The sequence below is a fragment of the Dipodomys spectabilis genome, unplaced genomic scaffold, assembly GCF_019054845.1.
Source record: "Dipodomys spectabilis isolate Male_0828 unplaced genomic scaffold, ASM1905484v1 ptg000107l, whole genome shotgun sequence".
Lineage (NCBI taxonomy): Eukaryota > Metazoa > Chordata > Mammalia > Rodentia > Heteromyidae > Dipodomys > Dipodomys spectabilis.
This window is the reverse complement of record NW_024870784.1, coordinates 1,506,687-2,007,798: the sequence shown is the minus strand read 5'-3', so window position 1 is coordinate 2,007,798 and position 501,112 is coordinate 1,506,687. Positions and strand designations below refer to the sequence as shown.

Here is a 501,112-nt window from a genome sequence, read left to right as displayed (position 1 = left end):
AACTGGAAGCATCTTAAATGTTACACAAGATCATGGCATATATCTCTATCTATATAGATATCTATATGCATAAATTATTAGGAAGGAAAAGGTAGCAGTTATCCCCAAAATCAAGGATTATGACCAATTCTGGACATAGGTAAAATGAGAAGAAGGAAAGTTAAATCTGACAACAAAATATTGCCCCTGTTCAATTTGGGTTATGCATGAAAATTTTCAGAGTATTTGCTTCTTTGAATTAAGATGTTGAAGATCTATAGCAAAAACACAAACATGCTCTTACAACAATAACCAAGTCCTTGAGTAACATATTAAGTTCACTCCTAAAGTAAGACAGACCTAGTGATAGATATGAGATATGCAGGTTATTTTTTTAACATTTTATTTTGGACGTATTCAAACACACAAAACTAAAGGTAAGAGTAGAATAAACCCGTTTGCCCAGCAACCAGATTCAAGGATTACCCTTCTACCACCAATATCATGTTCTCTATAGCTCCCTGCCACGCTGAGTTGTTGATGTCATGGTAGTATCACAGTACACTGGCAGTACTAAAGTTTGAAATGAAGACCTCATGCTTGCTTGGCGAATACTCTACCATTTGAGCTATACTTCCATTTTGCTTTAGTTTATATTTCAGATAGAGTCACCTGTTTTTGCCTAGGGCTGGCCTGGGAATGCAATCCTCCTATATCTACTTCCTGAGTAGCTGGGATTACAGGCATGCACCACCATGCTCACAGCTGTATTCTTTTTTCTAATACATGAAAAAAAAAATTCTTAGTACTTCATTCATACATATTTCCATAAATAACTGCTGTGGTTTGAATGTCCTCTCTGAAACTCAGATTAAAATCTAGTCCCACTGTGTTGGTAATAAGAAGAGGGAATTTCAAGCAGTGATGAGGTCAGTAAAAGGAATTAATGCCTAATGAGCTAATTCTGGTAATTAATCTCAAGGGATCTCAGGCAATTGGATTAATTGCCAATACAGTACATTTTCATATAAAGCAAAACTGTCCTCCTGCTTGGCCCATTTACCCTTTTGCTTTCCACTATGTATTGAAGCAGCACAAAGCAGTTGCCAGCCCTTAAGACTTCAGAACTCTCAGAGCCACAGAAACTTCTTTTCCTTATAGATAGTCCAGCCTGAGGCATTCATTCTGTTACAGCTACAGAAAATGGAATAAGACAAACTCAAATACAATAATGATACAATATCTGTATCAAACTTCAGAAATCACCATCATCTCTTTATATCATCAAAACTCTGGTGAGACCGGGCACCTGTGACTCACGCCTATAATCCTAGCTTCTCAGGAGGCTGAGATCTGAGGATCACAGTTTGAAGCCAGCCTTGGTAGGAAAGTCTGTGTGACTCACCTCCAGTTAACCACCAAAAAAGTGGAAGTGGAGCTATGGTTCACTGGTAGAGCACTAGTCCTGGGTAGAAAAGCTCAGGAACAGCACCCAAGCCCTGAGTTCAAGCCCCAAAACACAAAAAAGAAAAAAAATCTGTCAGTAATCCATGTTCAAGTATCCTTAGTAAAATAGCTTCTTGCTTTAAAAAATTAATGAATTTTATTTTTTTAGAGTAGTGTCAGGTTCAACAGCAAAACTGAGCAGAAAGGATAGAGATCGCCAGAGCCACTGCTTACAAGTACGACTAATGCCTCTCACACCACAGTAAAGCTTAAACGTGTCCCTGAACTATTTTGCTCTACCACTTTGAATCACACTCCATTTCTGGTTTTCTGGTGGTTAATTGGAGATAAGAGTTTCACAGACTTTCCTATATGGGGTTGGCTTTGAACCATGATCCTCAGATTTCAGCCTCCTGAGTTGCCAGGATGTGAGCCACCAAGCCTGGCTTATTGTTATGTTTATTTGCAGCTCTTTGGTACTATATGGTGTCGAGCATCTTTTGACATGTTTATATGACATGTTTATATCTGTATTTTCTTTGCTGCCATGTCTGTTCGAGTCTCTTGTCCTTTTAGGGATAGGAGTATTCCTTTTCTTTCTGTTGCATTTTAACAATTCACTGTTGAGGTGAAGTGACATTAGATTCAGAACATACCAAAGGCTAATTCTAGGAATGGATGGAGGGGAGGAAGGAATATGAATTCCACTTCTTTCACTGTTGAATTTTATTTCCCAGCTTCACAATGTCAAAAATGTCACGCAAAGAAGGGCAGTATATGGAAGTCAAACATTAACTAGTATTCCTACCGGCCAATAGTGTCAACAGCTTCTACCAGCTGTTATAATTAATAATAAGGAGCAAGAACACCAGTGAATCATGCCTGTAATCCTAGCTACTGGAGAGGCAGAAAACAGGAGGCTCACAGTTTGGGGCCAGCCTGAGCACAAAGGTCATAAAAGCCAATCTTCAGCCAATAGTTGGGTACAGTAAACAGGCCTGTCACTCCAGCTACAAGGTAGTCTGAGATCAGGAAGATCACAATTCCAGATCTCCATGGAGAACAAAGTCCCCACAACCCCATCTCAACAGCGAAAGCTGAGAATGGTGGCAGAGACCTGTCATCCCAGCTATGGCAAGAAATCAAAGTAGGAGGATTGTGGTCCAGATAGGACCTAGGCAAAAAGTAACATCCTATCTTCCAAAGATAACCAGAGCCACAAGAGTCAGAAGCATGGCCAGGCACTGGTGGCTCACACCTGTAATCCTACTCAGGAGGCTGAGATCTGAGTACAATTCAAAGCCAGCCCAGGCAGGAAAAGCAATGAGACTCTGATCTCCAATAAACTACCAGAAAACCAGAAGTAGAGCTATGGCCAAAGTGGTAGAGTGCTAGCCTTGAGAAAAACAGCTCTAGGACAGTGCCCAGTCCCTGAGTTCAAGCCCCACAACTGACAAAAAAAAAAGTTAGAAGCATGACTCAAGTAGTAGAATGTCTGTCTATCAAGTATAATACCCTTAGTTCACAACTCAGTACCACTGAAAATAAATATAAAAATAAAGAGCCATATTTTCTAAACCTGACTGTAGTGGGAAGTGCTTGTTTAATGTGGTCCCCACACACATACCTGTGTAAGCCTCAATTTAATTGTGAAACGGAGTATAACAGAACCTTCTGCACTGGGCTCCTAAGAGAATTATAGAAGATAATATATACAAAAGTCCTGGCGAACTATACCTGTAATGAGATGAACATGAATTGCTCTTCTCAGTCTCCATGGAAACAAAGCTGTGCCATGTAGATGTGGATGCAGATCCTAAGGGCCTCTGGTGACTCCACGCTACTGGACAAACACTTTGCCTGAAATGTTTCCAGCTAGTGTTGCTGCCACTGTCCCCCCCTCCCCCTTTCTCTTTCATTGCCAGTCTTGGGGCTTGAACTCAGGCCTTGGCACTATCCCTGAGCTTCTTTTGCTCAAGGCTAGCACTCTGCCACTTGAGCCACAGTGCCACTTCTGGCTTTTTCTGTGTAGGTGATACTGAGGAATCGAACCAAGGCTTCATGTATGCTAGGCAAGCCCTCTACCACTAAGCTACATTCCCAGCTCCAGCTAATGTTTTCTTCAAGTTTGCTTTGCAAACTTTTGGAATCCAAATCATCCCAAATGATTATTTAAAATGTGGGTGTGTATGTCTGAAACAATTCTTCTGAGCCCTAAAGCTTGAGAGTATCTGCTTTAAGATTGCCTGAAGGACTGTGAAGTGACTTTTCCAGAAAAAAAAATGAGGTGCATGAGAGACAGTGGGGTGGATCAAACAGGAGCTGGAACCTAGGATGGGCAGCAATGGACCACGGCCATCCCTCTACCTCAGGAATGGGACTAATAACAGGAGGCCATGTGGGTGCTAATAACCCTGGCTATCAGGAATCTGAGAACTGAGGATCTCAGTTCCAAGCCAGCCCAGGCAGAGGAGTCCCTGAGATTCTTACCTACAGAAAAAGCTGAAAGTAGAGCTGTGGCTCAAGTAGCAGAACCCCAGCCTTGAGTGAAAGAGCTAAGGGGGAGCGCCTAGGCCCTGAGTTCAAGCCCCACTATTTATACCAAAAAACAAACAAACAAAACCCACAGGGCCATAGGCCAAATGGATAATATATTCTACTTACCAATTAATATACAAATGGACAATACATTCAACTTACCCATCAATGGAGGGTGTTACTCACTTGGATTGCTATTATTCTGATCCCAAGAACCTAAATATAGAATTCCTACTTGAAGACCATGTGGCCTGGTGATTTCCATAATAAAAGACATCATTCCTGTGAGTCTCTCTCCACCATTCACTCATCAGCAAATATTTATCGAGTGTCCATCCTTTGCCAGGCACTGTGCTGGCAAACACCCAGGGAACAAAGCAGTCACAGTCCCTGCCCTCTGACAGAAAGCTCTGGAATATGCAAGGACAAAGAAGGGAGAAGGAGAAACTGAAAACAAAGCCCACAAAACTACTACCGGATGGGACCTTAATAAACCCAGGCTCCAAGTCTGTCACAGAGCTGGTGAGCAGACAGACAGACAGACAGACAGACAGCCAAAGAGATGGAGTGGCTACATCCCACCATCTGTAGCTAGGAAGACTTGCTCCTGGGTTCTTGGAATTCTTCTTGCTTTGTCTGCTTTACACTTTCAGGCCCTGAGAAAAACAAAGAAACAAAACAAACATTAAATTGTTCTTTCTCTAGCTTCATCCGAATGAATCACCTGAATTGAAGGTGACCAAATCCTTCTTGGTTCAGGCCATGCTATGAAATTTTCTTTTTTTTTTTCTTTAAGGCAGCTTATGAACTAATGTGCCACATAGGTCTTATTGTTATAAACAATGTATATTTATAGGAAAAAAGTGGCTTCACAGATGGGAGATTACTAACAGGATTTCCTGGGGGCTAGAATTACGGAAGCCTTTGAATTTCTTTTTTATATTCAGGAGCTTTCTTGGAAAAATTCTAAATCTATAATTACTTCAGTTAAAAATGCTAAAAATATTTCAAACATAATATTTGATTTTCCTGTGCCTTGTCTTCTTGAGACTAAGTTCAATCGTGAGAATTTTCTAGAGTTTTTCTAGAATCTTCTGTGGTACTGGAGTTTGAACTCAGGGCCTTGCACTGTCTAACAGGCATTCTACTGTTTAGGCCATACTCCCACGCCTTTTGCTTTAGTTATTTTTCAGATAAGATGTTGTGATTTATGCCTGGATGGGCCTTGGCCCACAATCCTCCTACTTATGCCTCCGACTAGAATCTTATTGTTTGAATTATACCTAAAAGTGAAACTCAGTCTTCTTACCAAACAGATAGTGCGGCATAAAATAGCTACTTTTACCTCTGAAATAAATTCTAAATGAAATTTTGTTGTGCCCTGTGGCGGAGCAAGTGGTGGTATCACATTTGCCATGACAGGATCCGGTAGAAGCAAAGGCAGCATAAACGTTTACCGAGAGGATACAGACAAGGCCCAAGACTGAAAAACACCCTGGATGGCAGGCCATCCAGGTGTAGAGTTTAAAGGGAGCCATGGCAGGGCTGCTTCAGCAGGGCTGTGACACCCTGAGCTGTGTGTTTCAGAAAGATTAGGCATATGGAATACACCATTGTGCTGGAGCCCAAGGCATAGGGGGAGTATTGAACAAAGGTCAGCGGAAAGAAGACCGAAATTCAAGTCCAGCCCTGCTCCCAAGCAGACAGCTCTGACCGGGACACTTCCACGGCCTTGGGCTGGTCTCCCCAGCAAGTGTGAGGCATGGGCTGCCACCAAAAGGTCCTTTTCTGCCATCAATTCTTTAATGTCCTGATCCAGGCAACTGTGAAAGTCTGGACCCGTGTGTTAGTGCGGTGAGAAGAAGAAAGGTTTTATTCCAACAAATTCCTTGCTGGGATATAGATACAGCACAGGCATCAACTCAATCAGCTAAGACTTTTTTCTCTTATTTTTAACCTTGTGGGAAGCTTTTAAATATTTTCTTTAAATATATATAATTTTTTTTTTTTGGTTGTGAGGCTTTAACTCAGGACCTGGATGCTGTCCCTGAACTCTTTTACTCAAGGTTAGTTACTCTACCACTTTGAGCCACAGCTCTACTTCCAATTTTCTGGTGGTTAATTAGAGATAAGAGTCTCACAGCCTTTTCTGCCTGGGCTGGCTTTGAACCATGATCCTCAGATCTCAGCCTCCTGAGTAGCTAGGATTACAGGCGTGAGCCACCATTGTCCAGTTTTTGGTTTTTACAATTTTTTTAACTAAGAGATAATTTATATCCCTCGATTTTTTTCTTTTAAAATAAGCAAGAGAACGTCTTCTAGTAAAGTCACAAAGTTCTGCAATCATCAACACAAATTCTAGGATTTTTTTATCACTTCAAAAAGTAATACTTTAAAATATTTTCTTTTAGGGGCTGGGAAGGTGGCTCAGTGGTGGAGCGCTTGCCTTGCATGCATGAGGCCCTGGGTCTCATTCCTCAGCACCACATAAGCAGAAAAAAAAAAAAAAAGAGCCAGAAGTGGCTCTATGGCTCAAGTGGTAGGGCACTAGCCTTGAGCTGAAGAGCTGAGGGACAGCGCCCAGGCCCAGAGTTCAGGCCCCATGACTGACAAAAAAGTGTGTCAGCTCACACTTGTAATCCTGGCTATTCAGGAGGCTGAGATTTGAGATTATAGAAAAGTCCAAGAAACTCTATATCCAATTAACCAGAAAAATTCTGGACTAGGGCTGTGGCTCAAGTGGTAGAGCACTAGCAGTAATCAGGCAAGCAAGCCAAACAACAGCATGAGGCCCTGAGTTCAAGCCCCAATAAAGACAAAAGAAAAAAAGGCAATAGCATACTCATTTGTAGCCACTCCCCATTCCCTTCCCACTAGCTCCTGGAAACCACCAATTTTCCTATCTCTACAAATTTACCATTTGTGGGCACGTCATACGAATGCAATCACACAAAGGCAGCCTTTTGTGTTTATCTTCTTTTACTCAGCTTCATCTTTTTCAAGGGACATCTACACGGTTGTGTGTGTCAGTCTCTCATTCATTTGCATGGCCAAGTAATATTTCACTGATAGACCACATTTAGTCTACACATTACCCATCAAAAGATATGTAGGTGGTTTTTTCCACAGTGCACTGGGGTTCACCTACTTGTCTGTTCGAAGTAAGATGCCACATGAACTGTTTGAATTTACAAAAAATGTGACTTCAAAGCAAAGAGGAATGTGGTCACTTCTAGGCAGACACAATTCTGTTATCATCTATACTAGCATTGGCATTCATTCTAGAAACTCTTTCCATAGATACTGCTCAAGTAACCAAAATATTTGTACTTCCAAGAATGTGACTTTCATCTTGGGAATGTGGCTTAGTGGTAGAGTGCTTGCCTAGCATGCATGAAGCCCTGGGTTCAATTCCTTATTACCACATAAACAGAAAAAGCTGAAAATGGTGCTTTGGCTCAAGTGGTAGAGCAAAAGAAGCTCAGGGACAGTGCCCAGGCCCTGAGTTCAAGCCCCAGGCAAAAAAAAAAAGAAAAGAAAAGAATGTGACTTTCAGTGGAAATTTTTGAGCATCAAAGCTTATTGCAACTGATTAACAAGTACCACGGGATGAGGGAGTCATCTTTAGCTTTCGTGTTCTGCCAGTAAGAGGCTGTGGCTGCAGATTCCCAAGCTGGTGGCAGCCACGTGTCACCTACAGGAGACCTTTTTCATTCTGCGAACAACCAACGCTGGCTTTGAACTACAATCCTCAGATCTTATCCTCTTGAGTAGCTAGGATTACAGGCATGAGGCACTGGTGCCTTGCTTTAGGAAAAAAAGAAAAAGGTGGGGGGATAGATTTTTTTTTAGAGGTAACATTGATCAAGATGCAATGTATTAGGAAGTGGTGCTGTGGCTCAAGTGGTAGAGTGCTAGCCTTGAGCTGAAGAGCTGAGGGACAGCGCCCAGGCCCAGAGTTCAAACCCCACAACCGAAAAAAAAAAAAAAAAGATGCAATGTATTCATATTCTGACTTATTCATGAAGTCCCTTTGTGTACTACTACTTAAAATGTTTAAAAGGAGAGATTTCTACTGAGCACAAACTGTCAGAACTGCACCAATATCAGAAGCCAGCGCCTTACTGCGATCATGACCCTATGGCAAAGGCCTCGCCAGCCCTGGGCTCCCGAAATCCCCGGCAATCACTGCTGGGTTGGAGACCTGAGGTCACCCGCGCGGTGGTGCTCTCCTAACTGCTTTGCCCCAAGGATGTCTGCTTCTCCAGGTTGCTGCCTGGCTCCCAGCATGATATGGTAAGGCACTGCTGGCTGCACTTTGTAACTTCTCTCAAGTGCTTTTCACTCGGTGCTGGGCCAGGAGCATGAAGGTGCATGAAGGGCACCGTTTTAGAAGGTTGATGTTCAATAACAATTTCACAGCAGAAAATGGGCAGCTGAGCTCCTGGGCAGCAAGCTGTTGGCACCAGGCAATGTTCTCAAGTCCCAACAGGGGCAACCACAGAGCCAGAGGCTGTACGGCGCAGCGGGGCAGAGTTCAGCACTGAATAATACAGCCCAGCAAAATGACTGGCGGTGGGATGTTGACTTCTGCAAACTTCTGTTTCTTCTATAAAATAGGAATGATTCACTAGTTATCTATGTTTAAGAGGAATTTATGCCAGGCACTGGTGGCTCAGGCCTGTAATCCTAGCTACTCAGGAGGCTGAGATCTGAGGATCACGGTTCAAAGCCAGCCCGGGCAAGAAAGTCTGTGAGACACTTATCTCAAAAAAAAAAAAAAAAACACTAGAAAACCAGAAGTGGTGCTGTGGCTCAAGTGGTAGAGCACTAGCCTTGAGCTGAAGAGCTCAGAGTCAGCATCCAGGCCCAGGCCCCGAGTTCAAGCCCCACAGCCCACAACCCACAACAACAACAAAAAGAGAGGTATTACTTCAATTTGTGCTGATACTGGAGCTTGAGCTCAAGGTCTGGGCACTGGTCCCTAAGCTTTTTTTGCTCAAGGCTGGTGTTCTACCATTTGAGCCACAGCTCCACTTCTGACTTTTTGCTGGTTAACTGAAGATAAGAGTCTCATGGACTTTCTGCCCAGGCTGACTTCTAACCTTAATCTACAAGATCTCAGCCTTGTTGAGTCACGAGGATTACAGCTGTGAGCCACCAGCACACCAGTACATGGCCCTGAGAGGTTTTCATGAACAAATGAGTCTAAGGTGATGGCTCGAAGGAGAGATGGCTGCTATTAGAATGCATAGAACTTTCTGGAACTGTCATTTTCTGACTGGCCTGAAGGGAGGAAGGTGTTTGCTAAACTGAGCAGCCTTCCGGCTATCAGTGTCATCCAGCTCAGATGTCACATTCTAAACCAAAATGGAGCAGAAAGAGCCAGCGACATTCTGGGGCTACTTGATTGAGATTCTCTAATGGAATCAACAGACCACATCCCATTCTGCCATTTTTCAAAGCATTAAACAATTTACACCCAAACCTGCTTCTCCCAGCTTCTCAAAACCGGTGCCAGATGGTTTGTCAGAATGGCATGGGCATTTGTTAAAAACAGGATATCCCCAGTCCCCACCCAGAGCTCCTTTGGGGAGCCTCCAAGAGGTTCTGTGCTTCAAGAAGTGCCAGAGACCCAGTGTGTGGAAAACCAGGGCTCTGCAGCCCAGCACCCAACCACCAGATCTGAGCACCTGCCTAGGACTTCACATCTTTTTCCCTTATAAATGGAAGGAAAAGGCTAAATAAAATTAATAAAAAATAATGTGAAGGCTAAAGAGAAGTTGTGAATCAAAGAACAGACAGAAGAAGGGAAGGAGGGAGGGCATGAGGGAAGGAGAGAGGAAAGTAGAAAGGAAGAAAGGGAAAGAGAGAGGGAAGGAAGAAAGGAAGGAAGGAGCCATATGCACCATGCTTCTTTGTTCTACCTTGTGTTTTTCCTGTTAATGTGATTGAGGGGCCAGGTACTAGTGGCTAGCGCCGTAATCCCAGCTACTCAACAGGCTGAGATCTGAGGATGGAGGTTCACAGCCAGCCCTGGCAAAAAAAAAAAAAAAAGAGGCCCTAAGTTCAAGCTCCAGTACCAGCAAAAACATAAAGTACTGAAGGAACTTTCCATCAGTACAGATACAATATGAAACTGACACTTCATCCATAGGAAACACAGAAAATCTCCACTCAGATACCATTGCTGCGACAGTTTGAGAGGTTCCTTTTGTATAGTTATCATGTAGCAAAGTTATCATGAGACTATACATCACACACTTCTAGATTTTCTTTCTTAGCAATGCCTTCAAACTATTTTATAAGATCAAAGTGTTAACATAATACTTCATCATAGAAACACTGAGATTTCTTTCATCTCTGACCAAGTCTTAGACATTCAAACTCAATGACTATTTTCTAATGCTTATGGTTGACTGCAATTTTCATGTCTTCAGTGGACATCTGTAGATTTTTGTTGTTGTTGGTTGTGGGGCTTGAACTCTTGACCGGGGCACTGTCTCTCAGCTCTTTAGCTCAAGGCTCTACCACTTGAGCCACAGCGCCACTTCTGGTTTTCTGAGTGGTTTATTGAAGATAGGAGTCTCACAAAGTTTCCTGCCTGAGATGGTTTTGAAATTCGATTCTTAGACCTCAGCCTCCTGAGTAGCTTGGATTATAGGTGTGAGCTATTGACGTCCAGCCATCTGTAGATTTTTTGGGGGGAGGGTGGGGGTCCGGTCGTGGGGCCTGAACTCTGGGCTTGGGCGCTGTCCCTCAACTCTTCAGCTCAAGGCTAGCGCTCTGCCACTTGAGCCACAGTGCCACTTACAGCTTTTTTTTCTTTTTGCTTATGTGGTGCTGAGGAATCCAACCCAGGGCCTCATGCATGCAAGGCAAGCACTCTACCACTGAGCCACCTTCCCAGCCCCCATCTGTAGATTTTTAAGTTCCAGAGTTGACTTCAATCAGAAAGTAAGACCGATGGTTAGCATGGAAGACTACACCTAGAAAATTCTCTGGAAACCTCCTAGTTAGAACGCAAGTAAGAAAGCATCTGGGCCTCAAGAATATTAGGAAATCTGGATTCCATAAACTCCATCCATGTCACAAATCATAAGGGGAGTGAACATTGGTCTCGTGTCATTGCCACAACTGGTCTCATTTGATCCAGTATCAGCAAAACAGTACCAATGTTGTCTTTGATGAACAACTTCTTTGATGCCTTGCCAACTGAGATGATGTGATTTTTTTTCCCATTTCTCCTTCTCTCATTGCTTCAATTATTTGCCAAGGCCTGACAGGACTTGCTGTCTATTTGAAGCTCAGGTGTTAAAGATATATTCAAGAATTGAGAACTTGCAAAATGATAAGCAGATCATTGTAATGTTAGACCAATATCCATCTGGTTTCTTCTTGACTATCCAACAAAGGAAATGTGATTTTAAAAAGAAAAAGTTAAACTGATTCAAAGGGAATCGGTGACAGGCTCGTGAAGGCAGGGGTGTCTGCCTGTTCCCTGGAGCATGGCATGATCTCTTCACATACAGAAAAACAAATAGTCCTTCAATGAATTAAGTCAAGCATGCATGAAGAAATGAACTAGGGATAGACCTCTCTCCCATTTCCAGCTGTGCAATATAGATGATCTGAATTACTGTTTTCCTGCAGATTTGGCCTTGATTTCCAAAGACCATCTGAGTAGCAGACGTTCCTTGTTTAAAATTTCAAACTACATAGTGCTTTTATCTAGCCTGAAACATCTATCTACAAAATCAAAAACGCACAGAAATCTGTTTTCATTCTTGTCCCCAAGAGATAGTAGGCCAAATTAAAAAAAAATTCAGATCAATGGGTCATCTCCAAGGTCATGCTAATTCATTCACTACAGACACTGTGGCTGCCTTTAAAACCTGGGCTGCTCCCTCCCCCCGCTTTCCTTTTCAGCCATGCTTCTCCATCATGCATGGCAGGCAGCAGTTCAGGTGCCATGACTCGGATGGGGTTTTTGAGTAGGAAATGTTAGAATTTCCTAACCACTCCTTTTCTGCAAACCGAACTGCCTTGAGACACCATGCGAGACTTTTCACCAATACCGTTGCTGGCCTTCACATCCATGTCCACACCACTTCTCTACTCTGGTGAGTGAAACTACTCTCTACAGTTCTCTGTTGCTCAGTCTCTGTCCAGACGTGGTGCCACGCCAGAGAGCTACTACGGCCTTTAGCCAAAAGGCCGGTCACCTCCGAAGCCGAGGACATTTGGTTTTGGGGGCTTGGCCATTTCTCTCTAGAGGGCTCTGGGGGAAGTCGGTCAGCTCTCCTTCACTCACCAGACAGACTCTCCTACACATTTAATGGGGTGCTGCGAGTCACGCCCGAACGGTGAAACCCCTTTGAAATGTCTTCTGCGCTCCCTGGAAAGCCAGAGCGCCTCATTTCTATGCCATTCTCAGATGTAGACAGTTTTTTGCCACTGCAACACTAAATGGTCAGAAGTCTGTTTACTTTCAGGCTCTCTTTGCTCTCTCTCTGCCAATCATGTCCAATGTTCCCTATCTCTCCCTTTCTCTTTGGTACAACATCTTGGCTTGTGCCCTGAAGAATGCAATGCAGGCTGGGTCCCAGGGTCCCCCCTCTATGTTCCCTCTCAAAGGCTAGCCTTTCTAGGTATAAACATTGTCAGTTTCCATTTGTGTAGGTTTTCTTTGCGTTTTTTCAGAAATGCGCCATCTTGAGTTCACCATCTTGGCCACATGGTGGGTTAAGGATTGGGTCTCATCCTGCTCTTAACCTTCCCCTAAGCTTACTACTCCATTCATCTATTCTAAGGTGTCTTGCTAACAAGTTGCTCTTTTCACAGGCCCTGGTAACTGAGGCCCAACCATCTGATATGCTTTGCTAGCAAACGTGTCTACACATTGTTGTCAAAAATTTTAGGTTTTGAGTTTTGCCTTTTTTGTTTTGTGTTGTGTATTCTACTACTGACTATGTGATTCTAAAATATTGGGCCTATCTGTGCTAAAATTATCATTACATCTAACAAGTTTTGTCATTGCAGAATATTTCTTGGTCAATTCTTGATAAGGACCAGGGAAGCTCTAATTATTCTATTTAATCTCCTTGTTGTTTAATTGGAAATAATAAAGGGTTTTCATGGCAAAGATTGCAATTCAAAGCCAGCCCAGGCTAAAACATCCCTAAGACTCCATCTCCCAACTAACCTGCAAAGAGCCAGGCTGGAAGCATGGCTCAAGACTCTTATCTCTAACCAGCAAACTCTGCAAGTGGTACTGTAACTCAAAGTGGTAGAGTGCTAGCCTTGAGCAGAAGTGCTCAGGGATAGTGCCCAGACCTTGAGTTCAAACCTCCTTGAATACTAAATAGGACAAGCCATCCCAGCAACGAGCACCTAGACTCAGCCAGTCTGGGTAACAAGAACAAGGGAACATGGAAAAGAGTAAGAGGAGATGATGTTACATCAGCCACTTTGTGCCTGCCCTTTCAAAATTAACCAGAGCCAGGAGGTCAATAGAAGTAAGAAGCCTGCCCATCTAGTGTCCAAACCTATCTACCTATTAACTGGACAGGAATTTATATTCCTGCCTTTGTTACCTGACTTCTCCTCTACCTAGTCACCAGATGTCAGAAGTAGCTAGGGACATTTCTACCAACATTTTCAGCCCCAGTCCTTCCTCTTGCCATTTATTTGCTCTCTAGTATTTTTCTCCAGCCCCTCAATGCTCATGAGACTTCTCCAGACTTCATCTAAGGACTCACGCCACCAAGGGACAGCTGCTGCTCACTGCCTTCTCTGGGAAGGGACCAAATTCCAGCCTTTTACCCCTAATGTCAGCGCCCCTTGTCAGCAGGAAGTAGCCAGAGAGAATCTTTGTCCTATTTCATGATTATTAAAAGGCTGGAATGTAAGGTCCACTCCTGGATGGCTAGCAGACTCCACCCTCCTCACAGCAAAGTCTCGGCCCAGTACCTGCATTACCTAGGCAACTGGCACACCTGGAAGAGGTCACATCTGCTGAGGTCACATCTGAATTTGATGTGGCCACATCTTTTTCCTCCCCTACCCTAGATAAGACCTAGCCCAGGCCCAGACACGCTGTTTCCCAGCTCTTTCCCGTCTTTCCCAGGCCTTTCCCAGCCGCGTGGAGGGCCAACATGGGCTGGTGCCAGCTGGAATGACGAATAAACCTACCCCTTACCTGAAAAAAATAAACATAAAAAATAAATAATAAATAAATAAAACCTGGGCTGGAAAAAATACCTTGTGCGCACTGTTCCCAGCGATGCTGTCTAGGGAGAGGGCTTGTTTCTCTGCCAGGTAAAGAATTAAGAAGCAGGGGAAGAATGACGTAGAATAAAGCTGCAAGTGTGCTCAAAGTGGGAGTACAGACTCTCTAGAGAGAAGCCCCGGAGTTGGGGTCTGAAGGAGTCCTTTCGGAGGGCAGTTGTTCCAGGAAGGGATCCTCCCAGACCTCCTTCTCTGGGTTTGCACAGGGTGCTCGATGGCTTGTGCTTGCACCCCCAGGGCTGTTTCACTGGATGAACAGAGACCCACGGCATCATGGGAAGAAGAAGCATTTGATCAGGAACCCGGAGCATTATGGGAAGAAGTGTTTGAGCACAAACATTATGGGAAGAAGCAGCATTTTGAGCGGGAACTCAGGGCATTATGGGAAGAAGTACTGTGTTTACCATTTTCCATGGCTATCTACCAGTTTCCTTTCTCCTCTGCCAGCCTCTGGGCTGCAGGAAGTCAGTGGTGACCTGGGGGTCCCTGTGCGATGTGCATCACCCTGAGCTGACGCGCAAGTCCCCTCACAGCACATCAACCACGATCCCTCAGAGTCTCAAAGCAAGCCCCCCATCTGTGTGCCTCCTTATAAATAAAAGCAAGTCATATCAGTGATTTTGGGGACCATGGTGATCCTATTACTGAACATTTCAAACTCTGACTGAGCCTCGTACCTTTGGTCTGGGAGATTTTCTATGTCGGAATGTGCTCCTTGCTCTGGCTTTCATGATAGTTTTTCTTACATCTAAATATTTGTATTAAAGAAAGGAAAGTGGGAGAAAAATGAGGAAAGGAGTAACAAGTTCAACAATAAATGTACTCACTACCTTACGTGTGTTCTGTAACCCCTATGTACATCACCTTGACAATAAAACTTACATTTAAATTTTAAAAAGTTAGAAAGTGAGAAATCCCCCCCCCCCAAAAAAAGAGGTAGTTTGCTTTTTGTTTCCATCTAATCTCCACATACACACAGAACTACAAAGCCTCAAAGGCAAAGATTTCCTTAAAACAAGTGGTGCTGCCTGGGCACCAGTGGCTCATGCCTCAGGAGGCTGAGATCTAAGGATCACAGTTCAAAGCCAGCCTGGGCAGGAAAGTCCGTAAGGCTCTTATGTCCAATAAACTACTAGAAAATCAGAAGTGGAGCTGTGGCTCAAGCGGTAGAGCATTCACCTTGAGCTGAAGAGCACAAGGACAGCGCCCAAGCCCAGAGTTCAAGCCCCATGACCAACAAACAACAAGAACAACAAAAAAAAAAAAAAAAATTGGTGCTCTCTGGGCATGGGCAGCTCAATTCTGTAATCCTAGCAACTCAGGAGGCTGAGATTTGTGGATCACAGTTCAAGCCAACCCAAGCAGAAACATGTGTGAGACACATCTCCAATTAACCAGCCAAAAGCCAGTAGTGGAGGTTTAGTTCAAACGATAAAGCACCAGGCTTAAACAAAAAAGTCAAGTGATAGTATCAGGCTCTGAGTTCAAGGCCAATATGGGCACAAAAAACAAAAACAAAAACCACAAAACCACCAAGTACTGGTTAATGCTGGTTTGTTTACCAATGCTATTCTGCGGCCCATTGCTCCTGCCTTCCTTTGGACATACAGGGGAGGACACTGACTTCGACGCTGTGATAGCCCACCTCAAGCTCCTCTGAAGTGGGGCTGGTGCTGTAACAGTAACCACCTCCCAGCTTGCAGAAGTGCTGGGTTCTACCTTCTGAGCCACAGGTTTCCACACAGCTGAGCTGTGTAGAAAAACAGCACACAAAGACGGCCCATGTGTTAACAATGGCAGGATGGCTGGGTGAACTACTTTGAGGTTTTTAGTGAGATGATACCTGCGGTTGCGCTCTCTGTTCTCCACTCTGGGACACTGAGGCACAGAGATTGGTGGTCTGCTCAAGGCATACAGCTGACGAGCAGTGAGACTTGGGGACTAGGAAGCCAAATGTGGCCTCCCTGCAGGAATAATGGATAGTAATCAGAGTCCAGTCACAGAAGACTCCCCCAGCCTCCAGTCTGGGGCACAGACATCAAACCGACATGACACAATTGAACTACAGAGCGTGTCATTTCAGCCGAGACAGGTAAGATTATGTCTCTCCATTTACAATCCGTATTGATTCCAATCAACTAGCCAGAGACTGCTCTGCTCTAGTTCATCATCTGTGTGTCTTTCCATGACTACTGTCTTCCTGAACTGGACACTGGTTTCACAGCGTGACTCCCCAACCCCAGACGTGCCCCAACCCAGAAAGAAAAGGAGGATTTGGACGAGGAAATCTTACACCTGCTTCCAGCAGTGTTTTGCTGGGAAGCCAGTGAATCAAAACCTGGGTTGCTACGGGAAGTCCAAGCACCAAGGGGAAAGAACACGGGAGGGGTGGTTTCTAGGGGTTTCCAATGCTGGCTTAAGCCCAGAGAAAGGGGTGCTGGGAACCAAGGACAAGAAACTGTAGCTGCCTGGATTATAGCATCTCCCAGGGATCCCTTTTGTCTGTGGCTCTCACAATGGGCTGATTCTTACTTGGAAATGTAAGCCCCACACTGCAGTTTGCAGGCAGAAAGCTCTGGAAAGCAACTGATCCCAGAGCCAGAGGCTCTTCACAAGGTGAGGTGATGGCGCCCCCTAGTGGCAAATTGATCCTGCAGCAGGCTGAGTACTGTGACCTTGAGCCCTGAGCAGTGGCCAGCTTCAAGGTGGGAAGGGGAAGGGGAGGGAAGGGGCCTAGGCCAAGGGTGGGTGACCACTTTCTGCAGCTCAGGTACCTCCCGCTTTCACCTTCTACTTCAGAGAGGTTAATGATGCAGACTCTCCTTATACAAATAATAATCACATTTTCTTTTCTGATTAGATGCAACAGATCTTAAACACAAAGTGTTGACGTCTGTACGTTACCTAGAGCCACACTGCCTGTCCTCATCACTGCTGTCAATCTCTTGGTCACACTGCAGTCAGTTTCCCACCACTGACGTCTGCAGATGGGCAGAACTCTGAAAGAAAAGTATGAACACAAAATTAGCAAGGAAAGACCACAGGCCCTCTTGAAAATGATCCTGTCATTGTCCAATCCTCGGGATTTAAACAGAAAGATAAATGTGGGCTAGTGGCTCGTTCTTGTCATCCTAGCAACTCAGAAGGCTCAGATTGGAAGTATTGCAGTTTGAAGCCCATCTGGGCAGGGAAGTCCTTCCATCTCCAACCAGCAAAAAGCTAGACTAGAGGTATGGACAAGTGGCAGAGTACCAGTTGAGCAAAGCAGGCCAAGCAATCACAAGGCTTTGCCTCCAAACCCCACTGCCAGCAAAATAATTTATCATTATTATTATTATTATTATTATTTTGCTTGTATGTAGCAAAACTACCATAAATCAGGGCTACAAGAAGTGGCTCTGTTTTGCTATAAAGGACTCATGTACAGTTCTTAATCTCGAAAGAGAAAATGGACAATAGAGCAAACTGAAAGCAAAGCTCACTCCATAATAAATATGTGAATAATTTTCCAGGTCCATCCAGTGTAACAAAACGTGTAGGAGAATTCCTTCTTGCCACCCTTTCCTTGGCGCAGATGCCACCTTTACTGCAGATCCTCCAAGGATAAGGATCTGTTCAGCATCTATGGAGATGCTAATCGTTGGAAGAAACCTTGCTGATCCTCTGATCTAACTCCCCAATCCTTTGTGGATCTCAGCTGAGCCATATCAGAACCAGAGTGGATGGAGCTGCCCTTCCAAGAACACCAGTATGTCAGCCTTACTGTTTTCTGGTTATCAAATGCTAATTATAGAAAAAGATAGCATATATTGATCTTTTTTTTCCTCATGGTATTAAATATTTTTCATCATGAAATATTTTTTGAAGCCCTTGTTTTCATGGTGCCACATGAAAAGCCATTTCCTTATGCTTAGAGACATGCGCCTGGGTTTTTGCTATTTTAAAGTGAGTACAGCAAATATTTGATGCCTTACCCTCCCCTCGAGTTTTCTGGCTGGCATATTCTGCTAAAGGTTTTTCTGGTTTCAAGGAACACATCAGTTCATTTATGAAAACACGTACAGTTGAGGATCTCATGTGGAATGCTGCCACTTTTTATGACTGCATGGTGCCTTTGTAGAGAAAAATTAAACAGTGAATACTATTTGTTTTGAATTCAAGATTAACAGAAAGGGGGGAGGGGAAAGGTGAGATAAGATGTCTGGGTTTAGCTCTCACCATGGCCTTGTCTGTGGCCTTCAGCAAGGCCCTTTAACTGCTCTAGCCTTAGCTGTTAAAAAAATTCTCAAACAATTTAAGCACAGAGAGAAAGCATCGTAACATAGAATGTTATTTCCTCTGCGCATCAACTTTGCTCATGTGTGGAAGGAGACAAGGCAGTCGGGGTAATAGCCCTAGCCTGCCACTGCAGGCATTGGCCTGCACTGAAATTTCGGTGTGGATGGGGAATCCAAGAGCAGCAGAAGTTCGGCTGCAGGGGCTTCAGGCCCCGGGGCATCTGTGCTTGTCCTCTTGGCTGTCACCAAAGGACTCTGACATCAAAGCTCCACATCAGACGTCCTTCCTAACAAGTCAGACGTTCAGAGAGTGCAGTGGGAAGAGAATGGACCTAGTGTCGGTCCTTGAGCTTGAGGTCCACGCTGCCATCTCCTAGGTGAGTGCTAACATGCACCCATGAAGCGTCAGCCTGCATAAAATGGGGCAACACCAGTTCATCTCACCTGAGATGCAAAATGCAAATGAGACTGTGGAAGTGAAACTACTTGTGAAACCCTAAAATTCAAATAACTTGAAACTACCATTTTGGAGATGTTTACACGATCAATCCAAAAATAGAGGGTGCTTCTGGCTTTAATGCTGGCTTTGATGCTGGTATTGGAGTCCAGAATTTTTTATTGATACTGCATGTATTAATGTTCACACTTCAGGATGTATGAGTTTTGTGGTTTGATTTCATGGAATATAAGATCTATGGAAACAAATGTTAAGCCTATCACATACGGTAATTTCAAGGCACAGAGCAGCCGTTGTCCTTCTGGGGCTCAATAGTACATGTTAAAATAATACATGTCAGCTGGGTGCTGGGGGCTCACACCTGTAATCCTAGCTACTCAGGAACCTGAGATCTGAGGATCGAGGTTCAAAGCCAGCCCAGGCAGGAAACTCCATGAGACTCTCATCTCTAATAAACCACTCAGAAAACCAGAAGTGGCGCTGTGGCTCAAGCGGTAGAGAGCTTGCCTTGAGCTGAAGAGCTGAGGGACAGCGTCTAGGCCCAGAGTTCAAGCCCCACAACCGACAAAAATTAATTAATGTAATTTAATTTCAAAAAATAATAATACATGTCAGTTAGGTGCTCGTGGCTCACGTCTGTAATCCCTACTCAGAAGGCTAAGATCTAAGGATCACAGTTTAAAGCCGGCCTAGGAAAGAAAAGGCTGTGAGACTCCTATCTCTAATTAACCACCAAAGAGCTGAAAATGGGAGCTAGGAAGATGGCTCAGTGGTAGAGTGCTTGCCTTGCTGCATACATGAGGACCTGGGTTCTATTCCTCAGCACCACATAAGTGGAAAGAGCCGGAAGTGGTGCTGTGGCTCAAGTGGTAGAGCACTAGCCTTGAGCTGAAGAGCTGAGGGACAGCACCCAGGCCCAGAGTTCAGGCCCCACAACAGACAAGACCAAAAAAAAAAAAAAAAAAAAGCTGAAAATGGAGCTGTGGCTCAAGTGGTACTGTGCCCAGACCCTGAGTTCAAGCTCTAGTGCTTGTGCCCACCCTCCACAACTACTTGCCACGAGACTTACTTGAAAGTGGTCTCAGAATAATTTCTTATCAGTTAAAACTTTTGAAAAGCAGCTTCCTCCCATGGACCCAAGTATTTAAGTTTCATACTCTCTCTCCAAGCCAGAGTTCTGTAGCTGTATTTAAAAATTATCCTAAATATGAAAACAGTTGTATCAAAAGATGCTCAGGAGGGCTGGGATGTAGCTCAGTGGCAAAGCACTTACCTACCGAGTACAACGTCCTGGGTTCGATCCCCAGTACCAAAAAATAAAAGATGAAAAAAAAAAAAGATGCTCAGGAGATTCAGAAGGTTCCCATTTTTTTTTTTTTGGCTAATCCTGAGGTTTGAACTCTGGTCCTGGGCTCTGTCACTGAGCTCCTTTTGCTCAAGACTAGTGCTCTACCACTCGAGCTATAGTGTCAGTTATGGCCTTTTCTGAGTAGTTCATTGGAGATAAGTTCATAGGCTTTCCTGCACCAGCTGCTTTGAATGATGATCCTCAGATCTCAGCCTCCGGAGTAGCTAGGATTGCAGGTGGATTATAGGCATGAGCTACCAGCACCCGGCAAAGTTTCCAAATTTGAAAACAGCTGAATTCTCTTCATAAATGACAGAAGGATTAAGTTACTGGACATCCCTTTGATGGATTATTCTGTAGCCGATTTTATAAAAATTCTACAATTTGGAACCATGCTTATAAGAATTCTTTCACAATCCACTGATAATCCTGCACCCTTTTATTTCTTGAATTAAAGAAAAAAGCAAGATACTAAATTATATCCTGAAATTTGTATGTGTAATAAAACATAAAACAACTATTGTTGAGTACTAACCTGTCAAGCAATTGCTTATATATTTCATATATCCTTTACTTATAAAATTATTATATTGTTTTCTAACACCCTGTAATGCAGTTTCTACTGTTATTATTATTATATCCATTTTATAGATAACTGCAGCACAGGCCATTATATAATTGGGGTCACAGAACCAACTGAAATTCAACCCTAGGCGGTCTACAGCCTAAAAATGTATTGGGAAATAATTCACGAAAATATGGGCCTCTTACAGGTAGAAACAAAAGCAAGGGCATTCCCTCTACTTTCTCTATTAGAAAAAAAAAAAAAAAAGGCGGCGCAGTGGTAAAATCACACCTTAAAGGGGGTCACGAATAACCTGTGTTTCTATACTAGATGCGGGCAGACTCCGCTCCTTTGCCATCGGCCGCACCGCACGGCGGCAGCAGGCGCCCGGCCCCGGCGCCGGACCCCGCGCCCCGCCGGCTTCCCCCCGCCGGCTCCCCCCCGCCGGCTCCCCCCCGCCGGCTCCCCCCCCGCCGGCTCCCCCCCGCCGGCTCCCCCCCGCCGGCTCCCCCCCGCCGGCTCCCCCCCGCCGGCTCCCCCCCGCCGGCTCCCCCCCGCCGGCTCCCCCCCGCCGGCTTCCCCCGGGAACGCGCCGGGTGCAGTCCGGTCGCTGGGCGCGAGCGCAGCCCGGCCACGGCCACGGCCGGGGGGCTCCATTTCGAGGTTCCGTTGGCTTGACTCTGGGCTCCCCGATCTCACATCCGACTCCGCCCTACCCAGAGTCAAGGATTCAGACACCAGGACCTCAGGCAGCCCCAAAACCCCGCAGGCGAGCGGACAAAGGCGCGGAGAGGGGGGAAGCGGCCCGCAAGCCTCCCTTCGTCTCTGGCTCGCTCGGGCGAGGCTCGTTCTTCCCTGTGGTAAGCTCGGCTTTGTCTGGCCTATGCATGGAGAAGCAGCCGCTGACATGTTAGGAGAAGCACTCAAACGTGCTAACGCTGTATGTGAAACAGAACAAGGGCAACTGCCTTTACCTAAGCATTATCACACCGCCATTCAGGGCCCCAGAACGCACCTCCGAGTCTAAGGACTACAACTCCCAGCCTGCAGGAGGTTTCCGCGCATGCGTCCTGAGGAACCACGCCTACATTTCCCAGAGAACCTGGCGTCACGCCGGAGCGCGCGTGCGCCGTCGCACCCCTTTCCGCTTCTCCCTTGCTTTGACCTACTAGCCGCCGCAGAGAAGGAAGATGGCCGCCCCGGGGGTGTCCCTGCTGTCCCGGCAGGTGAGAGGAGCCGGAGGAAGGACCCCTCCTCGGGTGACCCGTGCCAGATCCCCAGAGCCATAGTGTGAGGCCACGGCTGGAATTAGGCTGGCCTCTGTTCAAGGTCGTGGGGCCCGGCGCGTTGGGGGGACCCCCGGAGGTGATCCGGCTTCACCCCCTGCGGGGCCGAGAGCGGGGTGAGGGGGGCATGACCTTGGCGTCCTCCAGGCCGTGACCTTGGGGCCGTGACCCTGGCGTGTTTCGGGGCTCCGTCCTGGGAGGCCCCGGAGAGGGAGGCTGGGCCTCCTGGACTCCGGGGTGAAGCACAGACCCGGCTCGGCTTCCTTAGCCTGGGCGGTAGAAGCCGTCAGAGGTCAGTGACCAGCAGGGCTTACTGCTGCTCTAAAGCACCTTGCCCGAGTTCAGCCCTGAAGTGGTGGGGTTGAGATTGGAACCCATGGAATCAAACACAAGACGGAGTGTACAGCGTCCAGCCACGTCCTTGGAATGACCACTTGTAGCTTATGTAATTTCTTCCCAAAGTATTCAAGAATTTGCAGTCCTCATAATAAATTCTCGAGATGCAAGTAGATGACGATGGCCAAAGGATTTCAAAGACAGGATCTCTTAACTAGGACCAGGGCCATTTTAAATACTTAAAAAAAAAAAAAAAAAGCTGGAGGGAGGACTATTTTTAAATTCGGGAAATAGCATTTTAATTCCTAAGTGAGTACATATGTTGCAAATCATGACCAGCATCTCCCACTTTAAAAATCCTGCTCAAGGGGCTGGGAAGGAGCGCTTGCCTTGCATGCATGAGGCCCTGGATTCAATTCCTCAGCACCACATAAGCAGAAAAAGCCGGAAGTGGCACTATGGTTCAAGTGGTAGAATGCTAGCCTTGAGCTGAAGAGCTGAGGGACAGCACCCCAGCCCAGAGTTCAAGCCCCATGACCGGACCCCCCCCCCCCAAAAAAAAAAGAATCTGGCCATATGAATGACAAAATTGTGTGTGTGTGTGTTTAAAATGTACTACCTGGAAGTTGGTGTTTCCTATACGTATGTGCTAACTTCATCCTCTCCCCTCATATTAGGAAGTTGGTGGGAATTTCCCAGCAATTTGGGATGATTTTCAGTAGTGAAATTCACTTGTAGAAGAAAAAGCAGTTCATACTTGTATAATCTGTCTGATTCTATAAAAATATATGAAACTAGCTGGGCACTGTTGGCTCACACCTGTAATCCTAGCTACTCAGGAGGCTGAGGTCTGAGAATTGTGATTTGAAGCCAGCCCTGGGAGGAAAGTCCATGAAACTCTTATCTCCAATAAACTACTCCAAAAAAGCCGGAAATGGCATGGCTTCAGTGGTAGAGCACTATCCTTGAGCACAGTGATGCTCAAGAACAGCACCCAGATCCAGAATTCAAGCTCTAGGACCACCAAAAGAAAAATTGTGTGTGCGTGTGTGTAACATCCTTTAGGATTTTTTTTTTTTTCTGTATTAATGAGATAGAAATTCTTCAGGTAATTTTGTTTGATTGTTTCTCTTTGTTTTAAAGGTGAGAAGCTTCAGTACTTCAGTGGCCAGGCCCTTCAGCAAGATTGTGAGGGTATGTTCATTTATATTCTTCTGTCATTGCAAAACAAATGAAAGTGTGAAGCAGCAATGGTTGTCTTAAATTTCAAGTAATTAGAGGTCTTAAAATTAAAGCCAGGCGCCAATGGCTCATGACAATAATCCTAGCTACTCAGGAGACTGAGATCTGATGATCAAGGTTTGAAGCCAGCCTAGACAGAAAAGTATGTGAGATTCTTCTAATCTACCCAAAAATCTGGAAGTAGAGCTGTGGCTCAAGTGCTAGAGCTCTAACCTTGAGTAAAAGAAGCTCAGAAACAGAATCCAGGCCCTAAGTTCAAGCTAAGATCAGCACGCACGCAGGCACGTGCGCGCGCATGCACACACAAAGCAATTCGATTACAAGTAGCAAGAGCTAGAAGGAACTTTGGATACTGTCTTTTCAGCCCCTCGATTTAAAAGTGAAGGGACTCAAAGCTACAAGGACTAAGCCAAGGAAATGAACTTCTCCTCTATTTGAGAATTGCCATTTAGGACTGCTCTTTATGAACTCCTGTGTTTTTGTTAGTTTGCTTTTGTTTTCTTGAGGTGCTGGGCCTTTTGCTGAGCTGCTTCTCAGCTCTAATTCCGTTGTTGAGAGTATACTGTGGTCTTACCTTTTTCTTCTTCCTTGGTCCATCCTTTCTGTTGAAAGCCCCCTGTGCAGGTACATGGCATTGAAGGGCGCTATGCCACAGCTCTTTATTCTGCTGCATCTAAACAGAAGAAGCTGGAACAAGTGGAGAAGGAGTTACTGAGAATGTCAGTAAGTATTTTGCTTTTTTGTCATATGATAAGTGCCTGTTGTACATGTTTGACTTTAAGTTATTTGACTGTGTCCCTGATGAAGTACAGCCTATCAAAAGATCTGCCTGGAGGGAGGGAGAGCAGTGGAGGGGGTGAGTCTGAACAGGGTACATTGTAAGCAAATATGGATATGTCTAAATGAAACCCTCTTGTACAACTAACAGATACTAAAAAAAAAATGACAGAAACAACAAGAACAAATACCTGTAGCAGGGTGCTGGTGGCTCATGCCTGTAATCCTAGCTACTCAGGAGGCTGAGATCTGAAGATCACTGTTCAAAGCCAGCCAGCCCAGGCAGGAAATCCGTGAGACTCTTACCTCCAATTAACCACCAGAAAACCAGAAGTGGTGCTGTGGCTTAACTGGTAGAGCACTAGCTTTGAGCTGAAGAGCTGAGGGACAGCGCTTAGGCTCAGAGTTCAAGCCCTACAACTGACAGGGGGGGAAAAAGCTGTTTCTGGTAAACATGTTAGTAATCATATTAGATTTTGTTCTTCAGAAACTATTGTGTAATAGGAACAAACAAACACATAAAAGGATATTAGTAGTAGGAACCAAGATTTCTAGTGGCCCATGCCTATAATCCTAGCTACTCAGGAGGCTGAGATCTGAAGATCACAGTTCAAAGCCAGGAGGGGCAGGAAAGTTTCTTGAGACTCTTCAGTTAATCACAAAAACCTGGAAGTGGAGCTGTGGTTCAAGTGGTAGAGCACTAACCTTGAACACAAAAGTTTAGGGACAGCATTCAGGCCCAGGACAGCTTAAGCTCTAGGACAGTCAAAAACAAAACAAAAAAACATAGAAGTATAAAACCAAATATAAGAAATGGTTTAAGAAAACTTGACAATTAAAAGGCTACCCATAAAAGACAAGTAGTTAGCCAGGCGCTGGTGGCTCACACCTGTAATCCTCGCTACTCAGAAGGCTGAGATCCGAGGATCTCGGTTCAAAGCCAGCCCAGGCAGGAAAAATCGTGAAACTCTTATCTCCAATAAACCACCAGAAAACCAGAAGTGGTGCTGTGGCTTAAGTGGTAGAGCGCTAGCCTTGAGCTGAAGAGCTGAGGGACAGCACTCAGGCCCAGAGTTCAAGCCCCACGACAGACCAAAAAAAAAAGTATTTTCAGAATGCTTTACTGAGAATTATGTGCATGTATGTTTATTTAGGCACCATGCTGTTGAGTTTTTGACTGCCCAATTTTATTTTTGGTTGCTTGTGGTTTTTGGTGGTGCTGGAGTTTAAACCTGCGGCTCCACGCTCACTCTGTCTTCACCATCTTCTTGCTCAGCTGGTGCTCTACCACCTGAGCCACACTCTCCATCCCTGCTTTCTGCTGCTCATTTTGGAGATAGACTCTTACAGGCTTTTTTAGGTAGACTGACTTCAGACCACAGTTCTCTAGATCTTAGCCTCCTGAGTAGTTAAGAATTATGAATTTGAGCCACCAGCTAATTAGTTATAACTTTTCTTGAAAGGTAAAATACATGTAAGAAACTTCGTAAAGCATTCTCAAGTTTTTTAAAGGAATGTCATTTTATAGTGTATAGAACATGGTGTCGTTGATAGTCCTACAGTCGGAAATGTATCTGACTATAAATTTTTCTTCGTATGTGCGTGAGAGGACTGGTTCTCCTAATTTATCAGACAGTATGTATAGTGGGTGGCATCATGCGTGCTTTAAAGAACTTAGGAGATTACTTCTCTGCTGCTTTCAGCAACTTATGAGAGACCCCAAAGTGTCGGCTGCTATTCTGAATCCATATGTAAAGCGTTCCATTAAAGCAAAAAGCCTGAATGACATCACAGCGAAAGAGAAGTTTTCCTCTCTCACAGCCAACCTGATGAGTAAGTATTAGAACTTCATTTGAGTTTCTTTAAAACTTTGCTGCCAGAAATTTGCTTCTTAGGCCTTATGGGCTGTTGGCAGTGAAGAATCTGCTAAGTCTAAATCTCTTAACTGGCTTTCAAAGCACCTAGTTGACACATTCACCTTTGAAGAGCCAAAGAGTTACTGGAAACTGTAACATAAATATGAAAATCAGATTGCAGGCTAAATGTAAGGAATCTGTTTCAGACCCGAGCGTGTAGTGCAGATGGCAAGAGTTCTGGCCTAGCAAGCACAAGGCTCTGAGTTCAAACCACACCACAAAATGAAAGATCTGTTGAGTATATACACAAATACGCAGAATAACGTACGTGCTTATTTGGGCTTTTTTGATTTTCTCTTTTTTTTTTTCAAGAGTATTTTTTTAAAAGTAACGGCTTCTCCATTTACTGCATCTTGAAAGAGATTGATCAGGAGGCTGAGATATGAAGATCCTGATTTGAGGCCCATCCAACCAGGCAGACAGATCTGATTTGCTGGTTAATCTTTAATTCACCAGCAAAAAAAAAGTCAGAACTGGAGGCGTGGCTAAAGTGGTAGAGCTGTATCCGTGAGCCAAAAAAAAAAAAAGCTGACCCAAAGCATGAAACCCAGTACCAGCATAAAAATAAAGATATGGAATATAGTGTTTCAGGGCTCCAAGCGAAGTATGCTTTTGAGGTGGTAAGTGAAGTTCGCGTTATTGAAACCCTCTCACTTTCCCAGATTTGCTTGCTGAAAACGGTCGCCTCAACAACACACAGGGTGTCATTTCTGCCTTCTCTACCATGATGAGTGTGCACCGGGGAGAGGTGCCGTGCCTGGTGACCACCGCCACTGTGAGTAGCTGCGCTTGCCTCTGCTTTCCGGAAGGGACTCCTCAGCCAAGTGCTCCTGCGGGCTTTTCCCAGCTCTGTGAATGTTCACATGTTTCTACATGGCAAGGTTAATGTTTCCTTTTTTAAGTTACTTGCTCAAAGTCACACAGCTGGCCCCAGGATTTGAATGCAGGATTATCTCAGGTACATGGTCCTTAAATTATACTACATTACCTTACCAGCAGGAGTTTATTGCCTATGTGCTTTTCCTTCCTGATTTAAGTTCAGTCTGCACGGTCACCGGGTCTGTGGGCTTGGACATGAGTAGACTGTGGTGGACTTGGAGTATGCAGCCCTGGACCTCATCAAGCTAACCGTCGAGCTAACAGTTGTAGTAGGTCAGGGCATTGCTTTGGACAGCTTCCCACGGGCTCTGTGCCCCCGAGTCAGCAGCATGGACCCGAGCAAGCAGCTCAGGGCAGCCACGGCACGGTCCCCGGGGTTACAGGAACCTACAGGCTGTCTTCATGGAGCATGCCCACTGTGGGCTTTGCTCTCCTTGTAACTCTGGAGGTTTATTTTTTGCTTTGTTTAAAGAATGGTTTGTTCTTTTTCAGCCGTTAGACAGCACTGTTCTCGCTGAACTAACAGCCATCCTGAAGAGCTTCCTAAGTCAAGGCCAAATGCTGAAACTGGAGGTTAAGGTATGTTTCTAATCGTTTACATTGTGTACCTTGGGTTAGCAGACATTAACAATAATACAGATAGGAAATGCAGCAAAACATTATATCTGTTTGTGTATTTACTTATTTGTGCTAGCCCTGGGGCTTGAACTCGGCCTGGGCACTGTCCCTGAGCATTTTTGCTTAATGCTAGTGTTCTGCCACTTGAACCCAAGCTCCACTTTTAGCCTTTCTGTTAGTTGGAGGTAAGAGTCTCTCATGGACTTTCTTGGCCTGGCTGGCTTAGAACTATGATCCTTAGATCTCTACTTCCTGAATAGTGAAGATTACAGGAGTGAGCCACTGGCATTCGGTTAGATCTGTATATTTTAATTTTAAATAATCATCAAATTCTGTGGGTGGTTTCACATTTAGGTCTTTCTAGATGTATATATATATATATATTTTTATTTATTTATTTATTTTTTTGGCCAGTCTTGGGACTCGAACTCAGGACCTGGGTACTGTCCCTGGACCCCTTTGTGTTCAAGGTTAGCACTCTACCACTTCAGCCACAGCACCACTTCCAGCTTTTTTGAATAGTTTGTTGGAGATAAAGAGTCTCACAGGGACTTTTTCTGCCCAGGCTGGCTTTGAACTGTGATCCTCAGATCTCAGCCTCCTGAGTAGCTAGGATTACAGGCATGAGCCACCAGCGCCCTGCAAGATGTAACCTTTTCTGCTGGTGTAGCACCTCCAGCCATTCCAGACACTGTCCTGCCCCTGCAATGCTTGAAATGATATCCGTGTTTCATGCTTCCTCCTCTTTTCTTTCCTAGACTGATCCTGCAATCATGGGTGGCATGATTGTCCGCATCGGGGAGAAGTATGTTGATATGTCTGCCAGAACCAAGATTCAGAAGCTGAGCAGGGCTATGCGGGCATTGAACTGAAAATTCCCATCAGTAAAAATCCTTAATCTTGAAGCAACAATAAATTGCTTCCTAACGACCATATTGTGTTCACTTGTCTTCTAACACGGAATTCAAAGATGCTTATTTGCATCTTTTTCCCACAGTCCTCCTACGTGTAAGGTTAAGACGCTCTTTGGGCTGGAGAATTAGGTTTGAATAGATCATCCTGAGGCATGTGTTCATTCATCAATTAAACATAGTATCAACACAGACTCATTCAAAAAGTCTCAGGTACTGCCAACCAAAATCTCATCTGTAAGGGCTGGTGGACAACTTCCGGTCTACAATCAGTTGTCACGTGGCCTGTGCTCCATCATGGAACATTTCCTTACAGAAATGCTTCATTCTTCCATAGCACCTCAATTGTAGAATTTTCTGTTGCTTTTAGAGCCATGCCGTGCACATCTTAAGCTTCTTGATAACCCCATGATAGAAGAGGACTTTACAAAGGAGAAGAGAAGTTCAGGAGTCCTGGAGGTGTGCTCGGGGTGACCAGCCAGGACAGGAGGACCAGGAACCAGTAGTCCGAACTGCACTCAGGCAAGCCTCTGTGACCCCATTTCGTTCCTCAGATGATCTCCATCTGCTTGTTAGCCAGGAGCAACTCCCAGCTTAGCTCTTCCCATGTTTTTCTCCTGAGCAACTAGAGAAGGAGTTTTCCACATGGCCATTCTTTGGCCACCTTCCAAGAGGGTTTGGCTAACAGCCCTTTCCTAGAGGGGCTCCTGCTTGGGTAGGGACAGGACAGTTGCAGCTGGGAGGACTTCCCAGGCAGAAGCCAGCCCAGGGCCACACCCTGTGCAGACGCATGCCCAATGTGCCTTCTACCTCGCTGTCATGTCCAGCTTTACCAGGAGCATCCTGAAACCAGCCACAGAAGGGCCTAACCAGAGTATTAACAGCACTTGAGCCTCTGTGCTTTCTTAGGAACCAAAAGTGCCCCAACAGCCACTTATCTGCTAGCCAGTCCTCTAACTTGGAGGTGGACCTGAAACCACCAAGTTAAGAGTCTACAGAGAAGTTGATAGCCATGATACCTCGATTGTATGGTGCTTTAAAGCTTTCAGAGCTGTTGGTGAGCATCTTTCTGGTGATGGTGGAGACTTCGTAAAGGTGCCTTCACTATGCATGTGCATGAGTCCCATCCAGCTACGTTATCCTAGCTAGGCTAACAGGCCAGGGCCACTTTGTGCAGGCTAGCATCAAACCTCGATCCTCCCAAACTCAGCTTCCCAAGTAGCTAGGGTTACTGGTGTGAGACTAAAGTTTTAAACAATCCCAAATGTGCTTGATCTTGATCTCATCTGATCTCAGAAGCTAAACACACTTGAGTGGTAAGTGGTTACAAATGAACTAACTAAAATAGTCTCTGGGAAGCTCCAATAGTACAATTCTTCAGAAAGACAAGGCAAAGCCCAACAAAATCAGTACCAGGAAATGGGTACTTGCAAGAGGGGAAGGTGAGACCAAGAGGAAAGGGGTAGAAGAATGAAGCAGGAAAGCAGAATACAGTCAAGAATTAATTGTATGTACCACAGAATTGGGAGATAGAAGGGGAGGGGTGGGTGGAAATGGGGTGAAGATGTTAAAGTGATGGCAGATCAAAATGCATCATATATATAAACTGCTTTGGTGAATGGCAACTTGTTTGGACAGCTACTTAAAGACAACAAAAATAATCAAAATAAAGTCCTTAATATCAAGCTGTAAACTAGGCGCTGGTGGCTCATGCCTGTAATCCCAGCTATTCAAGAGGCTGAGGTCCAGAGGATGGCGGTTTGAAGCCATTCTAGGCACAATAGTCTGTGAGACTCCATCTCCAATTACCCATCAAAAAGCAGGGTTGGAGGCATAGCTCAATTGATGGAGCAAGCAAACAAGCAAGCACAAGATCCTGAACTCAAACCTCAGTATTACCAAAAAGTAAATTTTTTAAAAATCAAGTCAGGGAAGCATATATCTGATTTAAAGGATGACAAACTAAACGTAACAAGATTTACATAAATTTGGTAGCTGAAAAGTATCTCATAACTACTAAATAGTTCAAGAGAATTTAAAGTGCTTACACCATATATACACAGAAAAACAACAAACATGAAATGCATCGGAAGGGTTACTTACGGGACACTGAGGCAGAAGAATAGGAGTTCAAGGCCAACCTGGGCATCAAGCAAGACCAATTCTTTCAAAAGAAAAGAAAACTTGTTTTCATGTGGAAGAGTTTCCATTAAATGATTTTTATCACTTTGGTATTTTTTTCTGGATGTGCTAAATTTTCTGCATTAAGAAGGATTACTTGTTAGTAAAGGAATAGTTGAATGAAATATTTTCTGTTGATTGTTTCCACTGGTTTCTGAGTTTGGTCAATAGGAATCTTTTCTACATGTTTTACACAAAGTTGTCAGTGTGATTTCTTCTCCCTTTCTAGCTGTGAAAGAGTGACTTCAGACTTGAACTAGGTATAGTTTGGGTATATAACCTATTATTATTCGAGATGAGGTCTGGCTATAATCTCTTGTTTTGTCTCTTCTAGTTTTAAGAAATCCTTTCTCAACCTCTCAAGATGCAGGAACTATGGGGCTAGGATGGTTGCATAGTGGTAGAGTGCTTGCGTAGCATGCATATGAAGCCCTAGGTTCGATTCCTCAGTACCTTATAAACAGAAAAACACAGAAGCAATGCTGTGGCTCAAGTGGTAGAGTGCTAGCCTTGAGCAAAAGAAGCTCAGTCGGACCCTGAGTTCTAGCCCCACGATTGTCACAAAAAAAAAAAAAAAAACAGATGCAGGAACTACAGCTATGTACCATCATGCGAGACTTAATTTATTTCTAAGTAGGAAAAGAGCATAAGAATTTTATGTTTATCAAAAATGGGAATGTACTAGTTTTCAAAAGACAAGCTGGAAGCCACTGGCTCCTGTCTATAATCTTAGCTACTTGAGAGGCTGAGATCAAGAAGACCGTAGTTCAAGACCAGCCTAGGCAGGAAAGTTCAGGAGACCCCTCCTCTCAAGCAATAAGCTGGGTGTCCAGGGACACACCTGCCATTCCAACTACAAAAGGAAACCTAAAATAAGTGGACAATGAGCTAAACACATATACTCAAGCAGAAAATAAGACCCTAAAATATAACCAGCATGAAAAAGGCTGGAAGTGTGGCTCCAGCCGTCGCAGAGTACCTGCCTAACAACACCAAGGCCCTCAGTTCAAGTCCCGGTACTACCAAAAACATTAAAAAGACAAACGTGTGACTTTGGGGATTTTTTTTCAGGTTTTTTTTTTTTTTTTTTTTTTTAACTGGCTATAACAATTCGGCCAGTGTCTAAGCCAGATTTATTTCGTCAGTTAAATCAGTGACAAAATTGGGGAGAACTCCCTTAAAACTAGAACAGAAGAAAACACTATAAGTAATACAGTTACATTCGGGGTTGAGTTTGCTAATGGCAAAGGTAAAGGAGAAGTTTTGAACTTGTGGTTTGTTAGAAGGTAAGGAAGCCCAAGGCATCCTTCTGAAAGACTGACAGACAATCAGCCTCTGGCTCACCCTCGCCACTCTGGAAATATTTGGCACCAGGCAGTCTACTATTTGGGGTTAGCCATTTATTTATCAGAAGGAAGTGGAGAAGAAATGAAAGGGTTGTTGTCTTGTTCTCCTTTTAGTTTTATGTTTGCATAATTGTCCTTGTTCAGGAAGCACACACAGGAAGAGACGCCATTTTCAGGTCTATTCACTTCCTCCATGGCAGAGGAGGTGGGACAGAAAGGATCCAAAACAATCCACTGTAGCAGGGTTGGCTTTTCTCATTTTATTCATGAACTATGTGAATTTAAACCATACAGGTCAAAAGGACCAAAGAGTTGACCCTACTTAAGGTCAAGATGTACAGGAATATCCATTTGAATTGATGTTGCTACTGATTTAACCAAAAAATAAAGAAAAGGAAGACACTCAGTTACCAAAGTCTGAACTGGTAAAACTTAACATTTCACATAGCATAAAGTGCTAAAAGAACACAAACAGGAAAACAACCTCAGCTTCTTTCAAACAAACAAACAAGAAACCGAATGTTTTGGCCCTGCTTCATCAAGTCTTAGACAAATACATAATTCTACAATTTATAATAGTATCTAATAATCTTTAGAACTCCATTAACATTACATAGCAGACGATATAATCTCCCTTTTATGGAAAATTAAATAGTACCGTTATTTGGCAACAGAAGTATATTACAATCAACAGGACATGCATCAGTGGGACAGCCTACCCTTACCCCAGGCAGGGCTACGAGCAAAGCAACATACCTCCAGCACTACCAGCACTCGGGCCCGCTAGTCACTAGAGATACAAGGTACTCAGTGTTACAGCTGATTACATTCTTTTGCACGCAAAGACTAACCAGGAGTGTCTGCCAGCACTACTGGGTAGGTTCCCATGTTCTGGCTTTTCTTGTCCTCCATAGATCTTGGAACAACCAGAGCTCTGGAGACATCAACTGGTTGGCCATTCCCATTCACCGCTCACTTGTCACCCCACCACCCAAGAGGGGGACGAATCAGGGCTTAGTTTGGTGGGTAGATAGGAGTTTGCCTAGTCCTATTCTCTGGCTGACATGGTTGTCCCAGGCTATCTCCAAATGGCTCCATCTTTGGAAAGAAAGAAGGTTGTAGACCACATGGACAGTCCTTTGGGATGATATGCAGGAAGCTTCCAGAACTCAAACCTTTCTAGACCCTTGAAGTCCAGGAAGTCACTGAGCCTCAGCTTCACCAAACAAGGGACCTGGACTCCTGGTTGGCAGCATTAGGGGGCACACAGCGTTTTGAAAGAAATACCATGAACCTGACACGCATTCCATCTATCCATCAATCACCGGCCCTAACCTTTCCACATCAGTGCTCACACCCCGGGCCTCGGAATCACCAGAAGCCAGGACTGCTTACCACAGAGGCGTTTCGGCCAGCCACCCTGACTCTGCATGCTCTCCTGGGACTTAGACACATTTCGTTGAACTCTCCTAGGCTTCAGATACTTTTCTAGGAAGGGAACGGGGAAGGGAAGGAAAGGCCTTTTACCCCGGGGTCTCCATCCATGGCGCAGGCACAGACCTCTGCCAGGGTGCTCTGCGGCTGCCTGTTCCTCCTGCCCGCAGAGAGCTGGCCCTCTCGCCCGCCCTGCTGTGCAGCAGTCAGACAGAGCGTGAAGACACACGCCCCAGTTGCTCATGGAAGACGCAGACACCAAAGTGGGACACCAAGTTTATCCACAAAGAGAGCAAAAAGATGGCATCGAAACCAGGGCGGAACCTCCCTGAAGGCCCTGGCTCACTCTAGATTCCCGACTCCTCCATTAGAACACAAGGAAGCGGCCATGGCACGTGGAGCCGAGGGAAGACAGCTCTCTGGTGTCTCATTTTTCCTGACCCAAACACCACCCCCAAAATTCTGTCACTTATCTATAGAAAACAAAACTTTTGTGCCCATCCTGGGGCTTGAACTCAGGGCCTAGATGCTCTCTCTGAGCCTCTTTTGCTCAAGGCTAGCGCCTCTACCATTTGAGCCACAGCTCCCTTTCTAGTTTTCTGGTGGTTAATTGGAGAGATGAGTCTCATGGACTTTCCTGCCCAGGCTGGCTTTGAATCATGATCTTCAGATCTCAGCCTCTTGAGTAGCTAGGATTACAGGCATGAAGCCCCCAGCACCCAGCTATAAATCATTTTTGGGGGGGCGTGGGAGGTACTGGGGATTGAACCCAGGACATTACACTTGGCAGGCAAGCACTTTACCACTGCGCTCCAGCCCAGCCTCATAAATCAAGTTTTAATGTGTCATGGAGGGTTATCGTCGGTCAGGGCTATAGGACATTTTGACATTTTTCCTTTTGTGACTCCAGTGCCCATTTCATTCCCTGCAAGGGGGAAAAAATGACTCCCTGGAAATTTCTAACCATATACAACTTAGATTTGTTTTAATAGAAGAAAATTTAGTTGGATTGAACCCAAACAATCTGGTGAAGCATTTTCTACTCCTGGGATAGGTTTAAATTTTTTTTTCTATAGTTTTACACGCTTACATTAGATTCCTAAAATACTCTCAGATACATACAGAAAAAATAATCTCTCAAGGACAATCACATTTTACAATAACAAGTGAAAGATTTTAGACTACAGAATCCATGTTAAGGTGATACAACATGTAACACCACAGGCTCTTACATACCATCGATAACATTTAATCGTGGTCATTCCCAGAAATCTAGAGCAGAGATTCACAATGGACCAGAGAAAGCGCACAGCCTCCCACATTGTATGGTACAGTGTGGTTTTTTCTTTGCTGTATTGTAAGATGCAGAAACCCGGAAGTGGTCAGGTGATTTTATCCCTCCCACAGGATGTGTGAGGGCCTCTTCCATATACTTAAGTTTATATGTCACAAAGTTGAAGGAGCAAAGGGAATACACTGTGCGGTGGATGCAGACTTGTGAAGGGGCCATGAGGCCACAGAACAGCTTGTGGTCTGCAGTGCATCCCGTAGCTCCAAAAGATCTGACAATGTGTGTTTGCATTGCAAGTCTGAAACTAGGCATCGTAGCTGTCCTGCTAGATACAATATCAACTTCCAGACACAATAACCATTTGGCAGAGAACTTTTTTTATTTGTTTTTTTTTGGGGGGGGGGAGTGGACTCTGGTCGTGGGGCCTGAACTCTGGATCTGGGCGCTGTCCCTCAGCTCTTCACCTCAAGGCTAGTGCTCTACCACTTGAGCCACAACGCCACTTCCAGTTTTTTTTTTTTGTTTTCTGCTTATGTGGTGCTGAGGAATCGAACCCAGGGCCTCATGCATGCAAGGCAAGAGCTCTACCCCTGAGCCACCTTCCCAGCTCAGAGAACGTTTTTTGAGAATGTTGATTTCTAGACTCTGTCTGAAAAATGTTCACTCCTTAAACCTGACATTGACACAATAGCAGACGCCTCTAGAGAGTATTTGTTCCGAAGGTCTACGGTTTGGAAGATGACCTGACGTGGAAGCAAAGCTCTGCGTCACTATGCTGTCCAAAGTGAGTTAAGTCCATGGGAGATGAGTTTACAACTGCAGTTCACTCTTCTCTCTATATTTCTACTTAGCAAACATAATCCCAGATGGATGGAATCAGGAAAGACAGTAAGGATTATTGCTGTGTGTGTGTGTGTGTGTGTGTGTGTGTGTGAGAAGTGGGACTATATAAAAAGCAAGCAGAACATTTAAAGCACATTTAAAGCAAAAGCTTGCAAAGAAAGCAATAGGCACACACACACACACACACCTATGTAATCACTGGATTCTTCTAGAACGCTCAGTCACCCAGCAAGGAGTCTTTTCCTCTCTGCTGACCACAATCACCCCAAAGCCTCACCAGCGATTTCTGGAGAGATCCCAGCTGAGAGCCGCTGCCTCTCAGACAGGGTATGGGCGGCCTCTGGGTGGGCTGGCAGCCGGCTCTGCCCATCTGCCAGGGACTGAGTGCTTCCTGGACCCTCCTGCTTCTTTTGGAAAGCAATTTTTCCCCCTTTCTTACCAGGAACAGGGAGAAAAGGCCTTAGTGAATGACTAATGACCAAAGGAAGCATTTTTCTTTCCAAGGAGTGAGTTCCATAGTAAAGGTTCAAAGGTTCAAAGGTCATTTGATATCCAATTGTATGCCCTAAACTGGGAAACTGGGAGAGGAGTTCCTGCCACCACTGGTGACAGCTCCCTTTCTGGCTTAGAGGTGCAGCCGTCAGCTCAGAGTCGTGGTTTTGTATCCTCTAATTATCCCACCTCATTATGCTTTTAGGAAATAAAAATTTTTTAAAGCAGATGCTCTATGTTCACACCTGTAATTCTAGCTAACTCACATAAAGGGAGGATCCCAGGCTGAGACCAGCCAGGGCAAAAAAAATGCATGCGACCCCATCTCAACCAATAAAAGTCGAGCTTGTTGGTATCTACCCATCCTTCCAGTTACTCAGGAACTATAAACAGGAGGATCACGGTCCAAGCCAGCCCAAACAAAACTTAGGAGACCCTATTTGAAAAATAACTGAAACCAGAAGGTCTAGGGACATGGATCAAGTGGTAGGGCATTTCTCTGGCAATTACCAGGCTCTGAAGGAGGCAGGAGGGAGGGAAGGAGGAAAAAAGGGAGGAAGGGATGGAAGGAAGAGGCTTCGAAGGAAGACTTAAGATGAAGAAGCCCCACCTACTTCAGGAACCCACTGAAAGCATAGTGCGGTCAGCGCCACGGGTGTTAGACCTGTACAGTCACACTCAGGAGGGTGTGACTAAGATCTGCTGTCCCTATCTTGCAATGCTTAGTCATTTGGACCAAGAGATCTCAAATTACCTGTACTTGACCTATAAATCATGAGCTGGTCCCAAAGTATGACTAGGAAAAGGTTGAAGCAATGTGTTTCCTATCTCCTTCTTCAGTGCACAGATCCATTCCCTAGTAAACACACACACACACACACACACACACACACACACACACACACACACACACACACACAAATACACACACTATGCCATGGACAGCCACATTCTTCCAATAATTTTTGCCATTTAAAATTTCAGACATCCAAGTCTGCAAGTAGAGACTTTCTTCCACTTGAGTTGAGCCTCACTTCTGAAGCTCTGTTGGGAAAAGAGGTCTCTGGGACCTTTGCTGTCCGGCCAGCCAGGCCAACACAGGGGAAGCCCCTTATCTTACATATGGTACCTGTGAAGGGCAGAATCCAGAGGCCCCCACCAAAGCAGACGCAGAAAAGACCCAGCATTTGTGAATAGCAAAGTCCCACCAGATGTCCCAGAGGAAGCTGGCATCCAGCCCCCTGCCCAGTGCTAACTACTACCCACCCCCCTAAACACCCTTAGGGGAGGTCTCCTCATTGCCTGGGTGATGGCCTGTGTTCTGGCTCTGAGTCATTTTTTTTATTCTGCAATTTACATGAGAGCAATTCCCTACATCTGCACTAGGGGGCACCAGCAGCTTGGGACCAGCAACATCCTATAGAAGGGAAGTCCCTCTCCACCCTAAGCAGGGACATGGCCTGAAAGACAGCCACTCTCCTTCAGAAAACCAGGCCTGCAAAGCTACCTCCCTGCCTTTGGCTCCGGTTTCCTGGAGAGAGACCCACAGTGTTTCCACCCAGAACAGTTCTGAGTTGAAGAGGGAAAGGCCAAAGCATCATAGCTGCAGAAGCCCAGAAGCACAGGACAGCACTGTTGAAAATGACAAAAGTATAAAGCCAAGCTCTAGAGGAGCACCATACATCGAAAGCCAACAGCCACTGGTTGGTTCTCAGGAAATACCTGAGGAAATCTGGTTGGTGCTTGTTGCTGTTTGTTGTTTGTCAAGGCTGAGAAGCCCACGTGGGAACACAGCTCTACTCAGAGGGCTTAGAATCCTAAAATACACTTGTCAGAGGACAGTGAGAATGTAGGCTGGTAGAGAAAACAGAAGAGAGTCCTATTAAAGCACAACTCAAACGATACCCTGACACACAGTATTAGTATTTACCCTGAAATATGACAACCACACGTTGTGTCCAAAAAAAATAGTGACGTGAATTTTATCTGGTTCTCTCAGAACGAGAGTAAAGAGGTATCTTTTAGCAGAAGATTTCAGTATGTCTGCCTGGAACTGAGATGGCTTTTTTGCAGGTTAATCTGAATTTGTATAAGTGTTTGGTGTCAATTAAATGATTCAAAGTCAGATCTACAGTTAGATGTGGAAGTCACAAAGACCTCTCCTACTGCTCTGCGCACCCGGGGGTGGCCTATACCGGACTGGGTCTCCCTGAATGAACTGTGCGAATCACTGACCATGTTACAAAAGATAAGACTGCCCATGGAGTCAGCATCTGATGCTCCCAAGTGAGAAAGTTACACTGTATTCTGTCTTTCATATCAGGTACATTTCCATACTAATCAGGAACAGATTTATTTACTTTTTACTTCTATAGATATGAAGTTATGCACCTGAATTGAACCGAGTGACCTCCATGAGTCTGACACAGTAAGGGTGGGGAAACACGTTCTAGAATTTTCCTTCCCTCTAGCTCAAATAATCAACTGCTTTCCGGGTACAAGGAGACAGAAGCCTTATGGCGGAAGAAGAAGGCAGTGGGAGGTGAGGGCGACAGGCTCTTACGTCACAGAGCAGCTTCCTCCAGTCAGACCTCCCAACGCCAGGTCTGCAACACGAATGAATCAAACTCATCCAACACCGAACCAAAAACACACAAGGGCTCCTGGGAAGGGTCACTTGGGAATGCTGGCACCAGTTCTAGGGCCTGCTAGGTAGGAGACACAAGTCATGGTGACAGGAAACACAGGGACACGCTTTGTCTTTAGCCGAGACAGGGCTAGCTGGTGTGTGGGACTGCAGGAGTTGGAAATGGATGGAATGCTACTTCCTCTGGAATGTCCGATCTTTGGAGCCCTGATTTATGCTGCCCCCCCACCCCGCCCACTGCCACCAAGGAGTACATTGAAGTGGATGAACCCCCTCATTCTCCAGGCAGCTCTCTTAAATCCAGATGGCCAAGATGGCAGCAGAGCTGGAGGAGCTGCTCATCAGGTCAGGCTGTTTGTCACCCTGGGTTTTTCTCTCTGAACTTTCTTCTGCTCAGCATGAATTACCTGGTGAGTCTGACCTCATGGATGATTACAGGTCTGCCTTCTGCTGGGAAGGATTGCAGACAAGAACAGACTAACCATGTAATTGAGGGGAAGGGAAGGGAGGGAAAGGAAGGAAAATAGCCTTGGGTTCTCAAGCTCTGACGCTTGCTGGAGGGAGCTATGTGTTACTGCACAGAAGGTGTGTGGAGGCTGATAAATGGAGGCTGGTGGATGGAGGCTGGTGGATGGGTGTCATGATGCTCATGTCAGGACTCAGGATCCTCATTCTTAGTCCAGGGATGTCAGGGCTTGTCTAAGGAAGTGCCCATCGCTCATGCGAGCCTATTTCTGTTCCTCAGCTCTATCCTGCCCAACTAGCTCTCAGCTTTCCCAGTCATGCCATTTCCACTGTATTCTTGGAGCAAATGAATTGGAAACACAAGAACTTGGTCAGAGATAGGTCCAAGGGATAGCGGTGCTAGGAGCGTCCCAACTGTTTTACAAACCCCTCACCAGCCAGGACAAAACATGACTCAGGGCACTGCCTGGTGAGCTTGGCAGTTCACCAGAGCTGTTCCCAGAAGTAAGGGGAAATCCCTGGCAGGCACCTCAGTGCCCATTCCAGGACAAAGAGGAGTTGTTATCTCTCCCAAACGCCCCTGGAATCGCTCAGACCCACTCTCTGAGGACCTCACTGGGCCGCAGTGTGTGGGCGAGCTGGGGATCTGCTACATCTCTTCCAACTAAAGCCACACGAAAACATCCGGGCTCCTTGGCTTCATCACATCGCTCTGAGCCTGCGAAGCAAGTGTGTTTGGGAGAAGCAGACCACTGCTAAGCCAGCAAAAGTGTGAGGCCCCGGCTCACCCGGTCATCCATCTGTAAGGTACACCAGGTGCGCAACGGAAGGGAAGGTCGAATTAAGAAATCAAGTCAAATCACACTTGTGGTGTCCAGTAGAAATTCTTCACATTGTTACACCCACATTTTCTTCCCATAAGTACATTTTTTTTTTTAAAAAAAGGTCTGACCCAGCGGAAAGAGTTCTTTGGAGTAAACAATCTTTTTCTCCTCACCAAAAAAAAAAAAAAAAGATGAGCTAAGTGTAAAATATAGTCTTAATGAACTGAAACCCGTTTCATTTCTCCATTTCTCACTGACTTCTGGCCACAGCAGATTTTCTAACATCCTCTCTCTCGTTGGCTTCAGTTTTGTTTCTTCCCAGCATTAGAAAGCAGATCTACCATCATCCATCCCCGAAGTCCCTGACCTCATGGCTGCTCCTCCCCCCCCCCCCCCATAGCGACCTCCGGACCTGGTCACCAAGGGAAGACGGGACAAGTGGGCCAATTATCCACTTTCTGCTGGTCAACACCAGTCTATGCAGGGGAGTACTTTCCTATACTTTGGTCATGCTTTTGTTCCCAAAACAAAGAGGAAATTCCAGCACTCAGGAGCTGAAACAGGAGGATCTTATGTTCAAGATCAGCCTGGGCTATCATGGTGAGATGTCATCTCAAAAACAAAACAAAGAAGAATAAATGCCCCTTCTTCCATTCATGCTCTCTGGAAGCAGAGCTTTCTTTTCTGTGGTCAGAGAACAGAGACCTGCTATCCAAGCCCATCAAATATGGAAGCCTCATTTCTTGAGCACTCCCAGAGCCCACCACTTACAAAGACCCTTCTTTCCACCCGAAGTCTGGCCCGAATGAGTGAACCATGAGTGTCCTGGAGATGACACGGTCACAGCAGCTCTGATTCTAGTAGATAAGCTGTCTATCTACCTTCCAGAGAAGGTAGATATCAGCCAGAGAAGGAACAGCGGCCTGATCTTTGGGACCCTGTCCTCGGAGCTCCTAGGGTAATTCTCAGAGTCTGGGAATCATTTGAGAGTCCAAGCATCACCAGGTCACCAGGAAAACCCTGCCTGGGTGGGAGCAGGTCAAAGGGACAGAGGGACTAGCAATGGGGCTCAGAGAAGAGAGGTCTTCAGGAGTGTTTAAAAGGCTAATAACAGGATGACAGACAGCACGACCTGGAGATGCCCTGTATTTAGACATTGAAGTGCCAGGCCAGATTCCTATTGGCAAGGACATTTCATCTGCCAAAGTAACCCAGATGGTTGATAAGGTAGAAATGAAGGAATAAAGGGCCCAGGGCTTGAGACTCCACATGACATCCACGTTCCTCTATCTCCCAACTCAGCTCATGAGTCACAGGTAGGTCTGAGGAGAAGCCCAACTCGTCCATAAACTCCATCGGTCGCATTATACATTGCAGCAATAAACACAGGACATGAATCCAGAACTTGCTACGCTGAGGAGTAGCTCAAGAATGTTCTATAGAGTTGCTTGGGGAAAAGCTTCATCCATACTACACTAATTCCAATAGAGGTAGCCCAGGACCTACAAGGTAATGTTCATCACTGTGCATACCACAACCTGCCCATAGGGATAGTGATGTCCAACATGAACACAGAAATACCATTAATGAAGGGATAACAGAAAGAAGGGATTGGAATGGTGATCCAGCGCTACCCCACTTACACATTTATTACTTCTTTAACTATGGTAAGAGGTCCTTCATGAATGCACAGAACAAACTCTATTGGTTATAGAAATATGAAAAACATGTCTAAATGAATAGAGAGATTTCATTTTAAACCGTTATTCTTAACATCAAAAGTAGAAACATAAAGTAGGTGAGCCATGTCTTCGGCTGGGCCGTGGGAAGAGATGCGTGCCTGAAGAAGCCACGCTTGGTGGACAACAAGTTTAGTTTCCAACTAAAGAGTTTGTTTTGTTTCAAAAAAATACGTCTGTCTGTTGCTTTTGATACAAAAACTCTACACTATCTTCAATAAATAAATAATAAAGTGTTTCTTAAAAGTATGAAATGTAAACTTTGTTGTCCTTGCCAACACACACTTTTGTTTTTTATTAATTGCTTAGAATATGTCAGGGCTAACCTGGAAAGTTACTCCTTGATGCAGCTAACCCGCAGGGCGCCCTGCTACCACGCCGATGCCGTCACCTCTGAAGTACCTCATCCATCCTACTGAATCCTAAGGACCTACAGTCAAAGGGACCACCAGCTAACGCAAGGAAGCTCAACTCCAGAGCCAGAGAACATGCAAAGAACATTTCATGACCACTTCAAACTGGCGTTACAAAAACATCCACATGCGAACAAAGTACAGCCCACACTGTCATTAGCAAATCAAGTTATGCTCTAATTCATCACCCCTATCTCCTAGCATTGAAAGGAAAAGCCCAACTCACTCAAACTCAACATCTCAGTACCTGGCCACACACTGCGGACATTAAGCTCCTGCCGATCATGACTAAGATTGGCGTGTGTCTCTAGAGAACAGGAAGGCGCATGCTCACAGGCCCTTTCCCTTACCATACAACGAATTTGCCTCGCATCTCTCCGCCCCTCTTCCAGCTTGTCATTTTTTTTCCCTTCACCTTAAGGAGCCAGGGTGTCCATTGTATGGGAATCTACCAAAGAGAGTTGCTAAAGTTTCCTACAACAGTCAGAACCTGGTACGTTTAGCTCTGATCACGCTCAGAGCCAATCACCAGCAATGACTTGCCATAAAATTCTTCTAAGCCAAAGAAAAACATTTTCCAATAATGCCAAGTAACCAGTGAGCCACTGATCCCATCAGGTTGCCTTCCCGGTGATCTGCCACGATCATGGGATCACGGCAGCAGCATGGCCTGACCTGGTAGATCACAACCATCCTCCACGGCCAGTGCCACCTGAGCTGGATCTCCTGATGCACACTGGCATGCTCTCACCAACAGGAATTCGTCCAGGCCTCGGGGGGGGGGGGGCAGGGAGGGGGGAGGACTGACGGCTGTAACCACACACACTAGGATCCTCCAGGGAGCTGAGCCAGCGCCCAGCCAGGAGACCACGGCACCTGGTAATGGGTCCAGATTCTGGAGCAGCAGCAATTCCACTGTAATTGGACTAAACCACCACACTGTAGGGCAACAGGCCCCCGGAGGGGAGTGAGACATAGGAGGGTTACATGAGTTCCCCCAAAAATACACACATTGCATTTATAAATCCATTTTATAGTAACCAGATCCATGCCTCCAGCTGGACGACGGGCCAGGTTCCTAACCAAACCCAACGGAAGGCTATGGGATTTCAGAGGCCCTGTAAGCCACCGTGAGACCTGCGCTGAGAACAAAGGAACACAAGAGTTTTGTTTCATAAAATGGGAAATGGATCGAGAGGAACGGGATTGTCAAGAATTATTCCTAGGAGCTCTGAGGGGCCTGTCTTTGCTGTCCCATTGCCCTGACACCGGATGGTGGCTTCTGAGAAGAGGATTGCAGTTTGCAGACAGCATGTGGGGCTTCAGGAAGGAACTCTGCTGCGCATGTCCTGGCGTTCCTATGGCTCATCAAACAGCTGCAGGTCCAGGCGGACCACGATCTCTCCCGTGGGGACCTCGTGCAGCAGGAGACACTTCGTGACTGGCCCCTTGGAGCCCTGGTCTTTCTTGATATCAGCCACACGGATCTCTGTCCGACCTAAAAAATCTGAAAGGAGAATCAACAGACCACGCTCAGAGAGAGCACCTTGTCTTCAAGGTACCTGCTTGCCATACTGGAAATCTCGTCATGAACTAGTCTGCTCCCCTTTCTTCTGGGACCTACAAAGTGAGACCAGTGTTAAGATTTCCCACTTACTTCCCAGTGGACTTGTCAGTGTGCCATCATATTTTGTTTTAAAGAAGCAGTCAGGCACTAGGGGCTTGTGCCTGTAATCCTAGCTGCTCAAGAGGCTGTGATCTGAGATCTGTGATTTAACACTAGCCTAGGAAGACAGTTCTATGAGATTCCTATCTCTCACCAACCATCAAAAAGCTAGAAGTGGAGCTGTGACTCAAATGGTAGAGCTTTGAGTTAAAAAAAAAAAAAAGGCAGGGGCTGGGAAGGTGGCTCAGTGGTAGAGTGCTTGCCTTGCATGCATGAGGTCCTGGGTTCGATTCCTCAGCACCACATAAGCAGAAAAAACTGGAAGTGGCGCTGTGGCTCAAGTGGTAGAGCGCTAGCCTTGAGCTGAAGAGCTGAGGGACAGTGCCCAGGCCCAGAGTTCAAGCCCCACGACCAGCAAAAAAAAAAACAAAACAGTAAGGGACAGTACCCAGGTCCTGAATTCAAGCCTCAGTACTGTTAAAAAGAAGAAGAAATAAAGAAGAAAGGAAGAGAGAAACAAACAAATAGAGATGGAGACAGAGGGAGACAGAGATAAAGAAAGGGAAAAGAAAAGAAACCGAATGTTTTGAATGCTTCCAGTATGAAAGATGATTAATGTCTGAGGTGATAGCTCAATGATGGGAATCTGATTTGTTCTCATAATTTCACGTTGCTCCCTTCTCGGCCCATTCTTTTTACGTATCCAAAGACCATGTAGGAAGGACTTGCTCTCCCCTCTGGAACCATTCTTCCTATGTACCCAAAGATGGAATTTGAAGGATTGACCTCCACCCTGTTTTCCCAGGTGCATTCAGATGCCAGGCATCCACCAAAGACAAGTGCAGACTGCCCGACAGAGGCAGGACAATCATACCTGAGTCTGCTGTGGACACCCCATGGCGGGCCTGGCCTATAAGGCTCTGAGGCCAGCTGTATGGCCAGGAAAGGGTTAAGAGGTTGGAAGACTAAAAACTGTATCCTGCGAAGGTCAAACCATCTAGGAAGGGCAGATGTAGAGCTGTTTAAACATTAAAAATGCTTGGAACCTTGGGTAAGGGAATACTTACTGTATTCTCTGTCTGCACCTGCAGTCACTCGCCCTATACTAAACTCATGTAACCCCTGTCTCCTTGCTCAGACCCTAAAAAACCTTGACTCCAATCCCACCCCTCCGGTACAGTCTCCAAGCCTGAGGGAAGGCTGTGTCCCTTGCTATTCTATCTCAATAAACAATCCTCGCCTGTAGAAGATCGAGTCTGACCTGTTTCCTTCCTTTCTCCTACATTTTCATAACTTACCCTGATCTGATCACTGCACACTGTACACGTGTATTGGAGTGCCACATGGTACCATAAACACTTACAACTATTATGTCTATTTTTTGATACATTAAGAAAAAAAGCCAGGTGCTGATGGGTCACACCTGTAACCCCAGCTACTCAGGAAGCTGAGATCTGAGGATCAGGGTTTAGAGCTAGCTCAGACAGGAAAAGTCCATAAAACTCATCTCCAATTAAATATCAGAAAACCAGAAATGGTGCTGTGGCTCAAAATGGTAGAGTGCTAGCCTTGAGCATAAAGAGCTCAGGGTCAGTGCTTAGGCCCTGAGTTCAAGCTCCATGACCAACAAAAGAAGGAAGGAAGGAAGGAAGGAAGGAAAAAAGGGAGGGAGGGACGGAGGGATGGAGGGAGGAGGAAGTGAGGGGAAGGGAAGGGAAGTGAGGGGAAGGGGAGGGGATGGGAAGGGAAGGGAAGGGAAGGGAAGACTCCATTATAAGAGGAGTAATAGAGGAGAGAAAGTACGCTAGGGGCACTTCCTACTGACCATCCGGTGAGAACTGGTCCCTCTCAAACACGGTGATACAGAGGACTTCCTGCTCCAGGTCTCTGATGAAGAACTGGCAGTTGGAATTCCACTTGGGGTTCAGAGTGTCCTGGATGGTCTTGGTGATGTGGCACTGGGATCCCATGGTCACCTCGCAGTACGGGTTGCTCTTTCCTGGGGAGAACAGAAGCTGTGGCCAGGCAGGAAGGACACCGCAGGGGGATCCCAGTACCACCGCCACGCCAGAAATGGGGGAGCCAGGCTGTGTTGTTTAACTAGAATCTCGACCTTAGGCTGGGTGAGAACACCCACAATGACCATGTTTAAAGGAAGAACAAATAGATCAGTGAGTGTCTAAGCCAGGTCCTTCCTGTCCCTCACACCAGCCTTCTGGTATATCCTCCCTACTGTAAAAGCAGTCTCAGAGGTTTATTATTATTATTATTTAAAAAATAAAATAGGCGGGGAATGTGGCTTAGTGGTAGAGTGCTTGCCTAGCATCCATGAAGGCCTACTTTCGACTCCTTGGTACCACATTCTCAGAAAAAGCCGGAAGTGGCGCTGTGGCTCAAGTGATAATGTGCTAGCTTCGAGCACAGAGAGGCTCAGGGGATAGTGCCCAGGCCCTGAGTTCAAGCCCCAGGACTTGATAAATAAATAAAACTCTGGCATTTGAACAATTGCTGAAAAAACCAATTCTAGAAGGAAATGTCAGATTAAAAAAAAGAAAAAGATAGCATTTGATGTACAGGTGTCAGGAAACATGGGGAATGGAGGACAGACTTCCAGCACAGGTGGAGTCGAGGTCCTTACCATGCGATCGGCAAGGCTTCAACTCGATGCCTTCCACAACGTTCACCATCAGCCTTCCGATTCCTGTTGCTCTTTGGGAACGGACTATGATGACAGAAAAAAGCAACAGAAAGTGCTTCATTGTAGCGTTCGATGACTTTCCCCTTCCCAGTGTGCCTCGTGACCCATTGTACACACCTTCCCACACTGAGACACGCCTCTCCTCCCTCCTGAACTCCTCTCCTCCGCTGATCCTACTTCCATCCAGTCTTCCATCTATCCATCCATCTATCCATCCATCCATCCATCTTCCATCCATCCTTTCATCTTTCCATCCATCCTTCCATCTTCCATCCATCCATCCATCCCACTTCCATCCATCCATCCATCCTCCATCCATCCATCCTTCCCACTTCCATCCAGTCTTCCATCCTTCCATCGATCTCACTGATCCCACTTCCATCCATCCATCCATCCATCCATCTCACTGATCCCACTTCCATCCAGTCTTCCATCCATCCATCTTCCATCCATCCTTTCATCTTTCCATCCATCCTTCCATCTTCCATCCATCCATCCATCTCACTTCCATCCAGTCTTCCATTCTTCCATCCATCTCACTGATCCCACTTCCATGCATCCATCCATCCATCTCACTGATCCCACTTCCATCCAGTCTTCCATCCATCCAGTCTTGCTCCCTTCCCCGCTTCCCCCAACCCCACCCAGTGACAGGATGCCTGGTCCCGGTCGGCTGGCAATACATTACCCAGGTACGCCTTCTCTCGCTTCTTTTTCTCAGTCTCTATGTAGAGTTCAGAGGCAGCTTTGATTTTCTGCACCCAGGCAGTCCTTGGACAGGAAAAGACAAAAGGTTGCCAAATCGAATCAGGACAAAAAAAAAAAAAAGAAAGAAAGAAAGAAAAAAGCTTGAGGTCTGTTCAAATTCTGTTTCTAAGACCCTGTTTCCTTTGTTCGTTTGATTTTAATGACAAAGGCTCAAGCTTGATTTTGTGATGCTAATAATTAGTAAGAAAGACCTAAGAGGTATTCTTATGGCTGGACTCGATGCCTGCCCGGCGCATCTGCATCCCTGGGGAGGAAAGTCTGGGATAAATGTCACCTTGCAGGAGTTAGGACGCTAGTTCCTCACCTTCCCTTAGCGAAAAGTATCTTTGTCCAAGCACCTCTCCCCACACCACCCCAGGGAAGAAGAAAAGCCATGTCCCAGATTGGGAAGCAATTCACATGAAAGCCTGAAGTCTGCTACTGGAAGCTCTTTCCGTTTTGTTTTCCCCCCTTCACTCTTTCTGAGAACCATATGCCCGGTAACTTTAGCCAAATCCCTTGCTTGGCACAAATGCCCAGGAGAAGGTTGCTGGCCTTGTGTCAAGCTCACCCTTCAGAAAATGATCTATTTCATTTGGCTCCAAGGACAGAGTCTTGAAGCAAAAGTCCCCCACAGCCTGAGAATCAGAGATTGCCTGTCCCGGACCCGGGTCGGGGGGGGGGGGGGGGGGGAGGGAAAGGAAGTGAGTGGGGGCAATGGGGCTCCAGGCATGAGTGGACCTGCGAATCTCCAGATCACTCTCCTCTGAGTGTCTGCCGCCCAGGAGGACCTGAAGAGATCTGGGATATTCTGTTTCGTCTCGGGGGCAGGGAGAGGGGGGCTGAATGTTTCCTTTAAAAAAATTCTCAAGCAAAATTTGTTTCAAACCATTTTATTTTGAGACATCCATGCTATGTATCCAGCTTCTGAGAGGTTCTAGAAAAACAGACGATGCGCTCCCCACCCTCCACCAGAGGCTGGGCAAGGCTTCACCTCCGGAGGGTGCCGGACCTGCGGCCACGCGGGCCATGCAGGGCTTACCGTTCGTTTATGCTCTCTGCTCGGAGGGTGTACACTCGGTCGATGTGGGAAATGTGGAAGATGGGTTCGTCTCCGGAAGGGTCAGTGGGCAATTTTACTAGAACCTCATTTAAGAAAATAGGCTGCAAAGCAATAATGCAGAGGCATTAAAAAACAAGGCAGAGGGACTGCAGATTTGGTACGCTCCAAGGTTATGTTTGTGTGTGTGCATGTAATGAAGCTGCAGGTGAGTGTGTGTGTGTGTGTGTGTGTGTGTGTGTGTGTGTCTGTGTGTTCACACATGTTTATGGGTGTGGCTCAGTAAGCCAGATTAAAGGCTTGTGTGTTCCCCAGTTAAAGTATACTCAGACAAGACACCTGGGTATGGTAGCTTACAACTATAATTCCCAGCTACTCAGGAGGCAGAGGGACAGAGATCTGAAGCCTGCCCGAGCAACTCAGAGTGAGAACTTAATCTGAAAAACAAACTAAAAGTCAAAGGATGGGGGACATGACTAAAGCGGCAGAGTACTTGTCTAGTGTGAGGCCTTGAATTCAATCACCACTACTGCAAAAATGAAAACAAATAAAAAAAAACTAAGCCAGAATAAGGATTTTCTGTTGATACTAACTTTTAATAGATTATGCACACATTCATGTGAACTAGGACCTTGCATTTCTTAGGCAGACAGTTCATTACTTTCTATTTAGTTTAGTTTTTTTTTTTTGGGGGGGGGGAGGCAGGTGAACTGGATAGTGATTCTCCTATTACACTTCTCATGTAGCTGCAATTCTGCCACCACACTTGGCATTTTCATTGCACTGGGGTCTCATGTGCTTTTTGCCCAGGCAAACCACGGTCCTCCTGATCTCTACTTCCTGTGTGTCTGAAGGCTACTCTGGCATAAGCCGTGGTGCCCAGCCTGCAGGTATTTTTTAAAGTCCTTTCAAAATAAGACCTAATCGGTCCCTTTTTCCCACCATATACACTAAATGGCAAATACCTTCACATCCAAGTAATTCTGTCCGGGGATTCTCAGACAACGTGTCTAGTAACAGTCTACATAAAAACACTGCTTTTCCCTCAAATATAGTGCAGCTGCCTCTGGGAAAATTCTTCCATAAAAACACACCCCACCTCCCTCCATGCACAGACAAATTTAGAAAAACACTAGCCCGTGACACAGAGACGCGAACACAGCCATGAGGTACGGACGGACCAGATGCACGGCTTAGGGAAGTCTTCCCCACATTGACTATTCTGGCGGGCTTGGGTGGTGAAGAGAGGCACACATGTTCCAAGGACAGTGTGGAAGCTGCCTGTGGGTACTGGGGCTTGTGATGTTTTATCTCTCCTTGCCTGCATCCTCTGCACACAGGACCATGAGTTCCTGTGGCGTGGGGTCTGTCTGTCACCCGTGGAAGGGACACCACCTTACTTGGCCGTGATAAATCTTTTGTTCATGCAGATTTCGGTGACTCTGAATCCTCACACATCCATCTTGCCTCCGTCCTCCACACTACGGCCTCAAAGCCTGCTAACGCCCTGGCTCTCCTTTTGGGCCAACGTTCCTTCCTCCCCAGACACAGCCCCCTGCTTTGCCATCTCTGGCGGAACTTACTGTTTTGTACATCTTATACTGCAGGTTAGATTTAGGGCTGAAGACTTTGTCCGTGCCAGAAGAGCCCAAAGGCTTTGTGATTTGGGTCAGGAGAAGGAAGTCGTTGAAAAGGAAACCATACAGCTCCTTGTTGCTCTTGGCCTTGTAGAGCTTCCCACTGTGCAGAAACTTGCGTGGCCCCAAGCAATTGGTCACTGAATTGAACACCAGTTGCTGAGAAAGGAAAAGAAACCCAAAGAAGACAGGATGAAGAAAGGTCATGGTTTTCACTTTGGTCTCTCTGCAGCTGAAAGCCTAGGCTCCATCAGAATCTAAGGTCAGCCGATCTGCACACAAATCAAGGATAGCTTTGAACACTTCAGGTAGTATCTTTTGGAGCCAAGAAGTCCAAAGACAAAGGCCACAACTCTGGGATTTGCATCAGAATGTGTCTTAGTTCTAATTCCTGAGGCTTTTGACTAGGGATTGGATGGATTCTAATGGTGTAGAAGGGCCTGTTTCTCTCTTTTGCTTACTGGCTAAATGGACAGCAGGAAGAGAATCCCTATCACCTCCCATGTTGATGACTATCTGCCCAGTGAGAGGCGATACTTTGGAATGGTGTGGACCAGCTGCAACAAGAAGGCCCTGCATGGGCTCAGACAGTGCTTCTAGAAAGCAGAATCTTCATGCCCCTGGGCTTCGAAGGGGCTGAGCTCAGGTGAGAGGACTTCATAAAGTTCCGCTTTTGTGACAGCAGGGGGAGAGATGGAAGAAGGCAAGGCTCTAGCTGTGCACCAGGCAGGAGATGCTCAGCTTCATGGTCTCCACCTGTTCATACATCTGGGCCATACCTCATCTGCCAGCCTTCTTGGCCAAGTTTCTCTCCAGAACTACTCATCTTTCCAACCTCTCGGAAGGGCAATGGAGCTCACAACGCACATTTCCCCCAAGAGATCCTGGAAGCCACCTGCTACTTTCAACGTGGGAGACAAACTCAGTGGTGACTCAGGGACTCTAGGCCTTCATGTGACAAGGGGAGGGGCCAGTTTGTCCCACACTAAGGTTTGAGGAGGAAGAACAGCTTCTGACCTCCCCCACTGAGGCTCTGAGAGAGCCCAAAGGGAACCTTTCACGAAGATAGTTCATCCCTTAAACTCCTAACAGGAAACCTGGAGTTTTATCCTGGAGATCTACCTTCCTGCTTTCCAAGAAAGAGTTCAAGTCTCCTGGGGACAATCAGTCCAGAAAAGGCAAGTGTCACTGGTTCCAATGTCCTTAAAGAGGATGTCCTGTACTCATACGAGAGTTTACAGTCACTGACTAGGACTCAGGAGCCATCTTTACTCTGTCTTCACTTGAGGATGCTAAAGACCACATTTATCTGAAATCACTGGTGTGCACTCAGCTCTGGATGCCACACGGCCTACAGTGTGGTCCGGAGACAGAAACCAGAAGCCAACGTGTTCCTTTCCCATCGCTGTGTACACCATCATGGCAACAACACACTGAGGTGCAATAGCTAGAAAAGGACAATCAACAAGAAGGGCAATAATCTGGCTCCAAGGACGGCTTATCAATGCCAGTGAAACACTTGGGGAGAATGGTATTCTATTCTTAACATCTTAAGATGAACAAGACTCAGGTCACTGAGCCCCCGACTGAAGCAGTTAGATGCAGGGAAGACCCCTTTCTAAAGTTCATACCACCACCTCAGCCTATTTGCCTGACCGAATCAGGTACTGAATCCACTGAAGCCAGGACTAAGGCTACGTCCCTTTGATGGACACACAGGCCTTGCTTGGTCCTTCCCTACAGGAGGATGGCTTAGTGTCCCTCTACGCTTCTCCCAGTGCCCTGTGCAGGGCATGCTGCTCTTCAGTCCTAATGCCCATCCTGGGGCTCATGACAGAGGGGGGCGATCTTCAGCTTCCCAGGGCAGGCAAATGTGCCCCTGCCCAATGCCTCCCTGGACATTTTCATGACTGGCCCCTCTCCTGTCACCGAGCTCCACCTCATCATTCCTTGCATTCTGTTGTCAACATGAGTTCACCCTCAGCTCTCTCTAAGGACATAAACCCTTTGAGTATAAGAGGCGTACCTTCTTTGCTTTGATGTGCTTGTTGTTTAGAATTGATCAAGGGCACGGGGTAGATGCTCCATTATGAATGAGTGAGGGACCAAGTGGGACAATCAATCCAAATAGGTTCCTGGTCCAACATAGGAGCCTGCAGCCATCACCTGGGTTTCCACAGGGCTGCTGTCACACCTTTGCCGCACGGTGGGTGGGTAGGGATGAGGCAGCGGCTGGGAGAGACCGTCAGTGACGGCCTCTGCACATAGTAATGGCTGTCTTTGCAGCTTAAAAGAGGAACACGAAATACAGGGTGGAGAGGAGGCACGTGATGCCCTGTCCCTGGGTCTCGGGGGCAGTCCTAGTGAGTGGTGTGCACGCTCACGTATGCACGCACACACGCGCCTGTGTCTGTGCTTTTTGGACCTCCAGGCAGCTGTCACACAAATTCACAACTGCAATTCACACAACTGGCATATCCACAGATAAAGTTGTGAGAAACACTGAGTGCGCATCCAAACATCACAATATGGTGCTGGGGATACAGTGCTTGCTTGCCTCGCTCTGGGTTTGATTCCTTGCCTGGCAAAATTTTGCAACTCACAATCAGTAAAGAAAAAATAAGGCATGATGAACAAGAGATAGAAAAAAGAACAAATAGAAGAGTAAGAGGGAGAGAAGAATTCAGTCCTAATATTTGGTACTTATCCTATGAAACTAAGAAAACTGAGGGAAATGGCAGGGTGAGGGAGGAAGGGGGAGAATTACGTTGATCATGATGCCTTGTACTGGGGTGGGAAGGTGGCTCAGTGGTACAGTGCTTGCCTTGCACTCATGAGGTCCTGGGTTCGATTCCTTAGCACCACGTAAGCAGAAAAAGCTGGAAGTGGTCCTGAGGCTCAAGTGGTAGAGCACTAGCCTTGAGCTGAAGAGCTGAGGGACAGTGCCCAGGCCCAGAGTTCAGGCTCCATGACTGACAAAAATAAATAAATAAATAAATAAATGGAATTTTCTATTAAAAAAAAAGATGCCTTGTACTTATAAACTGGTTTATTGAATGCTAACTCCTTTGTGCAACTACTGAAAACAATAAAAATTTAATTTAAGAAAGACCTGCAACTGGGTGCTAGATCTATCATATTTGGAACATAAAAATGTTTAAAATCTGTTAAGGAATAAACGAGAAGCATGATGAACATCTGAATAAAGAACAAGACACACACACACACACATACACACACACACACACACACACACAAAACACAACAGATTGGAGAAAATAAATAGAACTGCTAGCAATGGGAAATAATAGGACGAGAAAAAAAAGAAAAGTGCCATGGATGAACTAAACCACAGATGAGAAGCCACTGGAGAGCGCATGAGGGATATGGAGAAGAACGTGGCTCTTGGTTTTCCTTGTTCTGTTTCAGGCCCGCTGTGGAGGCTGGGCCGGGGGAGGCCTGGGTCCCAGCTGCAGGCAGTTACCTCGGACAGGCCTTCACACTGCACGTGGGCTTGGATCCACTCCAGCCGGTCAGAGTTCTCCTTCTCACGCACCCCCTCATTGACCTGGGAGCACAGCTCCTCGGCTTTCTCCAGGGCGTGCTTCAAGTGGCTGTGGTCAGGGTGGTTTTCAGGCGTGTTTTCCAGAATCTGCACAGAAGTAAATATCCCCTTGTTAAGGCGCTCTTGGATGCCCTCTCTGTCCGTCTGCACACAAGGGTGGGCCTGGGATCTTTGGAGGACCCAGGGCAGGGTACTGCAGAGATGGGACACAGATCTTCTGAATGGCGCACACCTGAGCCACCATGCCTCTGTGCACTCACCGTGGGGCATGGGATGGATGTGGTGTGTGATCGCCACTCCTTTATGTCTCCAGTAAATGGCCTTGCCCAGAATACCTCCTCTTCACAGGCTCAGTGGGAGCCAAGTTTCCTATTCATAAGTAATGAATGCTCAGGCCTCAGCCAGGCCCTGTACCTTGGAGTAGCCACAGGGCAAACGATGTGACCTGTCCAGTAAAAGCTGACCTTTTAGGATGAACTCTAAACCACACATACAGACTCCCACGATCTAGGGAGATACAGGTCAGGAAGCCCAAGGGGACTACATAGTTTCTCTTCGATGATCTTCACAAAGGAAAAAAAGAACACAGACACACAAACACACAAAAACAAAAACCCTCAGCCCAGAGCCCTGGCCCAGCTGCCAGCACATGCGTCTGGAACTGCAGCAGATGGATGCCTTGGGGTGCGAGTATGCCTTTCTTTCTTTTCTTTCTGTGTTGGTTCTGGGATTTGAAATCAGGGCCTGGATGCTATCTCTGAGCTTCTTTTGTTCAAGGATAGCACTCTATCACTGAAGCCACACAGAGCTCCATTTCTGGCTTTTTGGTGGTTAATTTCATGGACTTTCCTGCCTGGGCTGGCTTTGAACCACAATCCTCAGATCCTAGCCACAGAGTAGCTAAGATTACAGGCATGAGCCACCAGCACCCTGCTGGAAATTTATGTTTTTCTGAATAGACCCTTCTAAGCTAATGATTAAGAATGCCATTTCTGGGGCTGGGAAGGTGGCTCAGTGGTAGAGTGCTTGCCTCACATGCATGAGGCCCTGAGTTCAATTCCTCAGCACCACACAAGCAGAAAAAGATAGAAATGGCTCAAGTGGTAGAGTGCTAGCCTTGAGCTGAAGAACTGAGGGACAGTGCCCAGGCCCAGAGTTCAGACCCCACGACTGACCAAAAAAAAAAAAAAAAAAGAATGCTAGTTCTTCTGTGCCAGACAGTACATAAGAAATTGTACGTTTATCAAATAAAGCTCCTTTGTATTTGACTCTTAAAGTTAAAACTAAAAATGATCATAAATTGGGAATTGTATATTTCTATGCATTATCCATCATATATATTATCCACCACCCACTGTATATATCTCTGTGCACATTCCTACACGTATTTCTATAATGTGCTTATGTCTATGCATATCTTCTATACAGTTTATCCCACATATTGAGCAGTTGTCATGGTGATGTCTATTCATTCACAGCAGTGATCTTAAAATAATGCAAACTAGAATATTTTTAATTTGGCCTTTGAAAAATGTTTGATCACTGAATATAAAGATTATTTTGATTCACTTGGAATTTATAGAATTAATTCAAAGGCCCTCAGTTTGCTAAAAAATAGCCACCCACAAATGGATGGAAATGGATTTATTTAAATTTGCATTTTTTTTAAATAAAGGGACTTGTCTCAGGAAAAAAAATAGGTTCATTTACTTCATTCTTAGAAATGATTTGTACATGTATTTGTGATATGTAATTGACTGTATTTTGAAAACTCTAAGGATATTGCAATATTTATTTATTTATTCATTTATTTTTGTCAGTCATGGCCCTGAACTCTGGCCTGGGCGCTGTCCCTCAGCTCTTCAGCTCAGTGCTAGCACTCTATCACTTGAGACACAGCACCACTTCTGGTTTTTTCTGTTTATGTGGTGCTGAGGAATCGAACCTAGGGCCTCATGCATGTGAGGCAAGCACTCTACCACTGAGCCACCTTCCCAGCCCTAAAATTATTTTTTTTTAATTTTTTTTTTGCCAGTTGTGGGGCCTGAATTCTGGGCCTGGGCACTGTCCCTCAGCTCTTCAGCTCAAGGCTAGCGCTCTACCACTTGAGCCACAGCACCACTTCCAGCTTTTTCTGCTTATGTGATGCTGAGGAATCGAACCCAGGGCCTCATGCATGCAAGGCAAGCACTCTATACCACTGAGCCACCTTCCCAGCCTAAAATTTATTTTTTTAAGTGAAGAAAATAAAAAGAATCCTAGCTATTGAGCTATATCTCTTGGCTTAAAGTTCTAGCCACAAGCTGGATGCTAGTGGCTCACACTGTTATCCTAGCTCCTCAGGAGGCTGAGATCTGAGGATCACGGTTCAAAGCCAGCCTCAGCAGGGAAGTCTGTGAGACTCTACAGAATCTACAAAGAAAAAAATAAAAACCTGGAAGTGGAGCCGTGTCTCAAGTGGTAAAAGCTCAGTGCCTAGGCCCTGAGCTCAAGTCCCATAACTGCTACATGCACACACACACACACACACACACACACACACACATTTCTAGCCACAATCTGGGTTGGTTGCATAAAGGTTCTGAGTTTCCGTTTCCTCTCACTGTTATCAAATATTTAGTTTTAGTCATTTCGGTTTTTCAAACATTTCTTGTCACTCCGTACCTTTCCCAATTCTCTTTCAAAGCATTTGGCAAGCTTTCAGTTCTTTCTCCTAGATGCATAGAAGACAACTATAATGTTGTTTTTCTGGTTTGTGTGTGTGTGTGAGTGTGTGTGTGTGGTGTGGTGATGGGGGGGGGGGGGGAGGGGGGCTGTCAGTCGCGGGGATTGAACTCTGGGCCTGGGCACTATCCCTGAGCTCTTCAGCTGAAGGTGAGCATTCTACCTCTTCAGCCACAGCGCCACTTCCAGTTTTCTGGAGATAAGAGTCTCATGGACTTTCCTACCTGTGCTGGCTTTGAACCACAATCTTCAGATCTCAGCCTCCTGAATAGCTAGGATTACAGGCGTGAGCCACCGGTGCCCAGCTTGTTGTTGTTATTGTTTTAATTAATGACTGGTTTTTTTTTGTCCTTTTCTTTTCTTGATGGGGAGCAAGCAGTACTGGGATTTGAACTTAGGACTTTGTATTAAGCCATGCCACCAGACTGTATTTCTTTGCTTGCTTGTTTAATACGAAGGCCTCTCGATTCTTTTTTTTTTTCCTCCTCAGTTAGATCTAGAAAATTAACCTTAAAATCTTGTTTCGTATTTGTTTGCAACTAAACAAGATAAATATTGAGTGAATTAAATACCAACTGTGGAGTTGGGATGAGAAATAGTAGACTGAAAGAAGCATCCAAAATGAGCTGTCACACCGAGCCTAAGGCCTCGCTGTCCTGTGGGTTGGAGGTGGGCCGGGCTGTGGGGATGGTCTGTAGAGAAAGGAGATTCTCCTGGGAAAAGATAGACCCAGCACTGAGGAGAGGGACAGCCAAACTCCTTACAGTATATAGCTAGAAAGTGGAAGATGAGAATACATTCCAGTATTGGATTCAAATCAGAAATATTAGTGTGGAGTCATAGGTATGAATAAAAATCGTTAAAGTGGCCTAGAAATAAACAGAAATGCATGTGTGTACATATGCATAGGTGCATAAATGTACCTGAACGTGCATACATGTATTTCCCAGCACGGCCACTGAAAAGCCCAGAAGGCGATGCCATTCCAATAGTGGTGAGCTCACACCGACGCTCAGATCTGGGTTTCTAAATACCCTTCTCCTTTCAAAGGAATCAGATCTAAGCCCCTCCCCAACTACTCTACTCCTGCAATGGTGTCATATAGGCTCAGGGGATGCACAGTTCTCTCTGTTCATTTCACAGCCCCGGACACAGAAATTCTGTTTTCTTCCCTTTGGGTATTGCAGCAAGTGGACTATCTCTCCATGGCCCATCAGACAGGAGGTAGGAAGATCAGAGCTCTGTGCCTGTATTGGAAAAGGCATCAAGCACTGAGCTCTCATTTTCTGCCCTACCAGCCACTTGGTTGCATATCTAGAGGATGCACTGTTAGTTCTTTTCATGCTAAACCATTTTGGGATTTTTCCTGAGTTACTAAACAGATGGTTCTAGCAGCTTGCCAGCACATGATTTTTATGCAAAAGTTACCAGGTGTGCTGGCTGGGACCCTTTTGGCACCGAGAAGGGCTCTCTGCTCACAAAGGTATGGAAAGTACTTACGTTTTTAATGATCAGTGGGTACCTTGTTACCCTCTGCATGGGCTTCAGTATAAAGCTAGACAGTGGCATTCCTTTACACCGCGGGTCCATTGCCAATCTCTGAAATAAGAGATTTATTTAAATGTACTTTTAGTGGAAAAAATCTGCAAAATCCAAAGTCAATAACATCAGCACTCACTTAGGATTTCCCCGCCCATTGCCCCATTCATCTGGACAATAGGGGAGGAGCCCACAGCTGGAAGGTCAGACTCATTGCGCCTCCAGCAGTACACACTGCTCCTTACTGAGCAGAGATTCTGGCTTTCCAGAGAGTATTCTTCCAGATGTCTAAAAATAAAAACTTTATCCCCTCCCAGGGAATCACCAGACAAGGCAATCAAAGACAAAATTCTCCTCAAGGTTGATTCTCTTTGTCTAGTGATGGGTAGAACCTGTCCAGGCCCCCAGGAGCTCCCTGCAGGGAAGGAAGAGGTAGAGCTGAGACTTGAAGGCCAAGCCTCCAGTTTCAGCCTTCAGCTTATCTCCCCCCCCACCCCCCCCCCACCCCTCCCCCGCCCTCTTTCCTTCCAACACTTGTTGCCAACTCTGTCAGTCCCTCTAGTGGATAAAAGCCCTTTTCCTCCCAAGAGGAGGGCTGTGAGTCACAGGGGCTGTGATTTCTCTCTCAAAGGCTCAGGTTGGATTTAATGCCTTAGACACAGGCAGCTTCTCTCCCCTGGAGCCCTGCCATCTGACCTAGGCCAGGTCTGCAAGCATCCGGACCTGATGTCCCTCCATGGACATCAGATCTTCCAGGAGCACCTCACAGGAGGCAAAGGCAGGCCAGACTCCTGCCGGGTGAGTCAAGGGAGGTGAAGAAGAGCAGGAGGGGAGAGACACCCAGTCCTTGTCCTGGGTTGGTGTCAGCATTTCCCTGAAGTTCAAGAGCATCCGCTGATGATAGCATCCTGCCTGCATCCAGGAACTGGGCCCTTGACAGGCTGGCAGCCCAGCGTCCACCCTTCATCTTCAATCACCCTTGGCTTACTTCTTAGCCATCTTTTTTTGCCAGTTCTGAGGCTTGAACTGAGGGCCTGGGCACTGCCCCTGGGCTTCTTTTGCTCAAGGCTAGTACTCTACCACTTGAGCCACAGCACCACTGTCAGCCTTTTCTGTTTATGTGGTACTGAGGAATCAAACGCCGAGGCTTCATGCATGCTAGGCAAGCACGCTACCACTGAGCCACATTCCCAGCCCTTAGCCATCTTTCTTCCACTTGCATGACCTCAGATTTGGCTAGGAGGTCTCAGCATTTAATATTGCGACAAATAGATTCTGGCCAAGGTGAAGCCACGCTTACACCTCCTAGAGATGACTGAGCAAATACTATTCTTGAGGAGGTGACAATCGTCGGCCCTCCGAATGCCTGGGGTGCAGAGACCGGTTAGCATTATCAGTTTGCTAGTCAATGGAAGTTGTTTTACTCTCTTCCTGTTTTCTACCCCTGGGAGATCTGGGATGTGACCAGGACAGAGACCCTCCAGCAGTCATGTCACCACCTCCACCAAAGGTCCCCTGGTGGACACGTGGCTCTGCAGACCTGGCTAGCTGAGAGGCAGTGCATGCGGCACCCTATGCAGACTGGCTTGACCTTCCCAGAGCTCGGGCCAAGGTTTTCCCCTGGGCAGGCAGAACCCATAAGGAAAGATGGAGGGGGCTGTAGGGACGCCTGGGCATTGAGAATGGGCACCAAGAAAGAACAGAAGATGCTGAGGTTCGATAGAAGGAAAGTCTGGAGCCCTTCTGGGCCCAATCAGAGGAGGCAAAGACTTAGACATGCCTCCCAAACCTTGTAAACAGAAACTGCTTCAAAGCATCCAGGCTTGGGGCTGGGAATGTGGCTTAGTGGTAGAATGCCAGCCTAGAGCAAAAGAAGCTCAGGGACAATGCCCTGGGCCTGAGTTCAAACCCAGGACTGGCAAAAAGAAAAACAAAAAGGAAAAGAAAGCATCCAGGCTTGGGACCAGCCTTCTCCATGTGCACAATTTGGTGACAGCTATACTGTCCAGCTAGTGTCTGCCCCTTCTTGCTTAGCCAAGGTTTTAGTCTCTGTTTGCTCTGTGTGTGTGTGTGTGTGTGTGTGTGTGTGTGTGTGTGTGTGTGTGTGTGTGTGTGCGCGTGCGCGTGTGCGCGCATGCGCTGGTCCTGGGGCTTGAACTCAGGATCTTGGTGCTGTCCTGAGCTTTCTGGCTTAAGGTTAGCACTCTACCACTTGAGCCACAGTCTCACAGTCTTTCTTGCCCGGGCTGGTTTCGAACCACAATCCTCCTATCTCAACCTCCCAAGTAAATAGGATTCCAGGTGTGAGCCACCAGCCCCCGGCTGTTGGCTAATTTCTATTAGGCTCTCTACAAACCCTGAAGATGGGCACTCCGGAGGACGGGAGGAAGGGTCTCCCTGCAGCTGGGGTTGCTTACTTTGACGAACTCCTTAAAGTCCGGGGCCTCATCGGTCTTCTGCTGGATCAGCGCCGCCCCGTTGAGCTGGCAGCTGCAGAAGCGGATGTAGGGCTGCATGTGGGGTAGCTGCGCGCTCAGAATGTCCCCGATCATCTTCACAGGCATCTTCTCCCCGGACATCTTCTTGCGGACCCTCAGCGCTCTGCGTGGAAACACGGGAGGTGAGCCCCACCTGCACACCGCCTGCCAGCCCCGCGGCACACGGCTACAGAAACGGAATGTGTGTGAGGGGCACGGACCGAGAGCGCCACTAGAGCATCTATTTGGAAGACAGGGAATCGAGAAAGAAGCGATTGGAGGGATAGAGGCACCACTGTGGCATTTTTTTCTTTGGGACCACGTGCCTCCATTGTTCGCCTTCGCTTCAGGATTCAGACGGGGTGCCTGTGTTGGCATGTCAGCTCATGGATTATTGGTGGTGAGAATTCCAGGCTGATGGGACCTAAGAACTGAGCTTATTTCTGGAGACCTTGGCATCCCAGGGAAGGTGTCATCGTCAGGGGCCCTCAGACGACACAGACCATAATGGAGATGGCAAATCAATAACCACATACACACACACACTATCCCAGTATGTGTGGCACAGCCAGGTCTAATGATCATTTGGACTATCTCTGCCTTTCACTATTCATTACTATGGTTAATCTGAAGTTGATTAAGAGTTCTAGAAGGAGACTAGAAGGTTTTTGTGATAACAATGAGACTGTGAGCCCAAAATGGAAACTGAGTAGAGAGACATTGGAGGGACTGGGGTGCATCGAGGAGATGGCATGTGGGTCTGGGCCTCCATCCCCGGGCCTCCATCCTTCTACCTCTAAAACACAAGCTCTGAACACCAGCAATGCAAACAACTGACCACGGGCCAAAGCCTCCAAATGATCCAAATGAACCTTTCTTCTTCCCAAACTGATTATCCCCAGCATTTGTGACAGCAACAGAGAGCTAGCTGACACTATTTTATCCCTATTTCCTATTGGGGAAACTGAGGCATGCGGAAATGGAATGCCTTGGCCAAAAAACTGAAGTCTAGGCCAAAGCTAAAATAAAAGGTGACCGGAGCAGCCCTTGAACCTAGGTGTGCTGCCCACCCATCTAAGGAAGGCCTGAATGGAACTTAACTTAGCCTTTCTGCTATCACTCCTGACTGCGTCCTGAAGGGGCTGCACCTAGATTTTGGATAGAAAAATGTTCTAAGCCTTTCTGCCTACCCTGCTTCTATGGCACATCACTCACTCGGCACTCAGCTCCCCAGTAAGGAAGCTAGCCATGTGATCTAACATGTCACCAGAACCATCACTAGTAGAAAATCGTTGTATCACAGTAGCTTTCTTTGGTTTTCATTGTAAAATTTTCACTTATTAGAGCCAGGTGTAGTGGTCCACGCCTATCACCCCAGATACGTGGGAGGCAGAGGTAGGAGAATCATGGTCCAAAAGCAACACTCTGTCTGGAAAATAAATAAATGAGAGCAAAACAGGGGGCTGGAGGTGTGACTCAAGCTGTAGAGCCCTTGTTGAGCAAGCCAAGGCCCTGAATTCAAACTCAGGACTGCCAAAAAAAACCCCAAAAAACAAAAACCAAAAACCCACCATTATCTGTTGGTTGGATTCTGTGGTTCCCTCAATACAAGGGGTGAGTCTCATCCTCGCATCGAGAATGGTGATAGAAAGCGGTTTTCTCATAGCAGTCCAGGGACTGTGGTCTTAATTCTCTGTCCCCAAAACTCCCCTCTTCCTGCCCCCTAGAAACCATAACACGAGGATTGCTCCTTCTATGGAAAAATGATGTCTATTGGCCAAGCAAATAAACCGAAGTGTTCACTGAACAATTTACCATGTAGGTGCACATTCCAGAATTCTTTCGAATTCTCTGTAGTTTTGAAATTCTTCATAACAAAATGTTAGAAGGAAGAAAAAGAAATCAAGATTCTCAGGGAGCTCCTGTTAAGTAGAAGTATTTTATCTGGAAGATGCAAATTACAGACCCCTCTCCCATGTAATCAGGTTATCCGAGGAGCAGGGCCGGAGGAGCAATGGCCTTGCAGTGGGAGCAGGGAGGAGCGCCAGGCATGCGTACCAGCTGACAGCAGACCAGTGGCACAGTGCCCTTGCTCCTCCAAATAACCTTGAGTGGCAGACAAAACTTCTGTCTTGTGTGAACCCTAGAGTTCAGCCGCCACTACCACACACACACACACACACACACACACACACACACACACACACACACTATTTGTACCATGACTATAATCTCAGAGCTGCTAAAATAAAAGCTGCCCAAGGTGGCTGTTCTAAACAGCTACCTTATTAGCTGTTTAACAGCCAGTTAGAAGCTGCTAGAGCCCAGGAAATCTTTGGAAGATCTGGCTCCTGGCTCTGTGAGCTTTCCATTGGGGGCAAGACTGAGGGGAAGCCCCAGGCTCAGAACCCTGGCATTCCGCATAGAGCCTACTGACTGTGTGACTTGATATAAGTTACACAACCTCTCTGAGCTTGGGTTCTCGAACAGTCACAGTGCTTTCATGTCTTGCTTCAAGTCCCTGAAGAGCTCTGGAAAGGGACACGGGGGAGACAAAGAAGGGAAGGCAATTGTACGGAGTGGAGAGCCAATGGCCAACGTTATTGGTGTGTCTTTGCTTTTCTAAGGGGCCACTGGGGACATCAGACACATTTCCCATGTCTCTACCCCCACTATAGCTGTCTGAGGAAAAGTTGTTAACTGTAGGTGTGTGTGTGTGTGTGTGTGTGTGTTGTGTGTGTTGTGTGCGCAGGTCCTGGGGCTTAATCAGGACCTGGGTGCTGTCCCTGAGCTTTTGTGCTCAAAGCTAGCATTCTACTACTTCAGCCATAGCTCCATTTCTGGCTTTTGTCATTGTTAGTGGTGGTCATGGGGCTTCTACCCCTGGCCTGGGCGCTGTCCCTGAGCTCTTCAGCTCAAGGCTACAGCTCTACCACTTGAGCCACAGTGCCACTTCTGGTTTTCTGCTGGCTCATTGGAGATAAGAGTTTCACAGACTACTTTCCTGCACAGGCTGGCTTTGAACCTCGATCCTCGGATCTCAGCACCCTGAGTAGCTAGGATTACAGGTGTGAGCCACTGGCACCTGGCTTATTTCTGGCTTTTTTGGTGGTTAAATTGGAGATGAGAATGATCTCATAGACTAACTACTCTGCCTGGAATGGCTTCTAACTTCAATCCTCAGATCTCAGCTCTCTGAGTAGCTTGGATTACAGGCGCCCAGAGTAATTTATAGATATATTTTTAACAGAAAACTCGGTGTCTGTCCAACACTTTAGGTTAGTACTTGTAGGTTCAGGGCTAGCCCCTTCTGCTAAGGCAAGTCATGGCCAAGCCCCACACTTCCTGTGTCCTGACCTCTTATCATTCAAAGGCCTGGGGGATGCTGGCGCCCAGGGACTACTGTGCTGTGTTATGAAGGGACTTGAATGGGCCCCAAAGGTGCATGCGCCTCCTCCGCGGTGGTCTCCCAATGTGGTGGTAGTGAGGTGATGGAGTCTCACACAGGGGAGCCAGGTGATCAGGTGCATTGCCCTGGGAAGGGATTAATGAGGTTCTCCATAGGACCTTGAGAGCAAGTAGTTAGAGAAGAACTTGGTTCTAGAAGAGCAAGTCTAACCCCTTAAGTTTTCTTTTTTCTGGCTTCCTGCCTTGCACCTGATCTCTCTCTCACACACACACACACACACACACACACACACACACACACACACACACACACACACCTCAACCAAAGGCCGAATCGATGGGGCTGCTTAATCTTGACCTCCGAAAAGTGTGATCTCAGTAAATCACTAGTCTTTATCTGTAAAGAATCCAGACTTGGGGGTTTCATAATAGCAACAGAAAGCCGACTAATCAAATCTCCATCTTCCAGATGAGGACACTGAGACTGTAAACCACCCAGTCCAAAGACATGTGGACAGAGGTGACTGTAAGTCTGCAAGCCCAGGGCTCTGTCTCCTACCTGTGGTGGGGAAGATAAATCATCTCCCAGAGAGGATGCAAAGCCTTTCTCTAAATGCTCGCCTGAGGTCATCTGTGGAGACATGCACACTGGATGTCTTCCTTCCTGTTTCCTCTCCACTGCATCCCCTCATCCCAGCACTCGAGAGTGGAGATGTCCAATCACAAGAACAATGCAGGAGCCTCGTTCAGAAACCTGCAGCCTCCCAGTGAGCTGAATGTGGAGATTGCAAGGGCGCAGGAGCACTGTGTGCTTCACGCTCAGGCCCTATCGCTTCTCCTAGAAGCCAGGACTTGGTCTGCATTCCAAGCCAGTGATATTTTAATGAGGCCTGGTGGATGCAGATTGGGGAGGGGGGGGATTATCTGTTATTGTGTGCTTGCTTTAGATTGGAAGGGAGGCTGGCAATGATATAATCCAGCGCCCTCATTTTACAAATAGGGAAGCTCAGGCTCAAAGAGGAAGACCAGAGAGATGAGATACAAACTCCTTGGGCTCCTGGGCTAACTAAAGCATGGCCCTAGGCTGGCTGATTGGGGTGACCCTGAGGAACAGGTGCATGCTAGGAACAGTTCCACACTTTTCCATCAGCTGGAGCCAAGGGGCCTCCAGCGATCCACCTACTTCTACCGGGAAGAAGAATCTAAGGATGGAGCTAGCAGTGAGCAGGAGCCAGAATTGGTCCAGTTCTAGAAATTCTGGAACCATGGCCATCCTCTGAAACCCGGATGCCTTGGCGACGTATATTCCCTGCCATGAGAAATCTAGAACTTATTTCCAGAAAGCATGCGGGCACGAAAGGGTGCTGGCACGGTGTGAGTGGCAATGAGCAAAAAGAAACGCGTTAATTAGAAAGCAGAAGGAGACACGGGGTAGCATGCGTGGGGGACACAGGACGGACCACACAGAGGTGCTAGTGTGTAAGCCGCGGAGGTGCAGCGAGGCCAGGGGTTAGAGAAGAAAGGCTTACTTCAGTAGTTTGATATTACACATAATCAGCTCCTTCCAGTTAACAAAAATCATAGCAACCTCTTTTTCTGTCAGCAGCTCAGACTCCATCAGGGGTTTCTGAAAGATCTACAGGTGCAGAAAATGAAGCAGTTCAGAAAGCAAAGTTAGCTCCAACCTTACACACGCACGCGCGCACGCGCACACTGGTCTGTTTAGAGCAACGGAGAGGGCTGGAGTGGATGGGGTGCCACCTTCCTGCAGAGGTGGGTGGGGCCTGGGGGAGGAGCTGAGGGAGGAGGAGCCCAGGGAACATCATTTGCATGATGGGGCTTAGTTCTGCCTATGAGAAGCTAGAAGGCCAGTTCAACTTGGGACAGGGAGGAAACAGAGCCAATGGACTAACAGGGGTGTGAGCGAGTGGGTGGCTAGGGAGGGCTCCTTCATCCTCACACCCAGCGTCAGCACGACTGAGGCTATGGGTGCTGTCTTCTGCCCACAGAGCCAAGGCTCACAGTGATGGCTAAGAGGACCATCCCCCAAGCTCGGTGTGGATGTAGACTCAAAGACAGTCACAGGTTTTAGGTGGGGCCCCATGTGGCTGAGCATGGTGTGGGGGGGGGGGGCAAGGGACGCTTCTGGAGGTTATCTGAGGACTGTCCATCTTTGAACTAAACTTGGCCAGGTTGAAGCTGATCCCAGGGAACTCTAATTCCTGTGAAGTTCGAAGCTGATGTGGAACCTAGCATCCCAAGGCCACTCCACACAACTGTGCATCTTGTGTACTGCCCAAAAGCATGTCCACCGTACACAGGCATGATGCAATGTGGACATCCAGACCTAAATATTAAATAGCAATCCAGTGCCTTGAGAACTGGCACTTTTTTGGGGGGAGTCGTATCACTGTTGAGTGTTGGTGGTGGCCTTTTAGGCCAGAAACCCATCCTGAACTCCTCCAGCACAATAGACAACCCCGTGTGTCTCTTCTAGACTGCCAGACAAGAGGGCTTAGTGTTTGGAGGAGGAAGAATGGATCTCAACCTGTGACAGGATTTGTCACATTGTAAGTGATTCTCAGGTCCAGTTTGCCTTACCCCCCCCTCCCATTTCCTAATATGGAAACCTACCATGCACTTTTTTTTAAAGGCAGGGCTGCCCAACTCTGTTGCCCTATCCTTCAGACACAATGGCCAAGGCCCTTCAATGGCTACCTGGGAGATAAAGCAGATGAGGCCTCATGCCAACCAGGTCAAGGGGCTCACGGAGCCAGGGGAAGAAACATGTTCATGCGGAATGACAGATCTCTATCAAGGGCATTATGGAATTTGGGGAACCACTGGAGAGGTTAGCGAGCTGGCCACCATTTTTAAATGCCAACACGAAGGGCCAACCATGGGCCATTCACTAGCTGGTGGCTGAGCTGCAACTTCTCTGACTAGAACTGAGCGTCTCACTCCCCATCTGCATGCATGCTGGCCCATACCAGCTCCTCTTGCTTTGGGTACGTCTTCAAAAGTGAGCTCTACCTCTCTGTGCGTGAGAACTTGACCATTTCAACTCGGGAAAGATCTCCTGTGTCATTGGCCTTCCAGATGTCTCCCACCCTCATTCCCCCGCCCCCCCGCCATACACACAATACATCTCAGGCTGAACGGGGGCCCAGGCCTCCTCCTGAACCTCCAGCCCTTGCCACCACAGCTGCCATTACCTCTGTGACCAGCTGGAGGTCGTTCACATAGTTTTCCTCCGTGACAATGAGCTCGTGGATATACCCTTGTCGCTTCCTTTCAGTCGGGGTCAACATATCCAAAAGGTGTAAATCTGAGCACCCTGGAAGATACAACCATTGGGGCACCGTTTAGTCCAGGCTGGGGAAGCCCACACAGCTTCATCAATGAAGACACTCCATGTTCTGTTGGCTGCGGGGCTGTCTAGCCTAACTCCAGAGTATCAGTGGGGAGGGGTGGGGGGGTGGAGGGGTGCGATTTGAGTCCCCCCTAAGAGGTAAGTTGGAGCCCTGGTTCCTGCTCACGAATGTGGCCTTCTTTGGAAATGTGGATGGCATGAAGTGCTGGTGGTGTCTCATGCAGAAGGTGGCCCAGAGAAAAGGATCAAGACACAGGCCAGACTGGAGCCCTGTAATGTAGCCGAGGCAGGGATCAGAGATCTGAGAGTTGCATCCAAGGGACCTCACAGATTCCAGGCAATTCCAGAAGCAGAACAGACCCCGCCCACAGCCATCAGAGGAAGCACAGCCACGCTATACTGTGATTTTAGACTTCTAGCCCAAGAACTATGAGAAGATAACATCCTAGTTGTTTTAAGACACCCACTTCGTGGTTGTCATGGTGACCCTAGATATGAATACAGGTGGCACACTCTGCTTCATCAAAAATAGGAAAACAGCCAGGCCCTGGTTGCTTACACTGCTACTCAGGAGGTATAGGTCTGGAGGATCACACTTCTAGTCCAGCCTGGGCATAAATGTAAGACCTCATCTCAATCAAGAGGAGGACTCAGTGCCAGATGCCTGGCATCTTACCTACGTGGGAAGCATAAATGGGCAGAGCATGGTCAAGGCTGGCCTGGGCATAGATGAAGATCATATTTTTAAAATAATAAAGGCAAAAAGGGTGGGGGCTGGCTTGAGTGATAGAGTTCTCTGCTTAGCTAGCACAAGGCCCTGAGTTTAACTGCTAGTACCACTACCAGCACCAATACCATCATCACAAAAAATTAACATGGAAGTGGGGCACCGGTGGCTCACACCTGTCATCCTAGCTACTCGAGAGGCTGAGATCTGAGAATGACTGTTTGAAGCCAACACAGGCAGAAAAGTCTTATTTCCAATTAACACTGGAAAACTGGAAGTGGCTCCGTGGCTCCAAGTGGTAGAGTGCTAGCCTTAAGCAAAAGAGTGCAGGACAGCGCCCAAGCCCTGAGTTATCAAGCCCCATGGCTGAGCTTTTTTTTTTTTTTAAAGAACATGGAAAGTAATGTTGAGAGACTTGGCAGTAATGGGCTGCCATTTCCAGGCTATGCACCATACTAACAGCTTTACATTGGCAACTGCCTTTCCTAGTATTATACTAGAATTGTCCCCATTATACAGATGGGGAAAGTGAGGCTTAAAGAGATGGGCTCACCTCAGATTTTCAGCTTAACAGTGGTGAAGGCAAGAGTCTGTCTTGAGATTTTGGCCCTAGAGGGCCTAGGCTCTACCCCAGACCACCACCAGCTACACGCTCACAGGATGTTTGTCCTGAAGTTGGGTTTTGGAGGGTGAGGTAGCTGGGCAGGGGCTCCCGATGGACCTGGGTACCAGATAGAGCCAGACACATCCAGTCAGAGCTGGGGAAACTTTCCAGGACAAGGCCGCTGCCTGGTCCCATGGAAGCTGAGCAGCAGGCTTCAGGAAGGCCTCTGGCTCTAGACAGGCGAGCACAAGGCCTCTGTGCGGGCCAGTACTGCCCAGGGTGTGCAAGGGTCATGTGTGGCTTTTCAGCGGCGGCTATACCCCACCCAAGACCTGACAGGAAGCGTGATTCTCAGGAACACCCCAAATTCAGGCCTGGGCCTACCTCTTCTAGGCTAGCCGTTCCTGCCTCCCCAGATTCACACCCTGCTTTGTTTTTTCTTTCCTTTTGTGCCAGTACCAGCTGTGAACCCAGAGCTTCATGGTCTGGCTCAGCTTCTTTGCTCATAGCAGAGGCTCTACCACTTGAGCCATGCCTCCAGCCTAGCATTTTACTGGTTGGTTAGGTTAGTGAGAGAGTCATATAGACTCTTCTGCCCAGGCTGGCTTAGAATTGTGACCCTCTAAGTCTCAGCCTCCTGAATTGCTAGGATGAAAGGTTTTTTGAAGCATAAGCTACTGTGTCTGACACACACTTGTTTTTAATGGAGGATGTTTAAATCACAGAAATCCAATTTGTAAGACAGACTAGGAAGTATTCCCAGAGGGGAGGGTGCGGAGTCTCATTCCGTCCAGCATTTCCTCCTCTCTCCTTCCACAGGGGGGCGCAGTGGAACACAGTGCGAAACCCCAGCCTTTCTCACAAGGCCGATCTACCCCAGTGGCAACCAGGGCAGGCACCTTCCATCTTGTTACATAGAGAAGCAAATCCAGGTCCCAGCCAATTCTTGGAGCCCAATGATCTGGGTAATTTGGGGGGCACACTAACATCAGGAAGCCTGGCCCAGACTACCCAGGGGTCCTCAGAGACTCCATCTTCTGGATTCTTATGCTCAGAGACTGCACAAATAGCACGATCCCTCTGGGCAAATGCGATCATGGACATCTGCTCCAGAGATTACAGCCAGGACTGGTCTAACCCTTGGTTTTGTTCCCTCTCTTGGCCAACTGCCCTTGGTCGATGCCCTAGCCAGGACAGGCAAGAGAGTGCCAGGAAATGAGCCACTGCTTTATTAATATTCTCCAGGCCTTCAATCCTGACCTCACTCAGAGCCACTGTGTATGGCTGGGCCAGACTCCCTTGGGGCCACAAGGTGAGTGTGACCTTTGCACTAGTTGCAGAGATAGTTGAACACACACCATCTCCTCAGCCACTTCCTCCTGTGTGGGGTGTTGATTTTTTTTTTTTATGACAACATCAGCATTAGTGGTGACTCTCAGGAAGGAAATGAGACAGAATTGCTCACTCCTTCACTTCAGCCACCTTCTGCACAACTACTTGAGCAGGCTCAGCACAGTGGGAAGCCGACAGGCCACCCTGATTTCTCAGCCTTCTCTTGGGAAACACTCCTGAGTTGGTAGGGAAGGGTGTACCCAGTTTCTGTCCTATTATTTTTTCTTTTATTGGTCATGGTGTTTGAACTCAGAATCTGAGCACTGTCCCTGAGTTCTTTTTGCTGAAGGCTAGCACTCTACCACATTGAGTCACAGCACCACTTCTGGTTTTTCTTGTAGTTAATTGGAGCCTGCCCCAGGCTGGCTTTCAACCCTGATTCTCAGATTTCAGCCTCTTGAGTAGCTAGGATTACGGGTGTGAGCCACCAGTGCCTGGCTCCTGTCCTGTTTTTACCCCCACTGTTTTGACAGTGAGGCTAAGGCCCTAGGACTCAGGCTGGTTCTTGGTCAAGAGCAAATGTAGGCCAGCCTGAGGTGCTGTGGCTCTCATGGAAGTCATCTCCTCTGCAGATCTCAGGACACTGGCTTCGATGGCGACATTAGACTACAGATGCAACCCACAAACACTGTGCTGCCACACTTTCAACAACACGATCAGGAACACAGCACACACTAGACTAGGTGGACCAGTCTTTGGACTATCCTTCCAGATTATATTTCTTCTGGAGAAATCTGATGGGTAAAATATACTTGTGTACCCATGCATGATATTCAAGTACACTTTACAGACATTTTAAGTCTTTTCTTAAAGACTATTTCCAGACCTCAATCATTCATTTTCTCACTTATTCAGCAAATATTTACTGTTAGCCTACTACCATGAGTCTTGTCACTAACTGTGCTGAGCACTGCAGGAGACTGACCCTCCAGAGTCCAGATCAGAACCCTGGGGTTCAGTATTCCACCCCCCACCCAGCTGAAGATGGCTCCGCCCCTCCCAGGCCTTCTGAAGGATGCCACTGTTCTTCTTCAAGGGTAGGTAGTAATCTCCACCTCCTCCAAGCTCAAGAAAGCAACATTGACCCCTCCTGCTAGGCTGAGGTTGGTACAAGACCTTTCTTCCCCTGACCCCACACCAGGTTGAGGGGTGTACTGCACCCCTATCCTACTCTACCCCAGCGATGAATGTATTGTCCTAACAACAAGATGACTAACTGGCATCAGGCAGGCTCAGTCAGAAGTGCAACTCAAACAGCCTACAATCCATGGGACAGAGAACTGCCAACAGATCCCCTCCCCCTCCCCCTGCCCCCTCAGCAATACTAGCATGCCTAGAAACAGAGAACCAGACCGTGATGACACAGCAAGAAGGAGGGACCAGGGACTACAGGGACACATCAGAGCAATGGAGGGGTGGGAAGCAAGGCCGTGTCAGTTCTGAAAATGCTCAGAGGCAGAGCAACTCCATAAGGTCCAGGAGCCCGAGGTGCTGAGGCCGGCTCAGGATGGGTCCTTGCATAGCCTCCTGCTCTGGACAGCTTTTGCCATCCCACCCAAACACCTAAAAGACCCAAGGCAGAGCAGTATCAGAGGATTGGAGGGGTAAGGGCTGTTTGCCCCTAGTGAATTCCACTGCATGCAGGTCCATTTGCCATCCTGTCTGGAGACAGGAGCCTGGGGTTCTGGTGGCCTCTGAAGGACCCAGAAGATAACAAAAGGCAGATGCTCTGTGGGAGATTCAGTTTCACATTACCCAGCAACCACATTGGCTTGAAATGGTCTTTTCAGCCACAGAACTGCCCCCCACAGGATGCTGATTAAAAAAGCCTTCTGGTAAATGCCAGACCAAGAGAACCATGAAAGACTTTTTCAAGTCCCTTTTTTTTTTAAATGAACTCAAAAATATCCTTCTTTTGAAAACTTAATATTTAGAAAAACAAGGTAGTTAAAAATAAAACCACCACTATTGGAAGCAGGGCAAATAGAAAGTTTTCTTAAGGGGTGGGAAGATGATGTGGGCCCTCTCTCTTTTGGGGACTAGGATAAACATGGTCGCTGGCACTCTGTCCCAGAAAAAAGTGAGAGGATAAAGCACAGAAAATGATTTTCCACGACTCTCGGGGAGGGGGAAGGAAGTCTCTTGAACACAGTCTTCTCACAGCTGAAATAATATTGCAAATGATGCTAAGCAGTTAACCGTTCCCACGTTACAGCCCACATAAAACTCCTAATACAGGTCCCTAGATTTTGTATGAGTTTCTTAAACACACTGACAAAACACAGAGAGAGCCATGATGCTCCTTAGAGAAGTTTGGGGCATGGCTTTTCATCTTAAAGGAAAAGATATACAATATCTCTGTGACATTTGTCCTAGATCCACTTGCTAAATGGCCCAGGACAGTGTTAGCAGAATGTATGTTCACTGGATGCCTAGAGATCCTGTCTACACTGCAGGTACCTCTAGAGTTGACATGAATGTGGGAAATGGTCTTACTCTCTCCTAGTAGGTGATCCTATGCCCTCCTGTACTGCATTGGTCCTGGAAAAACTAATTGAGGGAGAAAAACTGGGAGAGCGTGAGGGAAGGGGTAACGTTGCCCTAAAAGAAATGTACTCATTGCCTAACTTATATAACTATAACCCCACTGTATGTCACCTTTATAGTAACAATAAAAATTTAAAAAAATGTGCTCCTCTAAATATCTTTGGCAAAGTGGTTGTGGGGTTTGCCTATCATGTAGTAAAAACAGATGAAGACCAAGTGATATGACATGAAAAAAAAATAGGGGCCAGGCACTAGTGGTTCATGCCTGTAATCCTAGTTACTCAGGAGGCTGAGATATCATTCTCTGAAGGTAACAGTTTGAAGCAAGCCCAGGCAGGAAAGTCTCTGAGACTCTTTATCTCAAACTAGTTACAAGAAAATTGGAAGTGATGTTGTGGCTCAGAGTGGTAGAGCACTAGCCTTGAGCTAAAGAGCTCAAGGATAGTGCCCAGGCCCTGAATTCAAGCCCCATGATCAACCCCCCACCCCCACCCCTAAGTTTTTTGGCGGTAGTGAAGTCTGGACTCAGGGTCTTTAGCATAGCAGGTAGCTGCTCTACTGTTGAGCCATGCCGCTAAGCCTTTTGGCTTCTGTTATTTTTTGAATAGGGTCTTATTTTCAACCAGGCCAGTAGCTTGGACCTTGATCCTATTTAAGGTTCCTGTGTAACTGCGATAACAGGTACACATCACTATGCCCAACTTTATTAATTGAAATAAAGACTCAAGAAGCTTCTGTCCAGGCTGGTCTTGAACAGTGATCCTCTCAATTTCCACCTCCAATTAGCTAGGTGTGAGCCACTGTACCTGGCTAAAGAAGGTTTTTAGCCAAATAGTACTCTGCTTCATCTCACAGATGATGTCCCAAAACACAAAGTACTTTTCAAGCCATGAGATTATGTATTCCAGTTGGAGCCAGAATCTTCTCTTGGAACTCAGTGATGAGGAAGGTGAGGGGCGAGGTGGCTGGTCCTTATCTATGGGAGCCTGAAGTCTGCTGGAGGTTTGGGCATCCCAAGCTGACCTTGATCCTCACTAACACTTACATGTCTTTGGAAGAGCTTCACCATACAAGTCTTGGGCACCTCAGAGTTGCAAATCCTCAAGATCAGATTTGGAAGGGTCAGGAGAATCTGGTGGGCATCGACCCAAGGTGAAAGGTACAGATGCCCCATAGACCATCTTTGAGCTGGGACATCCCATTCTGTCTCCAGCACTGGTCTGCCCGCCTGTTGTAGCTGGCTACCTCCAGGAACGTCCATTCTGCTTCACTCAGTCACAACCCAGAGGCTTCAAAGTAGAATTCAGATTCTGAATCAGCTTTCTTTCCACCCCCCCAGGCCAGTCCGTCGACAGGGCTTGTTATAAAGTTTAATGAATGTTGAGGCATAGTGAAAATTAAATTCCTCTCAGGGATAAATCATCTTGTAATTTGCCATAATATGAAAGGGTGTTTCTTGTGTGGTTTTATAACTGATGCTGGGATTCCTGGCCTGGGCATTATGTCCCTTTATGGTATGCTGCTTTTTTTTTTTTTTTTTTTTTAAAGCTCATTCTTGGCTCCATTTAATGTCACCACCCATGTTTTGCTTTCGTTCTGAGATCTTGCTTTGGATGTGCCCCATCCTGCAGGATCTTAGGTCTCCTTAGCAGCTGCCATAAATAAAGCCTTTGGGTACACGAAGCAGATTAAGGTGTGTTTTTCCTGGCATTAGAGGGAGGAGGGAGTTCTGACTGGAAAGGTCCAGGGGTATTTTACACAGGAGAAATCTGAGATAAACTTGGCTGTGGTTGATTGTGTTCCTCAAGGTTCTTGTGTTAGGAACTTGGTTCCCAATGCAGTAATGTCGAATAGGACCTTAGGGTGCATAGGGAACATGGGCTTTGGCCTCGGAAATGGATCAATGCTGTTATCTCAGGAGTGGCTCCTATAGATGTAACCTCAGTTCTGCTCACATGTGTCCTTTTGCTCCTTCGTTCTTCTGCACCAGATGATGCAAGCAGGAAGGGTGGTGGTGGGGGGGGGGGGGGTTTGCACTTCTCAGGCTGGAGACCAAGTACGTTGCTTTACCATTTACTCAGTCTCTGGTATTCTGTTATAGCATTGAACTTAGATGTTATTAGGCAAGTGTCTGGACAGCTGGGCAGTAGTTAGGGATGCAAACAGAAGACAGACAGGGCAGAGGGGAGTCAAGGTGGGCCACCTGGAGCCCAGGAAGAAGGAAGCAGAAGCTTGCATGCTGGCAAATAACAAGAGAGCACATGGAATACCATTCCAAAGCCATAGTTTCAGCCATGTGCATATATAAAATCATTGAATCCTTGCCAGTCATCTTTGTGGTAGCTACTGCTACTTTCTACTGGGCAGATGAGAAAACTGAGGCACTAATAGATGGCAAAGAGAGTCTAGTCTAGCCCAAGATCTGAATCCTTATGGTTCTTGGTGCAGTAGTGTGCTCTGATAGCTAGAACAAAGAGCCAGAGACTGGGAAGCTTGAACAACAGGAAATTACTTCCAACCAGTACTAAAGGCTGGAAGTCAAGGTGTTAGCTGAAAGTCAAGGTCTCTCTCCTTGTCCTGTTGAGGTACTATCTCTCCATGTCTTCAACTTTCCCTGGTGCATGAAACTTTCTAGGGTTCTCTGTGTGATCAATTTCTTCTTACAAGAATGTCAGTCAGATTGGATTTGTGTCCCTGCCCATCTTCATTTTAACAAGACATTCAGTTCCATTCTTAAGTCCCCAGGATGGGGGCCTCCATACCTGAGTTCTGGGAGACCCGCACCCAGTGGGAAGTCAGCTTAGAAGGCTCTGTTTGCAGGACAGGGAGGTTTGGGCTGTACTTTGGAGGATCACGATGGCAGGCATGTACAGGATGGACAGGGGTGTGGCCTATGAGTTTGGTTGTACACTGGAGCCACCCAAGGAACTTTCCAATCAAGATCAATTCAATCTGACTGGTCAAAGTAAGACTCAACTATACATCATTTATTTGCTCCAATATGTGGCTAAGGGATGAGCACTCATCAGAGAAAGGAGAGCCTGGAACGCAAGACACCGAGTCAAAGAGTGAGGAGCATGATTTGGCAACTAGACTGTCCAGGCATATGACATGAAGACACCACACTGCTCTGCTAAATCCTGACCATGGAAGCTCACTCCAATAACTGTTCAAAGGCTTCAGTGCCTGACACTACCGCACAGGCCATGTACATCCTGGATACCAGAGATCCTGATGCTTGGCTCCTATAATTGTGTCCCCTATAGCTGCATGTAGGCCTACCCTGCTACCCCTGACCCCCTGCACCTCCCAGAGCCACAGCCTCAACGGTTACTCCACTCAATGCCCATTTATGGATAGAGCAGCAAAGTCCAGCGATGTATGGCAACTTCTTCTATCAAGATTGAAAACTTTGAGAGCTCCCAGGAAAGAGAGCCAGGAGGAATCTCTAGTTTTTCACAGGGTGAGCCCCAGGCCGATACCCTCTTTTCTTTCAGAGCCCCTGGAAGGTCTGGGTGAGAGGACACAATTGTCCTCAGAGGTCAGGCTGTCAGGGATGCCAGCAGCCAGTGTAGGTAAGGCAGGTGGTGGGTCTTCTCTGAAAGCAACAGTCCTAGCCCGTGGAGGGCCCCAGTGAGCGTGCAAAGGGCCTAGTGTACTTCCCATCCATGGTTCCCAGGGTCCCACTCCCCCACCACAAACTTGACACATAGATCTCATTGGAACAGAAAAGCACCCCCAAATCCAAGACATTTCCAGCCCAATTTCAGTAACTATAAGCTCCACCCTGTCTCTGTCTTTATAATGCTTCCTCTCTAGGAGTGGGGACAGAAAGCCAAGTACATGTACAAACTGGAACTTGTAGGGTGATGACAAGAATGATGAACAATTCTTATGATTCATAACTCATTTCCTCTTTCCAGGGCCTTTGCATGAAATTCTGCCCCTGCCCCAAACAAAGCTTTTGTAGCACAGGCTCTGGGTTGAGTTCTAGGCCCAGGCATTGAAGACAGTGAACAAAACTGACACCCACAGCCAGGTGATTTATAATCAGCTGGTGACAGGAGACACCCCCAGTATGTCAACTCTACATAGAGGGGTGCCATCTGCTTCAGATCGGTGCTTGCTGTTGCTGTGGATGCTCTTTTTAAGAAACGTGATTCCGGGGGTAGAACCCAGGGCCTCTGAGGTCCATCCCAGCCCCTCTGTGGATGTCTTAATGGGGGATTAGCGACTCAGATGGAGTTTGGTGCAGTCTCCTGGGAAAGTGAGATGATATATTTATGTATCAGCCTCTCCATTCACTCATTGTGCTTGGTAACAAGGAGCTCAGGAGATTGCTCAGTCTCATGGTGAGGCAACATGAGGAGGGGAGAGAGAGCAGGAGGGATGCAGGGAGGGGGACAAGCAAGGACATTTCCCGCTGGGATACCTCAGTGGCTTGACCCTGCCAAAGAATCCTAAGGAGGAGAGGGGACGGGCAGGGTGCGGGCCACATGACAGAGGGGCTCATGAACCCAGACTCCCAAGTACCACCTCCTGATTGAATGGCAGCTGGGGGCAGCAGGGGTGAGGCTGTGAAGTTGGGGAGGGTCCACATCTATGCTGTCCACATGTCCCTCACTTCCTCTGCTCATGAGCCTTAGGATGAGCAGGAACAGGCTGCAACCCTGGCCAGGGATGCCCTTCTCTGCATGGTAGAAATGCTCCCAGAAGGAGCTCGTGGGCTGTAGCAGATCAGAGGGCTGGATGAAAAGCCACTAAGCCACAGAAGTGCCAAGAAGGTTTCCTCATAGTGAGTTTGACGGCGACTGACAGAACTAGAAATATTGGGTCAAGATCTAGCCCTACCTGGCCCTTCACTTATCAAGCATGAAAAGAAAAAGCACTGGAGTTGAGCTGTGCTCAAAATTAAGTCCAAAGAGCACCAAAGGAAGACAAGGAAGACAAGAGAAGAAGGGGTAGGGTATTGCAGATCACAAAGGAGATTTAGGTTTTTATACGAGGTAGACTAGAATTGAATGATCTTCAGCATCCGTTGTGTTTTAAAACTATTTCACATAGGCATGGCAAAAAGACTGGAAGGCAGGCATGGGTGCAAACAGGCCAGTTAGAAGACTTGTGCCATCCCAAAGAAGGGCAGTACCAACTCACTGAGGCCTTGGCACTTGTGATTCTGTAGGCTGAGAAGGTTCCTCTCCTTGATCTTTGAACAAGGACTCCGTGGTCAGGTCTCTATTCCATGTTGTCACTTCAGAGAAGCCTTTCTAGGCCCTCCTTCTACTACAGTGCTGGCTCTTGGTCACACTCTGTCTTATTTTGTCCACTGTGAGCTGGGATCATTTCACAGATTTGTCTGCTTCGCGTCCCCTCTGTCCCTCCAAGACATCTCATCTGCGCATGCTCTGCCGAGCATAGCTGGTTGTCACCAGGCTGGTTTCATAGTCTGTGGCCAGGGCTCATGGGAAGGAGCAAGAGAAGGGAAAGCAGGCAGGAAAATCTCCCTGCTGGAGCCTTTGAGACAGCAGGAGGAGAGGGAGGGCAAGAGTGTGGGGAGGATTGGCAGGATTCAGCCACATGTGGCTTTCTCTCAGGGCCTGGGGAATCCAAGGCAACAACACCCCAGAGACCAGAGGCCTCCTTGGCTCTGCCTCCTCTGCTAGGCTCTGCTGGAGGCCTGGCACACACAGCAGGGATGTCCAAGGCCAGGATGCAGAGGCATTTCAGGATGCCTGCAGCCAGGGTCGGAGGACAATGCCATTCGGAGTCTTCCAAGTGTGCTGGGGGTGGCTGCTCTGGAGATGGCACTGTGGAAGAAACACGGGTTCCAGTCCAAGCTGTATAAGCAAAAAGGCATCCCGGTGGCTGGCACGACTGTTCCATTCTTTGCTGGCAACAGAATCCAGAGCCCCAGAAGGCTGTGATGAGAAATAAAGGACTCCAGTGACTCAACACATGTGTGACAGGTTTATTGTGGAGTACAGAATCGGCCTGCCAACCCAGTCCACAGACGTGACATTTAAGAGCCTTGCGCATCCCGTTTCTCCCTGTTGGCAGTCCCGCCAGCAGCCATATGAAACAGACAGCTTGTCTGCAGGCACCAACTATCTACCGAGGGGAGGACTCTTGCCGTGATGCACAGGGATCCACACGTTTCAGGAGCTTGGGCAGGGTGTTCTAGAATGCTGCTGGCTTCCATGCAGGTGGACCTCCTGCTCTCCTTGTGTACACACCAGTAGGGCGAACTTGCAAGGTGATTCCTGAGTTCTCTCAGGGACACCATGCACACGATCATTCTCTCTCTCCTGACCCCAGTCTGAGAATCATGTTTGCTGATAAGCCTTCAAACACACTCAACCCACCAGCTGTCTAAGAAAACAAGCAGAAAGCCACCTGATTGGATTCTGAGATGCTCATTGCTCAGGCACACATGCTTTTTTTCCCTCTGCAAACACAACAGAGCTATGTGCTGGAGGAAACTGAAGTCCAAACTGGTGACCAAACAAGCCCAAAATCACTCAGCTGAGACTCGAACCCATGCTCTTGAACTGCCACTGTAAACTGCCTTAGCCCCACTAAAGTTACCGGATATTTCGACTTTGCCTCCGAGTCACCATCTTCCCATAGGCAGTGGGAGAAGAAAAGGATTGGAAATTGCAAAGGAAGGAGTCAGTATTAGAGTGAACTTGGTTGTTGTTGCTATATTTGGCACCCTGGGCGTCTTGGCTGAGGCCAGGGGGAAAATTTAGAAGCCACAGTTGATGCAGAGCTAGGGCATCTGGGTAACACTGTCTTTGGAAGCCTGGTGTGAAGGGAGGCAAGCTATCGTGGAGCTTGTGCGTTGGGCACGTGTACCAGTGTGTGATCCTCGCCAAGAGCACCGTCCCAGTGATACAGGAAGCAGGGACAGGTGCTTACTCCCATCGTTGAAAGTAGCAGCTGATGAGTCCATACGGCAGGAGCCTGGGGGCTGTGACAGACAGGACTACCTTTCTCAAGTGATCCAGGGAGACGACCAGTCCAGAAGTCAGAAAGATGGCTTAGATGCATCGCCGTGTCTCCCCAGGCCCTCCAAGTCTGCATGGTCAACTGCAAAGCTTATGCCAAGTTGCTCTACAATCACCCTGTGATCAAATCATCTGCATCGAGATGACCACATGTCCCATACTTTTCTGGTGGGAACTGGGACACAAAATTGGCTGAGTGTACAGGAGCGACAGGGACTTGGAAGGGACAGTTTGGGGCATACCGAGGGACGCAGAGGCTTCAGGAGTGAAGCGCTTCCTTAGTGATGCATGGGTCACATGTGATTCTCCACCTCGGGGCCAGGGTTCGAAGAGAAGGGAGTGCCCAGCTGACTCAAAGGACAGAACACTTCCTCTTTGAGATTTTTGCAACATCACTTGGAAACCATGTGTCAGGCAGATGTAGAAGTGCAGCTGTAAGCCTCTGCCAGAACGTGCCAAACAGGCAGGCTCCAACCTCAGGTTACCTATCTACAGTGACTGGCTCCTACTACGGCCTCTCTCTCTCTCTCTCTCTCTCTCTCTCACACACACACACACAGAGCAAGTTGACACAGTATGCATGAGTCTAATGCTCACAAAAATTAATATTTTAATTGCTATATTATTTTAAATGCCTGAGGAGCTTTCAGTAAAAAAGAACAGCATCTTCCTAAAGCTAAAGAATCCTTGATTAAAAAAGAAAAAGAATCTTTGATTCATTAACTACATATCAGGACACATTCTGAAATCTGTTTTTTCTTATATAGGGTTCTCTAGGGGGAAAAAAAGCCCCTCAAAATTCAACTAAATGGAACTAGTTACGTAGGGTATCAGATGTTTTAAATTTTACTACATATATGTGTATACATACATATATATATATATATATATACACATGCATATATATATGCATATATATATGTATATCTATTTGGGGGGAACTACTGGCATTCAATATAGTTTCTAAACATTTTGGGGGGTTGCTTTTGGAACTAAAAAGAATGATAAGAATTCTTAATTTTGCCTAAAGAAATAAAATACTATTTACTGTCTCATAGGAATGATATTTAATTAAAGCATGGGAATGGATGTGAAGAAGGGAAGGGAAAAATAAGAACAAAATAATAAAAAAAGAAATAGGTTTCTTCAGGAAGGGCCCCTCCCAAGACTGCTGCTTTGGAGACGCAGCAGGAAGAGCAAATGGGGCCACTGTGGCTCTTTCTGCACGGTAATGTGGTGTTTCCCACAGTCGTTGGTTTGGTCCATTCCGACAAAAGGCATTCTTGAGTACCTGATCTACCATGTGCCAGACACAGGTATATTGTACTGGGTTGAGCCATGGGAAATCACTGCTTTTTTTAGGCAAGAAAACAGCAATGTTGACTTCCTATGGCTGAACCTATCAGAAGGTGTTATTCATGACTCCTGATGGTCAAGGTTATCCAATTACCAAGTCTGACAGATGATCCAAAAGCCATTTGCCTAGACCTGCCTGGGTTTCTTCCAGAAACAGGGCCACTCCCGTTTCCTTCAAATATGCAATGCTGTGCTATTTTGTATGAGTTCTTGCTCTAGCTCCATTTCTTTCAGATTCCTCTATACAGAGATTATACAACTGAGGCCTCTTGGGGAAACCAACCCTTAGGGCTTCCTACCTCCCAGGGCTGATGTGTAGCACAAGAGGGTATCACAAGTGAATGCAATCTCCTTTGGGTCTTTCCTACACATCACTGGAACAAAACTGCTAAGTTCAGTTGCAAATATATTCACAAAGACCCATATGGTCTTAAGATTTAATAACCAGTTATTTTCATCAAATAGCTTTAAAAAAATGAAACCTAATTCCTTTAAACTGAGGCCAAAAGACATATTTCATATCCCTCCACCAAATTAGGTGGGAGACACTTTCTCTCCCTTTTGTTCCACTTCAATCTAGTGCCAAAGTGCTGAGAATATAGAGAATAGTGAAGATTTAAAACAGAAACCCAAGATTTATGTGATACTCGATGCTACAAATAGATGAGCTTAATCAATGATTAAATGTACTTAACAGTAGTTACCAGAGCAAACTAGCAGCCATGAAAGGGGTGTCCATTTTGCCGCAAGCAACCATGTGAACATGAAGCACAGTGGGCAGCAGGGTGAGCCGAGGGCTTCTCACCCTGGGCACGGGTGACACCTGGGTGCAGATCTTTCGTTGTGGGCCCTGTCCTCACCCTTGCAGGGTGCTGAGCTGTAGCCCCAGCTTCTGTTAGATCTGGAGCACCTCTGGCAGAGAACTGTGGGTATCACACAGATACTCTGCAGCCCGTGCTAACTGAATCAACTGTGAGGGTTTACAGATCTGATGCCTTCTACACAAGGAGATGGAGCAGCGGGCACAATTCACCTCTGTCCTGCTCTTGGCCTGCCCAGGTCTACTTGTCTTCCCATACCATCTGGCTCCCCCTTTTACCTTCAGGGCTCAGCTGCAATACAGCCTCCCCTTGAAGGGATCTCAGTCCGCTCCCTTTGCCTAACCCCTACTGTCTGGCACAGAACATATCTCACACATACCATAAATGTTTGTATGGGTGATTCTATGTCTTTCACTCCTTTTTTCAAACTCTCTCTCCTCTCTCTTATCTATTTATCTGTCTGTCTATCTCTATGTAGATAGATACATGTACCTTTTTGCCTACTCCTTCCATCAGAATATGAATTCCATGAGGACTGGAACTCTGTCTTCTCTGAGAGCTACACTCCTCCCAGAATCCAGTGGGGCACCCAGCACATAGATTTCCCCCTCAAATATTTGCTTGATGACGGCGAATAAAATTGGAATCCCTTTTCAACTGAAGGGCAGGTGAAGCTCGTGAGGAGGAATCAAGCAGGTGACCACTACAGGCAACAGGGGCATCAGTGTGTGTGCTGGCTTGTTTCCCCAGAGGCAACCAGCACCAGAGGACTCCAGGCAGAAGCAGATCCCAAGCAAAAACATAGGAAAGTGCATGTTTCTGTCCTTACCCACATAGATTTTAGGTGTTCACCAGTCCCTTATTATGATACATGTGTCAACCGCATAAACCGAGAGCCAGGTGACGCAGCTGACAGCTAGCTGACAGCTAACCTGGATAGCAGCATTCTATGCTGGGAAGCCAGTATTGCTGAGAGCCATTGGTCAGAACTTGCTAGGGGGGAGGAGGAGGAGGGAGGGCCGTTCAAAGAACTCTTGAGGGTTCCATCTTGGCCGCACACATCATCGACACGCGAGCTGACATCCATGTGTGTGGTGCCCTCACCACAGCCAGTTTCCAACATCAAGAACACAGAGACATTCCATCTAACTTTTATATGAAGAATTTAATTATCTATACATGTAACTATTCCAAAAGGGTGTATTACAGTTGTTAAAGCCGCAGGTTTATATATTTATATATTTTACATTCATATCCATGAAAATACTGAAGCGCGAGTGGATGAGGAGGAGGGCCTCACCCTCTGCACCACGAGAAGAACCTCTACACAACAGCCAGCCCGGCGCCTCCCGAGGGAGACTGGCACACAGGAGGGACGGCATGTCACATCATTAGTAGTAGCTGGACAGCTGGATTGTGCTTGAGGCTTCCCCTCTCCCCTACTCCCCATGTTCTGTGCTGTCAGCATGGGCATTTTTATTGAGAGCTTCCAACTAGTGTTAAGGGACACACATGGCTTCGGCTACAGCACATCTAACACATCAACGGACCATGAGCTCCATTTCATATTAATCTGTAGAAAGTCCACAGTCTAGTTTAAAAAAATGTAAACATTGGAAATTAATTGCAGGGAGACTTCTGTACATTCTTTCTTGTCAAGAAAATTACTTGTTCAAAATAGATCATTCCATGAAAAGTAACTGGAATAAAACTTCAGATCAGAGACGAAAAGACCAGAGCTTCAATCGTAACCACCTTGGTGGTGGTGTCTATTGATTTGTGGGATGAAGACACGTCAAATTAAAAACCCCAAACAAAATACTACCTCAACCAGATAAATCTGAGACCAAACAAAAACACGGGTGCTTTCTCATGTGGCTACAAGGTCACTGTGCAAAATAAAATTAATGCAATATGATTAGAGCATCATACAAAGGGATAGCATTTGTCATGGAAGGAACTCATTTCTTATGTACAGGATGTATTACATGCTCAACACGGTACATCTGATACACACAAACAAGCACATAACACCTTCGCTTTAATTGGGCTCATTCTACACATCTTCAAAACAGATATACTTGACTGTACTTCTATAGTAGGGGGGAAACCCCAAACTACACAATTTAGTTGGTAACACTGGACAAAATGAAAAAAAAATACATCAAGTCTCAGATTTATGGACATTTGGAACAATTTTTAATAGCACATGCAGCATTCCTTGATAGTGGGTCTTTTTGCAAAACCAAAATAGCAAAGAATTGGTTTATTTCATTTTTATTAAAAGACTAAAATATGTATTTAAAAATAATCTTAAAACTATTGAAAGCACCTGTGCCAAGGTGGGGGAAGTCAATTTGAGTAACTAGGAAAGCCACAAAAGGACCCGCTACCCTGTGTATTTTTGTAATTTTTGCTTCTATCTCTGCAAGTATAACTCAAACATTGCGATCACATGCAACTAAGGTAAAATGAGGTAAACTGCTCTGCAGTGAGTTCTTCTACTCAGAAGGCAGTAGGTGATCATGCTGGAAGTCACATGATCAAGGCTGCATCTCCCATCATCCCTCTGGGCAGTGATATGGGATAGTGGGTCTCTTTGAGGACTTTCAAGCCTGGGGGGGGGATGGACAACATATGATTCCTAGAAAAAGGAGGAAAACAACACATAAGCAAAACAAAACAATGAGCAAAATTCAAGCTAGGAAAATGAGTCAGGCATGTAAAACAGCGTGGTGCCAAAATGATTTAAAAAAAAAAAAAAAAGAGGAAAAAGGGGGAGGGAAGGGTGGGAACATGCTACAGAAGGAATGAAAATTTAAAACAAAACCAAAAACCCCACAAGATAAAAAGTCTTGCATTACAGAAGGTCTTCAAAGAGACTGTTGTGAATGCAGCAGTGGTCTAGCTTTAAGTTCTGCAAACAAAGCTCAGCAGAATCAGAGTAATGCTGCATGTTTTACCGGAAGACACCAGAGAGGAGAGGAACAGAGCCGCTAGGGCACTTACATTGCTGGCTTGGGTCCGTGTCTGTGGTCAGCTTCACATAATTGGACGGGAAGAGCCCCACTTGTCCGTTGACTTCTCCTTTCCACCAGTCAGGGTCCTCCTTGTTGAGGACGTTGATGATCTGGCCCTTGCTGAAGGCCAGTTCGTCATCGTTCTGTGCAGTGTAATCGTACATCCCGATCACCTGGCACACTGCAGGAGACAGGGCAGGGTAAGCAGCTGCACACCTCTAGCAGGACATGGCCACAGGCCCCTGGTAGCCACAGATATTTTCATGGACTGCAGTGAAGAGGAAGCACCCAGAGGGGCCATTCGAAGAGAGGGCGATAGAGGAAGATGAAGGATTGAAAATGAAGACAACAGCACAATTTTTACACTGTGTCTTTGGCTTTTGTTATTACATCTTCCTCTTTTCACATTACTTGTTAGCAAAAAATTCACCACAATAATCAAATCTTTGATTCTGCTTCCGGGACCGGCCGACACCACCCAGTTTCTGTTATACAGCACAACTAGCCAGGGATCATGGACTCCTTTCTTTCTTTCTTTCCTCTCTTCTCTTTTCTTTCCTCTGGCATTGGGGGTTGGACCTGGGGCCTCACACGTAAGGCCAGTGTTCCATCACTGAACCTAGCCGGGCCCTTCCCCCGTCTCTTTTTAAATGTGGAAGGTGATTATCCTGACCTCCCCAAATTTCCAGATCTTGGTGGAAAGTTAAAAAAAAATTAAAAATGTATTCTGCTGAATCTTTTTTATCTTAATTTCTTAACCCAACTACATACAGGTTCAGGGTTTTCAAACTCTCCAGATAAGTGAGTCACTCCAACAAGTGGGCTCCAACTGACTTGATAAAGGGTCATACCAGCAGTGAGTGTGTGGAGACTGGGGGTGGGGGGAAGACACCATCAAATCTCCCCAGTAGACAGTAGAACCTGCTTCCACCACCCCCTCTAGACTACATGAAGTCTTAGCTCAGGCAAGGAGGACCAGCTGGGGTCAGGGATCAGTCACAAAGTTTCTCAATCCTTTAACTGCTTCCAAAGGCCGCCAAGCTTTTATTTCATTAGGGACATATAGCACCGACATTCAATTGGAAGGTAATGGAACAAAAATGACTTGCTTTCCACAAAATGTCACCCAAGTACTGAGGTGCCATTCCCCTCCCTCATAATCACTGAAGCATCTAATTCAGTCCCTTAGATCAGAAAATAGCCATTGGGGTCAACTGCAGTGCTCTGCCCTTTTGCAGCCCTCTAGGAAAGTGTGCACAACATCCTGGCCCCCTCAGTGAGGCCCTCTGTCCCCAGTAAATGCCACGGGGGGGGGGGGGTTATTTCAGTCTTTGGGTGAACACCACATTATGGCCAGCAGAGCTTGTGGCCTCCAGCTAAATCTCCTGACCCTAACCAGACCCCCAGCCATTTATTTTTAGGAGCCTCTTTCTGCTGCCTCACCCGCTAGCCCCAATCCCATTTTAAAATGGCTGGAAGAAAACCAAGGGAAAAATCTGGCTTTAATGCCACAGTATTCAGGACTGCTTCGGCAGGAGAGTGTCAACAAAGGCTCTGTTGTCCCCTGCACAGTAAAGCCACTTAGTTATTTGGTCCTTTTGAAAAACATATTCCATATCACATTAGCTGGGTGTTGTTCCAGCAAGCATAAAAAGGGCTGAAAAGCACATGTGAGGAAAACAATCTTAGATGCTTTGTGAGAAAACCAAGTGAAAAGGGCCATGTCACACCATTCTCCAACAAGAGCTGCAAAACTCTTACCTGTTGGCAGTGCCGCTGACTTGGGTAGCTCTGTTGGAGTGATTTTGCTTGTCCCAGGGCTTAGAAGTTTGACGTAATTTGCTGGGAACCAGCCTATCTGGCGTTTTTTCCCACGTGCCTAATTAAAAAAAAAATCAAATAAAAATGTTACTGGTTCAGCTTTGATTATTCAATTTGCGTTGAGCAGCTTTTATGAATCTGAAACACACATGGTGTTAGCCATAGCATCTGTGGGTGGGGCCTCACGTCACCAAGATAAAACAATTCTACAATGACGACAATTCAAAGCACAGCAGCCACTGGTCAGCAAGTTGGAATTTTTTCCAAGTGTCACTGGTCACAAATTCAGGATATTCTGTAGTATGTCTAAGGTAGAGAACTAGTTGGCACACAGCTGCTAATTTTGGAAAAAGTAGAGATTATGGTTAATGCCAACATCATATATGAGTTTTAGGATTAATAATAATACTGGCCAGCAACAGTGAGTGCCTTTTATGATCCAGGTCCCATGCTAAGCGCCTTATATGCACACAAAGTTCCAGAAAGACAGTGCTATTATTCTTCACCATTTCAAGGTGAAGATGATGAGCTTGGAAAACCTATGTGGCCGTCCAAGGCTACAGACGAGTTAGGAACATGCTACACTCCCCTAGATGCAAGATGACATACATGCAGTAACCAGAGAACACGGGGAGGCTTAACGTGATGCTGTTTATCAAAAATCATCAGGCCCACGTGGTTACAGCACATTTTCCACTGCTGGTCCCTTCTTTACTGATTGTTTATGTGCTGGGAATTACTGGAAAGAGTTGGCAGGGAGGAGTTTAAGATAACATTGGTGAGCCAAGACTTGCAGTTATGACACAATTCCACAAAAACTCTGGCTGTGATCATGAGAACGGCCATGATTGCCCTTTTGCACACCATCAGGGAAAGAACTCAAAACAACATATGCATGTGCATGTCCACACACATGTGTGCAAGCACACCCAGAAACAGTATCTCTAGAAACAAGACTGCAATGAAAACTGTTGCCCTTGGGGACAGGAAAGTGAAACATCTATATTCCTTTTTCTTATTTTTAAACGTACCCTGAATATAACACCTATTCCCAAACCAGGGAAATAAAAAACTAAAAGAAAACTGCTGACACCTTCTGGCATTCCACCTGTCAACCTGTCAATCAGATATATCTCTGGTTACATTCCGAGAACAGGTCAAGTGCCCTCATCAGTCCTGTGGTCTGATAAGACTTTCTGCTCTTGGCTCAAGGACTACGCATTTATGTTTACACGCTCCCATGTATATATCTATCTAGTGAACGGCCTTGAGGCTCACAGTGACTCCTCTGTCCCGCTTCTAGTTTTACAAGGGCAGATCCAAAGCACTTGCGAATTTCCTCACTTATGTATCCACACTGAAAAGCACTCTCAGTACAGTGCCAGGAGCTATCCCAAGCATGGTAATCCAGCCACCTTACAGTGGAGTCCAAGAGCCATTCAAACTCTTTTGAGCAACATGCCTTCAAAGAGCTGATCACCTAAGTGTAGAAATAAGAAACACACATGGGAGAGCGAAGTAATAAGATATGGATCAGCCGTGAAATGCCAGGAGTGGGGCAGGCCTGAGACCAGTGCCCAAATTCAGGGGAAAGGAGAAGGTGCTTCCTGTTAGGAGGTTCCCAACGAGCTTCCTCCAGGAATCCAAGAGGCAGGAGTCTGTGGCAAGAGGAGGGAAGCTGCCAGCTGTGGCAGTGGGGCCTGCAAGTCCTGGGGTGTGAGTACTTTCAAATCAACTGTCATATGAGGCAGTGGTAGAGAAATGGCTACAGTGGGTGAGAAGAAAGGCTACAAAGAGAAGCAGGGCCATTGTCCCCCCCCCCCCCCCCCCCCCCCCCCGCCCGCTCACCACCCCTGCAGGCTGAGGACAAAGGGCAATACAAGTTGCTTCAGTTTTGTGAGCAGGTGAGGGACATGTGGACTGAAAGGCCGGTGAGCACTGGCTGTGCAGCTGCACAGGGACTGGTCTGTGGTCTGCGTGGCCACTCCCCAGCCCCATTCAACAGTGGAGTGGTGGCAAATGTTTTAACAGCTTATCCCTGGGGCTGAGGGCGATGGCTCATGACTGTAATCCCATTTTAAGGAGGGTTATGGCTCAAGACAAGTCTGGCAAAAAGTCACAGTGACCCCGTCTCAAATAGGGCAGGTTGGCATGAGTCTTGTGACCCCAGCCTAAGAGAAGGCCAAGCTAGGATGGTAGTCCAGGCCACCTCAGACAAAAGCACGAGACCCTATCTGGAAAATAAAGCAACTTTTAGAAAGGAGCTCTTGACTTAGAAATACTTTTTAGTTTATGGAAAATTAACAGGAAGAAAGATGTGTAAGGCACTCCTAACACTCTTTACCTGGATTCACTTAATAACATTTTATCCCATCTGCTCCCTCCCCCACTTCTTCCCACTTTGTAATTTCCTTTCCACAATCATTTGATTCTAAGTTGTTTATATTATGGCTCTTCAATAGGTATTTACTAAAAATAGAAATATTCTCTTTAGAACCACAGAATACTTATCAAGTCTAGTAAATTTAACATAGGTGTAATATTTTTGTCCAGTTTGGGGTCTCTATCCCAATTTTGTCAATTATCCTGATGTATTTTTCTTTTGGGGGGGCTGTCTAGAATCAGATATTGTTGTCTATGGGCACATCTCATTTATCACCTTTCTGCAGGTTTTGTCACTGACATTATCAAAGACCACAGACGCAGCTACCCTCCTTTTTAAATGAACATTCCTCATTTTGAATATGTTTCCTCATGATTAGACTTAGTTAATATGCCTCTGGCGAGAATTGTAGGTAACTGATTCTGTGCCCTTTTCAGACAGTGTCTGGATCAATATTATGTCCAACATTTTGATAAGCATAACACACAGGTCCACAGAGACATATACATGGGAACGAAAATCAGAATGAGGAACAGATGAGCATCAAAAGAAGTCTGCTGCTGGAGCATACCATCTACCCTTACTGATAAAGGAAGGCTCTCTTCTGCACACCATGATCTATTAGGACATTATCAGTCTCCCACATGTAGCCATCATTGTCCCATGAATTCTCGCTATCTCTATACTCACAAACTCAACTAGCAATTGTATGGATTTTATCAGATGAATTCTGTTGGTGGCTGTCTGAAGCTTAGGAACCAAACAGATTCAGAAATCTCACTGTCCAAATGCACAGTCCAGGCAGTGGAGGCTTCTTTGCATTTTGCAAGGAAATATTGTGCCTTTGAAATTTTGCATACACATTTGGATCAAGAATTTTAAATAAATAGAAAAGACACTAACTTGCAGCTCTCCTTCCCACCATCCTCCTGGGTTCTTTTTTCGGATCAAAATCAACTGACCAGGCGCCAGAGTGAGTTGTTCAGGACCTGTAGCAGTGTATGAGGCAATGACCTGAGCAATTTCTGAAAAACAAGATCAAACATTGCAGTGCACTGTTAAGACTCAAGAGAAGGAACTCCTAAGGACACAGTTACCTCATGAACACCAGGACATTTGGCAACTTTTCTACTCAATGAAGGAGGCTCCCCGGCCTGCCCCACCCCCACCTTTTCCCAGAGCTACAGTGCAAATTATAGCTGGCTGGTCTTTCTATTGGGCTCCATCTTCTATCACTGCGTCAGGAATTACTTACCAATTTCTGGCAGTAAAATCCATCTCCTGCCCATTCCCCTCACCCTCTGACCCCACCCCCATTCTAGTTACTGGGAATACCTCATTAACTCTATCAGTACTTAGTGAATAAAAGAACCCAGGGGGTGGGTTTTCCTCCCGCCAAGGACAGTAGAGAGAGAAACTCTTATTTTCCTCAGAGACCCCTGGGAGCCAGCTGAAGTATATTCATATGTGTGGTTTTGGTCTCATTTCCATCAACACAACCATTTTCTTCATGACTCCTATTTTGGGAGTAATCTCTGAATTTCTAATATAAATCACAGCAATACCAATATCCTTCTTTTTGTTTCATGTTAAAGGAGAAACCTGAAGTTAAGGAAATTTCATGCAAAAACAACAATGTAGTGCAGAGAAAACAAATGTAAACAGGTCTGTACTTTTTAAATCCTATGAGAAAAATCTCAGTTGGACTACAGACCAGCTACCAGAAAGCCCATTTCTGCTGGCACTGAGGTCAGGTATGAAAAGACAGCCTCTTGCCCAAAGGATTCTGGCACATTTGAGGCTGCCACTTCCTGAACTTCTAGAAGAATTACTGAACACTGCTCTATTCCTCCACACTTGCTTCCCACCACGATAATTCCTGAAAGGGAAGGAACAAAGGAGAGGATGAAGGTAAGATGGCAGGCAAGGAGAAAGAGGAATGTGGCAGAGAGTGGTGGAAAGAAAGGAGGCAAAAAGCCCCATCCTACCTGCAGAAGCCCATCCTGCAACCTGAGCTCAGCTACCCTGGACTGTGTGCCATGTGGCGAAGGGGAAGTCTGGCCTGCTTTGTGCTTTAAAAAGCTCAAGGAAGCAAGACAGCCTAGGGGCCAGCTTATAGAGAGCCTGGCTCTGATGAGAGTTCCAGCTGGGAAATCTACTTGAGTTGAAGAATCTCCTGTGACATGCCAAGGACAGACTCTGGATTCCAACAGTTTTTTGGTCTGGAGAAAGCTCCAATTAGTGTCCTATTTGGCTCCTCAAGGGATCCGCATCCGAGCCAGCGATCTGCCTAGTGCTGCTGCTTTGTCTCTGAGCCGTTTGCTAGTTTCCATGTAAAAAATCCCTCCCGGGTCTGTGAGAAACCTGGGCCCTTGGGAATGACAAACTATGAAAGTGTGAGACTCTATTTTAACAGCGAGTTGACCAACAGGGTCTGACTAAAATCCCAGACAAGCTGAAACCTTCTTTTGCCAGCCAGGTAAGCCCATTCAGAGCTTAGCACCAGACACACATGTCAATCTCCCTCACCACAGTGGTGAATGTCTCCATCTATAATTTCTTAAGGATATGATAGAAAAACAACGCAAATGACCTAGGTCAGGAAGACAGGCCACACAAACCATGCTATTTCACAGCTCCCTCTTCCTTCGCTCCTTAGTGCTACTATTTATAAAAGATGTGATTTTGCTTAAATAAATGAAAACTCTGAATTCAGATGCAAGACTGCCATTTTGTATCTTCAACATGAACGCAAGGAAAACCATTCAATGGCTTCCATATTCACAGGCCCTGCAATCTGACAATGTCTTCTATGCTTCTGAGGTCTTCTACTATTTGTGTCCTGGGGCTGCACAGGCCAGGAAATGAGCAGAGCTTCTGGAGTCTAACAAGATCACTGGGAAGCAGATCCCATAGTTCCATGTAAAAACAAGAACAAACACCCACCATTTTGCCTGAGTTACTGTTTCATAGCCCATCATTTCCAGACCCCACAGCCACAGTTTACACCCATATATATTTTATTAGTGGATTCCAAGTAAAGAATTTATTTTGAACACTTTTAGGGAAGATCCTTTTGTTTCTACTTTGGACTTTTGGCCTTCATGAACAAACTATCAATTATATTCATAACATGGAAACATAAGCATCAGGGTTTGTAACTTACCAGGTTTTTTTCCTAAACTCCCTGTTTTCCCAGCAGTTCCAGAGCCCTTAAAACAGAGCAAAAGGTCTCATTTGCATGCTGAAGAATTTTGATTAGGCAACTTAAAAAGCGATTAATGATACAAACCCATATGAGCCTCTAAATTCCCCTTTAACATTCTAGGGAACCATAGTAGCAACTGTCTCACCCGACAAGAGGGTGTACACCTGAACCGCCAGGCTCAAAGCAGGCACTTTAAAACTTTTACTGTTTTCGTTGAGAAGCAAAGAGTGAAGTGCATGACATTGCAGACCCCACTGGGAGGCTTGGGCAGGGACTGCGTGGCACATCCCAGCCAACGGGAGGCTCCATGCCAGGATTTCTGCTGGCACACTCTTACTCCTGCTTTATTTCAAGTGATTAATTAGGAAATATCTCATACATAAAAGTATAGAGACTATAACACATCTCGATCCTACTACTCAGATTTGTTGTATTAAAATATTAATATATTAATCTTTTTGCTACATTTGAAAATTTCCTTTTTTAAAGAACTGACATAGCACAGAACTGCTGAAATCCTTCCTTCCCCCACTCCATTCTCCTCTATCTAGAGAGGACGCCCCCTGGCCTGCAGGCATATCTACCCAATTTCACACTGTCTGCACACTGACATTCTCTATCCGTGCTGGAAGCACAATCCATTGAAGCACACCAGGTTTCTTTCCAACTACTAAGTGTTTCAGAAATGCTCTAGGCTTGAATTCCTCGTGTGGATACTCATGGGATTTTAATCTAGCTGAGTCAGCCAGCAAAGACCACGAGAGCCAGGACAGGGGCCAGAATGCAATCTGTTGTGACTGAAGTGCTATGTTCTGAATTAAGGTTCACCCCTGGCTCCTGTCTCTATTTTGCAGCAAATATGCTAATTAAAAGAAGACAAAAGGTTTAATAAATCAGAGTTTAACCACAAGACTAAATTATATGTACCTAACCTAATTTATTTACCAAGAACATAACATCATCATCCCCATATTTTGATTGTTGGAATTTAATAACCACTTAGCAAGACAAGTTTGGTTGCAAGTTTTACTGATTGTTTCTTTAATTCACAAATGTTCTTACACTCTTTTCATAGACTGTATATAAAGGAAGGAATGCCAAAGACACGAGATTCCAGTTTCTTCCCCTATACAGGCATAGAATGTACTCCTCATACTCCATAAAAAGAGAGCCATTGATGATGCTCAGCCAGAGTTCAAATACCTTAACAAGCTCCCTTTGAGAAACTGCACCAGCCTGTAAGCTGGGACGCACTCAGGAGGCCAGATTTTGTTCTGGCTGGGCGTCTGGAGAAGGCTTCCTTGGATGCTGCTCCAGAGAAGGAGTCGGGAGGACATTGTTCACAGGCCAACAGGTCTGGCCTGGTGTCTGACACTAAGTCTGTTCTGAAGTTTGGTAGGACACTTTATTCCTACATCCAACTCTGTATGTGAGTAGATCAAAGAGCTTGCTTTGTAGATTTTTCTTCATTATTGAAGAATACCTAAATATCTATCTAAAACTCTGTAGCTCTTCTGTAGCTACTAGCTAGATGCTGATTAAGAAAGCACCTTGTAACCCAGCTAACCTTTTAAACACATAACAGGATATACTTTTTTTTACTTACTTCAGATGTTTTTTTTAGATATAAAGCTAATTTATTAATCTATAACAAAAGCAATGGTTTCTGTGTTTAGTATTGACTTAGATTATTTTTACTGTTAATGAAATATGTTTTGATTCCTTACATAAACAAAATTTACGTAACGTTTAAATTTAATAAAGTAAAAATACATTATACATAAGCCAAATGGCTTTAATGTTTTAACTGTTCCAAAAGATAATGTATAATAACAGAAGTTAAGTTTAGCTTTTAGTGTTGTCCTCCATCCCCCTGTAATATCATGTATTATTTTTGCTGGAGTTAATCCGCTAGCCTGAAGAAGTGCTTAATTATCCCTCTATAGGTGGCGATAGTTCCATAGGCCAGCTATCTTATAGGGAAAAGTTATTTTCTTCCAGGTTTCTGCACAATTCTCCAGGGATGAGTAGACTTACACAAACACCCAGAGGAATTTCAGCAAACTTCTTTCATGACCCAAGGAAGAAAAACAAACAAGAAAATGTGATAACCCTTACAAAACAAAACCAAAAATAAAGTCAGGCATCTGTGGCTCATGCCTGTAAACTTAGCTACTCAACAGGCTGAGATCTGAGGATTGTGGTTTGAAGCCAGCCTAGCCAGGGAGACTCTTATCTCTAACTAAGCATCAAAAGAGCCAGAAGTGGAGCTGTGGCTCAAGCGGTAAAGCACCAGCCTTGAGCAAAAAAAAACTCAGGGACAGCACCCAGGCCCTGAATTAATATCCCAGGACCAGCACATAAATACCCTCTTAAACATATAAAATCATCTTGGGAACTGCAGGGAGGTTAGAAGGCCAGTGGCAAAACTGCTGTAGCAAGTTGCCAGGCCCAGCCTCAGTCCAAAGCCACTAGGAGTACAGAAAGGCCCAAGATACACCCTCTTCCTGGCATTTAAATAAGAGAGAGAGAGAAAGAGGGTCAAGCGCTTTGTCCACTTGCCTATACCCGAGAAAGCAGTCTCTACAGGGTTCTGTGCCAGCCTTTTTTCTCTCAGTGCCTTGGAGGTGTGAGAAGAAAAAGAAAATAACTGGGTATTCACTGTGCTTTAAGAAAAGAGCCAATTCCTGCTGGTTTATTTATATGGATCTGCTAAATGACTGGATTTATACTCTGGAACTCTCTATTAACTTGAACTTGGCCACTACAATACAGTCCCAGCCTTTTCATTAAACTTGCACTACCTCAAGAATATATTTTATGCAATCAAATTTTCAAGGCTCCATTTAACAACAATGGGAGTCATTCCCAAAATATGCCAGTCTCTAGATCTTGTATCTTTTTATGTTTTCACAAAAAAACAAATTTAAGAAAGTTTCCATTGCCCAATGTTCTGAGGCTGCTATCACCAGGATACCTCTGTGTATATAGATTAAAACACTGCTAAAGATCAAATGATCACAAAGCTGACCAGTGATCAAACAAATCTAAATGAACCCGTAAGATGGTCACATGCAGGTGCTCAGAGTGAGAGATTAATACTGATGATTATAACAGCTGATAATCAGTCCCTTTAATGCTGAAAAAAAAAAAAAAAAGGCCAATTCCTAGTGGCTCATTTATATGGAGCTGCTAAATGACTGCAGGTAGGTCCTGAAACTCTCCACTGACAAGGCCATCTCCAGAACTCCACTTAGCCCACCGTAGCTGTGCTTGTGGGAAGCCAAAGTGTGTCCCACAGCACCAAATGACAAGGTCAGACAGTTGCAGATCACATTCTAGTTACAGCCACATTCCAGAACTCAGAAGACCCAGTTCCACTGTCAGACATCGTGACTCCCGGCGGGGGGAAGCACCACACAGAAAGGGAGAGGAAACAGTTAATGTGGGTTTACCTCTGAATCTTTAAGCCTCACATAGTTAGAAGGGAAGACTCCGGACTTGTCGCCCACTGTTCCTGTCCACCAGTCACCATCTTTCTTGGTAACCAAAATCACATCCCCTTGCTGAAAGGTTAAATCTCCTTGCTCAGAACTCTCGTAAGTGTACATGGCAATAAACTCTGGTGGGGAGAAATATTGAGATACGGAGAGAGCTTGATTGTTTAAAGAAATCCCAGACAGCTTTGCAAAAGCAAGTTTATGAATCAGGAAGTTAGGATCAGGACCATTCAAGAGAAATGCTAGTCATAGGTAAAATACAGGGCTGCAGGCATACCCAGGGCTCCAAATTCCCCAGCTGCACAAATGAACTCAGTAAGTGTAGACAGGAAGACAATGCTATGGAGACCTGGCCACAGGAACAGAGCCCATGGCACTGCATGTCTACTGCACTGAACACCAAGAGTGAGCTGTGATTTAAGGCGATCATTTCTTTTTAAATAAAAGTGTTTTTTGTACTTAGTTTTAATGAACATTTCCTGAGTACCTAACTGCACAATGTGTAGGGATCGATACAGTCTACTTATGTAGGTTCTTGGAGTGCAAAAATTTGCATTTCAGTTTTGAGGATATCAAGTCATCAGTTCAGAATATTTCCAAAAAGAGCACATTTTTATGCATGTTAAATAAGATACACTTTTCATTATTCAAATGCCTGAGTGAAAATCTGCACTTTATTGTGCCATATATACATATATATGTGCATACACACACACACACACACGTATATATACAGAAGCTATTAAGAATACAAAATCAAAAATAGATATTATTAGTTAAATCAGCATTGTCATTACAGTACATAAACAGGTATAGTGGGTTGGTGATAAAAGCAGTACCCACTCAACTCAGAAAATAATCAAGACTTTCTCACAAGTTGAAAGATAAATTGTAGCAAGCTGGTTTATCATTTATGCAATTTAGTCTTATAGAGTAAGAATATTCTTTTTTTATTGTGAAAACACTGTACAGAGGGGTTACAATTACATGGGCAAGATAATGAGTACATTTCTTATCAAGCATTGTTGCCTCCTCCTTTGTTTCCCCTTCCCATTCCTTCCCATCTCCACCCCCCCCCACCCCCGAGTAAGAATATTCTTTATTGCCTCAAATTTGAAGGATATTTACTTCTGAAGACATTTTTCTTTAAAACTCTGCATTGCTTTCAACTGACTCAACTAAGACTCAGAACCAAGTCACACTCTAGATCACTAAATATAAGGTCTTAGATACTACTCTTGGTACAGGAAAAAAAGTAACATGTTTCTTGTTTCTACTTTTCCCCCCTTTTAAAGCTTTTGTGTATTTTTTAAGTACACAAAAAAAATCACTATTTACCCAAAAAGTTCATTATTATGACAGATGATACATTCACCTCACTCATATTTGAGATGATACTCTATCAATACAGAATTGTAATATCGGTTATTCAACAGAAATTCACTATAGAGACGTCATTTGCTAATTTTAACAACCTCTTAAGTACTAGTGAAAACTAAACATAGAAAAACAAATGGGCAGCCCTGAGAGCTCTATCAGTCTCCTCATGAGTGACCTATGAACTTTGCTGAAGAAAGCAGCAACTATGGGAGGACAAGAATGCTGAGTCCAATTAGACACAGGGCCATCCAAACATCCTTGTGCTGGAAACACACCTCTTCAGTTACAAAATGGAATGAAGCCAGGCGCAAGTGGCTCATGTCTGTAATCCTAGCTACTCAGGAAGCTGAGATCTAAGGATCACAGTTCAAAGCCAGTATGGGCAGGAAAATACGTGAGACTTTATCTCCAATTAACCACCAGAAAACCAGAAGTGGCGCTGTGACTCAAGTGGTAGAGCGCTAGCCTTGAGCTGAAGAGTTGAGGGACAGCGCCCAGGCCCAGAGTTCAAGCCCCACAACCGACCAAAAAAAAAGGAATGAAGTCAAAGTTTGGTGTTTTAAATCACGGCATTCTCTTTTCCTTAAAACATGTGTTTTTGTAACTTCTCAAGATTTGGGCCCTTCCTTTGTTACTTTGCTCCTACTATTGTTCTTTAGATCCTATTTTGGTCATTTCAGATAGGACCCTAAGCAATCTAAATTTTTCCAGTGATTCTGATCAACTTAAAAATCACTTTCTTGAAAGCAGATGCAAATTGTGAAGCAATTTTCAAAATGCTTAGGAAACTTCAGAAACATAACCTCTGGTTTAACTAATATTGCAGCTCAAAATATCAGAAGCCTGGAAAGATGGGGAGGCTTTGCATGCATGCATCTGTGGGGTGACTTCAAGATTCAATGAGACCTAGAAACACAATGATGCATGCCATTACATACTTCCCATAGCCACTCTCTGCCAGCCCACACTTAACAGAGGGCACAAGCCAGTCCAGGCCACTATTTCAAAGCTACCCAAATGGATAATCTACTTAATCTGGTTTATAGTTTAAATGAGATAATGTTCAGTGCATGAATAACAAGATTCCTTTGTAACTATAAACAGCTCCCCTCAAATACTAGCAATCTCGTCAAAAGTTTCTAATAACCAGCTCATTTCAAAATAGATGATTAAATAACATCAAAATTTACTTCTACTCTGCAGCCTGACTATAAAAGTGGATGTGATATGCTGGCATTGGTGGCTCATGCCTGCAGCCCTAGCTACTCAGGAGGCTGAGATCTAAGGATCACAGTTCAAAGCCAGCCCAGACAGGAAAGTCTGTGAGACTCTTATCTTCAATTAACCCTCAAAAAGCTGGAAGTGGCACACACACACACACACACACACACACACACACACACACACACACACACACACACACACACACACACACACACACACACACACACACACACACACACACACACACACACACACACACACACACACACACACACACACACACACACACACAGTGAATCACCTGTGACTTGTTTATTAAGGCCTCAAGCATCAAGATACTCTGTCTATGTTTAAGACCAACATTGTTCTACACAGCTGACTGATGAGGAGGCTCACTGCTTTAAGTGGCTCTACCAGTAACCCAGGAAATAAAGCAAGATGGAAACAGCAAAGACATCTGCTGAGTTTTGTTCCAAAAGATTTATACATTTTATCTCATAATGCTTGTAATAATTTCCTACCTTAGGGTTGGTCATCATGCCCACTTCACAGATGAGGAAGCCGAGGCATGACCAAAATCATGCAGTTACTACCTGAGAGAGCCAGGATATGAACTCTAGCTCTGCAGTGAGCCCTGACTGGACATAACACACTGAAGTTTCTTCTTCCTTTTTGGGGAGGAAGGCAAAATTTGCTTTTTATTATGCTGACTACATGTGTTTAAAAAGGTTTTTGCCTTGTTCTAACAGCAAACTAAAAAAATTAAAGATAATGAGAATGTGTAGAGAACTATATTAACAATTTTTTTCATTATAATAAAAATGTATATAAAATGTTGGATAATTTTTAGTGATGAGGTTTTTGTAATTATACCTACGAATTAAAAGAAATTACTTTAGAAACTTCTCTTGAAAAAGAAATGTTGCTTCCTTGAGTCTCAACTATCATTAAATCTCAATCCTCACTATCTCCATTGAAACAATTATTTTAAAACCCTATATTTCATTAGGCAAAATTCTTAAGGCATGTAACAATTTTGTTATAGCAAACTAAATATACTGTCTTCATATAATTTATTCTAGACTATGACAAATTATAACATGACTACTGAGCTACAGTAATATAAAACCAGCCCAGACTCCTACATGGAAACCTAACAAACTTTTCAATGGTCAACGCAGTGACTTGCACCAAATACAGAAAAGACATGAGGTTTCTCATTTAGGTTGTCAATTTAAGGCCCAGAATGTAGTTCAGTGCCTAGCATGGGAAATGCTCTAAGTCTGATCTTTAGCACCACCGAAAAAAAAAATCTGTAATAACTTGTGTAATAAATAACCAAACTGAATTTTGTAGTCCTAAATAATCCCGCGTGGTTACTTATATGGGACACAGAAAGTGAGCTTTCTGTCTCAGCTGGGGTTGTACATCTCTGGTGCTGGGAGAGAGAGCTTAAGTCAAATATGTATCTCAGTCAGAACAAACCAGGCTGTTAAGGGGAAGCAATGGTCACAATTTAACTAAAAGGGGCTCAAAGCACTTGATCCTGAGGGAATATAACTGACTTCTTTCTAAAGTCAATTGGCTTATGATCAAATAAAACCAAAAAATTTAGTTTTTGATGATCAACATCTCTGAAAGGATTCTGAAAACCTCTATAAAGAGCACAGCCTTCATTTTACCTTAGAATCTGAGTAGTTATAAATTAATGTAGCCTATTTAAAAACCAAAATCCAATCTCATTTCCAGCATTTACTATTTGCTTTACAGGATGTCTCCCACCCTCCTGAAGAACTTAACATGACTTAGATCCTCACCTTCTCCCGGAACAGCCAGCTTGGCAGCTGGAGAAGCCACTCTCTTTAGACTAGCAGGACTTTCTGATGAGCCAGACTCTATGCTGTAAGAGGCAAAGAATAGAGTATTTAAATTTTTATCAGAGATGAAAACAGTGCAAACAACACTGATTTTTCTCTTACAAAACTGAACAATCCACAGCCACAACAGTGATCCTTAGTGAAGTTAAAAACATACTAAAGTGCTACAAAGGCATGACCTACATTCCCATTCTTGTCTCTTAGGCACTATGCCTGTAAGACATAGGGTCTATATGCTGGTCTATTTGAAAGCATGATGGATAGAAGCTCATGGAGTAATTTAGCGGTTTATCTTCTTAAAGCTCATAGTTTATCCTGAACACCTACATGGCTGGAATAAACTGTAATCCTATAGGGTCCATGCTATAAATACCCTAATAAAAAAGGTAATTTATTCTTCTAATTATGCCCCCAAATACTCTGGGTTTCTAAGTGTTGACACATATCTGGTACATACTGGGTAGTAAGCACAAAGAGAACAGAATCTCCATCCAATGCACCAATTTTCTAGGCCTCAGGAGTCTTTCTTAAATAAGTCAACAAAGAACAAGATATGTAAGTTCCCATGCAGGAAGGAAAACAATCTACTTTCGTATACTCTAACTTTTGTAGTTAAAAGATCCAGAAGATATAATCTACCTACCCCCATCTGTCTATCTTAACCAGTACAAACAGTAATTTGTTGCCTAACATTGTTTATATCAAATAGAAACAGATAAAAAATACCTTGTTGATTTCCTTATGGGCCCTGAAATGAGTTTCACGTAAGACTTGGGGAACCAACCCTTCTGACCTTGAACTTCTCCAAACCACCACATGTCTTGCTGCTCCAGGACGGTGATGACATCATTTTTGTTAAAATTTAAATGGTTGTCTTTTTTGGCTCTCCAAGGATACAGGGCTTGTGCTTGTAGCCCCTCTACCTTTTCACCCTTGTGTGGAATAACATAGAGGACCTCTCATTACATTTCAGTTCACCAGTTCAGGCAGACATAAACATAAGAAGCACACAAGGGATGCAGCCAGTGTAGCATCCTGATGCCTCACCCACTCTTGGTAATAGTTATTTTCCACAAGTGGAAGGAGCCATCATCCTTGCCGGCTAGACTTCTCTACCACAGGCCAGGAGTCATACTTCTTCAGTTGACCTTGGCTGAGTGCCTTTTATATTCCGATTTTATTTTCACTCTCAAGTTGCCCAGCATATCTAACCTGATTTGGATTTCCAGTGGAGGATTAACACTAGAGAAGATTTTTTTGGAGACTTCATAACTGATGCTTTGGTTTAGGTGCACTCAGGAAACTACGCTGTGCACTGCATTGTGCTTGCTTTAGTTCCTTTCCAGAAAAAAACAGCGTTTCATAAATCCATTGCTTTGGTAGCATACATACATTGCAATTACCACTTATCATGTGTCCGTGTGCAAGAAACTAGGGCATTACAAAGAATGAAACACCATCTCTGTCTCCCCCAGATAACTTGTAGTAACACACTTTATTGACTGGAAAACATTATAAAAATGGACAGTATAATGGGATTAGCAAGGAACTCACAGTTACTAGGGAAGAAAGAAATAAGGACAACTGAATAAGCCACCTGGCAGAATGAAATAGGCTACAAAGAAGTTATTATTCGCTGTGGGAATGGAGAGAAAAGAGAGGTGAGTTCTGCGTGAGAGGAGCTTTTGATATGGGTCTTGAAGGATGAGAAGGGTGTTTGGATCTAGCGTTTTGAAGGAAGGGCACTCCAGGCTGAAGGTACAGCGCAGGCAAAGGCCTTGAGGTAGCACATGGTGTGGACTGCAAAGGATCGGGGAAGAGAAGCACAATCCAAGGCTGCAAGTAGCTCGGCGCATGGAGGGGTGTAGGAGGAGATGAGGCTGGAAAGGCAGGGTGAGGCCCTTATTATCGTTTAAAAAACTGTATCATGAAATATGAGCAAATAAATCAATCTTCAATCATCCACATAAATGAACAGGAATAATGGATAATGCGCAAAGAGAGTTGGTCTAGAACCAGTTTGCAGTTGTCCTTGCAAATTATTTTTATTTTTGCGTTAAGATATGGTTGTGATAAATGGGGAATTTATAACAGGTCAAATAAGTTCTGGGTCTATGTAGATGACCTCTAAATTGTACTACTCTTTATGGGGTGCCCCCTATTTCCTGCCCTTTTAGGCCATAGAACTGAGGTGGTTTCTCTACACTCCAAGTCTTCCAGGAGCACACAGCTATAAGCTTCCATTTGCCTCTTCTCACAGTGATTGCCCTTCTGCCCTGTCTAATCCTCTCTCCACTGCTTCGTGGATTTCTCTACCAGGATGGACCTTAGGACCAGTCCTTCCTCTTGTGTCAGAACATTTGAGGACAGGGGCTAGGAAGGTGGCTCAGTGGTAGAACGCTTGCCTTGTATGCCAGAGATCCTGGGTTCGATTCCTTAGCACCACATAAGCAAAAAGAAAAAAGCCGGAAGTGGCGCTGTGGCTCAAGTGGTAGAGCGCTAACTTTGAGCTGAAGAGCTGAGGGACAGCGCCCAGGCCCAGAGTTCAGGCCCCATAACTGGACCCCCACAAAAAAAAATTATTCTGGAGAAATCAGAACTTTAGAGGATATCCTTATACTTTCTGTGTTTTTGCTTTAGTATTATTATATTTGGATAGACAAGAGTGAGGTCAGCGGTAATTAATAAACTCAAAAGGTCTTACTCCATTCCTCACCCCTGACCCAGTGGTGCTCTATGGAGTCAAAGACAGCTAGCTGGGCTGGGAAGGTGGCTCAGTGGTAGAGCGCTTGCCTTGCATGCATTGAGGCCCTGGGTTCGATTCCTCAGCACCACATAAGCAAAAAGAAAAAAGCCGGAAGTGGCGCTGTGGCCCAAGTGGTAGAGCACTAGCCTTGAGCTGAAGAGCTGAGGGACAGCGCCCAGGCCCAGAGTTCAGGCCCCACGACCGGACCCAAAAAAAATTAAAAAAAAAAAAAGAAAAAAGAACATTTGAGGATGGCTCCCAATAACTTTTGCTGTGTCTGTCTTCTAATCCAATCCCCTTCTCCAGGATGGGCCCTGGTGAGCCCCGCCCAAGATTACCTAGAACAATTCTGATAGCGTGGCAGCTGTTAAATCTAACCACCTTAAGTCTTCACATGCTTCCTGCCTGCTCTTACCTGGCCCAGCACAGGAGATGGGGAAGAGCCAGTTGCTGTGGCTGGGGTAAAGGCTGATCTCTGCCTCAACTGGCCCGCACTGGGTACTGTGAGAGAAGGCTGGGCCGCCCATGCATCCCAGTTATCTGTCTCTGGTTTCTCACTTGTGCTGGTGGGCCACCTGGAAGGAGAAGCACCCTCATAAATAGCAAGCACTCAATGTACAGCATTAAAGTACAACCTCCCTCACCCCTAGCCCCCATAGAATACCCTCTGGGCCCAGTACATTTGTGTGGCATTCCACAGTTAAAGGACAAGGAAGACAGGGAAAAGTGCCGGGCTTAGGTTTGAGTCTGAGTTTCACACACTAGCAATGACTCTCAGGCAAATTATAAACCTGATTTCCTCATTGAACAATATCTTGCCACTCTGGGTTATCTGTGAGAGTCACCTGAGATATATGATAGGGAAACACTCTGAAATGCTATAGCACTAGAGATGTATTTCACAGTGAGGCTTATCACCATTTCCAGAAACCACAGCTAAATGAGAAAACAAGAAAATGCCCTAGGTGCAAACATGTCAGCCTGGCAGCCAGGGCTGCTCCGTGTAGCCTACCCCCCAGCAAGCACTTGGTCATGGGCTCACATGCCATGATGACCTTGTACAAGGGGCTTCTACAGAGCAGCCAGTTTTCTTGATCTTGGGACAATTCTAGTTTTGGGATCTCTTAATTTTAGATAAAACACATTTATTTAAATACAGACTTAAGTGCAACTTACTATTATCTTTAAAAACATGTAAACAAGTTTGAGAATCAAAAGAATTCCTTCATTAGATTGCAAGTCCTGATTTGGGGTTTAGAAAATGAGATGCTTATAACTGTAGCAGTGACTTTCACACCATGTATTTACTGAGGAAGACAAGTACACTGATCTGATCCATAGCAAAAAAACAAATTCTGGAAAGCCTGGTATTCGTCTTCTGTTTTAACTGAGGCTTCAATTTAGAAAGTCAAAATCAGAAGAATAAAAGAGAATTTGAACTTGGAAGTTATGTCAATGGAAGGTTTTTTTTTTCCTTTACTAAAAGCAGAGATTATACAAGGAGGATCTTCTTTGGCACCTTCAATGTTATATGAAAATGTAAGGCTGGCGTGGAGGTGCACACTTGTAATCCTAGATACTCAAAAGGTAGAAATCAGGAGGATAATGGTTGGAAGACAGCCTGGGAGAATTGTGGTTCAAGGTTAGCTTGGGCAAAAAGTTAATGAGACTCCACTTGAACAGTCTATCTGCAAAGGAAACATAGGGATGAGGGTCTGGTCTAAGGCTAGCCCCAGGCAAAAAACTCAAAAACATGAGACTTCTATCTGGGAAAAAAAAGCTAGCTGCTGGTGGCTCACACCTGTAATCCCAGCTACTTAGGAGGCTGAGGATTGTGGTTTGAAACCAACCCCGGGCAGTAAAGTCCATGAGACTCTTATTTCCAATAAACCACTCAAAAACCATAAGTGGGGCTGTGTCTCAAAGTGGTAGAGTGCTAGCTTGAGCAAAAGAGCTCAGGGACAGCACCCAGACCCTGAGTTCAAACCTCATGAACAACAACAACAAAAGAAAAGGAAAGAAAAAGAAAAAAGAACTAAAACAAAAACAGGGAGGGATGGGGGGGTAGGGAAGAGGGGGCGGCATGGCTCTAATAAGCCTATAAACCTGAATATGAAATCCTGATTCTTTTTTTTTTTTTTTTTTTTGGGTCCGGTTGTGGGGCCTGAACTCTGGGTCTGGGCGCTGTCCCTCAGCTCTTCAGCTCAAGGCTAGCGCTCTACCACTTGAGCCACAGCGCCACTGCCGGCTTTTTTCTTTTTGAGTATGTGGTGCTGGGGAATCAAACCCAGGGCCTCAGGCATGCAAGGCAAGCGCTCTACCACTGAGCCACCTTCCCAGCCCGAAATCCTGATTCTTAAGGGAAGGGGAGAGGGTGGGCAGAGACAAAGGAAATATGCATGTATGAAAAGCTTGTGCGCACACACATGTGCGTTGTAGGGCTTGAACTCAGGACAACTGGGCCAACTACATGTATAGGTCATGGTGTGGACAGAGTTTTTCTCTGCTTACATGCTGTTTGCTTAATACCATTTCCTAATGACTAAGGTCCCAGAGCTGTAGCAATCAAGGGCACATACCTTTCTACTTTCCTGTACATCTGTGTGTGTGTGTGTGTATGTGCGTGCGTGTGCGTGTGCATGTGTGTGTGTGTGTGTGTGTGTGTGTATGTGCATGCCAGTCTGGGGACTTTAACTCAGGGCTTAGGCACTGTCCCTGACCTTCTTTTGCTCAAGGCTAGCACTCTACCACTTGAGCCACAGCCTGACTTCCACCTTTTTTTGGTAATTTATTGGAGATCCGAGTCTCACAGACTTTCCTGCCCGGGCTTTGACCCTCAGTCCTCAGATTTCATTCTCTGGAGTAGCTACGATTGTAGGTGTGAGCCACTGGTGCACAACTCCACTGTATATTTTGTACAAGACAAATGAAAGCAGAAAACTTTAGCAGAAATAGCTTCCTATCTTACTCTAAATCATACAACTTAATGCAATTTTTATTTCTAACCAGCAAAAAAGTGCTATTTGTCTATATGCAGGAAATGACTGCTGACTGACATGGATATGAAAAGATTATTAGGAAACCGTACTTCTCCATTCTTCCTCCAAGAATGAATGATACAGCTAGATTATTATTTTATTTTATTTTTTGCCAGTCCTGGTGCTTGAACTCAGGTCCTGGACACTGTTCCTGAGCTTCTTTTGCTCAAAGCTAGTACTCTACCACTTAAGCCACAGCACCACTTCCAGCTTTTTTTGTTTATGCGGTGTTAAGGAAGCCAGGGCTTCATGCATTCTAGGCAAGCACTCTACCACAAAGCCGCATTCCCAGCCCCAGATAAATTATTGAACAAAACATGACTTTGTACCAGGGCAAATCACTACCAGGCACTGATATTAAATCCACTTCTGCAAGTATAATCACCAGGAGGTCAAAGGAAGGGGCCATGAAAATAAGGTATCATCTTGACCCAAAGGAACAACTGAAGATATTGTCAACTCTGAGAGGAAGAAAGGAGGGTAACTCTAGATTTCAAAATGAATTTCAAAATGAATAGTACGCCTTCACATACGTGGAGCTGAAGTCGGCCCAGTTGTTGGGGGTTGTGGCGGGCTCAGAAGAGGTCACTGGCAAAGGAGCGGGGGTCTCACGCAGAGCCAGTTTCGGGGCAGGGGTGGATATCAGATCAGTCACTGGTTTGGCTGGAGTAGGAACTTCATTTTCTGGAATCTTCTCTGCATAGTTTGCAGGGAACCATCCTGTCTTTCCCTTTAATTCTCCTCCAAGCCACCCTGGTTCTCCAGTTTGGCTTTCATCCACCTGCGGGAAGTCACATGTTTAATTCAAGTGGAATTAATTAAGGCCCTGAATATACCAACACCCTTCACCCCACCACCTTAACAAAGCTCAAAGCCTCTGCCCCTAGCATACCACATAAACATTTCTTCACTTCAGTCTATGTGTCTGGAAAAAGGGCCATAAACATTCACTCCTGGAAGAATGGTAACCTTTTGGATTCCACTTCTCACTCTGCCCTTTTCATTCAGCCCTTCCCCACTTGTTAATAATGGTAGCCAAGGTGAAGTGCCTCAAGTCCTCAGACACATAGTTTAAAGTGTCAGCAATCTGAGTCGGAAAGCAATCTGACAGGCTTCATCATTCAGGAAGTTACACAATTATATACAATAATTTGACTCGAGTTTATTATTTTAAAAAAGCAGAGGGTGCAATCAATGTAAATTTAGTACTCTAAAATTATAATGAACTAGAATTTATTCAGCACAGGGACCGGGAGGACAAAAATCAGCCTTAGCTGGTTTCCCCAAGAAGCAAAGCTGATTGCTACATTTAGCCATCTCAGAGCTACACAAATACAAAACAAGAAAATGAATGATGGGCTATTTTTTTTCTACTGCCATGTCAATTTTAATAGACTTTTCTTCTACACAAATTTGACCCTTAATATTCACAGAAGTGTAAATGAGAATACAGAATTGTCCTGCTTAAAAATTTAAGAGGCAGCCAGGTGCCGCTGGCTCATGCCTATAATCCTAGCTACTCAGGAGGCTGAGGATCGTGGTTCAAAGCCAGCCTGGGCAGGAAAGTTTGAGACTCTTATCTCCAATTTACCACCAGAAAGCTGGAAGTGGCTCTATGGTTCAAGTAGTAGTGCACTAGCTTTGAGCTGAAGAGCACGGGGATACCGCCCAAGCACAGAGTTCAAGCCCCACGACTGACCAAAAAAATTAAGAGGCTATATCGTCTATCAAGTGCTTTTAATATTTGCATTTAATCTCAATTTGGAATAAAAATGACCAAATGATTCTAGTGACCCCTACATTTTCCCTCACTATCTTATGAGAACAAACCTGGAGGATAAGCACATCCACCATGAGAAAATTATTTTGATGACAAATCAAATAAGGGTCTATTAGACTTTCTTGTTTATTTTTATTCCTTTATATGCTAAGGAGAAAAAATATTGAATGGTTTATTGGATATAATGTTGCTTCTTAGAAAGCACAGAAATGAGGGGCTGGGAAGGTGGCTCAGTGGTAGAGCATGCCTTGCATGCTCGAGGTCCTGGGTCCAATTCCTCAGCACCACATAAGAAAAAAAAAAAAAAGCAGGAAGTGGCGCTGTGGCTCAAGTGGTAGAGCCCCATGACCGGACCCCCCCCCAAAAAAGAAAAAAGAAAAAAAAAAAAAGCACAGAAATGAGTGAGTAGAGTCCAAGCAACAATAATCTGGGGGAAAATTACCAGTTGACTAATCCATTCAAATATTTAGTTTTAAAAAAGATGAAGTAAAAGCTGTCAACAAAGCAAATATCTGCCTGTACGCAGTGTAGAGTAAGTAATAGGTTATAATATTTGCGAGTTTATTTGAATAAGTGAATGTTTGGAATAGAAGCTGGAAGAAGTAAAATACAACGCTTCCTATTCAATTCTACATGTATTTACAAAATATTAGCAAGTAGAGATTACCTGCTTGCTACAGCACCACTTAGAAAATATTTACTGTGTGAATAAAATAAAAACTTAAGGCTGATAAGTGTCCAACCAACCAAAAAGGAAGGGTTCTTTTAGATCAAGTACAGTATCTCCAAGGGGAAGGTTTTCTTTACAGTTCCATCATTCTTGTTCATATTTCCATTGATGCGAATAGTAGTAGTAATTGTTCATTCAACTTCTCTCATAGTTTTGTTCTTACTTTCCTTTTTCTGAGCAGCCTCCATTCTCTAGATAAGGATTTAAAATGACATGTTTTCTACTTTGATCTCCTTTTGTGCCAAACTCCAGTGTAGAAGAAGCCTTTCTTGCCAGGTAGCAATGACTCAAACCTATAATCCTAGCTACTCAAGAAGCTGAGACTTAAGGATCACAGTTCAAAGCCAGCTCAAGCAGGAAAGTCCATGAGATTCTTATCTCCAATAAACTACCCAAAGAAGTCAGAAGTGGAACGTTGGCTCAAAGTGGTTGGATGCTAGCTTCTCAAAAGGAACTCAGGGACAGTGCCCAGGTCCAGAGTTCAAGCCCCAGGACTGGCAAAAATTTTTTAAAAAGCCTTTCCTTCCTGGTTTGTGTGCTGGTAATATGCCAATTGCAACTCTGTAGCTGTTATGCACTGGAAACACAGCCGTTTCTTCCTCACCGTTCTCTCCCCTAGTTCAATGATCAAGCTCCCTCTCCTCCATTCATAGACTAAAGGCGATGTCAGCTAGGAGCCAGTTAGGAGCTCATGCCAGTTTCAAGATTGCAAAGTGTAACATTCAAGAACACTATTCTACAATTACACTGCCTCAATTTAAATGTTATACAATTTGTAAACTGGGTGATTTTGAACAGTTTAATTTCTGGGTTTAAGAGTTTCTTTTAGAAGATGGAAATAGTAACAAAACTTGTCAGTGTAATGGCTGCATTTGATTTGACAACAGATTTAAAAATTGTTATTGTTATCATTAAGTAGTTATATGTACAAAGGGGTTGCGATTCCATTAGTCAGGTTATGAGTACCATGTTTCTTGGACAATGTCACCCCTTCCTTTTCGTGATGGATTTTTTCAAAGCCATCTCTGCAGTTACCCGGCTTGGATTCTGTGCTGTGCCTGTTATCTGGGTGTCTCCCTAGTTGGCTCTAAACGACCTGTGCTTGGTTCTCTGCTCTGGGAGCCTGCCTGGACCCTGGCATCTCTGGGTTTACTTCTTGCCATGGTCATTGTCTGTGGGGGCTCAGGTTGATCCCTGACCACTGCCTGTGGGAATTCCCAGAGGGCTGCTCAATTTAGAGCTCCTCAAATGTCAGTTGCTGTATCTACTTATGACTTGTGATATTTTTACTTTGAAATGAAGCATATAGTATTAAGATTCACGGCAAATTTATAAATCTGGAACAGTCCAGAGGAAATGTCCTACCCTGTGGAAAGGCCTGGCTCTACTCTAGTTAAGGGACTATGTCCCTTAACTAGGCAAGGGGCACCATAGTGCACACTTAGGGGAGGAAGGAGGGGCCACTTCAGTTCTTAGCTCTGCAAGCAAGGGTGTTTCCCATCCCTAAGAGCAATAATGAAATCATACACAAGCATTTTCGCTTCACTGCTCAACAACAATCTCAATTAGTTTAATTTAATCTTAAAGAGATCTACTAATTTTAATGATTACATTTTCACTTCAAGGTTCAGAGGATATAAGAAAACATAATTCTAAACACCTACCTCAAATCACACATTTAGAAAAAGCATAAAGGTCAACATATGAAAACCACAAATATTTCTTCTTATATTTGGAAAAACATAAGATTATGATCCACTAAGACATTTAGCACCTGAATTTATTTGTTACATAGCAGGTTGTAATATAAACTTTTGCATAAAGTACACTCATCTATTGGTGGTTGTAGTAAGAATTTAATTGTTGAAAGTTTAGGTCTTAATATAATTTCATTTAGCCAGGCCTAAAGCAACATTCTGAAGTATTTAGGGTATAATTCTAGTAGAACATTTTCAAAGTAAAGCAAAGATTCAAAGTGAAGCATAGATCTTGGAACTGCTTGTGTTTCTGGGATTATGTTACAGAGCTAGTCTATAAAATGTTACTAATTAATTATACATTGCACATTCCAGATCATTGATGCAAGTCAAATATATATTAGTAGTGATTCAGATTTCAGTTTATGTGTCTAAAGCCTGATATTATGCTTCTTTTTATGCTCAGTACTGCCATTTTCATTTTGTAGTACTGATCAGTGTTCTACTTGTCACAAAAGAGGTACTACATCTGGGTCTGGAACGTCTCTACAGCTCTTCAAGGTACTTTCTTATTGTAAGTTGATTGTCTCAAGTATTTGTAATACCTGAGAAATCAGAAAGCTGATTAATACAATAGGGAAATAGAAATTCCTTTTTCCTTCACAGAATATGAAAACCAGGAAAGTAAACAGGTTGGAACTGTATAGTCAATCAGATCAGCAGCTGCCTGGATTTCATGAATGTACCAGCTTTTAAATAGAAGATTTCCCCCCAAACTCCTAGATGAAGACATTCTCTTTTAAAGCTCTTTCCCTCTGGTCTAATTACTTAAATCTGCTGTTACAGCACAAAAAGCAGCTTGCAATTACATGAACATGTCTGGGTTCTAATAAAGCTTTATTACAATGCAGGTGGTGGGCCAAATCTTACCTATACCTATAAATGGATGTCTATACTAATTCCTCAAAATGGCAGTACAGTATGGATAATTGTTACTACACATACTGAACTCAGATATCAGATATGGAAACATAAGGAAAAGGTATTACTACATCAGAAAAATTTAAAAATAGAGTTCAAATGACTAGCTGATGGCTAATACCTCCTTAAGAACATTTTCTTTCCTTCCTTCCTTTCCTTCCTTCCTTTCCTTCCTTCCTTCCTTCCTTCCTTCCTTCCTTCCTTCCTTCCTTCCTTCCTTCCTTCCTTCCTTCCTTCCTTCCTTCCTTCCCTCTCTCTCTCTCTCTCTCTTTCCTCTCTCTCTTTCTCTTTCTTGTTTGGTCAGTCATGGGGCTTGTACTCTGGGCCTGGGTGCTATCCCTGAGCACTTCAGCTCAAGGCAAGCACTCTGATACTTGAGCCATTTGAAGATAAGAGTCTCATGGACTTTTCTGCTTGGACTGGCTTTTAACTTGGATCCTCAGATCTCAGCCTCCTGAGTAGCTAGGATTAGAGGCGTGAGCCACCAGAGTCTGGAAAAATATTTTCTTTGCATATTAAGAAAAGGGTTTTTTCTAGAAATGATTAAGATTTCTAGAATGACAAGAAAAAAAGGCACAATCAGATCAGTGGTTCTTGAAACTTACCTCATAACAAATGAACTTAAGAGAATTTTCAACAGTGCCTAGGATCTAAAAGTCCCCTGAATCTCTGGGGTGAGCCTGATAGTAGCTAGTTGTTATTGCTTTGAAAGCTCTCTGAGCACTTTTTTTTTTAAAGGTCTGAAACTGGAACTTGAACGTGGTCTCTGATGCTTTTGCTCACTGGCTAGAGCTCTACCAACTGAGCCACGCCTCCAACCCCTCTCTGAGCATTTCTGACAAATACAACGTACCTCAGTGACAGCACAAGCATTTAGATGATCAGTGTTCTTAAGACAACCTCAACAAAATTTAATAGTGAAGAAGCTGGTGGGTAAGGTAATGCACACCTATAATTTCGGCACTCAGGGTGCTGAGGCATCCTGAGGAAGTTTTAGGCTAGCTGGGAGATAAATGAGATCCAGTCTCCAAAAGACACCAGGAATAATAAGCAAAGATCTCTTCATGTCTTATGCTCTTCTAAACATCATAGATGCCAAATTTGATTTATTCATCCTCCATATTGTGGGAATCTCCAGAACAGAAGGAAGGTCACTTGTTTGAAAGCATCTAAGCTTTAGGTATCAAGGCAAAAGTCAACTGAGAAGTCTCTAGTCAGAAGCCCTCTCTCAACATGTATTTGTTCTCACTGGTTCCTTTCTGCTTTTAAATTGTTAGAAGAGATAATGAATATTCATTGAGAACTTTATCATATACTGGCCTTTTCCTATGCTGCTCTTGATTTTTCTAAAGAGGATTTTAGATATACAAATGGCAGATATCATCTTATCTTTGTATCATCAACAATAATTAGGACAAGATTCACATCAAATTTTTGTTAATTGCAAAAAAAAAAATTGAAAAGTGCACCAATAGCAAAGCTTTTCTAAAAGCAAAATATTTTTAATGTTTACTCAGCCTACATAATAAGAAAAAATTATATTTTTAAAATGTAAGGTACAGTAAGGCTATTTTTCCAAGAAGTTGAGAAATCTGAGAATCTCATCATTATACCACCACAAAAGTAAAATGATCTCTGGATTGTTCAACTGTGAAAGATTGATTTAATTTCCTACGGGCTTTTGTTGTTGTTGTTGTTTGTTTGTTTTTTGATATGTATGTGGGTCCTGGGGTTTCAACTCAGGGCCCAGGAGCTCTGAACTTTTTGCGCAAGGCTAGAGTTCTACCACTTGAGCCATACTCCACTTCTGAAGAACATCACTTCTTCTAAGTTATACCGAGTAGTACATTCCACATTTATTACATTTTTGGGGACATCTAAGTAAATACCATTCTAATCCCAGGTAGACATTCTCCTTTCTAGAAATTATTTAAGATTGGTCCTGGCAGGAAAAAAAAAATATCCTTGAAACTGTTAACAGCTTGATGTATAAATTTTATGACTGTTAATTATACAAACACACAGAGACATATAATTTTATTTTCAACTAGAATGCAATTATACTGAACATACTGCTTTATTTATTTATTTATTTGGGTCCATTCGTGGGGCTTGAACTCTGGGCCTGGGCGCTGTCCCTCAGCTCTTCAGCTCAAGGCTAGCACTCTACCACTCAAGCCACAGCGCCACTTCCGGCTTTTTTCTTTTTGCTTATGTGGTGCTGAGGAACCGAACCCAGGGCCTCTGGCTTGCAAGGCAAGCACTCTACCACTGAGCCACCTTCCCAGCCCTTGCTTTATTTTTTTTAAATAGAGAATCTAACTGCATCTGAAGATCTATGTAATTTTAAAAACATCTTCTTTATACTGCTTTGCTCTCACTGATCATTGGCTGTTTCCTTTTGACTCTTTAGTTTTGTATTTATCTTTGCTTTTTAGCAACTATGATGCAGAAAATCAAAGTACACACATATTTGTATATGTATCTCAAAACAGACTAAAGGAGAGAGAACAACAGAATTTCTGGGTCAAGCAGAATTAGTAATTTAAATTTGAATAGGGATTATCAAATTGCTTTTTGAATGGCTCAAGAGTGAGGTGTGACTACTTAGAATTGCTGATAAGTGTTGTTGATGTAATTATGTCCACATTCTGACACTCTTGACAAAGCTAGATGTTGCCAAACTTTTTACATTTTTTTTAACTTGAGAGAAGCTATCTTGTTTTCTTTAACCCGCATCTTCCCGATTGCACAGGAATCTAAGCATGTAATTTAAATCATTTCCTTCTTTCCAGCTGTCAATGACCCTTCCTCTCCTCTGCTGGCCTAAGCCTTACAAGTCTCTCTCACAGAGTTAACACTAGGACGTCTTTATGAACAGTAACCCATAATCTTTTCTATATTCTATAACAGAAACTTTACAGTTATATATTTAGTGTTTTCTGGTTTTTAAAGCTTAGAAAGGTACTTCTTCCCAATAAATTATTCTAAGCTTCTTAAAAAAAAGTTTCAGAACTTAATTTAAGTTTAATCTACTTGAATTTTTTTTGTCTGTGAACTCAGATAGAAACTTGCCAAATATAGAGCCTTCAAATTAGTCTTCTGTTTAATCCAGCAAATATAAGCCCAGTTGCAATCTCAGACGATTTACACCTTTAAGTACAATCCACTGTACAAATTTAGCACACACTATTGCCACAACAACACCCAAAGATATGTGCACTTACACAGAATTAAAGTAACTCAAAAGAACAGACATGGAATAAGATGCAGGCTTCCTGACAGTTACAGGTGAACTTACCCATTCCCCTTTAACCTCCACAAGGAAAGCAAAGGTTTAAAAGCAAGGCAAAATAGATGTTTAATGAAATGTCGTATTCTTAAAGCACATCTAAAGTCTACTCATCTAACCAGCCTTTGTGGAAAAGGATTCAGTACCCAATAATAAGACAAGGGCTGCAGGAACAGACCTGAGTAAGATCTTCCCCTCCCCCTAAAAGAGAAAGCGTTTCTATCAAAATCCAGATTACCATGTCCCCACCTAAGTGTGAAAAGCATGGTTGTCTCAGTTCTTTTAAAATTCAGACTCATTCAGAAAATCCCAAGGGGGAAAAAACAGTGAAATGTGATTATGTCTAAGACTAATTCTTAAGTCAATAACTAGCTCAAGAAACTACTGTTTTCTTTAAGATAAATATTGAGGCCAACCATATTGTTTCGTTTTCTTTCTTAAAACTAGTTCTTATAGTTTTAGTTGCAATCATAGGAATACATTAAGTTATTATTATAAAGAAAAAACATAAATTAAAACAAAGCAAAATCCCCAACTTCTAAGTGTTAACTTTGAGTAGTAAAAACGATTCATTTCATTTAAATCATTGCTTTTTACATACTTCATACAAATAAAAGAGAAAAAAGATCCTTTGACTCAATAATACAAAAATTATCATTGGCAGTTACAAATGACAGGGTTATTTTGCACTTAAAGCTTATTTTTTAACAACCACTCAGCATACAAGTAGTCCTCTAAATTCAGGAACTACCAGACATTTATAGGCTTAAGGCTGTTTAAGAACATTGTCTCTGATACTGTGTTTTAAACTGATATTAGGATATATTTTTAAAAAGATCACCTTTCATTCTACTAATAAAAATAGGAAGACTGAGCTTCAACAACTTAAACCCTGAATTAGTGGATTTCACATTTTCTGACAAGTTCACACATGTTCAATAAAGTGCAAAAAGAGGATAGGTATTGATCATCAAGATAAACTCTCAGTGGGGTTATTCTTACCATGACTATATCTCCAGGTTGGATGGTAATTTCATCATGACTTCTGGATTCGAAAGGGTATAGTGCCCGGTAATAGACCACTTTTACATTCTCCTGTGCAGAAATTGTAAACGGGCCTTTTTCTGTTGACAAAAAAAAGCGGGGAAAGAAGGTTGCAAAAAAAAAAAAAATTACATAAAACACCAATGTATGAAAACAAGCTAAATAACCAACATCTCCTCTAAGGTTACCTTAAAGAAACATCTGAACTATTTCTACCTATTCAAGGAATTAAACTTTTAAAATTCTGCTATTTCTTTTCATCTTCCTATGTTTTGTAGTGCTGAGGATTGAACCGAGGGTCTTACGCATGCTAGGCAAGCGCTGTAGTGCTGAGGACTGAACCGAGGGTCTTGAGCATGCTAGGCAAGCGCTGTAGTGCTGAGGACTGAACCAAGGGTCTTGAGCATGCTAGGCAAGCGCTCTACTATGGAGCCGAGTCCCCAGTTCCACTCAAGGAATGTCCTGAACACTTATTGAATGCCACAGGAGAGTTGAATCTGACCTTAGCAACTCAAACCTATGGCCTCTCTCTAAACAAAGGTCATTCTACTGCTGAGTATGGTAGGCCAAGTGGCTTAAAAGTCTTTCTCTCTTTGTCTTGGCCTGGACTCCAGCAGTGTACATCTGTAAAGCATGAATACTCCCTGCTTTCCAACCAACGTATTGTGAAGACATGATCTCAGATCTGAGTCTGACAGGGAGGAGGCAGAGAAGCTCAACTTTTTACAGACGTGGAAATGTTGGTGTTGTAGACACCTAACGTGGTCATACATCATTTTACTACTAATGCTAATACTAATGATTCCTAATGAATATAGAAGGAAAAGAATGGGCCTAAGGATGGAATCCAGTTGAAAATAATCAAGATTTTAAATGAAATTTTAAAAATGCATGGGAATAGAGAATATTTGGATTATGGTTAAAAATAACTAATTACAGCCTCCTGAGCCTTTCTACCCAAGAGCTACAAATATTTTGACACATATTTATCTTATCTAAAAAGCAGTGAAGGGAAAAATATTCTCTCTCTAAGGTCTTCAGTTGTGTGGAATGCAACATGTCCCACTGACTGAAGAGAAAAAAAAACTTCATTTTATACTAAGACAAACAGAACAAATTTAGTAAGACTAAGTGATGGTGAATTTTTTTCCCCACTTCATTAAAAAAAAGAATTAATGTATCCTCCTATGTTAAGCCTTTCCATCACATGGATCTGATGGTCTGTCAGTCCTCCTCTGGGGCTGTAAGCATCTGAGACAGGGATGCATCTGGCTCAACTCTACATTGCTCTCATCCATAGCCACTGTGTAAACAGTAACTCAAAGTGTTTCTTCTTTTCTTTCTGTATACTACGGTGATAAAGATGCACACTGATGATCAAATGAATCAATATAATTGATTAAGAAACGGCAATTGCTTTTTTTAGTTATTTGCAAAATATCACACAAGCACACAAAGATTCTGAAAATACTGCTAGCTTAAAGAAGCAAATAATGTTAAAAGGTCCCAAAACAGAGTTGTCCTTCTCAAAAGGTAAGAAACAGAGCTTTGTACAATACAGACTAAAGACCGCAACACAATTCCAAAAGTAACAGATTGGAAAGGCAGCAAGTGTCTTCTGCAAGATGAGTCAAATCTACCATTTGCAATACAGGTGCATGAATGGGGTTTGATAATGGAACTCAGGTCACTTTGGTAAAGTCAGAAGAGAACTCCTGGATACCTGTGGGATGGTGGCCATTTAAACAGACTTGTACTGATCTCAGGGAATAAAGTGATGCACTTTCCAAAACAAGAGAGAAGATTATTTTATCTCTATTAATATGTCCAAGTCAGGGCTTGATTAGACATAGATTTTCTTAAGAGGTTCTGGAAGAGAGAATTTTTTTTCCCCAGTGCTAGGGATCGAACCCATAGCCTCATTTATTGCAGGCAAGTTATATCCTAAGCTACATGTAGCTCAGACCTTGAAATCACTTTTGGCTTCTAATACCTGCAGTGGACCACGGAGCCTGGAAAGCTGGCTTAGCTGGTTCCTGGTGTGGATGGAAAAGCCGACTCATCTTGTCTTGTGCTTCCTGTTTGCCTTTCTCCTCACTGTCCTTCTTTTTGACAGTGTCTTCCCTTTTTAGCTTGTCCTCCTCGTGGTGTTTTCTTGGCCGCTGATGCTCATCCTCTTGCTGCACATGTTCCAGCCATTGCTTGTCCCTTTCCTGAGCTCGTCTGCCAACAAAGACGCTTGATTACAGCGAGGAATCAACTCCAATTTAACATTAGTGACGTGTCTTTTCATTGAAAAGCTCCATCTAGTCAATGGGCTGCTAACCATCAAGGGAATATTGTTCTTCAGCTAGAGCAATGTAATCAATGAAACAAAGACTTTCAGGACTCCAATTCTGAGTGAGATGAAATCACATGATTTAGAAAAACACAGAAAGAAAACATATGATGTACTTCATAAAGTGGCTCTAAGAGTAAAAAAACAAAGACATCTCAGTGTTGAAATTAGTATTAAACTAAAAAATCAAAACAAACAAACACCACAAAACACAGACGAATATGACTTATGATGATACAGGACACCCAACGGGCTGTAAGTGAAATGCTGCATAAACAATCGATCATATCATTATGATGCTTCCCTGCCTGCATCCATGATGCTCCAAAACTGCAGTTCAGTGAAAGCAAGAGGTTACTTTATTGACTATTTTCTACTTTTTCATTTTCAAAGTAGGTAACAAACAATTGGGACTAAATCTAAGTCTTGAAAACTATAATACCCTTAATCTGAAATTCACATGAAAAGACTGGAAATGAATTTTCTGTCATTAGTACTTTTTTGCATGTGCCTGTACTAGGGGTTTTTGAACTCAAGTCTGGCACTCTACCACTTGAGCCACACTTCTTCCAGCTGTTTGCTGGTTATTTGGGAGAGTCTCTCAGATTTGTCTGCCTAGATTGGCTTCAAACTGTGATTCTCAGATCTCATCTTCCTGAGTAGCTAGGATTACAGGCATGAGTCATCAGCACCTGGTCCATAATACTTCTTATAATCATCTTAAATGAAACCAATGCTCAGAAACAAATTACATAATAACAATTAGCTCTCCACAATCAACTCTTTTAATCCTGATACTAGAATTTGTTATTAAGGCAGGATTTCTTATTAAGCCCACTTTACAGGTGAGAAAGCCAAGATAGAGATATTAAATGATTTTTCTGTCTCATATAGCTGGCTAATCCAAGTAGCCTAGTTCTAGAGTCTCTCTTTTGAACCACTTTCCTGCGATATAAGCAATGTATAAAGTTATTACGTGGAATTAGAAAACTGCCACAGGATACAATGTAAGATAATTATACTTCTTTTCTACACTGTCAAGAAACTGTATTTCTATACTAAAACTGTGAAAATTCAGTAAAGAGTTTTTTTTAACTTAAATCTTAATAAACACTTTACTCATAATTTAAATTTTTTTCTGCCAAGTGGCAGCATGAATGACTTGCCTCAAGTGTCTATCTTCCCCTTTTCAGTCTAATTTCAATAGCCAACTTTTGTCATTTATGGAACATCATTAGGACATTTGGCCATTTTTCTTTTTGGGAGTCTAAAATTAGCTCAAGTTTAAGAAGCAAATATCTACCGACAAAATTAGATGCACAAAAAGGTAACAAACAAAGTTCTATAATATACTATAGGTTACAAGGAAAACGAAGAAACAACAAACGTTAAGTATCTAAACAGAAAGAGACACAAATATGTGTGTCCTAGGCAATGATGGCTCTCCTTTGGCACTCAAGTTTTCTTTGCAGTTACAATAAAGAATGGAGAAAGAAAGGCATACAATTCTGGTCTTGCTGAAGAAGTCCTGTGTGGTTGGGACTTTCATTTCAACCCGTGCACTTTGACCACCACTGTTATGAAAAGGCTGTGAACTGGAAACATTTTCTAGCCATTAGCATGCAAATGAGCCAACCAAGTGTTCTAATTTCCTTGTATAATTCCATTTATCTACACTGGAGAGTTCTGGGAACCAACCGAAACTTCAGAGGATACTATGATATGCAAAGATTTATACACACATGTGTTTGTACTTGTCCACATACGCATAAAGATGCAAAGTTTTCTGGTACAGTGAGTACTCATTTGGAGGGGTCAGGCGAAAAGGAATACTCAAAGTTTCTTTCACAAGGGTCCACAGCCCAATGAAGAGACTTACCTTTGGGCTTCTTCTTTTTGCTTTTCTAATTCTATGACCTTTCGCTCCTGTTCTTTCTGTTTCAGACGTTCAGCTTCTATGGACTTTTGCTTCTGGAGTTGTTGTTTACTATGTATTTCTCTTAGTTCCTACAAATAATCGAGACATAGTTCATGTAATGATGTAGGGCATGGGCATGAACCTCATCAGCATGCAATACTCACAGCGGGAAAGCCTAGTGAACTTGGAAGATGACATCTCAGAGTAAAGAAATGTTATACTGGAAAACCAGAGAAATGTAAAGTGACTACAATTGACAGTACTAATCTCCAATGGTTGCTTACATTCCTGTGAACCATACATATTAACCATTTCCCATGATTTGTTTTATGAAGAACTTGCTGCTAATGAGGGGTAGCAGAGTACTTTCAATGACTCCATGATAACAGTGGAATGTAATAACAATTTTAAGATCTGATAATGGTCATAAGGAAAACCATACAGTTCTAATAATGAATACATACCAACCTCACTGTTTTTGAAAACTCACATACCTCTTGATACTACCTCCATGAAAACCTCATATCCTTCTTATGACATGCTGTTTTACAGTACCCGGACATTCCTTTACCCTACTCTTGTAGGTTGTAGTTTTCTTAAAATCTTGAGTTTTCCAGAGCTGCTTCTTTTAGTAAGTCTGTATATGAGGTTGTGAACTGCCCAATCAGCAGTCAGGTTGAAGCACAAAGCTATAATCTGATGACCTCTTAGGATCTGATGTCCTCATTTGATACCAACCATGAAAATAAGCAACATTCCTTTATTAGGCTATTCATATTTACTATATTACTAGGCTATTTATATGTATTTAATGTTCTTGAATCAGAAGTATGAATACCCAAAAGTATGAAGAGTAAGAAACCTGTTTGAGATATAGCTCAACTGTAGAATACTTACCTAGCATGTACGAGGCCTTGGTTCAATCCTCAGCACCACAAACATAATATAAAAATAAAAATAACAAAACACAACTGCTACCCTGTATAACTAAAGTAGTCAATTAAACTGATATGAAACAAACAAACAAACAAAAAACTTCAAAACCACAACTGTAGAGGGGAGCTTCTGATCCTACTGGACTCACATGCTCACTAAGAGATTCAGTCACCAAAACTCTTTTTACCTGGTCGAAGGCTGATTAGATGAGACTAAGTGCCCAGAGATATTTCTAGTTGCCTATGGAGTAAGGTTTAGGGATTAAAGCCTGCCTTGTTTTCTATCACCTTAGTAAGGTAGGTAGATTTCTTCCAGGTCTTAGATTCCTACCTGTAGATTTATTCTTCAACAATAAAGATAGAAGTATTGTCTACTACAGATTGTTGTCAAAAAAGTACTTATTTCTTGGGCCTTACACAGACTGATTCTTAAGACTATAATGAGGGTAAAGTTAAATGCACAAACAAATTTTTGTAGACTGTAAATCATTTTGAGGGGTTCTAAGATGGAACAATGAGATATAGGAAAAAGTTGAGAGGTCAGAGGGAGGAGAGAATAAGGTACTAGGTAGGGAGAGGAAAGAAGGGAGAAAGGAAAGTGAGGAGTGGTGAAAAGGAGGGAGAAAAGGAGAAAAGGAAGAAGAAGAAAGGAGAGAGGGAGAGAGGGGAAAAAAGGAAGGAACTTTAGTGAGGAACCTGTAGATGACACTGGGACTAGCCAGGCAAAACAGAGCAGGAAGAGGCAACTTTGCAAAGAACTAATTGGTGTGCTATTGCTTATCACAACAGCCCTGGGAATAAGGTGTCTGAGCCAGGAAGAAGCTCTGGGAGAAGAGCTTAACTAAGGAGGGCTAAGTAGCCGCCAAGAATAGAAACTGGGAAGCAATGGATAAAGCCTTACTCTGTATGCTCTGAGAGGACAAAATCAATTCTAGTGGGGGGAAAAAATAAAGAATTCCAGTTTTCATTGTTTTTTTCACTGCATGCTGTGGGCTGTTAACTTAATTTAAATAGGCTTAAAATTCAGCCTTATTGGTCTCCATAGCATATTGAAATCAAGAATAAATAGTAAACTTTAATAACATGAATGACAAAAATCTGCTTAATATTTTCATGTTTACTTTTCAAAGCCAGAACTCAATTTGTTGTTAAGAACAATTTGAACCAGGCATGGCATATCACACCTGTAGTCCTAGCTACTCAAGAGGCTGAGATAGGGAGGATCACAGTATGACGTGAATCTGCACACATCTTTATGAAACCCCCACCTCAACCAATAAACAGTTGGGCACAGAGGTGCATGTCCAGCATGCCAGCTACTTGAGAGGCATTGCTTAGGATGGCTGGGCAGGACAGCCTAGGTAAGACGCAAAACCCTATTTGAAAAATAATTAAAAGCTTAAAGGGCTGAGAGGCATGGCTCAAGTTTGACATTCAGGTGCTTTATTATATATTTTATTGAACATTTATTTAATCCTAGCTCCTGTGTAGCTAGGATTACAGGCATGAGCCACTGGCGCGCAGCTTATTATATATTTTAAGAAGAAAAGTTCTTATGTCAGCGGGGCACCGGTGGCTCACGCCTGTAATCCTAGCTACTCAGGAGGCTGAGATCTGAGCATAATGGCTCAAAGCCAGCCTGGCAGGAAAATTCAGAATTGGAACTGTGGCTCAAAGTGGTAGAGTGCTTGCCTTGTATGCACGAGGCCCTAGGTTCCATTCCTAAGCACCACATAAGCAGAAAAAAGCCGGAAGTGGTGCTATGTCTCAAGTGGTAGAGTGCTAGCCTTGAGCTGAAGAGCTCAGGGACAGCACCCAGGCCCAGAGTTCAAGTCCCACAACTGGCAAAAAAAAAAAAGCTCAGAGACAACACCCAGGCACCGAGTCCAAGTCTCACAAGCAAAAAAAAAAAAAAAGTTCTTATTGTACCCAGGAAATCTGAATTTACGGCAGAATGAAACACAAAGTATTTATTAAATGGTACCAGAATGGACACTGGTGTTGCTCACGATGCCCGAATGCACCCGACCAGAGGCATCAAATGATGTCCCAGGTTTTGCAAAAGAATGACACTGGACATTTTCTTTCTATACTGGGTGTACATTGGCAGAATATTAATTAGCAGATACAGTTAAGGCAAACCAAAATAAAGCTCATAGTTGTCAGAAAGTACTATAAAATTAATAATAGATTTTTTAAACTAAAGGAAAAAAATCCATGCTAATGAGATAGTTTTAAAGACAATTACAAAATGTATCAAATGAAAGAAGATAACATTAAAACACTTTTCTTTTTGAAAATAGCAGCTTTATAAGATAGGATTAACTTATCTTTGGATCTAAATAAATTGTGACTTCTAGTAACTCAAGAAAACGAAGCCTGCAAGAGCTATAAAATAACAGATTGTCAAAGAAGGTGACAGAAGGTTCTGGCAGCTTAGGATCCAGATCTGAAGACTGCAAAGATTTCTATCAGTGCTTTCCATCACTGACTGCTTTCCAAGTCAAACACTGCTGAGATATACCATCCATTTTAGGGACATTTGAGGTGGCCTGACCATCCTAGGAAATATTCTAGGACCTTCGCCTTGGATTTGGGCATTTAAGATGACATGAAACATATAAGTAGATTATTCATAAGTTTAGGATGATTCATTTTTAAAAAGCTGACCTTCTATGTTGACTTGAAACTCCTTTGTACAACTAATTAAAGGCATTTTTTTTTAAGCTGAACTTTTAAGGGGGCAATCTACAAATGCGGGGATATGTGGTGTGATCTAGAAAATGGATTTTCTTCTTTGGCCAGAACAAAGCCTGTGTGAACACTGAGTCCTTTCCCATGGGGCAGATGGCTGCACCCATCCTCATTCCTTTAAGAGACTCAAATCCAATTGCAATTATTTAATTCTATCAGGGAAAAACATTTCAAGATGACAAACAAATCTGGAACCATTAAATTTATTTACCTATGAAATTATATAATTATTGAGAAAGTAGCTAAGAGAACTATTACCATACTGAATGTATCAACTTTTCCTGGTGGGCAACCTGGCTAAAGTAACCTTGCAAATTCTATTAAAACCCATGCACTTTGTCACAGTTATTTACCTACTCTAACAAAAGTAAATTGAAAGTCAGTATCTTCTGGCCCTTTCTAATTTTTTTTCTAAAATCAAGTTATTCTATAATCACACATTACTTGCCTAGATATTTATTTAATATAGTACTGAGTGTATAATAAATTCATTGATTTTTGTTCCTGAATGCATTTTAGTCAATTAAGTATCATGAGAAATAATTCAATATCATCTTCCAATGAAGTACCTCTTCCTTTTATACCCATGGTATTGGGGATGGTACCTAGGATCTTGTGCATACTATGAAAGTGCTCTACCACTGAACTATATCCTGTCTACTTTCTCAATAAATAAGAAATTATTAAATAGACATTTATGTTATAAATATTTATATGGGCAAAATAAAATTATAAAAGAAGCTGGGGCATGTTCTCAAGTGGTAAGACACCTAATTATCTCACTAACAAGTGTTCGGCCGACTTCAAATTGCAGGACCAATAAAATAAAATGCTTATTACAGACAAATTAGAATAATGATGAAATTAAAAATATTACTGTATTATGAAGTTGGGCGCTGGTGGCTCACGCCTGTCATCCTAGCTACTCAGGAGGCTGAGACCTGAGGACTGCAGTTCAAAGCTGCCCAGGCAGAAAAGTCCGTGAGACTCTTATCTCCAATTAACCACCAGAAAACCAGAAGTGGTGCTGTGGCTCAAGTGGTAGAATGTTAGCCTTGAGCTGAAGAGTTGAGGAACAGTGCCCAGGCCAAGAGTTCAAGCCCCACGACCAATCAAAAGCAAAACAAAACAAAACAAAACAACTACGTTATTAGATAAGAGTAGTTATGTTGCCCTAAACTCCCTCTTTCTCTTGAGTAGCTCACCAAAGGCAGATGCCACCTGCACTTGGCTAAAAATAATGTTTTTATCACCAATAACATGAACAGAATTTTGAAGACAGAGCAGAATTCCTTTTCCAGGACTTGTCAAATTGCTTTTATCTTGTGAATATTGTAAAAATGCATGGAGACGGGGTGTGTGGCCATTCCTCTAACAGAAAAGCCTCACAGCTTTACTAAACTGTCACAGCATCTGGTTAGACAAAGACTATAAATCATAGTTTTAAGAATGGCAAAAAAAAAAAAAAGAGAGAGATTGTCTTGAATTACTTAAGATAAAATGAAAATCAGCTTACTTTTGACTTCTTCTCTAGACCAAAAAAAGGGAAAAACCCATTCATTTCCCTTAAACAATTAAGATGTTTGAGCCATGAAAATCTTTGGACATCTTATGGCACATAGCCAAAGTATTTCAAAAGCAGTATGTTTGACAAATTGAATACTTGGGAAGGCCCAACTAATACTCCACTAAGAAATATGGGTCCTTTCAAGTTCACTGAAAATGGCTGTTCTCTGGCTGTACCAAGGTGCCAGAATCATTTGATTTAATTGCCGTGACTACTTCCTCTTCATTTGGTCTTAGAGACATTCGAAACTAGATGTATTATGTGAAGTGATTGCTTTGAAATACGAAGAAACATTCCTCTTAAAAAAAAAAAAAAAATATATATATATATATATATATATATCTGGCATTCTTTTTTATAACACTGCTTTGCCCAGATGCCTGTGAAGAGGAAAAATATGAAATAGCCACAGGATTTATGAAAGTAGACTTGCAGTGATTGGAAATTTATCTGCTAATTTGGACATGTAACATTTTAGATTATTTTGCTTTTGCTTTTGTCTCAAACTGCCTCTTAGAAACAAGAGACAAAAAGAAACATGTTGATTACTTGAAACTCATGAATTCATCATAAATCAAAATAAAATCATTTATTAACAGTAAGTTCACCTCAACAGAAATTCCACGTTTATCATCTAATACTTATAGAATTTAAAACAGAAGTGCTTTTATGTGAAGAATCATTAATATGTAGTACACATATTTTTTGAATAATTTTTTTTTTTTGTCAGTCATGGGGCTTGAACCCTAGGCCTGGGTGCTGTCCCTTGGCTCTTCAGTTCAAGGCCAGCGCCCTACCACCTGAGCTACAGAGCCACTTCCGGTTTTCTAGTGGTTTATTGGAGATAGGAGTCTCACGGTCTTTCCTGCCCGGGCTGGCTTTGAACCACAATCCTCAGATCTCAGCCTCCTGAGTAGCTAGGATTACAGGTGGGAGCCACCGGTGCCCAGTTTTTTTGAATAATTTTTGAAAGATCTGTTGACTAACCTTTCCTAATTAAGTGCTGAACAATTATTAAGGAAAGCCAATTAACAGATGCTGGTGGTGATGTGACTAAAAGGGAACTGTATCATACTGTTGGTGGGAATGTAAACTTGTTCAACTTCTCTGGAAAATAGTTCCTCAAAAAACTAAACATAGAATTATCCTATGAACCAGCAATTCTACTCCTAGGCATTTATCCAAAAGATTACAAATCAAGCAACAGTAAAGCCACCAGCACAATCATGTTCACTGCAGCTCCATTCACCACAGCCAAAGTATGGAATCAGCCCAGATACCTCTCAATGGACAAAAGGATCAAGAAAATATGGTGTATATGTATATATACACACACACAAACACACACACACAATGGAATTTTACCCATCCATTAGAATGCACCAATTGTAAGCTAAGGGAAACACTTGGAAAAATTGTATCTACATAAAGTTATCAGGCCCAGCAAGGCAAAGGTTATATGGTTGCCGTAGATGCAGAGGCTAGAATTAGCCTATAAGCCTCTATATGTAAACACGATGTGGGGGATGAAGTGGTTACAAATGTTATCTGAAATAAAGCAGATTCGAGAGAGAAATAACATAGAGTAATTCCTTAGCAAGGCAAAGTCAAAGTCCAACCAAAGAAGTTACAGGAATTGGGTACTTGTAAGAAGTGGGATGGGGTCGAGGGAGAGAAGAGGAATGAAGAGGAGAAAGGGGTAGAGGGGAGAATGCAGGCAAGAATTCAATGTATATACTACAAAATTAAGGGAAGGCATGGGATGGGAGGGTGAGTAAGAATGATGAAAAGGGGTGAGACTAATCAAGATGTGTTATATTAATTAAGTGCTTTGTTAAATGTCAACTCCTTTGTACAACTACTTAAAGATAATTAAAAAATAATAAAGATAATTTAAAAAACACAACAAAGCCAATGAAGATAGAGGCATGTACTTATATGGCCAAAAAAAGGTGGGGGGAAGACTATTTCAGAACATATTAAGTATACCCAAATCAAGGTAAATAGACATGGTATTTATCACAAAAATCATGAAGTTTATAACTTGTAGGGGGAATGAAGATAAGTATCATTGAAATAGCTTGTTTGCATATATGAAAATAGAACAAGATCAGTGGAGGTTGTGTTGGCAACCGAGAAGAGAAGTGAGGGTAAATGATAGAGGGGATGAGACTGACAGGGATACATGGTATATGGAAAAATGATGAGCTGGGCACTGCTGGCTCACACCTGCCATCCTTGCTACTCAGGAGGCTGAGATCTGAGGATCATGGTTTGAAGCCTGCCCAGACAGGACAAGCCAGGAGACTCTTATCTCCAATTAACCACCCAAAAAGCTGGAAGTGGAGCTGTGGCTAATGTGGTAGAGTATTAATCCTAAGCAAAAGAAACTCAGGGAGAGTGCCTTTATACAATGATTATATGCTAATAAAAATAATAAAAATGTGACATTAAAAAAGTTCATGCATGATGTACTACAAGTGAGAGAAGTATAAAGAAAAATATATCGATTGATTATACTCTGTGGAGGGCTATACTATTGTTTTAAAAACCTGTCCAAATACTACTTCTAAATCTTAAATCAATATTTCACCAAATATTGGGTACCATCTCCCATGGCTCTAACTGGTATCAGGAAAGAGAGTGCTGAGGAGACTGGGGCAGGGGTGTGTGAAGGGGTGGGGGAGAGCAAGAGCCTCATCCTCTACCAAAGGCTTGGAAAAGCACCCTGATATTCCCAGAAAGAGAAAACTGACCCCAGCTTGTCCTGAAAAATTGAATTTTCCCAGAAACATAGCAGCTTTATGCAAAAAATGGTCTCTGTTTGTTTTAAATGCATGTCAGTCTAACTGGTAAAGTTGTTAAGGGATTTCAATTATTAAGAATTAAAAATGAGCTGGGCGCTGGTGGCTCACGCTTGTAATCCAAACTACTCAGGAGGCTGAGATCTGAGGATTGCAGTTCAAAGCCGGCACCGGCAGGAAAGTCTGTGAGACTCTTATCTCCAATAAACCACCAGAAAACAAGAAGTGGTGCTGTGGCTCCAGTGGTACAGCACTCGCCTTGAGCTGAAGAGCTGAGGGACAACGACCAGGCCCAGAGTTCAAGCCCCACGACTGACTAAAAAACAAAAAAACAAAAAAATCCCCCACGACCACAAAAAATAGAATTAAAAACGAGACAAAGGTAATATTTTATTAAATGATTTTTGCAACCTTAAAATGAAAAGGCCCAGACCAAAATCTAAAAACTCAGCCAACCCAACCAGACCATGTATGGCATAGAAGCAAACATGCAACATCTGTTGACTATTTTCAGTCTGGAAAATATTTTTGGTTATTTGTTTACTCAAGAAGTATATATGAAGTGCCCACAATCACAAATAATGAATTAGTGGATCTTATTGCTTCTATGAAGAAGTGGCCAATTCCAAGGATCATACAAGTAAAAAATGTAATTGTACTAAATTGTACTGAATATGGAGAGTGCTGTTGCTATCTGAATTCCCACTCATTTCTCCTGTGGTCTTTTCCTCTTTCTGGATCTTTTTCTTTCTATTACTGTTTCCCTTCCCATGCTTCCCTGCCCACCCGCTCCACCCGCCCCCCCCAATTCATTCTGTTCTGCCATTATTTCTCCAGTTCTTTTCTTTTTTCCCTTTTATTGCTAAACATTTTGCCTTTCACTGCTTTCATAATGAATGAGCCTGCCTTGAAAGCAAGTGTCTGAAACCAAGAGCTTTAGCTAAACAAATAACCTTATTTACCATAAATAGCATTCTCATTTCAACATTACTTTAGTTCCTAGGAGTAATTTTTAGGACAGGTATGATTACAGACAGAATTTATATTTCTTACCGTCCCTGTAACTAATTTAAGAAGTTTGGATTTCCCAAGTAGTAAGGAATACATTTCTTAATTTTGGGAATTGATCCTCAATATTCACATTTCACTAAGATATGAAACATTGTCCATTTTTGGAACACTATAACAATCAAATACTGTCTCATAAGATGGAAAAATATAGGCAAGTAATAATAGAGTGCTCTTTCAAATATCAACAGTGACATTTGAAATTGATAATCGAACATTTGTTAAAGACTACAGTATGCAGTACCTTATCCAGCTTATAATTCAGAGTTTACACCTACACATACAACTTGTAAAAGGGAAATATTTGATTACACTTCATAATTAAGAATTACTAATACTTAACAAAGAAGGCTTAGTACTTCTTGGTCAATGCTATCTCAGACACTGAGCATTTGTCTGTGAAGGGGAAACTGAAGCCCAGAGCTGGAGATGGTTCAACATCCTTAGTCTGAGAAAGAAGAGCATTGCCTGAGTACAGCATGGAGCCTGTTAGAAAGAAGTCTACGTGGAAGACACAGCCCAAGAGAAATGCTAGGCACTGCCATACTGCCAGAGAGAAATGCTCCAGTGTGAATGGCCACTCACATAAGGACTTGTCTAGTACACAGGAACCAACAAGAACTGAACTTCTCTCAACATGAAACACTAAACCTCACCTCTTTCAGTGCTGGATTCTCCTTATTTGACATACAATGGAGCCTTGCACACTATAAATAAAACTTCATGCTGCTGCTTATTATTATAGCTAATAAAAACCACCCATGAAGGTGTCAGTACCAAGGAAAACTGTTCATAGTAACTACTGGCTTTGCCAAAGGCAAGGTAAATACAAATGCTATTATCCAAAAAGTCCTCATCAGGAATGTCATTTGACACTTGTTAGAGCCCTATTTCTATACCTCAGGTAAGCACACAAGTAAGAAAAACAATTATTTACGTGTCTTTGTAGTCTTAGGCACGCAGCTTCTTCAAAAGGGAGAATTTTCATTTTTATAAACTAGGGGTTTAAAGAAGTTACAGATAAGCCATAATTTTAGATTAATTTTTCTGAGCATGAATTTGAGATGACTGATTTCTTAAGATAAAATATTCATTGCCTAGAAGATGTATCTTAAAAGAAGAAATAAACTTGGTCCAATGAAGTAAAACTACTTTAAGAACTAATTCATGCTAGCAACAATAACTAACAAAATCAATTATTTCTGGTTAATTCAATGGTTAGGTATTTCATCTGATTATCAAGAAGAAAAAATTAGTTTATATCAAAGACAGCACATGTACAAAGTCTGTCAATGGGGAATTTCAAACACAAGAGCATCCATATCTTAGAGTACTATAATTTCTCCTTTTCTTCCACTCTGCCCTTCTTAATAGACTTACTTAACCAAAACAAACAAAAACACAAAAACAAAAGCAAAAACTGGGCACTGGTGACTCATGCCTATTATTCAAGCTACTCAGGAGGCTGAGTGAGGATGGAGATTCAAAGCCAGTCAGGGTAAAAAAGGCTAAAAGACTCTTATCCCCAACTAACCAGTAAAAACCTGGAAGTGGAGCTGTGGTTCATGTGGCAGAGCACTGGCCTTGAACAAAAAGCTCAGGAAGATCTCAGAGCCCTGAATTCAAGCCCCCACCTCCCTCAAAATACAAAAACAACAATAAAAAACACAAAGTTGAATCACTATGGTAAGATTATCATTTCTTTTCTCAAGTAATTCTTGATTGTGATGACAAATGAGAAACACTTTTCTTGGGATCTCACCCTTTTTTTTTTGTGGTACTGAGGATTGACTCCACCACCTTGCACATGCTACGGAAGTGCCAACCACTTAAACCCCTACCCTTCATCTTAGGGTTTGTTTGTTTGTTTGTTTGAACATGCATGGAAAACATCCTTCTCTGAAAGGAAAGAGTGAGCTCTTGGTTTCTAAGCAATCAGAAAAGTCTAGGAGTTGAGAGTACTATATTTGACACAGGGAGTCACTGGTAGATGCAGACAGCAATTCTAAGTCAGTATGTTTTGAGGTCTGTTGTTTTTTGTTGTTGTTTGAAAGTCAGGACCTTCTGCTTTTTAAGCAGGAGCTCTTACCACAGAACCAGGCCTCCAACCTCAACATGACAGGGTTATACTTCCTGCCTAGAAGAATGCCTGGAGCTGATATACCTGTTAGGTTTCCTGATAGCTAGGATAACGAGCTAGTGCCATTGTGGCCCAGTTCTTAATTGATAAAGAGGTCTCTCCGAATTTTTTTTTTTTTTCCACCCATACAGGCTGGGCTAGAGCTTCAATCCCAACAGTAACAGCCTTCTAATATATTCTCAGTATACTGCATCCTATATATGAAACAAAGACTGTTAATCTGATTATAGCAGTAATTTTTTTCCTTTTTGAATAAAGACGTAAGAATTTCCATTGCTGTCTAGCAGATCTTTGGTAAGAATTCTCCTGAACTGAAGAAAATGGAAGAAACCCTCAAAAACATGAATGGATGTGAACTAAACATTCTGCAGGGAACGATTATGTTTTGTTTGTAAAAGAAAAAGGTAAAACATTCCATCTCTAAGTTCTCAAATCTATAAATTCATGGCTACTTCTCAACTGCTGTTTTAAACTTTAGAATCAGGGCTGAGCCAGGGTACAATTATTTCCTATATGATCATTATACCTGAGAACCTGGGCATGACTTTGGGATGTATGTGAACATAACTGACTTGCTGCAACTGATTTTTGTTTTATGTTATTCCAATTTGTGGAGCCAATCACTTAATATAAGTTTAGTATTCTGGTCAACTAATTTTAAAATTCCTCTTCTCTCAGGCAAAAGTGTTTATGAACATGAAATACAGACAATAAATGTTAGCTTCTTTCTTTTCTATTCTATGCAGCTGGCTGTCCTTTGAGAAAGGAAGGTTCAGAATAAACTGAATACACATCATCAGGGTAGTTATGTGGAACAGTTACTGTACAGCTTGCAGACTTCCCCTGGGCAAGATAGAAGCCAATTTTCCCAACATCAGCTTAAATAAATCTTAAGGCACTGCTGTATCAAGGGCATGGAAGAAATCCCAAAGCTCTGATTGCTAGCTCTTCTTAACCTATTTAATCATATAAGAAATACAGGTTCCAAAATCGGAAAAAAATGCTTAGTAGTATCCACTGTATCTAAAACAAAGAATAGTGGAAAAGAGAACTTCTGGAAACAGTTAATTCAGTCTCTCAGTTGCTTCAAATTATGAATCCCTACATTCTTTAACTGTTTCTGTTCTAGCTATACTGGGTTTAAGAGAAGTTGTAGAAATAATAAACTATAAGAGACAGCACAACATATTTACTTAGCCTTCCAAATATGGGTTAAGTAGCAAAAAATATAGCTATTATTAGGTTATGCTTTTTTCCATGTTGTTTAAAAGTTAATAGGTAACTAAGAGTAGTAAAGAGACATATAAGAATGTTCTGTCTAAATCTAAGTATATTTGGAAAAAAAGGCCAGTGGGAAAAAAGAGATAGGTACTGAAGGCAGCATTAGTCAATTAATTAGTAATTGCTCATAATTAATTAGCCATAAGAGTAACTTACACCACATTTTAAGGCAACAGCAACTCAATTGTTAATGTTATTTAATTCACAAATATAAGCATTAATTAGAAGTCTCCCTATAGAGTACAATTTTCTAATATCTAAACCTTTTTTAAAGGAGCTACATTTCCAGAAAAGGAATCAACATGATACTTTGGAATTCAGAAGGTAACTGAGTACCTAACAATTTACATTCCATGAGACTATCAAAAAATATTGCGATGCTATGTTCTTTTGCTTAAAACAGTAGAATAGTAGTGAGAATGAGAGCTCTTGTGAGCCTTCTGATTGTACTTCAAGATGAAGAACTCATTGCTGTGACACACCACACATAATCACATATATAGGAATATAGAACACAGTGTATACACACACACACACACACACACACACACACACAAATATTCAAAGTGAAGAAAAACACTAATTTGGCTACAAAATATTTCTCCCAAGAGCACTTTCCTGGAATTGTACAACTGGGAAAAGGTCATTACCGAATACTCTGAAAGAACAGCACAAATAACTCAAACTCAGATGTCTAGACAGTCTGGCATAGATTCTCGATTCAGAGGTCAACCAAAAATCTCAACTATGTTTCCTCTTATTTGTTTATTTATTTTAGTATAAAGGAGTTTTACTGCTTCCTGGTATCAAATGCTAAACTGGGCAGAATCAAATGTATAGAATTATAACTTAAAAAAGTAAAATATTTAGAGTAACATCTGATTTTTGATAAGAACATAATTGGTAAAAGTTATAATGTCTACTTATATGTAACATAATATATAATCATTACTTTAAGAAATGAGAAATTTCTGCTCTGATTTTATAATAGTTAATATTTTTAAGATCATAAAGTTGTAAAGGCAAATTGAAAGTACTGTAACAGAAAGAGGGTGTGCGGGTTTGGAGGTGTGGCTTAGATGGTTTAGTGCCAGCCAAGGAGTGAGAGCATCAAATACCCAGTTTGGCCGGGAAGGGGGGGTGGGGGGAGATGAGAAGGTGGCACAGGGAATTAAAAAAAGCTGTGATTTTTAACTTCTCCCAGAGCTCTAGCATTTTCCTGTTTTATTGTTCAGTGTGATAAAAACATATACCACAGAGGCAAAAGTAATTACTCCAAGAAGCAATAAAGTATAAAAATGTAAGGTAACAAAATAAGATCTCCATTTAAGCAAAATCTTCAAAGTAAGAAGTGACAGAAAAATCTCAAAGGAAAAAAAATCTTCAAAGAACACAAGAAAGAGGAAGTTTTGGGAGGCTAGTTTTTGGAATTCAACTTACTGTAGTTAAAAATAGGCAAAAGGATAGAAATTATAAAAATATAATTCAGGTTAAAGACAGATGTCAAGCTGGGGCTATTCACTCAGCCATAATTCATAGATGCCAAATTCATTTTTTTTTATGTTCTGAAGGAGAAAAATGCAATTTAGATGATATAATGCTCAACCACAAATACAAAGGCTTTCACCAAGGCTGACAAACCAGTGTAACATATTTTTCTGCCTTGTATTCAATATCAACTAATCATCTGAACAGCCAGGAAAATTAAAGGGTAGAACATACATGGCGGCACACATAGAAGAGTTACTTACCTTCAGTTGGTTATTGAAAATATCAATCTCCTGCAGCTTTGACCTAGTTTCTTTTTCCACCTCATCCAGTTGATCTCTTAGTTGTTGCCGGGTTATTTCTTTTGCTTCTAAGGCTCTTTTGAGTGTAAGAAGTGAGTCTCCTTTACAGAAAAACATTTCAAGATAGGAAAAGGTTAAGTTGGCAGTGAGGAAATGTTGTTTAAAGTTTTCATGTCACGTAATAAAATTCTTGTTGGTAAAAGGGAGAAAAGGTTAAGGTCTGGGATGCAGCTTGCTGATAAAAATATGTTTCAAATGCAGGAGCCATCAGGTATGACCCACGGCAGAGAGAAAGGGAAGGAAGGTAAAAAAGATGGAGAGGAGAGAGGAGGAGGAAAGAAAGGAGGAAAACTGAAGTTTAAAAAAAAAAAAAAGGAAGAGCCAGGTGCCAGTGGCTCATGCCTGTAATCCTAGCTACTCAGGAGCCTAAGATATGAGAATTGTGGTTCAAATCCAGCCCAGGCAGGAAAATCTGTAAGACTCTTATCTCCAATTAACCATCAGAAAACCAGAAGTGGCTCAAATGGTAGTGTGCTCACCTTGAGCTGAAGAGCTGAGGGACAGTGCTCAGACCCAGAGTTCAAGCCCCCTGACTGACAAGGGAAAAACAAAAAGAAAGAAAGAAAAGAGAAAAGAGGGAAAGGAGAAAAGGAAGAGAAAGGGGGGAAAGGAAAGGAGGTCCATTTTAAAAGCAGAATACCTACTATGTAAACTGTTCTGCTGAACTTGTTTTAGCTGGTCATTCAGTATCTGTTTTTCTGGAATAAGTCTTCCAAGCATTTGCTGAGATTCCTAGGGAAAGAGGAAGGAAAAAAACAGTGAGTGTCAGGGAACACTACCCCATCCATCTCAGTAAGAGACAGCTCAAGTCAGTGTTCTCAGCTCTCAGACACTCCTATCACACCCCATATCCTTTATGCATTTAATAGCTAGTCAGGATGGCTCTTGCATTCTTGCCAAAGAATTAGCTATTTGCCAAGTGCTTTGCACTAAAATAAAATTAAGACAAGTTATAGCTCTCTTAACACTGCTTACAATGCTGTCGATTTACTGAATATTATAAGCTTTTAAAAAATAGTCTTTAAGTAAGATTGCAGAGGAATTTTGCAGTGATCTCTCACAATGCTCAGGATCAAGCAGAAAGTTTGCTTATTTGCAAGCAAACCTAGTAGGAATCACTCTAATATGAGCTAAAGGGTCAGACCAGAGAATTAGGACTGAATTTAGGTCTATCATATACCTAAAGTTGGAAAAAAACAATGAGATCTGTTATAACTAGAATCTTACTGCCACATGGGGTGGAATTTCAAATAGGTACAAGAAAGTCTTGAAACAATTTTTAACTGGCACAGAAAAAGGCTAAACCTACACTGTGCAAGGCAGTTTGGAATTTGTATGGGTAACTTACCAAGCACAATATTTGTGTAAATTCAGGTGAAATAGTACTGAATATTTTTATGTTTCAATGGCAGCCTCTCCATAATAAGAACCATATGTATGTATGCATATATGTATGAATGCATACATGTATGTATGTGTGTGTGTGTTTGTGTGTGTGTGTGTGTGTGCTGGTCTTGAACTCAAGGCTTGAGAGCTGTCTCTGAGCTTCTTGTGCTCAATTCTAATGCTCTACCACTTGAGCCACAGCTCCATTTTCTAGTCTTTGGATGGTTACTTGGAGAGAACAGCCTCACATACTTTCCTGTTGCTGGGGCTGGCTTGGACCATGATCCTCACATCTCAGTGGCATGAGCCACTGGCATCCAGCAAGAATATCTGACTTTTATCTTAATAAAAATTAACTTTGGCTGGGCAACTCAAGAAGCTGGGATCTGAACATTATGGATCAAAGCCAGCCTGGGTAGATAAATCCTCAAGACTCTTATCTCCAATTAAATGGCAAAAAGCTGAACTGGAATTATGTCTCACGTAGAAGATTGCCAGCTGTGACAGAAAAGGAAGCTCTAAATCCAAGCCCCAGAACTGGCACCAAACCAAACCAAACAGAACAAAATAGTATTAGCTCTTACCAGTAACCCTAGCCTTTAGCCAAAAAGCTAAGGAAGAGTGTCTAGGACCTCGCTGAAGCCTCAGTACCAGCAAGTGTGCAAGCACACACATATGTACTCACACACAGGACTCACACATTGAAAACTATAAAATACTGCTGAAAGAAATTTATAGTGGCCTAAATAAATTGAGCAAATCTTTCCAATTCAGTTAATTCCAAAACATCCTCTCCCCCTCTGCCCCTTCTCCTCTCCCTCCCTCCATCCTGTCCTGGGGCTTGAACTCAGAGCCTGGGGCACTATCTCTGAGCCTCTTTGTGCTCAAGGCTGGTACTCTACCTACAACTTGAGTCACAGCACTACTTCTGACATTTTCTGAGTTATTTATTGGAGATAGGAATCTCCAATTCCAATTCCAGCCCAGGTAAGATCCAAACTACAATCCTCAGATATCTGCCTCCAGAGTAGCTACGATTACAGGTGCGATTACAGGGGGGAGCCACCTGCTCAAAACATTCTGATAAACTTATTTTGTTAGTGACAGTCCCTTCTGTAAACAGAGGCAGGTTCCTCCTCCCTGCAGTTCCTGGCTGCAGCTTTGGGGCCAATAAGCCAGGCCAGAGCTGGGTTCAGCCAACACCTGCAGAGTTTACTTTTGGGGCTAGGATCCTACCTACCAGCTTCACCTTTGCCTCCCAGTGCCTGGTCTTTAAAAGAGCTGAATATTTGTTGAGTAAAGAAGTGAAATGGATTAAGATTAAAGCACTGTGGTCTGAGAGCTTTTAAGGGTTCTACTTTCTCACCTGCAATTGTTGCTGTAAATGGGTGATTTCAGCAATTCTCAACTCCCTAGACTTGTTTGTACTCTCAATTTCTTGCCTTTGGGTGTTCAATCGACATCTGATATCTTGAAGTTTTCCTTCAAGTTGATGCTTTTTATCATTCTTAAACAAATGAAAAGAAACAGGAGTTAGTACACCATGAGTTCTGCCCATTACATGGGTCCTATCCAAGAATAAAACCCAAGTATAAGAAAACTTAACTCACTAGAGCTTCTAATTCAAATTCCAAAGTCTTTTTCTTTGCTTTCAGTACAACTATGTCCTCCTGTTCTTTGTTTCTTTGATTTAGAAGTTCTTGCCTTCGATTCCGTTCCCATTCAAGTTGTCTTTGTCGTTCAAGTTCCCGTTTTGCAGCCTATGATATTAACAAAGAACTTATTAATTTCTCAATTCTTATACCATACAGGGCTTATTTTTTTTTCTTTCTTCTTTTTCCAGTCCTGGGGCTTGAACTGAGGGGCTGAGTACTGTCCCTGAGCTTGCTGCTCAAGGGCAGCACTCTACCTCATGAGACATAGCTCCATTTCTGGCTTTTAGGTGGTTAACTAGAGGTAAGAGTCTCATGGACTTTCCTTTTCAGGGCTAGCTTCAAACTGTAATCTTCAGATCTCAGCCTCCTGAGTAGCTAGGATAACAGGCCTGGGCAACTGGCACTGCTTATACAATGTCTTACAAAAAAAAAAAGTGTCATCTGCTAAGCTCTACTTTCTAAAGGTAAGATTTTTAGACACTACAAAAAATTATATGACAATAAAATTTTTTTAGAAAAATATAGGAGTTCTTTCTGTGAGTGGGGAGGGAATATCTATAATTTTTTATAAAAAATTATTTTGTTTCCATAAAATGAGTACCAACAGGATCATTTCACACTGGAAATACATTCTTCCTGACTTCAAGAATTCGTGATAAAGTACTTCTTCTTACAGACAGGAAGAAGGCAAATTCCTTTATCTAGTAAGATCAAACTGAAATCCCAAAAACAACAAACAAATTTGAGTTTCCCTCCACTAAAAGAGAAATTATTTATAGATTATTCTTTATTCAGAAATGTTTCAGATTTAGAATTTTTTGGATTTTAAAGTGTTTACATAGACTTTACTGGTTAAGCATCCTTAATCTAAAGAATCTAAACTATTTAACTTCTGAAGTAGAGTCTCTGGACTTTGGAGCTTTTCAGATTTCAGGTTTTTGGATTAGAAGTACTCAAGCTGCATCTCAAGTATTCAAAGCCTGTGACTTCCCCATTCCTAATCATGCATTCCTTTCTTTAACCACAGAAGTTGTCATTCCTCCCCTCTGCACTGGCTGGTGAGTGTGAGGAACACACGTCAGAGAGCCTGGCACTGACCAGCAAGCTCTCCATCAGCAAGCTGGCAGGCCCAGCATCTAGTCACCACTGCATCTCCTGGGGTTAGTGATGCCTCCCATATTTTATCATTTTAAATGTCATTTACTTTTTTTTACATCTAAGGAAGGTGTTAAGTCTTTTGGTGGTATATTCTAGTAATTAAAATCTTGGTAAGTGCTGTAACTCAATGGTTAAGCAGGTACTTAGCATGCATGAGACCTTGATTCAATCTCCAGCAGCTAATAAAAATAAATAAATAAATAAATATTATCAACTGGAATACAAGGAAGCTTATGCATATATCTGTAACCACAGCACATGGCAGGAAGCTCACACATTTGAGGCCAGACTGGGCTTAGAGCGAGAACTTGGCTCCAAACCAACCAACCAGCCAACCAAAGAACCAAAAACAAAAGGCAGCTTTTGTTACATTTTCCAAAACAACAATCGAGAGGAGAAACCTTTGCTTGCTTTTTAAATATTTTTCAGTAGCATCTATTAGTTGTACACGGGGGTTTTATCTAACATTTCCATACACACACACACACACACACACACACACACACACACACACACACATATAATGTCCTCCATCAAATTTACCCCTTCTGTCTCTCTTCCTCATCCTCTTCCTCCATTCATAAAAGTTTCAACAGGTTTCATTGTTCTATTTGTATACTTCTAACATATTCACCCTTTCCCTTCCCACTCCTTTATTGGTCTTCTTTGCCCATTCACTGTAGCACCCACTGTTCAACAGCTTCCAGTGTGTTTCTTTATATCATCTTTTTACATAGACACGATGTGGTTAGCTGTTTTTCACTATCATTCTTTTTACTTTCCCTACCTCCTTTAGGTTCCCCCCAAGTATCACAATGGACATTCATGTTCTATATATAAGTATATATCTATGTTCATGTGTATCTTCTAAGGCATTACTTTTTAAATAAAGAAAGAATTCTTCATTTATACTTCATTCATATGAGAGAATGCCCATGGCATTGCTTCTGTAGTAATAGATTAAAAGACAGACAACAGATTGGGTGGGCTCTATCTGGGTCTGTCAGCCAATTTCAGAAGCCTTCCAAAGAACAGACTGAGGATTTCATACCCATATTTATAGGAGTGTGAAGAAAAAGCTGAAAAACAATGAAATTGAGATGATACTGTTACAGTGGTTTTAAAATAATTACAGCACACCCATCCTCCTCAAGCCATAGAATTCTTCATATTTTTATTGAAGTATAAGTACAGAGACAAGAATCTGGAAAAATAGTTAACTGGTTTTAGTGATCTGTTACAAGACCATAGCATCAAAAATTTGACAAGAATATTCATGGCTGGGGTGTGGCTCTAGTAGACAGTACTTGTCTAGCATGCAGGAAGCCTGGGGTTTAATCCTCAGTACCAAAAAAAGTTCAAGCGGGTGCCAGTGGCTTACACCTGTAATCCTACTCAGGAGGCTGAGATCTAAGGATCACGGTTCAAAGCCAGCCTGGGCAGGAAAGTCTGTGAGAAAAAGCTGGAAGTGGTGTTGTGGTTCAAGAGGTAGAGTGCTAGCATCAAGCAAAAGAAGCTCGAGGACAGTGCCCAGTCCTAGAGTTGTTCAAGCCTCAGGAGGGGGAGGGGAGGAGGGGAAGGTGAACTATGTAGAATAGCCAAAAAGAAAACTACCTATCATCAACTTATTAATAGATAAATAAAATATTATATGCCTATGTAACAGAATACTATTCAACATAAAGAAAAATAAAGTCCTGATTCACGGTTCAATTTGATGAATCTTGAAGAGACCATGCTAAATAAAACCCAGACATAGAATTTCTTTCTGGGATGATGAAAATATTCTGGAATAGACAATGATAATGGTTATACAACTCTTTCAATATATTAAAATTTCTGAATTGGGAAAAGAAAAATAAACAGACTACAAGAGTGTCCTATATGAACAGATCACTTGTATAATAGGGGAAGGGAAAGCAGGAGGGAGGAAGGGACTGAGATCACAGGCACCAGCCACTGAGTTATGGGGCTGCTCTACAGTTGCTCACCTCTCGCCTCTCGATTTCTTTCCTCCTCTCCTCCTCTCTCTGCCGTTCAAGCTCCCGTTGCTTTTCCAGTTGCTTCTCCAACTCCAGTTGTCTTTTGCGCTCTTGTTCCTGGCGTTCCCGTTCTTTTCGTTCCTGCTCAGCCCGCTCCAGCTGAGCCAGGCGCTCTTGCTCTTTGCGCTGCTGCTCTAAGAGAGCTTGTCTGCGTTTCTCCAGCTCCAGATTGCCACGCTCAAAATTCTCCCGCTTCTTATCTTCAAATGTTACTTCAAAACACAGAAGATATTGCAAATAAGGGAAACCATGGGACCTATGTTTCTTTGGGCCTGGCTTACTTCACTTAATATAATTTTTTCCAATCCTTTCCATTTCCTAACAAATGGGGCAATGTCATTCTTTCTGATGGAGGCACAGAATTCCATTGTGTATATATACCACATTTTCTTGATCCATTCATCTACTGAGGGGCATCTGGGTTGGTTCCATATCTTAGCTATGGTAAATAATGCTACAATAAACATGGTTGTGCTGGTAGCTTTAGCATGATCTTGTTTGTGATCATTTGGGTAAATGCCCAAAAGTGAGGTTGCTGGGTCATAGGGGAGCTCTATGTGGAATCTTTTGAGGAATCTCCATACAGCTGAGTCAAGCAGAAAAGGTCAGATAAGGTAATGTTAGGGAAATGAACCCTAAGATATGTATTCAAATGTTTTTTTTTCTTTCATGCGATTGTTTCTAACACATTTATAAGATTATTTCTTTGTTGCTATGTATGTCCCTCTCCCACAGTATAACCCCTGCTTTCACTGTATTTGATGTCGGTATAATTTGTGGAAGGGAGGGGGGAAAAACAAATTGTTTAAATAGGTATACAGGTGGACCCATTGCAACAATGAGATGTACAAGTCGTTATGTTGAAAATGAACTTTATAACTTTGGTGGGGGGGGGGGGAGGATTGGGTGGGGGGCAGGGGGAGGATGGGAAGGGATGGGAAAGGGAAACAAAGGAGGAGGCTACAATGCTTGATAAGAAATGCACTCATCTTGCCCATGTAATTATAACTCCTCTGTATAGTAGTTTCACAATAAAAAAAAAAGCACGGAAGAGTTTATGAAAAATTATGATCAGTTATGGAAAGTCATGATTTTTCAACATACTCTTTGTGAAGAAAAGTTTCACTGCATTTATTCAGTACAACTTAAAATCTGTAATTCCCCAAGTTTTCTAACTATGCCTGGCTGATAGGCACTATGAATACACCCTTTTTCCCTAACCTTTCATCACCAAACAATGTTCCTAGAAAAAGCTTTCTTTAAGGATTCTACTTCCAAATCCACTTTCAGAATTCTCACTTTGTCTGGAGCTGGTGGTGGCTCACACTTGTAGTCCTAGCTACTCAGGAGGCCAAGATCTAAGAATCGAAGCCAGTTCAGGTAAGAAAGTCTCATATCTAATTAATACCACCAAAAAACCAGAAGTGGAGCTGTGGCTCAAGTGGTAGAGCAATTGCTCAGGTAATAGCATGTAGGCCCTGAGATCAAGTCCTAAGACTTGCACCAAAAAAAGAAAAAAAAAAGTACCATAAACAGACTGCTCACTTCTCCTTCTGGCCATCAAGTGCCTCCTTCCATAAAGGAATGAAGTAGTGCTCCAGGCTACAACACAGAGGGATCCAAAAACTATGCTAAGTGAAAGAAACCAGACACAACAGATCGAAGGTTGTAAGATTCCACCAATACATGAAAAATCCAAGACAAGCAATCAGAAAGCAGACAGGGAGTTGCCAAGGGCTGGGGAAAATGGAGAACTGATTACGCAGTTTTCTTTTGGAACAAGATAGAGATGGTAGTAGCTCAGCATTATGAGTACTAAATGCCACTGTTGTGGACAGAATGTCTGCATCCTCCCCAAATTTATCACTATATCAAACTGGTAGTTTCTGGAAATGCAGCTCTTATATTAGCATAGGTCATGAGGGTGTGGCCCTCGGGGTATTAGTGGTCTTAGAAAAGGAGAAAGGGAGAGAAAAAGGAGAAAGACATCATTTTATCTGCTTGTTGGCACTGAAGAAAAGCTATGTGAGGACATATAAAGCAAATCAGGAAGACAACCTCATCCAAAACAGAACTGCCTAACACTCTGATACTGCATCACCAATGTATGGTATTTTTATTGCAGTCCAAGCTCAGATGGTCAATAAAGTTTGCATTTTATAATGTTGAACCAGGTATGGAGGCACATGCTTATAATCCTAGCTACTTGGGAAGCAGAGATGGAAAGATTTTGGTCCAAGATTGGCCCAGGCAAAAGTGTAAGATTTTATCTGAAAAACAACTAAAAACAAAAATAGGCTGGCGGTGTGGTTCAAGTGGCAGTGCTTAGTAACCATGATGAGCTAAGTACAAACCCCAGTCCCACCAAGAAACAAAATTCAGTTTCATAGTATATGAATACCATTTCAATATCAAAAACACCAAAAGTTTCTCATTTTTAAAATTCTAGGTTCTAGCATTATTCCTAGTATATAGCTGGCACATAATAAATGGTTGCTGAAAGGAACAGAAAAGAAATACTCTAACAAAAATATTTCCCCTTCAAAATATTCAATTAATGTCTACAACCAGCAGAAAAAGATAATTTCAAATTCTAAGAACTAATGTCCTTAATCTACCACTGACAGCTTACTTCCATCTTTATCAAAACTTGGCACTTCCCCTTGTACTGACCCTAGTTATCTTCAAGTCTCAATTCAAGTGTAATCTGTTCCCTTGGAGATTTACTCCCTAGCTTCTTGGTCTATGCAAACCAATCATAGAGTGTTTGGCATATATAAAGCCATCAAGAATTGATCTCACTTATATGTACTGATTTAGACTGTTTGTATGTCTGTCTTAAATATTCTGTTATAATGTAAGCCTCTAGAGAGTATGAACCATATATTATTATTTATTAACCATGTATTGCTAACGTTCTTCACTGTACTCAACACGTCATGCACATAGAACATTTATAGTAATTGAAAAGTAATTTAGTTTAAGAATCAACTTGGAAAGCTATCCTCCAGAGCTGGGTAATTAACTGTGGAGCACATAAAATGCATCAAAATGACACCGACAAAGTAGATAAGATAAAAAGACTTCATAATAAATTCAACTGCTTCTTAGTATCATTTCATCATTAATAATATCATTTCATTATTAATAATTCATAGACACCTTAGACTAACTTAATAGGATGGATTTACCATTGTAAATGAGTTATTTAAAATAGGTTCACATTACATTTAAAATAGGTTCCTGCTGTTACTAAGAATCCAATTCTCCTATGAAAATATGAGAAAGAAAAAAAATAGTAGATGATGATTTGCCTTTCTACCTCTATACTGGTGGGTCTAAGAAATGACTGTATTCCATAGATAACATTTATAAAATTTTGTTTAGTAGTATATAACCAACCATCTTTAGGTTAAAAGTTAGGATAAAGGTGCATTAGAAATACAGAAATGCTGTGTCTCAAGACAAATCCAGGTCCAAATGCACATTAAAAAGTGTCTTTTTCTGAGTACAATAACAACAGCAAAAATGTCAGAGGCTAAATTTATTTTTACCTCAATTTTTGCCATGTTCTATTTTGATTTGGACAGAAAATCTCACATATGATTTAAGTCAAATATAAAAGCAGCCTTACCGGGTAATTTCTTTTCTAACTGTTGCTGTTCATCTTCTAAAGCTGGCTCCTCTGGTAACCTCTGATCTACAGATGATGAACTTACGACAGAGATCCCACTGCCAGACCGAACTCTTCTGCAGTAATGGAAAAGAAAAAAGAAAGAAAGAAATCCATATATAAGGTATGTATGCAGAACTGGAAAAGTTACGAAAAACTGGACAATCTATGAAAAAGAACTTACAGAATATACCATATAATGGAAACTGGAAGCTGGTGGCTATTACCTACTATCCTAGCTATTACCTACTAACCTAGCTATTAAGCAGGCTGATATCTGAGAATTGTGGTTAGGAGCCAGTCAAAGCAGAGTTTTTGAGTCTTCTCTCCAATTATCCATCAAAAAGCCAGAACTGCAGGTGTGGTTCAGGTGGGAAAATGTCAGTTGTGAGTAAAAAAGCCAAGTGAGAGTACAAGGCCCTTAGCTCAAGCCTCAGTACTCTATCATGGAGCAAATTTCATTCACAGTGAGAAAAGAAAATTCATTTTCTCTACGTAAAAAATGTTTTTGGGGGCTGGGAAGGTGTCTCAGTGGTAGAGCACTTGCCTTGCATGCCTGAGGCCCTGGGTTCGATTCCTCAGCACCACATAAGCAAAAAGAAAAAAAGCCGGAAGTGACACTGTGGCTCAGGTGGTAGAGCACTAGCCTTGAGCTGAAGAGCTGAGGGATAGTGCCCAGGCCCAGAGTTCAGGCCCCACGACTGGACCCCCCCCCCCCAAAAAAAAAGTTTTTGGCTGGGTGCTGGTGGCTCACGGCTGTCATCCTAGCTACTCAGGAGGCTGAGATCTGAGGATTGTGGTTCAAAGCCAGCCCAGGCAGCAAAGTCCATTAGACTCTTATCTCCAATAAACCACCAGAAAACCGGAAGTGGTGCTGTGGCTCAAGTGGTAGAACGCTAGCCCTGAGCTGAAAAGCTGAAGGACAGCGCCCAGGCCCAGAGTTCAAGGCTCACGACCAACCAAAAAAAAAAAAAAAAGTTTTTGAAAATGGCAATTTAAGAGAGTTGGGAATGTAGTTCAGTGGCCTAATATATGCAAGGAAGGCCCTAGGTTCAATGTCCAACACAAGAAAACAGAAGGAAAAAAAAAAACGTAAAAAAGCAAATAAAATGAGTATTTATTTGAATGTCATTAGGTACTGAGCACAGAGCTTGTTCAGATGTTGGGGCTGGGACTGTAGGTCAGTGGTGGATACAGCACATTCCTTGCATGCACCGGATCTTGGGTTTGATCCCCTAAGTCCTTCACCTTCCAAAACCAAAACCCATGGTAAGTTTAGAACTGCTATATCACAATGTTAGAACATGTCTGAGACAAACTAAGCACTCAGCAAGTGTTCACTGCAATGACCATTATTCTCCTAACTATTCACAGGGAAGACCTGGAGCGCAGCTAATTAGGGGCAGCTATTTCCTTTACCATCTCTCTTCAATCTTTCTTACATGCATGAACCATCTCTATTCAGAACAGTTCTAGGGGGAAAAAAATCACTGACTTTTTAAAAAACCAATTATCACGTTAAACTTTTAATCTTGCTCTTTTAAATAATTAAATAATCTCCCCCCTCTTTTTTTTGCCTTAAAAAAAAGTTTCCACTGTTAACTTTCTTCTGTAGTAATTCTTGCACCTGTGAGATTTTGCAGGCAAACTGTCTCAGCTACTTGTTGTTATGAGATTCTACAGGCAAACTGCCCCCAGCTAGTTGGGAGTTTCTTCAGCAAGCTTCTGGTATTACGGATGGGCTGATATTGCTGACTCCAGTTCTCATGTTACAGAGACTTTGTCCTACTCTCTCCTGAAGTTTGAGGACTGTAGAAGAAAACCCTTTGTTTTTGTATCCATCTTAATGCTTAGCTGAGACTCCATATTTATCTTTCATATTTACAACCAGAAGATAGTGCTGGGCAGGGTGGTATGTGCATATAGTACATGTGCTGACCAGGGTGACAAGTACTGCCCCCTTTTTTTTTTCTTAACAGCATCAAGACTTGAACTCAGGAGCATCAGTCTTGCTCTATCTTGCCTTTGCGTGGCTGGCACTCTACCACTTGAACCCAGCCCAGCTTTTTGCTGGTCAAGTGGAAATGAAATCCTATAGATTTTTCTGCTCAAATGGACTCCAAACCATGCCTGTCCATGTCTCAGCCTCCTGAGAGCACAGGAGTGAGCTAAGAATGGATAAACCACCTGCATAAACCACCTGCATCCAGGTTACAGCAGACTGCTGAGGGGACCCTGGGACTATCTTGACAAGTCTATTCAGTAGGGTTTTTCAGAGCAAGGTATTTTTCTTTAATTATCTTCCTGATCATAATATCCATGTTGGCAGAGTTTTTGTTGTCTCTCGGATTTACATGAGTCACAGGTGTAATCACTTTGTTTTATTTCCTATGTACAGGTTCATTTAGTTTCTCTTTCACTGCTAGCATCTGCTCCTAAAATTTCTGGTAAGCTTCAGTTATATAGGTTGCTATAAAAATTCAACCTTGCAGTATTTGGTTGATTGCTTTTAATATACGGAATACACAAATACTCTGAAGAACAAAAGTGGCCCAGGCTCAACCCAAAACTTAGAGAAGAAGAGTCTCTTGCATCGTGGTATTTAAGTTACTTCCACAGGATAGTAAATCACTGTAAGATAGGCAGTCAACAATACCAAGTTTAGAATTCACAGACAAAATACACAATTTCTTACGTAGCCAATGTTCTTACCTAAAGGAAGGTGGAATGTATTCTGGAGGCAGGACAGGTGGCAGTGGTTGGCCAGACATAGCAACATCAATAAGATGCATAGCCAGGATAAATTCTTCTGCTGTGAGTTTTCCATCTTGATCAATGTCAGAAAGATTCCTAATTTAACAAAAAGGTCATTGTAATCCTGTTTCATGAAAATGCATGCTTCTTACTATTCATGAATGATTTACATATTCTACTTTCTTATTCTGATTCTAAGCCAACTGAGCATGTGCCTCACTTTGTAAAAGTAGTACTATTTTAGTCTTTTCCAAGGATAAAATAAGGTATTCCACATAGTTAGGGTGTTGCTAGTCATACGACAAGTACTATGATTGAAACATTACTCTCCTCAATCCTTTCAAGCCCATTTAAAATACATCACACTTGTGTTCTATGTATCTTCAAATGCTATGTCCTAGACCAGGGATGGACAAACCACAAAGGATCAAGTAGTAAATATTTTTTAAGATATGCAAACTCCATCTTACTGTTCAAGCAGTCATACTCAATTCCGCCCATGATAAACAGATGTAGACATAAATGAACAGGTATTGTCTTACAATAAAACTTTCATTTGCAAAAGTGGTGCAGGCCAGATCCAGCCCACTGGGCAGGCTGGCCATCCCTAATCTAGGCCTATATGAGCAGGTATTAATGGCCTCCAGAGTTAAGGCATTTCTGTCTTCTTATTCTAGAAATCCAATGTGCATCATTTTTTTTTTTGTAAGGAGATAATTACAGTAAACAGCTTTTGCTGGTAGGCTCAAGTTTACCATTTTATTTAGCAAGTTTTAGACACCAAAAGAAGATGGGAAACTACATGTCTATTTATTAGAATGTCAACTGGACAAATGTGACATTAGGAAACTGACTTTGACAATGACAAAAAAACTAAAAAATAGAGCTGGGAAGGTGGCTCAGTGGTAAAGCGCTAGCCTTGAGCTGAAGAGCTGAGGGACAGTGGCCAGGCCCAGAGTTCAGGTCCACAACCAACCAAAAAACAACAACAACAAAAAAAAAAAACCACTAAAAAACATTCCTCTTCACAGTGAACAGAACTCCCCAAATTCCTACATTTCTTTTTACTCAATTCCTCTCTTGCCCCACACACTCTGGGTCTCCCTTCTGTTCTACTTTGCCATTGCCTGATGCCAGAAACTCAGAACAAAAGAAAAATACTGCCTGCTCTTCCTTATTCTTCTCCTATTTAGTCCCACTATTAGCTATTGCTAGGTAATTCAGACTAGAAAGAACTTGGGATACTTATTTTTCCCCATAATTACCTTTATAGATTATTGCCACAAACATTTAATTTTTTACTGTGAAAAGGGAGAATATAATATTTGAATAAAAGATGCCTCAAATGTCTTTTTCAGAAACAAGATATGGATGAACACTTTTAAATATCATTTCATTGTACTCTGGCCTCATGAGGACATTGAAATTAAATCTAGTTCATTTGATTTAATGATCTCTCAGTCAACCTGTACAATGTTACATCTTAAGTTTGTATTTCAGACACCCGTAGGATACTGATGCTTACCCAGACTTTAAGAGGTCTATGTGGGTCACAGGTATAAGATGCTTCTTGAGCTAATCTACTCTACAGCAAAAGGCAGTCTATACAACACAGCAGAAGGAAAAGCAAGAAAGAAAAACATATGCAAACTTTCACACATCAATATGTCCTGCAGGAAAGTCGTGAGCTTGGCAGGAGAACAGTGGCGACCAGGCCCATTTCCCAGGCAATCACCAAACTTAAGTAAAAGAACCCATTCCAGTTAATATTGAAATGTAAGGAAACCTGAGGATAGGTATTTGTATAAGAGGGGAGGAGGATGGAGAGGATGAAAGAGGGAGATTATGGTCAAAGTACTTCAGATGCATATATGAAAAAAAGTAATGAAACAGTATTAGTTTTTAAAGAGGGGGATAAGGAAGAAAAATGGGGGGGGGTGAGGTTGATGGGATACTCTGAATACATGTATGGTAATGTCACAATGAAACATTCTCTGTACAACTAATGTATAATAACTTTGGAAAATCTTTAAAAATGTTTTAAAAAAGGTAGAAACTAGACAAAGCTCACCAATAGCCACTAGAAAATAATTACAAAATAAGAGAACTTATAAGCCTCCTGACCAAAATACATTATTATATCTGTGATGTAGTCACCATAGACAAAAACAAAAAGCAACAATGAAAGTCAAACTTGAATTTGATGAATGGTTTTCAACCAGAAATGAAGTTGCACCGAAAGGGACTTCCATCACAGTCTGGAGACATTTCACTGAATATCAGGATATTCTAAATATCCTCTCAAGTAATATTAATTAAAAAAAACCCATGAGGCTATACTAATATAAGAAACAAAATTTGTACTTTATACAAACCAAGGAACACTTTGTTCCTTACCATATTGAAGCGAGCTGAGCCTGTGGTAAACTTGATTGCATAAGAATAGTTCTTGCTTGTGGACCTAAACAGAAGCCAGGTAAAAGACATGAAGATGAGTTAGCAAATACTCCCTGTAGAGTACTACTGGGGTGGTTGGTGGGCTTGCTCATGCACTCAAGAGTACTTTACACAGTATTGAAACTACCCAGAAATTAAATCCCAGCAAAAAAGCAAAGAACACAAAGCATAACACAGCATTTGATGCATACTCAATATATTTGTAGTCAATGGATGTTTAACAAAGAATGAAAATGTAAAAGATTAGTCTCAAATATAATCTACCTTCTTGTCCAGATTACCATCTCTATTTGTAGTGGGCTTTTATTTACTAAGGGGAGACTTAATCTCTACAAATAGAACATTTCCTGATGCAGCTACCACCTGCTGCCTCCACTCCGACCATCATCACACAAATTAAGAGCATCTTAGAGGGGGAAAGGGACTTAGAGTGATTCCTTCTAATCATGTCATTGTACAGACTTTAAAAATGGGGGATTGGATTGTTCACGGGTGCACAAATGACTAATATCAAAGCTAAGACTGGAACACATTTTCTATCTTAGGAAAAAAAAGAATTCTTGGAATTTCAACTCTTTCGAAATCAGCTTTCCTTTTTACAACAGCTATAAATATCTTCATTTCTGACTTGAAACTAGTTTTAGATTTCAGACAAAAGCTACACAGATTCTGAGTATTTAAATAAAGCAGTATCGGGGAGAAAGAGATAAATATGTTTTACTTCCAGCACTATCTCTGAAGGTATGGGTCCAGGAAGATCCATGGACCAAGAAATAGACAGCTACAGAAACTATGTTGAGAAGATTCCTATTACCAACTTTTTTTTTTGGGGGGGGGGGGGTGAATAATACTAGGGCTTGAACTTTTGACTTGCTTACTCTCTACTACTTGAACCATACTTCCCACCCTGCCTTTTGCTGACTGCTTTTGAGACACTCTGGAAGACTTCAAACCTCAATACTCTAGATCTTAGCCTGTTGAGTAGCTAGGAATTACAGCAGTGAGCCACTGGCATCCAGCTTATGAACTGCTTTTAGGTAAACTAAGGTTTCCAAATGTCACCTCATCAATAAGCACAGAAGTGGATGTTATTTTACACGATAAGCAGCAGGGATAAGGAATCACCACAAGATTCCAGCAGAGTAAAGATGAAGGAGAAAGCATCAATGAGAGGAGGGGAGAGCTGTGGACATGGATCCTAGCTTGGTTTGCTCTGCTAGATGACTTAGGGGAAGAAGTATCTCTTATTTGGACTTACATTTTCTCATTTCCCAGATTTGTTCCCAATCAACACATCTCTGATACATTTTTATAAGGAACCTTAACACTGACTTCTGATTTAACATAATGTTAACACATAAAAGTACCCAGTAAATGCTAGTTATTATTTTAACTTTCATTTATATATAAAACACTGACAGCGAAGCACACAATAGATAGATGTTAACACCTGCATAGCTTAGAAAATTAATTTTCCAAAAGGAAAATATTCAGACTATCCAGGTCATAAATAATATATACCCTAGAAGGCTCTTTTTCTAGCATCACCTCCCACCAAGTATAGCCTTAATTCTATGTGCAAAGTAGTCCTCTATTGAGTCTGGCTTATTTTGTTCAATATATTTCTTTTTTTTGGGGAGGAGGGGGGAGTCCGGTCGTGGGGCCTGAACTCTGGGCCTGGGCGCTATCCCTCAGCTCAAGGCTAGCGCTCTACCACTTGAGCTACAGCGCCACTTCCAGCTTTTTTTTTTTCTTTTTGCTTATGTGGTGCTGAGGAATCGAACCCAGGGCCTCTGGCATGCAAGGCAAGCGCTCTACCACTGAGCCACCTTCCCAGCCCTCAATATATTTCTTATGTAAAGCTACAGAAAATAATTTAATTATTACATAGCATATAATTGTGTGACTGTGTTATGGTTTATTATCCATTCCATCTTGATGGATATTCAGGGTTTTCACTTTTGAGCTCTTACAAAATAGTGATATATTATTTTGGTTGATGTATAAATAACTTTCCAATTGCCTATGTGTATGCATGTGTATGCAAAGCGTGCAAATGCATGTGTGTATTCAAAAGTCCATGTATGTGTTGGGAGTAACAAGAATATAGACTAGCCAGGCCTCGTAGCACACACCTGTAATCCTAGCTACTTAGGAGTCTGAGATCTGAAGATTATGGTTTAAAGCCAGTCAGGGCAGGAAAGTCTGTGAGTTCTTATGTTCAGACCAAAAGGCTGGAAGTGGAGCCATAGCTCAAATGGTAGAGTACTAGCCTTGAGCTAAAAATCTCAGGAACAATGCCCTCAGTTCAAGTCCCAGTAAGGCACAGATACAAAAAAAGTAGGCAAATAGAGACATTTTGGAAATGTCAATATTTCTAAATATTGGCCCAATATTTACAAACAAACTGCATTCAAACGAAGACCACATTTCCCAAATTGACTTAATTTGTAAATACCTGTTAAGTGTCCACTCATGGTTTTATCATGACTATTGAACAACTGCCTGTATTTCAGCCTCGATGACTGAGGCACAGCCCATTCTGCCGCTGGAGGGGCACTGTTGGAAAAAAAGGAAGGTCAGGAGGATGATAAACTGTAGGAGCAGCCTACTGGTGCCCTGAGAATACCATAAACTAAGGTCTCTGGGATATCTAACTTGAAAAGTCTTTTCTTTTTTGCAGTAGAGTAGATCAAACTCAGGACACTGTGTGAATAGGCAAGTGCTCTATCATTGAGTAACATCCTAGCCCTTCCTCATTTACATACATTTCTCTCAAAATAAATAAATAAGCTTTGAATTTTTCTAGAAGCATGGAGAAGCATAATAAACTCAAGTTATTGTCGCATATCCTATATATATAAAACTATATATATATAATATATACATTCTGTATTTGATAACTTAAAGGTTCTTGAAACATGGAAATATCATGCTTAGGTCTTCCTCAGTACTTAGAACACTCTCCTTTGGTTAGAAAGCAATGTTGATCAACAAGTACCTCTTCAAAGGTACTCTCCAAAATGTTTACCTTGTTATACACCAAATATGGGACCTATTCTTAATGAAGTGGGATTATTTCCTTCTGGGAAGTTTATATTCCCAGAAAATAGTTTCCCAGAGACAGAAGAGAAGATTTCCAGGGTCATGATAAATCAGTGGAGTAGTAAAAGACAGGGTTCTGCTTTTTTGACTGCCATCCAACACCAACTTCCTCTTGCCAATGTGCCACTACCCTGCCCTAAGGAAACCCCCGCTAGCAGCCAGTCTGGGCTACATATCCTGGCATTTTTCTCCTCAGATGCCACAGTCCACACAAAAATCACACTGGTAATCTGTTAAGTGTCCAATATCTAAACAAAGTAATTTAAACATAACAGTTGAGCTGACAGTAAAAATGGCATTCCTCTTCCAAGACAGATTACAAATAATGCTTCATATGCAACTTCCTGTCAGTCACACAAAAATATCCATGTCTCCTACATGACAGCCAAATTTGAACCATGCACTGAATCTCTTGTCTATGTACTTATACTTACTCTATATCTTTTATAAAGCAAAGAAAACCAGCTCACCAACACTTGAAAAGTATCGATATAAATTCATTTTTCCTGATTTTTATGAAGTTTTAAATAAAAACTTACCGTGATCTATTCTGCTGTAAAAACGCCTGCAACAACTCTCTCATTTTAACTGGTATTCTGCTGATTCCAACTACTGCCCATTTGTCAAGGAGCTAGCTATCTTGCTTCTGCACACCACAGTAGGAGGGTGTTGTGCACAGAAGTTGTACTAGATAACGCTTATCAAGCCATGGTTCTTAGCCATGAGAATTTAATAGATTAAAAACTTGAAAATTTAAATGACTCAAAACATTCTAATTATATAGCATCAATATTTGTTAATGATGAGCAACATTCATTCTAATGTCAGAAATAGTTTTTAAGGCATATTTCAAAATTTCTGGTGGAAAGCTAGAAAAACATAAAACTTCAACATGGTATAGGAAAGTCAAATTTTAATAGGGATATGTTTAAATCGCAACTCCACTGTTACAAGGCTGTAATAACAGGCTAGGACTAAAACCTCTCTGGGTTTACTTCCTCGTTCACAATCTTACAACATATATTACACATTATTGGGTAAAATGGAATTAATAAGATTCTTGGGCAAAGTAGATGCTTAATAAATGTTTAACTGGGACTGGGATGGTGGTTCATCGGTAGAGTGCTTGCCTGGCATGCATGAAGCCCAGAGTTCAATTCCTCAACACCACATAAGCAGAAAAAGCTGGAAGTGGCGCTGTGGCTCAAATGGTAGAGCACTAGCCTTGAGCTGAAGAGCTGAGGGACAGTGCCCAGGCCCAGAGTTCAGGCCCCATGACTGACAAAAATAAAATAAAATAAAATAAATGTTTAGCCATCTTAAGGAATAAAATCATAACTAAAATAATGAATACCCACATACTAGAATGAATTGAAGTTTTTAGAGAAAATTTACAGAACACATTTTAAAAATTAAAATAAAAAATAACTAACACTGATAAGTGCAAGTTCCTTAATTTCTCTGAGTCTAGTCAACCTGTGTAAAGAGTGAGTTCATGTGTATAAAGCTTTTGGCACAGTACTTTTTCAGCTTATGGATTTTCTTTAAATCATTTTTAAAAAATATTCAACATTTTATCTTCAAAGGAAGAAAATCACCTGATTCACTTTTTCTAGAGAAGACTAAAAAGAAAAGCTGGATGACCTTCATTTTTACATCCTCTTCATTTGAAAAGTTTGACGACAAAAAGAGATTCTCAAAAAGAGACTTAATTTGCTAGTTTACTGTAGTAGTATGCGAAGAAAAAATTAGGGGCAAAAGAAAATAAAAATGAAAGATAATAAGAAGACATATCTGCCAAAATATAAACAATAAGGCCATTTTTCCCAATATTGAGACACATATTTGAATAAAGTGAACTGTAAATAATCTGCTTTATAAAACTTGGCCCTTCGAGCTGGGAAGGTGGCTCAGTGGTAGAGCACTTGCCTTGCATGCACGAGGCCCTGGGTTCCATTCCTCAGCACCATATAAGCAAAAAGAAAAAAGCCGGAAGTGGCTCTGTGGCTCAAGTGGTAGAACACTAGCCTTGAGCTGAAGAGCTGAGGGACAGTGCCCAGGCCCAGAGTTCAGGCCCCACGACGGGACCAAAAATAAATAAATAAATTAATTAATTAAATAAAATAAATAAATAAAAAATAAAATTTGGCCTTTGCCAGCCACCAGTGGCTTATGCCTGTAATTTTAGTTACTTAGGAGGCTAAGCACTGAGGATCATGGTTCAAAGCCAGACCCGGAAGGAAAGTTAGTGAGACTCTTATCTCCCATTAACTACCAAAACCCCAGAAATGGAGCTGTGGTTCATGTGGTAGAGTACAAGCAATCCTTGAGCACAAAAGCTCAGGAACAGAGCCTAGGCCCTGAGTTCAACCCCAGGACAGGCACCAAAACAAAACAAAAACCATCCTTGGGCTTTATTAATAAGCCACATCAACTCTATGAAATTATCCAAGACAGAATTAAAACTAAGACCAAATGTAGATTTAATCTTCACAGAAAAAAATTATATATTAACTTTAAATAATAAACACAAATAGTTCTTTAATTTTTTTTTCTTTTTATTGGTGCTAGGATTGAGCCTAGGCTTCATACATGATATGCACTGGTCTACCCTATGACCTCTACTACTATCATTTTATCATCCCTAAAACAGAAAAGAAAGAAAAGAAAAATACCCAAAGCCTGTAAGAAAATAGAATGTATTTGATCCTGTGATTGCTGCAACAAAAAACTCCTAGTAACATTACCCAAAATTTCAAACATTATTTTGGCAGTCTACAATACTAAAGAAGATAACAAATAAAGGATACATATAATTACTTTTTAAGTTTTATGGGCTAACAGCTTTAACCAAACTCAAACAAGCTTACCTGGCCACATCAAATGATTGTGCCTTCTGTAATTTAGTGTTTAATTGTGACCCTGGACCAGATCTACTGAAGGAAGAACTCTTTGGCAAAGTGGCTGCTGTAAAATCAATGTTGAATGATTTTAATTCTATACAGATAAGAAACTTTCCTCTATTTACAAAAATTAAAATACAGTCATCAAGTTGTAGGAAAATAATAAACAAGATAAATACCTGAGACTAAAATAACCCCAATTTTATTTCTAGTCTAGACTTAAGGGTTATTCTCCAATCACACATTGTCCTTTTGCCAAAAATCTTTGTTTCAAGATTTACCTTTTCTAATGAGAATCACCTTACTGACTAGTAATGCTGACAACTATCAAAGTTTTCTCTTCATTGAGCGTTTACTACCACATTTTATAGGGTTTGGTCAAATAGTGAAATAACAGTTTCAATATTTAAGACTACATTTCTTGTCATGGAAGGAGCTAAAGAATTAGTTCCAGATGTAAGAGTCAAGAAGTTGCGGTTGCCAAGTCTTGGCCAGATGACATTCAATACTAGGGAGGGACGGCTTTTGTGTCTGATTCTCACTCGACCTAATTAGTTGTGTGTCAGGAAAAACACACCCTGATCCTTGGCTCCCCTGTTTACCGTCACTCTTACTCCTGTCTTGGCAATGTTTGCCATGAGCCACTAAAGAAAACAAGCCTCAGAGCACTGGGATTTGCTTATACTGCAAGAACAACTGCCTGTACTTTCTTGACTGTTATCCAATTTGCAGTCCCTGTCACATATGAAGTACATGTGACAAGATCTAAATGAAAGAGCATCATCATCATAACTTGAGATATAACCTGACACATATAATAAATCAAGGGTAGTTCAGATACAGAAATAATGTCTCAAATATAATGCTAAAGAACATGCTCTTCCTCAATACTCAAAGTTTACTCAGACATTTCCAAACAATTTAAAAAACGAAGGCTATCTATATCTATAGTTATGCTTTCTGTTAACTAAAAGAACAGACTTTCAATAAAGTCTCAAAATGCAATTAAACCAGGACCTAAATCCTTTCCTTCAATTAAGCAAGCTGTAATATATTTAGCCACTTAATTGACTAGCAGCCCCCTTCTGCCTGAGTTACTTTACTTGATTAAAAGCAAAACAAAACAAAACCCCACAGTGCTCACTTTTCTTTACCACATAGTTCTATTCCTAAGGGACTGGTTTGCGTATTAGTAATTCATAGCATTAATTCAGGAAAATACAAGATGTTCACTGTTCAACTTCAGCTGCTCTTATCATGCCCTTGAAAGGAAATGATGCTCTGGGCTTTCACTGTTGAGTTCAACCTTGTCCATAGAGGTCCTGAGAGAGCTATGACTCCAGTACTTTCCCATTTCTCTAAACTACCATGTAAGACACTATTTCATGTGTCAGGAAAACAGAGAAAGAAAGAGAGATTAAATGGACAAAATTAAGATACTTTCTTCTAGAGTAAAATATAACAAGTATAAATCAGAAAGTAACAAAAGGTTTAACAAGAATGAACAGCAGATTACAAGCTGTGGAAATTCAGCCTATGCTTTGGGCAGATCACGTACCAGGATGAGCAAATGCAGGCAGAGGCTGGATGACAGGGGGCGCCCCATTAGCCAGGGGAGGCACTGCTGCGGGAGGAACAGAAGATACTAAGGGTGGAGACATTCCAACAACTGGGATGGATCCCATTGGCACGGGAGCAACAGCTGTAAGTGGTGGCATGCTGGCAATACCTCCTATACCTTCAAAGAAAAAAAAAATCCTAAGGAAATTCACATCCAGTCACATTTCAGCATTCAGTAACCCAGTACTGATATATGTAGAAAACCACTTCTCCATGTTTCCCTCATAACAATATGGTTTCATAGCTGGGAGTGTAGCTCGCTGGTAAAGTGGTTGCCTAGATATATACAAGGCTCTGGGTTTCACAATGGGTTTGATACCCAGAACTGAAAAACAAAAATTTAGGATCTAGTGTAGTGACTCATGCCTGAGCATGAGCTACTTGGAAGGTGGAGATTGGGAGGATCCCAGTTTGAGACAAAGCAGGACAAGAAATTTGAGACCCTCCTCCTATTTCAACCAATAAAACTGGGTGTGGTAACATGTCCCAGTCATCCTAACTACATGGAAAGCATAAACAGGAAGACCTTGGTTTAAGCAAATACATGAGACTCTAGCCTCAAATCAATTATTTTTGAGAAATATAAAAAAATTACACCACGTATTATCTTCAAAGGACCCTAGACCCAGCTTAAAGAGGGACTGATCAAAGCTGGGCACTAGTGGCTCACACCTGTAACCCTAGCTAATCAGGAGGCAGAGATCTGATTATCTTGGTTCAAAGCCAGCCCAGGCAAGAAAGTCCATGCGACTCTTATCTCCAATTTACCACCAGAAAACTAGAAGCGGTGCTGTGGCTGAACTGGTAGAGCTGAAGAGCTGAGGGACAGCACCCAGTCCCGAGTTCAAGCCCCACAACCGACCAAAAAAAATAAAATGAGTGACTGATCAAAATGAGGATCAATAAACTTTAATAATAGTGACAAGAAAAAAACAATGACAGTAGACTTAAAGCTACCATAAGTAGCTCTATGAATTCAAAATGCTATTTAAAAATCAACTTTTTGTTGGGTGCTGGTGACTCATGCCTGTAATCCTAGCTACTCAGGAGGCTGAGATCTGAGGATCATGGTTGAAAGGCAGCCTGGGCAGGAAAATTTATGAGACTCTTATCTCCAATAAACCACCAGAAAACTGGAAGTGGTGCTGTGGCTCAAATAGAGCGCTAGCCTTGAACTGAAGAGCTGAGGGACAGCACCCTGGCCCAGAGTTCAAGCCCCATGACCGACTGAAAAAAAAAAAATCAACTTTTTAAAACTTAATTGGTTCCCATAGGAAGATACTAGGTAATCTATTATTATTAAATTTTTTTTTTTTTTTTTGCCAATACCAAAGATTGAATTCAAGGTCTTGGGCTTTCTTGGCTTGCTTGTTCTGGGCTGATGCTCTACCACTTTTCGTTATTTTGGCAATGGAGTCTTGAGGACTTTTCTGCCTAGGCTAGCTTCAAACCATAATCCTCCAGATTTCAGCCTCCTGAATAGAGAGGATTATAGGCATGAGACATAGGAACCCAGTTTATAATTCGTTGTATTTTTAACTAGTAAAAGGAGTAACTAGAGAAAGGAGAAGGAAGGAAAGGAGAATGAGAAGAGGAAGAGAAGGAGGAGGAACAGGAGGAAGAGGAGGAGGAGGAGGAGGAGGAGGAGGAGGAGGAAGTGGAGGAGGAGGAGGAGGAGGAGGAAAAGAAGGAGGTAAAGGAAGAGGGAAGGAGGAGGGAGAAAGGAGAAGATGACAGCCATCACCCATTCCACCCCCAAAACACCTAACATGCCTTTCCTATCCTTCATGGTAGCCAAATGTTTGATAAGGGAAAAAACGTCTTTATAAATACATCCTAAACAATTGAAGGAGTAATAGAAATAAATACAATTATTTCTCTTTTTTTGTCTCAACTTTAATCCCTTTGTTTCATAGGGCCCTTCCACATATTCTCTGCATATATGCATGGCTTAAGGACTGCCTAGTGGTTTGCAGCTAGTTTGGATCCACACTCATCTCATGTACACAGGCTCAACCAAGAATATATCCTGACCATGACTGCAACTTCTTTACACCAGTCACATGTCCTATCCGCCCAGCTGCTGCCAAGATGGTCACTTCCACTGACAAAAGCTGCTGGACACAGGCATCATCCTCACTCCAAAACAAGCAAGTAGCAAGGGCTACCAGTACTTACCACTGCCCCTTAGGACTGCCCCATCCCTGGCAGACCCTCAAGGCTAATCCTGCTAAGGGGTTGGACCTAGGGAACAACTTCTACTTTCCCTTGGTTCATACCTGTATCTTAGCATTTTTTTAGCATAAATGATTCTCAGATAGTTGTATGCCTTTGATTTGCACAATACTAAAATGTTGTTTTGCCAATTTTGTCCATTCTTATAGCAATCCTTAGGGGAAGGATCTGTTGCTTCATTCTGCTGTGCTTGAAAACCCCACTACTGAAATGTCCACTGAATTTCTGCCCATCTAAAGACCCTCTTTGCTATAACTTTTCCTCACAGCTTATCAAAGAAAGATCCATGCTATGTAATCTAGTTTTGCAGTCTTGATTCTTCTGATTTTTATTCAGTGCACATTTCAACATTTTCCTCTATCTCCTATGTTTCCTGAAAATAGATGGTTCTATCCAAAGCCTGTCTCAGACTTGGACTGGCTCTCTTTGTTAAGACTATAGACAGCACATAATATGTGTCACCTCTTTGTGATCTTGGCATTCATTGGTGCTTAATGCCTTTATGCATTCATTCATAGGGAACTGAAAAACTGACACTCTAATCCTACTACCTCTTTGCTGTTTCTTAGCTGCAATACTTTTTATAAAGAGTACTTCTAAAAAGAAGTTATTTTGGTATACAGCTCAAACAGGAAAAAATGTGGAAAAAGTGCTTGATTCTTGTTACCTCCCTATTTTTAATATAATGAATTTTAATTCTCTTAAAGTAAATTATTCTTTTAAAACTAGTGTCATTATCAGACCAATGATTCATTCATATTTAGTTTTAATGCAAGACACATGTTGTTACAAGGGCTCAAAGCATTCTATCTTAGGGCACCCTGAGCCTCTTCAGGCTGGCTTGAGACTTCTGGCATCACCGTACCAAATACTCCCATAACTTCCTGGATAACCTCATTACGTAGTTAACCCTTCCAAGCTTGTCACATACATTTCACGATCCAGTACAACAATCAGCTGTTTATCCCAGAGAAAGGTTTCCTTTAGTGAGAAATAGTATTTCCCAAGTTCACAGTCTAGACACTGGAGATGCTCACTGTTGCTGGGTTGACTATTGTTTCTAAGCCTTTGCGTGAACAGAGCAAGGAGTCAGATCAATAGGTAAGTGAATAGGTGAAAATAGAGCTAATTCTCTAATGATTTCTTAACTCATTCAATGTTCCTTGAATTCTTACAAGTTGGTAACAGAGTGTCTATATTCTTTCTGCTTGAAAGTCAATTTTTTCTTGACATAAAATCCTTGGCTCAATCTAAGAATTCTTTGTTACTCTCATTTTCTTCTGACATGAAACACTGCTGTCAAAAAAGTCTGAAAATAATCTACTTTTCCTTCCCAAATAAGTCATATCCCTTCTTTTTCTATAAGCCCAAATAATTTTTTCCTTTCCTTTTTCCTTTTGGCAATATTGAGATTTGAAATCAGGGCCTCGTGCTTGCTAGGCAGGCATCCTGCTGCTGGAGCCAGAAGCTCATGTCATTTTTTTTGCTGCTAGGTTATTTTTCAAATAGGGGCTCCTTTCTTTTTGCAGGTTGGCCTTAGACTGTAATCTTCCATGTTCCCAGAACTGTAGGTGTGTTATCACCACACCTAGCCTGTTTGTTGGGATGGTATCCTGTTAATAAGCCACAATACTAACCTCAAACCACATTCCTCCTGACATCCAGCTCCCAAGTAGTTTGGGATTATAGACATGAGCTAATGCACCTGGCTCCTTCCCTCCCCCCGCCCCCTCTTATTTCCAGGTTTTCCAGGACATTATTTTTAGGCACATGATACTGTCTTTTACATATAGTCCAAAATCTTTTTATTTCAAGAAAGTTGTCTTGAATTCATTTTACCATTTTTAGGTTCCCCTGACTGGGTTTTCTTCTTTAGAGACTTCTATGAACCACACATTCAATTTCCTTTGCTTCTGAGATTTGCTAGTTCTTGACACCTTTACATACTTTTCCTTTCAACTATATAGTTCATTTATCTTTTACTTCTCTACAGACAGATGGTATCTCTGATGATGCGTCTTGTTTAGTCTTCACTTTCTTTCCTGAGTTCTGCCAACTTATTCTGCAATTTTTAAATTAGGTGTTATTTGGGTCTATATCCCTGTTGTTCTAACACTGTGTGGAATTTGGTCTTGCTTCTTACTTTCTCTTGCTGACTTTTAAAGGAGCCTTGCACTCTGGGCTTTCTGGTCCCTGTCCTCCTCCTCCTCCACTTTCCGTTGTCTATATCCCTGCACTGCTCAATTGTGATTCCACTCCCACATATTTTTCAGGATGAGGCTCTGTCCCAAATGGAAGCTTTAATGAGCTAGGTTTTATTTGTTGGTTTGGTTTGGGTAGTGCTGGGATGGATTCCATAGCCTCATGTAGGGTAGGCGAGTCTCTACTACTGAGCCATCTCCCCAATGAGTTAGGTGAGTTCCTGGGGGCTCACATCTTCCAGGTCTTCTCACAAGCATCCCTGTGCCGAGCATAATGCCTCTGCTCTCAGAATGGCTGGATGGGTTTTCTTGTGAATACTTGCTAGTTGTTGGGATTCTCCTGATCTTGACTACATCAGATACCCAATTCCTTCCTTCTGCACTATTAGATTTTTATATATTTTTGCTTCTCTATTCCTTTTGCCAGTAGTGGGGCTTGTACTCAGGGCCTGGATGCTGTCCCTGAGCTTTCTTCACTCAAGGCTAATGCTCTACCAGTTTGAAACACAGCACCACTTCCAGTTTTCTGGTGGTTAATTGGAGATGAAGTGGTTCATGGACTTTCTTGCAGGGCTGGCTTCGAACTACAACCCTCAGATCTCAGCCTCCTGAGTAGCTAGAATTATAGGCATGAGCCTCCAGGACCCAACTCAAGTTCATATATTACTTGTGCAGGATTTAAAAATAGTTTATATATATATATATATATATATATATATATATATATGTATATGTATATGTATATGTATATGAATGAGAGATGTTGTCCCTAGGTAAAACATTTAATAATTTTCGCTTTTTTCTTCAAATCTTTTTACATCGTCAATTTTTAATTGGTACCTATTTTCCTTATACAATGAAAAAACAAAACTTTTCATTTCCTTTTTCTTTTCTGATGCTGGGAATTGAATCCAGCACCTCATGTATGCTAAGCATATGTTTTACTACTTAGCTACACCCACCCAATAGGCCAACTTTTTTATTAGAAAAAGAATTAAACCCCTGAAAAGGGTGATACAGAGGGTGAGGTTCATCACATATGCTGTATGCAGATACAGAAATGTGATAATAAAAGTCCTGACAAGTCCTTTTTACGTTTCCAAAATTAAGAAAAAATGAATCTAATCTGACCTCCATATTATTACCACCCAGATCTAAGTCACCACTACTTAGGTAGAACTGAGAGGTGGAACTAAAAATACAAGCAAAGATGAGGTAGGTTTTTTTTTTTAGTGCACTTTGGCAACCTAGATCAAAATCATATTTTTTAAACCCTTTAATGCTTTCATGTTTATTCACTAGACAATAGCGTATGCAGATGGATGTGATGAGAACAAGATGAGGAAAGCCAGGGAGAAGCCTAAGGGAAGAAAGAGTTGACGGATTTATAGAATATTAGGTCAGAAACTCTGGTAGGTTCCATTAGTAGCAGTAACAGGTTTTGTAAGTGACTATAAGACCCTTGCCACAACTTCCTAAAAATAAATCAGCAATATTTATAGTCGAAATTCCTAGATCCAAATGGAATTGGTGAAAATAAAATAAACATTAGAGGAAGAATTGCTGACACGTAAGTTTGAATGGAGTACAAAGGAAATGGGATGTTAATGGGTTCCCTCTCCTCTCTTGTAGTGCTAGAAGACCAAAAAGAAAACCCAACACCAAACTGTTTTAACACGAGGGTCCTGACCAAAATCTTGGCCATTCATGCCCTCCTCCAAAACTTACTTCACTTTATCACCTATCATTAGATAGATTACCAGGGAGAAAGGGAATACAACTCAATCTACAATTTCTGTGCTTTGTTGTAAACTGTTTAAGAACTTCTCCAAGAATAACATGCTTTAATACCGGCTGCCGGTGGCTCATGCCTGTAATCCTAGCTACTCAGGAGGGTAAGATCTGAGGATGGCGGTTCAAAGCCAGCCCAGGCAGGAAAGTCCGTGAAACTCTTATCTCCAATAAACCACCAGAAAATGGGAAGTGGCGCTGTAGCTCAAGTGGTAGAGCACTAGCCTTGAGCTGAAGAGCTGAGGGACAGTGCTCAGGCCCAGAGTTCAAGTCCCACGACCGACAAAAAAAATAATAATAATAACATGCTTTATCCCATTACTATTTGATATTTAAGTCAATCTAAAAAGCTAAAGTCTAGAGGAGAAACAGAGAAACAGTCTCAGCTACACACAATCTCAGAGCCACAAATTGCCAATTGATTTGTAAAGAAAATACTTGGCAGAGAAAGGTGTTTTTTTGTTTTTTTGTGTGTGTGTGTTTTTTTAAATAAACACAGGGTCAGGAATGTGGCTTAGTGAGAGTGCTTGCCTAGCATGCATGAAGCCCTGGGTTTGATTCCTCGGTACCACATAAATAGAAAAGGCAAGAAGTGGTACCAAGGCTCAAGTGGTAGGGTGCTAGCCTTGAGCAAAAAGAAACTCAGGGACAGTGTTCAGGCCCTGTGTTTAAGCTCCAGGACTGGCAAAAAAATAAAAATAAAATAAAATAAACTTAATGATGTTTTTAATGAGTATAACAACATTTTTTTGTTTTGTTTTGTTTTGTTTTTTTGCTATTCCATTTTCATCATGACAAAATTTAATTTACCTATAGTGGCTTGAGTCCCTCAAAAGTTCATATGCTAGAAGCTTCACCCACCTCAGCAATGTAGTAGATGTGGACCTTTAAGAGGGAGCTAGAGGGAGGCCCTGAGGTCACAGAGGAAATGCTCTCAGCTCCCTTGGGACCCAGAGCTCTCTCAGAAGCCAGTTGTACTAAAGAGTACGGCTGACTGCTGAGTTGCTTTCTTGTTTGAATAGATTTTTCCTCCCACACACATTCCCACCATTGTGCCACCATCTGCCACGAAGTCCTCACCAGAGCTGAGCCAATGCAGACCCTTGAATTGAGACTCCAGAACTCTGAGATCAATCAATCAATCTCTCCCTCTCTCTCACTCTAGTTAGCTTGCCTCCTGGGTGTTTCTCAGCTTATAGTCACACAAAACCGAAAACTACTATAACGGCCAGCTGCCTCCATACTATTAAATCAAAAAATATATAGAATGTATGAAAACTGAATAATGAAACCTGTTGAAACTGTGTGGGTTTTTTTTTTTGTTTGTTTCGCTTTAGTGCTGATCCTGGGGCTTGAACTCAGATTATGGCTTGTGCTCAAGGCTAGCACTCTACCACTTTGAGCCACAGCTCCATTTCCTAAAAATTGTAAAAGGGTGAAGGGGAGGAAAAATGACAGAAGAGATACTTGCTTGGGGTACATTATGATATATATATATATATATATATATATATATAGAGAGAGAGAGAGAGAGAGAGAGAGAGAGAGAGAGGGGTATGAAATAAATCATTCCTTTGTATAACTAAAAAAACATGTATACGGTTTTTATTATATATATATATATGTATGTATACGTATATTTTCCACTAGATATCATAATCCAATGGAATTGTTTACATATAAGAAGAAAGGAAGGCATTCTGGAAACAGAAAAACAAAGTAAGCATGGAACAATGTGAAAGGTCAATGTGAAGAAGAAAGAAAATGCAGCACCAGACTGCAGGTGTATGTAGCCCAGATGGACAACCCACACCTCTGCTTTCAGAATGATGACTTTAGCCCTAGGGTTCAATCCTCCTCTTCTTCCTCCTCCTTAACACTACCTTTTTGTAAAGAGCTATCATTTTTCAGAAAGAAGTGCCCATAAGAATTTCACAATATCAAAAGGGAAAAAAATCTATTTTAAAAATATAATGATGAAATATAGGAAGCAATTCATTTCCAAACTTACCAAATGCTGGTGCACTAGAAATAGCAACTGGTTGCTGTTTCATGACAGGGGGAAGTGCAGAGGGGAGCTGATATCCTTGTAGCTTTAGTTTGATAAGCTTCATAGCTATGGAAAACTCCACTTGATCCATTCTTCCATCATTATTCATGTCAGCTAGAGCCCTGAAAACCAGCAGAGACTCAGAACAACTGTGACCACAAAAGAAGCCTTCCCAACCACCACTCCCATTAACACAAAACAAAATAATCAGCTCCCTTCCCTAGGGAGAAAAAAACAAAATTTTACTAAGCTATGGGGAAGAACTGAAGTACTGGCAAGGTTTTACTGAATATAAAATATCTTTTATACTGCTACTTTTTACTATACAATTCAACAAGTAATTTTCAGCCTGGCTTTGAAAATTTTATACTATAGACAAAAGAGGTTTCGTTTCTGATGAAATGTTCTAAAATTAGTGTTGGCTGAACAACTGTCAATATGCTACAAATCACTAATACAGTTTAACAGGGCTAATTTTATTACACGAATTAGGTGGGAATGAAATCTATTAGGAAAAGAGCATTTAGAATTATACTTCTAGAGATTCTTGGTTAAATTCTATTCACTCTGTGCTGTTCTACAGACTTTATAAAATGTAATCCTTTGCTGTATTATGGTCTACTATGCTGTAATACTGCTATTATTCTACATTTTCGTTGAGAGGCCCACCCTGCATACTGAGCTTACAGTGTGCTTGCTCAGAAATACATGGTCTGAATGCAACTGTTAATGAATTTTTAAATAAAATAATTTCTCCTAAAGGCAGAAAAAGATTCATATTTGTAATTGAAATTACATTGCACAATAAACATATACACTCATATTCATGACTTAAATGAAAAAGGTTTGTTTGGACTTTATTTTTTCGAATCCAGACATTAAGAATACAGGGATTTTTTAAAAACCCAATCTTATGAAAAATCTTCTTTGAAACATTAAATAAGGCAAGTCAGTTTAATTAAAATTAATGCCATGACTAGCAATCTTTTAAACTGAACTACGTTCAGGAATTGTCTCCAAAGGAAATAAAATTTCACAAAAACTAATCCTACATAGCTGGAGTTCAACCAAAACAAAAGACAAAAACAACAACAAAAAAAACATCAAAAACCACATGATGCAACACAACAAGAAAGGCACACAATGAAGACTCAAAATCTCCAACAGTGATAACAATTGAAAATGTCAGCACAATTATTTTGGAAAATACAGACAGCCCCTGAAGCAGGAAATGGAGCCCCAGAGCTGCCAGAAGCTGTTTTGCTCAGGCAGGGAATCCCAGCTCCCACTGCAATCATGATCACTTATTTCAGCAAACGTGCCAGTAGAATCTGCACTCTCTCTTCGGATTGCTCATTCCTCGCTATGACAAAATTCCCTATGATAAAATTCCTGATCAATTACATGACTTTTTCCTGTCATTTTATAAGTACTCACTGCCTATGCCATATTAACTAAGGGCTGTTAAAGTCATGGTCTATTGATTTTGTGTCTTTACTATACAGAAATTATACATTTATATCAAGTTTTACTGAAATTATGCATTGGTATATTTTTATCACAGTTTGTAAGTTTTCAGTCCTTGATTTTCTAATATTGTAATATTTCATTACATTTTAATTGTGTGTGTGTGTGTGTATGTGGTATGTACCCAACAATATTTCTTCTAGCAGATACCTAACTTTTACACCAATATTTATTAGTTAATCCATTCTCTTCTTACTGAAATAACATGTTTTATCACATGTTAAATGTTCATAAGAAGTGAGACCTATTTCCAGATTATCTTTCCTAATTGAGGAATTCTTAGGGAATCTGACAGGGATCTGGTCACACTAGCTCTGAGGTACATTCCTTGCTTGAAGGTAAGCTTTTTCCTTTTTCAAAACTTCTGTTGATTATTCACAAATGCATGTTCTTCCCCTATCAGCTTTAAGATCTTGGTCTCTATTCTATACATAATCCTCTTGAGATCCAAATAATACATTCTATTTATCTAATTTTTAGAGAACTGACATATACATGTCTGCTCACCAGCAAAAATAATGTATTCCTATTTCTTCAATTCTATTTCCTTTGATAGTATTTTCTTCACATAAAGTAATAAAATTTCATTGATAAATATATTCTAAGGAACTTAAATTTTACACTGAAATATCTTAGTTTTAGTAAACCTACAATCACATAACTAAAAACTAATACAGACAAAATTTTCTGATTCTGAAGCAATCTGTATCTTGGGATAAATTCATATATGCCACAGCTTTATGGAATTCATATATTGTAAAGTTCTACTTTCTAAGTTTAGTTTTTGTTCTTGCATCTACACTTATAACTGAAACTGATATCTAGTTGCTTTGTTTTTGCGTTAGATTTCAGGTTTTATGAAAGGAAATTAAGTAATGAAATGTAAAGTTTCCTCTTATTACTAAATATTTTAATAAAGAAATTTAGCTATTTCAAAAACTTTTCAGGGAAGAAAAACAGTTCCCATTAATTGACATCAACATGCTTGCTTCAGAATTTACTAACTTTAAAATAATCAGTCAGATGCCCACTCTCCATTCCCCACACTGCTGTTCCCAAAACCTATTTGGAATGAGAGTAGTTGGGAGAGAAGAAACTTTCTAGTAACTGATTAATTAGAATAATGCCATGTTTCTAAAAACCTTTCCAGTCAAGTACCTCTGTAAGCAAAAAGAAGGAGCACGCAATCTTCAAGTTTTACAGGCTAAATTAAACCACTTCCAATTCCAATATTTAATTGATTTTGTGGTTCTCTGTTTTTTCTCAATTCTAAAAGTCTGACTGAGTCAGATGCCTGTGGTTCACACCTGTAGTCCTAGCTACCCAGGAGGTTGAGACATGGAGGACCATGGTTTGAAGTCAGCACAAGCAGAAAAGTCCACACAACTCCAGCTCTAATTAGCTAGCAAAATGTCAGCCTGGAGGCATAGTTCAAGTGACAGAATGCTAGCTATGAATGCTTGCTTGGGCAGCACATATACTAAAACTGGAACAATACAGAGAAGATGAGCGTGGCCCCTGCACAAGGATGACATGCAAATTCATGAAGTGTTCCACATTTTCATAGTTCAATGGCTAAGTGCACAGGACCATAGATAATAAAGCACATCAACAGGAACTCTAAGAATTGGAAACAAGAGGTTCTTATTAAATCCTGAATGCAGTTTTTTCTTTTCTTTTAGTTTTCTGTACCCTTTGTCTTGAATATAAGTTTATCTGATTCCCAGAAGGGACAGGGACTCCCAGAAACTGCAGGACAAAAGATGAAGTAATGTAACAATGCTATTCACTTGATACCATGTTGGAAATGAACTATACAATTTGGGGGGAGGGGAGGAGTAGAGAGGGGCAAGCTAGAGAAAATAAGGGAGAGGGCAATAGTGTTTAAAGAGAAATGTACTCATTACCATACTTATGTAACTGTAACCCCCCTGATCATCACATACATAATAATTTAAAAAAAAAAAGAATGCTAAGCAAGAGCATGAGATGCTAAGTTGAGACTCCTTAGGGTGGGTGATAGAAAACTCAATCATTATAAACATACAAAAATATAAATGTTTCCCACAAAGCCCAGCTTCTCTCCTTCTACTCCAGTATACTGCAACAGTGCTGGCAATTCTATTTCTCAAGGCTTTTCCTGTTATTTACACACACACACACACACACACACACACACACACACACACACACACACACACACACACACACACACACACACACACACACACACACACACACACGCTCTGTCACCCATTTCCTAGCTCACTTACAATTATTCCCCCAATTACTTGTTTCTATTAATTCCCCAAAGTCTGATGGTAAGGCTGGACAATAATGAAATTGTACTTACAAAACTTCAAAGTAAAAGTATATGCTAAACCCAGCAAAAAAAATGCTGCATCTGACTCATGAAACAAACCAACTCCATAAGCTTGGCATTAAAGCTGACATACCAACAAAGAGGATTGCGATGAGAGAGCAAGCAGAGATACGCTGGATACCAAGGCAAGCTTTTTTATTTGGTTTGCACAAATAAACCACACACATTCTTCCCCACTATTGTGGGAAAAATGTTGCGGGGGGAGGGGAGGGTTGGGGAACGACACTGCAAGTCACAATGTAAGGGAAACGATATAAGCAATTACTCTTTGACCCAGCAATTTTATCACTAGTTAACATTAAGTTAAAATTTCCAACAATACTCATACATAAACTCATACAGTCTGCATTACCTACAATCACAAACTATTGGAAATAACCTAGATTCATGAGCACATGACACTGAATGAAAAAATAATGAACACTATGTAGATGTTAAAGGAAAATGAAAATGACCTCTACAGAACTGTACCAGTGGTCTCCAGGGAAAATGTTAAGGGAGAACACCCAAGTCCTAAGTTCAAGCCCTCACATCACACAAATACAGAGAGAGAGACAGAAACAGAGACAGAGAAAGGATAGGAAGGGAATGGAAGGGAGAAAGAAAAAACGAAGAGAGGAGAAAAAGAAAACCAACTACCAAATAATTTTGAGCTCTACTTGGTAGGCTTGTCATTTGTAGCGAATATGAGTTTGGTGGGTCTGAACTTAGTCTCTTTGTATTACAGGATTAAGGGAGAAGGCCCCATCATATTCACTGAAGCAGAACAAAGACTACAGGTATCTTTAGGAGCCCACCAGTTCCACACAGGTTTGTCAGGCCACTTATCTCCCACTTGGCACCTCCTAAGCTAAAGGTAAGAACAAACAATGCAGGTTATTCTTTCAGTTTGTTCATTCATTCATTTAAAAAAAAAGACAAAACAAAACTGGGAAGCACTACCTAAGTAATGTCCAAGTATGATGTAGGAATTGGAGTTTTAACTACAAAAAAGATAGGTAAGGTAAGATGGGTAAGGTAACCATTCAGAGCTTACATCTTGGCAGAACTACTTCGGACTTCTAGGTGGAAGACTGCCTACTACACTTCTTTGCACGGTTGCCTATAAACTAAAACTTTTTGATCTAGAACTGCACTACAGGAACAAGAAATGCTCTGTGCAGTGCCTGAAGGCAAAAAGAAACCTGGACCACTTAAAAAATAGAAAGGTCATCTTCTGAAGTAGAAATAAAGTAGTGACAAAAATAAGAGATGAGGGAAAAAACAAAAACCAGCCCACATTAGGATTTGTAGCCTTGGCAATGACTTTCAATGGAGAGTTTTAAATGTATTTTCTTTTTGTTTAGTTTTTATGCTTGCTTTCTTGCTATGCTGAAGATCAAACCCACTCAGGGATTACTTCTGGAGCAAGCAGCTCTACTGAGCTGCTTTTCTAGCAAATGCATTTACTTCTTAAGAAGACTTCATTCACTTGCTATTTGGAAAATGGAGTTTCATAGAGTGAGTGTTGAAGAGTAATCTAGTCTAGGTGGCTCAAAAGTGGGCAAAGATAAGATGACAGATCAGGATGGCAGCAGTGGTGATAGAAGGTGGCCAGTTAGGATATAATCTCTAAAAGGAGTCCTAAGAAATGTTATGGATTGATATACAAAGTAAAGAAGAGAGATGAATCATGGCTCCTAGTGCTTGATTTGGGCAACTTGGTGACAAAGCCGAATGCCATGAACTGAGATGGCAAAGACTTCAGAATAAGGGTTCAGAGAGAAGCGATTATGTGTAGATGAGTTTGGCAAATTGATCAAAACTGGAGCTGAAGATCCTTAGTATAGATTCAGAGGTGTCATATCATAGTACAAGTTATATAGCATTTGCCCTGTCCCAGCCCCATACTGAAACCAGATTACCAGCCTCTTCAATCTGTCTTTATGTTTCTGGCTCTTCTCTTCACTTTTTGGGGGGTAGGGGCAGGGGAAAGGTTAATTTCCAGAAGAATAGGTCCCTTCATCTCATTTCCATTTCCATGGGCCCTGTTTTCTCAGATCTCATAGCCCTATCCAACTTCTTTGCCCCTACCTCTTTCTCCTTATACCCTTCTAGTAATTGTCCATTCTGCTTCCTCCTCTACCACACCAAGGCTAGGCTGAAACAATTTTAAGCATTCAAGTCCCAAAAGGATATTTGCCAGTTTCTTTCCAGTTCCTTATTAGTAAGATAATTTCTAGGAAGATGCATCATCTTTGGCTGCTGTTATAATTGGCATTGTACATACTGACCTAACTCTATCTTCTGAGAATTCCTCTTGTGTTCTTCATTAGAAATCAGGTTGGAGGGACAAACAGTTCAAAAATTCAGAACCTACTTAACTATCTACAAAACATTGGTAACAAAACATTGTTAGCTAGGCACTGGGTAGCTCACACCTATAATCCTAACTCCTCAAGAAGACAGGACATCTGGAGAACTGCGGTCATAGGGCAGTCCAGACAGAAAAGCTCACTAGATTCCATCTCCAAAATAACTAGCAAAAACCAAGACTGGAAGCATAGCTCAAGTATTAAGAATGCTAGCTTAATAAGGCAAGAGGCTCTAAGTCAAAACCTAATTCCAGAAAACAAAACAAAACACACAAACAATTATTAAAGTTTTTCACATATACTCATCAGTTTACATGGTTTATACTGGAAAGGAATCCAGAGCCAAAACTGTAAGGCTCATAGACAAAACTGAAACAGTTCCTAATATTCAATACAAAGTCTCTTTTCTTCTAGATGATGGACATAGGACTTCATAAAATGAGTTCCTATACCTTTCTCTACAAGCAGAGTAAAGGTCAAATTAGGACCTTCCTGGAAGAACGTAAGAACATGAGATCAGTATGAGTCAGGAAAGGGAAACTGTTTTGTTTGAACAGCTACTATTGTTTACAATTTTTAAAATCTAGGTTTGAAGAGGTTAAGTATTGTCTAGGGTTACTAAGTGAATAAGTATCAGAGCTAGGGCTGGAAGACAGAGCTTGCTCATTTTTATGCTACATTAGCCCATCATCTCAGGACATATGTGGTTTCTGAAGTTTCAAAGTACTTTTCAAAGATATTTCTTTTGGGAAAAGATGTGTACTTTTTTTTAAAATTCCTAATATAAAGGCTAATAACAGTAAAATATACTATTTCCAAATGTAGCAGAATATCAGAAGGAGGAAGAGGAGGAGGAAGAAGAAGAGCAGGAGGAGGAGAAGGAGGTAGAGGAGGTAGAGGAGGAGGAGATGACATCTAAGACTACCACCAAATCACATTTAAACTTAACAAAACTTTTCACTATATTACATTTTAGCAGCACAGCAGAGTGATAGAGATCATCATGGCCCCTTAGCAAGGATGAAATACAAATCTGTGAAGGATTCTATGTATTATTTCAAAATAAGAATAAACTAAAAATTTAAAAATTAACCAAAATTACTTTCAGGGTTGGGAATGTAGGTCAGTAGTAGACTGCTTGCCTAGCATACCTGAGGCCCAGGTCTTAATCCCTACCTAGCACTGGGGAGAATAAAAGACTTTTAGCCATGTAGCTAAAAACAGAATCAAGTTTAGACCAGTCAGTTAGAAATATTATAGTTTGAAAAACTAACAACTATCTTAATAGTTTTTTGGTTTTTTTGGGGGTCCGGTCGTGGGCCTGAACTCTGGACCTGGGCACTGTCCCTCAGCTCTTCAGCTCAAGACTAGAGCTCTACCATTTGAGCCACAGTGCCACTTCCAGCTTTTTTTTTTTCTGCTTATGTGGTGCTGAGGAATTGAACCCAGGGGCCTCAGGCATGCAAGGCAAGTGCTCTACCACTGAGCCACCTTCTTAGCCCTCTTAATAGTTCTTAGTGAAACTGAAATTTCCTTACTTAATGCTTTGCCTTACCTAACACTATATTGTGGTGATTATTATGTTGCTATTGACGTGTCTCTTTATGAGTGTAATGTTAATTTTTTTTTTTTTTGGGTCCGGTCATGGGGCCTGAACTCTGGGCCTGGGCACTGTCACTCAGCTCTTCAGCTCAAGGCTAGCACTCTACCACTTGAGCCACAACACCACTTCTGGCTTTTTTCTTTTTTCTTTATGTGGTACTAAAGAATCAAACCCAGGGCCTCAGGCATGCAAGGCAAGCGCTCTACCACTGAGCCATCTTCCCAGCCCCGAGTGTAATGTTAATATTTTTTTCATTGCTGAATCCTCAGAACCCAACACTGGTTCACAGTGGATATCTGATAAATAGTGCTTTCAATGTTGGAAGAATAAAAGTGTAGTGAGGTTCGCTTGCAGCAGAGTATTCATCACAAGCTGTTTTATTCATTCATTTTTTTAAATATAAGATGTTACTAGTCTAGGTTGGCCTCTCAAGTGCTGGGATTATAGACAAGCATGATCTCACCTAGCTATGAGAAATTTCTTGAATGAAACTTTAAAATTTGGAAATACGAAGATAAGCACAATCAAGTGAGGAGAAGTTAGGTCTTGGAGGGCAAATTCTAGAGTGAGGCCTTGATGGTAGGCAACAGGGTCCATGTACTAGAGGCAAAGCAAAGAAGCACATTACAATTAAAACAGGTGCCCTGAAACCTCTGCGTTTACATTTAGGCAAGTAAGTGGTCAGACACAGCTCCTGGGCTTTCAAGGCATGACTTCTGCTCATGTATTATTCACACATATCAAAAGTTAGAACCAGGGCTGGGAAGGTGGCTCAGTGGTAGAGTGCTTGCCTTGCATGCATGAGGCCCTGGGTTCGATTCCTCAGCACCACATAAGCAAAAAGAAAAAAGCCGGAAGTGGCGCTGGGGCTCAAGTGGTAAAGCGCTAGCCTTGAGCTAAAGAACTGAGGGACAGCACCCAGGCCCAGAGTTCAGGCCCCATGACCGGACCAAAAAAAAAAAGTTAGACCCAGAGGAACATGCTCACTAATGGAAAGACAGCCTGGCAGCCAATATGCCGACAATCGTGAAAAAGAAAAGATAGAAGTCGTTCCACAGCAGCACAGAACCTGGTATCACTTATTTTCATTTTGAATATATCCAAATATGCAGGAATATACATATAAATATCTCCTGTGAAAGTTCTCACATTTCAGTGTGTAATTTTCATAACAAATTTAATCAAGAAAAGTTTAGAGTGAGTTCTAAAGCCTCTGTTTGAAAATAAAAGTGTTTTGTCAATCTTTATTTCCATAAGATTGTTTTTTAAAAAAACAAAACAGGCTGAGCATTCCAAGGGACAATTAGACAATTTAGTTATGTGGAATATCCAGTCTCTGATGATAACAGCTACATTTGTGGAGTTTTGTTTTGAAGGCAATTAAACTAGTGCCAGGTTCCACACTAAACCTTTCATGATAGTTTTTCTCCTAATTCTCTCAAAATCTTTTTAACAATCACTTTCTAAATTTGAAAACTGAGATTAAGCCCAGCACTGGTGGCTCACACCTGCAATCCTAGCACTCAGGAGGCTAAGACCTGAGGATCATGGTTCAAAGCCAGCCCAGGCAGAAAAGTCCCCATGAGACTCTTATCTCCAATTAACCACTCAAAAAAACCAGAAGTGGAGGCTGTAGCTTAAAGTGGTAGAATGCAAAAGTGCTCAAGGACAGTGCCTAGGTTCTGAATTCAAGCCCACAACTAACAAAAAGAAAAAGAAAACTGAGATCAAAGATGGTATGTTCCAAATGAAAGACAGAAGGGTACAGCTGGGATTCAAACCATGTGCTCTCTCCTTATAGCAAGCTCTCTGAATAATACCAATAACCTTAAGAAGAGAAACAATAACTGTAACAACTACACAAGTGGGAAAATGCTTTTTATAATTCAGTATGGCTCCCGGGGTTATTAACCTAGAACTCAAAGTACTTTCACTACCTTGTTCTTTATTCTCTCTTTTTTCTGGCTTCAAAAGACCAACACTTATTTGTGATAGTCAGAGAACTCAATAAAACCTATTACTAGGCATGTGTTATCACATGCTGAGAATACCAACTACTCAGGAAATGGAGGCAGGAAGATCATGAGTTCAAGGTCAGCCTAGATAAAGTTACTGAGCCCCTATCTCATAAACAAAACACAAATAAAAGGGATAGGCACATACTCAAGAGGTAGAGCACTTGCTTAGGATGTGGAAAGCCTGGAGTTTAATCTTCCATACTATAAATGGACACTAGTTATTTCTATCCTGGAATAACCCTCAAATATTTTCTTCATTATTGTTTAATTAATAAAAGACATGTAAAAATTCTATCATTAAGGAAGAAATGGGGGACAAAGTGATTCAGGTGAAGCCAAAATAAATTGGTGACAAAAATACCAAAATTCAGATGTTTCCACTCTAAGTTCAAGTGTTTTTCAGCATGCACAGCCATTCAAATGTCATTCCTTTTTAAAAGTTCTATTAACAAAGAAACTTTCAGGCTGGGAAGCAGCTTAGAGGAAGAGTGCTTGCCTAGCTAGCATGCATGTAGCCCTGGGTTCTATTCCTCAGTACCACATAAACAGAAAAGGCCAAAAGTGGCACTCTCAAGTGGTAGTGCTAGTCTTGAGCAAAAGAAGCTCAGGGACAGAGCCCAGGCCCTGAGTTCAAGCCCCAAGACTGGCCAAAAAAAAAAAAAAAAAAGAGAGAGAGAGAAAGAGAGAGAGAGAGACTTTTTAGAAGTATTTCTATGTAAGAAGTAATACAGTATTCCAAACTGGAGATGTATGTTCTCTTTCTACATGGCATAAAAAGTCATATTACAAATAAACAGAACATATTACAAATAGACATAAAAGTCATGTTATAAATAAACACTAAAAAGACATATTATAAATAAACAAAACAGCCCCAGCAGGAAAGTCCTTAAGAGTCTGATCTCCAATAAACTACCAAAAAAAGCAGGGAGTGGAACTGTGGCTCAAGTAGAATGCTAGCCTTGAGCCAATTAAGAAGCTTAGTAACAACCCTAGGCATTGAGTTTAAGCTCCCCAAAATAAGAACTAACAGACAAACAAACAGAACTGGACAGTGTTTATTTTACATTATGCTTAGATAAAATCCCAACTTACCATATCTGTGCTAAGACAGGCTGAGGTAACCCAGATTGAAAAAAAAAGTTTCTTGCTTGATCACCTATAAATTAAGTAGAAGTAGTTTCAGGTTAAAAAACAATGGCTGGCAGAAATACCCATTGCAAAATTATGAGATTAAGAAGAAGCTGCTGATCCTTTAAATACTAAATTGACTAAAACTGCATGGGTAAAAGTCAAATGGTGACCCTTTAAGCAATAGTAAAATCAATCTATATGCATGAGCTTCAGAACTTAATTTTTAAAATAAATCATCTCAAAAAGGACATACTGCTTTTCTGGGACAGATTGTCCACTTTAACCTACTATTAAATAAAAAATTAGCTATTTGTCATGACTGCCATGGTTTGGATCTGGAACGCTGCCTGAGGTCCCTATGTTAAAAGCTTGGTCCCAGCTTAGTGCTATGGAAAGTAGTTAAACCCTTTAGGCAGTAGGTCACTGGGCCAAAACTAAAGGCCCAAAGTAATGGGACCTATCATTCTTGAACTCAAACCTCCAAAATTGAGCCAAAACAAACCTAACACAATGACAAACATGTATTCAGAAATGCTAAGGATCCCCAAAATATGATAACCCATATCTACTTGGCGGGGGGGACCCTCAGTTGGGTGTCTCAAACCCTGTACTTAGGAGGCAGAGGCAGGAAGATTGCAGGTTTGAGTCCAGCCTAGGCTATATAGTTAAACAGTGTCTCAATTAAAAAAAAAAAAAAAAAGTTCTTTGCCACTCCCAATACTTATAGTCCAAATTTTGGTACTGCTGATGTATTCACAGAAAATGAGTAACAATGATCATATCATGATTAAGAATTAATAAATTAAAGAGCTATAGTACAAACACATATAAAAACATTTCCCTAGGAAATCCAGATTTATCCTAAAGAGTAATCAAACAGGAAAGATAATAAAAAGGCAAAGTGCAAAACAGAACATTGATTGGAGAGGAAAATAATATCCTATTTGAAAAATGTTACAGTCTTCCAAATCAGTTCAGGATCAGAATCAAGCAATCATTTTATCTAAGGCCACAATCTCAACCTACCTAAACAATGTGGTCCTTTGACCATAACCAGTTCCTTTCAGTGATAAGCCACAAACCCTGGCTTGACATTGACAAGGGACTGCAAAAAGGTTTGAAGGTGTTATAAGAAAGGCTATGGTAAAATAAAGGCTCAAAGTTAAGACAAAATAGGAGAAAAATGTCCCTTGGTTATATCTGCCCACTTCTACTTTACATAACAGATTCCCACAGATACATGCAGATATATGTTAAATAAGAATGAGAAAATGTTGACTGTTATTACCAGTGATAAATCCAGATATTGGCTTTAAACTATGGAACTGCTGATCATGCTTTGCTCTTTCCTCTACAGTTATGGCCCAGATATCCAGGCTACCTACAGTCCAAAGAAAAGACAGATAAGTTATTCAGTGAGAAAAGCAAGAGGCTCACACACTCAATTTCCATAGCACCTTAAGTTGCCACCAATAGGTTATAAATGGTTTGATGAATTAACATTCTTCTCCTTGGAAAATCAAGAGAAAAGCAAATAAAAAATATTGGCACAAATTCCTTCTTAGAAACATGTGCCATAAACCTACAGTTAGGCTTAAATGAAAACATAGTATGTTAATCATTTATTTATATAAACTGAAGCAATAGATTAAGTTAAACTTAAAACTGCATTCTCAGATATATTAAATATCACAGATAAAAGTTATGCAAAATGAAGATGGTGGCAAAAAAAGTCAGTCCTCACATTTAGGATCCTGTGTGCCATGAACGTATTTTTTGAGATGATACAAATATATGAATACCAACATTAAAAATTATGGTGCTAAGTTCAGAATTTTTTTTTTTTTTTGTGGTCATGGAGCTTGAACTCTGGACCTGGGCACTGTCCCTCAGCTCTTCAGCTTAAGGCTAGCGCTCTACCACTTGAGCCAGAGTGTCACTTCAGGCCTTTTCTGTGTATGTGGTGCTGAGGAATCAAACCCAGGGCCTCATGCATGCAAGGCAAGCACTCTACCACTGAGTCACCTTCCCAGCCCAAGTTCACAATTTTATAAATTTACAAAAAGAGTTTAGCTAAAACCAGTAAGTTTTATGATATGTAAATATAGTTCATTAAATCTATTTTTTTTTTAATGAGTATTCTGGCTGGGGGCTAGTAGCTCACACCTGTAATCCTAGCTATTCAAGAGACTGAGATCTAAGAATTGTGATTCGAAGCCAGCCTAGGCAGAAAAGTCTATGAGACTCTTATCTGAAATTTACCAAAGCTGAAAGTAGAGGCGTGCTTCAAGTGGTAAAACCCCAGCCTTGAGTGAAAAAGCCAAGCAAGAGTGCAAGGCCCTGCCTGAGTTTATGCTGCAATAAGAGTGGGCTGGGAAGGTGGCTCAGTGGTAGAGTGCTTGTCTTGCATGCATGAGGCCCTGGGTTCGATTCCTCAGTACAACATAAGCAGATAAAAAGCCAGAAGTGGTTCTGTGGCTCAAGTGGTGGAATGCTAGCCTTGAGCTGAATTGCTGAGGGACAGAGCCCAGGCCCAGAGTTCAGACCCCATGACTGATCAAAAAAAAATTAAAAAATAAAAACAAAAAAACCCCAAAGACTATTTAAAGGCTATCAGGGAATGTGTATATAATGTACAATTTTTAAGTATAATAATGTAGATTTTTAGATGTTTGACAATATTGTAATTATTTAGAATGTTCTTGCCCTTTTAGCTAAATATATTAAAATATAGATGGAATGATAGGGTACTTCAGTGCTGTCCAAAAGAATCTAGATGAAACAATATTGGCCATGAGCTAATAACACTGGCCAGATGACAGAGTACATGAGAATCAGGCAAGCACTCTACCTCTGTGCTATACCCAAAACCCTTGTAACTGTTTTTTTTACATAAAATTTCCATCTTATAAAAATTTTAAAATCTGGCCCCAATATACATCAAAAAAAGAGAAATTTCTGAAAACTTACCACCAAAAGGTGTGGGAAACTGAGCCATGGTTCTGTTACTTGTACCTTGCTAATCGACGCCTGTAAAAAAAAAAAAGCAACACTTAAGTTGTATACTTACAGACATACTAGCATGCAGTCTTAAATGATCAGAAAGCAACACAAGAGCAAGATCATATTAGAGCTACAATGAAGGGGTAATTCATTCATTCTTCTTATAGATTCTCAATGCCATATGTGCTCCAGTGAATGTGGAAGAAGGACTTGGAACAAGCATCAGAGCTCCAGGAAGCCTATTACATTTCCAGTATGGCATTTGTTGTTGTTTTTTAATCTTTCTTTGTACAAAGGACTTGCCATTCAACAAAAGTTTATGAATACAATGTCACACCTTCCAGCATTCTCTCCATCTCTCCCCTCAATTTTATTTTGTAGAATATCCATTGAACTTTATGACTGTATTCTCCCCCTTCCCTACCTTCCTCTCTTCATTCATTTACTGTCCCCCCCCCCAACTGTTACTTTCTAAACTTTTTCTTAACTGTGTACATACATCAGTTCTATCTTTTTAGTAGTTATAACCACTTCTTTTTATTAAGCCCTTAGTATTACACTATACATTTTACTAGGTAATTTACAGGTCTCACCTTCTTTCAACATCATAACAGTGCTAAGAAATAGGGCTTTTCCTATGTCTATTACCACTGCACACAACAAATGAGAAAGAAGAGAATCAAAGGGAAGAGGGAAGAGCAGGAGCAGCTTACTCCACAGGCTGTCCACCTAGGAAAAGCAATGCCTGCAGTTCCTTGAAGACTATGAGAATAGTGTGAACAATGCGTAATACAATAATACTGTTCAAATACCAAACCCAAACCTACTGCTTCTGAAATTCCTATCAGGCACTATTTTTTCATTAATATCTACCATGAAACAAAGCCAGTCCTCTTCCTCAACTATAAACATCTAGAATTGATGAATACATTTCCTTATGCTTAGCTTAACTGCATCATCGTAAATGTACATACATAGTTTAAAAAGAGCATTGGCCAAGTTCAATGCCTTACTCTTATAATATCAGCTGCTTGATATTATAAGAGACCAGGATTGTGGGTTGAAGCCAATGAAGGAACTGTAATTGCAGCTGTGGACCTAGCAGTATCCTTCTTCTATGAAGTTCTTAATGGATGCTTGAACTTGTGAGCATTTTGTTCTGTGTGTGTGTGTGTGTGTGTTTGTTCTATGTGTGTGTGTGTGTGTGTGAGAGTATTATATTATTTGGTTCCTTCTGGTTCCTTTCTGTTTGTTGACCGGTTGACTGCTGCTTTGGTTGTTCTTCACTTTTGAGATTTTCCTCCTGACCTAAGGATGCCTGAATGCTCATTTAACAGAGAAGCTTCTCTGTATGAGGATGAGGAATACTATCACCTTTTCACTGGGAACCTCCAAATCTCTATATTCAGAAGCTGTTCATTTTGGCTAGAAAGAGGTGTTGGCTGGGGAAAGAAGAATATATAGTCTAGATGCTGGTTTGGGAATAAGAGTAAGGCTGCCACACTTCTGTGGACCAACTTGTAGAGGACCCCTGATTTTCAGCCCTACCCTCTATCCAGAAGCTTCTCTGGTTCCAGTGATCTTTCCACTTCTCCCAAGAAAAGGAGACAAGGAAATGGACATCGATTTGCTAGAGGTGCAGGAAAGGATGGTCCAAAGATCTGGATGGAGACTTTTAAAGACTTTGAGCTGCTGTCTGTGGGAATACCTCACATGGAAGCCTCTCGAGACATCACTGGGATGAGCCCGCTGTAGGCCCTATGCTGTCCTCTGAAGGGGCTTTGGGTATATCTTCCTCTGTGAACCAACTCAACATTCTTTTAGTTCTTCTATAATAGAGCAATCTTTAGGGAAGCATAGAAAACACATGATGAAGACGCCATGTGTAGGCAGAGGTGTGGGAACCTAGGTTAGAATGGAGGACTTCTCAGGCCAATTCCCTTTGGAAGCTGCACTAACTGCTCTGTCCCTCCCCTCATCTTTCTCAGAATATTAGGTAGCAAGCTTGAAATGCTTCTAAAACCTTTAGTACAGCTTCTCTCACTTATTCTTTTGAAGCTGACATATCATACACCTTTTTATTGAACTTTCCAAAAATGGACAGTTCTGAATTTTTAATGCACAGTAAAACAAATATTTAATATACATAAGAGAATGCATCCATTTTGTCCTTCCATTCTTCACTGTTTATTGTAAAATATGGAAGAGTTATTGATTTCTTTGTACTTAGCCACTTTCCACTTTACCACACCTTTTTTTTTTTTGGGGGGGGGGGGGGTCGGTCATGGAGCTTGAACTTAAGGCCTGGGTACTGTCCCTGAGCTTTTCAGTCAAGACTAGCACTCTACCAGTTTAAGCCACAGCACCACTTCTGGTTATCTAATGGTTAATTGGAGGTAAGAGTCTCTTAACTCTTAACCATGATCCTAAGATCTCAGCCTCCTGAGTAGCTAGGATTACAAAGGTGAGCCACCAGCACCAGTTATCACTACACCTTACTGGTGGCTAATCAACTTGTAGATCTAGCTTCTGGAAATAAAGAATTTAGCTTTAGATTATTATCCCATCCCAGAATACCATTAGCTGTATAAAATAGTCATGATAAAACTAATTTTATATTACCTCTAATTTTCATAGTAATAGTTTCAGTATTTTGCACTTTAATAGGTTTGTACATTTATATAATTTCCTTCTATTTGTGTTTTACGTAACATTTTTCTTAAAGAATGGTTGCTAGTATTTTCTTTTCTTTTTTGGGGGGTAGGGTCGTGGGGCCTGAACTCTGGGACTGGGCGCTGTCCTTCAGCTCTTCAGCTCAAGGCTAGCACTCTCTCACTTGAGCCACAGCACCACTTCTGGCTTTTTTTTTTTTTTTTTTCCTGCTTATGTGGTGCTGAGGAATTGAACCCAGGGCCTCATGCATGCAAGGCAAGCGCTCTACCACTGAGCAAGTGTTGGACCACTGAGCTAAATCCTAACCCTAACATTCTGAGCTCCAGAGATTACCTAATGTTAAATTATCCTAGAATTTTTGTACCTAATTCAATTTGTATATATTTTTCTTTTACTAGACAGGTAGTTTGTTAAAAATTCTTTAAAATTTTTAAGAAACTGCTATATATAATTCTATACAATAAAGTAGCTACTTGAAAAAAAAGTCTACATTTTACCCCTTTATAAACTTTTAAAATAAAAACAATTAGCAGAACACAAAAGTGACCTGGAAATAAGGTATACAATTCAAAGAGATCAAGGAAAAAATGATTTTAGAGGTAATTCTAAACTCCCAGAAGAGCAGCAGCACTTGTTACCAAAACTATTCCACAAAGGAAGATCAAACTTACGAAGCTGACAAACTCAATTCTAAATTATGATAATGAAAGCAGGAAAAGTAGACCATTTTCACTTATAAATGTAGATATAATTTTCACCTTACTTTAAGTCTTTCACAGCTACTTTGAAAGGATCACAACAAGACAAAAGTATAATTCTTATGGCCCAAAGTATAATGATCACCCTTTGCAATGCACCTAAGGTTACTTGTTGTTTATCATCCTACCCTAGAATCTAGAAAATGAATTCCCCATCCTATGTGAATGCCTCCCCCTCTCCCCCCTTTCTGCTTAGCCTTCACCATTAGGCTCAATATTAGACTAAATTTTTATCTCTTGGCTCTTCTGACAGCCATCTCTACTTCCTCCCCTTCTTATATCTGAAAGATGGACTGCCAGACCCTAAATTAACTAATGTCCTATTCTTTTGGTGTTACTAGTTTCTGCTGGTTATTAGTATGAATTAGCATGGATTCTGCTGGTTATTAGCATGATTAGCATGGATTCTGCTGGTTATTAGCATGAATTAGCATGGATTCTGCTGGTTATTAGCATTAATTAGCATGGATTCTGCTGGTTATTAGCATTAATTAGCATGGATTCTGCTGGTTATTAGCATTAATTAGCATAGATTCTTCTGGTTATTAGTATGAATCACTTTGATTTTTGAATGAAGCCTCTATGCTTATTCATTAACACAAACAGCCAAATGCTATTTAATCATCACAGCTTGGTTCTCCTTAGCTGCTAGGGAACACTAAACAATGAAGTAACTAGATCAACTCAGACTCCTTACTTTTCAGGTTTCCCAGGGTGAACCCAGTCAAGGAGCTATGCAGTAAAAGAGAGGAGCAGAGACCAAAATTCCAACAGAAACTCAGTCTTTCTGGCCAAAAGTATTACCAAAAGAGGCCTCTGTGGACTGCAGAGTGTGGAGAAAACCAGAAGAGAAAGCTTAAGAAGAACCCCCAATTCTGTGAATGTCCCAGGCTCAAACCTAAACTATAGGTATGGAAGATGGTATAGCACTAGCCTTGAAAACTGAACTGGTAATAAAACCTTGTCCACAAATCAGCAGAGAATCGATAATCCAAGCCTAGCTCAGCTGGATACATGTAGAAACAGAAAGCATTCTGCAGAGGATGATAAGATCGTACAAAACCTATACAACATAAAATCACAGTGTCCTGGACAAAAGCCAAAATTACTGGAAATTAAAAGCAGAAAAATGTGACTGCTCTCAGGAAAGGAAAAAAAATGCAATCAACATGCTAAATTTGTTTTTGTTTTTTAAGAAATGATCTATAGGTTATTTAATTTGCAATAGTTTACATATGTTATTAGTAAAGATCCAGCAATTTAAGGAGAATTACATGTGAAATCTACAACTATACAAATAATTGTGACTGACTTTTCCTCTTGTAATTTGTGGACTCAGTACATGCTAACTTTAAGATGACAGAAATGTTGAAATTATCACTCAGAGATTTTAGAGCAGCAATTAAACCTATATTCCATGAGGTAAAGATAAACAGTGAAATAAATGTGAAGGTACAAGTCTTATAGAGAAAGAAAAAATAGGTAAGAATCAAATGGAAGTTTTGGAGAGAAACTTAGATCTTTCAGAATGAAGAAAGGACAACTGAAATAGTAAATGACTGGAATAAATATTATATTTCCCATTATGCTCTTTTTTTTTAATTGTATTTTATTTTTTTGTGTGAACATACTGTACAGAGGGGTTACAATTATATGAGCAGGATAATGCGTACATTTCTTATCAAGCATTGCAGCCTCCTCCGTCCTATTATGCTCTTTTAAGATATGTAAACTTGCTGGAAGCAAATGCTATAACATTGGGCTGGGAAGGTGGCTCGGTGGTAGAGCACTTGCCTTGCATGCATGAGGCCCTGGGTTTGATTCCTCAGTACCACATAAGCAGAAGGAAAAAAAAAGCCGGAAGTGGCGCTGTGGCTCAAGTGGTAGACCGCTAGCCTTGAGCTGAAGAGCTGAGGGGCAGCGCCCAGGTCGAGTTCGGGCCCCACCACAGGACCCTCCCCCACCCCACCCCCAAAGATACTATAACATTATCTTGAGGGGTTTTTAGTATAAATGTAATAAATACAACAGCCACAACATAAAGGTCTATGGGAGAGACTACAGGGAGTTGCAACAAGCCTTTCACATTATACTTGAAGTTAATATTAACTCTAGGTAGATTTGAAAAGATAGGTAAATCCATTAAATCCCCAGAGAGTCTACTTGAAAACAAACCATGAAGACATAACATAAAAAGTCAGTAGTTAAGGGAGCAAGGGATATTAAAAATCCAAAGAAATGAAAAAAGAATAGAAGGGGGGAAAAAAAACAAAGTTTGGACAGGTAAAACAAATGTTAATGATGGCAGATCTAATTCTAACAATCAATAATTTTATAAAATGCTAATAACAATGAAGTAAAAAAAAACTAGAGGCCAGGCGCCATTAGCTCACACCTGTAATCCTAGCTACTCAGGAGGCTGAGATCTGAGGATGGCGGTTCAAAGCCAGCCCGGGCAGGGAAGTCCGTCAGACTCTTATCTTATAAACCACTAGAAAACCAAAATGGCACTGTGGCTCAAGCAGTAGAGCGCTCACCTTGAGCTGAGCGCAGGGACAGTGCCCAAGCCCAGAGTTCAAGCCCCACAACCAATCCCCCTCCAAAAAAAAAAAAAAAAAAAACTAGAAAAAGAAAAGGAATATAAATCAAGTACTTAGAAGGAAGAAAATAAAGATACTAGATATGAAAGGCATTTGAAAAAAAAAAAAAAAAGCAAAGGGGAAATCAACAAACCCAAAATCTGGTTCTTGAAAAAAATGACAATCTAAACTAGCAAGGGTTGGAGATGAAAATAAATTGTGTCAGAAACTGAATAAGGGATTTCCCCGTCCTATAAATATTAAAAGAAATACTAGATACAATTTTATGACAACAAATATGCTAAGAAAGATTCAGTGAACAAGCTTTTTGGAGGTTAAAGCTGACTAAAATAAACAAAAGAAAAAACTGAATATCTGAACCCTTTTATAATTACTAAAAATACTGATTTTTACCATTTAAAACTGTTCCTCAAGGGGCTAGGAAGATAGCTCAGTGGTAGAGTCCTTGCCTTGCATGTATGAGGCCCTGGGTTCGATTTTTCAGCACCACATAAGCAAAAGAAAAAGAAAAAAGCCGGAAGTGGCACTGTGGCTCAAGTGGTAGAGCGTTAGCCTTGAGCTGAAGAGCTGAGGGACAGCGCCCAGGCCCAGAGTTCAGGCCCCACGACCGGGCCCCACCCCCCCCCAAAAAAAAAAAACAAAAAAAAAACTGTTCCTCAAACAAAGCTGCAATCCTAGAAGGTGAGTTCTATCAAACACTCAAGGAAAAAATAACACTAAAAGTATGAAAGTTTTTAAAAACAAGAAGGATCATTCACTGCACACCTAATTTTTTAGATCAGCATTAACTATTCATATCAAAACATGACCAACAGCACAAAAATTAGTAAATACAAATCAAGATCCCTAAAGAATACACATTCAACATCCTGTTGTGATAAACTCTAGGCAAACTAGGATTAGTAAAACAGCTTCTTCAAAAAGATATAAGGCATCTATGAAAAAGATAAGCCAACATCATAGTTAATAGTTAAAAGGTGGAATTTCTGGCCAGGAGCTGGTAGCTCAAGCCTTTAATTCTAGCTACTCAGGAGTCTGAGATCTGAGAATCACAGTTCAATGCCTGTGTGGACAGGAAAGTCTGTGAGACTTTTATCTCCAATGAACTACTCAGAAAAAGCACGAAGTGTCATTGTGGCTCAAATGATAGAGCACTATCCTTGAACACAGAGAAGCTCAGGGATAGAGCCCAGGCCCTGAGTTCAAGCCCCATCTGTAATCCTAACTACTCAGGAGGCTGAGATCTGAGGACCGTGGTTCAAAACCAGCCCAGGCAGGAAAGTCTATGAGACTTTTATCTCCAATTAACCACCAGAAAACCAGAAGTGGCACTGTATACAGCTCAAGTGGTAGGAGCGCTAGCCTTGAGCTGAAGAGCTGAGGGACAGCACCCAGGCCCAGAGTTCAAGCCCTATGACTGACAAAACAAAACAACAAAAACACAAGCTTGGAAGGATGGAAGCAATGTGAGCTCCACTGCCTCTACTTCTACGGTAAGAGCGTTTCACTAACTTTTCCATAAAATTTTCAAATTTAATAAGGTAATTGGAAGAAAGGTAGCTTTTTTTACTTTCAAGTCAGAGCATTAGTATATTAAATACTTCAAATGCTCATTTCATTTGTGATCAGATAACCACCTTATTTAGAGCTTATTTGAAGATAAACCCTAAAACTTTCTGTGAACTTATTAATTTACTCTGGAAAAGTTTTTATTTATTTCCCAGTCAAATACAAAGCTAAGTTAGCAGGCTAGTGTGAGTGATTAACTCATCAAAGCATCTTGAGATTGCATTAAAAGTTGATCTCTAGGTCCTTATCTCAGGCAAATGACACAACCCTCTGATCACCGCCTCCCCCCCCCCCACTTCCAGGAATAAGAAAGTAATCAGTAATAAAGTAGTTAGTCTAGCAAACTAACTGGGTGGAGATAGAGGTGAGGGGTGGGAATAGGGTGAAGACCCTAGAAAATAAAAAGAAGAAAAGGAAACAAACTTTAAAGTACCACAGGGGAGAAGGATCAATAGAATGTTGGCATATAAGTAATCCAAAGAGTGTTCATTTCTTATATTCAAAAGCTGACAGATGTGTAAGCATCTGTCACATGGGAGCTAAAAGACATACTCAACAACAAAAATATGTAATATTAAATCTAGGAAGTGGCGCTGTAGCTCAAGTGGTAGAGCGCTAGCCTTGAGCTGAAGAGCTGAGGGACAGCACCCAAGCCCAGAGTTCAAGCCCCACGACCGACAAAAAAAAAAAAAAAAGTAAATCTAAAGCAGATGAACGAGTGCAGAGCTCTAGCACATCATAAGATTTCTGGGGCCTTGGAAGCAGAAGCTGGCTCCACTGCTACCTACTATGACAAAGTAGGTTCCCAGGCTGTGGCCCAGGGCTGTTAGCCACAGAATTTTAGGGAGCTCCTTCAGCACTGGGTAAGGCCTGGATGTCTTCTGCCAGGCAGGAGACAAAACAGAGAAGCCACACACCAACGGGCAAGTGCCTGACCCACATACTATATTTCTTCCTTCTGAAATACTTCCAGTTTATAACTGTGTCTACACTGTGACTGTCAACATTGTCAATGGAAAAGAAAATACTTAGAAAACCAAAGAAATAGAGAAAGAAGGGGGAAAATATGACTTTTACCACAGACAACCGCTATTCACAGTGGTAATTTTATTTCTTTTCCTACTTTTCCCAGGGAATATACAATTGTTTCTTTCTTTTTCACATTTTAAGTAGTGCATGCTTTCAGCAAGTTATTAAACTTAGACATTTTTAGTGAGGTAAACACTTCTATATTTATGTACCAAAAAAAGGGAAAAGGAAAACACACAGATTAAATATTGAGCAATGAAGAAATAGGTAAATATTAGTTTTTTAAAGTTTCGACAATAGTAGAATTTTTAAACCAATGTAGAATGTTTGTGAAGCCTTTAATCTTCCCTTTTTCAGCTTCAGAAAAGAGAGCAACTTATAGAAAGTCAAAAGATTAAATAATGATGGCTAACTTTGGTATTTATACTAAGACCCTTACTGTTGAGATATTTAAAGATGAACTTCTATTGATGTAGATTTAGAAAACAGAACAACCATCCTTGAAAGACTATTAAAATGCCATTTGACACGGTAAAAATATATTAAAACAGGTTTGTCATTTGAATTCTAACATTTTGGTACCATAAATGCAGGAGATTAATAGAAAACATGGAACAATTATAAAAAATGTTGTAGGCCAGATGTCCATGGCTCAGGCTTCTAGCCCTAGCTACTCAGCAGGCTGAGATCTGAGGACCATGGTTAAAGCCAACCTGGGCAGAAAAGACCGTGAGACTCTTATCTCCAATAAAACCACTCAGACAACTGGAAGTGGCACTGTGGCTAAGTGGTAGAGCACTAGCCTTGAGCTAAAGAGTTGAGGGACAGGGACCAGACCCAGAGTTCAAGCCCCACGACTGACCGAAAAAAAAAAAAAAGATTAAAGTAAGAAAGTGCTGGAAATTTGGCTCACATAGTAGAGATCCTGCCTTGCAATTACAAGGCTCTAGTTCAAATGCCAGTACTGTAAAAAAAAATAAAATGAAAAGGCAAAATTTGGCTGGGTATGATGGATCATGCCTGCACTCTCAACTACTTGGAAGGCAAGCTAGAAAGATAGTATGAGGTCAGCCCAGGAAAAAATTAGTGAGAGTCTATTCCTAAAGAACAAACTTAGGGCCGGGCAACAGTGGCTCAAGCCTATACTCCTAGCTACTCAGGAGGCTGAGATCTGAGGATCGCCAGTTCAAAGCCAGCCTGGGCAGTAAAGTCCCTGAGACTGTTATCAGTCCATGAGACTGTTATCTCCAATAAACCAATAGAAAACCAGAAGTGGGCTGTGGTTCAAGAGGTAGGGTGCTCGCCTTGAGCTAAAGACAAAAAAATAACAAAAACAAAAAAACACTTCTAATCTCAACTATATGGGAGGAAGAGGTAGGAAAAACACAGACTGAAGTTAGCCGAGGCAAAAGTCCACGGCACTGAAAAATAAAACAAAAAGGGCTAGGAGTATGGTTCAAAATGGTAGAACCCTGAATTCAAGCCCTAGTACCACACAAAAAAGTGAAATTTAGTCATGATTAATAAGATTTCTAAAGTCTAAATTACTGCCATATGTACAACATTTTACCTTTATATCAAAAAAGTATGTTATATTGTACTAGTCTCTGGACTATTCTGAAGAACTGAATTTTTTTAAGGAGTAAAATATTTATTAAAAAACAATTAGACAAAATAATATACAATACTCCAAACATTTTTACAGGAAAATGAATTCTCAAAGTTTTTTAAGTCCAAATTGGCAGATCTGTAACATGCTATAACAGAGCTAATTTAGGCTTAATGATCCAAAGATTAAGAGCATATATTAGATGCTTTTCACTTAATTATTGATGATTCCGTCAGAGAAATCGTATACTTCTCTTACATAAATAAGGAAAGCTATTCCAATTATTAGAGAGAAGCAAAGGTCACATACAAACAAAGAGACTCAAGAGGCCAGGGCTGTTCAGTGTAATTGATCTATGATCCATGAGTTAAGAACTACTGAGCTAGAGGGGGAAGAGTTTTGGGGTTGTTTTGTACTCTTTGGTTGTTTTTCTGCAGTGCTGAGGACCCAACTGAGAGCCTTGCAGATGACAGGCAAGCATTCTATCATTGAGCTATTTCCTCAGCCCTTGTTTTTTTTTTTTTTTTGGTCCAGTCATGGGGCCTGAACTTTGGGCCTGGGCGCTGTCTCTTAGCTCTTCAGCTCAAGGCTAGCGCTCTACCGCTTGAGCCACAGCGTCACTTCCGGCTTTTTTCTTTTTGCTTATGTGGTGCTGAGGAACTGAACCCAGGGCCTCTGGCATGCAAGGCAAGCGCTCTACCACTGAGCCACCTTCCCAGCCCAGCCCTTGTTTTTTTGAGACAAGGTCTCACTAGGTAGCTCAGGCTGGCCTAGAACTCCCTCTGTAATGTGGTTAAAGGCTGGCTGGCTGGGCCTCAGCCTCCAGATACTGGAATTAGGGGTATATATCACTGTGTGTGTATGGGGGGGAGGGAGGAGTAATATAATGGAACATGTGTAAGTGGCTTAGTTTGCATTCTCCCTCCTGTTCCCCTTAAATTTACACCAGCAGTCCAGCAATTCTGAACATACAGGCCCCTCAAAGAAAGCAAGCTGGGCCAGGCACCAGTCAGTAGTAGCTCATGCCTATAATTTTAGCTATTGGTAAGGTGAGATCTGAGGATCGCAACTTGAAGAAGACAGCCTGGGCAGGCGAGTCCAAAAAAGCTGAACGTGGAGCTATGGCTCCAGGGGTAGAGTGTGAGCCTTGAACAAAAGAAGCTCACAGACAGTGCCCAGGCCCCGAGTTTAAGCCCTGGGACTGATAACAAAAAAAAAAAAAACAAAAACAAAAAACAAATAAATAAAAAGCAAGTTGCCTACAAAGTTTACAGATCAGAGGAAGAAAGGATTATAGAAATCCCTTCTACCCAAACTCAAAGTACAGCTTACTTTGGGCTTATATTTGAACAGGTCTGTTGTCTAAAACCAGTTTATGGTTTACTTTCCCAACATTAGACTCATTCATTTGGAATAGACTTTCACGGTACTAATGCAATGAACTCTATTTATCTCCAAGAGATGACTAGTAGATCAGGGTAGAAACTTGCCTACAATGCAAGAGGCTCTGAGTTTGATTCCTAGTATTACCCTGCCCCTTACTACAAATTGAAATTATTTGAAAGATTTAGTTCTCCTTAGAACAGAATAAAAAATTAAAATCGACAGAATTAAAATTGATAAATATTTAAAAATGAAACATAGAGTGAAAAGAGATAAAATGGCCAAGTGCCGGTGACTCATGCCTGTAATCCCAGCTACTCAGGAATGAGGATTGCAGTTCCCACCTAGGACAGTCCATGAGACTCTAATCTCCAATAAACTACTCAGAAAAAGCCAGAAGTGGCACTGTTGGTCAAGTGACAGAATGGCAGCCTTGAGCACAAAGAGTCTCAGGGGCAGCGCACAGGCCCAGAGTTTAAGCCCCAGGATCGGCAAAAAAAAAATGAAATAAAAATAAAAAATTAAGTCAATCCTTTCAGGAGCTTGTAGCTTAAAAAACCCAAAATTTGGAAAACTTAAATCAGAAAAATCTTAAAAATAAAGGAATGTTTTGTTCAAAAGAAAAAAGAAACTGCAAGAATGGGACAACTAACAGTCCGTCTCCCCTGCTCTGTAACAGATCCCACTCCTGCGAGCACTGCCCTGTCATAGCACACATACAGGCAGGAGGCACACAAAGCACTTTTGAAACACAGAGAAAAGGTACTGAAAGCTAGACAATAAATGGACAAAGGAACTGACAAATCCCAAACATATAGCCACCCTGATCAATGCTCTATTGTCAAGTGGAAAGTCATGATCCTCCAAGTGTCTTACACACTCTGCTATTTGAAGCAGAGCAAGCTGACCTATAAGTGGGACTTTACAACTGCATGATGGGCAAAGGATTTGATGAAAAGGAGAAACTCACTGTTAAGCTGACTGTTCACAGAGACACTACCAATGTTTGGTGCAGAAAAGTAGCAAGCTCCCAGTGTCTTCTAAAAAGGGGTCAGGCATTCTCCCAGAGGGCTGGTTATTTGGGGGAATTGTGGTGGGAGGTAAGAAAGGGACAATCAAGAAGGACCAGTGTCCAGCAATCACTGTCAGGCCCAGCTGTCAGCATTCACTTGGCAACACTCACTGGCACTCAGATTTGTCCCTTTACTCCTTCCTTCCCTCCCACAAGCAGAAATGCCAGGGAATCTAGCCTGAAAAGCTAGCTCTGAAAAGCAAACTTAAGCCTCAGTTCTTACTTTAATATTACTTTCAATTGTCCTTACTTTGCATTTATAACAAGAGAGAATTCATTAGGGAGCAATAAAGCCAAAACCAGCTACTATTCAAAGGTGAAAAATGAGGGATAACAAGAGAGATAGAGATAGAAAATTCTTATTTAAGAAAGAAATGGACTACCTTCTATGAACTCATAGTTCTACTTCTATACTAACTACTAATGAAAAGGCACATCTAAAAAGTTATTGTCTATACTTTAGGTTAAAAAGTCTGTAAAAGCCAGGCACCGGTGGCTCACACCTGTAATCCTAGCTACTCAGTAGGCTGAGATCTGAGGATCTCGGTTCAAAGCCATTCTGGGCAAGAAAGTCTGTAAGACTCCTATCTCCAATAAACCACCAGAAAACTGGAAGTGGTGCTGTAGCTCAAGTGGTAGAGCGCTCACCTTGAGCTGAAGAGTTGAGTTCAAGCCCCACAACCAACCAAAAACAAAAACAAAAAAAAGTCTGTAAAAGCTAAAGGATACCCATTCACAAGGTATTAGTAAAGCAACTGAAGGGCTTTACTTCTTTCATAAGATTCTACTTTAGAATCTACATTTAGAAAATAACACTAGCCAGGCACTGGTAGCTCACACCTGTAATCCTACTCAGGAAGATGAAATCTGAGGAATGAGGTTCAAATCCAGCCCAAGGAGGAAAGTTTATGAGACTCTTATCTCCAATAAAATACTAAAAGAGCCTGGAGTAGAACTGTGGCTCAAGTGGTAGAATGCTAGCCTTGAGCAAAAGAAGTTCAGGGACAGGATAGGCCCTGAGTTCAAGCCCCAGTATTGGCACAATAAAAGGAAGAAGGAAGAAAGGAGGATGGAGGGGAGGGAGGACAGGAGGGGAAAGGAGGAAGAAGAGGAGGGGGAAGAGAAGGTGGAAAACATCTCCACTAAGGTAAACTGACAAAGTAATTCCAGGATAAGCCAACAATAACTTTAAGATGCACCAACAGGAAAAAGAACACTTCAGATCAAAATTTCATAGTAAATATGAAAGCTACTGAATAATTTCAAAATTATCATCTAAGCTACTAATGAAGTTGTGTAAGTTTAAGCTTTTTTCAACGTATATGCTTTCCCATGTCCTCCCAGATGAGAGTAAGAAATGAAAAAAAACAAAACCACTGAAATTCTACAAGTAATTATAAACCTATTTATTCATATGAACAGCCTTAAGTGAGCCATTTAAAGGAAGAAGAAAATGTTTGCATAGCATGTATTGCATGTAGTCATGAAAGGACACAATCTAAAAGTTTTCTTCCAAATAAAATCTGAGGTATCAACACATATCAAGGCATATGTACACTTAAAAACATCCAAATAAGCTTCCTTCCATGCTGTAGAACAAAAACTGAGAGCACACTTCATCTGCATAGTACATGAGTAGTCTTTCACCTTATCCCCAGCAATAAACTTCCATTCCCCTAAGTACAGCCAGTCCACCCGCAGCAGCAGCAGCAGTAGCAGCAGCAGCGATGGAGACTAGAAAAGTTTTAGAGAGCCAACAGCCTAAGAAGCTACTCAAAAAGCAAGTACCACTTGTGCAAAATAACACAGCAACAGTGAAAAGAGCAAAGAAGCAGGGAGGCCTCCTGCCAGATTTTTAAGCCTATTTCAACAAAACAGTGCAACAGCTGCAACTTGGATAAATTAAATATGAGCTGATAGAACACAGCAATGTAACTAACATGAATGAATTGCATACGAAAATGAGCCAGCTTGGTACAATTATTATACACCTAAAAAAAAGAAGAACACTCACTAGACATGATGTTGAAAATGAACTATAACTTGTGGGTGGGGACAGGAGGGGAAAACTGGGAAAGAGTAAGGGAAGGCGTGACACTGTCCAAAAAGAAACATAGTTATCTGATTTATGAAACTGTAACCACTCTGTACATCACTTTTTAAATGACAAGAGGAAAAAAAATCTGGCACAGGTAACAGTGAGAAGGGGGAGAGCCAATGAGGACAGTGAATAAGGATGATTATGGTTCAAGTGCTTTATATGCATGTATGAAAATACAACAATGAAACTTGTTGAAACTGTTTTAAGAAGGGGTAAGAGCCAGGTGCCAGTGGCTCACCCCTGTAATCCTAGCTACTCTGGAGGCTGAGATCTGAGGATCATGGTTCAAAGCCCACCCAAAGCCCGCCCGGGCAGCAAAAGTCCATGAGACTCTTATCTCCAATAAACCACACAAAAAAACAGAAGTAGAGCTGTGGCTCCAAGTGGTAGAGCACTAGCCTTGGGCAAAAAGAGCTCAAGGACAGCTCGCTGATCTTGAGGTCAAGTCCCACAACCAACAAAACAACAACAACAACAAAGTAATGGAGGAGGTGAGGTTGATGGTGGTAAATTGAATGCCTGGACAGAAATGTCACAATAAAATTCCCTGGTACAACTAATATTTTTATGAGTCAGTAATTATAATATTGAATAATTGAATAATATAAAATTGAATAATGGCAGAATTACAACGACTACATGTAAGCCTTGGCAATGAGTACATAACTGAGAACCCTGAAAATATCACATACCTTAGACATCTTCATGAATACATAATCACAATGGAGAGCAAGGCCAATTAAAGCCTCCGGTCCAACACATCCAACTCCTAATGTCTGTTCCCTGAATCTCTTACAGTCTTGCTAAGAACTGTAAAGCATTAGTCCAGTTCTGAGACACAAGAAATGAGCGTAGAGCCGGGCACTGGTGGCTCATCCCTGTAATCCTAGCTACTCAGGAAGCTGAGATCTGAGGATTGTGGTTCCAAGCCAACTTGGGCTGAACAGTTCATAAGATTCTTTTTTTTTTTTTTGCCAGTGGTGGGGCCTGAACTCTGGGCCTGGGCGCTGTCCTTCAGCTCTTCAGCTCAAGGCTAGTGCTCTACAACTTGAGCCACAGCACCACTTCTGGCTTTTTTCTGCTTATGTGGTGCTGAGGAATTGAACCCAGGGCCTCATGCATGCAAGGCAAGCACTCTACCACTGAGCCACCTTCCCAGCCCCTCCATGAGATTCTTAACTTGAATAAACTACTCAGAAAAAGCTGGAAGTAGTGCTGTGGCTCAAGTGTTAGAGGGCTAGCCTAGAGCACAAAGAGGCTTGGGTACAGCACCCAGGCCCAGAGTTCGAGCCTCAGTCAAGCAAGCAAGCAAGGAAGGAAAGAAGGAAGGAAGCAAGCAAGGAAGGAAGGAAGCAAGGAAGGGAGGGAGGGAGGGAGAAGAGGAAGGAAGCGGAGGGAAGGAGGGAGGAAGGAAGAGGGAGAGAGCATGGGAGGGGAAAAGAAAGAAATGAGCATAGGTACAATCTGATCAGTACATAGACAATGCCTGCCTCTTATCCCAACTAAAGATTATTTACTAGGAGTGATGGGTGGGCAAAGCCCAAGGAGAAAAAAAGGCTTACTGCAACAGCAATGAAGAGTCACTGAGTGTCATGAATGAACACATACTAGGATAATGCAGTAGTTAACTAAAACCATCTGTGCTCAGCTAAGTGATGTGGACGTCTTCTAGGTACAAGATTTATCACTACTAGAAAGTTTCAGAACAAAATCTTTCAGAAACACTGACATCACTAAAGCACAAATATGCTGCAGCCAACAGAAAATCAGACTATTTTAGAAAGCAATAGATACATGATTCAAATATTTAAATGTAAGAAAACTGAGATGAGCTAAGAATCCTGCTGGTCACCTTCCTGGATCCTGCTCTACCATTCAAGTCACAGAAAACAAAGTGTGGAAGGTGCTGATGAATACCACAAGTACATTTTGGGTCAAAAGAAAAATCCCAAACTTTCTCAATTTTGCATTTTCTTTAGAAAGTTTCAACTTATATGAAAAATCTTATACAAACAAGCTTTATACTTAAAACAAGTTTGGATTATGATCCAACTTAACTAGAATTCTAGTTAAGCACATCTGCACACTCAAGAGTGGGCTGCATTTAATTTCATTCTTGTGAAATCCAGTAGAGCTCTAAGCTTTAAAATGCCAAATAACACTGAGAAGATTTTGAAAAGATAACTACTGTTACCAAAGGGAAGAAAAGTTAATTCATTTTGTATGGACTTCGGTGAATAACCTTCATCTGGATGTGGACATTATCACACTAACCCTTTCATTCCCTGACAAAGCTCTTCTTATTTCTTTGACACTTAAAATGGATCTTATCAAGTTTTCTGTCAAAGGGAGAAAAAAAGGAATCTGAGCCAACTTACTTAAAGTCAACCTTGCTTGGAAATTTCATCACAAAGGAATGAAGGCAGGCCTCAAAATAAATAAGTTAAATGCAGATCTCTGATATTAATCATGGTATAAAAAGAGCCCTTTCTCACACAGTTGGTGGGAGGGCCAATTATTTCAACCACTTTGGAAAGTAATGTGACAGGCAATGTATTAAGAGTAGGAAAAATGTTCTTACTATTATAATCAGTAGCTCAACACCTGTGAAACTAATCCAAACTACTAAGATACATGTCCAAAGACACTCACCATGACTTAATTTTACTTATTTATTTATTTAGTGCCAGTACTAGGGCTTGAACTCAGGGCCTCGAGGTCTTACTTGGCTTTTTCGCTCCAGTCTGTGGTGTAGGACAATCTACCTTGATATTTAACCAAGTTTCTCACTCTTCAGCAAAAATCCTATCAGCTCAGTACTATTAGTACTATTACCTGTAGACATAGGGATCCAAAACTTCTGTTAGGTCATGAGGTTACTCCTCTCATAAGAATAGACAGCAGCTGTGGGCTGATGCCTTAACTGTCATTTGAGCTACTGGGAGCCTGAGGATGACTGTTTAAAGCCAGCCCAGGCAGAAAAGTCCGAGGCTCAAGTGGGTGGCTCAAGTGGTAGAGTGCCAGCCAACAAGCTATTCAAGTGAGCATGAAACCCTGAGTTCAAACAGCGCAAACACACACACACACACACAACACACTAAAGAGATAGTATCTCATTCTCTGCTAGGAGGATACATCAAGAAAGTAATTATCTATGAAACAGGAAAAGGGTTGTCATCTTTATTTAGAACTTCCCAAATTTCTGGTATGGTATTTAGTTACAGTAGCTCAAGCAGCCTAATACCTTCAGTTCTGTACAGCGTCCCCTACACATGGAGCCTCCTCTTAGTAATGTTCCATCAGTTGGCCCCCTCCATCTGCTACTTGTTCTTGCTGTATCTGAAGTTAAGCTTTCTCCTCCCTATTGCAAGAATTACCATTTTAACAAGCATCTGAATAATTTATTTAACAAGGATATTATTAAATAAGTCTTAACGTAAGGAAAACTTATGGAATAGTAACTTATGCTGACAGAGTAAAAGTTCAGATTGTCAGGTTTTATTCAGTCACAATTATCATCTTATAAATGTATTAAGCATCTAAATGTGACAACTTATTGTCTATTCATTATGTGATCATTGTTGTGAAGAGAAAACCATAGGTCCTGCCTCAAAGAGTTCACATTTAGAAGGGAAACAGAATAAACAAACAATGCTAGCACCATGTGTTTCAGGCAATGATGGCTAGCAGGCCAAGGTTGGAAGACAGGAGGGAAGAGAAACTCAAGAATACAGGAAGTAGAGCTATGGCTCAACTAGTAGAGCACTAGGCCTTCAGCAAAAAGGTCAAAGCAGTGCCTAGGCCCTGAGTTCAAGCCCCATTACTGGCACGCATACACATAAAAAGAAAGCATTTTTCAGGGTATCAGTGGCTCACGCCTATAATACTAGCTACTCAGAAGGCTGAGATCTGAGGAACATGGTTCGAAGCCAGCCCAGGTAGTAAAGTCTGTGAAACTCTTATCTCCAATTAATCACAAAAAAGCTAGAAACAGTGCTATAGCTCAAGTGGTAGAGTGCTAGCCTTGAACAAGAAGCAGCTCAGGGACAAGCCCAGAGTTCAAGCTCCAGGACAGGAAAAAAAAAAAAAAAGAGCCTAGAGAAAGGTCATTAGACACCAGAGGAAGGCTTTGCAGGGTGAAGAGAGTTCTTAGCGGGGCCTTCTAGGTGGAGAGTGAATACCTCACTCAACTACATAGGACAAGGGTACCACGGACAGTCAGGAGCAGTTACTAGTTAGAATATTTGCTCTGTAAGCAGCACTTCAGCTGGATTTGGGGAAGTAGCAACCCAAAACCTACATGGACACACATGTGCCAAGATTGTAGACACTAACCATCAACAACCAAAATATAGTCAAGCATAGGCTACAGAAGCACAGCAAGGCAAAAATGTTCAGAATTACCACATCAGCTTCTGGTCTAAACATTCACTCTACTGCATACTTATTATAGACAGATAACCATGTACTGCCAAACTGGTATCACAGAAGAACTGAGACTCTGCTTTGAAGAGTATTCCCTGTCTTCCCTTGTCTTCCCATTCTAAACCCCAGTCCCATGTCCTGTGGCCTCATTTACTTTCTTTGCATGCTCTGAGCCTAGAACTGGATTCTTTGTAAATGCTATTCACTGTGTCTTTTACAAGACTATTCCATTGATAGCAAGGGCTCTTGTCTTCTCCATTATCATCATCTGTCACATGGTTTGGCCCCTAAGAAGCACATAAACCCTATGCTATGAATGAAATTTGTTTTTAATGAATGGTTGAAGCACTGAATGATCCATGTGATTACCCTTCCATCCAAGTAGTCACTTGGTCTCCACAGCATAAATTCAGAACTAAACAAGGAATCTTTTCCCACACAGACTACTGCTAGAGTGTGTGTGTAGATATATAGAGTATATATAAATGTACATATAAATGTATATATAGAGAGAATATAGACAGAGTGTACACACACACACACACACACACACACACAAATGTTTGGGAACCAATTTTCTTTCCTCCAAGCAACAATTAAATACCAAAGCAAGAAATAAATGTTGATTTTTTTTATTATAATTTTTGTTGCCAGTCCTGGGCTTGAACACAGGGCCTGGGGCACTGTCCCTGAGTTTCTTTTTTTTTTTTTTTTGGTTGTGGGGCTTGAACTCTGGGCCTGAGCGCTGTCCCTCAGCTCTTCAACTCAAGGCGAGCACTCTACCACTTGAGCTACAGTGCCACTTCTGGTTTTCTAGTGGTTTATTGGAGATAAGAGTTTCACGGACTTTCCTGCCCGGGCTGTCTTTGAACCACGATCCTCAGATCTCAGCCTCCTGAGTAGCTAGGATTACAGGCGTGAGCCACCGGCGCCCGGCATTCCCTGAGTTTCTTTTGCTCAAGCCTAGCACTCTTACTGCTTGAGCCACAGTGCCACTTCTGGACTTTTCTGTTTATACGGTACTAAGAAATCAAACCCAGGACTTCATGCATGTTAGGTAAGCACTCTACAACTAAGCTTTATTCTCAACCCCAGACATGTTGATTTTTAAAAGCTAATTTCAATCTTAAATATGTTCCAAAAAATGATCTATTTTCCTAAACTATGGTATATTCTAGCCATCTAATTTTCAAGTCAGTTACCTGGGGTTCTGACAAAAGCATCTAAAACACAGCCCAACCAACGAAGATTATGCTTAAACTTTATGCTTAAACCTTCAAGAAAATAAAACAAGCAATTATAACATTAACTTTCAAAAATGTATTTAACACAGGACAGGAAAATTTTTTAAAAAGATAAGACTAGATAATAATATTCTAGAATTATATTCAAATATGTTCAAAATGGTTAGGAGGTTTCTGTCATTTGCATACAGCACAGGTTTTTCTTAGAAATAGTCTATTTCTTTGTCCTGAATATCAAATAAATTCAGCTTAATATCAGTGATTTGCCTGTTTATTTTATGTGTGTGGTATCAAAGCATCCTACTACTGTTTTTAAATAACTTTTAAAAGACAGGGTGCTTGTCATGGAATGCTAATTCTAATTACTGATAAAATGTAAGCCATTTTCAACCATTTCTTGACACCCTTAGCAGCTATCTCTGTCATATATCTGACATACTGGCTAATCAACCCATCTCATGTGTTCTTAAGTGTTACTTAATTTCTAAACAAAATTTAACCGTTTGAGGTCAACATAACAGTATAACAAAAAATACCATTCTGTGAGAAAGAGGAGTCCTATTTCCTGAAAAATCACACCTCTCAAATCTTGAAGCCTTCAAGTTCTTAACCGCTAAGCTCAAAAGCAGCACTGATGGTCTCATATGCCAGAAGCTCATGACTACAAGAAGTCCAATGAGCATAGAAAACTCTAATTAGTAGGTATGAGGCTGAGCAGTTACCATTTTGACTGGAAGAAATTAACATTCTGCAAAATATACAGAAGCATGTTTAAACAGTGCTGAAAATTTAACCAGGTTGGCCAATAACAAAACAATCTAAATTTGATAAAGGGAACAACTTCATCCACATACACATCATAGAAATAAAAACAAAAAACACAAAAACAAAACAAAAAACAAAAAACATGGGAAGTCTGTGACTAGTCTCTAATTTCAGATTAACTCACTACCCAACTCTGATTCACTGTTGTATACCACCTAATGGGAAGGATCTCATTTTGACTTCATTTTGATAGCAACAAACTTCTCTGAAGATGCATATGTAAACCAATAGACCATCAAGATATAAAAGGGACTGGAGAAAGGGGAATGGGATTAGACAAAAATTGAACACAAGACAACCAGGCAACAGGTGAAGTGATTCAGACTGCCCAGTCACAGTGATACATGTCACTGTAAACAGTAATTGACCCTGAAGGGACAGGCCAGAATGATATGCAGTGAGCACTTAGCCCAGTTCAATTACCATATTAACTTAGCCATCATCACTAAGGACTAAAAATAGGCCACAAGAAATACTTTATAGCATTTCAACTATGAACAACATTCAAAGAACAACTTTCAAAGCATTTATCAGAATGTATACCAGGAAATGAGAAAAAGTAATTACTGTGTATCTCTAGTGTCAAAAACACAAAATGAGGAAAATGAGATGTTAATAACACCTTGCTTTTTATACAGCACCTATCTCGAAGCAACTGAAATATACCTTTTTGCAATTTTTAAGAAGTCTAATTATAGTAATTTAACAACGTCTGTGTGAAATACACAGAATATTAATATAAATACTCCTATTTAGCTATGGAGGAAAGTAGACAAATTCAATCATTTTTCTAGTCAGCAATTCCTAACTTAGCTCAGTCAGTCCAGAATTTCACTAATACTATGGAGCCCAGTCAAACAGTAATAAAGTAAATACGAAAGTGAACCCTGTGATTTTCATGTTCAAGAATTAAACCCAAAGAATGTACAAGTGTAGCAAAAATGGCTTTAGTTTTAGAAGGTCATCCCTTCAAGTATTTCAAACAGTCCAATGAATCTACTTTTTTAAGAAGTAAATTGAAAGTTTTATTATTAAAGTCACTTGACATGCAGAAAAAGTGAAAAATCTTTTCCCTGACCCTCACTCACCAAGAGGAACTGTCAGTTTTATCCTTCAAAGGAAAAAAGGAGTTCAGCTTAAAGGGCAAGGCTACTGAAGACAGAGGTAGCCTGAAACCAATAGATTTAACAACAAAGGATGAGTCAACCAATGCTTGCACATTTCTGATTTTTTTTTACTTTGACTTAAAAGAGAAATTAATTTGTCACAGTGATGGATGGCTAGGAAAAAGGATAACCTTTAAATGTTTTATTTGTGCATTTTAAAAACTATTGTTATGAGGTACCAGAAAAGAAGCTGTGATATTATTACAGAATTAAGGCGTATTTTCTTTCTTTTTTCTTTTTTCTTTTTTTGTCAGTCATGGGGTTTGAACTCTGGGCCTGGGCGCCGTCCCTCAGCTCTATACCTCAAGACTAGCACTTGAGCCACCACTTGAGTCTCATGGACTTTCCTGCCCGGGCTGGCTTTGAACAGGGATCCTCAGATCTCAGCCTCCTGAGTAGCTAGGATTACAGGCATGAGCCACTTGCACCCAGCTTTGTATTTTCTAAATATACCCAATAAATCTAACTCCTCTTAGATGCAAGTCGAGTGATTTTTTTTTTTCCTTCTTTCAATACTATTTAGATAAGACATAGCCAAAGCAATACAGAATAATCAAACCTGAACTTGTTACGGGAACTTCTCAATAGGTAAGAACTTTGCAAATATGTCCCCCATTCCCTGAACACTGAGTATCCTGAGAAAATATGGACCTCTTTCTTCAAAGTAAATTCAACTCAGAGATGGTTTCATTAAAATTGTATCCAGCCCTTAGTGTCTGATTAGTGCCAACAGGGTAAGTCTACTACCACAATCAGAAGAAACTGCACTTGCTTCAAAATTGAGAACTCAAGATGGAGGACTAGCAAGAGTTAACAGTTAATGAAGCTGGGTAATAGCTATGTTGATGTGGTTTATTACTTCTTGTCTTTTGGAATTTTTAGATGTTGGAATTTTTCACAATAAAAGGCTAAGCAGAGAGAAAACAAATTTTGTTTTAGCATGTTTATACATCTCAGCTTCCTAATTCTCTAAACAAAAGTTATTTAAGAATCCAAAAGAGATACAATACAATAATTTAATTACTTAAACACTTTAAAAAATTAACAAAATACCCAGGAAGAAAAGATTGAATTAGGAAGTTACCTGTCTCTCTTTTCTCCCTTATGTCATTGCAATTAAGGCCAGATTTAAAATAATGACTATACTCTAGTTTCTCTTCATATTGTATACTCTTTCGCCTTTTAAAAACAACTAGGGGGTAGGAAGGTGGCTCAGTGGTAGAGTGCTTGTCTTGCATGCATGAGGCTCTGGGTTCGATTCCTCAGCACCCCATAACCAGAAAAAAGAAAGCCGGAAGTGGCGCCGTGGCTCAAGTGGTAGAGTGCTAGCCTTGAGCTGAAGAGCTGAGGGACAGCGCCCAAGCCCAGAGTTGAGGCCCCACGACCGGACCCTTCCCCGCCCCACAAAAAAAAAAGACTATTTTTTTTGGGGGGGGGGGGGGAGAATCTTAACAACTAACATTCCTTCCTGGCATAATAAAAGGAAACTATACATTTTTATGGAAATACCTCCCCAAATTCAAGTTTAAATAACAGTAAATTCTTAATTATCTCACACATCTGTTTCTAAGAGCTGATCTTAAATGGAACTTAATTATTAAACCTATTGCCTTAACCTAAGTAAATATTCTCTTAAATAACACTATTCCACATATGAAAAGTTTCACTCTTTCATATTTATCTTAATAAGATTTAAAACACAAAAAGAACAAATTTCTGTCTTTTCAACAGAATCAGGACTCTTAAGAGTGACATCAAGATGAATTTAGTCTCTAGAAATGTCTAGAAATGTCTCTAGACAGTCAATATTAACACCTGACCTGTGAGCTGACCTTAATAATGGGCACTCTTCTTAAAGAGATACACGTCAGATGAGATAAGCTGTCAGATGGAAACAAAGCGATTACTGAACCACATTAAAATATACGTATTAGCACACTACCAATACAGACTTAACTGAAATCCTTTCATACAACAGAAAGAAGTAAAATAACACTGAGAAAGGGAATGAAAGACTAGTTTATAGGCTTACATGGACCTCTAGCAAATGTTAAAACAGGGAAGGGGCTAGTGTTCATTTATCCTTTTTTTTTTCCTTTTCATTCTTCCTCTTTGATCTAGCAGCTTTACTTAGCAGTATCTACTCCAACAGCAAATATATACATTATTTAAGTTGTCACTGAGCCCACATTCCTAATCTATTTGTCAAAGTGGATAGTCCTAAAATTAACAGGAACTACAAGAATTAAGATAGAGATAGTCATCCAACTACAAATAAAAAGTTCCCTGTGTCAATAGGTATTTCAAAATCCTCTGAAGTTACAGGAAGAACAAGTGTTATTCACAAGCTTAATAGTTTAGCTAATTATGTCATCTTTACCCTAATCATATCTTTTTATAAAATTAACATATTTTGGGAGGGCCTGGGAGACAATGAGGGAACAGAAGACACTACAAAAGAAAATGTACTCATTACCTGACTCATGTAGTTGTAAACCCTCTGCACATTACCTCTGTAATAATAATAAATTAATAAAAAATTAATATATTTAAAAGGAATTCAACTTTTGCCTTACAAAAAACCAGATTTCAGATCTAGACTGAGAACAACAAATAGTTCACACATTCACCTCAGCAGGGTGGATTTCCAGCTCAGAGAAGAGCCAGATGACTCAAGCTCAGCTGCGTTTCCAAGGCATGAAGAAAAGATGATTAATGATGCAAGAGAACAAGGCATAGTGAACTTGTACAATGGCCTTCTTACACAAAAGATCTCTTGCTAGCGAAAAAATGCTGCAGACATCCGTAAACAGGGCCCTCCACACAGGTTCAAGCAGGGACAATGTTTGAATGACTCACATTAAGATGTTCTGGTGCCTCAGTCACAAAATAGCAGGCCTAAAATCAACTATGTATCTAGTTCTTTTTTTTTTTTTTTTTTTTTTTGTGGTTTTGGGGCCTGAACTCTGGGCACTATCCCTCAGCTCTTCAACTCAAGGTTAGCACTCTACCACTTGAGCCACTGCGCCACTTCTGGCCTTTTCTGCTTATATGGTGCTGAGGAATTGAACCCAGGGCCTCATGCATGCAAGGCAAGCACTCTTACCACTGAGCCACCTTCCCAGCCCCTGTATTTAATTCTTGACTTTCATGTCATTTAAATGATTTTTACATAATTTAAAAGATATGAAAGTCAAAGGTAAAAGAAATCTCCATGGAAAAGAGGAAAAAGACAAGGGTCCGAGGCAGATTCAAAAGGAATTGAATGTACTTAGAATCACATAAGGCAAACACCTTATTCTTTTTTTTTATTTTTGTCGGTTGTGGGGCTTGAACTCTGGGCCTGGGCGCTGTCCCTCAGCTCTTCAGCTCAAGGCGAGCGCTCTACCAGTTGAGCTACAGCGCCACTTCCAGTTTTCTGGTGGTTTATTGGAGATAGGAGTCTTGCGGTCACTCCTGCCCAGGCTGGCTTTGAACCGCGATCCTCATATCTCAGCCTCCTAAGTAGCTAGGATTACAGGCGTGAGCCACCAGCGCCCGGCTGCAAACACCTTATTCTTAACATTAGCTTCTACCTTTCACCCTTCTTCTGAATGTTCCATTATTGTCATGGTGAGGGAAAAAGAATAGAAAGTTTTTCAAGTAAGTAAATGGTTCATATGGAGATGAAACCAAAAGTGAGCATGAAATCAAGGGAAAGATAAAGTTAATTTTACAAATGTTACTTATGACCTTGACAGTTTGTGATTTGCAACAAACTAAGTTATTACAATGCAACCACAATCATAAACAATGTTCAAAAACATAGATAGAGAAAAAAAAGTAAAGAAAATATATGAGGCTATATAACAAAACATCAGTAGTTGTCATGAATATACAGCTCTTTTCTTTAAACTTTTTTTGGTGTGGCAAACATAATCTCCAGAAAAATACTTCACTTTATACACAAAAAGTGCTGTTAAAGGAACTGCTTTATGAAATTGTTCTATAATACTCTACAAAACGTACCAAGCTTTGTCCATTAATTAGTAAGTTCTCATTCTGGTACTACTGCAGAGAACAGTTCCACATCTTTCCCCAGCCTCTCACCTTGAAGACCATCAGAAAAAAAAGGAAGCCTTTGAAAATGTCAATACATCCAAATACATATTGCAAAAGTAATACTATCAAAACTATTTGCTGCCCTTCCTTCCTTAGATATGCCTGCCCATTCATGCAAGGAGCTGCATTCTTGTCCATAGAAAATGTGACTTGAGGCCTAGTGTTAATAACATATGACTTCCTTTTGGGCAAGGAAGTGTTGGTAGGAAGACAAACACTGAGAACGACCTAGGGTTGGCTCTTGCAGCTTTCATCTTAGGACTCTGAATAGCACCCACATAAGGTACTATCATGACAAATAAGCTTTCATTATTGTCATCTATGTAGATTTAGGGATTATTACCTCTGTATACGTTAACAAAAGTTAACTAATTCATATACTGCCATCTATACTTTAAAGTGATAAGCAAGAAATGCTGATATTTTGGGCCATCACCATTCAATCATAGCTTTGCTCCCCAGAAATATAAGCAGAAGCCTCTCTGTTAACTTCAGGCCTCTGGAGATACCCTTTCAGTCAACTTTTAGAAATAATAAGATTCCTTTCCTTAAAGGAAATCTGAAAACATGACACAGGTAGAGTTATTTTACAGGATACAAAAGAATAAGAAATACTCAGAGAAATAAAATCTACCAGTTCCCTTTGAACTAAATTAGCTCATAATTTAAAAAAAGTTAGAAACCATGTGTGTTGGTTTTTTTTAAAGTAAAATAGAGTTGGAAAAGTGGCTCAGTGGTAGAGTGCTTACCTCACATGCATGAGGCCCTGAGTTCAACTCCTCAGTACCACATAAACATAAACAGAAAAAGCCGGAAGTGGCCCTGTGGCTCAAGTGGTAGAGTGCTCGCCTTGAGCTAAAGAGCTGAGGGACAGCACCCAGACCCAGAGTTCAAGCCCCAGGACAAAAGAAAAAAAAGTAAAATATAAAATAACATTGTATCTAAAAGAAAGCAGAACAAGCTAACTAGAAATATACCTAAAACCTAAAAGGAGACATTAAAAATAAAAAGATAAGCAAGAATCTAGCAAATACCACAAAAAAGCCAGACAGTAGTAGCATGTTGCCTGTTTTGCCCCAGCTGTTCAAGAGATTGAAGGCAGGAACATCACTTGAGTCCAGCCTATAATACAGTAGGACCCTCACCTCAGCAACCACCATCACACCCCTACCCTACACATACATTTGGGAAGACCTTTAAGTTTAATAAAGTAGCTTTTCCAAGCTAGAGCTATAGACATAAAATATTTTCATAAAATGAAACAATGAAAACAGCATTTGCAAAACTTTATACTTCCAAGAATATAATGTGAAAATACATAAAACAAACACTAAAGGCAATCTTTCTGTATTTACTAAAATGTCTAAAGCAATAACTTAAACACAACTGAGATTAATTTTTAATGAATATCATAGCCAAAATTAAACGATGTAGGACAATGTTACAAAATCAACAAATATTTAGAGACTAGGGACCTAGTCCTGGTACACATGAGAGAATCAAATAGTAAAGTGTTAAAAACAAAATACAGGGACTGGGAAGGTGGCTCAGTGGTAGAGAGCTTGCCTCACATGCATGAGGCCCTGGGTTCAATTCTTCAGCACCACATAAGCAGAAAAAGCTGGAAGTGGAGCCATGACACAAGTGGTAGAGCACTAGCCTTGAGCTAAAGAGCTGAGGGACGGCGACCAGGCCCAGAGTTCAAGCCCCACAACCTACTAAATAAATAAATAGAAATACAGAAGTCAAACTATAGCCAAGAACAATGGTTCATGCCAGTAATCCCAGAAGGCAGATAGCAAAAAAGATTCCTGTTCAAGTCCAGCCAGGGAAAAACACTCACAAGACCCATCTCAACCAATAAAAGCTGGACGTGGTAATATACACCAAATATAGCCTGGGCATACACATGAGACTCTAAAAAACTAACGAAGGCAAATAAGGGAGCACCAGCCTGGCAAGTGTGAGGCTCTGAGTTCAAATCTCAATACTACCAAAAAAAGTCATAAACTGGAGTGCTTACAATTTTAGAGAACAAGAGAACACAAACACTATGCATAGAGAGATAGACTCACAAGACTCAGGGGAACAAATGTTTATATACATAAATATTCACATTACAAAGCAATATAACTCCTTTGGTTTAGGATTCAGGAAGTACTTTTTAAAAAGTAAATATAAGATGATTTAATCTTATAAGCTTCCTAATTATTACTGTCTGCAATTTATTTTTTTTTTATTTTTATTTTTTGTGAACACACTGTACAGAGGGGTTACAATTACATGGGCAGATTAATGCGTACATTTCTTATCAAGCATTGCAGCCTCCTCCTTTGTTTACCCTTCACATCCCTTCCCAGCCTCCCCCCCAACCCCCAACCCAATCCTCCCCGCTTCCCCCCCCCCCACCAACATTGTAAAGCTCGTTTTCGACATGACAACTTGTACTTCTCATTGTTGCAACAGGTCCACCTGTATCCTTAAACGACTTGTTTTTCCCCATCTCCTCTACAAGTTATACTGACATCAAATATAGTGAAAGCAGGGGAACTGTCTGCAATTTAGAAGTAAAGAAAAATACATTCTCGGGCAGTAAATGTTTAGTCTTTATGCCATATCCATGAATGGAACACTCACAGAAAATAAGTAAGTATGAACAAGTGAATAAATGATAGAAAAGCTAGTCATGCAATTCTGATTCAAGTTAAAATAGTTATATAAGTAAACACATAGATACAACCTTTCTCACAAGCAGAGAATCAATATAAAGAAAATAAGGGAAGGTAACAAGGTTACCTTTCCTTGGTGAGCCTGGGGAGTTGAAGAAAAGATTTCCTGAGAAAATCTCTGAGGTAGTTGTCAGGATGTTAGTCAGTACAAAGACTCAAAGAAAAAAAAACCTGTTCAAGGAATAGAATGGGCTAGTTTGGCTGGTACAAAGTACACAAGGAGAATGTTGAAAAAAAGGAAATTAAAGAAGCTACAAAAATAGATCTCTCTTAGTGAAACTTGGATTTCTAGTTTAATAAAAAGACAAGTTTTGAGCAAGGAATAACATGATCTGATTTATACAGCAGAAACTGCTGTGTGGTACACATACAGAGTCAAGTGGAAAAGCAAAAATCTAGCAAGGAGTCTAGAGGAGAACCCCACATGCACCGTAGCAGGCAGACTGGACAAATGAGTGTCCTGTTTCTTTGTTTCTGCCGCTGTTTGTCTGTTTGTGGTGCTGGGAAATGAACCCAGGGCCTTGCACATACTGGGCAACTGCACTAAAAATTGCTAAATCTCCAGCCCTGGGGGAAATGTCTTAATAGGAGAAAAGATCCAAGGTAGATATATTTTAGAGATCCTATCTGATTGCACAATGAAGCAGATACATGGAAGGTGAGTAGATGATGTACAGTGCACTAACTAGCATGAAACAGGTCTGGGGGTACAGATTACAATGGGGATTGCATCAAGAATTTTATTTGGGACAAGTTAATTGAGAACAACCTATGAAGTGCTAAGATCTACCTACTGGATAACTGATTTAATCTACAGGTTTTGGGAGAAACTGGAACTGGAAATAAAATCCACATATTTACTCAGTTCTCCTTCCTCCTTCCCTTCATTCCCATGGCAAACCCCTTAACATTTCTCAGGAGTCCCAGTATTGCTCAGAGCAGTGTGAAACTTGAATGGCTTATGTCTAGCTTGCTAATTATGCCTAATATTGGAACAGTGACCAAAATAACTAAACACTGAAAAAAAATGTAAATCTTATTTGATCATAGTAGAATGAAGTGACTTGCTTGCACCAAAGTGAGTTACAGATGGTTTAAAGATTTTAGGGGGAAAAAAGGTACGAAAGCATGAAGACAATAAAAAGAATCTCAAGGAAAGCTGCTAATCAATGGGGAGGGAAGAGGAGGGAAGGGGAAGAAACAGGCTCTGTTAGGGAGATGGGTACCAGAGGGAGGGGGCGGGGCTAACAAGAGGGGTGAAGGAGGATAAACATGGTGGAATTAGTTCAGTTGCAAGAATGTAAATAGAACAAGGAAACCTGCCAAAATTCTTTAGGAGAAGGAGGGGCGATAAGGGAGATTGACAAGCAGTGAGACAGACTGATACATTTTACACATGTATATAATGTCACAGTGAAATCTCCCCTTGTACAACTAATACAGACTAGGAAAATAAATAAATATTCCTCAAGGCCAAAACAAAACAAAACATGAGACTGTGCTAGAAGAAAATAAAGGTTAGTGTTCAGAAAAAAATTTTAAGACAAGTTTTTCTCTTTTGACACCTTAGGCAGAAATCCTTAAATAATGGAAAATACTGGTGGATGGTGTGTAGGGGAATTTAAAGACACTAATTAAAGCAAAATACAAGCAAGATGTTTGTTTGCCTGTTTGTATCTTGAAACAAGGCTACACAGGCTGGTCTCAAACTCCTGAGCTCAAGTGATCTTCCCACCTGGCACAAAAGGTACATGCTACCATAGCCTGATAACAAGTTTTCAAGCAAAAAAAAAAAAACAAACAAAAACGGTAATAAGCTGGGTGCCAATGGCTCACACCTGTAATCCTTGCTACTCAGGAGGCTGAGATCTGAGGATCCTGCTTCAAAGCCAACCTGGGCAGGAAAGTCCGTGAGACTTTTTATCTTCAATTAACCACCAGAAAATCGCAAGTGGTGTTGTGGTTCAAGTGGCAGAGTGCTTGCCTTGAGCTGAAGAGCTCAGGGACAGCGCCCAGAGTTCAAGACCCATGACTGATTTAAAAAAAAAAAATCGGTAATAAGAATCTGATGTGATGTAAAGAATTAAGACCCATAAGTAGCTCATAAGTTAGAAGTTAATATTCCTCCTTGCAAAGTGTGACAGACAAGAGCAGAAATTCAAAAGAAAATAAATATAAAGAGTGCAGAGAGGGCTGAGAAGGTGGCTCAGTGGTAGAGTGCTTGCCTCACATGCATGAGGCCCTGAGTTCAATTCCTCAGCACCACATAAGCAGAAAAAGATAGAAATGGCTCAAGTGATAGAGGGCTAGCCTTGAGCTGAAGAGCTGAGAGACAGTGCCCAGGCCCAGAGTTCAGGCCCCATGACCAGCAAAAAAAAAAAAAAGTACAGAGAAAAATGCTTCAAAATTATACTGAATGATATACAAAGATATTGAATGAAAAAATAGGTTCCAAAACTCTCCAGTCAAGGTAATACATATCAATGTATATGTTCGTAGAAAGAGATCTCTAAAAACAAATTTCAGTGTGTGTCTAGAAAGACTGTGCTTTCATGACTTTCTTCTTTCATTGTAATAAATATATATTGCTTTGAAAATAAAATTCTCATCTTAAAAACAGAAACCTTAAACATAAAAAAATACTAAATGGAAATCAGCCAGAAATAACTGAAGTAATCAATAGTACAATATGTTTGGGGGAAACTTTTCCTCTTCTAGAATAGAAATTTTCTATATTCACAACTTTCCATGCATTACTTTCAATCATAAAAAATAACTAAGCTCCTTTTAAAGTGGAATTATTTCTAAGTACGTAGTATTATCAAGGGTTTACATCTGTGCTTTTCCTAGTGTTCTACGTCTCTGAGGAGCATGAGAAGCTGCTCTCCCAAAACACACTACCTCCCTCACCATGCCTCCCCTACTCCATTTTATTGCCTTATTTGTCTTCCACATATTAGCCTAGGCATCCTCACAGTCTGATGTCCAGACCGACAACCCCAGTATTAATAGAGAACTGGTTAGAAATACAAATTCTTGAACTTCATCCCAGATCTAGTGAATGCATAATGATGTTTGAGAGCCTGTTTAATTTATATGCTTTCCAAATCCAGAAATTCTCCTAAATGCAGATGAACATATTTCAAAGTATTTTTCTCAATATTCCCATAGTAACACTTAAGTCATAAAAAAGGACTAAATTAGTAAATCTCTAACAGCTGAAAAACTTAGGGAAAAAAAATCCACAATGAGAGAAAACCATACCTGCAGAGATGTCTTAAAGGTACCAGTAAGTCCTAGAGACATCACTACTCCAAGCTTTCAACAGTCTCCTTGTTCAAACACACTGGTTGCTTCAAGGAAGACTCCTACTGCACACTCATTTAATTACATGGTCAAAGGTAGGGCTACACAACCAAACATTCCAGCAGATCTATGAGTAACAACAACATATCTTTAATGTGAACTGAATAAGTGATCCCATGTGGGGCAAGATCCACTGAGGTATGTGGTAATTAATATAGTTGTTTGCACAAGATATCACAGAATGGAAGTAGTGCTATGATAGACACGAAACAAGGTTTATCTGCAGTCCAACACAAGAAATGCCAATGATAAATGTTCTACCACTTTGTTCAGTGTACGACTAAGGAAGAGGTCAAGTATTTAGCTAGTAGTAGCACACAAAAAGCTACTGATATACTCTTGCTGCCCTCCAAAGCCTGCAGTCCATTTGCAGATGAGCTGGGAACAAGTAGGAATTACTCCCAAGGCAGACGCTCACAGCTTCGCTAATGCATGTTATAGATAACAAAACTGGGTTTGACAGGGTAAGTCATTTTCAAGGCTATCAACTCCTCACTCTATCCTTGTTGTTATTGTTGGGTTGTTACTGAGTTGTTGCTAGTTATTATTTTTTTATTATCTGTAAGTACTTGTACTTAAGAGTACATTTTTTTCATCTTTTTTTTTTATCCTGAGCCTTGTACATGCTAGGCCAGAGCTTGATCTACATTGTTATGTGTGCTCATGCGCATACATCAGTCCTGGGGCTTGAACTCAGGGCCTGGCACTGTCCCTGAGCTTCTTTTGCTCAAGGCTAGCACTCTACCACTTAAGCCAGAGCTCCACTCTGGCTTTTAGGGCAGTTTACTGGTGATAAAGAGACTCAACATTCCTGCTCCTAGCTGGCTTCAAATCCTGATCATCAGATCTCAGCCTCCTAAGTAGCTGGGATTACAGCCATGAACTTTTTTATTACCAGTTCCACAGCTTAAACTCTGGGCTTGGGCACTGTCTGTGAACTATCATGCTCAAGGCTAGGGATCTAATGCTTGAGTCAGCTCCACTTCTGGCTTTTGTGGTTAATTGGAGAGTCTTTAGATTTTCCTACCAAGGCTGGTTTCTGAACTGTGATCCTCAGATCTTAGCCTCCTGAGTAGCTAAGATTACAGGCATGAGTCACCTATGCCTGGGTACAATGTTACTTTTTATAAGTAAATGAGAACACTTACACTGTAAACTTTTTTTCTTTCTTTTTTTGGGGGGTCCGGTCGTGGGGCCTGAACTTTGGGCCTGGGCACTATCCCTCAGCTCTTCAGCTCAAGGCTAGCGCTCTATTACCTGAGCCACGGTGCCACTTCTGGCTTTTTTTCTTTTTGCTTATGTGGTGCTGAGGAATCGAACCCAGGGCCTCATGCATGCAAGGCAAGCGCTCTACCACTGAGCCACCTTCCCAGCCCACTGTAAACTTTTTATAAGTGAATAAGAACACTTATAAACCTATCTGGATCCTGTCCTTTTGTCTCCTCCAAACTTAAAACAAATGGCAAAGTATCCAGATAATGAAAAGAACAAAGGAGAAGTTAAAAGAGGTCTATTACCAACTTGGAAGAAAACTATAAGAATACCTTCAGTTTTTGCCTTAAAATAAAAATTCCACACTTATGTCATGGATCATGATAAAACAATGACAGTTGTTTCTCATGTAGTGCTTATTATTGAGTGAGGCATTGAGCTAAAGGCTATAACATTCTCACAGCTCTCTTATGAGAGAGTTGCGATTAATCCCATTTGATAGATGGGGAAACCAAGGCACAGAAAAGTTAAGCAGGTTATACAGTTAGGAGCTGTAGAGTTCAGCTCCAGAATCCCTTGACTATATTATCTCTCAATGAGGAATTAATTCACTCTGCCTAGTTACCTAAATGACTGTTTTCAAAAATTCTAGGAGCAATGTTGTTGATGTTACTAGCATCAACTAGTTGCAAGGGGCTTCATTTTAACATGTTTATATATGCATGATGTACCCCCAATAGACTCCCCCCAATCACTTTCTTTCATCCCGTTCCTGAACATGTCACTTTCAATAGAATCTTTACCTCCCTTGGACTGCAATCCTCCTATTTATGCATTCCACATACATATCAGGAGCATGCCACCCCACCCAGTTTGTACTGGTTGAGATAAAAGTCTTGCTAACTTTCTGCCCAGGCTGGCCTAGCAGCACTGTGATCTTGGTGTGTGTATGTGTGTGTGTGTGTGAAATGTGTGTGTGTGTGTGTGTGTGAAATGTGTGTGTGTGTGTGTGTGTGAAACTGAGCCTTGAACTCAAGCTCTCGTTCTCACTTGGCCCTTGGGTTTTTCATTCACAGACGACATGCTTTCACTAGAGCCATCTGTACTTGTGGCTTTTTATGATTGATTCACTGAGGTAGAAAGCTCTCAGATTTGTCTGCCCTGGCTCGCTCCAAACCCTGATCCTCAGATTAGCTAAAATCCACTTTCATATCAGAATATCTTTGATGAGCCATAGAAAATTACTACTTTATTAAGTCTTAGCCTTAAATATATGTTTAATACTTATGGCTAGGGAATATAAAGCTCTTATGTGGCACAAGGAACCATAAAAGATATGCTAAGGAAAAAACACTTGTGCGATCCTTTGAATTGCAAGCAGAACTATCCATCTTTTTCACGGACTATAATTTTTATTTTGTCAGTTATGATAACAGCAGAAAAACTATGGTTACATTTGAACTTGGGTATTTGATTGTTTCTCTAAAATGAAGCAAGTTCGTTGCTTAAAGAGAAACAAATAATAGTACTTGATGCTAATGATAAAACAAGCTCTTGGGTGAAAAATTATTATGTCTGCTATTGTGAGCTGGATTGCTTTTAACACTTAAAAGACTCAGTAAGATGGGTGATTGTATTATTTAACAAAATGTGTCAACACTTGGAAGATTACAGAACTCAATGAACTATTATTTTCAAATGACTAATGCATTAGTGTTACATAGGGGTAGAATGTCCATTCAAAGAATAAGACAAATAGATTTTATTGTAACAGAGTAGGATTTCTGATTCCATATTGCAAATAATTGTTAAGAAATTAGCCAGAGTCAAGTTTTCGTATGCAATATTGAGTAACAGCAACTTTCTGACAACTGCCATGACAAGACTCCCACTTTTTCCAACTACAGATCTGTGTAAGGTCAAATTTCTTCAATTACTTCAAGAAAAAACAACATTTTGTAACAAAATGACTTTAAGAGCAGATATGAGAATCTAGTTATCCTCTATCAAGCTATAGTTGAAAGAAATGGCAAAAATGTAAAACAATGACACTGTTATCACTAAATTGTTTTACAAAGTTTTCATTATAGTAATATTATGTTAATAGGTAATTGGTTTATACTAGCTATCTAAAATTAATTAGACAATAAATATTATTGCTAATCTGTCCATTTCAATGTTTCACTTGACAAACAGTGACAGATAAAATGAAGAAGAGCTCCTTGGGGTCCTCAATCACATATGAATATAAGAATCCCCACATTAAAAAGTTTGAGAGGTGACACTGTTCAAAAAGAATGTACTCATTACCTGACTTATGTAACTGCAACCCCTCTGTAATCACCTTTACAATAAAAATTAAAAAAGGAAAAAAAAAAGTTGGGAATGTGGCTTGGTGGTAAAGTGCTTGCCTAGTATGCACAAAGCCCTGGGTTTGATTCCTCAGTACCACATAAACAGAAAAGGCTAGAACTGGCGGCGTTGTGGCTAACTGATGTGAGTGCTAGCCTTGAGCAAAAGAAGCTCAGGAACAATATCCAAGCCCTGAGTTCAAGGGGGGGGGGGGGGACGGGGACTGTGGCCTGGGGTTGGGGGAGAGCATGAATAATAAGTTTGAAACCTGCTATCTTAGGAAATGAAACCACAGAGAAAGATTTTAATACTTCCAAGCACCACATCAACAAGCAGATTCCTCTGCCAATAATATGTATGTAAAACGAAGTAACCAGGAAAGCCAGGCCATTTGGAAGCAGCAGTCATTAGGAACAAAGTAAAGTGAAAAAAGATAAAGGCTAAATTAAAACTTGGGTGGTGGAAATATCAAAAGATAAACTGTTGGAGAACTGACAGAATCAAGCAATAAACTCCAGAACTAGAGACAGTCCAGGTTACTGGCTTACATGGCTCAACTGTAATTGCTTGTCCATCTGTCTGGCTTAAGGATAGCTGACTTAGCATGAATCCAGTTGTTTAACAGCCATTCTCTGAAACCAACTAGGTGTTCTCCAATTCAACCCACTTCCAACATTACTGGGGTTAGCATGACCTACAAATTAACAGCTTACTCCCAAGACCTTTGCTGTCACTTCAGGGTCTCATGTTTTAGATAACCTTGAGTTTATTATTTCTGCCAGGCTGACTACAAATTCAGAGGGTCCCACAACCCCCTTTCCTCAACTTCAGTAGTTCTGTAGTTCACAGGAATGAGTCACTGATCTCAGGACAACACTATACAACTGATCAATAGCCAAATGAAACAGACTCACAGGACAAAGTATGGAGAAGAGGCGCTTCCATGTTTTTCATTTTCTGTAGATGCAGATGTTCAAGAAGACCAGATTACCTTTGTTAAAATGGCTTTTTTTTTTCAAGCCTTATCATTCCAGACTTATCATTTACAACGTGATAACTAACTAAACTGCAGACCGTGTGACTGAACTCAATCTCTTTTACTTCTCTCCTCCCCAGAGATAGCAATGGTAGAAGGAAATAGTAATATCATCATATGGTTGTGTGTCTCTGTGTGTGACATTCCCAGAATCAGCTAGTCTTCCAAGAAATATGCATATTACAGGAAAACCAGTGATAAGGCAATAATCAAAGGGAGCAGACTGTCAGGGAAAGCAAATCTAAACAGAAGTTTAAAAAGGTGTATAACAAGAGGACAAAGGCAGAAAAGGAACATCATAGCTTAGTCTCACAGCCTCAGCCCTTTTTCATGTCGACAAGGTAGTACTTGATCTAGCTCCTTTCCCTTCCCAGCTCATGGCCAGTCTCCAGTCCTGGTAGCCTTGACAAACAGCCAGCACTCTTTTAGGCCATAGAAGCTGTGCACATGCTGGTTCTTCTGCCAGGTAAACTTCCCATCCCTTGATTAACTCCTTAGGTACGTCATACCACAAGTAGACGCTGTACCTTCCCAACACTGACTGCATTAGGTACTCTTGAATACTTTCTGCACAGGACTTACAACAGCTGGGAATGATTTATTTATGGGTTTGTGTGTCTGCTCCAAGAGAATACAAACACAGTAAGGTCAAGGACTGCCCTAGCTTCTGTCACACCACATGACCTACAGCATTTGAGCTACTGACAGGAACACACACAAGGGAAGGACACATAGTTTCAGAGAAAAAAGAAGAGAACAGCATCTCACACACAGGAAAGTAGAATCACCTACCTTTCCCTCCTTTTATCTCCAGAAGCAAATACTAAGTGTTAAGACGAATTCACAAGAGCTATCTGGGCGGAGGGAACAGGCTCAGATGGCAGGCAGTCATTTCCTGAGAGTGGAGGATCTTGGGACTTGAGGCAAGAGGCGGAATTTGGTACAATGTCTGTGAGGAAAGCCGAGGAAGAACACATAACAGGACACAGCTAAGTGTGCAGGACAAATGTCTTTTTTTTTTTAATATTGCTCTATGGAGAAAATAACAAGTTCATATCTTCATCAGAGGATAGTAAAGAAGTACAAGACTAATTATCATAGGATGAATCTCCCTTATTCCAAATGCTTGGGACTAGAAGTGGTCAGCTTTTGACGTTTATTTGGATTGCATAACATTTGCACAGACCTTATCAAGTGAGCAACCTCAAAGACAAAAAGCTCCAGAGCTGGAACTTTTAGAGAACATGTCACTTCTCAAAATGTTTCAGCAGCTCAGATTTTGGAAATATTCAAATCTTGGGGTGCTAACTTGTATTATAAAAGGAATACAATACTGAAAAACAAGTAGGAAGTTTAGATCACAGTAACAGACACCAACTCCAATTATCTACACTCTAAGAAGAAAGATAATCTTAACTCAGAACAAGAATGCAGCTGACCCAGAAAGAAAAGGCAGAGAAAAGCTTAACGCTGTTCTCTCCATCCATAAACAACTTTCACTTGTCCCAGATGCATTGAACTCAGGGATTCAGTCCTGCAGCTTTTTTACTAAAGACTAGCATTCTAACACTTGGGCCACAGCTCCATTCCAGCTTTTTTTTTGAGTAGTTTATTGCAGCAAAGTGTCTGACTTAGCTCTTAGACTTCCTTGCCTAGGCTGGCTTCAAACCATGATCTTTTGATCTCAGCCTCCAGAGTAGCTAGGATTACAGGCATGAGCCACATCGCCCAGTAACTCCCAATTCTCTGCATATGGCTTTTAACATATTAGGCTACATCATTCTTATTTAGCTCTAACTGCAAATTTCTAGGGAAGGGAGGCTGATTAGCCAGCTTGGTAAAGTGTCTAACCTGACTTCAACTTATTACTGAATCTTTTGGGGGGGGGGGGGCGGGGGGGGGGAGGAGGCTGGAAGTGTGACTAGATCAAAGGACAGTTTAAGGACTTGTTCTGGGTCAGATACTTTCATGATTCTAATTACACAGCCCCAGCTTTTTAAATCTAAATTAAATTACTCATTAGAATTTATTGTTTAAAAGAACTGCTGGATTTAAGAAATTAAAGAACGCTGGGGCTGGGAAGGTGGCTCAGTGGTAGAGCACTTGCCTTGCATGCCTGAGGCCCTGGGTTCGATTCCTCAGCACCACATAAACAAAAAGAAAAAAGCCGGAAGTGGCGCTGTGGCTCAAGTGGTAGAGCGCTAGCCTTGAGCTGAAGAGCTGAGGGATAGCACCCAGGCCCAGAGTTCAGGCCCCACAACTGGACCAAAAAAAAAAAATGAAATGAAAGGACGCTAACATCTACTATTTTAGGAGTTCATAATAAAATACAAATATATACAAAATAAAATACATAATAAAAATACAAACTAGGGCTAGTGACACAGCTCAGTGGTGGTAGAACACTTCCTTTACCAATGTGCAAACCCTGGGATCAATCCCTAGCAGCATATAGACAGAGAGACAGCCAGACGGCCAGACAGCCAGACAGAAAGATGTATAAATGTATATATGTGCAGGTATACAAAAATATATCTGCGCATTGTTTCACTAGAAAGAAAACATTTCTCAGAAATGTGATGGCCTACATGGAGAAATGGAAAAAAATAAAAAAGCATAAGGCCTCAGAGTGCTGAGATGCTGTTTTGGTTCAAGGCTAGACATCTAGAGCAACGCACAAGCACAAACTCTTTCACTGAGCCACAACCTACAACCAAAACTTCCCCCCATACACTTTCCATGGGTGACTGTGACTAAGATGCCGATGCCCTCAGCTTTGTAATATACTTGAAATCAGTACTAGCTATTAGCACTAATGCAGCATTAATATTATCTAGTAGTAAAAAAGATTGAGAAGCAGTGGATACATGACCAAAATACTACTGGAATTAACCAAATAAATTTGTTTTCAGCCAGTAAACATTTTATAAATCGTCAAACTCACAGGTACTACAGAAAGCAAATTTAAACAACAACAATAAAAATTAGCTTAAATTTGTTTGAGAGGGTTTTACCCAGTACTAGAAAAGGAATAGGAAACTGGTACTTCCTATAAGCAAGGGGAATGCACTGAAGAACAATACATTATTAAGCCTCTGGGATCATGTTTCAATCCAAGAATTTCCCGTGACTTTATTAAAGCAAAAATTATCCTGCAATATGACTGATTGAACATATAATGCATCACAAAAGGTTGCCAACATAGTTACTACATGAAAAGTGGAAAACACAGGCCACAAATCTGCATGTACAAGTTGGCAAGGCAACAAAAATAGAATTCAGCCTCAGATAAACTTGTCAATGTTAATAAAAATTAAGGCCCACATAAAGCGATTACATGTCAAATCCATATTTCTAGATTTCTGTCTCTTCATGAAAACTACCTAAAGCAGCACCAGGATGCCCCTTCTATGACCAGAACCTAGATCCACAAAAGAATAGGGACTGCCTGGCGCTGGGCTACCCCACTGATGCGGGGTAGAGCACGTGCAGTGCCCATGAGCCCTAATGGGACTTTACATCTTCCAGACTGAATAGCTGCCCACTAGGCACCTATTATATAATTTCAGCATGCTGACCCTGACAGCATATCAAGTCATTATTACTGGATAGTATAATTCTGGGTAGGTTTTTGGTCTTCTTTCTTTGTATTTTCAAAAGTTTTCTTCAGTAAGCACGTATTGCTTCTGTAGTAAGAAAAAAAGCATGTTTTTTAAATTACAAACTGACAACTATAAAAACACTTCATCTAATAAGATCAAAACAACTACAGATACAGATAATGACTGTGGTTTAAAATTAACTGAACTAAAGAGCAATGTAAGGTTACAATTACTGCAGGATTTCCCTCCTTTTGACACTAATTAACACTCCAGATTGGGCAGAAAGCCGCAGCATTTTATAAAACAGATCATCCTCAAAGAGAACAGCTCCAATGGACATTCAACTCACAAAATGGCTATTTTAAAGATTTGTTCCATACATTTCACCACAAAAGCAAACAGAAAATCTTTCCTAACAGAAACCTGCCCTTGTAATCTCAATTATTTTTCTTTTACTATAAAATAATAATGCAGCACCAAGCTCCAATGGCTCATACCTGTAATCCTAACTACTCAGGAGGCTGAAATCTGAAGATCACAGTTCAAAGCCAAGCCGGGAAGGAAAGTCCATCAGACTCTTATCTCCAATTAACTACCAAAAATCCAGAAATAGTGCTATGGCTCAAAGTGGTAGAGTGCTAGCCTTGAGCGCAAAAGCTCAGGGACAGCACCCAGGCTCTGAGTTCAAGCCCCAGGACAAGTACGAAATTAGGTAGAAAATATCAACATTCAACATCCATAAATAACTAAAAGTGGAGCCAACTCAACATTTCTCCCTTTCCTTGCTCTAATCCATTCCCCCTGGAGACGCTTCAAGTGAACTTTCTAAACAAAAGCAAATCATGGGCCTCTCCTTAAAACTTGCATTAAATTCCTACTTCCCAGGGACTCTAAACAAAGTCCAAGTCCATACCTCTTTCCTTCCTCATCTGTCTCTTAGTCCTCTGGTCTTCAGGCTCTCAGGTCCTTAAACTGTCATCCATGTGACATGCTAACAAATGAATCTTTCACTTAGTGGGTACTATTCTAGGATCTGGAGATAAGAACAATAAATAATCTGGGCACTGGAGGCTCACACCTGTAATCCTAGATACTCAGAGGGCTGAGATCTGAGGATCATGGTTCGAAGTCAGCCCAGACTGGAAAGTCTGTGAATCTCTTATCTTCAATTAACCACCAAAAAGACAGAAGTAGAGCTATGGCTCAAGTGGTAGAGAGCTAGTCTTGAGAAAAAAAAAAAAAAAAGCTGAGATACAGAACTAGACTCCAAGTTCAAGCAACAGAACACGAACACACACACACACACACACACACACACACACACACACACACACACACACACACACACACCCCACACACACACACACACACACACACACACACACACACACACACACACACACACACACACACACACACACACACACACACACCCCTCCCTGCTCTCATGTAACCTCTCCACCAAGCCACTTCCTCAACTGCTCTAGTTATTTAAGGAATATTAGCACAGCCATAATTAGACCTAAAGAGATCTAAAAACAATCAATCATTGGTTAACTTATACCCAAAAGTGGGGTAGAGAGTGGGAGTCAGTAACACTCACATACCATTGTAATAGTGTAAACTGCCATCATCTTCCTAAATGGCAAATTGGAAATATATATCAAAAGTCTTGCTCATACCCATAATCTTACTGATTCATAAGAATCACAGTTCAAAGCCAGCATGGGCAGACAAATGCAGAGACTGTTATCACCAATTAATAAACAAAAAAAAAATCCAAAGTAAGGCATGGTTCAAATGGTAGTCTGCCAGCAGTGAATGGCAAAAAGCAAGAGTGCTAGGTCCTAAGTTCAAGTCCCAGTATTGGCACAAAATAATAAAATAAAATAAATCTTTAAACTCAGTATATCTTTTGATCCTGCAAATCCATTGCTAGGAACTTAAGAAAAAGATGTATGTGCAAAGAAGTATGTAGGACACTCATTGCAGAGTGACTGGTAGCAGTGGGGTTAAAAAAAGAAACAGTCTAATAAATTGGTTAAATTCTCAGAGATTCATAAAGTGGAATATTATTCAGTTACTAAAACTTTCTAAGCAACAATACACAGAAAGACATTTTTAAAGTGTTTAAAAAACAAAACAGTAAACTGGCCCAGTGCCAGCTCACACCTGTCATTCTAGCTACTCAGGAGGCAGAGATCTGAGGATCATGGTTCAAAGCCAGCCTTGGCAGGAAAGTCTGTCAGACTCTTATCTCTAACTACCAAAAAAGCCAGAAGTAGAGCTGTGCTCACGTAGTACAGCCCTAGACCTGAGCAAAAAAGCTCAAGGACAGGGCTGGGAAGGTGGCTCAGTGGTAGAGCGCTTGCCTTGCATGCTCGAGGCCCTGGGTTCGATTCCTCAGCACCACATAAGCAAAAAAAGCCGGAAATGGCGCTGTGGCTCAAATGGTAGAGCGCTAGCCTTGAGCTGAAGAGCTGAGGGACAGCTCCCAGGCCCAGAGTTCAGGCCCCACAACCGGACCCCAAAAAAAAAAAAAAAAAAGCTCAAGGACAGCACTCAAGCCCGGAGATCAAGCCCTGAGTTCAAGCCCCAGGACAGGCAGGCACACACACACACGCACGCACGCACCCACCCACCCACCCACAAAACTAAGTATAACAGGATCCCATTTTGTTATAAAAAACTGTACATGAATACATTCATACAAAAAGGATCTGAAAACAAATACTCAGGTAGTAAACGAGAGGGTACTCTAGCTTTCTGTTTTACTTTTGTATATTTTAATTTCTCTAAATGCAAATTCTTTTTTTTTTTTGGGTCCAGTCGTGGGGCCTGAACTCTGGGCTTGGGTGCTGCCCCTCAGTTCTTCAGCTCAAGGCTAGCATTCTACCACTTGAGCCACAGCACCACTTCCGGCTTTTTTTCTTTTTGCTTATGTGGTGCTAAGGAATCGAACCCAGGGCCTCATGCATGCAAGGCAAGCGCTCTACCACTGAGCCACCTTCCCCAGCCCCTGCAAATTCTTTCAATATAAAATACGAGCTGTTCATCATAAACAAATTATGAGGTAAATCTAACATAAAACAATTAAGCTGAAAGTGATCATGAGATTGACCTTTTAGAACTTAGGTTGATTAGTCTAGCTATTTAATTTTTTTAAGTATACATATCTAGTACCAAGAAATTAGCAAGAGACTTCTATTTTAAGCAGGTTTCTACGTACTACCACAGAGAACCGTAATACAAAAATTAAAGTTAGCTTGTGAATTTTGTGTCATATATCCCAATTCTTTTTTTTTTTTTTTTTTAGAAAACTATCATTTATTGATAGGTTTAAGGTGTAATACAGGTTTCCAAAAGTGTGACGGTGAGAGTACCAGCATAATATAGAGTGACTTGTGCTAAAAATACTGTGAGCTCATCACTGGCACCAATTCTTTACTATTAATTCTAACTATTCAATGGTAACTGGCTTTATCTCAAGTACTTATGTAAGCACTTAGAAGTATTTAAACTTTACTACTGTTCTCACATTCAAGTGAAAACTAGCATAAAAAATTTGGTGATTAAACCAGTTACTGACAATTATGATCAAATAGAATATTCTCCAAAGTTTTAACTCTCAAACTAGCCAACCCTCAACTACATATGGCCCTCAACTTCATGGGCTCTAAAATAGACTGAAGAAAAAAAGGAGAGTAAAGATCTTATTAGCGTGAGTAAAATTAGAAGACATACCAATTGGAAACTAATATGTAACATCATAAACTATAATGGGTTTATCATAGTTTATAAAACAGCAATAATAAATGAGTACTATAACATGCTTAACTTAAAATTGAGTATCACAACCAATATTTTGCTGTCTTCTTTCTAGTATATTACTTGGAACACTCTGAGCCAGAGACTCTCAAAACTAATCAAGCTAACAGAAATGACTAGGTATAGTGCTTATTGCTTCTAATTCATAAAATTAATGACTAATGCATGATGCAATCAACTTGGCAATTAAAGGCTTAAAAAACTTGGCCTCACTGCAATGTAGTTTAAGCACTTACTCAACAAATATTTAATTGAGTTCCTCTAGGCACTATTTTTGACGGTAGTGATACCATTATAGACCAAAACTTCTATCCTACTGAAATATATATAATAGGAACAATACCACAGATGAAGAACATAGTACTTTTTCAATAGCAGCCTAAGACATAAAACTGCCACTGGAAAAAATGGCTATCCACTGTATGAGATAGTCTTAGGGAAAGTTCAGTGAGAAAGAAGCACCATGCCAGTGGTTTTCCAACTTTACTATTGCTCAGAAAAAGTTCCTGAAAAACTTACATAAAATATGGATTCCAAGGCCCCATCTCCAACTGATTCTGAATGGAGTGAGACACACCAGTATTTTTCACAAGAATCTCAGTAAAAGCTCACATAAGAAGTCTAGACTTCGGGGCTGGGAAGGTGGCTCAGTGGTAGAGTGCTTGCCTTGCATGCATGAGGCTCTGGGTTCGATTCCTCAACACCACATAAGCAAAAAGAAAAAAAAAGCCGGAAGTGGCACTGTGGCTCAAGTGGTAGGAGCGCTAGCCTTGAGCTGAAGAGCTGAGGGACAGCGCCCAGGCCCAGAGTTCAGGCCCCACGACTGGACCCCCCCCCCCCAAAAAAAAGAAGTCTAGACTTTGAGAAAACCACTCAGTGAGCAGGGCTATTCAGGAGAAAATCATTGAAAAGACAGCAGTCAGGTGGCAGAATTTGAATGAGCAATACAAATTCAACTTCCATGTAATTTTCTATAGAACAAATTTAGCAAATTTAAAAAGGTGAGACTGGGGATGTAGCTCAGTGACAGAGTAATTGCCTAACATGCACAAAGCCCCGAGTTCAACTGTCAGCACCACAAACACACATACACATTTAAAAAAAAAATAGATGAGTTAAGAGGCTTGGGGTGTAGAACATGTGTTTGGCATGCTCCTTTTTTCTGTGTGGGAAAAAAAGGTGGAGAAAGTGATCAGCTCCTCTCCATTAATCTCTGTAAGAACTTTAAGAATGTTTCTCAATCCAGGCATTTGGGGAAAAGATGAAACATCAGAGAATTCTAGTATCGATATTAAGAGAAAAGTAAAGCCAGGGGACTGTGAGCCACGCCTTTAATTCTAGCTACTCTGGAGGCTGAGAGCTAAGGAGCATGGTTCAAAGCTAGCCTGGGCAGAAAATCTCATAAAATGGCACTATGGTTCAATTGGTAGAGTACCAGCCAGGAGTGAAAATACCAAGTTAAAGCACGAGTGTTCAAGTACCAGTGGGGGGGGGGGGGGTTGGAGAGGGTGGATGGGGGAGCCCGCCGGGGGGAGGGGGGAGAGTCAGACAGAGAAAGGAAAGAAGACAGAAAAAGAAAGAAATTAAGAAGAAGAGGAGGAGGAGTAGGAGGAGGAGGAGGAGGACGAGGACGAGGACGAGGACGAGGAGAAGGAGGACGAGGAGGAGGAGGAGGAAGGAAAATGAGGGAGGGAGGGAGGAAGGGAGGGAAAGGAAGGAAGGAGAAAAATATTTTTAGTCAACTGGAAAAACAATGCTAAAAGGGACAAACATTTCATGGGACTAACTTGCTACCACTCACTTTATGCCCTATTTCACAATGCTTAGTAGCTGAACAATGCACAAGTTCCAAAGTACATTAATAATTTGTTCATTTTCTCTCTTAGACAGAATAACAAGTTTTAAGTACCATGATCCTGAGCAATTTCAATAGCTTCTTAGAAAATGACAATTAAAAAAATACTATTAGACAAGTTCTTTGTTGGGAGCTAAAGGTATCTGAAGTTATTTTTGTGGGTTTTTTTTTTTGGTCAGTCGTGGGGCTTGAACTCTGGGCTTGGGTGCTGTCCCTCAGCTCAAGGCGGGTACTCTACCATTTGAGGCACAGTGCCACTTCCGGTTTTCTGGTGGTTTATTGGAGATAAGAGTCTTATGGTCTTTCCTACCCGGGCTGGCTTTGAACCGCCATCCTCAGATCTCAGCCTCCTGAGTAGCTACAATTACAGGCGTGAGCCACCTGGGCCCAGCTGAAGTATTTTTTATGCCATATCAATGTACCTCGTTTCATAATGTAAATTTCTTAAGTTCCAAATTTTTTTTTTTTTTTGGTCAGCCATGGGGATTGAATTCAGGGCCTGGGCACTCTTACCCAGATTCGTTGCTTAAGGCTTGCTCTCTAACACTTGCCCACAGCCCCATTTCTGGCTTTTTTGGTCGATAATTGAGGAAGAGAGTCTCACAGACTTTCCTGCCTGGTCTGGCTTTGAACCTGGATTCTCAAATCTCAGCCATCTGAGCAGCTAATGTTACAGGGAGTCAGGCCTGCCTGGCAAAAAATTTCATTTAAAAAAAAAAAAATGTGGGGCTGGGAAGGTGGCTCAGTGTTAAGAGTGCTTGCCTTGCATGCATGAGGCCTGGGTTCGATTCCTCAGCACCACATAAGCAGAAAAAGCTAGAAGTGGTGCTGTGATTCAAGTGGTAGAGCGCTTGCCTTGAGCTGAAGAGCTGAGGGACAGCGCCTAGGCCCAGAGTTCAGGTCCCATGACCCGAAAAAAAAAAAAAAGTTTTTAGTTATAAGCAAATGCCTGAAAAATGTTTCAAGAAAACTAGTTGAAAGGGAAAAGATTTAAACAAGAAAAAAGGATTTCAGGGGGCTGGGAAGGTAGCTCAGTGGTAGAGTGCTTGCCTTGCATGCATGAGGCCCTGGGTTCGATTCTTCAGCACCACATAAGCAAAAAAAAAAAAAAAAGCGGGAAGTAGCGCTGTGGCTCAAGTGGTAGAGTGCTAGCCTTGAGCTGAAGAGCTGAGGGACAGCGCCCAGGCCCAGAGTTTAGGCCCCATGACCAGACCAAAAAAAAAAGGAAGAAAGAAAAAAGAAAGAAAACAGGATTTCATCCTCAGAGAAAGACAAATGGAAATAAAAATAACTATGAAAGGTGTTTAAACTCCTACATTGTTAAACTCAAAAATCAAGATGTCAGCTGAGTGCCAGGGGTTCGCGCCTGTAATCCCTCGCTATGCAGGAGGCTGAGATCTGAAGATCATGGTTCAAAGCCAAGTCAGCCCCAGCAGGGATAGTAGTCTATTACTTCCAATTAACCACCAAAAGCCAGAAGTGGCATTGTGGCTCTAGTGGTAGAGAGCCAGCCTTGAGCGAAAAAACTAAGGGACAGAAGCCAGACTCTGAGTTCAAGTCCCAGTACTGGCACAGGCGTGCGTGTACACACACGTGTACATACACACACACACACACACAGAGGAAAGGAAGAAAAAAGTGAAGGTGTCCCCGCAAAGAACATCGTCGTTCTGGGGGGTTAGACTCGCTGCCCGCAAAGCAGCTGGCCTGCTGGCTCGCAGCCCCGATTCTGCCCTCACATCCTGTCCACTACATAATCCATGAGCTGGCTCTCTCAGCCTTTCTCCTCATCCGTTCAACGGAATTCGTAAATCTCTCTGCTGATAGGTCTTCCAGGGGTCATGGTTTGCACATTTGTGCTTATGATCTCTATTTTATTGTCCGTACGTTTCTGACCACAGAACCAGCAAGAGAAGGACACCGACACATACGCACAAAAGAAGCCCATCCGCCCCTAGGCAGCTTATATTTAAATTTTCAGGTTGATTTGTCTCCTTTCGGAGAAGCAAGGACGATTGCAAAGTTCGAAAGGAAACTTTGATATCCACCTCCAAGATGCTGCTCGCCCCCCCCCCCAAAAAAAAAAAACAAAATCGCCACACACTCCCAACTCAAGAAGCCGCTAGTCTTATTTCTCCCAGAGCAAAGCCTAAGTCTGAAGCACAACAAAAGATTGCCCATAGGAAACGTAATCTACGAAGCTGTCTTCAGAGAACCGAAGCCCAAGAAGGCATAGCCTTCTGCTTTCCAGATTTTCTGGGAATGTGGATTACATTTCCAACCCAGAAGAGAACGCATCTGTGTGCCTCGGGTGAATCCCGTCGGTGCGTAAAAGAAGGGCAGCAGAAGCGCCAGACCCCGGGGGCGCTGCCCCAGCGAGAGGGGCAGCCAGCCGCGTTCGGTTAAACAGCACCAAAGGCCGCCTGGGCAGCACCGCCCGGTGCCAAACGGCATTGGCTGTCCTTCATGGAAAGGATTCTGTAAGGCACGCGACGGAGAAGAAAAAGAGACGAGCCGGGGACTCGAGGCCAGGGGACGAGCGGGAGGCGCGATGCCGCTCCGCGGGAGCTCCGGGTCCCCGGCAGAAGGTGATTGCAGGGCCGGCCCGCCACCCACCGGCGACCGAGGGCAGCGAGGTCAGCCCTGGAAGGACCGTCCGCCCTCGACGCCCCTTCGGCAAGACCCGAGAACGCCCGCTCGGCCGGCCAGGGCTGCGGGCGCCCATTCCATCCCCAAGCCCGTCCCGCGGCCGCCACCCCCACCCCCCACCCCTCCGGGCCCGCCGCGGAGCCCCGGCCTCGGGGCGCTGGTCCGCTGGCTCCCAGCCGCCGCCGCCGCCGCCCCCGGGAGGATAGGAAGGACGAGGCGGAGCTGCGGCCGCTGCCGCGCCAAGCCGGCGCGCGGCACGGGGTGAAGGGGAGCCGGAGGGACGCGCCGGGCCGCGGGACCAGAACCCCGAGCGGCCATCGTGCCGACCCCCGCCCCCGCGCGCCTACCGCGGTCCAGGCCGCCGCCGCCGCCGCCGCCGGGCGCCCGCTCCTCACCTCATCTCCGGGCGGGTGCGCGCTGCCGCCCCAGACACGAAATCAGTGCAGCTCACACGCCGCGGGGAGGGACGCAGGAGCCGCAGCCCCGCACACCATCCCCTCCCGCCCGCCTGCCGGCCGTCCCGGAGCCCGCTCGGGATTCTCCCTCGCGAGCCGCCGTACTACCGAGCAACCAAGCTGCGCGGCCTCCCCGCGCTCCCCTACTCCCCGCGGCCTCCCTCGCTCCCTCGCTCCCTCGCTCCCGCCTATCTCCTCATCTCCCTCCGCAGCCTCCTCCGCCCCCTTCCAATCCTCAGTCTCCGCCCGCAAATGGGTGGAGACAACGGTCTACCAATCGGAATGAAGCCACGCCTCCCGGGCACCGCCTACCTCCGGCCCCGCCTACAGCGGGAGTAAAAAGAGGAGTGGGCTTTAAAGAATTGTGGAGTTCGGAGTGACAGCCAGGTGAACCAATCAGGAGGCTTTGGGAGGACGTGCCCTGCTTCAGGGAGGCGTAACCAAAGGTTTCTTGTCTGGAATTTAAGGAGAGCTTTTTTTTTTTTTTTCATGATTCGGTGCATCCAGTCGTTGCAGCGCAACCCTGTACCTAGGATGCATTCACCTAAGTTACAGAAGGCTTTACAAAAGAGAATAACGTGAATCGAAAGGCCAGGCAGGACACAGCCCGAGGGAGGTGGTAAGGATACGGTTGGAAGAAGAAAGGGTGTGGTCTTTCGCTCAAATCTGCATGAAAAGGAATCCGTTCGGGTGAATACAACCTTGTCCATTTATTGGTATTCCCTGAGGCGGTGCCGAGTGTCTCTATGGAGCAGAGCATACCGGGAGTTGTAGTTCCCAGCTCAGATGCCACGGCGTTCGCCACACGCCTACGAGTGACAGGTGGTCTGGCCAATGGTAGCACCGTTTAAGCCCAAGGGGGCTTGTCCTTGAGAAGAGCTGAAAGGTGGCGGTGGCGAAGGCTCTGGCGGTTGAGGCTCCCCCGAGGCAGGTGAGCTGTGGGGAAGCTTGTCGTGTGTCTGGGGAAACGGGACTTTGGCCAAAAAATGGAGAATCACCCGGCAGAACTATCTAGCCCTGAGGAGGATGGTGGTTTGCGTTGCACCTTGACGGGAGACCCGTTCGGGCTCTGGCCTAGTTTAGCCGAGGCCGCTGAAGGGCGGATGCGACTACATTTGACAAGCAGTTCCGGACTCTGGGATTTCACTGCTTTCATCTCCCTCCACTTTTATGCAGGCAAAGGTCTAGACATAAGTTTCCCCCCATACTCCGACTTTTAAAAATTGCTGTATGTATTTTGTCCTTTCCCCTTTACTCCTCCTCTGCCCCGGCTTCCTTCCCCTTTACTTTCCCGGTTTCAAGCAAGCAGTTCCCTAAAGCTAGGGTCTTCGCGTGTATCCGGCCACGAGCCCAGATGTGATCTTTTCATAAAGCCAAGCCCCGGAATGCTCTAGAACAAGGATCACCTAGGTAGGTCTGGTCTGGCTGCTTATTTGCATTTTTCATCGGTTTCCCTCCCCTGCTAGTTAACATGACTCTAAGCAGAGTAGCAAGGTCCTAAATCACCTCTTTCCAAAGAGATACAAATTGAGCCACTTTAAGTGCATTTAAAAAGTAAAAAGAAATACTTGAAGTTAATTTTATGTTTTATTTAACCCAGAAACATCCAAACTATTTCAATTTAAAACGGTATTTGTATCTATTTTGTTCCATGTGTACTTTTCCACATCTGGTGTGCATTTTACACTTGAGAGTGCAGCTCGTATACAACCTGCACCGTTCAAGTGCTCAGTAACCACCTGTAGCTATTGGTTTCTGTACAGATCTAATCCTGTAATGGAACAGTACAAATTCAACGCGGTTAATCGTGTAGCTTCTTCGATGCTCTGTTACATAGACTTCAGAACAACCTTAGGGGTACTCTGGTGAACTTACAGAAATAATAGTTTAAAAAAGAAAAAGAAAAGAAAAATGGGGGAGGGTGCCGGGAAGGTAGCTCAGTGGTAGAGCGCTTGCCTTGCATGCATGAGGCCTTGGGTTCGATTCCTCAGCACCACATAAGCAGAAAAAGCCGGAAGTGGTGCTGTGGCTCAAGTGGTAGAGCGCTAGCCTTAGCTGAATTGCTGAGGGACAGCACCCAGGCCCAGAGTTCAAGCCCCACAACCGACCAAAAAAGGGGTGGAGGGGAAGCTAATACTTACTGAATAAAGAGTTGACTTTGGGGCTGGGAAGATGGCTTAGTGGTAGGGTGCTTGCCTAGCATGCATGAAGCCCTGAGTTTAATTCCTCAGTACCACATAAACAGAAAAAGACAGAAGTGGTGCTGTGGCTCAGGGCTCAGGGACAGTGCCCAAGCCCTGAGTTCAAGCCCAGGACTGGAAAGAAAAAGAAAAAAGAAAAAAATGAGTGTTTTGTATATATTACTATATTCTTGTAGCAACGCTTGGAAATCACTGATGATTCAAACCAGCATCATTTAGGACTTGTAAATTCTATCCATCAACCATAGCAACATATATTCTTTTACCTTTTATCACTAATTTCACTGCATTGATGCTTCTGGCCCCATCCAGCAGCAGAGCATGAGGGGCTTGGAATGAAGGAATTTCCCAGGTAAGACCTGGCTACCTGATATTAGTAGTAAAATATGGTAGTTTTAGAGTTGGCCATGCTGCTGCATGCTGCTGAAGGGATTGAAAAAGAAAGTTGAAAACTTGAAAGAGATATTCAAGACTGGGCCAATTCTATATAAAACTTGCTCAGTTTTGATTCATTTGAATACCTCCCAGAAAAAGGAAAGTGAGAAAGCTTGGGAAGTCTTAAAATCCCATTCTGCTGAACTTCACTTTTCCCCTGAGACGCCATCCTACTCAGTAGCACAAGCTGCCAAGCTGGCCTTGAACTCTGATGAGCCTCCTGGCTCAGCCTCTTCATTGCTGGGATTTCAGGCAGAAATCGCCAAGCCTGTTTTTTTCATTGTTTATTTAATAAAAGCCAAATGTTTTCTTGCATAATGAGCTTCACCTAGACCGATTTTAGGACAGTCCTGTGCCTCTCAGGATTTGTTGTTTCTTCAAGACAAGATCTCCCTATGTAGCCAACACTGGCCTCTAAATTGTGATCCTAGTGATTCAACCTCTCAAATGCTAAGCAAATACCTTTTTCTGTTTCTTTGGTTTTTTTTTTTTTTTTTTCTGCCTAAAAAAGGAATGTTTCCTTTCAGCTACTCCTGCTATCTTTAATTCTTAGGTTGCATAAAATAAAGTGGTAGAGTGCTAGTCTTCAGCAAAAAAGAAGAAAAGAAAAGAAAGAAAAGTTCGGGGACACGCCCGGTCCCTGAATCCAAACCCCAGAACTGGCACAAAAACAATTTTTAAAAATAGGTAAAAGTCAGACACTGGTAGCTCACACCAGTAATCCTAGCTACTCAGGAGGCTAAGATCCGAGGATTTCTGTTCAAAGCCCATCCATATAAATCCTAGAGAATCTTATGTTCAATTAACCAGCAAAAAACCAGAAGCAGAGGTGTGGCTCAGTTAGTAAAGTGACAGCCTGAGTAAAAAGCTAAGCAGTATCATCCTGAGTGCAAGCTCCATTATTGGCACACACACACACAAATAAATAATAAAAGTTAATTACAAACATTGTATTAGTTACAACCTGAAGGTGTCATAGCTTATGTTGGAAGATAATTTTAAAAATTTGACTGTACAAGAAAAATAATTCAGATTTTCAGGAAGTTGGCCATAGAGCAACAGATGATTGGAGAAAGTGAGAAAGTCAAAGCCCTGAGCGTTGTAGTGATTAACCTCATCTAAGGTGATGGCCCTTAGTGTGAGTAGGCCAGACAGGACATGACAAAGCGAAAGAACAAAAGAACGTAACTAATAAAATACTGTGAAGAAGGGCTGTGACTCTCAGATGTCCCTGATGGCTAGAGATGACTGGGAAAGATCAGCCCAGTTATAACTCTGTTGAGTTTGAGGTTGATCTGGTACTTGGGACACTTGTGGCTTCAAAGTAAGGGTGAGGAATGATCTGTGGAGACTTAATTATTAATAGATGAGCTTGGGGATTGACTGTAACAGGAGAAGAGTCTGTGGATTTCTTGTTGCTGTTAAAGAAGAAACTATTTGAAATTACTTCTCCTTGATTTTCTAAACACCTTAAGAGATTAGTACCTTTATTAAATACTTTCTTGAAGTATTTTTAGTTAAGTCTGCAAAGTTTTATTTCTGCTTTTACCAAAAATTAGTTTAAATAAATTTCTGAGTTTTTTTCTCTATACTTTAATAAATATATATGTATATTTATCCATTATGAATTTTATTCATTTAAAGTATTATTAACATAATCTTCAGTTTTCCCACTTATGTAAAATGTTTTTAAAATTCTGATATACTTGTAAAAGTATGAAACCTATATGTTTCTCACAAAGCATCTCAGCCATTTTGTGTGCATGTGTACCAGTATCAAAGCTTGAACTCAGGGCCTGGGCACCATCACCCAGATTTGTTGTTTAAGGCTAACACTTGCCCACAGCCCACTTCTGGCTCATGTTGGCTTTGAATCACCATCCTCATATCTCAGCCTCCTGAGCAGCTTGGTTTATAGGCATGAGCCATCTACCCCAACATGGCCCTCGTGTTTAAATGTAGTTTACTGGCTTAGAGGTGTAGCTTATCTGTAGAGTCGCTGTCTAGGAAGCACAAAGCTCTAAGTTCAAAGCTCAGTCTGAAAAAAAAAATTTACCTAAGTGGTATAGCACTTTTACATGAAAGAGGTTCTGGTTTCAATCCCCAACACTACAGTGGAAAAAAAAAAACAAATTTTATGTGTCATTCTTTTGATTTAGCAAAGCTTGTAGTAGGATATAAATATCTATAAATTTAACATTACATAACTTTCTTAAAAATGATACCACATATTTTAATTTCTATTGTTATTTTATAACAGTTATTTTCTTTCTGCAAATGCCTGTAAATTAATTAAAGGTCTTATTAAATAATGGGTTTAAGTCTTCTATTTAATCTGCACCAGTGCCTAAGAAATTTTGCAAGCCTTGAATATCATTCATTCTACCATTTTCCTAGTCCCAGAAATTCCATATTTCTTTTTGGAGAGGTTATAAAACAAATTATGAGTAGTTTCTCATTTTTGCTCTGACCACTTTTGTAAAAACCCCCTTCTTGTTTTACTTTGTAACTTTAAGGCTATTTTTGATCACACACAGTTCTTAACTGAATCAACTACTTTTTTCCACAGACTAGGCCACTAGTCACTTAACTTGGAGGAACTATTTAGTGTACTTTGACTGAGAACACTGGCATTATTGTGAACATAATATTTGCTTTATTTTTACTTTAGTTTTTATATTTTGTTGGCTGTGAGGTTTGAACTCAGGGCCTGGGCACTGTCCCTGAGCTCTTTTTGTTGAAGGCTAGTGCTCAACCACTTTGAGCCACAGCACCATTTCCAGTTTTCTGGTGGTTAATTGGAGTTAAGAGTCTCACAGACTTTCCTGCCCAGATTGCCTTTGAACCTCGATTCTCAGATCTCAGCTTCCTAAGTAGCTAGGATTACAGGTGCATGAACCACCAGTGCCTGGGGCTTTATTTATTTTTTCAATATTTTCTCAGGGTATGAATAAACAGTTATCTTCCAGAGTCTTTGAAATAGGAGCATATTATAAGGTCCATGGGACTACTAATCTAAGCCATGAGTTCAGATTAGTTTTAAAATTCAGTAAGCAGAGAAAAAGGGGCTTCCATAATCAGAAAAGAAGATGCTGTAAAATCAAGACATTGATATGGAATTATTCCATTCTAGAAGGAGCAGCTCTAGTAGCTGTAGGCTTGAGTAGGAGGTTTATTTAATAATAAGAGGTATTGCTCAGCAAATTTGTACATCTGTAATCCCAATATACAGATTAGAAGCAAGAAGACCAAGAGGTAGAGGCCAGCGTATGCTATATATCAAGAAACCAAGTGTCAAAATGAAACAAAAATAACCAGGGAGCTGATTTAGCCAAGACCCAATAGCTGAGAAAGATCCCTAGTTGGTAAATAAAATAAAATTTGTTGGTATGTAATGAAGGGTAGAAACAAGACTGATAACCCCTGCCTCAATTTGTAATTACCTTGAAGGACAGTGGGCCAAGTATTGCCCAGATCTTACATATTTATGTGCTGGTCCTCAGGCTTGAATTCAAGTACTGGACTCTGTCCCTGAGCTTTTATTCTCAGGGACTTGAACCACAGATTTACTGCTGGCTTTTTTGTGATTAACTAGAGATAAGAGTCCCATAGACTGTCTTGCCCTGGCTGCCTTCAAACCTTTGTCCTCATATCTTAGCCTCCTGAGTAGCTAGGATTACGGTGTGAGCCACTGGCATCCAGGAGATCTTAGAAATTTTAAGAGAAGTTAGAAGTATTACTGGGCACTGGTGGCTCATACCTTTAATCCTAGCTACTCAGGAAGCTGAGAATCTGAAAATAAAAATTCAAAGCTAGCTCAGGTTGGAAAAGTCTTTAAAACTCTTATCTCTAATAAGCTTCTCACAAAAAGCCATAAGTCATGATGTAGCTCAAGTGGTAGAGCATCAGCCTTGAGCACAAAGAGGCTCAGGGACAGTACCCAGGTCCTAAGTTCAAGGCCGAGGACTGGCAAAAGAAAACTTATAGATGATAGAGGTTATGAACTTAGGGCTTCTTGTTCTTGCTTTGCTCACATGCTGATGGCTGGTACTCTATCACTTGAGTCGTGTCTCTAGTCCAGCATTTTTGCCTGTAATTGGAGATGGGTGTCTTGTGGACTTACCTGCCTGAGCTGGATTTGAACACCAACCCTCCAGGTCTCAAGCTCCTGAGATGCTAAGAATATAGATATGAACCATTGGTGTTGGGTTAGGAAGTGTAAATCTTTATATTAAATACATGTTTTAAAATGGCTCATGCCTGAAATCCTAGCTACTCAGGAGGCTGAGATGTGAGGATTGTGGTTGGAAGCCAGCTTAGTGTAGGAAAGTCTATGAGACTCTTATTTCCAATTAACTAACAAAAAAAAAAACCCTGAAAGTGGAGGTTTGGTTCAAGTGATAGATTGTCAACCATGAGCATAAAGCTCATGGCCCTCAGTTCAAGCCTCAAGACCAGCACAATCAAAAAGATGAAAAAGATTTACTTCCATGTTACAGAACAGAATGTAAACAAAGCTACTGATTCTGGCATAATTTTAATTAATTTTAATTAATTAATAATGATTCCAAATAATCTATCCATTATCTGAAATTCACTCACATCATGGAATATTTCACAGTTGGAAGAAAAGAATAGGAAAATCTGTATGTATATCGTGTGATCTCCAGGATCGTTTGTATAAGAAAAGCAAGGTGTAGCCCAATGCACTGAAAATTGCTATGCAAACTTGAAGCTGAAGCCAGAATGCATGTACAAAGCATACTGCACTGTCTGCCTTTTGCTGAGGGGGTAGGAAAAAGAAGAGAAAGTGAGAGAAATAATGTTCAGTAACAAGGGACAAAAGGGTCATTGGTTAAACCAGTGTCTCCCTTGGTGAACAGCCCAGGTGAGTTAGCATAGTGGAACTTTTCCTGAATATTGAACTTAGATTCCAGCAGTAAGGAGTTCTAATACTAGATCTGCTCCTAGCAGCCATAATGACCTTTTCCCTTGCTGCTACCTAACACAATTGTTATACATGGAATGATTTATGTGAGACTGGGATCCATTTGCCTGCCCATCATTGAATCCTAGCACCTGCTAAAGAGCCTGGTGTGTGATAGGTTGGTTTGTGGGAAAAGAACCTTCTTTGTTTTGTGCTAGGGCCTTATTTCTTTCACTTGGATGGGATAGACTGACTGTCACCAAAGGTGATTCCTGCTAAGGAAGTAGGACTTGATCTTTGTTTATTTAGCAGAATCTGCAGAGTTAGTATAGCACATTCTCAGAGAACAGGCCTTGCCTGGAAAACCTCAGGCGGGGTAACCATATGGTATGAAGTCACACTGACTCAAACTGTATTAAAAAGTTAAAAGTTATGGGTGGAGTAAAATAGACTGGGAAAAGCTTAGTAGCTGTTTTAAAGAACCTTGAAAACTAGCAGAAGAGGTTAGATTTAATGTAGGGAAAATTTGTGGTAGCAATGCTGAGATTCTTCCCTTTTATCCACATGTCCAAAAACACATTGGTACAAATAATGACTTTCAATAACCCCAGGGGTAGGATTCGTCTAACCATTTCACCTAGGTCACCCTGTCCTTACATGCTTTATTTATACATGTTACATATATAATCTTCATCTATGTCTTACGTGTGTATTCACATTTCATTAGTCCCAGCATTGGATTATCTCATCCTACAAACCATTGCTCAGCTACACTTAGGAAAAAATCCTTTTGTATGAATCCAGTTAGATCTACTAATATGTCAGCATGAAACCAGGCTGGTACATGGACATGAGACTCGAGTGTTACTACACCTCATGCTTAGAAGGGGCCCATCCTTAGTTTGGTGTTCTGCTATTGCCAGCTAGGAAATTTTAATAACTTTTAAATTAATTTCACACTTTCACTGTGTACTGGGACCTACAAATTATATGTACAGTTGTATCAACAAGCACTTAATAATTATCCTAAAGGAATTGAAAAATTATAGCTTTAAGTGATATGTCCTGTTAGGCAGGAAACCATTAAGCATTAATAGTTAAAAATAATAACTTTGGAATTCATCAGTAGCACTTGGTTTGGGTCCCGCATCTGGCACCACTAGTGCAGTGAGCTGAGCCCCAGCTGTGAGTATAAATGTCTTTGAAATTTATTTGGTGGGGAGTTCAATCCCCAGTTGGGGTTTGTGAGATGCAGTTTTCTTATCCATAAAATATATGCAATAATAACTTGTACAAAAATGTTTCTCAAAATATTTAAGAGCCTCCAAACTAGAAACAAATCAAATGTCTCATGTGTAGTGGAATGGAAGACAGTGACTTACTCATACAATGCAATTATATAGATCAGGAAGTAAATGGACTGCAACCACAAGCAACATGAGTGAAACCAAAGTAATATTAAGAGAAATGAAGATGGGCAGCAATGGCTCATGGCTGTAATCCTAGCTACTCAGGAGGGTGAGATCGGAGGATCTCAGTTCAAAGCCAGCCTGGGCAGGAAAGTCCATGAGACTCTTATCGCCAATAAACCATTCAGAAAATGGGAAGTGGCATTGTGGCTCACGTGGTAGAATGCTAGGAAAAGCTGAGGGACAGTGCCCAGGCCCAGAGTTCAAGCCCCAAGACTGACAAAAGAGAGAGAGAGAGAGAGAGAAATGGAACAGACATAAAGGTAGGCTTATGATCTCATTTCTGTAAGTTCAGAGGACCATGCTGTTGACAGTCTTGGGTACTGGGTTTCTTAAGAGGCAATGACAAGGCAGGTGGTAACTAGAAGCAGGCAGAAGAGCTTCTGAATTTCCAGTAATGATGTGTTTCCTGGTGACAGGAGCATGTTCACTTTAAAATTGCACAAGCTGTACTTTTACGGTTTGTGTGCTTTCTAAATCTCTTTCATACTTGTATAAATTTACATTTTTTTAAAGGCTCGCAATATGATTACTATGAAAATGTAAAGCTGTGGAAGCTGGGCACACTCAGTCCTGTAACATAGCTACTTGGGCAGCAGACATCCTGGTCTTGTACTTTCTGGCATGAAAGGTGACAAGGCTGCATTCGGTCAGTGGCTGGACACAGTGACGCGCACCTGTCATCCCAAACCACAGGGAATGCACAATGGCTGCGTGTGCTTTGGCATGTACCTACCATCCTAGCACCAAAAGAACAGAAATAGGATCAAAGCCCAGACCCACCTGACATAAAGTGAACAAAAATGCAAAAGGGCCAGGCTCCAGTGGCTCACACCTGTAATCCTAGTTACTCAGAAGGCTGATCTGAGGATCAGGGTTCAAAGCCAGACTGGCATGAAAGTCTGTGGGACACTTTTCTCCAATAATACTAAAAAAGCCTTAGAAGTAGAGCCTTAGCTCAAATAGTAAAGTGCTATCCAGGAACAAAAAAGGTCAGGGAGCCGGGTGCTGGTGGCTCACGCCTGTAATCCTAGCTACTCAGGAGGCTGAGATCTGAGGATCACAGTTCAAAGCTAGCCCAGGCAAGAGAGACCGTGAGACTCCTATCTCCAATAAACCACCAGAAAACCGGAAGTGGCGCTGTAGCTCAAGTGGTAGAGCGCTCGCCTTGAGCTGAAGAGCTGAGGGACAGCGCCCAGGCCCAGAGTTCAAGCCCCACGGCCGACAAAAAAAAAAAAAGGTCAGGGACAGCACGCAGGCCCTAAGTTCAAAGCTCAAGATTGGCACCAAAAAAAAAAAAAAAGGGCCGGGCCACCCCAGTGGCTCACACCTGTAATCCAAGCTACTCAGGAGGGAGAGCTAAGGATCGTGGTTCAAAGCCAGCCAAGGCAGGAAAGACCATGAGACTCTTATTGTCAATAAACCACCAGAAAACCGGAAGAGGCCCTGTGGTTCAAGTGGTAGAACGCTAGCCTTGAGCTAAAGAGCTGAGGGACAGCGCCCAGGCCCAGAGTTGAAGCCCCACAACCAACAAAAAAAAAAACTGACAGTGTCTCAAATGATAGGATACCTTCTTGATAAGTTCAGGATCCTGAATTCAAACTCCCAGTACCACAAAAAAAGAAATGGGAGGTGGGGAGAAGAATGAACTAGCTATGGAAAAGGCTTATAAACTTATAAACCAAAGAATTACAGGTTACAGTTTCAACAATTTTAACCAGTTTCTAGTGGTTCACTTTTTCCTACTTTTTTTTTTCTTTTTGCCTAGGCTGGCCTATTCCCCAATCCTAAACTAGGATTGCAGGTGCTGGATTACAGGAGTGCACGATCATTTTGTCATGTTGCATATTCTCTTATTTGATCTCACCTCTAAATTTACCTGTTTGAAGACAATATTCATAGTTGCCATTTTATCCTTTGCCAGTAAGATTTTTCCAGTTTTCATTTGCTTTGGGAACCTTTAATTGAATTTGTTTGTTTTAGGTGACTACTATGAAAGGCTTATATTTTCAACAAGGTTCTACAAATGAAGAAATAGCATTTGTATTTCAAGAAAAGGTAAGAAAAATTGTCTAATTGTTAAAAAAGATAAGATAATGAATTCTCCATAAGTAATGGACCAACTTTTAAGAACAGCATTAGTTACTTTGAATAGAACTAAATAAGCAAAAGTTTAAATGAAACTCTCTGAATTAATTTCCTTTAATCTTTGTATGAAAATGGTGATTCATGTTACACTGCAAACATAAATAGATACTTTTTTTTTTGGCCATGAGGGCTTGAATTGAGGGCCTGGGCGCTGTCCTTGAGCTCTTTCTCTCAAGGCTGGTGCTGTACCACTATGAGCCGCAGCACCACTTCTGGTTTTCTGGTGATTAGTTGGAGATAAGAGTCTCATGGCCCATTCCTGCCTGGCTGGCTTTGAACTTCAATCCTCTGATCTCAGCCTCCTGAATAGCTAGGATTACAGATGTGAGCCATGGATGCCCAGCTATAAATATATTTTTAAAAGAGCTGCTACAAAAGATTTTTTTGTTCCTCAGAGTAGTAATATGAAAGGCATGAGGAAAACAGAGCAGCAGCAACAGTCTATATTGCAAAATTACCCAATTTATTGGGGATGTAGAGGTAGAGCACTTTTCTAGCATGCAGGGTTCATTCTCCACCCTTATCCCTAAGGGTGGAGGAAGGCTGTCTAATCTATTCAGACTAGCACTCAACACACGTTAACAGATTGTAGCCATTTTTTCAAGAAAATACACTATTTCATAAAGCAGAAAAGGTAGAAAAACATTGTTTAAAAAAAAATTGGGCTGGGAAGGTGGCTCAGTGGTAGAGTGCTTGCCTTGCATGCATGAAGCCCTGGGTTCGATTCCTCAGCACCACATAAGCAGAAAAAGCCGGAAGTGGTGATGTGACTCAAGTGCTAAAGTGTTAGCCTTGAGCTGAAGAGCTGAGGGACAGTGCCCAGGCCCAGAGTTCAAGCCCTACAACCGACAAAAATAAATAAATAAATAAATATGGTGCCAGTCCTACAGCTTGAACTCAGGCCCTTGGCTTGTTACTTAGGATTTTTTTGCTCCTGGCTTTGCTCTCTACTACTTGAGATTAGTAGTTTATTGGAGGTAAGAGTCTCATGGAGTTTCCTGCCTAGTTAGCTTTGAACTTTGATCCTCAGATCTTAGCTTCCTGAGTATCTAGGATTATAGGCAGGAGCCACTGGTACCAGGCAACAATTTTTTTTTAAGGTACTAAGGTTTGAATTCAGACCTTTGACATAAATTTTGAAACATGCCAAAGTTATCTCATTTACTGACCTTTGATCTCTAGTTTTTTACTACTTTAAACACAAATAGTAAAACTTCTACATATGGTTTATACAATAAAGTTTGTAGTAAGCCAGAATAATTTCAGTGTAACTTAGGAATAAAAATTAATTGCTACATGCTTATCAGCATTTCATAATAGAATTTCTGGATGGTGAACATAATCCGGTTTTTCTCTTTTTTAATTAACTCAAAAATTATTTAAATCAGATGTCCAAATATCAGTTTGATTGGTACCATTGAATCACAGAGTATTTAAAATCTAAATTTGATTGGTCCTAGAGAAAAATGGTCTCCAGGTTTGCATAAACCACAGTTTGAAAATTCCTCAATATTTTGGGTATCTTCAGATATATTACTAAATATCAAATCTGAAATTTAAAAAGTTATTGTGTTTATGTCAAGTAAAATAGTAATCTCTGTTGGTGTAATGTAGAGGGTAATGCTACATAAGAGTTATTATTTGCCAGTCTTTGATTTAACTTTGGATGTATCAAGAGTTGAGAATATTTTAATTCATGATGACCCCAGGGTAAAGATCACTGGAGAGGTGTTAATATATTTAATAGTATGGTTTAAATCATGCTAAGTGCCTGAATTTGGAATACTTTTGGGTATTTAAAGTTTTATATGGCTATGAATATGAGAAGTAATTAAATTCCATTAATTTTGGATGTTGGCCTCTCCCATGGGACACACTGAAATATCCAAGGCATTAAGAAGACAGTAACAGGTGACTCTCTAAATAATTTTATATACAGCATAATAAAATCAGAATATTACTAAAGACTACGTTGTGTATGTTCATGGCTATCCATCATGAATAGTAAAGTCTGGTACTGTCAGAGTATTTAAGGTAAAATAAAGTATGTATTTATTGCTCAGCTTTATTAACCTAAGTTTATTATCTAGACATATACCCAGGCATCTTAGTAGTTTTCAAAATATGAACCCTAAAGTTTTTATAAGTAAAACTCAGGGTATAGGTACTGTATCTGAGCCTATTTGTGCTCAGGGCTAATGCTCTACCACTTGAGCCATAGCACCACTTCCAGCTTTTTCTAAGTAATTTATTGGAGATAAGAGTCTCATGGACTTTCTTGCCTGGGCTGGCTTCGATATAATCCTTAGATCTCAGCCTCCTGACTAGCTAGGATTACAGCTTGAGTCACCAGTACCTGTTTTTTTTCTTTCTTTTCTTTCTTTCTTTCTTTCTTCCTTCCTTCCTTCCTTCCTTCCTTTCTTTCTTTCTTTTTTTTCAGTCAGTGGTGGGTCTTGAACTCTGGGCCTGGGCACTGCCCCTCAGCTCTTCAGCTCAAGGCTAACCCCCTACCATTTGAGCTACAGCGCCACTTCCAACTGTTTTCTGTTTATGTGGTGCTGAGGAATCGAGCCCAGGGGCTTCATGCATGCAAGGCAAGCACTCTCCCACTGAGCCACCTTCCTAGCCCCTCTCTCTCTCTCTCTTTTTTTTTAAATTTACCTTATTATTATTTTGGAGTGATATACAGATATACAGTTACATGAGTCAGGAAATAAGTACATTTCCTTTTATACAGTATCATCGGACCCTCACCTTTATTCTCTCACCTTTATTTTTTTTATTAAACAAATGTCAGATAACTGTAGCTTTTAAAATTGTTAGCCATAACAGTTGAGATCAGTTTAACATTGTGCAACTATGAATGAAAATTTTCACAAAATAAGGAGTATTCTCATAGCAATTTTTTATTGTTTGACACTAGGAAAATCTTCCTGTTATGGAGGACAACTTTGTGAAACTTCAAGTTAAAGCATGTGCTCTGAGCCAGATAAATACAAAGGTATGGGTGTTTTTATTATTACCAGAAGTCAAAGGAGCATTTCAACATATATTTAGTGTACAAACATAATGGAGACTGACCTCTGAACGCCAAGAAATTGTTGCCCTTGACAGAAACTACCACTAGCAAAAATACTTTGTATTTGTGTAATTCTACATTAAAATAAATTAATGGTTGAATAGAAGGTCACATATTTTTAGGAGTTTATGCTATTAACTCCTTTTCTTTGCAAAAACTGAGTTTATAATTATTAAAACCTGTAAGTCAAGGAAGAAAAAATTATCTTTGTTGGTGCAGTAATAATTGAAACTGGAAATCTAATCAATTTCTTAACCATTGATTATGTAGATATTTCTAGTTCATGTCTTTACACATAGTTCATATTCTTAAATCATTTATTATTATTATTATTACTATGAAAATACCATACAGAGGAGTTAAAATTACATGGACAAGATAATGAGTACATTTCTTATCAAGCATTGTTGCCTCCTTTGTTTTGTAAATTTCATTTTTCGACATAACAACTTGTACATCTCATTTTCTTTTTGTCTCTATCTTAAGCACGTATCTCAAATCTTGTACTATTCTGCTACTCTTCACTAAACTCTTATTATTGACCATAAGAATACATGGGAATTATTCAAATGGTAAATAAACAATATTAACATGTGCCACAATAAGTAGAGCATGGAAAGTTTTTTCAGGTTTGTTTTTTGAACCAGGGTCTCACTGAGTAGCCCAGGCTGGCCTTGTACTTACAATATTCTTACCTCAGCTTGCCCAGATCTGGGATTATAAATATGCATCACAGGCCTAACTTTTCCTTAGATTTTTGTTTTGTTTCATTTTCTGTTGTTGTTTGTTGTGTTTCCCTAGTTCTGGGCCTGAACTCAGAGCTTCTCATTCTCACTTGGCTTTTTTTGCTCAGTGTTGGCACTTTACCATTTGAACCCCATTTACAGTTCCATCTTTTTGGAGAAGAGTCTCTTGGGTTTGTCTGACCCAGCTGGCTATAAAGCATCTCCTTACTGAGATCTCAGCCTCCTAAGTAGCTAGGATTAGAGGCATGAGCCAATAGCACCCAACTTTTTCTTAAAAATTAATACTATAGTTTGTTATTCTCTGTTTTTATTAGATTATATTGTCACCATAATTTCTAGGCATCTAAAAATTTTCTTCAATAAAGCCAAAGAGGAATAAAATATTACCCTTAGTCAACTCTGTCTGTGACTTGAGAATGAATAAGTGATATTCATTGAAGTTTTCGCAAAGAATACTAGTAAATAGTCCTTGTTTATAAAATTTTATGTTAATAAACTGCATTTAAAAAAACTATGAAAAATCTATTTAAACCTAAATCTAGGAAAGAATCTTCCTGTATAGCAAAGAAATGATAAATTGCAGCAAATATTAGTTAAATAATACATACCTTTAACATAATGATTATAAAAACTATGTAGTAATGTATGCAAAGACTTATAGTAAGTGAAAAAAGTAGGATGCTATTTTGGCTATAACTATAACTATTATAACTCAAAAGAAAAACAGTAGCTGGGCACCAGTGGCTCACGCCTGTAATCCTAGCTACTCAGGAGGCTGAGAGCTGAGGATCATGGTTCAAAGCCAGCCCTGGCAGGAAAGTCCGTGAGACTCTTATCTCCAATAAACCACTAGAAAACCAGAAGTGGTGCTGTGGCCCAAGGCGTAGAGTGTTTGCCTTGAGCTGAAGAGCTGAGGGACAGTGCCCAGGCCCAGATTTCAAGCCCCACAACTGACAAAAACAATAAAAAAAAAGAACGAAAAAGAAAAAAAGAAAAACAGTAACGCCAGGCAAGATGACTCAAAACAAGCATCCCAGAAACTTGAGAGGCAGATATCATGAGCATCAAGGTTCAAGGCTTGTTTCCTCAAAAAGTTAGCAAGACCCCATCTTCATCAGTAAGCTGAGTATAGTAGTATATAACTGTGATCCTAGCTGTGTAGGAGGCCATAGATAGGAGAATAAAGTCCAGGCCCACCCTGAGTAAAAATATGAGACCCTACTCATAAATAATTAAAGCAAAATAGGACTGGATACATGGCTCGAATGCCTGCCTAGCAAGTGCAAGACCCTGAATTCAAGCCCCAGTACCACCACCAATAATACTAATACTAAACTAATAATAACTACTGAGAGAAAATATAATATTTCTATGAAACTGTCATGTGAATATCACAAGAAAATTATAAAATTCCACTTTGAGAAAGAGACTTCTGTAAAGCAAGTAGACATATAGTATATTTTTTAATTGAAAAAGAGAATATACAAACAAATTGTAATTTCTTTTTTTTTGTTTTTTTGCTGGTTGGTCCTGGGGCTTGAACTTAGGGCCTGGCTACTGTCCCTGATCCTCTTTGTGCCCAAGGCTTACACTTTGCCACTTGAGCCACAGCTCTACCTCTGGCTTTTTCTGATTAATTTTTTGGAGATTAAAAGTCTCACAGACTTTACTGCCTAGGCTGGCTTCAAACGTGATCCTCAGATCTCAGCCTCCTGAGTAACTTGATTATAGCCATTGACAGCTGGATCAATTTCTTTTTTTCTTTTCCTTTTTCTTTTTTTTTTGTTGGTCATGGGGCCTGAACTCTGGACCTGGGCGCTGTCCCTCAGCTCTTCAGCTCAAGGTGAGCACTCTACCACTGGAGCCACAGCACCACTTCTGGCTTTTTCTGCTTATGTGGTGCTGGAGGAATTGAACTCAGTGCCTTATGCATGCAAGGCAAGCACTCTACGACTGAGCCACCTTCCCAGCCCTGGATCAATTTCTTTTTTACCTACTGTTTCTAAAATAAGTATTGATACCTACAAACACATTAAAGATTTCCAGTATTGTCTCAGGAACTTAAATACAGGTTTACATGACTATGTTATTTCCAAAGACAAGAACTTAGTAATTCTAATACTAATATATATATATATATATATATATATATATATATATATATATATATAATACTAATAATACTAAATACTGATCTCTTCAAAATAAAGATTTAGTCTTAAACTTCACATATCATGAGCACAGCATGTGGTGATTGTTCTGTGAATATCCATTAGCTCTTCCTACCTGTTCCCTTGCAAGAAAATCCATCATGACTTCTTTTTTCATTGGTCATGGGGCTTGAATTCAGGGCCTGGACATTGTCTTTTGCTCAGAGCTAGCACTCTACCACTTTGAGCCACAGTACCACTTCTAGTTTTGAGTGGTTAATTGGAGATAGGAGTCTCACAGACTTTCTTGCCCAGGTTGGCTTTGAACGACAGTTCTCAGATCTCAACCTCCCAGGTAGCTAGGATTACAGGCATGAGCCACCAGCATCTGCCTGGATGACTTTTAAAGGTCTAGGAGAGGAGAACATTTTGTCCTCATTGGGCAGGTTTCGTTTGTTCGTCCTACATGAATAGGTGCTGGTAAACAGTGTTCCACCAACTACAGCACGTTACTGTTATAATTTTACTTCATCTTGGCAAAGTAAGTATATTAAATAAAGGCTGCCAATGGTGATTTCAGTAATGCTACTCATGATTAAGTCCTGAATATCAACTAATTCCTCTGAAAACTTTTAGATTCCTATTCTGTAGAGAAAGCTATTTGTAAAGCTGTATGCTTTGTCTAATTCCAAAAACTGAATTATATTTTCCCTGCTTTTTCTGATCTTATATTTCTCATGTGTGATAGACTTTAGAATATATTCTCTACTTTTTTGGGATTCTTGACCATAATGTCTTAATTACCTTTGTCATCACTTAGCTTCTTGCAGAGATGAAGATGGAAAAGGATTTCTTTCCTGTTGGTAGAGAAGTTGCTGGAATTGTGTTAGATGGTAAGTTTACAAATATAAATATCTTTTTATCTTCTCTTTTGTTTTATTTGGCTTATTTATGTACACACAGACACATATACAGCTGGTGATCTTCCAATTGAGCCATACCTCCATTTCAGCTTTTTTTTTTGTTAGTCTTGGGCTTGAACTCAGGGCCTGGGTACTGTCCCTGAGCTCTTTTTCTTAAGGCTAGCACTATACCACTTTGAGCCACAGCTCTACTTCCCAATTCAGCTTTTTGCTGGTTAGTTGGCAATAGAGTATCATGGATTTTTCTATCTTGGCTGGTTTGAACTGTAATAATCGGATCTCAGCCTCCTGAGTACCTAGGATTATAGATGTGAAACACTGGAGTCCAGCAATCTAAAGTAAATGAATTTAAATAATAACATATATATACTGTTACTTAAAATTATACGTGCTTTCAAATATAAATTAAAGTATGATTTTTTTTTTATTTAAAAATAGCTCTTAGGGGCTAGGAAGGTAGCACAGTGAAGGAGTGCTTGCCTCGCATGCATGAGGCCCTGAGTTTGATTCCTCAGCACCACATAAACAGAAAAAGCCAGAAGTGGGCGCTGTGGCTCAAGTGGTAGAGCACTAGCCTTGAGCTGAAGAGCTGAGGGACAGCGCCCAGGCCCAGAGTTCAAGCTCCATGACTGACAAAAAAGAACAACTAGGGCTTAATTTATAATTGAAGAACTTACTAGAATTCAGTAACTATTTAGAGTAATATGATATATGAGTAACCAAGTAGAATAATAGGATGACCAACGTTTTCTCCTTCCCTCTCTGCTTTGCAATTTTTTTTTTTTCCAGTTGTGGGGCCTGAACTCTGGGCCTGCACGCTGTCCCTTAGCTCTTCAGCTCAAGGCTAGCTCTCTACAACTTGAGCCACAGTGCCCCTTCTGGCTTTTTCTGCTTATGTGGTGCCAAGGAATCGAACCCAGGGCCTCATGCATGCAAGGCAAGCACTCTACCACTGAGCCACCTTCCCAGCCCATCTGCTTTGCAATTCTGAGCATCAGACCAGGGCCTCTTCAGTGCTAGGCAAGGGCTTTCCCTATGACCTTTACCCCCAAGCAGAAACTGCTCATGAGAATCAGCCTTGATAATCATCATTGACTACATCACATTCAAATTTAAAGTTCACCTAAAATTGGACCATTACAAGTTCAGTACTATACTCATACAAAAATCAGTTTCTGAAGAAAAATAAGCCTTCATGATCATCTTTAAATATTTTTTATGGCCAGGCGCCAGTGGCTCACACCTGTAATCCTAGCTACTCGGGAGGCTAAGATCTGAGGATCACGGGGAAGAAAAGTATGCAAGACTCTTATCTCTAATAAACCACTAAGAAAAAGCCACAAGTGGCACTGTGGCTCAAGTGGTAAAGTGCCGGCCATGAGCACAAATAGGCTTAGGGACAGTGCCCAGGCTCTGAGTTCAAGCCCTAGGCCTGGGACGGGGGAAGGAGGGGGGAGGCAGAATTTAATATATGTGTTTGTGTGTGTATTTTATGCTTAATATGCAGTTGTTTGACACTATAACAGTAAGCATAGTATTTGAAATAATTTGTTTCTAAATAGACCTATTAATATTTAAGAATAACTAGTTCATGATCAATTAGTTTATGCTTTATCATACTACATGTATGTGTAGGTAAGTGTTAATAGAGGGGAGACTATATTTGAGCTTTATCTGTAATTTTAATGTATAATGTTAAATATTTTTCTTCATAGAATCTCATGATTTAGCTCAATGATAATGTCATTTCCTCTCCTTTAATCTGCTTAGACTATTAAAAATGTGAGAACAACAATAATTACTAGATGATCATTTATTAATTCACTTATTCTCTACTTTTTTTTTCTTTTTTGGGGGGGGGGGGGGTCTGGTCGTGGGGCCTGAACTCTGGCCCTGGGCGCTGTCCCTCAGCTCTTCAGCTCAAGGCAAGCACTCTACTGCTTAAGCCACAGCGCCACTTCTGGTTTTCTAGTGGTGTGTTGGATATAAGAGTCTCACAGACTTTCCTGCCCAGGCTGGCTTTGAACCGCGATCCTCAGATCTCATCCTCATGAGTAGCTAGGATCACAGGCGTGAGCCACCAGCACCCAGCTGTGAGACTCATCTCCAATTAAACACCACAAAGCCTAGAATGAAGCTGTAGCTCAAGCGGTAGAACACTAGCCTTGAGTGAAAAGACAAAGGGATAGCACCTAAGCCCCAAGTTCAAGCCCCAGTACTGGCACACATTCATTAATGTTAATTAACAATGAAAGATTAAGCATCATATAAGCTATATAATGAATTCCCCTCCTTTACTTGTAATCCACATAGTTGGCTAAATTGGCTGACAGCTAAAGAGAAAAAACATGTGACCTGGATTTTCTATAGAAACCAAAGTATTCTAACCCATCAGAATGTCCTAGAGGTCTTTGGCCATTTCTCAGAACAAATGCTTTTTTGTAAACCCATGGATCCTTTGACTTGTTAAACAAGAATTATGTTAAGTCACATCATCATAATAACTATTAATTTTCTTTACTGTTTAGTTGGAAGCAAGGTATCATTCTTTCAACGAGACGATGAAGTAGTTGGTAAGTTATACAGGTCACAGTTCAATCCTATGTAATTATTATAGTTCATTATGCTCATTAGATAAAAATACTTAGTTGGGCTAGGAGGGTCGATCTGTGGTAGAAGGATTGCCTGTCACACGTGAGGCCCCCTGTCCCATCCCTAGCAGTGCAAAAAATATGTTCTTAGCATTTGCATGTGTTCTCAAATGTCCATTCAGGAAGCAAATTGGAGATTTTATCTTAATTAGCAAGACATTTAAAGTTCACAAATATTTGGATACTCTAGGCAGAAAAATGACCAGAGTTGCTGAAGGGGTGCTTTCCTGCCCAGACTTCATTCTGTAGCTTGTCTAGCATCCTGTGCTTGAGGATGGCTGGCTGACATGGCCGTGTAAGTGGCTCTGTTCTCCATGACCCGAATCCACAGAGCATCCCTGTGTCATCTGTAGAACTAAAAACTGGCTTGACACTTTCTTTTTTTTTTGCCGGTCATGGACATGAACTCTGGGCCTAGGCGCTGTCTCTCAGCTCTTCAGCTCAAGGCAAGCGCTCTATCGCTTGAGCCACAGCGCCACTTCTGGCTTTTTCTGTTTATGTGGTGCTGAGGAATCGAACCCAGGGCCTCATGCATGCAAGGCAAGCACTCTACCACTGAGCCACCTTCCCAGCCCTGGCTTGACACTTTCTAATTCACAATTACTTTAATATTTTTACAAAACACGCATTTAAACTTAAGCCAAGACAGTCACACAAACATTTATACAGTATCAATTTTTGAGAAGTTTTTGAAACTTCTGAATCTTCATGTAGATACTCATATAAACTTGGAAAATATTTAAGCCTCCTGACATACTTGAAACTGTTAAAGACAAAAATGCAAGACCTTATCCCCAAAAATAAGTAAAGCAAAAAAGGGGTAGGTGCATGACTCAAGTGGTAGTGTGCCTTGAGGCCCTGAGTGCAAACCCCAGTACCACAAAAAGTAGCTAGATACATAGATAGATTGATATTTACATAGATTGATACATAGATTTGTAGAAAGGTTTTTGTTTTGTTTGGTTGTAGTTTTCTTGTATGTATGCTAGTCCTGACGCTTGAACTCTGGGCCTGGGTACTGTACCTGAGCAGCTTTTGCTCAAGGTTAGCACTTTGCCATTTGAACCACAACTCCACTTCCTACTTTTTTTTTTTCCCAGTATTTTATTAGAGCTAAGAGTTTCATGGACTTATCTTTTCGGGATTGGCTTCACACTGCAATCCCAGGTCTCAGCCTCCTGAGTGGCTAGGATTATGGGCCTGAGCCACTAGCACCCAGCTTTTTCTTTCACTTTTTTTTGGGGGGGTACGGTCGTGGGGCCTGAACTCTGGGCCTGGCCGCTGTTCCTTAGCTCTTCAGCTCCTCTACCGCTTGAGCCACAGCGCCACTTCCGGCTTTTTTCATTTGCTTGTGTGGTGCTGAGGAATCGAACCCAGGGCCTCATGCATGCAGGGCAAGCGCTCTACCACTGAGCCACCTTCCCAGCCTTCTTTCACTTTTTAAGGACTGATTTTGACTCAGATATTTTCTTGGAGAATTGATATTTTGATTCTGACCTTTTTTCTGCCATGGAGTCAGTTACACTTTGTATAACTTACAAGGTTTTGTTTTGCTAAGAGATCAGATATTAAAAAATCTGAGTAACCAGGCAGACACTAGTGGCTCATGCCTGTAATCATAGCTACTCAGGAGGCTGAGATCTGAGGATTGCTGCTCAGAGCCAGTCTAGGCAAGAAAGTCCATGAGACTAGAAAACTAGAAGTAGAGCTATGGTTCAAAATTGTAGAGTACTAGTCTTGAGCACAAAACCTCAAGGACAGCACCCAAGTCCTGAATTCCAACCCTGTGACCAACAACAACAAAAATATGAGTAGCTTAGGGGACAATGTAATTTTATGAAAATATAGCACGGTGTGTTATGGAACCAAAATAAGGGAAAGATAGCCATGTGTCAGAAATTGTAACTAGGTGCCCCAAATTTTGATTGGTTCTAGAACATTCACTATCGTCTTGCTTGTTAAAAGAGAGAGAAAGCAATAATATAGATATTACAGTGTTCATATAAGAAAACATGTAGTGTCTTTCCATGTTTCTGAAGTCTCTCCCTTCCTCACACTTGGAATTACTACAACTGTCCTTACAATTCCACAGAATAAAATTATCATGAATTTCATTAGGAATGAATTTGTCTGGAAGAGGAGTTGTGTTTTTTTTTGTCTTAAATTTCTTGCTTTAATTTTTAGGAATTTTGCCCCTGGATTCAGAAGACCCAGGACTTTGTGAAGTTGTTAGAGTCCATGAGCATTACTTGGGTACGTGGCAGTTGAATTTGGGGCTCATTTAAGTCTTATTTCACTAATGTGTAGTATAACTATATTCTCATCATTTACATAAAATAATTGTTGCTTGGTCATATAAATACTTCTAGCTTATAATTATACATATTTAGACTAAAAAGAATACAGACTTTGAAACTGAAATTTTTTAGCTCTGAAATTATATCCTTACATTTATTTATATATCTATTTATTTAATTTAGATGCTGGGAATTGAACCCAGGACCTTAACTATATGGACAAGTGCTCTACCAATGAGCTCCATCCCTAGAGGTCTTGATAATTAGCTGAAAAAAAAACCCACAGTACAAAAGTGTAGGCACTTCATGTAGAGTCTGAGGCAAGAGAGAATTAAGGATGCTTGTTTTGGGTTTTTGTTTCTGTTATTAATATTTTTAACTAGTGTTCATTTGTAATTTTTTCATAGTAAAGTACATAATTTTTAAATTTAAGTGTATATGTTTACAAATGTACACAAACAGAGACAAACTTCATGAACTATAGTAAAAACATTTTTCATAACTTGAGAGAAACACTAGAATGCCTGGATGCCAGGCATAGTAGTATGCTGTGTGCATCTCACTGCCAGCTACCCAGGGCTGACACAGAGGATCGCCTGAAGCCAGGAGTTCAAAGTCAACCTGGGCAACATAACAAGTCCTCTTCAAAATATTTTTTTTATTTAAAAAAGAAAGAGGCACTTAGAGATACAATTATATACCCCTGAATTGCTATTCTAACTGGGCACCTATGGCTTATACCTATAATTCTAGCTTCTCAAGAGGTTGAGATATGAATTTCAAAGCCAACACATGAAGAAAGGTTCTATTTCCAAAATAACCAGCAAAAAGTTGGGTTGGAGGCATGGTAAAGTCCACCTGAGCAAGCAAGTTAAGTCGGTGTAAGGGCCAGAGTTCAAACCAAAGTAGTGGTGGGGTAGAGGGAAGACATTTAAGAAATAACAAAGACTATGGAAGATTGGAGCCAGAAACCAAGGAAGAAAATCAAAATTCGTAGCTCATAACATTATAGCTATCTTAATGAGATTCGTAAGAAATAAAGTACTGTATGGGATGTTACATGGTACTTAGTATGTTCTTCCTGTTTTCATTCCCAATCATCTGTCTGATATTTTCAACTTGTATGCTTCAATGCTCCATGTAGCCAGTAGATGGCACTAGTGTACTGCTGAAACCCTGTGACATCTTTATAGCCATTAGAGCAAACACTTGAAAGAGCTGATAAGAGACTAAAAAGCATAATAAGTTGGCTTTATTTTCATATTTTGGCCATATTGGAGTTTGAATTCAGGGCCTTCTCTTACTAGGCAAGCACTCTATTCCACTTGAATCATCAGTCCAACAACAAGTTGGTTTTAGATGAGAAATGATTGCTAGTTCTACTCTGAAAACAGCATTCAATTTATAACATTAACACAAAATAGAAATTAGTGAAGTATATAGCTTAGTGGTCAGATTATGTAGAACTTTTTAAACTATTGTGTTTGTTTGTATCTAAATACAATGGAAAGCCACCGAAGAATGTTAAGTGGCAAATTATTATTAAGCAGCATATTATTTACTTTTTTGTTCTGTTTTGTTTATGCCAGTCCTGGATTTTGAGCATTGTGCCTGAGCCTTCTTTGCTCAAGGCTTGAGCTCTATCATTTGAGGCACAGTTTTATTCCTGGCTTTTTGGTGATTGATTGAAGGTAAGAGTTTCACAGGCCAAGCTCCCAACCCAGATCTCAGGGTCCTAAGTAGCTAGGATTAAAGGTATAAGCCACCTGCACCCAGCCTCTTTTGCTTTTTTGAGATAGTCTTGCTATAAAGCCCTGGCTCTACCCTCAGTTACAGTCCTGTGACGGAGTTATGTGCAACTCCTTCATTTACATTTTCATTATCATTCTGATACTTCTGTTTTTTATAACACTATTGAAGTGACTGAAGATTTATCCAGTTGAAATGTAGATTGGATATCCATAATCTACAATGCTCAAACTTGATGATATCAAAAGTTGGCCAAGTAATCAGTGCTCTGCTTTGGGAACCCAAACTGATTCAAACACTCAGAAAGAAGTAGTTATGTCATAGGTAGCATATCCCAGAACCTAGAATTTTTTTTTTTCCTAAAGGTAAATACTCTAGTGAAAACCATGCATGGGTTAACAGTATCCTTTATACAAGAACATTTTTTTTTAATTTAATTTTATTTTATTTGTGAACATACTGTACAGAGGGGTTACAATTACATGGGCAGGATAATGCGTACATTTCTTACCAAGTATTGCAGCCTCCTCCTTTGTTTACAAGAACATTCTTATTAGCACTGTAACTACGGGAAACTGAGACAATTCATGTTTATGAGCTGAAGAAAGGATAACCAAACAGAGGTGTTTCCAGGTGGTGCAATACTATAAAACCACACAAATGAATACAGCCTCTGAAATGAAGGCACAAAAAGAATGTGTCTCTAAAACATAACATGGAACCCAGACATCAGTGGCTCATGCCTGTAATCCTAGTTACTCAGGAGATCTAAGGATCTCAGTTCAAAGCCAGCCCAGGAAGGAAAGTCTGTGAGACTCTTATCTCCAATTAACCACCAGAAAACCAGAAATGGTGCTGTGGCTCAAGTGGTAGAGCACTTGCCTTGAGTTGATGAGCTCAGGAACAGCGCCCAGGCCCAGAGTTCAAGCCCCATGACTGACAAAAAAATTTTTAAAAATACCACAGTATGGACCATAAAGGACACAATAGGAACAGTTACATAGGATGTGTTTCCATTTAGATAAAAGTTCCAGATCAGGCAAAAGTAATTGATACTATTTAGAAATTCATGCTTAAGAAAGAAATTGAGTTAGAATAGAGTGATACCATATGATACCATATACTGTTTCTACCCTAGGAAAGTGGTTAGCTGTTTGCTTTACATTCATCTATGCAGGTGTATTTTAATGTGACATATGCTTGTGTGCATGTGTCTTTTTTTTTTTACAATAAGAAGATTAAGATATAAACCCACTCTGGCTATTATCTTAAATGGGTTATAGACGGACAAGAATGGAAACATTCCTTTAAAGCGTGCCAGTAATCCCAGAACTCAGAAGGCAGGAGGCTCACAAGTTAAAGGCCAGCTTGTAGTGTGTAGCAAGTTCGAGACTAGCCTAAGCTAGCAAGACCTTAAGCTGTACCTGGCTTTTATTTTCAATACACAGAAACAAATTTCTATTCTAAAATAGTCTCAAAAGAAAAAGAAAACAGGGAATTGTGTGATACAGGTAACTGATGAAGGGAGTGGCATCTTGGGCCAGATCATGGTCTACAGGAGTAGAGATAGAGAGAAGCAGGTCCAGGAGGCAGTACTAATGCACTTTACTGACGTATTCTCTTCTCTTGTTCTTTGTGTCAGTCCATAAACCAGAGAAGGTTACATGGACAGAAGCAGCTGGTACCATTCGGGATGGTGTACGAGCCTATACAGCGCTACATTACCTTTCTCATCTCTCTCCTGGAAAATCAGTACTGATAATGGATGGAGCAAGTGTAGGTGCCAATGGTTTTGTGAAAAGCTAAACCAATGTACAGTAAATTTAGCAAATATGGGACCAGCCAGCCATGTGCTAATAGAATTACTTGCCAATAGATTCTTTCCCAACCTCCCATTTTTTTTCTCTTAAGCAGACTTTATCAATAGGTGGTACAAGTCAGACTTAGGGTGGTAGGTTTCTAATCATTTTGAATCTATCAATAGAATAAATAGCAGGCCATTGTATATGCGAGGCAAACACTCTACCAGTGAGCTATGCCTCACACCAAGCCATTTTAATTCATTCTTTTATAAAGCTGGAAATACATGAATCTTTAAAAGTCATAGTCCAGCAGATCTCCCTTCCAGCTTTTGTAACCTGTCCCCCACTAACTCTTATGTTAATTAAGTTTCACATTTAATAAGAGGATCATATGCAAGGTTAAAATGTATTAATTGGAAATATTAGATATATCATTAATAAATTGTTCACAGCTCTAAAGAACATATAACAATCCGGGCACCGGTGGCTCACATCTGTAATCCTAGCTACTCAAGAGGCTGAGATCTGAGGATCACTGTTCAAGGCCAGCCCAGGCAGGAAAGTCTCTGAGACTCTTATCTACAATAAACCACCAGAAAACTGGAAGTAGCACTGGGGCTCAAGAGGTAAGTGCTTACCTTGAGCTGAAGAGCACAGGGACAGCACCTAAGTCTGGAGTTCAAGCCCCATGACCACCACCACCAACAACAACAAAAAGCAAAGAAAAGAACATATAACATAGGGCCAGATGTGATGCTGCATGCCTGTAATCTCAGGTGGCAGACATTGGAAGTCTTGAAGTTTGAGGCTCGGTGGGGAAAAATATTGATGAGACCTCATCTCAACAAGCACTCTGGACATGGGTGGTACATGTTAGTGGTCCAGCTACATAGAAGACATACATAGTTCAAGGCCATCCTTGTGCTTAGATTACAACCACAAGCCACTACATCCAGCCTCCCTCCATTAAGATGGAGTCTTTCAGAATTTTCTGCCTGGGCTGACCTGGAATTATGGTCTTCCCAACCTTAGCCGCCTCCCAGATTGCTTAAGAGGACAGATAGTTGGGTGCTGGTAGCTCACCCCTGTAATCCTAGCTACTCAGGAGGTTGAGATCTGAGGATTGTGGTTCAAAGCCAGTCCAGTCAGAAAAGTCCATGAGGTTCTTATCTTTAATTAACTGGCAGAAAACTGGAATTGACGCTGTGGCTCAAAGTGGTAGAACACTAGCCTTGAGCAAAAAGAGCTCAGGGATAGTACCCAGGCCCAGAAGTTAAGCCCCACCAGCAGCAAAAAGAGCACAGGAATGAGCCACTGAATCCAGCTATGGATTGAGATCTCTCAAACTTTTCTGCCAGGCAGGCCTAGAACCATAATCCTCCCATTCTCAACCTCCCAAGTAGCTAAGGTTACAGGTGAGCCATTAATGCCTGGAAACCCTGAGCTTTTGAAGAGCTTTGCTCTTCAATGAGAAATCAGGAGAATCCTACACATAGTATATAACTAGCTTAGATCATCATTCTGACAGGGCCCTTCCAGGCCCCTATTTCTTTTTCCATGGCCCTGTTTTGTGGGGCCCACATGCTTGAAATGATGTACTGTAGTTAGAGTAAGAACATGTGGTACATGAAGTTATTCCCCCAACCCCTCTGGAGAAGTCAGATTAAAGTGATACTTTAATACTTTGCTGCAGTCTATAACATAAATGAGATAGGTCCTTTGCCCTGGTTCTATCTGTTAACCCATTGTATGTATGTGTTTCTACACAGGCATTTGGCATAATAGCAATTCAGTTAGCACACCACAGAGGAGCCAAGGTAATTTCAACAGCATGCAGCTTGGAAGACAAGCAGTGTCTTGAAAGACTGAGACCTTCTGTAGGTGAGTAACATCACTAATCACAGACTGTACAACAGGGAAAATGATACCAAAAGCCATACTAGTAACCCAGCCATAGTGGTGCACACCAGTAATCCCACCCAGCACTTGTGAGGCTGAGACAGAAGGATCAGGAGTTCAAGGCCAGCTTAGACTACATAGTAAGACACTATTGTAAAACAAAAATACTGAACTAAAAGTCTGGCGCCAGTGGCTCACATCTGTAATCCTAGCAACTCAGGAGAATGAGATATGAAAATCACGATTCAAAGCCAGCCTGGGCAATAAAGTTTGTGAGACTCTTTTTCTCTAATTATCCACCAAAAGCCTGGAAGTAGCCCTGTGACTAAAGTGGTAAAGCACTAGCTTTGAGCAGAAAAGGCTCAGGGACAGTGCCTAGGACCTGAGTTCAAGCCCTCCCCGCCACACACAAATACTACACTGGTAAAACTGCACACAGAATCCCAAATGAAAGTCAGTTTTAAAATGTACTTAGGAGCTAGTGGCTTATGCTACTCAGGATTCTCCAAAGAAGATCTGAGGATCTTAGCCAGTCTAGGCAGGAAAGTCTATGAGACTCTTATCTCCAATGAACCACCAAAAAACAAAAGCCAAAAGAGGAACCATGGCTCAAGTGGTAGAGTACTAGTTTTGAGCTATCAGGGATAGCACCCAGGCCTGAGTTGAAACTCTAGGACCAGTCCACTTTTAAGTGATAAAACAATTAAGATTGTTTTTGTGATGCTGTGGCTCATATCCAGGGCCTCTCGCATGCTAGGCAAGCGGATACCACTGAGCTGCTGCTCAGCTGCTACTGGAGATGTTTGTTTTTGTTTTTGTTTGGGGGGGGCAGTACTAGGGTTTGAACTCAGGGACTCAGGGCCTGGGCACTGTCACAGAGCTTCTTTTGCTCAAGGCTAGCACTCTACCACTTAAGCTATAGCACTACTTCTATTTTTTTCTGTTTATGTGGTACTGAGAAATCAAACCCAGGGCTTCTTGCATTCTAGGCAAGTACTCTGCCACCAAGCCAAATTCTCAGCCCTTACTTAAGATTTTTAAACCTGCATCTTTCGGTGTTTTTTTTTTCTTGTCCTAATGTTACCAACTTAATTAAGTTTGAATTAGTGAACTTAGACACAATCTAGAAATAACTTTTGCTCTTTGGTTTCAGGTAGCAAATGAGTCTATTTTTGTATCACTTCATTAGGTTTTTGACCTCTCCTATAATGTGATTAGCCTCTACACTTTTCTCTGTAACACACTGGGATGGCAGATGATCCATGGACTCATAAACACAAGCCAGATAGAGCTAAGGACAAATAAACAGGGTAGAAGCTGATGAACCTGGAAAAAATTGAACTTATCCAATCAGCAGTGAGAGGAGGAAATAATAAAGACTAGGAGAAAAATTTAAAAAGGAATAAAGAAATGTAAGAATGGAACAAGAGATGGAGAGCAGAGAGAAGGAACAGAGTGTAACTAACTGGAGGCAGGCAAGAAAGTAATGTTCATTGAGTTAATAGGAATATTTCCTCCTTAAGTCCTCAATACCTTTTGTTTTATGGCCAGGAAGTAGCTTCTCAGCTACTAGACAGCTACACAGATTCAAACCCAGGCCTGTCTAAGCTTAAAGCCCATGTGATTTTCATTATGGCAAGATAACCAAGAAATGGGAGGAAGCAAGACACTTGTAATCCTATCTATTCAGGATGCTGAGATCCAGAAGATCGAAGTTTGAAGCCATCCCATCAAAAAGCCAGGCTAGAGACCTGGCAGCATGGCTCAAATGGTAGAGTGCCAGCTAAGAGCAAACGCAAGGCCCTGTAGGGGTGGGGTCGTGGCAAACAGAAGGAAATTAATACAGGAGTCTGAAGGAGAAGGACAAGGAAAGGAGAAGAGCTCTGAAAATAGAATGGAGGAATCTGGGCACTGGTGGTTCACACCTGTAATCCTAGCTACTCAGGAGGCTGAGACCTAAGGATGATGGTTCAAAGCCAGCCTGGACAAGAAAGACCATGAGACTCAACTCCAGTAAACTACTCAGAAAAAGTTGGAAGTGGTGCTGTGGTTCAAGCAGTAGAACAATAGCCTTGAGCACAAAGAGGCTCAGGGACAGTGCTCAGGCCCTGAGTTCAAGCCCCAGGACTGGCACTGCCCCTGAGTTCAAGCCCCAGGACTGACAAAAATTTTTAAAAAAAAAAAAAAGAAGAATGGAAGACTAGGGGTATAGCTCAGTGGTGTAGCACTAGGCCCTAACATGCAGGAGACCCAGCACAAAAGACAGAGAAGCTGGGCACTGGTGTCTTATAGTCATAGCTACTCAGGAGGCTGAGATCTGAGGATCACCGTTCAAAGCCAGCCCGGGCAGGAAAGTCCGTGAGACTCTTATCTTCAATTAACCACCAGAAAACCAGAAGTGGCATTGTGGCTCAAGTGGTAGAGTGCTCACTTTGAACTGAAGAGCTCAGGGATAGGACTCAGGCCCAGAGTTCAAGCCCTACAACTAACAAAAAAGAAAAAAGGGGAGGTGTAGAAAAGAAAAGAACCAAAATGGTACTGTTGAAAGGGAATGCTCTTACTGGTTAATTCTGCCATATTCTGGCTTCAGCCCTCCTATCTGTGTCTTCTTGCTCCCTTCCCTCCTGCACACTGTACCTCTAATCCAACCCCTGCAGAAATTGTCTTCAGTGAAATATTAAAAGATAAACATGTGCTAGTTCAAATTCTGATCATTTAAAAATATTCTCAATAAAGTCTATTAGTTTTTCAATTAATACTTAAGAGATTAGGAAATATTGCTGTGGCAAAGTATTTGCTTAGTATATGTGAGACCCTAGATTCAATCCTCAGCACATCAGAAAAAGTACTTGTGTGCGTGTGTGTGTGTGTGTGTGTGTGTGTGTGTGTGTGTGTGTGTGTGTGTGTGTGTACATACACATATACACATATAATCAAAGCAAAGAAATAAAATTAGCTTAATTTTTACTAACTGTGCTAAAGAAAGTCCTTACCTTCAAAACGTGTCTCCATTTTTGGAGAACTAGGGGGGATTTCTAGATTGGGAAAGACACAGTAGCTATTAGTAGAGGTGTTCTTTTTTTTTTTTGGTTGATCGTGGGGCTTGAACTCTGGGCTTGGGCGCTGTCCCTCAGCTCTTCAGCTCAAGGCGAGCGCTCTACCCTTTGAGTCCCAGCGCCACTTCCAGTTTTCTAGTGGTTTATTGGAGATAAGAGTCTCCTAGACTTTTCCTACCAGGGCTGGCTTTGAACCCTGATCTTCAGATCTCAGCCTCCTGAGTAGCCAGGATTACAGGCATGAACCACCAGCGCCCGGCAGTGTTCTTTTTTATATAAATACCTTTATAGCTTTGGGGTTTTTTTTTAAGAGTTTATTTTGATAAATATTATTTTATATGATCAGAGGAACAGAGGCATTGGGCCTCTAAGAAGATCTTCCAAGCTTTAAACAGTATTTAATCTAAACATAACTTTATGAGCAGTGTGATCTTCCATTTCATGTTATAATATACCTTGTAAATATAAGCCCTGTTTTTCAGATTCTCAGTTCTGGCACTATCCTATAATCAGAGAATAGTCCTCTGTTTACAGACCAGCCTCTGACCACTTTATCCACAAAAAAGATAGCATTGTTTTTTATTGAATAACCCAGTCTCTTCAATTAGAGTGATTCTTATCAATATTGGGCTTACAGAGAAAAAAGTATGATTAGAATTGACTTTTTCTCTTTAAACTTAGTAATTGAACTGTTAATTCATTTCAGAGAAAAGACATTTATGTGCTTTTCTTTTTTCTCCCCTGATTTGTTCGTGTTGATTACTTAGAGAACAGTACAATTGCCTGATATCCTGTCCTTTACAGCCCGAGTGATCGATATATCTAATGGGAAAGTCCATGTTGCCGAAAGCTGTTTGGAAGAAACAGGTGGCCTGGGAGTAGATATTGTTCTGGATGCTGGAGGTAGGTACCCATGAAATCAGGAGCCTGTGTAGGTGGGCTTTTTTTCTTCATTTTAAAATAAATTTTATTCTTGAGATTTAAGGAAAACAATGCAAACTGTAAAATAAAAAAATATATATCTTCTGTAGTATCAGAAAAACATTTTAACCCCAGGTTCCATTAAAAATCATAAGAGGCGGGACGTCGGTGGCTCACATCTAATCCTAGCTACTCAGACCACGATTCAAAGCCAGTCCAGGCAGGAGAGTCCATGAGACTCTTTATCTCCAATTAACCACCTAAAAACCGGAAGTGGTGCTGTGGCTCAAGTGGTAGAACACTAGCCTAGAGCTGAGAGCTCAGGGACAGCACACAGGCCCACAGCTCAGGACCCACGAACAACAACAAAAAATAATCATCATCATCATAATCATAAGAGGCACTGCATGTTTTGGAAAAGAGAGTTAACAGAAGCACTGTGATTGTTAAATTATCATCAAATCATAAAAAGGTGGTGGCAATAGTAACTGTTTCTTATCACAGGAAACTTAGAACATAATTGCTAATATACTCAAGTATATATCTGAAACAGAGAATTTCTATCTCTTGGCCTTCCAGAGGATTGTTAATCATCTCCAAATACTCAAATTCAAACACAACACTTGGAGAAACAATAGGTACTCAAAAAATATCTACTGTATTGAAATGTTTCTTTTATAATTAATATAGTCAATTCTTGGCAATTCTGTTGTAATTACTTTGCAGTTATTATTCAAGAACATTAAAAATCAGATTTTAGGACTTACCCACCTGTGTAAGTCTTGTAGTATAAGGAATTTTAGGGAAAAAATGTAACAAGGAAATAATTAATTTACTAAATTGAATGTTTAATTAGGGGCTTTTTTTTTTTTTTGGTCTGGTCATGGGACCTGAACTCTGGGCCTGGGCACTGTCCCTCAGCTCTTCAGCTCAAGGCTAGTGCTCTACCACTTGAGCCATAGCACCACTTTCGGCTTTTTTTATTCTTATGTGGTGCTGAGGAATCGAACCCAGGGCCTCAGGCATCCAAGGCAAGCGCTCTACCACTGAGCCACCTTCGCGACTTACCTATTTAAATAGGAACATCCTAACTTTGTCCCATTGTCATCACACTGTCTCTGAAAGAAAGAGTATCATTGCCTTTTAAATACACATAGGAACTGAAGTTGAACTAACACATGACAAACCTTGGTCCCAGATCTTTGTCCACATCTGCTGTGTGTGGCTGCCCTCTATTGGATGACTGACTTCTAAGGTGCTGTTGGAAAACAAAGGACTTTCCCTCTTTTTCTTGATAAATTTGACTAATAGCTGCTTACTACCTAACCTAATCTAAAAGACTGATGTGGTGGCCCACAAGCACTTCTGTTAATACTTGGTTGTAGCCATTGTGTGTTTTCTTTTTAACCAACATTTTCCAAGATTTGAAATTAGCTCCAAGAAAAACCAATGCAAATGAGGATAACTATTTTGATAGCATGTTTTTCAAATGTACATTTTGGTAGTTATGTTATGTCAAAGTATGGCTCAGTCGGGTCTGTGCATACTTTAATCATAAAGCAACTCATTTCATTGTGTTAAGCTCTTATTGTTACAATTACTATTATGATAGTTATGTATTACGCTATCTTTCTTAGGATGCAAAAAGTAGAGTTAAGAGTTAAAGGGCTGGGAAGGTGGCTCAGTGGTAGAGTGCTTGCCTTGCATGCATGAGACCCTGGGTTCAATTCCTCAGCACCACATATGCAGAAAAAGCCAGAAGTGGAGCTGTGGCTCAAGTGGTAGAGCGCTAGCCTTGAGCTGAAAAGCTGAGGGACAGCACCCAGGCCCAGAGTTCAGGCCCCACAACCGGCAAAAAAAAAAAAAAAAAGAAAAAGAAAAAAAGAGTTAAAGTGTCAGAATACATTGCTGCCTTCTAAGCAAAAATACTCTGTGTGTGTGTGTGTGCGCGCGTGTGTGCGTGTGCGTGCGTGCGCACACACGCGTGCTGTTTCTAGGCCTTGAACTCAACCTGGGCCTTGTCCCTTAGCTTCTTTATGCTCAAGGCAAGGATTCTACCACTTGAGCCACAGCACCACTTCCAGCTTTTTCTGAGTAGTTTGTTGGAGACAATAGTCTCACAGACTTTCCTGGCCTGGCTGGCTTCAAACCATGATCCTCAGATCTTGGCCTCCTAAATAGCTAGGATTACAGGCATGAGTCGCCAGCAGCTGGCTGAAAAATACTTCTTATATAAAAAATTAAACTTATTTGAGGAATGAGTTCTTTGCCAGGTTGTTATAATGTATTTTTTTTCTTTTTTTCTGGCTTTTTCAACTGTTCACTTAAAAGTGAGGTTATATAATAAAGATGATGAGCCAGCTGTGAAATTACAACTTCTACCACATAAAAATGATATCATCACACTTCTTGGTGTTGGAGGCCATTGGATAACAACAGAAGAAAACCTTCAGGTATTATCAGAAACAATAATTAACAAGAACAGTATAAATTCTGAATTGTACTCTGTTTAAAGGAATGGGTCTTTTTCATGTTAGTTAAATGCTGGCCAAAATGTTAAATAAAATACTGCCTGGTGGAGACTTCATTTAGTTAGAATGAACTTTAAGGGTTTGTAGGGTTTTTTAGTGATTTGGAAGTCATGGCTTCTGAATTTTTAAGTTGTAAAACTTTTTATTTAAAATGTTTAAATTGTGGGCTGGGAAGATGGCTCAGTGGTAGAGCGCTTGCCTTGCATGCCTGAGGCCCTGGGTTCGATTCCTCAGCACCACATAAGCAAAAAGAAAAAAACCGGAAGTGGCGCTGTGGCTCAAGTGGTAGAGCGCGCTAGCCTTGAGCTGAAGAGCTGAGGGACAGCGCCCAGGCCCAGAGTTCAGGCCCCACGACCGGACCCAAAAAAAAAAAAACCAAAAAAAAATAAAATGTTTAAATTGTATTTCAAATAACACTGTAATATAACACAAAGATACTTAGAAAAATATTGGTTTAAAATTATCATATTTTTTCATTATTCAAATTGGCATTATAAATAACTTATCTATTGAATAGATAGGTTACCTCCCAAGTTTCTTTGACCATATTCTACTTAAATTATATCAGGACTTATATACAAATACCACTATTTTCAAAGGCCAATGTTGACTTTTCAGTGTATTCATAATGTCTTCATGAAGCATATTCATGAAGATGACTAGTAGTTATCAGAATCCAAATACTAGAGCCCCTCCAGCAAGCATTCCCTCACTGGCATTCTAGACTGACCTGCATCTGCCCTATACTTATCACTTAGCTAGTAGATCATTTTGGACCATGACATAAACAAAAAAACATTGTGGTTTACATAACATTGTTACTAAAGTGTGTGTGTGTGGTTTCAACAGTATTTGTCTAGAAGTTCTTCTGACTTAAGATAGCAATCATCCTTTTACTGTTAAACTCACAGCAACTGGTCTTTGTTTATTCCATCAAAGTTGGATCCTCCAGATAGCCACTGCCTTTTCCTCAAGGGAGCAACCGTGGCGTTCCTGAATGACGAAGTCTGGAACTTGTCAAATATACAGCAAGGAAAATATCTATATATCCTTTTTTCTACTGATTTTAGTTTCTGGCTTGAAATGTACCTTATATACATTTCATTATGTCAAGAAGTAGCAATTAGCTATTATGTTTCCTTGAATACATTCTAAATAGCTTCCCAGTTATTTGTTTTAACATTAAAATAACTCTATGAGATATAAGTACTGATATCATCTCTGCCTCACAGGTTAAGAAAACAAAACAAAAAAGCATAGAGAACTAGAACCAGAAACACTCCTGATCCATATAAAGGTGCTGATAACCTACTTGACAAAGCCCGGATTTGTCAGATTGGAACATGATGAGTTTATATGAAACGATGAATTTCTGAATCAGATATATATGCTATAAACAAGCTACCCCTGACTTACCAACGAGAGCTCATGTTAAGGGTTTTGTGACATAGTTTTAAATTCTCAGCTACTCAGATAGGCACCATCATTTCCAGCTTAATTATTTGCCTTTCTGCAATCACATTTTGAACCTGTTTCAGCCATATTAGTTGACAATATATACCTAATGTAAGAGGCAGGTGCTGAGTACCATCATTGGATAACAATGGAAATCATACATCATTCTATCACTGTTCATAGAGATGAGTACTCATCACCTAAATGCTAAGCTTGGCAACTTTTATCATTCGTCCTTAGAAGTTGAAGCCATGGTTTACTACAAGTTCTGTTAAATCATTCCTCTAATTTAGAAATAAACTTGACTGTGGCTTCATAACACTTTGAACTGTCAGTGCAAAACATTTTTAGAAAGCAAAAAATGACCAGTCTAGCATCTTCTGCTTATTGAACAGACTAATTTAATTTTCTTTTGTTTATATTGTCCCCTTAACTGTCCTTCTAGCTACGTATTTTAAAGGATGTGATGGAGAAGTTGTCATCTGGTGTTTTTAGGTATGCAAAAAAAACCTAAATCATGGTTCTTTTTGTTTTTGTCAGTTGTGGGGCTTGAACTAGCTCTTCAGCTCAAGGCAAGCACTCTACCACTTGAGCCACAATGCTACTTCCAGTTTTCAGATGGTTAATTGGAGATAAGAGTCTCATGGACTTTCCTGCCCTGGCTGGCTTTGAACCGTGATCCTCAGATCTCAGCCTCCTGAGTAGCTAGGATTACAGTCATGAGCCACCACCACCCGGCTAATTCATCATTCTTGTTTGCTTTTTCTATTCTTAAGGAGATTAACATGGGCATATTTTTCTTTTTTCTTTCAGCTTTTACAGTATACCTGTTGTCTTATTTTATTATTTAGTTTTGAAAAATGGCTGCTCTGTATTTTCCAAATCTATGAGCTTTTCTCCCTTCGTTCCATTCTGTATCTTACCCTTCGCTTTTCCTCATTACTTAAAAAGAGGAAAGAGGGAAATTTGTTTAAGTTGGATCTGTTTATTATTTATAAAAGAGGGAGTGGCTAAAGAAGTGATTTTCTTTTTCTCCTCAAAATTTATGTGGGGCATGTAGGTGAGTGCCCATGATTCAAATGCCTTGAAAGCAGAGGCAGAAGGATCCGGAGTTTGAGGTCAGCCTGGGATACACAGTGAGACCCTATCTCAAAAAAACAAACAAACAAACAAAAAACAATAATCTTAACCAGTAACACTTTATCCAGGTGAGCTGGTGTTCACCTGTAATCCTAACCCTCAAGAGGCTGAAGCAGGAGGATTGAGGCAGCCTGAGCTACAAAGCAAAACCCTATCAAAACAAGCAAATTTCTTTTTGCCAGTATTAGGATTTGAACCTTAAGGCCTCAAGCTTACTAGGCTTGCTTACTCAGCTGGCACTTGAGCTGTGCCTTATATTGTACCAATACAGGGGTTTGAATTTAGGGCCTTGAGCTCTTGTGTGGGTTTTTTTTTGCTTAAGGCTAGCGCTCCATCACTTTGAGCCACATCTACACTTTGCAGCCCAGCTTTTTTGCTGGCTATTTTGGAAACGGAATCTTGACTTTTCTGACCAAGTTAACTTTCAGCTGCCACCTGATTAGCTAGGATTACAGAAATGAACCACTGGTGCTAGGTTACTTACTTAAACACTTTTAACAGTGGAAATACCAATAGATAAGTTTGTTTGAATGATTTGAAGCAGTGTAACCATCTTGTGTGTTCTGCTCATCTGCAACTAGACCTGACATTCCTAATGATTTTTCTCCCCTAGACCTTTATTGGATGAACCCATTCCACTGTATGAGGCAAAAGTGTCCATGGAAGTTGTTCAGAAAAATCAAGAAAGAAAAAAGCAAGTGGTTCAGTTTTAATTTTCTTCTTTGCCAGACCTCAATTGGATGTACTTATCCCAGTATTTGAAGCCAGTTTTCTTTGAAAATTATTGAGAAAAAAATCAAGGAAGATAAAAAGAAAAACTCAAGCTAGTTCCATTTTGAAGCATTTTTTCCTGGATGTTCAGTTTGTGACATATCTGAAAAGTACTTGCAAAACTGTTGTGGATACGATTGAGATATTTATTTTAACATCTGAAGGGAATATTCAGTTTTAAGTTATTGTTTTTATGCATTTTGCTTATCTATAAAATTCCTTAAGAAAAAAAACCCTCCTTCCTGCAAAAAGCACACTATTTTTATACATGTTATAGGCCTTTGCTGTACTGTCAAAATGTTATTAATTCTATATCAACTCTGTTCTCAACATCTTTTCCCAACAAGCCCTACTGTCATAATTTAAGCATCTGAGTATATTTTCAAGCCTCCAAGTGTAACCCCTAGCTAGACATTGAAGTGTTGTTTGAGGATATTCATACCCTCTTGAGTTTTTCCAGGACCAGACCATTTCAGTAACTCTTGTAGTGACAGCGGCGGAGCTGGCAGCTGGCGTGGAGGCTGTGCGGCCAGCGGCAGGAAGGGGCACAGGAGGGTTGCTGGAGGCTGAATTACCCAAGTGAAAATGGGGTGGCGGAGTGGCCCAGGCCCCAGCACCGCCTCGGGACGCCGCCGCTTGCGCTCTGGACGATAACGGAGCAGCTTGCCCGTCACCACAGCGCAGGTGTGATGTCTGCTTTTCCGCCATGCGCCAAGCCCCCGGTGCGATCTTAAGTAGCGCTCCACCCCGTCGGTGTCCGCCGGCGCGGTGCACAGGTGCCCACGACCGCGCGAACCAGCCAGCGGACTCCGGGAAGCGGGCGGAGCGCGGGCAGCGCCGGGGGCGGGTTGTGGTCTCCGCGGGAGGCCCACGGCGCATGCTCCACGCAGCGCAAGGCGTGGCCACGTCGGGGCGGGGCCCGACCGGCTCCAGTCGGCGCTCGGCGCGGTGCCGCGTCGGGGGCGGGGCCGGCGCGCGCGGGAAGGGCTGGCGGGGCTGCCGGCAGCCTCCCGGCCGCTCGTCATGGCTCTGTCGGTGCCCGGCTACTCGCCCAGCTTCAAAAGGCCGCCCGAGAAACTGCGGCTGCGACGGAGAAGGGCACGGAGCTCCGGGGCCGCCGCCTCCCAGGCCCCCGAGCTGCCGGAGCCCGCGGCGCGCCGGGCCGCCCTGGCGGCGGGGCTGCCCCTCCGCCCCTTCCCCGCCGCGGCGGGCCGAGGCGCCGGCGGCCGGCCCGCGGCTCCGAGGAACCCCTTCGCCCGCCTGGACAACTGCCCGCGGGCCTCCTCCGAAGGCCCGGACGCGCGGCCCCGCCGGCCGCAGGAGGGGTCGGCCCCGGTGAGTGCCTCGGTCGGGCCTGGCCGTCAAGGGCGCTGCCCCTCGGGGAGGGCAGCTGCGGTTCGAGGCTGGGAAAAGGGCGCGAAGAGTTGGTGCCGCCAGGGGCTGGAGGGCGTCCTGGGCCCTGCAAACGGCAGCCCTCCGGAGTCCTGGTTTGTGGCGGCTACCCTGCTGTGGACGGGCTGGCCGGGCTTCGGGCGGCCCCCCACAGCCCCAGCCCCCTGGAAGAGGGCCGGGAAGAACGTTCGGACGCCCGGTCCTGGATGGGATAACACAGGAACCTGCCCTCCGCCGTGGGCTGGGCTCCCTCCTTTCACGTCCTCAGAATTTTCTGGGGATGAAGGAATGTGAAGGTAATTTGGGGTGAGATTTCGCTAATGTGTCTTCCCCTAAAGCCTTTTTGGATCTTTTGGTTAAGGTTTACACATCAGTTACTAATTGTGCAAACATCTACCTAGCCCCTTTTCCCTTAATTTTAAAGTTCAGACAAAACAAAGTTGTTGTTGTTTTTTTCTTTTTGATATCTTCAGCCTTTAGATTATAAAAGAGACAACAATTCCCTATTGGAAGAGCTGTTTCCCGAAAAGACGACTATCACTGAACTATCCGAGGTAATACTTGTTAAATGCCATCAGGTGTTACATTCTTATAAATTCGTACTCAGAAGCATTTTTTGCTTCACAAAGAAGCTTGAGCGTGATCCTCTATACTAGGGCTGGAAAGGTGGCATCAGCCAAGCTCTAGGACTTTGTGTGATAAAAATATTCACACTAGAACACGTGAGTTGTCCCTCTACTCCCATCACTTTTGAATACTTATGCAGTGAGTGTCTCTTTCAACTCATCATTCAGAGACAGCTCCAGCTTAGCTACCCAATCTTCAAATACCAGATTGCCTCCAGAGACATAACACTGAACCTTGCTGTTCCTCTCCCAGCACACACACACTTTCTAGCTCAAGTATTTCCACTGTGATAGTTTGATAGTTCATACTTTGTCCTAATGGAGACAGCAATTTCCCTTGTACACATGAAGGGCTTTCATATGATGTCAGAGGTAGTTCCCCTTTGTGTTTTTGTGATGTTACCTAAAATAACCTTGTAATGTGGAAAATACTGACTGGAAGAGTAACAGCAAAGCAAGTCAGAGGTAAGCTTATGAAGTCCAAAAATATTTCTCGGTGTGGCCCCTTCATGGGTTTCCCATGAGAAGAGTAGCTTAGCCTTGGTTCCAGGATCTCAGATGTGTAAAAGATACTCTTAAATACTGGGAAGAAGTTTCTTTGTTTTTGTTTTTGTGTCAGACTTTTTTCTTGGCTGTGGGGACAGGGTAGCGGCAAGAGCAGAGACAAAGGACTTCTCCCTAAGGTCTTCTCTGCTTTGTATATCTTACCATTGGGGAAGTTTGGGGGAGACCAGTTTTTTAAGGTTTCCCTTGGCTGTAAGCAATGGGTGGCAACCTGGATGACCTCTGCACAAACCCCATGCACCAAATTGGATTCCCGTGATTCCGAGTTCTAGCTTGGGTTGGCTGAGTTCTTTAGCATTGTAAAAAGTGAAATGTGCCCTTCCTCCACCACCAGCCTCAAAATATGTTCACTTCAAAATATGTTACAACAGCCTAGTTTAGATCCTTCCAGGCTCTTTTAATGTATAGTATATTTTTAATATTTATTATATGATTAGAATAATTTTGATGTTTGAGTGATCATAAATGTATTCATGAAGTCTTCAGGTTGCTGGCTTTTTTTCTTGGAAGTAACCTTTATGTTCTTGTTTTCTGAAAGACTCAACACCTATCATTCTTTGAATCGGATACTCCATCTTCAGAAAGTACTGAGTTACCTGTGGACTGGAGCATTAAAACTCGACTCCTTTTTACCTCTTCTCAACCCTTTACCTGGGCAGATCACTTGAAAGCACAGGAAGAGGCTCAAGGTCTTATCCAACATTGTAGGGCAGTAGAAGTTACTTTGCCCCAAAATATTCAGGTAATTCTGAAATAAAGTACCCATGGTTTAAAGTGACAAGTATAAAATGCTCCTCTATAAAATACCAAAGATACTTCTTTCCATTACAGTTTTCTGGTATTTAAAGACACAAAGGCAGAAAGTTTTGTTTCTCCTAGATAACATTTTCATGTACATTTAAGGCTTTTTAAGAAAGTATTGGGAGTCCAGTGCTGGTGGCTCATACCTATAATCCTAGCTACTCAGGAGGCTGAGATCTGAGGATCATGGTTTGAAGCCAGCCGGGCAGAAATGAGACTCTTATCTTCAATAAACTTCTCAGAAAAAGCCAGAACTGATGCTCTTGCTTAAGTGGTAGTATGCTAGAGTCTCAGGGACAGCATCCAGGACCTGAGTTCAAGCCCCAGGACTGGCAAGAAAAAAAGAAAAGAAAGAAAAGTATTGGGAAATGAGAAATAATTGAGTAGGATTATAAAAGCAGAGATTTTTACTGGTTTTTTTTTTTTTACTTAGGACATGCTGGTTTTTTTCTTATACACAGATTCTTGCTACTCTTGTAAATTTAGTGAGTATAATGAGTATATAATGGTTTTAGAGACATAGTTCCTTACTGTGAAGCATCTCATCAACTCAAACTAGTTTATAAAGGTTTACCTGAAAGAGCACCTAGAGTATCTTTTTCAGTAAATGGATCGGGATGATAAATAATTTGCATTATGGGTGTTGACTGGCTACTTTCTAGTGTTTTCATAGATGGAGGAGGACCCAAAGAGTGCTACACATACATTCCTACCCTTCATTGTAGAAAAGCTAGTCCTATTCTCAAAGGACTAGTTTCATCCAGAGAAATGGGAATTTTCTCCCTCTCTCTGGTTTCTCCGAAACAGTGTAATAGATCATTTATTGCTTGCCAAAAGGATGTACTACATTTTAACTCTGGGAAGAGTTAATTCTAGAGGTTAAAATTATTTCTGTGTCTAGGAATTTAGTTTATATAGGAAGCAGTAAGAGCCAGGCACTTGGTGGCTCATGCCTATAATCCTAGCTGCTCAGAAGGCTGAGATCTGAGGATTGTGGTTCAGAGATAGCTGGGATAGGAAAGTCTGTGAGACTCCTATCTCTAGTTTACCACCAGAAAACTGGAAGTGACACTGTGGCCCAAAGTGGTAGAGTGCCAACTTTGGGTAAAAGAGCTCAGGAACAGAGCCCAGGCCCTGAGTTCAAGCCCCATGACCAACCACAAAAATAAGGCAGTAGGATTTTTAGACAGAAAATTTGGTATAATTCTGTGTCTCCTGACTCAAAAGTAAATCTTCTGTTCCTCTGGATTTTAGGATCCCAAACTCTCCACTGAGTTACGGTGTGCCTTCCAGCAGAGTCTTGTCTACTGGCTCCACCCTGCCTTGTCTTGGCTACCACTGTTCCCTCGTATTGGAGCTGATAGAAAAATGGCTGGAAAGACAAGCCCTTGGTCAAACGATGAAGGCTTGCAGCACATTCTAATGAGTGACTGGTAAGATAATAGGCTTTCATAATATAATGGCGAATATACTGTATTTGTGACTTGGAAATAAATAGCAGTAAAAGTATCTTCATATCTTCCTGAATTTCACCAGGAACCATTAGTCACTAACATTTAAGTTGCTTTCCTTTTTTTCTTCTTTGTTCATAGGTCAAATATAGAATATATATGTGTACTAGATATATACTGACACATAGAATTCTTTTTTTAAAAAAATAAGTTTTTTTATTGTGAAAGTACTGTACAGAGGGGTTACAATCAAATGAGCAAAGTAATGAGTACATTACATAGAATTTTTTATCATTATTTCCTATCAGTTTTACTTACATTCCTGTTCAGTATGTTGCTCAGAGCAAGTCAGCAATCAGTTATAAATGAAGTGTTACAGAAAAACTGGTAGTATTAGTGGTAATAAATAGTGATATGCACTATTTATTATAAGTGCCATGAAGTCATCAGTGAGATCCCATTACCACTAGCAGTCGTTTAAAGCCAAGTTGTAAATAACTACAGAAATTCAAATCCATTTCTGAAGTATTTGTCGTGTTTTAAACCAGCTGAGTATCAAATTGAATTGTACAAAATTAAATTTTAAACTGAGTTAAATGCTTAATAACACCAAGAGAAAAATTCGTTTCTTTCATAGGTCTGTGAGCTTTACTTCTCTGTATAATCTGCTGAAGACAAAACTCTGTCCCTACTTCTACGTTTGCACCTACCAGTTTACGGTCCTGTTCCGAGCAGCAGGATTAGCAGGGAGTGATGTCATCACAGCTGTCCTATCTCCTACGACAAGAGGATTGAGAGAAGCTATGAAAAATGAAGGTAAGAACTTAGGTTTGTAGTTGGAGTACTATCTTAATAGTAAACTTGATTTAATCTGAATTGAGTTTACAATCTACCTGTGTTTTTATTTTTTTATTTTTTATTTTTTGTCGGTTGTGAGGCTTGACCTCTGGACCTGGCTGCTGTTCCTGCGCTCGTCAGCTCAAGGCGAGTGCTCTTGCACTTGAACCACAGCACCATTTCCGGTTTTCTGGTGGTTAATTGGAGATAAGAGTCTCCTGCCCAGGCTGGCTTTGAACAGTGATCCTCAGATCTCCGCCTCCTGAGTAGCTATGATTACAGGCAGGAGCCACCAGCTCCTGGGTCTACCTGTATTATTTTAAGAAATGTGTTCACTTCTAGATTTTGTTTGTATTTTTCCTATTTGATAAGCTGCCTCTTCCCCATAGCTGTAAGTTAATCAGTGCCTTTCTCTGATCTCTGGAGTGAAGCACATAAAGAGCCAGAAAGTCAGTTTCTGAATGGACTCCTCCAGAATGTCTTTTATAGTTAGGTACCTACCCCCCAAACACTTTCAAAATGGGTCATCACAGTCACTGATGGATATAACCCAGCATTCCGCACATTTTCAAAAACTAAACTGGAATGCAGTATAATTTGTGAAGAAGTAATACATGTACTGAGTTTATATAGTTTTCCTGAACCTTCAATTCAAGGAGATAAATATATGTATCATGGTATCAAGTTTCAGGCTAGAGGTAGATCACCTGTCTACCAAGTCTCGGGTCCTGTATTCAAAACCTCGGTACCAGCCAAGCACTGGTGGGACCCACCTGTAATCCTAGCTACAAAGGACGCAGAGATCCAGAGGATCGGTGTTGGAAGTCAGCCTGGACAGGAAAGTCCTTGATACTCCTTATCTCCAGTTAACTACTAAAGTGCCAGAAGGTGAGCTGTGGCTCAAATGTTGAGTGCCAACCTTGAGCAAAAAAGCTAAGGGACAGAGCGCAGGTCTTAAGTTAAAATCTCAGTATTGAAGGGGGAAAAAGGGAAAGCTTACCTGGGCTTGTTAGCTTGCACCTGTGATCTCACCATTTTGGGAAGTTGAGGCAAGGGGATCATGAGTTGCATGCCAGCTTGGTCTACAAGGCAGACTTGGTCTCCAGAGAGAGACAGATAGGCAGGTTCAAAAGGAAAGGCGCTTAGAGATTACTGCTTTAATATACCAGGTGTAAAAAGTCACATTTTGTTTTGTCCTCTAAAAGGACATTCTGTTAATACTTTTAAAGAAAACTAAGTATGTTTTTGTTTTTCTCATGTAGGCATTGAATTTTCTCTGCCTTTAATAGAAGAAAATGCTCTTAAGAAGAAAGTATATGGAACAAGCTTGGGACACGGGGAGTATGTGATTAAAATAACCTTTTATATAGTCCAGTGGCTTAAAGATTGAATGCAGTCCATTTTGTGAAATTGGATCATTAACAACAGTGATTTCCTAGGGAGCAAGCAGGCAGTGATGAAGATGAAGAGGAAAGCTTTTCTTGGCTGGAAGAAATGGGTGTACAAGATAAAATTAAAAAGCCAGATACACTCTCCATCAAACTGTATCCTTTTAGTTTCTATTAACAGTAATCAGTTCTCATTGAATTTAGGTGTTTTAACATTGAACGGATTTTTAACTTACTATAATCTTAAATTATCTTAAGATTTTACTAATTCTCCGTTAAGACAAAGCATTCAACTTTTTAAGTTTTAGGGAGAATAGTGTTTTGGGGTTTTACTGATCCTTAGGCTTAGGTTTTTAGGACCTGGGCACTGTCCTTGAGCCTTTTTGCTCGACTAACACTCTTATTTCAGCCACAGCACCACTTCCAGTTAATTGGAAATAAGAGTCTCATGGACTTTCCTGCTTGGACTGGCTTTGAACCCTAGCTTCAGATCTCACCCTCCTGAATAGTTAGAATTTCGGGCGTGAGCCAGTGGCACCTGGCAAGATTAAGTTAGTGCCACAAAGTATGTTGTTTTTGTTGATTATCAGTTTCTAGCAAATTTAGCACATTGTTTAATGAACTTAGCACTATGAATGCAATGAAGGGGGGAGGGTCAGCAACATTTTGTTTTGGGTAAAAGAGGTCCGAGGAGATTTAGAATTGAAATAACAATTTCCTTGTTGGTGTGGTTTATGCTTTTGCAGTTTCCTTGATTGTTATCTTCAGACGTAAAGAGAGACATGAAGTACAAATGGATCACAGACCAGAGTCTGTTGTGTTGGTGAAAGGAATCCACACCTTCACATTGCTAAACTTTTTGATTAACTGTAAGAGTTTAGTTTCTACCTCAGGTGTACAGGCAGGACTTCCACCAACTCTGTTATCACCTGTGGCTTTCCGAGGTGCCACAATGCAAATGCTTAAGGTAATTTAAAGAATTCTGTACCCAGCCAGCTCCCATACCATAGCTTTGGGGATAGATAAGAGGAGACAGTACTCAGTTTGCAATTGGTACACAGACTAGCGCTCTTACCATTTGAACCATGCCTGAAGCCCATTTTGCTTTAGTTATTTTTCAGATAATGTTTCATATTTTTGCCCAGGCCAACCTGGACCAGTCCTCCAACCTATTCCTCCCACTTATTTGAGATAGTAGGTACACACCACATTATTCACCTTCTTGGTTGAAATGGCATCTTTTTCTTCAGGCTGGCCTCAAACTGCAATCCTCTTGAGTAGCTAGAGTTAAAGATGGGAGTCACTATGCAAGGGTTTTGCATTTAAAGAAGTACTTTTTTAAAGATGAGTTTTTCGTGTGTTTGCAGATCTAGGGGTGGCACTAGGCCCTGCATTTACTAGGTAAGCACTCTGCCACTTGATCAGCATCCTACCCTTTTTTAATTTTTCAGTTAGGGTCTACCATTTTTGCCTCGTGCTTTCCTCAGACACAGCCCTGTGTGACTGCTATGCTCAGCTTTTTTTTTTTTTTTTTGTCAGTTGTGGGGCTACCTAGGCACTATCCCTAAGCTCTTTTTGCTCAAGGCTAACTCTACCACTTTGAGCCACATCTTCACTTACAGTTTTGGGTGGTTAGTTAATTGGAGGTAAGAGACTCATGGGGACTTTTCTATTTAGATCGTAGCCTCCCTGCGTAGCTAGGATTACAGGCATAAGCTACCATCACCTAGCCTCAGCTTGATTTTAACAAAAGATCTCACCAACGTTTTTGCCCATACTGGCCCATGAACTTCAGTCCTCTCATCTTTACCTTCCAGATAGCTGGAATTCCATATGTGTACCACTTTGTCTAACCCTCATTTCTTGATTTATTTTTTTAAACATTACTCTTACCACTTGTATTCATCATAGCATATTTTAGTGCCAAGGCTCTGAGTTCCAGCAATAGTACCTGCACATATACAACACACACACCCTAGGATCATAGCACTTGGAAGGCTGAGGCAGAATGATACCAACGTTTTTGGGTGTGCCAGTCCTGATCACAACTTTCAAGGCCAAGTTGGCCTGAACCACATGACAAGACCCTGTCTCAATTTTTTTTTTTTTTTTTTGGTCCGGTCGTGGGGCGTGAACTCTGGGCCTGGGCGCTGTCCCTCAGCTCTTCAGCTCAAGGCTAGCGCTCTACCACTTGAGCCACAGCACCACTTCCAGCTTTTTTCTTTTTGCTTATGTGGTGCTGAGGAATCGAACCCAGGGCCTCAGGCATGCAAGGCAAGCGCTCTACCACTGAGCCATATTCCCAGCCCCGACCCTGTCTCAATTTAAAATATCTTGGATCCTTGGTGAGAATAATTGTTCTAAATTTCTGTAAACAAAATGAGATGTATTGTTGAAAAAAGTTGCATATAAAATATGCATTAACAAGCAGGGTGCTGGCAGCTCACACCTGTAATCCTTGCTACTCAGTAGGTTGAGATCTGAGGATTGCAGTTCAAAACCAGTCTGGGCAGGAAAGTCCATGAGACTCTATCTCTAATTAGCCACCAGAAAACCAGAAGTGGTGCTGTGGCTCAAGTGGTAGAGTGCTCACCCTGACCTGAAGAGCTGAGGGACAGAGCCCAGGCCCAGAGTTCAAGCTCCACATGGTCAATAACAACAAAAAACACATTAACAGCCCAGAATGGATTTTGGAACTTCCCAGTAGCCATCCCATGTTTATGTATTAAATCAGTTAAGATGTATAAATTAAAGCCTCCAGAATATAGTGCAACTTAGAAAGTCAAAAGAGTGTGGTAGAGACTATTTTTACTCAGATTTGTGTTGAAGCCTTAGGAACTATTTTTATTCCGTAATTATTAGAGAAACCCCAAATAAAGTTACTCAAATTTTGAACTAAGGAACTTGAGAAATGATCATAACTTTCTTTTTCTTTAAATTCTCATGAAGGCACGAAGTGTTAGTGTAAAGACACAAGCCCTTTCTGGATACAAAGATCAATTTAGCTTGGAGATTACCGGTCCAGTCATGCCTCATGCTCTACATTCTGTAACCATGCTCCTCAAATCTTCCCAGAATGGGTCATTCTCTGCAGTACTGTATCCACATGAGCCAACCACTGTATTTAATATCTGCCTGCCGCTGAGTAAGGTACTAGATAAAGTAAGTATATTGTACTTGTGATTTCCTTTAGCTAGAAAAAGTATCTGTGCTGTTATGTTTATCTCAAATTAGAAAACTAGGAAGTTGAGGTAACAAATCGTGTCTCATTTATACGTTGCTTTTTGGATTTTTCTGAAAATCAAGCTGCTGTACCAATAACACCTCAAACCCATTTTGACCGCTCTCCCTGAGGCAAAGTGTTAACAGTACTTGATTCCTTCATAGTGTACAGAAATAGTTCTGATAGGTATTTATATAACCATATTTGTTTTTATGCTTAGATTTCTATTTAGAGTAATTAATAGAGCCTATTAAAACTGGCATGTGCCTATCAGTTTGCCAGACCTGTAGACATATTTTACTGCCTTGGCCTATGTAAAAATTCTTAATTCTAACCACGAATCATATGAGTGATCCACTTTGTGAAGTTTCCCAGGTACTTACTAAAAAGTGTCCAACAACTTATGTGCTTTTTACTGACTTGTATAACATCTTTCCACAGGAAGTTGTCCATAAGGAGCTTGCTAATTGTGGTTTGCACACTGAGACTCTGAAACAATTTAGTCAAATACCAGTACTGGGGAAGTCATCTTTACGAAATGTGGAAATGAGTGACTACAATTATAAATGGAGATCCTGAACACCAAAGTAAGCCTAAAAGGATTCTTTGAGGAAAAACCTCCTAGCAAGGAAATTCAAGATTCTGTTAAGCCTTTGACTTTTAAAGTTCATTTCAGGAATATACTTACTTAAAAATACTGAAATATTTATATAATTTCTTTTATTACAAGGACTGAGCAGTAGCACTAAGGTTTAAAAATCAACATTTGATTTTACTATTTTCATAGTATTTTCTGGTATGAAGAGGACAAACTTTTTAAACCTTAAATAACTTGGAGGAACATTCTCTCTGCAACCTAATTGTAAACTTGGTGGAAATCTGAATTAAAGACAGTGTTTCATTATTAATGGGAAACTGAAACATTTATAAACCAATAGCAGTCTTTTCCATGATATGGTGACTAAGGACATCAGGGCAAAGTATTACTCTTAACAATTTACCTACAAGTTTTAATAGGTTGTCCATTTATGAAAGCAGGAAATAAATGTAGACAATAATGCACAAAGCTGATTCCAGAAGCTTCTATCTTAGTATCTTTAGTACTGATTTATTATTCTTCTAGTCTCTAGTACACTTAAATTTTTTCTTTTAATGCATGCTAATCCAAAGGGTATTTTGTACTTAGTATATGAGATGGATGGGTAAGTGGTCATGGCAAGTAGTTTTATTTAATGTGCTGCAGGTGTGTATGTGACGCCAAATGTGAAATTTAATGTTTTAAAATAAACATGCCTAGAAACCAAAGCGTTGGGTACAGAAATAAAGTAGTACTTAGGTGAAGGTGTACAGATTTACTTTATAATCAGAATAAAACACCACATTTATTTTATTCCAGAGAAGTTTGTATTTGGGCCTTAAGCTTTTGAAAATAAAGTTTAGAGACACATCATATGAATACCACTGTAATACACATGAAATATTCTATCAGACCCTAAAAATTAACATAAACTTAAGCTTTCTCATAGTCAACAAAATAGTGGCTGGTTGCCAATTTTATTAGATAAGTTGGTTACAGCATTTTAATTATCATTTACGTCTATCTAGGTGTAGCTGAAATTCAAAATGCACATCAAAGTAAAACTATATCACAACTCAAGCCATACTAAATATACTTGGCCTCTGCAGTAGAATTCTAGTCAGACTTCATTTTGACTCCCTTCTTATGATGCAAGTGGCTTTAATGGGAACGCAGGACTTAGTGCTGATCATTATACAATATACCACTTTCTTTTTGAAACCTCTACAAAATTGTAAGGGGAGATGGTGGCATTAGCCCTATGGAACAGGTCTCTTGTTTACCTCAATTAACACTGGCCCAGTATCTGTCCAGCAGAACCCATTGTGAAATAGTACAAGGTGCACAGCCCTTCACTGATTACAGGCAAGTGTTACAGCAGCCTAGCCATAAGGAAAGGGAGTTACATCATAGTACAAAATACAGTATAAAAGCGTTATTATTTAACATTCCACACTGAAGATTACTGATGCCTTCAAACAATTGTTTGGATGTTAGCCACTTAAACAAATACATCACACTAAGGTAAACAATATAAACATACCAAAACCCTGTATGGTTAAATACAATTTCCATGGTACAAAAATCAAAGCCTGGAGATGTTTGTACAGATTGCTTTTTACACAATGTCTTAAATTGCCAAATATTTACAACGTTAAAGAGGAAATACATTGTGATGCAGAGTAAAATTATCTGAAATGATTAATATAAAACCTCAATCTATCTACGTGAGGCACTCCTGAAGCAAGTGGCATTAGCCATGAGGTCCTTTGGTACAAGGCCCATTGCTTGAAGAACCACAGTAGCTGCTGTGGCTTTAGCATGCTTCTTATTAGGGCTGGCAAAGCTGGGCTGGTAAGCGCTTCCATTTATCAATACCTATTCAAGAAAAACATACAATTGGGCTGGTAAGGGCTTCCATTTCTCAATACCTATTCAAGAAAAACATACAATAAGAACAGCATCAAACTTTAATATCTATTAGCTTTGTACTTTTCACTAAATGCTAAAAAAATATAAAAAACCCATACTATGTAAATTAATCTCAGCCCAGAAAAGGTAAATGTTTCACAAAATGGAACTGCAAACTAACAGTAGTTCTCCAAATTGGCTGATAAGGTATTAGGTTTCCCCCTGCACACCAGTAGGTGAACAGATTTCCCACCAGATTCCTCCCCCCCATCTTCTATGAATAGGATATTCATATATTAAAGTACCCTTCAGTATTTAAAATCCCCACCACTTTGCCCCCACACCCAACACAAAACAGAGTATTAATCTGCTATGTGATTGTATCATGATCCCTTACCCTCTAACAATAAGTAACAATAAGTGCATAAAATTCATATTTACCCTAAAGAGAAAATGTTTGCGATGATCAGGGCCACTATCATGGACCAAGAGAAATTCAGGTGGCTGCCACCTTCTCTTATTACAGATTTCCATCAAGGCAGACACAGGATGTTTACCTGCAGAGAAAATATAAGCAGTTAGTAATTCCCACCAACTTTGTAACCAATTAGAAATTCAAGGTATGAGTGAGCAAGATGAAATTTTAAAGTGTTCTCACCTGAAAGGTCTTTCATTGCAGCAGAGAAGTTCCCAGACCTCTTTTGTGCTCTTTCTCCTACTGCAACAAGACCTTTTAAAAATAGTAAAAGCCAATGTTAGCTGAATGAATTACAACAATTTCAGTCAAATAAAATTTAATGGCTTCAGTCAGGGATGAGTGGCTCATACAGTGATCCTAGCTACTCAGAAAACAGATCTGAGGATCACAATTTGAAGACCAAGCAGTTCAAACCACCTTGAGATTTATCTCCAATTAACCACCAAAAGCCTAGAAGTAGAACTGTGGCTCATGCAGTAGAGCACTAGCCTTAAGCAAAAAAGTTCAGGACAGCACCCTGAGTTCAACCCCAGGATTGGCACACAAACACACCCAAAAAAAACAGATCCATCTCACAATTAGTCTCTACATAAATCTTTAGTTCTTTTATTTAAATGTACAAAATTTTGTGTGGGGCCTGAACTCTGGGCCTGGGCACTGTCCCTCAGTTCTTCAGCCCTACACTACTTGAACCATAATACCACTTCCCACTTTTTCTGCTTATGTGGTACTGAGGAATCAAAACCAGGGCCTCATTCATGCAAGGCAAGCACTCTACCATTGAGCCACCTTCCCAGCCCTATATATGTACTAATTTTTTTAATATGGTTTACTTGTTTCACCCAAGCTGGCCTCAAACTCAATTATTAGCTTCTTCAGCGAGTACTTACTAACATGCCCAGCTTATCTTTGTTTTAACAATTCTTTTAATATGTTCCCCAAAGGGCTGGGATTTGGGTTTTATTCATTCATTTTTGTGCTGGAACTGGTGCTTGAACTCAGAGCCTGAAGCTCTTGCTTAACTTTTTCTCTCAGGGCTGGCACTCCACCACTTGAGACCTCCTTCCAATTCTATTTGGTGGTTAAGTGTTTCATAGACTTTTCTACCCAGACTGGCTACAACCTTGCTCCTCAGATGAACATGTAGTGCCACCTGAAGGGAGCCCAGCAAGACTAGAACACTTATTGCTAAAATAGTAGTGTGCCTGTCTAGAAAACATAAGGCCAAGTTCAAACCCAAGTACTAAAGAAAAAAGGCTTTTAAAATAAGGCAGTGTATTCAAGTGGTGGTACAGCCTTTATCATAGTTAATCCTCCTTTTTTGTTTAACAAATATGAAGTGTTCTAAAGGTATAAACTGTAACCTATCTGTACAACCACTCCCTAAATTTATTAGGTAAGGGATTGATGATATTACAAACTCAAACAGTGGTTTCTCAATTTCCATATATTTTCGGGAGCCCTCCTTTGCTAATTACATGCTAGTATATTAACCTTCCCTGGGAAATTACCTTTTACATTAAGAATGCACCCTCAAATTCTACAATACATACTTAGTATATTTTGGCTAGTCCATACAAATTTATAAAAAACAATTCCAACTTACGTCTGACTACAAAGGAAAAGTACATTCATTTTTAAAAGCCAAGTCTGACAGACTATTCAAATACTGAGCTAACAGCCACTGTGATCTTACTTTACCAGAAGGAAGACCTAACTAAAAGATACCAATGGCTATTATCTCAGTATAAGTGAATTACTAGCAGACTGCATAAGCCTCCCCAAGTTCCAAATCTATCTGTTGATAGAAAAAAATTAATTAAGAAAGAAAACTTCTGGGGGTGGAAATAGGTAAAAGAATATTTGACAAATAACGGTGAATTATACAAGAAATACCTCAGGTTCAGGGTAAATAGGACAGACACACACACACATGGTAGGTACTAAGTCTTGCAGTAAATGAACATTTCAAAAATATCTTGTTACCTTTTCGGTCTGTCTTAAAATCAACAAGAATAGGTTCCTTATTTCCTTCTTTGTTTTTTCCTAATCCTTCTCCTTCTCTCCAGCCCATTTTTCTCATCAAAACTGCTCCCATTCCGCCAGTTACTGGGGCTGCTCTTAAGAACTGATCCTATCCAAAGAAAAAAAGGTAAAATGTCCCCATTTGACAGTTAGAACTTGAGTACAGATGTACTGGCAACTTTTCAAAAAGATAAATCTTATTTTACTTCTATATCTGTTACAACAATTAAACTTAAAATATTTCTGTACTCAATACATATATATATATATATATCCATGTTCTAATTGTTTTCATGTTAACATTAATAGCTTGAAAATCAAATGGCAATTTGAAAACAGTAACCCTTCATGCCCCTCCTCCAAAATAAAAAATAGAACACTCCTGTTTTCGTCCACTATTTAGGATCACTGGTACCTCTTCTTAGCTTGTAAAAATAAAAAGAAGGCAATGTTAAAACAGTCAATAATAATTATGCCAGGTGTACCTAGTTTATGAATAAAGCCCAGAAATTATTTAGTAGTTTGGACACTGAAGAAGCATACTTTTGTCATCCTAAGTTTTTTTTTTTTCCCCATTCTACCATAAAGCAAGAATACTTTAGACAATCCCTATGAAAAAGTTAATTCTAAACTTATACAGTAATAAATCGAAGATAATCACATAAAATACCCTGTAAGTATGCTAAAATGAATCTGAATTCTTTTAAAACCTAACTTGATGTTAAAAGACTTTTTAAAAACTCCTTAAACGTTTACATACCTAGGCCTCGGTAGCAGCAGTGTTGTGAATAGTACGGCTGGCACTGACCGGGGCAAGTAGACAGCTACAAGGATTTGGCCCTGAAACAAGTTTCCATACAGAGGGGTGAAAGTTCACAGGTTATTCTGTGAACAATCATCTCTCTCGTATCCAACCCACTGAACCATAATTTCCATCAAAGCAGCAAACCACTTAATGTCCTAAACTGCACAACTATATATATGTATATATTAACATGGTCAACAATTATTTCCAATGTTAAAAAACGCTAGATGCCTCTTGTTAATGAGCATCTATATAAATATAAAAAAGTTCTGAATTCTACTGTTATCTGTATGTCTAATTTTCTTTAAAAATTTGAAACATCTCCAAATCATGTTTTATTCCACACTGTTCCTAAATTGAAGCCTAGTGTACTTTGGAAAACTTATTAATAGAGTCATTAATAGAGCCAAAACTGTGATAGCTCAGGGAAACTCTTTCCTACATCAGTAAGTTATTAAGAAATGTAAAAGTAAATCATGTTTTACACACTAATAAATCAATCTTTGTTCCCCAGCTTTATAGTTAAAATGCTGAGGGAAAATTATGCCAATGGCACATAACTAGACATTAAGCTCAACAAGGTGCTCTGATGGAAGGAGGCAGCTGTGGAGGTAAAAACATACCCCTGGTTCAGTTCCTTATTGGGTGCAGGCCATGCAGTGTAGATGTATCAAGAGAAAAGTTAGCTGATGCTTGGGTATCAACTGCCTTGATGCTACACACCTAAAATGACTTTTACTTACTTCCAGGTTCATCTGCCCCTCTTTTGCAGGAAACACTCCTAAAAAAAAGGGCAACTGTGCAGACAATACAATATAAACCCCCAAATAGTCCACAACCCCAACTATTTCCATTTTCTAATATTTTCATTTGTTTCTTTAACCAATGTATATGCAATTCAGAAAAAAAGCTGATCTATCTACTAAGACCACAATAATAAATAGTATTTATAAAGTCATGTTAAATCATTCCATTCCAGAAAATAAGATAACCATTTCAAATGCTTTAATCATGAGGAAAAATATTAGTGTTTTCTTAGTCTTAATCTAAACACAGTTTGAATTCCCTAGTTTTTTAAAGGTAGTGTTGGGATACGCGAAAGGAGGAAAAAAAAGCTAAATGATCATTTGAACAAGTTTACTAAACACTTACATTCTGTGAACAGAAGGTTAAATGTTCAGTTGCCTAATGACTTTGAAATGGCCTATTTTATAAAATACTGCTGTATTGTTATTATACATGTTTTTTAGCAATTCTGCACATGGATGTTTTCCTGAAAGTATTGCATTTTTTCTGTAATTTCTGTAATTTTTCTTTAAGTTCTGATGAAAATATCTTACGGTAAAAATGAATTGCTTCCCAAAACAAATTTAGAATATAAAGATGAAACCTAAAAGTTTATACTAAACATTTTACTATAAAACTCAAATTTAATACAAAACTGGTAATGGAAAAAAATTTAATGGAAGAGCATTTATAGGGACCAACTAAGCCAGTAGAAGATTCATTTTGTAAAAGTTACTTATACCAGTAAGATATAAGCAACATTTAGATGTAAGCAGCATTATGGAGCAGCATAGCATTATATAGATGAAGACCCAAAATATGTATAACTGGAGGGATATTCAAAACTTTCTATCTACCAATGTACAAAACTATATTACAATGTTCCTAGTTAAGCAACCATATTGAGCATTATAATCTTTTATAATCTTCAAGATAGAGTAATATGAAAGAAACAGAGATGGAAGTATAGCTCGGTCATAGTGCACAAGGGCCCTGGGCATGATACCCAGGGTACCCCCAGCCCCCAAAAAAGAGAAGAGACATACAGGTATTATTCTTCCAAATAATATGAAAACCATGGATCCTTTTCATATAAATATGTAAAAATTGAACCAAATTCTGTTACCCTTTCTGTTTTCCAGTGCCAACCCCAGTACATATTAACTTTCTTTAAAAAAAAAAAAGTGGGGATATAAATCGCTAAGAAAATCAACAAGGATAATGCTATCAAAACTGAAATGTTATCAGATTAAAATGTCCACATCAGCCAATACCTTGTTTTTTTTAAGTAGCTCATTCATGAATGGCACCCATTGCTGTTCCTACAGGTTCCTTTCACAACACTGATTACCTCTCTCTGAGGCAGTAATAAGGATGTGTCTCCACTTTACACTTGGGAGACTTTGAAATTCCAAAGAATTACTTGCCCATGATCACACAAGGAGTCAGGAGTACAGCAGGGTAAGGAAACCTTCCCAATCCATTACACCACGAAGCCTCCCAGTTTCAGCACTGCTAGGCTGCCAGTACTCCTGAAACAAATTTCCCATCACCCATCCAACCAAACCACATCCCTTCACCAAACTGCATTTCTTCAGAAAGCCAGCCCTTCTTAACCACCTAAGACTCCCCCAACAATGAGGTAGCCGTAGGTGGAGTTGACACATCTCACTGCAGGGATCTGAGACCAGGTGTACCTACATCTTCGTAGTACGAGGTGTCCGTCCTCTCCCTTGATTTTAGGTCTTATATATCCTGTTTTTTCATGAAATCAGTGGTTCTCAAATTGAGCCTGTGGATCCACCAGAGGCCACTAGGGCCTAAATGGTGATCCACAGATAGGTACCTCCATCCCCCTCCCCCTTTACCACCACCCTCAGCACACACACCCCCGCCACCCTAGCCATCCTCCACCACCACCCCTTCAGTCCCATGGCAAATTCACCGCATGCAACGCTACTACTAGGGCCTCCCAACCACTTGCAGTAACCAACAGCTAATCACACATAGGGACCTGGGGCTGGAAGTCACAACAGGAGTAAGGAATAGGAGGCAAGGGATCTTGTGAAAGGGACAGGACAGGAATGGATCGTTAGGGATTAGGGTGGTAGAGGGCTGGGGAACGGGAGGGGGAGGTAGTGATCCACCAAAAATAAACCTGTAATAAAGTATCCCATGATGAAGAAAAATTTGAGAACCACTGCTCTGAAATGATTAGGTTAGTCCAACAGGAACTGTAGAAGATTCTGAACAGCACCTGATAGCATTTAAAACAGTTAGAGAACCACCCCCCCAAAAAAACATCAGCAAAAAATAAATAAAAAGAACCTTAGAATATACACTGAGTGGCTCATTTACTATATTTGCCATTGTTTCACGATTCCGGTCTATCTTCAGTGTCCATCCTGGAGCATATACATATAACAAATACACTCAGGAATTTGGTTAGCGTCACTGGCCTCTTTCATGCATACTTTAATATAGCATTCCAAAGTTTTAACTTTGTACTTTTATACTTTCCTATATGCATATACTATGTACCTTTTTAATCCATGCTTGGGCACCAGTATTTGCCAGCTGTTCTTGTGTCAGAACCTGTACTCCTGTACTTCCTGTGAACTGGCCAGGAATGGAATTCAGCTGAGCCCAGGCATCAATCTGAAAAAAAAGTCACCGTCATTACTACAAGTGATAATTTACTAAACAAAAATAGTTCTTGAAAAGGCCTGAATAACAGACTTACAGATTAAACTCTGAAAACACTACACTGAAGTTAAACATCTTTAAAATCATGTTTTCTTGATTTTTTTAATTTTTATTTTTTACTATTTTCAAGTAGTTGAACAAAGGGGTTACAATTCTGTAAGTGAAATATGAGTACAATGCTTCTTGGTAAATGCCACCCCTTCCTTCCTTCTCCTCCATTTAAAATTAAATGTTTTCTATGCTTTCTAAAACACTATTTTAAAAAACTCAGTGAATCCTACTAATAAAGCTCTTATGTGTAATAGCATAGGTATATTGAGTAATATAACTATAACCCGTTTATCACCTTTATAATAATAAAACACACATCAAAGAATAAGTATAATCTTTTTGCAAAATATCCCAAGTTCACATCCCAAAAGATGCCTACCTTGCCTTTTTACCTACTTATTATTATGGATCCAGAATACATTTGTGATGCTTGCTTAAAGATTAACATAGGAAATGGCCCAAATAAATAAAACAGCATTAAAGAAAAGTTGTAGGCTGCTATCACCACTATCTACTGTAGTAAAGAATCAGCTGTTATTCATCCCAAATGTAATTAATAAACACCTTGTATCGTCTCCAATTTTAATTCCAGAAGATGTACTTATACTTTTTATAGAGATTTACCATGTAATGGTAAAATAAATGGAGAAGCCGGTGTTTAGAGCACAGACCCTGCATTGGGATTGTCTGGGTGTGGATCCTAATTCTCATACTAGTTGTGTGACCTTGGATATCATTAGCCACTACTCATTTCCTCAGTTTAATTAAACATGAGAACTAATAATACCTACACATCTCTGAAGTCTTATTGGCAGGCACTTAGTTCCTTTTATGCATCAAAGGGCAAGGAACTTTTTGTTTTGTGCTCTTAAAATACTTCCTGCCACATGGGGCACAATAAACATTTACTAAATGATCAGGCTTCAGGACACTTGTTTAAGCCAGCAAATTAAGACTAATGGATTAATCACGGAGTCAATATCACAACTCAACCATCTAGTACTATCATGAAGTCCCATTTAGAAAGTTATTAAAACTGCTACATACCCGCTCTTGAGCTCGATTTAACATGCTCATGGCTTCAAGGTCAAATGCATTCTCACTGAGTCTTTTCTGAGCAAGTGCCCGCTCACTCATTGCTGTAGAGATATCCACAGGCTAAGGAAGAAAACATAGATAATTATCTCAAACTACAGCAGGACCCTAAATTCTGAAAATGCTTGTCTTTAGTTGCTGCATGTCAAAAACAGTAGTCTTACATACTAATTTGCAAAGTCTCAAAAAAGTAACCTTGGAAAGTGTAAATGAGGAAGGGAAGTTAGTTACGAGGATCAGGAGGCAGAAAAACTCACACAAAAAAATGCACTTTCAGTGTATTCTTTACAGTATCAAAATGGAATTAACAATAACTTAAAAAGTCTCCAGAATAAAGAACATTATTTTGAGTTGCTGTGAACTTTAAACTCATCAATTTTCACTTTACCCTATTTATTAGCATAGCCTGTTTACTAGCTAGCAGTACTTTTTAAAGTTCCTGACCACAAGTAGAAAACCATTATGGTGCCAATTATCACTACTTCAAATTATCTGTACATCATTCTTCTTCTGGAAATTGTGCATAGATAAGCTTGCGTCTTAGCAACCCAATTTCTTCAAAGAATATTTACAGTATATAAGCAAATTTTGTTTTCAGCTTACATCCATTATATAGAAGTATTTATGGAAATCTAACATCAGCTCAACATGTTTTTAAATGTGATTTTAAAAAGAAATACTAGTCCCTACTTCCCATATTTTGTCTTTTAAAACCTTACGCTGGGGTTGGGGGCATTCAGGTGGCAGGGCATGTATGAGAACTTGGATTCAGTCCTCATTACTGCACAAACAAGTTTATGCCAGGAAGACCTTAGGTTCGATCCCTAGAAATTCAATGGTTAAAACAAATCTTGGGATAGAGGCGATTTTCATCTTTTTTCAAAAACAGCAATAGTTAAATTCTTGTCAGATTATCAACGGGAAAAACCAATTAAGTACGGAGTGGTTTCCTTTTAAAATTAGCACAAGTTGGAAGTGGCGCTGTAGCTCAAGTGGTAGAGCGCTCGCCTTGAGCTGAAGAGCTGAGGGACAGCACCCGGGCCCAGAGTTCAAGCCCACAGCCAACAAAAAAAAAAAAAAACAAAATTAGCACAAGTTGGTATGTATCAACTAATTAATCATTTGTATTTTTCTTTTTAACATATTAAAGTTATTGCCATTTCCTACTTACTTCATACAAGAAACTTTTGTGAAAATGCTTAACTGACATAGAGAGGTTCTGCTGTTTGAAAATACAAAGAGCAGGGCTGGGAAGGTAGCTCAGCAGTAGAGTGCATGCCTTGCAAGCATGAGGCCCTGGGTTTGATTCCTCAGCACCACATAAACAGAAAAAGCCGGAAGTTGCTCCAGTGGTAGAGCGCTAGCCTTGACCTGAAGAGCTGAGGGACAGCGCCCAGACCCAGAGTTCAGGCCCCATGACCGGCAAAAAAAAATACAAAGAGCTATGCTCCATAGATATGACAAGTCAGTAACAATAGCTAAGAATCTGTTAAGTAAAATAGAATCTAGCTATTATACTACGAATTGTATATGAAGTATTAATAAGATCTATATAGTGGGAAAAGCTGTCAATACTGAAAATAACTTTACTCTGTGTATAATAAGGACTAACTTTTCTATTATAAGTGTAAGAACCCTTGCACTAATATTCTTAGCCATTTAGCAAGGACTACTTGGGCTAAATCAAGTTTTTTTTAATCCACAAAGTATAAATTTTTATATACCTTAAAATGAAAACAAACTGAATTCTGTAATCTATAATACTGTTTATCTCTGGGTAAATGATCCACAGAGAATATTTCTAAGGCCTTCAAGACTAAGAGAAGTTAAACTGAAACACAAAGAAATGTACTATATTCGAACCAGTTGCTTCTATTTTAATTCCTGGACTCAAACCTGGTCTGTATAATCCCTGGAACTTTAAATGCAAGTACAAGTATTTAAGGCCAAAATCTGGGACCACTAGATCTACCATAGATGTCTTGTAAGGTTGGGATTATCAAGGTAATTTTTGAAGATCCACCTATGAGAAATTAGCCTTCCCAGACTTATTTTGGTTCTCAAATCAATCTAAATGTTAAGAAGCTTAGGCATAATCTAGAAAAGGCTGAAATCTGACAAGACACTGGGGAAAAGGTCTACCCCGATTTCCAATCACAGCTTCACCATGAAAGTAACTAGGATGACTTTAAAATCTAACTCTACCACAAGAGCCGGTGGCTCCTAACTCCTCAGAAGGCTGAGATCTGAGGATTTCAGTTCAAAGCCAGCCCAGGCAGAAAAGTCCATGAGACTATATCTCCAATTAATCACAGAAAAAGCCAGAAGTAAAAGTGGGTAAAAGTGGCAGAGCACTAGCTTTGAGCAAAATAACTTTACTAGAATACAACAAACAATATGTTCCAAGTAGAATACTAAAGAATCTAATATGGTCACTATATCCCTCTAGAGACACTTTAGGTCTTCTTTTTTTGGTCAGACATTAATTTAAAAAGTAACTTAATCCACTTTTTTTATCCCCAGGATGAAACTTTCTTCAATCCTAGAATATTTTATATAAATTTACATCTCATTCTACTTGATGTTGAAATTTAAGTAAACTTACGACTCTCTTCCTGTATGAAAGTTGAAAGTTTCTTCAAGTAGTTATGTAATAATTGTTAATTTCTTATTTTTAATGTGAAAAAATACACTCAGAATCAATCAAGATTATCTTAACTCTGTAAGGATCTTAAAGTATTTCCACATTTACGATAATCCAGGTTATGTAATACATAAAAATTCCCAAAGCATTATTCAATGATCTTATCTAATGTTACATGTATTAAAACATTAAACAAAAGCAAAAATCACACACAAACACACACACACACACAAACGGCTACCAGTTAAAGCTGCACAGTCCAACAGGATTTTCTGCAGTAATAACTGCTAAGCACTTGGAATGTGGGTAGTGTGATTTAACAAACTGATTTTTTGTTCAGCAGCTGGTGATCGCTACATTGGAAAACGGGAGTTTTAAAATCTTAACCATCCTTTTTATCATTCAGAAACAGAAACTATGTAAAAGGTATCAAAATAAAAGTCATTCTTAGAAGATATGAATTTGTAGAATTTTTATCAAGTTGTTATCAACATGTTTTGTTTCCACAAATAAGTCTGCTACATAATGTGTGAAAATTGTATGGAATCTAAAAATGTATGAAATTTTATAGTAATATTCTAGGTATGATAATTTTCTTTTTCTAGAACTTGACCTACAAGGTAAATAAAATGAGGTATACCTAAATTACAATTCTCACATTAATAAAAACTACCCACAATTTTTCACCTCTATCTCAGCAAAGGATCCTTCTAAAAGGATGCAGGTGTAATGAACACATTTTATCACCTGTATTTCATATATATGGAATGTACTTTTTACATCTTTTCCATTTTAAAAATTTCTTTCTATTTTTAGTCCTCTCTTTTGTTAACTGCTTTACATATCAAGAATTTTGTAGAATGCAGCAAAAGAATGTGAATGTGAAGGAGTTAAACATAAACTTAGGGTAGAATAAATTAGATTTTAGAAAAATATAGAAGACAATTATTTTCTACACAGGTAACTGCAGATATCTCAAACCTAAAAGAGGCTATAAAAAATAATTAGCAATAAGAAAACAGCTAAAGAAATCCATTTGGCCAATAAGATATTTATAAAGTATTAGCAAAAAACATTAATTCACTTCAATATATTAAAAACAACTTCAAGAACTATCATTTGATTCATCTTTTAAAGTGAGTTATCTGTCTCTTTATTAAATCATACAAAATTCTGTAGCATAACTCTTCAGTCTAGAAGAAATAATAGGAAAACAGATCATTCTAGAACTTACAGGCTTATAATTTACAATTAAAATGTTCATCTTATTCCTCCAAGAAGTTAGTTTTCCTAAACTTTACAAATTCAAAGCTTCAGAATTCTAGTTTCTTTGAGATGCAGACATGATTTAAGAATATAGAACTCGACACTGTAAAAATGATCTTAACATAGAATTGGGTCTCTAAAATACTGATAGTAAATCCAGAAAAACTTGAGATGTGTAGGAAGTATAGCTATTACTCCAGTTTATACCCTATATTTACTTGTATTCAAGAACTACATTTCAATCTTCTAATAAACCTTTACTAACTTTACTTACTATAATTAATACCCATGAGGACTATTTTTTAAGTATCACTTTTCCAATAATATTTTTTGAAGTTTCACTGTTTATAAATCTGATTCACACATATATGTAAAAGTTCTGCACTCATCTCTTACTGAGCATGCTGCTAGATGTGTAGGAATACGATACTATGATAGAATGTCTAATGAGTGGTTCTTCACACGTATGGACTTACGTTGATTCATCCATGATCCAGGACTATACACTCATGTCAAAGAGCATTCTTATGAATGACAATTGGGGTCAGCAAAGATAATTTCATCCTTCTAAAGATAGTATGTGTGATCTTTAGCTAAACATTTGATGGCCAAGATTAAAGAAGCACAAGCTCTATTTATATTAATTAAAAAGACAAAAACTAATCCTCAGATAAAAATTTGGCCACTTAAAAGAGCATTTCCCTTTATCTTACAAAGCCTTTACTTCTATCAAAAGGGTCAACCTCCCTGAAGTATCAACAAAAGTATTATTCCACAAACATTAGCACAAGAAACATTACTTTTATAAGCACAGTGCACTTAGCTAAATAACCAGAACTGAATATTTTACATTACAAACATTTCCTCTATATGGTTAACGTTACTGTTACATAAGTGTAGAGTTGAGAGCAGAACATAATTCTACCTACCCCTTTCTCTTCCTAAAATTTTGGAACTTACTTGTTTAAAACTAGGTTAATCTATGAGTGTAATCTTCTATGTAAGTAGCTTAGAGTTGTGTATTAAATAGTTTTATCTATCTTGTCAGAAGAGACATCTGCTTCATTTAGGCATCTGAACAGAACTTTCCTTCTGTCCTAATAAAATACTAACTTTTGTTCTCAATGTTCATCCCCCCACTAATGATTTCTTTAGAATTCCCTCAACCTTTGCAAGCTGATAACCGCTGTGATGAGAACCAAGATTAAGCCATCATCCTGTCAGTGCATGAAAAATACATGAGTACTCATCAAATTTCTTGATCAAAAAGAATAAAGATTAATAAGGACTTTCACTGTCTTTAACTGAAGGAAGACAAAACAGTTATAGTTACTTCTCAGAAAAGTCTCTTGGAATTTTGCAATATTTATAGATGGTTTACTTCATGGGAGTCTTGCCATGCTTTTTTTTAACTTATACATGCTTAATCCGCAATAAACTTTTTTAGAAAGCATACATATTAGGATTTCTAAGCCTATACAGCTCTCAACATAGTCTATTATTCAGCTAATATAAGATTAAATCAGCTGCAAATGTCTGTTAACCTTTCCCTCTTGAGATATCCAAGTAGCCTGATCTGGGGATTAGGAACTGAACACTGAATTGTTTTCACTAAAATATTGTCCAAGTCAGCTAAACTCTCTCTTCATAGTTAACTTGCTTAACTCCATGTGAATATAGACTACCACTAACTCTTAACTCGAAGTTGGCTGTTTGATCCCTCTTCAAAAATGCCCCAAGAGGAAAAAAATAAAAAGTGAAAATGTCTGAAAATAGCTTGGGGGAAAAACACTGCTAGGAAAGTTTCTGATTTGGGTTGTTACTTTCTGGTTTCATATACAGGATTTTCTCTGTAGGAAGTGTTTACTGGCAGAATGATGATATGCCAATGTCAAGAACCTCAGGAAAGAGTATAGGTCTTAGACCCACAGATCCTGTAACTGCAAGTCTAAAAAGGGTATCAGCAATCTAGTCAGTACTTGCACAAATGTCAAGGCTTTGGAAACCAAGCACAAGTGGTGATGACAACTAGTCTATGATATTGAAAACTCCCACCTCCCCCCCTAGAAAGTCTCCACCCTCCCACATCCCCCAAGCGTGATTTTGCACAACAAGTTAAATAAAAGTAAACTGTTTATTAAAAGATACAGCAAAGGTACAGATACATAGATACATACAAAGATACAGATATATATATATTTACATATATATACAGTCTTGCTGTTTTCTTGTGCACTATATTTAGCAGCACATTTAATCAGGCGGCATTTTAATGGGCTGTTTTAACACTTGGCATTGTTACTACGTCACTTTTGACAAGATACAACTATAGCCTTGTGGATATTTCAACGAGTAAATTCCACTTCTCCAACTTCCAATAGTGGCAAAGGGGTGAAGAAGGGAAGGGAGTACCAAGGCTGAACATTAGGTTAAACACAAGAATGCAAAAGGACCAAGGTGTAGCACTGGGAAGGGAAAAACGAGTAAAATTAAAGGCTATCTGAACCTAAAATAGTAGTAAGAAACCATCCTTAAATGGCAATGTACCCAGGATATTCACATCAGACTACAATGACCTTTTCCAATCCACTTCTTGTGTTGAACCTGACGATCTGCCCTCTCTGCTCAATGCCTCCAACCCGATAAAGCTGCTACCACCAAAATCTAGAGCTATAGAGCCTTGAAGCAAAACGGGAAGCTAAATAGTTGTACCTTGGGCTACCTTCCCACAAATGCAAGGAGGGCCCAATGTTGGGTAGGGTTGTGATAACACTGTTCTCTGCAATTCGATGCTTTTCACTTTGTGGCTTGGTTCCACAAAGTGAACTGCATCGAGTTACTGTCAAATGAGAAGCTGCGGGTTGTTTCATCTGTCGTTTAACCCGGCCCTGCCGTTTAACCCGGCCCTAAGAAGAGTGAAACAGAATCCAAATCAGATATAAAATAACAATAAAATGGCAGATTTAGGTATAAAAAGGAAAAACACAAAATATTAATCTCACTTACCTCAGAAGGTAAATTGCTGCTGAAAACATTATCATCATCTTTGTTTTCTTCACCATTTTTCTCCACAGGAACCCATTCTCCATAAACACTATCTGCTTCTTTTTTCCGATGTTGAGATCCAGAGGACACAGGAAATTCTTTTGTTAATGTTACCTGGCTTTTTGGTGGAGTTGGCTTTGCTGCAGCAATCTTAAAAAAAAAAAAAAATTCCTTAGTTAAAACTTTTATAAAATATATATTCTTGCCAGGCACTGGTGGCTCACACATATAATCCTAGCTAATCAAGAGGCTGAGATCTAAGAATCACTGTTACCAGCCAGACTGGGTAGAAAAGTCTCCATGAGACTCCAATAAACTACTCAAAAAAAAAAGAAAGAAAGAAAAAAAGTGAGAAGTGGCATGCTAGCTCAAGTGGAAGAGCACTGTCCTTGAACACAAAGAGGGACAGTGACCAGGCCCTGAGCTGAATTCAAACTCCAGGAAGGATAAAAAAGAAAAAAAAAAGTTCTTCCAAAAGTGGTTTATAAAAAATTTCAGCCTTACTTGAAGGCAATGTTTAGATTGCAAATGGTTTGTTACTTTTCATAGTATTTAAATCAAAAACTAATCTAAGCCAGGCGCCTGTAATCCTAGCTACTCAGGAGGCTGAGAGCTGAGGACTGCCGCTCTAAATCAATCCAGTCAATAAGGTCCATGGGACTCATCTCCAATCCATAAAAGCCACAAGTGGAGCTGTGGGTTGAAGATCAGGGACAGCACGCAGGCCCTGAGTTCAAGCCCCAGTACACACACCCTAATACATTAAACCCATGTTTATGTTGCATTTAAATAGTTACATGTATTATGTCATTTTATCAATCCCTAAGTACTAATACTTACATTCAGATTGAAAAAAATAGGCTTGGGTTCACTGAGTTTAAAGGGGTGATGATAAAAAGGAGGTTCTTCTTCTTCTTCATCCGAAACATGGGGTTTATTCACTATTACATCATCATCTTCTTTACTCTGTGCAATCTGTTTGCATTTCTTTAAAAAAAAAAAAGATAAATCTTATGGTTTACATAGAACATGCTTAATTTTAAAAAATCATCACATAAAATCAACTTACACAAGGAAACAAGACTACTGATAGGTTAAAGTAATAAAAAGAAGTAATTCAAGCCAGGCGTCGGTGGCTCATGCCTGTAATCCTAGCTACTTAGGATTGCGGTTCAAAGCCAACTTGGGCAGGAAAGTCCATGAGACTCTTATCTCTAACCACCAGAAAAAGTGGAAGTGGTGTTATGGCTCAAAGTGGTAGAGTGCTAAGCCTTGAGCTTTGAAAAGACTCATGGACAGCCCCAAGGCTCTGAGTTCCAGCTCTACAACCGGCAAAAAAAAAAAAGTAATTCAGCTTATTAACTGTTATTTAAACACACTGGCTAGTCAGTCAACAACATTTATTGAGCACCTACTATGTGCAGAGCACTGTACTGGGCACTGTCTTGGAATACAAAAAAAAAAAAAAAAAAGTAGAAGACATGGTCCCTGCTCCCAAGGAGCTTACAATCTAATACAAGAGACAAATTACATATACATAAAATAATCCAAGAACGTTTTTTACAGAGCAACACAATAACAAGTGCAAACTGATATAATACAAATTGAGTACATAAGTGCTAAAAGAACAGAGGCGTAAAGAGAGAATAGTCAAGGTTTGGAAAAAAGAAAAAAAAAATCAAAAAATGTTCCTTGAAAAATTCTAAGCCAGATTTTCATAGTAAAGAAAAAGGGTTGCTAGGGAAAGGAAAAGAAAGCCATCCTGGTCAGGTGGTGGTAAAGAAGCAAGAAGAAGCCTATTAGAAGGGACTACTTAAGATGAGGCTAGAAACAAAACACTAAGTGTTCATAGGATTTTAGATAAAGAATTTAGATTTGGTAAGTGAGCAATGGACGTTTTTGCTAGGTCCTTTTTTTTTTTAAGCTACAATTCATAGCATAAAGAATCTAAGTGAAGAAACAAACTAAGATACTTTTATGTCCACCAAATATATGGTAAAATAAAAGATTTGAAACTTTTGTTAACAGGAGTAGACCGTAACATGTCTTCCCAACTTAAGAATGAAAAGTAAGGCATGATGGAGAGGATGCGATTGATGCCGTCTGACACATAAAGCAAAGTCAATTCCTCCTTAAGAAGCAAAGGAATAGACTTTATTACCTGGCTTCATAAAAAGGTCAGAGTAAATTTGAGTAGATTTGTCTCTATACAGCAGAATTTGTCACATCTAATATCAATTGAAATATTACAATAGGAATTAAAAAGCTCACTTAGCCAAAAACACAGTATTTCAAGCATGTAACCAATGGGAACAGAATATATTGACAGTGGCAGGCTAGCATAAGGCTAGCTAGTAACGAGTTTCAGTATATGAAACAGTATGGTATTTCTGGATCCTAGCAGCAATATTTCAGCATCCCCCCCACCCCGCAAAAAAAAAGCCTCCCCCCAAAAGCCTCGATTGAAAAGACCAAATTCTTAGAAACAAAAATAAGTATATTTAAAATATATGTTACTGCCAAAACCCGAACCGCAGAGGAAGAACTGATAATGGCCGGCCATTATCGCCAATGGCTGGTACCAAACAGCCAAAACCCGAAATGTTGATGCGAAAGAAGTTCCTTTCAGGCAATGGCCAGCTATTCTCATTAATTTCCAAGCTCCGGTGGCAAAAGATCATTTCTGAAGATTGTCTGTGTCTTTGCGTATATGCAGTACACTCGTGGCGATCAGTGAACACGTCGTGAATGGAAACGAAACTGTAGGCGAGCTTCTGCGTGTTGCTCACTCAACACCTCCTCCATTCAAACGAACCGTCCCACTCCTCAGTCAGTTTGGCTTCTAAAACTGGAAAGCAAAAGTAATGGGAAGTAACTTTTAGCTAGCGGAGCTTAGCCATCCCGGATAATGGCCTGCTAAACAGAGCTTCTGCCGCTGCCACATCTGTATTTCGGGTTTTGGCCACTCGGTGCCAGCCATTATCAGTTCAGCCCACAATTCAGGTTTTGGCACAATCCAGAGTCAACAACCCTGGAATAATCCATTTAAGAATGAAAACGAATTCTGTCTAGCTTACCTCAGTTAGTTCTTCTATGGTAGCTCCTCCTGACTTTTTTGCAACTTTCTCTTCTATTGTAGGTGGAGGTGCAGGCTTTAGGTTTGGCGGTAAAGGAACACCAGCCTTCGCACACATGGCAGCTGCATTAGCTTTGGCTATTTCAAGTAATTGAGCCTTATCTGTAAGAGGAAAGTGTAAGAAGAAGTCTTCTTAAAGGCTATACATTTTGTTATCAACTTTCAAATAGTAATAAAATCAAAGACCTCAATTTCCTGCTCTACCTTATGGCTGTAATCACCCCTTGAATCTCAAAAGTTTCTTAAGGTGATGGGCCCCTTAAAAGAATCTAATCCACACGGAATTTCCTCCTCAAAGACTACCGAAAATTTACTATAAATTTACTATGAAACCATAATGATCACTCAGCCACAAACACTAAGACACAAACCCAACTTTACTTCCACAAATTATGACCTTAAATTTAGTTTCCTCCTAACATCTGCCTCATTGCTCCTTGAGCCCAAATTAAGAGTGTCACCCCTTGTAAGAAGACCTAAGTCGAATTAACATTCCTCTGAACTGTGCTAATAGGCCTGAACACTAACAGTGTGGCCATCATCACTTTCCCTTTGGCAGTTTTACTATTTCGTAAAGACGGACATATGTATTTTACCATATCCTTCATTAACACCTCATCATTTGGAGAATTACATACTATTCCTCTACTTGGAATGAGAATGTCAAAAACTTGGTAAACTGAATGCACACCTAGCTGTATTACTTTTGCTTTGTAAGTAATCTACTGAGTTGATAAATTATCATCCAGCAGGTAACCATGCATCCATCAAGTTTTAACTACCTATACACACTACTTAATCAAGAAAAAGTAGTAGTATTTTTAAAATATGGCAGAACTCAGCTAGCATCACCCACCCTAGGTGAACAAAATATCCATTAACTTCCATTGCCAACTATACTTATCAGAAATACTGTCACACATCAAATTGTGGTTTTTTTTTTTTGCAAAGATATATGTTGAACCACATATAATAATGAGCACATACTAGCCTTGTTAATATAACAAGATTTTCCCATGTTTCTGCTCTCCATTTTTAGTGAAGGCAAGAAGGCTCAAACATTGAAGTACATGTTGTTTTTAATATTCTCCAAAGCAGGTCTTTTATAACTCCAATTACATGCACTTATCCCAATCTTCTAATCATATCTACATACTCCATTTGACTCAGATGAAAAAAAACTCCTATTTAACCCATTCTCTATTACAATGCTATTAAATTATAAAAACAATGACTCACCCAAATCTGTTAGACGTTTGGGCGACCTGCCTCTTTCAGAAGACCTGGATCTTTTCCGCCGAATAGGAGATCTGCTAAACCTTCTCCTCAAGGGTGTTCTTGATCGCCTCAATCTGACTGGTGATATACTGAAGCTTCGTCTTCTTACCACAGACCTTGATCTTCTCCTTCGGCTGGGGGTGCGACTCCTTCGGCTGGGGGTGCGGCTCCTTCGGCTGGGGGTGCGACTCCTTCGGCTGGGGGTGCGGCTCCTTCGGCTGGGGGTGCGGCTCCTTCGGCTGGGGGTGCGGCTCCTTCGGCTAGGAGATATGCTGAAACTTCTTCTTCTACCAACAGATCTAGATCTTCTTCGTCGACTTGGAGTGTGACTTCTACTCCGGCGACTCGGGGTTCGACTTCGAGCTCTGGCTGTTTTGCGGTTATCTCGGGAACTTGATCTTTTCCTTTTCCTTTCCCTAGATTTGGACCTGTGCTTTGGAGATCTTTTGCGCTTCTCTTTTGATACAGACCGCCTTCCTCTAGACTTTGATCTTGACCTACTGCTCCTCCTTCTGCGTCTTGAACGCGAACGTGACCGTGTTTGAGAGCGATGAGACTTGGACTTAGATGATCGCTTCCTTGCTCTGGACCGAGACTCACTGGTACGCTTGCGGGACTTGTGCTCAGAAGACTTGGACCGCTTACTTCGAGATCTCAATGAAGAATCTCTTTTCTTTTCTTTCTCACCTTTGTCACGGTTCTTATTTTTCTTGCTTTTTTCATGTGTGTCCTTAACTTTCACAAAAATTTCATAGTCATCTTTTTCCTCTGAAGATGACTCTGAAGCTCTTTCAGGCACACTTACTACAACTGGACTGGCAGCTATTTTGTCTCGTTCAACTTCACTTGCAAGCAAAGGTCCTTCAATACCAGCTCTAAGGTTTGCAAGACGTTCCATGTCCTTAGGAAGTAATGGTCTCACTAGGTCTGCTTCATTAATTTCATCAATACTTGCAGGAAATCCTGAATCAAACAGTGTTTCCTTAGTAGGGAGAGTTACTTCTTTATCTTCTCCACTACTTTCTTTAGGGCTGAGAACAACTGATGCCTGGTCACTGTCTTTGACTGGAAACGGCTCTTCCATATCCTTACACACAAGATTATTAGATGGTAAATCAAGATGAATGTCTTTAGCAGGCAAAGGTCCCTCTATGTCAGCTTCACTACCACCACTGGGGCTGGTGGAAATGACCATATCATGTTCAGTATCTTGAGTCGTTAAAGATACTTCAACGTCATACTTATTAACTGAATCAGGAGCAGATACCGTGGCAAACTCAATACCTTTGCTAGTTTCCAGAGCCAGAGGATCAGCAGAAGACAGAGGTCCTCCTCCATCAGCTTCACTAACACCAGGACAGGTATCCAATACCATGCATTGTTTAGTCTCATCCATGGTCGAAATTTTCTCTTCACCACTTTCACCAATGGAATCAGTGCTAGTAGCAGACACTGTACTATGTTCCATATCTTTAGCAATTAGATGGTTACTAAGGTCTGTATTTATAACATGGCCACTTTCATAAGTGTCACTCAGGTGTCCTTCGACATGTGGCACTTCACCTGAATGCAATGGAATCTGCTGCATACCAACCTCTGGAATAAAATTTTGATCACCAGATAGTAAAGTCATCCCTTTCATAACATGTGATGGCATAACACTAGGCTCCACTATCATCGGTGCAGGCTCTAAAGCCATCTCCGTTGACGTTACTTGAGTCTGCTCTAAGTCAGGGACAGCAGGCTCTGAAACAGTCACAGTAGATTCCTGGGCAGAAACACCTGGTTCTGAAACAATCGCAGCAGGCTGAAGGACTGATATTGCTGGTTCCAAGACAGGCACAGAAGGCTCCAGGGCAGGAACAATTGACATAGGGACGGCAATGTGCTCTGACTCAGCCACAGCTGGAAGCTCCAGGGCAGCCATAGCAGGAGGTTCTGGGGCAGCCACAGCAGGAGGTTCAGGAACCACCAGGGAAGGAGGTTCAGGAATGGCCACAGCAGGAGGTTCTGGAAAGGCCACAACAGGCGGCTCTGGGATAGCCATAGCAGGAGGCTCGGGAGCTGCCACCACGGGAGGCTCTGGGCTAGCCACAGCAAGAGGTTCTGATGCAGCCAGGGCTGGCAGCTCCAGAGCACCCTCTGTTTGCTCTGGAACAGTTACTGGAGGCTCTAGCAGAGCCACGGATGCTTCTGAGGCAACATGTCCTGAAGCTCTCACAGAGTCAAATGTTTCCGCTCTATCTGACATCAGAGGTGGCTCTGATGTTAGCATAGTTGATTCAGCTGACACAGGAGTTTCAGAAAGCATACAAGTCACTGGTCTCTCCGGAACCATTTCATGGTCTGCTACTACAGCAGACTCAACAGGTGTTGACATACCTGCAGACTCTGGCTCTTGTGTTTCCGGTACTGTCACAATGGCCTCCGATGCTAACACTGACGGCTCTGATCCAGACACTGAATAATTAGCAGGTACTGCCGAAGTCTCTGAAATCTCACTTTGACTCACTGGATGCTCAGGTTGTGGTACAGTTTCTTCAGGAGGTAATGCTGGCACCTCCGTGGGCCAAGTATTTTCACCTGTTAACACTGTCTGCTCAGTAGGCAATGCTGGACCCTCTGGGGGTTCTTCAGGAGGCAGTGGTGGTGTCATTGGTGGTTCCTCAGGTGGCAAAGGTGGCATTGTTGGAGGCTCTTCAGGAGGCAAAGGTGGCACCATATATGCCTCTGTATATGTGTCAGTGTAAGAATCAGTGTAAGAATCAGCTGCCATGGACATCATTGAACGATCGGTATAGGATGACATCATAGACCGGTCAGCTGCAGAGTACGATGACATCATAGACCGGTCAGCTGCAGAGTACGATGACATCATAGACCGGTCAGCACTCATGGACATCATAGATCGATCAGCCATAGGGGACATCATGGAGCGTTCATAAGCTGACATCATGGAGCGTTCATAAGCTGACATCATAGAGCGTTCAGCCATAGGAGACATCATAGAGCGCTCATAGGCTGACATCATAGAGCGCTCATAGGCTGACATCATAGAGCGCTCAGCCATAGGAGACATCATAGATCGCTCATAAGACATCATAGAGCGTTCATAAGATGACATCATGGACCGTTCTGCAGCATAGGACATCATCATGGACCGTCTAGATGCCAACATCAGGGGTCTAGGTGCTAACCTATAGGGCCTAGGTGTTATCCTATAGGACCTGGGTGCTATTCTATAGGGCCTAGGCGACATCCTATAGGGATCAGGAGTTAGTCTGTAGGGATCATGGCCTAATCTATAGGGATCCTGTCCTAACCTGTAGGCATCATGACCTAATCTATAGGGGTCATGACCCAACCTATAGGGATCCTGAGCCAACCTGTAAGGATCCTGAGCTAACCTATAGGGATCTGGAGATTTTGAATCCATCATAGCAGAATCTTGAGTACTAGATGCTAACATCTGGGCATCCATGGTACCAGATGCCAACATCTGAGCATCCATGGTGCCAGAAGCTAACATTTGAGAATCCATAGTTCCAGATGCTAACATCTGGGAATCCATAGAGCTAGTGGCTAACATCTGGGAGTCCATGGTGCTGGTGGCTAACATCTGCGAGTCCATGGTGCTGGTGGCTAACATCTGGGAATCCATGGAGCTGGTGGCTAACATCTGGGAGTCCATGGAGCTGGTGGCTAACATCTGGGAGTCCATGGAGCTGGTGGCTAGCATCTGGGAGTCCATGGAGCTGGTGGCTAACATCTGGGAGTCCATGGAGCTGGTGGCTAACATCTGGGAGTCCATGGAGCTAGAGGCTAACATCTGGGAGTCCATGGAGCTAGAGGCTAACATCTGGGAGTCCATGGAGCTAGAGGCTAACATCTGGGAGTCCATGGTGTTGGATGCTAGCATCTGGGAGTCCATGGTGTTGGAGGCTAGCATTTGGGAATCCATGGTGTTGGAGGCTAACATATGGGTCTCCATGGTGTTAGAAGCTAACATATGGGATTCTTGGGCCATCAAGGGATCCACGCCTACTGTTACAGAAGTCTCCCCCACTAATGTAGTAGGCAGCTCCTGTGCTACCGTATTATAGGATTCCAGCGCTGTCGTCGAGGGCACCTCCAGGGACTGCGACACGGTCATCGTTGACAGCTCCGATGTTGTCACCACAGACTGAACAGAGATCTCCAGCGCCACAGTTGCCACAGGCTGCCCCGGCAACTCTGGCGCCCCAGGCTGCCCAGGCAACTCCAGCACCCCTGTTGCCAGAGGCTGCCCCAAAAGCTCCAGTGCTCCAGCTGCCCCAGACTGCCCCGAGAACTCCAGTGCCCCAGCTGCCATGAGCTGCCCGGACAACTCGAGTGCCCCAGTTGCCACAGACTGCCCGGACAACTCGAGTGCCCTCGTTGCCGAAGGCAGCCCAGACAACTCCGGCACCCCAGTCACCGAAGGCTGCCCAGACAACTCCAGCGCTGTGGTTGCCACTGGCTGTCCAGGCAACTCCAGCACCATCGCTGCCTCAGGCTGCCCCAGCAACCCTGCAGCCGTTGTCACCTCAGGATGCCCAGGATGTTCCACCGCTGTCATCCCCACAGGCTGCTGGAACTCTGTCGTCGTCACAGGCTGATCGGTCAACTCCATTGCTACTGTGACCGCAGGCTGCCCTGGCAACTCTACTGCTGCTGACACTACAGGTAGGCCTGGCACCTCCTGTGCCATCACAGGTGGCTCTGGAACCTCCTGTGGTGGCTCCATCCCCAAAGGTGATGCTGGGGGCCCTGGCAATTCCTGCGACAACGGTGGCACTGCTGTCACAGAGGGCCCCAGCACCTCAGGCACTGCTGTCGCAGGGGGCCCTGGAACCTCGGGCACTGGGGTAGAAAGGGGCCCTGACAACTCTGGCACCGGGGGAGCAGAGGGCCCAGGTAACTCCAGCATGGGAGTCACAGAGGGCCCTTGCATCTCCGGCATGGAGGTCGAAGGTGGCCCCTGCAACTCTAGCACTGAGGCCACCGACGACTCCGGCGGCTCCAACGATGTGGTCTTCAGCAGCTCCTGCGACTCCTGCAGTCTTGTCACAGATGAATCTGCGATCTCCATTGGTACTTCTACAGGCTGCTCTGGCAATCTTAGCACTTCAGCTGCAGGTGACTCTGGAAAATCCATTGTCATTGATGTGCTTGGTTCAGGATAAACCTCAGTAGCTATCTCTGCGGCTACAAGGGTTTCTTTTGCTACAGGAGGCTCTACCAGCATGGTCTTTGATGGCTCTGGAGATCTGCTCTCCAAAGATTTCAGTGCAGATTTCATCTGATATTCCATTGACATTGTTACTACTGGCTCAGATGACTTCAGCACTACTGTTGTAGCAGGCACTGGTGCTGTTGCAAAGGAATCCAGAATCTTTGTCACAGATGGTTCCTGTGTTACTGACACAGACTGCTCTGAGCTTACTGATGCAGATCCAACTGATAGTTCTGCAGGTTTTGTAACTGGCTTCAGAGTTTCTAAGGTGGGTGGCTCTGATAACTCCATTGGTACTACTGGAGGTTCTAGCATAACTGCAGGGGAATCAATGGTCTCAGGCGGGCCAAATGCTCTTACAGGATGTTCCAGTGCCATTGCTGAAGGTTCAGAATCAAACTTAAAATAGGAATCAGATTCTAAATCTACGTTCCCATCATGATGAGATTTCGGCTTTGACTCGGAGTCTTCTGGCTGTCTTTTATATTTTTTCTCCTTTTCTTTCTTCTTTTTCTTCTTTTTATTTTTGTGCTTTTTATGCTTCTTTGATTTTTTGGTGGGAATCTCATCAGTAGGATCTGTTTGTACAGATACACATCTACTTTTTCTGGAGGTCTCTTTCAAGTCTGAAAGTAATAGAAATAATTTTGTCAAAAACAAAGTAAACCTACAACTCCCGAAAGTAGTTTCAGATAATCGTTATAAACCAGCACCTCCGTTCTATATTAAAACATTGTAAGATAATTCCTTGTGTTAAGTGAAAAGTTACAAAACTTTCAGCAAGTCAATTACTCTCAAACTGTCACTTCTCTAACAAATGAAAGCTAACAATATAAATTCTTAGCTTATCAAAAAATGCAATCAAAATTATAAGATTACATATAGGGGTGGGAATATTTACTAGGAAGATTGGTTGCCTAGGAAGTACAAAGCTGTGGCATCAATCCCCAGCATTGAAGAAACAAAGTTTTACTAAATAATATTAAAACAATTGTTTCCCCCAGCTCTCAAATTACAGCAGTTGCATAATCTGTAATAGTTCCTATTAAAAGACCCACATTAAATGTTTTCTTTTTGCCAGTCCTGGGCTTGAACTCAGGGCCTAGGCATTGTCCCTGTGCTTCTTTTGCTTAGGCTAACACTCTACCACTTGAGCCACAGCACCACTTCCAGCTTTTTCTGTTTATGTGGTACTGAGGAATCGAAACCCAGGCTTCATGCATGTGAGGCAAGCCCTCTGCCACTAAGCCACATTCCCAGCCCCTAAATAATTTTTAATTACTTTATTAATCTGTACATTTAAGAAACATCATGACAAAGGCTTTCAAAGAGTGCGTCTGCTTTTGAAGCCTGAATTAAATCTTTCACTTAGTAGATAAATGGCTTTGACAAAATTACTAACATAATTTGTGTTCTAGTTCGGAGACAAAGCGAGTTAAAAACTTGCTAAGTGGGCCAGGCGCTAGTGGCTCACATCTGTAATCTTAGCTACTCAAGAGGCTGAAATCTGAGGATCATGGTTTGAAGTCAACTTGTGTAGGAAAGACCATGAGATTCTTAGCTACGATAAACTACTCAGAAAAAAGCCAAAAGTGGCACTCTGGCTCAAGTGGTAGGGCAAAAGAAGCTCAGGGAACAGTGTCCAGGCCCTGAGTTCAAGCCCCAGAACTGGAACAAAGAAATAACAAAAACCACACTAAGCGAGACTGAAGATGTAGCACAGCAGCAGAGTATTTTTGTAGCATAAGGCAGGCCCTGGTTCTGATTCCTGCAGCAAAACTAATTTCTTAAAAAAAAATACAAAGTACATATAACAATGCCTCTTGAAGAGTAAGCTATCAGCAAAGGTTGCTGATTACTTTTAAGTAGTATGTTAACATCTGTACAAATATAAGCCATCAACACAGAACTCAAATTTTATCTTACTGCATCTACATTATTATTCTAATTAAAAGCCAATCTATTTCCCTAAAAATGTTCTTTTAAAAACTAGTAAGAAATGGGCAGCAATTCTTGTAGCACTTAATGTGTAAAGCAAAAATATTTCAATTTGCATATCCTACCAAAGGAAGTTTATATTCAATTTTATAACCAGATACAATTTACTCTAAATGCCAAAATAGACAACTTTGAAATCTTAGCAAAAGCTACTCAGACAATCCTGCTACTACCATTATAGGAAAAAAACTATGACAAGTCATATGCAAAACTAAAACTACTCATTTTCTGTTTCACACTGAATATTAGCTAAGTAGTGTCAAACAAGAAAAGGTTAGAGCCATAAATCTAAACAAGGTATGAGACTTTTAAACTACCTCCTAGCAATAGAACAAAACATATCCCACACTTAATATCTAATGACTTATTTTTGTGATTAATCATAAACCTTTCATTTCTAAATACCAATTACTTAATCAATCCTAAAAAACTTGATATATGACTCCTCTTTACTGCACTTTCTTTTTTAAATTGCCAGTCATAGAGCTTGAACTTGGGGTCTAGATGCTGTCCCTGAGCTGCTTTTGTTCAAGGCTAGTATACTACCACTTGAGTGCCACTTATGACTTTTTCTCAATAGTTTAATGGAAATGAGTCTCACAGACTTTCCTGTCTGAGCTGGCTGCAAACAGCCACCCTCAGATCACAGCCTCTTGAGTAGCTAGGGTTACAGGCATGAGCCACTGGCACCCATCATTGCATTTTTAGTGGATGTGCAAATAAGACTTCTAAGTTGAGACTTTAAGATCTCCAAAGGTATGCTTTAAAATTGCTAAAATTTGGGGATGGGAATGTGGCTCAGTGGCATCATGCTTGCCTCGCATGCATGAAGCCCGGAATTCAATTCCTCAGTACCACATAAACAGAGAAAGCTGGAAGTGGTACTGTGCCTCAAGTGGTAGAGTGCTAGCCTTGAGCAAAAGCAGCTCAAGGACAGTGCCTAGGCTCAGTTCAAGTCTTAGGACTGGCAAAAAAAAAAAAGAAAAAAAAAAGGAAAAATCGCTAAAATTTGGTTCAGGACACTATGTATGTTAATTCCAAATTGTTCTCAATAAAAACTCAAATGTAAAATTCCTGCTGAGACCCTATAAAACTAAATCAGATAGACAAAATTATATCCTATCAAGTAAAATGCATTAATGTTCATCTTAAAGTGGTTTTGTTTTCAAAGGAGTATTGTAACAAGAAAGTCAATAGAAACTAGAAATAACTAGAATAACTAAAAGAAATAACTATCAACAGGGCAGCTAATGGCTCACGTCTATAATCCTAACTACTCAGGAGGCTGAGATCTAAGGTTCAAGATTCCAAGCCAGTCTGAGACCAAATCAAGCACCAAAAAACCTGGAGTTGTGGCTCAAGTGGTACAGCATGAGCCTTGAGCATTTAAAAGATCATGGATAAGCTGGGCGCTGGTGGCTCACACCTGTAATCTAGCTATTCAGGAGGCTGAGATCTGAGTATCATGGTTCAAAGCCAGCCAGGGTATGAAAGTCCATGACACTCTTATCTCCAATAAACCACCAGAAAACTGAGAGTGGCATTGTGGCTTAAGTCGGTAGAGCGCTTGCCTTGAGCTGAAGAGCACAGGGACAGTGCTCAAGCCCAGAGTTCAAGCCCCACGAAGGGGGGGGGGGGGGGGGGGGGGGAGAAGAGGGGAGAAAGAGAAAAAGAAAAACTCATGGACAGCTTTTTAAGGCCTAGGACCAAAACAAGGACAGACAAACAGAAGGAAGGACACTATGAGCTTTGAAATTTAAAAAAAAAAAAATTTGAGATGCTTTATCTCCAGCTTACCTGGTTTATATCGTAGTTCTGTATCTAAGACCCCAGAAAGTACTTCCTCTATCTTCTGCACTATTTCTTCATTTGGTAGGCTCCTGGCAGAGGCAGCTGCATCACCTGCCTGGTTTCCTTCAATAGGTGTATTTGTTTCACCATTCAGCTGGCCTTCACTCCTTCCACTTGACAAAAAGTTTTCAAAATTAGTAATTTACTACATCGTGTAGTAAGAACCAATAAATATTAACAATCTAATGTTATATAACATTGCCCATATATTTCACCCTTTTCCTGTAGTAGATGTTTACTAATAATATTCCTTAACACTATACAGTTACAATATTTTTTACATGGCTTTCAACACTTGCTAAGTTTTAAAGAGTTTTAATACCAGATTTTTAAGCTAATTCTTACATGAAACTATTTTCTAAATAAAATTTAAGCAATATAACTTGAGGCTTTGAGTTACCTACCTGTATCTCCCAAGGGAGAAAAAAATTGAGAGCTAAACCACATTACCTTATGGCATAAATTATGGCCATAATAAAGCCACACCTGTGTAGAGATCAAAATCACCTTCAACAATACCAAGTAATGCAAAATTTAAACATACTGAGTAAACGGGATAAGCTGAGCCCAGTGGTGGTTGCTCATGTCTGTAATCCTAGCTACCCACAAGGCTGAGATATGAGGATCACAGTGTAGTCAGCCTGGACAGAAAGAATCCGCCACAAAGTTGGAAGTGGACCTGTAGCTCAGATGGTATAGGGCTAGACTTATGCAAAAATGTCAGGGGCAGTGCCCAGGCCTTGGGTTCAAGCTCCAGGACTGGCACACACACACAAAAAGATAAAATTGTAGCTTCTGTTCAAGTTTCAACTGTTAATAAAAGACCATAAAAGTAAAAAAGAAAAAGAAAAAGAGTCACATAATATACATCTAATGATTAAAAATTCTTGGTATTCACATTCTTTTCTGGTATTCAAAAAAAATTACATAAACACGTGGCAATTCATTTATACTATATGTAAGTGGCTTAACATTTTCAATTCACAGGATCAAAATTTTAACATAGATAAAAATGTCACTCATATAGTTATTTTCATGTGTATATTTGCAAACTTTTGAAAAACTACGACACTTTCAATTTTCATTTAACTTACATTTAGCTAATAATATATAAAACTACCTGATAAAAGCCAGAAGTCAAAATGCAAAAAAAGAAAAAAAACCACACTGTAATTAACTGTAATTAACAAATAGGAATGATGTAATATGAGTACTGTACTTAGTACCACATTATTCTACATTTTTTAACTCAATCCTAACAAAACTCTAAGATTAACCTCGTTATTCTGATTCTATAAATGAGGAAAATAAGAAACAAAGACCAGAAACATCTTAAGGTTACATGACTCCTAAGAAGTGGAGCTTACATTAAAAACCAAAGCCAATAGTCTTAAAACACAGGTACATAGATCTCTTACTCTAAATGTCAGCATACTACCCATATGGATGAATTTTTGTAAAAGCTAATGAACATGAGAGGATATAGTTTATTGGGATGGCAAATAATAAAAAAAAACTGTCTTCAGATAATGCAGTGTTAACATGTATAGAAAATAATCCTCTTGTAATAAACTGCCTTGTCTAATACTTCTTGCAAAATGTCTTGATGCAAGCCTTTTTTTCTAAGTGCTTAGATTTAACTAATTATGGATCTTAAAAATTATGAAACCAGGCATGTGCAGTGGCTCACTCGTGTAATCCTAATCTCATCAGGAAGATGAGATCTGAGGATTTTGATACAATTCCAATCCGTCAGTCCAGGAGACACATCTCCAATAAACTACACCAAAAAAGCAGGAAGTAGAGCTGTGTAGCTCCTAGTGGTAGCATACTAGCCTTGAGCAAAAGAAAGCTCAGGGACAGAATTGAGGCCCTGAGTTCAAGCTCCAGGACAGGCATCAAAAAATAAATAAATAAAATTTTGAAGTCACGAAACTAAGTTTTTTAAAAGTCACTCTATAAGGAAATAATATCTCCTTAGAAATACCCAGGATATGGCTGCAATTACTAAAAAGCAATGAAAATTTCAAATCACATAGATATACCAATATACTGGTACAAAGGAATTTTATGTAGACATGAGAATGTTTAAAATGAGATTAACAACTTTGCTCAATGTTAGAATTAGAAATAAATTTTTTACAAGGGCTGGGATGCAGCTCAGTGGCACAGCACATGCCTAGCAAATGAAAAATCCCGTGTTGATCTCAGGTACCAAAATAATAATAGTAATAATAAAAATGAGAGGACATCAGTAATGGGCAAATGTTTTCTCTCCTTTATGATTTCCAAGCTTTCAACAACAAACAAAAACCTCATTTAAAATAAGGGTTTATTATTATACTAAGGGTGATATACAAAGAGGTTACAGTTACATAAAAAATATGCATTATTAAACCAAGCAAATATACTCATTCCATGCAAGTTATTTTAAATTTTCAGGAAACACACTTCCTCAACTCAGGGTGCTTTTCATAGTAAAAATACTAGTAGCATCACAAAAGATTAAAGAAGCAACTTATTGAGTAGACATATTTCCTACATAAAAAAACTCCACCTTTAAAGATATTTTTAAAATCCAGCAATAATACTTCCCCAATACTTCTATGGTTATTTTGCCTTACAATTTGCAACTGGGTTTTCAGCTCATTTTCAAATTCACATCATTGCTCTTGCTCGCAACTTACACGATTAGCAAAAACATCTGAACTAGAAACAAATATTTATGTCAAGATTATTTTTCCTACCTCGGGTTTAAAAGAGTAATTCACATAAAGACTACTAACAGACTATCAATTTAACAGCACGACCCACACCATATCACTATTTTTTCATTCCGAGTAAGCAACTCTTTTTTTTTTTTAAGCAATCTTTTCTCTTTCCAGAGTAACCCGTGTAAAGTCCACTCCGCAATGGCAATGAAATAAAATGAAAATAAAATAACGTAGGGATCAAATACGTCAACGGAGGCGGGGACAGTAAGGCGAAAAAAGACAGCTACACACAGAGTCTATTTTTCACTGAACACAACTAAGTATTGGCTAATTTCGAAGCCCCCTTCCATCCTCGGGTCGAATATTTCATCCAGGGACTGGCATCAATTTGAGGGAGTTCTCATTGAAAGCGGTATAGAACGCTGCCCGGTGAAACGCACGGGGAACGAGGGTCCCAATAGCCTAATTAGTGGGTCCGACCCCCCGAACGGTCTGGGGCTTGCAATAATGAAGAGAATATAAGAATACCCCGGAAACGGCCGTTAGAGACCCTTTCCTGTCACCGACACCGGCCGGCGAAATCGGCGGAGGCGGAGAGGGGGAGGGGAAAGGCGGCGGCGGAGGAGGAGCTGCGGAAGGAACTAGGCCCGTCCCCGGTGGACGTTCAGGCCTCCGACTAGGGAAGGGTCGGGGAGACCTGACGGGGAGAAGGGGGAAGCCTTAGCCGGGAGAACCACGGGGGGAAACGAAGCTCATCGGAGGGGAAGGGAAGGAGCGGATGGAAGAGTGGGAGGGAGAGCCCGTAAAATGGATCCCAGGCCCAGGCGGGGCCGTAGCGGGGCCTGAGCCCAGGAACGACGGCGTCTCCGAAGAAAGAATTACCACGAAAGGCTAAAATGGGGCTCTAATAACCCGTTGGGAGCAGAAGAATCCGGGGAGTACATACCTGGAAAGCTCTTGTTGAATTTCCCGGAATTTACTGACCACGAAAGACCTAAAAACCTGCTCGATGTCGGCCGCCATGGCGTCCGCTCCGTTCTCTCAACTCCTCCTCGCTAGTCCTCCAGGCTCCCAGCATGCCTCGGGAGAAGGCGCAGCGGCCAATTCCTTTTAAAGCCTTCCTGATTGGTTCGTCGGGGAGCGTTCAGCTCCGCCCGCCCCGCCCACGGGCCAATCAGTGAGCTCGTTCGTGGTCTCCTCGGCTGTTTCTGAGCGGCTATGGTAGAGGTGCTGACGTTTGCTCCGCGCACGAACGAGTCCGCCATGTTAGTGTCTGACGCAGGCGCCATTACAGGAAAATCATCTCTTGAAGCGACTTTGTCAGCTTCACTTGTCGGTCTTTAACTGTGTGGGGAGGCTTTCTGTGTCGACTAAGCCTCTGAAATTAAAGGCCATATGGAAAAGGGTCAAGAAGGACTTAGGGGTACTCGATAGGACCTCCAGGCGTTTTGTTGGGACGCCAAGTTTAGTTTCATCCGGGAGACGCAGACGGGAAAACCTAATCAGGCCCCGCCCTACTGTGATTTGAATACGAGGAGCACGCTTTAATCCAATCTCGCCCTCGGTGCCTCCGCACGGCGGCCTCATTTTTTAGGGGGCAGATGTGGGTTCTAGGTGGTGATCTATGTTGAAAACCTGGCGCCTTCGGCGCTCGCCCGGAGCCAAGCGGGTCCCAACACTTTTTCCTCCGGGCTGCTCAGCTCGGACCCCTCTGGCTCGCGGCACACGATTACCTACACGGGGCTTTGACCTCGTGGATCTCCCACTCCTCAGAGTGCAGGAGGCCCCGGGGGAGAGGAGACGTTACGTGGCACCCCGTGTGGCAGGATTAGATTATAAGGGTGCTAGTGATTCGGAGACGGCCGCCGGGGCAGGCTCAGGCCGCACCCAGGGGCGGGAGGCAGCCCCGCTGATAACCTCGCCCAGGGCGGGAGGGACGGGGGCGGGCACAAGCGCCGGCCAGCCAATGAGAGGGGAGGCCGCCAGAGGCGGGGCGGGCGGCGGGGCGCGTGCTGCTTTCCTGCATCCCCGGGGCCACTTCCGGCCAGCGAGTGCGAGCGGCGTGGCCGCGGGACACGGTACGTAAGACCCTCTCGGATCTTCACGGTCCACGTTTGTGCTTTGGCGCCGGGCTCTCCTGTGAGGCATTGAGGATGTAGAAACTGGTTCTGATATAGACAATAGCTCCGTAAATAATGGAGATGGGAGTTGGCCATGTGCTTCTCACTGACGGAGGTTTAATCTGTGTGCTTAAACCTCGCTCCCCGCTCTTAATGATGTTTCCGAGGTGCAAGCGGTTTGTGGGGTCTGTCTGTGTGTCTGTGTGTGTGTGTGGCTTTAGGCTTTTATTAAAGCAACAACTCTAACAAATTTATTTATATATGTATATGTATATATAATCCTTTACTCTTTATGCACGTATCGCTTTGTTTTTAACTTACCAAATTCAAATGGCTTTACTTGGATCTTTTGCCCAATCAAATGGTTAAAGTCCAAGAAACTTACTTTACGTTCTCAGGACACTCCCCCCCCCCCCCCCAGCAGGTAAGGGGCCTGAGTTCAGGCCCCCTAAACATTCTTAAGTAGTGCTACTAACTCTGTAATAACCCAATTTTCGTACGCTGCCTTTCTTACTCAGCTATGTAGATTTTTTTTTTTTGCACCTAAAGGTAATGTGTTTCAGACAGTTAAGTACATAATGCATATAAAATGTTTTCCACTAAACTGAAATAGCTTTTTCTCCTGAGACTATAGCAGATTTCTTTATCTTTCCTCAGCTTTGAATGACCATCATGGCAATTGTTAGAGTATCTGATGCAAAATAGCTTCAATGGGTATCCGTACTCTGCCCTCTCTTAGTTATGTGACTTCCAGCTAATTGGTGTTATCTAACACCTTAAAGTGGATAATGACAGATCTACCTCATTTCTTAGGAAATCAGGCAAGGTAATTCATGAAAAGCACTTCAAATTGGTACCAGGTACAAAGTAAATACTGAAAACTCCTTTAGTTTATTTGAATTATTAGTTTGTTTTTTATGTAAATTTGAATAAAAGAATATAACAAGTTAGAGCCGGGCGCCGGTGGCTCACGCCTATAATCCTAGCTACTCAGGAGGCTGCGGTTCAAAGCCAGCCCAGGCAAGAAAGTCTGTGAGACTCTTATCTCCAATAAACCACTAGAAAACCTGAAGTGGCTCTGTGGCTCAGGCGGTAAAGCGCTCGCCTTGAACAGATAGTCCCAAGGCCAGAGTTCAAGCCCCACCTCCGACCAAAAAAAAAGAATATAACAAATTAGTATTTTCTAATGTTGAGTGCATTAATTGTATCAATCACATTCATTCTGTGTGTGTGTGTGTGTGTGTGTGTGTGTGTGTGTGTGTGTTTAGTGATACTAGGGCTTGAATTTGGCTTTGTGCTCTCCCTAAGCTTTCTCACTCATAGCTGACATTTGACCACTTGTGTTGTGCCTACAGTTCCTGCTTTGGTTATTTAACAGATGATATCTTACTTTTTTTGACCAGTCTTATCACTGTGATCTTCCTGTGATTTGTATATAGCTGGGATTAGAGACTTGTACCATTATATCTGTTAGCCTGAGCTAGGCTTGAACCTCAATACTCCCAATCTTGGCCTCCCAAGTAGCTGAGGTTATGAGTATGAAACCACTATGGTTCAGTCCTGTAACTGTCATTTCAGTTAATCTTTATATAGCCACATTATACAACAGTAAAAATATTCCAAAATAGCAAAAACCCAGGCTGGAAGTGGGCCTCAAGTAGTAGACTGCAAGCCGAGTAACTGGGAGGCCCCGAGTCCAAAGGCTCATACAGGTTTAAAACAGAAAAAGGAGAGTATGTTCTGTAACAGCATTTGTTCTGTATCTGTGTGTAGTCTCTCTCTTTACAAAATTCCCAGGATTCAATTAGGGGGACTTCATACACTAGTGATCTTATCCAAACCTAATAACAATCTCCTCTCCAAGGACTTAGATCTAAATATCAATACCACCGTTAGATTAAATTTACACTTTTTTCTCCTCTGTCTTTGTGTGTGCAGGTGCGCATGCGTGTCTGTCTGTCTTGAACTCTGAACCTTAGCATTGACCCTGAGATTTTTCATTCAAACTCTACTTCTGGCTTTCTGATGGTTAATTGGAGATATGAGTCTCAGACTTTCCTTTCCAGGCTGGCTTCAAACCTCCATCCTCACAACTCAGCCTCCTGAGTAATATCCCGTAGTAGTTGTAGTTTCTAAATTATGCACCTTGTGACGTGTCAACTGTGACTTTCTTTCCACAGATTTGTTTTCCTTTTAAATTCCAACTCTGCAGGAAGCAATGACAGCCCGAGTACTTGTAATTGGAAGTGGCGGAAGGGAGCATACATTGGCCTGGAAACTTGCACAGTCTCATCATGTCAAACAAGTGTTGGTTGCCCCAGGAAATGCAGGCACTGCCTGCTCTGGAAAGATTTCAAATACAGGTAATTATATTTCAAAAAGTGGAACTAATAGTTAATTATGAACTATAGATCCTATTTGCCCTTATTCAAGTTTGAATTTTAATAAAAGAGAAAGAACAGAAAGGATGAACTCAAAGACCAACAGGCTTTATTCAGAAGAAAAACCTGGGAAGGACAGCCAAGTATCCTTCAGCCTGCCTGAAGGGGAAATAGCAAAATAGCATGCCCCTCTTATAACTAGAGTCTCTTGAAATATTCATCAGAATGAATGAAGTTGGTGAGGTAGAGACATGGTAGAAAAGCAATCTTATTTTGACTGAGGCGTTTCAAGGTTTCAGCAGCCTCTGTGTCCACCAGAGGTGTCAACGTCAGATGTGTCCTTGATCTCAGGCTCTCTTCCAAGACTACTGTGTACATTTGTTCAGGGGAAAGGGGAGTGGAAATTCAGCTGGCTCAGCAACCACGAGAGTTCTAAGATGTGGCTGCAAGGGGAAAGCTGAGTGCTTTTAGTTTAAGTCATTTTCCATCGTGAATGAATACCTTAACTTTACATATTTATGTGGTAATGTGAATACTTGCAATATGTTGTAAATTTAAGGTAGCCCAGTGTTCATAAGGTTGAATTTCCTGGTGGGTATGTGTGCACGCGTGCGTGCGTGCGTGCGTGCGTGCGTGCGTATGTGTGTGTGCCATTCCCAGTTCTCGAACTCAGGGCCTAGGCACTGTCCCTGAGCTTTTGTGCTCAAGACTGGCACTTTTACCACAGTTCCAGGATTGTCTTTTTGGTAGTTTATTGAAAATGAAAGTCTTACAGACTTTCTGTCTGACTTGCTGTAGTCTTCAGATCTCAACCTCCTAGGATTATAGACTTGCCATCAGCGCCCAGACTTGCAGGATCTCCATCCTGCTACTTACATACTCCTATATAGCTAGGACCAAGGGCACGTTCCACTTGTTTGTAAAGATGTACTGTTTCATTTTGCTTGGGTCAGTCTCAAACCAGAATCTTCTAGATCTCCACCTCCCATGTAGCTAGACTTACTGGCACAAGCCTGCACATTTGACAGGTGTTGTCATTTGTTTACTATACAACCCACACTGGTACTGTGGACCATTCATGATTTATAGCCCTTAGAGAAGTTCACTCGTATTCCCATCATCTAATTGGCTACATGATGATAGCAGACATGCGATGTTCTGTAGCTTAATGCTTTCTGTGGTGAAATGAAGTGTACTTAACTTTTGTTTACTTAGTTAACTGAAACATCTTCTAAATATGGTGGATTATGTTCTCTATTCACAGCTATCCCCGTCAGTAATCACACTGCCCTTGCTCAGTTCTGCAAAGATGAGAAAATTGAGTTTGTAGTTGTTGGACCTGAGGCACCTCTGGCTGCTGGTAAGTGTACTTCTATTTATTTGTTTATTTTTTAGCTCGTCCTGGAGATTGAACTCAGGGTCTCGACACTGTTGCTAAGCATTTTTTTTTTTTTTTAGCTCAAAGCAAGCTCTATACCCCTTGAGCCACAGATCCACTTCTGACTTTATTGTGGTTAATTGGAGATAGGAGTCTTGTGGACTTTGCTGGCTGTACTGGACTTCAAATTGTGGTCCTCAGATCTCAGCTACCTGAGTAGCTACGGTTATAGGCATGAACCACTGGTGCCTGGCTGTTGACTTTTTTGTTGTTCTAATTTATAAGAGGTATTGCTTTGTTGCCCAGTCTGAGCTCCAGCAAATGGGCATAAACATTCCTCCTACCTCAGCCTCCTGACCAGCTGGGATTTCGGACATGACCCCCATTGCCCAGCTTCTCTGCTAGATTTGAGTTGCCTCTTGCTAGCATTTGGTTTTTAAATGTAGACAACGTTAAAAACAAGTTCTGCCACCAGTCCTCTCCCCAGAGAGACACTGGGTCCCATAAGTGACTGTTTGCATCTGTAGGAATTGTTGGAGACCTGACCTCTGCAGGAGTACGATGCTTCGGCCCCACAGCAGAAGCAGCTCAGTTGGAGTCCAGCAAAAGATTTGCCAAAGAGTTCATGGACCGACATGGGATCCCAACTGCACGATGGAGAGCTTTCACCAAACTTGAAGAGGCCTGCAGCTTCATTATGAAGTATGTCATGGGCTATCTGTAAAGGGCAGTTGATTTTTAATGAAATTTACTTAAAGTTACTTTTATGTTGAAAACATTATGTTTGGTCCGTAGGCTGTATGGTTTGCCATGAAATCATTACAGAAAAATAATATTCTTAGTAAATATTCAGCAAGTTATCTTTTGCTAACACCAAAATAAGATAAAACTATATAGAATATTGCAGCATTACAGAAAGATGAAATCTGATGTTTCTTAGTAAGTAGTTTTTAAGGGCAATAATAAACTTGATTCCATAAGTCACATGTTCTTCATAACATCTGACACAGTGGCACTTAGTGATTCTTGTCACAAATAATTAACTAGAAGAAAGAGCGGTTTGGTCATCTGCCCCCCAGTACTTTCTAAATCTGAAAATTAAACATCTTCTCTTCCCTTTCCACTTACGTATGTCCACAGAAATGGAAAATATTGAGTAATTAATGAGGTTGACAGACAGCGTTTGCCTATTTTTTGTTGCCAGTCCCTGCTACGTGGTGTCTTTGCCATCAGTTAGGTCAGGTTATTCTTTATTCATTGTTCATCCTACAGGACTTTCTTAGGCACTGGATATTATTATTTCCTGGTAGCTAGATGCTTAGGTAAGTAACAAGTATGTTATATACTTTAGGTTAACCTCCTTCCAGATCCCCACTTTCACTCTATACCTTTACAGTATACTTCAGAAATGGTCTATAGGTCTATTTTGGTTGAATTCCACCACATCTTGTACTTAAATGACAAGCTGACTTTGTATTGTAAAGATCATTCTATCTCTACTCTAAGAACCTACTTATTCTAAAAGTTCTATGAAAAAACAAAATTGTATATACTGTGTCTTAGAAACTAGAGGAAGCCAGGCACTGGTGACTCATATCTGTAATCATAGCTACTCAGGAAGCCCAGATCTGAGGATTGCAGTTCAAAGCCAGCAAAGCCCATGAGATTCTTTTTTTTTTTTTTTTTTTTTTGGGTCCAGTCATGGGGCCTGAACTCTGGGCCTGGGCGCTGTCCTTCAGCTCTTCAGCTCAAGGCTAGCGTTCTACCACTTGAGCCACAGCGCCACTTCCGGCTTTTTCTGCTTATGTGGTGCTGAGGAATTGAACCCAGGGCCTCAGGCATGCAAGGCAAGCGCTCTACCACTGAGCTATCTTCCCAGCCCAAAGCTTCTTGACTGATTTATTTTGGTCGGTGTTGGTGCTTGAACTCGGTGCCTGGGCTTCTTCAGCTCAAGGCGTGTGCTCTACCACTTGAGCCACAGCTCCGCCCATGAGATTCTTTACTTTTTCCTTTTTTATTTCTGGTCAGTCATGGGGCCTGAACTTTGGGCCTGGGCGCTGTCCCTCAGCTCTTCAGCTCAAGGCTAGTGCTCTACCACTTAAGCCACAGCGCCACTTCCAGCTTTTTTTGCTTATGTGGTGCTAAGGAATCGAACCTAGGGCCTCATGCATGCAAGGCAAGCACTACTACCACTGAGCAACCTTCCCAGCCCAGAGAGATTCTTGTTTCTAATTAACAAGCAAAAAAGCTGGGAGTGTGCTCAAATAGTAGAGCACTAGGCTTAGTGAGGCCCTAAATTCAAGGCCTAGTTCCAGCTCCAAAAAAAAAAGAAAAAAGAAAAAGGAACCTATAAACAAACAAAAAATCTGGGCCAGTGGCTCACATCTACAATCCTAGCTACTCAGGAGCCTGAGAGCTGAGGATAAAAATTCAGAGTCACCGTAGGCAGGAAAGTCTGTGAGACTCTTATCTCTAGTTAACCACCAGAAGTGGGGAGGCCGGGGGGAAACAGAAGTGGCACTGTGGCTCAAAGTAGTACAACACTAGTCTGGAGTGGGGAAAAATTAAAAAAGCGCAAGCCCTGAGTTCAAGCCCCATGACTAAAAAAAAAAAAAAAAAAAATCCAGGTGAGAAGTACATAAAAATGGTATTGGAATGATAATTTTTCTTTTTGCCTTTGAGTTGTTGCTGTAGCATATTACAGAATTCCAAAACAGTTGATAATTTTGAGTCATAAGGGCTTATTGAGTGCTGAAGTTGCTCTGTCTTCACAGTGCAGACTTCCCTGCATTGGTGGTGAAAGCCAGTGGTCTTGCAGCTGGAAAAGGGGTGATTGTTGCAAAGAGCAAAGAAGAGGCCTGCAAGGCTGTACAAGAGATTATGCAGGTAAGTCAATGCTTCTAGAATTTTTTTATCTACTCACACAGGATAAGTATTTCTTTTCTTTTTTTTTTGTAGCAATAACCTTTTTTATTTTATTTTTTGTCAGTCATGGGGCTTCAACTCATGGCCTGGGCACTGTTCTTAAGCTCTTTTTGCTCACTGCTAGTGCTCTAATACTTTGAGCCATAGCACCTCCTCAAGTTTTCTGGTGGTTGATTGGAGATCAGAGTCTCATGGACTTCCCTGCCTGGGCTGGCTTTGAACTGTGAACCTCAGATCTCAGATCTCCTGAGTAGCTAGGATTATCAGTGTAAGCCACCACACCAGGCTTAAATACCAATAACTCCCCCCCCTTCTTTTTTTTTTTTTTTTTTAATTGTGAAAATACTGTACAGAGGGGTTACAATTACATTGGCAAGATAATGAGTACATTTCTTATCGAGCATTATAGACTCCTCCTTTGTTTCCCCTTCCTATCCCATCCTTCCCGCACCCCACCCTCCCCCAAGATAAGTATTTCTTTGTGTTTACAAAATGTTCCTAAAGACAGGAAATTCTACCAGCATACAGAGTTGTTAATAAATGTAAATGTGAATATGTATACACAAAAACACACATCACACCCACAATGTTGACTAAACCATCCTTGACTAACATCCTTTGCTGATCTGCTACTGAAAGCTCAAAAGTTTTCAGACTATAGAACATAGAAATTCTCCTGCTGGGCACTGGTGGCTCACGCCTGTAATTCTAGCTTCTTAGGAGACTAAGATCTGAAGATCTTGATTCAAAGCCATCCTGGGCAAGAAGCCAGAAATGAAGGTGTGACGCAAATGGTAGTGTGCCATCCATGGCCAAAAAAGCCAGATGTGGGCAAGTTCAAGCCCTAGCACCAACAACAGATAATTCTCCAGTCATCCATTAGGGTAAAACTTTGTACCTTGTATTCCAGGTCTAAGAAGTGAAGCAGTGAATGATTATAAAATTATTTCATGGCCTGCCTTAACCACCTTACAGAAACCTACTTTCACAGGCGTGCTTTAGCATAATTATTGTAGACAAACATATATGCTCATAATCAGGAATAAAGCTTAAACTGTCATGAAACAATTTTTCCCCACCTTATGAGAGGACTAATCATGCATTAATTATGTGTTCATTTCCTCTGTAGCAATGTTAGGTCTAGATCACTATAGTGTTACAGGTTGTTTATATGTTTTCATCTATCTTTCAGATGAGAAAGATGACAGTGTTCACATACCCTTTCATTATTTAGAAATCAACTGTAGGGTCTTACCAATTGACCCAGATTCTTTTTTTCTTTTCTTTTCTTTTCTGTTTTTGTTTGGTTTGGTTTTACAAAAACCTACAATTAGGAAAAGGCTTTTGGAGCAGCTGGAGAAACAATCGTCATTGAAGAACTTCTTGAAGGAGAAGAAGTGTCTGTATGTATATTCCTTTTTTGGCTTTTATAACATTTGGGATTCAAATGGACAAATAATGTATCCTCTTAATCATACCCAGTATATCCATTTGAGGGCATTTGGGTTTATATAAATACCTTGTTGAAGTTCTGGGCTAATTCAAGCATTCATAGTTTTTGTTTTCAATATTTTTATTATGCACTTCATTTCATTATTTATTTTAATTTTTATTTACTTATTTTATGTTTATATTTTATTACTTATAATATTTACATAGTTTACCATATACTAAGTAGTAAAAGTAGTTACCAGGAATAAAGCTTTAGTGACCAGATGCTTCCAAGCTAAAAGCATTGAAATATTTTATTATTAGATTAATTTTTCCTGAGCTGAATTCAAAAATTGTAGCTGCTTACAGAAAACACTGACCAATATACGTTGTGCTTATAAACTGATTTATTGAATTAAAACTGTTTGAATTCCTACTTAGAATCAAAATTGAAAAAAGTCTTTTTACAAAAAAGGCAACATATGAAAAAAAATCTTTACAAAAAATTAGAATTTCTTACTGTGGTAAGGAATCTCTTTTTCTACTCAAGGCCATCTGCATATTTCTAACATTTATTGAATTGAGCTTGGATTTATTGAATTTTGAGCTTGATTTATTTTTTTATTTTTTTTTTATTTTTATTTTTTGTTCAGTCGTGGGGCTTGAACTCGGCTTGGGCACTGTCCCTGTGTTCTTCAGCTCAGGGCGAGCCGAGTGCTCTACCTCTTGAGCCACAGCGCCACTTCCGGTTTTCTAGTGGTTTTTGTATTGGAGATAAGAGTCTCCAGGACTTTCCTGCCCAGGCTGGCTTTGAACTGCGATCCTCAGATCTCAGCTTCCTGAGTAGCTAGGATTACACGCGTGAGCCAACAGCGCCCAGCCTTGAGCTTGATTTGTTGAATTTTGAGTCCTGCCTTAGATGCTTGGTCAGAGCTACACCAAATGGTTTGACAGGGCGCATACGGCACTCGGGCTGAATAATCCCCAATTGCTTTGTAAATTGGGTGTACAAGATCTGCTTCTTGATGTGTATAGGTTATTTCTGTTTCACATAACATAACTTTTCTTTACAAAAGAAAATCTTTTCCTTGAAGAGTTAAGATACATACTGTTTAGTTTCTTTTTTCTTTTTTCTATCTTTTTTTGGGGGGGCTGGGGGGGAGTTGTGGGGCTAGAACTCTAGGCCTGGGTGCTGTCCCTCAGCTCTTCAGCTCAAGGCCAGCACTCTACCATTTGAGCCACAGCACCACTTCTGGTTTTTAGGTGGTTAATTGGAGATAAGAGCCTCACGGACTTTAATGCCAGAGCAGGCTTTGAACCTCAGTCCTCAGATCTCAGCCTCCTGAATAGTTAGGATTACAGGCATGAGCCACTTGCCCCAGACTATTTAATTTCTTATTACATATTTACTGTTTTGGCATTTCACCTAAGTGGAATTTTTGTTTGTTTTCTCCATAGTGTCTGTGTTTCACTGATGGGAAGACAGTGGCCCCCATGCCCCCGGCACAAGACCACAAGCGATTACTGGAAGGCGATCAGGGCCCCAACACAGGGGGGATGGGAGCCTATTGTCCAGCACCTCAGGTACTTGCTGAAGCTCTGTGCAAATTCAGTTGTTATGATTTAGGCAACTCCAACAGTTCTTACGTGATACTTTTCTATTTAGTTTGTTGTTGTTGATGTTGATGTTGTTGTTGTTGTTGTTGTTGTTGTTGGTTGTGGGGCTTGAACTCTGGGCCTGGGCGCTGTCCCTCAGCTCTTCAGCTCAAGGCGAGCGCTCTACCACTTGAGCTACAGCACCACTTCCGGTTTTCTGGTGGTTTTATTGGAGATAAGAGTCTCACAGACTTTCCTGCACAGGCTGGCTTTGAACTGCAATCCTCAGATCTCAGCCTCCTGAGTAGCTAGGGTTACAGGCGTGAGCCACTAGTGCCTGGCTCTATTTAGTTTTAATTTTTTGTTTCTATCAATTACAATGACTATCTCTGAAACGAACCTTTTCTAAAAGAATTGAAGAATCCAATGGGCTGGGAACATGGCTCAGTGGTAGAGCGCTTGCCTTGCATGCATGAGGTCCTGGGTTCGATTCCTCAGCACCACATAAGCAAAAAAGAAAAAAGCTGGAAGTGGCACTGTGGCTCGAGTGGTAGAGCGCTAGCCTTGAGCTGAAGGGCTGAGGGACAGTGGCCAGGCCCAGAGTTCAGGCCCCACGACCGGACCCCCCCTTCCCCCCCCAAAAAAAAAAAGAATTGAAGAACTCAAATAGTCTAATTTTGAACTAGTTTGAAATATAGTAAGAATCAAATAGATCCTCTCATCTCCCCTCTATATTCAATTTTAAGCACACTTTAAAACTGTCTTTCTCTGCTTGGATTTCCAGGGCCTCAGCACCTAAAGTGGGGATGGGACAAGGGAGGTAGATATTAATTGAGACCAAGTTAGACCATAGATTTTCCTCTGGTCTGTCTACTTTATAACTGTTGGATAATGTTTTCAAACCATTTCTGGGCAGTGTTTATAAATATCTGCATCTTGGAGTATGAGTATATTACTACTGCAGAAACATCCATTTTTTTTCATTGTTGATGGTCATAATTGTGCTAATATAGCACCTTTAGATATTGTTCTTGATTATAATATTAAAAATGGCTAGATACTGGTGGCTTACGCCTATAATCCTAGCTACTCAGGAGGCTGAAATCTGAGGATCACAATTCAAAACCAACCCTGGGCAGGAAAGCCTATAAGACTTATCTCCAATGAACCACCAAAAAACTGGAAGTGTCACTGTAAAGTGGTAGAGCAGTAGCCTCAAGCAAAAAAGCTCAGGGACAGTGCCCAGGACCTGAGTTCAAGCCCCATGCCATGACCAACAAAAAACAACTAAGAGAAAGCTGGAAGTGGAGCTGTGGCTCAAGTGAAGAGTAGTAGCCTTGAACAGAAAAGCTCAGGGACTGCGCCCAGGCATTGAATTAAAGCCCCAGGATCAGCATTATACTTCTTTTTCTCTAGACAAGCACTCTCCAGTTGAGCTCCAGCTCCTCTGTGGAGCTGGACTTTCCTGCCCAGTCTGGCTTCAACCCACCATTCTCACATCTCACCCCCTAAGTAGCTAGAATTATAGATAGGAGCCACGAGCACCCCCACAAACTACTTTTTATTGGGCTTTGTAAGTATGTTGAAACTGCCTTTGGTAAGAGTGATTTCACAATCAAATTTATAAAAGATTCACAAGTACATGCTTATGAAATAAGCATAAAGTATATTGGAAGGATATAAAAGCATCAAGGTGAGAGGGGTTTTTTTCACTTTCAACATTTTTCAGGAAATTAAAGTGAACTTTAAGGGAATGTTTTTGAAAATTAATGAGTTTGTTTAGCAATTTATCTTAATCATGAAATGATGATCAGCTGATTGGTTGTTTTATGATAAGTACATAATTCATCATCTGGTCGTGCTAATTTATCAGATTCAGAGCATTTATTACTTAAAACTTCAGGTTTTATAGACCCTCTAACACACACTAGTTGTCCCATCTACTTGGGAAGCAGAGATTGGGAGGATTGTAGTTCATGGCCAGCCTGCGTAAAACCCATCTCAATCAATTGCTGGGCATAGTAGCACACAGCTATTATCCTAGGTATTTGAGAAACAAATGGAGGCTGGCCCAAGCATGAGACCCATGCAAAAAATAACCAAAGCCAGAAGGCTGGCGTATGGCTTAAGTAGTAGAGCACCCACCTAGAAAACAAGAGATGTATTTCAACCTCTAGCATCATCAAAAAAACAGAAGTGAATTTCCATCTGTTAGGCAAGGTGTTGAGAATGCAACACAACACAGGCAAGAGCGCAGATTCTTCGCGTGTCCTCTTGTGTGGAATACGTTTTTCCTTTTGTATGGAATATATTGTAGCTCTTGGATTTCATTCCTATTCTGTAAAGATTAAGGCTGAAATACTTACTTGATGGTACGTCGTAAGGATGATAAATGAGTTTTTAATAAATTTGCATTTTTAATAAGTACATGATCCTGTCCTGGGGTGGTGTACTGAAAGAAGCTCCTTCTTGTTCCTTCCATTCTTCCAGCTGATACTTCTTTTTTCTTTTTTTTATTTCTTTTTTTTTTTTTTTTTGGGGGGGGGGTCTGGTTGTGGGGCCTGAACTCTGGGCCTGGGTACTGTCCCTCAGCTCTTCAACTCAAAGCTAGTGCTCTATCACTTGAGCCACAGTGCCACTTCCGGCGTTTTTCTTTTTGCTTATGTGGTGCTGAGGACTCAAACCCAGGGCCTCATGCATGCAAGGCAAGCGCTCTGCCACTGAGCCACCTTCCCAGCCCCCAGCTGATACTTTAAAACCTGATTTTTTTTTTGAACTCCACTTATATTTATATGTTCCTGTATGTTTGTAGGTTCCTATGGATTTGTTACTGGAAATTAAGAACACTGTTCTTCAGAGGGTGGTAGAAGGCATGCAGCAAGAGGGTACGCCATATACAGGTGAGCACAGGGGCCCTGGGCACCATTTACAATGTTTTTACACTTGTGATGAAACATCTGTTTTGGGGGGGTTTCAGCCATATTTCAATTTGCCATTGTTAGAATGTTTAGGGCTATTCTAAAACATTGAATATTGGTAGCATGTGGTCTAGATTGCATAGTCATAAAATACGTCATTGTCACCAATTTCCTTCTTGTCTTTTTTTTTTTAATAAAGGAATTCTTTATGCTGGCATAATGCTGACCAAGGGCGGCCCGAAGGTTCTGGAATTTAATTGCCGTTTTGGTGATCCAGAGTGCCAAGTGGGTAATAATAAGTAAAGTGTGACAATAAAATATGACTTTGTGGGAGGTGTGTATTGTTCTGATCTCCGGATTTCTAGCTTTGATATCATTGCCTCTGAGAAGCATTTGCAAGCTCTGCTAGACCTCTGGTAAATATTATGTTAAGGAAAACATACATTTATCTCACCTGCCATGGTAATTGATTTTTTTATTTTTTTTATTTTTATTTTTTGGTTAGGTAATCCTCCCACTTCTTCAGAGTGATCTTTATGAAGTGATTCAGTCCACCCTAGATGGCCGACTGAGTGCATCTCTACCCATTTGGCTGGAAAGCCACTCTGCCATAACGGTTGTCATGGCAAGTAAAGGTTATCCTGGAGCCTACACGAAGGGTACAGAGATAACAGGTGAGCCCCAGGGAACAAGAGGTTGGCTTAGAATGTGTTAACTGACTCATAACAAAGCTCCATGCTTGATTGTGTGTGTGCCTGAGGCTTAAACCCAGCGCATGGGTGCTGCCCCTCAGCTTATTCACTCTACCACTGGAGCCACACTTCCACTTCTGGCTTGTTTGCTGACTAATTGGAGGTAAGAGTCTCAGACTTACTCTGGACTAGCTTCAAACTGCGACCCTTAGCTTTCAGCCTCCAGAGTAGCTTAGATTACAGGAATGAACTATCTGACTTCTAATAGTGTTTTAAATAAGGAAGAATTATCTATGAAAAACTATTCAAGAGCAAATGAAACAATGAAATTTGAGCCAAATTTGTCTGAAGTGAAAGAATTATTTAGGATGGGGGCTGGGAAGTTGGCTCAGTGGTAGAGCACTTGCCTTGCATGCCTGAGGCCCTGGGTTCGATTCCTCAGCACCACATAAGAAAAAAACTGGAAGTGGCGCTGTGGCTCAAGTGGTAGAACGCTAGCCTTAAGCTGAAGAGCTGAGGGACAGCGCCCAAGCCCAAAGTTCAGGCCCCACGACCAGACCCAAAAAAAAAAAAAAAAGAATTATTTAGGATCATTTGTTGCATTATAGTTACTCTGATGATTCGTTTGTTTTTATTTTTGTTGGTCATGGGGCTTGAACTCTGGGCCTGGGCACTGTCCCTCAGCTCTTCAGCTCAAGGCCAGCGCTCTACCACTTGAGCCACAGCTCCACTTCCAGTTTTCTGGTGGTTTATTCTCATAGACTTTCCTGCCTGGGCTGGCTTGGAACCCCAATCCTCAGTTCTCAGCCTCCTGAGTAGCTAGGATTATAGGCGTGAGCCACCAGTGCTAGGCCAGTCCTATGTTTTTTCAAGTCCCCAAGGATTAAATAAAGATCAGAAAGACAAACCCTTGGGTCAACAAGTTTATTAGACTGAAACCTCAAAGGGAAACCATATTCCCTTCAGCCCAACTAAAGAAGGAATGGTGTGATTTCCTTACAAGGAAGATCTCTTTTATTAGGCAGAAAAGTAAAGTCCTGGGGGTGGGGTGGGGGATGGTGGTCGTATGGGAACAGGAGCAGGGGCTCTTGATACATAAGGGAATCTCATCTTGAGTTTCAGGAAAGGAGTTTTTACAGCATCTTGTCACCAAACTGTGTCACCAAACTGTATGGCCCTCCGTGCACAGATTCTGTCTCTTACCACCGAGGGAGTGTTGGGGGAGGAGAGAGATGAAGGAATGATTTAGCATGGTCTGCAGCAAGGGCACTTCTGGAATTTTTCAGGATGTGGCTGTCAAGTGAGAAAATAGGTGTTTTCAGCTTAAGTCATTTTCCATCACTCCTGCTTGTCAGCAGGCTCATTACCACTGGAGCCACAGCCTCGGCCCCCAATAATAATTTTTATGAGATTAACAATATCACAAGGTTTGGGAAAGAAAGTTGGCATCCCTGGGCTGGGAAGGTGGCTCAGTGGTAGATTGCTTGCCTCACATGCATGAGGCCCTGGTCCGATTCCTCAGCCCCACATAAGCAGAAAAAGCTGGAAGTTGCACTTTGGCTCAAGTGGTAGAGCGCTAGCCTTGAGCTGAAGAGCTGAGGGGCAGCGCCCAGGCCCCACGCCTGACCAAAAACAATTTGTTTTTAGTTACTTCACACTGTGACCCTGCTATTCTCACCCTATGTCAAATATGCTCTTTTACAGGGTTTTCTGAAGCTCAAGCCTTAGGACTAGAGGTGTTCCATGCTGGCACTTCTCTTAAAGATGGCAAAGTGGTAACCAGTGGGGGCAGAGTCCTTACAGTGACAGCTATCCGGGAGAATCTCCTACTGGCCCTGGAAGAAGCCAAGAAAGGACTTGCTGTGATAAAGTTTGAGGGAGCAGTTTATAGAAGGGACATCGGCTTTCGGGCCATAGCTTTCCTCCAACAGCCCAGGTAAAACAAAAACCCTCTTCTGAGGTGGTTTTGGGCAGTTGCAGACTTAAATGGCTATAAGGGAAGGGTTATCGCCTTCTCTACCAGCTGCACCACACCTCCAAACCTATGTGGCCTTCTATACTAAGTCATTCTGTATTCTTTTTTCTCTGTATTAGTCCTTTGTATACCAAGTCATTCTGTATTCTTTTCTCTGGAGATGATCTAATCTTGGTCTATCTTCTATTTACTGAACCGGATCCAACCCATCTCACAACTGTTTATGGCAATATTCAAATTAAGTGGAAGAAACTTCACAGTGCTTCTTTTAAAAGATTAACAGAATCAGGGTGCAGGTGGCTCAAGTCTGTAATCCTAGCTACTTAGGAGGCTGAGAACTGAGGAAAACAGTTCAGAGCCAACCGAAGCAAGAAAGTCTGTGAGATTCTTATCTCCAATAAATCACTCAGAAAACCAGGAGTGGTGCTGTGGCTCAAGTGGCACTGTGGCTCAAGTGGTACAGCGCTTGCCTTGAGTTGAAGAGCTGAGGGATAGCGCCAAGGCCCAGAGTTCAGGCCCCACAACCAACAAAAACAAAAAACAAAAGATTAACAGGATCAAGTGATCAAAGGTTTTTAATCCTTGAATCATCAGTTATGTTCGGTTGTGTTGAAATCACAGTTCTGGCTTTATCACGCAACTCAATGTGAGAATGTTAGTCTTTCTAGCCTTAATCTGATTTCTCTGTAAATCTGAGCAATATCATTTTGTTGCTGCATCTTTGTTACTAAAGTATAATTTTGATCCTTAATGATTCGTTTAATTGATATATACTACTATTTGTAAAATCAATAAACTTTTGGTTGCAATTTGTGTGGGGTTTTTGTTGTATTTTGTTTTTCAGAATTTCTTTTTTTTTTTTCTGGTTTTTTTTTGTTGTTGTTGTTGTTTTCTCCCTGTATTGGGGATTGGAACTTGGGCCTCATTCTTGAGCCACACATCCCAGCCCATTTTTTTTTCCTTTTGTTTATTGACCGGAGTCACCCTTGAACTGAGAGCTTCTTACCTGTGCTTCCCTAATAACTGGGATGGCAAGTGTGAACCACCCTGCCCAGCTTGTTTGCTAAGATGGCATCTTGTAAACTGTTCTGATCAAGCATATTTCCAGTCACAATCATCCTGATCTCTGCCCCCTACAAGCTGGAACTACAAATACTATGCCCAGTCATTTCCTAAGAATTGGTTTTTTATTCAGTCCTTTGGTAAATTATTTTTTAGCAACTTAATTCCTGTCCTAATATCAAGCAAAATTTTTGAAGTTATAAACATTGGAAATATTTTAGAATAAGTAATATTAAATGATGTGCTAATTTTTTTGTGTGTGGGGAAGGAGCACTTGGTAGAGTGTTTGAATTTAGGCCTCACACCCAGCTAGCTTGTTAAATTGGGTGTTCTACCACATGAGCCATGACTCCAGCTTGATTTTTTTGCTGGGTATCTCAAAGAAGGAGTGTCAAGGACTTTTCTGCCTAAGCTGTCTATGAACCATGATCCATCTCTCTCTCATCTTCTTGAATACCTAGAAATACAGGTATGAACCCCTCATACCTGGGTTGGTTTTTTCTTGTTACAGTCCTGTGGCTTGAACTCAGAGACTGGGTGCTTACCCCTAAGCTTCTTTCGCTCAAGGCTAGTGCTCTACACTTGAACCACAGCTCCACTTCTGGCTTTTTGCTGGTTAATTGGAGATAAGAGTCTCTGGGACTTTCGTTGCCCAGGCTAGCTTCAAGCTGTGATCCACAGATCTCAGCCTCGTGAGTAGCTAGGATTATAGGCATGAACCACTGGTTCTGAGCTCGGTGTGAATTCTTTAAAGATGAGATGCCATAATGCCACAAGATAGCTTAATCTGATTACTCCATAAATCTAGGCAATATCATTTTGTCATTGCATCTTTGTTACTAATGTATAATTTTGATGCTTAGTGATTCATTAAGTTGACATGTACTATTACTTGTAAAATCAATAAACTTTTAGCTGCAATTGAGTAGGGTTTTTAGTTGTATTTTCTTTTTTTTCTGAGAATGGTTTTTTGGTGCCAATCCTGGGAGTTGAACTTAGCCTGGGCACTGTCCCTGACCTTTGTCCACTCAAGAATAGCACTCTACCACTTGAACCACAGCTCAACTTAAAACTTCTGGGTGGTCAGTTGGAGATAAGTGTTACATAGGACTTTCCTGCCTTTGCTGGCTTTGAACCAAGATCCTCAGAACTCAGCCTCCTGAGTAGCTTAGATTACAGGTTTGAGCCACTGCCAAGAATGGTTTTAAAGCCAGTGTCTATGAAAGAGTGACTCTGGGCTGCTGAGTTAAATGCTCTCAACTACTTGCAGCCCAACAGCTTATTTTTAATAAAATTTCACTTATTTTTTCAATGAAATTCACAAGTGTAATTTCTAAAAAATATTAAGTGTCATTACCAGGTGTTTTTTATTTTTTGTTTGGGGGGACACGTGGTCGTAGGCACTGTCCCTGAGCTTCTTGTTCAAGGCCAATGCTCTAACATTTTAAGCCACTTCCAGTTTTTAGGTGGTTAATTGGAGATTTAAGAGTCTTAGGGACTTTGCTACCTAGACTGGCTTTAAACTGTAATCCTGAGTAGCTAGGATTACAGGTGTGAGCCACTAGTACTCAGCTGGGTTTGGTAATTTTTTTTATTTTTTTATTTTTTGTCGGTCGTGGGCCTTGAACTCTGAGTCTGGGTGCTTTCCCTCAACTCTTCAGCTCAAGGATAGGGCTCTACCACTTGAGGCATGTGCCACTTCCGGTTTTCTGGTGGTTGATTGGAGATAAGAGTCTCCCAGACTTTCCTGCCTAGGCTGGCTTTGAACCACAATCCTTAGATTTCAGCCTCCTGAGTAGCTAAGAATATAGGCATGAGTTTTCATTTCCTGCCTACGCACATTCCTGGATAAATTCCTAGGGCCTACTCTAAATCATTTAAGTCTGAATCTGTATGGATGGGGTCCAGGCATTGATGAATATATATTGTGAAAATAACCTGGAATGTCTTCTGCTTTGTTTTCAAGATTAAAATGTTCGCTAGTGTTAAAATGATCTCTTTCTTCTTTTCATTTCCTTAGGGGCCTGACATACAAGGAATCGGGGGTAGACATTGCAGCTGGAAATATGCTGGTTAAGAAAATTAAACCTTTAGCAAAAGCCACCTCCAGACCAGGTCAGATCCTATACTTTGCTAATTTGTTAACCGATACCATGAATTGATTTTTGCTTTATATTTAACTTAGGACATTTTTCAAAACTAGTATAAGATTCTTCTGAGTGTCGGTCTACATAAACCAAATTCATATGGTCTTCTGCCTTCTTGGTCAATTTTTTTTTTTTTTAAATCAGTCATGGGGCTTAAACTCTGGGCCTGGGCACTGTTACTCAGCTCTTCTGTCACTCAAGGCTAGCGTTCTACCACATGAACCACAGTGCCACTTCCAGTTTTCTGGTTGCTTTATTGGAGATAAGAGTCTTACAGACTTTCTTGTCCATGAGCTGGCTTGGAACTGTAATCCTCAGATCTTAGCCTCCTGTGTAGCTAGGATTATAGGCATGAGCCACCAGGCGCCAGCCTTGGTGAATTCTTTTTTGTGTGTGCACCAGTACTGGTGCTTGAACTCAGAACTGGGCACTGTTTTTAGATTGTTTGCTCAAGGCTAACACTCTACCACTGGAGATAAAAGTCTCATTTACTTTCCTGCCCTAGCTGGCTTCAAAACATAATCCTCAGATCACAGCCTTCTTTATAGCTAGGATTAGGGCATGAGCCTATAGTTAATTGATCAGTACTTATGAGTAAATGGTACTCCCTCCCATCATCTTGTTATTTTTAAGCCATTTTAAAAAGTCATGAATATTCATGCTGAACTAATCTATTACAATGCAGCAAATAACTGATTTCCTCTCCAATAGGCTGTGATGTTGACCTTGGAGGGTTTGCTGGTCTTTTTGATTTGAAAGCAGCAGGTTTCAAAGATCCTCTTCTGGCCTCTGGAACAGATGGTGTTGGGACTAAACTGAAGGTAAAAACTGAATAACAATAAGAAGGAATTTCCTATTAGACATTTTTCTTTGTTTTTCTATTAGCATACATTAACTGTACCATGGGGTTTCATTTGATGAAACCGTACATCAGGCATTGGACACATTTCCCCTTCTATTACTTTCTTATCCTTTACTCCCTTCTCCCCACTTGTATTTACAGTTTTAATGGGTTTCATTGTTGTGTTTTTATACATCCATATGAAGTACTATATCACGTTTATCCCTCCCTATCACCCTCTCCTTTTGATCTCCCACTATTTAGCTCTCAAATAGTCCCCCTTTTTTAATCATGTCTATATTCCCCATACAAATACATATTTGTCTTATGTAAGAGCTAAAAGAACCATGCCAACTGACTAAATTTTAACCCTTTGTCTAAAATATGTGTACATATCTACAATATTGTTGAGGCTATATTTAGAAGGAATTTTGAGGAATAAAAAAGATTACTTGGGATGGAATAGCTTCTTGGAATTTAGCACTCTTGGGTGTCACAAGCAACCAGCCAGTTGTAGTATTTGTTACCGTCTGTGGGTAAACTGAGAAGATGCCCATGGAGCCTATTTTCTACTGTGGTTTTGTTCTTCTATAGATTGCCCAGCTGTGCAATAAACACGATACCATTGGTCAAGATTTGGTTGCCATGTGTGTAAATGACATTCTGGCTCAAGGAGCAGAGCCTCTCTTCTTCCTTGATTACTTTTCCTGTGGAAAACTTGATGTCAATACAACTGAAGCTGTTGTTGCTGGAGTGGCTCAAGCTTGCAGACAAGCTGGATGTGCTCTTCTTGGTATGGTTTTAACTGCAGATCCTTTTCTCTATGTGTCAGTCTTAATGCATCAATAAAATCAGTGCCAGCCTAACTAGTGAGAAACTACATCACCAGACATGGCAAATGGAATCTAGATTAAACTACCTGAATTAACACATGGAAGTATGGTTAGTGGGAAAGGCCTTGCCTAGTCAGCTCAAGGCCGAATTCAAGCCCTAGTACCACAAAGGGGAGAAAAGGGGGAGAAAACAAAACAACTACCTGAATTCATCTTAGACTCTATGCCATTCATCGACCCTCTGCAAATATTTGTCCCTCAGACCTGCACGCCCAGCCTGTTGTGTATGCTGAAGTTCCTCCCCACTCTTAGTCTACCTTTTCCCAGTTTAGGGGTTTTTCCTCTTTCTTAGGCCCTCACTGGACAAATGGGTTCCTGGTGTTACAGTTAGGAACGTCATATTTTCTAGCCAGATTACCTAGGTTTTATAGAACTATTGCTTAACTTATATATGACACTTATTTTCTCTAAATTTGTTTGTGAACCAAGGCACAAAAGTACTTCTTCAGTGATATTATTTCTGTGAACAAATTGGATATAAAAGATCAAAATTTATCCTTCCACTGTGTTTCAGAGCACAGTTTTTAATGTGGAGTCTGCCAGCCTCTACTTTCTGTCTTTGTATGTTGAGTGCAAAGTATATACTGCTGTACGTAGTGGCAAAGACATTTGGAGTTGGCAGTCCTAAATTACTTCTCTAAGCCTTGGCCATTACCTGGGAGATGGAGTGATGGTAAAGGTTTTGTGAGTACGAAAGTATTTCTGAAACCAAACTATTATAGAAATGGTGCACGATCCCATAACGGTGGCCATGTTGGGAAGCTGCATATGGACTGACAGAGCTGGGACTTCATCTGTGTCTTCCTTGCAATCATGCTTGGTTGATCATTCAGTCGGACAGCTAATAGAACAATAGGATCTTAAGCGTCATGTCACAGTTGCTATGCAGATACGATGTGATGTCTTTGATCTCATTTTCCAGGAGGAGAAACAGCAGAAATGCCTGACATGTATCCTCCGGGCGAGTATGATCTGGCTGGTTTTGCCGTTGGTGCCATGGAGCGGGATCAGAAACTCCCCCACCTAGAGAGGATCACTGAAGGCGATGTTGTTGTTGGAATCGCCTCATCCGGTCTTCACAGCAATGGCTTTAGCCTTGTGAGGAAAATAGTGGAGAAATCTTCCCTCCAGTACTCCTCTCCAGCACCTGATGGTTGTGGTGACCAGACTCTAGGTAAACTCGTCTTGTCTTGTTTGCAGTTAATTAGCTGAGCAGTTAATTAGTAAGTTTAGTCTCTCATTGGGTAAAGCTAGAATGGGATGAATTGTATTTTCCTATGGTTTTCCTGCTTGGACATTATTATAGAACTGGTATGTCTACCCAGGTGCCAGTGGCTCCTGGCTGTAATCCTGGTTACTCAGGAGGCTGAGATCTGAGGATTGCACTTGGAAGCCAGCCTAGGCAGGAAAGTCTGTGAGACTCTTACCTCCAACTAACCACCAAAAAGCTGAAGTGGAGCTGTACCTCAAGGGGCAGAGCAGAAGACTTGAGAAGCTTAGGGAGAGCACCCAGACCCTGAGTTCAAGCCCCAGGACTGGCTACTCCCCCCTCCATCCCCTGACCCCCACCCCCACCCAAAAAAAGAACTTGTATGTCTATATCAGGTCACAGTCTCTGTCCCTTTCAGAATTATTTTATATTAGTTGGGTAAGTTTGGTCTTATTTCTCTAACCTACAGGGGATCTGCTCCTAACTCCAACTAGAATCTACAGCCATTCACTGTTACCCATCATCCGTTCAGGACATGTCAAAGCCTTTGCTCATATTACTGGTGGAGGACTGCTAGAAAACATTCCCAGAGTACTGCCTCCGAAATTCGGGGTAGAATTGGGTAAGATCACTAAAGAGAACTTTTCTTCAAAGAAATGATAAATATGTACTGTGGGAGGAAATCTCTGGGTAATAGTTATTGCATACATGATTATACAGGGAAAGTTCTCCTATTGAGGGCATTTGAAGGGAACATAGGCTGGCCCCTTTATACATCTTTTTATTCTATTTGCCACACTTTTAAAAGGCATAAAATCCTGACATGCAACTGGAAATAAAGACAATGTGGAATAAGCAGATCCATCCTCCAAAGGAATTAGTAACATCAGACTAAAGAAGGAGAACCCTCCTTGCCTAGAAATGAAATGGTAACTAAGTAATCTACACAAGAGAAAAAGGACCTGAACCCAGCAATAAAAAAAATGAGACAGAATGATAATTTAATCTACACTCAGAAGCAAAAGGACATCCAGGGTCAAGCCAGTGAGCAGGCATCAGTCACTAGCCCAGGAGGAGAGAGTAGGGTGCATTTTTTTAAGATCTTCAGTGTGTTTATTACTCCATGCCCGTGGACAGAAGTTAAAATCAGCTGAAAAGAAATTGGGTGCTCGTCTGTACATAGTAAAGGGGACCAAAAGGAGTTCCTCAGAGGGAAAATTACTGGAACAGTCAAGTAGGCTGAGCCCCATAAAGGTGTCATCCCTCCCAAGGCAATCTGGGGGACATAGTTCCCTGGCAGAGCACGTCCTGAGGCCTTGTTTCAATCCCTAGCAGCAGAAAAAATAATGCTAAGGAAGGAAGGAATTTAACATGGTGTTTGTCAGCCGTGTAAAGTACAGCACAGATCCAGGATGGGGACTAGATAGACCAGTGTATTTTAGTTAGGTCAAAAAGTAGTAGAACACCTGCCTAGCAAGCCACATGGCTTTGAGGTCTTAACTCTAGTAGGCGGGGAAGGGGACCTTCAAGTGTCGTAGGTGGCCAAATCTGTCAGAAAAACAGAAGGTTTTTATTGTGTAAGGTATAGATAGATTTCTTTTTGTTATTGTAAAGGTGATGTACAGAGGAGTTACAGTTACCTAAATCAAGTAATGAATACATTTCTTTTTTTTTTTTTGGATCCGGTCATGGGGCCTGAACTCTGGGCCTGGGCACTGTCCCTCAGCTCTTCAGCTCAAGGCTAGCGCTCTACCACTTGAGCCACAGCACCGCTTCCGGCTTTTTTTTTTTTCTTTTTGCTTATGTGGTGCTGAGGAATCAAACCCAGGGCCTTGAGCATGCAAGGCAAGCGCTCTACCACTGAGCCACCTTCCCAGCCCAGACTGTTTTTCTCTCTCTTTTTTTTCTTTTTGCTTATGTGGTGCTGAGGAATTGAGCCCAGGGCCTCATGAATGCAAGGCAAGCGCTCTACCACTGAGCCACCTTCTCAGCCCCAACAGTCTTTTGTTTTTTGTTTGTTTGTTTGTTTGTTTTTTGGGTCTGGTCGTGGAGCCTGAACTCTGGGCCTGGGTGCTGTCCCTCAGCTCTTCAGCCCAAGGCTAGCACTCTACCACTTGAGCCAGAGCGCCACTTCTGGCTTTTTTCTTTTTATGCTTATGTGGTGCTGAGGAATCGAACCCAGGGCCTCAAGCATGCAAGGCAAGCGCTCTACCACTGAGCCACCTTCCCAGCTTGAATACATTTCTTTTTGAACAATGTCACCTCTTCCCTCGCTCTCTCCCAGGTTTTTCCTCCCATCCTCACCCACAAGTGATATAGCTCATTTTCAACATAATGTCTAATGAGTACCACTGCTACATTTGTTCACCCTTTGTCCCTCCATTTCTGCATTTCTCCATTACCCTCCCAAAGACAGATAAATGAACAACAAGACAAGTAAAGAAAACAAAAATAAGGGCTGGGAAGATGGCTCAGTGGTAGAGCGCTTGCCTTGCATGCCTGAGGCCCTGGGTTCGATTCCTCAGCACCACATAAGCAAAAAGAAAAAAGCCGGAAGTGGCGCTGTGGCTCAAGTGGTAGAGCGCTAGCCTTGAACTGAAGAGCTGAGGGACAGCGCCCAGGCCCAGATTTCAGGCCCCACAACTGGACCAAAAAGAAAAAAAAAAAAAAAAATAAGCCGGGTGCCGATAGCTCACACCCATAATCTTAGCTACTCAGGAGGCAGAGATCTGAGGGATCACAGTTCAAAGCCAGACTGGGCAGGAAAGGTCAGGAGACTCTTATCTCCAATAAACCACTCAGAAAACCAGCAGTGGCACTGTGGCTCAAGTGGTAGAGTGGTAGCCTTGAGCTGTAGAGGTGAGAGACAGAGCCTAGGCCCAGAGTTCAAGCCCCATGACCAACAAAAAAAAAAATAAGCATCTGATTATGATTTCTGTTACCTCTGTATAATTACATTCCTGTATTTCTTGTGTGATTCAATAGGGTAAATAACTCTTGCTTATCTTCCTTGTTTTCAGATGCCCGTAGCTGGAGGATCCCTAGGGTCTTCTCATGGTTACAGCATGAAGGACAGCTCTCAGAAGAAGAGATGGCCAGAACCTTTAACTGTGGAGTTGGAGCAGCTCTTGTGGTGTCAAAGAACCAAACAGAACAAATTCTGACTGCGATTCATCAGCGTCAGGAAGAAGCCTGGGTGATCGGCAGTGTGGTCGCATGTCCTGAAGGTGATCTCACCTTTCTTGATTTTAGGCCTATAATTTTGTTAGCACTGAGACTTGAACTCGGGGCTTTGTGCACTTGTTTAACACTTTTGCTCAAGGCAGACACACTATCACTTGAGCCACATCTCCACTTTGGACTTTTTTTTTACCTTGGAGTTGTAGGGCTTGAACGCAGGGCCAGGGCACTGTCCTTAAGCTTTTGTGCTCAAGTTTGACCCCCACAGCACCATTTCCATCTTTTGGTAGTTAATTATAGAGATTGGCATCTCACAGGCTTTCCTGACTGAGCTCCTTTGAACCACAGTTCTCAATCTCAATCTCCCAAGTAGCTAGGATTACAAGTATGAGCCACCAACGCCCAACCCACTTCCAACTTTTTATTGGTTACTTAGAGATAGAGTCTCTCAGGTTTGTATTCCCAAGCTAGCTTCAAACTTTGATCCTCAGGCCAGGGGCACCGGTGGCTCACTCCTGTAATCCTTGCTACTCAGGAGGCTCTGAGATCTGAGGATCACAGTTCAAAGCCAGCCTGGACAGGAAAGTCCATGAGACCCTTATCTCTAATTAACCACCAGAAAACCAGAAATGGTGCTGTGACTCAAGTGGTAGAGCGCTCACCTCAAGCCCCACGACCGACCAAAAAAAAAAAAGAGAGAGAGCGTGAAAAAGCTAAGGGACAACACTCTAGCCCTGAGTTCAAGCCTCAGTACTAACACACACACACACACACACACACACACACACACACACACACAAAATAGCAGAAATGTTAGAACTTGTTAACCTTGTTCTGTCTGCATTTTCCTCCATTGGGTAAGTTTCATTTTCAGACAGATCCTCCAAATACTGAAAAGGTAACATTCTTCAGTTCACATTGCAATAAGAAACCCCCTCTTCTCAACATCTTGTACCAAGTGGTTGAATGGCTTTGCTGATCACATGATTTCCCCCTAAAGACAAGAAGTCATAGCACTAAGCTGAGTAGTGGAACTAGAAAGATTTGGAATTAGAGCAGGCAGTATCAATCCACTGTATGCTTCAACATGATGATTTGGTCTTCAGCTCTTAGTGGAAGTAACTTACTATATATGTTCTCAGGAAGTTTTATAAATAAATGAGTAATGGTAAATGATATATACCCATTTTTGTTTTTTAATTTCCTACTTCTTTTCAGAATAAAATACAGTACTTCAAAATTTACATAAAGTTTTTTTTTTTTTTTTTTTTTTTTTGTCGGTCGTGGGGCTTGAACTCTGGGCCTGGGCGCTGTCCCTCAGCTCTTCAGCTCAAGGCGAGCGCTCTACCACTTGAGCTACAGCACCACTTCCGGTTTTCTGGTGGTTTATTGGAGATAGGAGTCTCACGGTCTCTCCTGCCCGGGCTGGCTTTGAACCGCGATCCTCAGATCTCAGCCTCCTGAGTAGCTAGGATTACAGGCGTGAGCCACCAGCGCCCAGCACATAAAGTATTTTCTACCCATTATTCTTACTAAGTTGTTTACTTCTTTATGGTTGTATTTGAAATGAAGGTTCCCCTCAAGTGAAAGTCAAGAATCTTATTGAAACCATGAACATAAATGGGTCATTGTTGGTGAATGGCTCTCGGAAAAATCATCTCCCCACCCAACCAAAGAAGGCAAGAGTGGCTGTCCTAATATCTGGAACAGGTGAGAGCTTGACTTTGTCCATTGTATGTATTGAGCATGCCCTTGGTTCCTGCATCCTGCTGTGCCCTCCCCCCACATCCTACCCTCACCCTCCATACACACAAAAAACACAACCAGTTGTAATACTGTCAGCATTATGTGGGGTAGAAAGTAGAAATAGAGCTGGGTACCAATGGCTCACACCTGTAATCCTAACTAGTCAAGAGGCTGAGACATAAGGATTGAGATCAAAACTAGCCCTGGCAAGAAAGTCCCTGGAACTCTTACCTTCAGTTAACCACCAAGAAGCCAGAAGTATAGAGTTATGGCTCAGGTGGTAGAACACCAACCAGCCCTGAACATAAAAGTTAAAGGACAGTGCCCTGCCCCTGAGTTCAAGTCCAGTGCCAAGCACAGAAGAAGAAGAAAAAGGAATTTGAGAAAGATGGCTAAAGAGTAACTAGAATGCAAATCCCAGCTCTTGTATCTTAGATTAGTCTTTAAAAACTGTTGTTGCCGGTGGCTCATGCCTGTAATCCTAGCTACTCTGGAGGCTGAGATCTGAGGACCACAGTTCAAAGCCAGCCTGGGCAGTAAAGTCCATAAGACTTATCTCCAATAAACCAGTAGAAAACTGGAATTGGCACTGTGGCTCAAGCAGTAGAGCTCTCGCCTTGAGCTGAAGAGCTCAGGGACAGTGCCCAAGCCCAGAGTTCAAGCCCCAAAACTGACAAAAAAAAACAAAAACAAAAAAAAACTATTGTCTTTGGTTGTATGTACAATGTTTTAAATAAATGTATGATTATTTCTTTAGAGTATAGTCCCAAAGGTACAATTGTTTTACATATGACTGACTGTACAGTTTTGGTGTATTTACATCCAAGTTAATGGTACAGCAAAGAAACAGTTATATGATCCAGAATAGTTTATTATTCTTCAGAAGATTTTTTTTTTCTGTGATTAAGCAGCTTATCCTCATCATCATCCTTCACTTTTAGACTCTTGTTACACTGTTTCTATTGGAATGCTAGATCATGTTATTTTGCAGGAGCAATGATAGATAGATAGATAGATAGATAGACAGACAGACAGACAGACAGACAGACACTAGAACCAGGAATGGTATATTGCCAATGTTTTTCCTAAACAATTCAGAAAGCTTGACCCCCCCCCCCCCCCCCCCCCCCCCGCCATTCAAAATTGCATCTTTCTTTCTCTTTCTCTCCCTTTCTCTTTCATCTCCCTTCCCTCTTGTTAGATGACTAAGGGATCTCTCCTTGCTAGGCTAATGCTCTACCACTTGAGCCATCATGCCTCCAATGTGCCTTTCTGCTGGTTATTAAAAGTCTAAGGGACTTTACTGCCTGGGCTGGTCTTCAACCAGGTCTTGAGCCCAGTCTCCTGAGTAGCTAAAATTGTAGGTGTGAGCCACCATCACCCAGCATACTTTTCCAGAAGGATGATTTCACTTAGTTTCTTCCTGCCTTTTCAGGATCGAACCTCCAAGCACTCATAGACAGTACTCTGGATCCAAAGAGCTCTGCACACATTGTTGTTGTAATCTCCAACAAAGCCCAAGTGGCTGGGTTGAGCAAGGCAGAGAGAGCTGGTATTCCCACCAAAGTAAGTCACTTGGGAAAATAGGCTGATGTGGTTTGTCTTTGTATTGGGTTGAGGATTTAACCCTCAGGAATACCATTGAGCTAAACCTCCAACCTCCTCAGGATGTACTTAACTCATAATCTGCTGCCACAGGTCTAGCAGAAAAGTTTTTGCATGCTTACATGTTGGGTGGATGCTCTTTGGCCTACCCTCTCCATCCTGCCCATTCGCTATCATCTCCATCAGAAGCTGCTCCTGCCATTCTCTATCATTTCCATCAAAGGGTGGTGAAGTCTGGTTTATGTGAAAGTTGTATTTTAAACTTTTTTTGAGAGTTTCGTGAAAAAAGGCTATGCTTATCTTTTTTCTATTACAGGTAATAAATCATAAATTATACAAAAGTCGTGTCGATTTTGACAATGCAGTTGACCAAGTCCTTGAAGAGTTTTCCACAGACATAGTCTGTCTTGCAGGATTCATGAGAATTCTCTCTGGCCCCTTTGTCAGAAAATGGGATGGTAAGCAAAGCTTTTTGATATCACAAACAGGGAAATGAATAGAAAATAGACTCTAGAATGGTCAGCTTGGCAAACAGTCTCAGCAATGAAATATTTATTGTGATGTTTTGCTTTAACCGAGGTCATTCATATTTAATTGCCTTTGCTCTAATCCAAAGAATGGCATGATAATGATTCATTCACCTATTCTCTGTCCGTTTTGACTTTCTGTAATTAGTCACTTTCTAATGTAACCTAGTTTTGTTTCACATTACTGAAAAATGGTATTTCATCTTCCAAACAGATATTTACAAGCCCCTTTCATTTGTTGAGAAGCAAAAAGTAGTTCTGTGTACCAGAATGAAGAATCATCCTCTCTAGTATGCATTAGCCCATTGCCAGAAGATGCTAGAAAATATCCTGACTTGTAGTCTTCCCTTTTTCCTTAAAAGCTTTGACCTCATCCTCTTCCATTTTTATGACTACTTTTTTTTTTTTTGGTCCAGTCGTGGGGCCTGAACTCTGGACCTGGGCGCTGTCCCTCAGCTCTTCAGCTCAGGGCTAACACTCTACCACTTGAGCCACAGCGCCACTTCCGGCTTTTTTCTTTTTGCTTATGTGGTGCTGAGGAATGGAACCCAGGGCCTCAGGCATGCAAGGCAAGCGCTCTACCACTGAGCCACCTTCCCAGCCCCTTTTATGACTACTTGTAGTGGTAATTAGAGTACTTGTAGTAGTATAAGAGGTGATTCCTTTGGCCATGGGCACACAGAACTAACTACTACAGAATTTGTAGTTAGAAGTCAAGTTCATAGGCAGTATGCAAGAACCTCTCACCTCTTCTTTTTTTAATTAATTTTTATTTATTTTTGTTTATATGGTACCAAGGAGTCAAACCCAGGGCCTCAGGCATGCTAGACAAACGCTCTACCACTGAGCCAATGTCTCAGCCCCTCCTGCCTCTTAACAGTATGTGTCAGCAACAAGCTTAACTCTTCCAGAGCCCTTCCGTACAGCTTAGACAATCTCCCACCACTCCTCCCCTCCTCAATCTCACCACTCTGGATATCTAGCTTCCCTAGCATTCGATTGGCTTATCAAAGCAGCTACTTACCCCTACTTTAACAGGAAAAAAAAAAAAAAACCCGGTCAGGCACTGGTGGCTCATACCTGTAATCCTAGCTACTCAGAAGGCTGAGATTTGAGATTCACAGTTCAAAGCCGGCCCAGGCAGGAAAGTCCATGAGACTCTTATCTCCAATTAACCACCAGAAAACTGGAAGTGGCAATGTTCCTCAAAGTGGTAGAGCGCGGGCCTTGAGCTGAAGAGCTCAGGGACAGCGCCCAGGCCAAAGTTCAAGCCCCACGATCGACCCAAAAAAAGGAAAAAGAAAATCAATATTTTAGAATTCTCAACACTATGGGTTTTTTGTTTTTTGCTTTAATTTCTAGGGAAAATGCTAAACATCCACCCATCTTTGCTCCCTTCATTTAAGGGTGCAAATGCTCATGAGCAAGTTCTGGAAGCTGGAGTCACAATTACTGGGTGCACAGTACACTTTGTAGCTGTAAGTATGTCTTTTCTTGCCAAAATATCACTATTAATGCTTAGATGTAAACTACACTGGCTGGAAAGTAAAGCTTGAAACTTTGACCTCCTTTTCCAGGAAGATGTAGATGCTGGACAGATCATTTTACAAGAAGCTGTTCCAGTGAAGAGGGGTGACACCATTGAAACTTTGTCTGAAAGAGTAAAATTAGCAGAACACAAAATATTTCCTGCAGCCCTCCAGCTAGTGGCCAGCGGAACTGTACAGCTTGGAAAAAATGGCAAGATCTGCTGGGTCCAAGAGGAATGAAGCCTCCTGGTTGAGGGTTGAAGCCAGTTGTGAAGGAACTGTGGCTGTATGCTTGTTGCCTTTTTATCATGGATTTATTAGCAAAAGATGAAAAGCTGCTAATAAAAATGACTTCATCCTTACCATTAAAAACAAGACTGTAGGGAGGGAGGGAGGGGATGGTAGGGGGAAAACAATGGAGGGGGTAACAATGTTCAAGAGTAAGTATACTCATTACCTCACTCATGTAACTGTAACCCTCTGTATAGTATCTTTACAATAAAAAAATAAAATAAAATGGTTTAACTCAAAAAAAAAAAAACAAGACTGTAGCATAGCTAAGACATTTCTCATAGTCTTTCTAATTCTCTTTAGGACCTTTCCTGTTTATAATCAAACCAGTCATTCGGAATTCAGTTGACTCACAGCCTAACAAGAGATCTTGGTCTTTCAGACTTTTTCTGACCAACATCACCCTCATCTTTATATGTTCTCTTATCTTCGATGAAAAACATGGAATACGTTTGTCTTGCAAGAAATCATGATGGGGTGCTGACATATCATGTATACTCTCAATGTATAAAAGTAAGGCTGGAGCCGGGCACCGGAGGCTCAGGCCTGTAATCCTAGCTACTCAGGAGGCTGAGATCTGAGGATCGAGGTTCAAAGCCAGCCCGGGCAGGAAAGTCCGTGAAACTCTTATCTCCAATAAACCTCCAGAAAACCGGAAGTAGCACTCAAGTGGTAGAGCGCTAGCCTTGAGCTGAAGAGCTGAGGAACAATGCTCAGGCCCAGAGTTCAAGCCCCATGGCCGACCAAAAAAAAAAAAAAAGTAGGGCTGGGAATGTGGCTTAGCAGTAGAGTGCTTGCCTAACATGCACAAAGCTCTGAGTTCGATTCCTTAGCACCACATAAACAGAAAACTTCTGAGTGGCACTGTGGCTCAAGTGGTAAAGTGCTGGAAGTTCAGGGACAGTGCTCAGGCCCTGAGTTAAAGCCCCAGGAATGGGAGGGGGGGGGGGGAGGAATCAATGTATAACAGTAGCCTAACCAGTCCGGTGCCGGTGGCTCACGCCTGTAATCCTAGCTACTTAGGAGGCTAAGATCTGAGGATCATGGTTCAAAGCCAGCCTAGGCAGGGAAGTGTGAGAGACTCATCTCCAATAAACCACTAGAAAACCGGAAGTGGCACTGTGGCTCAAGAAGTAGAGCACTCATCCTGAGCTGAAGAGTGCAAGGATAGCGCCCAAGCCCCATGACTAACAAAAAGAAAAAAAAAGTCGCCTAACCTGAATCAGGGTCAAATAAATCTATCTTCCTCATGGTGTCTGTATTGGTTTGAGCTGAGACTTTTCCAGTTATCTGAACCATACTTGGCTGCCATAATATTTTTTTTGGGGGGGGGGGGAGGTCCAGTCATGGGGCCCGAACTCTGGGACTGGGCGCTGTCTCTCAGCTCTTCAGCTCAAGGCTAGCGCTCTACCACTTGAGCCACAGCGCCACTTCGGGCTTTTTTTCTTTTTGCTATGTGGTGCTGAGGAATCGAACCCAGGGCCTCATGCATCCAAGGCAAGCGCTCTACCACTGAGCCACCTTCCCAGCCATAAGATTTCTTAATAACTCCCATTTAGTATCATTAAACATTCCTCTGTTGGTAGCTTCTAAGATAGTCAGATTTTAGCTTACTATTTATGTTTTTTTTTTTTTTTTTTTTGGGTCCGGTCGTGGGGCCTGAACTCTGGCCTGGGCTGTCCCTCAGCTCTTCAGCTCAAGGCGAGCGCTCTACCACTTGAGCCACAGCGCCACTTCCGGCTTTTTTTCTTTTTCTTTATGTGGTGCTGGGGAATCGAACCCAGGGCCTCAGGCATGCAAGGCAAGCGCTCTACCACTGAGCCACCTTCCCAGCCCCTACTATTTATGTTTTTAGGGAAAACCCATGAGACACTTATCTCCAGTTAACCAGCAAAAAGCTAGAAGTAGAGCTGTGTTTCAAGTAATAGAACACCAGCCTTGAGTGAAAAAGCTAAGGGATAATACCTGAGCCCTCTGAGTTCAAGCCCCAGCACTGGCGTGCGTGCACGCATGCGCGTGCGCACGCGCACACACACACACACACACACACACACACACACACACACCACACAGAACATAGGAACAAAGTGGTTATTTACTGTTTTATAACTCAAGAGAGTTTGAAAGATAATTTTTTTTCTTTTTTTTTTTTGCCAGTCTGGGGCTTGAACTCAGGCCCTGGACACTGTCCCTGAGCTTCTTTTGCTCAAGGCTAGTACTCTACCACTCAAGACTTGAGCCACAGCTATGCAAGTACTGTACCACTAAACCACATTCCCAGCCTAATAGGTCCTTTCTGTTGCTTAATGTACCAGTCTCTCTGGGGCTGGGAAGGTGGCTCAGTGGTAGAGCGCTTGCCTTGCATGCATGAGGCCCTGGGTTTGATTACCCCAGCACCACATAAGCAAAAAGAAAAAAAGCTGGAAGTGGCGCTGTGGCTCAAGTGGTAGAGCGCTAGCCTTGAGCTGAAGAGCTGAGGGACAGCGCCCAGGCCCAGAGTTCAGGCCCCACGACCGGACCCAAAAAAAAAAATGTACCAGTCTCTGTGCCAAGTAGTTTACAAACATTGTATAATTCTCACAAGAAGAAATCAGCTTGATGCAATGATTATTCTCCTATATGAAATGGGGGAAATGATCATATCTCGTATGGTCATAAGGATTAAGAGGGTACACATAAAGAACTTAGCATAGTAGGCCGGGTGCTGGTGGCTCACGCCTGTAATCCTAGCTACTCAGGCGACTGAGATCTGAGGATCGCGGTTCAAAGCCAGCCGGGGCAGGAGAGATCGTGAGACTCCTATCTCCAATAAACCACCAGAAAACTGGAAGTGGTGCTGTAGCTCAAGTGGTAGAGCACTCACCTTGAGCTGAAGAGCTGAGGGACAGCGCCCAGGCCCAGAGTTCAAGCCCCACAACCGACAAAAAAAAAAAATAAAAAAGAACTTAGCATAGTGCATGGCAAAGAGTAAATGCTAAATGCACCTCTATTATTTGTTGGTGCCCTCATTTTACAGATAAGCATAGAGAAATATCTTTGAGGTACTTAAAAAGTACAAGAAAGAAAATAGTCAACCCAGGTCTCAAAATTCACAAGTTGCTTTTTCTTTAAAAATGACAGGCACCAGTGGCTCATGCTTGTAATCTAGCTGTTTAGGAAGCTGAGATCTGAGGATCATGATTGTAAGCCAACCTGGGCAGAAAATTATGGTTCTTTTAAGTTTTGTTTTTACTTTTTTTTTGGGGGGGGGCAGTCCTGGTGGGCACTGTCCCTGAGCTGCTTTTGCTCAAGGCTAGCACTAACACTTGAGCCACAGTGTCACTTCAAGCTTTTTCTGTTTATGTGGTACTGAAGAATCAAACCCAGAGCTTCATGTATGCTAGGCAAGCATTTTACTACTAAGCCACATTCCCAGACCAAGTATGACTCTTTCTTTCCAAGTAACTAGCAAAAAAAAAACAAAAAAAACTAGCTGTACCTCCAGCAGTTCAAGTGGTAGAGCACCAGCCTCCAGTGTAAAAGCTAAGGGATAGCACCTAGGTCCTAAGTTCAAGCCCCAGTAACAGCACAAAAAAAGAAAAAAAAAATGTTCTGTGACAGGATAGATCAGAAAAATGAAGCATGGAACAACCAAAATTTCACAGACCAACATTAATGAAGGGCTTGGTTTAAAGCACATGAGCATGTCCCACATCCACAAATCAGCCGACAAATGCTGCAGGGGATGTGGAGAAAGAGGAAACCTATTACACTGCTGGTGGGAATGTACACTTATACAACCACTTTGGAAAGCAGTCTGGAGGGTCCTCAGAAAGCTAAATATTGACCTCCCTTATAACCCAGTCATACCACTTCTAGGCATCTACCCTGAACAACAGGAACCAATATACAAGGACACATGCACCTCCATGTTTATTGCAGCACTGTTCACAATAGCTAGGATATGGAAACAACCCAGATGCCCCACCACAGATGAATGGATCCAAAAATTGTGGTATCTGGGGCTGGGAAGTTGGCTCAGTGGTAGAGCGCTTGCCTTGCATGCCTGAGGCACTGGGTTCAATTCCTCAGCACCACATAAGAAAAAAGAAAAAAGCCGGAAGTGGCGCTGTGGCTCAAGTGTTAGAGCTAGCCTTGAGCTGAAGAGCTGAGGGATAGCACCCAGGCCCAGAGTTCAGGCCCCACAACCGGACCCAAAAAAAAAAAAAAAATTGTGGTATCTATACACAATGGAATATTATGCAGCCATTAGAAATGACAAAATAATGGCATTTTCAGGGAAATGGATGGAGTTAGAAGGAATCATGTTGAGCGAGGTAAGCCAAGAACAAAGAGACAAATGGTACATGGTCTCCCTGAGAAGTGGATGCTAAATCCAAAATGTTAGGTGATACAAAACTAACAGGACTTAAGAAACAAAGAACTCCCACTCATCTGGTTGAATCACTACTAAATATCCCCATGCTGCTGATCACATGTATGGTGTATATGTGTACACCATTATATGTTATAGATTGTGATAGACAATTTGCTCCAGGAAAGTTAGAATGAACTTGTGACTTTAAATGAGCATCATTATTCCACAATACTGTAAAATTTCAGAAATTATGTAATCAATCACAAAGAAAAAAAAAAAAAAACCACCTCGGGGAAGGTAGGGAGGGAAGGGCTGGTAGGGGGAAAACAATGGAGGGGATAACAATGCTCAATAGGAAGTACACTCATTACCTTGCTCATGTAACTGTAACCCTCTGTATAGTATCTTTACAATAAAAAAATTTAAAATAAAGCACATGAGCACTATTTTTGCTGTAACCCTTACATTCTCATAAGCTGCAACATTTAATAAGAAAGGAAAGGGGCTGGGAAGGTGGCTCAGTGGTAGAGCGCTTGCCTTGCATGCATGAGGACCTGGGTTTGATTCCTCAGCACCACATAAGCAAAAAGAAAAAATCCGGAAGTGCCGCTGTGGCTCAAGCGGTAGAGCACTGGCCTTGAGCTGAATTGCTGAGGGACAGCGCTCAGGCCCAGAGTTCAGGCCCCATGACCGGACCCTCCCTCTCCCCCCCAAAAAGGAATAAGCCATACCAGATGCTGATGGCTCACACCTAGGTAGTCAAGGTTGAGATCTGAGGATCATGGTTCAAAGCCAGACTTATTTCCAATTAACCACCAGAAAACTGAGAGCTGTGTCTCAAAGTGGAACAGTAATAGCCTTGAGCAAAAGAGTTCAGGGACAGCGTCCAGACCCCAAGTTCAAACAAAAAGTTCAAAAAAAAAAAACCCACTACCAAACAAAAAGAAAAGAAAAAGGCTGAAGGACAGTGGCTCTCCAAATAATTCATGTGCTCTGGGAACTGAACAAGGATATATAGAGACAGCAACTCTCTCCAACCTTGTCTGTTTGCTCAAAATTTGTGTGTTCTGGATACTGAGCAAGGATTTATTATTATTATTATTATAAAGGTGACATGCAGAGTGGTTAGTTACTTAAATCAGGTAAAGAGATATTTCTTTTTGGACAACATCACCCCTTCCCTCTGAGCAAGGATATATTGACAATACTTATCCTGGGGTTGAAACAAATACCAAAAACCCCACACCACACAATTCTGGGCACGAAGAAGTTCAAATAAAAACATTTATCTCAGGGATGGCCAACTTAAAAGGGAACGTGTAGTAACATCTATCCTCTAAAGGGATGTACAAATTTCGTAAACAGGCCAATCCCAACTGATAAAACGATGCAGATGAACAATGATTAAGCCCAGTGTTGTATCAAAGGGAACACTACTTATCTTGAAGTGAATTTGAGCCAAACCCTTAAGCTACCTTGGTGATGTTAAAGCACCCATTGTACCTGGTATCAGAGTATTCTCACCCAAGCCCGAGTGGTGGCCAGGCCTCGCTCCAGGAGAACCCCCTCCCTGTTAGATCACTGCTTCTGGGTTCCTTCCCACCGGTTTGGAAACTGCTGGGCCCAAGGATGGGTTTTTGATAACAGTTCCTGAGAGTGTGGAAGACTGTGGTGTTTAAGTTCATCAGTGAAGCTAGCAGACCCCTTTTTATTTTGTTTTCTGGTGCGTCCCAACCCCTACAATCGCCTGGCCATGCAGGCTGCTCAAGAAGTACTAGCTTTACCAACGACCGGCTCGGTATGTCTGGGTTAGTTTCTTAAAGCAGCATGGCGACTTGGGCGAAGATCGCTCAGGTCTCAGCGAAGGTGTTTCCACCTGCAGACCCGGATGGGACTATTTAAGTCCAGTTGGGACAAACGGCCTAATCTTCCCTACTCCTGAACAAGAGACCCTCCGAATCACAAAGACACCGGAAGACACCAGCTCCCGGCTCATCCTGCAAACCCTGCACACGTCGCCCCAGGCCTGGACACCGATTGCCAAGCCTCATGCGTTCCAGCAGCCACGCTAAGATACCTTGGAGGCCGGCTGCCACGGCGCCTTCCGGGAACTACAACTCCCACAATCCCTATCTTCCGAACCACCTCCGCTCAGGGAGGGGGCCGGGGGCGGGGCTGATGGCTCCCGGGCCGGACCCGAGCCTCCTGAGCTGTCCGACTGTGTCTTCTTGGGTGAAGTTATGTAAGAGAGATGACCACTTGTAATGGTAAGCCAAGTCATCTGTCACAGACAAGTGTGGATTCTATTCTCCATCTCCCCTAGACACTCCTCGTTGTACAGCGGCTTAGGGTTAGACAAGCGGGGAACTGGGCTGCAGCTGCGCCGAGCCACAGGACCGAGGTGGCGCGCATGCGCCTGGGGGGTGGGCGTCCCTGAGCCCCTGGGCCCTGAAGGTGAAGGTGAGTGAGAAGTCCAGGTGGGACGTATCCCAGAGCTGGAGTGACACCTCTTCTAATCACACCTGTAGACATAACTATCTCCACCCAGCCGTCTCTAAAATCCACGACTCCAATTGCTCATCAAATAAGGGCTCCCAGGAGCTCTGTTTTCGTGTTTACATGTAACCTCAGTACAGTTAAGCCATTTCCCGTATTTCATCGTCATTGTCCGTGTACAAGTCTTTCTCCACTATTGCACCAAGCATCTTTAATATACCAGTGAGCATTTGGGGTTGGGGTGGGGAGTTTGCTAACCTTTCGTTTTGGTTTTCCTTGCACCTAGCACATAGCTCCTTCCTAAAAACTGTTTTGGATACTATTTCAATCTAGTACCAAGTACAAACATTCTTTCTAATGTTCTCTGTTTCATGTATAGTAAGTCTTGTTGTGAGAAAATTCTCGAAAATATGACAAGGTACACTTAAAATTGGTGCTGATTAAATGTATAGCCTGCTGAGGATAAAATTAAGCAAACCTCTGTATTATATCCTAAATATTTTGCTTATAACCTATTATGAGGCTTGACTAAGTTGATTAACCCTAATTAGACCTATGTTTTCTCATATAATGATATGATTTGATTTGGTAATTTCTAAGAACTTTGAAGCTCTAAAATTCTGTGGTCAGTAAGTAGAATCCAGATTAAGTCACAATGTATTGATGCTGACCATTATCAACATTCATTCTCCAGCTACAGTAAAATATAGCTAGAAAAATTGTGATAGCAGCAGTAGACCGAACTGTCCCATATTGTATTTGAAACTTCATACCCTACTTTTTTGTTTGTTTGTTTTTTGTGCTAGTTCTTGGCCTGAACTCAGAGCCTGGGCACTATACCTGAGCTTTTTTTTTTTGCTATTTCTCTACTACTTGAGCCACAGTAATTGGAAATAAGAATTTCATGGGCCGGGCGCCGGTGGCTCATGCCTGTAATCCTAGCTCAGGCCAAGATCTGAGGATCATGGTTCAAAGCCAGCCCCGGTAAGAAAGTCCATGAGACTCATCTCCAATACAAACCACTAGAAAACTGGAAGTGGCGCTGTGGCTCAAGCGGTAGTGCACTAGTCTTGATCTGAAGAGCTGAGGGACAGCGCCCAAGCCCAGAGTTCAAGCCCCACGACCGACCAAAAAAAAAAAAAAAAAAAGAAGGAATTTCATGGACTTCCCTATCCAGGCTGGCTTTGAAAGCAATCCTCAGGTCTCAGCCTCCTGAGGAGCCTCCTCCTCATGAGCTACCCACCACTACTGCCAGGCCCTACTTCCCTCCCTCCTTTTTTTTTTTTTTTTTGCCAGTCCTGGAGCTTGAACTCAGGGCCTGGGCACTGTCCTTTAGCTTCTTTTGCTCAAGGCTAGTGCTCTACCACTTGAGCCATAGTGCTACTTCCAGCTTTTTCTGTTTATGTGGTGCTGAGGGCTTCATGCATGCTAGGCAAGCACTCTACCACTAAGCCACATTCCCAACCCCTATAAGACTTCCTTTTTTATAGCTGAAAATACAACTCTGCTAATAGTGCAACCTTGCTAACCTATATCATTTGTTGTTTCATAGATCGTTAGGAAGAACTCTGGATATGCTAAAGAACTCAATGCATGTGATGATGGCTCAGGTCTTAAGATTCCATTTGACGAGTGCTTCATTGATTCCTACTCTAGTGAAAATGCTACCGTACCTTAGTGTCGTTAGAAACAGGATGATGTCTACCTATAAATCCAAAAAGGAAATCAGGGACTATTACAAGCTGCTGAATCTAAATGAAGGCTGCTCTGCAGACGACGTCAGGGAATCTTTTCATCAGCTTGCCAAGCAATATCATCCAGACAGCGGCTCTACTAATGCTGATTCCGCAGCATTTATAAAGATTGAAGAAGCTTATAGGAATGTGCTTTCCCATGTGATTGAAGAAGCAAATGCCAGACGGAACAAAGTTGAAGAAGCAGAAGAAGAGGAAGAAAATTTCAAATACAATACACCCCAACACCGACATTATTTAAGTTTTGAAGGTATTGGCTTTGGGACCCCAAGTCAACGAGAGAAGCAGTATAGGCAATTTAGGGCAGACCGTGCTGCTGAGCAAGTGATGGAGTATCGAAAGCAGAAACTGCAAAGGCAGCATTTCACTAGTAGCTTAACTGTTCACGATGTAAGACACAGTAGAGAACAGAAGATCACTCAAGCCATCGAGCGCTTAGTGGAGGACCTCATTCAAGAATCAATGGCAAAAGGAGATTTTGACAATCTCAGTGGGAAAGGAAAACCCCTAAAAAAGTTTTCTGGCTGTTCATATATTGATCCCATGACTCACAACTTGAACAGAATATTGATAGATAATGGGTACCAACCCGAGTGGATCTTAATGCAAAAAGAAATAACAGATACCATTGAGAAACTCAGAGAAGCAATTTTAGTATCAAGGAAAAAGCTTGGGAATCCAATGACAGCAATGGAACAGCAGCAGTGGAAGCAGGTCTGTGAGCAGTTCCAAGAAAACATCAGAAAGCTCAACAAGCGAATCAATGATTTTAATTTAATAGTTCCCATCCTTACCAGGCAAAAAGTCCACTTTGATGCACAGAAAGAAATTATCAGAGCCCAGAAGATGTATGAGACCTTTATAGAAACAAAAGAAGTCACTGATAAAATCTCCAATGACAAGAATCCAGGAGAAGGAAAACCAACTGGAAGCCAGGCAAGGGTTTTAAACTGGTGGAATCTCTGGAAATTTATTAAAATCTGACTATTTTGATGCTCATGGCCACAAGACTGCCTTCAGTTGTGCTGACTTCCCCCATTGAGCCTGAAAGTTATTGCTGTGCCCCAAGAATTTGAGAATGTTGTGTCTTTTTACTTTTCATGAAATAATTGTATCCCTGATGATGTGTGGGGAAACTATAAGAAATGGAGTCAGAGAAGTCTTCGACAGCTTTTCTCTGAGGATATATCCAGAAAAGAAGAGAAACCACTTAAGAAATAATCCATTCCAGGGTTTAATCCATTCCAGGGTTTAAATGTGAAGTCTCTGGGTGGAATGGTCAAGAACTATGACTCACACATAGGAATCATACAGAGTATTATATAAGGCTTAGTATAGTTTTAAGCTTTAATAAAAGCAGCCATTGCTTGCCATTTTCAAACAAGTAAATACGAAGTATGTATCATCAAAACACTGAAGTTATAGTGAAATTTAGCCAACTGCACCTCCAGATGACACATGCTTTGTACAAGTTTGATGTTTGTAAATTCTTGATCTTACTAAAGCTCAAAACTTTTGGGCCACACACTACATGGAGGAATACTGAAATCAGGAAATTTCTCTATCAGGATTGACTATTCCTTATGGTAAAGGTGGTCCCTGTAGGTACTAAATGAAGAAAACACTGAACGTCCAAGTTGTACTTTTTCCTAACTCCATGATTTATTGGCTACAGAATCATTCATACAACATAGTCATTTAGAGAATTCACTTTAAAGGGTTTATATATTTTTCCTCACTTTCCAGAGGGGGCAAAATTCTTTAAGCTCAATGCAAATGTAAAAATTCACTTTGAATTTCTCTGATTATAGATTGAAATACCGTTTCTATACAGTTATCTTAGGTCTCCCTGTGTCTGAAAACAGACCTCTCCGAAAGGTTTTGTTAGCAATGTGAAAAATCCTTACTTCTTGTCTTAGGGACCTGATTTGCAGTCTTAGGGCAAGCTGTCTGATTTTTGTGTGTTTACATCTTTGACAACTGACCAGAAATTAATAATTCATGAGCTTCGTGTTGGGTCTTGTTCACTTTCAGAGACTGGATATTTTGGGGAGAGGCCCCCCACAGGGGAGGCTACATTGTTGGTTTTGCCAAAGAATGGGGCACTTTAAAAGGAGAAGTGATTTTGTTTCCAGAGTGCTAGGAGATAAATGCGACTCAGAAGCCTAATATTCCAAACATTCTGATTTTTTAGACCCATTATTTTGAAAAGTGTGTCATAGTTAAATAAACCTACATCTTTTTTTTTTTTTTTGGGGTCCGGTTGTGGGGCCTGAACTCTGGGCCTGGGCACTGTCCCTCAGCTCTTCAGCTCAAGGCTAATGCTCTACCACTTGAGCCACAGTGCCACTTCCGGCTTTTTTCTTTTTGCTTATGTGGTGCTGAGGAATGGAACCCAGGGCCTCAGGCATGCAAGGCACACACTCTACCACTGAGCCATCTTCCCAGCCCTAAACCTACATCTTCAAGAGGATATTTGGAGCCTTTCTATTTAAGACAATGGGGATATTAACATGTGATTTTAAAAAGTGATGGTGATGTATTTCTGTAAAATTGTGACAGGAAATACAGCTTTAAAAATAATTACAGATTTAAAACATGTTAGAAACCTATGATTATGATTTTTGTTTAAAACGAGTTAGATATAAGAGGCCTAATTACGTTGCTACAAACACCAGTGAAACAATTTTCAATATTGGGTAATGAGACTTGTTTCCTATTGAATATTTCAATGAATGAGAAAATAAGCAAATTACTCAGTTCTACCACATGCATAAATGTCTATATTAATAAAGAGGTTAATAAAGTTAATTTAATGATTACTCAGTAGTCCAGTGTTGTATAAGCACCTAATGGTAGTAATAACTATATCTTTTGTCTGACCAAATAAATGGCTTTAAAAATATTTTTGATTAATGAAATGAAAACTATGGTATAGATTCTGCATGTTAGGAGAGCAAATTCCTTTTATAGAAAGAGACTTATTTAGCCGAATTTCAAGCCAGCAAAGGGCTTTGAGCTAGTCTGTCAGAATTTGTTGAGTTGTTTTCTGACACCTCTTTTACGATCCAGCACTAACCTAGTCTACACTGCCACAAACCATTAGGCGCTAAGTCTGGACCACTGCTCCAGAAGGCTGGCTGAGTCCTCAACCTCACCCCGCCCCCCTTCTCCCCCAGGTCCCAGGCCGGCCACTGGCTGCTTCCGATTGGCTGTTACGGTCTACACGCGCAGTGCCCTGCTAACTCCCTTTCTCCGCCCCCTGGCTTCCAGCTCCGCCCCTTTGGAGCTAGGCCCCGCCCCATCGAGCCACTTGCTGGGCGCCGATTGGTTCCTGTGGTGAGCACGTCGTGTTGCCCCGCCCCAGCGGCATCCTCGCCTGGCTCTAGCCGGCTGCTCTGAGCTCCGCGGCTGAAGTGGAGCGGGTCGACGCCGGCCTGGGTGCGGCGCCGATTTTACCTCTCTGCGCGCTCTCCTGAGGTGCCTGAGGAAAAACAGTCCTTTCTCTCTAAGTGAGTCGCCATCTTAGTTGCCTAGAGTTCCAGGTTCTTTTTCGGGATACTTGCCCGCTGGGGAAGTGCTGCGGTAGCGCCTGGCCCGGTGTGCCCGGTGCCGCCTGACCTGCGGGGCTGGGCCTCCTCCGGCCCCCGCTGCTGCCCGTGGACCCGCCGTGGCCCTCACGCGTCCGCGACCCCCTCAGCCGGGCGGCCGCTCCGCCGCGGACGCCGGCCCGTCGGGTAGCTTTCCGGCCCGCGCGGGGGGATGGCCGGCGGGGTGACCGACCCGCGGGATCTGGCCGCCGCTGCGGCCGCCCCACCCCCGCCCCGAGGCCCGCACGGTGTCGGGCGCCTCCAGCTCTCCACTTCTTGGGTTTGCTCTGAACCGTGGCGAGGAATCCGTCTTCGCTGTGGGCGACCTTCTGCCTGCCCCTCGCTGAGATGGGAAGGAGAAATGGGAGAGGGACCCAGGACTTTAGGGAAATGGATCCCAGGTGTCGGGTGTCCGGCTAGATAGGTAGCTGAGCTTCGTCACTGTGGCGGTGGTAGCTGCGGTAAGGCTATTCACTTTGCTTTCAATCCGCAAATGGTGTACAGGGAGGTTACAATCTGACCTGTCCTTGTATGCATAGCGCGCTGCGTGATCAGAGCCAGCCCCGCCGTCAGTAGGTTGACTTGCGAGTGGACCATTAGGAGCAACTTACGCCTGAAAGGTAAATCAGGGAGGGACCCCTTCACGCCGAAGCGGCGCCCTGGCGGAGCTGGAGCTCCAGCCGTCCTGCCTCCTCGGTGGAAGGAAGGGGCGTGGTAGTGCTCGCTTCCCAAGAAATGCACGTGTAATCCTCTTGATCGGGATTTTCAGAGCCTGGGATCTCTGGGAGCGGTTCGCCCCCTGTCTCGTACTTGTGCTGTGCATCCCTTTTCTTAGCAATTCAGAAAGCTCTTAGTATAGTCTTCAGTCTCTGTCTTTCCATTCTGTAAGCTTCCCACGTGTAAAACCAACATTAAACATTTTAACTAAGCGAGTTTAGGGCTGGCAGAACTCTGCAATCTCCAGTCCTGACGCTTGAACTCAGGACCTAGGCGCTGCCCTTGACCTTCTTTAAAAGCACAAGGCTAGCGTGCCACCACTTAAGCCACAGCACCACTTCTGGCTTTTTCTAAGTAGTTTATTGGAGATAAGAGTCTCACGGACTTTTCCTGATTTGGAACCTTAGTACTCAGATCTCAGTCTCCTTAGTAGCTAGTCACCCACACTCGCCCCACTTCGGGTTTTTGCTAGTTTATTGGAGATAAGAGTCTCATGGACTTTCCTGCCAAACGGATCTAATCCTTTGATCTCAGCCTCCTGAGTCACTAGGATTACAGATTGAACCACAGGCACCTAAGTAAAAATTTTCGTATTTTATCTGTATTGGCCTTTGTAAATGATAACCATAACACTGAGGTATAAAGAGGATATCAACTAAAACAGTGAAATAATGAAGCGATATATAAAAAATAAAATTACCTGTTTGGCAATTGACGTAAGAACACATTTTCATGTCAGTACCTGCATGGTTTTGTTGTACCCTAATATTTGTGTTGTTTTTTTTTATTTCCCTGGTCTCTTATTCATATACATCTTGGTTGTTTCCAAGTTTTATCCTAAAAAGCCTAGTGTGAAAAATCCTTCTGGCATCAAAGGATGTTTCAGGGAGATTAAAAAACAAACAGATTATTGCATCTTAAATATGCCTTGATTTCAGGAAAGCTGAAACTGAAAGCAGTTAGCTGCCCTGGTTTTGTGATTTAGATGCATTTCTTAAAATCTATTGGTCCTTTTATATAGAGACACTGTATCAGAGAAAAATTTGAGTGCTGTGTTAAATAATGGGAAATGTATTGACCTCGTTACCACTGAGTGGTGCTGACCTTAAGGTTATGTTGCCTTATTTTGGCTTGGCAGGAGTGAAGAAAGAGGTTTCTTAAACATACATATAGGAAGAGGAAATGAGAACTTCGTAATTTGTCTACATTCCATCATCTTGAATACCCAACCATGACAGAAATGCATGTTCTTTTTAAAAATTCATTTATTATAAAATATATGTATAACACATAAATATACTTTTGTGATGCACACTGTGATTCTAGAACTTGGAGAGCTGAGGCAAGAGGATCATGAGTTTGAGTACAACCTGGACTACCATAGTGAGACACTATTTCAAAAGGGAAATAAAAAGACAAAAGCAAAAATACTTCTGCATTGTAACTCCTACTAGATGATCCCAAAAGTTACAATATCTCCTATTTTTTCCCCCTCCATTGTGAGGCTTGAACTTGGGGCTTGGGTGTTATCCTTGAGCTCTTTCCCTCAAGAATAATGCTCTACCACTTGAGCCACAGGGCCAATTCCAAAAAATTCTTTTTTTTTTTTTTTTCGGTCAGTCATGGGCTTGAACTCTGCCTGGATGCTGTCCCTGAGTTTTTTTTTTTTTTTTTTTTGCTTAAGGCCCATCCTCTACCACTTTGAGCCACGGTGCCTACAATATCTTCTCAATTTCTTTTTTATTTATTTTGTATATGCTAGGCAGGTGCTCTCCCACCAAGCTGCCTTCTTAATCCAATAGTGGATTGCTCATTAAATAAACCGTGATAACAAAACCATATCCCTCTGAGCATAGATGAGGTCCAAATGCAATTGCTTTCTAGATTTCGGGTTATATTTTTGTCACATTATCTTAAAATCAAACATGACTGTATAAATGAAAGGACAAAAAATAATATGTCACTAGGAGATGAAGGCTTCCAGAAAAAGGTAAGTGGAACAGAAAGGTTTCTTTGTGTGATGGTGTGATGAGGAGTCCTTAGCCAGGACATACGACAACTTAATGGCAAGCAGAACCCGGGGGAAAGAGGAGTACTTACTCTGAATTTCTGCTCTTTAGCTCCCTACGGCCAAGCCTGCCCAGCCATGGTTAAAAGGGTTGGTCAAAGTGAACCTGCTGCGAGGGAAGAGCAAGGCCTCTGCTGATGCAGGCCTCTGGGCTCCCAGGGGAGTGAGAACTACAACAGCTATGCTCAAGGCAGCCAATCCAAGTGCGGATAGAAAGGCGCCAGAGCATTCTGTCCTCAGGTTGAAAAACTACTAGCGTTGTGCTACTTCACGTCAGCCTGGCTATCCTCTCCTCCTGGGGCACAGTTGGGTTCTCTTTAGAACTCCTGTGTTAGATCTTTCTTGTATCCTGTATTGTTGTTTGGTGATGTATTCTCCAGTGGAACTCTTAACTCTCACTCTAGCATTTTTACAAGAAGAGCTACAGTTTTGTTGTGTTTTTTTTTAAAGCCTTTCCTTGTCTGAGTATGTTTCCTCATGCTTGATTGATATTTTGGCTAGTAATTTAATTACAATGGAAGTAATTTTCTTTCAGCGTTTTGAAGTTACTGCTCCATTCTTACCTGCTTTCAGTGTTACTGTTCAGAAGTCAAAGTCATTATGGTTTCTTAATCCTTTGTATGTGACCCTTTTCTTTCTCCTCTTTGTAAATTTATAGAACCTACATTTGGTGTCAGTCTTTTAAACTATAAAATAATGTTTGGATCCAATGGATTCAGTATTCAATGGACCCTTTAAGTCTTAGAAATAGAAGATAGGGGGAAATTCATTGAATCATCTGCATTTTGAATAATTTAAATTTGTTTTTTTGTTTTTTTTGGGGGGGGGGTCCGGTCATGGGGCCTGAACTCTGGCCCTGGGCGCTGTCCCTCAGCTCTTCAGCTCAAGGCTAGCACTCTACCACTTGAGCCACAGTGCTACTTCTGGCTTTTTTTTTTCTACTTATGTGGTGCTGAGGAATTGAACCCAGGGCCTCATGCATGCAAGGCAAGCGCTCTACCACTGAGCTACCTTCCCAGCCCATAATTTAAATTTGTTACCAAGGATCTTTCTTACTGGGTAGTAAGATGAGGCTCTTTTTCTTTTTTTCTTTTTCTTTCTTTTTTTTTTTTTTTTTTTGGTCATGGAGCTTGAACTCTGGGCCTGGGCGCTGTCCCTCAGCTCTTCAGCTCAAGGCTAGTACTCTACCACTTGAGTCACAGTGCCACTTCCAGTTTTCTGAGTGGTTTATTGTAGATAAGAGTCTCACAGACTTTCCTGCCTGGGCTAGCTTTGAACTGCAATCCTCAGTTCTGAGTCTTCTAAGTAGCTAGGATTACAGGCATGAGCCACCCGTGCCCTGCTGAGTCTCTTTTAAAACCCATGCTTTTCACCTTTTTTTTGGGGGTGGGGAGGGGGAGGATCCGGTCATGGGGCCTGAACTCTGGGCCTGGGCGCTGTCCCTCAGCTCTTCAGCTCAAGGCTAGCGTTCTACCACTTGAGCCACAGTACCACCTTGCGGCTTTTTTCTTTTTGCTTATGTGGTGAGGAATCGAACCCAGGGCCTCAGGCATGCAAGGCAAGCGCTCTACCACTGAACCACCTTCCCAGCCCCTGCTTTTCACGTTTTATTTGGCTTTATATTTATTTTATCTGAGTTAGAGATGCTTAGCAAGTTTTGTTCCTTTGTTTTATGTGACTTACAAGTCAGAAGGCAAGTGAGCATTCCAAGATTAAATATGTAAAATGCTTTTCCCTAAGTATGTAAGATCTCTGAATAATTCATGCTGTTTGATTTTAAGGCCTATAAAATATAGTGCCTAGAAACCAATTTATGGCTAACTCAAGAAAACTATTCCTAGACTCTTTGTCAAGGTTTGTCCCAGGAGTAATTGTCAAGGTCACTGCAGATCTCATTGGACTGTGTTCCTCTTCCATTTGACCACAGTGTTCCTCTAAATTGTGGCTATTTCTCTCTTTTTCCTTTCTGTTTTCATATAGACAAGAGAATACTTTCTCCTCATGAAATGAGAGAAATGCTGTGAAAGTGTATCTCGATGGACAGCAATATATTGTGATAGTCATGAGCACAGATTCCCGAATCAGATGTGAACATTAGTGGAAAAACTCCTTGCAAACTGTTCAGCATTGGCAAGTTAGCAATTCTCTAAGCCGTTTCAGTTATGTGAGGATAATAATAGTAACTGCCTCAGTGTGTGTGTGAAGACTGAACAGAATAAATGGTCTCAATAAGGAGGTTTTTCTGAAAATTAAATGGAGCCATCTGTAAGGAGCTTAATATGGTAATCAACTTGTAACTAATACTAATTCTAGGGAAAGCTGAAGATTCTGTTTTTTGTTTCAACTTGGCCATTATGTTTTGCTCTGGATATTTAGATCTAATATTTTGATGTTTGCGTTGTGTTTTGTTTGCTTGCTTGCTTTATTTATTTTTTGTACTGGTAGTTTGGCCTGAGCACTTTCTCTTAGCTTCATTGGAGGTAAGTGTCTCGCAGAGTTTCCTGCCTTCCTGTATTGGAAGTGAATAGCGATTTTCTTTCCTTACCTCCTACATAGCTAGGATTATTGGTCTGTGTAGCTAGCATTATTGCCACTGCTTGCTTGTTTTATGTGATGCTGAGAAATACCCCCAGGGGTTCAAGGGTACTAAGCAAGAACCCTACCATTCCTAGACCAATAACCTATCTTTTTTTTTTTTTTGCTAGTCCTAGGGCTTGAACTCAGGGCCTGAGCACTTTCCCTAAGCCTCTCTGTGCTCAAGGCTAGTGCTCTAACACGAGCTACAGTGCTACAAAGCCTGCCCAGGCTGGCTTTGAACCAGGATCCTCAGCTCTCAGCCTCCTGAGTAGCTAGGATTACAGGTGTGAGCCACTGATGCCTGGCTTCATTTTTTTTTTTTCTATTGGGAAATACTGTACAGAGGGGTTACAATTACATGGGCAAGACAATGAGTACATTTCTTTTTTTTTTTTTTTTTTTGGGGTCCGGTTGTGGGGCCTGAACTCTGAGCCTGGGTGCTGTCCCTCAGCTCTTCAGCTCAAGGCTAGCGCTCTACCACTTGAGCCACAGCGCCACTTCTGGCTTTTTTGTTTTTGCTTATGTGGTGCTGAGGAATCGAACCCAGGGCCTCAGGCATGCAAGGCAAGCGCTCTACCACTGAGCCACCTTCCTAGTCCCAATGAGTACATTTCTTATCAAGCATTGTAACCTCCTCCTTTGTTTCCCCTTCCCATCCCTTCCCATCATCCTCCCCCACTTCCCCCCCCCCACCAAAGTTGTAAAGTTCATTTTTTAACCATTTGTTTTTCCCCTTCCCCTCCACAAATTATACCGACATCAAATACAGTGAAAGCAGGGGTTATAGATAGCAGGGGGAGGGACATAGATAGCAACAAAGAAATAATCTTATAAATGTGTTAGAAACAATCGCATGAAAGAAAAAAAAACATTTGAATACATATCTTAGGGTTCATTTCCCTAACAGAGGCTTCCATTTTTTTTAATGGTAAATTATAATTTAACTTTTTTTAATGTTAACTGCCAGGCTCCAGTGGCTCAAGCCTGTAATCCTAGCTCCTCAGTAAGCTAAAGTCTAAGGATTGCAGTTCAAAGCCAGCCTGGTCAGGAAAGTTCATGAGTCTCTTATGTCCAATTGGTAGTGTACTCGCCTTGAACACAAAGCTCTAGGGATAGATACCCTCCAGACCCTGAGTTCAGCCCCAAGACTAGCAAATACATAAACAAACAAAAAAAACAAATATCTAGGCATTCTTGGCTCAAGATATGGAGCTATTATAGATTAGACAATTTGGGAGACTGTTATCTCTAATTAACCAAGGGAAAGAAAGCCCAAAATGGAGATGTTGCTAAAGTGGTAGAGCACCAAGCCTTGAGCAAAACGCCAAACAGAAAGTGTGAGGCCTTGAGTACAAGAAAAATAAATCAACTGTTTTCTACACTTTTGCACTAGTATATAAATTTTCTAATGAAAGCTCATTTTGTCATTCTTTACCTCTCCTCCACACACACATTGACTTACTCGAAAGAGACATTCTGCATATATATAGAACATGTTCTAGAGAAGTGATTTATTACCCACTGTATGTGGTTATGTGGAGGTCTAGTTAGATACTGGGCAGCCAGTTATCAAAGCAACACAGGAAACAGAGATGAGCCGTGATTTGATACAAGGACCTCCACATTTTCTCCCTGAGATACTTAGCTGCACTGGTGACTTAAGGTACATTTCATTACTAAGAAACTCAAATCTATGGTCTCTGTCTTAAACCAGCTGTCTTCCCTCCATCTCTACCCGTACCATGTCCTGCAGGCATATCAAATGTACAGCCTTCAAACTAATTCTCTCCCATTTTTCCTTTCTGTGCTCTCCGTTTTCATTAAGGGTCAGTCAAGGCTTTAGCCAAGAAACCCTATAACAGCCCTGTAACTACTTCCTGCCTTATTGCTAATACTGGTTCAATATTTCTCTAATCAAAATCATTTTTGTAGCTTTGTGCAGTTTGACCTCCACTTACATCCTCATTCTTTCCCTGTTTAGAATGATGGCAGGTAGTTCTCTTTTATGGTTTTCTTCAGTTCCTCTTTTACACTTTGTCACTAAGATTACCTTTCTAAAATGACAGACTTGATCCTGTCACTCCTTGCTTATAAACCTTTGTGTTTCCCTATTGCTTAGAACATGGATCCTGAAAGGATCATGTGGGCAATTCTGACTGGCTACTTCTTTTTTTGGGGGGGTCAGTTCTGGGACTTGGACTCAGGGCCTTGGCACTGTCACTTTCACCCAAGACTGACTCACTTTGAGCCACAGCACCACTTCTGGCTTTTTGGTGGTTCATTGAAGATAAGCGTCTCATGGAGCCAGCTGGCTTCAAACTGTGATCCTCAAGTCTCAGCCTCCTAAAGTAGCGAGAATTATAGGCATAAGCCATTGGCATTGCATTGTGGCTTCTGCTTTTGTAAATACAAGTCTTAATTGGAATATAGCCATGCTAATTTATTTATGCTCTACATATGTCTGCTTTCATGCTCTGAATTGAATAGTTGTGACTAAGGTGGTATGACCCACCAAACCTGAATTGTTTACTCTCTGGTTCTTCGTGTGTGTGTACACAGGATAATTGAACATGGGGCCTTTCACCCTCACTGGGCTTGTTCCCTCAAGGCTGACATGCTACCACTTAAACTTATCTTCACTTGTGGATTATTGGTGGTTAATTGGAGTCTCAAGGACTTCTCTGCCTGAGCTGGCTTCAAAGGGCAATCCTGAGATCTCAGCCTCTTGAGTTGGTAGAATTCCACTCTCTGGTTCATTCAGAAAATATTTACCAATCCCTGGTTTCCAGGATAAAGCTAAACAATCATTGATGATCCTGTCTCCAACAGGTTAGTTATTTTCACTCTAAAAATAGCTGGGCATGGACGCTCACACCTGTAATCTAGCTACTTGATAAGTAGAGAGCCCGAAAAGTAGAGATCTGGAGGATTGCACTTCCAGGCCAGCCTGAGCAAAAAGTTTTGAAGAGGGCTGGGAAGGTGGCTCAGTGGTAGAGTGCTTGCCTTGCATGCATGAGGCCCTGGGTTCGATTCCTCAGTACCACATAAACAGAAAAAGCTAGAAGTGGTTCTCAGCTCAAGTGGTAGAGTGCTAGCCTTGAGCTGAAGCGCTGAGGGACAGCACCCAAGCCCAGAGTTCAGGCCCCACAACCGACAAAAAAATAAATAAAAGAGTTTTGAAGACTCCATCTTAACCAGGAATAACTGAAGTGGTAAGTGCCTGTCATCCCAGCTATACAAGTATCACAAATAGGTGAATGACAATCCTGGCATAAACCATAGATCCTATTTCAAAAATAAGGTAAAAACTGGGAGAGAGTAAGAGAAAGGGTAACATTGTCCAAAAGAAATATACATTTTACCTGACTTATATACTTTTAATCCCTCTGTACATCACTGTTATAATAACAAAAAATAAAAAAAATAAAGAGCTATAGGCATGGCTCAAGTAGTAAAGCACCTGTCTACCCAGTTGTGCAAATATGAGAGGGGTGTGTGTGTGTGCTATGTATTTTATGCTTAAAGAACCATTTATGCCTGGCTCTGGTGGCTCACACTTGCGATCCTAGCTACTCAGGAGGCTGAGATATGAGGATTGTGGTTCAAAGCCAGCCCAGGCAAGGAAAGTCCATGAGACTCTTATCTCCAATTAACTCCAGAAAACCAGAAGTGGTGCTCAAGCTGGCTCAAGTGGTAGAGCACTGGCCTAGGCCCAGAGTTCAAGCCCCATGACTGACCAAAAAAAGCATTTATAAGAGGCTATATAGAAAATGACATTACAATGAACTTCATAGAGGAAATAAATTTCATTGTTTTAACCTTTAACCAGAACATTAACATGTAACAGTTAAATTAATGATGTCCTTCCTTACACTTGCTTTTAACTAGTTACTATTTAATCCTTCATTAATAATTCATTAATATATCCACATACTATGTTGATTAAATAGTGCTTTTAATTGTTTTATGGGTTTAAAGTATTGCCTGGTCACCTTGAAATCGTGAAGACTTGGTATTGTTCAGGGTGTCTGGAAAATCCCAGGGTGTTTTCCAGCCCTACCTCACTTGGCAGCACTGAAACTCCAAAATGTCTTGCATATTGGTGGGCAACAGCTGGAATCTCTTCTCAGCTATTTTAGCCATCCAGCTGTTTTGGTTTTTGTGTTGTTGGGGGGTTTTGCTTTGGAGTCTGCATCTACTGGGTAGGAAGGAATTGGTCAGAAATGAGCAGGGGTGTATATTGAAGTGTTTAAGGTTTTCTATCTTACTCCTTTCCATAATTTCCCCCTGGATTTCCAGCTGCTCTGCCAGTTCTGGACTTCTGTCTTCTGACATCTTAAGCCAGTAGTCCTATGGCTTTGGCTTGAGTTTTAGCTACTCTGTACCACAGGGAGTTGGGAATGGGATTGGCATGGGTTTGCTATAGGGAAAAGCTATATAAAATGGATGCTAGCTGGGTTCCGGTGGCTTACGCCTGTAATTCTAGTTACTCAGGAGGCTGAGATCTGAGAATCATGGTTCAAAGCCATTCTGGCAGGAAAGTCCATGAGACTCTTATCTCCAATAAACCACTCAGAACACTGGAAGTGGCACGATGTCTCCCGTGGTAGAGCATTGGCCTTGAGCTAAAGAGCTGAGGGACAGCGCCCAGGCTCAGAGTTCAAGCCCCATGACCAACAAAATAAATAAAAATTAAAAATAGATGCTATCATGGGTTTTCTTTCTTTCAAGGGTAAAATCCCTTTCAGATTCTGTTTTCTCTTCAAAGAGTAATTGCCAATATTTTTCAAATCTTTTTAGAATTTGTGTTGGTTCTGAGTCTCCTATTGAACACAATCTCTTGTTTTTTGAAGATTTCCATAGTATGTTTCATTTAGTTCTTTATTCACAACCTTTCTCTCCTTTGTTATCTATTGCTGCATTAACTCAGAGTCTAGTGGCTTACAACGGCCATCTTATTATACGTACTAGATTATGTGGGTCAGCACTCTATTTCATGTATCTGGCATCTTAGAGTTTTTCTAGGGCTCAAAGTTTGGAAGTGATGATACAGCTCAGATAGCAGCACTTAGAAATATTATAACTCGGACGGGGAAGGTGACTCAGTGGTAGAGTGCTTGCCTCACATGCATGAGGGCCTGGGTTTGATTCCAGAGCACCACATAAACAGAAAAAGCTGGAAGTGACACTGTGGCTCCAGTGGTAGAGCACTAGCTTGGAGCTGAGAGCTGAGGGACAATGTCCAGGACCAGAGTTCAAGCCCACGACCGACCAAAAAAAGAAAGAAGAAAGGAACATTACAACTCAGCCATTTGGCAGTTGATGTTAAATCCGCCAGATGGAAGCTACATTGCTGCTGTCTCTGCCGTAATCTGGGAAGTTGCGTGGCAGGAGTTACACAGCATAACTTCCTCTGGTTTGGTTAATATTTATGTTTGACTCAAATTCAGGAGTTGTGACACAGTCCACCCCTCAGCAAGAAAAGTATCAAAGAATTTACTGACAAAATTGTTGCTTTTGTTGTGTTTTCTTTTGTGGTGCCAAGCATCAAACCCAGGGCTTCCTGTGTGAATGTGCTTTACCACTAAGTTGCCCCCATCCCCTAAGGCCTACACATGTCTCAATTGGTACTTACCGAAATAATGTGTTTTTCTTAATTTCTTAAAACAGGATCTAAGTTTATATTTAAAGCTTTAAGAAAGGATTGAGGTACTTCATTAGTTCTTAAAACATTTCTTTAGGTTGATTATTCTTTTTTTGTCTTTTTTGGTTGTAGGATACAGTCTTTTAATACAAGATTCATGCTTACGGAGTAAAAATGGCAGGCTTCCTAGATAATTTCCGTTGGCCAGAGTGTGAATGTATTGATTGGAGTGAGAGAAGAAATGCTGTGGCTTCTGTGGTCGCAGGCATATTGGTAAGTGTGCAAGCCCTGCTAAATGAGAAGATGTTTATACCTAGCGTGTGCCTGGGGAAATTAGTGTTGATTTCCTTTGAACTGTGAACTATTTTATTTCACTGATATTTTGCAGAATTATCAGGATTCCTAATACTATTTTTTTTAACTACAAAACTTGGTAGGATCTGGGTTTATTTGGTTTTGTGAGTTTTGTTAAACTTAGCATCTTTTCTTCAGTTCTAGTAATAGTATGCCTATAGTAATATAGGCAGCAGCATTTTAAACTTAATGATACAGTATGTGTAGCTACTTACAGGTGTGCAGAGTATACAAGTTTGATGTTACCCAGAGTTATCGTTGTTCCTTAAAGGTGGGCTATATAGCCGGGTGCTTATGGCTCACACCTGTAATCTTAGCTACTCAGGATGCTAAGACCTGAGAATCACAGTTTGAAGCCAGCCCAGGCAAGAAAGTCCATGAGACTATTCTTTCCAATTAACTACAAAAAAAAAAATCTGAAAGTGGAGCTGTGGCTCAAATGGTAGAGCACTAGCCTTGAGTCTTGAGCACAAAAGCTCAGGGACCAAGAGTTCAAGCCCCAGAACCAGAATCGGGGTCGGGGGGAAAGCTAGGCTATGTAGCCAGCAGTCACACCTTAGTCTGTGGTAGAACAGAATCTCTGCAGCTGCTCTTCCCCAAGTGATATCATCTCTGTTTCCCAAGTTACTGCATTGGGCACCAGAGGAGGAAGAACTTTGTAGAGGAAATTTTTGCTTAATTTTGTTTGCATTATTTCCTTTTTAAGATTTTTGTACTGCAAATGTAAAAGTATACAAAAAGTATACAAAAGTAGAGAATGCTATATAAATCCTTTCTCCTCCCTTTCCCCTTCTACTTACTGTACAGCTTCAAAAACAAGCAAATGTCTAACTTTATATTCTGTCAGCCATCTCCTGCGTCTACTAACTACATTATTGGAAACACATTTTAGCATCATATATATTTCTTTCTTTTCTTTTTTTTTGTTGGTCATGGGGCTTGAACTCTGGGCTTGGGCACTGTCCTTGCGCTCTTCAGCTCAAGACAAGTGCTCTACCACTTGAGCCACAGCGTCACTTCTGGTTTTCTAGTGGTTTATTGGAGATAAGAGTCTCACGGACTTTCCTGCCTGGCTGGCTTTGAACAGTGTGATTCTCAGATCTCAGCGTCCTGAGTAGCTAGGATTGCAGGTGTGAGCCACCAGCACCCAGCTTCAGCATCTTATATTTTTATCAGTCATTTCTTTTCATATACATTTCTACACTCAGACTTCAATAGAAAAAATAAAATTTATTCAAACAAATGAAAGCAGAGTAGGACTGAAGATAATTGTAAAAAATATGCAGAATTTTTTAATTGTGACTTTTTGTGTGTGTGTGTTGATCATGAGGCCTGAACTCTGGGCTTGGGTGCTGTCCCTCAGCTCTTCAGCTAGCATTCTACCACTTGAGCCACAGCACCACTTCCGGCCTTTTCTGCTTATGTGGTGCTGAGGAACCGAACCCAGGGTCTCATGCCTGTGAGGCAAGCACTCTACCACTGAGTCACCTTTCCAGCCCCGTAGAATTTTGTAGATGGTGTGTGTGTGTGTGTGTGTGTGTGTGTGTGTGTGTGTGTGTGTGTGTCTGTGTCTGTGTGTGTGTGTGTGTGTGTGTGTCTGTGTCTGTGTGTTCCCTTACTGGAACTTGAACTCAGGGCCTTTCTTGCTTGGCTTTTTGTTGTTGTTGGTTGTGGGGCTTGAACTCTGGGCCTGGGCGCAGTCCCTCAGCTCTTCAGCTCAAGACGAGTGCTCTACTACTTGAGCCACAGCGCCACTCCCGGTTTTCTAGTAGTTTATTGGACATAAGAGTCTCACGGACTTTCCTGCCCAGGCTGGCTTTGAACTGCGATTCTCAGATCTCAACCTCCTGAGTAGCTAGGATTACAGGCCTGAGACAGCGGTGCCTGGCTTTGCTTGGCTTTTTTGTTCAAGGCTGGCAACTCTACCACTTGAGTCACACTTCCACTTCCAGCATTTTGCTGGCTAATTGGAGATGAGAGTCTCTCAGATTTGTGTCTGAGCTGCTGTCAAACCTTGATCCTCAGATCTCAGCCTCCTGAGTTTGTAAGATTATAGTTTTGAGACACCAGCACTATACCACATTTTCTTAATGAATTTATCAGTTATGGGGAACCTTTCCATTGCTGTGTGGTATGAATAGTTCTGCAATAAATGTGTGTGTGTGTCCTAGGGCTTGAACTCAGGGCCTGGGCACTGTCCCTGAGCTGCTTCTGCTCTACCCCTTGAGCCACAACACTACTTGCCATTTTTTCTGAGTAATTTATTAGAGGTAAGAGTCTCAGACTTTTTTTTCCCCAGCTGGCTTTGAACTAGGATCCTCAGATCTTAGATCTCAGCCTCCTGAGTAACTAGAATTACAGGCATAAGCCACTGGCACCTGGCTACAAGGGCTTTTTTTGTATCATCACTTACCATTCCTTTGGTTATATGCCCAAGAGCAGTATCACTGGATCATATTGTATTTCTAGCTTTTTGAGGACCATACTGACTTCTATAGTGGTTTCATTAGTTTATATTTCCACCAACAGTCCAAAGAGTTCCTTTGTCCCCATATACTTGCCAACATCTGTTATTGTATTCTTCATGACGGCCATTCTGACTGGAGTAAGATGAAATCTCAGTGTTGTTTTGATTTGCATTTGCATTTGTTGAACACTTAATGTATTTTGACCATTTGTATTCTTGTTTTGAAAATTGTCTGTTCTATTTATTTATTTATTTTTTGGTTCCAGTCATGGGCCTGAACTCTGGGCCTGAGTGCTGTCCCTCTTCAGCTCAAGGCTAGCACTCTACCACTTGAGCCATAGCGCCACTTTCGGCTTTTTTTTTTCTGGTTATGTGGTGCTAAGGAATTGAACTCAGGGCCTCATGCATGCAAGGCAAGCGCTCTATCACTGAGCCACCTTCCCAGCCCTGTTCATTTATTTATTAATTGGATTGTTGATTCTTTGGGGGCTTAGTTTTTGTTGTTGTTGTTGTTGTTGTTTTTAGCTCTCTGAATCTTCTGGTTATTAATCCCTTGTTGAATGTATAACAGGCAAAATTTGTCTCCCATTCCATATGCTAACTCTTAGTAATGATTTACTGTGCAGAAGCCTTTTATCCATTAGAGTTCTTTAGGAAGAGCCACACCAGTATTTCTAGTGTTTTTCCTATTCTTTCCTGTAGTAGTTTCAAAGTTTTAGATTCTACATTAAGATCCTTTATCTACTTTGAATTGATACTTGTACAGAGTGTGAGATAGAGACCGACTTTCAATTTTCTTCATGTGGTTATCCAATTTTCCCAGCTCTATTTATTGAAGAGGCTAGTTAATGTCACATATTTTAGATTCCTTGGTCAAAAATCAGGAGCCTGTGGCTGCATAGATTTATTTTTGTGTCTTCTGATCCATTGGTCTTCGTGTCTGTTTTTGTGCCAGTACCATCTTTTTTTTTCCCTTGGCTCTATAGTATAATTTGAAGCCCATCATTATGATACCTCCAGCACTTTTAAAAATCAAAATTACTTTGGATATTTAGGGTCTTTTGTGATTTCATATGAATTTATTATTTTTTTATTTATTTATTTTTGGGTCCGGTCGTAGGGCCTGAACTCTGGGCCTGGGCGCTGTCCCTCAGCTCAAGGCTAGCGCTCTACCACTTGAGCCACAGCGCCACTTCTGGCTTTTTTCTTTTGCTTATGTGGTGCTGAGGAATCGAACCCAGGGCCTCATGCATGCAAGGCAAGCGCTCTACAACTGAGCCACCTTCCCAGCCCTCATATGAATTTAATGATTGATTTTTCTATTTTTGTGAAGAATGACATTGGAACTTTGTGGGGATTATATAAAATCTATAGGTTGCTTTCAGTAGCATTGTCATTTTCATGATATTGATTCTGTAATAAATGAGCATGGCAGGTCTTTTCAGCTTGTGGAGTCTTCCTCAAATTCCTCTTCAGCATTCCATAGTTTTGCTGAACTCTGTTGATTTCTCCTGATTTTTTTCTCAGCTTGCTCATTTTTAATGTATAGAAAAAGATAATGTGCTTTTTGTTGTTTTGTTGTTGTTGCTGCTGGTTCTGGGGCTCAAACTCAGGGCTTGGGCACTATCCCTGAGCTCCTTTCTGCTAAAGGCTTGTGCTTTATCACTTGAATCATAGCGCCACTTCTGGCTTTCTGGTGGTTAATTGGAGAGAAGAGTCTCACAGACTTTCCTGCCCAGGCTGGCTTTGAGCCATAATACTCAGATCTCAGCCTCCTCAGTTGCTAGGATTATGGCATGAGCCACCAGCACCTCCAAAATAAACTTTTTGTGTGTTGATTTTGTATTCTCAAAAGAGCCACCAGCACCTCCAAAATAAACTTTTTGTGTGTTGACTTTGTATTCTGAAAATTGCCTTTAGCAATTGTTACCTCCTCTTGATGGATTTCCTGTTTTTTTTTTTTTTTTTTTTGGGTCCGGTCGTGGGGCCTGAACTCTGGGCGAGGGCGCTGTCACTCAGCTCTTCAGCTCAAGGCTAGCGCTCTACCACTTGAGCCACAGCGCCATTTCCGGCTTTTTTCATTTTGCTTTTGTGGTGCTGAGGAATCAAACCCAGGGCCTCAGGCATGCAAGGCAAGCGCTCTACCACTGAGCCATCTTCCCAGCTCCTGGATTTCCTTTATTAATACAAAGTAATCTTCTTTGTCTCTTCTGACTGATTTTGGTTTGAAATCTACTTTATCAGAGAGAAGTATAGCTATTCTGCCTACTTTCTGGATTCATTTGCTTGGTAGATCTTTTTTTATTGTTTCACCCTAAGCCAATGTTTGTTTTTGTCAGTCAGATGCATTCTTGTAGGCAATAAATGATTGGATGTTTTTTAATCTGACTTGTTATTCTATGATTTTTGATTAGACAATGGAGATTATTAATGTTTAGTGTTATTACTGAAGAATATGTGATAATTCTTAGCACTTTTTTGTAGTATTTGGCGCTTTCCTTTATTTGTTTATCTGATGGGATTTATTTTCTCTCGTATTTTATTTCTTTTCTTTTTCTTTTTGTCAGTCCTGGGGCTTGAACTCAGGGCCTGAGCACTGTCTCTGAGCTGCTTTTGCTCAAGGCTAGCACTCTACCACTTGAGCTACAGCACCACTTCTGGATTTTTCTGTTTATATGGTACTGAGGAATCAAACCCAGGACTTCATGCATTCTAGGCAAGCACTTTACTACTAAGCCACATTCACAGCCCTCTTCTCCTATTTTCTTTTCTTTTTTTGGGGGGGGAGGGCAGGGTCGGTCGTGGGCCTTGAACTTGGGGCCTGAACGCTGTCCCTCGGCTCTTCAGCTCAAGGCTAGCACTCTACCACTTGAGCTACAGCGCCACTTCCGATTTTCTGGTGGTTTATTGGAGATAAGAGTTTCATGGACTTGGGCTGGGAAGGTGGCTCAGTGGTAGAGCGCTTGCCTTGCATGCCTGAGGCCCTGGGTTCGATTCCTCAGCACCACATAAGCAAAAAGAAAAAAGCCAGAAGTGGAGCTGTGGCTCAAGTGGTAGAGCACTAGCCTTGAGCTGAAGAGCTGAGGGACAGCGCCCAGGCCCAGAGTTCAGGCCCACGACCGAACACCCCCCCCCCCCCCCAAAAAAAAAAAAAAAAAAAGAGTTTCACGGACTTTCCTGCCTGGCTGGCTTTGAACTGCGATCCTCAAATCTCAGCCTCCTGAGTAGCTAGGATTACAGGTGTGAGCCACTGGCGCCCGGCTTCTTCTCCTATTTTCAAGGTTACATTTATCTTCCTCTTCTGTATGTAAGATTGATTAAATGGCTGGGAAGGTGGCTCAGTGTTAATGTGCTTGCCTTGCATATATGAGGCCCTGGGTTCAATTCCTCAGCACCACATATGCAGAAAAAGCCAGAAGTGGCGCTATGGCTCCAGTGGTAGAGTGCTAGCCTTGAACTGAAGAGCTGAGGGACAACGTTCAGGCCCAGAATGATTGTGTTAAATATCTTCTGTGATGCTGATTTAATGGTCATACATTGCTTTATCATGGAAGACTTTTTATGACCCTCAGTTATGAATAATAACTTAATTAAGTTAATTAATCTAGGTTAACAATTGTTTACTTTTCAGTATTTCAAATATATAATCCCATATCCACCTTGCATTAGTGATTTCTTATGAGAAATTCATTGTTATTTTGCCTATGATTTGGATCTTTCTTCTAGCTTTATGTAACTATGGTTTGTTTTGGGGTGCTTCTTTTTTTATTTGTTGTGTGTCCTGTACATCTCTTGTGCTTACGTAGCTACATCTTTCTCAAGATTTGGGAAGTTTTCTCCCATTATTTTATTGAATATATTTTCTATTCCTTTAGCTTTTACTTCTTCTATTCCAATGATTCTTTTTTTTTTTTTGGGTCCGGTCGTGGGGCCTGAACTCTGGGCCTGGGCGCTGTCCCTCAGCTCTTCAGCTCAAGGCTAGCACTCTACCACTTGAGCCACAGTGCCACTTTCTTTTTGCTTATGTGGTGCTGAGGAATCGAACCCAGGGCCTTGAGCATGCAAGGCAAGCGCTCTACCACTGAGCCACCTTCCTAGCCCCTATTCCAATGATTCTTTTTTTTTTTTTTTTTTTTTGTCGGTCATGGGGCTTGAACTCTGGGCCTGGGCGCTGTCCCTCAGCTCTTTAGCTCAAGGCGAGCGCTCTACCACTTGAGCTACAGCGCCACTTCCGGTTTTCTGGTGGTTTATTGGAGATAGGAGTCTCACGGTCTCTCCTGCCCGGGCTGGCTTTGAACCGCGATTCTCAGATCTCAGCCTCCTGAGTAGCTAGGATTACAGGCGTGAGCCACCAGCGCCCGGCTTCCAATGATTCTTAAGTTTGGTCTCTTGATAGTTTCCCAGAGGTTTTTACATTTCCTACTCACATTATTTTTTTTCCTAATGCTTCATTTGACTGTTCTTTTTTTTTTTTTTTTATTGTAAAGATACTATACAGAGGTGAGTGAGGTAATGAGTTTGTTACCCCCTCCATTGTTTTCCCCCTACCATCCCCTCCCTCCCTACCTTCCCCGAGGTTCTTTTTTTTTTTTTTGATTGTGATTAAGTGATTACATAATTTCCGGAAATTCACAGTATTGTGGAATAATGATGCTCATTTAAAGTCACAAGTTCATTCTAACTTTCCTGGAGCAAATTGTCTATCACAGTCTGTAATATATAACGGTGTTCACATGTTATATACCATATATGTGATCAGCAGCATGGGGATATTTAGTAGTGGTTCAACCAGATGAGTGGGAGTTCTTTGTTTCTTAAGTCCTGTTAGTTTTGTCATATCACCTAACATTTTGGATTTAGCATCCACTTATCAGGGAGACCATGTACCATTTGTCTCTTCGTTCTTGGCTTACCTCGCTCAACATGATTCCTTCTAGCTCCATCCATTTTCCTGCAAATGCCATTATTTTGTCATTTCTAATGGCTGCATAATATTCCATTGTGCATAGATACCACAATTTTTGGATCCATTCATCTGTGGTGGGGCATCTAGGTTGTTTCCATATCCTAGCTATTGTGAACAGTGCTGCAATAAACATGGAGGTGCATGTGTCCTTGTATATTGGTTCCTGTTGTTCAGGGTAGATGCCTAGAAGTGGTATGACTGGGTCGTAAGGGAGGTCAATCTTTAGCTTTCTAAGGACCCTCCAGACTGCTTTCCAAAGTGGTTGTATAAGTGTACATTCCCACCAGCAGTGTAATAGGGTTCCTCTTTCTCCACATCCCCTCCAGCATTTGTCATTGGCTGATTTGTGGATGTGGGACATTCTGACTGGGGTAAGGTGGTATCTCAGGGTTGTCTTTATTTGCATTTCCTTCACCACCAGGGATGATGAACATTTCTTCATGTGTTTCTTTGTCATTTTTATTTCTTCATTTGAGAAGTCTCTCTTTAGTTCCCTTGCCCATTTAGTAATTGGTTTGTTAGGTTTGGGAGGGATTAGTTTCTTGAGTTCCCTGTATATACAGGATGTTAACCCCTTGTCTGATATATTGCTGGTAAATATTTTTTCCCAATTTGTTGGTTGTCTTTCTAGCTTAGTTGCGATAGATTTAGCTGTGCAGAAGCTTTTTATTTTAAGGTAGTCCCATTTGTCGAGTTTCTCTCCAACTTGTTGTGACCCTGGGACTCTGTTCAGGAAGTTCCTTCCTGTGCCTGTTAGTTCAAGTGTCTCTCCTACTCTGTCCTGCAATAGCTTCAGAGATTCAGGTTTAATGTTAAGGTCTTTAATCCATTTTGAGTTGATGTTGGTGCATGGTGATAGGCTGGGGTCCACTTTTAGTTTTCTACATGTGGCTGCCCAGTTTTCCCAGCACCAGCGGTTGAAGAGGCTGTGTTTCTTCCATTGTATGTCTTTGGCTCCTTTGTCGAATATCAGCTGGCTGTAGGCTGTTCTTTTTTTTTTTTTAAATGAGTCCAGGACTTGAACTTGGTACCTGGTACTTTTTCTCATTGTCTAGTGCTCTTCCAACTGAGCCAACCGCCAACCCTGATTTTGTTGTTGCTGTCATTTTGCCCCAGTCCTGGGCTTGAAGTTGGAGCCTGGGCACTGTCCCTGAGCTTTTATGCTCAAGGCTAGTACACTATCCCTTTGAGCCAGAACTCTCTTTCCTTGGCTATTCTAATACATCTATGTTGTCCTTGAGCCTCGATATTTTGCCTTCAAATTGATCAGTTGGAGAGCAACTGTGAAGTTAGTCTCACTGAGAAGGGTCTGGTCCCTTCCTCTCTATGTAATTTATGGATAGCTTTTAGCCACCTGGTTGCTGAAGATACACAAATCACTGTTTCTTTGTTTCCACTGGTGTCTCAGTCTCAAAGCCTGATTGGCTACAGCTTACTTGCCTGTAGCTAATGTAATCTGGTTCTCTGAATATCTCAGTCTCAAGCAGAAGACCCTCCCACAAGATGGTACCTTGCTTCTGCTCTCCTGATATTGGACGCTAAAAGCTGTCTTACCTGATCCTGGCCTGCCACCATGACAAAGTCACTTTCCTCCCAAATCCCTGCACAGAATGTGATGCTTGTAGGAATTAAGGATTAGTCCCACAGCTAAGTCTGTTGGTGTGTCAAGGAGGTCACTCAGCTGACCTTCTGTTGGGCACTTGAGTCTCTTCTCCACTCACGGGAGACAGGGCTGTGCCTAGACATTGCATCTAGTCTTCACAGTTGCTTTTCTGTTCTACTACACTTTTCAGCTGTTCTGTTCTTTTGTAATTCTCAATGTTTTTCCTCAGTTTTGCTCTCCCAAATGTAGCCTCTCCTTTGTTTCTCAGACTTTTCTCATCCACAGAGTGCAATGGGGAACGCCTCTATTCTGCCATCTTGACTCCCGGGCACCTTATTTTTATATTTCACCATTCAAAACTCAGAGTGGGAATATTTTGTCATCTATATAATCTGTACAACAAAAGTGTCAAGCAGCAGGTATTGTACTAAGTTAGACTTTTAGTGTTTTAATATCTTGGGCTTTCTTCTTAAGTTTTTTACAGGTTGGTGGATCATGATTGATGCAGCGGTGGTATATCCACAAGACTTAAACCATGCTTTTCACACGTGTGGTGTATTTTCCACATTGGCTTTCTTTATGTAAGTATAAAGGTATTCTAAATTCAAAATTCAAAATTACTTTTTGTTTTTTTGTCGGTTGTGGGACTTGAACTCTGGGCCTGGGTACTGTCTGTCAGCTCCTCAGCTCAAGGCGAGTACTCTACCACTGGAGCTGTAGTGCCACTTCTGGTTTTCCGGTGGTTAATTGGAGATAAGAGTCTCATGGACGAGATGTACAAGTCGTTATGTTGAAAACAAACTTTACAACTTTGGTGTGTGTGTGGGGGGGGAGGATGGAAAGGGATGGGAAGGGGAAACAAAGGAGGAGGCTACAATGCTTGATAAGAAATGTACTCATTATCTTGCCCATGTAATTGTAACTCCTCTGTACAATATTTTCACAATTAAAAAAAAAGAGTCTGATGGACTTAATTGCTCAGGCTGGCTTTGAACCCCAATCCTCAGATCTCAGCTTCCTGAGTAGCTAGAATTACAGGCATAAGCCATCAGTGGCTGGCAAAATTACTTTTTGAAGGCTAAGTACCAGTGGCTCACCAAGCTATTCAGGAGGCTGAGATCTGAGGATCAGGATTCAAAGCCAGCCAGAGCAGGAAAGTCCATGAAACTCTCATCTCCAGTTAACTACCAAAAAGCCAGAAGTGGATCTGTGGCTCAAGTGGTACAGTGCTAACCTTAAGCACAAAAGTCAGGAACAGCACCTGGATTGCCCCGCAACTGACCAAAAAAAACCCCCAAAACTCAGAGAATTCTAAAATGGGACAGCCCAGAGTCTTTTATGTGTTAGGTATATAAATTACCAAAGATGTGTGAAAACTAGCTGTTCTTTCATAATCTCTGGAGTACTTTAGAAGAAAAAAATAAAATGAAAGTAACAGTTCTATCCCCTGGGATTGCTGTTTATTTATTTCGGTTATTTAACTTTAGTTGGGACATAAATTTGTTTCTCTGTTAAGGACCTGTAAATACCTGTGAGTATTTAAATAGCATGAAAGCTCATTGGATGACTTGTGTCTTCTAGGATAAATGCTGTGTCCAATGCTCAGGTGAGAGGTGACAGCTATGAAAGCGGCTGTTTAGGAAGAACAGGTAAAAGGACTATTAATGAGCTGTTAACATGTATTATAATGAGTAATTGTGTTGCGCTGTTAATGATGCTGCAAAAATAGGAACTTATCAGCAGAAAACCAAACCTCCAACATTGATGTGGGACTGGCTGATAGTGATAATGTACAACAGTTATTAGCTTTTGAAAAGTTAATGATAGCTTACATGTGTAGCCCTAGCTATTCAACAGGCTAAGATCCGAAGGATTCCTATGTGAAGCTAGCCATGGCTGGCCATTGAGTCCAGAGGCATGGTTCAAGTGGTAAAACATGAGCCAAGCAAGAAAATGTACATTTAAATCCTTAAGAAAAGAGTTAAATTGCCAGGTACAGATGGCTCAAGCCTGTAATCCTAGCTACTCAGGAGGCTGAGATGGAGATTCAAAGCCAGCCTGCGCAGTAAAGTCCATGAGACTCTTATCTTCAATTAATCACAGAAAAAGCTAGAACTAGTGCCATGGCTCAAGAGAATGCTATCTTTAAGCAAAAAAGGAACTCAGGGACAGTGCCAAAGCTGAGTTCAAGCTCCAAGACTGGCAAAAAAAAAATAAATTTAAATTAAAGTTACCATTTTTGTTACATTGCTGATAGTAGAGAATAGATAAAATGTATTCAAAATCAGTGAATCATGGACTCCAGGTTCCAGTGTTATGAATAATGACCAATAATATTACTTAGATAGCTAGCCATGATCACTGGTAGCACAGGAATGGACACTTTAGGGCACCTAATTCAGGATTATGCTTTTCATATTCAGTTCTAATTACATGAGTCATTTCCACAGAACTAAATGGTTTTGAAGAAACATGCTATTGTCTACAAATAAATTTTCTTTAGCTTGAATTCTTTTAAATTGTTACCTCCAAAATAGTTTTCCTTGGGCTGGGAAGATGGCTCAGTGGTAGAGCGCTTGCCTTGCATGCATGAGGCCCTGGATTCGATTCCCCAGCACCACATAAGCAAAAAGAAAAAAAGCCGGAAGTGGCGCTGTGGCTCAAGTGGTAGAGTGCTAGCCTTGAGCTGAAGAGCTGAGAGACAGTGCCCAGGCCCAGAGTTCAGGCCCCACGACCGGACCCAAAAAAAAAAAAGTTTTCCTTTATCCACCATATTAAGAGCCTGGGGGTTTGTTTTCAGTATGTAACAGGTCTAGTTTCCCATCTTCCGGGGGCAGGGAGGGGGAATGTGTAGTCAGAATTGGAAATTTAGAGAGTGTGGGAGAGGAATTTGAAGGATGATTAGGAATAAAAGCAAACTAGAATATGTGGTATATGCCAGGATCTGGCCTGAGTATCTCACCATATTGACTCACTTATGTGTCTCGACAGCCTGTGAATAAGAGTCCTATTGCCCTCAACCTTAGGTGAGGTAATGAAAGCATGTACAGGACCTGGCCATGGGACAGCAAGTGTAGAGCCAGGAATGCACACGGATAGTCTGGCTCTAGTGTCCTGGATCTCAGCCACTGTGCAGTACTTGTTTCCAGGCATAGACATTTGGTTCCTTTGTCTGGCTTAGAACCAGATGGCTTATTTCTTTTTGACCTTGATTGAATGTAATTTATGTACAATAAAATCCTCTAGCTTATAGTGTGCAATTTAATGAATCTTACTAAATGTTTAGTTTATGTAATTATCACTGCATTCATAATGTAGGATTTTTTTCTTTTCTTTATCTGTCAGTTATGGGGCTTGAACACAGGGCTTGGGAGCTGTCCCTGCTTAAGGCTAGCACTCTACTACTTTGAGTCACAGCTCCACTTCCAGTTTTTTGTTTTGTTTGCTAGTCCTCTGGCTTGAACTCAGGGCTTGGCACTGCCCCTGAGCTTCTTTTGCTCAAGACTAGTGCTCTACCACTTGAGCCATAGCATCACTTCTGGATTTTTCTGTTTATGTGGTCCTGAGGAATTGAACCCAGGGCTTCATGTACACTAAGCAAGCACTCTACCGCTAAGCCACATTCCCAGCCCTACTTCCAGTTTTTGGGTGGTTAATTGGAGATAATCTCACAGGGACTTTTCTCCCTGGACTGGCTTTAAACTGCATTCTTCAGATCTCAGCTTCCTGAGAAGCTAGGACCTAAACTACATTATGCCCAGCTTTAAATTTTCTTTAATTTTAATTTTAATTAACTTGTTTATTGCCAGTCCTGGGGCTTAAATTCAGGGTCTGGGTAATGTCCCTGAGCCTCTTTGTGCTCAAGGCTAATGCTCCTCACTTGAGTCACAGTGCCACTTCTGGCTTTTTTTTTTTTTTTTTTTTTTTGGGTCCGGTCATGGGGCCTGCACTCTGGGCCTGGGCGCTGTCCCTCAGCTCTTCAGCTCAAGGCTAGCGCTCTACCACTTGAGCCACAGCTCCACTTCCGGCTTTTTCTTTTTTTTTTGCTTATGTGGTGCTGAGGAATTGAACCCAGGGCCTCGAGCATGCAAGGCAAGCGCTCTACCACTGAGCCACCTTCCCAGCCCTTTTTTTTTTTTTTGTCAGTGGTGGGACTTGAACTCTGGGCCTGAGTTCTGTCCCAGAGCTCTTCAGCTCAAGGTGAGCACTCAGCCACTTGAGCCCCAGCACCACTTCTGGTTTTCTGATGGTTAATTGGAGATAAGAAGAGTTTCACACATTTTCCTGCCTGGGCTGGCTTTGAAACACGGCCCTCACATCTCAGCCTCCTGAGTAGCTAGGATTACAGGTAGGAGCCACTGGTATCAGCTTTTCTTTAAAATTAATTAATTAGTTAAATTATTTATTTATGGATTTGTTTGGGTTTTTTTTTTTTTTATCCTGTGCACTGGTCCTGGAGCTTGAACTCAGGGCCTGGGCACTGTTCTCAAGCTTCTTTGGCTCAAAACTAGCACTCTACCACTTGAACTTCATGAAGCTCAATTGGTAGTTTATTGGAGACAAGAGTTCCATAGACTCTCTTGTCCAGACTGGCTTTAAATCATAATCCTCAGATCTCAACCTCTTGAGTACCTAGGATTACAGATGTGAGCCACTGGTGATCATATTTCTGTTTTGTTTGTTTGTTGCCAGGCCTATGGCTTGAACTCAGGGCCTGGGCACTGTCCCTGAGTTTCTTTTTAGCACTCTACCACTTGAGCCACAGCACCACTTCTGGCTTTTTCTGTTTGATGTGGTTTCTGTTTTATGTGGTATGTGTTTTATGAGGAATCAAACCCAAGGCTTCATGCATGTTAGGCAAGCACTCTACCACAAAGCCACATTCCCAGACCATATTTCTGTTGTTGTTTTGTTTTGTTTTCTTAATATACCATTCTCTCACTACAAAGGCAAAACTGACCTTGAAGTCTCACACATTAGGCCTCAGGCTTTTGAGTCTGGAACTGTAGTCATGTGTTAACATGACTATGTGTTAACACACACAGTTACAGAGGGCATTTCTCTTACCCCAAATTGTCTTTCATAGTTCATTTTCTTCTCCCCACCTCCTGGCCACAACTGATCTGCTTTGATTTTGTTCTGGTCCCTGGGGTTGAAGTCAGAAGTGTCTGACTTTTTTTTTAGTGGTTAATTTGAGCTAAGAGTCTCAGTCAGTGCCAGTGGCTCACGCCTGTAATCCTAGCTACTCTAGAGGCTGAGATCTGAGGATTATAGTTTAAAGTCTATGAGACTCCTAGCGCTAACTAACCACCAGAAAAGCAGAAGTGGTGCTGTGGCTCAAAGTGGTAGAGCACTAGCCTTGAGCTGAAGAGTTCAGGGACAGCGCCCAGGCTCAGACTTCAAGCCCCATGACCAACAAGAAAAAAAAGAAAGAAAAAAAACAAAGAGTCTCACAGTCTTTACTGCCCAGGCTGGCTTCTAACCATGATCCTTAGATCCTTAGATCATGTTTGGCTTCCTGAGTAGCTAGGATTATAGGCATGCCCAATTTCTTATCTGCTTTTTATCATTATTGTTTTTGCCTTTTCCACACTTTAACAACTAGAATCATACGTTTAGTATGAGAAAATGTTACCCTAAATAAAAATACTGTGAAGAACTTAGCTTTCCTTTCTACCTGGTGCTTTCAATGCTGACATAGAGTTTATTTTATTTATTTTTTGGTCGGTTGTGGGGCTTGAACTCTGGGCTTGGGCGCTGTCTCTGCGCTCTTCAGCTCAAGGCGAGCGCTCTACCACTTGAGCCACAGTGACACTTCCGGTTTTCTAGTGGTTTTATTGGAGATAAGAGTCTCACAGACTTTCCTGCCTGGGCTGGCTTTGAACCGTGATCCTCAGATCTCAGCCTCCCAAGTAGCTAGGATTACAGGCGTGAGCCACAGGCACCTGGCTTGACTTAGACTTTATAACCTTACTTCTACCAGGACCCATGGAAAATTGAGGAAAAGAGCAATGATGACAAGTAACAGATGAGTCTAAAGTCAAAATGCACATTACATGGGCACTTCATTCTGTGCCTTAGCCTCACCAGTAATGTCAAGAATAAGGAGGGGAAAGATGAAATTAGTAAGTCAAAAATATCATGTGTAAAGCACATAGTAGCTGGGCTCTGGTGGCTCAGGCTTGTAATCCTAGCTGCTCAAGAGGCTGAGTTCTGAGGATTGTGGTTCAAAGCCAGCCTGGGCAGGAAAGTGCACGAGATTCTTCCTATCTCTTATTAACCACTAGAAAACTGGAAGTGGCATTGTTTCTCAAAGTGGTAGAACCCTATCCTTGAGCAAAAATGCTCAGAGACAGTGCCCAGGCCCTGAGTTCAAGCCCCACAGTCAACAACAACAACAAAAGTACACAGTAATTTATTTGACTTTTGTTGTTGTTAAGGACTTTTCTACATACATTATTATGGGTTATTACCATGATATATTTTTAATAGAAAGTAAAGATGGAGTTTCTATTTGCTTTCAGGCTGTCTGGCCAAGCCCAGTCATAAAGCCTCTTCTTCACACAGGTGCTCGAGTTTGGCTCTTCATTGGTTTCATGTTGATGTTTGGGTCGCTTATTGCTTCCATGTGGATTCTTTTTGGTGCATATGTTACCCAAAGTAAGTATGCATTCCTTTATTTCACAGAACTCTGATAGATGGCTTTTATATTTGGCTTAGTCTGCTAAGTCTAAAATAGCAATTTTTTTTTTTTTTTGTCGGTTGTGAGGGCTGAACTCTGGGCCTGGGCGCTGTCTCTCAGCTCTTCAGTGCAAGGCTAGCGCTCTACCACTTGAGCCACAGCTCCACTTCCAGCTTTTTTCTGCTTATGTGGTACTGAGGAATTGAACCCAGGGCCTCATGCATGTGAGGCAAGCACTCTACCACTGAGCCACCTTCCCAGCCCCTAACTCCAATTACTGAGTTAGCATAAACTACTCTTCTGGATGAAGATTTACTAGTTGTTAATAAAATCCATCATTGTATAGTAGGATGGTCCAGTAAAGAAATACCAACCCCTGGCAAAGCCTGTAGCTCACAGCTACCTCTAAAGTTTCTGATTCTTACCTTGTACAGCCAGGTTCCTATACCAAAGGCCCATTTGCTGGAGCTCTCACTGGTTCAGTGAGAAACTAATGCAGGTCTATATTCAGACTTCTGACAATTCTGAAATCCATGTAGTGCTAGAAGTAAATTTTTTTGGGGTGGGGGGGTCGATCATGGGTCTTGAACTCTGGGCCTGGACACTGTTCCTGTGCTCTTCAGCTCAAGGCTAACACTCTACCACTTGAGCCACAGCACCATTTCTGGTTTTCTAGTGGTTATTGGAGATAAGAGTCACAGACTTTTCTGCCGGGGCAGCTTTGAACTGTGATCCTCAGATCTCAGCCTCCTGAAGTTACAGGCATGAGCCACCAGCGCCCAGCTAAACTTTTTTTTTTTTTGGTTGGTTGGTTGTGGGGCTTGAGCTCAGGGTCTGGGTACTGTCCCTGAACTCTTTTTTGCTTAAGGCTAGTTCCAAAGTTCCACTTCCAGTTTTCTGGTGTTTTGGAGATAAAAATCTCACAGACTTTCCTGCCCAGGCTGGCTTTGAATCATCGTCCTTAGATTTCCTCCTCCTGAGTAGCTAGGATTATAGGTGTTAGCCATCTGCTTGGCAGCAGTTTGTCAGCAAAACCTTAACTTGACAGCTGGCTTATTTATGGATCCTTATTTAATGCAAGTAGTCAAGTATTTTATTGTGGAAATGAATTGAAATGAATTTGATTATGGATTGCTGGACCAGATCCAGCTTTGTGATATGCAATATGTATACTTCACTAAATTCTTTTTTTTTTTTTTTTTGGTCCGGTCTTGGGGCCTAAACTCTGGACCTGGGCACTGTCCCTCAGCTCTTTAGCTCAAGGCTAGCGCTCTACCACTTGAGCCACAGCACCACTTCCGGCTTTTTTCTTTTTTGCTTATGTGGTGCTGAGGAATTGAACCAAGGGCCTCAGGCATGCAAGGCAAGTGCTCTACCATTGAGCCACCTTCCCAGCCCCACTAAATTCTTATTTATTTATTTATTTTATTTTTTGCCAGTCCTGGGGCTTGAACTCTGGTCCTGAGCACTGATCCTGAGCCTCTGTTTGCTCAAGGCTAGTGCTCTACCTCTTCAGTCACAGCTCCACTTCCAGCTTTTTCTGTGTTTGTGGTACTGAGGAATGGAACCCAGGGCTTCATGCATGTGACGCAAGCACTCTACCACTGAGCCACCTTCCCAGCCCTACTTCACTATTCTTTTGTTGTTGTTGGTGGTGGTTGTGGGGCTTGAACTCTGGGCTTGGGTACTGTCCCTTAGCTCTTCAGCTCAAGGCGAGCGCTCTACTGCTTGAGCCACAGCACCACTTCCGGTTTTCTAGTGGTTTACTGGAGGTAGAGTCTCACGGACTTTACTGCCCGGACTGGCTTTGAACCCAGATCCTCAGATCTCAGCCTCCTGAGTAGCTGGGATTACAGGCGTGAGCCACTGGTGCCTGGCTACTTCACTGTTCTTAAATCTGAAAAAAAATCTGAATTCCAAAGCTTGTCTTGCCCCAAGGATTTCAGATTAAGTGTATGGACCTCAAAATCTTTTTTTACCATTCACATCTTCTCTCTAAAACACAGTCTATGGTTTTCAGTCATGCTCAGAGGGAGTTTTGTTGTTTGTTTTTTGTTTTTAAAGGGCAGCACTGTCGATGTGAGCTGCCTTTGTGCAGAAGCAGCAGAGGCAGCGAGTGTACCTGTCACACCATTCTGAGTTTTGTCAGTTCCAGAACTGGAGATATTAGCCAGGCTGCGATGGAGAGGCAGAACCCAGCCTGGGCATTCATTGCTTCTGGAAGCGTCGGAAGACCCCGTGTCACTAGCTCAAAAACAGGAGAATAGAGTGTTCATCCCCTGCCCCGCCCCCCCTGCTTCCTCTGGAAGCTGTGTGTCAGCCTTCTGCACTTACCTGTTACACCCACTCATCCTCACTCACAGCTGATTTTGTTTTGTGTTGTTTTGCTAATATTGGCAGTAGGTCTTAAATCTCTGTCAGCTGGGCACCCAGTAGTTCATGCCTGTAATCTTAGCTACTCAGGAGGCTGAGATCTGAGGATCATGGTTCAAAGCCAGCCCAGACAGGAAAGTCCATGAGACCCTTATCTCCAATTAACCACTAGAAAATCAGAAGTGGTGCTGTGGCTCAAGTGGTAGAGCACTCACCTTGAGCTGAAGAATGGAGGGACAGCGCCCAGGCCCAGAGTTCAAGACCCACAACTGACCACCCCCCCAAAAAAAAAAATCTCCATCATTGATGAGTAGAAAACTTTTGCAAGCCAGGCGCTGGTGGCTCACGCCTGTAATCCTAGCTACTCAGGAGGCTGAGATCTGAGGGCCGCAGTTCAAAGCCAGCCCAGGCAGGAAAGTCCGTGAGACTCTTAGCTCCAATAAACCACTCAGAAAACTGCAAGTGGTACTGTGGCTCAAGTGCTAGAGTGCTAGCCTTGAGCTGAAGAGCTCAGGGACAGCACCCAGGCCCAGAGTTCAAGCCCCACCACCGACAAAAAACAAAACAAAACAAAAAATAAACCTTTGCAATAGTTTGGCTTCCCTTTGGCTCAAAAGAAGTAAAAGCTCAACAGGACAATGGTTGGCTAATGTTTAAGTAATATTGCTCACCAAATACTACTAAAATGTGTCATTCCAGTTAATTAAAAGGCTGACACTGGTGCCGGGCGCTGGTGGCTCACACCTGTAATCCTAGCTACTCAGGAGGCTGAGATCTGAGGATCGCGGTTCAAAGCCAGCCCGGACAGGAGAGACCATGAGACTCCTATCTCCAATAAACCACCAGAAAACCGGAAGTGGTGCTGTAGCTCAAGTGGTAGAGTATTCGCCTTGAGCTGAAGAGCAGTGCCCAGGCCCAGAGTTCAAGCCCCACGACCGACAAAAAAAAGGCTGACACTGGTGACTCATGCCTATAATCCTAACTACTCAGGAGGCTGAGATCTCCTGATTACAATTCAAAGGCAGCCTGGGTAGGAAAGCCTCAGATTCTTATCTCTAATTAACTATAAAAAGCCAGAAGTGGGGATGGCTCATGTGGTAGTGGGCTATTCTTGAGCAAAAAAGCTCAGGGGGAGCATCCATGCTTTTAGTTCAAGTCCCATAACTGACATGTGTATACATGCGCATACACACACACACACAAATTAATGGAAGGCTGGTGAGGTACATTTTGGTATTAGAATATGTGCTTAGCATATTCAGAACATAGTTTGAATTCCCATCACTAAAAAAGTAAATGCCAATAAAGCACTTAGTTCTGGAATATAACTCTTTGAAAGGAATATAAGTGTGGTGGTGCATGCTATAATTCTAGCATTTAGGGGGCTGATGTAGGAGGATTGCAAGTTTGAGACTATGCTGGGGTTCATGTTAGGACCCTGTCACAAAAAGTATGTAATTATCACAGTGCTTCTCTTTGTGCAACTAACTTAGCTTTCAAAAACAAGGGGAGCAGGAGAGACCAGGATCTAGTAGCTCACATCTATAATCCTAGCTACCCAGAAATAATGAGGGTTCAAAGCCATCCTAGATATAAAAGTCCAAAGTACTTCCTCTTTCCCACCCCTAGACTAGGGATTGAACCCAGGGTTTTTTGGTGTATGTGTATATGCCATTGTTGGGATTTGAACTCAAGGCCTCAAGCTCTTGTTTAGCTTTTCACTCAAGGCTGGTGTTCTACCACTTGAGCCATCCATGTAGCTCCAGCCTTTTGATGGTCAATTGGAGACTAAAGGTCTTGTGTATTTGTCTTCCCTAGCTGCTCTGAACTGTGGTCCTTAAATTCCAGCCTCCTGAGTAGCTAGAATTACAGACATGAGCCAACAGTGCCCTACTTGCACCCACAGTTTTATGCTTCTATGCAAGTATCACCAAGCTATATCTACAAAGGCTTGTGGCCTTTTGTCTTTATAATCTTCTCATCTGTTTTTCTTTGTATGTGCAGACATTGATGTTTATCCTGGACTGGCTGTGTTTTTTCAAAATGCTCTTATATTTTTTAGGTAAGTTGCCTAATTTTTTTTTTGTTGTTGTTGTTGGTGGTGGTCCTGGGCCTTGAACTTGGGGCCTGCGCACTGTCCCTGAGCTCTTTGGCTCAAGGCTAGTGCTCTACCACTTCCAGCCACAGTGCCACTTCTAGTTTTCTAGTGGTTAATTGGAGATGAGATTCTCACAGACTTTTCTGACCAGGTTGGCTTTAAACCATGATCCACAGACCTCAACCTCTGGAGTAGTTAGGATTACTGTCATGAGCCACCAGTACCCAGCTAAAGTTACCTGATTTTTTAATCAACTCCATTATAAAACCAGCATGTACAAAGCACATGCAAATCCCTTTGATTAGTTACCAAAAGGCTGCTTTATTTATTTACTGATTTATTTTGGTACCTGTCCTGGAACTTGAACTCAGGTCCTAGGTGCTGTCCCTGAGCTTTTTAGCTCAGGGCTAACATTTTACTATGTGTCACAGCTCTACTTCCAGTTTTCTGGTGGTTAAGAGTCTCATGGACTTTCCTGTCCCAGCTGGCTTCTAATTGTGACCATCAAATCTCAGTCTCCTTAAGTAGTTAGGATTACAGACATGAGCCACTGGTGCCCAGCCCAAAGGACTGCATTAAAAGTTAAAATTCCAGCCAAGAACGAAGAGACAAACGGTACATGGTCTCCCTGATAAGTGGATGCTAAATCCAAAAGGTTAGGTGATACGACAAAACTAACAGGACTTAAGAAACAAAGAACTCCCGCTCATCTGGTTGAACCACTACTAAATATCCTCATGCTGCTGATCACAAATATGGTATATAACATGTGAACACTGTTATATATTACAGACTGTGGTAGACAATTTGCTCCAGGGAAGTTAGAATGAACTTGTGACTTTGAAATTATGTAATCATTTAATCACAATCAAAAAAAAAAAAAAAAAAGAACCTCGGGGAAGGGAGGGAGGGAGGGGATGGTAGGGGGAAAACAATGGAGGGGGTAACAATGTTCAAGAGGAAGTGTACTCATAACCTCACTCATGTAACTGTAACCCCTCTGTATAGTAGCTTTACAATAAAAAAAAAAAAGAAAAAAGAAAAAAAAAAAAAGTTAAAATTCCACTGTAAGAGCACACGAGCTTTTTGACTAACGGGCCTGCTCTTTCTTTCTTTTTTTTTTATTTTGGGGGTCCGGTTGTGGGGCCTTGAACTCTGGGCCTGGGCGCTGTCCCTCAGCTCTTCAGCTCAAGGCTAGTGCTCTACCACTTGAGTCACAGCACCACTTCCGGCTTTTTTCTTTTTGCTTATGTGGTGCTGAGGAATCGAACCCAGGGCCTCATGCATGCAAGGCAAGCACTCTACCACTGAGCCACCTTCCTAGCCCTGACTTCTGGCTTTTTCCTCTTATGTGGTGCTAAGGAATCGAACCCAGGGCCTCATGGAGATCAGAACCCAGGCCAGCCTCTACCACTGAGCTACCTTCCCAGAAGGGGCCTGCTCTGTATGTTACCTTTTGAATTCTTATTTAATACTTAGGTCTATATCAGTGGTTTCACCATTTCATAGATGAGGAAATCAGGCTCAGAGCATATTAAGAATACCCAGATAGTAAATGCAGAGCACAGATTTGAACCCAGACTGTTGCATTCATAGCCTATGCTTTGTGAAAACAAACAAATCTGTGTCATTTAACATCATTCAAAAAAGAAAAAAGGAAAGAAAAACATGCATGGTGGCTCACACAGGTAATCCTAGCTACTCAGGAGACTGAGATCTGAGGATTGAAGTTTGAAGCCAGCCGGGGCAGTAAAGTCCATGAGACTCTTAGCTGCAATTAACCACCAAAGAGCTAGAAGTAAAGCAAGTGGTAGAGCACCAGCCTAGCATGAAAAGGCTAAGGGACAGCACCCAGGCCTTCAGTTCAAGTCCCTGTACTAGCACACATGTGCCCACACACATGCACACACAAGCACACCGAAGGGGAGTGATTAGAATGACTACATAATTATCTGTTTATATTCAAAACCTTTTGAGATTTGGATGTTCTAAAAGTGTAAAAATAAAACAGTATTGATGTCAGGTGCTTGGTTGGTCATGCCTGTAATCTTAGCTACTCAGGAGGCAAGAAAGTCCATGAGACTCTTATCTCTAGTTAACCACTTTCTAAAAATGTCAGAAGTGCTAGCACTGGTGGTTCACGCCAGTAATCTCAGCTACTCAGGAGGCTGAAATCTGAGGATCGCAATTTGAAGCCAGCCTGGGCAGGAAAGTCTGAGAGACTCTGATCTCCAATTAACCACTAGAAAACCAGAAAGCACATTCTCTGTCAGATCCTTATATTTTTTATGATACCATATGCTGCTCCTTTGTAGCATAATTTTGTAGTTGGACCTTTATTTATTTATTTATTTTTAAGCTGTCTCTCACTAGACTCTTAGCTTTCTAAGGAGGAAATTAGTTCATTTTTATCTAGTCACATTCTAGTACTTAGCGAGGCAGTGGGTTCACAGCCAGTACTCAGCACCTAATATTTATTTAAAAAAAATAAAAAGAAAATAATGGCATTTGTAGGGAAATGGATAAAACTAGAAAAAAATTATTTTGAGTGAGGTAAGCCAAGAGCAAAGAGACAAACAGCACATGGTCTCCCTGGTATGTAGATGTTAAATCCAAAACGTAAGGAGATACAACAAAGTAAACAAGACTCTAGAGACAAAGGACCTCCACTCATCTGGTTGTATCATTACTAAACGACCCCATGCTGCTGACCACATATATGGAATATATGTGCACATTGGAGGGAAACTAGGAGGAGGACAGAAACAGAGGGAAACAACAGTGGGACCCATGAGCTGCACTGGACACTGATCCAAACAAACTAAGCAACTCAAGGGCAGCGAGGGAGGGCGGGGAATGAGAGGGATAGAGGGAACAGCTAACCAAGCAAAAGGAAAGAAATGGACATATCACCCAATGTAGAAGAGGTAGCTGTATTGTCAAAGCTCATAGAATTCATAAACGTTATGGACCACCATAAAGACAATTTGCCCCATGAAGGTTAGAATGTGTTTGTGACTTTAAGTATCACTATCTCACAATACTATGAAATTTGAGAATAATCAATCACATTTTAAAAAAATAAAGAAAGAAAGAGAGAAATAAAGGAAGACAAAGAAAAAAGTTAAAAAGAAGGAAAGGAAGGAAGGAAGGAAAGAAAACAAGTGCTGGTAGTTCATGACTGTAGCCACTCAGTAGGTGAGATCTGAGGATTGTGATTTGAAGCCAGCCTCAGTCAGGAAACTCATGTGATTCTTACCTCTAATTAACTAGCAAAAAGCCTGAAGTGGAAGTTGTATGGCTCAATTGGTACACAAGCAAGGATAAAAGGCTCTTAGTTCAAACCCCAATGTCAGCACCAAAAGGAAAGAAAGAGAGAGAGAGAGAAAGAAAGAAAAGAAAGACAGAAAAGAAAGAAAGGAAGGAAGGAAAGAAAGACAGACAGACCTATAGCCTGGTCTGTACTAGAATACTCTAGTCCTTATTGGTCACATTATGTGCCTCAAGATGAAAAATGCTCTAATCCTTGCCCTCATGAAAGTTATCTCTTCCCTTCACAAGTTTACTTTGTAATAACTTCCTAGACTTTTTTTTTTGTTTTGTCCGTCATGGGGCTTGAACTCTGGTCCTGGGTGCTGTCCTTCCACTCTTCAGCTTGAGGGGAGCACTCTACCACTTGAGCCACAGTGCCACTTCTGGTTTTCTGGGTTAATTGGAGATAAGGGTCTCATGGACTTTCCTGCCCGGGCTGGCTTTGAACCACAGTCCTTAGATCTCAGCCTTCTGAGTAGCTAGGATTACAGGCCTGAGCCACCAGCGCCCGGCTCACTTCCTAGACTTTGAGAGGGAACACTTAATTACTTTACCACCAGCATCACCAGCATGATCTTTCATTTGATTTCATTTGAAGGATCAATAAGGTACTTGTCAGAGCACATTTAAAAAATGAATTGTGCATGGCTGTTCATGGATTTCATGATCTGCACTCATCTCTTTCTAGTACGCTCATCTATAAGTTTGGAAGAACGGAAGAGCTCTGGACCTGAGATCACTGCCTGAATCACATTTTCCTTTTGTTAGATTACATTTGTCTCTATGTTTTTGTCTCTCAGTATAATTTACACATTGCCAAATGAAATTGTACATGAAATGTTTTTGTTTCTTTGCACTTTTATGCCCCAAGTTTTGAAATCGTTTTATGAAATTCATCTTTTTCATGACCAGACTGTTAATGTGTACATAATAGATGATATACAGACTGGAAGATGAGTATCAGATTTTATTCTTGAGACTTAAAGCTTGATGGTCTGTTCCCAGAGCCAGGGTCATGTCATTGTGCTGTTTCAGAGGTAAAGTCTCCATATTTCTAATGTCTGAAGATGTACGAGAAATAGAGTGCCCTATAACTAGAATAAGCACTGAGTTACTAAAGTATTTCTGTAAGTTGTAGTGTATTTTGGCTTAAAAATTAGATGTTTTTTTAAAAGGGAAAAATGTATGTATTAAGGAATGGACTTTTTTATGTAGATTTTTTAAATGCCCAAAGGACTAGTTTGAGAGCCTCTTTTTAAAAAGAATTCCTCTAATCTTCCTTTATTTGAGAAAGGATAATGCATAATAAACTTTTTTATGGTTGATGTACAAGGACTGGGCTTTCCAAAACAGCAATTTTACCTTGTCCCAGAGTGTAATGACAGCCTGGCATTAGCTGACATTACGCAGGGTTGTTTTGTTTTGTTCTGTTTCTGTGCTGGTCCTGGAGTTTGAACTCAGGGCCTAGGCGCTGTCTTTGAGCTTCTTTTGCTCAAAGCTAATGCTTTACCACTTGAGCCATAGTGCCATTTCTGGCTTTTTCTGAATAGTTTATTGGAGGTAAGAATCCCACACATTTTTCCTGCTCTGGCTGGCTTCAAACCACTACCCTCAGCTCTTCCACTCCTGAGTAACTAGTATTACAGGTGTGAGCCACCAGTGCTTGGCAGATATTTCACAGCTTTGCCTGACATTATACAGTTCTATAGCCAGTGAGTTACAGCTGCGGTTTAGAAGCATGAATCATAGAACAAAATGTGGGATAATTAAAGAGCAAGAACTTCATACTGAAGGGGATTATAATCTAGTGAAAAGGGAGACATATTGTGTATTTAGTTACTGACTGCAAGTCTTTTCACCATAGCTCTCAAGCTTTGGGTGAACAGGTGAAATGTATCTTCAACTCCAAGTTCACACTCCAATCCGAAACTTCCTTCACTGAGATTAAGACATTGTATTTGCACTGTATGTATTTTCCTGTGGGCTTTCATTGTCACATTTGCTTTTCCTTTGATACAAGGATTTTTTCGATGTATTCTTCTTCCCCAAAGAAGGTTTATAGAGCCATTGGTTGTAAACCAGAATAATATCCACGGTAGCATATGCAACTTCTAATGCAAGCCTTACTTTGCTTAATTCCTTTCTCTCTTGAGAGTGCACAGCATATGATGCTTCTGCGGAGCTGTGCAACGTCGTCTCTTTACTTGGTTTTTCCTCAAGATGTAAGCTTTGTCTTGTTTCCAACAAACTGTAAGTTAATTGTTAATGTTCTCTTATAAGGTATTGCAATGACTGTGACTTATTTATTACTTAATACACCTTAAAATATTATTGGTTGAAGAAAATAGGCCATGAAAATTGGTTTCTTGTTCACTTTTCAGTTATTCAAGTACACTTGGTCTCATTACCAGGAGAAACAATGTACCCAGACCTCTAAAATGCTAGTGTGAAGATTTCTAAGGAGTACGCCGACAACCCACAGCGGTTTACTTTACTTTCTTCAACTTGGCCATGAATTTGTTTTTAATTGCGAACAAATCTATTCATTTCCTATTCTTGTTTTCCATTTTAAAAAGAAAAAGATAATGTTAGTGTCTTCTCATACTTTTTGAATTAGTAGACTCCTTGGGAATCATTTTAAAAAAACACATGAGATCCTTAATAAATGTCTTACTATTACACAAGCTCAAGGCTGTTAAGTCTGAGTGTCTTTTGTTTGTGTGTGGACCAATACTATGAGACTGTTCTGTTGTATTAAGAGCTTTGTTAAACAAACAGAAAAAAAACAAAAACTGGGTGCCAATGGCTCATACCTGTAATCCTAGCTACTTTCAGGAGGCTGAGATCTGAGGATTGCAGTTCAAAGACAGTCCGGGCAGTGAAAGTCTATGAGGCAGTTATTTCAAATTAACCACCAGAAAACTAGAAATGGGACTGTGGTTCATGTGGTAGAGCATTAGCCTTGAGCAAAAAGAGCTCAAGGGCAGCATTCAGATCCTGACTTCAAGACTCACAGTCAACCAAAAAAAAGAAAAAAGACGACTTTAATCAAGATGCATTGCACTCTTAAGTTGAATTGAAATCCCTTTGCACAACTACTTAAGGGATAATTTTGAAGTTTAAAAATGACTTTAAAAAAGAACAAAGGCAACATTAAGAGGAAAAAATCACAGGCTATATTTTTTCTATTACGTGTATTTTTTCTTACTTTTATACCCTATAACTGTGGACACTATAATGGGCCGTGTGTGTGTGTGTGTGTGTGTGTGTGCGCGCGCGCGCGTGCGTGCGCACGTGCGCGCGCACGCACTCTGGTCCTAGGGCTTGATCTCTGGGACTGTGCACCATTCGTGAGCTTTCTTGTTGAAGGCTAATGCTCCACTACTTAAGCCACATCTCCACTTTCAGCTTTTTTTTTGTGGGTCATGGGGCTTGAACTCTGGGCTTGTGCGCTGTCCCTCAGCTCTTCAGCTCAGGAGAGCACTCTATCACTTGAGCCACAGTGCCACTTCTGGTTTTCTAGTGGTTTATTGGAGATAGGAGTCTCATGGACTTTCCTGCCTGGCCTGGCTTTGAACAGAGATCCTTAGATCTCAGACTCCAGAGTAGCTAGGATTATAGGTGTGAACCACTAGCCCAGCCACTTTCAATTAAGCACTTTTCGGTGTTTAATTGGAGATAAGAGTCTCATTAATGTTCCTGCCGGGTCTGTCCTCAAACCACTGTCCTCAGAGCTCAGCCTCCTGAGTAGCTAGGATTATGAGCATGAATCACTGACACCTGGTAATGGGCTATCGATCGTGGGGCTTGAACTCTGGGCCTGGGTATTGTTCCTCAGCTCTTCAGCTCAAGGCTAGTACTCTACCACTTGAGCCACGGTGCCACTTCTGGCTCTTTCTTTATACCTGGTACTGAGGAATTGAACCCAGGGCCTCATGCATGCAAGGCAAGCCCTCTACTACTGAGCCACCTTCCCATCCCTGAGCTGTTTTTTTTTTGTTGTTGTTGTTGTTTTGGGGGGTCCGGTCATGGGGCCTGAACTCTGGGCCTGGGCGCTGTCCCTCAGCTCTTCAGCTCAAGGCTAGCACTCTACCACCTGAGCCACAGCACCACTTCCGGCTTTTTTTCTTTTTGCTTATGTGGTGCTGAGGAATCAAACCCAGGGCCTCAGGCATGCAAGGCAAACGCTCTCCACTGAGCCACCTTCCCAGCCCCTCCCTGAGCTGTTTTTAAGACTCATTCTTACCATCCTTTTAAGGCCTTGTTTTGATGTCATTCTGCCCCACAGAGACAGCACTGAGAACTCTGAGCCTCTGCTGTTGGGTCTTGCGTTTCACAATTCAGAGGCAAAATCTTGGGTGCAAAGATGTCAAAGCCATGCTCTTCACTCAGCCTGCATGTCCCAAGTTGCTGGTGAGCCCTGGAGTTCCTTCACAGACTGGGAAAGGCGTGCACGTCAAAGAGGCACGTGAAACAGCTGGCCAAACTAAATCAATATACCGTTTTCGTGTGATTTTTTTTTAATAGCCATTGCATATTTTTAGGAGGGGATTGTAATATGGTGATTTCTGTACTTGACTTGGAAAAATATCTCTTGGAAAACTTTTGAGAAATGTAGTTTGGGGAAACTACTGCTTTTTGGGGACAGATAGAAGGCGGGATTAGCAAGTGGACATATTTGGTGTGGACACTGCTGATTTGGGGAGAAGTTGGTAAGCCAGGGGGCTATGGAAGCAGAGTTGGTGCAGAAGGAGCAGTAGGTCATTCCTACTTGCAATTATGGGGCTTTCTGCTTTCCATTTAGGATTCTTGGGGGCTTTCTATCCATGTTCACGCTGGTTTGCTTCTAATTCTTGCTTCCCTGTCTGTCAGTGCAGTTGATAATAAATGAGGCTCTTCTTACCTTCCCCTATGGCTTTGCTCAAGCGTTTCCTTCCTTTTCCTGTAGATTTTTTTCTGCCACTTGAGGCACTGTTCCACTTCTAGCTTTTTGGTGGTTAATTGAATTAAAAGAGTCTCATGAATTTTTCTGCTTGGAATTCGAATTTTCAGATCTCAGTCTCCTGAATGAACAAGGATTCAGGCTTGAGCCACTGACATTTTACTTTTCAGATGGCTTTTTAGCTTTTTGGCACTAGGTGGTGTGTCACATTCAGAAAAATAGTAGATTCCAGTCTTATTTTAAGGGTCTTGCTATATAGTCCAAGCTGGTCTCCAGTTCTGATGGGTCATGCTGCCTCCACTGCCTGAGTGCTGAATTACAGGCAGGATACATAGGCCACCTCTGGTGGTAATAGTTTTGTTTTTGTTTCAAGCTTCCCACAGCTGATTATTTTTTGTAGCAGTTTTATCACAGCTTAAATATTTTTTTCTTAGTGCTTTCAGGTAAGAAAACATGCGCCTTTAATTATTTTAGCTACAGAAAACAGGATGTTTTAGCCTAGCCATGTCTGTAATCCTAGCTACTCAGGAGGCTGAGATCTGAGGATACCAGTTCAAAGCTAGCCCAGGTAAAGAAAGTCTGTGAGACTTTTATTTCCAATGAACCACCAGGAAACAGGAAATGGTGCTGTGGCTCAAGTGGTAGAGTACTTACCTTGAGCTGAAGAACTCAGGGACATCACCCAGGTCCAGAGTTCAAGCCCCACAGTCAACAACAACAAAAAAAACCAGGATGTTTTATATTTTTACAAGTAAGTGTAGCAGGTGTTTCATCCCTTACAGATCATGCCAGTGGAGAAAACTGATTTTCAGAGCATCTGGGTGTTTCCCTTTCCCCAGAGGTCCTGAAAACCAGAAAGTGTATTCCAAAGGCTACTATGGGACTGATCTCCAGCTGCTTCTGCCCCAAATGCTAGGAAGGGAGTCAGTCTCAACCATACAGTTTACCTCCCACCATGAAATTGCAAATTTAGAAATTAACTTTTCATTCGGAAATAACTGCATACTTACAGGAAAATATCACAAATTCCTGTGTATCTTCACATTATCCAAGTGTTATCGTTTTAATACATTGTTTTATTGTTTTATACAGAAATGTTTGACTTCAGGCCTGTGCCTCTTTTACTATTGAATGGCATGCGTAAGTTCTCCAAATATAGCTCAGGGCTGGGAAGGTGGCTCAGTGGTAGAGCGCTTGCCTTGCATGCATGAGGCCCTGGGTTCGATTCCTTAGCACCACATAAGCAAAAAGAAAAAAGCCGGAAGTGGCGCTGTGGCTCAAGTGGTAGCATGCTAGCCTTGAGCTGAAGAGCTGAGTGATAGCACCCGGACCCCCCCAAAAAACAAAACAAAAAACAAAAAAACAAATATAGCTCAATATCAAAACTAGGAAATTAACAGATACAGAACTGTTACATTACTAAAATTTTTCATGTGCCCCACTAATATGCTGTGTGTGTGTGTGTGTGTGTGTGTGTGTGTGTGTGTGTGTGTGTGTGTGTGTGTGTGTGTGTGTGTGTGTGTGTTGGAACTTGAATTCAGTGCTAGAGTATACTCTCTTAGATTTTTTTGCTCAAGGCTAGCACTCTACCACTTGAGCCACAGCTCCACTCTGGCTTTTGGTTAATTGAAGGCAAGAATCTCACTGACTTTTCTGCCCAGGCAGGCTCTGAACCACTCCTCAGATCTCAGCCTCCTGAATAGCTAGAGTTTTAAGCATAAGTGCTCAGCTACTAAAGTGTTTTATAGTAAAGAAACTATTATTTTCCTGCTGCAGGATTCCAATCTATAATCACATTGAAGGGCCTTCTTACCTTCCCATATGGCTCTAAGGGAGAGTGCAAGGCCCTGAGTTCAAACTCCAGTACTGGAAGAAGTCATGTAGACACAATACACTCTCTCTATCTCTCTGTCTTTCTCTCTCTCAGAAGTAGCATTGGCTCTAGACTTGGACCTTGCATCTGCCACCAACAAGGCTACCTTTTAGGGCTGAACCACATCTGTCCCTCACCCCAGGACACAAGACCAATTCCAGCCTGAATCCAGCACTTTTGAAATTTGGTCCCCAGGGGTCCCTGACAAGCTGTGACCTCTTTAGCCAAGTTGCACGGATGTGCTTCCTCTGCTAAGAACTGCTCTGTCCCTTTCCTACTAGACTCAAAATCTTCCCCATACCCTTCCTGCTAGTCTGCCCTCCAAACTTTCGTAGCCAGATTCATCCCCGCATGGACTGAACGAACATATACAAAAACATTCCACCTGTACTGAACATGGACAGACCTGTTCTTACCATTTTTCCTGCACCCAGTACAGCCACTATGTATATAGCATCTGTGTTGTTTTAGGGTTTATAAGTAATTTAGAGATGACTTACATGTAGAAATGATTTACATACAGAAATTTACACATAGGGTATGTGCAAGTAGTAACCCATTGTATACAAGGTACTGGAACATGAGCAACTTTGGTATTAGAGGACCCCGTGATGCTGTGGGACAACTGTATTCATATCCTCCACTCCTCACTGGGCCCATCAGAGGAAGTGCTTTTATTTTCAATACCTTCAATGATCCAAAGAAAGTCTATAATTTCTCTTCTCCTAAGTTTGGCTAACTCAAAGTATACCTAACAGGTAAGACAGATGCCTCACAAAGACTAACCTGTATGGCAGAAGGGGAGGTGGTGGAGCTGGACATTTAAAAAAATTGTATGGGGGCTGGGAAGGTAGTTCAGCGGTAGAGTGCATGCCTTGCAAGCATGAGGCCCTGGGTTCGATTCCTCAGCATCACATAAACAGAAAAAGCCGGAAGTGGCGCTGTGGTTCCAGTGGTAGTGTGCTAGCCTTGGGCTGAAGAGCTGAGGGACAGCACCCAGGCCCAGAGTTCAGGCCCCATGACCGGCAAAAAAAAAAAAAAAAAAAAAAAATATATATATATATATGTATATGTATGTATGTATGTTAGTCAGCCTGGGTGCTCTATGAGCTCTTTTGCTCCAGGCTAGTGCTCTACCACTTTGAGCCACAGCTCTACTAATGATTTTCTGGTAATTCATTGAAGATAAGAGTCTCATGGACTTTGCTTCCCCAGGCTAGATTTAAACCATAATCCTCAGATCTCAGCCTCCTGAGTAGGATTACAGGCATGAGCCACCGGCACCCAGCCTATTTTTATTCTTTTTGTGGTGCTTGGATTGAATCCAGAACCCCATCTCTAGCTCAGTCCTTTGAATTCTTGTTGCCTTGGGTGCCCAAATACACACTGTTTAGCAAGAAAGCTACGTTTCTTTTTGTGTATGTACCAGTACTTGGGCTTGAACTTAGGGCCTAGGCACTATCCTACAGCTCAAGCTGGAGCTTTACCACTTACGCCATTCTTCCACTTCTGGCTTTTTGATTGTTAATTAAAAAGTCTCACTGGGTGCTGGTGGCTCACACCTGTAATCCTAGCTACTCAGGAGGCTGAGATCTGAGGATCGTGGTTCAAAGCCAGCCCGGGCAGGAAAGTCCAAGAGAATTTTATCTCCAATAAACCACCAGAAAAACAGAAGTGGTGCTGTGGCTCAAGTGGGAGAGCACTTACCTTGACCTGAAGAGCTGAGGGACAGCACCCAGGCCCAGAGTTCAAGCCCCATGACCAACAAAAAAAAGTCTAATAATAGGCTGGCTTTGAACTGTGATCCTCAGATCTTAGCCTCTTTTTTTTTTTTTTTTTGCCGGTCATGGGGGCTTGAACTCTGGGCCTGGGCACTGTCCCTCAGCTCTTCAACTCAAGGCTAGCGCTCTACCACTTGACCCACAGTGCCACTTCCAGTTTTCTAGTGGTTTATTGGAGATAAGAGTCTCACAGACCTGCCAGGCGCTGGTGGTTCACGCCTGTAATCCTAGCTACTCAGGAGGATGAGATCTGAGGATCGAGGTTCAAAGCCAGCCCGGGCAGGAGAGACCGTGAGACTCCTATCTCCAATAAACCACCAGAAAACCGGAAGTGGCGCTGTAGCTCAAGTGGTTGAGTGCTCGCCTTGAACTGAAGAGCTGAGGGACAGCGCCCAGGCCCAGAGTTCAAGCCCCACGACCGACCAAAAAAAAAAAAGAGTCTCACAGACTTTCCTGCCTGGGCTGGCTTTGAACCTCGATCTTCAGATCTCAGCCTCCTGAGTAGCTAGGATTACGGGCATGAGCCACTGGCGCCCGGCACAGATCTCAGCCACTTGAATGGCTAAGATTACAGGCATGAGCTGCTGGCACCAGCTCAAAAGGTAGCTAGATTTCTTAACAGCAGGTCAGGGCCCAAAAGAGGAAGAAGAAAAGGTGACACCACCAACTAGCGCTACAAGTGTTACTAACCTAGAGACAAACCTCTTCCCACTGTCAGGACAAAGTCGTCCACAGGACTTCTTGTGAAAGTAGATCTCATGGCTACCGACCTTGTGTGGGAGTTGGGCTGAGCCTATACAAATCTACCCAAATATTGAGTCATACGAATGGGTTTACATTAACCAGCATTAAAACCAAGTTCAACACTATTAGATCTGTGGGCTGGGTGCCTAACACTGCCAATAGTGCCTTAGCTAATTCATCACTCACAACCCCCCCCACCATCAATGAATGACTCATCATGAGAACCAAGTTCTATTGTTAACTGCTGAAAAACCCCTTCCACTTTTCTAGGAACCAAGTGACACCAGGGAAAGTTCATACTGAGTTTCTTTGACATGTCATCAGCTCTCTTGGGTGTTACTTAAGAAAACAAAAGTATGGGGGGGAAGGCGGGGGGGGGGGGATTGGGTAGGGGGGGAGGCTGGGAAGAGATGTGAAAGGTTAAACAAAGGAGGCTGCAATGCTTGATAAGAAATGTACGCATTAACCTGCCCATGTAATTGTAACCCCTCTGTACAGTGTGCTCACAAAAAAAAATAAAAATTAAAAAAAAGAAAACAAAAGTATAGATACAATATTTTACAAAAAGGAAAGATTGCAGAAAATAGGCTGAAATATAGGTGAGTGGAAACAAAAAGACTTTCACATACGCTTAAAAAAACTTTATTTCCAACTTTTAGAAAGACAAATTATTAGGCAACTATGTACAAGACAATTTCTTTTTTTTGTGGCTCATGGGGCTTGAACTTAGGTCCTGGGTGCTGTCCCTGAGCTTTTCCACTCAGGCGAGCACTGTACCACTAAGCCACAGCACCATTTCAGGATTTCTGGTAGTTAACTGAAGAGTCCCATGGACTTTACTGCCCAGGCTGGTTTTGAACTACAATTCTCAGATCTTAGCCTCTTGAGTTACAGGATTACAGGTATGAACCACCAGCACTGGCTCCTTTTTCTTTTGGTGGTGCTGGAAATGGAGCCCAGGGCTCATAGGTGCTGGGTAAGTGCTGGATCACCGAGCTTCACTCCTAGTCTATGATTCATCACATTTTAAGCTAAAAATGTGAAGAGGCCACTAAGAGTCCACTGTGTGGCAGCTTGGGATAGCTCATCTTCCAGAAGTAAGAAGAGGATGTGGTCTTTTGATGGCCAGGACTTACCAATAATGAAGAAAAACATCCCAGTAGCCCTCCTCCACGTTACCAACAGGTAATTACATGTTTAGTGTTTAAGAGAAACCTTCAGTTTTCTGAGATATTTCTATAGAAACATGCCAGAAACTTGTATGCTTCAGAGAGTTCTTAGAGAAAAAAAAACCTAAGACTCTGTGTGACCCCTGAGATCTCACATGCCTTGTTAGGCATCATCAGAAGTTAGCGAGGCGGAGGTGTGGCACATTGGGCTCAGGTGCGGGCAGGATGTCTGCGGCTTCCCTGCCCCGTGTCCCCTTTCTCGTACCAGCAGGCTGATCAGCGCTCTGATTCAAGTGTCTGGAGAACATCTTCCTTTGCTGGAAATGAAATGACTGACACAGAGTCCCAGGTATCCTCTGGTGAGCTGTCTTTGTCCAAAGCTTCTAAGATAGGTAGAACTGGGTCCTTCAAATACTAGAGAAGGTTGAAAACAAAGACTGTAACTAGGCTATCAGCTCCACGTACCAGACCTTTACTTCCAGTTCCTGTATTCATATTTTTTGGTGTATGCTAGTTCTAGGGCTTGAATTCAGGAACTACCTCAGGATTTGTGCTCAAGGCTGGTGTGCTACCATTTGACCTACACCTCAACTTTTGGATTTTTGTGATTAAGAGGCTCGTGGATTTTCCTGCCCCAGCTGGCTTTGAACCATGATCCTCAGACCTCAGACTTCTGAGTAGCAAGGGTTACAGCATAAGCCACCAGTGCTCAGCTGCTATAGTCACATTTTATTAAGGTATAACTTTTTTCTATCAGTGAAATAATTTTGTGTCGTGTGCTGGTCCTGAGGCTTGAACTCGGGATCTTTAGGCACTGTCTCTGTACTTGTTTTGCTCAAGGCTAGCAGTCTATCACTTTGAGCCACAGTACCACTTCCTTTTTTGTGTGTGTATGGTTAATTGGAGATGGCCTCATGGACTTTCCTGCCTGGGCTGGCTATGAACCACGATCCTCAGATCTTAGCTTCTTGAGTAGCTAGGGTTACAGGCATGAGCCACTGATGTCTAACTTAATTTTTTTTTGTGGTACTGGGAATCCAACCCAGAGCCTAGCACATGCTATATAGTGCTCTACCACTGAGCGGCCCTCCTAGCACTGAAAAATTTCCTGATACTTGAGTCCTAATTAGTCATTAACTATAATACTAATCCAAGGACCAACTACATTCGCCTACCGAAGTTTAAAAAGGGCTGAACTTAGGGCTGGGAAGGTGGCTCAATGGTAGAGCGCTTGCCTTGCATGCATGAGGCCCTGGGTTCGATTCCTCAGCACCACATAAGCAAAAAGAAAATAGCCAGAAGTGGCGCTGTGGCTCAAGTGGTAGAGCGCTAGCCTTGAGCTGAAGAGCTGAGGGACAGCGCCAGGCCCAGAGTTCAGGCCTCACGACCGGACCCAAAAAAAAAAAGGGCTGAATTTGGAGGATGCACGTAGGAATCCATGCTGAGGGAAGATGATTAATAGCACATTTAGTAACACATTTCAAAAATGTAACTTTTCAGTAACAGAGGAAGAGGACCTTTTGTCACGCTGTGCTGGGGCGTGAGGAAGAGCGTGCAGCGCGGCTCTCCGTCCCTTCCTTCCACCTGTGGCTTCTACCCTGCACAAAACAACCCGAAACACATAATAGGTGGAGTTCTGGCCTCAAGTCCTTAGGCCCACATGGCTGCTCTGGAAGGGTGTGTCGGAGGTGTCCTCAATGTGGAAGGAAGTCTCCTAACATTAAGCTTTCTCCTTTACTCCTCCTGTGCCACAGATTTACCACATTACTGAGAAACAAGTACCTTGAAAACACACACACACACACAAATACTGTCAGCTTGTGGCTGATTAAAAGAGGAACAAAATGGAATCACGTGCCTTTGTGAAACCTCAGAAATCAAAGTGAAACATGATTCATTTGTTTCATGTAACTCCAGCAACTTTTGGTTAAGAGTGTAGCACACTTACTCAAGAAAGTGAATGGAAAGATGGCGTTCCAGGCTCATACCCCAGAGGAACCACTCGCAAACGCACCAACCAGGGCCCAGCTGCTGTTCCACTGACAGAGATTGTTTGGTTTTTTAACTTTATTTTCTTTTTTTGGGTGCACGTCCTGGGGATTGAACTCAACGCCTGGGCTCTGTCCCTGAGCTGCTTTTGCTCAAGGCTAGCACTCTATCACTTGATCCACAGCTCTACTTCTGGCTTTTTTGACAGTTTATGAACTTTCCTGCTGGGGCTTTCTTTGAACCTCGATCTTTAGATCTCAGCCTCCTGAATAACTAGCACTGGCACTTGGCTGAGAGAAAGGTTATTAATGCCAGGTAAAATTCTGAGACCCACCAAGAGCTGTTATATGATGACAGTGCTAACTAGGCGAGCTTCTAGTAGGGGATTGTGATCACGCCTGTGCTCTTTATTTCAACCTGGAGGCACTGCTCAATATATTTTTTTTTGTCTGTTGTGGGACCTGAACTCGGCCTGGGCACTGTCCTTGAGATCTTCAGCTCAGGCTAAAGCTCTACCCCTTGAGCCACATTGCCACTTCTGGCTTTTTCTGCTTATGTAGTGCTGAGGAATCAAACCCAGGGCCTCATGAATTTAAGACAAGCGTTCTACCACTGAGCCACGTTCCCAGCCCTTGCTTGTGCTCTTTAAATACATCAGGAACAAGGCAGAAGAAACAAGGACTATGGTAGACCACAAGGAGATTGTGCTGCTAGATTGTGCTCTAGAGTTACTCACATCTACCTGTACTTTATCATACATGCATACCTATGTATATATACATATTTAATTGGCACACATTAGCTGTACAAAATATTGAGTTTCATAAAAATACTTTTGTGTGTGTATGCTAGTACTGGGGCTAAGTGTTCTTCTCTTAAGTAAACCATGTTTTTTGTTTGCTTATTTTATGCCAGTCCTGGGGCTTGAACTCAGGGCCTGACCACTATTCCTGAGCTTTTTTGCTCAAGGCTAAAATATACTGCTTCTGGCTTTTGGTGGCTAAATGGAGATAGCAGTGAGTCTCACGGACTTTGCTTCCTGAGCTGTCTTTGAATCTTTCTTTTTGTTTGCTTTTTTTTTTTTTTTGGTACTGGGGATCAAACTCAGGACTTTGCACTTGCTAGGCAAGCGCTTTGACACTGAGCTACATTCTAGCCCTGTCCTTGAATTTGATCCTCAGATCTCAACCTCCTGGGTAGCTAGGATTATAGGCATGAGATACCAGCACCCAGATTTTTTGACTAAGTTTTTAATCTTAAAAGTGTCCCGAATCTTTAGAAGATCCAACTACATCCTAGAGCCCCAAGGGCTGGAACTGTGCAGGAAAAAGACCACAAGCCTGCTTCAAGTCCTATAAAATACTGGTGTCTATACTGAGCATTGATGTACAAGGCTGTGTGGTCATGCTCTGGGATTGTTTCATTTCCCTATGTTCTGTGCACATACATTCCCACGTGTACTGTCTACTCTAGGCTGATGATCTGCATTACAGCCTCTCCTCCTTCCTGAAGGTGAAAGTGTGGCTTCACAGCATCCAGCCAGGCTCTGCTGGGCACTGTCCTGAGAACAAGATCCCTGTGCTACCTTGAGCCATCAGCACCTGGCTTTCTACACCATGTTTTAACTCAAAGCTCTGCGTTCACGGTTTTGTCTACCGCTGCTCACTGTAGGGACAGTGGACACTGTCAGTTATGACCCATTTGTGCATACTTACCTCTTCTATTTGTGATGGGATTCTTGGTGGAGTGTGAAACCAGTATTTCACTTGGCTTTTATATCTGAACAGGAAGTGAGCAGACAGTGCCAGTAATACTAAAAAGGTGGCCACAGAGATCAGGGCCACTTGTTGCACCTTGCTGGAGGCTAAAAAGACCAAGAGAAGTGAAAATGACGGTTATGCACGTGATGTAAATAAACATCAGTTCATTATTCACCCATTACTGCTTAAACAATGTTCAGGTCCCAATAAAAGGAACAGATCTCTCGCTCTCTGTCCCTGCCTTGTATGCCTAAATTATTAGAGGGTGAGCGTCCTTTATCCAAAAATCCGAATTGCAAAATCCTCCAAAATCCAACCCTCCTGAAAATTGGTACCATCCTCAACTGCAAAATGCCACATTTGAACCAATGTGACAGATCACTGTCACAACAGAGCTATTGTAAGTATCATATAAAATAGATATGAAGCTGGGCACCAGTGGCTCATGCCTGTCATCCTAGATCTGAGGATCAAGGTTCAAAGCCAGTCCTGGCAGGAAAGTCCATGAGACTCTTATCTCCAATTAGCTACCAGAAACCAGAAGTGGCGCTGTGGCTCAATTAGTAGAGCGCTAGCCTTGAGGTGAACAGCTCAGGGACAGTTCCAAGGCCCAGAGTTCAAGCCCCATGACTGACAAAAAAAAAAAATCACACATGAAACATAAATGAAAATTGTGTTTAGACTGGGTCTTATCCTCAAAGACATCTCAAATGTATGTAAAAATTCTGAAATCTGAAACAAAAACTCTAGAATCAGAAATATTTTTGTTCTCAAATATTTAGGTTAAAAATACCCAACTTGCACCCAGACAGGGTTAGTCTATAATAAAATAAGGGAACTGTCGGCAGCCCATGCTACTATAGATTGTAGCATATGCTCACAGTATTGGCAGTTGAGTAGTATATTTTTTTTTCTAGTGCCAGGACTTGAACTCAGGGCCTCTCACTCTTTTTTTGTTTTTGTCGGTCGTGGGGCTTGAACTCTGGGCTTGTGCGCTGTCCCTCAGCTCTTCAGCTCAAGGAAGGCTAGTGCTCTACCACTTAAGCTTCTGGTGGTTTATTGGAGATAAGAGTCTCATGGACTTTTCTGCCTGGGCTGGCTTTGAACCACAATCCTCAGTCTCCTGAATAGCTAGAGCTTCAGGTGTGAGCTACTGGTGCCTGGCTTCAGTGAAGTACTTCTGTCTGGGTTTCTGTTCCTACTTTCTATCACCTTGTAAGCACTCCCTAGTTAAACTACTTTGGGAAATTCTTTTTTGTTGTTGTTGTTGGTTGTGGGGCTTGCACTCTGGGCCTGGGCGCTATCACTGAGCTCTTCAGCTCAAGGGGAACACTGTACCACTTGAGCCACAGCACCACTTCTGGTTTGCTGAGTGGTTTATTGGAGATAAGAGTCTCAAGGACTTTGAACCCCGATCCTCAGATCTCAGCCTCCTGAGAGGCACCCAGCTCAGCAGGGAAATTCTTTATCTTGGCCTATAGAAGTAGAAAGAGGGTGTAAGAAAGCATGCTTTACCTTTTGCCATTGTTTCATAGCAAGATATGTTGCTTAAACGTCCAGGTCTAGAGGTTTGCAAAGACAAACGTGCCTCAGCTTGTAAACAGTACACTTTTAACGGCTTCAAATTATCCAACAAGATGGTGCTGCAGGTCATGGGGCCTTTTACCTGTATTAATGATACCACAACCACACAGGTAAACCACCTGCAGAGACAGGATCAAGCTGCTTCTAGCTTTTCCAGTATTTACTCAGATTCACTAGACACAACAAAAGAGTTAGAAAATGTTTTAGAATCACTAGCTTGCAGAGGTCAAGTTCTGTCTGCAAAAACTGGTCAGTCGAGTCATGAAAAATGCTGACACTTTAGGGCTTTGAGACCTAGGAAGCTCCATTGTAACAAGCACAAGCACACACACACACATACACACACACACACACTTTTTGGTACTAGTAGTGGGGCTTTAATTCAGAGCCTCTTGTTTACCCTTAGCTTTTTGTTCAAGATTGGTGCTCTACCACTTGAGCCACAGCTCTTCTTCTGACTTTTTGGTGGTTAACTCGTTTGAACCTCTATCTTCAGAGAGAGGTGCAGAGTAGTTAAGATTACACATGCAAGCCAATGGTGTTCAGCTACAAGTAGAAACTTAAATCTTAGTTTTGGTCGTGGGTTTTGAACTCTGGGCCTTGGCACTGCCCTTCAACTCTTCAGCTCAAGGCAAGTGCTCTACAATTTGAGCCACAGTGCCACTTCTAGTTTTCTAGTGATTAACTGGAGATAAGAGTGTCATGGGGGCTGGGAAGGTGGCTCAGTGGTAGAATGCTTGTCTCGCATACATGAGGCCCTGGGTTCAATTCCTCAGCACCACATAAAGCAGAAAAAGCCAGAAGTGGCGCTGTGGCTCAAGTGTTAGAGCACTAGCCTTGAGTTGAAGAGCTGAGGGACAGCGCCCAGGCCCAGAGTTCAGGCCCCATGACTGACAAGAAAAAAAAAAATCTCATAGACTTTTCTGCCTGGCTGGCTTTGAACCGTGATCCTCAGATCTCAGCCTCCTGAGTAGCTGGGATTACAGGAGTGAGGCACGGCACCCAGCTTACTTAGGCCTTTCTTGGAAACTGTTCAAACTACTTACATAGTAAACTTGCAGACTGCAGTAGTGAATTCCTTTTCTGGGACATGGAAAGTGACTATGAGAATGCTGTTATCTAAGGGAGACAAAGCTTGTTGACAAGGCAGCCTCGACCCAGGCTCGCCCATGTGTGTTTTGGACGCTTTCCAATCATTAAAATGGACCTCCACAAGACTGTTTGTGGACAGCTATGGCATGACTCAAACTGAACACACACAGGTCCAGCAACACCTCCCTACCAAAGACTAGATGTAGCAAAGGCATCATGGGTAGCATACTAAGTCTAGGCCTCAAAGGGGAGAAATGGGTGACAGCATTCTTTTAGTCCACCTAGCCAGGGTCTGAGGTGCAGGGGCGGTGGGGGAGGGGGGGGAGGAGTCTCAGCACAATGTGCATAATGATGAATTTTGACAATGAGAATTAAAACAGGCTCAGGAAGCCAGAGCCTAGTGGCTCATACCTGTAATCCTAGTTATTCAGGAGGCTAAGATCTGAGGATCACAGTTCAAAGCCAGCCAGGGCAGACAAATCTGTGAAGATTCTTCTAATTAATCACCAAAAAAGCCAGAAGTAGAGCAGTGGCTCAAATGATAGAGTGCTAGCCCTGAGTGAAAAAGCGCCCAGGCCTTGATTTCAAGCCCTAGTTACTGGCTCCAGGTGTCTGTGGCTCACACCTGTAATCCTAGCTACTCAGGAGGCTGAGATCTGAGGATCCTGGTTCAAAGAGACTCTTATCTCCAATAAACCACTCAGAAAACCAGAAGTGGTGCTATGGCTCAAGTGGTAGAGCGCTAGCCTTGAGCTGAAGAGCTGAGGGACAGCGCCCAGGTCCAGAGGTCAAGTCCCACAACTGACAAAAAAAAAAAAAAAAAAATTAGGCTCAGGACCTGAACTCAGCAGTCCACAGAGGCCAGGGCTAACATTTCTTTCACAACTCCACCTGGGCCCCACCTGGGCTCACCCACTTTCCAGAATCACTACATTGAGCAGATCTCAAGGAGATGGATTTCTACCACGGATTTGAGATCGTGCCCCCGCTAGACACTGGGAGTTCCTGCTCTCCTGGCCCACGTTTCATGTTTTCTTTCTTCTCCTAAGTCAGAAAATCAAAAGCCAAGCAAATCAAAGAAGAAAAATGCTCTTGCCTGTTGGACTCCTGCTTCTTCCCAGTAATGGATGTAATAGACAAACACGATCCCGCACTTCCTAGGGAGTTCAAAGGGAGAGGAGAGCCTGATGAGAAGGGAAGCTGCTTCTGGGGTCACCAACATGTCTTTTGGAGGCCCGATGGTAACTGGAATAGAATTACAAACACAACACCATACATATGCATAGAAAGCACATGCGCGTGCAGTACATATTATAATCTCTCTACACATACACACACACACATATATACATATATTTATATATTCTCTCCCCTCCCCTCCCATCCCTCTTCCTCTTCTCTGATACCAGGACCTCACACCTGCAAGGCAGGTCCTCTACTACTTAAGACATCCCCTAGACCAAAAGGGGGGGAAATGTATTCGCCTTTACCTATTCCAATAGAAATGAACAAAATTGGTCTTAACTAGCTTTCTTATTACTATTATTGTTCTTGGGCGAGGGTCTCTCTAGGTTCCTAGACTCATCCAACTCCTGAGCTCAAATGATCTTCCTGTCTAGCTGAGACAACAGGGAAGTGCCACTGCCTCTGGATTCTATTCACTAACTTTTGTCTGTGAGGTTCCTGTAAATTGGAACATAACCCAGAAACGATGCCCTGGCTGTCTGTTTAAGGCTTTTCCCATAATACACAGGATAGGACAGTCAAGGACTGTGTTTTATGGAGCATCAGAAATGAAAGGTCATGAAAGGCATGTTGTGCCTGGTCCAATTAACCAGGGGAAACTCAGATCCAAGTACAGGTTGTGTCCTTCATATTCTAAGAGATTTATTTCTCCCCATTTTCCAGAAGAGGCAGCCCCATGGATGTCAACCATGAGTGACATGCTCACACTGCGGGGGCTGGATTTCTCTTATGCTTCCACACTCTCCCTTGGGTGCTGACACACATAGTCTGGTCTATCTCTCTGTGAGAAAGCAACTGGTCCTCATGCGTTCCCTCTGATTTCACTTGTTCTGGTGGAGGAGCTGCGTCCGGACAATCTGGGCTGGCAGTGAGGACCAGCCCGGCCCTCTGCCAGCCAGGGGGAGCTTGAGGACAAAGAGCTCTTTCACTGAAGCCTCTCAGATCCCGGGCACTTCCATTCTCCAGCTTCCCTTTTCACAGTGAAGTGAGTACAATGAGGGAAGGCACGCCGGCGTCGGGGCCTGGCACCAGCTGCAGGACTCTCGCCGCACGGGACACCGTCTTCAGTTTGTGTCTGTGTCCACATGGACACGGCATGGACACATGGACACCAGCCACTTGGCCGCTGAAAGGACGAAGCTCAGATCTGCCTTCTGAAGAGAGGCGGGGCTGGGACTGCCATCCAAGGCATAAGCCTCATCTAAAGGTGGAGATCAGCCATGTTCCAAAGCACTGAAGGAAGAAGGGCCCGCTGGGACAGTGGGCAGCCAGTGGGGCAGCTTCCAGGGCACTAAGGACACAGCTGGTGTGTTCGCATGCAGCCATGCCATAGCAGAGACGGGCACCACTCCTAAAGGCGAGGAAACTCGCCCGGCACAGGTGGCTCATGCCGTCATCCTAGATACTCAGGAGGCTGAGATGGGAGGATTGCATGAAGCCATCTCAGGGAAGAAAACCATGTGAGACTCTTATCTCCAATTACCTGGCAAAAACCTAGAAGTGGAGGCATTGTTCAAGTATTACAGCACCAGCCTTGTACAAAGAAGCTAAGGGAGACTGTGAGGTCCTGAGTTCATACACACACACACACACATACACACATACACACACAATCAATTTTAGAAAGATGAAGAAACTGGCGGAGGGCTGGGAAGGTGGCTCAGTGGTAGAGCGCTTGCCTTGCGCATGAGGCCCTGGGTTTGATTCCTCAGCACCACATAAGCAGATAAAAAGCCAGAAGTGGCTCAAGTGGTAGAGCGCTCACCTTGAGCTCTTTGAAGAGCTGAGGGACAGTGCTCAAACCCAGAGTTCAAACCCCATGACCGACAAAAAAAAAAGCTTGCCACTGCCAACTACCCTTTCCTCCCCTTGCTAAATCGCGTGCAGATGGCTTACTGCATCTAATGTCCCCGGTGGGACTGGAGAACTTCAGAAGCCAGAGTGTGGAGAATGACCACCAAGCACAGCACTGCTCAAACTCAGGACCGGAGGACAGCCAGCCATGCTCAGCCTGGTCCTACTTCTTTCTGACAATGTGTCTCATGTCCTGGCAGTTCTGCTAATTATCAGGACTTTCCTTCTTAAAAATCCCACTTCCCACTTGAATAGTCATCCACGCTACTCAAGGATAAGGCTGCTAGGAGAAAATGATTGGCCAGTAGGCACTACCTCAACATTTCTGCTTCATCCACCACAACACCTAGACAAGTCACTAATTGTTTTCTGTGTGTTTAGTTTATTTTTGTGCTGGTCCTTGGGCTTGAACTCGGAGCCTGGGCACTGTCCTTGAATGTTTTTCTGCTCAAGGCTAGCACTTTACCACTTGAGCCGCAGTGCCACTTCCAGCTTTTTTTTTTTTTTTTTTTTGTAGTTAGTTCAAGAAGCTCATAAGCTTTTCTGCCCAGAGTTGCCTTCAAACCTCACTCCTCAGCCTCCAAAACAGCTAACAGGCATAGGACACTGGCACCCAACTTGTTTACTTTATTTTTGTACAGATTAAAAAAAAAAACAAAACATTGTTGCCGGGCACCAGTGGCTCACACCTGTAATCCTAGCTACTCAGGAGGCTGAGATCTGAGAATCACGGCTCAACGCTGGCCAGGCAGGAAAACCCATGAGACTCTTATCTCCAATAAACCACCAGAAAACTGGAAGTGGCGCTGTGGCTCAAGTGGTAAGAGCCCTTGCCTTGAGCGAAGAGCTGAGGGACAGCACCCAGGCCCAGAGTTCAAGCCTCAAGACCATCACCCCCCCAAAAAAATAATTGTCCCATCTGAAGTATTGATTCCCAATCAGGTGTTATGTGATCATAGGAATGCTGTCACACTCATGGTACTTGACACCATTTTGGAATTTAAACACATAAAAAGTAGGCAAAAGAGCACAACAAAACTTCAACATTCATCACACAACAGAGACCATTAGCTTATATACCCCATATCTTTCATTGAAGAGAACCTGGGAACCATAAAGGAATTTTTATACACAAGGTCTCTTACCATTCTGATAGTACTGAAACCAAAGCCCTGTGGTCCAGGCAGAAACAATCTCCCCCAGCTCAGCGCGAACATGTAAAGACACACTGGAACATCGAAGGAATCTGGCGTTGGTGAAGTTACACTGTGTCTCTGGGATCCTTGTGCAGTTCACGCCCACGGAGTTCACTGTGACATCATGCCAATGCTCGCTAGTGATGCTGAGAAGGACAACAGGATTTTAGTTCGCACAACCTCTCTTCTTCCTCTAGAACAATGTCTCCAGAAGCTATTTTTCAAAATATCCATTATATCACTTCTTGGGCTTCTAGAAAAGACCAAGTGAAAATACTGCTTTATTGAAAACTCACTCACATAGCATAAAATCCACCTTTTTTTTTTTGCTGGTCCCGGGGCTTGAACTCAGGTCCTGGGCACTGTTCCCGAGCCTCTTTGTGCTTGAACTCAGGTCCTGGACACTGTTCCCGAGCCTCTTTGTGCTTGAACTCAGGTCCTGGACACTGTTCCCGAGCCTCTTTGTGCTTGAGGCTCTTCCATGTGAGCCAGGTGCCACTTGCAGCTTTTTCTGAGTGGTGTATTGGGTCTCACAGACTCTTCTGCCCAGGCTGGCTTCAAGCCATGATTTTCAGATCTCAGTTTCCTGAGTATCTAGGATTACAGGCGTGCGCCACCAGCACCTAGCCCAACTTTTTTAATTTTTTGTATCAGTGCTGGGGCTTGAACCCAGGGCCTCGTGCTGCCACTTGACTCTCTGTTCCAGACTGATACTCTAGCACATCTCCACTTTTGGCTTTTTGCTGGTTAACTGGAGATAAGAGACTCTTAGCTTTGTCTGTCTGGGCTGGTTTCAAACCATGGTTCGCAGATCTCAGTCTTCTGAGCAGCTAGAATTTCAGGCATGAGCCACCAGCACCCAGCTGCTTTGTAGGTTATATGCAAAAACATGCAACCATCATCATGAGACTGATTTTTACAAGATTTATCACTCCATGTGAAACCATGTGGCCTCTCCATTTTCCCTCCCAGGTAACCACTAATCTACTTTCTGTCCCAATAGACTTCCTTATTGTGAATGGACTCATACAATATGAACAGAATCAGAAGACAGAATTAGTGCCTGGTATCTTTCACTGATTGCTTGGGACAGGGCTAATCATGTTATAGCACATATTGGTTCTTCATTCCTTTGTTTGACCAAATATTTTCCATTGCAGTTGTCAACGGTGGTATAAAACTGTAATGGCATTCTGGAGGCTGAGCCAGAGGATCTAAAATTTGAGACCAGCCGAGGCTACATCGTTAGACCCCTATCTTAGAAAGAAAAGGAGGGAGGGAAGAAAGTAGGGGAAGGGAAAGGGAAGAGAAGGGAAGAAAGGAGAAGATAAAGAGTTCCATGGACTTTCTCTTGATTCTGAGTAGCTAGGATTACAGGCGTGAGCCATCTGTGCCTGGCAGAAAAACTAATTTCAGTGTGTGTGTGTGTGTGTGTGTGTGTGTTGGTCCTGAGGCTTGCACTCAGGGCCTGGGCACCGTCATTGAGCTTTTTATTTGCTCAAGGCTAGCACTCTACCATGTTAGCCACAGCTCCACTTCTGACTTTTTGGTAGTTGGAGATAAGAGTGTCATGGACTTTCCTGCCTGAGCTAGCTTCAAACCCTGATCTTCAGATCTTAGCCTCCTGATTAGCTGAAATTATAGTGATAGCCACTGGTCCCCAGCTAGAAAAATTAAATTTTTTCTTCCTGTCCTAGGGCCTGAACTTTGAGCCTGGGTGCTATTACTCAAGTGGGAAAGCACCAACTGAAGTGAAAAAACTATATGGGATAGCGCCCAGGGCCTGAATTCAAGCTCCAATACTGGGGCATGCGTGCACACGTGCACATGCACACACACAGACACACACCCACAAGATCTGACACAGGCTGAGTCAGAGAGGCTTCAAGTCTTCCTTAGCTCACGCTCTGAGACATCCAACCCTAGCAGGCCTTTCAGAATGGGAAGTATCCGTGATGGGAACCGGAAGTGGGGGAGGGGGAAGTGTCTGTGATAGGAACCGGAACCACGGGAAGGGCTTCCTCCTGAGAGATCACCCAAGCCCACACACAGAGCTCTGTGGCCCTCATGAGTACTGCACCCAGGCAGTGTGTCTAGAAACTACAGGGTCCTCATGGACGGCACCCCCGACTTGCTCTGAGGCACCATCTGCGTCTACCATCGTGTTGAGACAGGGAGGCAGCTGCTGCAGTACAGGGCCCTGCTCCCCCGCACCCCTGTCGCTTACGGGGCTCACAGTCTGCTCCAGGAGGGACCTGAGCAACAGGGACCTGTCCATCCTGTTAGGACACTTAGAAAATGTTAACTAAGTCTGCCCCTTTGACCCTGCAGCCCCTCTTGCAGAAATGTAAGAAAGCACTTACATAGAGACCTCTGACAGTTCAGTAGTCAATATTTCATACGTGGGGGAAAGCTGCACAAATCGCATGCAACACTTCATATACTTAAACATACCATAAAAATGTTTAAACAGGGCTGGGTGCTGGTGGCTCAGCTCACGCCTGTAATCCTCAGCTCCTCAGGAGGCTGAGATCTGAGGATTGTGGTTCAAGGCTCGCTCAGGCAGGAAAAGTATGGGACATCACCAATTAACCACCAGAAAACTGGAAGAGGCGCTGTGGCTCAAAGTGACAGTGTTCTAGCCTTGAGCAAAAGAGCTTAGGGGCAGCACCCAGGCTCTGAGTTCAAGACCCACAACTGACAAAAAAAAAGTTTAAACAGAACGTTGAGCAATGTTCATGCCTGTAATTCTAGCTATTCTGGAAGCTGAGGCTTTGAGGATCAAAGTTCAAAACCAATCCAGCAGAAAATTCCACAAGACTCTTAGCTCCAATTAACCAGAAAAAAGCCAGAAGTAGTAGTGTGGCTCAAGTGACAGGGCACTAGCCTTGAATGACTCAGTCAAGCAAGAGTATAAGGCGGTAAATTCAAGCCCCACTATCAGCACAAAAACCAACAACAAATATGCACACAAATTAATTATAGGAAAAAGATGTTCACAAAATTAACTACAGTAAGTGAAAGAAGAAAAAGGAAGCAAGAATAACAGTGTAACCCCAGTTTTGTGCTCTTTGTACACACATATACACACATTTCAAACAAGTGCAGGCCTTTGGTGAAAAAGAAAAATTGAGAGAAAAACACGAAAATGAAAAAAGAATGATGATTTTTGAAGTGTAGAACAATAAATTATTTTAATTTTCTTCTTGCTGCTTTTCTGGATTTTCCACAAAGAACATGTATTACTAGTAAAGTGAGAAAAACCAACAAAGGAACAAATGTCTGGAGAAGGCAGGGTGTGTCTGAGCGTGAGCCTGGCGGCGGACCAGCCAGGCCCGACCTCGAACCCTGCGCCTGGACAGCCGCAGCTCCAAGACAACTGAGAGGATTTGTTTTGTTTTGCAAGCAAAATCTCCAGAGTTCTTCATCTTGGCTACTAATTTTAAAAAATAAAAATAAAAACTAAACACTGGGCCAAACAGCCTATAGGCTACTCTCTACTCTCAACTCTCTGTAATTTAACTTTAATCTCAAGGAATGGTGAATCTTTTTTTTTTTTTGTCGGTCGTGGGGCTTGAACTCTGGGCCTGGGTGCTGTCCCTCAGCTCTTCAGCTCAAGGCGAGCGCTCTACCACTTGAGCTACAGCGCCACTTCCAGTTTTCTGGTGGTTTATTGGAGATAGGAGTCTCACGGTGTCTCCTGCCAGGGCTGGCTTTGAACCTCGATCCTCAGATCTCAGCCTCCTGAGTAGCTAGGATTACAGGCGTGAGCCACCAGCGCCCGGCTTGTAGGAATGGTGATTCTTAAAAAGCAAAAAAAGCATCTTCAGAAGTTATACTGCTTTACCACAAAGAAACTGGATGGAAAGTTATACAATCCTTAAGATGAACAGAAAGTCCTCAACATATAAGAAAGGACGACAAAAGCAAAGCCTCTCTTCCATCATCGAAGCTATAATTAAAAAAAAGAAGTCAGACCATTTTAGTTTTCAGTGACTTTTTTTTTTTTTTGCCAGTCCTGGTGCTTGAACTCTGAGCTCTGTCCCTGATCATCTTTTGCTCAAGGCCAGCACTCTTAATACTTGAGCCACAGCACCACTTTTAGGTTTTTTTTTTTTGTCAGCTCTGGGACTTGAACTGTGGGCCTGGGCGCTGTCCCTCAGCTCGTCAGCTCAAGGCTTAACGCTCTACCACTTGAGCCACAGTGCTACTTCCAGACTTTTCTGTTTATATGGTGCTGAGGTATCAAATCCAGGGCTTCATGCATGCGAGGCAAGCACTCTACCACTAAGCCACCTTCCCAGCCCCCACTTTCAGCTTTTTCTGAGTAGTTTATTGAAGAAAGGAGTCTCAGGGACTTTCCTGACAAGGCCAGCTTCCAACTGCAATCCTCAGATCTCCGCCTCCTGAGTAGCTAGGATTACAGGTGTCAGCCACTGGCACCCAGCTCTTCTTTTTTTTTTTTTAAACAACTCAATGTCTGTGCCTGAAGAAATAGCTTAAAATTACTTTCCCAAAAGAAAACAAATCAAGTTAGTCTATGATATGAAATTCTGTTAAAGGCTCTTTAACAAGATTTAGTAAGCTTGCCACAAGACTGTAATCCTAGCTACTGGAAAGCTGAGCCAGAAGCCTTGGGAAACGAATCAAGACTCCATACCCCATTTAACAACAACAACAAACTAGAAGTTTTTAATAATCAAAAAATGTGCTAGGTGCCAGTAGCTCCCACCCGTAATCCTAACTACTCAAGGAAGCTCAGACTGAGGATTGTGGTTCAAAGCCAGCACGGGCAAGAAAGTCTGCAAGAGTCTTATCTCTAACTAACCAACAAAAAGCAAGAAATGGAGCTGTGGATCAAGTGGGAGACCGCTAGCCTTGAGCTGATAAAGCTGAGGGACGGCACCCAGGCCTTAAGTTCAAGCTCCAAGTACCAGCGCACACACAAAAACTTATTTCCCTGTTCGAGACTAAAGAATGCTAGTCAAGAAATCCTCTGGGACTTCCTCTTACTGAAAGCTGCGCGTTAGTTCTAGGAGATTGTGCCCCGAGTAGTGAGGGGAAGTTTTTTCTGCTTTGTTTTGTGGATGCTGCTTGAAATTGTTTTTGTTTTTATAACAGAGACTGAGAAACTGCGTTTGCTGAGAAGACAAAAAACAAAAACAAAAAAACTGCCAGGCGCTGGTGGCTCACAACTGTCATCCTAGCTATTCAGAAGGCTGAGATCTGAGGATTGAAGTTCAAAGCCAGCCTAGGTTGGAAAGTCCATGAGACTCTTATCTCCAATTAACCCCCAGAAAACTGGAAGTGGTGCTGTGGCTCATGTGGTAGAGCGCCCAGGCCCTATGACCAACAAAAAACAAAAACTCCCCCTGCTTTTGCAGGTGCCTGCTTTGACTCTGCAGATGTCCAAAATGTGACTAAAATCTGGTAAGAGCTTAGTCTCTCTGCTTCTCTCTCATATCAGGCTTTGTTCTCACCAGTCATCTTGTTGCCACATTGGAATCCAGGAAGAGAGGACTGATTAACTGTATCTTGTGACAAAAATTGAAACAGCAGCCTGGCTACCAGTGACTTTCTTCTTGTGACCGGCCTGTCTGACCAATCCCGAGATGACGATCAACCAGACCCTGCCTGTGGCCGCGTCTGCTCACTGATTATGCAGACATCTCTTCCCTAGCTACAAGTCTTCCTCTAGTCAAACCTAAAGCTCACATCTGACCTGAAGAGCTTAGTTCACCTCTGCTGGGGTAGTGCCAGGACTGGGTAAGAAAGCCCCCTTCTCTGTTCTTCACCACTACTTAGGGAAAGCGGCCAGACTGGACATGTGGAACCTGTGCCTGAGAACTCTGGGTACGGTTCATTTTGTTTTGCAATGCTGGAGATCAAAGCGAGAGCTTCTCACAGGCTAGCAAGTGTTCTACCACTGAGCTACAGCCCCAGTCCACCATCTTGAAATTAATGGATTGGTCCATGTGGGTAATTTATTATTAATGGAGTAACTGGTAGATATAATTTACATTCACATATTGTTAGGATGGATTCATAAAACATGCATAAGACATCATCTGGAAACCCATTTCTATAACAAATCAACTGTCAAGAATATTCTTCCCACATTCTCTTCCTGTTCTTTACCATAAATTCCAAAGTTTACACAGTGGAAATTCCACTAGATTACCTAGGATGCCTTGTAATTATCTTTCCTAGAGATTGCCTAACAGCTCAACTATAGGTTAGCCTGTGCCTGTACATTCAATGTATAACCTCGAGTACAGAGATTGTTTACTGCATAAAGAAAAGATGGAGACCTGCTTTTTCAATAGGGCTGAGCTAATTTTAATCATGCATCTATTCTATCAATCACATTCTCACGAGCTCTGAGGGTTATTTCTTTACATTCCGATAATCAAGAAGTATAACATGACTTGAACAATAATTTTACCATAATCTTCAATTAATTTATTTAAATAAATAAATAAAAACTAAGGACTTAAGATTTTTTCCCACTTTCTCTCTACATATGCTTTATCGTAAATCGACTGATAGCCAACAACAGAAAAGCTTGAAAAGGAAGCGAGAAAGAGAAGAAAGGGACTGGAATAATTCAGTATTCAAACCAGAAAACTTTCGAGAAACTGAGAATTCATTGTAGCTAACTGACAAAATCTCTAATCAGGCTTTATTTGGCTTGTAAGGTTAAATGTGAGATTCTTTTTTTGAGACCAGGTCTTTCTGTATGGCTGAGGAACTCACAATCCTCCTGCTTCAGTCTCGTTACGTGCTAGGATCATAGCTGCAGATAAGCATGCCCAGCTTTAAATCAGATTTTACCTGAACAAGACAAAGACAAAAAACTGCCTCTTATTCTTCCAAGACTGGACATGAATGCTTATACTGAAAGAGTGAAGGAATAAGCTTTTACCCAGGCAAGAGATCCATGTGGTTAGAAAGAATGATTCTCTGATCATGTGCTAAACACTCAGATGAGCGGACAAAATCTCCATCCTTTCAAAAGCGGTATCTGACTGCAATCCTACTGAGAGGCAGTAACGAGAGACCTCTAAGGTTCTCCAGGACTCCCCCACAACTCCCAGAGAGCTCACCAAAAGAACAGCCCACTTACTATTTATACTGTACCCGGTAGACGACTGGTCTTGTGTCATTGTTTGCGGACGACCACTCCCAGCTCAGAACTTGCTCTTCGTTGTATAGGTGAATCTTTGGGTATTGAGGAGCAGCCAGCTGGGAAAAGGAGTCTAGATAGGGATAGAGGATGGGAGAAAGGGAGGGAAGGAATGAAGGAAGAGAGAAAGGGAAGGAGGAAAAAGGGAGACCCTTGTGAGAAAAAATAATTACAAAAAAGATTTCAAGGAACACGGTTGGAGTCACTCATGCAACTGAGGCCTTGTCAAAGTGCAGAAATGCTGTTGCCTGAGCGGGGCGCCGGTGGCTCACGCCTGTAATCCTAGCTACTCAGGAGGCTAAGATCTGACGATCGCGGTTCAAAGCCAGTCTGGGTAGGAAAAGTCCGTGAGACTCTTATCTCCAATAAATCACCAGAAAATCGGAAGTAGTTCTGTGGTTCAAGTGGTAGAGCACTCGCCCTGAGCTGAGGGACAGCGCCCAGGCCCAGAGTTTAAGCCCCATGACTGACAAAAAAAAAAGAAATGCTGTTGCCTATTTTCCCAGGCATGGCCTCTGCCTGCCCGAGACTACAAGACGGCGACACTGACCCTGACAATGGAAGAGAAAGGGAGGCCTGAGCTGATGGAAGCGGAGACACGCAGTCTGGCTGGACTCGGATGCCAGGACTACCACTTGCAACTGGGTTTGATTTGGCCTCAGTTTCTTCTTTGAGAAATACAGGATGGATCAATAATACAACACCCCGTGGAGCTGCATTTGCCCTAGACTGAGTAGAAGTCCTAGGTGTGCACACACATGGACAAACACCCCAAATCAAGTTTGCCAAGCTGAAGGGCACATGACCTGGGTTAAGAATTGAGTTTGCTAGGCGCTGGTGGCTCACGCCTATAATCCTAGCTACTCAGGAGGCTGAGATCTGAGAATCACGGCTCAAAGCCAGCCAGGGAAGGAAAGTCTATGAGACTCTTATCTCCAATAAACCACCAGAAAACTGGAAGTGGCGCTGTGGCTCAAGTGGAAGAGCACTTGCTTTGAGCTGAAGAGCTGAAGGACAGCGACCAGGACCAGAGTTCAAGCCCCACGACCGACAAAAAAACAAACAAACAAAAAAACCCAGGGACAGCCCCCAGACTCTAAGTTCAAGCCCCAGGAGCAGCACAAAAACAAAATTTAACTAAAAGTGGAGCCCAGCCTATCACCATGCACCAACATCAACTCAAAATGGATTAAAGACCTTAACATCAAACCTGAATCTCTGAAACTACTGCAGAACAGAGTAGGAGAGACACTTGAAATTACAGGCACAGGCAGGAACTTCCCGAACAGAGTCCCAGGGTCACAACAAATTGGAAGAGACTCGACAAATGGGACTACCTTAAAATAAAAAGGTTTTGCACAGCTAAAGCTATAGCAACCAAGCTAGAAAGACAACCAACTAATTGGGAAAAAATATTTACCAGCAATATATCAGACAAGGGGTTAACATCCAGTATATACAGGGAACTCAAGAAACTAATCCCTCCCAAACCCAACAAACCAATTACTAAATGGGCAAGGGAACTAAAGAGGGACTTCTCAGATGAAGAAATAAAAATGGCAAAGAAACACATGAGGAAATGTTCACCATCCCTGGTTGTGAAGGAAATGCAAATAAAGACAACCCTGAGATACACCTTACCCCAGTCAGAATGTCCCACATCCACAAATCAGCCAATGACAAATGCTGGAGGGGATGTGGAGAAAGAGGAACCCTATTACACTGCTGGTGGGAATGTACACTTATACAACCACTTTGGAAAGCAGTCTGGAGGGTCCTTAGAAAGCTAAAGATTGACCTCCCTTACGACCCAGTCATACCACTTCTAGGCATCTACCCTGAACAACAGGAACCAATATACAAGGACACGTGCACCTCCATGTTTATTGCAGCACTGTTCGCAATAGCTAGGATATGGAAACAACCTAGGTGCCCCACCACAGATGAATGGATCCAAAAATTGTGGTATCTATACACAATGGAATATTATGCAGCCATTAGAAATGACAAAATAATGGCATTTGCAGGGAAGTGGATGGAGCTAGAAGGAATCATGTTGAGCGAGGTAAGCGAAGAACAAAGAGACAAACGGCACATGGTCTCCCTGATAAGTGGATGCTAAATCCAAAATGTAAGATGAGACGACAAAATTAACAAGACTTAAGAAATAAAGGACTTCCACTCATCTGGTCGAATCACTACTAAATAACCCCATGCTGCTGATCACATCTATGGTGTATACGTGCACATGGGAGGGAAACCAGGAGGACGACACAGACTAGAGGGAAACAGGGAAAAACATACACCAGCGGGACCCATCAGCTGCACTGGACATTCAGCAGAATGAACTGAGCAGCTCAATGGCAGCGATGGGAGGGAGGGAACAGCTGATGCGATGCGAAACAAAAGAAATGTACATTTTGATGTGGAAGAAATAACTGTATTGCAAAGCTCATAGAACTCATAAATGTAGCCGGGCGTTGGTGGCTCACGCCTGTAATCCTAGCTACTCAGGAGGCTGAGATCTGAGGATCGGGGTTCAAAGCCAGCCTGGGCAGGAGAGACCGTGAGACTTCTATCGCCAATAAACCACCAGAAAACCGGAAGTGGCGCTGTAGCTCAAGTGGCAGAGCGCTAGCCTTGAGCTGAAGAGCTGAGGGACTGCGCCCAGGCCCAGAGTTCAGGCCCCATGACCAGACCCCCCCCCCCCAAAAAAAAAATTGTGTTCATCACAGTGGCTTTACTCCTCAGGGACCCTCAGCAGTAAACACTGAGACATTTGACAGCATGCGGACCTGGACCCAACCCAGATCAGGAAATCTGTGGGTATTTTTTTTGAGGGGGGGTGGCATTTTTGTTAGTTGTGGGGTTTGAACACTGGGCCTGGGCAATGTCCCTTTGCTTTTTTGCTCAAAGCTGGAATTCTACCATTTGAGCCACAACTCCATTTCTTTTTGCTGGTTAACTGAAAATAAGAGTCTCGTGGAGGGGCTGGGAAGGTGGCTCAGTGGTAGAGTGCTTGCCTTGCACGCATGAGGCCCTGGGTTCGATTCCTCAGCACCACATAAGCAGATAAAAGCCAGAAGTGGTACTAGGGCTTCAGCTCAAGGCTAGGGCTTGAGCCTTGAGCTGAGGGACAGCACCCAGGCCCAGAGTTTAGGCCCCATGACCAGAAAAAAAAAAAAAGGTCTCATGGACTTTCCTGCCCAGGCTGGCTTTGAACAGCAATCTTCAGATCTCAATCTCCTGAGTAACTAGGATTACAGGAGTGAGCCACCAGGGCCCAGCTAGGAAATCTGTATGTTCAACAAACTTCCTTAGCTGATTCTTAAGTACATGAAAAGTTCAAGAGGCATGACTAATGGAAAACATACTTGCAGGGTGCCTCTGAATCTCCCTGTGGGATGACCTGGAAAGAACCACCCCCAACCCAGCCCATGCCCCACTCTACAGACAGGTATTCTACACACCAGGACCTCGCCTTTTCTCAAGAAGCAACTATGATAATGATAACACTTTCTCTGATTAAAAGATTAAGGAGAAATGTTCAGAGGTGGAAAGACAAAGGTTGAAACACATGAATTTGAAGCAGGAAGCAGGAAGTTCAAACCACACACTCTCAGTAAAAGCGTCTGACCCTGCGGATGGGCCCACAGTATGGCCCCCATGCTGCCTCTGGAGGATACGCCCCCCAAAGCCCGCAGCTTCGTGTTTGCCTCCACATCTGTGAACTCTGGCTGCGTTCATGCTAGCTCCTCATTCAGCCAGCGAGCGAATGCTCCTCGCAAGTCACACCGGGCCTGGGCCAAAAGCAGCTAGGCAAATCGCCACGGTGGGTGTCTGGCCCATCTAACACAAGGTGCGTGCCAGATGAAGCAGAGAACATTGACTTGCTGCCCAGGAGGCCTGTGTAAGGCCCACAGGGCTGGTGAGTGCTTGCCTGAGTCTAGTCACTAGCAGGAGTCCCAGAGCCTCCTTTGAATGTATGCATCAAGTCCCGTAGAGCAACCCACGTTATCTTAAAAATCTTCACAGATGGCCGGGCGCTGGTGGCTCACGCCTGTAATCCTAGCTACTCAGGAGGCTGAGATCTGAGGATCGCGGTTCAAAGCCAGCCCGGGCAGGAGAGACCGTGAGACTCCTATCTCCAATAAACCACCAGAAAACCGGAAGTGGCGCTGTAGCTCAAGTGGTAGAGCGCTCGCCTTGAGCTGAAGAGCTGAGGGACAGCGCCCAGGCCCAGAGTTCAAGCCCCACGCCCGACAAAAAAAAAAAAAAAAAAAAAAAAAATCTTCACAGATGGGCTGGGAAGGTGGCTCAGTGGTAGAGCGCTTGCCTTGCATGCCTGAGGCCCTGGGTTTGATTCCCCAGCACCACATAAGCAAAAAGAAAAAAAGCCGGAAGTGGCGCTGTGGCTCAAGTGGTAGAGCGCTAGCCTTGAGCTGAAGAGCTGAGGGACAGCGCCCAGGCCCAGAGTTCAAGCCCCACGACTGGACCCCAAAAAAAAAAAAAAAAATCTTCACAGTTCTAGAGGTAGAAGTTTAACCTACAAAAAGAAAAGGGGAGGGAGAGAAAAAGATGTAAGAGCCCCAGCCACTGAGCAAAGCATCAGTAGCGAGTTGAGTCCCAGTCTCCCAACAACAAAAATAAAGAAATCTGACCTCAAGTCAAGATGGCAGGAGGACCACCTTCCCTCTGCAGGTTCCAAGGGAAAACACGTATCTTTGTATTTTCTGCTTTTCTGGCTCAAATTCTTTGGTTCATGGTCCTTTCCTCTAGCAACTCTGCCTCAGTCCTTCTTGTGCTGACTAGTCTAGGTTGTTTCTTTCCTGCCTCTGTGTGTGTGTGTGTGTGTGTGTGTGTGTTGGTATTAGTGTTTGAACTCAAGGACTTGTGGCTTTACTGATCACAGCTGGTGTTCTACCACCTGAGCCATACCTCCAGCCCAGCTTTTTTCTGTGTGTATACAGGCTTGAGCTCCTACTCTTGAGCTCTTGCTTGACTTTTTTGCATAAGGATAGTGTCCTACCACTTGAGCTACACCTCTACTTTGTGTGTGTGTGTGTGTGTGTGTGTGTGTGTACTAGTTAATTGGAATAAGAGTCTCAAGGATTTACTTGTCTGGGCTGACTTTGAACCAGGAGCCTCAGATCTCCACCTCCTGAGGAGCCAGCAGTCCAGTATTTTTGCTCCTTAGAGACAGTCTGCAAACTTTTTTACCTGGATGGCTTTCAAACTACTTAGATATCAGCCTCTGAGCAGCTAGGATCGCAGACATGAGCTACTGGTATGGGCTTCCTCCTCCTCTTTTCATCTCTCAAGGACATTAGTCTGGCACTGGGCACACACGGCTCAGCAGTGCTGGATCACTGCCCCATTCTGGGTCTCTAATCACATCTGAAAGTCCCTTTTGCCCCATAACCAACCTACCCACTCCCGATTCCCCCCCCCCCCAAAAAAAAAGCACCTTTGGAAAGTGCCCGCTTCTACCTTAGAAGATCTGGCCTTGATCTTCACACTGTACATTCCAGGCCACAGGGTTCCCCTCCTCCTGAGAAACGCCCAGGACACTCCCTGCTGGAAACCTTGCCCTGGACTTTCCCTTTCCCAGCACCCTTCCAGTCCTCTCTGCATCTCACAGTGCCTCCTGTCATGTTTCCAGGACCCCAGACAGAAGTGACACCATCTCTTGCTTCGACACTGTTTACACCTGAGTCCTATTTGTCACAGGTGTGTTAAGAGTGCACCTACTAGACTCTGGGGTAGACACCTGCGCCTCACGCATTGTTCTAAGGAAGGACTGGGTTACTTTCTATACAGGCCTGGAAATATGCCATAATGATTGTGGTCCATCTCCATGACGGATCAAACTTTGCTCTCTAACAGTCCTTCCTCCACATGGAAGCCCTAATTGCCTCATGAAACAACACTCTCTCCCAGAGTTGTGAGGACAAACGCAACCCAAACAAGAGTTGTATGTCATTTTAAAGACATGACTAAGCCAGGCGCCGGCAGCTCACACCTGTAGTTATTGCTACTCAGGAGGCTGAGAGCTGAAGATCACAGTTCAAAGCTAGTGCTGGGCAGACAGGGATAAACAATCTGTAAGACTTATCTCCAATTAAGCAGCAAAAAGCTGGAAGTGGACGTGTGGCTTAAGTAGAATTGGCCTTGAGTGAAAAAGCCAAGTAAGTCCAAAGGCCTGAGTTCAAGCGCTAGTACTGGCACCAGAAAAAATAAACAAATAAAATAAGATCTGACTATTTCAGGATTTTCCCAAGACACTGCCTCACCAGTAGGTGGTTCCACTCTGAGCACAGAATTCAGTGGTTTGGTCCTATTACAGGCAGAGACCCCATATTGTATGTTAAGTTACATTGAAAAGGGGAATTGAGGGCTGGGAAGGTGGCTCAGTGGTAGAGTGCTTGCCTTGCATGCATGAGGCCCTGGGTTCGATTCCTCAGCAGAAAAAGCTGGAAGTGGCGCTGTGGCTCAAGTGGTAGAGCATTATTAGCTTTAAGCTAAAGAGCTGAGGGACAGCGCCCAAGCCCAGAGTTCAGGCCCCACAACCAACCAAAAAAAAAAGGGGGGGGGTATTGAGATTGCATGATAAAATTTTGGTGCCTAATCAGGTGACTCTAAAATTGGGAGATTATTCTGGCATATCTGAGTGGGTCAAAATAATCACAAGAGTATTTCTTCAGGAGCTGGCAAAGATAAAGCAATGGATTCTTCCATTAAGGACTTCAGAGCCTTGACTTTTATTCTATGAAACTTCTATCAGACTTCTGACTTTCAGAACTCTAAGATAATAAGTCTGTTGTTATAAGTCACTAAGTTGGTTATTTGTCACAGCAACAAGAAACTAATACAGGCTCCGTAGGTGGGCACCAGGTCTTCAAAGATACTGCAGCTCCTACCATGTAAAGGCATGGGTTCCTTGGGACCTTAGAGGGGTGCACAAAGCTCCATTCTACCTTCCTCCTCCAAGGTCCTGGGGCCAATGAACCATGAAGGATTAATGGTAAGAAGAAGCAAGCAAGGACAGGGAATGTGGCTTAATGGTAGAGTGCTTGTCTAGCGTGCTTGAAGCACTGGGTTCGATTCCACAATACCATATAAAGAGAAAAAGCCTGGAGTGAGGCTGTGGCTTAAGTGGTAGTGTACTAGCCTTCAGCAAAAGAAGCTCAGGGACAGTGCCCAGACCCTGAGTTCAAGCCCCAGGACTGGCAAAAGAAAAATAAAAGGAGGAAGAGGAGGAGGGGGAAGAAGAGTTGGAGGAGGCAGAGTTGGAGGAGGAAGAGCTGGAGGAGGAGGAGGAGGAGGAGGTGGTGGAGGTAGAGGTAGCAGCAGCAAGGTGTAATCTATATGAATTATGTCCTTCTATCTCATGCCTTCCAGTCCCAACCCATCATCTCGGTTCTATGTGTGGGATGCAGGTGTTCAGAAGACTTTCCATTCATCTTTAACAATAGATTATCCCGGGTCTGAAGAGCATAGGGTGGTTAACGTTATACACTGGGCAGGACATTGGTGATTCACAGTGGAGCTATATAGCTCAAGAGCGCCCAGGCCTTGCGTTCAAGTTCCAGTACACGTACACACGTACACACGTACACACACACACAGAGTCTGGCTCAGAAGTGTGGTACATGGGTGAGGGTGGTGCTCTGTCTGGGCAGAGCGGAGCTGCGATTTAAAATCTGACTCGGCTGACAGCCTCCTCCCCCACCTGGAGGCACAGGGCAGTTCAGAGTCCCGATTCTGCGATTCCGAGGAACGCGATGGAAATGGCATCGTGGGCCTCACACGTACTCGGGGGGGGGGGGGGGGGCCTGCCCTGGATGTGCGCTCCTCGCCCGGATTCCGATTTTCCTTCCTCCTTTCCTTGGGAATCAGGGGACTCGGGTGGCCGCTGCAGGCGCGGGGGCTGGGGGCTGGGGGGGGCCGGCCTCCCGGAGGGCGGAGCGCGAGGCCCTCGCTAGAACAAGCGACAGCCCTCCCCCCGGCCCCGGGGGTCCTGCCCGGACTTCCCCGCCCTCCACCACACCCACCCGGGCTCGCCGCGGCCGGGCCCCCCGCGGCCGGGCCCCGCGCACGGCCCTCCGCACACCGCTCCCGAGCCGGACATCCCGCGGGCCGGGGAACCCCGCGGGGTCGCCCCCAGCCGGGGCCTCCCCGGGACGGTGGCGAGCGCCTCAGCCCGCGGGCCGAGGCCCCGGGGGTCCCAGGCTTACCCGGCGGGGGCGTCGCGGTGCTCGGACAGCTCAGCCGCAGCAGCAGCAGCAGCAGCAGCAACAGCAGCCACCGCCACGGTGGAGGCGTCCGCGTGGCCGGGGCGGTGGGCGCGGCCCCGCCCCAGCTCGGGGTCGGCCGAACCGCTCCCCGCGACGCTGCGGCTGCCATGGCGGGCGCCGGGCGCGCGGAGCCCGCCTCTTCCCGAGCGCCCTGCAGTCCCTGCGGCCCGCTCGCCCCGCCTCCGCGCTAGCTCCGCCCCGATCTGACCCCGCCCTTCGCGGAGGTTAGCCCCCCCTCCCCGAGAGCCGCTCTCCCAGCACGCCCCGCCCCCGCGGCCAGCCCCGCCCCCGCGGCCAGCCCCGCCCCCGCGGCCAGCCCCGCCCCGCCCCCGCGCGGGACTTCCCGGGGTGATCCCCCGAACCTCCGCCGTCCTCCCCTGCCCCCGCCGTGCCAGGCCCGGCCTCGGCCGCCCTCTGGGCCCGCACCCCACCCAGGCCAGTCTGCCGGAGCGCAGGGGGCGCCCCTAGATGTCCATCTGTGTGTGGGGGCTGGGGATCCTTCTGGAAAGACCCCGGGACACCGGGCTCTGGGACGGGATGCGGCGGTGGTCTGGGCCTCCGCGCGCTGAGCTGGCAGGGCCTCCCTTTCCAGCGTGTGCCGGCCGCCTCGCGGTTGGCTGGGGTTGGACTTAACTGCTGGACAGGCGCGTGGACTGCCAGAACTTTCTCAGGAGCGGGTGGGGGCGGATGGGGGCGGGCGCGGGCTGCGGCCCCGCGGGGCGCCGGGCCCGGGCGGGGACCTGGAGCGGAACGTCCGGGGTTTCTCAACAGTGCGTGGGCTTGGCCTCGGGGGAGGGGGCGGGGCTGCGCCGTGCACGGCCCACGCAGGCCGGCGGGCGGGCGGTGGACCCGGCCGGGCCCCTGACCCAGGGACGGAGCGGGTCGGGGACCCTCCCGCATGGGTCACAGGGCCCCCGAGGGGAGCCGCCCCGCACGGCCGAGGCACTCCTGGGCAGTAGAGACCTTTCCTTTGGACTTTCTGAGTTTTAGTTCCTTTTTTTTAAAAAAAATCACTTTGACATCGACCGTCGGAAATATGATGAAACATCTGGCAAGTGCTCTTGGCGGTGTGTTTACATTTTGACCAGAAACAGCAGGTGTACGTTGAAAATGACTGTGTTGAAACTGAGGTCTCTTCCGGAGGCCAGTGGCTCATACCGATCATCCTCCCTACCGAGAGGCTGAGATCGGAGGCTGAGGGTCAAAATTCGAAGCCAAACCAGACAAGAAAAGTCCAGAAGACTCTGTCTGTTTGTCTGTCAGTCTATGTCAGTATTGGGGCTTGAACTCAGAGCCTGGGCACTATCCCCTAGTTTTTCACTCAAGGCTTGTACCCTTAACCACTTGAGCCAGAGCTCCACTTCCAGGTTTTTGGTGATTATTTGGAGATAAAAGTCTCTCATATTTGTTTGTCCAGGCTGGCTTTGAACCAATATCCTCCCATCTCAGCCTCCTGAGTAGCTAGGATCACGGCTGTAATCCACCAAGGCACTTGGCTTCTAACGTTACTAACAGGGAGCTTGGTAGAAACGAGTCAATCATTTGGAGACCAGAAAGTCAATTCTCTCAGTATTGCTAGTGGACGGTGTCCAGTATGCACAGTTCTCTGTCTTTCCATCTGTACCCCTGTCCGGAATCATACCATGCCTTATTTATTGCATGTAACTTCTTAAGTGAGTTCCCTTTAGCTAGTTCTTCTTTTTGGAGGCAGATTTACTGTGAACCCACTAGGATCTTAAAATTCAGGGGACTTCATTTGCAAAGTGTCTTCCAGGGTCAGAAGGGGGTTCCTGGCACTGTGTGTACACATAATCATGTGCTTGTGCAAAATATGCAAAGTGGACGGTTTTAGCCACATGTTAGAAGACCTCTGTCTCTTTTCCTCTTTGAGGTTCCCTCTGACGAACTTCTCACAGGGCTAATGCTGAGGTGGCTGTGAGGTTTTTGAGAAATGTCTTGACATGTGATGGCATATATAGATACAGATCAGTTACAGATTATGAATTGAAAGCAGTTTCCTAAGGATTAGTAATTTGAAAGCAAAATTTGGCTAATCATGATAGAAGAAAGTGAATTTATGTATAATGTAAGTAAATCTATATGTGTACAAATACATATATGTAGACATATGGTGAAATATAGATCAATATTTGACACAAATATATACAAATCCCAAACAACTGTGAACTCTAAAATAGCTTTTCTAAACTATCAAAACAAACCAGGCACCAGTGCCTCACACCAGTAATCGTAACTACTCAGGAGGCTGAGACCTGAGGATCACAATTCCAGTCTATCTCAGGCAGACATTTTAAGAGACTCTTGTCCAGTTAACCAGGAAAATCAGGAAATGGAAGTATGGTTCAGGTGGTAGAATATCAGCCTTGCGTGAAAAAGCCAAAGGAGAGCTAGAGACCCTGAATTCAGAAAGAAATGAAGGGCTGGGAAGGTGGCTCAGTGGTAGAGCGCTTGCCTTGCATTCCTGAGGCCCTGCGTTCGATTCCTCAGCACCACATAAGCAAAAAGAAAAAAGCCGGAAGTGGTGCTGTGGCTCAAGTGGTAGAGCGCTAACCTTGAGCTGAAGAGCTGAGGGACAGCGCCCAGGCCCAGAGTTCAGGCCCCATGAACGGAACCAAAAAAAAAAAAAAAAAATTGCAGAAAGAAATGAAAAAAAAGGAGCAAATTTTGATAATTCATACTAGAGAAAAGACTGAATTAGTTTTCTGTTTCTTAGAGAATATTACAGAAGGTTTTCATAAAGGCAATGACAGTATAAAAAAAAAAAGTAGGTAACGATATTTATAGAGCTCTGCCTGACAACCATTTTCTGGACTTTTTTAATGATGTTTGACAAAAGCTTTTAAAAATGTGCGACCTATTTATTTTCTCATTCTAAATAAATCCCTACTTTTCTATGTTTTATACTCTAGATTGTGGTTTGTAGGGCCTGAACTCTGGGTCTGGGCACTGTCCCTCAGCTCTTCAGCTCAAAGCCAGCACTCTACCACTTGAGCCACAACACCACTTCCAGTTTTCTGGTGGTTAATTAGAGATCAGAGTCTTAGAGACTTTCCTGCGCAGGCTGGCTTTGAACCACCATCCTCAGATCTCAGCCTCCTGAGTATCTAGGATTACAGGATGAACCACCAGCACCCAGCAGTTATATTCTTTTTATTCTTATGAGGCTGGCTTGGACAGATTTTCTTTTTTCAGTCATGGGACTGGGCACTGTCCCTGAGTTCTTTTGCTCAAGGCTAGCATTCTACCACTTTGAGCCACAGCTTCACTTCCAATTTGGAGATAAGAATCTCATGGACTTTCCTGCTTGGGCAGGGTTTAACCTTGGTCCTCAACTCTCTCGCCCTCCTGAGTAGCTAGGATTACAACGTAAGCCACCAGTGCCTGGCTTGAACAGGAGATCTTGCTATGACTCACATCTGCAACCCAAGCACATTTCCTGGACCTGATATGCATTTTAGTTTCACTCCACGGCAAGGGCCACCAACCTTTCCTTTGGGACACCGGAGTGGTTGTGCAAGCGGAAGGCTTGGCAGTGGAGAAAGCTTGCTCCCCAGAGCAGGGGCCTGATAGTTCCAGTTCCATCTTGGGCCAGCTTGGCCCTACTGCCTCATCTCCTGTGTGTCTTCTCGTCCCAGCTTCCTGCTTGATGGGTCTGGCTCCAGCACCCAGACAGGGGCAAGACCATAGACTGTGACCACTTCTCATAATTGCGTACGCCTGTGTAATGTAACACCTCACGCTGAAGACCTCACATTTGTGCCTGTCATCAATATCTAATTGGCCATGACCAAATCACAGCCACCCCAGTCTGTGTTTCTTTTTTTTCTTTTTGTCGGTCATGGGGCTTGAACTCTGGGCTTGGGCACTGTCCCTGCGCTCTCCAGCTCAAGGTGAGCGCTCTACCGCTTGAGCCACAGCACCACTTCTGGTTTTCTAGTGGTTAATTGGAGATAAGAGTCTCACAGACTTTTCTGCCCAGGCTGGATTTGAACCATGATCCTCAGATCTTAGCTTCCACTGTAGCTAGGATTACAGGCGTGAGCCACCGGTGCCCAGCAAGTCCTGTGTTTCATATCCATCTGCGTGCATGCATGTGTGTGTGTGTGTGTGTGTGTGTGTGTGTGTGTGTGTGTGTGTGCATGCCAGTTCTGAGGCTTGAACGCAGGGCCTAGGAACTGGAGCCACAACTCCACTTCCCTCTTTTGGTGGTTAATTGGAGATAAGAGCCTCTTGGGTTTGTCTGCCAGAGCTGGCGTTGAATTGAAATCCTCACATCTCAGCCTCCCGAGTAGGTAGGATTACAGGCGTGAGCCACTGGCACCCAGTTCCTTTCTACTTCTTAAAAAAAGATTAATTTCTCAGTATATCTTTTTTTTTTTTTGGTCCGGTTGTGGGGCCTGAACTCTGGGCCTGGGCACTGTCCCTCAACTCTTCAGCTCAAGGCTAGTGCTCTGCCACTTGAGCCACAGCGCCACTTCCGGCTTTTTTCTTTTTGCTTATGTGGTGCTGAGGAATCAAACCTAGGGCCTCAGGCATGCAAGGCAAGCGCTCTACCACTGAGCCACCTTCCCAGCCCTCTCAGTATATCTTTTATATGTTGATGCCACTATTGTAAAAGAAATCTTTTCTTCCTTGATATTTATTTTATTGTGTTTTGCTTTATATAAAAAAAAAACACTCCCGCTTTTTATGTATTATTTTTGTAGTGGACTGCATGATTAAATACACTGACTGTTTCCTGTGGTCTTCCAGTTGAGTTTCTTTCCCTCCTGGGGTACACCCCCCTCCAATGGGACTGGCTGTGCCTCCTCCGCTGCCTTCCATCACCACAGCAGGTGAGGATGGTGCGTTCACGTGAGCTGTGGCTTCCAGAGCCCTGAAAACGCACGCTGAGCCTTTGGCGTTTGTGAAGTGAGCAAGCCCTCCTTTGTCTGGGACGAGGCTTGCTCATGATTGGTGCTTTCCTTGGCCCGCCCCTGAGGAAGGAGGGCTGGGTGTGAACTGTGAGCAGATGTCCTGAATCCAGGCTCTGGAAGGGATCACAGAGGGAGTAGCTTCATCACCACTTAATAGTACCAGCGAATCCCCTAAGTTCTAGAAGGACAATCCCAGAGGGATGGATGTGGTTCGAGAAGGACAACCCCAGAGGTATGTGACGTGTGAGCCGTCGCACTCTAGAGAGCCCCTGTGGTGCCCTAGAAGAGACCCCTGTAAAGGGTGACAGTGTCTCTGGAATAGATGACTCCATTAGGACAAGGGACGATGGGGTCCATCTTCACCAACCACGATGGCAGAGAATGGTCTGGAAATCCTATGAAGGATCCCACCAATTTCCTGGCCAGGAGAGGAAGGGTGGCTGAGAGGAACAACTTTGTTTTTCAGCCATGCCCTCAGGGTTGCTAGGATGCCCCAGTTCACTGAGGTGAGCGCAGCTTGGGTCACCTGACTCACGGTGCTCTGATGAGCTCGCTTGAGAACTCCCGGCAGAGCGGAGAGTGGAGGTTTGATTTTTCATAGTCAGACTTTGGGCTAGCCCACACTCCACTCCGTCCAGCCAGCCGTGCGATCAGGCCTGCCATCGGCAGCCAGCCCACTCAGCCAGCCTAACCACAGCGCTCGTAACACACGGCCTCTGTGCGGTTGATGTGAGAAGACACTTTTACCAGTGGTTAAAGTCCTTCAGAAGCAGCACCGTGCGGTTTATTACATTACAACCACACAGTAGCAAAGGTGTCTGAGCTCAGTGCAAAAGCAACGGTGAATGCACACCAAGGAGAGGCAGGAGCCCTTCCACGAATTACTCAGCGACCCAACGGCATCACGCTCACAGGGGCCCCCGAGACTGGTGGTGTGTGGTCGTCCATGGACCAAATCCCTCTCAGCCCAGAAACCAGACCCCTGGCAACTGAATCCTCTTGTCCTTTGCTCTGGAAACCAGTGTATCCCAAACCCCGCTGAGTTCTCAGTGGCGAATGTTTCTTGGCATCATTGGGAAGGATGTAAAAGGAAAAGGGAAGACGGAGAATCCAGGATCTTGCAGTCAAAGAGGAGAGCAAGGCGGGGCACAGGTGGCACAGGCCTGTCCTCTCAGGCTGAGATCAAGTTTACCATCAGGTAGGAAAGCGTGTGAGACTCCTACCTCCAATCAAGCAACAAAGAAACAGTGATGCTATGGCTGGTGTGGTTGAGTGCCAGCCTTGAGTGAGAAAGTTAAGGGAGGGTGCCTTGATCCTGAGTTTATGTGTAGTCTGGCACACATCAGCACACACATACACACACACATACACACACACAGGCACGGACACAGACACAGACACTAGACAGAGACTCACATTCTTGCTGTGTGGATTAAGTACTGCATGACACATAAGGGTTGGTTTCCTGTTCACTCGGCACAAGCTGGGTCACGTGGCACTTCCTGTCGTCTCACTGCTTCTCTGTCTCTAACCAGTGCTGAAGAGCACCGTGCTTTCCTTGGTGGCCTGGAATGGATGAGGGATCTTGAGTCTCAGTTGAACGTGGGAAGGGTTCTTGAAAACACAATGTTCAATGAAAGAATCTGTCACGAACGAGCACGTATTGTGCGATGCCCTTTATAGCAACACCCAGAATAGCCCCCCCCCCCCCCAGGCAGAATGTCTGCTCATTGGTCCCAGGGAGTGATGGCCAATGGGTATGGAATGTTCTAGTCGCCAATGCTCTATTCACACTGAAGGACCCTCCTCTATGCCTTTCTTTGTGTGTTAAAGCTGGCCCTGAGGGATGAGGAAGGGGACAGGAGGACAGAGCCACCAAGAACCCTGAGTTCCCCTGTGACTAAATGTAGCTTTTGGGGTCACAGAGCAGGTCATTGCCCACAAGCTTTGGCTTCCCATCTTGCTATTTTGTGGGTCTGAGCAAGTCACGGCTGGGGACACAAAAGGCCTGGAACTAGTCCACCAGCGTTCTCAGCTCTGGACATATTTTAGAAACTTCTGGAAAGGCACAGGGACTAGCAGTGTCCAGGTTCATCCCCTGAATCCCTGAATTAGTTTATATAGGCTTTTGGAGACCCATGCCTTAAACAGGCAGCCTAGGAGACCTCTCTTTTATAGAAAATAGTATTCTATAATAGACTAAAAATCTGCAGCCAGAAATGGAGGGAAAAGCTATTAGAGCAATGTTATTCAGACAGTTAATCTATGCAACTATTTGTTTCCTCATATTTTGTGATGTTCACAATATTTGAACCCTTTATGAAATTTGTAATGTGCATGTGGGTCTTGTGTGTGTGTATATGTGTGTGTGTGTGTGTGTGCGTGCGTGTGTGTATGCACAGCGTGCAAGCATGCTAGTACCAGGTCTTCAACTCAAGGTCTGGACACTGCCCCTAAGCTGAACTCCACTGCTTTTTTTTTTTTTTTGGGTCCGGTCGTGGGGCCTGAACTCTGGGCCTGGGCGCTGTCCCTCAGCTCTTCAGCTCAAGGCTAGCGCTCTACCACTTGAGCCACAGCGCCACTTCTGGCTTTTTTTTTCTTTTTGCTTATGTGGTACTGAGGAATTGAACCCAGGGCCTCATGCATGCAAGGCAAGCCCTCTACCACTGAGCCACCTTCCCAGCCCTGAACTCCACCGCTTAATCCATACCTCTATTTCTGGCTTTTTGTGGTGAATGGGAGAGAAGAGTCTCATGGACTTTACTGCTCCAACTGGTTTCAAATAGGGATCCTCAAATCTCAGCCTCTTAGTACCCAAGATTATAGGCGTGGGCCACTGGCATCCAGCCCTGATAACTTTTCACTGAACATGTTTTTATGAGCTTTCTTGCTTCAGTTCTTCCACTGTGATATGCAAAATGTGACTTGTCTGATTCTTTCATTGATTTTGTGTTTGTTGGCTGGAAACTTCTAAAATGAATATTTCTACAGCCAACTTCAGCAATGATTTGTCCATTTGCTTTTTTTTTTTTCCTGGAAAAAAAGTACCATGGTTTGAACTCAGGGCTTTGCTCTTGCTAGGCAAGCATTCTACCCTTTGAGCAACACTTCCAGTTCTTTGATTTTTTTTTTTTTTTTTTTGAGGCAGGGTCTTACTTTTTGCCCTGGACTATGATCCTACTAATTACTGTTAGCTCGGGTGACAGGCATCTGACACTTCACCAGCTATTGGTTGAGATGGAGTCTTGTAAACTGCTTTTTTTTTTTCAGTCATGGGTGTTGAACTCTGGGCCTGGGCGCTGTCCTTCAGCTCTTCAGCTCAAGATGAGCGCTCTACCACTTGAGCCACAGCATCACTTCTGGCTTTTCTGGTGGTTAATTGGCGATAAGAGTCTCACAGACTTTCCTCCCGAGGCTGGCTATGAACTGTGATTCCCAGATCTCAGCCTCCTGAGTAGGATTACAGGCGTGAGCCACCGGCGCCTGGCTCTTGCTAATTTCTTTTTACCTGACCTGGCCCGACTGTACTCCTTCTACCTCTAAAGTAGCTAAGAATGCACCACACATTCAGCTTCAGGAGTGATTCTGATGTCCACCAAGCATGGATTTAAAAGCACTGATTCAGTCCAACTGCGTCATTCATAAACGACAGCTACTGAGGTTCAGGTAAGCAAAAAGATTTTCTAAAAATAGCACAGTAACTAGAAATAAAACTTTTTTTTTTTCATACGAAATGAAAAAAAAAATCTTGAAACAACTCCTCAAGACCACAGGAGGGCACCCTGAATTCAATTTTTTTTTTAAGGAGAAAAAAATGTAAACATTTCCTGGAATAGGAACCAGCTTAGCTCAAAAAAAAACCACACAGCCTAGGTTTGGGGATGAATTACAATACATTCCATTTTAGCAGAAACTTAATTGGGCCACAGTTTCTCACTCAGTGACTTAACAAGTACACAAGATATGAAGTAAACAAGTTCTAACAATCAAGGTTAGCGTACAAGCTGGGTGCTAGTGGCTCATGCCTATAATCCTAGCCACTCAGGTGGCAGAAATCTGAGGATCCCAGTTCAAAGCCGGCCCAACCTGGAAAGAAAAGTCCATGAGATTCTTTTTGTTTTTTGTTGTTGTTGTTGTTGGTAGTGGGCTTGAACTCTGGGCCTGGGCACTGTCTCTGAGCTTTTTCACTCAGGGCTCGAGCTCTACCACTTTGAGAAGTAGTACCACTTCCAGTTTTCTGGTGGTTAATTAGAGATAAGAGTCTCTTGAACTTTCCTGCCTGGGCTGGCTTTGAACCTTGATCCTCAGATTTTAGCCTCCAGTGTAGCTAGGATTACAGGCGAGAGCCACCAGCATCCAGCACAATTAACCACAAGAAAATTAACCTCCAAATAATCTCCAATTAACCACCAGAAAATCAAAAGTGGCATTGTGATTGAAAGTAGTAGAACACTAGCTTTGAGCAAAAAGAGCTCAGTGACAGCACCCAGGCCTACAGTTCAAGCCCCATGGCCAAGAAAAAAAAATTAGACTACAAAATAATCAGTTTACATACAGTATTTGACCCTTTGGGTAGAAGAGCAGTTCTCAAGTTTCCTATCTTAGACTCTAGACTTTTCAGTCCCTGTTAAAAGTTACTGGGAACTTCAAAAGACTTATTTATGTGGATATGTATGTGGTGCTATTTATCATTTTAGAAATCAAGTCATTTAAAAACAGTTACCTAACAAGCAGAAAAGGTCAGAAAAGGTCAGATAAGATGATGTTAAGTGAAATGAACCTCAAGATAGGGACAAAAGTGGTTTTTTCTTTCTTGCTATTGTTTCTAATGTATTTATAAGGTACCATGTGATATATATATATATATTTTGCTTTGTTTGTCCCTCCCCCACGGAATAACCCCTGTTTTCACTGTATTTGATGTTGGTATAATTTGGGGAGGGGAAGGGAAAAAACAAAATGTTTAAATAGGGATACAGGTTGACTCATTGCAACAATGAGATGTATGAGACACTATGTTGAAAAACGAACTTTATGATTTAGGCAGGGGTGGGGGAGAGGGGAGCGGGGAGGGGTGGTATAGTTGAGGAGGTGGGAGGGAAGGGATGGTAGGGGAAAAACAAAGGAGGAGGCAACAGTGCTTGATAAGAAATGTACTCATAGTTCATAGCCAGGCACTGGTGGCTCATGCCTGTAATCCTAGCTACTCAGGGGGCTGAGGTCTGAGGATCACAGTTCAAAGCCAGCCCAGGCAGAAAAGTCCATGAGACTCTTATCTCCAATAAACCACTAGAAACTTGCTCATGTATGTAACCCCTCTGTACAGTATTTTCACAATAAAAAACTTATTAAAAATAATTACATAGCCAGGTGCTGATGGCTCATGCCTATAATCCCAGCTTTTTAGGAGGCTGAGATCTGGTCATCATGGTTCAAAGTCAGCCTGGGCAGGAAAGGCCGTGAGACTCTTATCTCCAATAAACCACCAGAAAACCAGAAGTGGTGCTGTGGCTCAAGTGGTAGAGCGCTTGCCTTGAGTTAAAGAGCTGAGGGACAGAGCCCAGGCCCAGATTTCAAGCCCCGTGACTGACAAAAAAAAGTTACCTATTAATTCATTCAAAAGTAAACAACCAGTTATACATGAACACAAACCATATATTTTTTTAATGAAAAATGTTATTTTTGAACTATGGTTTGAACTCAAGGCCTTGTATTGCTAGGCTGGTGCTCTACCAGTTGAGTCACTCCTCCAGCACTATTTTTGGCTAGTTGTTTTTGAGATAAACTGAACTTTTCTGGCCAGGCTAGCCTCAGACTCCATCCCTTTGCTCTCATGATCCTGAGGCGCTATGAGTACAGACATAAGCCACTACCATCCAGCAAAACTTCTCTTTTTAAAAGAGGTTTGCATTCCTGGCCTGAGGAATACAGCTGAGCTGTTAGGTCTCCTCCTTGCTCTCGGCAGGTGCAATGTCACACATAAAGCAGCCTCTGGAAAATTCTGTAGTACATTTTGCTGAGGGAATTAGAGTGAAAAATCCCTCTTGGTGCTATTATGGAAATAGTTTTGACCATGCAGCTATCCTGAAAGGGTTTCTGGGACCACAACTTGAGAACTGACTTTTCTTTTTTCTTTTTTTTTTGGGGGCGGGGGTGTCCAGTCGTGGGGCCTGAACTCTGGGCCTGGGCGCTGTCCCTCAGCTCTTCAGCTCAAGGCTAGCGCTCTACCACTTGAGCCACAGCGCCACTTCCAGCTTTTTTCTTTTTGCTTATGTGGTGCTGAGGAATCGAACCCAGAGCATCATGCATGCAAGGCAAGCGCTCTACCACTGAGCCACCTTCCCAGCCCTGAGAACTGTTTTTTCTAAGACAGTCAAGAGACTCAATTACAAGTCACAGAGGTTGGCAAGTGGCTAAATAAAAGATTAAATAAAGGTTGGGAAGGTGGCTCAGTGGTAGAGCGCTTGCCTTACATGCATGAGGCCCTGGGTTCAATTCCTCAGTACCACACAAGCAGAAAAAGCCAAAAGTTGTGCTGTGGCTCAAGTGGTAGAGCCCTAGCCTTGAGCTGAAGAGCTGAGGGACAGTGCCCAGGCCCAGAGTTCAGACCCCAGGAATGGCAAAAAAAAAAAAAAAAAAAAAAAAAAAAGATAAGCCGGTGCCAGTGGCTCACACCTGTAATACTAGCTACTCAGGAGGCTGAGATCTGAGGATCACTTTTCAAAGCCAGCCTGGGCAGAAAAGTCTGTGAGACTCTTTTTTTTTTTTTCTGTGAAACTCTTATCTTTAATTAACCACCAGAAAACTGAAAGTGGCACTGTGGCTCAAGTAGTAGAGTGTTAACCTTGAGCTGAAGAGCTCAGAGATAGTGCCCAGGCCCAGAGTTCAAGCCCCATAACCAACAACAACAACAACAAAAAAGGTAAATATATGAAGGTGAATCCTTTCCCCATATACCAACATCTCTGGAGTATCTTCCTGTGTGTGCAACCTGATCAGCTTTACAGAGCAATCTCAGCTAGGGCTATGCCATGGTTTGTGCCCGTTTTTCTAGCTAGTTGGGAGGTTAAGATCAGGAGGGTCAAAGTTCAAAGTTAACCTTGGAAAAAGCTTTCAAGATCCTTCAAATCTAAAAAAAAAAAAAAAAGCTAAACATAGTAGTGTGTACCTGTGATCCTAGCTACAAAAGAGGCACAAATAGGTGGATCACAGTCCAGGATAGCCTGGGTAAGAAATGAGACCTTATTAAAAAATATAATGAAAGCAAAAAGGGCCAGAGGTATGTCTCAAGAGGTATAAGCCATCCCTGCTAAGGCTTCTGAATGGGTAATAAAGGTAGATAAAATGGACAGGCAGAGAAGGAGGACTCAAACCTGCCACCAGAGCTGTACCTACTGTGAGCTGCCCTACTGTGTGCTGCTGGTCTCCCCCATGATGCGCGCCATTCACTCTGCTGTGCCCCACAGTAAACCTTCGGCCAAGCTCTTCAGATTCCCACAGTGTTCTTCCAGGATTGCTCCCAAGGTCCCCAGCACCTAAGGAAGCTGGGGATTGATAAAATGGGGCCGGGGGAGGGGTTCTTACAGTCCCTGAATTCTGCCATCCCCTCTGCTCTTCTAACCCACTAGGTGGACCTCACAGTTATGGAGCAGTTTTTGAAAGTCTCACTTCCTCTCCTCAGTTTGGCTCCCTTGCTGAGGCTGTTGTCTTAGACCGCTCTGTACAGGTGCTCCTGGGCCTCGTGTACCTCAGCAGGTGTGATGGATCATCTATGCTGTGTCTTCACATAGTCCAAGGCCTTTCAGGAGGGGATTGATGCAGACAGTTGGGCATGTAGGGCCTCAGCCCAGGCAGTCTCAGCCCTGCCAAAACACGGTAAGGACCGTTCATTACCACAAGGACAGGACTAAGGGGGAGTCCATTTACTCTAAACACAATAGAAAAGGTGGCAAGGTTGGGGAAGGAAGAGAAGGTGGCTGTACTATGTTGAGGAGGATGTGATTGTTGGGGAAAATGAGTCAGGAAAAAAGCTGGTTCTCTAAATGCCTCTGGAAGGCAGAAAGTAACTGATATTTTCAGTATCCTCTGATTTTACAAGGAAAAAAAAATGAAACAAACAGAGATAAAAGTCCTTGGGCTTGAACTGAGGGCACAGATGCTGTCCCTGAGCTTCCCCCCCCCCCCCCCCAAACCTCACCTTCTACCACTTCTGACTTTTTGATAGTTAATCAGAGATAGGAGTTCTGTGGAATTTCCTGACTGGGTTGGGTTTGAACCATGATCCTCAGATCTCAGCCTCCTGAGTAGCTAGGATTACAGGCGTGAGCCACCAGCGAGCTGAAAGGAAATATTTTAAAGTAGTTTTTTTTTTTCTTTCAATGACAAGAACTTAAGCTAAGGCATTTGAGCTATTAATAAATCAATTAACTATTAAATAATGTATCGGACCACTTGGTAGAGAGTTTTATGTGTCAATTTGACAAGACCACAATATTCAACTGTTTGATTAAATACTACTTTAGATGCTTCTGTAAATATTATTATTGTTATTGTGATTAGCAATTAGTACTGGGGTTTTATCTCAGGGCCTGGCACTTACTGAGCCATTTTATCGCTTAAGCCACACCCCCAGCAAATATAACTACAGCCAGTAGGTGTCAGGACTGAATTTGAATGCAGTTGCTGGATCCACAGCCGTTGTTCCTTCCGGGTATTATTTTGAGTCTGATTACGTAACTGAACACGGAGCTGCTTAATCCCATCTCTGACATTTATTTGCTCACTGAGAGAGGTGAATTCACTCATTTATTTCTCCCTGTGGCAGTGGAATGTTTGTTCTTTACATTCTACACATTAAAAAACAAATCTACTTCCTTGTATCGGTGAGGAAGTGTAACTAGACAACGCATGCTTAGTCAAGGGGAAACTTTCAGCATAAAGCTCATTGACTACTAGATTTGAGGAAGTGGGTAAACGAACCTCCAGACCAGCAAAGGATCAGAGGTATTTGCACTTCTCTATTATAAAATTGTTTAGCATCAGAAGAACAGCAAGTTTATAACGGGTTCAAGTCAACTTTCCTTGAACACAGCAAGTAAAGAGTGTCATGTTGGGGGGACAGGGAGCATGGATTATGAGAATGAATAAAATATACCTGGTCTTTTCAACTTCTTTTCTCAGACATGACAAGTGGCATCAGAACTAGGAAGGCTAAGGCTGGTGCTCTACCACTTGAGCCACACCTCCACTTCTGGTTTTTTAAAGATTAATCTCATGGACTTTCTTGCCCAGGCTGCCTTTGAACCACAATCCTCAGCCTCTTGAGTAGCTAGGATTACAGGTGTGAGTCACTGGTGTCCAGCCTTATTATGACTATTAACTTGCTCAGCCTCTTCAAGCTTCTGGGTTCAGTTCTGAGCCCTGGAGGCCTGTGGATACCAATATCATGTAACTCCCACGCAGCTGTGACTATCAAAAATGTCTCCAGCTAGTGCCAAATTCCCTTGGTGGAAATCTGGTCCCAGCTGGTTCTCGTGATCATAGCTTCCAGCTCCTCTCTAGAGCAGTGGCATGGGTCCAGGAACCAGGACTCAAGGACAGCTCAAGAACATCCAAGATGACGTGAAAGCCAAGATCTGAGAGAAAGAGACTGCCAAGTGAGCGTGTGTGCAAGGGAGAGCTTGGCCACCATCCGGGAAATAGGTCCCTGTCTGTGGAAACCCTGAAGGAGAGGTTGGGTGTAGAAGAGTAGAGGCCCTGAGTTAAACTCAGAAAGAGATGGGAGGAGGAGGAAGAAGAAAGAAGAAAAAGAAGAAGCAAAAGAAGTAGAAGGAGAAAGGAGGAAGAAAAGGAAGGAAAAAATAGGAGGAAGACAATATGGCCCCTGGGTGGCGTGGGTAAGGAGGGAAAAGGTGGGAGAGACACGTGGAGGGTGGGTCCCGGCCTCTGAGCAGTCTAAGGAAGGACAGTGAGTTTAGCAGGGGACATTCATAGGCTTTGTCACCAAGGTTGGAGATGCCCATGGCTCACACCTGTAATACTGGTTATTTAGGAGTCTGAGGTCTGAGGATCACCGTTCAAAGCCTGGGCAGGAAAGCCTTAGAGAGTCTTATCTTCAATTAACTACCAAAAAGCCAGAAGTAGAGGTATATGGATCAAGTGGTAGAGTGACAGTCTTGATAGGAAAAGCTAAGAGATAGCTCCCAGGCCACGAGTTCAAGCCCCATTACCACACACACACACACACACACACACACACACACACACACACACACACACACACACGCTAATTAGATTTGAGATAAACCTTCCAAGTATGGAGATTCTTCTTTCCAGGATTTGTTGAAAAGAAATTAAGAGAATTTTAGCATATACCTACCAAAGTAATTTGCTTATTGTTTTGTGTGGAATAACTCCTCTCTCTCTCCTTTTCCTTTAGAAAGTCCTTAAGTTAACCAATGGAATGCAGGAGGAACACTTGATTCTAGTCCTTGCAAGAGCTTCCTACCTGTGTTAGTTGAGCTTTACTTCACCTAGTACTTGGAAAGAGAGAGGACACTGAACGGCTGGGTGTCTCTCCCAGCTGTGCTGGGCCGGGCTGGCGTCTCTCCAGGGCAGATAGGGGCAGTCGATACACAATTCTGAGTCATAGCTACGTGCCCAGGGGTGTCATCAGTGCCAATCTTCAGCTGCTGGTTGAAAGGTGAGAGGGAAGGGGTGAGTCAGAGCTCAGTGAGTCATCTCAGCCACCAAACACTCCTGGCTGTACACCTGCTAGCTTCCTATACTCTTCAGGCTTTTACCTTGGACATGGAGCTTCCTTTTCAAGACTTCTTTTACGGCGCAGCGCCCCTCCCTGCAGTGGGGGTGGTACTGCAGAGGAGGAAGCCATGATTTTTTTTCTTTTTAAATTTCCTTTCCTTATTTATTGCTCAAGATGAAATAATTACAAGTCAAATTTTAAGCAACTCCCTCAGTAAATATTCTAACCAGTGAACATCTTTATGGATTAAAACAGGTGAGTAAACTGGGCACTGGTGGCTCATGCCTTTAATCCTAGCCACTCAGGAGGCTGAGATCTGAGGATCACCCTTTGAAGCCATTCCAGACAGAAAAGTCCCCATGAGACTCTTATCTCCAATTAGCCACTCAAAACATAGAAGTGGAACTGTAACTTAAAGACTTCAAGCCTGGAGCAAAAGAGCTCAAGGACAGCACCAAGGCCCTGAGTTCAAGCCTCATGACTGACCAAAAACAAACAAAACCCACAAAAAGAAAACCAAAGCCAGGTGTGTAATGCGTGTTGTCTGTAACATCTGTAACTTCACATATCCATAACGTCAAACTTATATCATGTGTATTAGAGACATCCAAAATCCTACCTAGCTATTTTGAAATATATAATTAATTGTTGCCAAACTCCTGAGCTATAGAATAGAAGACATTATGGTGTTTCCCTCCTGAAATCTTAGCTCCTCAGGAGGCTGAGATATAAGGATCATGGTTTCAAGCCAGCCAAGGCAGGAAAGTCCATGAGACCCTTATCTCCAGTTACCAATCATGCCAGAAGTGGAGCTGTGGCTCAAGTGGTAGAGCTCCAGCCTTGAGTGAAAAAGCTAAAGGTCAGTGCCCAGGTTCTGAGTTCAAACCCCAGGACCAGCACATACACACAAAAAGTTGTTGTTCCTCCTTAACTACACCTTTGTCCCAGAATCCATCTCCTTCCATCCCCCTCCTCCTAGCTTCAACCCATACTCATCCTTGGAGAAGGATTAAGACTCGTTTTTGCAATAACAGTTTCAAGCTAGTGTTTGGAAGCAGAAATTTATTTTGAGGGGATGCTAGCTGTTTGATAAATAGCTTTAAAAAATGATTTGTCATCAGATTACTGCCAGGTAATAGGACATAAACAGAGACTGCTGTAATACTATTTTCTCTAATCATAGGCAGCAAAATGATATTAGCAGTGTACTGTACAAGCAGAGATTTGTTTTATTTTGTTTTTTGTTTTGGTTTTGGTTTTTTTTGGCCTGAACTCTGGGCCTGGGTGCTGTTCCTCAGCTCTTCAGCTCAAGGCTAGCACTCTACCACTTGAGCCACAGCGCCACTTCCAGCTTTTTTTGTTTTGCTTATGTGGTGCTGAGGAATTGAACCCAGGGCCTCAGGCATGCCAGGCAAGTGCTCTACCACTGAGCCACCTTCCCAGCCCCTCGTTATATTTTGATAATCAAAAAGAAATGACTAAATTGGCTCCCTGCAGGACATCTAGTAGACAATCCATGCTGAACTCAAAAGAATTTTTTTCTCTGACTAAAGTTCATTCTACCAGTGGCAACTAAATGTCAACAAAATAACATAATTTTAACCATGAAATGCATTTTTTTGTTTTCATTTGTTCTTTTGCAGTTTGGTTATAATTTAAGTGGAAAGTTATATAAGAGCTGTTATATAAGAGTTATATAAGAGCTACAGATGGAGAATTATATTTAGTTTTACATGTCCACATTATAATATTACAATAAAAATAATTTGCCAACACTAGGAGAGGATGAATATTTTTTTCCCTTAAAGGGGCTCCAATGTATCTCAAGTTTGAAAGAATATTCTATTAAATAGATAAATGTGGTGACAGATGATGGTCCTTTGTTTTCTCCCAACTTAAAGGTTTGTTCTGGAGTTTTTGTTGTTGTTGTGTTTGTGGGTTGTGGGGCTTGAACTCGGGGCCTTGAGCACTGACTTTGAGCTCTTTTTGCTCAAGGCTAGTGCTCTACCAATTTGAGCCACAGCTCTACTTCAGTTTTCTGGTGATTAAATGGAGATTAGAATCTCAGGGACTTTCCTGTCTGGGCTGGCTTTGAACTGTAACCTCAGATCTCAGCCTCCTGAATAGCTAAGGTTACAGCTGGGAGCCACCAGTACCCAGTCTATTCTGGAGTTTTTAATCTCGACCTAACGTCAAAATTAAATGAGAAAGTTAAAAAAATATCCACCCTAAGTGAATTTGGACAAAGTATGTTCTATGTGTGTATGAAAATGTCACCCATTATTTTGCATAATATGTACTAAGAATAGGACTGACTTCTGTATGGGAGAGCATAGCAGGCAAATAATAACCAAAAGATACCTACAGTAACTACATTAATATCAGACACAAGTTTGTTTTTGTTTTTGGGTCCAGTTGTGGGGCCTGAACTCTGGGTCTGGGCGCTGTCCCTCAGCTCTTCAACTCAAGGCTAGCGCTCTACCACTTGAACCACAGTGCCACTTCCGGCTTTTTTCTTTTTGCTTATGTGGTGCTGAGGAATGGAACCCAGGGCCTCAGGCACTCAAGGCAAGCGCTCTACCACTAAGCCACCTTCCCAGCCCCTCAGACACAAATTTGTATCTAGAGACAAGGAGCAATGTTTTATAATGACAAGTTTCCATCAATCAAGAGAAATAAAGATAACGAGTATATATGTGTCTATCAGTAGAGGTCCAAAATACCTAAAACAGAGCTGACAGAATTGATGTGAGAAATTCAACAATAATTAGTGACTTTAGTATCTAATTTTAATGGAAGACAGCTCTACTGGGTAGATGATCAACAAGGCAATTGAAGACTTGAATAACATAGGAATCAGGTCAGCCAAAAAGACATAGCCATGCTTCAGCCAATAACACAAGCATACAAGTTCGCCTGCAGTGTACCTGGCACAGTCCAGGATACACTATGTTGAGTAATGCAAAATGTCTCAATTTAAAATGATTGAAATTGTATAAAATATGTCCCTTCATCAGCATGGAATACAATTAGAATGAATAACAGTAGGAAAAATGGAATACTCATAAAAAGTTGGAAATTAAACAACGGTCGTGTGTGTGTGTGTGTGTGTGTGTGTGTGTGTGTGTGCGCGCACGCGCGTGCAAGTGTATGTGTGCCATTACTGGGACTTGACCTCAGGATGCTGTCCCCTTACCCTATTTTGCTCAAGGCTTGTGCTCTACTCCTTGAGCTATAGCCTTTTGGTGGCTAATTGGAGATTACAGTCTCTTGGACTTTTCTGCTCAGGCTACTTTGAAGTCAGTTCTCAGATCTCAGCCTCCTGAATAGCTAGATTATGAGCATGAACCACCCTCACCTAACTAAAAAAACACACAATAGATAAGCAACAAATAGATTAAAGAAAAAATAAGGGAAATGAGGAAATAGAGAAGAATACAAATTAAATAAATGCCAAATTTGTGGGACAAAGCGGAAGTGGTAGTGAAAGTGTGTATGTGTATGTCTTTAAGTTATAAAAGAAGAGCAGAGTGTCAGTGGTGCATATCTGTCTATAATGGTTCATGCCAAGTCTGAATCTTTTTTTGGGGGGGTCCGGTCGTGGGGCCTGAACTCTGGGTCTGGGCGCTGTCCCTCAGCTCTTCAGCTCAAGGCTAGCGCTCTACCACTTGAGCCACAGCACCACTTCAGGCTTCTTTTTGCTTATGTAGCGCTGAGGAATCGAACCCAGGGCCTCATGCATGCAAGGCAAGCGCTCTACCACGGAGTCATCTTCCCAGCCCCAGGCATCATTCTTAAGAGTAGGTTATCTTGAATTACGAGACCCAGAGTGTTCTAATTTTCCTAGCAACTATATGATTGTCGTGCAATGTGTAGTTCTTAAATAACTATGGGGAGACCAATCAGTCACTGGACTGACCTCTAGTGGTCAGTCATGGGAATGTATGTACGTGTAATGACTGCTTAGTTCCAGTCTAACACTCACCAAGAGGTTCTCGGCTGCAAAAACAAAAAAACAACTCTTGGTTTTCATGGAGCTTTTGTGTGTGACACTAGGACCCCTTCCTACGGAGCATGCAGGTCCAGGTGGCTACAGATGCAGTGGAGGTTTCTTAGGAAGATTTCAGAATTGATGATGTAAAATGTACAACCATCTCTTTCTTTTCTTTTTCTTTTTGGGTCCGGTTGTGGGGCCTGAACTCTGGGCCTGGGTGCTGTCCCTCAGCTCTTCAGCTCAAGGCTAATGTTCTGCCACTTGAGCCACAGCACCACTTCTGGGTTTTTCTGCATGTGTGGTGCTGAGGAATCGAACCCAGGGCCTCACGCATGCAAGGCAAGCGCTCTACCACTGAGCCACCTTCCCAGACCTTGCTTTTGTAGAAACAATAAAAAGTCACCTTGGCTCCTCAGTTTACTATAAGAATTGTTTATTTATAACAGTACAATTTAAGACAAAAATGCAAATGAAACAGAATACAAATCTGTTGCATAGAAATACTGAAACATGGTTTGGTCTTTTTACACCCCATTAAAATCATACAAACATGTCAGATACCCCATTACTGTTTTGTTCTTTTTTTCTTTTCTACTAGGGCTTGAGCTTGGGACCTGGACCTTTCCCTAAGCTTCTGTGCGGGGGCTAGTGCTCTAGCAGTTGAGCCATAGCTCCACTTCTGCTTTTTGTGGTTAACTGGAGATAAAGATTCTCATGGACTTTTCTTCTCTGGGCTAGCTTCGAACCTCGATCCTCAGATCTCAGATTCTCAGATCTCCTACGCAGTGAGGATTACAGGCAGGAGCCACTAGCAGCCAGCTCCCACTCCGCACTGGTGTTTTCTGAACATCTTCTTGTGCCAAGCCCTGCACTGTGGTAGCTGCCAGGACTCCAGTGTCAAAGTTCCTGCTCTAGAAGACATGAAACTACACAAGAAACCACAGAACACGTCCGCAGTCCCAGGATTAGACAAGGAGAGGGGGACGGGCTTCTGTGTGGCCTACTTCTCAACTTAAGAGAAATCTGCCAGGCACCTGTGGCTCATGCCTGTAATCCTAGTTACTCAGGAGGCTGCGATCTGAGGATCTCAGTTCAAAGCCAACCTGGGCAGTCAAGTCCGCAAGATTCTTATCATCAATGAACCACCAGAAAACTGGAAGTGGTGCTGTGGCTCAAGCGGTACAGTGCTGTAGAGTGCCTGCCTTGAGCTGAAGAGCTTGGGAATATGCCCAGGCCCAAAGTTCAAGCCCCACAACCAACAACAAAAAATCCAAGGCTGGTTTAAATACCCCAAGCTCTTTTATATACATTTGTTCTTTTGCCAGAACTCAGGGCCTGGCCACTGCCCCTGAGCTTCTTTTACTCAAGGCTAGCACTCTACCACTTGAGCCACAGCATGACTCCTAGCTTTTTCTATTTATGTGGTACAGAGGAATGGAACCCAAGGCTTTCATGTATGCTAGGTAAGCACTACCACTGAGCCATATTCTCAGCCCTACTTGATTAATTTTTACAGTTGACTTCTGAGTTAGGGTCTATGTGGCTTAAGCTAGACTGGAACTCTGCAATCTCGCCTGAGTGGGTGGGATTACATGCAGAAGTCACTGCACCCATCCTAAATGTGTGTGTGTGTGGGGGGGGGAGGGGACGACTGGGGCTTGAACCCAAACCCTGGGCGCTGTTCCTTAGCTTTTTCACTCAGGAATAACACTCTGCCAGACTTTTCCGCTCAGGCTAGATTTGAACTTGATCCTCAGATCTCAGCTTCCTGATTAGCTAGGATTACAGGTGTGAACACGCGGTGCCCAGATTGTAATATTTTAAACAATTTTTCAAGGGCTGGGAAGGTGGCTCAGTGGTAGAGCGCTTGCCTTGCATGCCTGAGGCCCTGGGTTCCATTCCTCAGCACCACATAAGCAAAAAGAAAAAAGCTGGAAGTGGTGCTGTGGCTCAAGTGGTAGAGGGCTAGCCTTGAGCTGAAGAGCTGAGGGACAGTGCCCAGGCCCAGAGTTCAGGCCCCACAACCAGACCCAAAAAAACAAAAACAAAACAATTTTTTAAAAAGTAGATCACACATTTCTGGTGCGACTCCGAACTTCACAGTTCTGAAAACCATTTCTAATTGCAGAATCTGTATTAAGTGCCTTATGGGCCAACTGAAGGAATGAGGTCCCTATCTGATGTGTGAGTGTGTGTGTGTGTGTGTGTGTGTGTGTGTAGCTGTGCATGTGCTGAGCACCACAGCCGTCCCTGTTACTCACAAGTGATGATGGTATGACCAGCATGCATGAAGACCACTCCCCAGCACCCTTCTGTGACGTCATGTTTCCTCTTCCTCTGTTGTTGCTTATTAACTGGAGAGCTTTACCCTAGATGGCACCAAGATTCCAGAAAATTCGTGGAGAATCCCAAATGGAAAGCAATTTAAAACTAAGCCACAACTTCCTTTGGAAAGGATTCATTTTAAGAACTAGGGTTTTCTTACTTGCTACATCTTCCTCTTACCTTCCTATGAATAATTTGAATTTTTTTTGCTAGTCATGGGGCTTGAACTCTGGGCTTGGATGCTGTCCCTCAGCTCTTCAGCTCAAGGCAAGTGCTCTACCACTTGAACCACAGCACCACTTCCAGTTTTTTGAATGGTTTATTGGAGATAAGAGTCTCACAGACTTTCCTGCCTGGGCTGGCTTTGAACCATGATCCTCAGATCTCAGCCTCCTGAGTAGCTAGGATTATAGGTGTAAGCCACTGGCACCCGGCTTGAATTTTTTTTTAGCATATGTGGCCGAGCAGGGCAGACCCTGGATACAGCCAGACGAGGGAGAGAAGTTGGCCTGGTATAAATGTGACACAGATAAAGCCACAAAATACAATGTACACACAGGCTCTATTATTACTGTCTATACACATTATTTTTACTTTTTCAGGAAATATCCCTTTCTATAGAACAATTCTACTTCTTGCTCTGTCTTCTCTGTCAAATGACATTTATGTAACCAGGAGGTAGTCTTGATTACAATGTAACAGTGACTTGGATAATTAGTTAACGGCTTTTCTATGGCTTGGGTGATTCCAGATCAGAAGCAGAAACTACTGTTCTAATAAGCTTAGGATCAAAGAAGTCTTTTTTTTTTGGGTCCGGTCATGGGGCCTGAACTCTGGGGCTGGGCGCTGTCCCTCAGCTCTTCAGCTCAAGGCTAGCGCTCTACCACTTGAGCCACAGCACAACTTCTAGCTTTTTTCTTTTTGCTTATGTGGTGCTGAGGAATCGAACCCAGGGCCTCAGGCATGCAAGGCAAGCGCTCTACCACTGAGCCACCTTCCCGGCCCTATCGCCTGAGATTTTTTTGATCAAGGCTAGAACTCTACCACTTTGAGCCATGGTGCCACTTCCAGTTTTCTGGTAGTTAATTGGAGATGAGTCTCACGGACTTTGCTGCCTAGGCTGGCTTCAAAGTGGGATCTTCCCGTTTCAGCCTCCTGATTACAGGGGTGAACCACTGGCACCCGATAGCAAGTCTGAATGCATAGAAAAAGACTGCTTGATTTGAATCCTGAGCTCTGCAAAGGGTAAGTTAACTGTGCATAGAAAGCCAATGTTTTCAGGATAAATGGCTACTATTTCCCCAAGCATTTTTAAAGGCTCATTTTTCTATCTTCTAGGGGCAGGCTACTTTTCACATAACCAGGTGGTAATTGTATTCAGACTTTCCTAAAGATATTTCCTAAGGGCTTTATGTCAGTGTTATAAGATCAAGTGGGTAAAAGTTCTGTGAGCTCCACATGTGGGAGTGGAGAACTGCAGAAGACTGATGTGGAAACAGCAGCATTGGCCACTGCACAGATGCTCTCTCCAGTCATGAAACACAATTAGCACCTATAGGCGGCTTCCACTGAAAGCCAACAGCCACCTTCATCAGTTAACTTGTTTCATCCAAGACAGGCCAGGTAGGAAGAAGGTGGAACACTTTTCTCCTCTCCAAACTGCTGGTGTTACATCTTCAATAGTTACAGGGCTTGCTTGTATTTTAGGCCCTGAGATCTGAAGATGTATCTTCTGAAGGAGGCAGACATCCTCTTCTGGACCGAGAGATACAAGGTGCACATTCCAGCATGGCCCTGGGCAGCGAGCCGTGGTCAGAGGTGGTCACAAGACTTCCTTTTGCTGAAATTCTCTACTTGTTCCCCTCTCCAAACTTTCATCCTCATTGGAGTAATTGCCTGAATCTTCACTACTTTGGGAATTGTATGTTTTATGATCATCAGGTTCACTCATTGTTTTTTCTACCATCACAATGATTCCTGCATCTTCAATGATGGAACATCTTTCAATTTGTTCCTCTGATGTAGAAAGTAGAAGATTCTTTGATGGTGGTTCAGAGAGATACTAATTTTTAAAAAGGAAAGGAACAGGGGACAGATTATTTAAAAGTAATGACAGTCAGTCATCTAGTTCTAATAGTTTATTCTGTCCATCATTTGTAAGGCCTGTCTTTTGGCATGCATATTAAAAAAAGAACTCTGCTAAGAACATGCCCATTGCAATGTAAGGGTCAGAATACAGTCCTAAGGTAGGCTCCAGTGGCTCACACCTGTCATCTTAGCTACTTAGAAGGCTGAAAGCTAAGGATCGAGGTTCAAATCCAGCTAGGGCAGGGAAGGCCCTGAGGCTCTTATCTCTTATCAAAAAGTTGTGACTCACTGGGCGCTGGTGGCTCATGCCTGTAATCCTAGCTACTCAGAAGGCTGATATCTGAAGATCTCCGTTCAAAGCCAGCCCGAGCAGGAAAGTCCGTGAGACTCCTATCTCCAATAAACCACTAGAAAACCGGTAGGGGCGCTGTGGCTCAAGAGGTAGAGCACTTGCCTTGAGCTGAAGAGCTGAGGGACAGCGCCCCCGCCTAGAGTTCAAGCCCCCACAACCGATCAAAAAAAAAAAAAAAAGTTGTAACTCAAGTGGTAGAGTGCCAGCCTTGAGTGAACAATCTAAGGAACAGCACCCAGGCCCTGAGTTCAAGCCCTAGTTACTGGCATGCATACACAGAGGAATAGAATGAAGTCCCAGTAAGTTCACACATCTTCAGGCCTTTTTGGTAAATCTTCAAGAGCCCTAAAAAAGGAACACTGATGCCAAGTAGGGTCACAACAACTTGGGAGAGGCTATAACAGGAAGGGGCTGGGTGGGATCATGGACAATTTATTTTCAAATAATACAATAAGTTACATCTGATTCACAGATACCCAGAAGCCCCAATGAGAAATCAGTGTTGCTCTGTTCTATGAGCTGCTGCAACTGGCTGGTTGTGTCTATCACTGGGGATATTGGAGTATATAGGAATGGTATTTATCAGAACATATGGTTCATATTTACTGAGTGTTCTGAGTGCTGGGGTTCTTTTGGTTGACCTCCTTTGGTGCTGGGCTCTGTGGGGTAGCTGGGGAGGCTTCATTCACAGGCTAGGGGACCTACCCATCCATCCTTATTGACTTGCTCAGCTGCACACTGCTGGCAAGTGAGGATACAGATCATCAGTAACTCCCCTTGGCTCTCACCAACTCTAATGCCTGAGCTCCTGACTCTGCTGCCTGTCCTGAGACGGAGCTAAGCCCTGTCCTGCGTGAACAAGGACTTCAGACACCATTTAGCCTTCCTCACGCTAAATGCTTTCATGCTAACTTCACACAGTGCGAGGACAACACTGCCAGAAAACTCAACCTTTCCTGGGCCTCCATCCTTTCAGGTCCTTCTTGAACTCATGGAGTGAGTTCAGTCTATGATCCGTTGTGAAGAAAAACAAAGACCCCCCCCCCCAAAAAAAAAAAACTACAAAAAACAACTAACTGTGTCCTTCCTGGTAGTAAGGGTTAAATTCGGGGCATGAGGTCACACCCCCAGTGTCTGCTGTAAATGATAAAGACTAAATGATAAAGTGCGTTGTGTGCTGGTGGCCCATGCCTGTAATCCTACCTACTCAGGAGGCTGAGATCTGAGGGTTGCTGTTCAAGGGCAGCATGGGCTGGAAAGTCATAAGACTCATCTCCAATTAACGAGCAGAAAACGAGAAGTGGAAGAATACAGAAAGACAGGGGAATTTCTCCGTACCACATAAACAAAGTGGTAGAGCACTAGCCTTGAGCAAATAGGCTCAGAGACAGCACCCAGGTCCTGAGTTCAAGGCCCATAACTGACAAAAGAAAAAAAAAGGTAAAGTACATGCCACAATAGCCAAACTGCCAGAAAAATAAGAAACAGGAAAGGCCTTATCATTCTGCACTGTTATTAGATTAAATGACTGTCTCTAAAGTTAATCTAAAAAACATCCCTGCAGTCTGTCAAGCTGTAGTATTTGCTGGGTATCAGAAAGATGTATAAGTGCTATTGAAATCCAATTATTTGCTGTTCATTTCTCAGCTACTGACAAAGAAAGGTAACATACCTCATTAATAATGGAAGGAGGTTTAGGTGAAGGGAAGAATATGTAACTCACGAGGCTTTTCAATAGACAAATGACAATCAGGAAAGAAACAAACAGGATGATGAAAATTCCACCTATAATCCAGGCTGTGGAAGAATTTCCTAAAAAACAACAAATGATGTTAAGCTTCCATTCATGGATTGGCACACAAATGCAGTAATAGGAAACTTGGCCATATGCTCCACTAAAAATATTTCTGGCAAGTTGGCTGTTGGCCTATAATCTAGACATGCAGGAGGCTGAGGATCATGGTTTGAAGGCAGCTGGGACAGGAAAGTCCCCGTGAGACTTCACAGAGATTACATCTGCACACAAAGTGCTCTAGAGAACTGAACTATGAAACCCCGAGGGCAGAGTACCGTGCTGCCATGTAGGCCCACGTGGGAGCATTCTCCCGGAGCTACACAACAAGGAACTAGCCCAATTTAAAACTACCCTGTGGCTGGGCACTGGTAGCCCATGCCTGGATTCCTACCTACTCAGGAGGCTGAAATCTGAGGATCGTTTTTTTTTTTTTTTGGTCCGGTCGTGGGGCCTGAACTCTGGGCCTGGGCGCTGTCCCTCAGCTCTTCAGCTCAAGGCTAGCGCTCTACCACTTGAGCCACAGCGCCACTTCCGGCTTTTTTCTTTCTGCTTATGTGGTGCTGAGGAATCGAACCCAGGGCCTCGAGCGTGCAAGGCAAGCGCTCTACCACTGAGCCACCTTCCCAGCCCCTGAGGATCGTTTTTCTTTTTCTTTTTTTTTTGTCGGTCGTGGGGCTTGAACTCTGGGCCTGGGCGCTGTCCCTCAGCTCTTCAGCTCAAGGCGAGCGCTCTACCACTTGAGCTACAGCGCCACTTCCGGTTTTCTAGTGGTTTATTGGAGATAGGAGTCTCACGGTCTTTTCTGCCCGGGCTGGCTTTGAACCGCGATCCTCAGATCTCAGCCTCTTGAGTAGCTAGGATTACAGGCGTGAGCCACCAGCGCCCGGCTCTGAGGATCGTTTTTCAAAGCCAGCCCGGACAGGAAAGTCTGTGAGACTCTCATCTCCAATAAACTACCAGAAAACTGGAAGTGGTACTGTGGATCAAGTGGTAGAGTGCTTGCCTTGAGCTGAAGAGCTGAGGGACAGTGCCCAGGTCCAGAGTTCAAGCCCCATGACCAACCCAAAACAAAACAAAACAAAACAAAAACTACCCTGTGTTCAAACCTCTACCAGTCAGCTCTAGAAAGTGTAAAACACAGAAAGTCAGGAGAATTTCTCAGTACCACATAAACAAAAAGCTGGAAGAGGCACTGTGGCTCAAGTGGTGGAGTGCTAGCCTTGAGCAAAAAAAAGACCTGGCCAAAAAAAAAAAAAAAAAAAGCTCAAACATCCAGAAAGACACGAGACCACTGGTGCATGAAAAGTTCACAATTACTTGATTAGACATAATTATTGAGTATTATAAATTTTTTTTGGTCGGTTGTGGGGCCTGACTCTGGGCCTGGGCACTGTCCTTCAGCTCTTCAGCTCAAGGCTAGCGCTCTACCACTTGAGCCACAGCACCACTTCCAGCTTTTTTTCCCCCTGCTTATGTGGTGCTGATGAATCGAACCCAGGGCCTCATGCATGCAAGGCAAGCACTCTACCACTGAGCCATCTTCCCAGCCCCAAGTTTTATAAAATTTTAAAAATAATTTAAAAATACTCTAATAGTCCTATTAGGTGCCAAAGAGCAATAGTTAAAAAAAAAATCAGTCATGTGTGTAAGATGAAATATAAATATATGCTGAATGGAAGACTGGGCATACAGCTCAAAGGCAGAATGCTTGTTCAGCATGCACAGGGCCATGGGTTCAATTCCCACTGCAAAAAGACAAAATCAAACAAAAAGCAACAACAACAATAAAAAACACTGAATTGAACTGAGCATCAAAACATTTTATAAAACCTGACAGGTGCTGATGACTCACTCATACCTGTAATCTAGCTACTCAGGAGGCTGAGATCTGAGGGCTATGGTTTGAAGCCAGATTGAACAGGAAAGTCAGTGAAACTCCTTCTCTCCAATTAACCATCACAAAGCCAGATGTGGGGCTGTGGCTCAAGTAGTAGAGCACCAAACTTGAGAGCAAAAAAGCAAAGGGACAGGTACAGGTCCTGAGTTCAAGCCCAAAATAAAAATAAAAGGAATAGATAAAACTGAAGGGCTTCATGTAGTTCATGATGAAAACATAGTTTTCATGCACGATTTGTCTTAGGTTTAGTTATGCATTCAAAAGCACAGTGGAGGGCTGGGAAGGTGGCTCAGTGGTAGAGCGCTTGCCTTGCATGCATGAGGCATTAGCACCACATAAGCAAAAAAGAAAAAAAAAAAAAAGGAAGTGGTGCTGTGGCTCAAGTGGTAGAGCGCTCGCCTTGAGCTGAAGAGCTGAGAGACAGCGCCCAGGCCCAGAGTTCAGGCCCCGCGACCAGACCAAAAAAACCCAAAAAAACAAAAGCACAGTGGGAGCCCTCACCTGCCTTCGTTTCCTTACACACCACAGGGCTGTAGGCGCTCTTCTCCTGCCACGGAGGCTCCAGGTACACCCTGGCCCTCACGCAGTAGACAGTCAACGATTTCAGGTCGCCAATGGTAACTTCAGGACTTTCTTGCATCATCTTTTTCTACAAAATAATCAGGTCATTGACAATTTCATCTCCTCATGAAATCTATTTCCTGAATTCTTTTATGTTCAATATAAGACTGGCCACTGTCAAACATTAGTTGGTATGTGTTTGGGATCTATAAATCAATTTTGAATAACTCTTTATAATCTAATCAGAAAGCTAAAAATGCTGCTGCCTCCTCCTCCCCAAAATGCACGATATATCCCTAAGACAACAACTTTATAAGAACATACTGTTGGTTTAATTAATGTTATGCTGCTTCAGATGGTTTAAGCTGCACAATGCCTGTGTTAGAAGTATTACAGCTGCAAGAGGAGGGGTGACATTGTTCAAAAAGAAATGAACTCTTTACTTGATTTATATAACTGTAACACCTATGTATATAACCATTTTTTTTGGGGGGGAGGGCTGGCCTTGAGGGCCTGGGAACTGTCCCTGAGCTATTTTGCTCAAGGCTAGTACTCTACCACCTTGAGCTACAGTGTCACTTCTAGTTTTCTGGTAGTTAATTGGAGACAAGAGTCTCCGAGACTTTTCTGCCCCGAATGGCTTTGAACCACAATCTCAGATCTCAGCCTCCTGGGTAGCTAGGATTACAAGTGTAAACCATACGTGCTCAGATTGTATATCACCCTTATAATAACAATTTAAAAAAATTTTTTAAAATTTAATTTTACTTGTGAACACACTGTACAGAGGGGTTACAATTACATGGGCAGGATAATGCATACATTTCTTACCAAGCATTGCAGCCTCCTCCTTTGTTTACCCTTCACATCCCTTCCCAGCCTCCCCCCTCCCCCCAATTTAAAAATTTTTAAAGAAGTATTACACCTGCATGACCTTGTACAAATTCTTCCATTTCTTGGTGCCTTATTTCTGAATCTTTCAAATGAGGACGACTGCTATTCCTCTGTGTATTTGTCAGCTATGATCACAATAACATTATGTAACAAAACCACTGCAACATTCAGTGGCTTAAAACAATTATTTAGACTGGCCAGAGAAGCTCCCACTGAGGCCTGCTCCCCCATCTTCTTTGGACCAGAGACCATGTGACAAATGCTTTCATCCTGACAAATAGGAGATGCATGAGAGCCAAGCTAGGTCATGCATATCTAATGCCTGTGCTCATAACATATCCACCAAGGCTCCGTGGGGATGAATACTCCATCCCCAGTATCTGCTGAACAATTTCATTGAATTGTTCAACTGTTTGATAGCTTGGCACGAGATTTGAAATGGAAGTGTTATGTACCTAAATAACAGAACTCCAAATAGCAAAACGAGACTATGTAGTGCTTTTACCTCAGTATTTGAAGTATTTTCCCAAAAAATAATTTCATACTTCTTTGTGAAGACATCAAAATTTTCTGGAAAACTGATATAGAGAACAAGCGAGTCCTTGTTGGATTTCACAGTAATGCTGGGAGGAGGGAGGGGGACTGGAAAGAAAATGTGAAGACAAAATACACAATTACACAAACTGCTCCATTAGATGTCTTAAAATGATTTGGAGAAGTTACACTAAGTTGAGAATGAGAACTCAAATGAAAACTGGCTTACTGCATGTTTTAGAATCAATTTTCTTCTCTTCAGACCAAAAAGATGTGTTATTTCCATCAGTGGCTCTGATCCGGATGAAGTAACTACCTCCTGAAAAGTTACTTTTAGAAAGGACACAGAGTGTGTCTTGGGTGTTTTCACAGCCAGGTACTGGGTTCCAGTCTTCTGAGTAGTTCTCAAGAAGCCTTTTTGACAAAGCACTTTTAAGACAAAAGGGGAAAAAAAAGTGTTTTTAAACTTAAACACATTAACTAAGTAAATATGTACTCAGTACTTATAACATGCCAAACACTGTGGCTGAGGCTAAAGACCAGTTCCCAGTGCTCAGGACACTGCAAATACATGGGGGAAAAAACACATGTGTCCCACCAGATGCTGATGGCTCACGCCTGTAATCCCAGTTTCTTAGGAATCTGAGATCTGAGGATTGAGGTTCAAAGCCAGCCCAGGCAGAAAAGTCTGTGAGACTATGATCTTCAATTAACCACCAGAAAACCAGAAGTGGTGCTGTGTCTCAAGTGGTAGAGCGCTAGCCTTCAGCTGAACAGCTCAGGGACAGCGCCCAGGCTTGGAGTTCAAGCCCCATGATGGACAAAATAAAACAAAAACCCAAACATATGTGTTCCACACAAAAGAAAAAAAGATTACGCCAGAACCAAGTGACGTGATGCTGGAGGTGGCCCGCAGCAGTGTTCAGGGCAGATATGACTCCTCAAGACTGTGGTGATTGGTTTTTAAAGCAGTCATGACTAAAAATCGAACTCAAGCTCAGGTTCACACCTGTAATCCTAGCTATTTAGGAGGCTGAGATCTGAGGACCATAGTTTGCAGCTAGTCTGGGCAGACAAATTTGAGACTCAGCTCCTACTAACCACCAAAATGCTGCTAGCAGGTGTGTGCTTCAGTGTGGTATAGTGCTAGTCAACCATAAAGAATTAAATTTGCAGGAAACTGATGGAACTTGAGATTTATGCTGCATGGAATCAGCTAGACTCAGAGAGGAAGACCTGTGTGTTCTCTCTCAAGTGGGGTGGCTAAAAACAAAAAAAGTTAGCCCTAAAGGACTAAGGTATTTTAGAGAAATCTGTTGAAAGCTAAGGAATTTATCTCAAAAGATCTGCTTTTTAGGAATAGCTTTGACCACAGGTTCCTTAGGGATGAAGTGGGATTCATTTAAGGAGGAAGTTGAGTGGAAACTTGGTATATCTTCTGAGAGGGCAGGGGCAGCTACATTTTTATTTAAAAATTTCATTTGCAGACAAAGGGTACATGGTCTCCCTGATAAGTGGATGTTAAATCCAAAATGTTAGGTGATACGACAAAATTAACAGGACTTAAGAAACAAAGAACTTCCATTCATCTGGTCGAACCACTACCAAATAATCCCATGCTGCTGATCACATGTATGGTGTATATGTGTACACTGTTATATGTTATAGACCGTGATAGACAATTTGCTCCAGGAAAGTTAGAATGAGCTTGTGACTTTAAATGAGCATCATTATTCCACAATACTGCAAAATTTGGGAAATTATGTAATCACTTAATCACAATTAAAAAAAAAAACCCACCAGAAAACTAAAAGTGGCACTATGGATCAAGTGGTAGAGCATGAGCCTTGAGCTGAATTGTTCAGGGACAGCTCCCAGGCCTAGAGCTCAAGCCCCACTACTGACAAAAAAAAAACCAAAAAAAACCCAAAAAAACAAAAAAAACATAGATCTTTCATGCAAGTGTTTCTAACATATTTATAAGATTATGTCTTTGTTGCCTTGAATATCCCTCCCCCATGGTACAACCCCTGCTTTCACTGTATTTGATGTTGGCATATGTGGAGGGGAAGGGAAAAAACAAATTGTTAAAACAGGGATACAGAAGGACCCATTGCAACAATGAGATATATAAGTCATTATGTCGAAAAACGAACTTTATAACTTTGGTGGGGGTCAAGGGGGGGAGGACAATAAAAAAAAATTGATAGCTTGTCTAATTTCACTACCGAGAAATGATGCCCTGGCTGGCAGGTTGACACAGGTTGACACAGGCTTTAAATTTTAGGAAATTATTTTTCTTGGAGAGAATGATGAGGTGGTAGTAGTGGTGGTGAATTGGATTGAAATACATATATGCATGCATGAAAACTGAATAGTGAAATCCCTTAAAATTGTAAAGCACAAAGGCATGAAAGGGGTGTAAGAAAGAGTCATAGGAGGAGTGATAAAATAAAAGGAAATGATCTTTAATGGTCCACAGGGGTTTTGTTGTGATAACTATGAGCACACATAATGTACTTCAGCCAAATCTGTCCATATGCTGCTCTTCACTGTCCCCCTAAAATTTGCATTATTATTATAATTTGTGTGTGTGTGTGAGTGAGTGAGAGAGAGAGAGAGCGCATGCTTGGGCTTGGATCAGGGCTTGAAGTTAAGGTCTCTCACTTGGCTTTTTTGCTCAAGGATAAGCCATACTTCACTTCTGGTTTTCTGCTGGTTAGTCTGAGATAAGAGTCTCACAGATTTTTTTCTGCCAGGCTGGCTTTGGACCTCTTCAGATCACAGCCTCCTGAATAGCGAGGATTACAGGCATGAGCCACCAATGCCAATCAACTATTAATATTTTCAATCATTAGAAACTTGAAGAGTTACTGAACAAAGGACTTGGGGTGTGGCTGACAAGTTCCCTTACCTACCAAGCTTGAGAGCCTGAGGCGAAACTCAGTACTGCAAAAATAAAAAGAACATACCTTGTTTCTAACAAATGAAGGAAATGAGGCCCACAGAGGTTCAACAGTGAGCCCCACGCCATCCCGCAAGTCACTGGCATAGCTGGGGCTTGAACAAAGTTTTCCTACTTTCCTGTCAGGCAATAATCCCGAGTGCACAGAGTTGCAAGTAGCTGAAGCAATAATGAAGTGAAATTAAAATGAACTGGGAGGAATTTAGGGCAAAAAACTTACGAGAGCCACTGAACTTGGAAGGTGACGTCAGCATGTGGGTAATCCCACGTCACAACACAGCCCTCATTTTTACCACCAATAGTTGTATTTTCTGGTGCAGGAAGTTTATTTTCCACTAGAAGCCAAAGAAAACATTAAATGGTTGCATTTTTAAATAAGTGAGAAAAAACTTTCTATATTGTTTGCTTTTAAGAATTAAAACATAGTAAGTTTATAATTAAAATAATAAATCATAGCTCCTACCCTTGACTTTAATTATTGGTAACATATTAATGACTTAATATATCAGGATGTATACCTTTTTTTTTCTTTTTTTTGGACTGGAACTCAGGGCCTGGGGAGTAACCTTTAGCTTTTTAGCTCAAGGCTAGTGCTCTACCTCCTGAGTTATAGCACCACTTCTGCCTGTGTGTGTGTGTGTGTGTGTGTGTGTGTGTGTGTGTGTGTGTGTGTAACTGAAGATAAAGAGTCTCACAGACCTTTCTGGCTTCAAACCATGATCCTCAGATCTCAGCCTCCTGAGTAACTAGGATGACAGGCATGAGCCACTGGTGCTCAGCTCTATTATAATTGTCTATTTACTATCTCTTTCACCATTATAAAACCTCATCATGTCAACTTGGCTACAGGAATAAGTACGCTGCCAGTCTACAATTAGTGAATGGCTGTCAGCCATCCGCCTACCTGTGGTGTTTACGCAATACTCCGGGCTAGAGGTTCCAAATTTGATGGGCACAAGTAAATCTGCTGTAACTTTTAAACAATAGGAAGTCTCCGGTAACAGCTGAAAAAATTTATGTCTGCGATATAAAGTTTTAGTTCTTTTCTAGAATAGAAAAGAAAAGAAGTCTAAGTAGGCACAAAATCCAATTTGAGAACAAGTTTCTCTCATGTTTCTTTCCTATGGAAGGAAACAAAAAGAAGCTGACCTCATTCCCTGAGGACGTTTCCCTCAGAACTATGTAGTATATGAAGGCTAACTCATCCATATTCCACCACATGTTACTGTCTTTTCTTCCAGGACGAGAGATTTGGATGATTATTGCTTTATCTTCAGCTTCTACATGAACTCCGGGAGCACCAACGTGAGCTGCAGAAATCAAAGGAATGACCATGGAACTTCACTAACACCTTCCCAAAATAGGCACTCAATAAATAACCAGGGCAATGCAAATACATGAGGCAGTCTCTCACGAACCTTCCACTCTACGGATCTCTATGACAAACACCTCAGAAATGCATACATGCAGCCACGGAGGCCATGAAGCAAAGTAAGTAAAACAAAATAATGAAGAGTGGAAGTCGAGGAAGGCTTTCCTGAGAGAGGCTATGGAGCTGAGGCCTGAATAGCCATCCATCCATTCATCTGCAGTCCTGAATGTGTGGTGACAGTGAGGACAGACTGAACAGAGTGGAAAATAGAAATACAAAAAGGTACACACGCGGGGTACACATCATTGCTTTTTGAGTTTTGGCACAGGGTGGTGTGTCTCAGTTTTTGATCTCAGGTTCCTTTTGTTTTGTTTTTTGTGTTTTTTTTGGGGTCTGGTCATGGGGCCTGAACTCTGGGCCTGGGCGCTGTCCCTCAGCTCTTCAGCTCAAGGCTAGCACTCTACCACTTGAGCCACAGCGCCACTTCTGGCTTCTTTTTTTTTTTTTTGCTTATGTGGTGCTGAAGAATTGAACCCAGGGCCTCTGGCATGCAAGGCAAGCGCTCTACCACTGAGCCACCTTCCCAGCCCTCAGGTTCCTTTTATACTGGTTTTCTTTTAACTTTCTGCGCTGATAACACAGGTCAACTCAGAATGCAGGCCCTGGAGATTCTCCCTCAGCTTGTACCTTCAAGGTTGATGCTCTACTAATTGAACCACACCTCCACTTCTGGCTTTTGGTTGGCTAACTGGAGATAACAGGCTCATGTACTTTTCTGCCTGGGCTGGCCTTGAACCATAATTCTTTTGAATAGCTAAAATTACTGTGTGGCTGGTGTCCATGTTAAAATCTCTGGCTTCTAGCTTCTTCTCGTGTGTGTGTTCATTTGACTGTCAAATGACAAGAAACAGCCTTTTTTGGAAAAAGAGAAAGTGATAATGAACAAGGCAATTCAATGTCAGAATTTGTTGCAGAGGGGCTGGGAAGGTGGCTCAGTGGTAGAGCGCTTGCCTTGCATGCATAAGGCCCTGGGTTCGATTCCTCAGCACCACATAAGCAAAAAGAAAAAGCCGGAAGTGGCGCTGTGGCTCAAGTGGTAGAGCGCTAGCCTTGAGCTGAAGAGCTGAGGGACAGCACCCAGGCCCAGAGTTCAGGCCCCACGACCGGACCCAAAAAAAAAAAAAAAAAAAAGAATTTGCTGCAGAAACATCTGTGTCTTTATGGCCCCCTGGAACAGAACCACACTTTGAGACCCACTAGTGGAGCCAAAGCAGAAGAGCTGCACGCCCTGAAATGAGTGGGCTAAGAAGCAAGGCGTGCTGCAATATTCACCAAAGAACATGAAGCGATTCAGCTACCTACACTTTCTTACCTTTCATAAATGGTACAAATGGGTCAAGCTCATGCCACGATGAAGTGCTGTTTCCTGTTTCCGCTCTTATACGCAGTCTTAGGTTTTCATAAACATCGACCTGGAGTGCAGAGAAGTCACACTCGGTACCCATGATATGCTGACAGCCAGGCAACTTTATCCAGTTATTCATCGTGGGTCTTTAGGAAGTGAAGAGCAGAATGAGCAAACGTGTCAGCAACACACAGGTCCAAGTCCCTTAATTTCCACTATAGCAAGCGTCCCATTCACATTTTAGTGTACAGCCTTCTGCATACACCCACCTAGTAACCGCTTATAAAATGCTAATTGAGACATACTGTTAAGTCTTCATATAGTCCTCTCTGGTTTATTATTATTTCAAGGAAACAGACAAATGGTCTGTTGAGCAAAAGTCAATTCTGTGCTGGTTTTTTGTTAATGGAGTCGTGTGACTGCTTGGCAGGACTTCTGGGTTTCTGGATCTTACCTTCCTCACTGAAAACGAAATGGAACTGTGTTCCTTCTGACCTGCTCCTCTGAACAGATGATCTGTCAGCATCAGTGTGGTGTCAGTGGCCCCTGCCATATCCCAAACCAAAGCACTCCCTAATTCCCCGTCTCCTTAATTCTGCCTATTGCACCACTGGAAACAATAATTTCCAGATGTTAATACAAACGAATAAATTACTCCATTGAACTGGCTAAACAAAATAACTTCAGGATGGTAGAGCACTTGCCTAAACTCAGGACGTGTGTTCAATCAGCAGTACTGAAACGGGGATAAAATGCTCAGTTGACCAAGGACAGATTCTTCTTTCTACAAAGGGAGCCTGGCTGGCCATGATGTTACACACTGGTAATCAATGAGGAAAATGAGACAGGAGGATCATGAGTTCGAGACCAGCCTAGGCTACAACTTTTTAGGTGCTCTTGGTTAATGCCTGTAATCCTAATTACTCAGGAGGCTGAGATCTGAGGATCACCATTCAAAGCCCATCCAGGCAGGAAATGTCCCAGATTTCCAATTAGCCATCAAAAGCCAGAAGTGAAACTGTACTTCAAGTGATAGAGTGTTAGTCATGAGCAAAAAGACAGTGCCCAGACTCTGTCTAGTTCAAGCCCTAGGACCAGGACAAATAATACAACTCAATTTCAATAGCTTTCACTGGTCTATCTTTTTTTTTCTTCTTTGGTCGGTCATGGGGCTTGAACTTTGGGCCTGGGCGCTGTCTCTCAACTCTTCAGCTCAAATCAAGTGCTTTACCATTTAAGCCACAGTGCTACTTCCGGTTTTCTGGTAGTTCATTGGAGATAAGAGTCTCATGGACTTTCCTGCCCAGGACTGGTTTTGAACCACAATCCTCAGATCTCAGCCTCCTGAGTAGGTAGGATTACAGGTGTGAGCTACCAGCACCCGGCTCACTGGTCTATTTTAATATAAGCATAAGACATTCAGATGTGGGAATGGATGTGAAGGGCTGTTTGCCAGTCATATCTCCAAATCTCTAGCAGTTTATAAACTCAGTAAGTATTTAAAGAAATGAAGTTAAAAGTAATATGTAGACATAAAATTTCCAGTAAATGGAAAAACAAATGTTTCCCATGATGCTGAAATTATAAAAGCCTCCCCATAGTATTCTGGTAAGTCAGTAAGTAGAGTCACTTACGTTTGATAATCTGCTGAAAATGTTACATTCTCAGCAGACTGGTGGCTGCTGTTCCATCTTAGGGTAAAGTCATCGTCTATGATGTAGACCTCCACATTCTCAGGAGGGTCCAGACTGATCCCATCTACAAGGGCAACAAGAAACAAAATTATTTTTATAGATGCTGTACCATTATTCTTTAGCCAGACCATTGGTGGCTCACACCTATAATCCTAGCTACTCAGGAAAATGAGATCTGAGAATCCCAATTCAAAGCTAATTAGGAGGGGGGACCAAGATGGCAACGGGGCAGTAGGGAAACGCCACAGCTCTCCCCAACCAAAAAGAGAGTTCGAGTTCCAACGCTTAATCTCCCCAAGAGACCGACAACAACAAAAAGACGAACACTCAGAGAAAAACAGGAGGTAGAAAATAACAAAAAAGAAAGGGAGGAAAAGAAGAATTTCAGAACAGAGAAGAGCGAAGACCCCTCCCCCAACCTTTACTGGCCGCGCGGCAGTGCGCCAAGCCGCCGGCCAGCTGGCCCGGCGTGGGCTGCTCGAGCCCCAGAGACACAGGGGGCCGCCTGCAGATCACCCTTGCATAGAAGCCGCCTGAGGTACCGGTTTGCAGACCAGCTGATCGCCACGAACAGAGAAACCTACCAGCCGGGAGTCTCCAGGTGGATCCCACCCCCATCCCTCACTCTCCACCCGAGCAGAGAGCAGAGAGGCTCCAGACTGCCAAAGCTGCCCCAGCAGTGAGACAAAGGGACCTGTCTGGAGACCACCCGTGCAGAAGCAGCCTGAGGCACCAGACCCGCCCGATCGCCATTGTGATGACCCAGTGGGAGCCGCCCAGGGTCCCAGAGGCAAAGGGGGCTGCCTGCAGATCACCCGCGCAGAAGCAGCCTGAGTGTGGACACTGTGGACCCTACAGCTTCGATAGAGGCAGAGACAGAAAAGAATCACACAGAGCCACCACCGCCCAGCCCAGCCCGAAAACCACCCCAACTGAACTCGGATTGCAACAGCATCTGACGACCTACACCACACAGAAACAACTAGCTCCAGGGTGAGTACCCCACAGGGGACAGTGTATCCCTCAAGGGAGACCAGAGCTGGAGGGAATCCCCAGACCCTGACCTAGACTCCCTACCCCAACACCCGGACCACAAGACCCACTAAAACTGGGAACTGTTCGAGAGCTCCACAAGCCGGTGGAGCACACTCTGCTGGCCAGGCTAGAGCAAGAGTGCCCCTGGAAGGGAGCTTAAATGCCCAAGCCAGGAACAGTGCCCCTGGGTCAAGACTACCAACAGTAGAAGAAATTTGAACTGTGTACCCCAGGCTGCATAACCTAGGTGGTATACACATTAGCACAGGCCTAACGAGCGTGGCTCCAGGTGGGGGCTGGAACCAGGCCTGGGGATCCGGTGCCTGAACAACACAACCAACTCCTCCCAACTGAAGTCAAAAGCTGAGCATACGCCTCAACAGAGGGGAGAAAAACAGGGAACAGCACTCCCCGGGAAGCACGCCTGTGACAACAAAAGACCTGGAGGCACAGGACAAGAGAAGCCCAAACCCCACCAAAACCCTTCCCATATACTCTAGGCTGGGAATTGGGCAACACAGGCTGCCAGCACCTGATAGTAAGCAGGAGCTCAGGCTGATAAGGCGGCTCAGCAGTAGAGTGATAGTCTTGGATGTATGAGGTCCTGGATCTGATTCCTCAGCATCACAAAAGCAAAAAGGGTCAGAAGTGGTGCTGTGGCTCAAATGGCAGGGTGCCATCCTTGAGCTGAAGAGCTGAGGGACAGCACCCAAACCTAGAGTTCAAGCCCACAACCAGCCCAAAACAAACAAACAAACAAAAACACATCAGGAGCCCATAGCAGACTCCAGTATTTGGGAGAGTGCATCCAGAGCATACGATCTTCCCAAGAGCAACCGTAGGAGCAAACACAAGCAGTCTAGGCTGCTCAACCCTTCCAAAGGCGGGAATTGCCAGCAATCTACAGCAGAGAGCCGAGAATCCTAAGTAGGTCAGAACAGCAGCTGGAAATAGGCTCCCAACAGAACCCAGATCAGGCACAGACTCTCTCTACCAATACAGAATCAGCAACCAAGCAAAGACAGACACACCAAAACAAAATTGAAGAGCAGTCTCCTGAACCCCCATGCGAAAATCACAGAGAAAAAATTACAAGGTTTACCACCACCCAGGACAGCAAGCTAACGTCAATAGTTGGCAGCCACGCAGGGGAGAGCCCCAGTGGGAGCAAAGCAGGAATGGAAGACAAAAGCTACATCCAAGTGTTGCTGGAGGCAATGACTCAAGAAATAAAGCGAGAAATTGATCAGAAATTGAAAGAGCATAAGGAGGAACTATCAAAAGAGATACAGGATATCAAACAAGAGATGCATGCAAAAATAGAAGCTGCACAAACCTCAGTAAGAAGTGAGATAAACGCCAAATTAGAGGTAATACATACTGAGATCAGTACTATGAGAACCAACATTGAATCCATAAAGGAATCCATTTCCTCCATGCAAACCACAATAGAAGCCACGGTCAACAGAGTGAATGAAATGGAAGGTAGAGTGTCAGATACAGAAGACAGAATACACCAACTGGACCAAAAAGTGACAGATATGGAAAAATCACTCAAATTAAACCAAAGGGAAATTCAAGAGCAAGCAGATAATGCCAAGAAATTTAACCTTCGTATAATCAGAGTGGACGAAGGTGAGGAATTCCAGAGCAAGGAAATGCAACACCTATTCAACAAGATAATCAGTGAAAAATTTCCCCACCTCAAAAAGGAACATCTTACCTACATAACAGAAGCGTATAGAACACCCAACAAGCAAGATCCCAGGAGAAGCACTTCTAGACACATTATAGTAAAAATGATAGACCTGAATAATAAGGAAACAATCCTGCATGCAGCAAAAATGAAGAAGGAGCTATACTACAACAGGAAAAAAATTAGAATCACTGCAGATCTCTCCACACAAACAATGAATGCAAGAAAAGCCTGGGAAAGCACCATCCGAGCCCTGAAAGCCAATAACTGCCAACCCAGACTGATATACCCGGCAAAGCTAGCATTCACATTTGATGGAGAATTGAAAACTTTTAATAGCAAAGAAAAACTAAATGAATACATAAACATTAAGCCAGCATTACAAAGAATTCTAAGAGGGGGGACACAACCTGAAGAAAACAACCAGGAACTGTGACCTGCACCCAGACAGGCATTAATCAAAGTCTAACTGAGCAAGCACAGGAGGAAAGGAAAGAAGAAAAACTTAGGAAAACGGAATGGCAGGGACAACAATGCATCTCTCTATACTTTCTCTTAATATAAATGGGCTGAATTCGCCAATTAAAAGAAAACGAACTGAGGACTGGATCAGAAAACAAGACCCATCCATCTGTTGCCTTCAGGAGACCCACCTCTCAGCCAAACATACAAACAAACTCAGAGTGAAGGGTTGGAAAAGGATCTACCAATCAAATGCCCCCAGTAAGAAAGCAGGTGTAGCTATCCTGATATCTGACAAAATAAACTTTTCATTAAAATCAGTACAGAAAGACAAGGACGGACACTACATATTAATACAGGGAACAATCCAAGAGGAGGATATTACCATCATCAACTTATATGCCCCAAATATTGGTGCACCCAGATATGTTAAACAAATGCTCTCAAACTTACAGAATAAAATAGATCCCAATACGATAATACTAGGAGACTTTAACACCCCACTCTCACCAAAGGACAGGTCTACCAACCAGAGGATTGGCAAAGAAGCTACCGAATTAAGTGAGGCCATACTTCAAGCGGAATTAACTGACATCTACCGAGTATTTCACCCTAAAACAATACAGTACACATTCTTCTCAGCAGCTCATGGAACTTTCCCCAAAATAGACCATATCATAGTTCATGCAAGGAACTTAAGCAAATACAAAGGGATCGACATAATCCCCTGTATCCTATCTGACCACAGTGGAATCAAGCTAGCTCTCAATAACAAAGCATACCACAGAAATTTCTCTAATACATGGAAATTGAACAGCACACTCTTTAGCAATGCCTGGGTAACGGGAGAGATCAGAGAAGAAATAAAGTATTTCCTACAACTCAATGAAAATGAAAACACCTCACAAAGAAACTTGTGGGACACAGCAAAAACAGTCCTGAGGGGCAAATTTATTGCCCCCAGTGTCCACATCAAGAGAATGGAGACAGACCAAGTAAATAATCTCATGTTGCAATTAACACAGCTAGAAAAACAAGAAAAAATGGAACCTAAAGTTACTAGACGAAGCCAGATAACCAAATTAAGAGCAGAGATTAACCAATTAGAAAATCAGAAAACCATAACCAAAATAAACCAAACAAAAAGCTGGTTCTTTGAAAAAATAAACAAAATTGATGGCCCGTTGGCAAGATTAATTAAAAAAAGAAGAGAGGAAACCCATATTAACAGGATTAGGGATGCCATGGGAAACATTACAACACGTACCCAAGATATCCAAACAATTCTAACAGACTACTTTCAAAAGTTATATTCTCTAAAGGAAGAAAATCTGGCAGAAATGGATGCATTTTTAGAGAAATACAAGTTGCCCAAACTGAGCAAAGAAGAAGTAAACCAATTAAATAAGCCAATCTCCTATAACGAGATACAGGAAGCTATCAAAAGTCTTCCAAGAAAAAAAAGCCCAGGACCAGATGGATTCACAGCAGAATTCTATAAGACCTTTAAAGAAGAACTAATACCCATACTCCTCAAGCTCTTCAGAGAAACAGAGAAGGAGGGAGCTATCCCAAACTCATTCTACGAAGCCAATATCACACTCATCCCCAAACCAGGCAAAGACCCAACCAAAAAGGAGAATTACAGGCCAATTTCCTTGATGAACACAGATGCAAAGATCCTTAACAAGATTCTAGCTAACAGAATCCAGAAACACATAAAAAAAGATTATACATTATGACCAGGTAGGCTTCATCCCAGAGATGCTGGGATGGTTTAACATACGTAAGTCAATAAATGTAATCCAACACATCAACAGAGCCAAGGTCAAGAATCACATGATTATCGCCACAGATGCAGAAAAGGCCTTTGGTAAAATTCAACATTCATTCATGCTAAAAGCTCTGGAGAAAATAGGAATAGAAGGAACATTTCTAAAAACAATAAAAGCCATTTATGACAGACCAATAGCCAATATTATACTTAATGGGGAAAAGCTACAACCAATCCTCCTAAAAACAGGAACAAGGCAAGGATGCCCACTGTCTCCACTCCTCTTCAATATAGTCCTGGAACCCTTAGCCAGGGCAATAAGGCAAGAAAAAGACATTAAAGGGATCCGCATAGGGAAAGAAGAAGTTAAACTATCCCTTTTTGCAGATGACATGATACTATACCTTCACGATCCCAAAAACTCCATCCCCAAACTTTTAGAAATCATAAATCACTTTGGCAAAATAGCAGGATACAAAATAAACCCACAAAAATCAGTTGCCTTCCTGTACACTGACAATGTACAAGAAGAGAGGGAAATAAAGGGAGCAACCCCATTCACAATAACCTCCCCAAAAATAAAATATTTAGGAATTAACCTAACCAAAGATGTAAAAGAACTATTTAATGAAAACTATAAAAAGTTAAAGAGGCGCCGCGCTCCGCGCTCGCCGGTCGCCCTCGCCCGCCCGCCCGCCGCGCGCCCCAGGTCCGCGGAGCCATGGGGGAGATGCAGGGCGCGCTGGCCCGGGCTCGGCTCGAGTCCCTGCTCCGGCCCCGCCACAAGAAGCGGGCCGAGGCGCAGAAAAGGAGCGAGTCCGTCCTCCTGAGCGGACTGGCTTTCATGAAACAGAGAAGGATGGGCTTGAACGACTTTATTCAGAAGATTGCCAACAACTCTTATGCTTGCAAACACCCTGAAGTTCAGTCCATTTTGAAAATCTCCCAGCCTCAGGAGCCTGAACTTATGAATGCCAACCCTTCTCCACCGCCAAGTCCTTCTCAGCAAATCAACCTTGGCCCATCATCCAATCCCCATGCCAAACCATCCGACTTCCACTTCTTGAAAGTGATTGGAAAGGGCAGCTTTGGCAAGGTTCTTCTAGCAAGGCATAAGGCCGAAGAAGTGTTCTATGCAGTCAAAGTTTTGCAGAAGAAGGCGATCCTGAAAAAGAAGGAGGAGAAGCATATTATGTCCGAGCGGAATGTTCTCTTGAAGAATGTGAAACACCCTTTCTTGGTGGGCCTTCATTTCTCCTTCCAAACTGCCGACAAACTGTATTTTGTCCTAGACTACATTAATGGTGGAGAGCTCTTCTACCACCTCCAGAGGGAGCGCTGCTTCCTGGAACCGCGGGCTCGATTCTATGCTGCTGAAATAGCCAGTGCCTTGGGTTACCTGCACTCTCTGAACATTGTGTATAGAGACTTAAAGCCAGAGAACATTCTGCTAGATTCCCAGGGACATATTGTCCTTACTGACTTTGGACTTTGCAAAGAGAACATTGAACACAATGGCACGACGTCCACATTCTGTGGCACACCTGAGTATCTCGCCCCTGAAGTGCTTCATAAGCAGCCGTATGACAGGACAGTGGACTGGTGGTGCCTGGGGGCTGTCTTGTACGAGATGCTGTATGGCCTGCCTCCTTTCTACAGCCGAAACACAGCAGAGATGTACGACAACATTCTGAACAAACCGCTCCAGTTAAAACCAAATATCACGAATTCCGCCAGACATCTTCTGGAGGGTCTTCTGCAGAAGGACAGGACAAAGAGACTCGGTGCCCAGAATGACTTTATGGAGATTAAGAATCACATCTTCTTCTCGCTCATTAACTGGGATGATCTCATTAATAAGAAGATTACTCCCCCTTTTAACCCAAATGTGAGTGGACCCAGTGACCTGCGGCACTTTGACCCCGAGTTCACCGAGGAGCCGGTCCCCAGCTCCATCGGCAGATCCCCAGATAGCATCCTCATCACAGCTAGCGTCAAGGAGGCTGCCGAGGCCTTCCTGGGCTTTTCCTACGCTCCACCAGTGGATTCCTTCCTCTGATCGGCCTCGGAGGTGGACTGGAAGGATCTTGACCTGCGTTTTTCAATGTTTCAGTTAGCCTTTGGGCAGCACTGCCAGCTGACAGAACATCTTAAAAGAGAATTTGCACATGTCTGGAGGTTAGGCAGTCCTTGTTGCAGTTTGCTGGAAGCTTTTTCAAGAGCACATCTTCTCGGTGAGCTCCTGAGCTGTTTGGCTTTCACTCTTCCAACATGGTGCTATATTGGAAGTGAGCATTCGAAGGCCGCCTTAGACAGGTGCAGTAGTCTGATGGGAAGGAAGACGCCCGTCTAAGGTCTGTTGGGCAGTGATAAGGAATATTCTGCAATGTGCCTTTTCTGATGAGATCGTGTTAGCTCCAAAGCTTTTCCTATATGTATTTCAGTTGTTTTTTTTTTTTCCCTTGTGGACTGACTGTGTGAACAGGAGTGAGTGTGGTATGCCTGATCACACACAGATGGGTTTTGTTATAAACAAGTATCAATGTGACACTTGCAGGACACTACTACAATGTGGGACATTGTTTGTTTCTTCCATATGTGGAAGATTTATGTGTAGACTGTTCTTTTTTTTTTTTGTAATATATACTTAATAACTAAAACTTATTGAAATGGTCTTGCGTTGACTTGTATTCAGATGCTTAAAGAAAGCATTGCTGCTACAAATATTTCTATTTTTAGAAAGGGTTTTTATGGACCAATGCCCAGTTGTCGGTCAAAGCCGTGGTGTTTTCATTGTTAAAATGGGCATTATTTATAGGTGTTTTTTTTTTTTTTTTGCATTCCTGATAATTGTATGTATTGTAAAGAAATTGTGTACATTGAGTTATATAACACTAGTATATTTAAACTTACAAGCTTATGTGTAATGTCACCCTCCATTTTAATGTACTGTAATTAACATGGTTATAAAGTGTAAATTCCCTCCCTACCACACAACTTTTTTTGTGTGTGATAAACCAATTTGGGTTTGCAATAAAAAAAAACCTTGAAAAATAAAAAAAAAAAAAAAAAAAAAAAAAAAAAAAAAAGTTAAAGAAAGAAATTGCAGAAGACACTAGAAAATGGAAAGACCTCCATGCTCTTGGATAGGCCGACTTAATATAGTAAAGATGGTAATACTTCCAAAATTAATATACAAATTCAATGCAATTCCTATTAAAATCCCAGTGACGTACATCACTGAAATACAGAAAAGTCCAAAAATTCATATGGAACAACAAAAGACCTAGAATAGCCAAAACAATTCTAGGGGATAAAGACAATATGGGAGGGCTATCCATGCCGAACTTCAAACTCTACTACAGAGCTATAATAACAAAGACAGCATGGTACTGGCACAAAAACAGACCCGAAGACCAATGGAACAGAATAGAAGATCCAGAAATAAATCCACAGGCCTACAGCCAGTGATAGTCGACAAAGGAGCCAAAGACATACAATGGAAGAAACACAGCCTCTTCAACCGCTGGTGCTGGGAAAACTGGGCGGTCACATGCAGAAAACTAAAAGTGGACCCCAGCCTATCACCATGCACCAACATCAACTCAAAATGGATTAAAGACCTTAACATTAAACCTGAATCTCTGAAACTACTGCAGGACAGAGTAGGAGAAACATTTGAACTAATAGGCACAGGAAGGAACTTCCTGAACAGAGTCCCAGGATCACAACAAGTTGGAGAGAGACTCGACAAATGGGACTACCTTAAAATAAAAAGCTTCTGCACAGCTAAATCTATCGCAACCAAGCTAGAAAGACAACCAACTAATTGGGAAAAAATATTTACCAGCAATATATCAGACAAGGGGTTAACATCCTGTATATACAGGGAACTCAAGAAACTAATCCCTCCCAAACCTAACAAACCAATTACTAAATGGGCAAGGGAACTAAAGAGGGCCTTCTCAAATGAAGAAATAAAAATGGCAAAGAAACACATGAGGAAATGTTCATCATCCCTGGTGGTGAAGGAAATGCAAATAAAGACAACCCTGAGATACCACCTTACCCCAGTCAGAATGTCCCACATCCACAAATCAGCCAACGACAAATGCTGGAGGGGCTGTGGAGAAAGAGGAACCCTATTACACTGCTGGTGGGAATGTACACTTATACAACCACTTTGGAAAGCAGTCTGGAGGGTCCTTAGAAAGCTAAAGATTGACCTCCCTTACGACCCAGTCATACCACTTCTAGGCATCTACCCTGAACAACAGGAACCAATATACAAGGACACGTGCACCTCCATGTTTATTGCAGCACTGTTCGCAATAGCTAGGATATGGAAACAACCCAGATGCCCCATCACAGATGAATGGATCCAAAAACTGTGGTATCTAGACACAATGGAATATTATGCAGCCATTAGAAATGACAAAAATAATGGCATTTGCAGGGAAATGGATGGAGCTAGAAGGAATCATGTTGAGCGAGGTAAGCCAAGAGCGAAGAGACAAACGGTACATGGTCTCCCTGATAAGTGGATGCTAAATCCAAAATGTTAGGTGATACGACAAAACTAACAGGACTTAAGAAACAAAGAACTCCCACTCATCTGGTCGAACCACTACTAAATATCCCCATGCTGCTGATCACATGTATGGTGTATAACATGTGAATACCGTTATATGTTACAGACTGTGATAGACAATTTGCTCCAGGAAAGTTAGAATGAACTTGTGACTTTAAATGAGCATCATTATTCCACAATACTGTGAAATTCCGGAAATTATGTAATCACTTAATCACAATAATAAAAAAAAAAAAAGAACCTCGGGGAAGGTAGGGAGGGAGGGGATGGTAGGGGGAAAACAATGGAGGGGGTAACAATGTTCAAGAGGAAGTGTACTCATTACCTCACTCATGTAACTGTAACCCTCTGTATAGTATCTTTACAAAAAAAAAAATAAATAAATAATAAAAAGCCAAAAAAAATCAAAGTCTTTTAAAAACGCAGCTATGACCCAGCCATACTACTCCTAGGCATCTATCTTGAACAATAGGTACCAGGATACAAGGACACATGCACCTCCATGTTTATTGCAGCACTGTTCACAATAGCTAGGATATGGAAACAACCCAGATGCCCCACTACAGATGAATGGATCCAAAAATTGTGGTTCCTATATACAATGTAATATTATGCAGCCATTAGAAAGGACAAAACAATGGCATTTGCAGGGAAATGGATGGAACTAGAAGAAATCATGTTGAGTGAGTGACAAGAGCAAACAGACAAATGGCACATGGTCCCCCTGATTAGTGGATGCTAAATCCAAAACATAAGAGATACAACAAAGAAAGCAAGACTAAAGAAACAAAAGGCCTCCACTCAGCTGGTGGAATCATTACTAAATGACCCCATGCTGCTGACCACATCTATGGTATATATGTGCACATCGGAGGGAAACTAGGAGGAGGACACAGAAACAGAGGGAAACAGGAAAACATACAACAGTGGGACCCATCAGCTGCACTGGTCATTGATCAAAACAAACTAAGCAACTCAATGGCAGGCATGGGAGGGAAGGAATGAGCGGGAAAGAGGAAACAGCTGACGCTAAGCAAAAGGAAAGAAATGTATCACCCAATATGTGAAAGCTCATAGAACTCATAAACTTTACAGACCATGATAAAAGACAATTTGCCCCTTCTGAAAGTTAGAATGTTTTTGTGACTTTAAGTATCACTATCCCACAATACTGTGAAATTTGTGAAATGTATGTAATCACTTAATCACAATAAAAAATTGCTATAAAAATTCAAAAAAAAAAAACTAATTGGGGAAGAAAAGTTGAAGTTCCACCTCCAAATTGCCAGCAAAATGCAAGGCTTGCCTATAATCCTAGCTACTCAGGAGGCAGAGATCTGAGAATCACGGTTCAAAGTCAGCCTGGCAGGAAAGTCCGTGAGACTCTTATCTCCAATAAACCACCAGAAAACCGGAAGTAGTGCTATGGCTCAAGTGCTAGAGCACTCGCCTTGAGCTGAAGAGTGCAGGGGCAGTGCCCAAGCCCAGAGTTCAAGCCTCACTTCCAACAAAAAAAATAATGCAAGGCCAGCAACATGGCTCAAGTGGTAAAGCATCAGATGTGAGCAAGGAAGCCAAAACTGAGTTCAAGTCCCGGTACTAGCACAAGAAAAACCCTCACATCAGTTATTTGAGTAAATGCATTTGAAAATAGCCAAGTGTACTGGGATGCAGGAGTTACATTCAAGACTCTTCCACGTGAGTGACTGAAACTATAGACAGAATGGGACCCTGTTTCTTCCAGTGCTTACAGGGCATGCTACGTACATACATACATACACATACATTACAACATTCTAAATGATGCACAATTTGAATCTTTTTTGTTTTTTTGGGTCCGGTCGTGGGGCCTGAACTCTGGGCCTGGGCGCTGTCCCTCAGCTCTTCAGCTCAAGGCTAGCACTCTACCACTTGAGCCACAGCGCTACTTCCAGCTTTTTTCTTTTTTATGTGGTGCTGAGGAATCGAACCCAGGGCCTCAGGCATGCAAGGCAAGCGCTTTACCACTGAGCCACTTTCCCAGCCCCAGAATTTGAATCTTATGAGTTATTTCTAGAATCTTCCAATCAATATTTTCAGGCCACAGTTTACCATACGTAGCTGAATTGGTAGAAAGCTAAACAGTGGGTATGGTGTGTCTGCCGTGTTCACAAAAGCTAGACAAACCCAGTGACCCATCTCAAAGGAGAATCCAGTCTTTGACTCACCTCTACTTTGTCCCTTCCTCACCTGTTCTCTTCTGAGTTATTCTTTTCATCAGTTTATCTTAAATTTCCAGACCTTACGTTTGATAACCATCCTGTGCTAGAAATCCAAGCTCCTAGGTGTGAAGCGTCCTGTGGTCAGAACTTCAAGGGCCTCCGAGAAATGGGCAGTTCCTTGGCTCTTGGCTTGAAGGACAACCACAATCTCTGCACTGCAGTATTAAACCTTTTATTAACATAGAATGTCTGTCTCTTCTGTCCTTTATGGTACGACATTAAGTATTTCTGTAGAAACTCAACTGCAACACAACTCTCCAAGAAAGTACCAGACCCAGGCAACTGCTCCCTCCACAAAGTTCAGACTTCTTCACAAGCTTAAGGCTTAGGAGGCTGGAGATCAAGCCTGTTCAAGGTCCATGAGAAAAGGTACTTCCTCTTTATCCTTTGTGGCTAGTCAAATATTCTCAGGAGAATAAGGTGAAGAACAGCACCTGACTTATCCTTTAACTAAGAATGCCAACTCAACCCAATGAGAATCTGAGAGAATACAGATTCTGTCCTTCACGCCCTCTTACCTGGATCTGCTGACACGATGCCCCACCAATGTATTTACTCAATGTTTACCGACGTGTGTGTATGTGCATGTGCGCTGGTACCAGGACCTGAGAATTCAGGGTCTCTAGCTCTCATTCAGCTTTTCTCTCATCTCATGGTAGGTTCTCTGCCACTTGAGTTACATCCCCAGTCTGGCATTTTCACTAATTGGTGATGGAGTCACAAAGATTTCCCTGCCCAGGCTGGCTTTGAATCTTGATCTTCAGATCTCAGCCTTTGAATAGCTAGCATTACAGGTGTGAGTCACCGTTGCCCAGCTTTTCAATTTATTTCTGGTTCTATAGTACTTCTAGCTTTTACTTCTGCTTCAGGACAATCATGTTATTTCCTTACAGAATTATTCTTACCCCAGAGATCCTTAAAGAACTTTCTTTATGAGGATGGTTTCCAGTTACCCAGAAGTGAATTTGCTGGATCATACGAGAATTGTGTTGTTTGAGGAACCATCATACTGTGTTGCACAGCATCTATGCCATTTATTCCTACCACTAACACACATGACCTCCAACTACCCAGGTTGCACAACAATAGTAGCCATGCTCATGGGTGGGAAGTGTTACCTCACTGTGGTTCCAATTTGTACTTTACTAATGATTAGTGATGTTGTGCACATTTCTCATGCTTGCCCGCCAAATACAAGGTCCCCAACTCCCAGTGCTATCCCTCACTCTGTGAAATGAACTCAGGGTCTGGAAGAAGTGACAGACACTGAGCTATCATCCCTGAACAGAATACAGCTCTTTATCCCTTATCTGAACTCCATACAGATTCCACACAGTCAAAAGGCAGCAATTAGGTCCACAAGGTTAATGAATGATCTCTCATAGCATTTGTGGTGATCACAGTCCTTCCATGAGAATATCCTAATTCAAGTGATTCTGAGCAGGAGACAGGAAATAGAAATCTGACCAGATGGATACAGCCAGAGTTATCTCTGGAATATTAGCTAGAGAAACCGGGAGTAAGGATATCTTGTAAACTGATGGATAAATGGATGGTCTCTCCAGACCCCCCTCTCCTTCTCCCCCCCCCAATCTCTCTTCTCCCCCCTCTCTCTTTTGCCAGTCCTTGGGCTTGAACTTGGGGCCTGGGTGCTGTCCCTGAGCTTCTTTTGCTCAAGGCTAGCACTCTACCACTTGAGCCACAGCACCTTCGGGCTTTTTCTGTTTATGTGGTATTGAGGAATTGAGCCCAGGACTTCATGCCTGCAAGGCAAGCACTCTACCATTACGCCATCTTCTCAGTCCCTGGATGGGCTATTTAGCAAATGTAAGGCCCTGTGTTTGAACCTTAATATTGCCAAAAACAAAACCTAAACCCAACACACACACACACAAAACAGCGACTGCTGGGCACCGGTGGCTTACACCTGTAATCCTAGCTACTCAGGAGGCTGAGATCTGAGGATCACGGTTCAAAGCCAGCCGGGGCTATGAAAGTCCATGAGACTTTTTTTTTTTTGGGTCCGGTCGTGGGGCCTGAACTCTGGGCCTGGGCGCTGTCCCTCAGCTCTTCAGCTCAAGGCTAGCACTCTACCACTTGAGCCACAGCGCCACTTCCGGCTTTTTCTTTTTGCTTAGGTGGTGCTGAGGAATCGAACCCAGGGCCTTGAGCATGCAAGGCAAGCGCTCTACCACTGAGCCACCTTCCCAGCCCCGTCCATGAGACTTTTTTATCTCCAATTAACCACCATAAAACGGGAAGTGGCGTTGTGGCTCAAGTGGTAGGGCTGAAGAGCTGAGGGTCAGCGCCCAGGCCCAGAGTTCAAGCCCCACGATCGACAACAACAACAACAACAACAACAGACCCCAGCGACGGTCATATGGTTTGCTAAGAGCACCATGAATGCTCACTGTCTACAAATTATATTTTAGCAACTAATGTAGTTAAAAATTCCTTTCCTTAACGCACATCCTCCTGGAATGTCAAGTGAGAAAAGTGAAACACGTCTGAAATCTAAGGCAGATTTTTACTTAGCCCAAGACATTTCCATGGCTCCCACTGGAACGCCAACACCCACCCCCGACCCCCACGCAGGTACCACCCAGTTCCCGTGGCCAGCTGGAGGCGCAGCATCCCGCTTAGCACACGTGCACAGTCTCTGTCCGTGGAATCCGATTCGCCCCAGGCCGGCCGACCCCTGGGCTCCGGCCCTGGGCTGGGGCCGGGCGGGGGTCCACACCCGCATCCACCGCTGAAGTGGGAAGCTCGGCCTGCTCACCTGCCGGGGCCTTCCCGGCCTCGCAGTTCCCTATCATTAGTGTGTGTATTCATCCACGGCGGGGGTCCTGAGAGCCGACACGGCCGTTGACCAAAGTGAGGAAACGCGTTTCAGGACCGGCCTCGTCCGTGTGCACACGCATCAGCCACGCAGCCCGACGGTTCCCCACAGAAGCAGACGGCCCAGTGTGCGGTGACCCCCGCCCCTGCCAGCTTCCCGCGTGCGGGAACCCCGGCCCGGCCCCGGGGACGCCGGAACCCGGCTCCCGGCCGGCGGCGGCGGGGGCTCGGGCCGGAGCGGCACACCCGCCCGCAGGCCTCCCTCGGAAGAGCTCGGTCCGCCTCCCCACCGCCTCCCGCCGTCGGACCGTGCGTCTCTACCTGCGGCTGCCGGCAGCATCCACGGCGACGCGGCCACCAGCACCAGGGTCGTCACGGCCCGGAACGCCAGCATCGTCCACGCGCCGCGGCCGCACCGGCCACTCACATCCCCGGCCTCTCTAGCCGGGCGGCTGGCGGAACCCTCGGCTGCCGTGAGAGCGCCGCCCCTCCCCTCAACGCCGCGCCCAGGCGCGCGGTCGCTCCGCCCCTGCCGCGAACGCGCAGCTCTCCTAGGATAGCTTCCCTCCTGCGAGGGCGCCGCCCCGTCCTCGAAAGCCACGCCCACCCAGGACGCCCCGCCCCTGCCGGGAGAGCGCACCTCTCTGGGAGTACAAGCCCCTCCCTCAAGCGCCACGCCCCTCGGAGAAGGCACCGCCCGCTTTGTAAGCCACGCCCCTCCTGCGAATGCCCACCTCTTCTGGGGGCGCGCACCCTTGCCGCGTGCGCGTCGACCCTGCCATGAACGCCACGCCCATTCCGCGAACCCTCCCCGGCCTCTTCAGAGAGCGCGCTGCGTGGAACGTGGGGAGGCCGCCTCGCCATCTCGCGCGTTCTCCTGCGTCTGCGCGGTGGCGCTTCGCTTTCGGGAGGCCGGGTCCGGGTAGGGGGGCCTTGGTGGTCGGCCAGGTCCGCGCCTCGCGTTGCCGCTGCCGGGTTCGCCGCGGGGTGGGGGGGGGGGCGTGCGGCGCGGGGTTCCGGGTGGGGGACTCGGGCCGAGCCGCGGGGCCGGGCCGCGGCGCTGCTGGCGTGGGACCCCGGGCCGCGGCCCGTGACCGAGCGTCCCGGTGGCGGGCACGCGCGGAGCGAGCGTTTGGGAGATGCGAACTCTTGGCTCGAGGTGGTCTCCGGAAAGCTGTAAGATTTTCGCGGTACTGGGATTTGAACTCAGGACGTTGCGGTTGCTGGCTTCATCCCTGCAGCAACCAACATTTTTGATTGCTGAACTTTTGTCAGTAAACCATTTGATCCTGCCACCGAAGTGGAGTGTACCCAGGCATCTTAATAGATTATGTACAGTATGAGGTAATGTAAAGCGAAATTACCAGGAAAAGAGTAAGGGTTGAAACAACTGTTAGTGAGCAGTTAATTGTGTGGTAATATGAACATTAAATAAAGAACCAAGTGTCATTCATCACACTTCCACAACCCTAAATGTCTCCTGGATTCCACCAGTTCATCCTCCTGACTTATTCTAATGTTTCTGTTGACTCAGATCTTGTCAGATCTGTCCTTGGTCCTGTTTGTTAGTTTTTGCAGTGGCAATAATCAAACCCAGGGCCTTGTGGTTAGATGAGTGTTGCACCACCCCGCTATACATGTAGCCCTTTGTACCTCTTTAGTAGCACAAGTTATTAAAAGTTCACTTTCCACCTTTCCCAGCCAGGTTAGAAACCAGCCATTTCTCCAAGAGCACCTGCTTTCTTTCTGTGGGGAACAGTATTTTAAAACCCAAGATATGGGAAGTAAATATATGGTTCAAGTGGTAGAACACAAGCTTTTACTAAAAAGCTAAGAGACAGCACCCAGGCGGTCCCAGCCTCAGTACCAGCACACATGCACATCCACAAGAAGTAAACAAACAAGATCTGGGCACTAAAATTTTTAAAAGGAAGGAGTTACTGAGTGCAAAACATTTGTGGTTGACAAAAAGAAAAAAACAATCAGAAACAAAATCCACCAACCATTAGTTTCTGGGTATCTACCTTTTGAAAAATGGCATGTTAGAAACACCTGTACTTTATGGCTTGTAGTTATTAAATAAATTACTGTAAAGTTTGAATCAGCGATTCAAATCTTCCAGTCATATTCTTTCCTAATATATCTTCTAATCATGTTGCTGGCTAAAGAATAGTTTGTCATCATATTGTAGTAAGGAAAAATGCGTGGCTTTGTCTTGGCCTAGTTGCAAAAGTTACTTTTAAATAGTCCAGAGTTATGAAATTTTGTGAAAAATCAAGTGAATGAGTATTACATGACTTTATAGCTGGGTGCTGGTGGCTTATTCCTGTAAACCTATTCAAGAGGCTGAGATTTGAGGATCATAGTTTGAAGCCAGTCTAGGCAAGAAAGCCCACAACAGTTCTTGTCTCCAGTTAACCAGCAAAAAGCAAGAAGTGGAGTTGTGGTTCAAGAGGTAGAGCATCAGCCGTGAGTGAAAAAGCTAAGTACTCAGATCTTGAGTTTAAGTCCCAGTACACACACACACACACACACACACACACACACAAAACCAAAACAAAACAAATACTGTTAAAAAAAATTGTAGCTGGGCGATGATGGCTCACGCCTGTAATCTTAGCTACTCAGGAGGCCAAGATCTGAGGATCATGGTTCAAAGCCAGCCTGGGCAGAAAAAGTCTGTGAGACGCTTATCTCCAATAAACCACCAGAAAACTGGAAATGGGACTGTGGCTCAAGTGGTAGGGCGCTAGCCTTGAGCTGAAGAGCTGAGGGACAGCGCCCAGGCCCAGAGTTCAGGCCCCACGACCCACATAAAAAACACAAAACAAAAAACAAAACAGGAAATGAAGAGGGCAGCATACTCAGCACAGTGTATTGAAGGGCTGGGTGGGTGCAGTGTGTCTTGAGAGATCCGATGGAGACTGGCTGTGTATTCACTGCATGCTAAAGACTTGTTTTCAAGCGGCATCACATACTTGGATTTGGGAACCCATGTGTCCTGAAACAGACTCTGGTCTGCTAGTTAAGAGGATGAGGTTCTAAAGTTGACTAGGTCTGGGTTGGTATCCCAATGCTATCAATCCTAATGAAGGGTTGAAGTTTTGAGCCAGTGACCACTTGTTGCTTGTTTAAACTAAACCTAAGCTGTCTAGCAGAGCAACACGTGGTGGTAATCCAAATACCTGCTTGGTTGTGTGCCTTTATAAGCCCTGCAAATCTTTGGCTCGGGGCTCTCCTCCCAGGCTCCGCTGTGTTGGAGTGTAGTATGAGGCCCGAGCTGCAGCCTGTCTAAATAAAACCTTAAAACAGCTGTAAAGTCTGACTCTCGGTGGTCTTCTTGGTGGGGGTCCTGCGACCTGGGCACAACACTAGGACTTGGAAAGTGTATTTAATTTTGTTTCTTTATAGGGAGTATGGTGGTTTGAGGAGAACTAATGTGTGAAAAGAGCTTATTTCTCCTTGACTATAGTGCTTATTGTTTCTCTGCTCCAGCAGGGCTCAGGGGGGAGATCTAATTCTAGAGAAAAAAACTTGAAGAATTACACCATTCCACTCTACAACCTCAGCTGGGCTGAAATTTCAAACCTCTATCCTACCACTTCTCATTTTCAACAGATGTTCTCCCGTGAACTTCTACTTTCTTAAAAAAAAAAAAAAGAAAAGAAAAGAAATCAACAGATCGGCTTTTCAAATCCTGACCACCAAGACCCACAGCTCATCTGCATCCATACATTATTTTATCCTATCTCCTAGTGGGAAGACCCCTTGGGGGACTTCCTATTGGTTATTTCTCCCCCTTCCCAGCTCTTCGCCTCCCTTTGGATCCTTCTTATTAATATCCAAAGGCATTTAAAATGATTCTTGAGTAGTATCAGAACTGATATCTTCTTCTTGGGTAGTATTGAGGTTTTTGATCAGGGCTAGCCTCAAACCATGGTCTTCCTACCTCATAACTTACCTCTTTTGTAACCACAACCATGCCTGCTTGTTCTTTGAAATAAGTTCTCCAACTTTTTTGCTTGGGCTGGGCTCAGAGCACGATCCTCCTATCTCCACTTCCTAAATAGTTGGGATTACAGATGTGTATCACCATGCCCAGCCTGATGTCTTCTTTAGTGGAACAAGTTGTTTCTGGAAGTTATGATTTCTCGGTGCATCATGGAATCGAGAGCACAAGTTATCTGAGGTCATGCAGGACTTTGTTGACTCGCCTGCTTGTTTTTGAATCCCATTTTCATTATTCGCAAGGCTTTGCTGCATCAGGAGTAAACCAAAATAAAGCATCATCCTAAACAAGGCCTAGTCCTCCATTGTCAATACTAAGACATAGTCAAATGCTGTGAATCTTCCTGTACTTATTATTATTCAACAGATCAACTGATTTGTTGAATTGAAATCCCCCTGTACAACTACTTAAAGATAATAATAAACACTTGCCATCTGGCCTTGTACCTACCAATACTACCAGAAATCCATCTATGATCTTTTGAATTTTCTTTACATATTTACATATTCATCTATGCCATCCTCTGACAATGAGCACCTGTACTTGTGTTGGATGCAGGCCAGAAGTTTTTGAGAACACAGATTTCCCAGGGGCACTGCCGTAAGCAGTGACTGTAGGAGTATAATTAGCACTGTTCCCACTCTTATGATACATATATTCCACACAACCTTATTGAGCTTTTCCATAGAACTATGTTTTATTTATTTAATTTTTTTTTGGGTCCGGTCGTGGGGCCTGAACTCTGGGCCTGGGCGCTGTCCCTCAGCTCTTCAGCTCAAGGCTAGTGCTCTACCACTTGAGCCACAGCGCCACTTCTGGCTTTTTTCTTTTTGCTTATGTGGTGCTGAGGAATGGAACCCAGGGCCTCATGCATGCAAGGCAAGCGCTCTACCACTGAGCCACCTTCCCAGCCCAGAACTGTGCTTTTTTTTTTTTTTTTTTTTTTTAATGGAACAGTCTTCCTTATTTATCTAACTGTACTGAGAATTGAATCCAGGGCCTTGAGCTTGCAACCATCATGATTAAATCCTACATTGGGAGGGCTGGCTCTACTGGAGGGCTTTCCTTTGTCTCATTTCCCTTCTACGCAGGTGCTTGCTCTCTGAGGAAAACTGTGAGCTGCCATTCCATCCCAAGATGTCCTTCTGAGTGGAGTCGTATTAAGTTAGATGGTACTATGGACCCCAAGTGACTCTGCTGGCTCCCTCTCTCCACCTAAAGCTCATTTGTTTTTTCACTCTGCCCTCTTGAAAGGTCAGTACAAGAGTCTGGTGAGGAGGGGCAGATTTCCACTCTTGTACTTTTTTCAGTATAGTTTTTTATTCTTGCTCGAATTTGAAAATAATTAGACACCTAGACTGTGTCAGACTTGTGGTATTTAAGACTGTTGAACCACAAATACCTGTAAACAACCGTTAGAATCCATGTTCCAGCTGTCTTAAAATTGGCTTCTGCTAATACTGGGGTTTCACATCTTTTTTTATCACCCACTACAAAAGGGTACTTTCTACTTCTACAAAAACAGTTAAAACATAACTTTGAGAAATAGAATCGATGTCTTTGTACTCAATGACTTCTGCAGCTTTAAGACAATTTAAATGTGCATGGAAACAATTTATTCCTGTTACAAAATAACGACTCGGGGCTGGGAAGGTGGCTCGGTGGTAGATTGCTTGCCTTGCATGCATGAGGCTGGGTTCCATTCCTCAGCACTACATAAGCAGAAAAAAAAAGCCGGAAGTGGCGCTGTGGCTCAAGTGGTACAGTGATAGCCTTGAGCTGAAGAGCTGAGGGACAGCGCCCAGGCCCAGAGTTCAGGCCCCATGACTGGGTCCCCCCCCCCCAAAAAAAAAGACTCAGAGTTTCTGGGATAGGACTGAAGGGTTTATGTTCCCAATAAGCTTTTAGGTGATACTAGGTTTCCTGAAAGAATTTGCTGTTCTTGTTACCACTAGCTTAGACAGTTTATCTTTTACATTTTCTGTTTCTTGTATGCAGTCTTCTGTGGTGTATATAGTTGTATAGAGTTGTATACTGGTATATACAGTTTTATATGCATATTTATATTATGGTGATCTTATAGATTGTTGTTTCTTATTCCTGCTGAATGTTAGTTAGCTGTTCCCTTATTTAGTTTCATAGATTAGCTTTATTTAAGTTTAAGCACAAGCAGCAAATCACCTTTTCATATAACACAATACATCCAGATGTATATTGCAAATATAGTGCACTTTCCATCAAGTTTAGAATTTTCAGGGCATTTTTTTTTTAATCCCACTATAGTTTGGATGTGGTTTGTCCCTCTAAGATTCATGCATTGAGGCTTTATAATCAGTGTGGTAGTAGGCCTTTAAGAGATGAGTCCTGGTGGAACCATCATTAGGTCACTAAAGGTTCTGCCCTCAGAGAGATTAGTAGTTTCCAGGAAGAGTTGTCCTAAAAGCCTGACCTTGGCCCTAAGAGGTTCTCTGCTCTTGTATTTGGTCTTGTGATCTCTTGCTCCCTCCCATACATTCTTATCATTGATGGCATCCACCAGAGAGCAAAGAATAAGATGGCCTGGTCTCCAAACTTCCGACCTCCAAAAGTGTGAACTAAATATATCTCTTTTCTTTTTTTCTTTTAAGATCTTCTCCTAGTTTATTGGCTATCTTCCTAGTTTAGCTATGTTCTTTGCTACCCTGAAACTTTTTGTTTTGATGTAATCCCATTTGTCAAGTCTCTCGCCTCTGTGCTGTGTTCCCCTGGGACTCTGCACAAAGTTTCTATGCTTGAGTTCTAATCCCTTTTCTTTTCTTTTTCTTTTTTTTTGGGGGGGGGGGTTTGGTCGTGGGGCTAACTCTGGGCCTGGGTGCTGTCCCTCAGCTCTTCAGCTCAAGGCTAGTGCTCTATCACTTGAGCCACAGTGTCACTTCCGGCTTTTTTTTGTTGTTGTTTATGTGGTGCTGAGGAATCGAACCCAGGGCCTCATGCATGCAAGGCAAGCGCTCTACCACTGAGCCACCTTCCCAGCCCATCCTTTTTCTTTATAAAGTTCTCTACTTTGGTTATTTTTTTCATTGTAAGATCTGCACAGGGACACCTCCCTACCTCTTGGCTAAGTTTCTTGCCTTCCCCCCCAAGTATCTGTTACCTAGGTAACTGGCACACCTGGAAGCAGCCATCTTCCCCTCCTGCTAGGTCACTTCCTGGGCTACCTCTGGTCACAAGCCTCCTATGTGACCTTAGGAGGGTCCCAGACCCTGAGGTCACATCCAGATCCCTTGTGGCCACATCTTTCCCCCACCTGGCCACACCTCTTCTTGTCTCTGGCCTAGATAAGTCCTGGCCTAGGGGTGGGTCACCCCTTTTCAGCCATGTCTCTCTGCCATGCACAGTGGGGACAGCAGTTAGGTAAATAAACTTCTTTTCCTGCCTGAATAGCACGTGGTATTCTCTTCATCGGCTACCTAATGAAACCTACCTATTTAATATACCTTACAGATGGTACCCTGACTCGGATGCGGTTTTTGAGTTGGAAATGTTAGAATTTCCTAACCACCCCTTTTCTGGGAACCAAACTGCCTTGAGACACCACGTGAGGCTTTTTACCAATACCATTGCGGGCCTTCACATCCACATCCACACCACTTCTCTGGTGAGTGAAACTATTCTTTAAGGTTCTCTGTTGCTCAGTCTCTGTCCAGATGTGGCGCCACACCAGAGAGCTCCTACGGCCTTTAGCCCAAAGGCCGGTCACCTCCAGAGCTGAGGACGCTTGGTTTTGGGGGCCTGGCCATTTCTCTCTAGAGGGCTCTGGGGGAAGTCGGGACGCCGCTTCTGCCTGGTCAGCTCTCCTTCACTCACCAGACTGACTCCTACACATTTAATGGGGTGCTGCGAGTCACGCCCAACCCGTGAAACCCCTTTGAAATGCCTCCTGCGCTCCCTGGAAAGCCAGAGCGCCTACTTTTTATGCCATTCTCAGATGTAGACAGTTTTTGCCACTGCAATGGTCAGAAGTCTGTTTACTTTCAGCTTCTCTTTGCTCTCTCTCTCTGCCAATCATGTCCAACTTTCCCTATCTCTCCCTTTCTGTTTTCTACATTTTGGCTTGTGCCCTGAAGAGTGTGACGCAGGCAACCGTTAGGTTTTTTAAAAGAGGTAGCAGAGTAAGAACAGCACCACGCACGTGGTAGTCAGGTAAGGGGTAGGTTTATTTAGTAGACCTGCTGGGACCAGGCCAGGTTGGCACTCCATGCGGCTGGCAAAAGAGGGCATCTGGCCCTGGGTTAGGCCTTATATAGGGGAGGGGCGGGGAAAGCTGTGTCCAGGTAAAGGGAAGTGGGACCAGGTAAGAGGTGGGATCAGGTGGGAGAAAGGTGTGGCCACATCAGATTCAGGTGTGACCTCAGCGGATGCAGATGTGACCTCTTCCAGGTGTCCCAGTTGCCTAGGTAACGAAAGTATTGGGCGGGGACTCCCCCAGCCCAGGCTCCCTCTCAAAGGCTAGCCACTCTTAAGTTTGAAAATTGTCAGAGTTTCCATTTGTTCAGGTTTTGTTTGCACTTTTTCAGAAATTCACCATCTTGGCTACATGGTAGGTTAAGGGTTTGGTCTCATCCGACCCTTAACCTTCCACCAAGCTTACTACTCCATCCACTTATTCTAATGTGCCTTGCTAAGTTGCTGCCTCTTCACAGGCCCTGGAAACTGAGGCTCGACCATTTGATTTGCTTTGTTAGTAAAGATGTCTAAACGTTGTTGTAAAAAATTTTAGGTTTTGAGTTTTGCCTTTTTTGTTTGGTGTTGTGTATTCTACTACTGACTGTAAGGTCTGCACAGGGACACCTCCCTCCCTCTTGGCTAAGTTTCCACCCAGTATCCTTTACCTAGGTAACTGGCAGACCTGGAAGCAGTCACCTTCCCCTCCTGCTAGGTCACATCCTGGGCCATCTCTGTTCACTTGCCTTCCATCTGACCTTAGGAGGGTCCCAGACCCTGAGGTCACATCCAGATCCTGGCCCAGGGGTGGGTCACCCCTTTTCAGCTGTGTCTCTCTACCACGCATGGGGGGGGGGCACAGCAGTTCCGGTAAATAAACTTCTTTTCCTGCCTGAATAGTGTGTAGTGTTCTCTTCATCAGCTATCTAACGAAACCTACCTATTAATATACCTTACAGTTATAATAATAAAACCCACACTGACACACATACATAACGTGATTTTGAAGCAAAATCTCGTATCTCTGCTTTATTCTAATACACTGCCATCAGGTTTCTCAGAACAAAAAACAAGGTCCCCAGAGGAATTCATGGATTGAAGTGTTTCTGGGAAACAAGATATTTCCGAATGCTATGGAGAGGGGAAGGGAAAACCTCAACTGCAGGACATACCAGACATAACTGGCCATGGATGTCCCAGAGGAACACCAGCAAAGCCTAACCACAAACACGAGAAACAGGACCAGCAGGCAGGAGGAAGGAGCAGAAGCCAATCAGCTTGGGGAGAGGATGCTGCAGAGGAAGTGGACAGGGGTGAGAGAATTACGACAAAAAACCCTTCAGAGAGCAAGGGCGGAGCAATAACTCAATCAGGGTCCAGAGATGCGCTTGGGGTAAAGCAGAAGCATGCTTCAGTGTTGTATCGAATGAAACTCTGCACACTGGTTGGTGTGTTAAAGAGCAAGCTGTAGGCTATCCATCACATCCACGGGCTCCACATCTATGGATTTGGCCAACTGTGAATCAAAATTACTTGGGAAAATACTGCATCTGTGTCAAGTACTTTTTGCGTGTGTGTGTGTGTGTGTGGTGGTTGTACTAGAATTTGAACTCTGGGCCTCATGTTTGCTAGATTAAAGCTCAATCACTTGAGCCATACCTCTAGCTTTTTTTTTTTTTTTGGTCGGTCGTGGGGCTTGAACTCTGGGCCTGGGCGCTGTCCCTCAGCTCTTCAGCTCAAGGCGAGCGCTCTACCACTTGAGCTACAGCGCCACTTCCGGTTTTCTGGTGGTTTATTGGAGATAGGAGTCTCACGGTCTCTCCTGCCCATGCTGGCTTTGAACCGCGATCCTCAGGTCTCAGCCTCCTGAGTAGCTAGGATTACAGGCGTGAGCCACCAGCGCCCAGCTCACCTCTAGCTTTTCTTTTTGCTGGTAATTTTGGAGATCGAGTCTAGTGAACTTTTCTGCCTGAATTGAAAACAAAAATAGAACTATTCATGATAGCCAACTTTTAGAAACAGCCCAGATATTCTTCAATCAATGAATGGACAAAGAAAATTGATATACATAACATACACACCACTGAAATTTTATCTGTCAGGAAGAATAGTATTGTGTCATTTGTATAGAAATGAATGAATCTAGAAAAATTGAGTGAAGTAAGTCAGGCTCAGAGTTACTGTGGAGTGTCTGCGCGGTCCTGCCAAGTGTGGTGAGACAGCCAGAACTACAAACTCGATGGGACAAGACAATGCCGTGAATTCCTGTTTCACAGCACAGAGCTTTTTCCTCGGTTCTTTTTTGGGGAATTGGATGGCCTGGGACATTTTCTGAACTAGAATTGAGGAAATGAGACTGTGAGTCAAGGCTCAGTAATCCTGCAGGTAAGCCCCTTGTGGAGGACAGTTAATAATAAATAGAACCGATGTCTGCCTCATTCTCCTTCGTGTTTTAGAGCCTCACAGAGATTTTAATGAACTGGTTAAAATGTTTTCGCCTTTTACTGATATATTTTCTGGCACCACTGAAAGTTTCCAAGAAGGAAGTGGTTTAACACCAGTGACAGAGGTCAGGAGGCCAAAAGCAAAGAGTTGCCAAGGTCACTATTCCTCCAAAGGTTTTGGGGGTGGAATTTTTTCCTTTCCTATTCCTTGTTTCTGATACCGAATAACCGTCTTTTGAGTTTTGTGGCTTGAAGAAGAGTCACTCCAATATCTACTTGAGCCCCGCGTTTTTGTCTGTGTTTCTGTTTCCTTATAGAAACACAAGTCAGATGGGCATGATGATTCCTACACGTAATCCCAGCACTCCAGAAGCTGAGGCTGGAGAATCATGAGTTGGAGACCTTGTCTTAAATAAGTAAATACCCTGGTTATTGGAATAGCTCTCCTTAATTCAGTATGATTTCATGTTAAACTAATTACATTTGCCAAAAAATTTTAAGATCCTATTCTAAAGCCTTCCCTCCTTCCTTGCTTCCTTGCTTGCTTCCTTTCTTCTTCCCTCCTTCCTTGTTTCTTTCCTTCCTTCCTTGCTTCTTTCCTTCCTTCCTTCCTTGTTTCTTTCCTTCCTTCCTTGCGTCTTTCCTTCCTTGCTTCCTCCCTCCCTTCTTCCTCCCTTCTCCCCCCTTCTCTCCTCCCTTCCTTCTGCTCCATTGATCATCTTGTCTGTTTTTGTTACTATGGCTCTGTGGTAAAGATTGAAGTATGGAATTCTAATACTTCTAGCATTCCTTTTTTTTTTTTTTTGGTCATGGGACTTGAACTTGGGGCCTGGGTGCTGTCCCTGCAGTTTTTCACTCAAGGGCAGCACTCTACCACTTTGAGCCTAAGCTCTACTTTCTGGTGGTTAATTGGAGATAAGAGTCTCTATGGAATTTTCTGCCCAGGCTGGCTTCTAACTGCAATCTTCGGATCTAAGCCTCTTGAGTAGCTAGGATCATAGATTACAGGTGTGAGCCACCAGCACCTCGCATTCAGCATTGATTTTGTTGCTCAGGATTGCTTTGGCTATTTGTACTTCTATATGCATTTTTAAAAATTAATTTCTATTACCTCTATCCAGGAACAACAACATTGGGGTTTTGATGGGTATTGCCTTTAGCATGCCAATCCATGAACATGGGATGTCTTTCTACCTATTGGTATCCTTTTCAATTTATTTCTTCAGAGGTTTGTTTAGTTTTCATTATAGAAGTTTCTCATCTCCTAGGTTCAGTTTATTCCTAGGTATTTTTTTAGATTACTGTGAACACAATTGCTCGTTGGTATACCGAAGAGCTACTGATTTTTGTGTGTTGATTTTATAGCCTTCTACTTTGCTGAAAGTGTTTATCAGCTCCAGGAGTTTTTGGGGTGAAGTGTTAAGGGTCTTTTAGATACTGCATCATCTCATCTACAAATAGGGATAATTTGATTTCTTCCTTTGCTATTTGGATCACATTTTATATCTTTTTCTTGCCTTAGTGCTTTAGCTAGAAACTCCAGTACTATATCAAATAAGAGTGAAGAAAGTGAAAAGTTCACTTGTTCTGAGGTACCATCACAGTTCTGATTTTAGAGGAAATGGTTTCAGTTTTTCACACCTAGTAGGATGTTGGCCGTGGGATTGGCATGTATAAGGTGCAATCTCTCTATTCCTAGCTTCTCCAGAGCTTAGGTTTTGTTAATTTTTTGCATCTGTTGAGATGATTGATTCTTGCCCTTGATTATGTTTTTGTGCAATATTATGTTTATTATTCTATGTATGTTGAAACAGTACATTTGATCAAGTGGATTTCACTTGATCATGGTGTACTTTTTAAAAATTAGTTGTTTAAATACAATATGATGTATTTTGTTGATGAGTTTTGTGTCTGTGTTCATCAGAACTTTGGTCTATAGCTCTCTTTCTCAGTCTCACTCTATTGTTTCCCTGTCCAGTTTTAGGATGAGTGTGTTTGGTTGATAGATAAATTTTGGTAGTGATCCTTTCTTTTCTATATCATGGAAAAGTTTGAGGAATACTGCTGTCAGTTTCCGTTAACACATCCAATAACATGCCATGTACTGGGAGCTGGGTTTTCATATAGCATCATAGGGGTTAGAACTAAGCAGTGACAGTAGGGAGAGTGGGGAAGAGATTAAAGAAGATGGTAAGATGAGGACTGGCATGTGATGGATGCAAGTACCTAATATGCTAAGTGGAGGTAAACGGGTGGTGGTGGAGGAAGTTGGGTCTAGGTGGAAAAGTGAGTTCTAAGAAAAGGAAAATGTGAGGTGGGTTAATTTACTAGTGAAAGTGGCTAGAAAAAAATAACCCAAGGAAATGGGGGGGAAATCAAAGAAAAAGAAAAACAAAACAAAACACCCAAGTCTCAAAACAGTGTGTTTCCATCCTTATTGAGGTTTGTTGCCAAATAGGCTTTGCCTTCAGAATGATCCCCATTTTCAGTCTCATAGCCCACTGTGGGGTCTGGTTTGAATGGGCGTGAGCTCTCTGGTAGGAGAGAGAGAGAGAGAGAGAGAGAGAGAGAGAGAGAGAGAGAGAACTGTGTCTCTTGGGACCTCTCTTTGCCTCCTCAGGCTGGGCCACGTGCCCCACCAGCACCCCAGGATATAAGTAAATACCGAAAGTCCTTCAAGCTGCTGTTTGAGGTGAGGAGAACTTGCCCCTGTCATTTTGTTTCCAGTCAGCCCCAGGCTGTGAGGAGTCCACCCAATTTAGCTACAGCTCTCAAGAAGATGCATGAGTTCCCTTCTGATCTCACCGCTTGCACCCACTTGGACTGCTGTCCACACCAAGTGGGTGTGGGACGTGTTATAGAATGTTCCTTGATCTCCTGGAGCTGGGTGTGAGTCACCCATTTGACACAGACTTTAGTGCTGGTTCTTATCTGGTTTCTCCCCCCTGCAGTCACTGTTTGCTGTGTGTGTGAACTTCTTGGTACCCTCAGGGAATGGCTGACACAATGCCTTGCTCTGAGCCTGTCTTTTCTCGAAGCAGGACATGCAGTCTTTCTTTTTTTCTTTATCTTTATCTTTTTCTTGTCTCTTTTCCCTTCCTTCCTTCCTTCCTTCCTTCCTTCCTTCCTTCCTTCCTTCCTTCCTTCCTTCCTTCCTTCCTTCCTTCCTTCCTTCCTTTCTTTCTCTCCTTCTTTCCTTCTTTCTTTCTTTCTTGCTCTGGGTGCTGTCCCTGAGTTCTTCAGCTTGAGCCACAGCGCTACTTTCAGTTTTCTTGTGGTTAATCTCACAGCCTTTCCTGCCCAGGCTGATTTTGAACCATGATCCCCAGATCTCAGCCTCCTGAGTAGCTAGGATTACAGGCATGAGCTAGTGGCGCTCAGCAGACTTGCAGTTTTCTGTATAGTTGAACTGTTCCACCAGTGTATTGGATGTGTGGGACCTGAATAGAGATTGAAAAAAATAAAATAGAAAAGCAACAACAAAACCTACAACTGGCTCTTCTAGCTCACTTGAATCTGGGGTTTGTTTGGGTAATGCTAGGGTTTGTTTGTCCTCTTCCCCCTTTACAGGCTTGTAATTCAATATATTTTTTAAATTTTCTACTCGACTCTGCTTATAGTCTGCCTTGTGTCCTCACCTACGCTGATGTTCCCTGCTTAAGCCACATACCTTCTGTTGGTTCACATACACATTGAATTATGGCTTTCGGAAATTTGCCATTTAATTTTTCTCTCCTGGTTTGGTTTTGAGATACATTCTTTTTTTTTTTCTTTTTGTCAGTCATAGGGCCTGAACTCTGGGCCTGGGCACTGTCCCTCAGCTCTTCAGCTCAAGGCTAGCACTCTGCCACTTGAGCCTCAGCCCCACTTCTGGCTTTTTCTGCTTATGTGGTGCTGAGGAATCGAACCCAGGGCTTCATGCTTGCAAGGCAAGCACTCTACCACTGAGCCACCTTCCCAGCCCCTTGATATACATTCTTGCTAACTTCTTCTTGTCCAGGCTAGACCTGAACCATGATCCTCCTATCTGTACCTCCCAAATGGCTTGGATTACAAGTGTGAACCATAATGTCTAGTCAGGCACTTGGTGTTCCTTAGAAAATGAGCCTTTGGTGAGGCTGAGCGTCCTCGCAGACTGCACACTGAGACTATGCAAAGGCAGGTTACCAAGACTTCCTCGAACAGTCACCCATTGTCAGCACCGTTCACTATGCAGGTAATGCGTTTTGCTTATTGTCATTTCCTGGCCTTTTCTTCCTGGCACTCATGTATGAGAAAGCTCAATTCAATGAGGAATGTCTACTGAGGAGATCTTGTTAGCTTGTCAAACAAAGGGTGCCTACAAGAAGAATTTCAATCATGACCTGGAATGTGATATATAAACATTTCTCAAAACATTTAGTTTAAACAGCATTTGTCAAGAGTATTTAGTAAGGTCCCATTGTGAAAGATAGAAGGTGAGCATAGAGCAAAAGACGATTGTTTCAGAGTGGCTAGAGCCTACAGATTGTTACCAAGCCCATAGCACTAGAATGAGACAAGAACGCTCTTGGGAATTTATTTTAAATTAATATGTTTTATTTGTACATATTAGTGGAGTTCCATGTGATATTTCAATATGTACTGCCTATCGCAAGCACTGATGTTTTATGCAGTTAGGGCAGGAAAAACAAAGGACAAGCCCTTTGCTTTGGGTAGAAGCTGCTTTGTGAACTGAGTACCAAGAGGAAACCATTATCCTATTATTTTTCCTTCTGGCTTGCTAGCAAAGAAACTAAGCATTGGGAAAGGACAGCAGAACAATCATGCTGATTGCCGGTAAAAGCTGAGTTGAACTCGATGGAGGTGACGATTGGGGCAAGTTCTCTACAGGCTAAACAATGTTGTGATAGCTGGGCCATCTGGGCCATGGGTGCTGGGGAAGAGCCGGGGGAGGGGGGGGGGGGGAGGGGGGGGGGGAGGAGAGCAAAGGGAAGTTCTAAAATGCCACAGAGCAGAACAGATTTCCTCATCATCAACTCAGTCTATACAATATGTTCATTGTGACCCAGAGACCAATTTTTAATTTAGAGAGACTTATAGAAGAAAGAGACTTTGAGTTAAAAAAGCCATAGAAACTCAGCAGACAGACCAGGAAGAGGGGCAGAAAAGCCACAGTGAGGCCATCTATTACTTATCTATGTAATTTATTTTACTTATAGTGCTGGTTTCAGAGTCTCTAGCTCTTGGCATTCTTTCTCACAGCTGGTGCTTTACCTCTTGAGCCATACCTCCACTCTGACCTTCTGCTGGTTAATTAAAAGTTACAGACTGAGTCTTTTCTGCCCAGTTTGGCTTTGAACTGTAATCCTCTAGGTCTCAGCCTTTAAAAAAATTTTTTTTTGCCAGTCCTGGGGCTTGAACTCAGGGCCTGGCTCCTGCCCCTGAGCTTCTTTTACTCAAGGATAGCACTCTACCACTTAAGCCACAGCGCTACTTCCAGCTTTTTCTGTTTATGTGGTACTGAGGAATCGAACCCAGGGCTTCATACATGCTAGGCAAGCACTCTACCCCTAAGTCACCTTCCCAGCTCCTGGTCTCAGCCTTTTGAGTTACCAAGTAAACAAGTGTAAGCCACTTGGGCCTGTTAATGAAATGGAGAGGCTAGGTCTTGGCCACATGGTGAATAGGAACTTGGGTTTAACTGGCACCATCTTGTCTTCATGATGGAGGAAGGTGAAGTCCCACCTCCTAGATGATGGGCATGCCTGAATTCCTAGAGGCTGGGGCAGGGACTTGGATGATAGTTTACTGGACCTTTCAGTCCTGTGCCTTGAACTTGGGAGACTCTTGAGTTTCCTGTGCCTCTGCCCCCTACCCCTGACACTCTTTAGGCCCACACTAACCCAGGTGCATTATGCCATGCCTTATGTTCCAGTGTCTTCCAGTCACCATGCGACCCACTTCAGCTCTCCATTAGTGTTGATCTGGTTTTTTGGTCGTGTTTTTCTGCCTTTTCTTCCCTCTCCTGCTCTCATGGCTCAGTTTTCTGACAGCGTTAAGTGTCTTTGTGACAGGAGTCTGCCTGCAGCTGCCAGCTCTCCAATAAAGACTCCCAGTTTGACCTCTCAAAATGTGGCTTCTCTGTTTCTCACCACCGAGATTTACCTTACAACAGTAACATTATTGATCTTTTTTTTCTCCTTTTTTTTTTTTTTTGTCGGTCGTGGTGCTTGAACTCTGGGTCTGGGCGCTGTCCCTCAGCTCTTCAGCTCAAGACTAGCACTCTACCACTTGAACCACAGCACCACTTCCAGCCTTTTCTGCTTATGTGGTGCTGAGGAATCGAACCCATGGCCTCATGCATGCAAGGCAAGCCCTCTACCACTGAGCCAACCTCCCAGCCCCATATTATTGGTTTTGTAAGCCAGCAAAGCAACCAATCTTATGCCCAGATAAGGATCCTCAAAGACCACCAAGGAGCCGATACCAATGTAAGCGCACAAGAGTCGTTTATTACAAGCTCGAGCCTGGACTCACAACCATCCCCTGTGCAGCCGGTCAGAGTTGAGAGCCCTGACTCTGCCTTCAGCAGGGTTTTTATAGGGTTTCAGGGGGCATTCTATACACCATAGCATCACTTAGCAAATCATACCACAACGCTGGAAATTTATAAAATAATTCTAAAAGATGATTAACCAGTGGCGGGAACCGACCAGAACTGGAGGTTGGCTGGGTCATGGGGGCTGATGCTCTTTGAAATGATTGGCTAAAGCAGATGATCGGCTAAAGCAGACGATCTGAGCTGCCGCCAAGTGGTCTTTATCTTGCAGGAACATTTGGAACTTAACTGTAGTTAGTGGAATTTACCGTAAAGGAGGTTTTTCCTGGAATTTGGGCTCAGGGGAAGTTGCTGCTACAGTTCCTGGATTTGTTATAGTGCCTTAACAGGATGGAATCTAAACCTAAAATGGCTATATTATATTTTGTTCGGGCTTCACACCAGAAATTATGAGAAAGTGTCCTTAAGGAAAATGTAATGGGACTTGGCTTGGGTGGGAAAAGAAAGACATGCACAACTTTAACCAGAAATATTTCTCAGTGAGTGCCAAGGTCATTAGTGAACTGAAGTATGGGGCTATGACGAATGGCTAACTTGAGATTGGCAGAATTCCTTGTAAACATCTGTTAGCAGAGATGGTTTCACAGTTTTGTTTTTTGGGGTTTATTTATTTATTTATTTTTTGGTCAGTCATGGGACTTGAGCTCTGGCTCTGGACCCTGTCCCTGAGCTCTTCAGCTCAAGGCTAGTACTCTACCACTTGAGCCATAGCACTACTTCCGGTTTTCTGGTGGTTTATTGGAGAGATAAGAGTTTCACAGCTTTTCCTGCTCAGCTTGGGTTTGAACCTCAATCCTCAGATCTCAGCCTCCTGAGTAGCAAGGATTACAGGCGTGAGCCCCCAGTGCCCAGTGGTTTCACAGTAGAGTGAGATACTGTGAAAAAAACCAGTTTTCGTGGGGCTGAGCTGCTATTAAAAACAGCCCACAGCTCTTCAAACAAGCATGGAATTATTACATGACTCAGTAGTCCTAGTTTAGGTACATTGAAATAGAGTGTGCCAGGAGCCGGTGGTTCACACCTGTAATCCTAGCTACTCAAGAGGCTGAGATCTGAGGATCACGGTTCAAAGCCAGCCCTGGCAGGAAAAGTCCGTGAGACTCTTATCTCCAGTAAACCACTAAAAAACACCGGAAGTGGTGCAGTGGCTCAAGTGCAAGATAGAGCGTTAGCCTGGAGCTGAGGGACAGCACCCAGGCCCATGACCAACAACAACAACAAAAAAATAGGGTAATTGGGTCTGGCTAGCACCATGTTGGCCACATAGTGGATGGCAGGGTCTGGCAGTTTGTCTTCATGGTGGGGGAAGGTGAAGCCCTGGCCTCCCGGGTGATGGTTATGCCTGAATCCTTAGAGACAGGGGCAGATACTTGGATGATAGGTACTAAACCTGTCAGTCTAGTGCCTGAGACCGGGAGTTTCCTGTGACCCTGCCCCCTGACCTGATTCTGTCTAGGCCTGGACCAGCTCAGCCGCCATCACGCCATGCCGTAAGTCTCCGTGTTCCTGTCCTATCTCCTTTTTCCTGGCTGTTCACCAGTCAACATGGCATCGCACTTCAGCTCTCCACTGGAGCTGAATTGGTTTGTTGGCATTGTTTTTGTTCTTTCTCCCCTCTTTGGCCTTCATGGCTCAGTTTCCTCGGCGTTAACTATATTTGCTGGGTGCTGGTTTTTGAGACAGGAGTCCACCATGCAGCCAACATCCTTTTAGTCTTTTTTTTTTTTTGGGGTCCAGTCGTGGGCCTGAACTCTGGGCCTGGGCGCTGTCCCTCAGCTCTTCAGCTCAAGGCTAGCACTCTACCACTTGAGCCACAGCGCTACTACCGGCTTTTTTCTTTTTGCTTATGTGGTGCTGAGGAATCGAACCCAGGGCCTCATGCATACAAGGTAAGCGCTCTACCACTGAGCTACCTTCCCAGCCCCCCAACATCCTTTTAATAAAGACTAGAAGATTTTTTTTTTTTTTTTTTTGGGTCCGGTTGTGGGGCCTGAACTCTGGGCCTGGGCGCTGTCCCTCAGCTCTTCAGCTCAAGGCTAGCGCTCTACCACTTGAGCCACAGCTCCACTTCCGGCTTTTTTCTTTTTGCTTATGTGGTGCTGAGGAATTGAACCCAGGGCCTCATGCATGCAAGGCAAGCGCTCTACCACTGAGCCACCTTCCCAGCCCCAAGACTAGAAGATTTAACCTCTCAAAATGTGGCTTCCCTGTTTTCTCACCTTACAACATATGGAGGCCCCAGTGAGATCCCAGTCCAAAATCCAGCTTCTCATAATGTGGCTTCTCTCGTTTCTCATGGCTGGATTTATAATTGATTTAAAAGTATAATATACCTTACAACAGTATGCCCCAAGAGCTGAAAACATATGCTTATGAAAATCTGCAAAAGAAGCTGGATGCCTATAATCCTAGCTACTTAGGAATGAGGTTTGAAACCAGCCCAGGCAGGAAAGTCCATGAGATTCTTATCTCCAACTAATCACCAAAAATCTAGAAGTCGAGCTGTGGCTCAAGTGGTAGAGTGCTAGTCTTGAGCAAAAAGCTCAGGGACAGTGCCCAGGCCCTGAGTTTAAGTCCCAGAACTAACACTAACACACACACACACACACACACACACACACACACATCTGCACATGAACACACACACACATCTGCACATGAATGCTGATAGTAGCATTACTCATTCCACATGTTATCAGAAAGTGGAGACAACCCATGTTCCTACCAACTGATGAGTGGGTAAACAAGATGTAGTTTATTCATTAACTAGAATGTTACATGGCTATAAAAACACATGAGGTACTAATACATGGTATAACACAAAGACAACCAAAAGCATGCTTAGCGGATTTTTTCATCTTAAGCAAACTGTACTTTGGTGCCAAGGGCTCACACCTGCAATCTATCTAGTAAGAAGGCTAAAATCTGAGGATCTACTTAAAAGCTAGAGAAGGCAGACAAATCAGAGAGGCTGCTCTCCAATTAACTAGCAAAAAGCCACAGGGGAGATGTGGCTCAAGTGGTAGAGTGGCAGCCTTCAGCAAAAAAGCCAAATTAGGGTGTGTGGCTCTGAGTTCAGGCCCCAGTCCCAGCATCCTCAAAAAACAGAAACAAAACAAAAAAACAACCCACAACTACTGTACCAGGGACAAATCCCTTGCACACAGAGCAGCTGCTGGTGGCTGGAGGAGCCTGGCAGGGGCGGAAGGGAGCAGTTACTTCTGGGAGGGAAGGCCCCTCTGCCAGGAGATAGTGGTCATAGCTATACAACTCAGCAAATACGCTAAGGAGTTTTGGATTATGCTCTTTGCATGAGTGATAAAGCTGCTGTTTTTCCTGTGCCCAAAACTGCATTCAGCATAGGATGCTGGAACTGGCCCCAGGAGGGCAACTAATGTGGCTCAAGGGCTGGCACTGAGCTTCCTGTGTTCAACATACTGCTGCTACCTTGCCTCACTTCTCTTTTTTCTTTTAATTTTCTTTTATTGTAAAGATGCGGTTACACCTCACTTCTTTTGATTAGCTTCCTGAAAGCTGTGATGTCTGAGGTATACAGAAGTGGGCAGACTGTTAGATTTGAATTAGGTTGTGAAAAGGGACTACCACTTGGTCTTCAGGCAGGAGAGAGAGAAGTTTATTCCCAACTGCCGGCCCCCCAGCACAGGGTGGAGAGGCATGTGTGGCAGAAGGGATGAGAGGCTGCCCAGCCCAGATTTCACTAGGGATGGGTACGGGGGCAGGGGTGGGGAGGGGGTGAGATGTGGCCAAGCTGGATGCAACCTGGGAACTTCCCACAGGGCGGTCCATGATGTGACCTCAGAGAAGGGGGAGGAGGGAAGGAGGACTCCACATGCACCTAGCACAGCCCTCCAGCATTGTGATCACCCTCAAAGATCTTCCTCTGGTTTAAAATAGGGATGGGGCTGGGAAGGTGGCTCAGTGGTAGCTTGACTTGCATGCATGAGGCCCTGGGTTGGATTCCTCAGCACCACATAAGCAGAAAAAAGCCAGAAGTGGCGCTGTGGCTCAAGTGGTAGACCGCTAGCCTTGAGCTGAAGAGCTGCCCTCAGCACCAAGGCCCAGAGTTCAGGGCCCACACCAAATAAGTAAATAAATAAATAAAATAGGGATCAGTTGAGTACGAACTTCATCTTGTTTTTATTTCACACTGTGATTCATTATCATTTATAGCCGCACTT

General features: G+C 42.5%; 11 protein-coding genes and 1 non-coding gene across 30 annotated transcripts; 8 read left to right on the top strand and 4 right to left on the bottom strand.

The window, feature by feature from the left end:
- The first annotated feature begins 22,023 nt into the window (after positions 1-22,023).
- Atp5po (ATP synthase peripheral stalk subunit OSCP) lies at positions 22,024-28,881 on the top strand. Its single transcript, XM_042687358.1, has 7 exons — positions 22,024-22,126; positions 23,666-23,716; positions 24,377-24,487; positions 26,245-26,374; positions 27,120-27,232; positions 27,829-27,915; positions 28,713-28,881. The coding sequence occupies exons 1-7, from the start codon at positions 22,091-22,093 to the stop codon at positions 28,824-28,826; spliced, it is 642 nt and encodes a 213-aa protein (XP_042543292.1). The 5' UTR covers positions 22,024-22,090; the 3' UTR covers positions 28,827-28,881.
- A 14,671-nt stretch (positions 28,882-43,552) lies between these two features.
- Positions 43,553-229,127, bottom strand: Itsn1 (intersectin 1). 5 transcript variants are annotated; one of them, XM_042687179.1, is made up of 39 exons: positions 228,896-229,127; positions 179,284-179,343; positions 177,602-177,694; positions 176,275-176,338; positions 165,256-165,416; positions 156,956-157,135; positions 155,365-155,461; positions 151,848-151,948; positions 149,330-149,393; positions 146,891-147,028; positions 144,140-144,255; positions 140,455-140,717; positions 137,261-137,410; positions 137,017-137,157; positions 134,909-134,996; positions 134,166-134,305; positions 119,827-119,954; positions 117,603-117,832; positions 115,568-115,689; positions 106,619-106,866; positions 103,463-103,622; positions 101,028-101,233; positions 100,242-100,324; positions 95,776-95,942; positions 92,279-92,324; positions 90,016-90,137; positions 86,670-86,787; positions 84,898-85,089; positions 67,277-67,398; positions 65,591-65,697; positions 60,594-60,777; positions 58,138-58,236; positions 53,833-54,000; positions 50,295-50,507; positions 48,694-48,815; positions 47,593-47,675; positions 46,845-46,928; positions 46,032-46,205; positions 43,553-44,047 (listed from the first exon to the last, which is right to left on the bottom strand). In XM_042687179.1, exons 2-39 carry the CDS (start codon positions 179,309-179,311, stop codon positions 43,899-43,901), a joined length of 5,151 nt encoding a protein of 1,716 aa, XP_042543113.1. In that variant the 5' UTR covers positions 179,312-179,343; positions 228,896-229,127; the 3' UTR covers positions 43,553-43,898. The 5 variants fall into 5 exon arrangements, with proteins under 5 accessions (XP_042543113.1, XP_042543109.1, XP_042543110.1 ...); XM_042687175.1 differs by lacking the exons at positions 43,553-44,047; positions 46,032-46,205; positions 46,845-46,928; ... (6 more) ...; positions 65,591-65,697; positions 67,277-67,398 and adding an exon at positions 83,035-84,532; XM_042687176.1 differs by lacking the exons at positions 43,553-44,047; positions 46,032-46,205; positions 46,845-46,928; ... (8 more) ...; positions 92,279-92,324; positions 95,776-95,942 and adding an exon at positions 83,035-84,532.
- LOC122114321 lies at positions 168,282-168,384 on the top strand. The gene has a single exon (XR_006148562.1). It is a non-coding gene; the product is annotated as a U6 spliceosomal RNA (small nuclear RNA).
- A 695-nt stretch (positions 229,128-229,822) lies between the features above and the next one.
- Positions 229,823-267,623, top strand: Cryzl1 (crystallin zeta like 1). 6 transcript variants are annotated; one of them, XM_042687249.1, is made up of 13 exons: positions 229,823-229,886; positions 239,971-240,045; positions 243,059-243,136; positions 246,931-247,003; positions 249,562-249,606; positions 251,869-251,937; positions 255,373-255,506; positions 257,302-257,413; positions 261,292-261,390; positions 263,740-263,861; positions 264,879-264,984; positions 265,844-265,889; positions 267,264-267,623. In XM_042687249.1, the coding sequence occupies exons 2-13, from the start codon at positions 239,980-239,982 to the stop codon at positions 267,310-267,312; spliced, it is 999 nt and encodes a 332-aa protein (XP_042543183.1). In that variant the 5' UTR covers positions 229,823-229,886; positions 239,971-239,979; the 3' UTR covers positions 267,313-267,623. The 6 variants fall into 6 exon arrangements, with proteins under 6 accessions (XP_042543183.1, XP_042543180.1, XP_042543186.1 ...); XM_042687246.1 differs by having other exon boundaries at positions 267,148-267,623; XM_042687252.1 differs by having other exon boundaries at positions 265,840-265,889.
- A 667-nt stretch (positions 267,624-268,290) lies between these two features.
- On the top strand, positions 268,291-278,892 carry Donson (DNA replication fork stabilization factor DONSON). Of its 2 annotated transcripts, none has more exons than XM_042687243.1 (10): positions 268,291-268,640; positions 269,171-269,251; positions 270,426-270,629; positions 271,943-272,121; positions 272,777-272,955; positions 274,239-274,317; positions 274,416-274,520; positions 275,133-275,331; positions 277,314-277,514; positions 278,029-278,892. In XM_042687243.1, exons 1-10 carry the CDS (start codon positions 268,329-268,331, stop codon positions 278,164-278,166), a joined length of 1,677 nt encoding a protein of 558 aa, XP_042543177.1. In that variant the 5' UTR covers positions 268,291-268,328; the 3' UTR covers positions 278,167-278,892. The 2 variants fall into 2 exon arrangements, with proteins under 2 accessions (XP_042543177.1, XP_042543176.1); XM_042687242.1 differs by having other exon boundaries at positions 268,293-268,640; positions 277,314-277,526.
- Positions 278,893-279,396: 504 nt separating this feature from the next.
- On the bottom strand, positions 279,397-312,316 carry Son (SON DNA and RNA binding protein). Of its 5 annotated transcripts, none has more exons than XM_042687235.1 (12): positions 312,154-312,315; positions 308,440-308,606; positions 299,352-305,270; positions 298,054-298,214; positions 295,817-295,963; positions 294,938-295,126; positions 287,974-288,084; positions 286,711-286,827; positions 282,540-282,687; positions 280,734-280,805; positions 280,517-280,632; positions 279,397-280,095 (listed from the first exon to the last, which is right to left on the bottom strand). In XM_042687235.1, exons 1-12 carry the CDS (start codon positions 312,228-312,230, stop codon positions 280,036-280,038), a joined length of 7,284 nt encoding a protein of 2,427 aa, XP_042543169.1. In that variant the 5' UTR covers positions 312,231-312,315; the 3' UTR covers positions 279,397-280,035. The 5 variants fall into 5 exon arrangements, with proteins under 5 accessions (XP_042543169.1, XP_042543168.1, XP_042543170.1 ...); XM_042687234.1 differs by having other exon boundaries at positions 279,397-280,042; positions 312,154-312,299; XM_042687236.1 differs by lacking the exons at positions 279,397-280,095; positions 280,517-280,632; positions 280,734-280,805 and adding an exon at positions 283,339-283,418 and having other exon boundaries at positions 282,584-282,687; positions 312,154-312,306.
- Positions 312,317-312,448: 132 nt separating this feature from the next.
- Positions 312,449-343,740, top strand: Gart (phosphoribosylglycinamide formyltransferase, phosphoribosylglycinamide synthetase, phosphoribosylaminoimidazole synthetase). Of its 2 annotated transcripts, XM_042687240.1 has the most exons (22): positions 313,198-313,285; positions 315,508-315,690; positions 316,973-317,068; positions 317,614-317,788; positions 319,861-319,972; positions 321,346-321,414; positions 322,901-323,026; positions 325,851-325,938; positions 326,156-326,241; positions 326,462-326,630; positions 328,353-328,584; positions 331,706-331,800; positions 332,544-332,653; positions 333,268-333,466; positions 334,489-334,740; positions 335,246-335,398; positions 337,797-338,003; positions 339,529-339,666; positions 341,138-341,268; positions 341,624-341,765; positions 343,197-343,312; positions 343,412-343,740. In XM_042687240.1, the coding sequence occupies exons 2-22, from the start codon at positions 315,546-315,548 to the stop codon at positions 343,601-343,603; spliced, it is 3,033 nt and encodes a 1,010-aa protein (XP_042543174.1). In that variant the 5' UTR covers positions 313,198-313,285; positions 315,508-315,545; the 3' UTR covers positions 343,604-343,740. The 2 variants fall into 2 exon arrangements, with proteins under 2 accessions (XP_042543175.1, XP_042543174.1); XM_042687241.1 differs by lacking the exons at positions 313,198-313,285; positions 331,706-331,800; positions 332,544-332,653; ... (7 more) ...; positions 343,197-343,312; positions 343,412-343,740 and adding an exon at positions 312,449-312,472 and having other exon boundaries at positions 328,353-328,674.
- On the top strand, positions 332,956-354,487 carry Dnajc28 (DnaJ heat shock protein family (Hsp40) member C28). 2 transcript variants are annotated; one of them, XM_042687245.1, is made up of 3 exons: positions 332,956-332,966; positions 333,155-333,163; positions 352,068-354,487. In XM_042687245.1, exon 3 carries the CDS (start codon positions 352,082-352,084, stop codon positions 353,243-353,245), a length of 1,164 nt encoding a protein of 387 aa, XP_042543179.1. In that variant the 5' UTR covers positions 332,956-332,966; positions 333,155-333,163; positions 352,068-352,081; the 3' UTR covers positions 353,246-354,487. The 2 variants fall into 2 exon arrangements, with proteins under 2 accessions (XP_042543179.1, XP_042543178.1); XM_042687244.1 differs by lacking the exons at positions 332,956-332,966; positions 333,155-333,163 and adding an exon at positions 350,109-350,278 and having other exon boundaries at positions 352,060-354,487.
- Positions 354,488-355,665: 1,178 nt separating this feature from the next.
- Tmem50b (transmembrane protein 50B) lies at positions 355,666-391,878 on the top strand. 2 transcript variants are annotated; one of them, XM_042687253.1, is made up of 7 exons: positions 355,667-355,773; positions 366,990-367,130; positions 376,722-376,828; positions 377,829-377,896; positions 382,815-382,907; positions 387,307-387,364; positions 391,401-391,878. In XM_042687253.1, the coding sequence occupies exons 2-7, from the start codon at positions 367,032-367,034 to the stop codon at positions 391,444-391,446; spliced, it is 471 nt and encodes a 156-aa protein (XP_042543187.1). In that variant the 5' UTR covers positions 355,667-355,773; positions 366,990-367,031; the 3' UTR covers positions 391,447-391,878. The 2 variants fall into 2 exon arrangements, with proteins under 2 accessions (XP_042543188.1, XP_042543187.1); XM_042687254.1 differs by lacking the exon at positions 382,815-382,907 and having other exon boundaries at positions 355,666-355,773.
- Positions 391,879-400,919: 9,041 nt separating this feature from the next.
- Positions 400,920-427,563, bottom strand: Ifngr2 (interferon gamma receptor 2). Of its 2 annotated transcripts, none has more exons than XM_042687338.1 (7): positions 427,365-427,563; positions 419,068-419,200; positions 411,891-412,087; positions 408,743-408,891; positions 406,486-406,639; positions 404,926-405,074; positions 400,920-401,635 (listed from the first exon to the last, which is right to left on the bottom strand). In XM_042687338.1, the coding sequence occupies exons 1-7, from the start codon at positions 427,531-427,533 to the stop codon at positions 401,498-401,500; spliced, it is 1,089 nt and encodes a 362-aa protein (XP_042543272.1). In that variant the 5' UTR covers positions 427,534-427,563; the 3' UTR covers positions 400,920-401,497. The 2 variants fall into 2 exon arrangements, with proteins under 2 accessions (XP_042543272.1, XP_042543273.1); XM_042687339.1 differs by having other exon boundaries at positions 406,486-406,636.
- A 22,994-nt stretch (positions 427,564-450,557) lies between these two features.
- Ifnar1 (interferon alpha and beta receptor subunit 1) lies at positions 450,558-480,124 on the bottom strand. Its single transcript, XM_042687213.1, has 11 exons — positions 479,978-480,124; positions 464,940-465,063; positions 463,273-463,451; positions 461,678-461,838; positions 461,433-461,574; positions 460,749-460,863; positions 457,793-457,992; positions 457,535-457,671; positions 456,076-456,223; positions 453,555-453,694; positions 450,558-451,504 (listed from the first exon to the last, which is right to left on the bottom strand). Exons 1-11 carry the CDS (start codon positions 480,048-480,050, stop codon positions 451,265-451,267), a joined length of 1,659 nt encoding a protein of 552 aa, XP_042543147.1. The 5' UTR covers positions 480,051-480,124; the 3' UTR covers positions 450,558-451,264.
- Positions 470,644-473,000, top strand: LOC122114215 (serine/threonine-protein kinase Sgk1-like). Its single transcript, XM_042687214.1, has one exon. It carries the CDS (start codon positions 470,688-470,690, stop codon positions 472,023-472,025), a length of 1,338 nt encoding a protein of 445 aa, XP_042543148.1. The 5' UTR covers positions 470,644-470,687; the 3' UTR covers positions 472,026-473,000.
- Positions 480,125-501,112: the final 20,988 nt, after the last annotated feature.

Excerpts from the sequence above, each read along its gene's own strand:
- Atp5po (XM_042687358.1), top strand. The coding sequence starts at position 22,091 with ATGGCCGCCCCGGGGGTGTCCCTGCTGTCCCGGCAG. Across the intron at positions 23,717-24,376 it reads CCTTCAGCAAGATTGTGAGG|CCCCCTGTGCAGGTACATGG; the intron begins GTATGTTCATTT and ends TTCTGTTGAAAG. Across the intron at positions 27,233-27,828 it reads GCCTGGTGACCACCGCCACT|CCGTTAGACAGCACTGTTCT; the intron begins GTGAGTAGCTGC and ends GTTCTTTTTCAG.
- Itsn1 (XM_042687179.1), bottom strand. The coding sequence starts at position 179,311 with ATGGCTCAGTTTCCCACACCTTTTGGTG. Across the intron at positions 86,788-90,015 it reads GGTGGGAAGGAGAGCTGCAA|GCACGTGGGAAAAAACGCCA; the intron begins GTTAGTGTCTTT and ends TTTTTTAATTAG. Across the intron at positions 60,778-65,590 it reads TGTAATATCAAACTACTGAA|AGCGCTGAGGGTCCGCAAGA; the intron begins GTAAGCCTTTCT and ends GTTTCCACGCAG.
- Cryzl1 (XM_042687246.1), top strand. The coding sequence starts at position 239,980 with ATGAAAGGCTTATATTTTCAACAAGGTTCTACAAATGAAGAAATAGCA. Across the intron at positions 251,938-255,372 it reads AGTCCATGAGCATTACTTGG|TCCATAAACCAGAGAAGGTT; the intron begins GTACGTGGCAGT and ends TCTTTGTGTCAG. Across the intron at positions 263,862-264,878 it reads CAACAGAAGAAAACCTTCAG|TTGGATCCTCCAGATAGCCA; the intron begins GTATTATCAGAA and ends ATTCCATCAAAG.
- Donson (XM_042687242.1), top strand. The coding sequence starts at position 268,329 with ATGGCTCTGTCGGTGCCCGGCTACTCGCCCAGCTTCAAAAGGCCGCCC. Across the intron at positions 269,252-270,425 it reads CTATCACTGAACTATCCGAG|ACTCAACACCTATCATTCTT; the intron begins GTAATACTTGTT and ends GTTTTCTGAAAG. Across the intron at positions 277,527-278,028 it reads TGAGTAAGGTACTAGATAAA|GAAGTTGTCCATAAGGAGCT; the intron begins GTAAGTATATTG and ends ATCTTTCCACAG.
- Son (XM_042687234.1), bottom strand. The coding sequence starts at position 312,230 with ATGGCGGCCGACATCGAGCAGGTTTTTAGGTCTTTCGTGGTCAGTAAA. Across the intron at positions 298,215-299,351 it reads CAAACGTCTAACAGATTTGG|ATAAGGCTCAATTACTTGAA; the intron begins GTGAGTCATTGT and ends TTCCTCTTACAG. Across the intron at positions 280,043-280,516 it reads GCAAACATTTTCTCTTTAGG|GTATTGATAAATGGAAGCGC; the intron begins GTAAATATGAAT and ends TTTCTTGAATAG.
- Gart (XM_042687240.1), top strand. The coding sequence starts at position 315,546 with ATGACAGCCCGAGTACTTGTAATTGGAAGTGGCGGAAGGGAGCATACA. Across the intron at positions 315,691-316,972 it reads TGGAAAGATTTCAAATACAG|CTATCCCCGTCAGTAATCAC; the intron begins GTAATTATATTT and ends CTCTATTCACAG. Across the intron at positions 321,415-322,900 it reads TTGAAGGAGAAGAAGTGTCT|TGTCTGTGTTTCACTGATGG; the intron begins GTATGTATATTC and ends TTTTCTCCATAG.
- Dnajc28 (XM_042687245.1), top strand. The coding sequence starts at position 352,082 with ATGCTAAAGAACTCAATGCATGTGATGATGGCTCAGGTCTTAAGATTC.
- Tmem50b (XM_042687253.1), top strand. The coding sequence starts at position 367,032 with ATGGCAGGCTTCCTAGATAATTTCCGTTGGCCAGAGTGTGAATGTATT. Across the intron at positions 367,131-376,721 it reads CTGTGGTCGCAGGCATATTG|TTTTTTACAGGTTGGTGGAT; the intron begins GTAAGTGTGCAA and ends TTTCTTCTTAAG. Across the intron at positions 382,908-387,306 it reads TGGTGCATATGTTACCCAAA|ACATTGATGTTTATCCTGGA; the intron begins GTAAGTATGCAT and ends TTGTATGTGCAG.
- Ifngr2 (XM_042687338.1), bottom strand. The coding sequence starts at position 427,533 with ATGGCAGCCGCAGCGTCGCGGGGAGCGGTTCGGCCGACCCCGAGCTGG. Across the intron at positions 419,201-427,364 it reads CACCGCGACGCCCCCGCCGG|ACTCCTTTTCCCAGCTGGCT; the intron begins GTAAGCCTGGGA and ends ATCCCTATCTAG. Across the intron at positions 408,892-411,890 it reads GTTTCAGTACTATCAGAATG|TTACCATCGGGCCTCCAAAA; the intron begins GTAAGAGACCTT and ends ATTCTATTCCAG.
- LOC122114215 (XM_042687214.1), top strand. The coding sequence starts at position 470,688 with ATGGGGGAGATGCAGGGCGCGCTGGCCCGGGCTCGGCTCGAGTCCCTG.
- Ifnar1 (XM_042687213.1), bottom strand. The coding sequence starts at position 480,050 with ATGCTGGCGTTCCGGGCCGTGACGACCCTGGTGCTGGTGGCCGCGTCG. Across the intron at positions 461,839-463,272 it reads ATTTGTACCATTTATGAAAG|CTCACGTTGGTGCTCCCGGA; the intron begins GTAAGAAAGTGT and ends TGATTTCTGCAG. Across the intron at positions 453,695-456,075 it reads GTGTAAGGAAACGAAGGCAG|GAAATTCTTCCACAGCCTGG; the intron begins GTGAGGGCTCCC and ends GTTGTTTTTTAG.